The 571,850-nt window shown below is 49.2% G+C and overlaps 9 protein-coding genes, 1 long non-coding RNA gene, 1 other non-coding gene and 3 pseudogenes across 29 annotated transcripts; 5 read left to right on the forward strand and 9 right to left on the reverse strand.

Annotated features, from left to right (window-relative positions):
- The first annotated feature begins 35,506 nt into the window (after positions 1–35,506).
- Positions 35,507–52,152, forward strand: TCP11 (t-complex 11). 2 transcript variants are annotated; one of them, XM_036415316.1, is made up of 8 exons: positions 39,835–39,923; positions 44,634–44,754; positions 48,482–48,702; positions 49,468–49,604; positions 49,821–50,035; positions 50,107–50,288; positions 50,928–51,091; positions 51,740–52,152. In XM_036415316.1, exons 1-8 carry the CDS (start codon positions 39,877–39,879, stop codon positions 51,970–51,972), a joined length of 1,320 nt encoding a protein of 439 aa, XP_036271209.1. In that variant the 5' UTR covers positions 39,835–39,876; the 3' UTR covers positions 51,973–52,152. The 2 variants fall into 2 exon arrangements, with proteins under 2 accessions (XP_045428710.1, XP_036271209.1); XM_045572754.1 differs by lacking the exons at positions 39,835–39,923; positions 44,634–44,754 and adding an exon at positions 35,507–35,686.
- Positions 47,404–222,072, reverse strand: ANKS1A (ankyrin repeat and sterile alpha motif domain containing 1A). 10 transcript variants are annotated; one of them, XR_006739975.1, is made up of 27 exons: positions 221,742–222,037; positions 159,271–159,351; positions 157,473–157,629; positions 155,442–155,504; positions 145,881–146,177; positions 145,003–145,078; positions 144,623–144,724; positions 144,411–144,512; positions 142,450–142,646; positions 139,131–139,223; positions 131,902–132,025; positions 118,302–118,888; positions 86,412–86,478; positions 81,669–81,775; positions 69,977–70,075; positions 68,994–69,146; positions 68,795–68,902; positions 67,813–67,977; positions 67,111–67,236; positions 66,346–66,417; positions 66,122–66,208; positions 65,753–65,890; positions 64,779–64,949; positions 64,585–64,683; positions 63,712–63,809; positions 62,511–62,678; positions 47,404–47,418 (listed from the first exon to the last, which is right to left on the reverse strand). XR_006739975.1 is itself a non-coding variant. In XM_036415306.2 (26 exons), the coding sequence occupies exons 1-26, from the start codon at positions 221,924–221,926 to the stop codon at positions 62,675–62,677; spliced, it is 3,558 nt and encodes a 1,185-aa protein (XP_036271199.1). In that variant the 5' UTR covers positions 221,927–222,037; the 3' UTR covers positions 60,500–62,674. The 10 variants fall into 10 exon arrangements, 9 of the variants coding, with proteins under 9 accessions (XP_036271199.1, XP_036271202.1, XP_036271198.1 ...); XM_036415306.2 differs by lacking the exon at positions 47,404–47,418 and having other exon boundaries at positions 60,500–62,678; XM_036415309.2 differs by lacking the exons at positions 47,404–47,418; positions 64,585–64,683 and having other exon boundaries at positions 60,500–62,678; positions 221,742–222,036.
- A 923-nt stretch (positions 222,073–222,995) lies between these two features.
- Positions 222,996–230,688, forward strand: TAF11 (TATA-box binding protein associated factor 11). The gene is made up of 5 exons (XM_036415321.2): positions 222,996–223,348; positions 227,126–227,274; positions 228,707–228,794; positions 229,347–229,443; positions 230,089–230,688. The coding sequence occupies exons 1-5, from the start codon at positions 223,172–223,174 to the stop codon at positions 230,217–230,219; spliced, it is 642 nt and encodes a 213-aa protein (XP_036271214.1). The 5' UTR covers positions 222,996–223,171; the 3' UTR covers positions 230,220–230,688.
- A 223-nt stretch (positions 230,689–230,911) lies between these two features.
- On the reverse strand, positions 230,912–286,887 carry UHRF1BP1 (UHRF1 binding protein 1). 6 transcript variants are annotated; one of them, XM_036415302.2, is made up of 21 exons: positions 286,599–286,885; positions 271,110–271,272; positions 270,985–271,023; positions 264,915–265,006; positions 261,912–262,101; positions 261,477–261,617; positions 260,126–260,296; positions 259,249–259,441; positions 252,535–252,621; positions 251,852–252,022; positions 250,918–251,057; positions 250,379–250,520; positions 249,898–250,091; positions 248,243–249,696; positions 241,456–241,652; positions 239,293–239,447; positions 239,059–239,209; positions 236,836–237,098; positions 236,308–236,416; positions 236,120–236,187; positions 230,912–235,418 (listed from the first exon to the last, which is right to left on the reverse strand). In XM_036415302.2, exons 1-21 carry the CDS (start codon positions 286,640–286,642, stop codon positions 235,293–235,295), a joined length of 4,290 nt encoding a protein of 1,429 aa, XP_036271195.1. In that variant the 5' UTR covers positions 286,643–286,885; the 3' UTR covers positions 230,912–235,292. The 6 variants fall into 6 exon arrangements, 5 of the variants coding, with proteins under 5 accessions (XP_036271195.1, XP_045428693.1, XP_036271197.1 ...); XR_004983904.2 differs by having other exon boundaries at positions 235,348–235,719; positions 236,004–236,187; positions 286,599–286,886; XM_045572737.1 differs by lacking the exons at positions 239,059–239,209; positions 241,456–241,652 and having other exon boundaries at positions 286,599–286,887.
- Positions 286,888–294,160: 7,273 nt separating this feature from the next.
- LOC118706028 lies at positions 294,161–294,616 on the reverse strand (annotated as a pseudogene).
- Positions 294,617–310,906: 16,290 nt separating this feature from the next.
- On the reverse strand, positions 310,907–327,425 carry SNRPC (small nuclear ribonucleoprotein polypeptide C). The gene is made up of 6 exons (XM_036415336.2): positions 327,309–327,425; positions 326,950–326,992; positions 321,483–321,591; positions 317,848–317,937; positions 315,264–315,368; positions 310,907–311,252 (listed from the first exon to the last, which is right to left on the reverse strand). Exons 1-6 carry the CDS (start codon positions 327,314–327,316, stop codon positions 311,128–311,130), a joined length of 480 nt encoding a protein of 159 aa, XP_036271229.1. The 5' UTR covers positions 327,317–327,425; the 3' UTR covers positions 310,907–311,127.
- Positions 327,426–350,847: 23,422 nt separating this feature from the next.
- On the reverse strand, positions 350,848–352,699 carry LOC118706116 (annotated as a pseudogene).
- A 1,602-nt stretch (positions 352,700–354,301) lies between these two features.
- LOC118706114 lies at positions 354,302–356,302 on the reverse strand (annotated as a pseudogene).
- Positions 356,303–358,568: 2,266 nt separating this feature from the next.
- On the forward strand, positions 358,569–445,626 carry ILRUN (inflammation and lipid regulator with UBA-like and NBR1-like domains). The gene is made up of 5 exons (XM_036415339.2): positions 358,569–358,895; positions 400,211–400,365; positions 405,927–406,124; positions 422,838–423,166; positions 445,275–445,626. The coding sequence occupies exons 1-5, from the start codon at positions 358,738–358,740 to the stop codon at positions 445,308–445,310; spliced, it is 876 nt and encodes a 291-aa protein (XP_036271232.1). The 5' UTR covers positions 358,569–358,737; the 3' UTR covers positions 445,311–445,626.
- LOC118706295 lies at positions 381,597–381,700 on the reverse strand. Its single transcript, XR_004983996.1, has one exon. It is a non-coding gene; the product is annotated as a U6 spliceosomal RNA (small nuclear RNA).
- Positions 445,627–470,659: 25,033 nt separating the features above from the next.
- Positions 470,660–489,032, forward strand: SPDEF (SAM pointed domain containing ETS transcription factor). Of its 3 annotated transcripts, none has more exons than XM_036415318.2 (6): positions 470,664–471,160; positions 481,504–481,968; positions 483,721–483,918; positions 485,405–485,452; positions 485,566–485,712; positions 488,472–489,032. In XM_036415318.2, exons 2-6 carry the CDS (start codon positions 481,533–481,535, stop codon positions 488,648–488,650), a joined length of 1,008 nt encoding a protein of 335 aa, XP_036271211.1. In that variant the 5' UTR covers positions 470,664–471,160; positions 481,504–481,532; the 3' UTR covers positions 488,651–489,032. The 3 variants fall into 3 exon arrangements, with proteins under 3 accessions (XP_036271213.1, XP_036271211.1, XP_036271212.1); XM_036415319.2 differs by having other exon boundaries at positions 470,869–470,959; XM_036415320.2 differs by lacking the exon at positions 485,566–485,712 and having other exon boundaries at positions 470,660–471,160.
- A 3,215-nt stretch (positions 489,033–492,247) lies between these two features.
- On the forward strand, positions 492,248–515,514 carry LOC118706125. The gene is made up of 3 exons (XR_004983906.2): positions 492,248–494,154; positions 513,753–513,758; positions 515,503–515,514. It is a non-coding gene; the product is annotated as an uncharacterized LOC118706125 (long non-coding RNA).
- Positions 494,976–526,565, reverse strand: PACSIN1 (protein kinase C and casein kinase substrate in neurons 1). Of its 2 annotated transcripts, none has more exons than XM_045572755.1 (10): positions 526,484–526,565; positions 500,272–500,397; positions 499,231–499,387; positions 497,855–498,090; positions 497,348–497,503; positions 497,078–497,253; positions 496,597–496,717; positions 496,380–496,504; positions 495,577–495,764; positions 494,976–495,215 (listed from the first exon to the last, which is right to left on the reverse strand). In XM_045572755.1, the coding sequence occupies exons 2-10, from the start codon at positions 500,332–500,334 to the stop codon at positions 495,106–495,108; spliced, it is 1,332 nt and encodes a 443-aa protein (XP_045428711.1). In that variant the 5' UTR covers positions 500,335–500,397; positions 526,484–526,565; the 3' UTR covers positions 494,976–495,105. The 2 variants fall into 2 exon arrangements, with proteins under 2 accessions (XP_045428711.1, XP_036271210.1); XM_036415317.2 differs by lacking the exon at positions 526,484–526,565 and adding an exon at positions 511,262–511,453.
- A 21,690-nt stretch (positions 526,566–548,255) lies between these two features.
- LOC123651403 (collagen alpha-1(I) chain-like) lies at positions 548,256–557,629 on the reverse strand (the record flags this gene model as incomplete). The annotated part of the gene is made up of 2 exons (XM_045573162.1): positions 548,256–548,961; positions 557,316–557,629. Coding segments are annotated over 2 exons (648 nt in total), but the record flags the coding sequence as incomplete, so codon positions are not given.
- Positions 557,630–571,850: the final 14,221 nt, after the last annotated feature.

The following is a 571,850-nucleotide window of genomic DNA, read 5'->3' on the forward strand; positions in this document are numbered from 1 at the left end:
CAACAAGTGGCTTTGTCCTCCCGCCGAGCCCAGCCATGGCCCCATCTCTTCCCAGCTGTCGCTGGCAGGTGTGCGGGCAGAGCTCCGGGGCCTCCCCGACAAAGCGGTGCTGTGCTGCTCGCCCGCCCTCGCCCGCCGCTGCCCTCCCTGCCCCGTGGGCACGGAGCCTCGGAGCTATTTCAGGCCCCTCCGCGGTGGACCTGGCCTGGGGAAATCTGAGGTCCGGCTGCTGCACACAACTGCCTTCCTCAGAGGCCTGAAGGTCATTCCCTGGGCGGGGCTCCTCCGCCGTTGGCCCACCTGGCCCCTTGCTGCTGACTCCACCGCCCCCCAGCAGTCTGCCCGGCAGCGAGGGCGGGGGCAGAACACGCATCGCGGGGATGGGCTTCCTGTTGACAAAAGCAGGCTTGTGGCGCTGGGTGTGGTGACGGCTCAAAAGAGCATCTCTCTGAAACGGGCCCTTTCTGCTCAATGGCCGGCGAGCACGTGTGTCTTTGAGTCATTGCCGTTTTCTTTGTAAAGAAACAACCCTCCCTGCCCGTCCTCCGCGCAGCCCCAGGCGTCCCGCGGGGTGAGACCTGCCGCTCCCCTCCCTCCCGGACCCCTGCCCCTGGTGAACAGCTCGGCTCTCCTGGCAAAGCCTGAGGGTGGCTGGGGCTGCCGCGCCATGGCTGCTTGCTGATTTGTGAGAGCAGAGTGAGACAAAGCTTCTGAGACTTTCTGGCCTGCTGTGTGGCTTTGTACAGGTCACTTGACCACTCTGTGCTCCCAGCTGGAAATGAGCGAGTGGATGACACCATCCTCTGTGGTGCTGGTCCGCGGACGGAGGTTTGTTTTCGGTGACACATGGACCAGTGACTCAGCCGGAGGGAAAGTCCTTCCTGGAGGCACAGACATTGACCAAGAGGCCAGGCCCCGCTGGGCCTTCCTGCAGATGGAGAGGGACTGGGGAAAGAGCATAAACTTGGGAGCCAGACATTCCCAAGGTCCAAACAGGTCTCACTGCGTCTCACTAGTTGTGTGGCCTCGACAAGCTCCCCTCTCGGACCCCTTGTGCAATGGGGCTCACAGCAGCCTTTCCAGGGTTTGGTGGAGAGATTGGAGCAGGTCTGCCTGTGAAGTGCTGGGGAGCTTTCTGGAAATGTAGGTGCCCCATAGGCTATTGATATGGACAAAGTGCAGCCACCCAGGGCAGCAGTGGGACAGCTCCGGACAGGATGTCCAAACTCCCTCTCGCTGTCGGCAAGTTTTCAGGCCGGGGTTCGGGACAGGCAGTTTAGTGCCGGCTGAACATCCCGAACATTTTACTGGGGTTTCTTCCCTGGGAGTGAAGGTCCCCCTCTCTGCTCTTGCTCGGCCCAGTTCTCACCGCCTTGGAAAACAGAACCGATCAGAAATGGGTTTCAAAAGGTCCCATTTCAGCTCAGGGAAAGCCTGGAGGTTGCGTTGCTGCGGGGCGAGGCTCGTGGGTTCCGGCCTCCCTGGTGGCAGGGCTCCGCGGGGCCACCCAGGGGGTGAGACGGCAGACTGCCCAGCCACAAATCCTCCCTGTCTTGTGGGCTAAGTCTCGATAGTCCTCGAAGCCCATTGCCTTAAAGCTTTGATCCCCGCCGGAGAGAGATGGCCCTGGGAAAAGATATCGTTTAATCCTCTTCCATCATGCAGCCTCAGTGCGTGTGACTATAACAGAAAATGCTGGCTGGCCCTGCGTCCCTGAGCAGGGCGCCTCCGCTGGGGCTCTGCTAGACGTTTGGGGCTGGATGCCTCCTCCTTGTGGAGGGCTGGCCTGTGCATCGTAAGACATTTGGCAGCGTCCTGGCCTCCATCCGTCACCACCCTCCCAGTTGTAACCAAAAATGTCTCTAGACATTGTCAGTGTCTCCTGAAGTGGGGGCCAACTCTCCCCTGGTGGAGGACCACTCAGCTAGAGACTACCTTCCCAGCCTCCCTTGCAGCTAGATGTGGCCACGGAACCAAGTTCTGGCCAAGGCACATGACGTCACACACGCAGGCGTGTCGATGTAGGCAACCACCGGGCTCCCTTAAAGGGAGGCACGGCCTTCTCCTTCTTTTCTTTCCTGCCCTCCGGCCAGGGTGTGGACACAGTGCCGGGGGCAGAGCAGCCTCGGAGAAGGAGCCTGGGTGCCTGGCACTGCTGCATGTGCTTACCCTGCTGTATCAGAGGACATTACCTTCTCTGTGGGGCCACCGCCATTTTGGCAACCTTGTCACATGGACCCTTGAGGTGAGAAAGAAAAGGGGCTGGAGCCTCACACGGTTGAGCCTTGTGATTTTCAGCAGCCAAACGCTGTCCTAACGAACATAATGTGCTTATCACCGCCTTTCCGGACTGCGGGGTCTGAAACAAGAAGCAAGGAGATCGTGAAGGCACCAGGAGGAACTCGCGGCTGAGACTGCCTCAGAGGAGCCCTTCTGGGCCCTTGGCGCCGAGCACACTGCTCTCCCAATTCTCTGAGCCACTCTCCCCGTGCTCCCAGAAGAGGAGGCCGCGGCTCAGAGAGGCTGAGTGACCTGTCCACATTGCACAGCCAGCAGGGGGCATGCTGCTCCTCTGATGGAGAGCCCAGCCACCACGGGGCTCCAAGCATGCCACTGTCCCTGGAAGCCCTGCTCCTATGTCCACCCCACATGTCTCTCCCCTCTCACACCTCATGTCCAGCCTCACTCATCGGTGGTCTCAAAGAGCTAAGACTCCAGCCCGGCCAGCATGATTCATAGGTTGAGGCTTGACCCATGAACCAGGAGGTCAGAATTCAATTCTGGTCAGGGCACATGCCTGGGTTGCAGGTCAACCCCCAGTAGGGGGCATGCAGGAAGCAATTGATCAATGATTCTCTCTCATCATTGATGTTTCTAGCTCTCTCTCTCCCCCTTCCTCTCTGAAATGAATAAAAATATATTTTTTAGAAAAAGAGCTAAGACTTGCCATAACCGGTTTGGCTCAGTGGATAGAGCGTTGACCTGCGGACTGAAAGGTCCCAGGTTTGATTCCGGTCAAGGGCATGTTCCTTGGTTGCGGGCTCATCCCCAGTAGGGGGTGTGCAGGAGGCAGCTGATCGGTGTTTCTCTCTTATTGATGTTTCTAACTCTCTGTCCCTCTCTCTTCCTCTCTGTAAAAAAAATCAATAAAATACATTAGAGAAAAAAAAATAGAGCTCAGACTCTAAGAGGAAGCTAGAAGAAGTTGCATCTAGAACATATAACAAGACGAACTGTGGGCTCTGTGTTTGGGGATCGTCTATAGAGCCAGTCCGCTGAGGCCTCCAGCAGGCGCTGGGCTTTCTCAAATGCCAGCTCATTGGCCCCTGGTCTGAGCGGGTCATGGCTAGGAAGCATGATGCCCTTACCGCCTGGACGGCTCACAGGGGCCCCCTGGCTGGACGGGAAGACCAGGCTCTGTCTCTGAGCCCATAGGCCGGGGAGGGGCTGAAGGTGGGAACCACCCTCTGTCTTGTTCTGGGCGCTTCCCCAGCCCCCACCCCTGAAACCCCCTCCGGAGAACAAGGCCCCTTCAGGACAGAGGGCTCCTCCTAGGAGCTCGGGGCCATCTGCAGAACCAGGGGCCAGGCTGGCACCTCAGGACCCCTCTGGACCTCCCCCGGGGGGCACCATTGGTCCACCATTTCCAGGGACTGCCCGCTGGTCAGTGGGCTTGAAAGTCTGGGCAAGAAGCCGGGCTGGGAGCCCACACTTTGCCAGGACAGCCTTTCTCTCTCCCAGGAAAGAGAGGGTGGGGATAGCGACTTTTATTTTTTATTTTTTTTCGGCTAAAGTATATTTTATTGATTTTTTTTTTTTTTTTTTTTTTTTTTTTTTTTTTTTTTACAGAGAGGAAGGGAGAGGGATAGTTAGAAACATAGATCAGCTGCCTCTTATATACCCCCTACTGGGGATGTGCCCACAACCAAGGTGCATGCCTTGACCAGAATCGAACCTGGGATCCTTCAGTCCCTAGGCCAACGCTCTATCCACTGAGCCACACCGGTCAGGGCCTGACCAGTGTGTTTTGGAAAGATCCTTCTAGCTGCTCCAAGGACCAGAGTCCAGCCCCGCAGGGAGGCCAGGGAGGAGGCGGCTGCAGTGGTCCAGGCAGTTGGACTTGGAGTCCAGAAATGGACAGAAGGGGATAGCGACTTTTAACCCTCACAACCACCTGTGAGATTGATGCTGGTGCCCCCTATTAACTAGGGCGTCTTAGAGCCATGTTCCCGGGCAAAACGCACCCACAGAATTGCCTCCCGCACTGGGAGGCCTGAGCAGGTCGGCTCGAGTCTCAGGGGGAGCAGCCCCGAGGGGAGTCCCTGGGCTGAGGCGCGTGGAGCCACGTGCTCAGGGCTGCGGGCACGGCCGGGCTGTGAGCGGTCCCCTGGCACAGACAGGGTCCTCCTAGGACAGGGCCTCGTTCTTCCACATTTGCGTGGTCCTCTCTGCTCCCTCTTCCCTCACTGACCACCCAGCACTTTGCACAGCCTGCAGGCGGTCAGTCTGCCCCTCAGCAGCTGTGTGACCCAGGCAAACGCTTTCCCCTCTCCGGGCCTCAGTTTCCTCTTCTGTAAAGCGGGAGTGGGGTGGAGCTGTCCCCTGGAGTGTGGACGGCCTGTGATCAGAGGCCAGCAGGAGGCCTGCAGGCCCCAGGCAGGAGCGCTCACCGGCTCAGCTGCCCGTGCAATGGCCGTGCCGAAAGGAGGCCCCTGGCCGTGCAGGCGGCTCTACCCAAACGTGTCCAGCTCCCTCGATTACACTTCCCTCCGCCGGACTTTAAACGGGCCACAGGGTCCTCTGCACAAACTGCCCGCGGAGCGTCAGCATGGCCAGCAGGCTGGAAGGGCCACCTAGCCGCCAGTGGGCAGCTCTCCCGGCGCCGGGCGGAGGGAGAGAACGGGGCAGCTGGAGCTCACGTGGCCGTGCCTTGGTGATGTTCACATGGCTATCGTCTTCCCTGACTCCAGCTCAGACCCCAAAGACCGTCCTGGGGGGCAGCGGGCAGGCAGCCTCTGGCGGGGTGAAATCTAACCCGAGGCGGCGGGCCTCACGCTCGGAGCCGAGAACAAAGCGGACCCGGAGCGGCTGCCGGTGGGGGCCGTGTGCCGGCAGCGTTGCGTGTGGAAAGCGGACTTGGGTTTCCATCGATGATAAAAGTCACTTGTGTGATGTGGCTTCCGGAGAAACTAACACGTGGGTGATGCATTCGGAGAAATATAGCAGGACCTTGGATAAGAGCAAGAATAATAATTATTGTCGAAACCGGTTTGGCTCAGTGGTAGAGCGTCGGTCTGCGGACTGAAAGGTCCCAGGTTCAGTTCCGGTCAAGGGCATGTACCTGGGTTGCAGGCACATCCCCAGTAGGGGGTGTGCAAGAGGCAGCTGGTCGATGTTTCTCTCTCAGCGACGTTTCTAGCTCTCTATCTCTCTCCCTTTGTCTCTGTAAAAAATCAATAAAATATATTTTAAAAAAGAATAATAATTATTATCACATATAAGTGCTTACTGTGCCAGGCACTGTACCTAGTCAGTTATGTGGAGTATCTCATCCGATCCTCGCATTACCTGAAGTTCCATCATACTCTCCCTATATTTCTGATGAGCAAACTGAAGTTCAGAGAGGTTAAGTGACTTGCCCAAGGCCACACAGCTGACAAAAGGTACAAGTTGATCAACCTTTTGTCTCTCTACCTATTCTGCCACCAAAACAATATCATGTGAGGAACAATTGAAAGAGCAATGGTTGTGAGTCTTCAACTATTTGAAAGATGGGGGGAGAGGGATTGGATGCACCCTGCATTGTGTTGTTGGCAGCAACTAAGACCAAAGAGTGAGAGGGGACAATTCCCACTCGATGAAGGACGATGGTTCTGGCAGCCGGCTGTCTGAGGCCACTCGGAGTGGTTTCTTTGGCCGTGGGGTGTTTCCGCGCAGCCCCGGCCGGGAGGCAGGCAGGGGGTTCAGTAGGTGGCTGACTGCAGACGCCTGCTGCTCACCCTGAGGTCTGGGCAGACTCAAGGGCAGAGGGACCAGATCGAGCGGATGCACCTTTGTCTCTGGCGTTCAAAACGTCTCTTCAGGTCACGGATTCCCCCTGGTGGCACCGGCAGAAACCCGTCCTGGTGGGTGCAGGCCAAGCTGAGAAGCAACCCCGGCCTGAAAGAACACGGGCCCCAGGGTCCGGAGACCTGGCTTCTGGCTTTCACTCACAGCCCTGTGCCCTGGGGTGTCACTGACCTCTCAGTGTCCTCCGTGTCCTCACTGGTAAGCCGGAGCCAGGACAGAATCAGGGCTGTGGTCCTGAAACACGATCAGATGCTGCAGAGGCAGCTGAGGCCGGGCCAGGCCGCCTTCCAAGGAGAGGAGCCTCAGGGGTGGGCCGAGGGGGTTCTGGCTTGGAAGTTAGAACTCAGGAGCTGCTGGGCTGGTGGCCCAAATGCAAAGCCAGTTCTTGCATTTTTATCGCAGAGAAGGTGCTAGATTAACTCTCTGCAGACAAAACAAACATCCACGGTGGGTTGTTAGAGCTGGCGCCACTGCAGTGCCCTTCCTGCACTGAGACACAGCTGACGGAGGAGGTCGGCGCGGAGGGAGGAGGTCGGCGCGGAGGGAGGAGGTCTGTGCAGAGGGAGGAGGTGTTCGCGGAGGGAGGAGGTCCGCGCGGAGGGAGGAGGTCCGTGCAGAGGGAGGAGGTCGGCGCGGAGGGAGGAGGTCCGTGCAGAGGGAGGAGGTCCGTGCAGAGGGAGGAGGTCCCTGCGGAGGGAGGAGGTCTGCGCGGAGGGAGGAGGTCCGTGCAGAGGGAGGAGGTCTGCGCGGAGGGAGGAGGCAGGCCGTTAGCTCCTGAACCGTCCTTGCTTTGCAGGTATCGTCCCTGATGGCCTTTGTTTTTGTGGAGGAGGAGGAGTTCCAGTATCTGCTTCTTTAAATTCTCACCTGAAGATATTTCTTCATTGATTTTTAGAGAGAGTGGAAGGAGGAGAGAAAGAGAGGGAGAAAAACATTGATGAGAGAGGGAGAGAGAAACATCAATGTGAGAGAGACACATCGATTGGTTGCCTCTGGCTTATATCCTGACCAGGGCCAGGGATCTAGCCTCCAACCGAGGTGGTGTCCTTGACCAGAATCCAGCCCTACACACTTCAGTCTGCGGCCAACACTCTATCCACTGAGCCAAACCAGCCAGGGCTGGTGTCTGCTTTTTGAATTGCTAAAAACCTGGGTTCAAACCCCAACGCTGTCACCCTCTAGCTGGGGAATTTGAGCCATTCACCTAGCGGAGGAGTCCATGTATCATCCAGATGGGGCACCTTCAAGATGGAGGGGAAGCTGCTGTGGACTACGCTGGGACAGCCGCACACTCGGAGACCACCTGGGGCACCGGGGTACGGGTCACCCCGCCTATGCCCCCGCCTGATTCTGCTCCGAGAAAACGCACATTGCGATGTTCCTCTGCACGCGCTCCCCGCAGCCGGGCTGACGATGAGTGAATGGCGGGGCGCAGTGGGTGCTGGTGGGAGAGGCCCGGGCCCCTGCCCCTCGCCCGCCCTCCGGGTGCTGAGCGGGGGCTCTGACAGGAGGGACCGCCCGGCTCCTGCGAGCCCTGCGCTCTCTCCTGGAGGGCCCGCGCCCCACCAGGACGGGGCCTCCCTCTGGGGCCTGTTTGCCTTTTCGTAAACGCAGCCCGGTTGTTCTTGGCGCGGCCCCTCTGCTCACAGCTCGGGGACTGTGCTCGAGGCGCTCGCTCCCGTGTGATCTGAACCAGGGTCTACCAGGAAGTTTGTTTTCCAAGGCCTCGGTCAACATGTGGGGGTGGAAACACGGACCGATTTCAACGTAGAGTCAACTCCTTTTTAAATGGGGACTTTCACGTTAGTCAGGCTTTCAAAACAACACCGTGTTTAAACGAAATTCCATTTCCCCTTTCCGCCAGCAGCGGCAGTTGCTGAGGATATTTCTGTTCCAGCCGGAGGCTTCCCCGGCCTCGTCGGAGCCGCCCCCGCCCGCCCGCTGTCAGCGCCGGTGTGATGTCACAGCGGGAGCGAGGCCCTGCCTCCCGGGCCGCCTCTCTGGCTCCGCACGTGGGCCTGAAGGACGGCTGGGCCGGAGCCTGACTGCTGCCGTCCGGCCCCTGGGCTGGTGGACTGCCCGGTGGAGCGGCTGCTCAACCCACACCTTCCCAGCCGCCTCCCCGAAGCCAGGGCGCCATCCCGGGGGCTCCCCGTTTCAGCATCCGGAGCTGAGCAGACGGCCTTGGAGGCACCGGGACTTGGCATGAAGCACTTTTGACAAAGTGTCATGGATCCCAAATGTAGTCACCCTGAGCAGACTTAACACACACACACACACACACACACACACACAGAGCGCACACACACACACACACACGCGCGCGCGTGCACACACAGCACACAGCACACACACACACACAGCACACAGCACACACACACACACACAGCACACACACACACAGCGCACACACACAGAGCACACATGCCTGGCACCTCCCCTCGGCCTGGGCCCCCGTCCGTGTCTACTGGGGTCCTCTCCCCTCCGGCTCCTCCATTCCCAGGCTTGGCCTGTGTCACGCCTCCATGTCGTGCCCTCCTCGCTGGCTGTAACACGTGGGATTTCACTTCATGAGCAATGTCCCTTTGAGCGAGTGCCCCGGAGCCCGGCCGTGTGGATGTCTGTGCAGAGGGGGCAGGATGGGGCGGCAGGAGGCGCTCCTCCTCACTGCGCCGGGAGAGAGCTCAGGACGCCCCCGAGGTGAAGTGCTCGGTGCTGCCGACACAGAGCAAGCGCTATAACATCTGGGCTGTTTTATGCTGAGGCCCCACCACAGCCCCGTGAGTCGGGGACTGAGTGTCCCCCCGGCGAACGAGGGCTTGGGCCTCGGGAAGATGAGGTGACGGGCCCAGGCCAGGTGCGGGGTGCGGGGCAGGGAGCATGCTTTGGCAAGTCTGGGGCCCCGCTCTCTGTGACACGGGTCTGGGTTACATCCCAACTCGGTTGCCTTTGCATATATTTATAGACGCCACGGTGCCAGGCCCGGTGCCAGGAGCCAGGGAGCCAGCGGGGGGCCCCGCCCAGCGTCCGGCCCCGTCCCGGCAGGCGGCTCTGGGCTGGGCACGGCTAATCTCCAGCCAGCCATCCCCACTGCTTCACCTGGCTCATTAAAACCAGACACATTATGAGTTTATTTAGCATCTGCAGAGAGCGTCTTTCATCTTCAAAGGCTTCCCGAAGCACCAACCAATTAATCCTCACTACACCCCTCATCTCGCAGACAAATATTTACCCTCGTTTCGTACCCAGGAGAACGAAGGCGCGGAGAAGAGAGCAGACGGGGCGGGCTTGGACCGAGGAGGAGCCGGGAGGCCCGGCCGCCGGCTGCCCGGTCCCTCTGGGTGCAGGCTGAAGGGACACGCTCCCCAGAATATCTGTAATTTTTTTTTTAAAATATATTTTATTGATTTTTACAGAGAGGATGGGAGAGAGATAGAGAGTTAGAAACATCGATGAGAGAGAGTCATCGATCAGCTGCCTCTTGCACACCCCCTACCGGGGATATGACCGCAACCAAGGCACATGCCCTTGACCGGAATCGAACCCGGGACCTTTCAGTCCCCAAGCCGACGCTCCATCCATTGAGCCAAACCGGTTTCGGCTATCTGTAATTTTTTAATGGGAGCAGAACCTTTTGCAAGTTCAGAAGAATTAGATTTCTCTAAGAGTAACCTGCAGGAAATACATTAAAAACACATTCTATCAGTTACAAATCTTAATGTCACCAGCCAAGGATGAGGGAATTAATGCCGGGCCCAAAAATACATATAGTCAGCAACTCGGGGCAGGGCAGAGACGATTTATAGAGTGCGAGGTCTGGCCGTCTGGCGCAGGCACTGAGCTCAGCGGTGGAATGGAAACAGAGCTGTTTTCAGATGGGCGATGGGGGGAGGCTGCGCGGGGGCGCGGGTTCAATCATTGTTCCCCGTTTCTCCTGCGCGTGATTTTTTAGGGCTCCAGAGGCCAGTCTGATCTGTTATGAGAAAACGGCTTTCGTTAACATAAGCCCCTGACAGGGCTCTTTAAAAGAATCAACCCCCAGAAGTCAGTGTCCCCGCCTCGCCAGCCCCAACCCCGACCAGCTCCTCTGCCTACCTGGCTCAGACAAAGCGGGCCGAGCCACGGTTTGGCTGAGAATCTGGACGACGGAGACAAAACAAAAGTATAATTAATGTGGTTTCACTTCCGTTAGCAGCAGGTATTCTTTACTTTTATGTTGTAAAGTAGTTACAGGAAACCACATCAAAAAAGGTGTAGCTTAGCCCTAGCTGGTTTGACTCAGTGGACAGAGTGTCGGCCTGCACAGATGGAAGAGTTCCGGGTTCAAATCTGGTCAAGGGCGCATGCCTGGGTTGCAGGCTTGTACCCAGTTGGGGCGTGTAGGAGGCAGATTGATCAATGATTCTCTGTAATTATTGATGTTTCTATTTCTCTCTACACACACACACACACACACACACACACACGTGCGCACGCCTCAGACTGCCCCAGTGTGTGTGTGTGTGTGTGTGTGTGTGTGTGTGTGTGTATGTGGGGCTTAGTAAATTATGATAAGGGAAACAGTGCAGATCTTTCAACTTGCTTTAATTTTTTAATTCAGCACTGTTTTTGTCAAACAGGAATCTAACTCGTCCTTGGGAAAATCTCCAGTCTCAGGGGTGTAATGTGCTTGTTTGAGGCAGGAAAGTGGCCTAGAGAACTCTGCACAGCACTCAGCTGTGAGCTTAGGGCCACGTTCCCTGCCACGGGCTCGCTGCTCAGGGAGGGCATGAACGGACTGTGGCCACGCCGAATCCCACAGGCAGAGACGGACTTGGTCCCCAGCATGTTCCCACCACTGGCCTCTCTTGTCAAAAGCCACAGGGTATCCCTGGGGCTGAGCAAGTCTTTCTGGCCTTTCTCCCGCAGGGAAGCGTGAGCGGGCATGGCGAGGCGCCTGAGGCCACGGGTCTGGTCTGAGGTCACTCCCTAGCAGGAGGGCCAGGAAGGAGAGCAGGTGGGCTGCAAGACCCCCTGTCCAGGGCTCTGTGCCACCTGGACCGGCTGCTGCTGTCAGGAATTGGTCACCAGCACTTTGAATAAGCCACGGCCCGGGGTTTGCCTGGGGTTGAGGTTTGGGGTTCCTGGAACACAAGGTGTTCAACCTGGGGCAGTCTGAGGCAGACTGGCACAAGCTGTCCCCTTGCTGGGCTGAGTCCAGGAACTGGCGCCATCATGTGGTGGGGTGAAGAGTTAGAGAGCAGGATGCGTCTGCCATGCTGCATGAACTGCCTTGGAGTAAAACTGCAGGTAACTGAGGTTCTTCCAAAGCTACCGAAGGAAAAGCAGACAACACTTGGAGCCTGCTTTATAATTTTAATGCATTTTCGTGTTCCAAACCTTGATTTGGGCCTTTAAGGCAATGCTGTCTGAGTGAAGTCATTTTTACAATGTGGGGACCGAGGTGCAGAGCGGCCTGGCGACCTGGGCCGGTGCCCCCACCGGGAGGGAGCGAGGGAACTTGAGAAAGCCCACTTCTCTGCGCCCGTTCCCCACGCTTCTCCGGTCAGGAACGCTGGCTGGGGGCCAGGCCTGGCGTTCTCTCTTTATTTAATTGTTGGGAAGCAGGAAGCCAGAAGCTGGGGGTTTCTAAATTCAATTCCAAGGCCCTTGGATTAACACCAACATAATTCCCTTCCTGGAGACTTGCTGCTAGAAAAGAACCTTGTGGGGCCAAGGAATTGTCTTGGTTTGATCGAGCAAGGCTATTTGTTTACCTTCTCCCTCCCCACCTGAAAGCTGAGCTCCTTCTGAGACAATCCTCAGGCTCTCCCGCCCCACAAGCCCCCAGCCCGGTCCCCGCTCCCCGGCGCGGAGCGGACCTGCTGAAATCGGAGCTGGACCTGAAACGCCCTTCTCTCTCGGGTTTTAACTGCTTTTTCTGGCCTCGGGGAATCCCTTGGAAGTTAATAAAACTGACTACATCAAAGGGCTCCACAGCCATTACCCCATTAAAACCTCACAGTGCTCCTGCAGCAGGTAAGCGTTATTAACCCCATTTTACAGATGGGGAAACTGAGGTTAATTGGTTTGCCCCCCCGGCTGCTGAGGAAATGAGTGGCCCAGCTGGCATCAGACCTGGGCGGTGTGCTCAGATCACCCAGGCGTGGTCGTTTCTGCTGAAATCCGTTTTCCAAAGCACCTCGATTCTTCCAGATTCCTTCTCCTTCAGGAAACAGGCCCTGGGAGGCTGCACTGGGGTGTGGGGGGGTGGGGGTGGGGTGTGTGGGGGTGGGGGTGGGGTGGGGGGTGGGGGTGGGGTGAGGAATTTCTCCAAAGCTGGCCCCTCAGAAAGCAGCAGCTCCCGCCTCCAACCAGGGGAGATGCTATAAAATAGATGAAAGCTGGGCGTGCAGTGCAGTAATTTAGGAAACAATTTAGGCCTTTCAGAAATTAATGTTATTTAAAGATGCAGATTTATCCACCCCATTGGCCTCCTGGGAGTGCTTTCCGTACCATCTGGCTCAATCAGCTCCTTTTCCTGCTGTGAAACTCTGGGCTGCGGGGTGTGTGTGTGTGTGTGTGTGTGTGTGTGTGTGGTGCGCACGTGTGCCCTCGTGGCAAAGGTTCCTGGGAACTCGCAGCCCGAATGAGAAGCAAAGACCTTTCTCTTTCACCAGCCACCTCTCCTCTTTTCCAGGCAGCATTACCTCCTAATCCTGTGCATTCTTAGTGGGTATAAAATTCATGTTCCAACAGACAATGCAGAGATCTGTGGTGGCCTCCGCCTGGGCCCTGTCCTCTCAGGCTGGGTCTAGCCAACACGGTTGGGGTGTCTCACCCCATTCTCTGAGAGGACCTGCAGAACCTGGTGGTGTCTGGGAATAAATCTGCCCAGGCCTGCTGAAGGAGGAAGCAAAAAAAAAAAATTTTTTTTTTGTTTGTTATTGTTTTTGTTTTGTTTTGTTTTGCTTAAAATCATCCAGGAAAGATTTCAAAGACTCAGGTGAGTGTTTTCAAAGGAGGGTGTCAGCACAGTCCTGACTGTATGAGTCCCCACTCCTTGCTGTTCAAGCCCAATTATAATCCACAAAGGCAGGATGCTGTGTTTACATAAATAATTACCAGATTTCGGATAGCCAGACGTGTTTCGGCACACAGGAGGCAAGCCCATAAATTACATTTGGGGAATTAAGGGTCAGATTGATTTTATCTCTGTAAATCCGGCCGAATTCCGGCAAGCTAAAGGCTCATCTGGTTGACAGCCTGGGGAGGCAGGAGCCCCAGAAACCAGTGATCCTGAGATGGCACTACCCCCACCTCCCTCTGCTCCTCCCGCTCCGTTTGCTAGCTGGCTCTGGGAGCTAAGGGGTGGCAGAAAGAACTGTCCCAACTTGCTCTTTGCCCAGCCTGCAAAGGAGCAGGGCAGGAAAGGGGTGTAGACATCTCATGCTGTCCTCTCTTTCCTCCTGGACCACACAGGATCTCGTTCCTGAAACAAAGCAATGGTGTAGAGCAGTGACAGGAACCAGCAAGGCCGGGAGGGTAATGGAACAGGAGAGTACATTCTGCTGAAAATGTCCCTCCTGCACAGGCCTAACGGGCATGTTTACATGTACCGTGCTGTGGTGAGGGCTCAGGCCCTGGGGCCAGAAGGCTTGAGTGTGAATCCTGCCTCTGCTGGCTACCCAGTTTCCTTATCTAGAAAGTGGGATAGTGTTAGCAACACTCTCTTAGAGTGAGTGAGGGTTAATTGAAGTCATCCAGAATGAGTTCTCAGGACAAAACCTGGTACTTAGGAAATGTTGGTTATTAATATTATTATCATTATTATTATTATTATTATTACTGTGCTAGGCACATGTGATCCTCTGTGCTAAAGGTGTTATGAGCTGGGTCAGATAAACACAAAGGCCATGATAAGGCCGAATGGGTAATTGGGTATCAAGTGAACAGAAAAGACAAATTCTAAGGAGTCAGAAGGGGGAAATGCTGGGCAAGAAAAGGCTCCATGGAGGAAGGAAGGCTGAGCTGGGCTGGAGGATGTGCAAGATTTGGCTGCTCCACAGGAGGGCACATAGATGGGGAGAGAGCTTGAGGCAAGGGGCGAGAGGCCTCAGCATCCACACAAATTAAACAAGTCAACGGGTTATGCAAGTCTGGTGCTTCTAGGAGTAAAGCTAAACCTCTTTATGTTTATTTAGGTAGTTATTTTGTTAATCCTCACTCAAGGATATGTTTCCATTGATTTTTAGAGATGAGGGAAGGGAGAGGGCAAGACAGAAAGAAACATTGATGTGAGAGAGACACATGGATTGGCTGCCTCCCACATGCACCCTGACCCGGGCTGGGGAAACCTGCCACCAAGGTGTGTGCCCTTGACCCGAATCAAACCCAGGACCTTTCAGTCCGCAGGCTGGTGCTCTATCCACTGAGCAAAACCAGCGAGGGCAAGCCAAACCTTTAAATTAAGATTTCCAAACCAAAATGTTAGTCTCTCTTATCAAGAAATATGATTTGTGCTAACTTCACTGGCAGGACAATATTACAAAGTGAGGACAACAGAGCACAGTGTGAAGGGACTAGAAGAGGCATGGATCAATTTTTAAACAAACTTGTTTGGACATTACAACGTACACAGATGCATTAATGCAAGAAGAATTCAACGAAGGAACCAAGCATGTGCCCAGCGCTGTTTTAGTTTCAACAAAGGATAAGAAAAAACTTGAACTCAGTGAAGGACTTTTGCATCCAGCCAAGATGGAGCCAGAGTACTAGATTTACTCTCCTACCTAAAACAATAAAAAACAAAAACCCCACAAGAAACCAGACAAAAATATATGAAACAATAGTTATCAAATCATTTCAAGCAACGAAGGACAATTCCTGAGAGTGGGAAAACAAACAAGGTAAACACTACAATTGCCCACATTCGCTGCCTTATTGGGATTACCAGTCTGCAGCACAGTGAGATCAACACCAAGCTGAGTGAGGAGACAACGCTAAAAATCTGGGGAGACCAGGGTGGCCAGAATTTGCAGGACAGACACTGGAGAGGAGACAGCTGCACAGAAATCTGGAGATCTGTGGGGGATTCCCCCTCAAGTATTCAGCATGTTTGACTCATGGCATGATTGAGTCATGAGTGTGAGGAAACCACTCAAGGCTGGAGAAAAAACACCTGAGAGGATTAGAGAACAATACTACGTGTTCACAAGAGCTGGGACAGCGTCTGTTCCCACCAGCCAGCAATGCTGGAAAACTTGGTTAGTCACTGGGTACTGGGTACAATACGCAAAGGGTATTGCCTCAACAGTGGGGAATAGTCAGCCCTACACTAAACACCGCTCTTGTCAGACTTTTGAGTGAATCAAATGGTTTCCTAGTACTCTGACTCCCAGAACAAAGCTCAGAAGATTTTACTGAAATATCAAAATCTTCAACACCCAACACGGTAAAATTTACAATGTCTGGCATATAAACAAAGATTATCAGGCAAGAGAAATATAATCTGAGATGAAGGGAAAAGTGAAATAATCAAAATTGACCCAGGACGGACACATATGGTATAATTAGCAGCCAAGGATGTCAAACCAACTATTTTTACTGTATTCCATGTGTTCAAAAAATATATGATATAAAAAAGATGCAAATCAAATTTATAGAGATGTCAACTACAATGAGTAAGATGAAAATCACACTAAGATTAATAGCCAATTAGACATTGCAGAAAATTTTAGTGAACAGGGAGACAATAGAAACTATTCCAAATTAAACATACAGAAAAAAAGAGAAGTTTAAAAATGAAAAGTGCATTTGTGACCTATTGAACAACTACAAGTAGCCTTATATACATAAAATTGTAATCTGCCCAAAAGAGGCAAAAGAACAGAAAAATTATCTGAAGAATGGCCAAAGTTTTCCTACATTTTATGAAAACTATAAACTCACAGATCCCAGAAACTCAATAAACTCTAAGTATAAGATACCTGAAGAGAAATACACCAACATACATCTGATCCAATTGCTCAATACTTATAAAAAGAGAAAATCTTAAAAGCCGCCAGAACAAAAAGACACATTATATACAGAAAAACATATATAAGACAACTGCAGATTTCTCACTGGAAACAGTGCAAGTGAGAAGACAATGGTGCAAGATATTTAAAGTACTAAGATAAAATACCTTCCTCAATTTAAATATAAACACCCATCAAAAATATTTTTAAACATAAAAATCATCTCATATATAAAGACTGGAAGAATTCATTACCAGTCAAACTGCATAGTAAGAAATATTCAAAGTCCTTCAGGCAGAAGGAAATGATACCAAATTGATTAGCACTAGAAAAGATAATACGTAAGTTTTTTTAAACTGTGTGTATATCACATTTAAAGATAATTGTCTGGCACAGCCAGTGTGGCTAAGTGGTAGAGCACTGATCTGTGAATTAGGGGGTAACCAATCGATTCCCAGTCAGGGCACATATCCAGTTGCTTACCTGATCCACAGGAGGGGGCGTGTAGGAGGCAGCCGATCAATGATTCTCTCTCATCATAGATGTTTCTATCTCTCTCTCTCTTCCTCTCCCTTCCTCTCTGAAATATATATATTATGATGTATTAACAATTATGATGTATTGTGTGGTTTATACAAGTAAAAATGTGACAGCAAAAGCATGAAGGCCAGAGGGAGAAGAAGACATACTCTATACTAAGATTCTTACATTATATGCAAAGTGGTACAATATCAATTAAAAGCATGAACCTGAGAGCAACCACTAAAATAACAAAACAAAGAATTATAGCTATAATCCAACAGAGGCAATAAAATTGAATCATAAAAAAGATTTAATCCAAAAAAAGACAGAAAAAGAGGAAAAAATAATAAAAAGAAATGAAATAAATGTAAAACAAATAGCAAGATAATTGACTTAAAGTAAACCATATCAATAATAATATTAAAAGTAAATAATCTGTGTTGTATGATTTCACTTATATGAGGTATCTAGAGTATCCAAATTCAGAAACAGAAAGTAGAATGGTGATTGGGCTGGAGGAGGAAACGAGTTATTGTTTATGGGTAGTGTTTCAGTTTTATAAGATGGAAAAGTTCTGGAGATTATTTGCAATACAATGTGAAAAATAGTTAACATTATTGAACTTAAAATGTTTAAGATGGTAATTTTAGTGTTAATGTGTATTTTATCACAATTAAAATCAAACCCAACCAACCAAACAAATAAGAAACACTTGTACTTCTTTGAGGTGATTAAAAAAAAAAAAGTAAATGTTCTAAATGCTCTAATTAAAAGGCAGAGATTGTCAAATTGGATGAAAAAGTAAGACAAGTTATGTGTGCTTATAAAATATATGCTTTAGCCCCAGTTGGGGTTAATAGTTCCACATATCCCCATTGTGAAATAACATCTATTTTCATGAGAACAACTGATTGGGCACCTGTACAACAGTTCACATGATATGGTCCAGGTTGAGCCTCAGTCAGCCGACCTAAAAGGAGACCCTATTCATGAATAGGACAACAATTGAGACCCAATTACAATAGAAGAGCCCAAATAACCCACAAAAGGGTACACTTGTATAACATCCAGCTTAGGAGTTCCAGGAGACTGCACCACTTGATTCCACAGGGCATTTACTACAAAAGGCCACGCCATGGAGCCTGAGAGTCATAGCAATTATAATATATAGAAACAAATACAAAGAAACAGCTAAAATTGGGAGACAAAGAAACCACTCCCAATGAAAGAAAAGTATGAATTTCTAGAAAAAGAGCTAAATAAGATGGAGATAAGCAATTTATCAGACATAGAGTTCAGAATAATGGTTATAAGAATGCTCAAGGAACTTAGTGAGAACTACAGGAACTTAATGGGAACTACAAGGAACTTAGTGGAAACTACATCAGCATGAAAAAGTACATAGAAACTATGAATAAGAACCAGTGGGAAATGAAGACTACCATATCTGGCATCAAGATTACACTGGAATTAAAAGTAGTCTGGATGAAGAAGAGGATCAAATCAGCAATTTGGAAGACAATATAGAAAAACACTCAATTAAGGCAGCAAAAAGAAAAAAAATCCACATAAAAAGCATGAGGAGAGTTAAAGGGAACTTTGGGACTACATGAAATGGAAAAACATCCGCATTATAGGGATACCAGAAGGAAAAGAAAGTGAGCAAGGGATAGAGAACCTGTTTGAAGAAATAATGACTGAAAACTTCCTTCATCTGGTGAAGGAAAAAGTCACACAAGTTCAGGAAGCATAGAGAGTCCCAATCAAGATGAACACAAAGAAACCTATACCAAGACACATCATAATTAAAATGGCAAACATTAAAGACAGAGAGAATCTAACAGGCAGCAAGAGAGAGATAGTTACCTACAAGAAATATCTCATAAGGCTTTCAGCTAATTTTTCACAGAAACATTATAGGCCAGAGGGAATGGCATGCAATATTCAAAGCAATGAAAGGCAAGGATCTGAAACCAAGACTACTGTGTCCAGCAAGGCTATCATTCAAAATTGAAGGTGAAATAAAGAGCCTCTCAGACTCTTCACCCTCCAAAAAAGGCTAAAGGAGTTTATTATTACCAAATCAGCATTGCAAGAAATGCTAAAGGAACTGTGAAGAAGAAGAAGAAGAAGAAGGAGGAGGAGGAGGAGGAGGAGGAGGAGGAGGAGGAGGAGGAGGAGGAGGAGGAGGAGGAAGAGGAGAAGAAGGAGGAGAAGGAGGAGAAGAAGGAGGAAGAGGAGGAGGAGGAGGAGGAGGAGAAGAAGAAGAAGAAGAAGAAGAAGAAGAAGAAGAAGAAGAAGATAAGCATAAAAAAAGGCAATAATATCAATAATAACCATAAAAGTAAATAGATTATGTGCTCCAATCAAAAGACGTAGGGTAGCTGAATGGAAAAGAAAACATGACTAAAATATATGCTGTCTACAAGAGACCTATCTCAGAATAAAAGACTCACACAGGCCAGGACCGGTTTGGCTCAGTGGATAGAGCGTCGGCCTGTGGACTGAAAGGTCCCAGGTTTGATTCCGGTAAGGGCATGTACCTTGGTTGCGGGCACATCCCCAGTAAGGGGTGTGCAAGAGGCAGCTGATCGATGATTCTCTTTCATCGATGTTTCTAACTCTCTATCCCTCTCTCTTCCTCTCTGTGAAAAATCAATTATATATATATATATATATATATATATATATATATATAATTTATTTTTTTTTTAAAAAAGACTCACACACACAGGATGAAAGTGAAGGAAATGGAAAAACACTTCCCATGCAAATGAAAGCAAAAGAAAAGTAGGGATAGTAATACTTATATCTGACAAAATAGACTTCAAAACAAAGGTCATAAAAAAGACAAATAAGGTCACTACATAATATTAAAGAGATCAATCCAACAAAAGGATATAACCCTGGAAAACATATATGCACCCCATATAGGAGCACCTAAATATATAAAAAACTTTTGGTGGACTTAATGGAGAGAATGACAGCAATATAGTCATAGTAGGGGACTTTAATACTCCACTGACACCATTGAATAGGTCTCCCAGAGAAAAAATCAACAAGGAAACAATGACCTTAAATGACACACTATAACAGATGGATTTAATTGTTATTTACAGAACATTTCATCCCAAATCTGCAGAATATACTTTCTTCTCAAGTGCACATGGAACATTCTCAAAGATAGACCACACGTTAAGCCACAAAACAAGTCTTTACAAGTTCAAGAAGACTGAAATCATATCAAGCATCTCCTCAGATCACAATGGCATGAAATTAGAAATCAGCTACAATAAAAAACCTCAAAAACATTCAAACACATGGAGGCTAAATAGCATGTTATTAAACAATGAATGGGTTACCAATGAGATCAAGGAAGAAATAAAAAACTTCCTGAAAAAATAAAAATGAACACACAATAGCCCAAAATCTATGGAACACCGTGAAAGCGGTCCTGAGAGGGAAGTTTATAGCATTACAGATCTACCTCAAGAAATAAGAAAAAGCTCAAATAAACAATCTAATCCTACAACTAAAAGCATTAGAAAGAGGATAAGAAAATCCCAGAGTAAGTAGAAGGAAGGAAATAATACAGGTCAGAGCAGAAATAAATGACATAGAGACTAAAAAGAAACAAGACAAAAGATTAATGAAATCAAGAGTTGGTTCTTTGAAAAGATAAATAAGACTGATGAACCTTTAACTAGATTCATCAAGAAACAGAAAGGACACAAATAAATAAAATCAGAATGAAAGAAGCGAAATAACAACTGACATAAAAAAAATACAAATGATTGTGAGAAAATACTATGAATAACAAATGCCAACAAACAGTTCACATGATATGGTCCAGTTTGAGCCTGGACGAATTAACATCGTTAAAATGTCCACACTACTCAAGGCAAGCTATAGATTCAATGCCATCGACATATTTCACAGGTCTAGACCAATTATTCCAAAAATTTGTATAGAAAAAAAAAAAAAAAAGACCTCAACCTGTGTGAAATGGACAAATTCCTAGAAGCATACAATCTTCCAAAACCAAAGCAGGAAGAATCAGAAACTGGAATAGGCTGATAACAACTAATGACATTGAAACAATAATTTTAAAAAAACTTCCAGCAAGCAAGAGTCCTGGACTGGATGGCCTCACAGGTGATTTTTTTCAAACATTCAAGAAGAAATAACACTATGCTCCTCAAACTATTTCAAAAAATTCAAGAGGAGGAAAGACTTCCAAGCTCTTTTTTTATTTTGTTTTATTTTGTTAATCCTCTCCCAAGGGTTTTTAAAATTGCTTTTTAGAGATAGTGGAAGGGAAAGAGAAAAACACATTGGTGTGAGAGAGACACATTGATTGGTTGCCTCCTACAAATGCCCTGACCAGGGCTGGGGATCAAACCTGCAACACAGTCATGTGCCCTTCACCAGGAACCAAACCTGTGACCCTTCTGTCCACGGGCCACTGGTCTAACCACTAAGCAGGCCAACACTCTATCCATTGTGCCAAACTGGCGAGGACCCAAAACCCATTTTTTATAAAAACTCTTAACAAAGTGGGAATAGAGGAAACACCTCAACATTATAGAGGCCATGTATGACAAACCTACAGCCAACATCATACGCAGCATAAAAACTAAAAGTGTTTTCCTTAAGAACACACTTCACCACTCTTGTTCAACATAATACTGGAAGTCCTAGCCACAGTGATCAGAGAAGAAGAAATAAAAGGCATCCAATTTGGAAAGGAGGAAGCAAAACTGTCATTCTTTGCAGGTGACATGATATCGTAGATAGAAAACTCTAAAGACTCCACAAAAACCCCCCACTAGATTTAATAAATAAATTCAGCCAAGAAGCATGATACAAAATTAACATCCAGAAATTGATGACATTTTTATACACCAATAATGAACTCTCAGAAAGAAAAACTAAAAAATATTCCCATTTGCCATTGCAACAACAACAAAATATCTAGGGATGAACTTAACCAACGAGGTAAATGAAAGACGGAATCAGAAAACCATGGGACGTTGTGAAAGAAGTAGAGGGAGATACAAACACATGGAAGCGCGTCTGTGTTCATTTTAATGAATTAACATCGTTAAAATGTCCACACTACTCAAGGCAAGCTATAGATTCAATGCCATCGACATATTTCACAGGTCTAGACCAATTATTCCAAAAATTTGTATAGAACAAAAAAACAAAACAAAACAAAAACCCAAATAGCGTCAGCATCTTGAGAAAGAAGAACATAGTTGGAGGGATCACAATGCCCGATATCAAATTATACTATAAAGTCATAGCTTGGTACTGGCACAATAACAGGCGTATAGATCAATGGAACAGAACAGAGACCCAGGAATCGACCCAAGCCATTACACTCAATATTTGACAAAGGAGGCAAGAGCATTTAATGGAGTAAAGATAAATGGTGCTGGGAACATTGGACGGGTATTACAGAAAATGAAATCAGACCACCAACTTACACCACACACAAGAATGGATAAAAGATTTTTTATCCATTTAAACTCAGAATGGATAAAATATTTCAATGTAAATTGTGAAACCATAACAAATCCTAGAAGAAAACATAGGCAGTAAAATCCAGGCATCTCACATAGCAGAATTTTTGCTGTTACATCTCCTAGAGCAAGAGAAACAAAGGGGAAAATAAGCAAATGGGACTATAGAAGCTTTTGCACAGAAAAAGAAACAATGCTAAAAATGAAAATGGAACTCACTGTATGGGAGAACATAGTCATCAATGATACATTGATAATTTCCAAACTATATAAAGAACTCATATAACTCAACAAAAGGAAGACACAATCCAATTAAAAAATGGGCAAAGGACTTGAATAGATACTTTTCCAAAGAAGACATACAGATGGTCAAGAGACATATGAAAAAATGCTCAATGTCACTGATCATCAGAGAGATGCAAATTAAAACGATAATGAGGTATCACCTCATACCTGTCAGAATGGCTACCATCAACAAATCAACAAACAGCAAGTGCTGGTGAGGATGTGGGGAAAAGGGAACCCTAGGGTACTCCTGATGGGAATGCAGTCTGATGCAGCCACTGTGGGAAACTCTAAGGCATTTTCTCAAAAAGTTAAAAATGGAACTGCCATTTTACCCAGTGATTCTACTCCTGGGACTATCTGCTCAGAATCTGGAAACACCAATCAGAAAGAATTCCTGCACCCTTATGTTCATAGCAGCGTCATTTACAATAGCTAAGATCTGGAAACACTCCAAGTGTCTATCAGTAGATGAATGGATAAAAAAGCTGTGGCACATTTACACAAAGGAATACTATGTGGCTATGAAAATAAAAAGGATCTCTTATCCTTTGAAACATCATGGAGGAACCTGGAGAGTATTATGCTAAGTGAAAGACAGAGAAAGACAAGTATCATATGTGTGGAATCTAATGAACAAAATAAACTGATGAACAATGTAGGTCCATAGACATGGATGCATGGAACAGACTACAGATCTCAGAGGAAAGGAGAGTTGGGGACGGGAAGAGATTAACCAAAGAACTTACTATATACGCATAGCCCATGGCCACGGACAATAGTGCTGTGAATGCTTGGGGTGGGGCAGGGGCGGGGTGGAGGGAGTTACAGGGGGAAATGCAGATCATCTGTAATACTGTCAACAATAATGATGAAATAGCCAAAACCGGTTTAGCTCAGTGGATAGTGCGTCAGCCTGTGGACTGAAAGGTCCCAGGTTTGATTCCGGTCAAGGGCATGTACCTTGGTTGCGGGCACATCCCCAGTTGGGGGTGTGCAAGAGGCAGCTGATCGATGATTCTCTTTCATCATCGATGTTTCTAACTCTCTATCCCTCTCTCTTCCTCTCTGTGAAAAATCAATAAAATGTATTTTTTTAAAGTGAAATAAAAAAGAGATGCCTATGACCAGGGAAGATGTCTATAGCACATTATTAAATTAAAAATACTGGTGAGCCCTGGCTGGGTTGCTCAGTTGGTTGGAGCGTCAATATCCCAAGGTTGTGGATTCTATCCCTGGTTAGGGCACATAAGAGAATCAGTCGATGAATGCATAAAAATGTGAAACAACGAATAGATGCTTCTCTCTCTCAGATCAATCAATAAAAAGTTTTGTAAAGTGTGGAAAAAAGAAGCTATATTAACATCAGTTGATTTCACAGCAATGATAGAGGGACCAACTAATAAACATGACTTAATTCTAAAAGTTTATACATCTAAGAAGAGTTTCAAAATACATAAAGTAAAAATTGATATAACTGCTGGGACAAATAACAATTATAGTAGGAAATTTCAATACTTCTTAATAATTGGCATGCAAGTAGGTGGAAAAGAATCAAGGATATAGAAGACCATTAATTGACTTGACCTAGTTTACATTCATAGAACACTCCATTCAACAGCAGAATACACATTATTTTATAAATGTATATCTGTGCATATATATATTATTGATTTCAGAGAAGAAGGAAGTGGGAGAGATAGAAACATCAATGATGAGAGAGAATCACTGATTGGCTGCCTCCTGCACACCCCCATTAGGGATAGAGCCCGGAAACTCGTATGTGCCCTAACCAGGAATGGAACCGAGATCTCCTGGTTCATAGGTCAACACTCAACCACTGCGTCACCACGGCTGGGCTACACATTCTTTTCAGATGCACATGGAACATTTACCAAAATAGGCCACATTCTCAGCCATAAAACAAAACGCAATAAATTTAAAAAGATTCAAGTCATTAAAAAATGTCCTCACATCGCAATGGAATTGAGTTAGAAGTCAATAACAGAAAGATTCTTGAAAAACTCCAAATATTTGGAAACAAGATAACACATTTCTAAATAATCAAATTTTAAGAGAGAGAGAGAGAGAAACTAGAATGATTTTTGAGTAGAATGAAAATGAAAACAATATGTCCAAAGTATGCGGGCTGCCTATTGAATCAGTACTTAAAGGGTCAATCAATAGCCTCAACTCCCACTCTAAGAAACTAGCAAAAAAAAAAAAGAGCAAATGAAACCCAAAGGAAGCAGAAGAGAGGAGATAATGACAGAGCATAAATTGCTGAAATGGAACACAGCACAACAACAGCAAAGTAAAGAAGCTAAAGGCAAGTTCTTTGAGAAGTTCGATAATATTGATAAGCCTTTGGCTACATGGATCAGTAAGAAGAGAGGAGACACAGGTTACCAGTATCAGCAATGAGTGCAGTGACCTCACTGCAGTTTACAGGTAACAAAAGGATAGTAGGGAATATTATGAGCAACTTAGCTGATGTCTGTGATGAACAAATAACGCCAATACATCAGACAACAGATGCCATCGAGAAAGTCCTTGAAAGACAAACTACCAAAACTCAATACGAGTAGATAGGGGCTGGAGGGATTGAGCCAAAAAGAGAAAAAAAACTCATGGACTCGGGTCAGTGTGGTGATTGCCAGGGGCGTGGAGGGAGGAGGAGGAGGGTGGAGGGAGATAAATGGTGATGGACGGAGACATGATTGGGTGGGGAAACACCATCCAGAGCACAGGTGATGTGCTGTAGAATTGTGCGCCTGAAACCCATCGATTTTTGCTCACCAGTGCCACCCCAATAAATTCAGTAAAAAGGAAAAGAAAAGATAACCTGAATATCATGGTCTCTATTTTTAAAAAATTTTATTGGCAACTTAAAAATGTCCCCAGAGAAAATTCCAGGCCTAGATGACTTTACTGGGAAAGTCTAAAAATACTTAAAGAAAAAAATATAACACCAATTGTGTGCAAACTCAGAAAACTGAAGAGGAGAGATTCTCCCAGCTCATTCGGAGGCTGCTGATAAATGCCACAAAGTGGACGAGTGGAACAGACACTATACTGAGTCACAGGCATTAGACACGGAAGACTGCTGCTATGGACTGAATTATGAATTTGTATGCTGCAGCCCTAACCAATGCGACTGCATTTGGAGGCAGGGCCTTTAAAGAAGCCATTAGGTTACAGGTAGGACAGGGCTGTAGTCCCAGGGACTGGTGTCCCTATAAAGAGGAAGACACCAGGGCTGAGCCCCCAGGGAGAAGACCAGGTGAGGACAGAGAAAAGGCCGAGTCTGCCAGCCCGAGGCCTCGGAAAAACCAAACCTCTTGCCGAAACTGGTTTGGCTCAGTGGATAGAGCGTCGGTCTACGGACTGAAAGGTCCCGGGTTCAATTCCGGTCAAGGGCATGTACCTTGGTTGCGGGCACATCCCCAGTAGGGGGTGTGCAGGAGGCAGCTGGTCAATGTTTTTCTCTCATTGGTGTTTCTGGCTCTCTATTCCTCTTCCTTCCTCTCTGTAGAAAATCAATAAAATATATTTAAAAACAAACAAAAAACACCAAACCTCTTGACTACTTGGTCTTGTTCTTCCAAGCCCATCCTCCAAGTGTGAGGTAACACATTTCTGAGGTTGCAGCCCCCTAGCCGTGGCATTCACTGCAGTCCTACACACCAATGCCGCGGCACCGTGTGTGCTTCCATCGTGTGCAGCTCAGAAGAGTAACACGGATATGTGGGGCAGAAGCAGACCCGGGGCAGTCCGGTCGGAGGTGGGTGTCGACTGCAGATGGGCCGAGGAGTTCTGTTTGGAAGTGTCCCTGTGACGCTGCTGGGGTCCCCTGGTGTATGTATTTGTCAAAGCTCAGCAAAACGTACATTTAAAATTGCACGTTTTGCTGAAACCGGTTTGGCTCAGTGGATAGAGCGTCGGACTGTGGACTGAAAGGTCCGATTCCAGTCAAGGGCATGTACCTTGGTTGCGGGCACATCCCCGGTAGGGGGTGTGCAAGAGGCAGCTGGTCAATGTTTCTCTCTCATCGACGTTTCTAGCTCTCTCTCTCTCCCTTCCTTTCTGTAAAAAAATCAATAAAATAAAATTGCACGTTTTACTTGTGGAAAATTATACCTCAACATAGTTGCTTTTAAAAGACAAAATATTATGTGAAAACCTAGACAAGAACTCTTGAGATATCAGGGACACACTGCCCAGCTTTCATGTTGTAATTCTGGGTTTTAGAGAGGAGTGTCCCCCAGGAAGTGGTGGGTCGGCTCAGCGCTGTGTCCGGAAGGGGACAGGTGGAGCTCTCCATGCCGAAGGCCCAGAATCTTCCCATAATTATTCATGAAAAGCAGCCACACCAAACATTAACAAACTGTTAGAGAGGTATTTTGTACTTTTAAATTATTAATATGAGGCTTTGTATCTTTCTTACCAAGCCCCATTTCTACAGCAACTGAAGCGAGTTTTATCCCAAAGGGTCACCTGTTTCTCCCTCCCTCGCAACAACACCCACCCCCCCAGGCTGGGCCTGGAACCTTCGGACGCTTGCCTCTCAGACTGAAGATCCTCTCTCGGCTCTGGGTGTCTGCCCTGATCAGAGGGACCTCTACCTCAGACTTTCCTGACGCAGCAGCTCTTCTCACCATAGCGTTGGACAGAAAGGGAGAAGACTTGGTTCAGTTATTTTAAGTGTTTTCCAGCTGCTCCATCCTCCGCGTCTATGGGATTAGGCCCACGCATGGCGTCTTTGACTCATTCACGCAGTTACATGGCGAGTCATCTCGGTTCCCAGCCTGCAGGAGGCCGGACGCAGCCGGCAGGTCGGGCGTGGCGAGCTCAGTGCTGCAGCACCCGTCACACAGATTCAGCAATGAGGGGTGGCTGGTTTGACGCCGGGGAATCTCCCACAGGGAGCTGGGCTCCAGGGGTCCCCATAGCGAGGCTGGCAGTGAGATGGCCACCAGGAACTGTTCCTGGGCTCCCGTAATGACAGGACAGAGTCCAGAGGCAAGATTCTCCCTTCCTGAAGGGAACGTGAGGAAGCAGAGTAAAGAACATTCTGGAAAGCCTCCAGCCTCCTTGATGGGATTACCCTTAGGCCAATCAGGCTTCACGAGCTGGGTGTATCAGGGACCAAAACCAAGAGGCACTGTGTTACTCCAGTTGAGCTAAATGGACTCGACTATGCACATAGTTGGCGTTAACATTGGTTCAAGGCAGCGGGTTTAACTCCTTAGCAGCTCCTGGAAGCATTGGCTTCAAACACTGGTTTCAACTACAAACTCATTCAAGGGAGAAACCTTATCAAAACACAACAGAAATGTCCAGAGCGTCCACTCCGGGACTGCTGGTGGGCAATCAGGAAAGACTGCTCGGGGGCGGCCCTGGGACGGCCTCAGAGCACACAGCGTGGCTGTGAGTTCTCAGCTGAGACTTGCTGGCGGGGAAACCCCGTAAGCTCCTGGGGCCTCCGCTTCCGCTCCTAGAAACCGGCACTAGGACACCTCCTTTGTAGGCTGTGTGAGAGGCCTTGATGGGACAGCGGGTGCGATGCCCTGTGCCTAGGCCTGGCACTCAGTGAGTGGCCAGTGCGATGGTTCACCGTGTGCAAGCCAGCCCCGGGCAGTTCCATTGGCTTCTCACCGCTTCTGAGAATCGGAGTTTCGGTCGCAGCTGATGGGGAGTAGGAGTATTAGTCTCGTATGTGTCCAGATTCAGTTCTCTGCTCAGATTGCTTTTCTCCTGAGCTGCTCGGCCTCCAGGCTGGGATGTGACAGGGTCCACAGCCCTGTCCTGCAGGTCCTCACCGCGTGGCGGTGGGCAGGAGGCCTCGGTTTCCTCCCCTGGAGGGCGGATGCAGGAACATCCCTGCCGCAGTGTGTGAGCATAGGGCAGCCCCTTAGCGAAGGCCTGACACGTGCTCAGCACTGATGTGTCGTCTGGTGTTCTGGCCACTATTCCGTCTACCCGCCGTGACTCCGAGTCCATCCTTGTTACCAGTCTCAGTCTCTCTCCTTGCCTTCAGCGGCTCATTGCCACCTGTCTGCGGAATACTTCCTCCCAAAGACCACACGGAACTTCCCTCTCCACGGTCCTAGCACACACCCCTCCCTCTTTCCCCAACTCCCTCCCGCGCCCGGTCCTCTCTGGCAATGTCCTTACAGGGAGAGGGGAGGGCTAGCGCCACATCCCAGAAAGCCTGTCCCCCAGTCCAGCAGGGGACGAGGCAGGGCTGTGAAGTGACATGCCCAGGGCCACCAGCAGGGGGCAGAGGAGGAGCGCAGGCCATTCCCCTGCCACCGCCCCGGGGCTCCCCGTTGTGCTGAGGGCCTGGCAGGCTCATAGTCCTGGAGTTGGGGAGGCGACGCTGGGGGTCCCCAAGTAGTTCTTGCAACAGTTAGAAGTCGGATTTCATAAGCCAAGTCTCCAGTTACCCTGAGCTGTGCACTGGGGACAGGCGGGGGCAGAGGCCAGGGAGGCCAGCTCCTTTGAGGGTCCAAGCATGGCGAGCAGAGGAAACCCCAGCTGAAGGGCAGTCACTGAGTGTGCCTCTGTGGGCAGCGAATGGGCGCAAGAGATGACAATTCCGCGGGGCTGTAGCCAGTGGTTTTCCGGGTGAGACCTTCCCTAGACTGGAACCTGAGGTGCCCGAGGGAGCCGCCCAGGCCTCTTGCGTTTCCATCTCTCTTCGCCCAGACAGAACTCAGATAGGGACTTTATTTTTTAATTGATTTTTTTTAAGAGCGGGGGAGGAAGGAAAAGGGATAGAGAGGTAGAAACATCCATGAGAGAGAAACATCGGTCAGCCACCTCCTGCATGCCCCTACTCGGTTCCTGGGTCGATGCTCAATCCACTGGACCACACTGGCTGGGCTCAGGTAGGGAGCTCGGCGGTGACTGGCACAGGGCGGGGCCCCGCGCAGGCTGCAGACACCAGAGCGGCCATGCACTCGTTGTGCAGATGCTTCCTCAGACCACTGAAGTCAGAAAATTCCTGCCATTCCTGAGCTCAGAACAGAGACCCAGACCCCGTGACCTCCTTTTGTTCCGCTGGGGCCGCCGCTTCATCTCGTGGCCTCTGTGGGCGGCGGGGGCTGGAGCCGCGGGAAGCCTGCAAGGTGAAGAGAGGGGGCCGCTCCCCCACCCTCCCACCGCGGCGGGAAGGCCCCCCGGGGCCAGACGGGAGTTTAAAACTGTTCTCTGCTCGTGGACAAAAAGGCAAATGGAGATGGGGGTGGGGGTGGGGGGTGTAACTGTTTACCGAGTACAGAGCTTTTATTGGGGATGATGAAAGGTTTGGGGTACAGATAGTGGTGATGGTTACACAACATTGTGAATTTGATTTATTTAATGCCACGGAATTGTAAACTTATGAATGGCTGAAATGATAAATATTATGCTATGTGATTTACCACAATAAAAAAAAAAACCTACAATAAATGGTGAGTTTTTTGTTTTTTGTTTTTAACCCTGTTCTCTGTATTTCTTTTGAAACTGACTTCAATAGACTGGCCCTTAAATCTAAGCGGCTGGATTCTTGTCAGGAGATCATTATACTTTGCTTTAGGCTGGTGGTTCTGAAAGAATTACGGATGACAGGAATGATTGAAACTGATTTATTTCTCTCAAGTGTTTGAGATTCCTTCATCCCCACCTAACAATGTCTGTGCGGGAAAAGCTTGTCTCTCCACCAAAGTAAAAAAATAAAATAAACTGCACAGGCCACCACCTAAAGTGGACCTGGTTTAAGAAAATCTCCCTGTGAAACCTCAGATTTGAAAAACAAATTGGTGGCTGATGATTTCCCTTACAAAAGAGTTTACTCAAAGGTTCGTTTAAGAAGAGAGCCCCCTGGTGCACTTAATGATATTATTGCATTAAAAAAAAAAAAATCGGGCGACCATTCAAGGACATTGCACTGAAAATACATGAATGCATTGTATTGTGTTGTAAGAGTGGGAAGAAAGGAGCCAGAAACCTTTGACAAATGGACCATGTTGGCCCAAAGAAACACCAGGAAGGAGCAAGATGAGCTTCTGGGCCACGAATCCTGGCAGCTTTCCGGGGAAACTCTGGGAGTGTGTGATTTATTTAAGACCAGCTAAGCCCAAGGCCTGCCATGTGTCAACTTAGGGCCAACGTCCCAACGGCTCACGCCGACCCCGTCACCTGCCCGAGCCACAGTCGGTCTGCCGTGAGCGTGACTCTGCCCTGCGATGGCAGAACGTGCATTCTCGCTGGTGAAGAAGGGTTCTTATTTACGTCTGCAGAGGTGTATTCTGGGGCCCATAAAGGTTTAATTGTTCCTCTAACTAGTTTTTTTTAAAAAACCACAAAGAGGCTGCCAGCTTTCCCCAGAGCTTGAAACCGACTGAATGTGGTTCTGTGGAAACTGCTTTAAGTGTGTAACTTGCACCGTGTCCTGGGCACAAGGCGCGATTGTTTTTGGGGACTCGAAAGATGCAGCTCTTCGGAGGACTTTTAAAGCCAGTGCTTGTGGCCTGGGGCCGCTGCTCACCCAGGCCAGAGAGCCACTGAGTCTGAGATCCCTCCGAAGGAGCGGCCTCTGTGAACCGCACTCCCAGGGCGCCACTGCCCCCTGCTGTCCCCGCCCGGTTCGAGGGCACCCAGGCTTCCCGGGTGTGCGTGGCGGCAGTGGGCCCATCCATGTCACCGTCCTCCAGCACGGCTGCCTCCTGTTGGCACCCGTTCGTCCCACCCGCAGTTACGGTGGGGCACCCGCCACGTCCTGGCACGCAGTGAATGAGACGCACACACAGTGTCTGCTCTCAGAAGCCGACTTGGACACGCAATCAAGGCTGATTATGCAAACATGTAATTTCAAACTGAGAGCCGGAAGAGAGAGCAGGGGCACTGAGAGACGCTAATGCGGGCCTATCGGCGCTCCTCTGGGGAAGTCAGGCCCACCAGCCAGACCTGGAGGATGGGAGGGACGGAGGGAGCGGGAGCGCAGGGGAGGAGAAGCGCCCTGGACAGGAGGGACCGGAGCAGGAGGGAGCTGGTGGAGGGCGATGTGGCCGCACAAGCAGGCAGTCCAGGCTGCTGCCAGGACCTCTCTGTCCTCCCAGGGAGCCCCTCTCCCTAGAGACTTGTGCTGGTGTCCCCACCCACCAGGCTTCACATCGGTGCCCTGGTCGGTGTGGCTCAGGGGGCCGGACGTCCTCCTGTGCATGGTCAGGGCATACGCCTGGGCTGTGGGCTCAGTCCCTGGTCAAGGGCATGCAGGAGACAGCTGGTCAAGGTTTCACTCTCACATCAATGTTTCTCTCCCCCTCCCCCCCACTTCCCCTCTTTCTAAAAATCAATAAATATTTTATAAATATATTTTATTGATTTTTTACAGAGGGGAAGGGAGAGAGATAGAGAGCTAGAAACATCGATGAGAGAGAAACATCGACCAGCTGCCTCTTGCACACCCCCTACTGGGGATGTGCCCGCAACCGATGTATAATACATGCCCTTGACCGGAATCGAACTCGGGACCTTTCAGTCCGCAGACTGACGCTCTACCACTGAGCCAAACCAGCTTTGGCATCAATAAATATTTAAAAAAATTTAAAAATGTCTGTGCCAAGGCTCCTCCCCACCCCCCATTACCTCAACCCTTCTCACACTCCTCTTGGGTTCTGTGAAGAAAACACATTTGTCCAAAGACTAAAGCAAATAGCTTGATATGCGGTCTGTAGAGCAGGAGAGGCTATAATGAAGTCAGCCGTTTACAGGACTCCCAGGCTCTGTGTAAATGCCCCGCCCGGTGTTTACCCCCCGCCTCCGGGAGCCCGCTGTTTGCCCTCCGGGACACCCTCCTGGACCCGCTGTTTGCCCTCTGAGACACTCTCCTAGACTCGCAGTCTTGGCCTCTGTGTAACGTCTTCTCCGGCTTCTCCCACGCCAAGGCCTGTCATTTGCATTTTTCCTGGGAAATGTAAACAGTTATTTACAGGATTAGATTATCCTCCTGCTTAGCTCTGTTATGGAGTAAACTGTGATACGGGTTCTAGTCCTGAATTTTCCGTAAACTGGGGCTGACCTCGGTGAGGTCATGTAACCCTACTGAGCCTTGTATGTAAGATGCTTCTTTATGAAATAAGGTTGTGGGGTTTGTTTGTTGTCATTTTGTTTTGTTTTCTAAAGCTAGCAGATCCGCAGGCAGGATTCCCCCTCAGCCTGTGGTCTGTACCTCTGCGGCCCCCTGCGGCGTCTCCTTCGGCTCCATCTCTATCACCCTCTTTCGGAATGTCTGGGAGCCGGACCGGCTTGCTGTATGCTCTTCTCTGGTGGGGTTGTGTACCCAAAATAATATCCAACAAGTGAGATTAAATCATACATTTGGGTTTGGGTGGAAGCTCACATAGGTGGGGAGCTGGTTGAAAAGTGGGAAAATTCTAGCTGCGAGTTAGATTAAACTTCTTCTTAAACTGTGGTAGGTGTGTGCACGGCGACACCCAGAGGTGTACCAGCAAGTTAGGAACCTCCTCCATCTGAAAGAAGAACTCTCAAAGATGTGTGGAGAGCAGGCAGACTCGGCATTGCCACAAACATGGGTTGAGGACGTCAGGACCGAAAGGGCCCGGTGGGCAGCTCTGGGCGCCCTGCCATGCGAGCAGCGGCTTTGACTCCTGTCCGTGCCGGGGTTGCTTGGGGAGGACTTGTCCATGGGTCTTCGGAGACCCCTGCACTGTAACAGGGTAAAGGTGTCAGGTCACCCGGGGGGGCATTTTCTCTAAATGATGGAGGAGTGTGGGAAGCCCAGTTTCACCGTTAGGAGCGTGTAAAGAGGGCCAGAGGCTGACAGGGAGCCGGGCTAACCAAAGACCAAGTCAGTGACCCAGTCTTGCTTAGGGTCCTGGTAAAGGCTGCCCCTGAGCAGGTAGAACTGATCCCAACATCTGGGGGACCTCCCACCCTTCCTCTGGCCTCCAGGAGCGCCACTGGCCTGGGCCCAGCTCCGGTGCTTACTCCACCATGACAAGGAGTTCTGTTTTCCCATACAGCGTCCCCGCAGAGGCAGGAGGCGGTGCGAATTAAAAGTACATGATCAAGAGTTAAGGCCTTGCTTGCCACGTGAGTTTTGGTAACTTGCTGAAATCTCTGATGCCCAGTTGGCTCATCTATTCAGTGGTCCAAAATAGCACCCACTTTGCCTCCTGAACAGTAGGGCTGTGTGCAGAGCACATGGACTGGCACGGCGAAGCATTTTGTAAATCATTAAACAAAAACCCGTTCCTATTAACCAAGACCCCAAGGGAGGGGGCATATCTCTCACATCATCTTTCTGTTCCCCTCAACCTTTAACTTCGCCTCGTTGGTTCTGACATATTCCTGATAAAGATCCTGAAATGCTGTCCCCAGGCTGACCTGGGAAAAGGCTAACCTCTGCCTCTCTCCTTCCCCATCCCTCCTCCCCCACACGTGCTCCCCCTCTGCTATTTCTCCCAGAGAATTTGGATTTAAGAAGTACACTTAAAGCCAAAACTGGTTTGGCTCAGTGGATAGAGCTGCGGACTGAAGGGTCCCAGGTTCGATTCCAGTCAAGGGCATGTACCTTGGTTGCAGGCACATCCCTGATCGGGGTTGTGGAGGAGGCAGCTGGTCAATGTATCTCTCTCATCGATGTTTCTAGCTCTCTATCCCTCTCCCTCTCTGTGAAAAATCAATAAAATATTTTTTTAAAAAAGAAGTACACTTAAAGAGGCTGTGTAACGTATATGAATGGACGGCTGGAGGAACTCAGGCACCCGCAGGGAGGGTCTATGGCAATGTCATTTTTGTGGGGAAAAGAACTGGTTCATTCCAGAAAATTTCTCCCACAAATAAAAATGCCCAAACAGAATTCTGAATTTTTTTTTCTTTCTTTTTCTTTGGATTTTTTTTTTTTTTCCTTGATGGGAAAGCAACACCCCAGCCTATGTAAAAATGAAGAATCAAATTTTCATTGAACTCTGCTGAAGGCATGTGCGACCCGCCCACTTGGGGTGCGGGAAAGCCAGCCTGCCTCACCGCTGACCTTCAGGGACGGGGAGGGCGGTGCCTCCGTGGAGGTGCCCTCGGCCCGCGGCACCTTCCCTGGCCGCCCCGCAGGCTCCCGGGCCTCGGAGGGGACTTCCCGAAGGTGCTCTCGGGCCTTTTCAGTTTTCCTCAAAAAGGCACAAGTTGTGCAAGAAAAGCCCACATTCCACGCTAACGACAAAGAATTGGAGAAGTCGGTTTCTTACAGGCAATACGTGCACCTTTTGTTTTATTTATTTTTCAAAATAAGCTTCTGTGGCCAGAAGTCAAGCCAGAGAGGTCAGGCCCGAGGCCCAGGCCGGGGCGGACACTTTCTTTTCCTCCCCACTTCCCCCCCCCCCCCCCCCGAAGGACAGGCCTCGGAGGGAGGAGAGGGGACTCTCCGGGGGCAGTGGGGCAGAGCCAGGACCGAGAGGCCGGGACCTGGACCGGTGGCCGATGCCAGGCCGGGAGTCCCGGCAGAGCCGGCGGGGGGCGGCCCAGGGCGGCGTCCGCACCGCTGAGGGGGCGCAGGCCTCGCCCCAGGGCGCCCAGGCCTTGGCTCCTCGGAGGAGCCGGTGAGAAGCAGACAGCGCCGCCCCAGGGCTCCGGTGGCGTCTGCCGCGGGCGGGCCGGGAGGTCCTCAGGGGCGGCCCAGCGACCCCGTTCCCAGGGGCTGCGCGGCGGCGTCGTGCCCACGAGGGCGGGCGGCGGGCGGCACGTGACCCGCCCTGTCGCCCGGGAGACCGCGGCGGTTTGTGTTCCCACTCTCCACAGGCCCCGCCCCGCCGGGTGCTTCGGCGGAGCCTCGAGGCCGCGGGCCGCGGAGCCGCTCCAGGCGAGACGGCGGGTCCGGTCCGGGAGGAGGTGAGGCGGCCCGGGGCCCCCGCGGTCGGGGGAGCGGCGGGGAGGTGGCCCTGCCCCTTGGCCTGGGCGGCCCGACCCGCCGCTGCCCTCGGCCTCCCCTTTCCGCTGCGCTCCGACCTCTGACCTCCAGTCCCTCCCCAGGCCCCTGCGCCGCGGCTGCCCTCCTTTGGCTGGTCCTCGGGGTGCGGCGGGCCGGGCCTCGGACCCCCGGGCAGTTGGGGGGCCCTGCCCCGACGCCAACGGCGCGCCCTCTCCCCCCAGGTTCCACCAGCAACATGCAGGCCGTGGAGGAGAAGGTGCCCCTGAGGGACCGGAGCGGGGCGCAGAGCGGCTCCCGCAAGCCCGGAGCCGCAGGGCCGCAGGACAAGAGCAGCGCCGACGGCCAGCCTGCCCGTAGGTCCCGGCCTGGGCCCCTCGCCCCTCGGGGCTCAGGGTCAGAGGGGAGGAAGCCACTGAAGGGTCCGCAGCCCCGGGCGCCCTCCCCGGGTCGTCCTGTCCCCCACACACCGCACCTCTAGGCCCCGGGCCCGCAAGGCCCACAGGATCCGGCCGGATGGGAGGCCGTTAGTGCGGCCGCTCCTTTTCTTCTCTGAGGGAACCGAACACCCAGGGGCGGGCGCTGCGCCCGCAGGCTGGGGCCGCATCCCTTCCGGGAGCTCCGCAGGGCGGCAGGGAGGACGGGGAAGGCCCTGATTGAGGCTCCATCCTGAAGCCCAGTCGGTTCACAGCCATCTTTGTTACTCTTGTATTTTCAGTTTGTAGGTGGAACATGGCAGACACCTGGGGTAGATTAAAGAACCCAGTGATCCCAGGCAGAAATCAGCACTCCGTTGTCTCAAGAAGCAGTGCTGCCCTGGGCTCCCATTCCCCTTACACTGTAGGTGCTCCTGCTGGAGCACAAGGTCACTTTACTGGGTCTGATCTCACTGGGACTCGCCCTGCCTTTCTCCTGTAACGGTCTGCGGCCTGCACTAGTCACCCATCTGCAGACCTGTCCGCTTCCAACAACATGAGTTAAATTTTTTATTTTTTTTAAATTGTATTTTTTGGTTAATCCTCACCCGAGGATATTGTTCCACTGATTTTTAGGGAGAGTGGAAGAGAGAGGGAAAGACAGAGAGAAACATGATGTGAGAGAAACACATCGATTGGCTGCCTCCTGTGCATGCCCCAACCAGGGCCCAGGCTGGAGAAGTCTGCAACCAAGGTTCGTGGGAATCACACCCGGATCCTTTCGTCCACCCGCCGATGGTCTATCCACCGAACCAAACCACTAGGGCATGAGTTAAATTCTTGGAAATTGAAATGGGAAAAATGACTTCAAGGCTCTGCTTAGTTGAATTACATTGTTTCTCTTGTAGCCACGTGGGGTCGCTGCTGGTTAAGAGACTGGCACTAAAGTGGCAAATTGGGTGCTTTAGAAACCCGATTTCCAAATCGGGGGTTTTTAGTAAAGACAATTTAAGCAATTTAAGTTCTTGAGGTGGCTTTTTTAATGAATCCAGAGTAGAAGACAACTCTCAGGAAACTAAATAAACAAATTCCTCTTTAAAAAAAATAAATTTGAAATTGTATATACTAGGTGGACTTGGTTGAATTCGTTATTATCTCGAAAATATCTTTGTCCCTGGGATCAGGAATTAAAACATCTGCCTTAGTTGTACTTTACCTCTGCCTCCTCTGTGAGTCCTCTTTCCCGAGGGCCGTTGGATTGCATGTGCTGTAGGGAGCATCCAGTCTTGTCATAGCAATGAACTTGGATTCGTTGTCGTTGGAAAGTGTGCCTGTGTATATTTCCCTCAGTCCTTCCATAAGCTGCTATAGCTCGGTCTCTGAGGAGTTCCTCTTAATTCTCATTTTTAATTAGTGAATTATTGGTAAGTTTACATATTTGACTGTGTTTGGCCATTTTGGCTGGGACAAAAGACTGCAGAGAAGCTGAAAAACAAAGGGAACTTCAACTATCCACTTAAGGTTCAATTCACCTAAGCAGGAACTTTGGTTACTTCTACAATCACCTGTTCCCCTACCTTTAATATAAATATATATACATACATATATATATATATATCTTGATCTTTGTAAAGTATTACAGATGTCCCCTTTGTTGTTGTTTTTTCCCATTGACCCCCTCCACCCTGCACCTGCCCTTCTCAAGCCTTCACCACACTACTGTCTGTGTCCATGGGCTATGCATATATGCATGTAAGTTCCCCAGTTAATCTCTCCCCCAGCCATCCTCAACACCTCTGTTTTTAGCCTGTTTTTTTGTTAGTCTGTTTCATGCTTCTATGTCTATGGATCTATTTTGTTCATCAACTATTTTGTTTATTAGATTCCATATATACTTATCTATAATATATGAGGTCATGATATTTATCTTTTTCTGACTGGCTTATTTTGCTTAGCATAATACTCTTCAGGTCCATCCATGCTGTTGCAAATGGTAAAAATTCCTTCTATGTTCCATTATATAAATAAATGTACCAGAGCTGTTTTTTTTTTTTTTTTTTTTTTTTTTTTTTTCCACTCATCTGCTGATGGGCACTTGGGTTGTTTCCACATCTTAGCTATTTTATATTGCGTTGCTTTGAACAGCAAAAAAAAAATCCATAAAGTGAAAAAAAGAGCCCACTGCATGGTATAACATATTTGCCAGTGATACATCCAATAAGGGGTTAATTTTCAAAATATATAAGGAACTCATACAACTTAACAAAGGAAAGACCAACAATCCAATTAAAAAATGGGAAAAGAACCTAAATAGACATTTCTCCAAACTGGACATACTGATGACCAAAGAGACATGAAAAAATGCTCAGTCACTAATCATCTAAGAGATGCAAATTAAAATGACGAGGTATCACCTGACACCTGTCAGAATAGCTCTCATCAACAAATCAACAAGTGACGTGTTGGTGAGCATGTGGAGAAAAGCAAACCCTACCTAGATCACTGCTGGTGGGAATGCAAACTGGTGCAGCCTCGGAAAAACAGTATGGAGTTTCCTCAAAAAATTAAAAATGGAACTCCCCTTTGACCCAGTGATCCCACTTCTAGGAATATATCCTAAGAAACCTGAATCACCAATCATAAAGAATATATGCACCCCTTAACTTTTCACTTTGAAATATTTTAAATTTGTTGAAAAGTTAAAAACATAGTGAATGCCCACACTGTTAACATTTCTGCCACGTTGTATGTGTATGCTCTCTATATTTTTTCTCATGGAAAATAAGTCATGTTCTTCTAAAAACTTCATCATTTAAGAACAAAGGCATTCACCTATGTAACTTCTATAATTACTTTTTTTTATCATGAAATCTTTTTTTAAAATATATTTTTATTGATCTCAGAGAGGAAGGGAAAGAGAGAAGGAGATAGAAACATCAATGATGAGAGAGAAAAATTGATTGGCTGCTTCTTGCACGCCCCCTATTGGGGATTGAGCCCAAAATCCAGGCATGTGCCCTCGACCAGAATAGAACCTAGAACCTTCAGTCTTCAGGCCGATGCTCTATCCACTGAGCTAAACTGGCTAGGGCCATTACATCTTTATAAATGGAAAACTCAAAACATTTACATAAATAGGCTAGAATAATGAATCCCCATTCCATCATCACCAGCTTCAACAATTACCAAGTCACGCCAGTCAGTTCATCAGTATCCCCTGCACGTTTAGGAGCCAAATACTTTCCTGTGAACAAATGCCGCTTCATGGAAAGACAGTGAGAAAGATGACTTATTGTGTGCAACTTTGTTTTAGATGCCAACTAGCCAGTGTAACTACCATATATGCCTATTTCATGAGAATTTACTGGCTGGGTCTTTATTAACAACTTACAACAGTGGTTCCCAAACACTAGTGCTGGTTTGTGGCAAAATGCTTAGCAATATTTAGTAAAACGAAATAAAGCTACTGTGCTGAGTTTCTCCTAAAGCTAAGTGGATCCCACTCAAAGGACTGCTCTTTACTCTTGACAGGATTCCCTGGCTGTTCTGGAAGCTACCCTGGGCTTTCGTCTGTAGGTGATGGTTTCGGTGGTGGCAATGTGGAGTTTTATTTGCATATTTGCTTGTTTCTCTGGGCATAGGTGGCTAAACAAAAAGCTGGCCAGTTGTCAAAATCTTTTGGGAAATTTTTAGTCTGTGACATCCTAAAATGTGGGAGCTACTGCTTTAGAAGACCAGGTGACGTGGGCCCCTTGAGTGCCATCCATGTGGAGAATTTAACTTTTTCAGAGGTAGGAAGAGATGTGTGGAATCATAATACTCATTTATCATAATGTTTATTTTTGCAAATTGTTTCTTTATCATTTAATTGTTACTTTGTAAGAGGTTTTAATCAGTTTCACTTTCTGTTTTTTATAAAATAACTTTTTTGGTTCTCCCTCACCCCCATGGGATCTGGAGTTCAGAAAACATAAGAGTAAGATGGTTGAGTTTGTGTAAGATCAGTTCAAATCCAAACATGGGGCCTAGCAGTCTAGTGAGTGTGAATAACTGGACACCCAGACTTGTTCCCACCACGAGTTCTCTCTGCCACAGGTCTGACAGAGTCCGAGCTGAGCCACGGGATTGGGATGGATCATGATTTCCACAGGGAAGAGAAGGTTTTACCTCCAAGCAGGTACAGCTCCTCTCGTTTCCCTTCTTATTAGTCCTGGGGCAGGTGTTAGCTCTGTGGCTGCTGGCCAGACGGAAGCATTCTTATTTAACGATGCAATCAGTCATTGGGTATCAGCCTTAAGAGGTCTCAACAATGAAACAGAAGAGTGATCAGTTATAACTGGTGGTATCAGGGGGTCAAGAAGCAAATTTTGTTAAACCAGTGAGTAAATGAAAGCAATTACTAGTATTGTCGGCTGTTCACTCTGGGACCCAGTTAATAATTCAATAGAAACAGGTGGATTTCAGATCTTCTCTGACAGTTATGGAGGAAGTGGCCTGGAATCGTCGTCCATCGCTGCAGCTAAAACATTGCTCGCTATCTCACAGTTTCTGTGCGTCCGGAGCCTGGACGTGGTTTAACTGTGCCGTCAGTCCTGTTGGCGGGAGTCTCCCTCTGCCCCTCGCACCTGGACCTCCCCACAGGGCAGCTGGCTTCCCTCAGTAGGAGGAGACTATGGGATTCGCTGCCCAAAACAGAATTGCCTGTTCTGCTACTTCTATTCCCTAGAGAGGAGTCCCTAAACCCAGCCCACACTCTAGGGAAAGATTACACCACGACGTGAATGCTAGGAAATGCAGATTTTTGGGGTCATTTTATCAGCTGCCTAAACTATTCCTATCAGTTCCTCTTTTGAGTGAGAACTTACCAAAAGGCACAGATAAAAAGATTAATTTTCTAATGGTGGCATTTCCAGCAGTTTTCCTGGCTTCATAATCAGCTTACTTTGTGAAATAGGTCCCTAATCCTGTTGATAATAATACTCCTCCCCCTCCAGCTTTATTTTGAGTCTGCCTAGTTCTGTTGACATTGCAGTACCGGTAAATAAGCAGCACTCAGTAAGTATGAAGCTAAGGGCTCTGCTGCTCCTTGGCAGTTAAGTGGGTAAACTCATGGTCAGATTTTACATTGTAAGCAGTTCTGATTCCCACCAATAACCAGGTAACTCATGGCAGTGGTTGGTTGGCTCCCTTAAATGCGTTTGCCTTCACAACTCCAGGAATCCGTTACTAAGGTGCCCTTCTCTGTCCCAAGCTGCTGCCCTGGTCTTCATACTCTGATTTGCCCCTGCCCGATGCCAGCAGGGGCCCATGCCAAGTACAGTTCCTCTGGGACAGGTTTTCACCTAAATCCAGACCTACTACCTCTCTGGCCACTTAGATGTGGCAGGAGGGGAGGGAAATGGAGCAGAGGTCTGCTAGGGGCCATGGTCAAGGAGCGGGCCGGCATAGGTGGAAGAAACGGAGGGGGACATGAAGCAGGGAAACGGTTTGAGGTGATTCGTTATTGGCAACTGGCTTTATTGTGGGCGCATACGACGCTGTGGGTTCCTAAAGAAATCCCGTGTTTGGGCATCATCCATCAGACATTGCTGAGCCCGTACTATGGGCGGGCAGAATGCTGAGAGCGGGGCGAGCTGTAGGGGAAGGTGAGCCAGGCACTGTCTCTGCTGCCAAGAAGTTGTCGCAGGGGAGACAGCTGGTAAGAGAAAATGACGGATAAGGTGTGTGCATGAGCCAGTGCGCAATCAGCTGCCCCTGGAGGGTCAGAGAGGTGAGTGTGCCCTGGAGGGAGATTTTGCCTATGAAGACTCCAGTTGAGTCTTCGAGGACGAATAGGTGCTTTCCAGGTTCTGTTGGTGGGAGAGGCTGCTCCAGGTACAAGAAGCAACATGTTGGAGGCACAGAGTGATAGTAGAAGCCCTTGTGCTTTTCAAGGGCTTGGTATGGTTGCACACAGGCATTAGGACGGAGGAGGAGAAATGGGAAAAGCAGACAGAGCAGTATCAGGAGGGTCGTGCAGTCTAAGCCATTTATGCTGCTGCTGATGGAAAGCCCTTAAAGGGATTTAAATGAGCAGGGCATCGTGGTCAGAACTGCATTTTAGGAAATTGCTGGTTTTAGAATGAACTGATGGAGAAAGATTAAAAATAGACAAGACAGAAGGCAGGAGAATCAGTGACTAGACTATGACGGTGGTCCAAGTAAGAGATGATGGCAGGCAGGGATGAACTCCAGAGACATTCAAGAAGCAAAATGTGTGGACTCGGAGATGGATTGAACAAGATGAAGAGGAAAGAGCTCAGCACAGTTCCAGCACACTGGACTGGGGGGGGGGGGGGTGGCGAGGGGGGACGGATGGCTAAGATTTGTGTGCAGGGAAAGGACTCGGAATTGTTCATTTTTGTGTTGCTTTTTTCCTTTTTTTTTACAAGGAGCTGTACTTTTTTAAAGGGCGGATGTTTAATTTAAGACAACAGGTACCTATTTGGAAATGATGAGGTTCAGCCTCAGAATTTTCAAATAGTTCTTTTTCTATTAGTTTAACTCTGTAGCACAAAGACATCGTTTAAGTAAACATTTAGAGGAAAATTGATCCCTGTCATTCTGGTTTGTTTTTTTTTTAAATTATTACTATTATTAACTAGAGGCCCAATGCACAGAATTCGTGCAAGGGGCTCAGCCCTCACTGCCCCAACTGCTTGGCCTTCACAGCCCCGGATTCATCCAAAAGGTCCAGACAGTCATTCTGCTGTTCAGTCTAATTAGCATATTAGCTCTTTATTATATAGGGTATTTTAGAGCAGTTTTATTTCTACAGAAAAATTATCATAAATTACGGAGAGCTGAAACCGGTTTGGCTCAGTGGATAGAGCGTCAGCCTGCGGACTGAAAGGTCCCGGGTTCAATTCCAGTCAAGGGCATGTACCTGGGTTGCAGGCACATCCCCAGTTGGGGGTGTGCAAGAGGCAGCTGATCGATGATTCTCTCTCATTGATGTTTCTAACTCTCTATCCCTCTCCTTTCCTCTCTGTAAAAAATTCAATAAAATATATTAAAAAAATAAAACTAAAATAAAAAAATAAATTACGGAGAGTTTCCACCTACTCGTCTGTTAATTACATCTTTATTAGTGTGGTGCATTTGTTACAATGGACAGTCTAGTATCAATACATTAACTCAAGTCCATAGTTTATGTTGGGGTTCACTTTTTGAGATGTATATACTATGGGTTTTGAAAATGTATAATGACGTGTATCCAAGAGTACTGTATCGTACATAGTAATTTCACTGCCCTAAAAAACCACTGAACTCTACCTCTCCATCCTTCCTTGTCTCTCCCCACACCCCCACGCCCCCCAAATCTTCAGCAACCAGCTCCTCATCTGTGTGCTGTCTCCACAGGCTTCCAGAGGTCCTATATTGGGACTCCTCCGGTAGGTGGCCTTCTCAGATCGGCTGCTTCCGCTCAGAGTGCGCATGGAAGGCCCCTCTGTGTCTTGGGGGTCTTGAGAGCTCACCCTCCCTCTTCAGCACTGAATAACCTTCCATTTACCCACTCACCTACAGATTGGCATCGTGGTTGCTTCCCAGCTTTGGTGATTATGCATAAAGCTCTATCGACCTCCATTGCAGGTTTTTTGTGGACACAGTTTTCACTCACTCGATGCCTGGATTGTATGGCAAGGGTGTGCTCGGTTTGTAGAAACTGCCACATTGTCTTCCAGCTGGCGGCACCGTTTTCATCCCCACCAGCAGGGTCGGAGAGCTCCTGCTGCTCCCGTGCTCTGGACTTTGGACTTTCTGATCGGTGTGTACTGGTATCCCATTATTTTAATTTGCTGTTCCCTAATGACACATGTGGCTGACCACCTTTTCAGAGGCTGATTTGCCATCTGTATATCTTATTTAGTGAGGTGTCGGTTCAGATCTTTTCCCATTTTAGAATTGGGTTGTTTTCTTATTGTTGAGTTTTAAGAGTTCATTGTATATTTTGGAAAACAATCCTTTATCAGATATGTGCATAGTAAAGGCTGTCTGTGGCTTGTCTTTTAATTCTCTTAGTGTCTCTCAGAAAGCAGTTCTTAATTTTAATGAAGTTGCATTAAATTTACTACCAATTTTTTCTTTTTTGGATCTTGCTTTTGGTGTTGTATCTGAAAGTCATAGCAAAGCTCAAGGTCACCTAGGTTTTCTCCTAGTTACTTCTCTGAGTTTGACAGTTTTATGTTCGGTGAGCCATCTGTGGAAGGTAGAAGGTCTGTCTCTGATTCTTATTTTTGCAGTTGTGGGTGTCCAGTTGCCCCAGCACTATTTGTTGAAAACATGATCCTTTCTAAATGGAATTGCCTTTGCTTCTGTTTTTTTAAGGGTGAAAAGGACTGATCTTCCTGGCTGCGGTGACTGGCTACCTGGTAGTGGCACTGAGCCCAGGGGAGAGGAGGAACAGGTCTGGAGGAGGAAGATAGTGAATTCTGTTTAAACTGCCAATTTGGAAATATCTGTGGGTATTTCAGTCAGTGTGCAGTCAAAGAGGGGCCAGAGGACAATAAAAGATTCTTTAGTGCATTGCTGTATATACACATAAATAGAATCCAAGCCCCATGTTATCTAGGCCGGATACAAAATCAGGGCCAAAGCCCCACCTGGCCTCTGCTCAGGGCTCTTCCTGCTGCAGAGGGAGGGCGGCTCTGGATCATCGGGCCCTTGGCATCCGCATCTGACCCCCTCTCTTCAACTCTGCTGCAAGCCACACACAGTTCTTGGCCGTCCCCTGTCAGTATAATGGTCTTTTATCGTAGCAAACACTGTCTGTGTGGGGCTTAGGAGACAGGATCTTATGACAGTTTTTGGACAGGAAAAGTAATTTGTCTATTTAACTCTTTTACAGTCTGGAAGGCCAGGCCAAGGAGACAATGCACGATGCCTTTTGGGGTCACCTTAAAGAGCAGCTGTCGGCTACGCCCCCAGACTTCAGCTGTGCTCTTGAACTTCTGAAAGAAATTAAAGAGGTGAGTCACCAGCCTTCTGCTTGTAGGTGTGAGGTTCCCAGGCATCCCAGCTCATTCAGATGTCAGTGGCTAGCAAACTCTAGCTGAGCTTGGCCCATGAGTCAGTCAGAATCTAAACCTGTAGACAGAGATCACACAGTCATTTCAACAAGGAGTTTTAATATAAAAATTATCACAGGGCATTGGAGAAGTGAGGGTTTGGGCTAGTAAGAAGCAAGGGGAACGCTGAGGAATACTGGAAAATCAGGTCAAAGGCGAACCACCACACCCCGAGGCTGACATAGAACATCCAGGATCCACTTGGGGGTGCAGAGCTATGCCGGGAAGTTGCTGCCTGTGTGTGCTGCTGAGCACCGTGCACTTGGCAGGAGCCTCCCTAGAAGATGGCACTCAGGCCTTGGGAGCCAGGTGCTGGCAAAGCCATACCACCTGCAGGAGCTGCCAAGTGAGCAGTTACTCAGAGAGAAAGGCTCTTGGCTTTTGCATTGTCTTTATAGTATGTGATGGGCACACCTTAAAGTAGGGGTGTCGAACTCAATCAGAGAAGGGGCCAAAATCTAAAATCCAGCCTAAATCGCGGGCCGAATGGTTTACTGAACAGTCATAAACTGTCATTGTGATGGAAACGCAGCGGAGTGCAGTGATGACAGCGTGGTGTGGGCCACATTGCAAGGCCTGGCGGGACGGATTTGGCCCGCGGGCCTTGTGTTTGACACATGTGCCTTAAAGCAACCGTGCCTCCCCCCCAACCCCCAGATCCATATCCTTCAATAGTCCTGTCTCCTTGATGTGGATGAGATCTGTAACTTACCTGTAACCAATAAAATATGGCAAGGTGGTGGGATGTCACATCTCACTGTGGAAGGCTGTCTCAGCACACAGAGATGCTCCTGCTGGCCTTGAAGAAGCAAACAGGTGTCTGTGGAGACGCCACATGGCAAGGAGATGCAGGTGGCTCAGGACCAGCAGCCAGGAAGAAGCTGGAGCCCTTCAGGTTACAGCTGGAAGGAAGTGAACTCAGCCACAATTTGAATGTGCCCAGCTGACACCTTATTACAGCCCGCCGAGACCCTGAACAGAAGACCAGTTAAATAAACTGCCTGGACCCCTGACCCACAGATGCTGTGGGCCAACAAATGTATGTGCTTTTTCTTTTTTAAAAAATGTGTTTTTATTAATTTTGGAGAGAAAGGGAGAGGAAGAGAGAAATAGAAACATCAATGATGAAAGAGAATCACTGATCATCTGCCTCCTATACGCCCCCTACTGGGGATTGAATCCACAACCAGAATCCAACTATGACATCCTGGTTCATGGGTCAACCACTGAGCCATACTGACTGGGCTGTATATGCTTAATTAAGCTTCCGAGTGTATGGTAATTTGTTATGCTGCACAGAAACTAATTAATAGTGCCCTCTACAGATGATGCTTAAAGTTTACCATCTAGTAAAGAATATATATTTAAAGAACTTCATTTTTCAGAGCATAGAAAACAAGGATGGAGTTAAGGCTGAGAGACAATAAATTGATGAATGTCACACTTCACTCCTTTGGCTGCTCAGCTTCCATACCCAGGCTTCCACACATCTGAATTCCCAGTCACCCCATCTCACCGCTGGGCAGGCCGGACAACACCGAGTTCCTCATGAGGAGTGCAGCCCCCATGGCCACCCGCTGTCCGATGGGGAGGGCTTCCTTTCTGACAAGGCCCAGGAGCCAGCCAGGAACCCTTTCTCAAAAGGCACGCTGTGCTCCAAACCCCTGGAGATCTGTGCTGTGCTGCCTCCAGCGACACTTCAAGCGTCACGGCCCTGCTGGCTGGGGAGGCCAGTGGTAGAAGTGGCTGGGATGGCTGCCTGGACTTGCTGTGGAGCCTTCCTCAGGCTCTGGTTCCCACTTGAAATTGGAAAACTTATGAGCGACTCAAAATGGGTGTTGAATCAGAACTGTAGAGTTTTTTTTATTATAAGAATTTGAGTTTATTTGAGCCAAACTGATAACATGCCAGGAAGCAAGATCTCAAACGCTCCAAAGGACAGTTTTGCAGTGTCTTTTATACATTTGAAACGAACAACGGACAGGGCTTGCTTGAGGTGAAGATGAACCTTTTACTAAAGAAGTTACGTGCCAGCTAAAAATGCACGAGGAGTCACATGATGTGCCAGATTGACGCCAGAGCCCCCTTTTCATCCACAAAACCCTGAGGAGCGATATGCTGCCTGGACACAAAGACCTCTTTCCCGGTGGTGCCATGAGGCGCTCTGCTGGCCGTTCACCTGGCAGGACTCGGCTGCATGATGGGGGACTAGCCACCCTCCAGTCTGCCTGCCTAAGGCAGGGGTGGGGAGCCTTTTTCCTGCCCGTACAAAATCATCCTCTTAAAAATTAGCCTGCTGCACTTGGTCAAACATTAATTAACTTACCCCTAATGCCTTGGCAGGGCCAGACCAAATGATTTCTCGGGCCTATATGACCCATGGCCGGATGTTCCCCCCTGTTCTAAGGCATCTAAACGTGAAATGCTTGCTACCTGATGCTCATGAGAGCCCATGGGCATAAGCCGTTCAGTTAGAACTTCTCTTGTGCCAGCTTTTTTATCAGTCAGCATCGAGTCAGGATGAAGAAGCGAGGTGATTCGAACACAGAAGCTGCGGGCCAGGGCCTGCCGGGGGACCGCACGGACTGGGGACCTCTTCCTCTCGCTGTCACAGGAGCGCGGAGGGCTCTGGGGACTGGCATAGCTCACCATGAAGCGCAGAGCACAGAGCAGCTTCCATTCTGAGGCTTACAGAGAAGCCGAGCAGATGGGTCTTGTTATGACAACACAGTATTCCATTCAGTTAACCGAACGCTCATTGAACCCCATCCCTCGACCCCACTGTGTTCTGTCTGCTAAGAGGCACGGAGATGAGGCTCCCAGGGAACTTACATTTTCAGGTTAATACACTATTTCTGGTGACACCTACAGTTCCTTTGCCTGGTTTCTCCTCGCTCTTTGAAGTAAATCTCAAACACACCTGCTCTTTAAATGAAGAGTACCTTGTCGCACATGGTGTGTTTCATATTCGTCGCACCCTGAGTTTCTTTTAATCACACACCTTGATTTTGCTTCTTTGTTTATCTCATTCTGCCTAGAGAATGACATCTTATTACTATAATTGATCCCCTAAAGCAGTGGTCGGCAAACTCATTAGTCAACAGAGCCAAATATCAACAGTACAACGATAGAAATTTCTTTTGACAGCTGAAAACCGAATTTTGCGCATGGGCCACGAAGTTTCAAGCACACTATACGTGCGCACCCGCACGTGATATTTTGTGGAAGAGCCACACTCAAAGGGCCAAAGAGGCTCTTGTGGCTAGAGAGCCGCGTTTGCCAACTACTGCCCTAAAGCCATGGCCTATTATTGGTCCTTAAACAAAGATAAACATTAGGAAATTTAGGGACCTGACTTCTTGATTCTTAAAAAACACAGTCTGGCCCCTGGCTGGTGTGGCTTGGTTGGTTGGAGTGCCGTCCCATTCTGTAGGTCGAAAGATGACAGGTTCAATACCCAGTCAGGGCACATATCCAGGTTTTAGGTTTGATTTCCTGGAGAGAGAGAAGTTCTCCCTCTCTCTCTAAACAGCAGACACCGGTTGGGATGTGTGTGCCTAATGGGGTTTCCGTGAGGAAAGTGGGGCTCTGAGCAGAGGGCAGCCACCTAGGCTTTCTTCCTGGGCAGATCTTGCTGTCGCTGCTGTCGCCACGCCAGAGCCGCTTAAGACGTGAGGTCGAGGAAGCTCTGGCCGCTGACCGGCTGCAGCAGGAAGCGGCGCGAGGGGACCTGGACATTTTCCGTCTCTCCAAGTGCATCCTCAGCATGATGACGCTGCTGTGCGCGCCGGTTCGGGACGCGGCTGTGCAGAAGCTAGACAGCATCACAGACTCCACTCTGCTACTGAGGTGAAGCCTGGCTACTGTCCCCCCAACCTGCCCCCTAGGGGCCACACCCTGAGTGGCCGCCCCGACTCGGCTATCTTCCCTCTGAACCCCATCTTGAGTCCTTCTCTCTGGCCTATGAGCTTTCCTTTACAAAGATGGCCTCGCAGGGCCCTCTGTGTGTTCTCAGATGGGCTGGGTCTGTATAACATCTTACAATGCAACATTCGTGTCTGCAATCTTTTCTTTCAAGGAGTTCAACCATTGCTTTCCCAAGTTTTCTTGTTGCAGTTCACATAGTATGAGGGACAGAGGCGAGGGGTTATCTTCACTTCGTAGCTCCAGAAAATTAAAAAAAAAATAGTAGACCCAAAGCCCTGGCCAGGTAGCTCATTTGGTTAGAGTGTTGTCCCGATACTCCAAGATTGTGGGTTTGATCCCTGGTAAGGGCACGTACCAGAATCAACCAGTGATGTGTAAATAAGTGGAACAATAAGTCTCTCTCTTTCTCTCTCTCTCATCAATAAAATAACGCAATTGGCTCAGAAATCTCACCACCTATAATCCCTCTTCCCAGAAAGCATGGTTAGTGTCCCTAATGGTTAGTGTCTGCTGGCTGCAGAGTGACTTGTGGAAGGAGGTCTGGCTCAGAGGCTTGGAGGTGCAGACACCCGCTCGCTCTGGGCCTGTCGTCAGGGGGCAGGGCTGTCGGTTCAGAGCCCCCTGACCTGAGTGCCTCCCCCTCCCGGAGGCCCTCGGGCGGCATGAGCACGCCGTTCTGTCTGTCAGGGGCATCTTCCAGGTTCTGGGCCTGATGAAGATGGACATGAGGAACTACACGCTGCAGAGCCTCCAGCCCCACCTGCGCGAGCACTCCATCCAGCAGGAGCGGGCGCAGTTCCAGGAGCGCCTCAGCAGGCAGCCGGGTGCGGGCGGGCAGGCGGGCGGGGGCGGGAGGGCCTCGGCTGCCTAGGAGGCCAGCGGGCATCTGCCTCCCCCTAGGAGCAGAAGATTCTTGCTCAGTGTGTGTGTTGGGGGTGGGGGACGGGACAGACATCTAAGACAGAAAGGCACCCCATCAGCATTCACTCCAGGCCGGGGAATCGGGGTGGAACCTCCCGCTGAGGCTGCCGCCCCCCCAGGCCTCCTGGACCACATCACCAAGTGGCTGAGCCGCGCGGCCACGGACCTGCGGCCCGGCCCCGGCCCCGGCCCCGACGCGCCCGCCTCCAGCGCGGCCGGCCCCGCTCCCAGCGAGGCGGCCTCCGGGCCGGAGCCCCTCAGCCCCGCCATGGTGCTGTCCCAGGCTTTCCTGAACCTTCTTCTCTGGGACCCTGAGGACCAGGAGTTCCCTGAGGTAGGCCTGGGGGCGGCCCGCGGCTGCGGGGGACTGGGCAGGCCTCCGCTCACCGCTGTCCGCGTCCGCAGACGCTGCTGGCGGACCGGGCCCGGCTGCGGGAGCTGGAGGCGCAGCTGCGCCGCCTCACGGTGCTGGCCTCCGTCCTGCTGGTGGCCGGCAGCTCCTCGGGCAGCGTGCTGTTCGGCTCCCCGCAGTTCGTGGACAGGCTGAAGCGCACCACCCACGCCCTCACCGAGCACTTTGATTCCAGGTGAGCTGCAGGGACCTTTGTCTTTAGAGGTGACACGTCCGAGGACATAGGCGGGTACGGCCACAGCGAGGCCATGGCCAAGGTCGTTGGGGTCTCTGTAGCTGGTCTTGAGGCTGTGACAAAGACACAGAACTGAGAACTGTCCTCCAGGAGGAGTGGCGCAGGGGCTGGTCCACCCCCTTCGCTGTGGAGGAGGCACTGGGCTGAGCTGGCGGCCAGAGAGGCTGGGGCTGGGCTTAGTGGGGTGAGGCGGGACCGGGCAGCATGGCGTGCAGGCCCTCAGCCGGCGGGTGGTCACTGTCGCTGGTGAGAGCAGGACAGCCCTGGGAAATGTCCTGAAAGTCCTATAATGTACCTCCGTGCACACAGACGTGAGTGCGGGGTGTGAGGGTGCCACGGTGATCCAAAGCCCAGCCCACGCGTGTCGGAGTTGTTTTAGTTTCTCTTGTTCCCCGAGAAGCAGAACGAGGAGCTGTGTGTAGAGAACAGGCGATGTGCTGAGATAAGAGTGAGACACTGAGCCCACCCATTGGCTGCTGCTGCCAGGCTGCAGGCAGGAGGAGGTCTGGGAGTCCCCCTCAAGGGCTCGGCCGAGGCCAGGCCAGCGTGGGCCCCAGCCTCCTCTCCCTCCTGCTCTAGGCCCCAGGAGGCCATGCTGGCTGTGAGTGAGCAGGTGTCTCAGGAGATCCAGCAAAGCCTCAAGAGCATGGGCCTCGCGGCCCTGAGCAGCGACAGCATGGCCTTCCTGATGGGACAGCTCCAGGACATCGCCCACGCGCAGAACTGTGTCCGCAGCGTCGTCGGTGAGCGTCCTGGGTGGGGAGGCCATGAGGCTGAGGGAGACTCCCCAGGAAGTTGGCCACTGAGCCGCCTGCCAGTAAAAGGCATGATCCCTGGGCAGGTCACGGTTCAGGGCTTAGTTCTTCAAAATGTAGGGTTGAAAAATATATCTTTTTTAGTTAAAGACACACTCTGGCTCTGAGGAAGATCTGCACCAGGAATTCATGACTTCCAGATGTGGCACACACCAACCGCCCTGCTAGGCCATCCCTGGCCTTCCTGGCCATTTCTGGCTGCAGTCTTAGGCACGGGACGTTCGCCCCTGCCACAGGCAACGCCGCTGGCTAAGCTGGCAGCCGCCCCCTGGCGGGGACTCCCGCCCCCACTGTGCCACGTGGGAACGGAGGCTCTGAGCTTGGCCTTGCTCTTAACCTCAGCCGTCCAAGGGCTCAGCCTGAGCGCCTCCTGGTGGGACCTTCTGGTGGGTATAAGCTTTGGAATGGCCAAAAACGCACTAGCCCCTGGTTGCCAATCCTGGCTTTACCCTTGAGGGCTAGATAGCAGCCCCTGCTCCCCATAAACGAGAGATTTCCGCGGCTGTGAGGCTGACTTAGAGCTTCTCCCTGAGAATCGCCTGCCGCTTCCCTTCTCACTGCCGTTCCTGCTCACAGATCAGCGGGTCCACCTGTTTCTCAAATGCTGCCTGGTCCTCGGAGTGCAGCGCTCTCTGATGGGTCTCCCCGGAGGCCTCACGCTCATTGAGGCGGAGCTGGCAGAGCTGGGCCAAAGGTTTGTCAACATAACGCACCACAACCAGCAGGTGTTCGGCCCCTACTACACGGAGATCCTGAAAACCCTCGTCCCCCCGGGCCAGGCCCCGCAAGCAGGAGTGGAGTCCCTCTGACGGACCAGCCCTGAGCCTGGCGCCTTGATCCAGGAGAGAAGCCATCATTTTCCTGGGCAACATCACAGCGGCCAGCCCAGCAGCAGCCTCCCTCCCTCCTGCAGCCAGTACCAGCGCTGTAGTGATCACACATGTAAACACCACCGGCCCCAACACGTTCACTAATAAACTTGTGAACTGCAAGCAAATGCTCTCTCTGTGCAGAGAACCTGAGCCCGTGGCCCCAGCGCCAGAACCCCCAGCGCCCTTGGCCCCCAGCGAGCTACAAAGCCAACAGCGAGCTGGGAGCCAAGGCACCAGGTGCCAGCCGGTTTTGTCTGAGCTCAGCACCCTGTGGAATGACCACTGTGAGTATAATGGCTCCTGCAGAAGTTAGAAATTGGTTTTGTGCAGTTCAGCTCAGGCTTGGGCGTGGTTGTAAGGAGTCCTTAGGAACCTGGCTCTGTGACCTAATTCCCTGAAGGTTTCCAGTGGTGCAAAGCGAGGTCAATAAATGGAGCTTCGCTTCTGCTTCCTCTCCTGGAAGGGGTCTGGAGCCCGGTGCAGCCTGGGTAAAGTGGGTGCTGGCCGCTCAGGCACACTGGTGACAAGTGTCAGAGCTCATGGTGTCTTGAGTGTCAAGAGTTCAGGTTTGGACAGTGAGGCCAGCGACCTCCTCGGGCTGTTTTCCTTGGCCCTGCCTCTAGCCGAGCAAGCCTCCTGCCCCATCTCTAAGCTGAGAGCACTTCCTGACTACGTGCTGGGCCTGCAGAGGTTTGGGCTCTGGGCTCCTGTTGGCAGCACAGGTGAGGAGCTCAGGAAGGCCTGGCTCGTGGAGGTCAGCCGCCGTCCTCAGGTGCCTATAGACCCAGCGCAACCTAGTAGGGCGGAGCCGAGAGTGCTCCATTCAGATTTGGCCCTCACCCCTTTTGTGATGTGCAAGAGAAGTGGGATCCACTCTGTGCTCCCCCGGTAGAGTAAGGAGAAACAGCGTTCTCACATTCCCAGAGATGGAGGGAGCTGGTTATACTTCCTCCAGGGAGAACTGACGGGGATCGAGTTTCATTAGTCCAGGGCTCCCCCCACGGGCTTCCTTCTTAGAGAGCAGAGCCCAGGCGAGCTGGCCAGCACAGCCGCCTGTAGCACAACTCTGACCAGAAAATCTGGGGGCTTCAACCTTCATTTCCAGTCCAGCCAGACACCCTTCGGGTGGGAAGGCCAGAAAAAGGAGTGTGTGTGTGTGTGTGTGTGTGTGTGTGTGTGTGTGTAAAGGCTAAGCAACCATTTGACCGGTAGCTATGATGCTCCCTGACCACCAGGGGGCAGATGCTCAATGCAGGAGCTGCGATGACTTGGCAGTGGCGGTTCTCAGGTGATGCATCTGGAACCAGAGAGGAGGAAGCCTGAGAACCGCCTTCACTCAACCCAAGACCCCTCAGGGGATGTGGGAGAGCCAGTTTTGACCTGATCCCCCCAGGCCAGGCTGAGGGGCCCCACCGCTCACTCCACAGATGCCCTTCAAGCTTCGGCGCCAGGTGCAGCGGGCGGGGAAGGCACCGAGGGAGGTTGGCTCTAGGGCATATCCGGACCGTCTAGCCCAGTCCCACCTCGCCGGCTACCTTCTAATTGATTTCCTTTCGATGTGCGTGAATCCGTGAACCAGGGCACTAGTGTTTAGTAAACAGCAAGGCTTGCCTAGATGCAGCCTCTGATTTGCAACAATTAATTTCAAAATTGAAAACCCTACATTTTGGCCCAGGCTGTGTGGCTCGGTGGTTACACGCTGACCTGTGAACCATGAGGTCACAGTTCGAGTCCCAGTCAAGGCACATGCCTGGGTTGCGGGCTCAACTCCCAATGAGGGTATGCAGGAGGCAGCTAATCAGTGATTCTCATCACTGATCTCTCTCTCCCTCGTCCTTCCTCTCTGAAATCAATATAAAAAACCTACACTCCCCTACATTTTGGAAGCCTCATCCTCTTAGAGGCAGGGTGCTCTGAAGGGATTCTGGGCAAGGGGCTTGGTGGCAGTGCAGACACGGGCTGACAACAGCCCTGCTTTTACTTCATAATTAAAATCTGAAACGATCCATTGCTTAGACATTCTGAATCGGTTTTCTTGTGCTTCCACACGGATGAGACAGGGACCCTGACCTACACAAGGAAAGACCTCCACTCAGTCCTGCACATGGGCTGAGGGATACAACTTAACATTGTGGCAAATACACAGGAACGGTGCTGCTGGTGACCAGGAGCACAGTGCTGTGCTGGCCACCACTGCCTCCTTCCAGGACACTGGTCACCAAGAAGGAAGTCCCAGACCACTGAGCAGTCACTTCTCACTCCTTTCCCGTTGCCTTGTTGACCTCTAACCTGCTTTCTGTTTCAATGGGTTTTCTGACTCGAGGTAAATAGAATCATGTAACAAACAGTATGTTTTAAAGATTTGTCCTGTAGCATGAATCAGCAGTTCATCCCTGTGTATGGCTAAGTAATAGTCCATTATATGGATCTACCACACTGCTTATTCCTTCTTCAGGGGATGGACATGTGGTTTGTTTCCACCTTTTGACTGTTAATAGTGCTGCTTAGTTTTTGTTTGAACACTTGTTTTCAATGCTTTTGAGTAGGGAATATGCTCAGTAGAGTTGGTGTGTCATATAGTAATTCTATGTTTAATTCATTGAGAAACCATTAGAACTGTTTTCCACAGTGGCTGCACTGTTTTACACCCGCTCCCCCCCACCCCACATCCCCCCAGCCCCCAGCAATATATGAGGCTTCCGGTTTCCTCACATTTCCACCAACACTTATTTTCTTTAAAGAAAAGGTGTGGGCATCTTAGTGGTGTGGAATGGAGTCTCGCTGTGGGTCTGACGTGAATTTCTCTAATGATCAGTGACTCCAGGCATCTGCTCACATGCTTATTGGTTGTTTGTCTGCTTTGGAGAAAGGGCTATTTTAGTCCTCTGCCTAATTTTGAATTAGAAACAGGTTGCTGTTGTGTTCTTTATATATTGTCAGATATGTAATTTGCAGACATTTTCTCCTGTGGAGTCAGTTCACTTTCTTGATAGTGTCCTTTGATGCACAAAACTTTAATTTTGATGAAGTTCAGTATTTCAGATTTTATTTTCATGGATTGTGCTTTGGGGGTCAAGTCTGAGAACTCTGCCTAGATCCAGATCCCAAAGATTTTCTCCTATGTCTTTCGCTAAAAGTTTTATAGTTTTATATTTTACATTTAAGTCTGTGATCCATTTTGAATTGATTTTTATGTGAAGTATGCGACTTCGGTTAAGATACTTTTTAAAAAGCATATGGGTATCTAACCAAATCCAGCATAATCTGCTGAAAAGTCTCTCTTTGCTCCATTTAATTGCTTTTGTGCCTTTATTTTTATTAAAAATCAGTCAGATGCTTGTCTGGGTCTCTTTCTGGGTTGGCTCTTCTGTTCGATGAGCCTGTCTCTGCCACAGCACAGTATTGATTGCTGTAGTTGTGCTAAGTCTTGCAATTAGACAGCTCTCCTGCTTTATTCTTTTTCAAAGTTGTTTAGCTGCTCTAGTTCTGTTGACTAATCTTGTCTATTACTACAAAAAACCTTGCTGAGTTCAGTTAGGTATCATCATAAACCTGTGTATCAATTTGAGAAGAATTGACATCTTTATTAGTCTGAACATGGTCTCTTTCTTCATGATTTAGTTCTTCTTTGAGTTCTCTCATTAGCATTGTATAGTTTCTATCATACATGTCCTGAACATGTGTTGTTATCTATTCCTAAGGATTTTATTTTTTTGAGTGATTATAAAGTGTTTTATTTTTAATTGTGCCCACATACTCATTTCTAATATACAGAAATACAATAGACTTTTGTATGTTTACTAGTATGTTGTATCTTGTGAGCTGGTTGAACTCATTGATTCTAATAATTTTGGGAGGATCTTTGGAATTTTCTACATAGACCATCATGTACAGTAGTCATCTGTAGTCTCACTTTCTATGGTCAATCATGATTTGAAAATATACATGAAAAATTCAAGAAGTAAGCAATTAATAAGTTTTGATTGCACGCATTCTGAGTCACATGATGAAACCTGAGCTGCCTGTCCCGCCTGGGTGTGCTGTGTTGCTCCCTGCCAGGTAGTCAGCAGTCTGGGTTAGTTGGTGGCTGCTTCTTTACCACAGGCCTGTGTCCTAGCTCCATCATTTCACTGAGTAATGGCCCCAAAGTGCATACAGAGAGCTGTCAAGTGTGTGCATGCCTTGGTGAAAACATAGTACATGTAAAAGTTGGTACTGTCTGTGGTTTCAGAAATCTGTTGGGGGCTTGAATGTACCCCTCAGGGATAAGGGATGACTACTGTAACCTGCAAACCGGGCAGTTTATTTCTTCCTTTCGGAGATGAGTGACATTTACCTCCTTTTCTCGCCTGTTGCACTGGCTGCAATGCCCAGCACGTCAATATTGGTGACAATGGGACCTTCCCTTGTTCCCAATCTCAGGGGGGAGTTACCTTTCACCATTAAATATAATGTTAGCTGTAGGTTTTTGAGGAAATTCCCTACTGAATTAGTTTTCTATTGCTACTATAACAAAGTACCACAAATGTAGTGCCTTAAGCCCATGCAAATTTACTTTCTTTTAGTTCTGGATGTGAGAAGTCTATAATGGGTCTTTGGGGTTAAAATTCAAGTATAGGCATAGTTGCATGAGGCTGTAGGCATGTATTAGTCTCCTGCAGTTGCTGTAACAAGTTACATAATTGAATGGCTCAAGAGAAACAGAAATATACTCTCTTATAATCCAGGAGGCTAGAAATCAGAAACCAGTTTCACTGGGTCAAAATCAGAGTGTTGGCAGGGCCACGTTCCCTTGGAGGTTCTAGGGAGAACATGCTCCTTGCCTCCTCCATCTTCTGGTGGCAGCTGGCATTCCTTCTGAGGCGGCATCACTCCAGCTTCCGCCTCCATGGCCACATGGAGGTCCTCTCTAGTGTATCCCTCTCGGCCTCTCTCACAGGGCACATGTGATTGGAGTTAAGGCCCTCACACACAGTCCAGGATGATCTCCCCATCTCAGATCCTTAACTTATCACACAGGACTCGGCCCCTTTTCCTTAGAAGGCAGTTGTCATGGATTGAATGTGTTCATCTCAGATCCACAAGGTGAAGTCCTAACCCCCAGCACCCCAGAATGTGACCTCATAGGGAATAGGGTCATTGCAGATGTAATTAATATGAGTTATACTGGGGTTAGGTGGGTCCCTGATTTGATCTGACTAGTGTCCTTATGAAAAGACACGTGTCATATGAAGAGACAGACACAGATGTGCAACGGTGAGAAGACACGGAGAATGCCATCTACAGGCCAAAGGACACCTGAAGCCGCCAGACACTGGGAGAGAGGCTGGGGATGGATTCTCCCTCACAGCCCCGCAGGAACCATGCTTGCCAATGCCTGGATTTCAGTTATAATCTTTGCTTCAGCCGTCAAACAATTAGAAAACTCAGGAGAAGGAAAGTCCCATGTTTTGCCTTATGTTCATTTACCCTTCCTGGTGTTGTAAGGTTCCTTATCTCCTTTCTATTTAGAACAGTTTCCCACCATCCTGCAGGGCAGGTCTGCTGCTGACCAAGCCTTCGTTTCCCTGCAGCCTGAGAATTCCTTGCTCCTCTCATTCCCAAGGACCTTTCACAGGGTATAGAATAGAGGTCAGTGCTCTTCGTTTGGCACCTGAACACCACTGCACGGCATCCTGCCTCACAGTTCTCTGAGACGCTTCACCCAGGTTACGTTCTCCTCCGGGAGAGCCGCCATCTTCCCCTCTCTGCTTTAGGGAACTGTTTTGTCTTCCATTTGCAGAAATTCAGTTATGAAGCCTCTCATCATGGATTTCTTTTGGTTTATCTGGTTTGGTGTGCTCCGCTTCTCAAATCTGTAGGTTTACATTTCGCCAAATTTGTGGCATTTTGAGCTGCTATTTGGTGGAGTACTTTTTCAGCCCCACCCTTTTCTCTCCAGGGACCCTGCTGACAGAAACCTTGGATGTTTTGTTATAGTCCCCAAAGGTCCCCGAGACTTCATTTTTTCCAATCTGTTTTCTCCGTTGTTCAGATTGGACAATGTCTATGGTGCTGCCTTCTGGTTTGTGGGTTTGGTCTTTCTTTTCCATTCTGCCTCTGAACCCATCCACTCGGTAGTCATTCTGGTTCCTGTGTGTCAGGAGCAGCCTGGCCCACCTGACCCCAGTGTCTGGCAGCTTCTTCTTCTTGCCAGGCTGCCCCTTCCTGTGCTTTGAATGCAGAGCACAGGCTTGTGTGGCTTCATCTGGGCTCCTTGGTGTTTCTGCTGGGGTTTCCATTGTGCTGAGTGAGAAGCAGAGGGAAGTGTTTGTCTAATCCCCTTCCCGGAAGGAGTTCGTTCACTTTGATGCTGTCGCCCTGCTCTGTGAGCCTCAGTTCCAGTCCTTCCTTATGGCGCATTTTGCTGTGCAGAAATGTTTGGTTGAATATATTGACCTTTAAAAAAAAATTTTGTAACATGCTTGGAAGCAACTTTCTCATACCAAGTTTATGAAAAAACCTCCCATTTCCTTATAACTTGTTTGGGTTTCTCTCTCTTACCATTTAAGCAAGCATGCCATCTGGACTTTATTTGGTGAAAGTAAGAACAGGAACCTCTTCCCCCATGACTGCCCATTGTCCCAGCACCGTTTACTGGATAATGTTTCATGGTGTTAGGAAGTCCACTTTGGTCACTGCTTGTTTATGAGTGTTCCCAGCACCCGAGACCCGGGAGGAGCAGCCACGTGTAGAGGCTTCCCTGCGCGACGGGTGGCAGAGCTGGCGCTAGGTGGGCCAGCGAACTGCAAGCACATGGGGCTGCTGGCCTGTATGCAGGGAGCCAGTGGGCGTCAGACACCTTCAGGTGTAGTCGCAGTGGCCAGGCTGTCCCTGGAAGCGCACCAGGGGGCAGAGTTCTGGCCCCTGTGCAGCTGTCTCAGCCCAGCGGCCTGGGTGCCGGGAGGACTCGGGGTGTGACAGAACCGGCCGATGGGGCGGGGACACGTGGGCGAGGCCTGGCCTCCCAACAGCCTCTGGTCCGAGGACATGTGTGAGCCCCCGACCACCGGGAGCCGGGAGAGGCTGTGGGGTGAAGGTGGGCAGATGCTGTTGTGTTGCGTGTGCCCCACCCCTTCCTCCTAAGGCCTCCCCACCCCTTTCCTCCTCCCTTCGGTCCTCCCGTCTCTCCCCCACCCCCCTTTATTTGGTAATATATTTTACTGATTTTTTACAGAGAGGAAAAGAGAGGGATAGAGAGTCAGAAACATCAATGAGAGAGAATCAGCTGCCTCCTGCACACCCCCCACTGGGGATGTGCCCGCAACCAATGTACATACCCTTGACCGAATCAAACCTGGGACCTTTCAGTCCGCAGGCCGATACTCTATCCACTGAGCCAAACCAGTTTCATCTGTTCTCTCCCTGCTGTTCTATTCCAGTTCCCATTTAGAGGCTCAGAGCAGCAGCCCAGATGCCAGTGAACTGGCAGGTGTCCCACCCCAGGACCAGGCCCAGTCAGCACTGAGCTGGGCCAGCGGTCACACAGAGGCTCTGGTGGCACCAAAGGGACTGACAGAGGCAATGTGTCCTGGTACAGTGTCCGCAGAAGGGGCATCAGTGGCCAAGGTGTCTGCTGCCCAGGAGGGTGTGGAAGCAGGAGCACTGGCCTGTCCACCCCCCCCTTCAACGTGGCCCTCAGAAGTCCTGTGTTGGAAGGACCCGGATTCGGTGTTGTCTCTGCCACAAGCTGGCTGGCTGCTCAGAGACAGCTCCCTGCTCTGGGCCGTTTCCGTCAAACACAGTCGGTGCTGGATCAGCTCAGCAGTGGTTTCAAAGCCCTTTGCTATGGAGTATGTCACAGGCTGAGGACACTGGGCCAGGTTTCTGGGTCCCCTCGGCATCATGGGCTGGAACTTTAACCTTTCTGAGCCTGTTTCCCTCTGTAAATAGAGTGGTAACACCCAGAAAGGCGTGAGTGCCAATGAGACGGTTGCCTGTAGAGGCTGGCCACTCAATGAAGGGCCATCAGGGTCATGTGGGCCTTTGCAAACCTCCCTCTAAAAAACCAGCCCGGCACCACCCTCCTTCCCTGCCACCGGCTCCGGGACACTGGCTGTCCCCACAGCCCTGGGGCTGTGCCGTGGGCCTTGCGGACGGCTCCCGGCTGGTAGCTAGTTGTGTCTAAAACTCAACCTCCACAACCAAACTAAGTCCCCCAGGAAGACACTTCCTCCACAGCACGGCCCCACGCTGCCTTGTGCAGACGCTCTACACGCGTGGGCTGACGGCGCAGCGGCTGCACCAGACATGGCTCCACCAGTGCTCAGACGATGTCCCAGAGGCCTCCCCCCGAGGAACGTGGGCAGAGAATCCCCAAACCACCCGGCAGACAGCAGGGCTCACACCCATGGGTCTGGCCTGTGCGGCACCAGGAAAACACCAGGAAACATTCCAACCCAAAGACTCCAAACAGCAAGGCTGGTTTCGTGTCGCTCTGGTTTATTAGCTCCGTCTGTTCTAAGTTGCACGTTAGGAAATAACAAAACCAACGCCAGGGCCCTGGGCGCTCACAGCCTGCATGAGGTCAGTCTACGTTGCTGCACAGATTGGCTGTTTGTACAAGAGGTGTGTAAATCGGGCAAATTGGACAGATGAACAACTATATGTACAGTAAAGTAAAAGGGGAGTCATTCAAGTATCAAAATACAGAGACAGATTAAATAACATCTTTATTACAACTCGGTCCGTCGCCACACCATTGGCAACAGTGCTTTCCTGGCAGCCATTCTGCGGCCTGGCCTCCTCAGGGCAGCCGAGTCAGACCCCTGCCCCCGGGACCCGGTGCGGACGCCCCGAGGGAGGGGGCGGGCAGGCGCGGGGCCGCCAGAGCAGCTGGCAGGCGGGAGGGCCAGCCAGAGCCTGCAGCGGCGACAGGCCACCGGCTCCACGTCCCAGCTCCACGGGCCCCCCAGTTCAGACGCGGAGACGGCTGCCACACGCCTGACCCGCACTGAGACGTGCAGAGCAGGGCGGCTGCTGGAAGCCTGTCAAGTCCTGGCAGTTCTTCCAGGGAAGCCAGTGCCGCCAGGAGGGGAGGAAGGCAGGTGCAGTCCTTTCCTTTTCGATATTCAGAAATGAACGCGTCTCAACACAAAACAGACAGCCGAGGCTCTCCAATAGGAAAATACCCTGAATAAATAAAGAACGTAGCAGCTTCCAGGGAGAAACACCACGTGACTCACGTGGGCCGAGGGGCTCGGCGTAGTGTCTGTTCCCTTCTGGCCCCGTGGCACCCCTGCCCCGCGGCCCAGCAGGGGCCGCTCCCCTTCTGCCTCCGCCCTCACCAACTCCTGGCAGAAGCAGGTGCACCCTCACGGGGAGCGGAGGGCGTCCTCGCAGGCCCTGGAAGCAGCAGGAAGTCGAATAAAACTCCACTTCCTGTTTAGTACCGCAAAGTGGAGGAACCCCCTCTGCCCAAGGGGACGACCACCAGGGAGCGTGGCCAGCTCTCACAGGGACGGCCCTGCCTCCCGTGCCTGGCCAACCGCAGGCTGAGCAGGTGCCCAGGGCTCCTGCACCTTCCCTGGCCGGCTCCCTCACAGGAATCCGCCTCATTTCTGCTCCACTGGGGGGGGGGGGGGGGGGGGGGGGTGTGAGGGGAGGTGGAGACACCACAGGTGAAAAGCAAAGCAAGCCCCAGAGGGCCGAGGGGCAGCGAGCTCCGGGCGGACGCCACCTGCCCTGAAGGCCACACGGGGAACCAAACTGCCACCTTCCTCGCCTCCACGTGGAGCCAGGGAAGAGCCAGCAGCCGGGAACAGTCAAGCCAGGAACTCAGAGAACCCGAGGAGGCCTGTCAGAGGCCTGGTCAGACAGACCACAAATCAGCAGGCAGCATCTTAGCTGCCGACCCAATAATGCCCAAAACTCAGCTGCCTCTTCTCCTCCCAACTCAACCCAGGAGCCTGAAGTCCCAGAAAGCTGGCGGGCCGGCAGCCAGGGCAGGCTCTGACCCCGCTCTGACTTCATGCACCAGGAACGGCTCGCTCGTCTCCGCAGGACCTGGACCTTCCCCCCGGGAACCCCAGACGGGGTTCCTGCCAGGCGCCTCTAAGGGCCCAGGGCCAGGTGGGGACAAGAGCCGAGCTCTCGGGGACCAGGGTCCAACTCCGGTGGGTTTGAAAAGCAGACTAACAACACGTAGTCAAGGCTGCCCCTCGTGTACCTCTTTCCTACCATGGGCACCATCTCCCGTCCGACCCACCGGACCTCCCAAAACCCTGTCCTGAGGACAGGCTGGACAGACTGGCCCTTTACCCGCCTCGGTTCCCTGTCCCCTGACCCTACAGGCACCTGTCTAAAGGCTGGCAGTTGAACCTAGAGGTTTGAGGCAAGTGTTAAAAGTTCATTTTATAAAAATTTTTCTATTAAAACATGTTCTGGATAAGTCACATCCTGACGCTCTGGGCTCCGGTCTCCTGGGAGAGGCCCACAGGCTCCGAGCCGGGCAGGAGGCGGCGCAGGCGGCAGGCAGCCAGGCGGAGGCCGGGCCTGGGCTTCGGAGCTGCAGTGAGACGGCGGCGGTGGAGGTGCCGGTGGCGGAGCAGAAGCCTGAGCTCCCACACCTGTGTCCGCAGCACAGCTGGTTCCTCTGGGCTCAGCTTGGCAGAAGCAAACACAACGGGGAGGAGAGGATTAACCAGGGCTGCACAGGCGGGGGTCATGGAAAGGGACCAGGAAGCAGAAAGGAGACAAGAAGCGGAACAGAAGGTCCCTCACGGCCTCCCCCGAGCACCCACTGCCACCTCGGGCTCAGCGTCTGCCTGGCAGGCACGGGGCCGGCAGAGGACCCTGTGGTTTACCAACGGGGGCTCAGCTACAAAGCAGCAGCACCCCTGGGCGTCTGCGGGACTGTGCCGTGTCCGCACTCCCTACTGAGCTGCCCGGCTCCTGCCGCCGCCCAGGGGGAGAGCCGAGGCAGCTGCTGCCTGCTGGGTGGTGAGGCACAGCCCTGTCCAGGGAAGGGCCGGGTGATGGCTGACTTCCACTGAGCCCTACACTGGGGACAAGGTCAGAAGATGGGGCGCCATGTGCAGGGAGGGAGGCCTTCCTCTGTGAGCTAGACTCCGGCCGGCCTGGGCCTCACTGGCCAGGACGGGAGGGCCGGCCACACGTGCCACCGCTTCCTCGGAGGGAAGACCCAGCGGGCCGAGGCCGCGGGGCGGAGGCAGGCCCTGCGGTGCATGTGCCGGGGCGGGGCGGCCCCGGCCCTCAGACATCACCGAGCTCAGGGCCTCGGGCGGCCAGCACCTCAGGGGAGACGGGCCAGCGGGAGCCGCGCGGGGCTGTGGCCCGGGTCACAGTGGCTGGTTGTGCGGAGAGAGGTGCACGGGAGCGGTGGGCAGCGAGGCCGCGCCAGGCCGGCCGCCCGCAGTGCAGCGTGGGCCTCCAGGCTCCCGGCGCCGCGGCCCTCAGCCCGCTCGGCTCCGCCTCCAGGCAAGTCGTCCCGGAGCCGTCGGTGCCCGGGCTCAGTGTCCGTGGTGGCACGAGCTGGAGCAGTGTCTGCAGCTACTGCCGCGCAGAGCGCCCGGCGGGCTGGCCGGCCGGCGGCTGGAGGGCGGAGAGCAGGCGGGCCGGCGGCAAGGCACAGACCAGTGAGGAGAGGGTGGGTGTTAGAAGATAGTGGTCTCGTACTTGGTGCTGAGGCTCCCCTTAGAGTCTGGCTTGGGGTCCACAACCCAGGAGACGCTGGCGTGGGACTGGGCGTCCGGCTCCACGTCGGGCGGCTCCAGCTGCCAGGGAAGAAGGGCCGTCAGGTGGAGCGCACACCTGTGCCCGGGCACCGGGGCCCGCTGCGCCCCTCCCCCGCCGGGCAACTCCATCTGGGCGACCTCGGCCAGCCGCCCGCCAGCCGAGGCCCCCCAGCAGCCCCAGAGGGTGAGGAGCTGGGAAGACACAGGGCCCACCAGAGGCCAAGGTCCAGAGAGTGTGTGTGTGTGTGTGTGTGTGTGTGTGTGTCAGGAGTGACTCTGGGGGTGTGTGTGTGCGTGTGTGTGTATGTGTGTGTGTAATGGCTCTGGGGTGTGTGTGTGTGTGTGTCAGGAGTGACTCTGGGGTGTGCTTGTGTGTGTGTGTGTGTGTGTGTGTGAGGAGTGACTCTGGGGTGTGCTTGTGTGTGTGTCAGAAGTGACTCTGGGGTGTGCATGCATGTGTGTGTGTGTCAGGAGTGATTCTGGGGTGTGTGTGTGTGTGTGTGTGTGTGTATGCGTGTGCCTGTGTGTGGCAGGAGCGACTCCCTCCCGGGAGCGTGGTGGGAGGGCCAGGCTGGGCCTCAGCAGGGCAGCCTGTCCTGGGGATGCTCAGAGCTGTCGGACTCTGGGCACCTCCCGCCTGGGCATCATGCCCTGAACCCACAGCTGTGGCAGGGCCCCAGTGGCACGGGCCTCCGCGGAGGACACAGAACAGGGCTGAAGCACAGACAGGACGGCGGGCGGGCGGGAAAGGAGGATGCCACGCAGGCCGGAGGCCATGGCCCCAGAAGACGGACACAGACACGGACGCAAAGACCTTGACTCCAGGACTGACAGACGGCAGCGGCAGGTAAGAAGGACGATGGGTGGTGCAGGTGTGACAGTAACAACAGCGGGTGTCGGGGGGCAGCGGCACCTGGGGTGCAGAGCACAGCAGACAGACAGGCGGTGTGCCGGGGCCCTGCGCCGGGCAGCCCACGTGGGAGACCCCGGCGGGGCCAGGGCACGTACCGCGGACTTCCTCACGCCCACGCGAGGCTTCGGCACGGGCTTGGAATTCTTCGTCTCCACGGGCTCTGCAGCAGAGGCGCCCACAGGCCGGACCCTCTGGGCCTGCAGGGCCAGCTGGTAGGCCACCTCGAACGCCTGGCCCAGCGTCAGGATGATCTCGTAGGTCAGGGTCTGCGAGGAAAGCCCACGCTCAGCAGATGGGGGCTCCGACCCCTCTTCCCCAGCACAAGCTCGGGGCACTGACACGGCACAGAACAGTCATTTCTGACAAAGCAACTGACAAATCGGAGTACCCCAGCCTCGCCCGCGTTTGTTTTCTCTCGCGTGATTTCCTCGGAGAAGACGGCGAACGTGACCCTGCGCCAGCCAACCAGGACCGGGAGGACACAAACTGTCCGGCGGCCACGCCCGGCCCTCCCCCAGCCGCCCTCAGGCCTGCAGAGGGCGCCCGTGGGACCCGCGTCACCCGTTCTCAGCGGTTTGTTAGCACAAAGCGGGGCTGGCTTTTCCTTCAGCTCCTTTTGAACGGGTTGCTGGTGAGTTCCTGGTGCCGTGCCCGGGTTTTACTGCCCCGGAGCACACAGGCGGCACAGAGCTGATGGGACGTGAGAAAAGCGAGCGAGCGCGCCAAGAACGTGTGTGTGTGTGTGTGTGTGTGGGGGGGGCAGGGGGCCTCCTCGTCCCATCCTCAACCCCACGAGGCGGTCACATCACACCCCCTGCAGGCCAGGAGCCTGACGCCAGGCAGGAACCGCTCCTCTCCCCGAGGGCCTGGCCTCAGGGAGTCCTCCCGCCGCCCAGGGGGGCCGCTGCTCCACGGGGGCGGAGGGCACTGCAGGGAGCCGCAGGGCTGGGCGGCCCCGGCCGGGACTAACTCGCGGGAGCGGCCAGCCCGTCGCTGAGCCCGGACAGGCCCGGGGCTCTGAGCGGCTCCCTGCGCAGAGGGGGCGTCGGCGCGGGCTGAGACTACGCACCACGTCCACGGTGCTGAAGACGTGGCAGTAGTGGTGGCCCGTGTGCAGGTCCTTGGTGATGTAGGCGAAGGTGCAGAGGTCCTCGGGGTCCTGGGCCGCGCAGGAGATGTTCCGGACCTCGTGCTCCGCGATGACCTTCTGCTGGAGAGAGGGGCCTGGGTCCGGCTCCCTGGCATGGCCGCCGGCCTCTGCCCGGGCGGGCGGGGTCTAACCTCGCCGGTAAGGTTTGGGGTCCATCCGGCCCTCTGCCTCGGGGGTGGCGGGGGGCTGGGAGGGGGTGGGAGGGAAGGCGGGCGGTGGGCGGGCACCCAGGCAGTCCCCAGGGCACGGCGGGATGGAGGAACGGGGCTGCAGGGTGGGGCAGCGCACCTTGTTGGAGGCGTCGATGAACTTGACGCCTTTGTAGGTGATGGACAGGGTGATGGTGGGGACCTTCCTCATGTGCTCCGTGGATTTCTGTGGGAAACGGGCCTGTGGACGCTGCTCAGGGCCAAGGCCCGGGGCCCCACAGCCAACAGCCCCTCCCACCCCCTGACATGGGGCCCAGCGGCTGCAGCCGGTACCTACCAGCCCCCTTCACCCCAGACACCCACCCGCATCTTGGCACAGGCGTCCTGCGTGGATTCTGTCCCTCGAAGGTCTTTGATCAACATGGAGCCCAGGTACTGCGGGGGGAGCGGCCGGGCTCAGCACCCACATCACCACGGGGTGAGGGGCTGTGGGGGGCTGTGAGGGGCTGTGTGGGGCTGTGAGGGGCTGTGTGGGGCTGTGTGGGGCTGTGTGAGGGGCTGTGTGGGGCTGTGTGGGGGCTGTGTGGGGGGCTGTGTGGGGCTGTGTGGGGGCTGTGTGGGGGGCTGTGTGGGGCTGTGAGGGGCTGTGGGGGGCTGTGTGGGGGGCTGTGAGGGGCTGTGTGGGGGACTGTGAGGGGCTGTGTGGGGGCTGTGTGCGGGGGGCTGTGTGGGGGCTGTGTGGGGGGCTGTGTGGGGGCTGTGTGGGGCTGTGTGGGGGCTGTGTGGGGGGGCTGTGTGGGGGGGCTGTGTGGGGGGCTGTGTGGGGCTGTGTGGGGCTGTGAGGGGGGCTGTGAGGGGCTGTGGGGGGCTGTGTGGGGGCTGTGTGGGGGGCTGTGGGGGGCTGTGTGGGGCTGTGTGAGGGGCTGTGGGGGGCTGTGGGGGGCTGTGTGGGGCTGTGTGGGGGGCTGTGAGGGGCTGTGTGGGGGACTGTGAGGGGCTGTGGGGGGCTGTGGGGGGCTGTGGGGGGCTGTGTGGGGCTGTGAGGGGCTGTGGGGGCTGTGAAGGGCTGAGTGGGGGGCTGTGGGGGCGCACTGGGGCGGGAAGCTGCTGGCAGAGGCAGGCACTCACACTGGCTTCGTAACCGCAGGACTCGAAGATGAGCTTTTCGGGCCGGTGCTGCCAGCTCTGCACAGGGGCGTAGGGGGCGGCCAGGCTGGGCGGCCGGAGGGTCAGCCTGGCCTCTCGGTGCTCTTCCTGCAGAACAGGCAGCGTCACAGGCCGCCCGCCCCGGCGCCGGGCAGCCCAGGCCTGTCTGAGGGGGCGGCGGGGCCTCGGAGTCTTCTCGGGGGCGGGAAGCGTGTGGGGCTCGCAGGCGTGAGGCGGGGAGTGGAGCCAGCCTCCCGCCGAGGCCCTGGCTCTGGTCCTGGGGTGGGGCTCACTGAGGCCCCGCAGCCAGGGGGCACTGGAGTGCTGGGTGAGGGGGGCTGATGAGGCCCCACCGTGGGCCGTGGTGGAAGGAAGGTGGGGAGGGCAAGATTCAGCAAGTATGTATGACCCCCACCACCACCACCACCAAGCAATGTGCAACGTCTCTGGTGCACAGCAACTAGAACGGCCAGACATCCTTTAAAGTCTTGTAAAATTCACGGCCAGACGTGGATGTGAGGTAAGGCAGGAGAAGGAGTGAGGTCAAAGTCCACTCTGAGGGCGAGGAGGGCAGCTCCGAGGAGCAAAGGCAAAGGGCTGGGATGCCGGGAGGAGGCCCCATGCCAGCCCCGCGTGCTCGGGCGGGGGACGGAGGGGGCCCGCCTGCAGCCCCCTCCTGCCCACCTGGGCTCTGGAGCGCTCCGCCCGGGAGGGGGCCGCGGGGTCAGGGAGACTGTCCGGCCGCCTTCTGCCCGAGTCCCCAGGAGGCAGCAGCAGGTCGGCGGACCGGGCGGTGCAGGAGTCGTTCTGGCTCAGGGGGGACGACGTCTGGGAGAGCAAGTCCTGGCACTGCGGCAGGAGAGGCCGGGAGGCTGAGCTGCAGGTGGGCGGCCCAGCTGTGGGCCGGGCCTGGGCTGCTCAGGGCCCTCCCCCGACCCTGGCAGCGCAGGCACAGCACAGGCACGGATGAGACAGGACAGCATGGCTGGGAGGCGCCAGACCAATGCTCGCTGGCCCAGCCTGGGCACAGTCAAAGCAACCAGCTTCTTGCTGGAGCCGGGAAGCCCTGACCCGTCCTGCACCCCCGGCTGGAGCCGCACAGGAAAAGGGCTGGGAAGTGCCTTCAAAGATAAAGTGTCTGCCGCAGCCCATCGGGGTCTCTGGAGGACCTCGCAGCACAGCAGGCCCAGGCCCAGAGAATAGGGGTCAGCGCCTCAGCACCCACAGCAGTGGCTCCCCGGGTGCAGGACAGAGCAGCACCCGCTTTCCGAGGCCCCGGCAGCTCAGCCCGAAGGCGGAGACAGCGTCCTGGGCCGCGGGGTCCCTGGCCCGGCGGCCGAGCACCGTGAGGCTCGGCTCTGGCTCTCCGCTGCCCAGACCCCGCCTGCAGCCCTGCGTTCCAGACTCTGAGTCAGGCGTGGGCACGGGCACACTGTCCGAGGGGGCCCTCCTGGGGGATCTGCGTGTTTGTTTCCTGCCTCTCCCAACAGGGCACTTCCTGCTGATCCTCAGATGGAGGCATGTGCTGGACGGAGAACCAGCCCCAACCACTGCCCCACCCAGCCCGGGCACAGGGAGGGTCCTCTGCTGAGGTCCCGTCTCTGAGAGCCCGGTGATCCCCTCAGTTGCCAGCACCACAGAGAGCACGGCCGCTCCCCGCACTCACTCTCAGCTGGGAAAACCTCGGGGGCTTCTGGGGCGGCTCCTCGTAGGGCCTTTCGGCGAGGGAGGCGATGATGCGCTTTCGATGGCCGAGCAGGTGAACCTTTAGGACCTGGGCAGGGGAACGCACAGTCAGGTGGTGCCCGGGCCCCCAGCGCCCCCACCGGGCAGCGAGCAGCGCACGCCCAGGCGGCTGCACTCACGTTCACCAGCTCCAGCTCCCAGAGGTTCCTCACGGAGTCAATGGAGCTGTAGCCACTGGACAGGAAGGAGTGGACGTAGTCTTGCAGCCCCAGGGAGTCCAGCCAGGAGGGCACCGACGGGGGGCTGCTCCCCTCGCAGCCCAGGGCCTTCACCTGCGGGGCGAGGGGGCGGGGCTGACACCTCGGGGGGCAAGGTCCCGGGCGGAGACCCCGGCCAGCGCACGCAGCCACAGCGACCACGGCTGGATAGGTACGGGCCTCCCTCTGGCAACCACAGCGGTCCGGGTCCGGGCCTGGGTCAGGGTCCGGGTCCGGGCCTGGGTCCGGGCCTGGGCCTGGGCCCGGGTCCGGGTCTGGGTCCGGGCCTGAGTCAGGGTCCGGGTCTGGGTCCGGGTCCGGGCCTGGGGGTCCGGGTCCGGGTCAGGGTCTGGGTCCGGGCCTGGGTCTGGGTCCGGGTCCGGGCCTGGGTCAGGATCCAGGCCTGGGTCCAGGTCCGGGTCCGGGTCCGGGTCCGGGCCTGGCCCGGTTAAGTGAGGCGAGGAGGCTTTGCAGAAGGCCGTGTCTGAGTCACGGACCTGACGGGACAGGAGAACTGTGCGTGTGAAGAGGGCTGGCTCAGTGCTGGGACTACATGTGCTCCCTGCGCTCTGGGCACTTGGAAGGGATGGGGCACTGGACGCAGTCAGCAAGGAGCTCGGCCTACCAGCCCTCCCCCAGGGAGAAGCCAGGGGTCCGCACAGGCCTGTCTGGTCTCAGGAGAGACCCCAGGGGCTCCGGGGCCAGGCCTGTGGGCACCAGGCCGCACAGGGCAGATGCCTGCAGCCCTGCTGAGGCTGGACAGGTCCTCTCAGTCCCTCTCGCTCTGCTGGCTCCTGAGGCTCCTGTTGCCCTCTGGGGCCTGGGAGGGGGGGAGCACCCCGAGTGGTCCGCACGCCCCGGCCGGCTGGTGGGGAAAGAGGCCAGGCTGCGGGGCTGGTGGTCACCTTGGGCAGGGCCCGGGCGGCCTGGAGCAGCTTGCGGCGGTGCTGCGGGTCACTGATGCCGATCTCCCGCAGGTCCTGCTCCTCCATCACGTTAGACCCCTGAGGGCAGAAAGGCGAGCATGAGGGCCTCTGCGCTGGCGGCCGCGGCCTGGGGAGCCAGGCCAGCTTTTCCCGGCTCCACGCCACCTCCTCTGTGGCCTCAGGCTCCAGGGAGCGGAGACCGGGTCCCCGGGAGGCCTGTGCCCGCTGGAGCCGAGGGAAGCAGCAGCCAGGTCTGCCAGCCACCTGCTCCCACCTGAGCGGCCACAGGGGAGCTGGCAGGCCTGAGGCTCCGGCAGGGGCGTGGGCACAGGCCTGGCCGGAACAGCGGGCCCCGGGCACACTGCGTGCCCAGGCCGGCCGCACGCCTTCGCCCACTCCGAGTGAATGGCAGGCTCCATGGCCATCCGAGGAGGACAGGCAGACAAGCCCAGGTCCCTGACCAACGACTTCAGTTTAAGGCTGTGACCATTGCCGCAGCCGGGCCGCAGGCGCGGGGCGGGCAGAGTCTCAGGGCCGGGGAGGGGGACAGAGCCGAGCCCGCTGCGGGCTCCGTGCAGCAGCGAGGAGGTGCTGCGTGACCGATGAGGGCTTTACGTGGACACCGTCCCCCTCCTGCTGTGCTCTGTCCTAACCCTCGCTGACAGAAGAGGAAACGGAGGCAGACAGAGGCCAAAACCCTTTCTGAGCTCACACACCCAGCACGGAGCTAAGATGGAGCAGATGAACGAGGCCTCCGCTCCGACCCCATCACGATGGCCTTTTCTTCACAGCCGTGTCCGCCCCAAGACAGGTGTTTTCCAATTACGAAACAGGAAAGTTCACGGCTGCCCCGCCCCTCAGCCACAGCGCCCCCACCTCCCGGGGCGTCACACTGCCCTGGACGCCCCCTCAGCGCCCAGCTGGGCACACAGGCGTGCGCAAGCTTCATCTTCACACAAACATCATCCTGGTGCCCACGTTCCGACCACTAGCAGGCGCCCGGAGGCTGCGGTCACCGGGGTGGACGATTAGGAATGACCGACCGCTCCCCATTTCGCTTCACACGCAGTGCGGTGCGGCCCTTCTGGGGTGACACCCAGGACTGCTGGCCAGTGTGTCCCCGCCCGGCAGGTCTGGTTCCGGGCGGACACTTCCCGTCCTGCAGTCACAGCCTCCCGGGAGCCTCCATCCTCCAGGCCTGTCCATCGCGTGTTCTCACAGCACGCGGAGCCCCGCCCGTCCCCCAGGCTCACAGGAGCCCGGGTGGGGGTCCGAGCACCAGGCCGAGGCTCCCCCTGCCGCGGCCGTGGGGGGGACAGCGCTGCGCCATCGATGGGGCCGTGGGTCTTTCCTGGCTGAGGTCGGGATCCGTCCACAGGGAGCAGACGAGAGCAGACGTGTGTGTCCACGTCCTCCGCTGCTGGCTCGCTCTGCTCTGGCCGGCCGTGCGGCCCGTGTGCTTCTCAGCTGCCGGCTTAGCAACACCTCCTGCTCCAACGTTCTCACAACCTCCCGCGTTCTTCCTGCGATTTCACCATTTCCTGTTTACAATCAAACCCTCAATTTACGCGGCACTCCTGAGGGAAGGTGCGTGTTCCCAGGCAGCAAGCTGTCTCCCACGGTGCGAGTGTCCTGATGTGTCTCACTCCTGTCTCCTCAGGTGAAGGCACAGGTCACAGGGCAGCACTGGCGCAGGCCGCCCCGTCCTCCCACGACCTGTGCTCAGACAGCGAGGGACGAGGACAGCAAGCAGTGGTCCTCAGCCGCTGAGCTCGGGCAGACAAGGGTCCGGGCCACCACTGCTCTGTGGGGGCGGGGACGCGGGAAGAGGCAGGCGGCATGGGTCCTGGCACGCCCAGTGCTGGGCCGGCTGGACCGGGCACGCCTGGCCACACGTCTGGCTCAGAAACACCTCCTGCTCCAGGGGCTTCACCACCTGAAGACGTGCCGGTCAGCCTCTGAGCTAGAAATGGTCCATTTGCACAACAAAGCAGGTCTGAGGACTGACTCCCAGGACTCGTGCACGGAAAGCCCGTGAGCGTGGGCAGAGGGACCACGAGACTCCGCCCAGGCTGCTCTCCCGCACAGGCGGGCGTGGGGGGCAGGGCAGTGGAAGGTGCGGGCAGCAGCTGGGGACACCCCCGCTTCCTCTACCTCTGGGGGAGGAGCAGTGCTTCCTTCCCTAACTGAGCAGAATTCAATCTGTGTTGAGTGGCCCACAGAGGTGGACAAGAGAGGCCACCAAGGCCGCACAGTGAGGGACAAACGGTCAGGACGGGGCTAGCCCGGCCTCCGTGTCTGGGGGCCTAGAGCAGGCTGACGGGGAGGCAGCGGCCTGTGGGACTCGTGCGGGGCAGGGCACACTGCTCTGCGGAATGAATGCCCTGCGCGGCCGCGCCCTGCCTGACGGGCGCCCATTAGAGCAGTGCCTGCCTGGCTGCACAGCCGACCCCCCGGACGCCTCCTCCCACCAGTAGCTTCCTCGGCTCCAGCAGGTGCAGGAGGGGCCCCTGCACAGAGGCCCGCCGGCCCGGAGCCCTGGGCACAGCGCAGCGGGTGTAGGGGCAGAGGGGGACTGCAGCCAGGCCAGGGTCAGGGGCACCTTGGGTGGGACAGGGCTCCTGGGAAGGGAAGGAGCACAGGCGGCAGGAACTGCCTCTGGGAGCCTGAGGGAGACCTGGCTCCAGGCAAGGGAGGCCTGTGGCAGGGCCCAGCCCAGCTTCCGAGCTCTGCCTCCAGCTCTGATTACCTGGGCTTCTTGGCCATAGGACTTAGAAGGAAAGATCCTTCACATCTCTCACTTGTTAATATTTTGCTGGGAGTTTCTGTAACTGCTGGACTATCTCCATTCAAACCAGTGGAGCAGGACTGGGGGTCTGGGGGCCTGGCACACTGTGGGCCCCTGTGCCTGCAGCAGCCCAGGACCGGTGGAGGCTCCAGCTGCTGCGGGCAGAAACCTCATTCCCAACTCTGCCCTCTGTGCCCATGGCGGTGCCGGTGCCTACGGTGGTGCCTGGCCCTTCATCTGCTCAGTGCACTCTTCGGAGTGGCCAGGATCCGTACGGCTGGGAGGGAACTGATATAAAACCAGGAAGAGGCTGATCAGCCGGAGCCAATGCTGTTCACTCGGTCTGGGACCAGGTCTGGGATGAGGTCTGGGGCTGGGTGGGAAGGAGCCCCAGGGGTCTGGGCTCGAGGAGGGGTGGAGGGCAGAGAGGTGGGCTGATGGCTTCCCTGGGGGAGCATGGGAGGCACCAGGCTGGAGGGCCTGTGAGGCTGCAGGCAGGGCAGGCAGGGGGCAGTCCCGGGCTCTGCTGGAGGCGGGAAGCGGAGGTCCATCCTGGGAGGGACTGGCCTGAGGCCACAGCCCGTCCCTGAGCTGCCTCTGCTCTGGCCTGAGGAGACCTGAAGCTGGCAGAGGTCGTCTGCACTTCACCCGAAGCCTGGGCCTTGTTTCCGGCACAGAGGGCTCGGCCGCCCCTTGGCAGAAGGTGTCAGTGAGGGGAGGGGCTGGCTGTCCCTGGGTGAACTGGAGGCGCCTGGGAAGCCCATCTATAGGAGCCTACGCCATGCCTGCGGGCGAGGGCGGCGCGGCTCTGCCCACTCCTGCACACGGGCCCGGAGGCCAGCTCAGCGAGCCCGCCCGGGGCGGCAGCGGCTCCTGTCTGAGCCCAGGGCTGAGGCCTAAGCCAAGGACACTGCAGCTCCTCCTCGAGGAAGGGGAGGCCTCAGCCTGGAGGTGCTGGGCAACCCTGGCACCGGTCTGGGGACCCGATTCCTTGGGAGCTGGCCCAACCTGCCCCTCCTCTGACCAGCTAGGACCCTGGGACCCAGTGGGGGCTGTAGGATATGTGCCTGAAGCCCCACTCTCCACCCCCAACTCGCTCAAACGCAGCCTTGGAAGAGCAGTCTGAGCAGAGGCAGGACCCAGGGGCAGGGGAGCAGCAAGGTGGGGGTGGGGATGGAGGTGGGGCGCAGCTGTCTGGGGTGCAGAGCCCCAGAGCCTGCCCCTTCTTTCCCTGGGCTCCCCCTGCCTGACTGCCCCAGGGTGTGTGTGTTAGCACAGCCAGCCTGCAGCGGAGGAAGCAGTGTCCAGTGGCAGCGGGTCTGGGAGCCCAGGCACTGGAGTGAAGGTGTTCATTGCAGGGCTCAGAGGGCAGTTAAATGGAGGGAAGTGTGTGCCTGCAGCTCTCTACTGCCGCCTGCCCGTGCCCTGCGTCAGCCCCCAGACCTGCCCCGACTGACTCCCCTCATGGAGGTGGGAGGCCATCAGCTCCCAGAAACTTCCCCCTCAGCCAGCCCTCCAGCCTCATTTCCATATTCAGTGAGGCCTCTCCCTTCAGACAATGGCCGTCCTTTGTCCAGCCATCAACCACAAAGCCAGGCTGAGGCCTCCTCTCTTGGGGGAGAAGGAATGCCACAGAGCTACTGGCCCGGCCTGATTTCTCTGGGGGGAGGGTGCTGGTCCTGGTGCTTCTCCTGCACCCCCCTCTCCAGTCCCTCGGGGTCTCGGCAGCAGGGGCAGTGGGAAGAGATGCTCCAGACAGAGGGCGCCTGAACTGGAAGAAGGGCTGTGATGGGTTTGGGGTGGGGGACTCAACTGGGATTTACCTGAAAAGAGCAAATTAGGAACAGACTTCTTAAATCAAGGGCAGGGAGGGTGGGAGGCTGAGTGAGCGGACAGTCCTCAGGCCCGTTGCTGCACTGATCTGTGGGGCTAGCACTGCTCCCAGGGGAGGAGCAGCTAAAGCTCATCTATAATACATATATAAAACCCTAATAAGCATTTGGCCTTGCAGTTGATGTTGATGATTGACCTGGACCAACCCATGATTTTGTGCATTTGGGATTTTCAAAATAAATCCACTTTTCACCACCAGTCACAATTCGATGCAAAAAAAGACTTTCTTTTGCCGTTGAAGCCACATTTTACTGATGACTTTTCTGTTTTCCATTTGTCTTTTTTTTCAGTTGATGTGGCACCCATTTTCCTTCCTTTAAAATCTTTCCCATTGCTTTTAAACGATCGAAAATTGCTTGCTGAGCAACGTTTAATCTTTCTGCAAGTTGTTTTTAGTTTGACATCTTCATCCAATAATGCTTGTAATTGTTGGTCCTCAAACTTTTTTGATTGACCTGGACGTTCTTCGTCTTTCACATCAAAATAATCACTTTTAAAGTGTTTAAGCCAGCGTTCACAAGTATCTTGAGATGGAGCACGTTCACCATAAGCTTCCCAAAGTATACGATAACTTTCAGCAGCACTTTTCTTCAAAATAAAGTAATGAATTAAAACTTCCTGCAAATGCTCTTTTTTTGGGCATAAATCTGACTTCTCTGGGGCAGACGCTGGAGTAGCCGCGATGAGCACTCTCTCCAGTACCTGGCTCCCAGATTCAGCCGCCACTGCACATCGGCTCCCCCATCGCAGGCTGTCCCCAGGCCACTCTACTGGCCACAGGGACACAGAACAGGACCCTGCTCTAAGCCAGCATCGCCTTCGGGGGGGGGGCGGCTGAACCAACCTCACACGCACCCTGGGCCAGGCCAGGTGGGAGGGCTGAGCGCACCTGCCTCCCAGTGCAGACCATGGCCCCCAACCCAGGGAGCGGGGGTGTGAGGGGAGGCCCAGGGAGAGGAGGGGCGGCAGGGCTATGGCCCAGGAGTCTTAGCGACGGAGGGTGGAGGCCGTGCTCCCTGAAGCACGCGCAGCCAGGGGCTGGAGGCTTCCGTGTGGCAGCTGCATTAACAAGGAACAAGAACTATTTACATCAGAACTGGTTCAAATCCCGACTTTGCTGCTCAAGATTGGTACAAGCCAGAACCTGGTGGACAGGCATACACCCAACTGCCGGGCAGGGTTGACCAAGGACTTCTTGTGTACCAAGCACGGAGCTGCCGGCAGGACGGTGCCCGGGCTCTGCGCTCACTGCTCACGGCTGCCTGGCAGCCGACCTGTGCCCGCCTGGCTGACACCCTCCTGCTCCCCACCTCACACCTCGACCCCCACCCCTTCCTCTCTCAACGACCCACACCCCAGCCCAGTTCTCGCATGGAGAGACCTTGATGGTGACCAGGAGCAGCTAGTTCCAAGGTCACAAGTCTCCAGTTCCTGCAGCCGGGGCCTGTCCACCTGTCCCTTCACGAGGTGGTCAGGTGCGAGGAAGCAGCGCCTCATGACCTGGTCCTCCCAAGCAGGTCCCTGTGCCCCATTCTCTGCACCAGGCACAGCATCGGCCACCCACCTGCTGCCCATCCGCCCAACATTTGCCTTTCTGAGGCCTTACTTGAGGTGCCATAGTCACCCCAATCACCAGGCCCAAGCCAGACTGGGGTCAAAGGGCTTGATCCCAAGACCACCCAAAGCACCTGACTGGCTGGATCCGAGGACACCGACTGCTTCCTGCAGGGAACGGCTGCTGCCGGCCGCAGTGCAGGGCACACACCTCCCGCCTCCCGCCTCAGTCCCTACAGGTAACAACGGGCCCCCTAGACCTCATGCCCATGAAGTTAGCAGCCAAGTGCGGTCCCAGGGGACAGGGAGGAACAGGGAGGCCGAGCCCCCGGCCCGAATCAGAGGGGACCTGGGAAGCCAGCGCTCTCTGCCAGGAAGGGGGCCAGGAGCTTTCTGTCCTGCTTCCCTGTCCGGTTCACTGGATGGCGGCCTCAGCGGGCTGCCCTGGCCCGAGCTTCGTCCGAGTGGCAGTGTCAGAACAGAACGCTGGGGACCGGCTGCACTTGTAAGAAAGTTCACCGTGCTGTTAGCCAGGAGGTTTCCGATCACCGGAAATGCAGCCCATCCCCCTCAGCAGGGAGCTGCCCACTGCCATGGAAGGACGAACAGCCTCCCTGCAGGACAGAGCCTCCGGCCGTGAAGATCCCAGCCCTTTGCTTACCACCAAGTCCTGTGAAGACCCCAGCCTCTGCTTGCCCGAAGGCCTCTGCACATCTCTAGACCTGCAAACTGCCCATTTGGCCTACCCTTTGCCTACTTCCCAGGTGATCTTTGCCCCCTTTACCCAATATAAACAGCTGGCTTACGGAGGGAAGGAGGGGAGTGCAGAGCAGATTTTTGTGGGCGACCTGCTGCTCTCCCACATTGCCGGTAGGACGGGAATGAACACTCATATTTTATTCCACCTGTTGCTGTTAAAATGGCTCACGTAGTGACAGGCAGTGTGGACCCTTGATTGGCAGGTTACGGACGGTTACCGGAGGCCGGAGCTCCTGCACCGTGCCATGCGGTGGGGCAGCTGCAGGTCTAGAGGGGCAGGGCGGGCCCCGAGCCGGTGCCAGGAGCTCGCGGGGACTGACCCTGCTCCGTCTCCGGCCCTCTGCAGATGCCAGCACACAGCGGGTGGATGCAGTGGTCTGCCTGACCCAGTGGCACCTGTGAGTGACTGCTAACCTACCCCTGGCTCAGATGCCAGGCTCCAACTCTGGGCAACCCACTGAGCAGAAGGCCGGCACAGCTCCCTCCTGAGAAAGGGGAGCATGGGGCCTGCCGAGGGGGCGAGGGCACCTCTGGGCCAGGAGACCTGGCTTCAGTCACAGCCAGCTGCCTGCTTGAGGGACAACCTTGGGGAAATTACTTAATTCCTGAATCCAGAATGGGACCAGGAGTCCACAGATGGGCTGCAGGGATGCCCTTGGACCCAGAACCCTAACTGACACTTGGCGTGTCAGCAGGTCTGTACCTTAGAGACACACGGCCCTGCCCTCTGGGTTCTCAAGTGAAGTGGCCACAGTCAGAGATGCCAGGACAGGACCTCTGCCACGCTCACGCCGAGATGCCAGCATCCGGAAGCTGCTCCGGGACCTGTTGCATCCAATACCATCTGCAAGTGGTTTGTTAACAGACAGGAGGCTGGTGCTCGGATGCCCCTCCCTGGGGCTGGAGGCCGGGGCGGTGCCAGGCAGACACAGCTGCTGCTGCCACAGCCCGTCCCTGCCGCCACTCTGAGTAACCCGGGGCTGGCGGAGGGGAGCCATGTGCTAGAAGGGGCCTGCAGTGCGCACGACAGAGACGGGGAAGCAGCTGCTGTGCACCAGCCCTGGGACACCGATCGTTAAGTTCCTAAGTGACCACGGAGCCCAGGACCCACGCTGCCTGAGGGGCCTCTCAAAGCCCAGCTCCTGAGCTCCCCACACTCTGAGGCTGCAGGGAGAGCGCACCTGGGGTGTGGCGGGAGGAAGGGGCAGGCTGGGGGGAAGTGGAGGCAGGCGTGCAGACCGAGTGCCGGCAGTACCTCCCCCTGAAGCCTGGGAGGGAAGAGGGCGAGGAGGTGCCACCTGCTAGCAGTGCCCGCCTCTGGGCCTCAGCGCCCACCTGCAACTCCACCACCGCCCCGGGGCCCCGCCCTCTGCACCTGGCACTTATCATGCACAGGCCGAGCCAGGCGCTCAGCACTGGCCCGGCTGCCGCTTCACTGCTTTATGTGCCTGCGCTCCCAGCTGGACGGGCCTCTCAGGGCACCTACGCTACTTGCTCTTCCAGTTTCAGACCCACCCACTGCGGAGAGCGCAGGATCCATTACACCCAAAGAAAAAGCCGGTGCTCCCAGGCAGCCCTGAAAGCAGATCCCGGTGCACACCACATCCGCGTCTCAGACTCCTCCTCAGCTCCAAGGTGCACGTGTTCCCACAGACCCGATTCAAAAGCACATTTTTAATGTGCACATGGTACCCCATCACTTAGGGACGCCGTCACTCACTCAGCCAACACCTGCACGAAGCCCCAGGCACGGAGACCCGCGTGCTTGGGGCTGCAGACGAGCCGCCACCCACGGCCTCCTCCCTGCTCATAGGAAAGCCCATTCCCTGCTGGCAAGACCCGAGTGAGGCAGAGTGGTGCCAGCCCCCGGCTCAGCCTGGCGCACCTGGAGGCCCCTGCCCCTGCCCCCGCCCTGCCCCTACCAATCAAAGGCCCTTCTGCCTGCAGGCAAGAGATGTGGACACAGGTCCAGCTGCAGTGTCGCTGGTCTAGCCCATCCAGCACCTCACAGGAGGAGCAGCCGAGAGAGAGGATGAGGAGATGAGCCAGGACCGGCCCTCACTTTTCTAGAGCCACGAGGAGACACACTTTTGCTCAGTATGGAGCGCGCTCAGAGTCAGCCTCGCGATGGCAAACACGTCTGGGGCGCGCCCGTCCCTGAACACATCATGGCGAGGACAGAGGGATGATTAGACCACAGGCTGAGTCCCCTCCGCTGGGAGGGGCTGCATGACACCACAGATGCCCTGTATTCCTCCACCACAAACTTGTGGGCGCCCTTCAGGGGAAACCCACTGCAGTGCCTCGTTTCCAGATGTTCTCACTACAGCTGGAGCCCGGCTTCCCCGTGAGCAATTTGCAGGAGAGTCTCCAGGGCAGTTCAGAACCAAGGGCAACAACGGCAGCACTGAACCCACACTGGGACGCAGCACTGCCAGCGCGACAGACGTGGCACCACATGCGATGTTTCTACACAAACAGGGCCCCTTGCGTGTGTTTTGGTCCTCGTTTTTCTGGTTGCTAAAACTTAATGAGCCTCACAACCCATCTGGCAATTTACATGCAATTACCCAGGATGCTTTGCAGGGCCACTCTGGTGCCTGAAGTAATGCGGGAGTCCCATGCAGACCCCGAGGAACCCAGAGCAGCGAGAGGAGCAGCCTGGCCCGGGGCCACAGGAGGGCCTGGCAGGCCCGGAAAAGGGAGCTGCTGGCCTCCCTCCTGAGGGCCAGGGGGACAGACGCCTTCTGACAGGCCCTGCGTCCTGAGTGGACCACTGGCCTGGCGGGTGCCGCCCTGCTACTTGCTGGTCGGGCACAGGGAAGGCAGGGCAGCGGTTTTAATGGTGCCCGGATATTCGAGGGCTGGGAACCTTACCTTTTCCAAAATGAGCAGGAGGAGCGAGAAGTCAAGAGCTCAGCCCCGAAAGCACTGAAGCCCAGGGAGGGGACACATGATGTCCCGGCCCCTCCCTCGCCCGTCTGAGCAGAGGGTGCATCAGAGGGAGGGCCCCTCTCCACTCGGTGCCAGGGGCTCCCATCCCCTCAAGGCTGAACCTGCCTCCAGTCTGGGTTTGTCAGCCCTCCCTCAGGGACGTTGGCGAGCCAGGGGTTAGGTTGCAAGAACCATAAATACACTTAATTTAACTTTAAAAAGAAATTGTCACCAGGCTGGTTTGGCTCAGTGGAGAGGGCATCGGCCTCAGACTGAAGGGTCCCAGGTTCAATTCTGTCCAGAGCACGTGCCCAGGTTTTGGGCTCCATCCCCAATGTGGGGCATGCAGGAGGCAGCCAATCAATGATTCTCTCTCATTGATGTTTCTGTTTCTCTCTCCCTCTCCCTTCCTCTCTGGAATCAGTAAAGGTACATTTTAAAAAAACTTTCATTTTAAAACCTAACATTTTTTAAAGCTAACGACTAACAGTCTGGCCCTAGTCGGGCTTCGGAAGGTGGCTGCTGCCGACGTCAGCCCGCCCTGGAGAAGGACGGCCGGGTCCGGGGAGCTGCCCTGGCCCGGCCCCTCCTGGGAGCCCAGGCCGGGCCCGGAGAGCAGAGCGGGGCACTCGGCTGACTCTCACCACCGTCCCCAGCCAGGGCACAGGGGGAGGTGGTGCCAGTGGGGATCTGCTCAATGCCACGAAGGACTTTGTTCCCGGACTGTGAGAGCAGGCGGCAGGCCTGCCAGGGCACAGGGAGGGGGGGCAGGGAAGGCGTGCCAAGTTCCCCTCAAACTGAGCTCCTGAGTTAACACATGAAGACGGCGACTTAAAACACATGAACTGTTACACCCACACCCCGCATCCACGTGGAAGAGGCACGTGTGGCTCCGTGTCAGAGCCGGACCCTCGGGCTCAGAGTGCCTGGCGCTGTGGCCACAGAGGCCCCTCCTGCTCTGCGTCTGGGAAACGGAGCTGCTAACGTAGAGCTCACCCAGGGCTGCTGGGAGCCAGTGAGCCCACATATGCCACTGCCGACAGCGCCCAGCACACAGAAGGCCCGTGAGAGGCTGCATGCCGCCCCGAGGGGCCAGTCCTGTGCTCAGCTGTGACCCCCAGGGAGGTCTTGGGGGAAGAGGGGAGAGAGGGAGCTGCCCTCAGAGAGGTGCCAGCTCAGCACCCTGTCCTCAGTGCTTTCACTCCATCGGAGGGAGGCCCTCACGGAGCCTGAGGAACGACGCCTACATTTTCCTTTTCTGTTTCAACCCTCGTGTTTGTAAGAAGAGAGGACAACGTTACACCTCGGAGCAGCAGCCAGCCCTCCAACCCCACCGCGGCCTCTGCTCGGGTGCCTGGGGCGTGCAGCGTCTCAGACAGCAACCAGCGCAGTGACTACCTGCTGGACTGAAAGTTCTAGAACAAAGGAAACTTCCAGCATCCAACAAAGACGGGGGACTGGCTGTCTGTCCAGCAGAACTCTGTCCACTGGAACGACATGGCCCGAGGCCTCGCCAACGCTGGCCCCAGGTCTGAGGCCCCGGAGGGGACGGGGTCTGCAGTCAGGGACCCCCTCCCTGGGATGCAGATGTGCAAAGAGCTCTCCCGCAGGAGTTTGGGGAGCAGAGCAGGGGCACCGTCTAGAAAGGGCCCTGGCATGGCGGCCTGACATGGTCAGCTCTGGGGGGCCCAGGCCTCAGCCAGCAGTGGGTGCGGCTCCCACGCCCCGCCGCCCCGCACTTACCAGGAAGCGGACATCGTCAAAGCCGTTCAGGAGCAGCCGGCTCTCGTACTGCTGCAGGCCCAGCGCCGCCAGCCACGCCCCGACGCTCTGCTCCAGCGCCCGCGAACCTGCCGAGAGAGGAACCGGCAGACACTTGCAAAGGGAAAAACCATTCAGGCAGCAGCGGCACTCGGAGGAAGACAGATGGCACTGCCACATCATGATCATCACTATAAAGCAGCCAAACCACGGACAGGAGGCGAGAGCGGAGGACCCGCAGCGCCTCGTCCGTGTGCGGGCGGGGGCGGCCCGCCAGGCGCCGTGCACACCCACAGCCTCGGGCACGGCCTCTGCCCGCGGCCGGGAAGCTAACCCCCAAGGTGTCCAGGTCAGCTCCGCATCAGCGTTCACAGCGTCCGGTCCCACGGCACCAGCGGGGCTGGGAGCCCTGACATCCATGCATCCGGGGCCCCACGGGCTGAGGCGCGGGTCCAGTCCTGCGACCTTGCCGCACACACGGGTCAGGAGAGCACACGCATCTTCATGCAGCCCGGGACACGGCCCCGAGGGCTCCGGGAGGGGAGCAGCGGCTGCTTGCGGGGACCCAGCACATGCAACACAAGCAGCAGTGCACACGGCAGGAGAGGGGGCATTTACTTGTTCTCCCCCAACAGTCCCGGAACAGGCAGACCATGGCCCTCTGTGCCAGGGGCTCAGGCTGCGAGGGGCTGAGCGGGGCGCGCGGGCCACGGCGTGGAGACCAGGCTCCGGGTGCTGCGCCGGGACGGCGACATAGCACTCCGCAGGGCGGTGCGGCCAGCGGGCCAGGGGCCAGGTCCTCGCTAGACCCTGGGCGCCGGCGAGCAGGGCGTCTCCCGGGCCGGGGCGCTGTCTGAAGGGCTGCCTTCCGGGGCCGGGCGGGCGTGCAGGGGCTGGGCGTTCATTGTCCTCGGCTGTAGCTGTTCCTGTGGCTCACCTGCCTGCCCAGGTGGAAAGCAGGCAGGCAGACCCCGTTCTTGGCTAAAGATGAGAAAGCCCAGGCAGAGCAGAGTAGAGGAAGCAGTCCTGTCGGCCGCGCTGGCGGCTTAAGTCTGTGCACGTTCTCCGCCCGCTGGCTGAGGGAGAGAGACGCAAGTGTCCCCCGGAGTCTCCGGATCCCGGTGTGCTCCTCCGGGAAGGCGGGGAGGCGGGTGAGGGGAAGTCCAGCCCTTCCCGGCAGGCCTGGGACGCTCGGAGCTCAACGCCTTAACCCCCGCCTACTTCTCTGGTGCTCGCGGGCAAGCACGGATACAGGAGGAAAAGGAAAAGGGGAGGAGAGAGAGGTGCGAGGAAGGAAGAGAAGAGCCAACGACGAAAGCGTCACCTCCAGAGAATCCCGGCAGTCTTGCTGGTGGGAGTCATCCTGCTGTTCCCGGCACTCGTGCCTCGGGGCAGCCAGGCCCCCGGCATGGTTGTCTAGGAGACCCCGGGACCCAGGGTCCCAGGCTGCCCCTCATCTGTCCTCCGCTGACAGACGGTGGCCGGGGACGCGGCCTCAGCAACGGCAGCCCAAGACGCCGGGTCCGGGGCCACTTGAGCTCCGCTGCCCTTGAGCGGCTGTCAGCTCCGGGGACCTACGCAGCAGGCTCTTGTCCACCCGTGAGGCCAGGGGCTCCCGGCTGCTGATTCATCGCTGCCTGTGATCCCGCCGGCTGCCGGCCGCGGTGCTGCCTGCTGCCGAGGGCGTGTGCGCTCCCTCCCGACCGCAGCGGAGGGCTTTGTCTACAGCTCCCGGGCTCCACGCCGCCTGCTGCCGGCCGCTCCCGTCCCTGCTCACTCTCATCACCCTGGCCCTCCCCTCTCCGCCCCTCCTCCCCTCCACGCTCAGCAAATACATCAGGCATCGGACATCGAAGCAGAGGCCGCCGCCGCCGCCACCGCTGAGGGAGGACACGGCAGCACGAGCAGCCAAATGACAGGTTTCCCAACATCGGGCGCTGGCCCACACCCGCCAGCAGCAAGGGCAGGAAAGGGGCTCAGGGAGGACAGAGAAGAGCATGCCTCTGGTTCTGGCTGGCGGCTCCTAGGACGGCCAGAGAGGGGACAGAGGACGGTCACCACCCTGAGGACATAGCCAGGGTTAAGAAATGACTGCCTTTCTGCCAAGATGCATAGAGGCATCAAAAATACAGCGGCCAAGTAAGGCCGTGACCCCGACACTCCGCAGGTGAGCGCACCAAACAGCCCGAGCGCCTCCCTCCGGCCTGTGGAGGGCAGGGAGAAGCCCCGGGCACGCTGCCCACAACCCGAAGGAGGCACCGAGGGGCGGCACCGGGGACCGGGGAGCCAGGACCAAGCCCCACGTCCAGCTGTGGAGACAGTGAGGTAACATGTGCAGAAGACACGCAAGGACCACAGCCACCTCTCAGCATGCTGGGACTGCACCCAACAGGCGGCTGCTGGCCCGGCTCGGGGCTGGCCAGGGAGCAGGCCCCAGGGGGAGCAGGCATTCAGTGAGAATGGTGGCGTTGGCAAAAGAAGCCAGGCAGTCTCTTCTGCTTGACAGGACAAAGCAAGAGTGGCCTGGCCAGCGGGCAGGCTCACCCTCCTGGACTCGTGACGTGGGGTGAGCTGGAAAGGACATCTGTCAGGGATTCAGGTAACTGGCTCCAAAGCTGGAGGCTCAGGGGCTCACAGCCCCAAAGAGGACTGAGACCTGAGAGCTACAGAGGTCTTGCCAGGTACTCCCACGCTCAGCTGAGGGCTGGCTGCAGGAGGGGCAGGCCCCGAGCCCAGGCCCTTTTCTGGGACCCAGAAGCCCAAGGGCCATCCAAAAACACCAGACCCCACTCTGGCTGAGGCCTGGTGCTCCCTGGGGTCCTGGCAAAAGCCCCCTCCTGACGGACAGAAAGCAGAGACCAGCAGACTGAGCCCACCCTCTCCACACGTCACGCCCGGCAGGGGGCTCCGCCGCATGGTGGACATGCTGTCCGGGTGACCTCGCTGTCCCAATGGCACCCTGTCCCAATGGCCACTCTCGGGAGCCTGCCTTTGACGTCCTAAGCTGGAGTATGAGGGGGAGTCAACCCAATGAGTATGAAAACAAGACCGTGATGGGATGCAGAAGCCTAGGGGGTAGCAGGACCAACCTACTCCCATCCCTCACGTGGGTCATGGGGGCAAGAACCGGCAGCAAAGGAAGGGCTCTGAGCGCCCCAAGGACAAGGGCTCCTCTGAGCTGCCAGAGGTGCAGCTGATCTCCCGACTGAGCCCCGCCAAGAGGTGAATGCACAGCCAAGCTCTGTAGCACCCGGAGGTGGGGTCCCTCCAATGCAGAGGGGTGAGGAGCAAGACCGGCCTCGGCTGAACTGTCAGCCACCCAGCCCGGAGGTGCCCACCATCCCTGGCAGAGCTCTGAAAGGGCAGCGGTATTGGTCTCAGCCCTAAACTTCTGTCCCTCAGACACCTGACCCTTGGTCAGGCCTGCACACTACAGTCGAGCGTGAGGTTGCAGGCCTGAGAGCAGCAAGTGCCTGCAGACAGGGCCGCAAGCCACAGAGCCCCTCTGTGGACCCTCCGCAACCCGAGACAAAGACAGACCGAAGCCAGCTGGGCCCTGCTGGAATCCCGGGAAGCAAGGCTGCTGGGGGGAGGGCGCCCCTGGACCCAGTCTGAGAAAGGCGGAGACAAGCCGGGCATTCTCCGGACGAGTCGGCAGTGGTTTCAGGGGTGGAAGCAAGCACAGCCACTGCTGACCGAGTGTCTCTCAGCTCGAGTGTTTGCACACATCCATCACTCAGTCCCACAACCTAAGTGCAGGGACTGTAGGCCAATGGCAGGAGTGGGCTCAGACGCGCTAGTGGCTTGTCTGAGACACGGATCTGGAACCAGATTTGAACCCAGGACGGGGCCCCGGGGCCTGCACCCCCTCCACAGCCCATGCCTCAGCAGGTCTTTCTCCCCAACGTGCACATGCGCCCCCACCCATCAGACCTCCCGCCAGGGCCAGAGGCCCACGGGCAACCAGAGGTCACGTGGGCTCACAGGTCAGCCAGGTAGGAGCCTCCGAGCAGGCGAGGAAGCCTATCCCTTGGGTGCAGAGAGGGCCCCCGTAAGGGGCAGAGACCGGGCAGGGCTGAGGGGAGGATCTGCAGGTGCCGGGGGGAAGGAGCGTGAGCGCCGCTCTGAGAGGCACCTTTGGAAGTGCCGCCTGACCTGAGAAAGTAACCACTCTATTACCAAGGACAGCAGCTCAGATAAGGCCGCCCTGGGCCCCCGTTTCAGGTGAAGGAAAGAAAGGCAGACCTCACCCCTGGGGCTTTGAGATGGAAAAAACACCCAAAGTAGTAGTGAGCTAAGTGAAAAAGATGGCGACTGAGGAAACGGAGAGATGGAGAGAGACACAGCAGGAAGCAAAACCGAGCCCCGGGGAGATGCCGGCTCACAGCCCGCGGCCAGGCCTGGGCGAGTCCCCCGGTGGGGACCCCAACACCGAGAAGCTCCTGTGTCAGCTACATTCACGACAAGAATGAGTGCCGGCTGCTCATTAGGAAAAATGGTTTCTGAATAGGCAGACCGACACGCAACTTGCACACATGCCCTCCGTCACGTGAAGGAGCCATGGCTCCACAGAGGCCGGGGAGCGGGGCTGCCGGACAAAGCTGCTGAGTGGAGCACCGTGGCCTGAGGCTGACCTCTCGCCCTCAGGGTCCGCCTTCGGGGCCAGAGGAACTGGGGCGGGAGGGCGCCAAGGCCCGTGTGCGCGGGAGGCGTGGCGGCACCTACCTGAGATCCTCTGCTGCTCCTGAGAAAAGTTAATCCCTTCTCCGATAGAGCTCATGATCTTCTCGATCTGAAACGGAAGAGGAGCACAGGGAGAGGCCGTCAGGCTCGGGCATGGGCAGCTCACCTCCAGACTCTTCCGAGATCCCAAGGGAGCACCAGCCTGCAAGGCACCAGGATCTGCCACAGACGACAGGAGCCCAGTGGCCACAGCCGGGGGAGCGGGGGAGTCTGAAGACATGCTCTGAAGGGCGTGAGCGGGTGGAGATGCCAAAGCCCCCCCAGTTCTCCCGGACCAGGCGGGACTGGGCACATGTCCCTGCACTGCTAGCATTCCAGTCCACGAGAGAGGTGCCAGCTTCACCGCAGGCCGCACCCCATGTGCCCAGAGCAGCGGCAAGTCACAAGCACTCAACAGATCACCGAGACTGCGTGCCCGCCAGCTGCGGTGCGGCCGCCTTCCAGAGCGGAGAGAGCCCATCACCCTGAGAGGAGGGCCCCTTGCTCCCTGGGGCCAGCAATCCGGACAGAGCTCAGCGTCAGGGGTGCGAAGGGCCAGACACTGTCCCCAGGACCACAGCCGAACCCTGGTCTCAACGCGTCTCATGTCTCCAGCGCTGGCCCGGTATGGACCCCCTGCCCAGCCGTCTGGCTCTGGTCACCCCGAGCCAGACCCAAGCCCCCTCCCCAGGACACCTGGCCGGGGGCAGGCCTGGGCAGCGAGGGGCCACCTTCTCTTCCTCCCCTCCTCCTTTCTGGGCTGCAGTGACAATGAGCTCATTCACTTGCTCTTTTTCCAAAGAAACGGGGTGAGAACCTTTTGTACCAGAGCTTGGAGGCTCTCCTCTAAGTGCCAGCGAGGAGCCTGGGACTGACAATCAGAAAAACAGCCGCTCTCCAGCCAGCCTGCAGCTGGCAGACAAAGCTGGCACATTTATACCCGCAGAAGAGCTCAGGGCAGCCCGCCCTGCCCTGCCCGCACTCGTCACCCCCCACCCCCCCACGCCGCACCCCCCGGCAGCCAGGAAGGAGCCATTCTCCAGCTGCAGAATGACTGCCTGCTAGCACACACTGCGCACTCCACCCTGGGCTCCGCAAAAGCCACGGGACCAGGACAGCTGACAAGCGGAGCGGTGGCCGAGGCAGCAGCAGCCCACAGGCTCCGTTCCTTGGTCCCGCCGCCTCAGGGCCGCCCCTCCGCAGGCAGCGCGGTGCGAGGGAGCGGCCTGGTGGACACCCGTGCCTCCGTGTCCAGCCTGTAAAGCAGCGAGAGGTCCTACTCCCACGAAGGGTGGTGTGGACCAGGAGTATCGGGGGCGGAAAGCATGTGGCCAAAGGCCTGGCTCACAGAAGATGCTCAATGAAAGGCCAGTTAGCTTTCCATGTCCCTCCGGCGTTGGAATGCTCTGGCCCTGTGAAACTTATCTTAAAAGTGTTAAAACATATTTTTCTCACATTTATTTTTTGACAGGTACACATTCATATGATTCAGAATTCAAAGGTACAAAGGATATTCAGAGAAAAGTCTCCTGCCCATGGGGCCTAGTTTTTCTCTCCGGAGGAAACCAGTATAACCAGCCGCCCCAGTATCCTCTGGATCTGTCCACTCTACGAATAGATCCCACCTCCCCACTGATGGAGGCATTTAATACTACATCCCACTTCCATTTAATATTACTCCTTGGAAGAGTAGAATACTACTACAGAAGAGAACTTTAAGAAAAAGAAACGTTTTCAATGGATGAGGTACAGCATCCCTTTGTGGCTGTGCCATAGTTATTTTCCAGGCCCTGCCGGGCGGGCGCGGGTGGTCTCCGGTCCTCTCATGGTAAGCAGAGCCACGGCGAACACTGCCCCACGGGCACCTCTGTTCACAGGGGCAGTCCACCTGAGGATGCTTACAGGCACAGGCCACACGGGCCTACCCGCCCTCTGACTCTGCGAAGGCCTTCCAGAGACGGCAGTTGCTAACTGCCCCAGTCAATTCACCCCATTTGCAGAAAACACCGATTTAAAACGTTTATCTTTTCACGACTTAAACCTTTTCTCTAACTTCAACCCCGGGGTCCCGCCGTTCCCCAGAGCAGCCGGCCCCCCCCAGGGAAGGCTCTTCTCCCGCAGGCTGCTCCCCCTGGCTGCTCGCAATGCCACGTCAGCGCCAGGTGAAGCCTGGCTACCAATCAGATTCCAGCCAGGAAGCTGGGCAGAGAGTGGCACACAGTACGTATCTGCTGATGACCTTCTTTTTTTTTTTTTTTTTTTTTTTTTTTTTTTTTTTTTTATATATTTTATTGATTTTTTGTACAGAGAGGAAGGGAGAGAGACAGAGAGTTAGAAACATCGATGAGAGAGAGTCATCGATCAGTTGCCTCTCGCACACCCCCTACCGGGGATATGCCCGCAACCAAGGTACATGCCCTTGACCGGAATCGAACCCGGGTCCCTTCAGTCCCCAAGCCGACGCTCTATCCATTGAGCTACACCGGTCCCGGCTGATGACCTTCTTGTTCCCTCCCGACATTTACAGGAGAAAAGCAGGGCGCTCGCTCGGGTGAGGAAACGTTATCCTCCGTGGGTGACGGGCCCCCATCCCAGGCACCCCTCCAGCCACAGGGTGTGTGTGGGAGAATCACCATGCAGCCCCCATGCAGGTGGAGTCGAGCATATTTTGTTTGCTATTTTACACCCCCCATCCCTGGCCCCTGGGCCTGGCCCACGACACACACACACACACACACACACACACACACACACGAGGGAGAGGAGTAGATAAGGAGAAACATGAACGGTTTCTGTGTTCAAGGCCATGTGGAGGGTCAGGGTGGAGGAGCTGAAAGGGAGGAGATTCCAGGTGTCCTCTGAGGTGAGGTGTTCGCTCACAGGGCATATTTCACAGGTGGCATCACCTGATACCAAAGCCCAGCCGCCTCTCCGATCCACCCCTCTGGCTGCCCTATTCACCAGACGGTGCCAAGGGGCCTTCTGAAGTCACAGCCGACTGGGCCGGACGCCCTGCGCCTCCTGCTCGCCCAGATGCCCTTAGGCCTCCGACCAGGGCCAGGGGAAGCCACAGCCCCGGGCGGCGGTGAGGACTCAGGGCGGTCCCACCCCGGGAAGGGAGCTGTGCTCTGGGACCTGCAGCACGCGCCCCGCCGAGGCCCTCGTTCAGAGCGGAGGACGGGCAGCCAGCAGGACGCTCGGGGCCAGGAGGGAAGGGGCGGTGCAGCGTCCTGCCTGTTCAGAGCCTGGCAGGTCCCGGTTCTGGCAATGCCGGCACAGACTGGGGCTGGTCCTGCCCGGCCTAGGAGACAGGGAGAAGCTGGGCAACACAGTCTCTCCCTGTTCACCCTCCACCCCCCTCCAGGCCCAGAACCAGCAGAGAGTGAATGTGGTCATTCAGTCTACTCTAGACAAAGAGGCAGATACCATTCTGACCTGATCTAGATTGTGTGCAGTTTAACCATTTAGGCTGCTTTCCCAGGAATGGGGGGTGAAGGGTGAGGGGAAGGGGGTGCTGGGCGGGCTCAGCTCAATGCTCTCTTCTCTTCTGTTCAGAATCGATTTCGTTCTGGAGAGACGGGAAACAACCGCAGCCACACTGCACTTCCCTCCAACTGACAGGGAACCTGTGTGTCCGTAAGGAAAGGCCTGAGACTATTGCCATAATGGACTCAGGCTGGGCAACATTCCATTTTTAGAAAGTCCTCAGGATGGTTGTATCTTCACACACACACACACACACACACACCCCGCCCTGGGCTGTATAATATGCACTCCCCATGTGCCCCCCCACACCTCCCCCCAGGGCTGTATAAACCGCATTCCCTATGTGTCTGAAAACAAAACCAAACACACACACGGGGGGTCTGAGTGCCTGGAACACGGAGTCTGGCTGCCCACGGGCTGCAGCGGGAGGTGACCCTGTGCACAGAGCCTTCGCCACCAGGAGCACCTCGGACTAGGAATCCACTTTCCGGGAGAGGAGGGGGAGCTGGTTCTGAGGGCACTCTGTGGGGTGGGAGGGTGAGGCAGGCTCCAGCTATAGCCACACATCAGAGCAGGTCGGCCTGCCTGTGAGCAGGGGCCCGTGCAGCGGAGGGGGAAAGGGATGGCCTTCCTTCTGCCTCTTCTGTGCACATGGGAACATGAGATGTGGCTCCTGAGGCCCCCTCCTCCCACTCGGAGGACACACACAGTCTCCTAGCGCCTGCAGTTCCAGTCTCCTCCACCCCCAACATTCACCATCACATCCGCCCAGAAACACTCTCTGCACTTGTGTTTCCCCGGCGAGCTGTTCCCGGCAGGTCCCAGACACCCCGCAGCGCGCAGGGCGGCGGGTCCCAGACACCCCGGAGCGCGCAGGGCGGCGGGTCCCAGACACCCCGCAGCGCGCAGGGCGGCGGGTCCCAGACACCCCGGCGCGCGCAGGGCGGCGGGTCCCAGACACCCCGGAGCGCGCAGGGCGGTGAGGCAGACACCCCGGAGCGCGCAGGGCGGCGGGGCAGACACCCCGGAGCGCGCAGGGCGGCGGGTCCCAGACACCCCGGAGCGCGCAGGGCGGCGGGTCCCAGACACCCCGGAGCGCGCAGGGCGGCGGGGCAGACACCCCGGAGCGCGCAGGGCGGCGGGTCCCAGACACCCCGGAGCGCGCAGGGCGGCGGGGCAGACACCCCGGAGCGCGCAGGGCGGCGGGTCCCAGACACCCCGGAGCGCGCAGGGCGGCGGGTCCCAGACACCCCGGAGCGCACAGGGCGGCGATCCTGGCCCCTTCTCCAGCCGCACTGGGGTCTCAGCTCCATCGGCCTCACCATGGGGCACTCAGCTGTGACCACGTTAACTCTCCCACCCCATCTCACCCCTCCTGTGACACAGAGACCACGGGCGTGCTGGCCTGTGCTTGGCCCTCAGACGGTGGAATGAGGACCGTCGTGGACCACAGTCCCGTCTCTAACCTCCTCTCTCCCCCCACGCCATCCTTCCCATCCCTCTGGAGGCCGTGCAGGGCCTTGCTCTCACCCAGGTCTACGGCCCGCCCTTTCCTGACTCGCAGGTGCCCACGCCCGACTACAACTTGCCTGCAGGGAGCCCTGCCTGCACACAGCGGCTGCCCATGGCCTTCTCACAACAGCAGTCTTTAACTCAAGCCCCAGAAACTGCTGGGGAAGAACAAACATTGGGAGACTAGGCTGCACTGAACTTTATTGCTGCTCGCCACATCACACTGGGTTGTGTGCCAAGTCCTGGCTGTAAAAAGTGGGACAAGACTCTATAAGAGTGATGAGGATTATGTGTTTGGGTTCTAATCCAATTTGTACAATCTACTCTCCGTTTCCGAGCAGGTTTCCTGGGGGAGGGGGTGGCGGATAGGAGCACATAAGCCTCAGAGAGGCCTCAGGCCCCTCGGACCCGGGCAACCAGGCTCAAGGGCCTCTGGGTTCTTTCACCAATGCCCCCATGCCGCCCCCCGGCCCCGCCCTCCCACGTCCACAGGGCAGCCAGCGCTGACTGCTAGCCTGGCTGCGCGGTAACCAGCCCAGGAAACACCCCAAACTCCCACTCGTGTCCATTTCCTCAGCAGTGTGGCCGGGAAGGTCCGATGCTGCAGGGGACACCTGCCTGGTAGCACCAGGGTTGTCAGATGTGGAACTACGAGCACCAAACTCATGTATTTACGATGTTGAACAAAAACTGCATCTATGCAATACAAACACACTGCCAGTCTCCATCGCTGACCGGCGTGCGGGTCCTGCAGCTTGCCTCGTAGCTCTGAACTCGGGAAGCGGGAAGAAGCTGGGTAACTGAGGCTGAGAGTCCCCAAACTTCAGGTTAAAGCAGCGCTAACATCTCTCCGATGAGCACCACAGGAGCACGTGCTGCAGTGAGTTGTCCCCATGAAGCCAGAGGCCCTGGCGGAGGGGCAGGCACTGAGGGGAGGGACGAGAGGGGACTGTCTGGGTGAGATAATTTCCATATCTTGAGATGAATCTGGCCTCACAAATGTATGTATTTATCAAAACTCATGGAATGGTAGATTTAAGATTTATGCACTTAGCTCTGCATAAATTTACTCTCCCCCAAATAACTACATAAAAATATTGAACACTGGTTAATGTCATGATAAAATGTTTAAGGATGAAATGTACCGATGGTCTGCATGTTTGAAATGCATGGGAAATAACGGTTTTAAAGTAGGCCGAGATATGGAGAGACACGAGATAAAGCAAGTACCGCACACGCTAACTGGGAGCCGAGGCTCTCGGCGGGGATGGAAGTGTGCGCTCTTCAAGCCTCTCTCCAGTTTCCTGAATGTTCAAATTTTTAGAAATATTTTCCGGGGGGAAATCTTTCAGAGTCAAATCGCTTAGAGAAAAATAAACTATAAGCTTAACCTTGGTTCACGTTTCATTTCTAATGAACTCTGCTCAACCTGCTAATGAGAGACATGCCCACAGGCCACGGACACGAGAGGAGGAGGAGGCCGACTCTATCCCGGCACAGCCTCTCGGCTGGCGCGCTCGCTCTGCCAGAGCAGGTGACCAGTCTTGACGGTCAGAGCTCCCTCACGCTCCGTCCGGGGCCCCAGAAATGGGCTCAGGCTGGTGGGGCTGAAAGACACTGACCGCTCCCTCCGTGGGCAGCACTAGGCTGGCAGGATGCATTTGCCTCCTTCTCAGCCTTCTGATAGCGATGGAGGAGGAGACCAAGTGCACACACGGGCACTGCAGCCAGGCGAGGCGTGTGCGTGCTGAGGGCACACGGCTGCAGTCACCTTTGCCGAGAATTGAACTCAGGTGCTGACATAGGCAGCCTTCCCTTTGGAAAGTGCTCTGGCTGTGTTAACACGGAGCCTTGGGGGGGGGGGGTGTGAGGGGGGGGGTCTGGTCTTAGGGCTGGCTCCCCCGCGGGTCTTGGCACTGCACACCAGCTCATGACTCCCTCCCTCAGATTCGGTTCATCCGCACCCCGCGCCCCGGAAGGCGAGGGTTTGTCCCATTTTACAGAAGAGAAAACAAGCATCAGAAGAAATACGGAGCGCCCATGGTCACAGGCTGGAAACACACCTCAGTGCCCTGACCCCTGCGCCCACCTTATCCAGGGCCTCGCTTCTGCTCTGTCAGGGCTGAGAATGCAGCTCCAGCCTGTAGGCCAGACCACAGACAGGCGTGGGAGCGGCGGGGAAATGAAGACTTTGGAGGAAGAAACATGATTCAAATCCACTTAATTCGTTGTGGAACCTGGGCCAGTCACTTAATCTTTTTTCCTTTTCTACCAAGTGTGGAAAAGGCCCTCCCCAGGGGCTCGCTGTGTGGACAAATGCCCTCTCCTCCTCAGGCCCCGTTTCCTCTCGGGCAGAGCGGACACAGGCACTCAGAGCTGCTGCCAACACCTGGCGAAGGGCAGAGTGGGGTGGGTGCGGTGTGGACAGAGCCTGACAGCGTCAGGCACGAGGACACGGGGCTGCCGGCTCTGCGCTTCGCCCAGGACGCGGGCTCCGGGGCCACCGCGTTCCCCGAGAGGCATCGCCCCGACGTGAGGCGGCTCCTGGCTGGTGAGAGCCGCCCCCTCCGTCTGCCGCTCCCGGAGATTCCGGCCCCTGCCACGGCCGGCCCACAGCAGCGGCACCGAGGACCTTCTTACAGAGGTTCCTGAGCCCAGTCACCGGGTTTGTTTGCCTCGGTGCCCACCCGGCCGCTGCCAGTCTTCCTCACGCCCAGAAAGAACCCCGCAACCCTGGTACAGCCACAGCCGCCGGCCAACAGTCCGCGCACGCCCCGCGCCCGGCTCTTGTGAGATTCGGAAGGGTTTGCACTCCTGATTCACACTCATCTGGTGCCAAAACCAACAGAATCCCACCTAAAAACAAGCTCTCCAAGCCCAGGTTCCTGTGTGTGTGTTAAAGGACAAGCCTCCTTGGCAGACAATGCTGAGAACGTGCGTGTGACCACAGCTGCTTCCGGGACACTCAGTGGGAGCCGCGCTCAGGACACACCTTTCCGGGTGGAGTGCCGCCTGGAGAAGGGGGGCTCCTTGTAAGAATGGGGACAACACCGAGAGCGAGAGGAACAGGGTCCCGGCGCAGGCCCACCCTGCCCTTCCTGGGAGCAGGTGAGGCCTGGGGGCTCCGGGCAGGCCGGTGGGCGGGGACTGCGGAACCAGCACGGGCACCCACCCGGCAAGGCTGCCCACGACCTCCACTTCCCCGACCGACCGACCGGTCAGCTACCTGCAGGCCTCACCTGTCCCGACTCCCTCAGGAAACCACACCAACTCGGGTGGGTTCGGGCGGGTTGGCAGCGGGCAGGCTTCTCCCGCACAGGGCCTGCTGCTCCCTGCCCCTCCCGACAACCCCGAACCACTGCGTTCCGCTAACAAGTCAGTTGGGGCATTTCCAACACCGTGTGAGATGGTTATATTAGTTGATGGAAAGAGAAAATGTAATTAAACATTGCATAAGTGATGAAACAAGTGAGTGTAACAAGAGCTGTTTCTGTGACAACCAAGTAGATACTCTGAAGAGACTTTAATAACAGGATCATTTTTTAAAAATGTGTTCTTGAATTAAGTGTTAGAGAAATGTAAAAAATCCTAAGTACAGAACTTAGATTGCATCACAAGTAGCTAAATTCTTGCTTTCTTTTTTATTTTTTCTTTAATTATTTTAGAAAGAAGACAGGAGAAAGAGGGAAGAGAGAGAGAAACAGAAACACTGATGTGAGAGAAACATCAATCGGTTGTCTCCTGCACATGCCCAACTGGGGATCAAACCTGCAACCTGGGTATATGCCTCGAAAGGATTCGAACCCACAGCCTTCTGGTGTAGGGGAGATGCTCCAACTGAGCCACACCTGCCAGGGCTGACTTTACTTTTAAGAACTCAAACTGTAAGTTTAAGTCACTGATGTACTGTGGATATGGCTCGTGTGATAGGGCAGAGGGCTCCGAATTAGCTGTCCGTGCAGGTCCACGCGGAGCCCACATCAATAGGCTGGGATGCACTCCTACTTGTTGGGGTAAATTAAATTGTCCGTATTCTTCTTAAAAACGACCTCTCCTGCCCTGCCAGGTGTGGCTCAGAGGTTGAGCGTTGACCCAGGAACCGAGAGGTCACAGGTTTGATTCCCAGTCAGGGCACATCCCCAGGTGGTGGGTTTGATCCCCAGTAGGGGGCGTGCAAGAGGCAGCTGGCCAATGATTCTCTCTCTTCATTGATGTTTCTATCTCTCTCCCCCTCTCCCTTCCCCTCTGAAATAAATAGATATATTTTTAAAAAGTGGCCACTCCCTTTAACGAGTTTTGTCATTAAACAACCCATCCCACTGGCTGTCGAGAGCCCCTGGGGGAGCCGCAGTGTCTGGTAACCCCATCCGCCATCGGCACTGCAGCGGCCGGGCAGGATCCTCCAGACACAGAACCCCGCTCTGTCTGCTTTTCCTAAAAAGCCTCTCCCCTGAGGGCGGGAACATCTCCCGGTGACTCCCCACACTGTGGCTCCTCCTGAGCCATGCCGTTTGCTTTCACTGATCACTGTCACTCAGGTCCAGGGCCAGCCCGCCAGGGTCCTGGGATCATCGGGTTACAGACCAAAGGCATTGGCACGGCCCGGGCACTGACATCCTATCAGCCCAGAGGCCCCTCACACAGGCCAGCGGGGTGAGCAGGAGCTGCCCTCAGCCCACCCTGGCCCGGAGCTGGGGGCACGGAGCCAGAGGCTCACGAGTTAACTAAGACGACCTTCCCCTTCCCGGTCCCCTGACCTCCCCTGGCAGATCACGGGGCACAGAGGGAAGCAGCTGGAGTCCTCCGAGACTCAAGATGTGCTGTGATGCTCAAGGGCATCCAAGGGCACCCAACAAAGAGGCCTGAGCCAGGAAGCAGTCTGTGTCTTGTCGTACCCCAGCCCCACCAGTACAAACATTACGAATAGCATCCCTTGGCCCCCAAACGTAATCACAGAGGACGGATACGTGGAAATGCTCCCTGTGAATGACAGGTGTGTGCAGGGAGGAGCGCCGTGTGCGGGTGGGAAAGCAGAGCTCAGGAGTCCGGACAACAGAGCGTGAGATGCCCGACGGGCTGGAGGCCTGACATGGAGCTGCCGCCTACCCTACATTCCGGCTGAGCTGACACCGAGCCTGAGCCGGGCAGGCCTCTGCCTCCTCTGCACCCCGCTCCTCTCCCGTCGTTCCCAGGACCAGCTCGAGCCCCTGTGCTGTCCCACGCTATGCGTGATCTAACGGGCCATTTTCAGAGCCGGCTTTATGCTTGGTCTCTCCCTTTGGAAAAGCACATACGCTGTCTGAACTTTGTCTGTAAACTGGAATGACACCTGCTTCCAGGGCTGCGAGGGGATGAAATGTGGTAACACATTTGATGACACGGCCTTGTCTGCTAGGCCGATGCCCTGCCGGCTGCATTGGCTCGGCAATAGAAACCCGCGGCAGGACACATCCCCAGGTTGTGCCCTGCCGAACGGACACAGGCCGAATGGACAGCACACAGGCATGCTCTTGGGGTGCTGGCCCTGCCATGGCCACGGGCTGCGAGCCTCTGTGTTTCCCAAGGGCCAGCAGGCCTGAGCGCTGGGCAGGCGTGGCCGGGACCCCGAGAAGCACACGAAGAGCCTCAGCGACTCTTGGGAGGGGCTTGTTCGCGGCGAACATCTCGCTCCAATTTGAGATTTCCCCCAGAGGACACGAGAGGGAAGAGGGGTGCGTCCAGGCGGGTGTGTGGCCTCTTTCCCGGGGAACCCCCCACCCCCACCCCCACTGTGGCCCTGAGTTCCCGCAGCAACTGCCTCCCCGTCAGCCCGTGCTGACCTCGGCACAGGAACCGTGTTCTCTTCTTATAAAAAGTGAAACATTTCTTAGATCCAAGAGTCTGGTTTACAATATTATGATCAATGACAGCCACAGATGGCCCGTCCACACGCCTGCCGCCTAGCTTCAGACCTAGAACACAGAACTAAACGCCACCTCCTGGAATAGCCCCCCCGCCCCCCTCTTCTGGCTGACCATCCCTGTCAGTGCTCCACACAACACAGACCCGGCCCCTTTCTTGGCCTCGTGGCAGCAGCACAACTTATGTCCCTGAAGTAAGCCACGGGGTCTGGGCCAGAGCTCAGGGCCAGGGCTCCCGGCTGGAGAGGAAGGGGTGGGGGTGGGGGGGCAGACCCAGCGTGAGGGAGCAGCCCCGGGGAGGGAGAGCAGCAGGCCTGCATCTCGGCGGGCGGGGGGAGGTCACGGGCTTCTGGGACTCCTGAGAATACCCGCTCCCTCTCTGGGGCCAAGCCTCACGTTCAAACACAAGCACCCTGGGCAACAGAGGAGCGCCTCCCCAAGCAGCCCGCAGAGCCCGCCGGAGCCCTGTGGACCTCACTCCCGGCGCGTTGGCAAGGAAGCCTTGCCAGTCACAATGGCAAAGTACGTTTTCTCAGAAGAGCCCGGGACAGCGGCACCCGGGAGGGCGGGCAGGAGACCATGCTGCCCTCCCCTCCGGGAGACCTTGGCACCGGGCCCTGGGCCACTGCCTGCGAAGACCACCCAGCCTCGCCGCACCGGACCCCCCAGCAGCCACACCAAGAGTCTCAGCGGCTTTGTGAGCGTTTATCGCCGCCAAGAACTGTTCTCGAGGGGCCCGTGAGAGGCAGGGCCCTGGAGGAGGGAGCGGAGTAAGTCTCAGGGCGCCGTCAGGAGACGCCAAGGAAAGCCCGAGTGTGTTATGTCTGAGGAAGAGCCAGGGCCACGGCTACTTCTAGTTCTTCCCATAGTTTTACAGCCTCGCCACTGCGGCCTGCTCACAGGCGGCCAGCTTCCCACTTCTGTTCTGCCCAGCAAGCAGGCAGCACTGGAAGGGGCTTGTGTGCTTATTCCAAATACAGGAAAACGGGGAGACCACCGCACCTGAGTCCTTCCTCCAGGCTCTGGGAGGGGAGGAGAGTGGGAGACGGGCAGGCGGCCTGACCAGGGTGCCAACCCCTTCGGCTGTGAAGAGAAGGGCGAAGGGAAGCTTGCTGAGGCCATGAGAGTCCAGAGCAAAAAGGTCAGGGGCTCCAGATTGGGCTCCCCACTCCACATTCACTGAGGTGTGGGGAGCCGTGGTTCCTAAGTCTACCTCTTACACAACCCAATGCTCGAGCAACAAACAAACTGGTGCAGAGAAAGTAAGTTCAGACTGAAGGGAGTACACATGATCAGCAGAGATTTGCTTTCCTTAAATATCTCTGCGCTCTGGCTGTGTGCACGTGTATATGTGTGCATGTGTGTATATGTGTGCGCGCATGCATATACATGTGTGCATGTGCATGTGTATACATATGCATATCCTTGCATGTGTATGTTTTGTGTGTTGTTGCGTGCATGTGGTGTGCATGTGTATGCACACATGTATCAGAATCTCAAATATGCTCCCACATGGTTGAAAATAAACAGATGGCTCAGTCAAAACTGTGAAGTAGAAATCTCTAACCTGTTTTTGTCTTTTAATTATTTGCTCCCAGAAGTGGGACTGAGTGAGCACAGCCGGCACAGGGATCAGCAAGCTCAGGCCTCGGGCTCTTGGCACCGGGTGGTGGAAACCGGGACAGGAAGGCGAGGGCCGCACGAGGCAGGAAGGGAAACTGAGGCTCAGGGAGGTTAAGTAACTCAGCCGAGCCAATGAGACGGGCAGCAGGGGCTAACCCTTGCTTCTTGCCTCTGCTGAGCTCCCCACGGGTCCTGCAGGAAGGTGGGGGCAGGACGTGGAGCAGCCGCTTCAAAGGCCCTGAAGCCCCGAGAGCTGAGCCCTGGGGGAGAAAGCCCTGAGGTGAAATGAGCTTCCTCACCCTCAGTCCTGCAGGCCCGGCCTTGCCTCCCTCAGGAGGCAGAGCACTGCGCTCTCCTCCTCAACAGGGGGCTGGGGCCATGGTCCCTAAACTCAGCAAGTCTGTGAGCCCCCGCCCCCTCCCCTTCCCTCAGCTGGGATAACAAGAATGTTTTAACGTTGCCAACTTTTCATCACAGCAAATAAGGACTTTCAACTACCATGACGGAAGGGTGAGGGAGACGGCTGGGAAGCCAAGCAGCTCTGCTTGGGAGGGGCGACTGTGCAAACCTGCGCAGAACACAGCGGCCAGAGCCAGGGCACGCGTGCAACGCTGGTGAGCCTGGGAGGCCTGCGGTCAGGTCACACCGATGCCACCTCCTGGTCCGAGACTGTCGCAGGGCTATGTAATGTATGGCCGTCGACAGAAACTGGGTAAAGGTACTGAATAAAGGGCCTCTCTGTTTTATTTCTGCAACTTCCTATGAATCTATAATTATCTATCTTCCAGATATATAAAGGCTAATATGCAAAGTGTCCCCTTGGGAGTTCGACCAGGAGACAGGGAGTTCGATCGCTCACTATGACATGACCACCAGGGGGCGGTGTGGAATGAAGGCAGGCCCCGGCCAGCAGCCAGAAGGCCCTGATTGACCCTGATCGCCAGCCAGGCCTAGGGACCCTACCCATGCAGAAATTTCGTGCACCAGGCCTCTAGTTTCAAAATAAAAAGCATGAATAAAGGAAAAGAATTGTAGGTAAACACGAACACTATCCTGTTTTATAAAAAGACGTCCGAAGTACAAAGATAGGATGGACATCATCAGAATAAAGGCAGCTGGCAGCCCACCACCCAGCAGCACCACCCTGCACACGCCCTGTCCCTCACTACCCCCTGCATGGGGGACCAGTCAAGGCTGTGCTGAGGATTATCGTGGTAAGAACGCAAGTTCTGGCTCCTCCATCCTCATCAGCCTGGTAAGCGGCCACATCGGGCCCACAGACCCCCAGGGAGGCCTGGCACAGCTCCCGTCTCCGCGTCAGGAACGGCCAGAACACAAATGTGGGCAGGACGCACGCAGGCTGTGGGGCAGCGGGAAAAGGCATGAGGGCTTTGCTGGCGAGGAGTTTAAGTCCCTCTTCTGCCTCTCCTCCTACCAGTGCCCAGACCCCGACTTCTCCCTTCTCCCCCAGGGCAAAGAGAGCACACACACCAGAGACAACCGGGTTTGCACATTTACTCCACCTGCTCCCAAGAACTGGGGTCTCATCGCACGGCACCCCTCCTCCGCCCCCTGCCACCCCCGTGGCAGCTGCTATGTGACCCGAGTCCCTGCATGCCACAGCCCCTCCAGCACGGCAGCCAGGAGCAGGTCTGTCCTGAGAAGCCTGAGACAGCCTGGTGCTCAGGGACCACGGCGGGTGCGTCAGTGCTGCCTGCACCGCTCGGCAGCATCACTGCCGAGCCTGCCAATGGGAGTTTTAACAGCAAGCCCTGCGACTCCGAGGGTCTCATGGGGCCACCGGAGCTCCAGCCTGCACCCTGGGCAGACGGGCTTAGTGTCTGCCCCCGCCCCCCCCCCCCCCCCGGGAGCTGCCCTCACCCAGACTGACCTGGGTGGCAGATAGATAGCCAGGCTCCCTGCACGGACGGGGAGAACTGAGGCACCTGCCAGGGTCCCAGCAGACCGGGCCCGGGGCCCACAGAGGTCCCCCTTGTAACAAACCCTGATGCTTTGCTTTCCTCTCACTCCCCGCTCCCCTACAGTGCTTCTGGGCTCACCTCCCGAAGAAGCTGCTTGCATCCAAATCCAGATTTTGGGGGGGACTCTACCTAAGACAGATGGTCACAGGGAACCCAAAGTTAGGAAACTGGAGCCAAATTTCAGTGTGAACAAGTGTACCCTGGGTGTCTGAGGATGTATATCTAGGTAATGGAAACTGCTCACGCCACAGCGGCTATCAGACACCAGGAAGCTACTGGGGGGAACCACCAGAACTTGACTTGCGCGGGTCATACTCATCATCGCCGTTTATGCCAACTGCTGATCATTTGCCTAATTCCCACCAGCACAGTAATGGGCATGGATGGAGTAGGTGTCTCAGATAAAACCTGCGTGGAATTTATGCGATTACAGGGCTCTGCACCCCCACACTTGGCTCTCACGCGGAGGACGCCTGCTGAGACGGAGCTCTTGAAGCAGGGCTGCCACTTCCGTGGCGAGGGGCCCCCGGGAGAGCTGGTGGGACACTGTGGCTGGGCTCCCCTGGCACCTCGCTCAGGGCCTGGGAGCAGCCAGGACCTCGCATTTCTCGCCAGTTCCCAGGTGCAGCTGGTGCAGCCACCCGCGGTCACAACAAAAACCACTGCTTCAAGGTGCCACGACGAGGGCGAGAGCCAGCCACCAGGTTAACTTCCCAGCCGGCATCTGTTTCAAACGGAGGGACCTTCCAACAGCAGCCGAAGCAGAGCAGGTCTGGAGTGCTGGCAACTCAAACCCAAAACAGCAAAATGAGCTCCAGTAGTCAAACAGCCCCCAGGAGACCGGCCTGCTCTTTAACCAGCAGCTGGGAGTGCCCACTCTGCGCAAAGAGGTTGCCAGGCAACTGAGGTTTGGGCACCACCAAAGGTAGGTCACATCCTCCAGGGGCCTGCTTACTAACCTGTAAAGCGGCAACTCAGGTTTAGGGAACCGCCCAACTCTGAGGTTTTACTGTGAATCAAAGCAGCCCTGGCAGCAGCCCTGACCCCAAGACCCTCCTAGGGTCAGCCCCATTCATGAAAGGTGCTGCCGAGGAGAGCACCCAGCATGACATCCATGCCCGTAATCAGTTCCATTACGGCATTTAATCACGCCCAGGGCGCAGGGAAAGCTGGAGCCGCCCCTGGAATGAAGGACGCTCTGATAACCCCGCGGCGGGGTTTAGAAGAGCCTGGTGCTAACAGCCTTCCTGCTCTGCATGCAAAGCAGGGCGCTGCGGGGAGCGGCGGGCAGCCCCGTGAAGGGCAGCCCCGTGAAGGGCAGCCCCGGGAGCGTGTTCCTGGGCCTGGCTCCTGCACGCCTCCCCCCGCCGTCCACAGCGGCGCTCCGACCTTGCAGATTCCACGGGAACCTGCAGGAAGTGTATCCCGCCTCACAGACAGAGGAACCGATACCCGACAAGTCACTGTGGAACCAAGAAGAGCAGTGAGGCTGCCTGGTGTCCTTCACTCGCCTGGCCGCCTCTGCGCAGCACGTGGCCGGCCGGGGTCGGGAGAAGAACCAGCTAAAGCCAAGCTCAGCCGAAGCCGGGGTGTCAGCGTGGCGCTGAGGGGACAGGTGGAGGCAGAGCCCAGCAGCGGCAGCAGCAGGCGTCCCTCGCCAGGCCAGGCCACGTGAAAGCACTCTGTCTCACGGAAGGTACACATGAATGCATAGTTAGGAAGTGATTTCTGTTGATCTAACCCAGTGGTCGGCAAACCCATTCGTCAACAGAGCCAAATATCAACAGTACGACGACTGAAATTTCGTTTGAGAGCTGAAAACCGACTTCTGCGCATGGGCCACGAAGTTTCAATCGCACTGTACGTGCGTGCCCACACGTGATATTTTGTGGAAGAGCCACACGCAAGGGGCCAAAGAGCCGCATGTGGCTCTCGAGCTGTGGCTTGCCGACCACTGATCTAACCCATAGAACTTCAGTAAAAACAGTGGAGCACATCATTAAAACAGACAAGCTCCTCATCCCTCTTGCAGACGGCTGCCTACCCCTTCCTGTCTGGGAGCTCCCCGACTTCCTGCAGGGACGGAGCTAAGAGAAGGAGCCATGTCCTTCACTACGGGCCCCGCACCCAGTGCCTCACATGTGCCTGACCCGTAGCTGCCACCGCACACTCACCTGCGGCCGAGCCTGGGCCCCGCCAGCGCGGAGGCTCCCGGGAGGCCAGCACGGCCTTTCGCCTGTGTCTCCGTGAGCCGGTTCCTAACCAGCGTTTTGCACCTGCTCACAGAGTGACGAGCCCCCGGCTGGCTGCTGACCTGCAATGGGAACCGTTCCCTTTGTCTGGTCTAATATCCACCTTGACGCTTATGCCCGCTGTTCTGCCTCACTGTGCCGGGACTCAGGAGCAGGGCTTGCTGAGCCAGTCAGCCCTCTGCTCTCCCAGGTGCCGTCTCTGCTCACAGCCGGCTTCCCCTCCTGGGACTGAGCCCTCACCTTGGTGATCTGACTGCCTCCAGCAAGCACAGCCAGCGTAGCACAGGCTCACTTTCTTCCCAGCTCCATGCTGAGAAAACAGACACAACACATCACACATGATGGCATGACACTGGCCTAAGTATGCTAAGCTTACAAAGGCTTGGAAATGCATTAAAAACTTTTTTAAAACAAACAAACAAACATGCTTTTATTGATTTTAGAGAGAGAGGAAGAGAGAGGGAGAGAAAAGGAAACAATGGTGAGAAACAGTGATTGGCTGCCTCCTGCATGCCCCATGCTGGGGGTCAAGCCTGCAACCCGGGCTAGTGCCCTGACTGGGAATGGAACCGTGACCTCCTAGTTCATGGGTGGACAGTTAGGAGCCACACCAGCTGGGCTGGAAATATATTTTAATTAATACAAGTAGGGAGCAATGTCTAAACTTAATCAAGTAAAGGGCACAGCCACAAGCTGGTAGGAATACACAGTGCTATCAAATGCAGACAGCACTTTTTAAAATATTTTTTATTGATTTCTTTAAATATATTTCAGAGAGAGGAAGGGAGAGGGAGAGAAAGAGAGTAACGAAGATGTGAGAGTGAAACATCCATTGGCTGCCTCCTGCATGCCCCCTACCGGGGATGGAGCCCCAAAACCAGCAACCTTTCAGAGCACAGGACAACCCCTAACCAACGGAGCCAGGGGCAGACAGCACTTTTTACAAGCCGGGTCAAGACCCAGCAAATGTGACTGTGGAATGGCTGCCCAGAGGCCCTGTGGGTATGGACACCGCTGACGGCTGCAAAGACAGCGCCTGCGGAGCTCTGCCCCAGGAGCCGACTGGACAGGCTACGGCACCCGGCCTGCCAGGCCCGCCGACAAGTGAACCCTCCCAGGCCCCGAGCGCAGCCAGGCCCATCACAGGCTCCGCCTCGAACCCGGTGCTAGGGCTGCGGCCCAGGATGAAGGGACCCTTCAGGGGGCCTCAGCAGAGAGCCAGAGCCGTCTGCAGGGGCATGGCCATGCCTCTCTGATGGGACACGCACCATGGACCTGACTTCTGGGGCTGCAGCTACAGTTCTAACATTTGAAAAGTGGGCTTTGGGAAGCCCCCTCAGTTCTGCCAGCACCGCCCCCGCCAGAGCCCTGACTCTTCTGCTCTACCGGACAAGGGCCCAGAGAGCCGGCAAATGGCTCAGACCCGGGACCGGAGGAGGACTTACTAAGCAGAGCACCCGAGCTGCCACAGCCCGCCCTGTAGAGCAGCTCGCTCTGGGGAGCCATGGGGCAGGGCACCCGCAGGGCCAGCGCAGTCACCGCATTACACCGTGTCTGCTCGCACTACACTGTGTCTGCTCAGCACTTTGCTCCTCTCAATCTAACATAAAAGCTTCGGGCCAAGAACTGGCCAACTCGATTTCTGTTCTTGACTTAAATATATGACACTGGAAGCAGAAAGAGCTGTAACACTTCCAAGGGGCTTCTATTCTCACCTTTCTGCACGGATGCTAAAGTGCTTTATGGAGGGGGCAGGACAGGTAATAAATGGAGTTAGCTTAAGACATACATTGGCATTTAAATGTCAAATTCAACCCCTCCTTTCTAAATTAGAATGTTTTAGTAAAGCAACATTTTCAACGCAGAGAAATGGAGGTGGGGCTGCTATTCTATTAAATGGAGAAATCCATAAAACATCAGCAATAAACCTCTCCTGAAATGCATAAATTTCTAGTCTCCCATCTGTGAAGCAAATTATCCACAGGTTGTCTAGAATCCCCTAGTTGTGGCATAAAAGGGCTGTTACTTAAACTAGAGAATGAAAAAGTAAAAGATATTTAAGGCTGAGCTGAAGGACTTTTTATATCTCCCTCAAGAAGGAAAAGGAAGCTGTCTCTGCCCAGCGTGGCAAGGCCTTCGCATCCAAACTTTAAGCTCAAGGGCTTGTAAAAACGAAAGTCTCTAATCCGCTCAGGGAGGCAGGCCACGCATAACACAAGACCAGCCAGGCCTGTGCCAAATGCGTGCCCGCGGTGAGAACTGTGAGGAGCTGGGAAGCGCGCCTGCAGTGAGAACTATGAGGAGCCGGGAAGTGTGCCTGCGACCTTGACCTCGGGGAGGGGCCGGTTTTATGGCAGAGATGTGATGTCCTCTCCCTGAGCCGGACCCTGGTCCCACCGCTGTTTGCCAGGACCTCCCCCCACCGTCCACCTCTCAGCATGAGGTTCTTTTCTCCATGAGCACTTCCTGTAGTTTGTGGCATGCTGTTTCGTGCTTGTACTTGTTTAACATCTGCCTCTTTCTTTAAACACTGAGTCCTTCGAAAGCTGGCTGACTCTTTTACTATTTCACTCTGGAACTACCGAGCACACGGATTCTCAAAAAAATGTGGCCAGTGGTTGAGTGCTGACCTATGAACCAGAAGACTCACAGTTCAATTCCGGTCAGGGCACGCCGGGTTGTGGGCTCGATCCCCAGGAGGGGGTGTGCAGGAGGCAGCGGACTGATGATTCTCCTCATCGCTGACTGTTTCTATCCCTCTCACCCTCTCCCTTCCTCTCTGAAATAAATAGAAAAATATTTTTAAAATGTGTTAAGTAAATGAATGAGCAAGCTTTAAAGAAGGGTGAAATTTCAACCAAAAGAAGTGGAGAAAGTCATTCCAATAGAGAAACGCCATAAACCAAAGTGTGTAGGGAAACGGTGGACATAAAAATTGTCTGGAGTCAGGAAAACAAAATAGAGGTGAGAGAAAAAGCCAGGTACAGAAGCTGGACACAGGTTCATTCTCTGTGGAGCCATGACGTCCAGGCTGAGGAATCTGGACTACGTACTCCAGCAATGGGCACCAAGGAAGGTTTTTAGTCAGCGGAGATATAAAAAAATTTAGGAACATGGTAAGGGGACCACGGCAGCCGGACCAGAGAAGGAAGCCCAGAGACAAGCAGAATACTGAGGGCGCCTGGGGAGGCGATACCAGGAAGGTGAGCAGACTGGAGGAGGGGAGGATTCGGGGAGGAGGCCCTGGAGACTGACATAGGATGGCAGGTGAGGGCTGAGACACCCTCCATGGGGCCTGGCTCAGGCCATTTATATAACACAGGCTTCCAGGTCTCATCATTCCTATTGACTTTCAATGAAAAATTGGTGCAGAAGCTTCTCTACCTGCAAACTGAGGTCATGGTGAGTCCTATAGCTGCCAAACGGCACCAGGGGACAATGCCATGCTGTTAGCTGCAGAGGGGTCAGTCACTGGCCTGTGACGGATGCAGGGAAGACCTACACTGATTTTACCAAACAGCAGCACGGGGGTGGGGGGTGGGGGTGGGGGGGAGCTGAGCTTAGTCTCCAGGCAGGAAGCACAGGGGACACTTCACAAAATATATAAGACAGAGGCCCGATGCATGAAATTCTGCCAGAGTAGGCCTTCCTCCCCCCGGCTGCCGGCACTGGCTTCCCTCTGGCACCCGGGACCCGGGCTTCCCTGGCACTCTGGCTTCATCCGGAAGGTTGTCTGGTCTAATTAGCATATACTCTTTTATTATTATAAATATTTAGGAACATGACGAAGCTCTCAGTCGCTTCACAGAGCGGCTTTCTGTGTGTCCTCCTGATTGGGGGGACAGGGGCCTCTGGAAGGGCCCTTGATTTGGGCTCACTGACAAACAGATGCCTAAATTTTACAGGAGAGCAGGGAGGCAGGCCATCTCCGTAGTGAACGTTTCCGGTGCCAGATCACCAGTAACAATCTCATCCTGGTGCACAACTCGACCTGAGCGGCCGGGACAGGAGCAGTGTGAGAGGGGCGGGCGAGCGGGAGGGCCTGGCAGGGAGACTGAAGGGCTGCGCAGGAGGACACAGCGAAGTTCGAACATCTGACAACAGCTCCGCAGGATAGCGCACAGGACCCGAGTCAGAACCAGGCCGGCAGGGCACGCCACGGACTTCAGTGAGAAAGCAGGTTCCACGGCTTCACACAGGAGGAGAGCCGGCAGAGGCGGACGCCTAGAGTGTCCGAGCCGGAGCGGAGACCACACAGCAGCTGTTCAGAAGGCAGCGGGAGGACATGGCAACGCAGAGTTTGTGCTTACAGTTTGCTGGCTTCATCCCGCCATTCTGCACGTCACAGGAGGAAAGCTAACAGCCCCTTGGGGCCAGCAGCCTGGGGACATGCTTGGGAGTAACAGTGGAAAGGAAAACTCAGGCTCTCTCTGGAGTTGGGGGAAAGTAAACTAGTGCTGTAATGATTTGGATTCAAACGAGGGGAAGAGAAAAGTAACTATAATTAATACCCAAACAAGCAAGCAGCCTGCTCACCATTATTCTACATTCAACCTCAGCATGACCTGGAACTGCAGCTCCAACGGGCTTCCCTCATGCATCACTCCCAACCTGGAGTTCCTTCCCCCCAAGGATTTCACGTGTCACATGGGACACTATTCTGAGTGAAAGCTCCAGAGAGTAAACACTCCCACACAAAAGGTCCACGCGTGCAGCGAGGGGCGTGCCCACGGCCGTGGGGGCCCTCCACACTCTGTGTGTACATCAAGTCATCCTGTGTGCACCTCCCACATCTTTACCTCAATAAAGCTGTAAAGAGTCAGCAGGTGGCTCAGTACTACTTATATTCAAATAAATCCCTCAAGAAACAAAGATTTAAATCTGAAAAGTGAAAGCATGTAAGTTCTAGAATAAAAATATTAAACAACTTTTTAGAGTAGGGAAGGTCTTTTTAACTAGAACACAAAATCCACAACTCAGTAATGGAAGGGTGGCTAGATTCAATTACATAAAAAATTTTATTTTCTGCATGTTAAAAAGTTACATCAAGCCTTAGTCGGTTTGGCTCAGTTGCTAGAGTGTCAGCCAGTGGACTGAAAGGTCCCAGGTTCAATTCCGGTCAAGGGTACACATGGGCTCCGTCCCCAGTAGGTGGCGTGCAGGAGGCAGTCAATCAAGGATTCTCTCTCATCATTGATATTTCTCTCTCTCTCTCTCCCCCCCTCTTCCTTCCTCACTGAAATAAAAAAAATATATATATATTTTTAAAAGTTGTCAATTTTACCTAAATTAAAAAAACTACACAACAAATACCATAAACAAAGCCAAAAGACAACTGATATCACATAAAGAGCTTCTCCAAATTCAAAGAAAGAGATTGAATCAACAATAAAACAACAAAACCAGAAAGGAACAAGCAGAACCCACAAAATAGTGCCAACCTCACTCAGAATAAAAGACAGCACTTTAAAAACTATACCAAGATAATATACCAACCTGTTCACCAAATACATTAAAAAGTTAAGACCCTTTAACACAGCTGTTCATCTTCTAGAAATTTATTTTCAAATAACTAAAGGATATGCATTGCAGCATTACTTTTAAAAATCAGTAAAAACTTGGTAACAAATTGTCAACCTAGCTGGCTTGGCTCAATAGTTAAGAGTGTTGACTCTCAGACTGAAGGGTCACAGGTTTGATTCTGGTTGTAGGCTCAATCCCTGGCCCATCAAGGCATGTGTGGGAGGCAATCAATCAATATGTCTTTCTCACATAGATGTTTCTCTCTCTGTGTCCCTCCCCCTTCCTACCACTCTCTCTAAAAATCAATGAAAAAAACATCCTCACATGAGAATTAACAAACAAAACAACAACAAAATTGTCCATCTAGAGGAAAATTTTCAAATAAATAATAATATATCCATACTATGGAATACTATGAAGTATTTAAAAACACTTCATGTAGTTAATTGGAATGATTTTCAACAAAAATATTAAATGAAAAAAGCAAGGTTTAGAACAGGATATATAATATGGCACCATTTTTTAAAAAATGTTTTTATTGACTTTAGAAAGAGGAATGGAGAGGCTGAGAGAGAGAGAGAGAGAGAGAGAGAGAGAGAGAAATATCCATGAGAGAGAAACATCAACTGGCTGCCTCCTGCACACCTTCCTCTGCTAGGGACCAAGCCTGCAGCCTGGCACGTGCCCTGACTGGGAATCGAACCAGGGATCTCTTGGTGCATTGGATGATGCTCAACTAACTGAGCCACGCCAGCCAGGGTGGCACCATTTATCTTAAAAAGAAAAATGTTTGTCCTGTCTTTTATGCTTATATATCCACAAAATATTTTTGGAAGGATACTCAAAACACTGGGAGAGGAACTGGTGTCTGGGGGACACAGAGAAAGGGAAACTTTAAAAAAATTTATATTCTTTTGTACCTTTTAAATGTCAGCCACATTCAGGTATTATAACTTTTTAAAAACTCCCCAGAGTACAAAAATTCCATTTCCAGTTAGAAATGAAGGTTAAGACAAACAGAGCACAGCTCCAGACCTTGGGTTTGCAGATCGCTGCCCTTTAAGTGCCCTTCTCCTCGGCTGCACCCCAGGTCCCGGGCCAACCCCTGAAGAGACACTTCTCCAGACCGTCCGCCGGCCGGTGAGGGTGAGGCAAGCTCGCCAGCAGCCCCCCCGGGACTGGCAGCCACTGCAGAACAGACACGAGGCACTCCAGAGCTCGGGGGAGGGGGGAGGGGAGTTCTGCTCAAAATAACTAACTCCAAAGTGGAAACGAACCAAAATATTTACACGAACCACACCATTTCAGCCGAGTTTACAACGGCGTCCTGGCTGCTTAAATCAGGACCAGCAAGAACAGACTGTCAGACAGATTGTCATTTGTGGGCCCCCGGTGAGCGTGGGCAGCTTCCACCTGTCCAGACACATAAACGGGCCGCCCTGAGTTATGGCCGGTGGGCTCTGTGGCGCCGGAGCAAGACAGGGCAGGATGCCCAGGGAAGAGGCTCAGCATCTGGCCCTGCCCACAGCCTCAGCCACAAGCATTTTCTGACCGCTGGCTACTCACATCGGCGCTGGAAAGGAACACGGGAAAGGAAGCTGCGGGGAGGCAGAGCTCAGGAGGCAGAGCTGAGCCTGTAGGCAGTATGGTTGAGGGGTTGGGCACCCTGGGGTCCAGAAAGGCACCCTGGGATCCACTGATGTTGCTGAGGGTCACAGGTTCCCAAGGAAGCCCCAGTGAGGACCAGATTCATTGCTTCCCTGAACCGTTTAGTAAGAAGCCCGTCTTGCATTGTCCAGCCAGGTAATTAGTGGCCACGCTGGCCACCCAGCACAGCTCTAAACAAATGAAGGCTCTCTGGGCCCTACTCATTGAAGGAAAAACACAGAAACATCGTTGTCCTATGCAACGATAATGAAGCCAGCCTGTTTGCCGGACTTCCCAGGCTCCACGGAGAAGAGATGAAGAGGGCTGACACGGCCAGCAGCAGTTCGCGGGCAGATTTCCTGGGAAGGAGGACAGACCAGAGGCACCACAGTGCACGGCACCGTGACCCCAAGCACTCACGCTCCCTCTACAGCACGGGCACACAGGCATAAAGACATACATCAGTGTGATATTATTCTCGATTATGTGAAAATACCTCTACCTACTTGTTCCTTAAAAAAATGATTAGAATAACATAAGATAAATTACTATTCCCTAAATTATATACAATACTATTGATGCCATTACTGGGGGGGGGGGGGGGCGCACGGGGGATGGGGAGGGGGAAAGAGTACAAAACCAGAACCAAAGTATATAAAGAATGTTCCAGAAAAATGTTTCAGATTCTCAGCCTCTGTAGGCACTGGAATAAAGATCAAATTCTTCTCATAGATCTGCCTACGTTCACTGTCACTCAGCTTTTGGTCTGATGCAGGGTGTTTTTGTTTTGTTTAAATGTAATTACATAAAATAAAATAAAAAGGAGAAAAGGGACATTCTCATCTTGCTAGCAATTTCACAAATACCACAACCCCTCCGGGTGCCCAATGGGACTTGTCCCGAGGCAGCAGGGTGGGGCAGTGGGTGGTGGCACGTGAGGCAGGAGCCCAGCTCTGGAGAATATATAAATGGGTAAAATGTTAAAAGGAGAAATACAAGGAAAACCCTTCTGGTGGCGAATGCAAAGAGGGACAGGCTATTGAGAAAACCTCTCCTGGACGCCACCAGGAAAAATAAGTGTGCAAAGGAACGGAAGTGAGAAAAGGAAGGATGCAGTAAAGATGCAGGAAAAGCATCGATGAAAAGGGGAGGACAGGCACATGGGGGTAAAAGAGATAAAGAAGCAGGGTGAGTAAAATGGCAGGAACGGGAGCAAAGAACAGAGCGGAAGCAGCGAGCAGAGAAAAGCATGAAAATGAGGGGAGAAAAGAGAGAGGTCGGCCTCCCAGACTTGCATTATGAGAAGTGAAGAGGCGCCTTCCAGGCAGGTCCTGGCGCCCCACCCAGTCCGGCCGCTGTCCAGTTAGAGGCATGACATCATCCAGAGAGGCGGGGGGGGGGAGAACAACACACCAGACTCCTCATCAGTGGGTCACTGCAGAGCCGGGACCCGCTCCAGCTCATCCTGAGGACACGATGCTTCTCCTGTCAGCACTGAGGCCACGGAAGCGCCCACAGGTTCATGTTTATCCCGGCCAGCCAGAACCACCGGCTCTGCCAGACAAAGCCCGGCTGTTTATTCAGGACTGCCTATAAAATAAGTGAGATTATTCTCACTTTCATTTTTTTTAATGTTTATTTATTTTAGAGAAAGAGAGGAAGGAGAACAAAGAGAGAGATTGATTTGTTGTTCCACTCACTGATTGATTCTTGAATGTGCCCTGATTTCGATCAAACCCACAATGTTTGCGTATCTGATGACAGTCTAACTAACTTAGCTACCTAACCAGGATGAGATTATTTTTAAAATATGAAAAAAACTCAATCTTAACAGACCACTTAAACCCGAGGGAACTTTAGAGGCTCCAGGATAAAAGCTGTGACCTCAGTGTACACAGGGCAGCACCTTAGGCAGACACTCCAGGCTCTACTCTGTCCCCGAGGGCGGGGATGTCACATTCTCCATCACAGCGACACGCTCTGCTCGGCAGAAAGGACCGAACCACACGCGGTGTACACGGTCAGGGACAGCCTGTGCTGGGTGCAGAGCGGAGGCTGGCCTGTCAGTGGAAACCCCTATGCCGGCCCTTTTCATTCCCACCTAGGTGATTCTTCTTGCACACGCGGCCCTAAAGGGTTAAAGACGCCTGAGCCTCTGTGCAGCTGGACCAATCAGTTTTTCTCTTGATGACATCATGCTCCAACTGGACAGCTGGCTGGAGAGAGACTGGGGGGGGGGGGGGGGTGCTCTCCCGAGGCTCCCACCTCACAGTTCAAAGGGACTAGGGTCCCCTTAGTTACCATTTCAGACAAAACTGGGACAGTCCCCAAGTCCCTGGCCAGAAGTTATTCTCAGCTCGTACACGAAGTTTGTCCTGTTGTTTGTGCATTTTCCACTGGTTTAATATTTACGGAAGCTGATTACCAAACAGACTTCTCCCTCAGCCTTTGGCCAAAGCCTGAATGACTCATGTTTATGCTCAGCAGACAAGCAGCCTCGTGTGGTTTTCTTTCAGAAGTTCCAGCCCCACTCACAGGCAGGTGTGGAGACCTACCGGGCACCCAGGCTTTCCACACTCAAACCGCGGCCTGACCGGAGCCTTGTTCTTGCTCCCACCAGGGGGTGATTCCAGACACTGACTGAGCGTGTGCACGGTGGAGTGGCGGACAACTCGGGGACAGAGGGTAACCCCGTGGAGGAGACTGAGTTCAGGAGCCTGTGGCTGGAACACTGAGCACCCTGCCAGCCCGGGGGAATGAGAACACTTCCTTCCTGTGACTGCGAGCGGGGAAGGCTTCGAGCTGGGGGACGCTCTCCTGCTCCCAGCACACTGGCTATGCCCCCACACCTTCTGTTCATCTGCAGACAGAGATTAATTCATATATGCACGCATGAGCCGTGTTCTCTGCTCCGGCACTCGGCCAGCCGGCTTGCTCACAGGGGACAGAAACAGCGCCTGAAACACCTGTATCACCCAGGGTCCAAACCGGGCGGCCGAAGGAGCTTAATGAGGGGTCACTTACACAGGTCTGGGTAGGGCACCGGGCGTAGCAAGGGAGGGAGCTGGCCCAGCCAGGAGCCCAGGCTGGTTACCTGAGCCCAGGGAGAGCAGCTGCCAGGAGAGGGTCTCACACAGGAGAGGGCCGTCAGGGGGAGGGACTCACCCAGGAGGAAGGGCTGACGGAAGTGCCTGCGCAGCATCCAACACCCGGGGACTGAACCACAACGACGCAAACTCAGGAGACAGCCAGGCCCAGAGCACCGCGCCCTGGAAGAGGCCCGAAGCCAGATGCAGACAGCGCCTGGACCCACCAGGCAGCCATCGGCGAGGAGAACAGGAACAAGTCTGTGAGCACACCGAGAGCCCACATCTGGAAATCCACCCACCGCTCCAGAGGGTGACTGTGTGGGAGGCATGGGGTTCCCTTCTGTGTTCAAAGTGTCAGTCGTGTTCTGCTTGCCAGGGTCAACTCCGTGATGCCGGGGGTTAGAAGCAGAGCCGTGACCACAGAGAACACAGTGCCTCCTGAAGCTCAGACTTAGAGCTTGTTGGATGCTGGGGGTTTTTGTTTTTTTAAAATAGGTTTTTATTGATTTTTAGGAAGAGGGGGAGAGGAGAGAGATAGAAACATTGATGAGAGAGGAACATATCAACCAGGGCATGTGGCCTGACTGGGAATCGAACCTCTTGGTTCCTAGGTCGACGCTCCACCACTGAGCCACCCCAGCTGGGCACACTGAGCACTTTTAAAGCCAACTCTATTGTTACCAAAAGAACAACAGGAACAGGGAACACGCAGTCACAACAGACTCCATCTCAGAGGTTCACCCTGGCAGGCTAACTTCCCGAAGTCCTGGCCGTCGATTAACGAGGAGCAGCCTGAGCAGAGGAAGTGGCTCCCAGCCTATCAGCTGCGCATGCTCCAACTATGAACCTTCATCCCCAGCCACCACCGACCCAGCAGCCACTGCTGCCGTAACAGCCGGCCCTCTCACCCACCGCGGTGCCAGCTGCGGCTGCGGGTACCCACATTAACCTCACCACAGATTATTAAATGAAAAAAATTCCAGAAATAAACAGTAAGTTTAAAATTGTGCACTGTTCTGAGTAGATGATGAAAATTTTACGCCATCCCACTCCATCACGCCAAGAACGTGAATCATCCCATCTTCCAGTGACTCCATGCTGTACACACTACCCACCTGCTAGCCACTTAGGAGCAGGATCGGTTATCAGACTGACATTCATGGCAGCATAGGGCTGTGTTCAAGTCACCCTAACCCTAACCCTAAACCTAACCCTATTTTACTACTAGAGGCCCAATGCATGAATTAGTGCATGGATGGGGTCCCTCGGCCTGGCCGGCGATCAGAGTGACTGAGGGCTGTGGGAGAGCACTAACCACCAGGGGGCAGCTCCTGCATTGAGCGTCTGCCCTGTGGTGGTCAGTGTGCATCATAGTGACCAGTCTACTGGTTTTAACCATCGCTTGAACTTGTATATATACAGATTAACTAGAGGCCCAGTGCACAAATTCTTGCATAGAAGAGGGGGTCCCTTGGGGTGGCCTGCAGAGATCATGCCCCAGTTTGCACCCCCAACCTTGTAGCCCCAGCTCATATCACCAGCCTTGCAGCCCCGTCTGGCACCCCATCTTGGCCTGGCGCCACCCCTTCACCTGCTCCACCATACCACTTATGGGATGATGGATTAAAGCTGGGCCCCCTGCCCGGATCCCTCAGTGCCTGGGAGCCAGGTGGCGGCCCCGCCCTCCACCACTGCTACTGGTCACTGTCTGTGGGGTGATCATCGGGATAATCAGCTCTGGCTAGCTCCTGCCTTGGCCTGGTGCCACCCGCTTACCTTCTCCACCATCCACTGGGTCCCATGGGAACCAGCAGTGCCTCCACTGCCGCCTGCTGCCAGCACTGTGTCACCAATGCCTGCCATGTTCCGCACTGCCCCCTGATGGTTAGTGCATGTCATAGTGAGCGGCTGAACTTCGAGTCTCTTGGTTGGACAACCACCCGAGGGGACAATTTGCATATTTTATCATATAGGATGGCCCCAGAGAGCAATAGCAGTGATGGTGCTAGCAATTCAGGTATGCCCAAGGGTGTCCTTAAAGCATTTTCTATAAGTGAAAAGGTGAGGACAGTACAATGAGGTATTTTGAGAGAAAAAGAGAGAGAGAGAGAGAGAGAGAGAGACTACATATAACTTTTATTACCATACATTGCTATAACTGTTCTATTTTGTTATTGTTGCTAATCTCTCCTATCACAGGGAGGCATGTATAGGAAACACAGGGTTAATACTACCCATAGATCAAGTATCCACTGGGGGCCTTGGAGCACAGCCCTCACGGACAAGTGGGGGACCAACAAATGCAGAGCATTTTTGAAAAGTAAACATCAGAGAGGCCTGCAATGTCTCTCTAACCTCTTCTCCGCTCAGGGATTAGGCAGAAAGCTCATCAACTCCTCATAGAACAATGGGGGCGCTGCCCTCCTCTCCAGGCTGGGCGGCCCCTGGGGTCTGGGGTGGGGCAGAGCCGTGCAGGAGGTCCTGAGTTGAGGGGCTTGAACTTGACTGCTTCCCAGTTGCTCCCGGCACTGGACCACCCTGTAAGCTCTGCCTTCTCAGGGTCTGCAGACACCAGGCCTCACTCATTCTCCAAAGCTCCAGGCACAATAATAACCTACCAGGCATGCACTACTTCTTATGCACAAAGGCCCGTGCTAGGCACTTGTCTAATCCGTAAAAACAACCCTAACACCCAGATCTGACTGCCTCTGCTTCACAAGCAACAACACGGACGCTTCCTGAGGCCTCCCAGGCATCGAGGCGGAGTCGGTGGAGCTGGGGCTCAAAGCCAGATCACCTGGCTCCGGCCGGAGCCTCGTGGACTCCCTCATAGAGGCTCCCTCCCTGGCAGCCTGGACCCCCTTCCAGGAGCAGCCTGGGCAGCTCAAAGCACAACCACCTCACCGTGCGCCAGGTCACAGCCCCTAGGCCCAGAGCCTTCTGCTGCCTCCGGGCCCAGCCCTCAGAGCAGCCTCCCCCCTCATGGGGATCCAATGGCAGAAGCACAGCTGCCTCAGGCGCGGCCGGGGCGGTGGGAGCACCAGACTGAGGTGCCCAACCAGGCAGGTGTCCGAAGCCTGGGAAACGCTCCTGAGGTTTCTCTCCAGATACAGACGTCCAGGAAAACTATGACAGAAAGGGCCTGTTAGCATTTACTCTGCAAGCAAGGCTCAGTCTTCTGGGTGCTTTCCAAATAAGACCTCAATTGCCTCGATTTTTCACATTTAAAATGTACCTGCTTCTGGGCCATGCACAGACTGGCCAGGACACCTAAACAGGCCCCAGTTCACTGTCCCCCGGCAAGTCCACATCAAAGGAAGCCCCAGCGTATGCACTTCCTCTAATTAAGAGGCCCAGAGGCGACGGCTTCACTGGCCTCACTGACTGCATCCATGAAGCCGGGCACCTCCCGAGCGCGCGCTTCTCAGGGGAAATGGGGGAGCCCGGCCGGGCGCCTGCTGAGATACCGCCTTCAGATCAAATCAAATCCTCCTCAGCCTCAAGCTCAAGACCCTCCCACAGTATGGTCCCATCTCACTTTCCACTCATTCTTCACTCTCCCTATGCAAACTACACCGGACAGAGGCCCAGGGACCTCGGCGCTTCCAACCCCTCGCCCTGGTGCACGCTATTCTCAGCCCACTCCCTTCGATCTGGTTTTAACCAAACACTGGCCCTTTAACTACACGTCAAAGCCCATTCTCTGTGATGTCTCCTCAAGCCCCTTCCTCCGCTCACACGTCCCCGATGCTGTTCTCTGCACCTGTCCCGCCGCCTCAGAGCGCAGTTCTGAGGAGTTCTGCCAGCGGCTCCCTGCCCGCAGCCTGGGCCGGAGTGAGGCCAACTGCTCTGGAGACAAGGTGGCAGCAGGTGCCCACACACAGTGTGGCCTCGGCGGGGGCTGCCGCTGTCCCTCCCAGTGCCCTCCGGTGGCCTGCGCCCGGCACAGGCTCCACACCTGGCCCCGCGACAGCCTTCTCTGGAGGTAAGGTGCTGCAGGAACTGCCTGCCCTCCCTAGGAAAAGGGGATTCGCTGGGTTTACATGCTCTGCAGCTGCGACCAGAACAGGCCGGCCAGGCATGCAGTCCGCAGACCGCTCCATGGCCGTGCCAGCTGTCCTGCTCCCCCTTGCCAGAGCTAAATTCATCTCCCGCAACTGTTCCTAGCAGACAGGCCCCGTCCCGTCTCCCTCAAAGGCAGCTTTCTCCAGCCAGCAGCCTGCAGGGCAGCCCTGCAACATTCCCCGGTGTTTACCTCTCTGAGGAACATTCTTCTGCCCAGCAAGGCATGCCGCGGGGGTATTTCAATCACTGCAACAATGCTGTGGGAGACCTGAATGTTCTCTCCCCACTAGCCTGCTCCCTGGCCCCCTCGCCCTCGCCTCACCAGCCTGGGGGTGTGAGTGGGTGAGCATGAAGGTTCTGCTGGGAGAGGTGCGGGTTTCCCAGGGGACGCAGTAAGAACCACCAGGGAGGCCCCACTCCCCCCTCCTTCAGCAGCTGCTCCCAAAGTTTGCCCCTCCCTCCACCCTCCTCAGTGACCCGGGCCGCCCCTCCCTCCTGAAGACTCTGGAAGGCCTCGACTCAAGCATCTTCGGGGTAAGCATGACCCCCTCAGGGGGCTGACAGGATCCACATACTCGTATTTCCGAGCAGCATGCGGTTGAGGGAGCACCTCCGTCCTGCTGGGCTGCCCCACCTTCCGTTTAACCCAGATGGGCCCGTTCTCCGCAGTCCCGGCAGGGAGACCTTCCGCCTGGCCACTCAGGGCCTGCCTCCCTCACGCAGTCAGAGGGCAGCTGGCCGCAACCTGGGCCTGGAGTCGCGCACAGGGAGCGCGGGGCCGAGGCCAGCTCTCCGTGCCGCCACGCAGCCTTACCTCATCCCACTCCGAGGCGAAGGAGGGCGACTTCTCCAGCCTCTTCTTCCCGATGCTGCAGTTGGACAGGGACTCGCTCCGGCTCCCCATCGCAGCGTCCTCCGTGGGCGAGCAGGTCAGGAGGTCGGAGTCGGACTTGGACAAGCTGCGGCTGAGCTTGAGTTCGGCTTTGGGTTTGCTGGCGGGAAGGACTCGGCTTCTGGCCCCGCTCTGGTCTCCCTCCTCGGCGCCACCGGGGTGCGGAGGTGCCGTGTGAGTCAGAGTTCCGGGGGGCGGGAGGCTGTTGGAGGTGGGCAGGCCTGCTGGGTAGCCCCCTCTCTGAGTCTGGTCCGGGCCGCCAGGCGGGGAGCCTCCGGGAGCGTGCACGCCCGCCTCCTCCAGCTGCATGCCGGCCTCGTGGCAGGTGCCCTGCGCGGGAGAGCCTTCTGGAAGGCTCTGGCTGCTGGCGGAGAGCAGCTGGAAGGCGTCCTGCCCCACCTCGTACACCGGGGAGGAGCCGTGGAGGAGCCCGGAGAACTGCTCCGGGACCGGCCCGTCCTGCCCCTCCGCAGAGTCCTGGCTCTGGCCGCTGCTGCTCCGCCTGTGGTCTTGAAGTGGACAGAGAGAGAAATACAAATTAAACGTGGCAAAAATCAACAAAGTTCCAAAGCAGTGCGCAGAAGGCAGAGCAGAGGAATTCAAAAACAGAGGGGGGGAGAGAGAGAGAGATGCTGAATGGGCTGGGAGAGGCAGAGGGGGAGAAGAGCGAGGAAGGAAGAAAACAGTTCCGTATTGTTCTTAACGCTCAATTTGTACCCAAAGTCAGAGCATTTATGAAATTCCAAACACTGGCCTGGATAATGCCACCTGGCAGCCTTCCCTGTGCAGCTCTGTCAGCATTAACGACCAGACCTTGCTATATAAGGCCAGAAGTGCTAACTATATCCTGCCTTGGGAAAGGACGGAGAGGAGAGAGGGAGAGAGGGAGCGAGCGCAGAGCACAGTGAGAGGGAGGGAGAGCAGAGCGCGCCAGCGAGCAAGTGTGAGCTGTGAGCAGGGCCGGCTCCTGGAACATCTGATAGGCTCCCAGGAAGGCCAAGTGCTATTCAGAGTCGCCGCCCGCCCGCCCTCTGGCGAGCAGCTCGGAGGGAAGGGAAGGTCAGGATCCCAACCTGCAACTTCTGGAATTCCTTAACTGAAAGTGCAAAACAAGCAGCGAGAAATGACGCTTCCTTCCTCGGAGGGGCTGAGCCCACGCCTCATCCTTCCTTCTGCGGCAGCACTTTCCTCTTCCCCCAACGCCTCCCAGCTGCTCCCACTGGTTTACTTTAACCCCAGCCGGCCCACTGAAAACAAAACGTCTACTCGGCCAGTGCCAGGAGCTCCTGGGCCTCCAACCCACCCCCCACACCCAGCACCCGATGCCCCGCCCCAGGCACCAACGCTCAGCCTGGAGGAGCATAAAAACTGACCAAATCAGTGTCCAACCCGGCTCACACAGGACGCCAAGGGCTCGCCGCAGGCAGAAGGCAGCCCTGCATCCAGTCCCACACACATTCCAGGGCCAGAGTTCAGCTTTACTTCCTCTGAAGTGGAAGCTGTGCACATACACCAAACGACCCCCTAGTCTGCCCAAAGCTCCTGAGACCTATCCCCGAGGTCCGAGGAGCTTAGAGCTGAAAGGGTCACTTTGGCCGTTTTTACAGATGAGAAATGGGAGGCTCCAAGGCCGCTGGTGGTGGGTCCGAGGGGTGGGGGAGGCTCTGACCCAGGTGTCTGGCACCTGGCTCTCCTGGCCGTGCTGTTTGGGAGCTGTGTGGCCCTGTCAGTGAGCTCTACTTGCTGGGCTTCAGTATCTAAAATAAGTAGGTCGGACTGGACGGTCCCTCAAAATCCCTTTTACGTTAGGGTTGTGATGAGAAGCCAAGTCTTCCCCATCTGTGATGGCAAACTTCTCGCCCTCCATGGGCGTAGCACCCACTCTCCCCATCAGCTTGCCTGCAGCCTGAGGGCCCTTCTTGAGGCCCAGTGCCGCGCGGAGAGGGGTGCACTTCAGGAACTGGTGCACTGGGGCAGGCCCCCTGCAGGGCTGTGCCCCAGGACTGCTCCCTCCAGACAGCCTGAAGGCAGGTCAGCCACCGCTCTCAGTGACCAGAGCCGGCTCCACTCCGAGCAGTTCCGGCTCCGGCGTCTGCCCCGCTTTGGCGAGCCTGCAGAGCTGTGCGGGGCGGCGGTTAACTCACTCTGCTCATTGAGTAGCCACAGGAGCCCACAAGTATGAACTTGGGCGTCTCCTTCCTCTACACTTGTCTGCTCCAGGACTCTCACCCCGAACTCACAGCCCTGCTCCCCAGAGGTCAGGGGCAGAGCCCGGAACAAACACAGCACAGGCCGGCCCGTCCCCAGGGAGGAGAAACGCTGGGAACACAGAGCTCCACACAGCTGAGCTCAGCCCGGACACCGTGCCTGCAGGCCAGGCACACACAGGAGCCCCGGCGCCGGACGGAGCCGCCCTGTACTGCCGCGGGCGGCCCGCGAGGCCGCACTTGACATCCAATGGCGATGGGGGACTGCAGAGCCTGCCACCTCGAGGACTTATCCTAATGGCCGGCCCCTGCAGGTCCTGCCCGAGGTGCCTGTCCCTCTGACTGTGTGCACACAGGAAGGACTTGGTAACAGGAGCACCAGCTCCCATTTCTTTGCATCAGCTTCTAGCTTCTTATTTAACCATTTGGTGGTCAGGGGGGTGGGAGGGGGGTAAGTCCAACCACAAGAGAAAAACAGCACAGCCCAGAACCAGGAGCCAGCGTGGCCGCGCTGTGTGGGTGGACGTGCTCTGCCTGCTGCCGGGGACCGACAATGAGGCCCTGTCTAGCAGCTGCCATTCAAGCCAGCTTCAATGAAGAAAGAGAGACCGATGCCAACAGCTCAATACCAGACTCATGCCGGGGGAAGGAAGTGGGCAGAAGAGAGAAATGGAAACTTGTGAAGAAGGAGACATGGAAGAGGAAGTTTCTGAGGGTCCTAATCCCGTGAGAGAAACCACAGCCCACCGACACCTTATGGGGCGTAAGAAGTCACTAGAGAACCCTCCGGCTGACACACTCACCGTGTTCCCGCCTTTGGAATGACAAGGCCCCCGCCCCTCCTCCCACCTCCCCGCACTCCCCGCAGCCTGGCCTCTGGGGGAGAATGAGGGAGCCGGGTGTGCGGAGGCCCCCAAACGCCAAGACCAGCTGCTCCAGGGAAGCGGACACTCCAGCCTGAGAATCCCCAGCCCCTTAACCTGCCATCGTAACTCACTTTGCCCCAAGCTGTGAGCTGCAGGGGAGCAAGGGGTCCGCCAGGCTAAACGTAATTACTGTGATGATCCATGGGGACCTCAGGGCTTTGGAATAATAACATTTTACACTTACACATTCTTAGTCACCCCACCCATTTAAATTAGGCTGAAAAAATGCAGCTCATGTGAGGACTCTCTAAGTCAAATCAATCCTCAGACCCAGAGGAGAAAGCTGGGGTACTCCAATTTCCCAGCCTGCTCTGCTCTGTTCCATCAGGACTGAACCCTCTAATGGTTTGATCGCTGTGTGAGCGTCAGAACCGTGCTTTTGCAGGGTCACCCCACTTTCCCCAGAGGGGAGTGCTGACACAGACATCGGCTGGACATCGCATCTGAGCAGACAAGTAGACCGAGTTCACCCTGTTCCGTGGGGACCAGAGAAACAGAGGGGAGCCCCAGCTGCAGCCAGCCTGCGGCGTTTCCTCTCTGGGCCCTTTTCAAAAGTGAGCGGCTGGGCTGCATTCTCTAGGGTAGGGGTGTCAAACTCAATCAGAGAAGGGGCCAAAATCTAAAATCCAGCCTAAATCACGGGCCGAATGGTTTACTGAACAGTCATAAACTGTCATTGTGATGGAAACGCAGCGGAGTGCAGTGATGACAGCGCGGTGCGGGCCACATTGCAAGGCCTGGCGGGACGGATTTGGTCCGCGGGCCTTGTGTTTGACACATGTGCTCTAGGGCTTGAGACAGTAAGGCCTGAATCTGTGCTTACACCAACATTCCTCCCAGCTCCTGAGGTTGAGAATGTGAGTAGCAGAGCAGGATCCGGGTGAAATGACTTAACCTCGAGGCTAAAGAGGCTTTGGATCCTGCCAACCAGGGCTTAAGGCCCAGCTCTAACACCTAACTTTTTCCCATCTCCTAACCAGAGGTAAAAATAGCCCTCCCAGAAGGTCTGTCTGCATATTTGATGACCTAAGCAGTGTAAACGAACTCAGCACATGGCTGGCCTGTAAGAAGCATTCAGAAAATGGAAACTGCCTCACATCACCCTCTTCCATCTACAACCATCCCCGCTGCTCTTCCTGCAAACACTGCACACAGAGACTGCTCCCTTTTCTCCCAACTCTGCAAAGAGCCAGCTATTTCCTGAGTGGCTCTATGAACGAGCGGAATAAAACCCAAGTGCCAGGGCAGGCCCAGGAGTCTTGCAAGTTTGGTTCAAGGTGGCATGTCACAGCGGCCAGGGGCCTCGCCACTCTCGGTAGCACCCTCAGATACAGCACCGCTCTGGGGCCCCTCACTTGTCCTGATGCCCTTACCATGTCCTTCAGCACCTCCTGAGCCTGTACACTACCTGCTGTTGGACCTCTGGCCCCTCAAACTGCCCTAGTTACCCTATTTTTCCGTATATAAGACGCTATTTCCCCCCCCCTAAAATTGTTAAGACTGATACTCGAGGGGCAGCCGAGGAGGGAGCCGCATGGGTGTGTAGCTGCCCATACCTTGTCAAACAGGCTTCCTCCACTCACGACCCTTATTGTTACTGACGTCAGCTGATGCCATAATTGGAGGTGGAGGTGGAGAGTGCGCAGATGCAACAGGGACGTTCTGAGCCCATAAAGTGTCAAAAACTAAAAAGTAAGCGATTGTCTTACTCTGCAAAACTCAAACTGAACGTAATCAGCTATGCAAAAGAGCATGGAAAGAGAGGTGCGGAGAGACAATTTGGACCTCCCGCTGAGTGTATGATCAGACAGTGGAGAAAACAGGAAGAATAACTCCATAAGATGCCAAAAAAGAAGGTTTTAAGAGGAAAACCAGCAAAATGTTTAAAATATTGATTTCTTAATTTTGTGTTGGAAAAGTGGGGAGCGTCTTATACATGGGGTCATCTTATACATGGAGAAATACAGTAACCCGCCAGCTCTGGGGATCCTGTGCGACCAGAGTGACATCTGTGTCCGATTTAACAGCACACTCGCCACTCTTCTCCCTTGATCTCCTGCCAGTCCCAACGTGGGCATGCACAGCCATCTGCTTCCTCTTCTCTAGTTGCTGGAATGTTGAGCCGAATACTCAAGAAACAACTGACTGAGTCCTCTACCTATTCATCTTGCTCAGCTGCTCCCAATCGCTTCAATGTACTAGGACACATGTGTCAAACACAAGGCCCGCCAGGCCTTGCAATGTGGCCCGCACCGTGTTGTCATCACTGCACTCCGCTGTGTTTCCGTCACAATGACAGTTTATGACTGTTCAGTAAACCATTCGGCCCGCGATTTAGGCTGGATTTTAGATTTTGGCCCCTTCTCTGATTGAGTTCGACACCCCTATACTAGGAGCTAGTGGTTCTGTGCTAAGTAATGTTTTTCAATAACCAAGGCAACCATGAGGAAAGAATTTGTATTCCTATTTTCCATGTAGAAAATGAGGCTTAAAGAGGTTAAATGACTTCTTCAAAGCCCTCAGCCAATGAGCCGTAGAGCAAGAATCCAAGCCAGCCCTCCTTTTGCTCATCTCCTGAGAACTGTGGTATCACCATGAGATCAGTTCCTCACCTTTTCCCCTCTTTCAAACTGTCATCTTTCCCACAGATATGCCTGGAAGACAGTCACGAATTTCCTGAGAAGACTTAGATCAAACTTCATACATACGCCCATACATACGCCTGGAAGACAGTCACGAATTTCCTGAGAAGACTTAGATCAAACTTCTTTACCAGCTCCCTGTCAAAACACGGGGATAATTTCATCTCTTCGCGCCGGCCTCAGGGAAGCATTTCCCCGTCTGGGATTTGCTAATGGCCTCCTCATCACCTAACCCCATGGTCAGCAAACTGCGGCTCTTCGGCCCCTTGCGTGTGGCTCTTCCACAAAATACCACGGCCTGAGCAAGTCTATTTTGAAGAAGTGGTGTTAGAAGAAGTTTAAGTTTAAAAAATTTGGCTCTCTAAAGAAATTTCAATTGTTGTACTGTTGATATTTAGCTCTGTTGAATAATGAGTTCACCGACGACTGGCCTAACCTTTTTTCTAAACTTCACCGGTCCAGCCTTTCCTGCATCATTGGCACTGTTAACTGCTTGCCCCCTTCTTCGTTGGTTATGGGATTTTTTAGATTGGTTCACAGCCACCTAGAATGAAAACTACATTTCCCATCTTCACTGTAGCCAAGTGTAGCCCCATGACCAGGTTCTGGCCAATCTATATATATATATCTATATATCTATATATCTATATATCTATATATATATATATATAAAACCCTAATATGCTAATAGACTGAATGGTGAAACAACTGAACCAAACCACCAGTCGCTATGATGTGTGCTGACCACCAGGGGGCATGCGGGAAACATGGTGGGCATCAGCAGCAGGCAGCAGAGCTCAGAGCATGGTGGGCGTCGGCCATGGTGGGATGGTGGATGTGAGTGGGGCTGTCAACCAAGACAAGGTGCTGGTCGCTGTCATTGAGGCGAGCCTCTGTTGGTTACTGAAAATTCTTTGCTCCCATGTGCTGTGGTCCCACCGGGCACTTGCACCCGCTGCCAGCACCCAGTGTTGGCATCAATTGCCCCTCAGGGCTTCTCCACCTCCCCCTACTCCTGAGGGGCGATCGGGGCCAACAGCCACCTCTCATACCTGCCGCCAGTGCCGGCACTGTTGCTTGCGCCCTGTTGGCTCCGGCTCCACTCGCACATGCAGCTGGCACTGGAGTCACCATTTGTACCCATTGCAGGCACCTAGCACTGGTCCTGATTACTTGACATTGTCAGTGGGTGTGAGTGGTGGCTGGTGGCACTGATTGCTCCTCAGGGCTTCTCTACCTCTCCCTGCTCCTGAGGGGCAATCGGGGCAGCCACCGCTCACACCAGTTTACGGCACCGGCCCCAATTGCTCTGCATCGTTGGCATGTGGGAGTGGCAGCAGTGGGAGCAGGGCTGCTGGCAGACAGGGGACTGGGGGCCATGGCAGGAGGGGCTGGGCAGGGGCAGGGAGAATGGGCAGAGACCCACCCCTGTGACTACCACAGCCTCGCAGCACACAGTTCCTTTCAAGGTGCACAAATTTGTGCACTGGGCCCCAGTAGGTTATAAGTGAAAGTGGTCTATGCAACTTTTGAGAACGGTCTTCAGCAACATGCCCTCTTCTCCCCCTGCTTCCTTCCTGTGCTGACAGCTTGAGTAGTCATCTTGAATCAGGAGATGGCAAAAGGAAGTTGGGTTCTTGACCTTCACAAACTAGCCCTGACTCTTTACCTCTGGGCTTCGACCTTATTTAAGCCTGTTATTTGGTTTCTATCCATCCAGCCTTGGCTTCGAAAACACTGCCTTATTCTGGTTACTGTTTCTTCCCCTTGTGCCTCTAACCAGATCTGTTCTTGACTTCTTCAACCTCTCTAGTCTTCTCCTTTACAATTGACTCTCCTTTATGCTAACTATCATCTCAACCTGATGACTCATGAATCTGTTTTTCTAATCTTTACATCTCTCTTGAACATTGTACCCATATTTCTAAGTGTTTACAGAGTATCTTTACTGGGATGTTCTCCTGGAACCTTAAACACCTAAAACTTATATTCAAAATTGAACTTAACATCTTTCCTCAAGCATGTCCTTCCTTCCATGCCCTATTTCTATGAACTACACAGTGCCATCCCCATGAACCAGGCTCAAAACCTCAGAATCATCCTCAAGACCCTCTCCTCCTCATTCTTCCACACTTCACTGTAAGATCCTTTGCTATATCTCTGCCACCCATGCCCTCTGTCCTATCACTTCCTACTGTCCCCTAATTTGAATTCTAGTTCCTTTAAGAGATGCCTTGAAGACTTCCGACTTCAGGTTACTCCTGCCTGCAATCTCCCACCTACAATCTAAGATTCCACAATTACTCACACTTAAAGAATGCCTTCTTCCCTGTCACCTTATGCAAAAGTTTCCACAACACGGCACTGTCTCTGGAATAAAGGCTGACATCAGATCCAATACTCCAGGACCAGTTCTTCATTCCAGCCAAACTGATTGTTACCGTTTTCCAAACATGTGCTCTATCATCTGCCATCATATTACTGCTGTTTATGCCACTCCCTCCGCCTGGAATACACTCTCCTTCCTCCTCCTTCGCCTATCAAGTAGAACTCTCAATTTTGGGATTCAGCTCAAAAACTACCTCTCTTATAAAGCCATTCCTGATCTCTTACACAGACACAATGTATCCCTCTTTAGGACTCTAAGATTATTTTAGGCCACTTTAACATATTCTGCCTTTTATGATTATTTTACATATGTCTCATGTATCTATATGTAAATAAATGGCTGTCATGCCCAGCCAGCGTAGCTCAGTGACTGAGTGGCAACCTATAAACCAGGTCATGGTTCAATTCCTGGTCAGGGCACATGCCCGGGTGGGGGGCTTGATTCCCAGTGTAGGGTATACAGGGGGCAGCCAATCAATGATTCTCTGTCATCACTGATGTTTCTAGCTCTCTCTCCCCTTCCCTTCCTCTCTGAAATAAATAAAAAATATTTAAAAATTTAATAAATGGCTGTCGATTCATTTGGTGGAGGAAAATACATATATGCAGTTCACAGGCTTAGGCTTGTTTGATAAAGAAAGAAAGGTGAACAATTCCACCTTAAAAGTATAAACCAAAAAAGCAAGATAGCTTTCCAGTGGGGCTTCTGGCAGGAGCTCCTCGAATGCAAGAAGGTGAGAGAAGAGGAAGCTGCTGGAACTAAGGCTTCACTGTGAAACTATCATGTACATTTTTTGCCTTTTGGCAAAGCACCCAAACTTACTCCCTGGAAACTACTAGGAAAAGCTAGACTGGACGCCGAGGTAAAGATGGTGGACTGAGCACAGGCATCTATTTGATCTCCCTCCTGCAGTCCGATGGAAGCACGCCGAGAACCCCAAGCTGGCCAAGGGAAACGCCTGAAGAAGCTAAAGTACGTTTTCTTCCCCTTCCCTCCTGAGGATAAAGATTTCAATCCTCGTACACAAACTTCACGCAGCCCTGAATGCACAGCTCTCAGGAGCACTGCCTTAATTAACTGCACCTAGAGGGCCTCCGCCGTGTAGCTGTGCCAATGAGCACGCTCGTCATGGTGCCGAGCTAAGGGGCCCTAGTGCTGCCGACAAGTACAGAGAGTGACTTCCAGGGCTCCCGGCCACTGTCCCTCTTGCCGTCAAACCTGCCCACTGTCTCTCTGGGCAGCAGTGTGTTAAACACTGAAGAGAAATAAGTGACGAGGCTACAGGAAACAGGAAGCATGCTCTCCGTTGTGCTCGCGCTGAACAATGGCTCAGAAGACTTCCCCCACGTCTGAAGCACTTTAACAGCAGAGGAATACCCGCTGGATGAAACTACCGCAAACCATGGCCCAGTGCCTGTCTGGGGGGGTGAGTATTCTGCTCCTTGGATCCCGATGGAGCTTTCTGCTTCTGTCGGTTCTGTCACATCTGCAGACACCGATGGCCGTCTGCGCGGGGAAGTTCTCGCTGTAAGGACTGTCCTGCACAGTGTAAGACGCTGAGCATTCCTGGTCGCTAGCAACGAAATGCCAGTGGGACTCTACATCAGCCAGCCCCTGTGGTGCCCACTCACTCTCCCGAGCGTCTACCCCAGGGGGATGGCAGCAGCAGCAACTAACCGCGTAACATTTATTTCTATCAACTCCCTCATTATTTTTATTATTTGTGTTTTGGAAAAGTATTTTAACAATTTACTGTGTAGTTTTTAACTATATGCAGGCTTCTGCACATTCTTACATTAGTGTAAAACATTTACAGAGTATTACTTTTTACAATGTCTGAATTGTGCTTATATATTCTTTATATTATTCGAATGTATTGTTTTATTTCTCTTTTCTTGATCAGAATTGTCAGACATCTTTTAAACTACAAACAAGTTTTCATTGTAATGATAAAGCCTATTGCTTTGTTTTTTTTCACTTCGTTAACTCTGCCTTTATTTTTTCTTTATTTAACTGAAGTGTAATGTGCATACCATAAAGTATGTGAAATAAATGACTTGCTTTATTTTTATTACTTACTCTCTGCTACTTTCTCTTGGTTAAGTTTTAGTCTTCCTCATTTTTTAAACAAATAAATTTAAGGGTATAAACTTTCCTCTAAGTATCACTTTGGCAAAATATTATCAGTATTTATATGAAGTGTTTCCACCAACAATAATTTCTAAGTAGTAAAATCGAGAGAAAAAGTTGACAACTTGCAGACCAAATATATAACACTAATTGACAAGATGCTCAATTTCACTAATTATGCAAATACCAATTTCAAAAGACACTCCTTGTTCAACATGGTGGAAACATTAGAGGAATAATGTGCCGGTGAAGGTGGGGAAGAGTGAGCTCAATCACCACTGAAGGAATAATTTAGCTCCACCAATTAGACCCCGACATGCACCTACCCTGGCTGACTAACCTCCTTTCTATCCGTCTTTTAAGAAACACTATATATTTTTAAAATATATTTTATTGATTTTTTACAGAGAGAAAGGGAGAGGGATAGAGTCAGAAACATTGATGATGAGAGAAAAACAATCGATCAGCTGTCCCCTGCACATCCCCCACTAGGAATGTGCCAGCAACCAAGAATAATGCCCTGGACTGGAATCGAACCTTGGACCCCTGAGTCCACAGGCCAACGCTCTATCCACTGAGCCAAACTGGTCAGAGCAAGAAACATTCTTATAAGCATGTAAGAATATGTATATGGAATGTCTACAGCAGTATAATTTATCACAGAGAAATCCTGGAGGCAACTGAAACATCCATCATGGTGAATGGGAAAATGAGTCATGGGGTATTTAACCATTAAAAAATAAGGTAGATTGTTAAGACAAAATTGTACTCATAATCTATAAACAAGGTAAAAAAAAAAGCAAACACACAAGTTTGTAAAATATGACCCCATTTTAGGTCGGAAACACATAAAACAATCTCACACAGTTGCTTTTGTATAAAAATAGCCAATGGCCCAGAGTACACACCACACTTTCCCACTGTGGCCGCCTCTGGCAACTGTGACCAGCAGAGAGGCAAGGAGAATCTGAATGTTTTATTTGTATTCACTTCTGTATTTTTTCAAATTTTCCCCAGTGTGCTAATACAAATGTAATTTTTTAAAAATCTCACATCCCACCCCTCATGCTGTAGTTTCTTAGAAGTCTGAAAGCTCTGGTAGTCTCATTAACGTGACCTTTTGAAAATTGGTATTTTAATTCATAAAAGCTGTGTAAGGTCCTGACATTGGCGGAAAATGATTTGCCTCACTGTGCCCATCCCTGGTGGGCATTCCTCCCAGGCTACTGAGAAACCCAGAGTCTGTTTTCATATTCAGTGCTGGACCCCAGCAGCGAGCCTGGAGGCAGGCACACGCTGCTGCAGCTCAGTTAACCCTGCTCCCCGGGCCACCCACTCCCAACGGCAGCCCCGCACCACAGCAGGGCTGGAAGCAGCCCACGCACAGGACTAGATGCAAGGCTGCAGTTCTCTTTGGCGGCGAGTTCCCTTCTTAATCCGAGGCCTGTCCTTCTGGGGAAAGCAAATCCCCACCCAGGGCACCTGCAGCCAAGCAGACTGGCCCCCTCTTTAAAGTTCACAGACTTTTCCTTTTTCTTCCTTCCAAAGGCTGAGCCCACTACCTTGTCAGAGTTCTAGACCAATCCTTCAGAAGAGAGAAAGAGCTGTGTTATCCAAGAGAAATAAAACCTAGGTTAACACAGAAATCTGTACGTAAATATTCATAATAGCTTTCTTTGTTATTTTCCCAAACTGTAACTGAAGCAAATGTCCTTCAACTAGAAAATGGGTAAACTGTGGTACAAAGGTCTACTCCTCAGCAATGAAAAGCACAAATACGGATGGATATATGCAACAACATGGATGAATAGCTATGAATCCTGCTAACTGGAAAGGCCAGACTCAAAGGATACATACAGATTCCATTTTGTGACATTCTAGAAAAGGCAAAATGATGAGGACATCAGAGTGGGGACTGCCAGGCACCAGGGAAGTCCCAGGCGTGACTATGAAGGCACACACATGTTTTTGCTGTGATGAAACTGTTCTATATCCTGATTATGGTAGCAGGTCCAAGAGTTTATCTGTCAAAACTTACAGAACTACCCAGAAAAGGATGAATTTTACTATGTCTAAACGATAATCTTTTTTTTTTTTTAAAAAAAAGCTCCAATGGAAACCAAAAAACAAAGCAAAATTAAAAACCCCCACAGAGTTTCTGCAAGCCAAAGAGAAACCTTTTAAACAGGATCTTTATGTTTTAATATATTTTTATTGAATTCAGAGAGAAAAGGAGAGGGAGAGAGAGAAACATCAATGATGAGAGAAAATCATTGATTGGCTGCCTACTGCACGCCCCCACTACTGGGGATCGAGCCTGCAACCAGGGCATGGGCCCTCGACGGGAACTGAACCCAGGAACCTTCAGTCCCTAGGCCAGGGCTCTATCCACTGAGCCAAATCGACTACGGCTAACCAGGATCTTTAAAATGAAGATCCACAATGTCACCCACATAGGCACATGTTCTCTCTGCCTCCCCCACTTCCTGACAAGCCTAGCAAAGGGAACTTCTAAAGAATCCCCCCTTCTTACCTGAACCAGGGGCTGTCCTGGGATTGGAAGGAGACACCAATGCTACCCCGTGGCGGGCCTCTCCCTGCAAGCGGCAGAGAGCAGGGGAGACCAGAGCTCCCTGCTGCCTGTGCTGCAGGGAAGTGCCCTGCCCTTCCTGCTCCTCCTGGAGGCGGTCACGGGCTGCCTGGCAGGGCGCACTCACCTCTGTCACCGTGACCGTGTTCGCAGGCCTGGCTGGATCCCGGCCCGCAGCCCTCACTCCCTCACAGAGGAAGCTGGATTTACAGCAGCAATGAAAGTAGGCCAAGGCGACAGAGCACTCCAGTTACCTGGTGGCAGCCAATCACGGCCCCCTCGGAGTGCCTCACTCTGAGGTCAGGACTCAAACCCGTGTCTGTGCCATCAGCCTGAACCCAAAGGGACGGACTTGTTGGACTTGTTTTTCCACAGCATTAACTTGAGGGTTTATGACTTGAGCCCCCAAATCTATTCCTGCCACAAGGGGGCGGTCTGTCCGGGCCACGCCTGGCCCCACCTGGCCCCACCTAATGTTCCCCTGCTTCCTGTGCAGAGAGCCACAAGCAGACTCCTCCCCTGCACTGACAAGGGAAGGAGCACCCCCCACCCAGGCTGCAGGGAACAGCATCACCGCCTTCCGCCGGCACAAGCTGTACAAATCCCTTTAGCGCGGTTTCTGCTGGGAGGGGGGGTACCTTTTGTTTTTCCGTCCACTGCTGGCAGCTTCTTTGTTTCCGCCGTTAACAGCAGCTCATAGGGATGCTCCTCCTCCTCCTCCCTGGCTGTGCTCTCCTGAACCCGGGCTCGCATGGCCAAGACCTAAGAGAGAAAACACCCAGACTTTTCATGCCGTGGCTACAGCCCAGCAGGTTATGCTGGACAAATCTGAGGTTACTGAGAGGAGAGGAGGGGAAGAGGTCAAGGAGTCAAGCGTCCCATGGGTCACTGCTCTTGTGGATATGCACCGGGACTTCACATGGCAAAGGCCCCTCCTTACCACATTTTATCTTTCAAAAAACCATAAATATCGGGTCTAGTAATAATTAATGTTGTTTTCAACATTCGTTTAAAATCTTGCTTGGCGTTGACTTGTATTGACATAACCTTCAAACACGTGGTATCTACAGAACGTGTGAAGTGCAATTAACAAGTTTTGCTTGAAAAAGTTTGTGTTTGGTTTGGTTTTTGTTGCAAAACTAGGGCTAAGAAGATGGCGGATGAAGAGCATATTCGGCACTGCATGCTTTACGAGTTCCAATTAGGAAGAAAAGCAAGTGAGGCTGCAAAAAACATCTGTAGTGCTCTTGGTCAAGATGCAGTTAGCGCCAGAAAATGCCAGCGTTGGTTTGAGAAATTTCGCGAGGGAAATTTTTCGTTAGATGACAAGAGTGGTCGAGGCCGTGTGTCCAATTTTGATCAAGAAGCTCTTCAAGCTCTTTTGGTGCAAAATCCTCAAATTACCCAACAAGAGCTTGCGACAACTTTAAATTGTTCACAAAAAAACAATTTCCAATCAATTGCGTGCACTTGGCAAAGTCCAAAAGTTTGCAAAATGGGTTCCTCATGAGTTGACCGACAACAACCATAATCAAAGAGTCACAATTTGCAGTTCGCTCCTCTCTCAAAACCGTTTGCCGTTTTTAGAGCAAATTATTACCGGAGATGAAGAATGGGTGCTGTATGTTAATGTGAAAAGGCGGCCTCAATGGTTGGACAAAAATGAGGCTCCGCAGCCCACGCCAAAACATGACTTGCATGCGAAAAAAGTGATGTTGTGTGTTTGGTGGAATTTTAAAGGAATTCTTCATTATGAACTTTTACCATCTACCCAAACCATTACAAGTGCAGTGTATAGTGCCCTATTGGAAAGGTTAGCCCAAGCTTTAAGAGAAAAAGAACCCGCGCTGATTAATCGGAAGGGCGTAATTCTTCACCACGATAACGCACGACCGCATACTGCAAGAATCACTGCTGAAAAACTGCGCCAGTTGGAATGGGAAGTTCTCCCTCAACCTGCATATTCTCCTGATATTGCCCCTTCCGATTACCATTTGTTTCGTTCTTTGCAAAACTTTCTTCTTGGAAAAAAATTTAATAATGAAGAATGCCTCAAAAATACACTGACCGAATTTTTGGCATCAAAATCACAAGAATTTTACAACAGAGGGATTAAAATGCTTCCTGAGCGTTGGGCACAAGTAGTAGAAAACAACGGCAACTATATTGTTGATTAAATTTTGTTGTATTGTTTAAGTAAATTCGATTTAAAAAAGGTATTAGAAAACGACATTAATTATTACTAGACCTAATAAATCCAAGATGGCCCTCCCCATTTCCACTGTGATCTGCATGATCTCTTTTCATGGCTACTTCCTAGCGTACTCCAAAGGCCTTCTTTCTCCAGATCTCCGCTAAAAGGCACAGGGACTGCCTGAGGCTGGAGTCCCTCCCACCTTCTCCAGCGGGTCTGACATTCACAGGGACGAAGTGCTCTGTGAGTCCTCTATTTCTACAGCCTTTCTGCTCGGGTCCTCAAAGCCAGCTTCCACCGCATTTATGAGAACACTAGTGGTCCAGTGCATGAAATTCCCGCATGTGTGGTGGGGGTGCCCTTCAGCCTGGCCTGCACCTTCTCCAATCTGGGACCCCTCAGGAGATGCTCGACTGCTGGTTTAGGCCCTGTGGGATTGGGCCTAAACCGGCAGTCAGACATTCCTCTCACAATCCGGGACTGCTGACTCCTAACCGCTCGCCTGCTTGCCTGCCTGATTGCCTCTTACTGCTTCTGCCTGCCAGCCTGATCACCCCCTAATGGCTCCCCTACTGGCCTAATTGATGCCTAACTGCTCCCCTGCCAGCCTGATTGCCCCCAACTGCTCTCCCCTGCCATGACCCACCTCTTCCACCGAGTCCCGTCTCCGCTGTGCACGTGGCCATTTTGTGACAGCCATCTTGTAACGACATTAGGGCATGATGCATGAGGGGGTGACAACCACCTAGGCTATTATTAGTATAGACTAGAGGCCTGGTGCACAAAATTTGTGCACAGGTAAGGTCCCTATTCCTGGCCAATGGGGGCCTTTGATAGCTACCAGCAGGGGCCTTCCTTCGTTCCACGCCGCCCCCTGGTGGTCAGCACACATCATAGCAAAGGATCGAACACCCAGTCTCCTGGTCGAACTCCCAAGGGGACACTTTGCATATTAGTCTTTTATATACATAGAAGATATTTTAAATTAATTCCAGCCATCTTTGTTCTGGAAATAGTCGAGTGGCAAGGCAGTAGTGGTTCAGTGGAGAAAAGGCAGCTCAGAAAGCCCTGGTCCAGGCAGCCATAAGTCTAATGCAGGAACTGGACCAGAGCTTTCCTGCACTGCTGACTGGCTCCCTCAGCCGAGGGTCGGGGGCCACCGCCACGGGGCCAGAGCAGCAAAGCTCGAGTAGAGCCAGAAACAACAGGATTAGTGCTATGGCCGCCCAAGGGAAAGAAGGAGACTTCTGGGTTCAGAGCATAATTCTGGCTCATCTGTCCTAAGAATCCAACAGTTTCACAGGCAAATTACAAATGATTGATCGTGTACCAGCTCTTAGGAGAGCAAACCAAAGCACAGTCCCCTGTTGAGCAGCCTCTCCAGGACAAGCGCACACTGTGAACGAGGGGAGAGGAGGGCTCCCCGTCCACTGTACAAACAGTGGTTCCTCACGAATGGGGTTCTCTGACCACACAGAACCCTCTTCACTGCCATGCGGCACAGCTCACCAACCGACTTGGTATGTGACTCATCTCTGCTTCCCGGAGGCACAGCTCACTGGTTCCGCCTAAGGAGATGGCAAGGATCAGAGAAATGCGAGCCGGCCCAGGGTGGTAACCAGGCCGCCACTTGGAGAGCTCCTGTCCAAGGCTGTGGGAGGCACAGCAGGAGCCAGAGCTGTTTCATTACAAGGAGCCATTGGCCTGTTATGTGTTTCTCTGCCTCTTCCCAGGGACAAAATTAAGGGAGTAAAGAGGGGCCATTAAGTAGTTCATTCAATGTCAACTTAATATCACAGGCTGCGCACATAGGAACCTGCGTCCTGAGGTGTACACCCGGGTTCTCACCCCGCAGGGCAGCAGAGGCTGGACGCTGACTCTGAGTGTCCTGCAGGGCAGGAGCTCTCATGCACCCCCCCCACCCCCCCCTGCCCCTGAGAAGGTCCCACCCCAGTCGTCATAGCCAGAGAGCACCTGGCCCGGCTCTTTCATCCTGCAGATGCCGAAATCCAGTTCCCAGAGAGGCCGAGGGACTTCCCGGGTTCCACAGAGAGCTCCCATATAACCCACCCTCTGACTCTGGTCCAAGTTGGCCCCACTTTTCCCGGGAAGTCTGGTGTCTCCCTCCAGTTTGGAAGGCACCCCCTCAGATGTCTGAGAGCCCCCACTCACACCAGACAACTGGCAGGGTGAGATTTCTTCTTTGTCCTGGCCCCTGCCAGCTCCGGGCCTAACATCTCACAGGAAAGCAATCAACTGCTTCCCAGCATCCACTCAGGAAGCCCTGTGTCCCAGCGAGTACGGCAGTCACTGATTTCCACCTGGAAGGATTCTGCTCTTTACTAAATTACTACTTAATCTTCCCCCCTTCTTCCAGGGCTGGCAGTAACCCTAAGCCAAAAACCGCACAACCGCACTGTTCTCTGCTCTATAGAAAGCAGCATCCCGCTGCAGAGAAATGCTGCCACCACCCAACTGGCCAACAGGACAGCCAGCTGGGCGCGGACAGCTTTCTGGGAAGAGACACCATAGCAGCTGCCACTTCCGTGACGTTCAGCACAGCTGAGCCCAGAGACGTGCACGGTCAGCCCCGTGCAGCTGGCAGCCCACCTGGTGGGCAGACACGTCTATGCAGTGTGTGCACACAGGGGCATGTGCTTAAAGGACCAGTGCTCCGACGAGCTCTCCCGGAGCCAGGTATGCTCAGCATCCCTTAAAGCAGTGGTTCTCAAACTTCCTGATGCCATAACCCTCTAATACAGCTCCTCATGTTGTGGTGACCCTCAACCATAAAATTATTTTCATTGCTACTTCATAACTGTAATTTTGCTACTGTTATGGATCGTAATGTAAATATCTGTGTTTTCCGATGGTCTTAGGTGACCCCTGACAGTGGTTCTCAACCTGTGGGTCTGCATCATTCTCAATGACAAGCCAGGACACAAACATTGGGAAAGACTGCTGGCCAAATACAGAAGTCTAAACTTGGATGAAGGCACTGCCTCCTAGGAGGTGAAGTTTAGGGAAGTAAAAGTTTGAGTATAAAAACAGCCCTGGCTGGTTTGGCTCAGTGGATAATGTGTCAGCCCGCAGACTGAAGGGTCCCGGGTTCGGTTCCAGTCAAGGGCATGTACCTCGGTTATGGACTCCTCCCCGGCCTGGGCCCTGATTGGGGCACATCCAGGAGGCAACTAATCGATGTACTACTCTCACATCAACATTTCTCTCTGTCTCTTTCTCTTCCACTATCTCTAGTATATTTTTATTTATTTCAGAGAGGAAGGGAGAGGGAGAGAGAGCTAGAAACATCAATGATGAGAATCACCGATAGGCTGCCTCCTGCATGCTCCATTGAGGATCGAGCCCACAACCGGGCATGTGCCTTGACCAGGAACTGAACTGTGACCTCCTTGTTCATAGGTAAACGCTCAACCACTGAGCCACACCAGCTGGTCTCTCTGCCACTTTCTCTAAAAATCAATGGAAAAAATATCAAGTGAGGATAGAAAAAAAAAAAATAATAATAAATAAGTAAATAAAAATGGTGAAGACTGGAGTAAAACAAAAACAAAAAGTCCACTTTTGGAGAAGATTATCCCTTCTGGTTACAGTCAACAGGACCTGCCTTGGTCACTAAAAGGCCAGTGACCCAGAGGCATCGCCTCTATATTCACACACTTGCCCATCATTGGGCAAGCCAGGCCAGCCATCACAGCCTTCCGAGACGGACTCTGGTGGCCCAACTGACCCAGCATCCCAGGCTACCCCGAGCAAGTCCTGGGAGACTTATCGCTGGAGTCTCCAACCCAGGAGCGCAGCGTGGTTTTCCCCCACCTCTCGGCACTGTGTTAGCGCCCAAGTGTCTGCTCTAGAAAGTCAGGAGAATAGAATGTTCTGATTATGCGACACTTTAAGAGCCTCGCCTTACTTATTGTTGCGCCTTAGGAATTTTAATTCAAGTCCTTGTTACAGAGCCCCACGCCCAGCCCAATGTGCTCCAGATCACCAGGCGTCTCCAGTAGAGAGGGAGAAATGAGGCAAACCTCTACATAAAAGCACACAGGACTCGCTGCACGTACTCAGGTCTGCTCCCGGGAGTGACCACCCCAGAGGCTAGAGACCCCTTTGGGTGAGACATGGTAATTAGCATTCTGTAATTAAGGGATAGAAAGAAATGAAGACAGAATTTGTATGTAGCATAGCAATCATCTCCTATCTCCAACACTGACTCACATTCTTAAAAGGGCTTCCTTGCATTTTATACATTTTGATAAAATAAAGCCATTCTTCTGGTTCTATACGGTCATATTAAACAAAAGAACCCATTTTTCTGGATGGTCCATGGTAATACTGTGAAAAAAATTAACTCCTACTTCTAGGAATAAAAGAATATGACTTGTTTGACTAGCTTAATTAGCTAAAATTTAAAATAAAGTAAACCAGGGCTTTGAGCTACAAAATAAACTCCTGATATTATGTAATAATTTTAAATAAATACTCAATAAACACTCTCTAAATGGTAGGAAGAGCCGAAGCCGGTTTGGCTCAGTGGTAGAGCGTTGGTCTGCGGACTGAGGGTCCCAGGTTCGATTCCAGTCAAGGGCATGTACATTGGTTGCGGGCACATCCCCGGTTGGGGGTGTGCAGGAGGCGGCTGGTCGATGTTTTTCTCTCATCGATGTTTCTAGCTCTCTCTCTCCCTTCCTCTCCGTAAAAAATCAATAAAATATATTTTTTTAAAAAATAAATAAATAAATGGTAGGAAGAGTTAAAGGAACACTTTGAGGGTGAAAGATAAAGGAAAATATGATAAGTGAGGAGATTGAAATGTTTACCCCATGAAAACTTTTCCCTCCCAAGTACCTATTCTTGCCCAACCAGCGTGGCTCAGTGGTTGAGAGTCAACCTATGAACCAGGAGGTCATGGTTCGATTACCGATCAGGGCTCATGCCCAGGTTGTGGGCTCAATCCCCAGTGTGGGGCGTGCAGGAGGCAGCTGATCAATGATTCTTTCTCATCATCACTGATGCTTTTATTTCTCTCTCCTCTCTTTCTCCCATCCTCTCTGACATCAATAAAAATATGTATTTTTAAAACTGGCTATTATTTTTAAATCACCTTCTTTGAATGTCCCCCCACCCCCCAACCCCCACCCCTTGCCAATTTCTCTCCTAACGGAATCTTCGTCACATTCTGCCACCTTCTCCACAATGGTCCTGGTGCAGACTCTTCACGTGAAATGAAGGGGGGAAATGCAAAAACAGAAGTAAGCTGCTTGGGACAAACCATCAAAGCCTACTCATGTAACACAGTCCAGGGAGCAGGGAGCAGGGGTACTCTAGATTTCATGTCAAAAGACAACACACGTGCAAAAGCCTAAAGCGTGACTGGTTAGCCCACCAGAGCCAGGAGATAATGTGCTGCTCTGCTCAGCTCTGCTTGCTCGGGGCTGGCCAGAGCAGCGGCTGGCTGGCTGCTAGGGGACGGCATTATAATTCTTTGCTTAGTACTGAGTGAGTTTGAAAGGGCTTGTTCCACATTACTGATATACATGATTCAAGTTTACTAATCTGAAGAGGTGACAAGAAATGAGAAAGCACAGTCGTTAAGCACACACGGATGCCCTTTCCAACAAGGCATACTTGAGTGATGGGAACACGTCTAACCTGTACCTCAGAAGCTGGTGGGGGGAAATGCTTCTTGTCCACGGGGTCTTCCTCCTCCTCGTCCGGCGGGGGCTTTGCTGGAGGCGGTGGCCGTTCCCTCTGCGGACAAGGAAAGAAGTCTTTCACTATCTCTTTTTTTAATATCTAACTTTTTGGTTTACTCTTAGCTTAGCCCTTGGAAATAAAAATGACTTTGATCAGGCACTTCCCTGCGAGACCAAAGTCAAGGTCTAGAATATGCACACCAACACACTTCAGTTCTCACACTCTTTGCTTTTTGGTGTTTATACCGGAGATTATAAACACCTCTCTCCTATCCTGACCACAGGGAGAGAGATCAGCACTAAAAACACAGACCTGCCCGTCGGAACACGTCCGTCATGAGCCTGAGGCGTGAAACTCAAGAAAACCCACGCTGGCCTCCAGTGAGAGGAGACAGCAAGTCCCAGAACTCACCTGTCAAGGAGCTCTGACAGCCAGTCACTAGGAAGCAATGAGGACAGGGACCATGGACAAGTGTCCATTCCTGCTCACGCTCCGACACCATCGTGTTACGTGTCATTAGCATGTGAAAACCCTCTCTCATCTCAGCTCATTTTTAAAAAATGATCTTTCTCAGTTCGCTGCCCTAGAGCGGGGTTGGCAAACCTTTTCTTAAAGGGCCATAGAGTAAATATTTTAGGCTTTGCAGTCAGCTCTGCCGCTGTGGTACAGCGTCCCATTAAACTTTATTCACCATCGGAGGCAGCTGTCTGTGGCCTGGCGTGCCAGCCCTGCCCTGGAGCAAGACGCTGGCAGGACAGGGACCAGCAGGATCACAGCCTGCCGTTGTCCCCGCAGAACTTTCAGCATCCTTCCTATTCCTAAGCTTGCTGCTCAGTTCCATGGGGAAGGCAGTGGGAGCCGGAACGGGCGTTGGCTTGCAGGCGAGCTCCCTGTGCTACCACAACAGGAGCATTTAAAGTCAGGGCGGAGGGGAGGCTGAGCCTGTGGGCCTCGGAGAGACTTGGAGGAAAGAGGGTTCTCCCATTTTAGGAGCCGCCAGAGATGACTGGCATCTGGCACCCATGACCTCTCCACTGAAACTGCTTCACCATCGGTACGACCCCTCCTCAACTCAGCCCTCCCACAGTCCTGGGACAAGCTGCAGCCGGTGGCAACAAATCCAACACAGGTTCACACATTCCAGCCAAACCAAGCAGTTCAGATGAGGTTTCCACTGCCCCATCCCCCACCCTCTTTGCTCCAGAGGTGCCACCTTGGAAGGCACGGACAGGAAAAGCAGCAGGCCCGTCACCCACACCATCACCCAACCTCGGAACACAAACAGCCGAGGAAAAACACAAAGAAACACAACAAAGGCCCCCAAGGCTGTGCTTCCTGACCAAGAAAGAGGTGAGCACCAGGGACACGGGCAGGAAAGGGAAGCATGATCCTTTTTCTAACGTCAAAGCGCTGGCCCCGGGCCTGGAAGTACAGAGCTGACTTATACACGCCATCCCTGGTGCTCACACGGCACATAACAATCTGGTGGCCACAGTTAATTACCAAGAGCCAGGGAGGGAGCACATCCACAACATACTCCAATGAAAACGGCAGAGCACAGCACCCCACATGCATCCGTTTCTACTTAGAAGGACCCTAGGCGGCTGGGTTTCTAGAGGAAGATGGAACAAAGAGACTCAATCAGGCAAGCCCCACAGGAACTTGGCTATCTAAAGCTTCCTTCTTGCAAAGCCTCCAGCTCCCTCTAATGGGCATCACCTGTAAGTACCACTGAACGCAAACCTTCCTCCACAGGTGGATCTGCTTAATTCTTTGGTCCTAACAGTGAAAGAGGTGGAAAAGCCCAGTTCTGTCCACAGAGCCGCTATGCTCCTGTGCTGCCTCCGCCACTCATACATTTACCACAGTCCTGGACCACACCCTCGCTGGTGGGCTACAAGACTGGCTGGCCTTCCCAAGCTTCAAATGGAAATGCAGGGTCTGTTCCAGGACAGGGCAAGGAACCTAACTCAAAAGAACACCAAGCAATACCAGCTCCACCTACAATATCACCTAGCAGCATTCCCTAGCAACATCCCCTAGCAGCACCACCTAGCAGCACTCCCTAACAGCATCCCTAGCAGCACCACCTATAACATTCCCTAGCAGCATCACCTAGCAGCATCCCCGAACAGCACCACCTACAATATCACCTAGCAGCATCCCCTAGCAGCACCACCTACATTATCACCTAGCACAACCTACAGTATCACCTAGCAGCAGCAACCAGCAGCACCACCTACATTATCACCTAGCAGCATCACCTAGCACAACCTACAGTATCACCTACCAGCAGCAACCAGTAGTACGACCTAGCAGCATCACCTACAACATCCCCTACCAGCATCACCTAGAAGCATCCCCTAGCAGCATCACCTAGCAGCAGCATCTAGAAGCATCCCCTAGCAGCAGCACCTAGCAGCCAAAGGCCACCCAAGTGGTCACCAGCAGATGCAGACCAAAAGGAAAGCCAGCCTCTGCAACACCTAACATCCCTAGGAAGAAACTACACCCATAGCCATGTGCCCCAAGGTGGGATTATACCGGGATCCTGTTAGCGGAATGGCCAGTTTAGTCAACGCCCAAGGCTCAAAACTCCAGATTACTGTGCCAGCGATGCAGGAAGGTCAGTGGGACCACTAGTCTGGCTCAGGCTCACAGTAACACCCCAGGAAGAAGATGGGGTAAGGCGGCTAGAGAACAATGTCTGAGGCCAGAGCAGAGGCGAGCACCAGACAAAGATGCAGTGAGACAGGAAGGCAGGCCTGAGGGAAAGTCAGGGCCGCCCTCAATGGCTAGAGCGGTGAAACGGGAAAGCAGAAATGCCTCGCACTCTACACATGCTGTCTGGCCGAACATGGCTTCAGCCCTCTGACACAGAAATCCACAGGGGGCGTCTCTGAGAGCAAGTGAAGGTGGGCGTGAACTCAGTGGACAGCGAGCTCTTCTGCTGGAACTGCTCTCCAAGGAGAAAACAGGCTACATGGCAAGGATCCCAAACACAGGGCAGCATCAAGACTAAATATGCATGAAATGCTTTAAGCTGCTCTAAGGCCAAAAAGTAGTAAAAAGATGCAAACGGGTTGTACTGAAATTGGAAAAACCAAAATTCTACCTCCACGAGGCCTAGGGTTTAAGCACACTGAGCGAGATGGAGCCGCAGAGAGTCCAGGAGGCCTCCGTGCGAGCTGGCACAAGGGTACAAATCTCTCTGCCCCCCAACACCTCAGCGAGCCCAGGGGATAACTGAGCCCAGGCTGCTGAGGCCCCAGCCACGTACAGGCCTCACTCCAGCAGCCTTCACTCCCGCGGCCTCGGCCTCCTTGTTCACAGAGTCCCGGTCAGACGACCGGCCACTGGCCGTGCTGTCCAGCGAGTGGCAGGAGACGGCGTTGTACAGCGCCTCGTAGGGGCCTTCCTCTTCAGCGCTTGTGTCAAAATCGATGATCAGTTCAGTCACTGCTTTCTCCACGTCACCTGCAGAGGAGGGTCAGAGGGAGAGAGTCAACCAAGAGCAGTCTCAGTTCCAAGCTCTGTGACAGCCCAAAGCCCGTTCGGAGCCAGATGACGGACGCTGATCCAGAGCCAGGTCATGGGGCGGGGCTGCTCCAAGAGTGGAACAAACAGGCCTCACTGCTCTCCACACCCGAGACGCGGGCAGAGTTCCCTCTAATTCAATATGGACAACACTTGGTATCACTGAGGGGTATCTCTCACAATTCTCACAAATTCCCAGACATCTCGACACCAGAGTAACATAAACCTGAACCAGAAAATACAGCGAAGTGTAAGAAAGAAAGGAAGTAAGCTCTGAAATCCTTACTGAGAAGCTCCATGTGCTCCAGGAGGAGGCGACTCTGTCTGAGCTGGCGGCGCCGGGCCACTGTGAGCTTCCCTTGGGGATAACTCAGAGCCTGGGGACCGCCGTGACCCCCCTTACAGACCAGGGATCTTTGGGGTGCTTGTAAAGTCAAAATGGTAGGTGTAGCCCTAGCCAGTTTGGCTCAGTGGATAGAGCATTGGCCTGCAGACCAAAGGGTCCCGGGTTCAATTTGGTCAAAGAAAGGCTCATACCATAGTTACAGGTTCCTCCCCAGCCCAGGCCCAGCCCCTGGTCGGGGTTCATATAGGTGGCAACCAATCGATGTGTTTCTTTCACATCAATATTTCTCTTTCTTTTCCTCTCCCATTTTCTCTAAAAAAAAATTAATGGAAAAATATCCTCAGGTAAGGAAAAAGGAAGGAAGGAAGGAAGGAAGGAAGGAAGGAAGGAAGGAAGGAAGGAAGGAAGGAAGGAAGGAAGGAAGGAAGGAAGGAAGGAAGGAAAACAAAATTGTAAGTGTAAAACCACTGAATGCTAAGAGCTGAGGGAACTCCTAACCCCATTACTAGTAGATTATGAGGTCAGAAAAAAATGTGACACGACTGGCAGGGCTCAGTGGTTGAGACTTGACCTATGAACCAGGAGGTCAGGGTTCAATTCCTGAACAGAGCATAAGCCCAGGTTTCAGTCATGGTCCCCAGTGTGGGGTGCGCAGGAGGCAGCCAATCAATGATTCTCTCTCAGCATTGATGTTTCTCTCTCTCTCTCCCTCTCCTTTCCTCTCTTGAAATCAATAAAAATATATTAAAATTTAAAAAGTAAAAAAGTGTGACAGGGAAGAGGGCACGGCCTCGGCAGTGAAGCAAGACTGAGCACCATCAGCCGCGTCTCTCTCCTGAAGCCCCTCCTGTGCTGCCTGGCTGTTCTGCTCCTCCAGCCTCTCTACTGCCATTTGTGTCTGTGCCAGTGTCGCTCCGTGTTTTGTGTTTCTCATGCATCACGCCAAGGGCCCCAAAGGTGGCCCAATACACCGAGAAGGGGGATCCTGGCAGTAATAGAGCACGCAGACGACGTATTACCCAAATCTGCGTGCACACAGCTACCAACTGCATGCTGCACAGTACACACTGACTACGCTCAAGAGCCAACTATGCTCGACACTAGATCTGAATTCATCCTGGGAGTGTCCTGCCTACTATGCATCTCAGCTCTCACGGAGCCAGCTGTGAACGCAGAGAACGAAATAAAGTAGGCAAGAAGGGTCTGCTGCCAAAGGGCCGAGCTGTGTCCGTACAGCTTCACACAGTGAATGCACACCAAGTCCTCCTCACTCCTGAAATTATTACTTAAGATTTTCCATTCTGCTGAAGAATGTTCAACTCCTCAATGGGCACCCCTCCACAGAAGAGCCGCCTTACCCTGAGACTTTTGGGATATGGAGTCCATGTTGGCGATGAGAGGTAGCTGGGGTGTGGGAGTTTTCTCTACCTCTTTCACACTTCTTTTTCCAGTCATGTGGTCTACATGGAAAGATAAAAAACAAACAAAAAAAGCTGCACCAAATACAAATGCCATGGTCTGGCCAGCGTGCAGCGTGTCCTTGTGTCCCCAGCAGGAGGTGGACGGATACCTTCAATGAGCGCTGCTATCTGCTGGCTCTTCTGAGAAGGCAGTTCCCGGACAGTGTCCAGGGCGGTCAGTCCTCGGTTATCTTTTATGTTGACGTCAATTCCTAGAAAGGCACACCAGGTGGACCAGTGGAGTGAGCATTTGCAAGTCAGCCTCCAAGAGGGTCCAATTCCAGGACACCTACCGCTCCCAGCCGCACACCCTACGTTTCTCATCCAAAACCATTTAATCAGCTATCCATGAACAACCTGCACACTTGCAATCAACCAGTGGAGACACACATACAATGGGTTCAAGTGCAGCCAGCAAAAGGCCCCTCGGGGAGGCCGGGGAAAGCAGCCCGGCCCTGCATGCGTGCGGACCATGCGCTGCCGACCTCACCTGCGGCCAGCAGGATGTGCACCACATCGGTCTTGCCAAACAAAGCGGCCTCATGCAAAGCACTGCCCTTCTCCGTCTGGAAAGCAAACGAGAGCGCAGAGCGGGTGTCGTCAGAACAGCGGCCGCCCGGTTTGGCGTGGCCACACACGACAAACGGGACAGAGACAGAGACAAGAAGGGACAGGAAAATAAAAAACATGACGCCAAGTCCTCTGTCATTATCTTTCCTGTTTTTCTTGTCTGGATTCCAAAACCACTGTGCAACCTGGCCCTCAGGGGTCGCTGTGCCACCAGCGGGCCACACCCGGCTAACGGTGGAGCCGCCTCTGGGTAAGACTCCTCAAAACGCCACCTTCCTGGGTGGACGGCGTCATAAGGAAAACGCCAGGGGAAAACACTCTTTCAAGTGAGGTCTGATCAGTGCGAAGCCTGATTGAAAGCCTACTTAAAGCTTTAATATAACACAACACAGGCCCCCAAGGCAGCCTCGCCAGCTGAGGGACAGTCATTCCTGGACAGAGCCGGTGAGTCAACAAGGGAAACACTATCTCCTGTCGGCAGAGCCCAGCCGAGGGGCCTGGAGGGCTGGCGTGCAGTGAGACTCGGGTGGAGGAAGATAATGAAACGGTTCTAATCTCGAGAGTCATCCACAATCACTTCTTTTCAGGGCATGATGACTACATATTACCCCTGGAAAGAAACAGAAAGGAACAGCCTCACTCGGGGAGTTATTGGCCTCTAAAGCCTCCCAGGACAACGAGCCAACAAATGGAAGCGTCTGACACATGGTGCGAACGTGCTCAGAGACAGCCCAGCAGCACGGCACTGTGCCTTTGGGAATGGGTAAGCCCCGGAGCCAGAGGCCCGCGGGCCGCTACCTGGTAGTTGCTGTCCATGCCGGCGTCCAAGAGCACCTGCACCACGGCCCGGTGGCCATTCCTGGCCGCCAGGTGCAGGGGGGTGTGCTTCTTCGTGTTGCAGCTCAGGAGGTTGGGGTGCGCGTTGAGGAGCATCTTCACCACCTCCAGCCGCCCGTAGAGCGCAGCCAGGTCCAGGGGCGTCTCAAACTTGTTGTTGCGCATCGTGGGGTCTGTGAGCTCCTCCAGGAGGACCTTGACCACCTCCGTGTGGCCGTACTGCGCTGCGCAGTGCAGGGCCGTCTCGTTGTCATTGTTCTAAGGATTTAATAAGCAGATCACATCAGAGAGGGGACTGCAACTGGGACAATCACCCATAAAACCACTGAAGTTTAAATGAGAAAATAGCAGCAATACGTGGGGACTAAGAGAAGCCAGTCAGAACCCAGAGATACTCCCCAGGGAGCAAGGCCGACTGCTCCCACAGCCCCCCCTTTCCCAGCTACTGCAGGCGGGGAGGGGCCCCCTCTGTGCTGGAGGAGGGGCTCCCGGCCCAGAGTGACCGGATTGCAGTGGGCTGTGGGAGAAACCCTGGCACAGATGAATGCCAATAATATTACTGCCACTGACTCATTTTAAACTTCAACTGGCTTTACAATTTATATTTACTCAACCCTGAGGTTCTGAATTTGGATTTGTTGACCATCCACTGCTTCACACACACATTTTGAAGAGTGTGTCATGTGCTCAGCTTCTTGCATGCAAATAAATCAGCCGACAAGGAAAGCAACAGAGCAGAACACCAAAACCACTATGGCGATACCAGCCAGCAGCCGTCTCCGGGACAGGGAGGCCCTGGAGTCAGTCACAGAGGAGCAGGCCGGTGCTGTCTGCACCAGCCAACGCAAGCGGGGAAGCGTGTCTACGTGGCAGATTCCATCCGACACCAGAATGTTGCGTGAAAGGTGCAAAATATTCCACATTGTAACCATCCATTCAGATGGACACCTCAGGCCCTGGAAGCCGATGTGCTTCAAACTAAAGGTAGAACCCGGGATAAAATAGGAGAAGTTTGTGCTTTTTCAACCATCAGAAGCAAACTATTAACTATTCCAATGATTACAACTGACAATGTGTAATTAGAGCAAGAATAAATTAGAGCAAGAATTAGATCTCCATGCCCCTTCCTTTGTAAAAGCCCTGGTGAAGGTAATTCCCCCAACGAGATTCTGAGATTCCTGAGTTCACCCGGAAGCTTCTTTAGGGAAACAAAGCTTACGAAGGGTTTGTCCATCAAGTCAATATTATGCACCTTTCAGCGATCAAGAGGTAAAAGTAAATGTTTCTACTTTAACTGCTTTAAGACAATTAATGAGGGGAAAGTAACAGGCTAAGAAGTCATCCGAACATGCAAGCAATTCATCTGCTTTTGGTCTGGCATTTGACTGCATCATTTTTTCCAGCTGCACCACGTGTACCAGAAAGGTCCAGAGCTGTGGGGAGCAAAGCCCCAAGAGGCCAGAAAGAGCAGAGAAACTTAAAAAAGAAACAAGGACAGAAAGGGCGGTAGCAGGAGCCACATGCCAGATGTATGCGCACAGATAAACAGGACAGGCATTGAGCTCTAAGGGGTCGGGAGAGCAGCAGCAGAGGCGTGCGGCCCCCGCTGGCCATAGACACAGCCAGTCAGCAGTGGCCTCCCCCACGGCAACTCCATGTCCACTTACAAGTCAGAAAGGAAGGGGGAACATGGGGCAGGGAGCAAATCCTTGGGTTCCCTGAGCCAAACCAACCATTTAGGATGCGCATTTGGAACGTGCAAGCTACGAAGCTATGCGTGAGCTGCCGAGCAAATCTGGAGCTGTCATTGCATCTTCTCATGTGAGAAGATGGCCACACCCACAAGATGCACAGTGCTTCCTGCGGGAGGACTATCAGGGCTACGTTGCAGGTCCACGTGACAGAAAGTGCCCAGGAAGCCAGCTCGTTCCTATTAAAATGCCAGTCCAGCCAAAACTGGTTTGGCTCAGTGGACAGAGCGTTGGCCTGCGGACTGAAAGGTCCTAGGTTTGATTCTGGTCAAGGGCATGTACCTTGGTTGTGGGCACATCCCCAGTGGAGGGTGTGCAGAAGGCAGCTGATAGATGTTTCTCTCTCATCGATGTTTCTAACTCTATCCCTCTCCCTTCCCCTTGTAAAAAAATCAATAGAATATATTTTTTTAAAAACGCCAGTCCAGAAGGCCTTGTTTACTGCGAAGCAGACACTGTTGTCTCTTCTATATCCAAGCTGTTTCCCAACAACCAGAATAATCTGTCCTTGATTTTGTAAAAAGCATGCCAACTGTGAAACTCTAAACTCCCCAGCAGGAAATCAGTATCCCCGTATGTTTGTTTCGTTTTTGCCTGAACGAAGGCAGCTGCCACAAAGCTGCCTTGCTAACAAGGGTGATGCTACCAGGCAAAGTTCCGGCGTGCCGAAGCGCCTGACCAGTCCCCGCAGCACGGCACGCTCAGGAGCAGCCGGGCGCATCACAGTGTGCTGCAGGCTTGCTGGACACGGTCAGTGACAACGATAACCCTAAGTTTATGTCTGTGGCGAGCACATCTCGCAGCTACTGGCCACGGGCATCACCTCCGCAGGGCAGGAGGGCGCTAAGTGCTGATCCCTCGAGAAGGGGAGGGTTCCACGGAGCACAGGCTTCTCACCGCCTGAAACCTCTCCCACACCTTCCAAATTGCAGCACAGAGTCTCCTAGATCATTTTACTACGAATATGGACTGAGGAAGGGGACTGAGATGAAATACCCCAATTTTCTCCAAAATTTTGCACTGGACAGAGAGTAGAATGGAGGGTGGGAGGAGGGAGAGAGAGATTCCTTTCTGTCCTTGTTGAACTCTCCATTCCCACCCATCATTTTTCCTTGTATATATGGTCAGTACTTCTAAGACAAAAGTGATCCCCCATAGCCTTTATACCTGCAGACCCCCATTCAATGTGTAAATCTATTAGATTTAAGGGTGCTCTCTCTCTCTCCCTCTCTCTCTCTCTCTCTCTCTCTCTCTCTCTCTCTCTCTCTCTCTCTCTCTCGGCAGCAGACAACCACACAGAAACACTTCCATGGCCTTTCTCTCCTTGGCGCCCTTCAGAACCATCATTCGTAGCTGCGAGTGCAGTGGACAGGCACTGAGCCTGGGGCACCTGGGCTGCAGCTCTCTGTGGCCTCAATGGTACAGGCTCGAGAAATGGACCAAAACTGGAACAAAAGGACGAACTGGGTCTACTGAGATTCAGAAGATTCAGGAGAAACATGAGTACTGAGCCTGCCCCGGGGAGGAGTTAGACTTGCTCAGTAATGCCCTGGAAGGCAGGCTCTGACCGAGAGATGAAGGTTTATTTAAGAAGACAGATATCAAACTGCACAAGAAACCAAAAATCAGTGGGATCCTGAGAGAGGCTGCCAAGAAGTAGTTTTGCTTGTTACTAAGAGAAACAAATAAGAGGTAGATGGCCACCTTTTAGGTGAGAGATGATTCCTGCTCTGGGTGGGGAGTTAGCTCAGGTCAGTGGTTCTCTAACTGGCTTCGTTTAGGAATTAAAGTAATTAATACTAAACCCCGCCCCAGACTTGCCAAAGCAGTACCTCAGAGGGTAAAGCCCAGGAAATATTATTAAAAAGCTTACCAAATCCAGCCAGCTTTGGCTCAGTTGTTGAGTGTCAACCTATGAACCAGGAGGTCATGGTTCAATTCCCAGTCAGGGCACGTGCCTAGGTTGTGAGTTTGATCCCCAGTAGGAAGCATGCAGGAGGCAGCCGATCAATGATTCTCTCATCATTGATGTTTCTCTCTCCCTCTCCCTTCCTCTCTGAAATCAATAAAAACATATAAAAAAAAAAGCTTACCAACCTAGCAGGCACCCACTCACCAAGCACTCGGTCACCACCATCGCGAGTGAGACAGACTGACAGCCGGGCCCGTGCTGTGGCACACTAAACAGGAGGGACATGACATGTCTCCTAAGATTCCCCGCCATAAAGGAACGAGGGTATCAGACCAATGCAAACTGGTGGACAGTCAACAAAATGGGCCTACACTCCTCAAACTGCCAACGCAGTGAAGGCGGAGGAGCTGTTCCAGGTGACGTGTGACCCTGGGTTGGATCCTGGACCAGGAAAACAAATTTGCTCTAATTTCGGACCCCATGGACCACCAGTTGGTGACCGCTGCTCTAAAGGACATTATTGAGCCAATTAGTGAAATTTGAACACGGATTCTATATTGGATAACTGCATTAAATCAATGTTGAACTTTTTGGATTTGATCATTGCATTATGGTTATACAAGTGAATATCTCTCTTAGGAGATACAGCTCAAGTATTTGGGGCTAAAACTCCAATGTCATAATTTCAAATAGTCCATCATCAACTGTATCAATAGCGACATATATGTGAGGGATATGCTAATATGACAAAATGCTAAGAACTGGTTAATCTAGGAGAGCACAGTGCAGTTCACTGCATTATTCTTGCAACTTGTGTAAGTTGGGAATTTTTAAAAAACAAAAGTTTAATAAAAGCTTGCTAGATGATTCTGTTGCAACCAGACAAGCTGACCAGCACGTGGGGACAACTGGTCTAGATCAGTGGTCGCCAACCGGTGGTCTGTGAGGTCCGAAGGTTGGCAACTGCTGGTCTAGATAACTTCCAGTTCTCTTCAAGCTCCAAGATTAAATTGTTTCTTTTTTAATCCACACCCCAGGATATTTTTTCCATTTAAAAAGGAATGTATAATGTGATATTTCTGAAATACCACATATTTTTTAAAGAGAGAGTGGAAGGGAGAGTGGGAGGAGAAAGAGAGAAACATCGACGTGAAAGAGACACAGATTTGTTGACTCCTGCATGTGCCCAACTGGGTCTGGGGATCAAACCTGCAACCTAAACACATGCCCTAGACCAGGAATCAGCCCTGAGACCCTGCAGTGTGTGGGCTGATGCTCTAACCCACATGTGTCAAACACAAGGCCCGCGGGCCAAATCCGTCCTGCCAGGCCTTGCAATGTGGCCCGCACTGCGCTGTCATCACTGCACTCCGCTGCATTTCCATCACAATGACAGTTTATGACTGTTCAGTAAACCATTCGGCCCGCGATTTAGGCTGGATTTTAGATTTTGGCCCCTTCTCTGATTGAGTTCGACACCCCTACTCTAACCACTGAGAAATACTGGCCAGGCTAAGATTAAATTATTTTTAAGTGTAAAGAAAAATATATCTACCCTAAAACAATCTGACTATTGCTCATCTTATGATATTCAGAATAAGTTAAAATTATTGTAAAAGAAAAAAACAATTTCAACGGTTCCATCTTAGCTAAGGACTTACATTTGGGCTGGGCTACATAAATTTTTAAAAAGGGAAGGTGGAGATGAAAACTACCTCCACTCCCCAGAAAGACCCCCGAGACGGGTGCGTGATATGATTTAGCAGCAAAAGTTCTTTAGCAGCGAGAAACCAAGATGGTGGCATAGGGTAGACACCTGAATGCAGCCTACCACAACAAATTTGAATTTAGAACTGGAAAAGAGGGGAAACATCACCCTGAAGAGCTGGATGGTTGGCTGAGAGGAGGCTCTACCATCTGGGAAGGAGAGAGAAGGCACGCTGAACCTCAGGAACTGTGACGGTGCGGAGAACTGTGTGTGTGAAAAGGCGGCCACCAGACTTCCCTGCTAGCTTGCTTGCGGAGCACGGAGAGGGCAGGCTGAGTTCGCTACTGGCTTACTCCCTACACACGGAAAGGGCGGACAGCTAACGCGCGGCTAGCTTTCTTGTTCGGGAGGAAAACAGAACCACCCTATTGCTCTGATAGTCAGCCCCAGACAGGGAGAGGCCAGACTGTCAGGCAGCAGGCAGAGATCTCTCGGAGGTGTATGAAGCCAGAGGCCATTACTGCGGGACTCAGAAACCAGACCCTCATAGTAAGGGGCTGACCAAAGCTTGTCTGCACCACCCAAGACTCCGCCCCATCCAAGCGCAGCACAGAAGCCCTTCCAGTGGCTAGCTTTCTTGTTCGCCACGAATAGGACTCTCCTAGGGAGGAACAGACAGGAATCCAAGCTTGTCTGCGCCTATACCAAAGAGGTGCGCGCACCTGCAACTAATCTTGCGGGATTCACCAAAGCTTGGCTGTGCCACCCCGAGACTCCGCCCCTCCAAGCAGAATACAGAAACCCTCCTAGCTGAGACACTTCTGATCCTCATAGCCAATTGGCTTGGAGACCAACATTTCCCAGTGATACCAACAACAAGCAAGGCTTAACAACAAGACTGCACACACAGCCCACAAAGGGCTACACCAAGACTGTCCACCTCAGGTAACTGGGAGGCTGACCCACTGAACCATATAGAACACCTTAGCACACAAAGCCACCCTACCAACTCAGGGAAGCTATGAAAATGCCGAGACAGGGAAACAGATCACAAACAAAAGAAATGGAAGACAAGAAGCGACTGGATATAAAGTTCAAAGCCACATTTATAAGGTTTTTCAAGAATTTCCTAGAAAAGGCTGATAAAATAAACGAGACCTATGAGGATATGAAAAGGGATCAACTAGAAATAAAAAATACATTGACTGAAATAAAAAATATTATACAGAGTCCTAAAAACAGAATGGAAGGTCGCAAGAATCAAGTCAAAGATTTGGAACACAAAGAGCCTGAGGACACTCCTCCACAGAAGCAAAGAGATAAGAGAATCCAGAAAGTTGAAGATAGTGTAAGAAACCTCTGGGACAATTTCAAACGAACCAACATCAGAATTATGGGGGTCCCAGAAGAAAAGAAAGAGCAAGATACTGAAAGAATACTGGAAGAAATAGTGACAGAGAACTTCCCCCACCTAGTAAAAGAAAGACTTACAAGTCCAGGAAGTGCACAGAACCCCAAACAAAAGGAATCCAAAAAGGACCACACCAACACACATCATAAGTTTCTCCTCCCACCCCCCACCCACCTATTTTCTCTCAATCAGTAAAAACAGACTTTTTTTTTTTTAAAGTCCTTTAGCAAAACAACTCCTAGACACAAGCCAGGTCAATAAAAACCTATGGGGTTAGGGTATAAACTAGGGAGATCAGAGTCAAAGCACCCCAAGAGGAGTCTGTATTCTTAGCACCCAAATAGCTTTATCCCTTGAGGCCTTTGCATCAGTTGCCCTGGAGCAGGGCAGTGAAAGGCAGAGGCAAAGAGCAGTATTTCCAAATAAAGAAGTATATTCTTACTAAGGGCCCAGTACACGAATTCGTGCACCTTGAAAGGAACTGTGGACTTCAAGACTGGAGTGGGCACAGGGGCAGGTCTCGGCCCATCCTCCACGCCCCTGCCCGGCCCCTCCCGCCTCAGCCCCCATCCCTTGTCTGCCAGCAGCCCCGCTCACACTGCTGCTACTCATACATGCTGACGCTGCTGGCTCCACTCGCACCTGCTGACAGCATGGAGCAATTGGGGCTGGCACCAGCAGCAGATGTAAGCAGCAGCTACTGCCCCGATAGCCCCTCAGGAGCAGGAGGAGGTTGAGAAGCCCTCAGGGATAATCGGGGCCAGCAGACACCACTATCACCCACTGACGGCACCGAACAATTGGGGCTGGCTCTGGGTGCCAGCAGTGGGTGCAAGCAGCGGCTGCTGGCTCTGATTGCCTCTCAGGAGTAGGGGGAGGTGGAGAAGCCCCGAGGGGTGATCGGGGCCAGTAGCCACTGCTAACACCTGCTGACAGCACCAAGCGATCGGGGCCAGCGCTGGTCACCAACAATGGGTGAGAGCGAGGCTGGTGCCAGCAGCAGCTGCGAGCGCCTGCTGGGACTGCGGCACGTGGGAGCAAAAGAATTTTCAGTAACCACCAGAGGCTCACCCCAATGACAGCAACTGGTACCTTGCCTTGGTCTGGCACTCCTGCTCACCTGCCTCACCATCCCACTGCAGCCGACACCCGCCATGTTCTGTGCATGTCCCCTGGTGGTCAGTGCACGTCATAGCAACCCATTGTTCAGTTTGGTTGTTTCTCAGTTCAGTGTATTTGCATATTAGCCTTTTATTATATAGGATTCCATTTGGACTTTCTTTTATGTGCGTAAAATCAAGGGATAGGGAAATGTGCTTTCAAAGCCAAGCACTGCCCTTTCATCAGCTTTGTGAGCTGACAACTAACCTCGGAATCACAGAAGGGAAAACAATCAGTTCAAGGTGCCTCCCCCAACAAAACCTAGAAGTAACAAGGAACACAATCCAAATTGTCATTTCAGAAATACCACATTATACATTCCTTTTAAATTAGGATCTCCAATATTACTACTGACCAGGTAGTTTTACTTTATGTACATTATCTTAAACTCCAAAACAACCCAGCAAAGTAGATGGCATACCCCATTTTACAGAAGAGGAAACTGAGGCTCAGAGAAAGTAAGTAACTTGTTCAAGCTAATAAAACCAGGTAAGTGGTAGCACAGAATTTAAACTCAGCCTGACTGTGAGGGGTCTCTACCACATCACCTTCAAGAAGAGAAGAAACTGAGACAGAGTGACTCCTATTTTGAAGATCAGGAGACAGAATTTAAAGAGTGGCCCCAAACAAAAGCTAATGTGTCCCACGCTCCCAGATCAAACTGCTTCCCCACCATCCAGGCCCAGCCAGCAGGCAGCTGCATTTACTCAGTCAGTATTTCCCAGAAAAGCACAATGTCCCTGCAGAAGCACCTTCTGTCTCCTTCCCTGAGCGACATTTCAGAGCAAGAAAAAGGCAGTGACAACCAAATACCAGATTGCTGCCAGACAGCAAATCCAACCTGAACGAAAACTCAGACCAACACAGCAGGTGAGAGCACCGAGAAGAGGCTACCACCACCACCACCCACACGAGGCCACCACGTGGTGAGGGCTGCGGGAGGAAGATAGTGCAACTGCCCTGCTTGACCTGGCAACTCCACGGCCTGTTTCAGAGCCCTTCCAACGGCCAAGAGTGACCGGCTGGGAGAGGAATGGTGGCTTTAAAGTCCCAGGCAAAAATGCACAAACCCAAGGAACTGAGGGGGCATGAGCCACAGCTTTAAGCCACCATGCCCGTCGCCCACACCTCCCTCTGCCCGCCACAAGCCCCTGAAAACCAGATTCCATTTCAAGAGAAACATAGAACACAGACTAAAAAAATTTAATCCCAGAAATAAAACATAATCATTTTTTTCTGTGCTTCATAAAAAATCTCATTTGTTTGACATTTTTTTAAATTTAAATTTAGAAATACAATAGTAATTTATGCAAATATGGCCCCATCTCTTTCCCCATTTCTGCCACTTGTATACTTTTCAGACATTCCAGAAAAAGCACCCAGCCTTCCAGAATTAGTATGGATTTAAAGCAAAACCAAGCCCATAGGAACTGCATTTTCCACTCCCAGACAGGCCGAGGCAGTCGCTGAAGCAGACACCAGAGTGAGAAACCCGAGAGGACAGAGGGAAGCGGAGGACCCAGGAGAAAGCACAGCTTGGAGAAATGATGCAGAGAAATCCTGACAGCAAAGTACACACCTTGGCATTGATATAAGGGTCAAAGGGGCCGTGCTTTTTGAGTTCTTTGATCTCAAGAGCATTCTACAAAAAGTAAAGGAAAAGAAAATGTGATGATAAAATGGATGAAATACATCAAAGCAATTGCACAGCCCCGAGGGGCCCAACATTAGCACAACTGGGACCAGCCCTCCGGGTGCCTGAAGGGGAGGACGGTCTCCAGGGCTCGCATCAGCCCTGCTTATCCAAGCATCCAGCTGAAACAGTCATGGCAATCAGGTAAATTGATGCAGTATCTGGAACGACCTGGGTCCATTAGGCTCCTCAAGCTACTGCAGCTGTCTTACCCCAGCCCCGCCCCACCACCTGCCCCGCCCACCTGCCGGCCCCGCCCTCAAAGCGCTGGGCTGTGTCCCACAAAGGCTAGTCCGGGGGCAGTGAGCAGGATAAGCTGGCACACTCAAGTGGCTCAAAAGTCCAAGCAGCTGTGTTCCAAGGCAGAGGATTAGAGATGGTTACTGACATGTTTTTAAATGAGAAGCACTTCAATGGCTGACTAGCTTTTTTCAACATTGAGGAATATTACTTGAAAGCAAACTTCCTTATAAATTTCCTCCAGATAAGAAAAATTACAATCACTTTAGGCAGAAGGAGTTAAGTTGCATTAAATTCTAAGAGACCACTGTCATTTCTAAGGTTATAAAAGCAAACACCCTCACTGACTACTTTAAGTGTTCGTTGCTCACCAAAAAGTACAGTTCATGCTGAAACCGGTTTGGCTCAGTGGTAGAGCATCGATCTGTGGACTGAAAGGTCCCGGGTTCGATTCAGGTCAGGGGCATGTACGTTGGTTGTGGGCACATCCCCGGTAGGGGTTGTGCAAGAGGCAGCTGGTCGATGTTTCTCTCTCATCAACGTTTCTAGCTCCCTATCTCTCTCCCTTCCTCTCTGTAAAAAATCAATAAAATATATTTTTTTAAAAAGTACAGTCCAGGAGGGGATGGAGGCTGGTGAACAGCTCCACACACACTCTCCGGATGGGGACATGGGGAGCCCTGGCCCAGGCTCTTGCGCCCCGGGGGGAGGCTGTCCCCACTCAGTCGTGCCCGAACAGAGCACGGCGGGAGAATGCCTGGCCTCACTGGCCTCACTGACAGGCCTCACTCTGCGAGTCCCCGCCTCCTTTTTGAGGAATAACCCCGATCTAATCAGACAGGTAGTTAGCAATCTGCTCTCAGCAGAGTCATCAGGAAATAATCCTACACTCAGTGAGGACCAGCAGCTTCTCTCATTCAAGCAACTAAGTATCTGCTGCGGTGCTGACCACAGGAGAGCAGGATGGCTTGTCTTACAGGGAAAGCCCATGTCCTCTCAGACCCAACTTTACAGGAGGCCTGTGTGGAACATGCTTATAACTCCCAGAGCAATAGGAGTACCTAAGTCATGGCCACCGGGAGGTATTTTTACTCAAATGCTCTTTTTATTCTCTAAGAACTACCTCTGCTCTGTCACAGCATGCTCACTCTTAAATTAACATTAGAGGGCGCCAGGGATGTGATCTGCATTCCATGAAGACCCCTTGGCCTCCACCGCGTGTCTGGGAGCCCACTGTCAGCCAGGCTCCGGCCTTCCAGGGCTGAGAGTTCTGCCTCCTGTAAGACAACAGCATGGCTCGCTGGGTACTCACACGCACCGGAGACCTGCTTACCAGCTGACGTCGCAATGCCATGTCGGTGGCATAAGCACAATCTGCAATTAATAAAGCCCGCCAGCTTGAAATAGACGCTAAGCAATTTTGCAGAATTTGCATTATTTCAAATTTTGCACAAGTTAGTATTTATATTTGTGTTAGTGTTATTCCACGCCTGTATGATTCACGTGCAGATAAAATGCATCCTTGATGCACTAAGAGGCGTGGTGCTGGGCGGAGGCAGCCTCCCTCGGGCCTGGAAGAGCCGGTTGCCGAGGTCTGAGCTAAGGGACCGAGCGGCGGCGATGGGCTGCGAGGTCTTGGCAGCAGCTGAACAGAAGAATGCTTCCCTTCCTTCCAACCTGCTCATTGACTCTGGTGTGAGAGGGCCCTTGATGGATGAGCAACCGCACGATCTGGGCATCTCCTTTCCAGGCTGCCAAGTGCAGAGGGTAGCAGCCTTTGGAATCAGCCACATTGGTCAGCGCGTCGTTCCTCAGCAGAACCTCGACCACATCCCTGGAAGGCAAAGGTCAGCTGTGAGTCTGCAGAACCCACAAGTCTTTCCCACCAACGGCTCTCCACACCCTTGCACAGCACCAAGCGGCCCACGGCTGTTACCTCACCTGCTCCCTGGCCTCCCGGCTCATGCCCAGCCTCTTCCTTTTATTCCAGGGGCAACTTTGCACAGTTGCTGGCATGGGCCTGCCGCCCTGTGTCCCACAACACTGGTTCTTTGCCTCCCAGTTTATCTCAGAAATCATCCATTTTCCGTTACTTTGAAAACGCCCGATACCCTTGTCTGAGCTTTACAATGTCTCCTTGTTTGAGGGACAGAATTTACATAAACGTCATGCAAGACAAATATCATCATCCAGAGCAGCGGTCGCCAGCCTTTCGGACCTCGCGGACCGCTGATTCACAGCATTCAGTGTGTGGGAGCTGAAGGGGCCAGGCAGAGCATAAGTAAAGCCGCTGCCAACAGGAGCCAGACCCTGTGTGTCATTTGATACAGCCAAGAAGAAGGACGTGGCATTCTTCTAGGTGGCACCACTGGCTAAGCAGATACAAACGCACAATTATCCCCACGCACAAGGCGGAAGAAAGCCCCACTGAAAACACAAACAGCATCTGGAGGTCAACTTGGCTAACAAGCTCGTCTTTTAAGTTCAAGATCCACTTTAATTGAGGTCTCTCCACTCTTTAAGGGGGCGGGGCTCTACATATGTCTTGTTAGCTTTGTCTAAAATGGCACAGAAAGGATGTGACAGCCACAGTCAGTGTATCTGAGAAAAGTTTCATGTCGAAGGTAACAATCAGTCAGCTGGGCCCGGCCAAAGGCTGCACAGTGACACGGAAAACCACAAGGTGTGCGGCCCTGCTCTTGTTCAGAAAAATCTAACATTCCAATAACCCCTCCTCATGAAAGCTAAACTACTTCATAATCTCACAGGGTATGTGCCAATCTCCCTCTATTCTGGACGGCCTGGTTCCAATCCCCCCACATCCTGGCGGGCCTCGTCACTGTACCCCACATGCGCCTGCTGGCAAAGCCCTCAGCCTCGTTACCTGATGGCAGCGCCCTTTCAGCTGCCAACCATTTACACAGACGCCCTCTTCTCCCAATCCCCAAGCACAGCTCCAGAAAACGCTCCAACAGTCCCACCCCACCCAATAGCCTCTCTGTATGTACGAGGAAGAGATTTAAATATGCCTTATTTTGCAAATGTTTCTTTCCTTAAAAATAGTGCTTACTGTCCATGAGGCTAATTTTATGAGAAAAAAATGGCAAAAGTAGATAAGTAACTACCTAATAGAAGGAAAGGTTCTCAGAACCAACTCACCAATTTTCAGTGTATAGAGGGGCTGTTACCTGGCAGATGATCCACCCTTTCTGCCCCAAACCTGACATTCACATTAGATGCTGTGGCACTGCACATCCGGGGGGTGGGGAGGAGGGCACAGGAGAAAATGGAAACTCAACCTTCGGCCCAAGCCTTTTGAGGGGTGAGTGGGGAAGGACGTTCAAGTAGTTACACACTGAAGAGATTCGGGAATGCTAGGCTACATTCAGTTTCTTTTTCTCAGCACAACTGTTCAGTAATCCTTCACAGGAACCCAAAGGCGGAGGGCGGGCGGAGGCGGCAGGCCAGTACTTACCTATGGCCATTCAGAGCAGCGTGGTGCAGAGGGGTGTACCCCGTACTGTCTACACAGTTCACGTTGGGCCCTCTCCAGATGCTGTGGAGAAAGAAGAAAGGCCGAAATCACAAACCCAGTCTGGAGGCAGCTAGCTGGGGGAGGAATCCTATGTGATGCTCAGGCCCTTCCACCTGGCTCTGACAAAGGCCGGCAGCAGCTTACCCAGTGGCCCTCTGCACCCTTCTCATCTGTAACTGCGGAACCCGCTCCGCCCGGGGCTGGTCCTCTGAAGACTCCGGGACCCTGGGAACAGCTCACTGGAAGGTCATCAGGACACCACTGAACCACACCGCTCGGCCAGTCGCAGGCCTGAGCACCCATCGTTAAGCGGGTGCCCATACAGACCAGAGGTATTCAGACAAGTCAACCACCAGGAGCATATCACAGGGCTCACATCCGGGAAAGCACAGGGATACACGTGTTAAGATGAAAGAGACAATCTGTCTTTCCTTGGTGAATATGTCTTATTGATAATAAAAAATTAACAACAGAACCTATAATTTCAGTGCCTTATTTGAATAAAAAATACTATACTAGGAAGGTTAAAATGCCTTATTTAATCCTCCAAGACTTAACTCTGATTCCACACCTTACTGCATTGGCCAGAGCTTCTAAAATACTCTAAGTAGCCTGGCCAGTGTGGTTCTGTGGTTGAATTTGACCTATGAATCAGAAGGTCACAGTTTGACTCCTGGTCTGGGCACATACACCTGGGTTGCGTTGCGAGTTTGATCCCCAGTAGGGAGCATGCAGGAGGCAACTGATCAATGATTCTCATCATTGATGTTTCTATCTCTCCCTCTCCATTCCTCTCTGAAATCAACAAAAATGTATTTTTAAAAATAAATAAATAAAACACTCTAGTAGAGGGCAGCCTTATCTTGGCCTTGCTTTTAATGAGAATGCCTCTAATGTTTTTGGCAGTTGGTTTGATACATGTAAAGATGTAAAATAAATATCTTATTTTTCCTGTTTAAAGTATTACTAAAAAGTTATTTAAGTGCATTTTCTGCATTTTGGAGATAATCAGTTTTTCACATTTATTATAACTAATTTGTTGCTATCTACAGGTTTCTTAATACTGAGTGATTCTTTGATTCCTGAAATAAACCAAAAACCTTATTTGGCCATTCTCCATTATGGCCATGCTGGTGAATTCTACTTGAGAGTGTTTTCTTTACAATTTTCACATCTGCATTCATAACTGAGACCGATCTAAAGTTTTTGCTTTTTTGCTGTTGCTATTGAATAGTATTAGTGTTGGGTTTTGATCACAATCTGCACATGTCTACATTCAGGAATCAATGACATGGAGCACTACAACGATAAACAATCACCAGCAAAACCATCTGGGCTTGGAAGAAATTTTATTTATGACAACAAAATTCTGGAAGTAATCCAAAAGTCTATCAATAGAGAATGATTTGATAACTATAGTATAGACCCATAGCAGAATTTCATATACCAGTTATACTGCTATGCAATAAGACAGAATAGAGATTATAATACAACCTGTGGGCTGGTGCATGAAATTCATGCATGGGGAGGTGAGGTGTTCCTCAGCCCAGCCTGCACCTTCTACAATTTGGGACTCTTCAGGGGATGTCTGTCTACCGGTTTAGGCCGGTTTAGGCCCAGGAGTCAGACATCCCTCTCGCAATCTGGGACCACTGGCTCCTAACCACTTATCTGCCTGCCTGATCGCCCCTAACTACTCTGCTTGCCAGCCTGCTTGCCCCCAACTGCACCTCCCACCTGCCTTCTTACCACCTTTGCCGGCCTGATCACCCCCAACTGCCCCCCTAATGTCCTTCTCACCCCCAACTTCCCTCCCCTCCAGGCCTGAATGCCCCTAAATGCCTCTGCCTTGACCCCACCACCATGGCTTTGTCCGGAAGGACATCCAGAAGGTTTCCCAGTCTAATTAGCAATATTACCCTTAATAGTATAGATGTTAAGGGGGAAAAGAGAAACAAAATTCTAAATACTATAGAGAAAGAATATGTGAGAGAAATTTCTTAGGATAGTGAATTGAGTGCACGAGGTTTACTCAACTTCCTGTAAAAGTTCAATCAAGTGATAGAAATAATTCTCACCCTACACCATAGATATATAGATGACAGATAGATAGATAGATAGATAAAGAGACAGAAAGACAGACAGACATCAAGTAACTGACAACACTGAGGAATTCCTAAAAGGCAGAAATCAGATAAGGTCGGAGCTACAGAGATACAATCCAGAAGAATGCAAATTACAATAATCACATACTATTTTTCACTTAGCAGACTGAAAAATGAAAATAATGACAGGGAAACAAGCACTCTTAAACCCCACTGGTATGAGTTTAAATTGATGAATTCCTGTGGGAAGACAGTTTGGCAGCATCACCAAAACCAAAAATAGGCATCCACTTCGCGCCAGCATTTCCACTTCCGGGCAAATGTCCAACGGAAACGCTGCACAGTGCACCGAGGCCCGTCCTTGCACAGGCTGCGTCCATGAAGAATCAAAACAAAAACCGATCTAATGACCATCATAGTGAGCAGTTAACTACCAGGTGCACCCATAAAATGAATTCTTTTATAACCATCAACAACAGTGACAACAAAGGCAAGAAAAGAAAATGAGTTGGACCCATACAGCCTGACATGGAAAAAGTCCCCAAGACATACTTTGTTATGGGCAAGTGGAAAAAAGAAGCCACTGTATATATAATACACAGAATATGAGCCCCGCAGGTAAGCGTATAAGTGACCCCCTGAGGAAGGCGGTGGGAACAGTGCTCGGTACCCCTGGGAAACGTATGTTGGGGTTGCTGCAGAATGGTGAAGAGGAACATTCATTCATGTTCCTTCTGCATTCTACCACGGTTTAAAATATTTACCATGAAAATAATTTTATAAATTTTAAAGAGAAGAACCAAACAGGAATGCTAATAATAAATGCATTTATATGTGAGACAGAGGCCACTTTAATGAACCTGTAGATATTAGGCCTAAAATCTTCAGATAAATTTTCAGCTTGGCCCATGTGGTTCAGTGGTTGAGTATCAACCCATGAACCAAGAGATCACTGGTTCAATTCCCGATCAGGGCACATGCCTGGGTTTTGGGCTTGATTCCCCGTAGGGGGCATGCAGGAGACAGCTGACTCATGTTTCTCTCTCTATGAGTGTTTCTATTTCTCTATCCCTCTCCCTTCCTCTATCTCTAAAAATCAATAAAATCATACTTTAAATAAAAGAGCTGAAAGCATACTTTGAACCATGCAGACTTTGTCACACCTGTGTGATGATTTCATGGTCTAAACCAAACACTGACAACCCATGATGCCAAGTGAAAAGGATCTGGAATGTCAAAGAGGTATAATTTTTATACTTATTTTCAAGTTGCTCCACAGGACAAAAGGTCATCATCCTATGTAATAATCCTATGTAATAAAAGAGTAATATGTAAATTGACCCTAACGGTGAAAAAAACGGAAATGACAGGTGGCTGTTACACACACTGACCACCAGGGGGCAGATGCTCAACGCCGGAGCTAGCCGCTAGTGATCAGTGCACTCCCACAGGGGGAGCTCCACTCAGCCACAAGCCAGGCTCACAGCTGGGAGCGCAGCAGCGGTGGCAGGAGCCTCTCTCACCTCCTCAGCAGTACTAAGAATGTCCGAAAGCGGCTTAGGCGGGGAGCAGGCCTAAGCCATCAGTCAGACATCCCCTGAGGGCTCCCAGGCTGCCAGAGGGATTGATTGATGTCTGACCGCCAGCTTAGGCCCGATCCCCCAGGGAGTGGGCCTAAGCCGGCAGGTGGATACCTTCCAAAGCATCCCAGACTGCGAGAGGGTGCAGCCTGGCTGAAGGATACCCCTCCTCCGCCCCCTCAGTGCACAAATTTTCATGCACCGGGACTGTAGTTGTATTATAAAATAGGTTACACTAACATACAAAACCAAATTATCTTTGCCAAATCAGTGGCAGATCCAAACCCCCAATCCTGGAGCTCTTGGCATTTGACCAAGCAAGGACTTTACGATCTAAATATAATACAGGGATGAGATGAACATGGAATACAAGGCTGTATATAATTCAAAGCAAGATGGCTGGAATACACTGACAGAACCTGGGAAGGAGGAAATGCCAATGAATTAAAGCAGTTGGAGCACAGGTCTGCCAGCAGCTGCTACTCATCAGGGATCTGCTATCTCAGGCATCTCAGTCAGGTGCCAAAGTAACCTTAAAACTAAGATTCAAACGGCACTTGCTTTTAACAGAGGGGCAGGACTGAGCAAGCCCACTGCCATTTTCTAACTTTTACCTCCATGTCTCTGGGTTAGAGGTTATTAGATCTAGATATCCCAAACCAGCACTAAAACTACCTCAAAACAACAAGAATGAAAAATAAGAATTCTCCTGTATAAGCTGCAATATGTCCTAGTTGTAAGGCCTTCAGTGTTTTTTCTACCTAGCATTTCCTCTAAATACCCATCTAGAAATGTTGGGGATTCTTATTTTATTTTATTTTTAAATATTTTTTACAGAGAGGAAGGAAGAGGGATAGAGAGTTAGAAACATCGATGAGAGAGAATCATCAATTAGCTGCCTCTTGCACACCACGGTACATGCCCTTGACGGAATGGAATCTGGGACCTTTCAGTCTGCAGGCCGAAGCTCTATCCATTGAGCCAAACCGGTTTCGGCGTGTTGGGGATTTTTAAATGAAAATGAAGAACTGCTTGGAATTTTAGCTTCAGACAGGATGGCAGTAACATCCCCCTCCACCCAAGTTCCTTCCTCTTTGGCAGCCCGGGAAAGAGCGAGGTCTTCCTTCGGATCACAGCTTAGGTTTCTCTGAAACAGTAAGTCCCAAAGGGCTGCTCACCAACAAACAGCAAGCGAACACAATGTGCCAAGAGACCCAGAAAAAGAACAAAATGGACCGGGAGATTCCTAAACAAAGTGTGACCTACACAGGTTGTGCGGAAACGCACTGGCTGCCCATAACGTGGAGAAAACCCTCAATGGGACGGGTGGGTCCCGGCGATCCTGCGGGAAGAAGCTGAGAACCAGGTGAAGAGCTGAGGCTCTGCGGTTAGCCAACCACTTCAAAACCCACTGCCACTTGTCAGCCGGGTGACCTGACCGAGGTGCTAGTCCTGTAAATCCCATGATCGGCTCCCAGGGCTTGCATTGCTCCTGGAAATGAACTAAACTGGCTTCGTAGCATTAGGGTGGAGGTGTGGCAGCACCCCAAGGGCACGGGCGTGATGCGATGCTGAAGCTCATGAGCTTGTGCCTCAGAAGCACCGCCGTTGGGACATGGCATCTAAAGACACAGGGGGGCAAGGAAGAACACGACAGGTGAGAAGCTGCGCTTTACATTCACCTTGAACGCCTCTCTCCATTCACTGAAAAGCTGACTATTATTGCCCTGGCTGGGATGGCTCAGTGGCTAGAGTGTCAGTTGCAGACTGATTTGATTTCTCAGTCAAGGACTTGTATCTCGGCTGCAGGTTCCCCAGCCCTGGTAAGGGCAGCTGGGGGAGTCTATGGGAAGCAACCAATTGATGTGTCTCTCTCACATCAATGCCTCTCTCTCTCTCTCTCTCTCTCTCTCTCTCTCTCTCTCGCTCTCGCTCTCTCTCCATCCCATCCTACCTTCCTTCTACACTCTCTAAAAATCAATGGAAAAAATATACCCGTGTGATGATTAACAAAACAAAAACAAAACAAAACAACAACTTGGGGTAAAATTGCTTCACGTCTGTGTGTGGTCAGATAAGAACAGCAGGAAATGCGCGGAGACACTCACTCTGTCCTGCAGAGTGGCCAGCCCCGCCTTTCCTGACCACACTGGCTGATACTGATGTCACCTCCTCCGGTTCTCCAGGTCATTCTGCATCTTCAGCACAGCGTTTATCACACTTGCCTTGAACCAGGGCGAATTCGTTATCCTCATCAGTACTACAAGCGTAAGCCCATAGGGGCACGTGTCCCAGAGCACCCCACTACACAAGAACTGGCACAGGGCCACCAGCCTGCCACTTCTTCTTCTTCTTTTTAATATAATTTTATTTATTTCAGAGAGGAAGGGATAGAAAGACAGAAACATCAATGCTGAGAGAAAATCACTAATGGGCTGCCTCCTGCCCACCCCACACTGGGGGATCGAGCCACAACCTGGGCATGTGCCCTGACTGGGAATCAAACCTGTGACCTCCTGGTTCACAGGGCCAACATGGCACTCCTAACATTCAGTTTTCACCAAACTGCAACCCCAGTGTGACCAGTCTTTATGCAGTATAATCTGCCATACTGAATCCACCAAAAATGGCAACCGTCTCTTGATGGGATGCACAAGAATACTGCATTTGTGCCTTAACTGGTTTGGCTCAGTGGATAGAGCGTCGGCCTGCAGACTCAAAGGTCCCAGGTTCGATTCCAGTCAAGGGCATGTATCTTGGTTGCGGGCACATCCCCAGTAGGGGTGTGCAAGAGGCAGCTGAATCGATGTTTCTCTCTCATCGATGTTTCTAACTCTCTATCCCTTTCTCTTCCTCTCTATAAAAAATCAATGAAATATATTTTTTTTAAAGAAAGAATATTGCATTTGTACATAAAACAGAGACAGAATAACAGTAAGTTGGAACCAAAGTGCCCAGCCCACTTTCACCATGAAGATTCTGCCATCAGATTTCAGGATCAGCTCTCAGCTGGCAGCGAGCTTGGTTCCTGGGCGGCCCAGCTGCCGAACTGCTTCCTTTACACAGACAAGGACACCTTGATGCGCGGGCAGTGTCCAATCCAGTTACTGCACCACCTGCACAGGCCAGGGTGCTTCCCAGTCTGCACCCGAGTGGGGTGGGGAGCCAGACAAGCGAACAGCTGACTCCACACTGTGGCACTCGGTGAAGGGAGTACAGGAAGGGTGGCTTGTGGGGAAACGGGAGCAAGGGGGGCTTGGCAGAGCCTCAAAGCTCAGGAGGCATCAGCGAGGCAGGAGAAACAAAGAGGGAAACCCAAATCAAGGTCCCCAAGGAGTCCCAGCAAACTGGGGCCACTGCAAGCAATTGAGAGTGGCTGGAACCCAAAAGTGACAGGACATGACAGCAAGGATGGGGAGGCGGGCGGAGCCGGTCACCAAAGTCCTGGGCGCTAATGCCAAGTGCTCAGCAGGACGGAGCAGATCTGTGCTTTAGAAAAGTCCTTCTGTTGGCAGCTAGGAGGTGGGAACACAGAAGGTTAACTTGGTATCCCCCAGACTGCTGTGGAGGCCGCGTATTGTAGGATTGCGGGGATTGTTATGCTAACCAGTTACAAGGGTGATGCAGTGGGAGAAGATCCAGGAGCCCGGTCAGAAGTCAGCAATTCAGGCGAGAAATGAGGACCTGAAGGAATGCAGAGGACAGAGAAAAGGATAAATTCAATAGGAAAGACAGGTCTACAAACTGAGGGTGGGGGCCCGGGGTGGGTGTGACCGGGCAATTCAGTGGGTAAGGAGAGCAAATTCAGGAGAGAAGCCAGGGTTGCTGTCTTGTGGTTGTGGCAGTGTGTGGCAGGGAGGAGGGGAGAGGTGGTAGAGGGGGTTATTTTGTGCATTAGTTGAGGCAGAAATGAATTTGGACTCCCATATGTAGATGTCCAGTCAGTAGGTGGATGTAAGGGTTTGGACCACCACAGTTATATGAGCAGTTTAAAATGACAATGTTCAACCCGGCCAATGTTGCTCAGTGGTTGAGCGTCAATCCATGAACAAAGAAGCCACAGTTCAATTCCTGGGCAGAGTATGTGTCCGGGTTTCTGGCTCCGTCCCTCTGTCTCTCCCATCATTGATATTTCTCTCTCTCTCTCTCTTCCTTCCCCCCTGAAATCAGTAGGGGGGAAAATAAATAAATTAATTAATTAATTAAAAAATATATATATAATGTTGAACTGAAACAAAATCCCACACTTGACTTTGTGCATGTTCCTTCCAGTTCTTCAGGCTCTTGACCTTGACTGTTGAGAGAAAACAGCATGGGGCTCTAGGAGTCTCCTCCTGACTTAGTTCTCAGGAGTCAAAGGCTCCGGAGCACAGGGTTAGGGGAGGGCCTCCTCCATTTCAGACCCTGGGAAGTGAGCAACGGCGATGAACTTGAGGGAAGGAGGTTCTGGCTGCTCTCCATCTCCTGATTACTTCATAAACGGAGGTCTACACAGGAGTTAGTCTCATCAGCCTTTTCTGCCGCGCCTCAGTCTTCCTCTGCAGGTGACCCTCGCTAGGGCAGCCTCTCTCTGACCCTCAGGAAGGGCTGGCAGTGTTCCAACACAATGAAACACTGCCCAATTCAGCCCAACTTTAAAAAGTCTTCATCTTACTGGAATGAATTGGACACATCCTCACTAAGAAGCTTTCTACAGACTTAACTGTAGAGGGTAAAAGGAGAGATAGCAAGGAGCTCATGAAACGGTCGCTATTGTCAAAGCAGCGAGTGATCCTTAGAGGAAGACATGAAGCAATTCCTGTAAAACCCCAAGAAATTCGAGCTAGCTAACTGGGAAGGATTAAACATGCACGTTTACTTCTGCCCACTGCTGAACCTCATTAAAATGGGGGTAAAAACAAACAAACGAAAAAGGAACAGGAGAGAGAACAGTGAGCATAAAAGGTCAACATGTGGGGGAAGAGGAGGAATAGCTAAGGTAGCAGAGCTGAGAGTGACTCCCCGTGGCCGGAGGACGGATGTCAATCCGCACAGGCACCCGGAGGCTGAGCAGTAAAGGCACCCGGCGGCAGAGGACTCAGGGATGGAGGCTGGGAACGGGCTTGATACAATGTCCGTGTAAGAAGGCAGTGCACTTCCAGGTCACACCTAGGGCAGCCAGTGGACTACTGCTCCCGCACCCAGTGGGAGAAGGTGGGTTTGTTCTGTGAAGGAAGTGAACCCGAGGGGTCTAGACTTGGGGACATTAGGAACAGGGGGTGCAGGGGGACCACTATACTAGGAGGAAGCCAACATCCCGAAGGACAAGAGCCCAGCCCTGCTTATCCACCTGGTTCCAGGATGCTGGCAGCCCCACCCCACCCCAATAGTAGGTTGGAAGATTCTTTCCTGGAGAAACCAAACACTACACAAAGAAGTCTAATTGATGCTGACTTTTGGGGATTCCCCCAACAAAGCAGGTGGGTTCCTGCCCACTCACCTTATAGTATGTAAAACCCATCAGAGTAAACTCCTCCCACCTCTGCACAGACCACGGCTTTTCAGTGTCTCACTCTTAAATGAAAAATGACAACCAAGGAACGCGGAAACCTGAAGGACGCACTCAGCATGAAAAGAGAGCACAAAACAAACAGAATGAAGGGACTCAAAGGAACAGGAGCAAGGACCCAAATAAAACCTCAACAATAAAAACCTACTATTTGCCTGGCTCAGTGGTTGAACACTGACCCATTAACCAGGAAGTCACGGTTCAATTCCCAGTTGTGGGCTCGATCCTCAAGTGTGGGGTGTACAGGAGGCAGCCCATCAATGATTCTCTCTCTTCACGGATGTTTCTCTCTCTCTCCCTCCTTCTCTCTCTAAAATCAATGAAAACATACATTAAAAATATAACCTACTATCACACAAAAATCGGATTAGAAAAAAACTGGAACAATACGTGCAAAGTTCTTGGAAATTAACAAATGAGAGTAGGAAAAAAAATATATATATATGTATGTATATATATATATATATATATATATATATATATATATAAAAGAGCTAGAAGATGAAGATGAGTAAATCATCTCTCAGGAAATGAAACAACAACAAAAAGAGAGATGGGATATACGAGAGAAAATACTTTAATAATTAGCTGACCAAGAGATCCAGAGAGAAGAGGAGGAAATTATCAAAGAAATACTTCAGAAATTTTCCTAGAACCCAGGGCATGAACTCCCGGCTGAAAGAATCTGTCCCTCGATCAACACAGTTGTGAAAACACCCACCCCCAAGCACACTGTGAAATTTCAGAAACATTTCAGAACACACAAGATAAAGAGAGCAGTTTCCAGAGAGAAAAGCAGTTCGAACATGAAGGATTGGGTGGCACCAGAATTCTCAAAAGCTTCTCTGGGACCCTAAGACAAAGCAGCAACGCTTTCAAACTGAGGCAACGTAATTTCCAACCGGGAATTCCTAGCAGACAAAGAGGAAGGCGGAGAATGCAGGTACTTTTAGACGTGTAGGGTCTCAAATTTTACCTCCCACACAGCCTCTGATCAGGAAGTGCCTGGAGGATCTACTCCATCAAATAATGCGCAAATCAAGAAAGAGGAAAGCGGCATCCAGGGAACTGGACAAAAGGGCGCCAGCAAACCTCTGGCGACCCCCACGACCTGGCTGGAGGACCAGGCAGGGCCAGGCGGGGCGGGGTGGGGGCGCTGCAGGAGAAAGGGCAGCTGGGACGTGGAAAGGATACTCAGGGATTTAAAAATGATGGCTGTACTTTGGGAATTAAAAGTGAGCCGGACATAGGAAACTCAGAAAACCAACAAGAGGCAGTTGAGGGGCTGCAGGAAGAGAAAAGCATTGTGGTATACGAACTGGTTCAGCAGGTGAATCATGCTAAGAGCCAGAACAGCATAAACCTAAATATTCAACCTAGTCTAATGGAAAATCATGGTGTAACATAAGGGTGAGGGGAGAGGCAGTGAACCAAGAGAGTGGAGAGAGTGAAACCTGCCTCTTCCGCTGAGGGCTGGCAGAGGATGTCTAAAATGTGGAAAGCAAGAAATAGCAGCATAAACATAACACTTAGAAATGCGGAGAAAACACCTGAGGAAGCTCCGAGCAGACAGGGCCCTCAGGGGTGCAGACACGACTCCGAGCAGACAGGGCAGGCTGCAGGCGTGGGTGAAAGGCAGTGACTCTCGGGTTTGTTCACAGCTGAGAAACACAACGGAAAGGCAATGCCCATTTTAACCTCACAGGAGACACAACTCATGTAACGCAATTGGGAGGATGGCCTCCTTGTCCCTAACACTAACCAAGTACCCGCCTCCTGCCAAAGACAACTGTCAGGATAGACACGTCGTTATCAATGCTGCTATTGATACAGCATTCCAGGCCGGGACCTGTTTCTAGTCAGTAAATTTCGGACACACACACCAGCAAGTGCCTTAAGACCTGCGACTGTTTGAAATATCAGCTCTAAGAACCGCCATTTTCAGCCTCTGCTCTCTTAGGCAAACCTGCACTGCCTCGCCATCGGTGCCTCTAGCAGGAAGGAGCACCGAGAATGGCGGCTCGAGGGAGTGCAGAGTGAAACTGTCATTGGCGGACACGGGATGAGAACCCGAACAGTATACACCGTGATGCGGGCACCGTGATGTGGGCACCGCGTCAGGAGTGAGGATCCACAGATAAATCGGGTGTATACAAGCCCCACGCACGCCTCCCATGGTTTACATGATTACTGTGGGGGCCCATACCTTTTGTCCCAGTTTTCCTTCACATGGCTTCTTAGCATGTAAGAACTCACTGCTCCTGTTCCACAACTGAAAGAAAGGCCTGGGACTTTATAGAGCGCGCCTGGGAAAGGCCCCTGAGCTGATGGTCGTCTGAATCCAGTGGTGCCAGGCAGAGCCATGTCCTGGAAACATACCTTGCCAGAGGCAGGTGTGTTGTCAGCCTGACCTTCAGCTCAGGCGCCAGGGGGTGGGTTTCATTATCTAAATCCAGCCAAGCACCAGGAACAAACACCATTTTCCGGGCCCACCCAGAAGTGAAGATTACAAAGAAGCCACAAGAATGCACATAATCTCCTTTGTCTTGGGCTTTAGTAAAACTTCCTCCTATTTTGCTGTATCTGCTCTGGGTCACTGTCTCACCATCAGAGGACAGCTGTCCCACCCAGCCCTACTCAGGAACCGGACCACTCTCTAGCTGTGCTGGACTCGGAAAAGAGAGAAATATTTATAGACTGCTTGCTGACTGCTTGCTGACTGCATAAAAATAATCTCCGAGGTTCACAACTCTGATTCTGAGCAGTTCAATGTATTCATTCACTGAGCAAACAGCTGTCTCACTGCATGCTCCATGGGAGCAGAGCTGTCCTGTCTGCTACCCCTTTTGCAGAAACAAGCACACCATGCCTGGCACACAGCACACACTCAAATACCTGGGGCTAGGGAAGAAGGACAGTGCTATGGCAGGTACCTTACAGTAAACAAGGCCGAGTCCCTGCCCTAAAGAACCTCAGACAGAAACAAAGTTGCAATGCAATGTGAGACGTGCCACAGAAGAGCTGTGCAGAGGCTAAGGGAGCATGGAGAAAGGCTTGGATGAGTGGCATTCCATTAGCCAGAGAAAGGGAAGAAAGGCTTTGCAAACGGGAAGTGTGTGACCACACTCAGCCAGGATGCTCTTTTAACACCAGCCGCTGCCCAGGCTTCTGCATCCTCGTGCATGGTACACGCGCCATGCACACAGACAGACACACAGATAGACAGATAGACAGACAGACACACACACACACACACACACACACACACACACACACACCGTCTCCCCAACCCCCCTCCGCCTTGCCGGGCAGGCTCTTCCTGAGCTGCTTGTACAGCTCCGGTACTCTGCCATCATGGCAGCCATCTCAGCTAAGAGCTCTGTATCTGCCATTATTTGGTTATCTTTCTCACCAGACCACATGCAATGTAGAGGCAGATCCAAATGCGTTTACCACTGTGCCCTCCCCCCAAGGATGCACTGCAGCGGGCACACGCGGAGAGCTCCACAGGTAAGAGAAACCAACCCCTATAAAGTGTGGGAAATTATTTTCTTAGATTTTAAGAGCTGTAAGAACTCAACTGTCCTCTGTCAAGTTATTTCTTAAGCAACAAACACTGAACACATTTTATTAATTATATGTACAAAGCCGTACTCCTCTAAGATAACATGTTACCTAGATAGAAAAGACAATGATTCCTCTATTGCTTAATGAATGTGTGTGTGTGTCCTTCTGAAGAAGAGCTTTTAATAATCACTTGTTGCCCTCACAGGTGTGGCTCGGTGAAGAGCCTCGGCCTGGGAACTCAAGGGTCCTGCGTTCTATTCTGGTCAGGGGCATATACCTTGGTTTCAGGCACATCCCCAGTAGGGAGTGTGCAGGAGGCAGCTGATTGGTGTTTCTTGCTCATCAATGTTTCTAGCTCTCTGTCCCTCTCCCTTCTTCTCTGTAAAAAGTCAATAAAATATATTAAGAAAGAAAGAAAGAAAGAAAGAAAGAAAGAAAGAAAGAAAGAAAAAGAAAGAACCACTTGTCCGTCTGCCTGTCTAAAGGAGAGCTTTTAAGAACGATTTGCTCTCTGGTTTGTCAAAGTCCAGAGGCTGACTGCGCTGAGGCAGGTAGGCCGATGACTTAGTCAGTGTGTTTGGGTGTCTACCTTAGGGAAACCATAAATCCGGGCTTACAGCTGTTGTCCCAGCATGACTAACAGCATCCTGGCCTGGACAACAACTACACGGTCACTTTACTCCGCCCAACTTTGACATTCCTTTCTTGACATTTTGATTTAGTCTAAAAGGCCCGTAAATAACAGTTAACATTAAATGGTTACTATGATAGCCCTGGCTGGTGTGGCTCAGTTGGTTGGAGTGTCAGCCTGTGCACCAAAAGGTTGCCAGTTTGATTCCTGGTCAGAGCATATACCTATGTTGTGTATTCAATCCAATGTTTCTCACATTGAAGTTTCTCTCTCTTCTTTCCCCCTCTCTAAAATTAATAACCAAGTATACTTTAGGTGGGTTAAATAACTCACTATTTACTTCTCAACAGACCCAAGACAGCATAAGGGATTTGGGCTCAGGCCTAAGGAAAGCCGAAGGTCAGAAGAATCACCAAATAGACAAACTAAGCACAAGAGTGCAAACACCCATGCACCCCCTGCAAAGAGCACAAAAGTATTTGTCTCCCTTCTAACTGTTTACCTCCTTGCAGATGTTGAAATCACAACTCTGCATGTACATCTGATGAAACTTTGACCTTCCCCAGGCAATCACCATATTAGCCCTCACAGGGCAGGTGTGAGAGGTAGTTGCTAAGCAACCAACAGAGGCAGCAGCCTGATCCTGACTTGGAAAATTCCACTCTGAACCCTTCACAAGCCTTCCTTTTCCACAAGCCTTTTTGCATAAGCCTTGTCCCCAGTGTATAAAAGCAACGTGCGAGTCTCCCAGAGAGTCAGTTTGGAGGACCTCCCTTTCCTCTGTGCTGCCTCCTTTGTGCTAGACGCATAAGCTTAATAAAAATTGTCCAGAAATTTCAGCAAGTTCCTCTTGACTTTTAACTGGTAACCTAGGCCCCTAAACACTGGTAACAGAACCCCAAAGGAAACCCTAGGAAACAAACAAGTCTGGAGGTGAATGACTTACCCAGGGTCACAGATCTGGAATGAGTGACAACTGGGTTTAACTCCAAAACCTTAACCATTGTGCTATACAATTTCTTGAAAACAGCTCTCTCTGCACTGTTTTTGCTCACAGTCTTTCATTTCCGCCCTGCCTCACGTGCCCCCACTCTTCTCTCATTCTGTCTCACTCTTTCTCTCGCTCTCCAGGGTCATAAGGAACCAGTGAAGAGGACAGAGAGGCACTCTGTTCCAGCTAGGAACCAGGTCCTGGGGGAAAGGAGCAGAGGTAGTTAACTGGAAAACTCCCACCAGCATTTCCAGAAATCCAATTAGCTGACCAACTCTGCCGCGCAGGGTAACTGGTGAAACATCAGCATTCTAATGAAAGATATAAAGTGACTGAATTCACTTAATCTGAGGTAAGGATAATTATTTTGTTGTTTGGAGGAAATTAAAATGACAAAAATTTCCATTTACAAATCAGTACATACAAAAGAAATGAACACCTCAAACGAAATTTATCATTAGATTCTAAGTCCAAAAATACCACATACATTACCTAAATTTCTCAAGAACCAAAAAAACTGTTTTTGATTCTTGAGAAATTTAGGTAATGGCTAATATGTAAGCTGAATGTCAAAGATCTATTTTTTTTTCATACATGCAACTGACCCATAGGAGGGAATCCTGAACTTGATATGTATTTACTACAAAACCTCTGGTAAATCATCTACCCGTGAAGTAAAATGGAGATGTCACTTGCCCCATCCCTACACTGCGAAGGTTGTTTTATTAAATAAGTGTCATAATGCAGTGAAAAAAAGAGGTGTGAACTGTAATCTGAGATATGAGGGCTTGGCATCGGTATTTGAAGTGAGGCAGGCGGTCTAAAGAATGAGACCAGTGTACAGCGCTGACATGAAACACATGGAGGATATATGAAGTGGGAACACACCTGCATCACAGCATGCAGAGCATGATCTCATTCCTGTGAGAACGGTGTGTTTCTCCAAGCCTGTGACAACATACGAAAGGCCATATACCAAACTGTGAAGACTGGTTAGTTCTGGGGTGAGGCATGCATTATTTCAATAACACCTCTCTCTCTCTCTCTCTCTCTGCTGCCCAAGCCGCCCCTACCCTCCACACTCCAGCATGGGCTGGAGGTGCCAGGTACCCCCCACTGTCTTCACACCTGCCGCTCTCTGCTCTGCCCCCTCTGACTATGTGAAATCTTAAACATCCTTCAAGGACCAATGAAAAGTCACCCCACTTTCCAGCTGAATGAGCTTTCGCTGCAGTCTTTTCAGATCTCTATTTAAACCTCTGCAATACCATGTCTTCTCAATTGCTTACAACAAACTGGTTTCCTTCCTCAGACAATGGCCTCCTCAAAGGCAGGGGCCTTGTGTATTCATCTGTCACCACCAGTGCCTGAACCATCTTGTCCCAAACTGAGGCGCAGCGAAGAGGACAGCCGACTGAGGACCGAGGCCCACCGTCACCCTGACCCCAATGCCAGGACAAATCCTCTCCACTTCCTCACAGGACCTTCCCCAGTTCTCTCCTTTGATCGGTCCTGCCCTTCTCCCCCAACAGCCTGAGCATTCAGTCCAGCAGACAGAGAGGCTTGAATTGTTAAGGCCAATCATTTTCTAACCGGTAAGTCTGTAAGTCTTGCTGTGAGGAGGTTAAGTCTGAGGTCTGCAAAGGAAGCCACAGCACTGAGGGGACGTAATTCCACCACCACCACCACCCCAGCCCACCCTGCCTGGCGCTAACCTCTGGCCCGCCTGGCACCCAGTCCAAGGCCAAGGCTCCACATCCAGTGCCACCCTTTACTCTGAACCAGGAGCCAGGACACAGTTCTAGCAGCCTCGCCTCCGCTCTAGATTCACTCTGCCAAGGTGACTTCCTCAGGCTGACTCTTTCCTTTCTAAAAGTCACATTCTGTTCCTGAAGGAAACCTGGCAATTACTTCTCAAAATACAGACATACAGGTTAGAGAGATCAAATGTTGGGCTGTGAGCTTCTATATAAAACCACTTTTAAAAGTTTTTTCTCTCCATAAGTTCTCCCTAAGTTCTGTGGCCACTTCTGTTAATGAAAATAACTGAACAAGGCACATTGCTTTGGAAAAATTAAGAAGAAACAAAACAGAACTTGGCCTAAACCAAGTCCAGGTTCCTCACTTTCTCTGACTGCACTGTAGCACGCCTCCATTCAGTCCCCCCAGCCTGCCTCCGGAGCGCTCCTGGGACCCGCGCTTAATCAGCCCCCCAAGTCTGCCCTGTTTGCCAAACTTCTCTTCTCAGCTTTGTACAGCCACCAGCTCGCTGTCCTTGGACTCTGCCCACAAATAAGCACTCATCCCAGAGAAGGACCTTTGCAAACCCCTGGCAGAAAAGCAAGGCTGCGCTCTATGCAGCATCTATCAAGTGGAGAATAAGAGACTTGCCCACGAAGGTTAAAAAGGAAATAGTTTGCCCAAAAGGAGGGCTTCTCCACAAACAGCTTTTGCTTCTCACATTTTAAATGTTCAGTCAAGAGGCAGCCACTGACAACAACTAAACTCTATCTGGCAATAAATACAGCTTCATATACCCAGGAACAAGAGGAAAGCCTGTTACCTGGTAATGGCCAGAGTAGAATACACCCTGAAAGCCTTTAGTCTAATGCAGGTTGCCTTTTACAAGTACAAGACTACAATAGAGTCCACCGCATACTAGCTAACATATATTAGCTCTAATTTTCATATCCTATATAATATCCTATATAATATATAATAAAAGGCTAATATGCAAATTGATCAAATGGCAGAACAACAGATAGCTATGACGCACATTGATCACCAGAGTGCAGACACTCAATGCAGGAGCTGCCCCCTGATGGTCAGTGCGCTCCCATAGGGGGAACACCACTCAGCCAGAAAGCGGGCGCACAGCTGGTGAGCACAGCAGCAGTGGTGGGAGCCTCTCCCACCTCCGAGGCAGCACTAAGGATGTCCGATTGACGGCTTAGGCCAAGCAGGGAAGCCAGCATGCAAACTTGCTCAGCCTACCACCTATGTTACTCTATTTATCACCTACTACAGTCAATCGTCTGGTAGATTTAAGTAACTGTTGGTTCATACCGTTGTCCCTTGGTATCCGTAGGGGACTGCTCCCAGCACCCCTCACAGATACCAAAATCCACGGGTGCTCAAGCCCCTTGTATAAAATGGCATAGCGTTTGCATATAACCTACGCGCACCCTCCCACATACTTCAAGTCATCTCTGGGTTACTTATAATACCTAATATAAAACATATGCTACACAAGTAGTTTTATAATGTACTTTTTAGGGAATAATACTAGAAAGTCTGTGCATGTTCAGTACAGATGCAACCATCCTAGGCCTTATTTACATAATACATGTCAGCAACAGCCTAACTTTTTTTTAATTACTTTCAATCTGCAATTGATTGAATCTACAGACACAGAGCCCACGAATATGGAGGGCTGACTGCATAGCCATTCTGTTAATAGTGAAATAATGAGCCTTACAAAGTCTAACACATACACATTTGTGCACACATAGGTACAGCAATTACTGACAAAAGTCTAGAGACTAACTCAAAGCCAAGAAATATATGGCTCTAAACTGCAATCTGAACTAAAATTACCACACTCTAAGCTGGTTCTTTGAAAATATCAATACAATTGATAAATGTCTATCTGGGCTATCCAAGAAAACAAGATACCAACTCCTCCTGATCCCATGGGCTTTGGAAGGATAAGAGAATATATGAACAACTCTGTGCCCACAGTTATAACTTACACATGAAATGGACCAATTCCTACCAATATTCACATTTTAAAAAAATAGATCATCTGAATAGGCCAATAGCAAAAAAAAAAAAAAAAAAAAAAATTAAATCAGTGCTCATTTCCATTTTTTCTCCAAATTCTAATCTTCGTCATGGGTGTCCCATGCAGACTCCCATAGGTGCCTCAAGGATAAAGGTCATACCAAGTATATTGCCCTGACACTGGGCACATGGATTAATTGCGTTTCAAGAGAAACAGTATGAAACAGCACATTCCAGCTCCTCAAATCTGTCTTCAGGTCAGTGAACTCCATCAGTCAACTCCGTGCTCCCAAGATACGGGACGTGTAATTAATCTTTTCGTTATCTTCCACACTCCCGGGCAGTTATTTTCCAGAGCTCACCATGTGGAAGCTCAACTTGAGAGACACAATGAATCATCGGACAGTGCAAAATACACTCTATTCTAAAAGCCACTTGGTGCTGATCTTGTGACTATTCTTGGCTCAAAAGACAAGTGAACAGGGCCTGAGGCGTCAAGTCTGGAAATGAGGGCGGTAAGGGCCACCTAACTAGGGAGACCCTAAACTGCCGCTCTGACCACAGCACTCCTGCAAAGCCTGCTCCTGGGCCGCAGCGTGCCCGAGGGGCTGGAGCGCAGCCCTGCTTCTCAGCTGAGCACAATGCACAAGGCCACAGAAACACTGCATGCTCCAATTCCTCAAGCTTCCTGTGGCTGAGTTTTCCACCACCATTTACTTTGGGCATATTTCCTCAAAGCAGAACAGAGAAACCATGAACAAATACTATTAATTGTTCTGAACAATATTAAAAAATTTTTAATATATTTTATTGATTTTTTATAGAGAGGAAGAGAGAGGGATAGAGAGTTAGAAACATTGATGAGAGAGAATCATTGATCAACTGCCTCTTGCACACCCCCTACTGGGGATGTGCCCGCAACCAAGGTACATGCCCTTGACCGGAATCAAACCTGGGACCTTTTCAGTCTGCAGGCTGATGTTCTATCTACTGAGCCAAACCGGTTTCGGCCCAAATATTATTTTTTAAATATATTTTACTGATTTCAGAGTGGAAGGGAAAGGGAGAGAGTGAGATAGAAACATCAATGATTAGAATCACTGGTGGGCTGCCTCCTGCATGCCCCTCTTCCCCCCCACTGGGGATCAAGCCTGCAACCCAGGCATGTGCCCTTGACCGGAATCGAACCCGGGACCCGTTAGTCCACAGGCCGATGCTCTATCCACTGAGCCAAACCATCTAGGGCTATTCCCAAATACTTTTTATTTCAAATTACTTGAAAGTAAATAGCACATAGTACATGTCAAGACTGCTAAGACAAACTGGACAAATCATGATAAAAGTATTTATCAAATGCATCCTGCACCCCAGATGTCCACTGAGTCAATGAGATCTGAAAATAAATCCACAAACCCGGTCCCATTAGGAAGTCTGTGGATCCTGTGAAATCCCAGTCAAGCTGCGAAGAGACCCCGCTCCATCCATCGGAGGCCTTTCTGGTCAGTGTCTGCCCTGAGTGGAGGGCTCCAGTGACAGCGTCTGCTCCAGATGTTCAAGTTGAGGAGCTCACCTGGCTGCAGATCCATTACCTTCGTTGGTAATACAATTGATATGACTATCTCCATCTGCGTGACTGTGTATTTTACTCTCTGCCACGGTTTCAGAAACAACTAAAGAGAGGCATTCTTTAAATGGCTCCCTTACACCTCATTAAAGGTACAAAGAACCTGAAATCAGCACTCTAAGCCCTTCTATAATAGACAAATGTTTATAGAACAAAAATTCCTAATTCTCAGAACATTCATTTAATACTCTTAACACTGTAACAACTTAGGAGATGAGTTTCAAAGACACACTTGTTTATCAGGCTCTTCCAAACTCCCAGAGAAACAAAAACAAAAAACAACACTGTAGGAACCACTGTGGCGTCCCGGAAATCAGGAAACAAATAAAACTAAATAAAAAACAAAATTCCAGTGTGACAGCAACACCCTCCGGGGAGGGACAGAATGAGCATGGGAAGTGCGTGGCGCAGGCTGTGGCCGTGAGAGGCGGGCGGCACACTTCTGTCCACCACGGGGCAGGCAGCTACGTGCACGAGGCACCGGGTGACGGTGCCAGGGCAGGGCCGTGACACTGCCTTTCCCACAAAGCAATGTCACCCCAGCCCTCACGGGAGAGGGCCGCTCTCTTCGGGAAAGATACTGGAGACCTCTCCTGCCCCCAACTCTAAAAATGCCTAAGGAAGATTGATTTTTTTAGAGCCACTTGAATTGGCCTAAAAGGATTGTTCCCAATCTCCTTGATGCCTGAAATTCTAAGAAAAGCCTTTTTAAGCACAATTAGAAATAAATGGATTAAAACATGCTTTAAAATGATTGAGAAGTAATGCATTTTATTTCACTCTGAGTAACTGAATTCGGAGCCTAGCTTAGATGAGGTCAATAGGTGTCTTCAGTGGGACAGAGGTCACTGCAGAGGGAGGTTTAAGTTGGGATGGGAGAGAAGGATGTAAAACGATCATTTAAAATGACAATGGACTAGGGAATTCAATGACCAAGGACGGTGACCACAAATTCTGTTGGACCAAATTATAGAAGAGTAAAGGCTGAGGTAGCTGACAGTTCAGGCCCTAGATCTTTGCCCTAATCACTCCCCCCACTGAGGTCACCATAAAGACTACTGTCAGATTAATTTCCTAAAGCCCAATTCCAGCCACTATCAGCTCAACCCCCCAAAATGAGTCCCGTGGGTGCTCTCCCTCCAGGGAGCAACCCACGCCCTGCCCTTCCCCTCCCCCAGGCATGTACCAACAGCTTCCCCATTCTCTTTACTCCATAACTTGTTTCCTAAGCTCATTTCTTTTCTTTTTTATAAAATATATCTCTTTTTTTAAATATTTGTATTGATTTCAGAGAGGAAGGGAGGAGAAATAGAAACATTAATAATTTTAGGGAGAGGAAAAGGATAGAAACATCAATCACTGAGAGAATCATTGAGAGGGAATCATTGATCAGAGGCCTCCTGCCCGTCCCACACTGGGGATCAAGCCCAAGCCCATTTCTTCTAGAAATTACTTTTCCTATCTCTGTAATTTACCCAGTAAATGTTCTCTTAGAGTTTATTAAAAAAAAAAAAAAAAAAAAAAAAAGAGGTCAAATGGCTCAGCCCACGTGTCTCAGTGGCTGAGCATCAACCATGAACCAGGTGGTCTTCCGTTCAATTCCTGGTCAAGGCACATGCCTGGGTTGCGTGTTTCATCCCTGGTGGGGGTTGGGGGGACTAATCGGTGATTCTCTCTCATCATTGATGTTTCTATCCCTCTCTTCCTCTCCCTGAAATCAATAAAAACGTATTTTTTAAATGTTTTTAATGAGGTCAAATGATTGAGGGAAGGATTAATGACTTGTGTGGTCCAACTGCAACTTCCATTTTCCTGTTTTCTTCTTTACTTCGTACCCCACTGATTCAGCAAAACTAACTTTTCTCCAAATATGCACAGCCACTTCCACTGTGATGCTTTCGTCACCAGCCTCCCTGCGGATCTGCCTCTCTCCCCATCTGCCTCATGCCTTCATTCATCTCCTCCCTCAAAGTCTACAGCCGCCCCAACGTCTCTCTGGTCCCGGCCGCAGACCCTGACCACCCTGGTCAGGCTCTCTGCTTCGCCTAAATTCTGCTGTCTACTCCTCACGCCCACCCTGTGGCGTAGGTACTTATTGTCCCTATTCACCAGGGGAAGAGGCAGTCTTAGAGGAATGAAATAACCCATCCTAGGGCCTTCCACCAGTAAGTACTAAACCGGGATTTGAATCAGGCATTCGGACTCCGGAGCCCAACGCCACGGCCACTGTGCCGTGCAGTGTGGCATAGCCAAAGACTCTGACCTTCCTGGAACTGACCTGCTCACACTCGCTGTCAATAGGGTAAAGAGGTGTGCTATGTAGGCATCGTATCCATGTGCATGCATGTGAGGTGTATACGTGCCTTTCTAGACTCTAAAGCACTTGAGAAAGGCCTGGCGAGGGAGCTCCACCTTTGATCTGTGTGGTATCCGGCACAGAATCTTGCACGCAGTGGGGAAAGGAGGAAGTGTTTGCATAGATGAGGCTATGTATGAGTCTGAGGCTTCATTTTCCAAACAATAGTTTCTTACAAAAGTTTGGCTCCCAAGTAATTTACTTATCTAAATGCCAGGAGGGATGTATTTCAAATTAATTGACAGCAATGAGCAAATTAGTCTTCTAAATGTTGAGGATGGAGTGAATGAGCGTAACGTCCTCAAGAGCCATGACCTCTGTTAAAATGTTATTAGGGACTCCTAAGAGGAAGGTAGAGGGATAGAGAGAAACATCAATGAGAGAGAAATATCGATCAGCTGCCTCTTGCACACCCCCTACTAGGGATGTGCCTGCAACCAAGGTACATGCCCTTGACCGGAATCGAACCTGGGACCTTTCAGCCCACAGGCCGATGCTCTATCCACTGAGCCAAACTGGTTAGGGCTCCATTGATTTTGAAAGAGAGTGGAAGGGAGAGGGGGAGAGAGGGAGAAGGGAAGAAAGGGAGAAGGGGAAAGGGGGAGAAAGGAAGAAGGAAAGGGGGGGGAGAGGGGGAGAGACGAACATCGATGTGAGAGAGACACAGGTACGTGCCTGTGACTGGAATCAAACCTCTACAGTCCAAGGGCCAATGCTCTATCCACTGAGCCAAACTGGCGAGGGCTCAATGGTGCTAACAACAAATATTAATTTAAAACGTTTATTCCTTCAGGATTCAGTTTAAAGAAAGGAGACAACTAAGTTCCCGTTCTCGTGTTCAAGCACAAACGACCAACAAGGTCAGCAAGTCCCAGCTTTACATCTAATCTCAGCAGTTTTTGATGCAAACGAACATCAGGGCAGTCCCGCTGCTGACTTGGAGGACGAGGCATTACAAAATGTGAAACAGCTCATCCCTTGCGGAGAAGCGTGAAAACGAGGTCCGATCTAAGCACGGCCGGAGGACAAAACTCAGACTGCCTCCCATTACACTGCCTGAGAAGGGCCTCGCGTGGCCGCTGCCCTGCGAGCAAATAAAAACAGACGACGGGAGGAACCTGAGCAGCCTGGTATTGAAATCACTACCAAGTGGCCCGCAGCAGGCTCATAAAATGAAGTGGAAAGGTGGCGGGAGGGTAAGGTTAGAAGGAGGGGGCGGGGAAAGGGAGGGAATGAGACAAAGTAGACTCTTTTTTCTGTAGACGCCTTGGCCAAAAGAAACACGTCTCACATGTGTAAGAGCAAGGGCAGCTTGGTTCAGAGCCAACTTGTCACGAAGCCCAGTTTCCAGACTTACTAAGAGGCAAAGTTGCAAGGGTTCTTTTCTGTCTGAGCTTCCGGGGGAGGGAATACAGGCAAGACCCCAGCTCATGCACATGAGAAAGCGCGTCCCTGAGGAAGGCCAGACCATTTAAAGCCCTGGGCCAGCCCCAAAGACTTCAGTGAGTAAAACACCAGCTCTCCCAGCACTGTCAGCATCCTGGGAGCTAAAACGGGGCTTCCTTCCTCCCCAGCTCTCTGGAAAACGCTTCAATCTGCAAGGAGAGAGAGAGAGAAAAAAAGCTTTCAACTCTCCCACATAGTTACTGGTCGGTTCTTCCATTCTTCCCTTCTCTCAATCAGACATCCAAACAGCAAGTACACTTGTCTAACGCCAGCTTCTGGGACAAACGCCATGAATTATCAGCTACTGACGGCCATATTCAAAAGCACCCACAATATCCTCAAATGAAAATAATGTTTAATTGCATTAATTTCCATCTAACTCATGAGTATTTTTAAGCATCAGCCCCTAAAACTCTTTTGGAAGATGTCAAAGTCACAGAAGAGTAGGAAGAAATATGGGTATGACATCAAAGGAAGTGTTTAAAGAAACAGCAGTTGCTTCCAGAACCCTAACACTGTTTTTCCTGATAAATCCAAAACAGCCTTTTGCCGGTCACTCACTCTACACATGACCTCTCCGCCACCCTGCATTTAAAATCTTTTTAAGCTTCCATTTCTGATAGCTTGACTTCAAAACAATCCATTTAGCCAATGACATTTAATCTATCAAAGTATGGATAGAATGATCTGTGACATAAATTTAAATTCAACATTGCAAAAACAACTTTCAAAAAGGAACCACTTTTTTAACTCAACAACAAAAAGGCTAATATGGCCAAAGGATTTGAAAAGATAACTCTCCAAAGATACATAAATGGCTACTAAGCAAATGAAGTTGCTCAATATCGTTAGTCATGAGCGAAAAGCAAATAAAAAAATCACTTTTATCCGTTAGGATGGCTAAAATAAAATAGACAATAACAAGTGCTGGCAAGGATATGGGAAATTTGGCACTGCTGATACAGAGATAAAACTGGCTTCTGAGAACCCTCAAAGCTAAGAGGGCATGAAGGTCCAAGATTAATAACAGCCTTTATATGAGCTCAGCATAAACCCTTCCCTTGACCAAATAAGAAAGAAGGGTCATTTTTTTTTAAATATATTTTTATTGATTTTGTACAGAGAGGAAGGGAGAGAGATAGAGTTAGAAACATCGATGAGAGAGAGTCATCGATCAGCTGCCTCTTGCACACCCCCTACTGGGGATATGCCCGCAACCAAGGTACATGCCCTTGACCGGAATCGAACCCGGGACCCTTCAGTCTCCAAGCCGACGCTCTATCCATTGAGCCAAACCGGTCTCGGCAAGAAGGGTCATTTCTGATGGGCAGCTTACCAACCAGGAAGGGGACTTGCTACATTGCTGGTGGAATTGCAAAATAGTGTAGCCATTTTGGAAAACAACTGAGCAGGTCATCAAAAAGCTCAATATGGCCCTGGCCAGTTTAGCTCAGTGGATAGAGCATTGGCCTGCAGACTGAAGGGTTCTGGGTTCTATTCTGGTCAAGGGTACGTACCTCGGTTGCAGGCTCCTCCCCAGACAAAGCCCCGGTTAGGATACATGCAGGAGGCAACCAATCAATGAGTTTTTCGCACATGGATATTTCTTTCTGTCTTTCCCTCTCTCTTCCACTCTCTAAAAATCAATGAAAAAATATCCTCAGGTGAGGATTTAAAAAAAAAAAAAAAAGCTCAATATACCAAGCAATTCACTTCTAGAGAAATGGAGACGTACATTCACACAAGAACTTTTGTACAATGAATATTCAAAGTAGCATAATCCATAACAGACAAAGTATAACAACTATCTAACTTTTCATAACAACTAACTTTTCATCAACTAATGAAAAAATGTAGCATACTCATACAATGGAATATTATTTGGCAAAAAAAATAATAATAATGAAGTGCTGGTACTTTTGCTACAATATACATGAACCTTGAAAACATGCTAACAGCAAGAATCCAGTCATAGCCTGGCCTGAATGGCTCAGTTGGTTGAGTGTCATCCTATGCACCAAAATGTTGTCCCTGGTTGGGCACGTATGGAAGGCAACCAATCGATGTTTCTCTCTCTCTCTCTCTCTCTCTTTCTCTTTCCCCCTCCCTCCCTCCCTTCTTTCCTCCCTTGTAATTTCTCTAAACTTATCCACAGATGAGAATTTAAAAAAACAACAAAACAAAACAAAAAACAACGAATCTAGTCACAAAAGACCATATACTGCATGATTCATTTATGAGAAATGTTCAGAATAGGCCCCTCCATTGAGACAGATCAGTATTGCCTGGGGAAATTGGAGGAAATGAGGAGTGAATTCTAATGGGTATGGGATTTCTTTTTGGGGTGATGAAAATGCTCTAAAATTAGACTGTGGTGTGTTTGTACAACTCTGTGGCTATACTATAAACCAAGCATGTCAAACTCACAGCCCACACAAATATTTTTGTGTCCCAGCCAATATAAACGGTATGTAAGAAACATTTTCATAAAAACTTCGTACTTTATTTTTATCCTGGTATACATAATTATTAATAACAAACTACAATGTTCACTAATGACTGATTACTATAATCGTGTTGCATTCATTTCCCCTAACGCCTTATGCACAGTACCATTTGTAGGGAGCAGAACAAGAAAAACAGGTTTATTTGTGTTCCACTTATTATTTTGTGCAGTTATTCAATGTTTGTTAAGTTAATGGTCAAGAAAAAAATATTATTTTTTATTAAAATGTCCTAATATTTTATGTTAATAATTACTCGTTTATTTCAGCCCTTTGTATTCAGCATGTCTCTTTTGAAATAAACCTGTTTCTATGAAAAGTGAAGCTTTTGTTTTTTTGTGGCCACATAAACTTAAACCTTGTTTACTTGGCCCATGTTAGCCTTTGAGTTTGACATGCTTGCTATAAACTATTAAATTTGCACACTCTAAGAAGATGAATTTTATAATAGGTGAAATATATCTCAAAAAGCTTACAACCCTGCCGGTATGACTCAGTGGTTGAACACAGACCTATGAACCAGGAGGCTGCAGTTTGATTCCTGGTCAGGGCGCATGCCCAGTTTGTGGGCTCAACACCCCTTGGGGGTGAGGGAGTGCAGGAGGCAGCCAATCAATGATTGTCTCTCATCATTGATGTTTCTGCCCTCTCTCCCTTTCCCTTCTTCCCTGAAATCAATAAAAAAAACACAAAGCGTTTTTTTTAAAAGCTTATATATCTCAAAATCCCCTACACTGTTTGACTGGCAGTTATGATCAGATTAAAGACAAAATAACACACACATCCATTAATGTGTCTACCTTGTCTCTTATATGAGCAAGATGCTGAGAAGCAGAAGCTTTGGAACCAGAAGGGACCTGAAAAAGCATCCAGACCAACTCCCGCATCGTATGTACGAAAAGCTACACTCCAAAGAGACGCAAGGACAGTCTAAGCAAAGTCGGGCCGATACTGAGTCATGGCCTAATCCCACGTGAGATCCTCCAGTCTCTCTCTGAACTTTGAAATCCTCACAATGACCCCCAAGGGCATCCTCGGTGTCTAACACACACCTCACCCCTTCTCCAGGGGCTAACAACTGCTTTAAAGCAATTCTCTCTTGTATCTGCAATGTGTTCATTAAAATTAGAATACAAAAAAGGCCAGTCACACTCACTAGTCTGTAGTTCTTACTCAGCTATTTTTCTGCCTTTAGCTCTTTGAAGCTTCCAGACAGAAGGGATGTTATTTACTGAGCCAACCCCCACGTAGTGAGCTGATGTTCCCAAGTCTGCTTGTGGATTGCAGGGGATTTTCCGGGTGAAGGACAAAGGACTCAGCAAATGGCTATCTCACGCCCCAGACTGGGAGAAAAGGTAGAGCAGTTCCCTCTATAAAACCATTGTGAGTCACTCAGGTTTTATAAGATTTAAATACCTTTTAAGATTTGGTGGCTCCAGGATACAGGGCCATTTGTAGGGAATGGGGGGGGGGGGGGGGAGGAGAAAAGACCGCGAGGAGGAGGGGAGGAGGAGGAGGAGGAGGAGGAGGAGGAGGAGGAGGAGGAGGAGGAGGAGAAAAGACCGCGGGGCAGGGGCCAGATGGGACTTTTCCATAAAGATAAAACTTGCTTCTGAGAATTCTCAAAGCTAAAAAGATGTGAAGTTCTTTATCTGAGATCAGCATAAAACCGTCCCTCAACCAAAGTAATAACAAAGAAGGGTCATTTCTGCTGGCCGTGAGGAAGGGGACTTAGCTACATCTGTGATTATGATCACAGGAATGAGGTAAATGACATGTTTTAAATATATACATTTTTATTGATTTCAAAGAGGAAGGAAAAGGGAGAAAGATAAAAACATCATCAATGATGAGAGAGAATCATTGGTCGGCTGCCTCCTGCATGCCCCACACTAGGGACCGAGGTCGTAACCCGGACCCCGGACTGGAATTGAACCATGACCTCCTGGTTCATAGGTTGATGTTCAACCACTGAGCCACACCATCTGGGCAAAATGATACTTCTTAGGAGACAGAACATTCCTAAGTTTGCAAAAATGGCTTAACTTCCATGAGGGGAAATGGCCCCACGGCAGAGAAACTGGCTTCCTCAGAGGAGCTGAAGAGCAGGGAGGAAAGCAAAGGAAGGGAGAGACAAGGGAAAGCTGGCCACAGGCCACCTTGACCAATGCTGACTGATTCTGTGTGGCCAACAGCAGCATCCCTATTGTACAAGGAATCTGGGACTTAGAATGAAGCCGCCTGCCCAGGACACACTGTGAGTGGCCGCCTGCAGTTTCAACCCTGTTCTGCTGGGCCCGCGGCCGGGTTAGCAACGCCATGTGGACCGTCCACCCCTTCCGCCACACAGAAGCCTGCTCTCTCCGTGCCCTTCCTGTGCTTTGTCTACTTATGTTGTTGACCCTCCAAACACAGCCCAGGAGAGATGCATGCACCACCCCCTTGCTGAGTCCCTTCCAAGAAGTAATGAGGAAAGTATAAAGATCAATATGAAAAACAAAATCATGAATATTCCAATACACTGGGAGAGTTTAGGATCATTGGGAAATGATTGCATCTAATATAGAAACTACCCACTGATTGGCATACTAAGAAGACTGAAACCTTTTATTTAGTTAAAATTAGTCTTTTGAAACCCAAGGTGGGGCTCAAGAAAAGATAAAGAAAAACCCAGCTCAAGAATTTCAGAAGTCATACAGCAGGAACATGGAGAGTGAGCCAGAACTAACGGGAAAACAGGATAAAAATAAGGCCTACTAGAGAGGTATTTCGTAGGGGCTTTGGTTTTATAACTGAAAGTAAAGGTTAGCTAGTATGATCTTTACAATAAAGAGAAAGGTAAATATTTCAAAAGGGTAAAGAAACAAGATAACAAAATTTAAGCAAAGAAGCAGGTGGCTACTCTCACGGCATGACGGGAAACAAGTCTACCCCACTAGGCTGGCAAGCCAAACGGTAAGGCATGCCAAGTCGGTCCGAGCGCATGTGCAGATCCACTCAGGAACAATGCGAGCTGTTCCAGGCAGAGAAAACCTAACGGGAGAGATACATCTATTCATCTATCATTTTACCAAGGCCCTGCCATGCAAGGTTCTCTCACGAGTACATGAAATTTAAACAAAGAGGCCCAATGCTGTTAGGACAAAAATAGAACACTGGGGACTAGCTATGGCTGTGGGAAATATTAATCTTGCTCCATTAACCATGACTGCCTTGTGCTGGTAAAGGCAGGCCATTCTGACCTGGCTGGGAGATGCAGGCCCGGGAACCTGGCAGTCAGCCTTGGGAGTGGTCCACTCCCATTCAGCAGCTGCCTGTGAGCATGGAAAGATTAGCACCTTGTAGCCCAAACAATGGGGCCACCCAGCCTGCACTGCCTCCTTCCCCTTCCTGCAACCAATCCTTCCTCATGGAATCTTTGTCTTACCTGTACCAGCAGCTGCTCTAAGGCGGCTACAGAGCAGATTCAGTGGCTGACCTGCTGCTCCCCCATCCTGCGGGCAGGACTGGAATGGACGCTCAGATATGATTCAACCCGTCTCTCTGACTTGGCTCACGCAGGGACAGGCAGCACGGACCATTGGCTGTCCGGTTAACTAACAGTACTGGGCAGTTACTATGTTCCAGATATCATGTTAAGCCCTTTGTTGTAAAGCCTTTATGGAGGTAAGAATTACCTTCATTCTTTTTTCTTTTTTTTAAATATGTTTTATTGATTTTTTACAGAGAGGAAGAGAGAGGGATAGAAAGTTAGAAACATCGATGATGAGAGAATCATCGATCAAATGCCTCTTGCACACCCCGCACTGGGGATATGCCTGCAACCAAGGTACATGCCCTTGACTGGAATCGAACCTGGGACCTTTCAGTCCGCAGGCTGAGCCAAACTGGTTTCAGCAGAATTACCTTCATTCTTACAGAGGAGGCTAAATAACTAGACCAACACCTCACAGCCACTGAGCTCTAAGCACTGGACAAAGCCTCGCTCTTCCTCATTACCATTTTATCTTCACTGCAAGGATCCAGAAACCGAGGCTCAGAGGCTAAGTGACTTAGTGACTTGCTCAGGGTCACCCAGCTAATGAGTGGCGCAGACAGCTTTCAAACCAGGACTATGGGACTGGAAAAAGCACTGTTCCTCAGGCTGCCCTGTGGCATTCCTAAAACAAACTCGTCAGAACTGAGGAGAAGAAACAGAAAATGCCATCCTCAAAATGGCGGCTCCAGCTAACTGAAGGGAGATTATGAAACAAAGGGGTTAAGAGCAGGGGCCAGGAGCTCAGGTGGGTAGAGCATCGTCCTGCTAGGCCAAGGCTGTGGGTCCAATCCCTGACCAGGGCACATGCAAGAAGCAAACCCTGGCTGCATCGATAAGAGGGACAACAAATCCATGCGGCTTTTTTCTCTCTCACTAAAACCAATTTTAAAAAGAGAGAGAGCACAGGGGCCCTAGAGCCTGCCTGCCAGGATTCAATTCCCAGCCACAACACTAGGTGTGCAACTCTGGGCAACCCTTGACCATGCTGTGCCTCAGTTTCCTCATAGGCTGTGCCCCCCTCATAGGGGTTTGTTGTGAAGTTTAATGAGATCACACTTGGGAAGGATTAGAACAGGGTCTGATACAAGCAGAGAACACAGAAGGCGACAATGGAGCAAAGCAAACAGGCCGGTCCTGGCCACCTCCCTGCTGTGAGGGCGCTTTCCCTGGCAGCTGGGTGGCAGCCCCGCCCGGGGTGCCAGGCTCTCGCTTCACTTCCCTGTGATGGTGCTCCTGATGGAGTGGTTCCAGCCTTAGAACCGAAGGCCTGTCAGGTGGCCCTGTGCTGCCTGGGGCTCTAAAAGGCTGCTCTCCTGTGCACTGCGTTCCTTCTTCCACAATCTCAAGAGCAATCACATCACTGGCAGTGCCAGAGCGTGGCAGTGGAGGGCTCCACAGACTTCAAAGGGCCGGATGTGTGGTCCGTGCACACAGGGGGGGAAGACCATTTCCCCAACTTCCTTCAGGCGCAGCGAGTCCCTTACGGAAAACAGGGCTGAGGCCCAATTACCACCTGGCTCTCTGAGGCCCGAGGGAACCAGCGGCCAGTAGCCACAAAGAAGCACGCGCCCAGCCTGAGGGAAGCAGACCAGGTGGAGCCTGTGAGTAGACGGGAGGAATGCCAGCCTTGCCCACTGCTCCTACAGTCAAGCAGCGGCCAAAGGAAGCCACCTCCAGGGGAATGGGCCGCTCTCGATTGTAAGGTGTAATTACTTTCTTTCTTTTTTATGGATTTTTTTTTTTTGAAGGAGAGAGGAAGGGGGAGGGAGAGAGACAGAAACATCCATGAGAGATCAACATTGATTATCTGCCTCCTAGCGGGAATAGAACCGGCTACCTCTCGGTGCATGGGTCAACACTCAACCACTGAACCACACAGGCTAGGCAAGGATAATTACTTTCATGATGATCACAAACTTCCCCGACCTGCTCCTCCCAGTTTTTGGCGGCCATTACAGGGGATTGGAGACTCACGTCACCTTGCACCTGTTTCCCCTGCGTCTCCATCAGTCATCAGATCCTGTTGCCACAGGACTATTTCCAAACACCGCCTCCACCTACCCTTCCCTCCTTTATTCCCACGGCCGGCAGCGTGTCCTGGCCCAAAGGAGAGCAACTTCCTGGCTGGCCTTCGGACTCCCGCCACCCTCCTCACTCCGCCCCACCCTGAGTCCACAGCTGACTCATCTGCTTTAACATCCAGTTCTGTATATTATTCAGTTCAGAAACCCCAGTTCATAGCACCCTGGTCCGCACCCCCATGCCAGGGCATCCCTCCCCGCCCCTCACAAAAACTGGTCTTTGGATTCGTGTTAGAACTTCAGTCTCCCAGCTGCCAGGTCAGGTCCGCAGTCGATCCCCCGTGGCCCTGCCAGTCTCCTTACAGCTTCTACAGCACGAGCCCGCCACTTCCACACCTGCATGCACCTTGCTCCCCTCGCAACTGTTCTCTGCCCGGCTCAGCCTTCAGCCAGCTCTCCGGTCCACATCTCCCTCAACTTCTTCCTCCTCCTCCTCCTCCTCCTTCACCTCCTCCTCCTCCTCAAATTCCTCTAGTACTTGTATCATTTTATTCGTAACCACAGCGCTGAGGACGCATACGTGCCAGGCACCATTCCACACGTTCTACACTCATCTGGTCTTACAACAGCCTGACAGCGTTACTCGCATTTTGCAAACGGACAAGCTGAGGCACAGGCAGGCTAAGTTCACAGCAAGCCCTGAGCCAGGATTCGCCTGGTGCCAGAGCCCACACTCAACAGCACAGAACCACAGGTGTTTTGTATGCATCATGGTCACATGGTCACAGCCCTGGACAGTCGGGTCCATGCCTACACCCCCTCCCATCCCAGGCTGCACCCCAGTGAGCTCTCCAGGGAAGCAAGGCCACGCCCAGTCAGGAACAAGCGCTGGGGGGCAGCTGGAGCCGGGCTGTGCTCCTGGGAGGCTGGGGGCGCCAGAGAAACGGGGTGAGTGAGCCTCCCCAAACCCCCTTTACACTGGCATCGGACTCGTGGGAGTGCTCCCATGTAAATGCACCTCACGTAGGGAGACGGGACACCCTCAGCGCCGCCACACCCACACCTTCAGGGCTGGGGTTCTACAGTGAGAAGCACTTGTTTCAGGGGATTCCAATAAACCGCGTGACTCAAGCAGAAAGGGTCACAAAACCATTCAAAGGCCCCATTTTGGAAACTACGAGAAAAGTGGCGCTGTCGCCCTGAGAAAGGGTCTTGGCCTCCCCAGCCCTCCCATGCACTCGGGGAGCCAGGGACAGAGGTCGCAAGCTCCGGGCACGGCTCCGAAAGGCTGGGACATGGTACTTTTCCAGAGGAGGGACCAATTAATTCAAAACACCTAGATGTTCTTCTGAGTCCCCCACAAATCTCTCATGCACTTAACATCTGTTTACCAAAGAAGTCCCTGCTTCCTTCACCAGCCAATAGTTGCTAACAACACTGGGTCTGCAAGTCTGGCTAGATGGACCCACTTCCTAACAGAACCTCGAGATTCCGTGGCTCCACTTCCAGTGAATGCCAGCTGTCATCAGTTTTGGTAAGTGAGGCATTACCGCCTATCTTCTCATCAGTTATACATGGGCTTTGGGAATGAAAATCATCACACACGGTGCTTTAGAAGAAATGTTAAATAATAAAGTTTTAAAGAGATGGTAACATTTCTGAAGGACTGAATGTCAGCAGAGGGGCTGCATTTCCCTGTATCTTCAGAATTCTTACAGAAGTTCAGCCTGGGAGGAGCCCTGGGACTCCCGAAGCCCTGCCTTCAGCTGCGGCAGCATCTGGAGGCCAGAGTCCTTGAGGCATCGCGTGGTCCTCATGCCCTCAGCCTGGGAGACTGAGTCACCAGAGGAGGGGGTTCCTCCGGGCCTTTCGTGTTGGCCAGGCCTCCTGCACTGGCACAGCTCAGCCAGTGGGCACTGACTAATCACTTGAGAGCATGCCCATCCCACGTGGTGTTTTAAATATGCAAACAGAAAATTAAATGTAACCATGTTACAAACGGCTGGTACCCTACAGATCCTTAGAGGAAAAGGAATATATTTTAAAGTTCTGATTCACCTTACTACCCCAAAGATCAACTCTAGTCCCAATAAACCTTCATTCCCAAGCCCCTCTATGTTTCGATGTTTAAAAACCTATACTTGGAAGAAAGGTGGAAGCTATCCTCTGGCAAATAGCATATTTTGATAGAAAGTCTACAAAGACTCTCCGTGGAAAACGCTGTGTGAGTGTTCTGTACCAATCAGAAAGCCAGGTGGCCTAGAGGGTAAGCTTTATTCTATTTTTGACTTTTGAACCAACTAAGAAATGAAGCTATATAAATAGATGTTTTTCTGCTCTCTCCTTCCCGTTCCCAAGCCTGTTGTTTTTGTCCATAATCCTTATCTGACTGCATGTCAGTCTCATTGTTCTGTGTGTTAGTACTGCAAATGCACACTGTAAGACCATATTCAACGCTGCATCTTCCCAACAGAAAGAATCGGTCCCTTTAATGGTCACTTCTGAAATTGAATTGTGCTGCTCCTCAGAGGAGAGGCCACACGGCCCGGGATGGTAGCTGTGAGCAGGGGACCAGACAGCTGGCCAGTCCCCACAAGGCAGCAGCACCGGACAGAAACAGTACGTGCCACGAAGCCAGAGAGCCCGGTTTAGAGCCCAGCCTTGACATGTACTAAGCTGACACTCTGAGCACTTCACACAATTCTCAAAGGGGTCTGTTAGCACTAAGTGGAGCAGCTGAGGGTGAATTCAGTAAGAGTGCATGCAAAGAGCCTACTGTGCCCGGCCGTATGGCTCAGTGGTTGAGCATCAATCTATCAATCAGGAGTTCGTAGTTCAATTCCCAGTCAGGGCACAAGCCGGGGTTGTGGGCTCCAACCCCAGTGGGGGGCATGCAGAAAGGCAGCCAATTAATGATTCTCTCTCATTATTGATATTTCTCTCTCTCTCCCCCTCTCCCTTCCTCTCTGAAATCAATGAAAATATATTAAAACAACAAAGAGCCAACTGTAATGTCTGGCACAAGTAAGTGTAAAGAATGTCATTTTCAGCCCTAACCGGTTTGGCTCACTGGATAGAGCATCAGCCTGCGGACTGAAAGGTCCCAGGTTCGATTCCGGTCAAGGGCATGTACCTTGGTTGTGGGCACACCCCATTAGGGGTATGCAGGAGGCAGCTGATCGATGCTTCTCTTTCATGGATGTTTCTAACTCTCTATCCTTTCCCTTACTCTGTAAAAAATCAATGAAATATATTAACAACAAAAATATGTCATTTTCATCTCCAAACCCTGGTGCATCTTTAAAAAACTGAGGGCACAGGGAGACACTTGAGCAAGCTTCTTGGCTCATGACAAACAGTCAAGCAGACCCATTCATCAAAGACTCAAAAACAATTTAGTTAGGATTTTTTATTAAAAAGGAGAGGAAGAAAGAAGGAGGAGGAGGAAGAGGAGGAAGAAGAACAGAAGAAGAAAGTGGCACCCACACTAACTCTGAGAGCAGGCAGAAAAAGGAAACAGTATCCACCAGGCAATGTGGATACAACTGTGGCCAAGAAAGAGACCTTGCTTGATGCCTTCAAGGGGCTTGCAGTCGATCTAAAAGGGACAGAAACAAGCAAATGGAAAATGACAATACACATAATGAATATAACACGCAGTTACAGAGCAGGCTCTGGGAGCGCATAGGAAAGGCCCTCACCGCAGAATCAGAAGACTTCCTGCAGGAAGTGACATATCACAATAATAATAGCCAAACTAACACTTACTGAAGCCACATGTGCTGGAGTGTTTTCAGCCCATTGTGGATTACCTCCTACAGTCCTCAGAGCAACACTGCGAGAGAAACACGCTTGTTACTGCCATTTAAAGATGAAACAAAGAGGTTAAGAAACTTCCCAAGGTCACACAGAGCACTAGCAAGAGACAGCGCTGGGATTCGAACCCAGACCCTGACTCCAGAGTCTAAGCATTTAGCCAGCACACCTACTGCCTTTTCTAAGATGAGGCCAGGAGCGGTCAAAAACCAGGGCCTGGGGAGTTCTGCAGGCAGAGAGGTATGTGTACAGTGTACCAGTACATGCAAGTCAGCGCAGGGCCCAAACACGGGAACTGCGAACGGGCACGTAGTGTTTGTTAAACGAAGTCAAGCTGAAGCTTGGGTGCAAAGTCACAGTGAGCAACCAGAAAGAGAAAAGAGCCTCAGACACATTCAGGGCTGTGGCCCAAGGGCAAGCCACCATCCCGCAAAGGTGCTCCAAGCCCGTTTAACTTTCTCAGAGCCAACAGGCTCCTGGGGAATCTTCCAATTATTTGCCTAAAGAACTAGAAACATCAATGGTTTCTGGATCAGAACTGATACTCATTCAGGATACAGTTTTTTAAGATGTGTGTGTGTGTGTGTGTGTGTGTGTGTGTGTGGTGGTTTTTTTTTTTTTTTCAAAATGTAACCGTAACTTGTCAAGTTCACATTTAATAAGCTACAGTGAGTTACATGGTGCTCCATTAAAAAAAAAAGTCATGCTTGCAGTCAATTTTTCCCCTTCAATAGATCAGAGGACAACAGAACACAATTTTAATGAGACTGAAATTCACGAAACAGGTCTGGTTCTGGTAGCCATGTTTAAGGAGGCCTTGTGACAACATGCTAATAACTGATGGCTTTTCGTAAAGCTGATCCAGAGTTGTCTTTCGCTGCCTCTTCCCTCATACTTTTCCTCACCGGAAGGACAGATACTCAGAAAGGCTTAGACTTACTGCCAGCCTTTTCTTTTTTTAATCCTCACCTTAGGTTATTTTTTCCATTGATTTTTAGAGAGGGCAGAGGGAAGGGAGAAAGAGGGGAGAGAGAAACATCAATGTGAGTCAGATACATCAATTGGGTTGCCTCCTGCAGGCACCTCAAGCAAGGCCAGGGGTAGGACCCACAACTGAGGTACATGCCCTGACCGGGAATTGAACCCTTTGGTCAGAGGGCTGCTGCTCTAACCAGTGAATAACACGGGCAGGGCTGTTGCCAGTCTTTCAGCAGGCCCAAAGCATCGCCTTGGACAACATCCTAAGGCTCCCATTTCGCACATAGGCTCCAGGGGTCCTCAAACTTTTTAAAGTGGGGGCCAGATCACGGTCCCTCAGAGAGCTGGAGGGCCGGACTATATGAACTACTAATTCCTACTGTAACACCTCAGCTGCGCTCACTGCCCAAAAAACCTGGTGGGCCGGATCAGACTCCTCTGCGGGCCGCATGTGGCCCGCGGGCCGTAGTTTGAAGACGCCTGGCACATACCAAGGGCCAGCACTGTTCAAACATCTTCACATGTTGAAGATCCTCACAAGGACCCTATGAGGTACTAGGGTAGGTAGGTGGTAGATACTACTGTATTCCCATTTTGGAAGAAAACAGGAGGCAGAGTTTGAATAACTGACTGCTGAGCAGACAGCTGGCATTTGAACCCAGGCCTGCTGGCTCCAAACGCGCACTAAGCACTGCACACAAAACGGCTCCCAGCCCCAACCCACATCCGCACAGACTCAGCCCCTTTGGTTCTCCACTAGAAGGTGTTCCACACACAGAGACGCTCCAGGAGCATGGTGGGTGGTTCCAGCGACAGGGCAGGAGGGCGGATGGACAGACACAGGCAAAGCATTTCTGGAGGAGCCTAAGCAGGAGGGAAGACAGGGGAGGGGCTGGGAACTAGACAGCCTCTCCCCAGGCAGTTCTGGAAGGTGCTTACTGGCCCCTCACAGCTATGCCCAGTACCCTGTGGTGACCCTGAGCACAGCAGAGCACCTGGAATTCCTTAAGCAGGGCAGCCCCGGGAAAGGGGGAGGAGGGGCGCGCAGGGGAGGGGGCAGCTGGGAAGAGACCAGTGACCAGGAGGGGAGAGAGGCAGGAGTGAATTGCTGGGATGGACCCCGCCCTCATCCAGAAGACAGCAGCCTCTACTCAATGTGACTTTTCCTAAGTCACAGCATCAGACCTTGGGGTTAGTTTAACAGGTGAAGAGAGCAAGACAGGGCAGAATGCCACCGAGTTTGCACTTTAATGTGAACCCTCTTACAAAACAAATTCTCTAACATTAATTTGAATCTGGCTACAGTGGCTGCAGAAACTCTGACAGGTAATCTGGAACACTTGGAGGCAGGGAAGCTGGCTGGAGGTAGAGGTCACACAAATGAAAAGGTGCCACCATCGCTGACATCTAAATGTACCTCTAGGTCTAGGGGAACCGCTTCTCCGCAAATCACAGGGGGCCTCTCCACTCAGCCAAGGGCCTGCCCCCATTTCCCACAGGAGCTGGGTCTCAGTGCCCAGGCAGGGAAGGCTGGGAGCAGGCTGCCCACGGCACTAGCTTCTCAGGACCTCCTCCCCTTGCTCATCCTCTGCAGAGAGGAAGGGGGGGGAGGGCTGCAGGGAGAGTGTTAGTGGTGAGCCAAGTGAAGGAACATGCAGGGAGATGCCCCCTTAGGAGCATGTGTCTCTGACTGTAAAAGGCAGCCCCCTTTCTGCCTATGACTGTCCATGGACACAGGAGAGCTCAGGGCAGCCCGGCCCTGAGGGGCGGGGCGGAGGAGCCGTGCCCTCAGCAGGCGCTCAGTGCTCCCTGAGTGACACCCCAAGATGGAGTGTGCTAGAGACTTAGAGACATTTCCCAGAACTCTGTAGCCCAATAACGTGGTGTTTTGCCTTTATTTTTATGCAATTCCCATCTGAACCACAAGGAATTATAGGCCCCACACAGATGGGATTCTGGAACTTTTTTATTTTTAAGTTACATGAGGACAGAGCATATTTTAGAGGAAGACTTCTACAAGAGACCAAATGAGGAAAAATTTCTTCAAAACAGGACATCTGGAAAACCTGGCAATTTGGTTTTCATTTGCTGATGGAAATTTCTTGGACCCGGGTTCGTCTCTGAATCATTCTTCTTAAAATAGAGGCTGCATAGAAAGTATTTTGTTTCATTTTTCTTCCTTAGCAGGCTCCACCGAGAACAGAGGAAATGGCAGTCTCAACTTCATTTTCTCTTATCATTTTAGTTAACATTCTAACGCAATTCAGTGATGTTGTTGAAAAGTGCACGGTAGCTGAGACTTCGGTCTCATCCTTTCACAAGTCAGCACGTCCAGATTTTCCTCAATGTGCTACCTAGTAAGATGCTCCTTTATCCCTAAATGCTTTTGTTAAACAGCCTTAATTCACTGTATTTTTCCTGGGTCCTCTGCACAGAAATGGGTGAGGGCTTTTCCAAGACGTCAGTGATTCCTGGAGGGGAGGCTTGGTGAACAGTCTCTTCCCAGAGCTCGGGGGTGCGGTAGCTTAGGTCTCACAGATGGCCTCAGAGGTGGCCTTGGCGAAGTTGCCCAGGGTGCCAGTGCAGCCCTGGCCGAGCGCAGCAGCTGGCGATACCAGCCACCAGCAGCAGATGCTTGGACACAGGCTGAGACGGTGCCAGTGCCCTGGGGGTGGGGAGGAGGCACCAGCACAGAGCCCAGCAGCCACGGAGTGGGGCTGCTGATCTTGTTGCCCCAGTGCCCTTGCCGTACAGGGACAGCAGAGAGCTTGACCAGGACGATGGCCCCATGGATGGCAGTGGCTACTTCCTTTGGGCACTTAGCACCCAGAACAACATGTCTGTTGTCATCCCCAATGGAGACAAAGCCTTGAACCTGGTGCTCTGCCAGTGGGTTTGCCTTTGCACTGGGATAACCTTTAAAACCTCGTCCCTGAGCGATGCCCCCAAGAAAAAGTCAATGACCTCAGGTTCCTTGATGGGCAGGGAGGAGAGGCAGATCTCCTCCAAGGACTTGAACTTCCTGTCCTTGACCAGGCGGCCCAGCTTGGTGACGCTGCTACATCCTCCCAGCCTCCAGGTCACCCTCCCACCAGCCTTTGGGTGTTTTCCTGGAGAAGAAGCTGGCAGCTGCTGGTTGACTACCGGGAAAATAACTCTGGGCTGGCATCAAATACCTCCTCGGAGAAGATGGGAACAGAAGAACCAGCCCTGCCTTACCGAGGGGGCCCTGAGCTCACGGAGCGGCACAGAGACCAGCACTCGAGGAGGTGCGGGCCTGGCCTCTCACTTCATCATTACCTTCCCATCAGCCGAGCTGACGCAGAAGGAAGCCCTCTGGGAGGAAATGCCGAGAATATAAAACCTTGTTAGCAAAGAAACCTCCCAGGCTTGGAGCTCCAAGACGGTAACAGCACTGGTCTATGCTGGACAGTGTCCACACTGCCCCAGCTGCCCTCAGTACTAACTACGGGACTCCTTCATCACCAAACATGAGTATCTACTAAGCTCCAGGCACACGTGAGCAAGACAGAGCCACATGACCTTGGCCCTCATGCAATTTTATTCTGGTTGCGGACACCCACTTCAAATAACCCCTGAAATAAAAGTATGTAAAGAGGTAACTAATACTTCCCACTATACAGAAGGACCTTCTTTATGTGATACCCCAGAATTCCCTTTTAGAGTAAAACATCACCCATTTTACAGTTGAAAATAAAGAAGATACATTAAGCAATTTGCCTGAGATCACACTACTAACTAGCTCAGCGCTGCAAAGCCGGAGCCCTCGCTCTGGCCACACAGCGGGTCACCTCTGCTCTGTGCTGCGGCCGGGCCCCCATGAGATGAGCAGGAACAGCCCCACAGCCTCCTGCTCCCGCGCAGAGCCTTCCCGGCTGTGTCACTAACATGGCCCCGCTCCACGGAGCAGTGTTATGCTCTTCTCAATTGGCTACTGGGGAAACATTCCTTCTCAAGTCATTCACAAAGAGTCAAGAACACAGGCAGCTTGCCCTAGCCAGTTTGGCTCAGTGAGCATCGGCCTTCAGGGTCCAGGGTTCGATTCCGGTCAAGAACGTACCTCAGCTGCAGGCTCCTCACCAGCCCAGGTGCTGGTTGCGGCACATGCAGGAAGCAACCAATCAGTGCATGTCTCTCCTACATCTATGTTTCTCTCTCTCTCTCCTTCTCTCTCTCTCTCTCTCTCTCTCTCTCTCTCTCTCTCTCTCTCCCTCTCTCCCTCTCTCCTCTCTCCCTCTCTCCCTCTCTGTTTCTCTCTGTTTCTCTCTCTCCCTTCCCTCCCACTATCCCTAAAAATCAATGGAGCTGAAACCGGTTTGGCTCAGTGGATAGAACGTCTGCCTGCGGACTGAAAGGTCCTAAGTTCGATTCTAGTCAAGGGCATGTACCTTGGTTGCGGGCACATCCCCAGTAGGGGGCGTGCAAGAGGCAGCTGATCGATGTTTCTCTCTCATCAATATTTTTAACTCTATCCCTCTCTCTTCCTCTCTGTAAAAAATCAATAAAATATATTTTTAAAAATAAAAAATAATAAAATAAAAATAAAAATAAATAAATAAAAATCAATGGAGCTCTAATGGTTTTGGTAGAGTGGACAGAGTGTTGGCCTGCAGACTGAAGGGTCCCAGGTTAAATTCCAGTCAAGAGCATGTGCCTTGGTTGCAGGTACATCCCCAGTAGAGGGTGTACAGGAGGCAGCTGATCAATGTTTCTCTCTCATCGATGTTTCTAACTATCCCTCTCCCTTTGTCTCTGTAAAAAATCAATAAAATATATATATTTTTTTTTACAAAAAAGGGTTCATCTCCCCCTTTAAAAAAATAAATAAATAAAAACCAATGGAAAAAATATCCTCAAGTAAGGATTAAACAAACAAAACTTAACAAAAACAAAAACCACAGAGAGCTCCAAAACCTTTTTTGAAGGATAAACCTAAAATGACCACTGGGCCAGGAGGATGTCGAGCTGCACGAGAAAAGGTGCTGGCACGCTACCTGAGCTGTTTCCCTCCTCGATATTGGCAGCGGGACTTCCCAACCTCTCCTCCCCAATCTTAGATACTCTTGCTACTGCCCAGCCGATGAGAATCGCACTGAGCGGTGGCTCCCTGGCAACACCCCAGGTCAGACAGGAGCCAGCGACCTCAGCTTCACTGAGTGATGACTATTCTTGTTGAGCATATTGAGTCCTTAATTAATTATTTTTAAGTTCTGATGTTTTAATGATCCTATTCTCATAAGTAGCAAAGTCTAAGAATCATATGTATGAATTCTGCAAAACTTCTTTGGGAAGATGCCATCCTTGCTGATGGATGAGTTTTAGACCCAAAGGCTATGTTACTTAGTCTTTCCTCGCGGTGAGCAGTGGGGGGTAGAGAGACAGAGGCTTCAGCTCAGCTGCCATCGTCATGGGCGCCTTAAACAAGCGGCTCACCTCTCTCTGATTTATTTGTATTGTGGGCACATGAACAGTCTTGCTATATTTCTCAGGGATGCTAAAGTCAAATGAATTTATAGAGATATATGCAAAGCTGAGATTTTTAAATCTGGAAACAACCCAAGTGCCTATCAATAGATGAGTGGATAAAAAAGTCTGTGTAAGTTTTTCCATATTTATACCATGGAATACTATGCAGCTGTATATATTTTTTTTTAAAGGATCTCTTATCCTCTGAGACAGTACGGATGGATCTGGAGAGTATTATGCTAAGTGAAATAAGCCAATCAGAGAAAGACAAGTATCACATGATCTCACTCATATGTGGAATCTAATGAACAAAATAAACTGATGAACGAAACAGATCCAGAGACACAGAAGCATGGAACAGACTGTGGAACCTCAGAGGGAAGGTGGAGAAAGGGATGAGTGGAAAATTATTAATAACCTATGGACACAGACAATAGTGTGGTGAAGGCCTGAGGAGGGGGAGGAAGGGACGGGGGTTAGTGGGGGAAAAGTGGGGCCCTGTAACACTTTCACTAACAAAGGTAAGTTAAAACAATGTACAGTTGAGATATGGAATCATCTTTCTGTACCTGGCTCCTGTTTTCTGTACACAGAGCAGAAACTCCGCACATGTTTGAAGAAAGAACCACGTTCACCTCTGCAGAAGCTGACAGCGTTCACCAAATACAGGAAAGAAAACCAGGCCTCTAGGGACCAAAGGGTGGGTCAGGTTAGCCACAACAGACAGAGGCCATACACACCAGCCAGCAGGACCACAACCCAAGGTTGTGCGTCCCTCCACCAACCAGTGGCCCGCCCACCACTGCACACGACACAGTACCAAGGGCAAGGCACACATGTCACCCAAAACCAATTGTCTCTCAACCCATCCCAAAGGTTCTGTGTTTCTTCAGTGTTCCTACCCAACATATCCAAGTATTCTTACTAGTGCCTAATGCCTCTGTCTAACCTAAAGTCGCCTTTGCAGTAGAATAAATAAATGTCTATTAAACCCTATTAGCCAGGTGAGAGATTTTCAGTTATTTCAATCCTACTCTTTAATATACTGTTTCCAGCTCCTTGTCAGAGGCAAAGGGGCTCTCACCCCAACAGTGTGCTCTTCCAGCCCTGGGGGGGGGGGGGCCTAGTCCCCCAGTCTCAAGGTCTAGAGCCCCACCTCCTGGAGACCCCAGGGGTCAGAGAGGAGACACAGGAGCTACTCAGGGTTGAAATGGGGTGGGGAGAAAGAATCGGGCTGACCTCCCTCTCTCCCCAAGGGCCCTACAGGAGAGAAGCTAGACTTCGTGTTTTAACACCAGGGGCCAGAGCATACCAATGGTGAGGGTCAGGCACTCCAGGTAGCAACCGAATATGCTGACATTGATGCTCATCACAGATACTGGAGAATCCACAAATGAGTAAACATGAAACAGGAAAAATTTGATCTGACCATGTAATTAGTACTAATTATAGTCACATGAACTGTTTACCTAATTACCATGCCATGCGATGATCATGCCTATCAGGAAAGGTGTCAGAGCCGCAAAAGAATGCTTGATTTCATCACAACGCTGAACAGAGTCACACATGATCAGCTTTCATAAACTGTTGCTCACCTAGCGTGCTTTCTTACTCACTACCTGAAGCGATGTGCTGGGACTGGTGCTGTAAGCACAGTCACACCCCCGGCGCAGCCTGAAGGCTGGAGCTGTGGAGGATCACGTGGCTCACGGATTCCAGGAGCGAGGGATCCATCCTGCAGTTTTACTTTTATGACTCTGCAGGCAAACTGTCCGTCTTCTTCTGTTCATCAAGTGAGGACTCTGCCCCCCGAACTGCCACCCTTCACCCGGACTGTTAAGGATGTGCAGCAACAGGAAATCTGGAGCTGGGGTAGGCAGACAGCTGGCTCTGGGCTGATTGGAAGGAAGGCCTCCTCTGGGCATAAAGGGTGCGGTTTGGGTTTCCTAAATACCATTCTGGGTTAGGACGCCAGGCACTGCCAATCACAAAGCCCCGGAGCTTGTTTTGCCTTTTCCAGAAGTTTCCAATCCTGTGCAAATGTTTCTTGAGTGTCACGAGGACACAATCTGAGAGCTGAGGACCAGGCCTGTGAGTGGGAAGTCCTAGGCCCGAGATAACAGCCCTGAGAGTTTAGGATCCCTCGCTGTCCTATACACACAGACAGAGCTCATTCCAGCAGCGGACCAGAGGCCAAAGCAAAGATCGGGTTAGCTTAAATTACAAAACTCCTGGAGTCAAATGCACAGGCCATTCGGCAGCAAGTGCATGCGCCTCAGGACAGAAGTGCAGGGACCCTGAGACCGGATGGAGCCAGGTCTGTCCTTCCCTGCCTCATCACTGGCTCCTCAGTCAGGCCCACCGTCCCCACATTTAATCTACATCACAGTAAACAAAGGAAGGTTGAACAAACCAAAGACTGATCATACAACCCTAGGCCTTCATCAACAAACTCCGAAGCACATCAAAATAAAGATTATAGTAATCAAAACAGCATAGTGCTGGCATAAAAACAGACATATAGATCAGTGGAACAGACTAGAGAGCCCGAAATGAATCCATGTCTTTCTGGTCAATAAATAAAGGAGGCAAAAATATACAATGGGATAAAGACAATCTAGTCAATGAATGGTGTTGGGAAAATTGGACAGATACACGCAAAAAAATGAAACTAGACTACCTTCTTCCACCATACACACACACTTCCATTTTGTACAACTCCTTGGAGTACCTTCTAGATGAGATACTGCCCAACTCATGAATCAATTAAGACAACAAGTCCTCAGCAGTTCAATTTTCTTCTTTAATAATACTTAGATAAAAATGTACGGCTCTGTGCACTTACTGTATGTAAATTATACTTCAATAATGTAACAGCAGTGACTCTTGCCCTAGGCCACTGTCATTATAAAGGGTCAGCAATCGCATTCCTACACCAGGCATTAGCAGGAGGCAAAATAAATGTCTCACGCATACTACAATGTCTCAGAGGCACAGAAAAACTATCATACTTAATAAAACATTCATTTCAGAGTATTATTAACTTCATAGTCACTCACATTTTCCCATCAACAAAACAAATACTCCAAGAACAACCACAATCCTATTGGGAATGAAACTATTTTTTGAAGTGCTCTCTCTCTGACTGTCATCTCTCACCTAGAGAAAAGGTCTAAACTCAATCAAGCCAGCATCAAAGCTGAACCCGCTCCCCTTTCAGCCTCCCCTCCACTGCTCCACCGCCCCTGGTGGCTTCCCTCAGGGCTCCACAAACAGGCCTTTCCGTTGACGCTCCCCCCTTATTCCCTAGCTGCTCGCTCCTCCTCCTCCTCCTCCTCCTCCTCCTCCTCCTCCTCCTCCTCCTCCTCCTCCTCCTCCTCCTCCTCCGCACTGCTATCAGCTCTCTGAATCTTTGGCTTTCTTCAAGGACAGAAGGCAAGGCCCACTTCAAGGTTGGAGAAGGGTCTGACCACTCAGCCGCATTACCACTTTTCCTCCTCCCAACTCCTTTACACATTTACAGCCACAAATGGCTGAGATTCCAAAACGGAGCCTGGACTTCCTCTGTACAAATATCGCTATCAGTTGGCATTACCATGTCCCAGCCACTGCTGTAAGTACTTTACTCCTTATACGGCACTCACTTAATCTTCACTCAGTCTTATTATACGGGAGGTACTATTCTTAGAGATTAAGGAACTGGGGCAAAGAAATCCAGGGAGTTGTCTATTATCTCCAGATTGGTGGGTGGCAAAGGCAAGATCTGAACCCAGACAACCCGACGACCTGAGAAGGTCTTTGTTTACTTTTTCTTTGAAGAATTTTAGACAAAGATGGTACAGAGTTCCTTTCACCCACTTCCCCTTGTTAACATCTTACATCACCATGGCACATTGATCAAACCTTAAGAAATTAACACTTGTACAATAATATTAACTAAACCATAGACTTTATTCAGATTTCCCCGATTATTATTCTTTTTAATGACTTTTAGTGAGAAAGGAAGGGAGTGGGGAGAGAAAGAGAAACATCAATGTGAAAGCAAAACATCGACTGGGTGTTTCCTGCCCGCCCCTTACCAGGAGTCAGACTGGCAACTTTCGGGGCATGGGATGAAGCCCTACCAACTGAGCCACCCGGCCAGGGCCGGATTTCCTTAATGTTTTACTCATGTCCTTTTTCTGTGGCAAGACTGCACATTACACTTGGCCATAATTCCTTAGTCTCCGATCAGTGATGTTTCTCAATCTTGCTTTGTCCTTCCTGACCCTGTCACTTTTAAAGAGCACTAATCAGGGATCTTGTCGAATGACCTTCAATTTGAATTTGTCTGTTTTCTCATGATTGCTCTGAGGTGATGGATGCTGGGGAAGAACAGGAAGTGCTCTTCTCACACATCCTACTAAGAAGAGTTATATCAACATCACCTACCACTGGCGATGTGAAGCTAGACAGACATCTCGGTGAAAGTGGGGTCACCAGGTCCTCCCACAAGGGGTGTTGTTCCTTTCCATATTCTATTATTAGCAAGCCAGCCTCTGAGGCCAGCCCCTACTCATGAGGAGAAGCAAACTCCATCTCCCGGAGAAAAAGAGTCCTGAAGAATGTGTAGCCATGAGCTCAAGCCACCATAATAACTAATAAATATTTTAGGGAAGATGCTTTCAGGCAGCTATTCTGTTTCTCCTGAAACTTTCACCCACTGATTTTGGTCTTCATTGAAAAAATCTTCCCTTCAGCCATTATAACTGAGGAGAGCTAATGGCGATTTTCCTGCCCCTCATTCTTTCTACATTTATTAACTGGAATTCTTCTGAAAGGAAGAGCTATTGTTTCTTCCCACTTATTTATTTATTCAGTCATTTGTCATTAACTCAGGGATATTTACTTTATTCTTTGATTAATAACCCAATGTTATCTATTTTGCTGTTTAAATTGTTTCAGCTTTGGCCACTGAGAGCCCTTTTGGGTTGGTTTCTATGTTTCTTGACATTTCCTGTCTTTTTTAAATTTCCCATCCCAGTCCTGGAATCAACCATTTCTCTGTGGAGTTGAAGGGCACTTTATCATCGCTCTAACCATGTCAGTTTCTTCAGGGAAATGGCAAATGCTATTCCTAAGTATCACCTACACCACACGCTCAGCATACAGTAATCAGGCACTAACCTATGGAGCTGGGAGGGCTGAAAGGTGAAGGCCTGCTTACACACACACCCAGGAGGGGACAGACGCCCCTTCTCCTGCCCTGCCCTGGGGACAAGGCGTGACCCCGCCTCCAGCAGCTCCTGGTTCAGGGCAGTAAGTCCGCTGGAGCTCTTTCCCAGCCTGACTCAGAGGTGCTGACAGGGAGCGCTACAAACTCGGTCTGCTTTAAGGACAGGAAGCAGGTGCCGGAGAAGTAAAGCACCCTAAGATCACACTCCAGCAGGAACGGCAGAGGGAGGGCGCTCTCCGTGCCCCTCCCAGAGGCAGCGTGCGCTCTGGAGGAGGAAGGCTCCTGGGGAAGTTTCCTGCATACATTTATTAAGGCTTAAAAAAAAAAAAAATCATAGAGATTTCATCCGGGTGTCTACACATCAAATAAAAGGCTAAAACCAAAATCAACATAGGAGGGAAAAACAATATTTAGATTTTGTTCCACTCAGACCCGGATGACCACAGGAGCCCAAGACCAATCCTAACTTCTCAGTACAAATAAATACTAAGTGGGCAATGAGAGGAAGGGAGGTTAAAACAAATGTAAATACGCTCAAAACAACAATAAAAAGGAGGGGTTATGCCTGTAGGTCTCAACACTTCACAAGTCCCAGCACCTGGCAAGGAGAAAACCTGGCACCAGCCTCATCTTCACAGGATCACTCCCATGACCTCATATGTCATCACCAAGAGAAAAGGCAGAAAACAGGTCAGCAACAGCAAGCGTCTGAGTAGGCATGGCCATAGCGGTGGTTAATAGGTGTGACAGAACAGTCACATTCTTTCAAAGACCCAGACTGTGGTCCGAACTCACAGCCAGAGGCTGTGGGCAAATTGGTTTATTAGAATGACAACTGAACCCCACAATTAGCCACCTGTAAAGCCCCAATATTAAGACAAAAACCACAGAAGTTGTAAGCAGCCAGTTTTATAGATTCCAATGGGACCTCCCAACAAAACAAACCTTGCGTTTAGCTTCTACAAGATCATTTCATCAGCATCACACAGAGCTTACAGTTAGCTGCACGGCTCCTCAGCAAACACAGCTATTCTGAGATGAGTGTGAACACTCACTCGAAAGAATTAATATAAACAAATATCATAAACCTCTGCCAACTGAATGAGAAGCTAAACTGTACCTGGGCTGCTACAGTCCTATTCCTCCTTGTAAATGAATTATTTAATTGACAAAAGTAAAACATTAAGGAGGGAGGTAACAGAAGTGATGATAACTGAAGACAAGGAGTCAACAGATCATGATGGGTTAAAAAAGAAAAGACATGTTATTGTTTTGGTCAACAGAAAGCAATAGGTAAAACGGCAGGAATCATTATTTCTTACATACTTTTTCTTTAAGAAGAAAAACTGTTGAACTTTACAAAGAAACACTGAGTCTCGGGTCGTTTACTTAAGAGACTTTCTGAAAGTGCGCTCTGGGTCTGATAACTACGGCAAAGGGGCCGTTGGTAAGTGATGAGCGAGAAAATTATTCTCCAGCGAGGTCTTCACCATATAATTATGGAGATAGCAACAGCTTAACAAGTAACAAATCGGGAATCGTTGCCAATTCCAATGTCTGAGGTATTTTCATTTGTAGGTAAAAGTAATAGAGCTGAGCACAGAGGACCTCGCAGCCAGAACACCTTCTCCTTACACTTCCACCCCCTGGGGACGTAGACTCCGGAAGCTGCTCTCCCTATGAAGTGGCCTCTACAGGCCTTGCAATGCAGCACCTCAGTCCTGAGCAAGTCACTTAAGCTCTTCTAACCTCTGGTAAAACGGGCACTAATCCCCGCACCACCGGATTGCGGGGACTAAAGCACCGGGTCATGGAAAGCGACATCCCGTCCCACAATCCCAGGCTTCACCTGGTCTCAATCATCATTTGAACCAGGCAGAGCTCTCTGAAAATCATCTTAGAGACAAACTGTAGTTTAGGAATGTAAAGTTTGATCATAAACCACTCACTAATGAGGGAGGGAGGAGGAACGAGAACTGTAAGAAAGCAGAGTTGGTAGCAACTGTTAGAAATAACTTCGAATACACACACCTCTGGCTTCCTGCCAACTGTTTAGATTTACTTCCTTGCACACATTTTGGCGTGGGCAGTCATGTGTCCAAAACAAATCTTTATCACTTTGAACTTGACACGGGGGGGGGGGGGGGGGGGGGCGGCCTGAATTTTCTCAGATGAAACTCATGACTACCTTAACCTGCTTGAGAGGAAGATGGGAATTTTCTAGAAGGAATGTTTGAAAAGACAAAGGGCTGCTTCTCCTCTTCCTGAGCTGGTGGCACTGCTCCCTGTCCTCCAAACTAATACATTATTTGGCATAAGTTTAAAGACATTCCCCTCACCCAACTTTCCTATATTCCAGGGAAATTTCCATGATTCCTTTAAAAGCAAGCCTCTCACTTTATGTAGTCAAAGTGTGCCAAAGGGATTTTGTGCTCCATTCTAGGATAAAAGCAAGAATCCCCATTTGCATAAAAACTAGAAGCAAGGATTCCAGAGCCAGGCTGCCTGGGTTCAAAACTTTGGACAAAATACTTGACCTCTCTGTGCCTCAGTTTCTTCGTCAGTAAAATGGGAGTGATACTAGTGCCTTTCCCAAAGCTGCCATGAAGCTAAAAGGAGTTAATATTTGCAAAGTGCTTAGGACAGCGTATGTTATAAAAGCAACTGTTGAATTAAAATAAACAATTCCCTGCTCAAACCCTCTGGTAAAATATTACCTAAGCATATAATAAATGCCGGCTTGAATCTCATCCAAAGAGACCGAGCCTTCCAGGCGGTCAAGTGCAGTGAAGTCACACTCCTCTCTGCTCCCCTCTGTGTGGCCCGAGCAGATCACTGTAACCTCTTCCCAACGCTTCGCTTCTCTGGGAAAGGCACTAGTAAATGGGAACAACAATTCTCAGCAGCCACGCTGTAAAGGTAGATGGGGAAATACAGACGTGGAGTTCTTGCCCAGAGAGAACAAAGCGTTAGGTGCCCACAAAGTGAAACACCGCCCCTCCCACACACACATGCACATGCCCACCTGCAAGGCAGGCCGGTGTGCAGCAGAGCTGTGTGAATTAACTTGTGAATTAAGCACCTCAAACAGTGTAATGTGGGGGGGCTTTGCCTTGAAGTTTTATCAAGGCTGCAGGGCAACGTGAAGGAGCAAAAGTAAGGCAGCTGATCCAGCTGGGACAAGAGTCAGGCACCCACTTCCTCAGGCCGGATCGGAGAAAGAAGGGGAACGTGACACCAAAAGTGATGAACAAGCCAGGTCGAGGGCGTCCCTCCAGGCCAGCGAAGAGCTAAAGACCTAAAAACAAACACCAGGCAGTCTCAGATCTTCCAATGATTCAGGTAAACAACCCCGAATTGGTGTTTTGTACTGTTTTCTTGGTCACCAGACTTCGTATAAGTAGGTCTGGATTGTATTTAAAGTGAAAAATAACTTGAGAAAAGGATTGTGTTAAGGAAACGAGAAAGAAAATCACACTGGACGCTGACTGCGGTGAAAGGAAAGCAAAGGCGACAGCCTGGTCACGCAGGCAGCGGGCTGTGTGGGCAGACAGCTTCGAAGGACCTTGCTAGGGATCAGTCAAGTGCCACCTCCAAATAAACCAGCTTGAGTTTTCAAACACCCAATGCCTCAGGTAGCAGTACCACTTTTCTACCTTCTTACAGGTAAGAATTGAGTTTCCAATTTTTAAAAATAAATATTCCTGTGAAAAAATTACAATCCCTCTGAGATTTTAAGCTTTTGCTGCAACTGAAAAGCATTACAATTAGAAAATCTGAGTGTACACACGCAAAGCTGAAAGTCAGAAAATGCTCAAAAGGATGGATGATTATAGAATTTTGGTTCTCTTAATACTAGTAAGGACAAGCACTTACTAATGCCTTGAAATGTAAAAAGGAATCGACTAACGCAGTATCAGTGAGTGCTCAGTCAATGCTGGCTACTCGTGCTATTAGAGGGACATACATTTGGGGCTGCTGTTCCCATCACAGGAGAGCCCTGACTGGTCTGCATCCATCCTGCTGTCCTAGCACCACTGCCAGGGACAAAGGACCCCGCACAGGGAGCAGCCACAGCCTCCGCCTTGCAAGAATCATGCACCCCCTCACTCCCCACTAAATGGTGCTGACTGGCTCCTTGGAGCTATGAAGGGGGAGTGTTTAAGAAACATCTTCCTTTCTCAACAAATGAAGTTCAATGTATTTCTTCTATTACTTTTATTTTCATTTTTCTTCTGCACTAAGGACAATGCTCTTTAAAGTTTCTAAGAGCCCACATGCAGGTGCTGTGACTCGGTGCTGGAGCGGGACGCTGTCAGGCCTCTGTGCGGTAGAACCCTGACTGTCCAACAACTGTCAGCGAGGGAAACCAGTGTGCGGTTCCGTGCGCTGCTTCTGCCACATGGAAACGGACTCAGATGGAGCATTTGAGGGCGAGTCCATGGGGGACCCGAGCCACGGCAGAGGGCCCGGACCCAGTTTCCCGAATACAAAACCAATCAAAACAGAACCCCCCAAAACGCTTTCATATATGGCTGAGCTCCAAACCAAGTAAAAAAATACATAGGTGTCAAATGCAATAAATCAGAAATCAACAAGGAGACAGGCAAATGTGCTCAGTAGACTTAATGAAGGACAGTTCAACTGACTCTTCAATTTTATGTAAAAAGTGTGACACTGTGGTACACATTCAGAGTAACAAATGAGACTGAATAATCTAAGTGACAACTCAGTCAGACGGACCTAGATCCTTACAGAGAGCCACTCTACACAGCTGGTGGGAAACACCATTCTGGTGGTCTTCCATAATTAAACCTAAAGAAATCTGTCTACTCAAATCCCTAGAGCATCTTTTTAAAGCTTTCTCACCTATAGGATCATCTATGACCAGCAGGAAATTTGACAAAGAGGGAGGGAGGAGGGAGGGAGGGAGGAAAGAAGGGAGGGAGGGTGGGAGGGAGATTGAGACTGATTAGAAGCCAGCTGAATTTCTCTCTCTCGAAGATTAGAACATTTGATTGTAAATGGCCACCTGAACAAGCGCAAACTGGACCTCTGAGTAAAATACCACTCAACTGAAATACACAAAAACACACATCACTTCATTACAAACCAATTCAACTGTTTTTCATGGGAAAGCAAAATTGATAAAGCCTAAATGTCTCAGAGCACATTTTAAAAAGGTTATTACTGAGCCACAAATATGTTTAAATAAATGAGTTCATAATATTTACAAAAAAAACTCATTAGACACCTCTGAGGGCTACTAAAAAACCAACCTGATCTGAAAACTGGTAAGGGGGAAGAATCAAGCACTGAATCCATGTTTCCTGTACAAACTGTATCCCAGGATAACCAGGTCACTCCTAACAGGTTTCTCTACAGAGTTTCTTTCTAGAAAGTATTCCAGTTAACAAGGGGGGAAGGTAAAAGAGAAATCAAAATTTCACCACTTTGCAAACTCTTAATTAAATCATGGATCTAGGCAGTGATGGCCGCCAACCTCACAAAAAAGGCTCTTCTGAAGAAACCTGCCAAAAAAATCTGAACCTGACTCAGACCAAGTCTCTAGACCTGATCTCCATCTCACAGAAAACACGGGGCGGAGGAGCACGCTGAAGGGTACGCAGAGGTACAGTCAGCACAACCCAGCCTGCGGGAAGTGGGCGAATGACTTTTGTCTTCAACAAGTCAACTGGAAAGAAAAAATGACCGAGATGAAAGGCACAGATTTTAATAAAGAAACTTAAGAGCTTTATCGAGTGAATGGAATGTGTGGACCTTGTCTGGACACAGATTTGAACAAACTAACAGTAAAGTATTTTAGACAGCATGGGAAACATGGACCCTGACTGACTAAACGTTGGATAATTTTAAAGAACTGCCATTTTTTAGGTGTGATAATGACATGGTGAATAACTTTTAAAGTGCCCTTATCTTTTAAAGATATATCCTTAAGCAATAAGATATATAGGATTTTCTTCAAAATAATTGAGATAAGGGGGTACTAAAAAGAAACAGAATTGGTCATGAGCTGTTAATTGTTTTATGGGCGCTTAAGGCATGTGAGGATTCATTATTCTGTTCTCTTAGGATTTCCCCTAATAAAACTAGAACTACAAAAGAAACTGGGTTTTGTCCCATTCTGCTTAGAGCATACTGTTCCATGTGTTTGCATGATTAATGGACCTTTTTTCAACATTTTGCCTCTAAAGAGGGACCCAAGAGGCCCCAACCTGAACATTAAAAACCCTGTGTCTGGCTCTGGCTGGTATGCTCAGTGGTTAGAGTGTCTGCCTATTCAAGAAAGGTCTCAGGTACCATTGCTGGTCAAGAGCACATACCTGGATTGCAGGTTCAATCCCCAATCCTGGTCAGGGTGAGTGCAGGAGGCACCCAATGGATGCCTCTCTCTCACATGATGTTTCTGTCTCACTTGCCCCCCGCCCCCCCATCTTCTCTCCCTTCCTTCCACTTTTTCTCTGAAAACACCAGGAAAAAAATGTCCTTGGGTGAGGATTAACAATAAAAAATCCTGCGTCTACACAAAGGTAGCTTTCTAAATATAAGGAGCATTTAACAGCCATAGATTAGTACATAACTTCCCAATCAAAAGGGCCGAGATGGAAGGGCCTTAGAATTATTATTACAAGAGTCCTGGAATACAGCGGCACACATGTTGATTTGCAAAGGCTGAATGCTCAAATTACACCTACTATCCTACTGAGTATATAAACGTTACAAGCATGAGTGTGCACAAAAACCACCTACAAGGATGTACATACAGTGCTGCTCCAATAGTTAAAACTCTAAACAAACTGCTGTCTGATGGCCGGGAAGGGATGTGATGAGTTACAGTTCATACACACACTTACCCATTTAAAATAAGGTTGAGAAGAATAAAAGATGGGAAAGTGTTTACAATAGAGTCAGTGAAAATCAGAGACAAAGATCATACCGAACAATCATTTGTGTGTGTGTGTGTGTGTGTCTTTTTTGTGTGTGTATATGTGTTTTTTAAGAGGATGTGCCTGGACAACATAGTAATCTTTTTGTTTTTAATATATTTTATTGATTTTTTAGAGAGAGAGATAGAGAGTTAGAAACATCGATGAGAGAAACATCAGAAACATCGCTCAGCTGCCTCCTGCACACCTCCTACTGGGGATGTGCCCACAACCAAAGCACATGCCCTTGACCGGAATTGAACCTGGGACCTTTCAGTCCGCAGGCTGACGCTCTATTCACTGAGTCAAACAGGTTAGGTAGGGCTGTCATTTGTTTTCCTGTAAGAAGAGGAAAAAACAGTTCGCATAGAAAAAAGACCAAAGTGTGCTAACCCAAATTACAACAGTTACTTTCTTTAGGTAGTGGAATTATAAATGATTTTATTTTCTTCTTTATGTTTTTATGAGTCTAGCAATTTTTCTATATGAAAGGCAGAGGTCCAGATTCCTTTATCTACAATTCAGAAATCCAAAATGCATTTTCAAACGCTTAGTTGCAAACTCATTTAGGTACAGAACATGGAGCTGCTTCATACTTACTCCATTTACTGTATTTACAGATCTCACAGCAGAAATACGCTCCGATGCTGCCCCAGATCCCACTAGGGGCTCAGTATTACCCTCCCAAACCCAAAGGTTCTGGATTCTAAACCCCAAGGTTTTGGGCAAGAAATTGTGGACCTGTATCAGTTTGTAACTTTGCCACCACTGCCATTTTCATGCTTTTCAAAATGGGAGTCATATCTGAAAAGGGTGCCCCTGCTATCAATAATAAATTTTAAAATTGCATCTTTAATAAAAAGTATGTTCTTAACACACAGGATTATCATTTCAGATTCATCACTGGTGGCAAACACTGTCATACACAGTTAGCTCAGGTGATGCTGCTTCAGGAGGCAGGCACTGTCCCAGACCCTTATACAAATGAAGACATGCTCAGAGGGTTATATAACTTGCCTATGTCACAGGCAGAGCTGGGATATTATAGAACCTGGCCCTTAGGGGCTCTGCTACTAAGTAAGCTAGCAAGCCGGGGCAGTGCTTTTTTTTAATACTTTTTATTGATTTCAGAGAGGAATGGAGAGGGCAAGAGAGAGAAAGACACACATCAACGATGAGAGAATCATTGATCGACTGTCTCTGCAGGCCCCAAACTGGGGATCAGTCCCACAACCTGGGCATGTGCCCTGGCCAGGAATCGAACCATGACCTCCTGGTTCATAGATCGATGCTCAACCACTGAGCAACTCTGGCCAGTCAGGGCAGTTCTTAATAGTGGTATAGAATAACCAAGTAAAGCAGAGACAACTGACTTTTGTCTTAAAACCTTTTTTGATTTGTAAACTAAACCAACTTGATCTACAAATTACTGAGAAAGGATAAATACGAAGCCTTACCGTATAATTTGTAGCATTACTACCATTAACTCTAACCACACCAAAGTTATCTGAAGATGTCCTATGAAGGTAACGATATAATTTTCCGCACCACAGAAAATCTCCCAGTAATCTTTGGGAAGTCAGTGTGGGAACGTTTTCTCCAGAAAAACCAAGCTCCTGCCCACAGGAGACCTGGCATTCCCAAGAGCAAACGCTCCGCTATCGACTTGTGGGGTTTCCTTGGTGTTTCTGGATGTGAAACTCGGTAATTTGCTTTCCCTATTGAAGACTAAGGCAGAAATGGCCTTGACTTCCTTTTTGCAAATCAAATTTCACAGCTGTTTGGGGTGAACCAGGGGGGAAACCCTCCTGAAGGGATTTTTCTGGCCAAGGACACAACTTTCACTGGGGCGTAACCTCAGGGACATGAACACGCTGAAGCTGACTGGATACAAATCACACTCTTCAGACCACAGGCTGTTTCACTGCTTCCTGTCTCTAATTTTTGTAACCAAGGCAGTGAAAACTGAACTGGAGAACAAAGAAAAAGGGAGATCTCTGTTATCAAACTTCCAAATTATCTTTCACCACAAGTGGATCCCTTATTCAGTTTAGATTAGGCCCTTTCTGGATTTTTAGATGTAAAATTACCACATATCCAGGCATGCTATCTTGCTTTGTTTTGTGTTGTGTGTTTTTAATAAGGAAACTGCATTCTGCTTCAGAGAAAGCAAAAATGCACAGCAATTCCCAAGGACAGGCTGCCATCTGATAAAATCAAACTTAAGAGAAGTATTTTAAAAAGCTCTCTGAAAGCCATTTTAATGAATTAAGGAGGTTTCGTGGGAGATCCTGAAAACTGCTATCCTAATGGGGAGCTGTGTTTCGCTTTGATTTTATTTTTGCATTCTCTCAGAAGAGCAGGAACTTACATCAGACAAGTCCCTGAGATCTCCTGCCCAGCACCTCCCACTCCAAATCCTCACAGGGTCCCGGCCGCCCTCTTCTAGGACCATCCAAACCATTTGGCCCAAAGAGGCACATTCACAAGAAAGCTGCCGCGGGAGGCGAAAGGAAAGGGGCGGCAGAGACTGCCTCTGGGGTGGACGCAAGAGCTTTCCATGGGATGGTTATGCTAACCGCTCTTTCATCTTTTAAGTCTCAATTCCTTAGATAAATATTAGGGATCTTTCTTTAAAAACAATGAACTATTTGTCACATCTTCTGACATTTGAGAGAACTTGTTATTGTTCCTAAACCGGAGTCCATTTTTCAAAACTTTTCAGTCTTCATTTCTTATTTCAGAAGCTTTCCTTATCTTTGGGAAACTGGCTGTTTTTGGATAGTCTTCCCTACCCCCTCACCCTTCCACCTCCACCCCCCTCCTCCCTACCCCCCTCCACCCCTGCCAATGGCAGAGTAAAAACAAGTTTATGGCCACACTTATCGCTACAATGAATATAAACACAGATAAATGTCTATAAATGCTTCCATTTCTCCAGCAGGTTCCCTGGCTGGTCCTTTCTTACTCTTCTCATGCTGGAGAAGCCAAGTACAGAATTTATCTAAACCAGGACAGTCTCTCCTCGACTGCGGCCTCTGCCTTCGTTTCTCTGTGCTTCTGACCCCTCAGCAGTGGTGTAAGTTCACATCATTCACATACATTCACTTCCACACACGGATGTAGCTCATAATTCAACCATAGTTTGAAGTTAATCTATGTTTTTTCTTTTTTAATATATTTTATTGGTTTTTTACAGAGAGGAAGGGAGAAAGAGCGTCAGAAACATTGATGAGAGAGAAACATTGATCAGCTGCCTCCTGCACACCCCCTGCTGGGATGTGCCCACAACCAAGGTACATGCCCTTGACCAGAATCGAACCTGGAACCCTTCGGTCCGAAGACACTCTACATCCACTGAGGCAAACCGGTTTCGGCAAGGGTTTCATTTTTTAAATGAGCCTCACTGACCTGCAGAATGAAGTTGCATTTAGAAAACTCAAGCTTATTACTAGGACATTCAGGGCAAAAACTGCCTCATTTCCATGGCCTGGATCTTACCCGTGACAAAATGTGCTCCACGGTCAATGCATGGCAGACCCTGACTGAAGCTCATGTCGGTATCAAGACAACAGATGGTTATTTGCTTCATCTGTTCTGTGTTGGTTTTACTAAAAATTAAGTAAAAACCATCAGATTCAGAAGACCTCTTATGCTTATCAACAGGACTGCCAAACCCAAGAGATGATGGAAATCATGATCCGAGAGAGCTGACAAATGACTTGCACAAAGTCCATGAACTGACTCCAGATGGCACTGGAAAAGACGTGGGAAAGGCTGGCCCATCTAGTTATCCACTCCAAGAAGTCTTTGTCAGAACGTCAAATGCTGAAGAAGCCCAAGTCTGCACTGGGGAAACTCCCGGAGCTTCACGGTGAAGGTCGCTGCTCTGGAAAAGCCACTGGGATGAGACAGGTGCTAACGGTGAAGGAGCTGACGGGCATGAGCCCCCCAGGCCAAGAATCTGCTTCACTCAGATGCAAGGGTGACAAAGAGAAAATCCGATTTGTGAAAAAATAGTTTAGCACCGTGCCTGCCCAAGTACTGACGAAGGCATGCATCTATTCAACAATCAGGACATGAGCCATTACAGAAAGTAAAATCCACGCTCCCCAGATGCTCTGTAGCACTAGATATTGTGGATAGCTATGCTTTCTAGGTAATCTTCTTCTTATCCTCTTAAGTAACAAAAATTACATCTGAATCATTTTGGATAGAAAACCAAAATGTTTTTCCTACTTTCATTAACAAGCTACAGTGAATGTAAATTAATCTTTATTTGATGGCTAAGAGTCACAATAAACAGGAATTGTAGCACTAAGCAATAGTTTGGTGATACTTGGGACCTCAACCAGTGTATAGGGCTATATACCTCTATGTATTTTAATAGTCTCAAATTAGCCGAAGCCGGTTTGGCTCAGTGGATAGAGCGTTGTCTACGGGTTCAATTCCGGTCAGGGGCATGTACCTTGGTTGCGGGCACATCCCCGGTGGGGGGCGTGCAAGAGGCAGCTGATCGATGATTCTCTCTCATCGATGTTTCTAGCTCTCTATCCCTCTCTCTTCCTCTGTAAAAAATCAATAAAATATATATTTTTTTAAATAGTCTCAAATTACTGGGGATGGAGGGAAGAGATCCTAAATTTTAATTGCTTTTTCTGTTTCTTATTTTGTCAATCATACAGACATAACATACTACCATAAATACTGTAAGACCATGTATTGAGAGAGGGACTGCTTTTTTTAATTCTAAGTGTGAGAAAGTTTATTTAGAAAGCTAGAGAGGTAGCGGTGAGCCAGCTGGGCTGTGTAGGCTCGGGAAACAAGTTAGAGGCAGCAGGAGGGCCCTTGGAGCTTAGGAGAGAGAAAGACAAGGCTCCTGGGGGAAAGGCGTGGGTGGGACTAACTTTGATAAGAGAACCTACTATACACCAGGTCTGAGCTAAAACTTTGCGGTGTGCCTGGCACAGAGTAGATGATGGGTAAACATTGGGTAGGTGAAAAGCATTAATGTGCCTGCCTGAGCAGGTCCACTCCCCTATTTCCTGTTTCTAATCTGCCAACATTTGGAAAAGATACCCAAGTGAGAAATGTAAAATGTCTGGCATGGTACTTAGCACACAGCAGGTGCAGCATGGCAAAATTTTATGTGCTGAACTGAACTGAGGATGGCTAGCAAAGAGTACCTGCAGCGTGCCAGAAATTGGCACATATTACCTAAGACAGTACTACAAGGCAGATAATATTATCCCCATTTTATATGCAGATATTAAGGTTCAAAGTGGCTGAGGAATCTGTATAGTCAGTAGCGATAGCAACACAAACCCAGGCGTCTGACTCCAGACAAATGGCCTCAGCACAGTATGCCACTGGCCCGGGATGTACGAGGTAAATAAGGGAAGGTCGCAAGGGCAGGCAGTTAATAACTTTTTTTTTTTTTACTCTAGAAATCTTCTTTGCTGACTCTCAGATACATTCTCAATGGTAAGGGTTACTATATGGAAACACTATACTGACAGGCCAAAGCAATAAACTGTGAAAGTTGGGCAAAGTATTACACTGCTGAGGATGGGTTCCAAAGTGGAAGCCTGAGAGATCAGTGTGCCTTGGGGTCATGAGGGACAGCTTTTCGAAGCTAAGCCCTAAGCCCAAGCAGTGGGAGAGAAAAGGGGAGGGGAGAGAGGGGGCTGTGTGTGGCTTAAGAATAAGCACAAAGCTTTTGTGGAATGGGGGTGGGGGGTGTCATACATAGAAGACTAGAGGGACAGATTGATAAATGAAAAGACAAACACACGTGTGGTTTGGAAAGCATTTTTCCAGAGGCTGGAGAAAGTGCAGCAAAAGTACTGGTGTCTGCAGCTGTAAGCTCCTACTCCCGCCCGCTTTACTTGGTCACTCAAACAGCTGGACAAACGTTGCCTGCAGTTGGCAGTGCCAGTGGGGGCAGGACAGGGAAGCTAATGCAAAGGCCAAGTCTGAAACTATGATTTCACCCAGGGTCCCTGAGGTGGGGAGTGTGGGCAGGGGGACCCACCCTCTACTATTTCCAAATCTCAAAAGCAGGACATGCTGACTAGGGATTATTTAAACACAGGGTCTTGTTTGCTTTCAAGTCTCTGGCAGATTGAGCCAGTCACCTCTAATTAATGACACGCCTAGTGTAACAAGTGCCTGCAGATCCCCCTGCCCCTGGGGTCACAGGGATGAGAAGCTGCTCCTGGGCTATCTTCCATCTCCCAACAGCCACAGGAGCAGTCAGGAGTCAGCTCTCCTGCGCAGGGGATGGAGACACCACCGTCCACACTTCATGACAAACTGGACACATGCTATTAGCAGGAGGCCCAAAGTAAAAACACTGTGCTCATCAAAGATTTCCTAGTCTTGCTTAACTACATGGCAGCTAAATCCTCAGCAAAATTTCAACTGCCTCGGAGTGAGAGCACTAAGAGTGACGTGACCTGTATTTGAAAGCAGGAGAGACATGAAAGTGTCTCACTTCACAGGGGGTGGGGGCATATGTAGGGAGGGGTTTGGGATGAGAATGGGGGGATGAGGAAAATCATGATACCATAATCAATAAAAAAATAAAAAATAAAAAATAAAAAGAAAGTGTCTCCTTTGGCAGGATATACCGGGGGTTATGGTATCTGGCAAACCTCCAAATGCTACATCATTCAACTCGTTAGAAACAGGCACCTCCGAACTTGTACAGTCTTTCTCATCTCTCAGACATCAAGAAGTACAAAAATATCAAAGTAACCCAGGCAAGATTCAAAACCCAACTCACTCATTTGAAGTACATTTTTCAACACCTGTGATCTAGGGTCTGGGAATATAAACATGAGAAGACAAAATCATGTACCATCAGTTCATCATTGCCACTCAAGGCTCCAGCAGGAAGTTCTAGCGTCCCACTCACATCACCTAAGTTTCCGTTCCCACTCTGTGCCTCCCTGCAAGGTGTGCCCACCTGGCACATCTACTTCGTCTACCCAGATCCTTACTTCCTCCAAAGCCAGCTGAAGTCCCCCTCCTCCAGGAAGTCCTGATAGCCATCTCGTCCCAAAAGCACACCTCATTTCTCCGAACTACTAACAATTATGGTATTACCATCAGTTTATTTAGAAATGCATTGTCCTCCAATACTCTTACTCAACAAACCCTGGGTACCAATTGTGTGAAAGCATTTTTCCAGGGGCTGGAGAAAGTGCAGCAAAAGTACTGGTGTTTTAATCCCCAAAAGAACTAAGGAGAGTTCTTCTCTTATATTACTTTTAAAATTTTTTCTAGATTAGTTCCCACTCGGTGCTTAATACCTAACAATTAGAGTCTTGGGCTTCCTTGGTCCAAGCTCACCCAAACTGATGTTACATAAATTAAAAGGGAACAAAAGCAAACCAAGCCATTTCTAAATGAACTTCCACTTCTTAAAAACCTCAAAAGAACAAGGAAGGAAAAGAAAACAGGCTATGAAAGTGCTGCTGAACCAACACATTTTACTCTCACTGACAATCCCGCCCTCCAAGCCACGCAAAAGTGATCTCTCCTTCCCGAACCTCACAGCTCAGGTTCAAGGGTTTATTTTAACAGCAGACGTTGGAGAAGTGGAGAGCACCCCTCAGTTTCCTAAACAAGTCTCTCTAAAGCTTTATTTCTTGACGAATAAGCCCCCTGATGAGTCCTGCATGTGCCACTTAACAGGCTGACCAATCCAATGAGGTTCCCTACAAGGAACTGGAGTTTGAGCTTCAAGTACAAGGAGGGCTCACAGAAAACTCTGAGGGTGTTAAGCCCAGAGGCAATTTTAATGAAAACAACAAAAGCCAGATCCTGCAGAGCCCGGGGGGAGATTCCAAGTTCCCAAAAGAAGGGAAGCGAGAGAATTTCCTCCAGGGGCGCCGCGAGATTCTGCAAGGCTGGGCAGTTTCTGCGGGAGCAGAGGGCGATTTTTAAAATATATATATATTTTGCCTTAAAGTGGCTTGTTACATACGACAGCTGGCACCCTACGGCGGGCGAGGGTGAAGCCGGGCTGAGCCATGCGGCAGAGGCTGCCACCTGGGCACTCCCACCATTCTTCGTAGCCGGGTCAGGAGACCAGACCTGGAGAGCCCCGCGCCTCTCGGACCCGCACCAGCGTCCCTGGTCCCGATGGCCATCTGCCCTCGCCTCGGGGCACCCCAAAAACCCACCCGCCCGGGTCTGAGGAGCCTCGATCTCTCTAGGGACCCAGGAGACCAGCCCCCAGACGGCTGCCCGGCGCCCGTTACCCACCTGAGCAGGCTGGAGAGGGGATGGCTCGAAGAGCCCAGGCCGCCGCCGCCGCCTCCGGAGCTGCCGCCGCCGCCGCCGCCGCCGGCCCCGAAGCCCGAGGAGAGCCGCTTCCCGGACAGCAGCTTCTCCACGGCCGGGAGGTGCCCGGTGCGGGCCGCCTCCAGCAGCTCCTGCTCCTTCCCCATCCCCAGGGCCACCGCCCCCTGGACCCCCTCCCGGGGCCGCAGCCCAGCCGGCTCTGGCTCTCAAACTTTCCGTCTCCGGGCAACGCACCCCCCCAAAACCGGCCGGAGACACCACCCCCCTCCCCCCGTCTCCCCCCCAGGAGCGCGTCACTTCCGGGATCCGGCGTCACGCGTCACGGCGCCCTGCGCCCGCCCCGCGCCCACCTAGCTGGGCGGGGCGGCGGGCGGCGCAGGTAGCCGCGGGCGCCACGTGGGCCTCGCGGGGCCGGTGGGGCCTCCTGGGCGCGGAGAGCGCCGTGCGGTGCCCGCAGCGCAGGTGAAGGGGCCCGCGGGCCACCTGTGTCCGCCCCCGAAGTGCGCTCCTCCCAAAGGTTTGGAGCCCAAGAGGTGAATACGGTAATCCAGGCCGTGGAAACAAAGAGGGGAGTGTGGTAACGCGCACCTGCATTCCTCGGTACGCATAAATTATGTGAATTGGGGGGAGGGGGGGCGCCAGTGGCAGAGGGGCGAATAAAATGCTCCTCTACAAGGACGGAAAGGAGGAAAAATCTAAATAAAAATATACCCTCCTCACGCTCCCAATCCCCGAAATGTCTCCTAAAGTGAAATTCAAAATAAAAGAACCTGCCTCTTACTTTTGATGGACTTAACCAATCTGCCGGGGAAAGTCGGGTGTGGGGAACCGACCCCGACCTTGAGGGCCAGTTGTGGGAAAAGTCGTTTAATTGGGCGTAAACTAGGTTGTTTCTGGCACTGCCACTGCTCCTGGCTCGAGGTGGCGCTCAGTGGTGTGGGGGGACAAATTCCGTTCCCGCCACTTCCTCCCGAGCTGCCGCGGAGGGACGAGGGCCGCTGGCCGCGCGCGGGAGCCGGGCCCGTGGAGCCGCGGCCGCGTCGCAGCGAGCTCGTCGCGGGAGGCGCGTCTCGTCTCGGCTTCGCGCACTGCGCCCCTCCCGCCAGCGGTGAGGACGGGTTCACTGACGCGGCGGGTTCGGGGGCGGGAGGAGGGGGAGTCCTCCGGTAACCCGCGCAGCTCTCCTTCAAAAGGCGGCGTTCCCAGCGCGGGGAGCCCACCGGCCGAAACCCGCGCCCGCTCCTCCGCCGCCCTGAGAGCGGAGCCCGGACGTCGCCTCTGAATGACCGCGAGGAGCCGGCGGGTGACGTCATCGCGGCGCGACGACCGGAAGTGAGCTCCCGGCTCCGAGTGTGGCAGCGCAGCGACCCCCCGTCCCGCATTCGGCTGCGATGGAGATGGACGGCGCCTGCGAGTCGCCCGCGGAAAAAGGCGGAGACACGGGGGCGCCCGACGAGGTGGCCGCAGCCCCCGCGGGCCCTGGGGCCCCCGACGCCGACGGACACCCGGAGGAAACGGACGCGGACGGAGAAGGGGACTTGAAAGAAGCCGCGGTTGAGGAAGGCGAGGTAGGGAGACGTCGGCGGGGCCGAGAGGACCCCGAGATTGTGCTCTGGCTGCGCCACCGTCTGCCTGTGTCCCCCGGCCCGGCCTACACCATTGGAACGCACGGTCCCGCGGATCTGCTGTCGTGGAGGCGGGCGGGGTGGGCGGAGACAGCACTGTAGGGCTGGTCCGGTCGGGGAGACCCAAGCGCTGGGTTCATATTTTTAATCCCTACCCTTGACTATTAAAACTCCTTTTCTAAGGGAATTTTAACAGCGTCTTGGTTTTCCCGGAGAGAAAATTGGAATCCGATGTTACACTGAGACAGTGCAAAGCGAGAACCCAGGATTCCTAGAATCCCTTCCACTGCAGTGTGGTTTCTCACAGATGTTGCTTAAGCATCACTTGGTTATTCTAGGCAGCAGAGTCGTTAAAGGGAGGCTGAGGGAACTACCGGCTTAATCACCTTATGTCCAATGGTTTCTGCCATAAACACACCAGGCCCATCAGTTGTGTGGGGCCAAAGCGCCACAGGGATCGCTAGCCCAGCGTCAGCCAGGGGACCAGAAGCTCCGTGTTCTCTGGATTCCCCTTCTAGAAATAGAATCGTAGGCTCTCAGAACAGTAAGTTTGGTACTTAAAGAGATTGTGGAAGGATATTAGACAGAAACAGCCTTTCAGAGCATCAGGTTTTATTAAAATACCAAAGGTTGGGTGCACGAAATTCGTGCGGGAGTGGGGGGTGGAGCAGGACTGGCTGCTGGCTCCCAACTGCTTGCCTTCCTAACAGCCCCTAACCACTTCTGTCTGCCAGCCTGATCACCCCCTAACCACTCCCCTGCTAGCCTTATTGCCCCTAACTGTCCTCCCCTGCAGGCCATCTTGCAGTGGTCATCTTGGGTGTTGGAGTGACTGTCAATTTGCATGTTACTCTTTTATTATCGATACATAGGATAGAAAGTAAGAACTTTTAGAAAAAGAACAATGTTGTGAAACTTTTAAGAAGGAACCTTTAGCCCAACTGGCCTGGCTCTGGTTGAGCATTGACCTCTGAACCAGGAGGTCATAGGTCACAATTCGATTCCAGGTCAGGGCACATGCCCAGGTTGCCTGCTAGATCCTCACTGTGGGGAATGCAAGAGGCAACCGGTCAATGGTTCTCTCTATCTCTCTTTCTACCTCTTCCTCACCTTTCCTAAGCAATAAAAATACATTTTTTTAAAAACTGAACCTTTGAAACATCTCAAAAACAAAAAGGATTTGAGGAATAATTAGCCTATTCCAATAGAGAGCTCACAACATACAGAAATTTGTTCCCAACAGAAAATGTAACTTTTTTATGCTTCCAAAACACTTAAAAATTGACCATAAACCGGACCACACAGAAAAACAAAAATTCTTTAAAGAGAAATCAGCCGAAACTGGTTTGGCTCAGCTGTAGAGCGTCAGTCTGAGGACTGAAAGGTCCCAGGTTCAGTTCCGGCCAAGGGCATGTACATTGGTTGCGGGCACATCCCCGGTGGGGGGGTGCAGGAGGCAGCTGGTCGATGTTTCTCTCTCATCGATGTTTCCTCTCATATTCTTGGGTTTAAATGAGAGTTCCTCTTGACAAAACGAAGTTGAAATCTCATTGAAAATTGTTGTATCCTTAATTTGTAAATTAAATTGAAGGGGATGAAGCTTGGATTTTGTTTGTTTGTTTGTTTGTTTGTTTGTTACACCGTCAATAAACATCTAGCATAGCCTGGCCAGCGTGGGTCAGTGGTTGAGCATTAACCTATGAATCAGGAAGATCTAGGTTCAGTTGCCTGTCAGGGTACATGCCTGGGTTGCAGGCTCGATCCCAAGTGTGAGATGTGCAGAAGGCAGCCAAAAAATGATTCTCATCATTGATGTTTCTATCTTTCCCTCTCCCTTCTCTGAAATCAATAAAAATGTTTTTTTAATGTAGCATAAATAAAACTATGCTAACTGTTTTAGTGGGGTGAGATAAATGAGACAAACCTGTCTTCACAAAATTTTCAGTCTAGTACACATTTGCATGATGCAGTAGAATTAAAAGGTAGGAAGAAAAGAGTAGTATTAGGTCTAGTAATAATTAATGTCGTTTTCTAATATTGATACTTTTTTAAATCGAACTTATTTAAACAATACAACAAAATTTAATCAACAATATAGTTGCCGTTGTTTTCTACTACTTGTGCCCAACGCTCAGGAAGCATTTTAATCCCTCTGTTGTAAAATTCTTGTGATTTTGATGCCAAAAATTCGGTCAATGCATTTTTGAGGCATTCTTCATTATTAAATTTTTTTCCAAGAAGAAAGTTTTGCAAAGAACGAAACAAATGGTAATCGGAAGGGGCAATATCAGGAGAATATGCAGGTTGAGGGAGAACTTCCCATTCCAACTGGCGCAGTTTTTCAGCAGTGATTCTTGCAGTATGCGGTCGTGCGTTATTGTGGTGAAGAATTACGCCCTTCCGATTAATCAGCGCGGGTTCTTTTTCTCTTAAAGCTTGGGCTAACCTTTCCAATAGGGCACTATACACTGCACTTGTAATGGTTTGGGTAGATGGTAAAAGTTCATAATGAAGAATTCCTTTAAAATTCCATCAAACACACAACATCACTTTTTTCGCATGCAAGTCAGGTTTTGGCGTGGGCTGCGGAGCCTCATTTTTGTCCAACCATTGAGGCCGCCTTTTCAAATTAACATACAGCACCCATTGTTCATCTCCGGTAACAATTTGCTCTAAAAACGGCAAACGGTTTTGACGAGAGAGGAGCGAACTGCAAATTGTGACTCTTTGATTATGGTTGTTGTCGGTCAACTCATGAGGAACCCATTTTGCAAACTTTTGGACTTTGCCAAGTGCACGCAATTGATTGGAAATTGTTTTTTGTGAACAATTTAAAGTTGTCGCAAGCTCTTGTTGGGTAATTAGAGAATTTTGCACCAAAAGAGCTTGAAGAGCTTCTTGATCAAAATTGGACACACGGCCTCGACCACTCTTGTCATCTAACGAAAAATTTCCCTCGCGAAATTTCTCAAACCAACGCTGGCATTTTCTGGCGCTAACTGCATCTTGACCAAGAGCACTACAGATGTTTTTTGCAGCCTCACTTGCTTTTCTTCCTAATTGGAACTCGTAAAGCATGCAGTGCCGAATATGCTCTTCATCCGCCATCTTCTTAGCCCTAGTTTTGCAACAAAAACCAAACCAAACACAAACTTTTTCAAGCAAAACTTGTTAATTGCCCTTCACATGTTCTGTAGATACCACGTGTTTGAAGGTTATGTCAATACAAGTCAATGCCAAGCAAGATTTTAAACGAATGTTGAAAAACGACATGAATTATTACTAGACCCGATACTACATTGGGAGAAACTCATTTAAAGTTCCAAATTCAAAGAAATACTATTTTGATTACAAGAGGCCTCCTTTTTAATATCCTTTCCACATGGAATCATCACAAGTAAGGAGATCTACAGATGTAGAAGCAGAAGAGCTGGGTGGTTGGAAAGGACTATAAAGAAGGTTTGGAGAGTGAGCTCAGGGGGAAATTTTTCATGATCCTTAGCATTTTATTGCCCTTGTAAACAAATGGGGGAGCTAAGATCATACCTAAACAAGAAAACTGGTTTTTAGCTAGTTTTCTTTCCACAGCTAGGCTATAAATTTCTTATCCTACCATTGAATAAATGTGTTTGTTGTGTTGTAATGAGGATGATGTTTTCTTACCTTATCGAGTCTGGGAAGTAGGCTAAATATATAAAAACGTTTCTTTCATCTACTCAGCTCAAGAGTCAGGACATCTCAGATTTAACAGAAGTTGAAAGGGAGGACTCATCATTACTCACTCCTGCAGCCAAAAAACTGAAAATAGAACCCAAAGAAAAGAAAGAGAAGAAACAGAAAGTGGATGAAGATGAGATTCAGAAGATGCAGTAAGTTACTTTGTGATCTTTCCCCATTGCAAGGCTCTAACTTGACCACACAAAATTAAGAAATTTTTCTTGACCTTTAATTTTTTTCTTTTATAAACTCCTATGCTTTCTGATTGTAAAAGTAGTGTGGTTTCATTGCAGTTAATTCAGAGACTACAGAAAAAGATGGGGGGGGGGGGGGAAGTTACCCATAATCCCATCACTTTAGAGTTTACCCAGGGTATATACCTTTTCTTTTTTTTTCTTTTTTATGTTTGGTATGTATTGCTAAATGTTTTCATGTCAGTAAATGTGCCTGTAAATCATCATTTTTTTAATGGCTGCATTGTATTCCATTGTGTGGATGGACCATAATTTGACCAATCCCTGCAACTGTTCTTGTGTTTTGGATTTTTTTGTTTACAACGTTATGATGCACATCTTTACATACTTGTCTATTTGATTCCTAAAATAAACTGGAAGTGTAGTTGCTAGTTCAAATGGTATGAATATTTTCAAAGAATTTTCATACGTATTTCTAAATACTTCTCCAAAAAGGTTGTTCCACTTCATATTTTATCAGCATGTTTGACTTTCTGTCTTTCCATTCTCTTTAGTACCATACTTTTTAATACTTGTCAATCTGGTTTATGAAAAATGTTATCTTGTTTATTATAATTTCTTTACTAATAAAAGTTAATTTTTTCCCCTCTATACTTATTGGCCATTGGTGTTTTTGTAAAGTTTCTATTCATGTCCTTTGCTCATTTTCTAAAATTGGTATAGCTGCCCAGCCACATGGCTAAGTGGTTGAGCATCAACCTATGAACCACATCAGGACACATTCCTAGTCAGGGCACATGCCCATGTTGAGGGTCCCCAAGAGGGCATGCAGGAGGCAGCTGATCAATGATTCTCTCTCATCATTAATTTTTTATCTCTCCTTCTCCCTTTCTCTCTGAAATCAATAAAAAATATATATTTAATAATAAATAAAATTGGTATGGCCATTGTTTTGTTTATGTGAAAGAATTCATTCCTATGGAGTATTAACCCTTTTCCATATATTTTACAAAATGTTCCTCCTTAATTGAAAACTACTGGTTTGAACACAACTTTATATATTAAATTTTTACAATAACGTGAAGTGTAATAAGGTAGCATTATAGGAGAGAGCCTAAGGCTGAAAACACAATCTATATGGGATGATACAGTGACCTATATTTTGTTGTTTCAGTTTTTGTTCTTAATAAAGTAAGAAAGGAAATAGTGTTTAACTTACTCTCAAGTGCCTTAAGAGTAGAAATACTTTTTCAGTCCTCATGAGCATTAACCTAATACCATCATCCCCTTGACAATTCATTTTCAATTTGACAATTGATTTTATAGATGTACTAAATATTTTAAGCATTCTTTCCTATAAGTTAACTTAATTACCTGAATCTTTGTCTAGAATCCTGGTTTCTTCTTTTTCTGAGGAGCAGCTGAACCGTTATGAAATGTACCGCCGCTCAGCTTTCCCTAAGGCGGCCATTAAACGGGTAAGGATTACCTATCAAACTTCTTTTTTTTTTTTTCTTTTTCTTTTTTATAATATATTTTATTGATTTTTTTACAGAGAGGAAGGGAGAGAGATAGAGAGCTAGAAACATCGATGAGAGAGAAACATCGACCAGCTGCCTCTTGCACACCCCCTACTGGGGATATGCCCACAACCAACGTACATGCCCTTGCCCGGAATCGAACCTGGGACCTTTCAGTCCGCAGATCGACGCTCTACCACTGAGCCAAACCGGCTTCGGCTCACACTTCATTTTCTTCAGCTGGGAGGACCAAACTGGTATCCAGAGTTATGTCCCATGGCATTTGGAAGTGACGTGATGGGCAAGTTGGGGGTCACATGTCCCTCAATAATTTGACCAATTTCGGTTTTGTATTCCAGGGATAGGGTCTTGACACACAGAATCATTGCTTCACTAGTCTCAATTTCAGCATCTGGCCTTTAGCAAACACTCTCAGGGCAGGGCTCTTGTGGGCACTTGTTTCTGAAGCCGGGCTGGGCTACTGTAATCCGTCTCTGTCCTTCTCTCCAGCTGATCCAGTCCATCACTGGCACCTCCGTGTCTCAGAACGTGGTTATTGCTATGTCGGGTATTTCCAAGGTTTTCGTCGGGGAAGTGGTAGAAGAAGGTGAGTGGTGTTGGTATAAGTGATGGGCTGAACCTGTGATGATCTTATTTCCAAGAACATCGAGACTGAGGGACTAAATGAGGCCCCTGTTGTAGTTTCCACTTATGCTAGAGGTTGACCAAGGGGGGACCTTTGTATTTGGCAGAACATGACCATTAGTCCTTCAGAGTTGCCCTTCTGGGAGTTAGGAAACATCTAGGAAATGTCCCTTCCTGATTCCTGCCCGCAGCCCAGGGTGACAGAAGCAGACCTTGTATTTTTCTCCAATGCACTTTGTTCATTTCTGCTGCCAAAAGATACAAGAAATGCTGTCACGGGCTGACCAGTGTGAGGAGTTGTAACTGATGTTTTGACCCTTGAAACTGCTCCATACTTACCGAGTAAATAACTTGGCTGCTGCCCTCTGCGAATCACTAGCAACCCCAGTATGTGCCCTTGGCCAGGAATCAAACCTGAGACCCTTCAGTGCCAGGCCTAATGCTCTAACCACTGAGTCAAGCTGTCCAGGGCAAACATGGTACATTTTAGAGAAAATGCCTTGGTTTATTTCCTCAGCAAGCTTAGAAGAGTTGATGAGAATTACTCAAAAGGATTGTAAATAAGCTCTGGTGTGCTCATGAAGCTGTCTCCTTACCCTCTCTTTAGCACTGGATGTGTGTGAGAAGTGGGGAGAAATGCCACCACTACAACCCAAACATATGAGGGAGGCTGTTCGGAGGTTAAAGTCGAAGGGGCAAATACCCAACTCGAAGCACAAAAAAATCATCTTCTTCTAAGACCAAAGCTGAGAAAAGCCTGGCACGGAGGATGTACTGGTTCCAGACTTGGGATTGCAGACTGCGTGCGCACTGGTGCTTTGGGGTCTGCCCATGTCTCTGTCTTTCTCAACACTGTTCATCACACCTAGAAAGCATGTGGCCTGTTGCATACATGCCTTGACTAAATATTGGGACCTTTGGGCATTTTGAGGCAATTGTCTGTCTGGCTCATTGGAAGCAGAAAGGCACCTGGCGTGGCTTCTCTGGGCGAGCTGCTTTCAGAGAGAAAACCTTTCCAGGAGAACTCAGATGTTTTCGCACTGGAGCCTGAAGTTGCTCTTAGGGTTTCTTATCTCTGGTTTAAGTAGATGAAACAACTCCAAACAAACGATGTTGCGGTGCAGGAGAATGGAAGTTTCTCCCTGTACACATTAAAGAATCTCCGATGGATTCTGGTGAGTGATCATTAAACTATTTCCCAACTTGTTGTATGTGTATTCATTTTCTGTGTAATTGGTTGGAATAGGAGGAATTCATCATTCGTTTTTTTTGGTGTCAGTAAAACTGGTCTTGGATTTTTTTGTGAAAATTTGAGCCCTTCTCACTTTCTACTAGAGCTATTAAAATTTAGTATTAAGAGTACTCAAAGCACTTAAGCACAATGTAAAAGCCTATATATTTCAGATTTCTTATAGATATAACACAACCAGTTCTGTTTAATAAGTTTAATTTGCTTTTTTCAGGTGGTTCACAGAACCAGTACGCTCCGTTTGATTAGATATTGCAACATTAAAGTTTCCCAATACTGACCAGTATTCTAGTTCATCAGATAAATACCCATTGTTTTCCTCAGATGAAGGGGAATGGCGTGACCTCCGTGACAGTGATTGGCAGTAATAAGGCTACAGTTTTAGTTGGCAGTCCCCAAAAGTTCTTTCCTCTCGGTGTGGCAGGGAGGGGGGCCTGAAGCTGCTCTGAAGCTTTCCATTCTGTGGAGCACCTGAGGGGGGGAAGACTCAAAGTGGGGCAAATCTGACTTAGTATCTTAGAGTCATGGCTTTAAACTTGTCCTTAGCCAATGGAGAAGACACTTCAGTGGGGCTAAAAAGTGGTGTTAAAAGGCTAACTCTTGACCAAAAATGAACTAAGGGGAAGTAAGGGAACAAACAAACATTCTTAGTTCTAACAGGAATTTTTTTAAGTTATAGGAACTATATTTCCATGAGAGATACTGGGTAAGGCTGGAACTTACAAATAAGGGAGAAAGTTCACATTACCAAGTTTGGCCACTTAGCAAAACCTCCCAGTTTAAGATTATCTAAGAGTGTTTCACCTTGTGCCTAAGAGATAGGGAAGATAATCCACACTCAACAATAGCTACTATCCATACCTCCCCAGAGGTAAACGGGAATATTCTTATCCTAGCAGAAGGTGGGGAAGCCATTAGTGAGGATGGTATATCCACCAGAATCTTGAAATACTTAATGACTGGGTAAATCACAGCTTTTGCAGTTCTCAATATCAGGATGCCGCTTACTAGCTTGTGCAGCACTATTCCGTTATTTCCATAGTTTTATATTATAACTGATTTTAGATGTTTAGTCAAGTATTAAAGGAGGAAAAAAGCAGAAACCCTTAGTGTAAAGGTTAAAATGGAAAGTCCCCGTATCACCACAGCAATACTTCAAACTACCTTCTTCCCACTACCCTCCTGAACTAAGGGGAAGCTAATGTAAGTGGGTTAAAAATGGAAGCCTTCAAGTTATGGGATGTGTGAGGGGTGGTGTTTACGCCTTGGGTATTCCATACACAGGAACCATTCCTTTTAGAACCATGAAAAAGTACATAAAGTTGAAGCCAATGGCAAAATCAAGGTCACATTACACACACAGCAAAAAGCAGCCAACACAAGAATAGAACCCACGCCTTTTGTCTTAAGAAACTAGATTAATTATTCCAGTGAGTTGAAAACAATTTGAGATTGAAAACCATCCCTGCAGCTCAGCTGAGAGATTGACACCAGTGCAAGTGCACTAAAGCATACATATCTCCAGTACATCCATGTAAACAGGAAATGTAGACAGTCACAGAAGAGACAATTGTAAAGGTTTCACAGCCGGAATGCTGATGTGCAGTGGCTGGCGTCTGGGAAGTGGTGCTGTCATCACTCCAGACGATTTTGTGAGGTATTATTTCTTGTTCCGAGTCTTCAAGCTCCAAGGCAGAAATTGTAAGCAGTCCAAAGGAGCTACCATTGTTTTCCTTCCACTTTTTTCCTTTACATTTATCCTGATGATAACCAGTTCACATTCTTCATTATGAAAAAAGAAAATCTTCCCTCTTCCATTGAAGAGAAGCAGGAAGTTACACAAGATGTTTACTAAAATTCCATGGGACAACTGACCCCTACCGTATTTCCTGAGGGATGATTTCAAGATACAATGGCCAAAGCTGCTGTATAATGGAAGTGAAATATCGGGCTCCATTTTTGTCTCATGGACCAGAGCCCCAGAAAGGCCAGAAATGGACTGATCTGGCTATTAACAAGGTTAACCTTGGTATTGCCTGGGTTGTTTCTACTGCCTTCCACCAAGCACAAGTTCTTAAGGAAAAGGTATACCAGGCAATGCCAATCGGGCATGTTCTTCGCATGGAGGGATGCCAGAGGGATATGGTGGGCCGGGGAAGAAAGGGAAGAAAATCAGTGTGATTTTAAATTTTGGTGAGCCTAAGGTATTATAGAATAATTCCATTTTCCAGTGACTGATCTCCCTTCTCCCCTTCCAAGACTTTAGAAATGCCATACTTGAGAGGTCTGGTGATCCATTTGTTCTCCATTCTGCCTTTGAAGAAGCATTAAGGGAGTCTGTGGAGTTATACTTCACCAAATAGCCCTAGTGGCCTGCATTTCCTTTCAGGGGCCTCCACCATGCAAGGATTCCTTGCCCCCCTGCAGCCCTGCCAGAGCACTTGACAAGCTCCACAAGTTTCTGATTTGCTATGAGAAGTGCTTCCTCTTGCCTAAGGCTCTGCGGTACAGCCTGCGAGCTAATATTTCAGGACCTGGTGAGCATGTCCTTCCTCTTGCTGGGTATGTGATCAAGCATCACCCTCCGCTATCCTTTAAGGCGGGTCCTCATCTTAGTGCCTCCACCCTCCATCATTTTGCTGCTCTCTGCACCTGTATATTTTCAGTAAGACCCAAGGTGCACAGGTGATTGAGACGCTAGCATGGCCGTGTGTGAGGTCCTTTTATGGGTTGTCTCCATGTGCCCTTGCTGATGATGTAATTGGCCTTTTGGCCACAGTAGCACATCGACCCCCTCAGCAATGCCTCCATTTCCATCCTGAGTTCTAACAGAGCGCACTGTCAGCTGCTGTGCTATCTTCTGTAAGTGCATTCCTTCCCACTCACCTGTCACTTTCCTGAGTATTCACAGCCTGGCTTGTGACCCTTCTGCAGTGTGAGTGTGTGTGTGTTTATAGTCTCTGGTTTACCTTTCAATGCCTACAAGTAGTAACATATGATTGCATTGTAATATCCTACTTTCAGGTTATTTATGAAAATTTTAAATAATGTTAAACCAAGCATCGATCAGTAGGAAACTTCCCCTGTTAACACTCTTTCCAGAAACATGTTTATTCTTAAGTCTCTAAGTTGTTTCCAAAATATTCCCATAATCTCACAGTAACTGGTGCTTTTAAACTGTCTTAATAAAGAACTTGGCAAAAGTTCTTTAGAAGTCTGAACAAATTAGATACTGTTCCTTCTTGAACACACGTTTCTTTTTATCCTAAAAAATCTATAATATACAAGTTGGGCATGATTTCCCACAGGGAACATTTTACCTTTCCTTCAATAGGTCAATGTGATCAAGACTTTACTGACTACTAAATCACTAATTTACCAGCCTGCCGATTCAAGGTGAGTTAGCTCATAAGTTTCTGTCCAATCAACACAGTCTGAAGTACACAAAACAGTCGAGATGAAGGTAGAGTGTTAAGGAAGAATTAGGAAAGAAAGGAAGAAATTGCGCTTTTTGTGGGCAGGGGTCAAAACCTAGCTAGGATGAAGGGAATTTTTTTTTTTTTAAGACAAAATTACATGATTTTAAAAAGCCATCGTGATAGAGGGGAATGGGATGCAACAGACTAAGGTGTTTATGTTATAGTTTAAAACACATTTTCAGCTCCCAAACCAAGAGCTCAGGAGAGTGCTGGTGGAAAGTCAAAGTGCTGGGGAACAGATGTGCCAGGGACCCTGGAGAGACAGGCAAGCACCTCCGAGGTGCAGCCCAGGAGAGAGGCAGGATTCTAGCACACACCTGGGGCTCAGAACCAAGCTCCCCACTGATCCCTGCCACATCATGCCTTCAACCACCTTACTCAGAGTGATTATTATTTTCTTGACTTAAATTTCAAATAAACTGTTACAGAAGGGAAAACCACTGTTTACTTTCTACCACAGCATCACAATGACAAAGCAGTAACAAAGGAAGCTGAACCCTGAAAAATCTGATTGTAATATCAGCCAAGAAGATGAGCTTGGTTCTCTTTCCAAAAAAAGCAGGGTCCCGGTCTCCCTGATCTTGTGCCTCTCCTGCCTCCCGCCTTGCTGGCTGCTTCCTGTGGCAGTCTAGCCCTGTGGCCAGAGCGCAGGCAGGACTGTTCGTGTCTGCTACAGGAAGCTCTAGGAAGAGAATCTTTGGTGGCTGAGTGTGTGACTGAGGAGGTGAGCACCTCCCCGTGTTCACACAGGTTGTGGAGGAAGCACACGTCTGTCATGAAACCATGCAGTGAAATGGCCCTAGTGTGGAGACGATGCCACCTAGTGTGCAGAGGACCCAACAGCTTTACATAGGCAAGAGGGGATGCGTGAGCCACGCACAAAGCTGCCCCCAATTTCCGGGAACACAGTCATGCTTGGCTCTGTGTGCCATCCCAGTGACAACACCTGGCAGAAAGGAGTTAAGCACTCCGGTCCCCTGGCATCCTGAGCCCACGTATTCCCACACTGGAGGTGGCCTTCTCACGGGTGCTGATGTTGCTGGTGACTGCCTCTCCTCGGCACAGATGGCTGAGCCACAGCTGTCAGAGCTCAAAGAAGGGGTTGTATTTCCTAAGCTCCTGAAAAAGTTTGTCTTTCTCCTGCTTGGCATTGGCCAATGCTTGTTTAGTTTCTAGAAGTTCCTTTTGTAGGGCAGACAGCTCTTTCACCTGAGGAACAATAGTAATTCAGTTAATAAAGTATCACAACTTGAAAAAAATAAAAAACAGGGAACAAGGTGGAAGAAAGATCCACAAGTTTGGCCAATGCTCAAGAGAACCCAAGTCGATTTTTTCTAGGCGTCTAATCCCCTCCTCAGAGTTCATCAGTTACAAGGACAACGGCTGGAAGATGTGTGGTCAGCAACCATCCTCCTACCGCCAGCTCCTCTACTCAGTGCATGTAGAGGCTGCTACAAGGTGACAGAGCCCAAGCCACCCGTCCACATACAGCACAAGAAACCTTTCCAGCCTTCTGGGGTGGTGTGTGGTTGTTTTGTGTTGTTTTGTTTTATTTTGGGAGGGGGTTTTTTGTTTGTTTGTTTTTTAATATATATATTATTGATTTTTTACAGAGAGGAAGGGAGAGTGATACAAACATTGATGAGAGAGAAACATCGATCAGCTGCCTCCTTTACACCCGCTACTGGAGATGTGCCCGCAACCAAGGTCCATGCCCTTGACCGGAATTGAACCCAGGACCTTTCAGTCCGCAGGCTGAGCTCTATCCACTGAGCCAAACTGGTTAGGGCCAGCCTTCTAGGTTTTACCAGCTTCTGCGACTACAGTCCCTAGGGGCTTATGGGGAAGGTACTGTTCAGTTAGGTCCTCTCTTGCTGCCCAAAAGCCTCCCCTGTGAGCAACAAAAATACCTGTTCTTTTGGGAGCTGTCTCTTTTCACTGTTCGGTACTTCAGCTGGTGGTCTGTCCTGAGCAGCAGCTGGAAAAAAAGTAAAGGTTCTAAATGACAAATGGCTGCCCAGATGCAGTCAATTCCAGTTGTCACCTATTCCCTTACAGGAGAAGGCAGGGAAGCCAGGGGCTCACAAGCCCAACTCACCGCCTACGTGGAACACACCGTCATCACTCCGCTTCAGCACCACATGCTCCATGGCTAGAGTGACGGGCACGGGGCCTGGGGACGTTGGGTAGATGGGGGGGATATCATCCTACAGGAAAGAGGGAGTGCATGATGCCCCCACCAGCTCAGAGCAATCAGGTATAGCCCAGGCTTCTCCCATCAGCCTTAAGCACTGCTGTGTCATTGTTTATCCATACATTCTTGCAAGGTGTGAGAGGCAGCAATGAGTCTCTCCCATTCCAGAGATGGTGAAACAGGATCAGATAAACTAGGGACTTCACACAACCACGCTGCAAGCCAAAAACAAGGTCAGAGCTACAGACAAGGTTGCGGGCCTGAACATGGGGCTTTTTGACAACACAGATGTATATAGAGCTATAACATTGACAAAGAATTCGAATATGCTTTTCCTCACTCATTTTACAGAGACAAGGCAAGAGGCTAAAGCTGTCACTGCCAGAATTCCTGGCCTGATAAAGTCTAGGGTGGAAACCCCAAGTCTCTCACCTTCAGGGTGATTCTGGAGGTCAGGAGCTCAATCTGTATGGGAACCACCACGGGAATCGCCTCATCCTCCAAGAAGGGCCCCAGGCCATTGAGCACAGAGGTGAGCAGCTCAAGGTCACAGCCTTGAAGCACTAAATGCAGGAAGCCGTTCTTTGTGGCCAGGGGGGAATGAACAGCTGCACCAGGCCCCACCTCAAAGCGTAGGCCCACAGCTGGCCTGATGTGGCAAGTCTTCGCGGTTGAGGATTCTTGAAAACTTGTACCTTAGAAACAACAGAAGGAAAACATTAATTAAATAACAGTCAGGGACTATTCTAAGCACTTTATGTATACACTAGAGGCCCAGTGCACGAATTCGTGCACAGATGGGGTCCCTCATTCTGGCAGGTAATCATCCACCAATGGGGGCCCGCTGGCTGGGAAGGGGCCATGGAAGGGCTCCAGGGCATGTCCGGCCCTCTTGCCCAGTCCTGATGACCAGACCCCAGCAGCAAGCTAACCTGCTGGTAGGAGCATCTGCCCCCTGGTGGTCAGTGCATGTTGATCAGCGACTGATCGAGCAGTTGGCCAAAAGTTCGATCCATCAGACACTTAGCATATTATGCTTTTATTATTTATACATAATATTCATAACAACCTATGCCAAAAGTATTATCATCCTTCCCATCTTAGAGAAAAGGAACTTAGACCCAGAGAATAACTGCCCAAAGTTACACCATTTAGAATAGCAGGACAGGATCTGAGCCCTAGCAGCCTGACTGCGAAGACCACGGCTATAATGCCCATGGTGGAAGGGAGGCCAAGAGCCAAAAAAGTTGGCCTTGCTAAGAATGGCCAAGGAAAGCTCTGAAAACACAGAAGCCTCTACTTTGCTAAATTTGAGTGTCTCTTCCTTTCTGTCAAGTCTTGGTCTTCCCAGATAAAGGCACGCCTCTCTGATAAAGCCAAGCAGGATCCAAGCTAATCTCAAAATTCCACAAAAAACAACCTCAGCTGTAGCCAAGGATATGGAACAACTGTGTACTTACATAACTGCTAATGGTACAACCATTTTCAAAAACAAAATTATCTAGAACAGTTAGAGCTTTAACTTCCCGAATGACCTAGAAATGATATCCTCAGGAATAGAACTCTGGAGAAGCTCTCCAACATACATACTAGAGACGTGAACAAGGATGTTCAGGGCAACAAAAAAATACTGCAAACAACCCAAATGCCTGTTCAGAATAGACTGAAGAATATAGTGATGGGTACAAGAGGTGTTTAAAGGATGATGGTGATGATTGCACAACTCTGTGAACTTACTAAAAATTATTGAATTGTACATTTATAGTGATTGAATTTCACAGTATGTTGTTTTATTAAAAGCAAATTATACCCTCATTTAAGCCGTTTTTAAAAAGCAAAAAGTAGTATATTTACACAATAGAATATTATATAGAAGAGACAATAAATTATAGCTAACTCAACAGCCTAGAAGAATCTGAAGAATATCACGTTGCTTGAAAAAAATCAAAAAAGAATAAAAAACTATAATTCCACTTAGAATAAAGCAAAATAACACATTGATACAAACATACATAGAAGCATTGTAAAGCAAGAAAGTGACAAATTCAAAATTCAGGGAGCCATGGTTCCCTCTGACGACAAGGAGAGGAGAGGCAGAGGTTTAGGAGAGGAGTCCCAGGGCTTCAAAGTTAATGGCCCTATTTTATTAAACTAGGAGGTGGGTACGTGGATTCACTATATTGTTATTTTTTTATACCTTACATATACCTTATTATTTACCTAATATTTTAAAGACCAAAATTTTAAATGAAATGTAACACAAGCCTAGATTTTTCCTGTCATCTTTTAAAGTCTAAATGATATTTCACATCAAAGGATTTAATCTGAGTGACAGAAGCTCCTTGGTCAGATATAATTTGATGTCAGCAGCCACACGAATGAATAAGTGGACACAGTCTCATGAATAAGCGTAAGGAGCATGGGGGAAATGAAAGAGCTCCCGGAAGTTCCCGGGAAGAAGGCGGCTTCGTTGGGAGTCCTTCATCCCCGCAATGGCTACTGGAGGGAAAGGCTAAGGTCCTGGCTAGGGCAGCCGCCGCTGGAACGTGGGGGAGGGGAGACGAGGATGGGGCCCGGTGCAGTGACAGAAACCAGTTAAGCTCTGGCTGCCCCAGACAAATCCCACCAGCTTGCTGGAATGGCCGCCCTCCTTACCTGGGCACTGTCCAAGCAGGAACGGCCAGAGCCCCACGGTGCCCAGGTGCTGCAGGCTTAGTTCCTCTGCCTGCAGGGCCACGGTCAGGTCCTCGCCACGTACCTCAATCCCCAAAGAGACCTCGTTCACCTTCAGCACCAGAACCGAGACCTGTAAAGGAGACTAACTTAGCTGAGTCCTGAGCTTCCAGCCTAGAGCCTGCCCTCCACAGAGAAGGAGGTAGAGCAGCTGACCGGGTGAGGATGGAGGTCTTCCCCACTGGGTGGGGCCAAACTGTTGGTGTCCGGTGACCCCTGCCCACAGCTTCCCACGACGGGGCTCCCTTGAACACCAGCGCAGTCCAGGATGCTTGGGAGAGATCCTGGAGGGAGAGATTCTGAGCCAGACTCTGCATAAGAAAGGCAACAGAAGGGTTTGAAAGTCAAAAACTTCTGTTCAAATACAATCTTCAAAAACAATGACAACTGCAAAGACAAAACATGACATTTATAAGACTAGAAATTTGAAGACTAACTACATATTTGATGAATTTAAGGAATTACTGTTAATTTTTAAAAGTGCAATGGTATTTCTTTAAATATTTCTAAAGTTTATAAAGCAAGTCAAGTGTCCATGGATGGATAAATAGATAAACAAAGCCTAGCTGGTTTGGCTCAGTGGATAGCGCATGGGCCTGGGGACTGAAGGGTCCGGATTCAATTCCAGTCAAGGGCACATGCCTGGGTTGTGGGCTCGATCCTCAGTGGGGACACAGGGGGCAGCGTGCTGGAGGCAGCCCATCAGTGATTCTCATCATTGATGTTTCTATCTCTTTCCCTCTCCCTTCCTCTCTAATATCAATAAAGATATATCATTTTAAAAATGAATAAACAAAATACAAAAGAAATTCTGACACATGCTACAACGTGAATAAACCTTGAGGACATTAGGTTAAGTTAAACAAGATGGTCACAAAAGAACAAGTATTATATACTTCCACTTATGAGGTACTTAGAGTGGTCAAATTCATAAAGAAAGAAAACAGAATGATGGCTAACAGGAGTATGGGGATAGAGCTTCATTTTTTTAGGATGAAGAGTTCTGGAGATGGGCAGTAGAGATGGTTGCACAACTATCTGAATGTACTTAATACCACTGAATTATAATTAAAAGAGTTCAGATGGTCAATTTATGTGTCTTTTACCATAATTAAAAGTTTGTATTTTCTAGAGATGCACAGTGAAAATATTTATGGATCAAATGATGTTTGGGATTTGCTTCAAAATAATATGGGAAGAAGGGAAGTGAGCAGAAATATGTATGAAATAAAAATGACCATGTATTCTTAATATTTGAAGCTAGGTAATGGGTATATGAGGGTTCATGATTTCATTATTTACTTTTATATATATTTGAAATTTCCCATAAGGAATTAATAATAATAATAATAATAATAATAGTAATAATAACAGCCCAGCTGGGGTGGCTCAGTGATTGAGCATCCTATGAACCAGGAAATCACAGTTTAATTCCCAGGCAGGGCACATGCCTGGGTTGTGGATTTGATCCCATGGGAAACATGAAGGAGGCAGCTAATCAGTGATTCTCTCTCATCATTGATCAGCTGATCAGTTTCTATCTCTCCCTCTGTCTCCCTTCCTCTCTTAAGTCAATAAAAAATATATTTAAAAATAATAATAAAACAAACATGGGCACACACCATTCAGCTTAAAAAACAGTACATTCTCTTTTTCTTTTTCCTTTTTTCCTTTAGAAATTTAAGGAACAATTTTTTAAAAATATATATTTCTATTGATTTCAGAGAGGAAGGGAGAGGGAGAGAGCAAGAGAAACATCAATGATGAGAGAATTATTGATCGGTTGCCTTCTGCATGCCCCCTACTGGGGATCAAGCCTGCAACCCAGGTTTGTGCCCTTAAGTGGAATCAAACCCTTCGGTCCTCAGGCCAACACTCTATCCACGGAGCCAAACCAGCTAGAGCAAGGAACAATTTTAAAAGTTTGCTTTCCAGTGTAATTTCCTAAATTGATCTAATTCCTAAAAGTTATTTGTTTAATCATAGACAAAAAGCTCCTAGTTATTTTTCAATAATAAAATACATAGTTAGGCAAAAACCAGACAACATACACACATTAACAACAGTCACAAAACTAATACTATGCTGCAGCTGGGTGGCTGTAAGACTAGTCTCGTTCTGAGATAAACAATAACTTAGAAGATGTGGGGATAAAGCTAACCACAAATCCATTAAAATTTCTCTTTTTTCTGTTTTGGTTAAGAAAATGTCTATTTTATCTCATCTCAGCTCCTTCTGCATCCTACTGGTCAGAATACAAGCAGCAGAAAGAATGCTTTCTGGACTTCTAGAACATTGGCTGGCTCTGTTTCCACTTACCAGACTCCATGAGCATCACGAAGTTATCACTGCCATCACTGTCTACGGAAATCCGGTCTTCAAGGCCACTGCTGTCCAACGAGACACCATCAAATGACTGCTGAGATACTGTCCTCTTCATGGAAAAAAATCGGAATCGGGAAGCACCTCCGCTTACTGGGGCTGACACCTTCTCATCTATCTTGGCCATGGTCTCTCTGTTCAAAAATAAAAAACAAAATCCACAGATGTGGCTCCAGAAACATTGTTTCGTTCCCTTGCAATAGCCTTCCCTCAGCCCAGACAGTTATTATATACATAAACTTTTATCTCAACTATTTCTGCTATAGGGGTGAGGGGTGTCACGCCATTTTAAAAAATATATTTTTTATTATTTTTTGCAGAGAGGAAGGGAGATAGTTAGAAACTTCTATCACCTGCCTCCTGCACGCCCCCTACTGGGGATGTGCCTGCAACCAAGGTACATGCCCTTGACCGGAATCGAACCTAGGACCTTTCAGTCTGCAGGCCGACGCTCTATCCACTGAGCCCAACTGGTTTCGGCTGTCACACCATTTTAACAGGTGGCCTTTATGAATCCTCATATTCCAGCATTTCAAGCTGCATAAGCAGCTCTCCCTTATCAACATTCAATGTCAAGGTTATTTAAGGTCATGCCATACAGAGAACAACTACCCACAGCCCATGCTAATGAATAGCACCTGAATCCACCCACACTCATTCCACAAGTATTAACTAAATAACTTCCGCATACAAGGCACCATACTAGGCACAGGGCAGAGGTGAAGGGCGAATAAAGTGATGAATAAGACATCCCCTGCCCTCAAGAATTTGTCATCTAGAAGGCAGGAGAAGACTCAACATAAATAACACTATCTGGAGGTAAGTTACACATACCACAAGAGAGGGACAGAGGTACAAGCTAAAGGCCAGGCAATCTCAAAGAGGGGGAAAGATGAGGAGAAGGGGATCAAGAATGGCTTTGTGGAAGGAGACAGCATTTGAGTTGGTCCTTGAAGGACACTGAAAGAAGTAAGAAAAAAAGCATTTTATGGGGAAGAAACAGCATCAGCAAAGGCATAGAACCAGAAACAAAAAGTCCCTTTAGAGACTAGTAAGTAGCTCGACCCAACTGGAACATAAATTTAGGGAAAGAAGTGGAAGATAAAGTTAAAAAGGCATAACATTGTGAAAAGAAGCCTTCAAATACTTTTTTTAATAAAATATATTTCTTTATTAATATCATAGAGGAAGGAAAAGGGAGAGATAGAAACATCAATGATGAGAATCATTGATCAGCTGCCTCCTGCACGCCCCCTATAGGGATCGAGCCTGCAACCGAGGCATGTGCCCTTGGCAGGAATCTAACCTGGGACCCTTCAGTCCACAGGCCAACGCTCTATCCACTGAGCAAAACTGGCTAGGGCTTCAAATACCTTTTAATCCTATCCTCCCATTTTACAGATGAAGAAACTGACTCATGTTAAAGATGAACTAAAAAAAAAAGAAAAAAGAAAAAAGAAAAAGAAAAACCCAAGCCTATTACCTTCTTGCAAAGCACTTTTTTTTTCACTTTACCAATTGGTTGCAGCCAAATTATAGAAAATCCTGGATGAAAGATTATATATGAACAGGTTTGGAAAACATCTGAGAATCCCTGCTCTAGGAATTGTGGGAAATCTCTGTTCCTTCTGCTCAGCATTTATATACTCTAAAGAAATACAGTTGATTATCCTATACTAGAGGCCTGGTGCATGAAATTCATGCACAGGGGGTTGTTCCTCAATCCAGCCTGCACCCTCTCCAATCTGGGATCCCTCTCACAATCCAGGACTGCTGGCTCCCAACTGCTCACATGCCTGCCTTCCTGATTGCCCCTAATGTTTCTGCCTGCCAACCTGATCACCCCCTAATCACTTCTCTGCCAGCCTGATTGATGCCTAACTGCTCCCCTGCAGGCCTGGTCACCTCTAACTGCCCTCCCCTACAGGCCTGGTCCCCTCCTAACTGCTCTCCCCTGCAGGCCTGGGTCCCCCATAACTGCCCTTTCCTACAAGCCCAGTTGCCCACAAATTCCCTCCTCTGCCAGCCTGGTCACCGCTAACTGCCCTCCCCTGCAGGTGTGATTGCCCCCAACTGCCCTCCCTTGCAGACTTGGTCCCTCCCAACTGCCTTCCCCTGCTGGCCATCTTATGGCAGCCATCTTGTGTCCACATGGGGGCAGCCATCTTGTGTGTTGGAGTGATAGTCAATTTGCATATTATACTTTTATTAGCTAGGATAATAAAAGGCTAATATGCAAATTGTTCAAATGTCAGAACAACCCTATGACACGCACTGACCATCAGGAGGCAGATGCTAAACACAGGAGCTGCCCCCTGATGATCAGTGTGCTTCGCTGAATAGCTAAAAGCCAGGCTCACAGCTCGCTAGTGCAGCAGTGGTGGCGAGAGCCTCTCCCACCTCTGCTGCAGGCAGGCAGTAAGGAGTGAGGGGTCCCAAATTGTGAGAGCCCCAGACTGTGAGAGGCATGTCTAACTGCAGGCTTAGGCCCAATCCTAAGGGGTCCCAGACTGTGAGAGGGTACGGGTCGGGCTGAGGGACTCCCCCACCTTCAGTGCACAAATCTCATGCACTGGGCCTCTAGTTTAAAATCTACACTAATAAAAGAGTAACATGCTAATTAACCATACCTCCATGGCACCCACCAGCCAATCAGGAGTATGCAAATGAACCCAACAAAGATGATAGGTTAATTTGCATATGCAGGTGCAAAGGGCTGGGGGCAGGGCAGGACACAGGCATTCGGCACCACCCCAGCTGCTCAGGACCTCTGAACAATGTGGGAAGATGGAAAGGTGGTTCCAGCCAGAGTGAAGGCAGTGCCGGCAGCCAGAGGAAGGAAGGCCCATTTTTGCACGAATCTTTGTTTATCCGGCCTCTAATAAATAAATAAAAACTGTAAAGTGCCATGTGATTTATGCCACAGAAAATATTTCAATTAAATAGCCGAAGCCGGTTTGGCTCAGTGGTAGAGCGTCAGCCTGCGGACTGAAAGGTCCCAGGTTCGATTCCGGTCAAGGGCATGTACATTGGTTGTGGGCACATCCCCGATAGGGGGTGTGCAAGAGGCAGCTGGTCGATGTTTCTCTCTCATCGACGTTTCTAGTTCTTTATCTCTCTCCCTTCCTCTCTGTAAAAAATCAACAAAATATATTTTTTTAAAAATAAAAATAAAAATAAAAATAAATTCAGGTAATATTTGAGGAAAAGACCTGAAGGTTTTAGAGTAGGAAAATAACAAGATCATACCTGTATTTTAGCAAGTTTGACCTAGCTTTTTCTATCAAGTTAAAAAGTAAAGACTTCAATGAGGAATTCAATTAATTGTTTTCTAAAATAGTTGACATTTGGGGACAGACAGGAGCAACTGATGTGAGATTCCCTCAATGAGGAACTGGGGGAAGGCTCAGCAGTGTTTTCACAAGCCCTCCAGCTAATTCTGAAGCAGGTTTACATCTAAGAATCCCTGCTCTAAGAATTGTGGTCCGAACTTGACAAAGGACAGAATGAGCGGAGTCAAAATGTAGAACTCAAACGAGCAGACTGATGATACCAAAAGGAGAAAGAACTGTGTCTGGGGAGAGATAAAGAATTTAGTTGTACCTATGTGAGGTTCCAGGCACTTCTAGGACATCCCTGTGGAGCTATATGCAGTATTTTAAATGAGTAGGGGTGGAAGTCAGGATTGAAAATAGGGACTATAGCTCTAGCCGGTTTGGCTCACTGGATTGAGCGTTGGCCTGGGGACTGAAAGGTCCTGGGTTCGATTCCATTCAAGGTCATGTACCTTGGTTGTAGGCACATCCCCAGTGGGGGGTGTGCAGAAGGCAGCTGATCAATGTTTCTCTCTCATCGATGTTTCTAACTCTTTTTTCTTAAATATATTTTATTGACTTTTTACAGAAAGTAAGGAAGAGAGCTAGAAACATCAATGAGAGTCATCGATCAGCTGCCTCTTGCACACCCCGTACTGGGGATGTGCCCACAACCAAGATACATGCCCTTAACCGGAATCGAACCCAGGACCCTTCAGTCCGCAGGCTGATGCTCTATCCACTGAGCCAAACCGGTTTTGGCTGTTTCTAACTCTTTATCCCTTCCCCTTCCTCTCTGTAAAAAAATCAATAAAATATTTTTTTTTAATGAAAATAGGGCCAAGACCGGTTTAGCTCAGTGGATAGAGCGTCGGCCTGCGGACTGAAAGGTCCCGGGTTCGATTCCGGTCAAGGGCATGTACATTGGTTGGGGGCACATCCCCGGTGGGGGGTGTGCAGGAGGCAGCTGGTCAATGATTCTCCCTCATCAATGTTTCTAGGTCTCTATCCCTCTCCCTTCCTCTCTGTAAAAAATCAATAAAAAAAGATATTTAAAAGAAAATAGGGCATATGGCAGAAGTGAGGAAATAGATAAAATAATCTAAAGCACAGGCTGATATAAATCTTCTGAAAGTTTGGCAAATGCAAAAAGAACTTTAAAAATGTTTGTAGGGTTTGACCCCAATAATTCTATTTCTAGATTTAATCTGCATAAACAGTATTGTTCACAAAAATAAGGACATTTAACATAGCATCAGTTCTAGTTGAGAAAAACTGGAAGCAGACTAAATGAGTTCCCCCTAGATAGTGGAATGAATGAATAAATCATGATACAACAATTTTCTAGAACATAAGAGCCATTAAAAATTATGTACACATAATTTTTGAATAGGAAAACGAATGGGAAAATATTCACAATAAAACATTAAGTGAATAAAATTAGACATTTCTATATCCTATAGAAATATAATCCCATTGTAAAAACCATATTTTTGTGTATCAGCATTCACATGGATACACAAATATATATACAACACTGAAAGAAAATGGATGCAAATGTAAATAGTGGCTATCTCTGGACAGCATCATTACAAGCTGCTTTCATGTTTTCTTCTATTTTTTTACATTGTCAACAATGTGAGCACAATCATTTTTAAAATTAAAAAATTGTGACCAAGATGATGAGAATACATAGATTCATTTACAGGATAAAAGGGAAAGCAGCTGAGGAAGAAGACTCCTCCCTTTGGAGTCACACAGGCTCAAGATGAACCGACTGGCAGGAGTCGCTGCCACTGCAGAGTCCAGGGTGAGGACTGTGAAAAGGCCACTGGCCTGCACAGTCAGGAAGTCACCGCAGGTGTTTAAAAAAGAGCTTGGCCAGGACCGGTTTGGCTCAATGGATGGAGCATCAGCCTGCGGACTGAAAGGTCCCAGGTTCGATTCTGGTCAAGGGCATGTAGTACCTTGGTTGCAGGCACATCCCCAGTAGGGGTTGTGCAGGAGGCAGCTGACCGATGTTTCTCTCTCATTGATGTTTCTAGCTCTCTATCCCTCTCCCTTCCTCCCTGTAAAAAATCAATAAAATATATATTTTTAAAAAATAGAGCTTGTAACTACACCTTTCTCTGCTCTGTTCATCTCTCCTCCTTCCCAATTCCCTTACTCTTCTGCATTTAGAGAAGGCAGCACATTTGATGACTGGTAGTCCAGGCTTTTCATCCTTGCCCCACCACTCATAAGTTGTGTCATCCTGAGCAAATTCCGTATCTCTCTGAGCCTCAGTTTCCTCATTTGTAAAATGAGGAGTGATACCAGTACTCGCCTTATAGGGTTATCACAAGAGTTCAAAGGATTAATATTACAGGTATTTAGGACAGTGCCTGACATAAAAAGCACTCAATAAATGTTAGCAGGGATTATATCATTCACCCCTTTTAAAAGTGTTCCGGTTTCCTTCTTCCTAGACTATGAATGCCTAGCAGGATCTAGCACATCCACAGGCAATGTTGAAAGATCCACTTAAGACAATCCACTCAGACAAAAGCTCTTAAGCCACCAATTTTCATACCAAGGTCCCCAAACCACAACATGTCCCAGCAAAGATTTCCTGGAGTCTTCATTATCTTTCCTAAAACCACAAGGCACCCAATGGAAATGTACCTTTCCACTCTCTGGCTCCATTTCTGTGTTTCTGCTTACTCCCTACTTCTCTCCAGTGCCTGCCACAGAGAATGGCACACAGTAGGGCTTAAAAAATATTGCTGAACAAGAGGATGAACTTCCTCCTCCTCTATTCTCCTGGCAGACATAGATAATATGGATCAAATAGAGCAAATCCAAAGCCCAGCTTTTTACACAGGTTTCTGGGGTGCATCCTCCCTAAGGCCTGTTTCCTCAGGCTGCCATGGGGATCAAATCAAACAAAATGCTACACTAGCGCTCACTGGAAAGACTAGAAAGTCATACTGATGGCAGGCATTATCATTCTGATATAGTATATCTGATATAACAGAGAATCAAAGAAAGAGGGGATAATGTAATCTTAAGAAGCAATAAGTTGACTTGAAAGCTGCTCAAGAATAGTTTATGATATGTGGAGGCAAATGAAATCACATGGGATTTTGTTGTTTTATTGCAATTTCTGGTTCTTCACTTATCTCAGAATCAGATGTAGCCTGAAAATGAGTCTCTCCAATTAGTGTTCCTGTTACCCTTCAAGTAGCCTCAATTCCTCCACCGCCCTGCCCTGAAGGCAGCCCTGAAAACCAAACAGGTCATTCTATGCATTCTTCGGTACTGCGCATTACATCCCACTCTAAAAATGCTCACAGTGAAAGACTGTAAGTCTAATGACCATAACTAGGAGGAAGAGATGGGGTAACTGAAGGAAGCAGAGAACCACTCACTTGGCTGGGGGCAGGGACAGCATCTTGTGCACAGTGGAGCTCATTCGGTCTCTGCTCAGACTGAAGGCATCCTTGGTCAAAGACACAGCTTCCTTGGTGAGGTCCATGGTGGCATGCAGAGCCTCCTTGGTGGCATCCTTAGTGGTATAAATAGCACTTGACAATTCTCCCTCAATGTTCTTCAAGGGTGCAAGCTCACCCTGTCCATTCATAGCGGTGTCCCTAACACCTGGGGGCTTCGGGGCAGCTGGTGAGCTGGATGCCTGGGCTCTGCTCAGTCTCTTGGCCTGTAGGGAATTGAATGCCTCATGGCCCTTCCCTGCCAACTGCTGTTCAAGAGAAGCTGAGTGCTGCAGCTCTCCATCGCTATGGAGAGGCAGTGACCTATCCTGGGCTGCATCCAGGTTTTCAATGCCACTGTCCTCTGGAAACTTCTCAGGGCTGGATGGGCCCTGGTCTGAGGAGGCATCAGACTTCAGCTCCCGATCCTCTGAAGGAGACAGCTCCGAGTCTATGAGGCTGGTGGTATCTAAACCCACAGAGTCAGCTTCAGCAGCACCTGGGGCAGGATGCATGAGCAGAGCCACCTCAGCGCTGGGGAAGAGGACCCCAATGCAAGCTGTCTGGTCCTGCAGGGCAGACCCAGTCATGGCCTCTGTATCCTTAATCAGCTGCTCCTGAAGACCTTGGAGCACCTCCTGCAGGCGGAGCAGAGCCAGGTACTGGTAGTGGTCGAGCCTCACTCGGACGTGCTCAGGGGAGTGTACAAGCATGTGAACCTCTGCCGTGTCCTGCAGGTCAGTCAGAGGCTCTTTGATGTCCACATCACCACCGCCTTCTCTCATCTCCATGACTTCGGTAAGGCCGGACAGGCTTTTCAAATCATGTTCAGTCTTTGATCTAAGATGGGACACAGTGTCAGGGGCCAGGGCCCCAGACTGGACAGGACTGCCAAAGCTGGCCGATGGTTTTAGCGTCCCTTCTGCTGCCAAAAGGAGCTTCTGTGCCTGGGCTTGCTGCCAGCGCAGGGGTAGGCAGGCCCAAATGGACAAGGGGAAGGGGGCCACAAAATTCAAGGCACGGCCTTTGAAGTTCTCGGTTCCCTCAAAGTCCAAGGAAATCCGGGGGAAGTGGATGGACCAGAGATCCTGGGAGGCCTTGGGCCTCTGGGGAGGGAGGGTGTTAGCATGAGGGAGGCTGGAATCCATCTGGAAGGCATGCTGCACAAAAAGCATATGCAGGAGACTGAAGCCACCTGGGACCTTGGGGAACTGAACATAATTGGAATGAAAGAACTCAGCAGCAGCAAAGCCCTGGAAGAGTCTGTGGAGGTCTGCACAGCTGCAGTGTGGGGGATGGCGTGTATTGGTGGCAGTCATGGCCGATGCAGAGAAGACTAGGGCCTGGGGCCGATGCAGCCCAGCCTGCTCTCTCTTCTCCAGCGGGAAGCTTACCTTCAGAGAGAAAAGGAAACCCAATTCAGAATGGCCATCTGAATATCTGCACGCCCCACCATTAACTCACAAGGAAAGACCACTGGGGCTGTGCAACTGTTTTCCTTATCTGTCAAGAGGACAGAGCAGAACCCTGGATCATAACAGGCGAAATGCAGCCATGGCTGTCAACAGGGAACAAGAATCCCACTCTCTCCCTACCTTCAACCGGAAGGCATCCAGTCGGATGTCCACGTGCTCATCATTCTGGCTGGCATCTTCCAGTTTGTAGATAGCTTTGAACTGCTCCAAGCTGCGGTACAAATCCAGGCAGAAGAGGTTTCCCCAGAGCAAGCTGACAGGATCCACAGTAAATGTCAGATCATTTAACTCAATGTAGAGATTGGGACAGGGAACTGGAAAGCAGAGAAGAGAATTGTTGTGTACAAAATAGCAGCTAGATTCCTACTTACCAGCTAGTATTCATTCGACTATCAAGAGAGCAAAGGTACATATTTATACAGGGCAGAGTCTTTAACAAAGGTTGCTAAACTAACTCCAATACCCTAAACTCTAACAATAAGTGAGAATATAAGTATAGTCCCAAGTCTGACAAAGGGGAAGATCATGCCTGGACAGGAAGAAATATATATAGTCCCAAGTCTGACAATCAGGAAGATCATGCCTGAACCTCGATGCTTACCTGGAAGCTCCTGATTATCTGGGAAATAATACTCTGTGAATTCAATGTGAATGGCGGAGACCTGCGCGGGAAGGTTGTGAAGTTTCCGACTGCAGGAAAGGAGTGCAGATGGCTTCTTACTGGGCTGTTTAGCTGTAGAAACCTAAGTTATCACAAACTGCTGTTAGCATCTGTGCTGCACCCAGAACAGAATTTCCTCCACTTCCTCTACTATCCGCTATCCTACTGTCCCAGGGAGCATAGTGCTTCTCCACGTGTTCTCCACGTGTCCTAGGCATTCTCACACCTGCCTAACACTATCCACAAGTTCATGTTTTCCATGGAAGGTTTGGAAGGTTTGTAGTAAGATATTCACAGGAAACTGATGGAATCTCAAGTATAGATCTCAACAGACATGCTCAGAAGGAAACGTAACCATCGACCCACCCAGAAGTTAGGGAAACAGACCCCAAATTCCGCAACTTTGTTCACACTGTTGCCTTCCAAAGAACTGTCCCAACCCTTTCCAATCACGCTTCCCCATGCCCGGGACTCCTCACCTGGTGGATGTCCAAGTCATCCACCCGTATTACCAGGCAGCTAGAGCGCAAGCGATTCCACGCTGGAGGCCGAAGGGCAGCCTTTTTTCCTTGAGAGGGGTTTCTCTCAAGGGAGTTCTTTCGAGTACTGGAGAGAGAATCTAAATAAAAATTAAAAGGTGGGAAAGACACTCAGACATTCAACTCTCATGATTAATATAATAGAATTAGAAAGTAAGAAATCCTAATCAGGATTATAAAGTGATGACCCTAGATCATTAATGCCATTTGTAGGAAAGACAACCTAACACTATCTACCGTGTTTCCCCAAAAATAAGACATCCTCCGAAAATAAGACCTAGCGCATGGAAAGATAAGACATCCCCTGAAAATAAGACCTAGCGCAACTTTGGGAGAAAAAATTAATATAAGACACTGTCTTATTTTCGGGGAAACAGGGTAGCTTCTGGATGGAACTCAAAAATAATCTTCTCCCGCCGAAACCGGTTTGGCTCAGTAGATAGAGCGTTGGCCTGGGGACTGAAAGGTCCCAGGTTCGATTCCGGTCAAGGGCATGTACCTTGGTTGCAGGCACATCCCCAGTAGGGGGTGTGTAAGAGGCAGCTGATCAATGATTCTCTCTCATCAGATGTTTCTAACTCTCTATCCCTCTCTCTTCCTCTCTGTAAAAAAACAATAAAACATATTTTTTTTAGAAAAATTATCTTCTCCCTAGTACCACGCAACAGTGACTGAATAGAGGTGATGACACCCTCTCGCAACATTGCAGCCATCCCTGGGGACAAACAGGACTGGGTAAAGAAAAAGATCCCTAATGACTCTCATGGGATAAGGTTGGGATAACCAGCTAGTCCAGTGCTTTGTTTCACTGGATATTCAAAGGGAAATAGCCAGAGGCTACGCAACAGGAGTCCTCCAGCTCCTTGTAACCCACCTGCTTTTTTCTGGAAGGGAGAGTCTACCCCCAGGTGCCAGGGAGTTTTCAGACCCATCTCCTCATGCCACTTCTCCATTTTACTCTGAAATTCCATCACCAATTTCTGGGCCCACTGGTCTCGGGTCTCCATGGCCTCACAGTGCCGTACCCAGTGTCTGCAGCTGTCGCCTGTGCAACAAAAAAGCAAAAATATTTTAGTCCAAAATCATGATCCAATGTCCAATTTTTCCTTTCCATTGGTATAGTCATAGTTCAGAATCTGATCCCTCAGGCCTAATTCAGAATTTTCTGGGATATGTAAAAATCAACAAGAGCACTCAAGTTCTGGATTCCACATGTGACCATCCCTCAGCTTCCCAAAGGCCAGCTTCTGGAGGCCGCCATCTTTGACTATAGACTACTGAAGAGGCTCTAAACAGTGAAGTAAGAGGCAGAGGAAAGAATCAAAAGCAACATCTCAGGCATTGCCTTTCCTCCCTAGTCCCTCTCATCCCTGATAAAGAATCATCTATAATGGACCCCGAAAATTTCCAGAAGGTGTCATCTGGAAGAGGGCTATTTCCAATATCTCAGGTGCTGCAAGCCCTCACACCGTCCTGCGGGGCAGTCAGTGATGAATCCAGAGATCTGCGCTCAATACCTGGGCCATGCTAGAACGGCCCCATTCAGAATTCCCATACCTGCCCAGTGGAAGGGGTAATAGTCAAATGCCATCTTGCGGAAGGTAAGCTGCATGGCACCATCCATGAGTCTGTTTGCAGAGACACCTATAAAACCAAAAGAAAGGTCATTAGCAACAGGAGGAACAAAGACACCTAAGCACCTCTTGAAGCATTAAAAGTTCTCTTCAGGACCTGATACACAGTGCACCTCAAAGACCATGGCATCAGGTGATTTTCAAGACTGAGTCCCTCCTTTTTCAAGTTGCAATAGCCAATGGAAATGCTCTAAAAGATAAAAAACTATATCCACTGTCTCTATAAATGGCTGCCAAGTTTCCAGAAAGGCAAAAGAGACTGAAAAACTCAGGATTTAGGAGTTCAATCCCAGGTCTCCCATAGAACATGATACCAACCTAGATTGATTGATTGATTCCTCCAAACCTAACAATACTTGTATTACTGTCCCTCAGCACAATACCTGGAGAGGTATAAGGCAGATTCCCCCTCAAAAATAGGACCCATGTTATTTCCTCTCATACCCTGGCCTCAGAGTTTAAGTACTGCACATTCAAAATACCATGGAATACTAAAAATACTACACTAGCAAGAACACTGCAAAATAAATATACAGAATATTGTAGGTAAATAGGACTTTTATTTTTTTTTAACATATTTTTATTGATATTTTACAGAGAGGAAGGGAGAGAGAGATACAGAGCTAGAAACGTTGATGAGAGAGAAACATCGACCAGCTGCTTCTTGCACACCCCCTGCCGGGAATGTGCCTGCAACCAAGGTATATGCCCTTGACCGGAATCGAACCTGGGACCTTTCAGTCCGCAGATCGACGCTTTACCTGTTTCGGCTGGTAAATTGGACTTTTAGCAATAAGTCAATTACAGTTATCAACTTCTGGTCAAGATGGTGGAGTAGAAAATGCAGTACTTGCCTCCTCTCATAACCACATCAAAATTACAACAAAACTACAGAACTATCATCATTCAGAACCACCTGAAAACTAGCTGAATAGAAGTCCTACAACAAGTGATTTAAAGAAGCTACATTGAGACTGGTAGGAAAAGCAGAGACATGGAACAGGCTGGTCTCACACCCACATGTGGTGATTAAAAATCAGGAGGGTTATCTTGGCTGCGAAGGTCCTCCCTGAAGAGCAAGAGGACCCAGCCCCACACCAGACCCCTTCCCCACCCCACCTCCAGCCCAGGATTCCAGTGCCAGGAAGAAAAGTCCCCATAACTTCTATCTATAAAAACCAGCAGGCATTGTGGCTGAGTGACACAGAGTTCCAGACAGTTCCTCTTAAAGGGCCTGTATATAGACTTACTCTGACTCATTCACTCTAAGCTCCAGCACTGGGATAGCAGCTCAAAAGATACCATGGACATACAGGGAGAAACCTAACTGTCTGGCATCAGGGGGAGAGCTGGGGGGTTTCTCCCAGACAGAAATGCTGGCACAGGCACGGCTCTTTTGATGAGCTCTCCCCACAGAGCCAAAAGGCCAACAGCATAATTGAGTCTCCATCAATCTGGCTCACTGTTAGCCTTGACTTGGTGATTCCTTGAAACCCAGCCCCACCAAACTTGTGGACCCACCCAAGCTGTTTCCAGTGGCTTTTTCATATGAATGGGCTATCTTGGCTCACTCTTCACTTTCCTAAAATCTCTCAAACAAGCAGCATCTGGCCTCAGCATGCCCCATACTTCTCGCTAAGAGGCTCCAGGCCTGGTACAAAGCAGTAGCTGGCCTTGGTTCCAGGCTTGGCTTCTCCTGGGCATCTCCAAGCCCAGCACAAATAGCAGCCACCTGCAAATAGTTTTGTAGCTCAAGCCTCATGGCCCAGGGCAGAATACAGACAGTGACTGAGCTTGACCTGCACCTTCGGGAAGACCCCAGAGTCAGCACACCTATTTGAGAGCTTCAGACTACTTCCAAGCACCACCCAACCACCTCCACAGTAACACACTCAGCAGGCACCAGAGACCCACTGAAGTTTTATAGGTATCTCTGCAAGACACACTCTGTGGAATGGGCCCCTACATAGCTGATCCTCCATGGTGGGTGGTGGTTCAGTCAGCCAAGCCTTGCAGCTGATCATCCTGGGGGTAAATCCCTCCCACTGATGTGCCAACAGCAGTCAAGGCTCAACTACCATAGGAGGGTATACACAGCCCATGGGGGTGGGTGGGAGAGACACACCTGAAGTGCCCAGCGTGGGTGATCAGGGAAGCTGTGTCACTGGACTCTACAGGATACCTATTTCATTAGGCCACTCTACCAAGCCCAGAAGACATAGCAGCTCTACGTAATAGATAGAAATAAACACAGGGAAGTTGCTGAAATGCAGAGACAAAGAAACATGTCCAAAATGAAAGAACAGAACAAAAATCCAGAAAAAGAACAAAATAAAGACAAGCAACTACTAAATGAAGAGTTCAAAATAATTATCTCTTCAACTCAACTCTAAGAACTGTAAGAGGAGGGATTATTCTACATACCGTATTTTTCGGACCATAAGATGCACCGGACCATAAGACGCACCAGTTTTTAGAGAAGGGAAATGAAGAAAAAAAGATTCTGAAACAAATAGTGTCCTAAAATATTTTATGTGCATTAAAACCCAACATCACAGTCATAAACACATGTAATCAACCCTGTAAAGTAAACAGCAGCATTTAGAACCATTTTAGAGCCGGGCAAGCACACAGAGACCACACAGAGCCGGGCAAGTAAAAAAACTTTTTTTTTAAAGTATATGTGTAGGCTATATTTGGACCATAAGACGCAGGGACTTTTCCCCCCCACTTCTGGGGGGGAAAAAGTGCGTCTTATGGTCCGAAAAATACGGTATATGTACTGTCTGCCCTATCCTGGTCTGCACATCCTTACACACCCTGTCCCTTACTACAATGAAGGGAAATACCATGAGATACTATAGGTATAAAATGACATACTACAACTAGGAGGGTCCTTTCCCTCCAATATAGACTTCACAAGTTTTGATTAATCAATGTCCTACCAAAAGAAACACCTGTACCAGTTTTTCATTTCTCAATCTTTTTTTCATAAGTACTCTAATTATGTTTTCCAATTGTACCCTCTATGAAATTTTAATACCTCAGATATTCTGTATATCAGACATATACTGCTAATGTACTGTAAGTCTATCTGTGCTTTAAACATAAGAAGAATAAATATAAAGCTTATGTTCATTCAATGCAAGGTTAAGAAAAACTAATTTTCTTTAATTTAACTTCATATTTGCTGAGTAATTTTTAATGCAATTTATTAACTTATATAAATTATAATTTATCAAATTACATATGCAAATTTAAAAATTCTATAAATATGTAACAGTAATATCATCAAATGTTTAATTATTCAAAAAGCAAAAATAGCTGAAATTTTTAAATTAATTTTATTGAAAATATATTAAGTAAACTTGAGTTTTAACCTTTGCTTGACATGAAAAATAATATTTAGCCCTAACCGGTTTGACTCAGTGGATAGAGCATCAGCCTGCGGATTCAAAGGTCTCAGGTTCGATTCTGTTCAAGGGTCATGTACCTTGGTTTTGGGCACATCCCCAGCAAGAGGTATGCAGGAGGCAGCTGACTGATGTTTCTCTCTCACTGATATTTCTAACTCTTTCTACCTCTCCCTTCCCCTCTGTAAAAATTTAATAAAAATATATTTTAACAAAAAAAAATCTAACTAGCTACTAGATATTCATTCAGATTTTATCAATATTTTTTCCAACACTTCACTAAATGATGGGTTGAAAAGTCCTCTAATCACAGACATCTATTCACCAGTTTGTAGTGCTGATCTTTCATACATTTTGTGTACCTTTCATGAATTCAACATCAATGCTATTCATGTGATAGCTAAGCAAATCCAAAAAGAAATTAAATACTAAGGAATAAAATTTTGTTAGACAGGGTGAATCTTGGAGGACCGAAAACCATTATTATATGTAAAATTTTTTTCTCCCAGCACCAAAGAACCAATTTTTGAAAATATATTTTATTGATTTTTTTACAGAGAGGAAGGCAGAGGAAGAGAGAGTTAGAAACATTGATGAGACAGAAACATCCATCAGCTGCCTCCTGCATACCCCCTACTGGGGATGTACCCGCAACCGAGGTACCTGCCCTTGACGGGAATCGAACCTGGGACCCTTGAGTCCACAGGCCGATGTTCTATCCACTGAGCCAAAACAGTTAGGACCAAAGAATAAATTTTCAATGTCCAGAATAGGCAAATATTAATACAGAAAGTAGATAGGTAGTTGCTTAGGGCTGTGAAATGGAAAGTGCCAGTTAATGAACATAGGATTTCTTTTAGGGGAGACAAAATGCTCTAAAACTGATTATAATCATGATTGCACAACCCCATAAATACACTAAAAAACAATGAGTTGTATATTCTAAATGGGTGAATTATATTATATGTAAATTATAACTCAATAAAGCTGTTTTTTAAAAAGAGTCAATTTTCACCTGTGTGGAGGAAATATCCCAATTCAAATGTACGAGCTAGGCTACTGAAAGGAGAGGGTTTATAGCCATGCTTTCTCTATTGGAGTTATTTGGAGTTAAAAAAAAAAAAAACAACAAAAACTATAAAGACTGAGCATATAAAAACAGGGCTTACAAATAAAAACAAATATAATCACCAATTACTAGCATACTTAATTATAAACACATAATTATGTATGACATAAACGATAATATACATACATAACTAACGATGCCCTAGCCCACATGTGTCAAACACAAGGCCCGGGGGCCAAATCCGTCCCGCCAGGCCTTGCAATGTGGCCCGCACCGCGCTGTCATCACTGCACTCCGCTGCGTTTCCATCACAATGACAGTTTATGACTGTTCAGTAAACCATTCGGCCCGCGATTTAGGCTGGATTTTAGATTTTGGCCCCTTCTCTGATTGAGTTCGACACCCCTACCCTAGCCCAAGCATGTCAAACTTGGGGCTGGCATGCTTGGCTAGCCAGTTTGCTCAGTGGATAGAGTGTCAGCCTGTGGACTAAAGGAATCCAGGTTCGATTCTGGTCAAGGAAGCTGGGTTGCAGGATTGATCCCCAGAAGGGGGTGTGCAGGAGGCAGCCAAACAATGATTCCCTCTCGTCATTGATGTTTCTCTCTCTCTCCCTCTCCCTTCCTCTCTGTAATCAATAAAAATATCTATTTTTTTAAATAAATAAAAGTAAATGACTAATAATGATTCTCCAATGAACTGGTGGGAAAGAATTGCCTAGCTTAAGAGAGACCAAGTTTTGGACTCACAGGCCTTATCTTGGGGAAAATAGTTCAAGAGAGTCAGGTGATACTCTTCCCTTATCAACCACCAACCTCCTCATTGAAGCCTTTGAAGTGAGAGATGCTCCAATTTGATTTCTCTTATTGAGATACTAGGGACCCGGTGCACGAAATTCATGCATGGGGTTTGGGGGGTTGTCCCTCGGCCCAGCCTGCAGCCTCTCCAATTTGGGACCCCATTTACAGAGATCAGGCCATGTGGGTGTGGCTAGCTTGGGTGAGGGGCTGAGGGCTGTTTTTAGGCTGGCCACAACCCCTTCAGAGTGCGGGTCCTCGCTGGGGTGTCTGGCCAGCCTGGGTGAAGAGCTGATGGCTGTTTGCAGGCTGGCCAAGCCCTCCAGTGGGGACCCTCACCCCATGGGGATGTGACCAGCCTGGGTGAGGGGCTCATGGCTTTTGTCAGGCTGGCTACACCTTCTTTAGGGTGAGGTTCCCCACTGGGGTGCCTGGCCAGCCTGGATGAGGGGCTGATGGCTGTTTGCAGGCCGGCCACACCCCCTGGAGTTCCAAGCTCCCAGCCCCTCCTTTTTTTCTTTCTTTTTTTTCAGCACCTCCTTGAATGGAGGCCAGGGCCAGTTGGAAGCAGGTATCTGGGATTTATTTATCTTCTATAATTGAAACTTTGTAGGCCGGCCAGGATGTGGTGGGAAATTTGGCTTCCTCTATCACCCAGGCAACCCAAGCTTCCTGCTCACTCCAGCTCTGTGGCCATTACCATCTTTGTTGGGTTAATTTGCATACTTGCTCCTGATTGGCTGGTGAGTATAAGAGAGTAATAGTCAATGTTTCCCTTTTATTAGTGTAGATAATTGACATATAACATATTAATTTCAGTTGTATAACATAATGATTTACATGTTTATACTAGAAGCCCAATGCACGAAGATTCGTACCAGAATGGGCCTTCCTTTCCCTGGCTGCTGACACCACTTTCACCGCTTTTGCTCTGGCTGGAGCCGCCTTTCCACCTTCCTATGCAGCTGAGCCCAGAGCGGTAGGGGCGGGCCAGAATGCCTATGTCGTCACCATGGCAATGACTCAAGCATCCTGACCTGCCCCCAGCAACCTGGCTGGCGGCTTCGTATGCAAATTAACCATCATCTTTGTTGCATACTAACTCCTGATTGGCTGTGGGCATTGCAAAGGTACGGTCAATTAGCATGTTTGTTTGATTCAAGTAAGGTCTGGGGAGAGCCCTGGCACCTGTATTTTATCAGGTATTACAGGCTGAAGAGCACTGCTTACACAGACAGAAAGAGCAACCACAGCAAAGCTGAGGCTCAAAAAATGCCTGTGATAGGGAAAGTCAACCACAGTACTCCACAGAGAGCCTTCCTTCCCAAACGTGCCCAGGCGCAGGCCTCACAGGGTACCTGGCTCTCGGGACTGGCTATCATCACAAATGTGCAGGTCCAGGCGGGAGATGAGCAGATGGTAGGAGGACTCTTTCACATCAAAGCTCTCAAAGTACTGGCTGAGCCGGCTGCTGCTGTTGCTGCTGCTGCCCTGGCTGCCACCAAATGCCTGGGCCCAGGACTGCTGGGCACTGGGAGCAGGTGGGGTGATCTACATGCGATAGAGAGAAAAACAAGATGTCCAAACCCTGAGAGACTCGGCTGCAGACTTTTTAAAGCTTTAGTCCAGCCTGAAGAAAAGCACAATTCAACAGATGCCCCTTCCCTCTCTTAACTGTTCACCTGGTAATGCAGGTCTGGTCTGTCTCACCAAAATTGCCCAAATTCCCAAAAGCCTAGTAACTTGTTAATTAGTCTAGTAACAAGTCAGAGTACTATTCTGAGGTCTGAATTGCTCCCCAAGCTTTCACTCCCCAGGAATGAGCTGACTGATGCTAAAACACCTCCTCAGAAATCTGCCCTAAACACCCTCTTTTGCCCCAATAAATGCCTGTCTGTGCTCTCATAGCACAGTGTTTCTCTCTGTTACACCACTCATATCACAGTACAATAACTTGCTGGTGTCCATATTTCAAAACAGTGAGAGCTCCAAGGAAGGAACAAGAAGCTTTAGTCTACTTTTCCTCTCCCTTGGTGAGCACTGGGCACCTAACACACCAGAGGTATGAACAGAACAAATTAATAAATCAGAGCCAAGGCGAAGCCTATGCACACCCAGAAGTAAATGACAAATCTCCCAAATAAGCCAAATGCAGTCTAGATTCCACCTATGTGGTATGAACAGGTAGGGCCTACCATTTCCCCAGCCCCACCAAGGGGATGTTTTGCCTCTAACCTGTCCAGGTTCAGGGGCCAGGCTCTTTCTCTGCTGGGCTGACTTCTCCATGGCCTCACTCAGGGACTCTGCATACTTCATCATTGCCTTGAGCTGCGAGTCAGTTAGCACCCAGAGCAGGTCATCCAACAGGAACATCAGCTTAGAGGCCACGACATTGCAATCTTTGGTCTGAAGGGGCCACACAGAACACAGATTCAACACCTTGCATCATTCCAAATCCTAAAGTGACTATTGCCCAATCAATTTCAGAGATGGCTTTTCTTAATCAATAAAGAAATTAAAAAAAAAAAAGATGGCTTTTCAATTCCAAAGACATGCAAGTATCAAGCACTTTGGAGAATCAATTTCTTGAAAGTACTAAAGCAACAAGAAGATAACTGCAAGGTACCTATGTCAGTGTCCCTAGAAATGGGTAAAAATTGTGGTTTTCAAAATTAAGATGACAGGGAGATGGAAATGTTCTCTTATTAGTGGACTAGAGACCTGGTACAAAAAAATTCATGCACTGGAAGGGGTTCCCTCAGCCTGGCCTGCCCCCTCTCACAGTCCAGGAGCCTTTAGGGGCAGGAGGCGACCCGGCGATCAGGGGAAGGCGATGCCCCATCACAACTCTGCTGCTGCCACTGCAGGGAGCACAAGCCTCGGCTGGCCCTGGGTACCTGAGCCTCAGGCAGCCCTGGTCAGCCGCCATCCAAGGCCTGCCTGCATCTTACAGGGGACTGGGGGACTCTGGAAGGCAGACGCATGGAGTGGCTGGACCCACCTAGGGGTGGGCCTGGCCGGGAACCGGGAACGCACCTGCCGCCCTGGTGGGGCTAGGGGACTGGGTGCTGCCATCTTGTGGCTATGGGCACTGCCATCTTTGAGGCTGTGGCAGTCAATTAGCACATTCCCTCCTTATTGGCTGTGGGTGCTGCCATCTTTTGTGAGGCATTGACAGTCAATTAGCATATTCCCTCTTTATTAGATATGACACTGTGGCAACTATGAATTGTAGGCCCTGCCCTTTCAACTGTCATTCCAGAGGCCAATTAACATCAAGAAAAGAGGGTAGCCCAGCCAATGTAGCTCAGTGGTTGAGCTTCTACCAAGGATTCAGAAAATCATGGTTTGATTCCTGGTCAGGGCACACGCCCAGGTGCAGGCTAGATCCCCAGTGGGCAGCTGATCAATGATTCTCATCATTGATGTTTTTATCTCTCTCTCCTTCTCCTTTCCTCTCTGAAATCATTAAAAATATATTTTTTTTAAAAGAAGGAAAAAAAGAAAGAAAAACGGTATACCAACTCCTGGGTTTTCTAGGAGAATAAAAGATGGCAGTTTTCATGAGGACAGAGAACAGACTCACTCTTCTTTTGAGGGCTATTTGGATCCTGCCTTGGTTGGTAATAAGCCTCAGTGGGGTGGTGACCAGGTCCTGATCACCATTGTCTGTAGCATCTGCCTCAATCCGAAGGGTTTGCCAAGTTATTTCCTTAAATGTTAAAACCTGGAAGGAGAGAGTAAAATCCCTTAATTCTGTGGATGAAATTAACCAAAAGACAGGAAGTGCAAGGGAGAGACTCCCACCATTCTCAGTTGGGATGCTACCAATAGAAGGCAGTGGATCAGAGATCCATAATTGAGGGGGAAAAACATAGCAATAACACTGGACAGGGAATCCTGCATTCCCAGAAATAGGATATCATTTGAGGAAATTCCCAAAGCAGGAATACTATCCTTTGAGAACCAGTCCTACTTTAAATCTCCCCATTCTCTCCTCTTGCAATGCTAGAGCTGTCACCTCTCCTCGGCGAGGGTCAGTGATGCGGGTGAGACGCAGGTCACTCTGCTGCCAGCTGGGGTTCACACTATAGCCCTGGAGCTGCCACAATTCAAAAGAAGCGTGGAAGGCCTTCGAGTGAATCTTGATGGTGATGGAATTGACGACGATGAACATCCCCTCCACCACCTTCTCAGCAAAGCCATACTCACTACAACAAACGAGGCAGACCAATGTTCAGAACCCGGTGAAACCATAGACACACTGGGTGACATCAGGCAAGACTGTTAACAATGCCCACCTTTGGGTGCTAGAACTATGGATAATTTTTTGCTTTATTTCTTTCTTCCCATTTCTACTTTCTTATATTTTTTACATTTCTAATAAAATTTTATGATGATACAGTACTCTTTTGGATGAGATTTTTTTTTTTAATGAAATAAAATGGGGGGACAGGTGAAGGCATATGCTGGGGATAAGGGAGGCTGGGGGGAGGTCAAGGGGAGAAAAGGAGACATATGTACTACTATTTGTAATACTTCAAACAATAAAAAAAAGAAAAATGAAATAGTTTACTTAGAAATAATCTCCTTTCTCTTACAAAGAATAAATTGAAAAATCTTTTTATAGTCCAGAAAATACCTGAAATAAGGATTTGAGTATTTTCTGTAAGGAGAGGCATAACTACATAAAAGCAACACTAGGTTTCTATAAATCCTTCAAAGACGTAGTATACTCTAAGTAGTGGAAAGAGGAAATACAGCTAGGTGAGTGAGAGGCATCTTGGAAATCTAATCATGAATAGTCCCACCTGTCCTAGCCGGTGTTCTCAGTGGTTAGAGCATCAGTTTGCACACCAAAGGGTTTTGGGTTCAATTCTTGGTCAAGGGCATGTACCTGGGTTGCAGGTTTGCTCCCTGTCCTTTATTAGTGTACATGCAGGAGGCAACCAGTCAGTGTGGCTCTCTCACATCGATGTTTCTCTCTCTCTTTCTCTCTTTCTTTTTCTCTACCTCTCAAAGAAAAAATATCCTCAGATGATGATTAAAAAAAGAAGAACAGCCGAAACCGGTTTGGCTCAGTGGATAGAGCGTCGGTCTGCAAACTGAAAGGTCCCAGGTTCGATTCCGGGCAAGGGCATGTACCTTGGTTGCAGGCATATCCCCAGTAGGGGGTGTGCAAGAGGCAGCTGATGGATGACTTTCTCTCATCGATGTTTCTAACTCTCTATCTCTCTCCTTTCCTCTCTGTAAAAAAAAAACCAATAAAATATATTAAAAAAAAAAAAAAAAAGAAGAAGAAGAAGAAGAAGAACAGCCCAACCTTTACCCTATCAAATATATCCCAAAGACCATAGCTGTACTTCCACAGTGAGAGGCCAGAAATGGCAAGGAGAGGAATGAATTATAAACTAAAGCAAATAAACATATGCAGTTGACCCTTGAACAAAACTGGGGTTAGAGAGACTGGCTCTCCCATGCAGTAGAAATCCATGTTTAACTTTCAATTCTCCCCAAAACTTTACTAAGAACCTACTGTTGACTGGAAACCTTACCAGTAACATGAACAGTTTGATTAACACATTTTGTATATTATATGTATTATATATAGTATTCTTACAATACAGTAAGCTAAAGAAAATAAAATAATATTAAGAAAATCATAGGAAGAGAAAACTCATTTATAGTACCATACATATTTATTGAAAAAATCCGGTCCTGGCTGGGTGGCTCAGTTAGAGTGTTGTCCTGTACACCAAAAAAGATTGTGGATTCGATTCCTGGTCAGGATACATACCTAGGCTGGGGGTTTTATTGCTGGTCGGGGCATATTAAGAGGTCAGATGTCTTTCTCTCTCTCCCTGTTTCTCTCTCTTGAAATTCAATAAATTTAATCCTCGGATGAGGATTAAAAAATAATAATAAATAATAAGTAAAATAGGGAAAACTAACATATGGTATTAAAAACCAAAATAAGCATTATCTTTAGGGGTGGGTATGCTAGAAAGGACAATTATAGCACCTTTATTCATAATTTCCAAAGTTTGAAAGCTACCAAAATTTCCTTCAGTAGGTAAATGGATAAACTGTGGTACACCCAGACAATGAAATACAGTTCAGTGTTAAAAAGAAATGAGCAAGAGAGACATAAAAAGACATACAGGAACAGTAAATGCATATTACTAACTGAAATAAGCCAATCTAAAAAAATAGGACCATACTATATGATTTCAACTATATGATATTCTGAAAAAGAAAAAACTAGAGCCCAACCAGTATGGCTCAGTGATTGAGCATCGGCCTATAATCCAGGAGGTCACGGTTCGATTCCTGGTCAGGGCACATGCCCAGGCTTGGTCCCCACTGTGGGGCATGAAGGAGGCAGCCAATCAATGATTCTCTCTCATCACTGATGTTTCTATCTCTCCTCCTCTCTTTCTCTCTGAAATCAATAAAAAAATAACAAAAGGAAAAAATAACAAAAGGAAAAACTAGAAAGTGAAAGGACCAGTGATTGCCAGGAGTTGAGGTTGAGGTAAAGGCTGAATAGGTAGGGTACAGAGGATTTTTAGAGCACTGAAAATACACAGTATGATACTATAATGATTGATAAAAGTCATTATATATTTGTTCAAAAACATAAAATGGCTGAAACTGGTTTGACTCAGTGGATAGAGCGTCGGCCTGCGTACTGAAAGGTCCCAGGTTCGATTCCGGTAAAGGGCATGTACATTGGTTACGGGCACATCCCCGGTAGGGGGTGTGCAAGAGGCAGCTGGTCGGTGTTTATCTCTCATCGATGTTTCTAACTCTCTCTCCCTCTCCCTTCCTCTCTGTAAAAAATCAATAAAATATATTTTAAAATAATAATAATAATAATAATAATTGTTGTGGTTAGATCTGGGGTACATAGGGTTTCATTACATTATTCTCTCTACTTTAGTGTATGTTTGAATTTTCCATAATTTAAATTTTTTATTCTTTAATTAAAAAATGATCTGGACCAGTAATATTTCCAACTAACCTCTGTCCTGAAGCAAGAGCAATGGGAGACTGTCCATTGGGAGGCCGCGGTTCCTCACATGTCTTCATCTCCACCTCCACCTTATCCAGACACTGAAATAAAAGCCACAAAGAGCTAAGCATGCGCACAAAAACCCACATAGCACAGACTGGTCATACTCATCCCTGCTCCAGTGCCTAGCTGAATGCTACGTTCACAGTGGGCAGACAATATCTGTTGAATGAATGAAGGAACAAACTGAAATACCAAGAGAGGTCTCATCTTTTCCCTTTCACTTCCATTAACAGAAGAACTCCATAACAAGCATGGGATTAGCTCCAGCAGAAAACATAAATCCAAGTTACAGAGATATTACCAGCTTTCAGTATTCCAGTCCTTGGGATAAAAATGTGCACCAATCAGTTCCTAAAGAGCTATCATTTGATAGTCACCCAATAGTCAGCATTAACTAAACTTCCAATTTTTCCTGTTAAGATTCTAAGGGAAAATAGGAAAATCTAAGTACCTGCGCAGCAAAACCTGTTATGAAAAACTACAAAACAAAACCAACTCAGAGCTCCTGGGTCTTGTCTCAGCTCTAATTCCTATACTGCCCAGCAGTCCCAGAACTAGTCCAAACAATACTCTGTCTCAGAGAGAAGCTCACAGGCCAGATAAAGCACCTACGGCTCCCAAAAGGAACAACCTATTAGGACTCCTCCCTATCTTCTCTCGGATCTCTTAAAACTACCCAAGTTAAAACCAAAATGGCAGCATAGGTAAACATCTGAACTTGCTATTGTGCACAACCACTTCAAAACTACAACTAAAAGACAAAACGGGTATCATCCAGAACCACAGGAAGGCTGGCTCAGTGGAAATTATACAGCTAGAAGGGAAGAAAAAAGCACACTGAAACTCGGAAGAGGGTCAGAGGTGCAGAAGTGAAGTGCAGAGGTATGGAGGCGTGTGTGCAGAAAGGGCTGTCAACTGAGTATGCTGATGTCTTTTTCAATCGGGAGGGAAATACAAGCTCCCGACTGCTCTGAACTCCAGTTCCGGGTGAGACTATCAGGGCCCAGATTCATACGGGGAATAACTGGACTGTCTGACATTAGGTAGAACTCAAGGGCGGCTTTCTCTCAGAGGTGCTTGCAGAGATCATTGTTCCTGCACGCTGCCACAGGACACAGACACAGGACCTCTACTAGGCAGGGCTGATCGTCAGCCATTGCTGGTGATTCCGAGACCCTGCTCCACCCAATTTACAACCCCACCCAAGCAGTGCGCAAAAGCTTTTGCATATGAATGGCCTGGCCCTTCGCAATCTGAAGCCTAACATACTGCAGCTGGGTCAAAGAGGCCCAGACCCTCCAAAAGAAGACCCGAGGCTGACAGCAGCTTGCATTGCTTCACAGCTGGGCCTCATCTGGGCACCTCCAAAACCCAAACAAAGAAGAGGAATCTGCAGATCTCTCTGAGGCTCCTGCTGGGTGGCCTTAGGCACAGGCTAAATCAGCACCTCCTTAGAGATCCAAGAGCCACTGTATCCAGTGGTCAGAGAGAGACTATCCAGACTAGAACTCTTCAGGTACATAAAAGACACACTCAGGGGACAGACTCAGTTAGTGCCAAAGCCCCACTGAAGCAAGTCTTGCCTCATAGGGGTGTCTCCAACACAGAAGTTCTCCCATCATAGACAAAACTGATCCTCACAGCCAACTGGCCTGGAGGTCAATTCCTCCCAGTGATACCAACAACAATCAAGACTTAACTACTATAAGACTGTGCATACAGCCCACAAAGGGGTGCCCCAAGTGTCCACCTCAGGTAATTAGGGAGGCTGAGCCATTGGGCCCTATAGGACACCTAGCACACAAAGCCACTCTATCAACAGGGAAGCAGCCAAAATTTGGAGACAAAAAAAAACAGGTCACAAATGAAAGAAATGAAGGAAAGCAAACAACTGGGTATAGAGTTCAAAACTACAGTTATAATGTTACTCAAGAATCTTCTAGAAAAACACCGATAAATTTAGTAGACCCTCAAGTATATGAAAAAGCACCAACTAGAAATTAAGCATACACTGACTGAAATAAAAAAATAATATACAGAGATGCAACAGTAGACTAGAGGAACCCAAGAATCAAGTCAAAGATTTGAAATTCAAAGAAGCCAAAAACATCCAACCAGAAAAGAAAAAATCAAAAAGAATTAAAAAATATGAAGATAATGTAAGAAGCCTCTGAGACAACTTTAAGTGTATTAACATCTGAATTATGGGGGTGTCAGAAGAAGAGAGAAAGCAAGATATTGACCTATTTGAAGAAATAATGACAGAAAACTTCCCCTACTTGGTCAAAGAAATAGACTTACAAGTCCAGGAAGTACAGAGAACCCCAAACTAAAGAGGACCACACCAAGACACATCATAATTATTATGCCAAGGGCAAAAAATAAAGAGAGACTATTAAAAGCAGCAAGAGAAAAAACAGTTAGTTACCTACAAGGGAGCACCCATACGACTGTCAGCTGATTTCTCAATAGAAATTATGCAGGCCAGAAGGAAATGGCAAGAAATATTCAAAGTGATAAATGGCAAGAACCTACAACCAAGATTATTCTACCCAGCAAAGCTATCATTTTGTGTTTTGTTTTGTTTTGTTTTTAATTTTTTAAAATATATTTTATTGATTTTTTACAGAGAGGAAGGGAGAGACATAGAGAGCTAGAAACGTCAATGAGAGAGAAACGTTGACCAGCTGTCTCTTGCATACCCCTCACCGGGGATGCGCCCGCAACCAAGGTACATGCCCTTGACCGGAATCAAACCCAGGACCTTTCAGTCTGCAGACCGACGCTCTACCACTGAGCCAAACCGGTTTCGGCCAAAGCTATCATTTTGAATTGAAGGTCAGATAGAGCTTCACAGATAAGAAAAAGCTAAAGGAGGAGAAACCAAGATGGCAGCATAGAGTAGACACCCGAATGCAGCCTACCACAACAAATTTGAATTTAGAACTGAAAAACAGGGGAGGCATTGCCCTGAAGTGCCGGACGGCTAGCTGAGAGGAGGCTCTGCCATCTGAGAAGGAGAGAGAAAGCACGCTGAACCTCAGGAACTGTGAAGGTATGGAGAACTGTGTGCGCGAAAAGGCCCTGGGAGAGGAAGGGCCGGACAGAGATTACTGCTGGCTTACTCCCGGAGTGCAGAGAGGGCGGGCCAGGCTGAGTTCGCTACTGGCTTACTCCCTGTGTGCACAGAGGGCGGACAGCTAACGTGCAACTGGCTTTCTTGCTCGAGAGGAAAATAGAATCAGCCTATTGTTCTGATAGAAGGCCCCAGAGAGGGAGAGGCCAGACTGTCAGGCAGTGGGCAGAGATTTCTCGGAGGTGTGTGAAGCCAGAGGCCATTACTGCAGGACTTAGGGAGGAGCCCAAGGGAAAACAAAGTTTGTCTGCACCAACCCGAGACTCTGCCCCATCTCTGGCTGAGCACAGAAGCTCTCCCAGAGGCTGGCTTTCTCTAAGGAGGGACTGGCAGGAACCCAAAGCTTGTCTGCGCCTTTACCAAAGAGGTGCGCGCGCCTGCAACCAATCTTCCAAAACTCTCCAAGAACAGGTCTTTTCTAAGGCGAGACTGACAGGGAACCAAAGATTGTCTGCGCCACCCCGAGACCCCGCCCTATCCAAGCAGAGTACGGAAACCCTCCTAGCTGAGACACTGCTGATCCTCACAGCCAATTGGCTTGGAGATCAACGCTTCCCAGTGATACCAACAATAAGCAAGGCTTAACAACAAGACTGCACACACAGCCCACAAAGGGCTACACTAAGACTGTCCACTGCAGGTAACTGGGAAGGCTGTGGTACTGGGCTCTACCAGAACACCTAGCACACAAAGCTATTCCATCAAATCAGAGAAACAACTAAAATGCAGACAAGAGGAAGGACACAAAGGAAGGAGATGGAGGAAAAGAAAAGATTGGACATTGAGTTCAAAACTACAGTTATAAGGTTATTCAACAATATCCTAAAAAAGGCCGATAAAATAAATGAGACCTATGAGGATATGAAAAGGGAGCAACTAGAAATAATAAGGGATCAATAAGAAATGAAGAAAACACTGTCTGAAATAAAAAATATTATACAAAGTCCTAAAAACAGACTGGAAGATCGCAAGAATCAAGACAAAGATTTAGAACACGAAGAGCCAGAGGACACTCCTCTGCAGAAGGGAGAAGATAAGAGAATCCAGAAAGTTGAAGATAGTGTAAGAAACCTCTGGGACAACTTCAAGGGAACCAACATCAGAATTATGGGGATTCCAGAAGAAGAGAGAGAGCAAGATACCGAAAGAATACTGGAAGAAATAGTGACAGAAAACTTCCCCCACCTGGGGAAAGAAATAGACTTAGAAGTCCAGGAAGCCCGCAGAACTCCAAACAAAAGGAATCCAAGGAGGACCACACCAAGTCACATCATAATTAAAATTCCAAGAACAAAAGACAAAGAGAGAATATTAAAAGCAGCAAGAGAAAAGCAGGTAGTTACCTATAAAGGAACACCCATACGATTGTCAGCTGATTTCTCAACAAAAACCATGCAGGCCAGACGGGAATGGCAAGAAATATTCAAGGTGATGAATAGCAAGAACCTACAGCCAAAAATACTCTACCCAGCAAAGCTATCACTCAGAATCAAAGGACAGTTAAAGAGCTTCACAAATAAAAAAAAAAGCTAAAAGAGTTCATCACTGCCAAACCAGAATTATATGAATTGCTGAAGGAGGTTATTTAGGAAGAGGAAGAAGATAAAGATAAAAATTATGATCAACAAATACGTAACTATCAACAAGTGAATCTAAAAACCAAGGGAATTAAAAAAATCTGATGAACAATATTAACTGGTGAATATAATAGAATCAGAGGTATGGAAGGGGAGTGGACTGACGATTCTCGGGGAAAAGGGGAGTGGGGGTGCGGGAAGAGACTGGACAAAAACTGTGCACCTATGGATGAGGACAATGGAGGATGGGGAAAGGACAGAGGGTGGGGTGGGAACCTGGTGGAGAGGAGCAATTGAGGGGGGGAAGAGGATCACATTTGTAATAATCTGAACAATAAAGATTTATTAAAAAAAAAAAGAAAGAAAAAGAAAAAGCTAAAGGAGTTCATCACCACCAAACCAGTATTATATGAAATGCTAAAAGGTATTCTTTTTTTTTTTTAATATATATTTTATTGATTTTTTACAGAGAGAAAGGGAGTGGGAGAGAGAGTCAGAAACGTCAATGAGAGAGAAACATCGACCAACTGCCTCTTGCACACCCCCTACCAGGATGTGCCTGCAACCATTGTATATGCCCTTGACCAGAATCGAACCTGGGACCTTTCAGTCCCCAGACCGATGCTCTATCCACTGAGCCAAACCGGTTTCAGCTGAAAGGTATTCTTTAAGAAGAGGAGGAAGAAGAAAAAGGTAAAGATAAAAGTTATGAACTACAAAGTGACAACAAATACCATATTTTCCGGCATATAAGACGACTTTTGAAACGAAAAAAAGCCTGCTCAGATTGGCCAGAGTCAGAGAGGCGGTCTATTAAAAAAAGAACTGGTGTTGCTTCGGAAGTAGGGGGTAGTCTTATACAGCGAATATAGGCCTAAACCTATGTTTTAACTGTAAAATTAGGGGGTCGTCTTATACGCCGGAAAATACGGTACATATCTATCAAAAAGTGAATCTAAAAACCAAGTGACTAAAAAGTCTGATGAACAGAATAAAACTGGTGAATATAATAGGATCAGGGGATAGAAAGGAAATGGACTGACAATTCTTGGGGGGGAAGGGGTGTGGGGAGTATGAGAATAGACTGGACAAAAATCGTACATCTATGAATGGGGACAGTGTGTGTGGGGGGGGGAGGGGTGTAAAGGCAAAGGGTGGGGTGGGAACCAGTGTAGGGGAACTATTGGGGGGAAGGAGAGAGAGAAACAACTGTAATCTGAACAATAAATATTAATTAGAAAATTTTAAAAAATCTCTACCACAGACATCCCCTGGATTATTTGCAATCAAGACAAACCATTACCAAGCAAATTGGGTGCGTCTTCAACTTTGTCCACTGGATCTGCAAGAGAAAAGCAAAGATTCAGGACTGTGGAAGGCAGGCCTGCTGGCCAAAGAAAGCAACAGCACTCTGACCCCCATTCTCACCCGGATGGAGGCCTTGTTGCAGTAGACCCGAGTGATGGCTAACCAGGTAGGCAGCTCCAACACATTCTGTAGAACCTCTTCATCCAGCTCCAGGTTGGTCAGCTGACCCTCCCCTTTCAGGGTACTCAAATTGATTTTGTCTGGGGAAAGATTCTTAGTGAACCTGAAAAGAGTAACGATAAGAACCCATTATTTCCATGGGAACATGCTAAACAGCATTACCGCCAATAACACTTCTGAATTTAGAGAAAAGAGAAGAATAAACAACTAATAATCACACTGTCTTTATGCCACGGAAGATGTTGGGTATAACTATCATTGTACTCATGATTGTGTCATCTTTCCACTCAAGAGCCTACAATGGGAATTCTGGGAATATGATTGTAGCAGCAGCATCATAGGCTTTTGATATTTCTGAATCCCCATATAAAAACAGACAGAGCATGGGGGACAGGGGACAGGAAGAGACCAAAAAACAAAAAACAAAACAAAACACACACACACACACACACACACAGATCAATTACACAGCAACACAAAAAGCCCATGGACAGCCCAACTGTAGTGGACAGCCCAACTGCATTGGTTGAGCATCATCCCATGCACTGATAAGTTGTGGGTTCGATCCCAGTCAGGGTACTTATGAAGGCAACCAATCAATGTTTCTCTCCTCCCACCCCCTTGTGGGTGCGAATTTTTTAAAAATAACACTAAAATAAAGCATCCTTATAACCCACCGCCCATACAAGCAAGAGAGCAAAAACATCAACAGCCACAAGACATGAGTGCTATAAGCAGCTGTGCAGATCTACATAGAGAGAAGCAATAAGACATCTGACAGACCAGAGAACAGAAGAACCCCAAGCCAACCAAGTCTTAAATGTAAGACAATGTGACCAACTTGAGAATAGCATTTGAAACTGGAGGGGTTCTGTCCACTGTGTGGCCCAAAGTAGCTGAAGCAGTCTAGCCCTATAAACTCATATAACTAACCCAGGCTTCTTCTCAGGACAGGGACCCTGCACTTAGAAGAAACTGCCGGGAAAGGAATCCAAATTAAGATGGGGTAACAAATGAAAAAAAAAAGTCCAAATAAAAGGGTGTAGGCTATGGGGGGAGGATAAGCACTAGTATTTTTTAACACTACTTGAAACAACAGAAGAGGAGGTTTTTATATGGGGATTCAGAAATATCAAAAGCCTATAAGTTAAAATATGAAACAGCCGAAACCAGTTTGGCTCAGTGGATAGAGCGTCGTCTGCGGACTGAAAGGTCCCAGGTTCGATTCCGCTCAAGGGCATGTACATTGGTTGCGGGCACATCCCCGGAGGGGGCTGTGCAGGAGGCAGCTGGTCGATGTATCTCTCTCATCGATGTTTCTGGCTCTCTTTATCCCTTTCCCTTCCCCTCTGCGAAAAATCAATAAAAATAAAAATAAACCTTTCTGTTTAAAAAAATTATTTATTTACAAAATAAAATAAAATATGAAACAGTAAGAGGCTAATTATTAGCTTGTTAAGTAGAGTAAAATGAACTCCGGCCCCTTACACATACCTTTGATGTTATAAAATACATGACCTCTACCTAGTCTTGCCAAAGGGTAAGACTACCTGAATCTCATCATGCTACTCACAGGGTCCAGTTGTTAATTTGCATAAAATACAGGACAGAGAAAAACTGCTGAGTTGCACTCTCAAAGTGTGCAATCAGGAAGTTTCAGACCATGGGAAATTCTATAGGTCAAGTGGCCTGGACATAAACAATTCACACAGGCCAATCTTCTCACTAGTCTACGTTCACGGTCTAGTCTTTGCTCATGTGTTCTCACCCACTCCCTTTTCTGCCATTCAAGGCCCAACTCAAGACTGCTTACTGAGGCTTTCTTTCCCTAACTGCTGCAACGCATATTAAACAATTAGGGTTGCCCTAGCTGGTTTGGCTGAATGGATGGCGCATCGGCCTGCAGACAGAAAGGTCTCAGGTTCGATTCCAGTCAAGGGCACATGCCTGGGTTGTGGGCTCAGTCCAGCGTTCAGGAGGCAGCCAACCAATGATTCCCTTTCATAATTGATGTTTCACTCCCTTCCTCTCCTTTCCTCTCTGAAATCAAAAAAAAAAAAAAAAAGTTTAAAAAATTTTTAGGATATTAGGATATCCTCTAATTCTCCCATGTGCATCCACCCCTGAGCAATTAGATGTTAAGCTCTTTGAAGTCAGGGGCTTAGTCTTAGCCATCCCTCCTAATCTAAATGGCTACCTGGCAGAATTCTGGGCCTATTTACCGTAACTTTTTTTTTTTGTACCGTAACTTTTAGCTAATTACACTGCTGGCTAACTAGTGCCAGCTCCCTTCTCTCATCTCTTTTGGCTGATCAATTTAAGGCCAGTTCTTCGTAGCATAACCTGCTCTCCTGTAGGACAAACTATCTAGATGAGTCTTACCCCTGTCATTCTTTCTCACTGTTACGCCTCTCATAATTACTATTTTCAACACAGTAATTAATTGTATTTGATCCTCCACTGTAACTATACTTAGCCCTTACATATATTAGATGCTAATAGTTGACTTTAGATTAACACATATTGTTTACCACCCAGCTAGCATAGCTCTGGTTGAGCATCAACCTATGAACCAGAAGGTCAAGGTTGGATTCCTGGGCAGGGCACATGCCTGGGTTGCGGGCTTAATCCCCAGTGTTGGGTGTATGGAAGATAGTCAATCAATGATTCTCTCTCATCACTGATGTTTCTATCTCTCTCTCCCTCTGAAATCAATAAAAATATTATATATATGTATATATATTTTACCAATTTTTTATTTCTCATCCATATCCTTTTCTTTTACTAAGCTGTGTTTCTAGTGTTTTTGGTTTTCCTTAAACCATAAGATCATGACATGTAAGAGTTTTATCTTGAATTTTTTTCTACAATGCTCAAAATGGTATTGTGTTCAAAGACTCTAACAATAATTCAAACGACAATAAAAACAATTTTAGAGCCGAAGCCGGTTTGGCTCAGTGGTAGAGCATCGGTCTGAGGACTGAAAGGTCCCAGGTTCAATTCTGGTCAAGGGCATGTGCATTGGTTGCGGGCACATCCCCGGTAGGGGGTGTGCAAGAGGCAGCTGGTCGATGTTTCTCATCGATGTTTCTGACTCTCTATCTCTCTCCCTTCCTCCTCTCTGTGAAATATCAATAAAATATATTTTTTTAAAAAACAATTTTAGAAATTTATAAATGTGCAAAACAATGTTGTATATTAATAAGGGATACATAGGAATGCACTGGCATGATAAAAAAATTCAGGAAAAGTGCTTATATGTGGGATAACGGAAGGGGTCCACAGGAAGCTTCAACTATATGGATAATACTTATTTCTCAATGGAGCTGGGAGGTGACTGTATGGCTGTTCATTATATTACTCTTTTTACCTTTTTATATGGTAACCATAATAATAAAAGTATAATATGCTAATTAGACTACACAGCTATATGACCTTCTGGTGTCATTCTGGACATCCTTCTGGACAAAGCCGTGGCAGCGGGGGGCCAAGGCAGAGGAGTTAGGGGCAATCAGACAGGCAGAGTGGTTAAGAGCCATCAGGCAGGCAGGCGAGCAGTTAGGGGCGATCAGACAGGCAGGCGAGCAGTTAGGAACCAAAGGTCCTACATTGCAAGAGGGATGTCTAACTGCCAGTTTAGGCCCTGGGATCCCTGCAGGACTGGGTCTAAACCAGCAGTCGGACATCTCCCAAGGGGTCCCAAATTGCGAGAGGATGCAGGCCAGGCTGAGGAACCCCACTCCCCACCCCTGTGCACTGGGCCTCTAGTTTAATAATAAATCCTTTTAAGATTTCTGCCAATTACCTATTGTATATACTTACTACTGAGAGAACCACTCAGCCATGAGTCTCTCATACTGCTACTGTCTTGCTCGCTATAGCAAAAATGCACGATCCTGACCACTCCTTACCCAGGCCACTTCTCAGGATTGCGTTGCAAAGAGCAGCTTTGAGAGATAATGTCCCCTCCAGAACAAAGAGTAGGCTTTTTAACCATTTACCAAAAGGAATGGGTTTCCCAAATTCAACGTTCTACTCCTGTAACATGTGTGCAGGCATCTATCTGGACCCATTCATGTCACTCCCATGGAACTTGGGGCATGGGGACTAATTGTAAACATAAGCTTATGCTGCTTGCTAGGCTATAAGTAATTAGGTCTTTTGTCTCTGATCCAGGAATCTCATGTGTTCCGCCACTTACATGAACTGTAACAGGCTATTAGCTTCTATACAGGGTATAGTAAAATCCCAGACTCTTAGACATACTTTTACTGATTTTAATTAATAAAAGAAATTTAAATATTTATTTACTGAATATAAACCAATTTTGTTCTTAGATTCAAAAAGACAAGCTTTCCCTAATGGCTCTTATCATCTAGAAACTAACTTGCCACAGAGGGAAAGGATTCCTCTTTTCCTGTAAGGAATGGCTACCAGCCTGGAAACAGGACTGGGTTGTGAAAGAGAAAAAAGAACATCTTAATACTTCCACTACATGAAACAACCACCAAAAGAAAAAGAAGATATATAATGCACACCCACTTGAGAAATTTGGAGGCAACATAGTCCTGAGGGATGGAAAGAAAAGTAGGAAACAACTCAGCATTATTTGTAATCACTAAGTATAGGCAGGCTTTCTTTTTCAAGTCCCTTTTGTATTTATTTATTATTTCTTTCAAGTCCATGTGTATTTAAATAAGATATTACAATTATGCCCTGGCTGGTGTGGCTCTGTTGAGTATTGTTCCTTGCATCAAGAGCTCCCAGTCAGGGCATATGCCCGGCTTTTGGGCCCCATCCCCAGTAGGGGGCGTCGCTCTCCTTCTCTCTAAAAAAAATCAATAGAAACATATTTTTTAAAAGATATTACAATTATTACTTCTTCCTAGCAGCCATTCCTTTACTGTTAAATATTCAGGAAAGCCACATCCGCTCAGAATTTGGGGCGGGCATCCTTCAGAAGTATTTGTCTTAAAGATAAGAATATTTGAAGACATAAAATTAGTTTGTGAAAATTATGTTTCCTCATGTCCTCACCACAGATTCTGGTAAGACCCTATCTTTCTACCACAGCTGAGACATAGAGGGAATGGCCACTATCAAAGATGGAAGTAAGGATCCCTTTAATACGCAGGAAAGGGGAGAGAAAAGTCTAGAATCACTAAATAGACTACTTTTCCTGGTGATAAAAAGGCATTTTTAAGAAAAGAAAGTGATATGGACTTTTTCAAGTATATTCTCTGAAGAAAGAGGAACATACTTCGAATAAAGTGAAACAAACAGCTCAAAAATGAGCTACACTGCTTGCTCCACTGACATTCTCAGAGTGATTATACTCAATAGGTGTCACAGATCCAATTTCTACATTGTATTCTATGCAAATTCTAACTACTTACATCTCCATACAAAATAAATGTCATTTTCGAAGCCTTGAATTAAAAAGTATGAGATTGTGTTACATTTCATCTTAACCTTGCCAGTATTTTGGGCAATGTGTGACAAACTATGTGCCTCTGATCCAGTGGATGGCATCACTTTGGTATGTTTAACATGCAGATCATAAGGCCACATCCCGGATATGCAGAATCACAATGGGAAGTTGGGTAAGGAATCAGATTTTTTAATAAACCCAAGATGATTTCTTCGGTTCTCCAAACTTTGAGAGTGCTTTAATTTGAGGTTTCAGTTAACCAGCTAAAATACGTTAAGGAAGAGAAAGCCAGAGGCTGCAGATGGAAAAGAGATGAATAAATCCATTCTTTACGAACAAAGTTTTCAACTTCTATTCTTATTATGGCTTGGTTAGAGCACAGGCTTTAAAGTTAGACTTGGGCTCAAAATGTGGCTCTGTCACTTACCAGTACTGTGCTGTGACTTTAGGCAAACTGTTTAACCCACCTCACTTGAATTAAAAGGCAGTTCTCACAGCAACCAGGTGGGACTTATGTCTCTGATTGTCTTGGAGATGATGGCATGTGTGTGAACTCCAGCCAGCCAGGACTGGAGACTCACCTCAGGGAGGACTGTTCAGCAGCCTCCTGGCACACCGCCCTGGTCAACAGCACTAACACAGGGAACAGGAAAAGCACAAAACCTGTCTTCCCACCCCAAAGTGAATTAGGCCCTGAATGAAAAGTGATCATTTGTATTTCCAAGTAGGACACAGAACAATAAGCAAGTGACAGGATAAACTTCCTTTTCATATATAATTTTGACTATTAGAATACAGAATTTCTACAGAGATTACCTTCTTCAATCTCTACCTAGTTACACAATCCCTCTTAACTTTTTCCCCAGATATTTTTACTCTACCTGGAAATACAAGAACGCTGACTTAACTTTTTTTTTTCTAGGCCACTGCTGAGCATGGAGATAGACACACAGCTTACAATAATTTTATGTCTTTTTATCCTATAGACTAGGCTAGATCAATGTCCTTTGGTCAACTAAGAGTCATTTAAAAACAATTTGCTTTGTACAACTAAATAAAAGGAAAATGAACAATCCAATTAAAAAATGGGCAATGGACCTAAATAGAATATTTTCAAAAGAAGACAGAAGGAAGGCCAAGAGGCACATGAAAACATGTTCAAAGTCACTAACTATCCAAGAGATGCAAATCAAAACAACAATGCAGTACCATCTCACACCTGTCAGAATAGCCAACATCAACAAATCAACAAACGACAAGTGTTGGCGAGGTTGTGGAGAAAAAGGAACCCTTGTGCACTGCTGGTGGGAATGCAGACTGGTGCAACCACTGTGAAGGACAGTATGGAGTTCCCTCAAAAAACTGAAAATGGAACTCCCATTTGACCCAGTAATCTCACTCCTAGGAATATATCCCAAGAAACTAGAAACACCAATCAGAAAGGATATATGCACTCCTCTATTCATAGCAGCACAATCTACAATACCTAGAATTTGGAAACAGCCTAGGTGCCCGTCAGCAGAGGATTGGATAAAAAAACTACGGTATATCTACACAATGAAATACTATGCTGCCATTAAAAAAAAGGAATTCTCATCATTTGCAGCAATCTGGATAGAATTAGAGAACATCATGCTGAGTGAAATAAGCCAGTCAATGAAAGAGAAATACCACATGACCTCACTCATTTATGGATATTAAAGAACATCATAAACTGATGAACCAAAAGACAGATATAAAGACAGTAAAGCAACAAGCAGACTGTCAAATTACAGCAGGAAGGGTAGGGATATCTGGGGGAGATAAGAGATCAACCGAAGGACTTGAATACATGAATATAAGTACAACCAATGGACACAAACTCTGGGGAGGGAGGGTATGTATGAGAGGGAGGGCAATGTTAAAATATGTACACAGATAATAAATTAATAAAAACAATATATATATAAAAAATAAAATTAAAAATCAATAAAATATATTTTTAAAAAATAAATAAATAATATTTTAAAAAAACAATTTACTTTGTAAAACACAAATGGTTTTGGAAAAGCCTCATCCCCTAACCTGGACTAGTAGAACCAGACTGCTAAAGATAATGACGTTTTACTTTGTACACAGCACTGAACTAAGGAACTTAAATACATTATTTCCATTAGCCTTCACTATACTTCATTTTTCCCATTTCAAAGAGGAAAAACATGGGGTTCAGATGGGAAGTAATTTGCTCAAGGTAACAGGGCAGGAAGAGGCAGAGGCGAGCATGAACCCAGGTGTGCTCACTGGGTTGTCTTACTTCTACTAACAACTCTTAATACTGTGTTCCTCCAAAACACACCTGGCACAAGACAGATTTACAAGTTGTCTCAGAAATGGGTGGAGTACATCCTTTCCCTTTTTACAACCTATCATGGACTGCTTAACCGGTATGAGAAGAATAAATTTAAACGTTGATGGACAAAGTTATAGTTTAACTCCATCAAAAACTTTTCTAAACTCTTCCAACTCAAGCAGATTAATAAAATCTTCTTTAAGTATGCCCAAGGCTAATTCACCACCATTCCAGCAAACTATCCCAATCTCTCCCAAGAAACTAAAAGAGACCATGCCATCAACTCTATCATCCAATGTGCAAGTAATCATGAAAAGCTGAATAACCAAGAACTCTTAGTCTGCTCTAAGGACTGTGATGGCACATGCAGGTCTGCTCTACCACCACGGCTGTTCTCCCATAGCAGGAAGAGTAATATAACATATAACTGCTTTTAAATTTAGCAATTTAGTTTCATATTCATAAAAAATGAATATTACTCTATTACTTTCTTAAAAAAAAAAAAAGGCAGTAAGAATTCTTCAACTGAATTTGTCTGCATTTTATAGTAATAACAAAAAATAAGTAAAAAAGGTGATCCGTTGTGGGTGAATTTTGCAGAGATCTGTTCAACCAGGGAGACCACTAATGAGATCTGATCTGAGACCACCCTAAAGTCTCTGGCACAAACTTTACTCAGCATTTGTGTTCCTAATTGAGGATTATATCACTGAGACCAAGGGTGGCTGACAAGGCTAATGGAAGCCTGCTATTTATTCCACTTCCAGGATGTGGGAAAACATTTTCTGGCCATCTGTTACTGTTACAGAGCATAGAAGCTAAGATGAAACTGAGTTGGAAAAACAGATTTTGATCAGGTTTAATTTCTGCCAAAGGACTGTAATCTGCCAGAGACAACAGAGAAAGACTCAAAGACATCATAAAAATGTGCAATGTTGAAAAGTGGGAATTCTTAGATGTGCAGGTTCACTGAACTTCTAGAAAAGGTCTTAATCTTTAGTCTAAATTTATAATTTGCAAATGGTCATAAAGTTAAACAACTTGTCCCAGAATCACAGCTATCCAGTGGTAGAGCTAAGACTAAGTAAATGGCAGAGATGGGACTTAACCCAGCATTCATTCAAATCTTGCCCAGCCAGCATGGGTCAGTGGTTGAGTGTCAACGTATGAACCAGGAGGTCAAGGTTCAATTCTTGGTCAGGGCATATGCCTGGGTTGCAGGCTCAATCCCAAGTATGGGGCATGAAAGAGGCAGCAGATCAATGATTCTCTCTCATCATTGATGTTTCTATCTCTTTTCCTTCTTCCTCTCTGAAATCAATACAAACATATTTTAAAAATTAAAATTTTAAAAAACCCAAACAACTTCTGCATAGCCTGGGCCAGTGTGGCTTAGTTGGTTGAGCATCATCCTTGGAACTGAAAGGTCGCTAGTTCAATTTCCAGTCAGGACACATGTCCAGGTTGTGGCTCAATTCCATGCAGAAGGCAGGTGATCTCTCTCTCACACTGAGGTTTCTCTCTCCTTTTACCTTCCTTTCTCTCTAAAATCAATTTTTAAAAATATTTTTTAAAAACTATTGTTTAGTCCTGATCAGTCTGGCTCAGTGGGTGGAGCATCGGCCTATGGGCTGAAGGGTGCAGGTTCGATTCTGGTCAAGGGCATGTACCCTGGTTATAGGCACATCCCCAGTAGGGGGCGTGCAGGAGGCAGCTGATTGATATTTCTCATCAATGTTTGTAACTCTCTATCCCTCTCCCTTCCTCTCTCTATAAAAATATCAATAAAATATATTTTTTTAAAAACAAAAAGTCCTGACTGGTTTGGCTCAGTAGATAGAGCATCGGCCTGTGGACTCAAGGATCCCGGGTTCAATTCTGGTCAAGGGCATGTACCTTGGTTGTGGGTACATCTCCAGTGGGGGATGTGCATGAGGCAGCTGATCAATGTTTCTAACTTTCTATCTTTCTCCTTTCCTCTCTGTAAAAAATCATGAAAATATACATTAAAAAAAATTTCAAAACATATCCACCAGAATGGCTAAAATGAAAAATACCAAGTGTTGGCAAGATGTAGAACAATCATATTTCCCATACACTTCTGGGTAAAAGTATAAATTGATATAGACACTTTGGAAAACCTTTGGCAGTATCTATTAAAATGTAATATATGCATATCCTACAAACCAGACATCCACTCTTACTAAACCCCCAACAGATATGTGTACATTTGTTCACCAAAGGACACACATTCCCAACAGCACTACTCATCATAGCCCTAACCTGGGAAACTATCCAAACGTGCATTATTAACAATAAAATGGAAACCAAGATGGTGGCATAAATAAACGCCTAACTACAGCTTTGCACAATTTCAAAAAATACAACTAAAACACAAAATGGACATTATCCAGAACTACAGGAAAGTTGACTGACTGGAAATTCTACCACTAGAAGGAAAGAGAAAACCAGAAGGAAAATCAGAGGAGCTGTAAAAGCCTAAGTTCTACAGATGATTACAGATGCTTGGGCCACAACTTTTGGTTGGTAACTTACAATGTATTCTTAAGTCATGAGAACCTTGGTTTAATTTTTCATACTCAATTATGCTGAAATATATATAGTAACCAGCAAAAAAAAACACACAATAAAATGGATAAATAATTACAATACTATACAGTAATGAAAATGGAGGATCTATACATTGATGCAACAATCGGGATTAATCTCACAAAAATAATGTTGAGCTAAAGAAGCCAGATATAAAACTATACATACTATGTGATCCATTTACATAAAACATAAAAAGACAAAATTAATCTAAACAGCTAGAAATCAGGACAGTGGTTACCCTAAGTGGAGGTAATGATGAACAGAGACACAAGGGGGCTTCTTGGGTGCTGGTAATATTATTCCTTCATGTGGGTACTGGTGATAAGGGTATGCTCGGTTTAAAATACTCAACAGATGAGAATCATTACAGCATAGCAGCAGAGCAGGTTAAGAAGCACAGCTCAGAAATCAAAGTGCCTGTATTTGAATCCAGTTCTATCACTTATTAGTTATGACTTTGGGCAAGTTATTTACCCTCTCTGTGCCTCACCTATGAAAATAAAAACATAATATGCTAATTAGACCAGACGTCCTTCCAGATGACCTTTTGGGCGAAGCTGGGCTGTGAGGGAAGCCAGGGGTCCCAGGTGCCTGCTGGCTGCCAGAAGGAAGCCTGGTCCCGGGTGCCAGAGGGAAGCCAGTGCAGGCAGCCGGGGAAGGAAGGTCTACTCTTACACAAATTTCGTGCATCGGGCCTCTAGTTTCTTTATAAAATGGGCTTAATATCTATCTTATTTAGTTAGTTTGAGGCTTAAATAGTCCTAAGACTTATAAAGTGCTTATTTGCACAGTTGGCTCTTATTATTATTTTCTAAGTAAATAAAAGCACTATATTCTGAAGCAACGTAAGAAAGGGAAACAAAGACATATGATTTGACTATTACTAGGAAATGCATAAAATAAGTATTTGGGAAGGGAAGGTGACAATAAAGGAGCATGACTTAGAAGTTGAGACTAATCCTACCAACCTTCACCTACACAGACCCTGGACAAGCAGTTAGCCTCTGTGAGCCTTCAGCTCACCACTGTCTACCAGGGGTGGCCACGATGAGCTCTTCAGGGGAAAGAATACTAAATGAGCCCTGGCTGGTTTGGCTCAGTGGATAAAGTGTCAGCCTGTGGACTGAAGGGTCCCGGGTTCGATTCCGCAAGGACAACTGCCTGGGTTTCAGGCTCAATCCCCAGTGTACAGGAGGCAGCCAATTAATGATTCTCTCTCTTCATTGATGTTCCTATCTCTCTCTCCCTCTCCCTTCCTCTCTGAAATCAATAAAAATATATTACTAAAAAAAAAAAAAAAAAAAAAAAAAAAAGAAAGAAAGATAGAAAGAGAAGCATAGTAACAAGTGGAGGCACTGATCAGGAACTAACAGGGCTGGGCACAGTGAGACTCTCTTATTCTCCATAAGGATTCTGAATTTCACCTAATGTTTATATTTTTTATTTTTTTTAATATATTTTATTGATTTTTTACAAAGAGGAAGGGAGAGAGATAGAGAGCTAGAAACGTCGATGAGAGAGAAACATTGACCAGCTGCCTCTTGCACACCCCCTACCGGGGGGATGTGCCCACAACCAATGTACATGCCCTTGACCTGAATCAAACCTGGGACCTTTCAGTCCGAAGACTGATGCTCTACCACTGAGCCAAACCGGTTTCGGCTATGTTTATATTTTTTAAATACCTACCATGTTTATCAGCTATGTCTTTGTCACTCAAGGTCATTATTTCCTGCAACTATTTGGAGTAAATAATTAAGACTTCTAATTGGTTTCTAAAATAGCCAGTCAGGAGGGTTGCTGTCATTCACACTGTGATTAGTGTTCCTAACTTCTCTAGCCATGTTATAATAGCTACTTTTTATAAACCCTATTTACATACCAAGTACTACAATACTTTATCCCCAATCCTCAAAAAAAATCTGCTGGGTATATAGTATTCTTCCTTATTCTCATCTTTTACAGAGAACACTAGGCTCAGAAAGGCTGCTTGTTCATTAAAGTGGCAGAGCTGGAAGGTGAGTCTGGCTTGTTTGGCTCCAGAGTCCTTGCTCTTTCCATGAACTATAGTCCCCTGACTTATGGTACTTCACAATCAGATTTCCTCTTACTTGTGTAATAAAAGGTCATAGCTAAGGTCATTAACTAAAACAAGAAAAATCTAACTTAGTGAAAAATCAATTTGGATGTTTTCTAAATAATCACTTTTGTTTCTAAGTGAGGGTCTCCTGGATCTATTTAAATGAATTTTGTGCATTGAAGCTACTTGTATTACCCAACAATTATCCAAACCATAGGTGAAAGCCTTAAAGGATGTTTATATTTCTTCCCTGCGGCATCCCCAGTGCCCAGACCAGTGCCTTGTCTACGGTAGGCACTTAACAAAAATATTTTAAATAGCACTTCCCTCAAATCTTGTTTACCAAAATACTCTACTAAGAAAGAAGACGCATTCCAACAAGACACTTCAATATCTGAAACTTCGTGACTAAAATTAAACATACTATGGAAGTCACTGGGATATCTTTCCTGCTATCAGACACTTCCCTCCAAGTCAAGTGGCTCTGTCATCATCAGCAACAAGTACTTATTAAACGCCTACAAATGTTTACTTAGCCTAGTAACTCGGTCTCTTTCTCTCCTCTCTCCCCCTCAGGTTTGGCAAGCCAGGGAAGCTAGTTCCCTCAGGCAGGCCAGCCTCTGCGGGTTCAGCAGAGACCATAGAGACACAAATGTCACACATGCTTGGCCAGTTATTTCAAGTCAAACAAATATAAAGGCCCCGGGAGTTTGACCTTTCCTTCAACCAAGCAAAAGTCCCAGACCTCTCCCTGGAGCCCTGAATAACTTCCTCCTCCTCCTCCTCAACCAACCACCCAACCTTGAAGAAACCAGCAATTTCTCCCAATGTCTGCTGTATCTATTCCTACTTCATCTAAAAGAGATAGCTTGTTCACTAAGGATTCATTGAATACGTTAGCATAGACGATTAAGTTTCCTCTTTAAAAACCCTATCCGCATCGGGACATGTGGGTCCTCCAGGGGAAAGTACAGCAGTAGGAGGTGGGTTTTCTTCCATTGCACACCTTCCACTGCAGGAGGTGTCCTCTCCAGGCTGTTTCCTCAGCCTAACAGGAGAGGTGGAACAGTAATGGACTATTCACCTGGGTCCAGAATGCCTTGCAGGGTTCAAGCATGTGCTTTAGGGGTTCATACCCAACCACCCAGGACCATATATTAAAAAATTAACTGTTCATAAAAATTGATTTTTCTGGAAAAGTCTGACTTGTATTTGTTGCTGTCACACAAGCAGAGGCCCCAAAATTAAACCATGCATTGTATTTTATTGAGTACTCACTATGTGCAAGGCACTGTGCTAAATCCTTATCTATATTAATTCATGCAAACTTCACAATAACATTTTAAGTTAGATACTATTATTGCCCTCATTTTACAGCTGAATAGAGTAAACTAGGAAAGGTCTAGGCTCTTAAATACAATATTTTGTTAGGTGAGATCATCTCTAAACTCTAAAATTCCAATTCTATATTCATCCAAATTATCATTAGTCCTACTTCTATTTAAATATTTACACAGAAAAACCAAACCCATGGAACATCCACATGAAAACAGTACTACCTGAAAAGAATATATTAAGGGGTTACTCCTAGCAAAGGATCCAAAGGCACTTTCTGGCTCCAGCGGCCAACCTGCTTTTATTTTTATAACGTGGTGATTAAAAGGTGTATCTCAACCTATGACTAATTAAAGTCTAAAATTAAAGTAACAGTAAATAAGTCAGAGTGCCAACCAGAAGAGGGGACGCGGTGGCGGCAATAGTGTCCACATACTGCTCACCAACAGGGAGAAGCCCAGGGAGGACAATCAGTGCAAGGCCGCTGTCCCGTCTCCACTGGCTCCTCCCCCTCCTCCCATCCCCTGAGAACCGCTGACCACTGTGGCCTCGGCTTGAATCTCTCTGCACCTGAGATCCAGAGCTGGCTGAGGGTATCCCGGCATCACCAAGCCCCGCTGGGAATAAGGAGAGAACATTGAGCGAAAGCCTAGCTTCCAATGTTTGTGGCCACCGGTTCTGACAATCCCCAGTAGTAACACAGGGGTCAGCAGTTACCCAGTTACACCTGCAAACGGTATTGCCTGCCACCCTCTCTGCCCACATTACTGACGGGCATTACGGTAATGGCTTAAAAAATGGCTTCAAAGCAGAGGCGGACACGGTTCGCTCTTTTCACAGGCTGTCAAAAACCTCCACGTATTAAAGGGGAGGTTGCTGAAACTTTATGCCCAACTCTCCTGACCTGTCCCCATTAGCCTGTGTAATGAGAAGAGGAGCCAAGGAGGGAGCAGGGAGATCAAAGGAGCGGCCCTGGGTGCGGGGACATCTTTTCCAAGGTGATGCAACAGGGTCAGCCGGGCGACCCAGAGGAGGAGCTGGGAGCTTCTGGGAAGGAGAAACCAGCCTTGGAGTTAGACATCGGAGTGGAAAAGCGGTCATGAAGGGCTGGGTGCGAGGGTTACTGAGAACGGCCGAGGATGCAGGGGCTGGTGTGGAGCAGTCCCGGGAAGGAGAGCGGCTGGGAGGGCTGGGAGGGGGGGGGGGGCGCGGCGGGTCCCAGCAGGAGGGGGCGGGGGAGGAAACAGCTGGGCGGGCAGGAAAGGGTGCAGCCGTGGGGGCCTCGGAGGGACGGTCACGTGCATGGGAGGTCGGCGTGACCCGCTCGGAGGGGTGGGAACTGAGGGGAGGGTGGCCGCCGGGGAGCCTGATGGTCGCGGGGAGAGAGGAGCTGGTAGGATGCGGAGGGAAGGGGGTGCCGGGCACCAGCGCAAGGGCCCAGGGCGACGGAAGAGCAGATGGTGACCACAGCCGGGGCCAGCGGGGCGGGAGGAAGACGGTCCGGCTCGAGCTGAGGCGGGGGCCGCTCGGAGTCCGGACTCGGAGCTGAAGAGAGGGAGGCCGGCCGGGGGCGCGGCGGCCGGGAGGGGAGTCGAAGGGGCTGAGGCAGGGCCCGGGACCGCGGCGGGAGGGCGCTCTCACCGGGACAGGTGCTTCAGGATCTGCTTCTTAATGATCCCGGCCATGCCGGAGCCGCGTCCCGCGTGGAAGGCGAGTGGGCGGCGGTGGCCTCCTCAGCCGTGAAGAGGCAGCTCGTCACCTCGCCGCGGCGCGGGGACTGGATGCCGCTGCCATGGCGCTCTCCCGCCGCTGCCGGCGCGCTCCGTCTCCGCCGCGATCCCACCCACCTGCGCGGGCCGCGGGCGCCGGCCCCGAGCGGGCGACGCAGAGATAGCGCAGCGCCGGCGGCTCCGGCGGCCCGAGGCGCGCGTGGCCATAGGCCGGGCGCGCGGCGAGGGGCGGGGGCGGGGGCGGGGCGAGGAGGCTCCGCCCCCTCCTCGGCCGGACGGCTGACCTCTCAGCGGAAGGAGATCTGAATGGCTCATCCTCTGAACTGCTAGGGGTTCCCACTCGAAACCTCCTTGGAGGAAAGGCTGGGTGTTTGTAAATTTTTGCAGGAACTCGCTAGATAATTGCGCAGTTCCAGGTCCACTTGTCATTCATCCCCTTCATACATTCACTCATTATTTATTGAACAACAACTGACTCTACCCCAGGAATCAGGGTGGGAGGTGGAAAGTAGTTGCAGGGACCTCACAGGCCCCTAGAATCACTGGGTCTGCTGCTTCGGACTAAAAAGCAGAGGGGCGCCTGGTCATCTTCCTTATGCCCCTCTTAGCCTCCACCCGGTTAACCAAAGTTTACTCAACACTCAGGTACACCCCTCCCAAAAGAAAATAAGACAGCTTGTAATTGTTAAAATTATTACCAGCAACATTAGAGAACACGTTCTTTGTTTTGCATAGAAGGAAACTGAAGCCCAGGGAAATAGTTGAGTTTTCTTAAAGTCACAACTACTTAGACTCAGGACTAGAAACCAAGACTTCTCTCAGTCCAGTGCTATTTTCACTCTGTTTCATGCACATACTTAAAAAGTATAACCCATACACCGGGGACATCTGTAGACCCAATAGCAAAGGCAGGGAGGTGGCAGTTTTCTAGAACTTAAAACCTTCAAGCAAAAACTTTATCAAAATAGTATTCTTTCTCTAGACTGGATTAAAATCGTACACCTATGGATGAGGATAAGGGTGGGAGGGGGCGGGTAAGGGCAGAGGATGGGGCGGGAACCGGGTGAAGGGAGCTATGGGGGGAAAAGGAGAAACAATTGTAATAATCTGAGCAATAAAGATTTATTTTTTTAAATAGTACTCTCTCTCGACAACAGCCTTATGGGAAATCTGGTCACCAGTTAATTTTAAATTTATTCACTTTTGTGAACAGGTCCTTCAGTTATTCTGTTCTCCCCAAACCAATTGTTACCTAATTCCAGAGATAGTCTTAGCATGGTCAACCACATAAATGTGAAACTTTAAAAAATAATCAGCCTGGCAGGTGTAGCTCAGTGATTGAGTGTCGACTAGAAACCAAGAGGTCAGGGTTCCATTCTAGGTCAGGGCACATGCCCGGGTTTCAGGCTCAATCCCAGTGTGGGGGTCTTGTGGGGAAGCATGAGACTGGGTTGGGAAGTTTGTAAGGAGGACAAGTGTGAAGAAGGCCACCTGCCCTGTTTATCGGAATTCCGACTAAGGAGGTCCCCAATTATTCCCTGACCTTTCCAAACAAGTCCATGCTTGAACAGACCTCCCGGTGTTTACTGCAATCCTGCTGCTTAATCTTTAGGTGCCTTGGCTTAAAAGACACTACAAACACAAGTGTCCTCTCAAGATTATTTCCCCTGCTGATGGTATCTAAAAGATAAACTTTATCTCATACTGCTCCTAACGAGGCTGGCAACTGAAGCTGCCGGGTTCTGTTAGCCTCATCGGAGTAATCTGTTCCTCCATCCCTCAGGGTCTGCTGGCCAGCCCCGGCAGGGCGTGCTGGAGGCAGCCGATCAATGATTCTCTTTCATGGTTGATGTTTCTATCTCTCTCCCTCTCCCTTCCTCTCTGAAATCAATAAAAATATACTTTAAAAACATAATATTATAATAGCCTAAACCAGTTTGGCTCAGTGGATAGAGCATCAGCCTGTGGACCCAAAGGTCTCAGGTTCGATTCCGGTCAGGGTCATGTGCCTTGGTTGCGGGCACATCCCCAGTGAGGGGCGTGCAAGAGGCAGCTGATTGATGACTCTCTCTCATCAATGTTTCTAACACTATCTCTCTCCCTTTCTCTCTGTAAAAAATCAATAAAATATACTTAAATAATAATAATAATAATAATAATAACAACATCATACTTCATGAATGTCTATGCCTGTTTTTTAATCATAGCAAATTCAATTTTCCCCAAAAGTACCCCCAAAATTACCTTTTTAAAGGGAACCAAGTCATCAGCCTAGGTGCTCTATGACCCAATCCTCCCCAACAGGACTGCATAGTCTATCATTATTTGTTCCTCTGCCCATCTCTCATCAGAATACATACCAATAGATCCTATGGAAGGGGTTTCTTGCCAGGATTATTGACCATATCACTCCTTCCCAGTTCCGCTGTCAGCTGCCGGGGCCTCAGGGCAATTTCTTGCACTTCTAGCTTCTTTTCTTGGAACAACCCAGCAGCTGATTTAGACATCTGACATTAGCTATGTAAAACAAAACCTGCCTCATACTCAGCAGCATCCTGTAGAACCACTCATCATGCCTTGTGAATGAGTAATTTTTTATGAAAGAAAAAACTCATGCCCTAACCAGTTTGGCTCAGTGGATAGAGCGTCAGCCTGTACACTGAAGGGTCCCAGGTTCGATTCTGGTCAAGGGCATGTACCTTGGTTTTGGGCATATCCTCAATAGTGGGTGTGCAGGGTGCAGCTGATTGATGTTTCTCTCTCATCGATGTTTCTAACTCTCTATCCCTCTCCCTTCCTCTCTGTAAAAAATCAATAAAATGTATTTTTTTTAAAAAGAAAGAAAAAAACTCATGCGTAAAAGAATCTGGCTTCTTTTAGGATCATTGAACAGGAGAGTTCATACAATAGTATTAATTCATTTTTTCCCCTGCAATACTAAGAATGCAAGATATATATATATGAGATTTAAGGGCAACCCCATACTTTTTTTTAAGTTAAACATTTTTAAAAATATATATAGTTTTATTGATTTCTGAGAAGAAAGAGGAGATAGACACATGAATGATGAGAATCATTGATTGGTTGCCTCCTGCACGCCCTCCACTGGACAGGTGCCCTACCACAACCCAGGCAGGTGCCCTGACCAGGAATAAAACGTGGCCTCCTGGTTCATAGATTGACACTCAACCACTGAGCCACGCCTGCTGGACAAGTTAAACATTTATTTTGAGATGATTGTAGATTAACATTCAATTGTAAGAAATAATATAATCTTGCAAAACTTTTGTATATCACAACCAGGATATTGACATTGATATACTCAGTACATAGAGCATTTTTTTCCTTTCTGATATGAATGCCTTTTATTGCCTTGTCTTGCCTTATTGAGTTGGCTACAACTCCTGGCACTCTGCTTAATAGGACTGGTGAGAGCAGACATCCTTTCTATGATCTTAATTTTAGAAGGAAAGCATTTGGCCTTTATTAAACCATACTATAATAAAAAAAAAATAAAAAAAAATAAATAAAAAAAAGGTAATATGTTGCCCTAACTGGTTTGGCTCAGAGGAGAGAGCATTGGCTGTGGACTGAAGGGTCCCAGGTTCGATTCCGGTCAAGGACATGCACCTTGGTTGCGGGCACATCCCCAGTGGGGTGTGTGCAGGAGGCACTGATTGATGTTTCTCTCTCATTGATGTTTCTCTCTATCCCTCTCCTTTCCTCTCTGTAAAAAATCAATATATATATATTTTTAAAAGTGTAATATGCAAATAGGCCAAATGGCAGAACCGAACAACCAATCAAAGCATAATATGTTAATGATATGCTAAAGCTGCTCAACCACTCGCTCTGACATGCAGTGACCACCAGAGGGTAGATGCCCAGACCAGTAGGTTAGCTTGCTTCTGGAGTCCAACTGATTGGGACTGAGCAAGATGGGCCAGACATGCCCTGGAGCCCTCTGGCAATCCCTCCCCACTAGTGGGGTAACTCAGCCTGGTCTGCACCCTCTCACAATGTGGGACCCTTCAGGGTATGTCAGAGAGCCGGTTTCAGCCTGATCCCACAAGCCATGCCCCTTGGTAAGGTACAGACACAGGGCTTATGGTTGGTGAGCACTGCTGAGGCAGTGTGAGCATCTCCCTATTGGGACTGATTGGGCACAAGCCTGCAGCAGGCACAGTGGGGTTGGGATGAGCAGGAGTGGCAGGTAGGAGCTGCAGGAAGCCTTGGAGTGCAAGTTTCAGCCTGATCCTTGCCGGACACCCAGAGGGACCCCACCTGTGCATGAATTCGTGCACCAGGCCTCTAGTTAAGTATAATATTAATTATGGCTTTTTTGTGGATACTCTTTATCAAGTCGAGGAAGTACTTTTCTGTTCCTATTTTTCTGAGAACTTTTATTATTTAGAGTTAATTTTTAGTCCCAGCCGGTTTGGCTTGGTGGATAGAGCATCGGCCTATAGACTGAAGGGTCCCAGGTTCGATTCTGGTTAAAAGGGCACATGCTCTGGTTGCAGGTTCGAACCCCAGTGAAGGGTGTGGAAGAAGAATCCAATTAATTATTCTCTCTCATCATTGATGTTTCAATCTCTGTCTCCCTCTTCCTTCCTCTCTGAAATCAATAAAAATATATATTTTTTAAAAAGAATGTTTAGTCCTAGTCAGTTTGGCTCAATGGATGGTGCATTGGCCTAAGAACCAAAGGGTCTCGTGTTCAATTCCAGTCAAGGGCATGTACTTTGGTTGCAGGCTCCATCCAGGCAGGACTTGTGCAGGAGGCAACTGTGAGAATAAACAAGTCATCTTTTCTGTCAAAGAACAGTTTAGACAGCTGCCATGTTGACCACATGACTTGCAGGTCCCCTGGGGGCCGCCATCTTTTTTAAAATATATTTTATTGATTTTTTTACAGAGAGGAAGGAAGAGGGATAGAGAGTCAGATCATCGATGAGAGAAAAACATTGATGAGCTACCTCCTACACAGCCCCTACTGGGGACGTGCCCGCAATCAAGGTACATGCTCTTGATGGGAATCGAACCTAGGACCTTTGAGTCCACAGGCTAACAATCTATCCACTGAGCCAAACCGGTTTTGGATAGGGCTGCCATCTTAAAACAACAAGGGCCAACCCCTCCCTTTGAATTAGCCAATCGTGAAAGACTGTGTGCCTGAGCTCCAATCAAGAGTGAGGGACAGCCGAAACCGGTTTGGCTCAATGGATAGATCAGCTTGGGGACTGAAGGAACCCGGGTTCGATTCCGGTCAAGGGCATGTACCTTGGTTGCGGGCATATCCCTGGTGGGGGGTGTGCAGGAGGCAGCTGATCGATGACTCTCTCTCATTGATGTTTCTGGCTCTATATCTTTCTCTCTTCCTCTCTGTACAAAATAAATAAAATATATTTAGAAAAAAAAAAAAAGAGAGAGAGAGAGAGAGAGAGAGAGTGAGGGACAGGTCATGTGCATCAGGGATTATGAAGCCAAGCAGACCACCTGCTCAGTGTGTGTGCTTCCAGACCATGTGTGTGCACCCTTCCACACAGAAGTAAAGATATTTGCTTTACTGCTTGGCTCCTGAGTATGTTTTGTATCTTACCAGGACTCCTAAATTTGGGGGCTCACCTTATTTCTTAGAACAACCAATCAATGTGTTTCTCTCACATCCATGTTTTTCTGTCTCTCCCTCTCTCTTCCACTCTCCCTAAAAATCAATGAAAAAATATCCTCAGGTGAGGATTAAAAAATAATAATAATAATGTTTAATTTTTTCAAAATGCTTTTTATGCAATGAAGGCTATGCTCATGTGATTTTAGCCTTTTAACATGGTGAATTATATTAATTTTCTCTTCTACAATTTCTTTACATATTGATTCATTTGAGAGAGAGAGGAAGCGGGGGGGAGGGAAAGAGAGAGAGAGGGAGAGAGAGAGAGAGACAGAGGAAACATCTATTTGTTGTTTCATCCACTCACTTACTCATTGTTTAATTCCTATATATGTTCTGACAGGGGATGGGACCTACAACTTTAATGTATTCAGATAATGCTCTAACCCTGTGGTCAGCAAACTGTGGCTAGAGAGCCAAATGGCTCTTTGGCCCCTTGAGTGTGGCTCTTCCACAAAATACCACGACCTGGGCAAGTCTATTTTGAAGAAGTGGTGTTAGAAGAAGTTTAAGTTTAAAAAATTTGGCTCTCAAAAGAAATTTCAATTGTTGTACTGTTGATATTTGGCTCTGTTGACTAATGAGTTTGCCAACCACTGCTCAACCAACCATGTTGTCCATGAGATCTTTATTTTGTTCAATCTCTCCACACTCCCACACTCCCTCAACATAACCTGTCCCTCCCCTCCACACCCCCACCCCAACCTCCTGCTGCACCAGAGCTGTATGCCTGCTCTCTATGATTCAATCTCTAGTTTGCTTGGTAGTTCAGTTTGTTCCACAGTTAACTTCCACATATGAGTACTGATGGTGTTTTGAAGCAAAGATTTTTTTGTTTTGATAATATCCAGTTTATCTTTTTTGTTGTGCTTTTGGTGTTCTATATAAGAAATCAGCTCTAGCCAGCTTGCCAGCTTGGATTAGTGGATAAAGCCTCAGCCTGCGAACTGAAGAGTCCCAGATTTGATTCCAACCAAGGGTACATGCCTGGGTTGTGGACTCAATCCGCAGTAGGGGGTGTGCAGGAGGCAGCCAATCAATAATTCTCTCTCATCATTGATGTTTCTATCTTTCTCTCCTTCTCTCTTCCTTTCTGAAATCAATAAAGAAATATAAATAAATAAATAAACAAATAAATAAATAAATAAATAAATAAAATCATTGCCTAACCCTAATGGTTTGGCTCAGTGGATAGAGCATTGGCCTGTGGACTCAAAGGTCCCAGATAACATTCCGGTCAAGGGCATGAACCTTGGTTGCGGACACATCACTAGTAGGGAGTGTGTAGGAAGCAGCTGATTGATGTTTTTCTCTCATTGATGTATCTTTCTCTCCCTCTCCCTTCCTCTCTGTAAAAAAATCAATTAAAAAACAAAACAAAAAAAAGTGTTCCTGCCTTTAAAAAAGAAAAGAAATAATTGTATAATACAAGGTCATTAACATTTACATCTATGGCCCTACTTTTTTTTTTTTTCTCAGTGGATAGAGCGACTGCCTGTGGACTGAAGGATCCTGGGTTCCATCCAGTCAAGGGCACAAGTCTGGGTTGCGGGCTCTATCCCCAATAGGGGTGTGCAGGAGGCAGCTAATCAATGATTCTCATCAATGATGTTTCTGTCTCTCCTTCTGTCTCTCCCTCTCTGAAAACCAATAAAAATATATATTTTTTAATTTTAATAAATCTTTATTGTTCAGATTATTACAATTGTTTCTCCTTCCCCCCCATAGTTCCCTTCCACCCAGTTTCCATCTCACCCTCTGCCCTTACTTCCCCACCACTGTCCTCATTCATAGGTGTATGATTTTTTTTTTTTTTTAACGGATAGCCAATTTATTTAAAAAGCCTGATTTAAGCATCTGCAATGGTGACTTCAACCTCCACTCCCGGCTCCATGCTGATGGAAGTGATCAATCTCCGAAGGGCTGTGCAAGTCGATGAGCCGCTTGTGGATCCTCATCTGAAAGCGATCCCAGGTCTTGGAGCCCTTCCCACAGGGAGTCTTCCTCGTAATGATTCTCAGCATTTTGGTGGGCATGCGGACTGGCCCTTTCACTTTGAGATTCTTCTCCTTTGCGCCTCTGATCAGGTCAGCACACACCTTCTCCAGGGATTTGACGTTGTGGCTGGTCAGCGTGATTCGAATGCGGTGAATCGCCACCTCGGGTTCCCCGGGCGTCTTCCTGGTGTCTTTAAAAGCCAAGGCTGCAGCGCGGCCTCCTGACCAACTTGTTCCTCGGAGAGAATGAACAGCGGTGAGTCAGGAGCGGGCGGGACGGAGCTGCGCTGCCGCAACCGTGTCTTCCTCCAAGTGGCCATAGGTGTATGATTTTTGTCCAGTCTCTTCCTGTAAACCGCCCCCCCACCAGAAACCCTTTGCCCCTATGCATTATCAATCCACTCCCATTCTTTGCCTCTGATTCTATTATATTCACCTGTTTATTCTGTTCCTCGGATTTTTAATTCACTTGATGTTTAGATTCACTTGTTAATAGATATGTATTTGTTGATCATAATTTTTATCTTTACTTTTTTCTTCTTTTTTCCTCTTTTTAGAGAATACCTTTTAGCATTTCACATAATACTGGTTTGGTGGTGATGAATTCCTTTAGCTTTTTCTTATCTGTGAAGCTCTTTCTCTGCCCTTCAATTCTGAATGATAACTTTGCTGGGTAGAGTTATCTTGGTTGTAGGTTCTTGCTGTTCATCACTTTGAATATTTCTTGCCACTCCCATCTGGCCTGCAGTTTCTGTTGAGAAATCAGCTGATAATCATATGGGTGCTCCCTTATAGGTAACTAACTGTTTTTCTCTTGCTGCTTGTAAGATTCTCTCTTTGTCCTTTGCCCATGGCATTTTAATTATGATGTGTCTTAGTGTGGTCCTCTTTGGATTCCTTTAGTTTGGGGTTCTGTGCACTTCCTGGACTTGTAAGTCTATTTCTTTCACCAGATGGGGGAATTTTTTGGTCATTATTTCTTCAAATAGGTTTTCAGTATCTTGCTCTCTCTTCTTCTGGCACCCTATAATTCTGATGTTGGTATGCTTGAAGTTGTCCCAGAGGCTCCTTACACCATCTTCAACTTTCTGGATTCTCTTCTCCTTGCTTCTCTGGAGGAGTGTTCTTTGCCTCTTTGTATTTCAAATCTTTTACTTGATTCTTGCAATCTCCTAGTCAGCTGTTGGGTCTCTGTATATTTTTTATTTTAGTCAATGTGTGTTTAACTTCTAGTTGGTCCTTTTTCATATCCTTGAGGGTCTCATTAAATTTATCGGCCTTCTCTAGGAAATTCTTGAAAAACCTTATAACCGTGGTTTTGAACTCTATGTCCAGTCGTTTGTTCTCCTCCATTTCTTTCATTTGTGATCTGTTTCCTTGTCTCCTCATTTTCGCTGCTCCCCTGAGTTGGTAAGGTAGCTTTGTGTGCTAGGTGTCCTATATGGTTCAATGAGTCAGCCTCCCAGTTATCTGAGGTGGACACTCTTGGTGCACCCCTTTGTGGACTGTGTGTACAGCCTTGTGGTAGTTAAGTCTTGATTGTTGTTGGTGTCATTGGGAGGAATTGACCTCCGGACCAATTGGCTGTGAGGACCTGCTGTGTCTATAATGGAAGAATTGCTGTGCTGGAGACACATTTATGTGCAGGACTTGTTCCAGTAGGGCTTTGGTGCTCGCTGAGTCTGCCTCTTGAATGTGTCCCTTATGAGAGTAGTTGAAATCTGCTGTTGTCTCACACAGACCATTAGATACACTAGTTTCTGGATCTCCATTGGGGTGCAGGTCAGCTACAGTCTGAGGCCACCCAGCAGGAGCTAAGGAAGAACTACAGTTTTCTCTTTGCCTGGGATTTGGTAGTTTTGGAGCTGTCTGACTGGAGCTGCAGTTTATTTGGGTAAGCTGCCACAGGGCAGGCCATTTATATGCAAAAGCCGGTGTGTGGAGCCTGGGCAGTTTATAGAATGTGTGGGGTGGGGTCTCAGGGCGGGGGCAGTGTCTCAGGGCGTCACTAGGCTAGAGCGTGCCAAACTTCAAAGGCTAACAACCAGCCTTCTCTGCCTTTCTGCGTTTCCAAGTCCCCTCGTCCTGTGCTCCATCACAGTAAACGACGATTGCTGGGTACACCTCTGCAAAAAAGTCACTCTCACTTTCCAACACAATGGCCGACAGTCCAGCTTCTCTCTGTAGGCATCTGGGTCCCCCGCGTGTCCCCCAAAACTGGATTTCAGAGTTATCAGGAGCTTGTTTCCCTTCAGGTTGAAAAAAAGCCACGTGCCCAGATGCCCGCCACCAGCCCAATTCGCATGCCTCTGTACCTCAGCTTTTCAGCGTTTGTGCTCCTTTCTCTTTCTAGTGGTAAAACTTCCACCCAGCCAGCTTTCCCATGGTTCTGGGTGATAGACGTTATGTCTTTTAGTTGTAGTTTTGAAATTGTTGTGCATGGCAGCAGTTTAGTTGTTTACCTTTGTTGCCATCTTGGTTTCTCCTAAAAATATATTTTAAAAAATTTATATCTATGACCTAACTAGTTTGGCTCAGTGGATAGAGCGTCAGCCTGCAGGCTGAAAGGTCCCAGATTCAATTCCGGTCAAGGGCACGTACCTTGGTTGCGGATATACCTCCAGTAAGAGGTGTGCAGGAAGCAGCCCTATCGCTCTCTCTTCCTCTCTATAAAAAAATCAATAAAATATTATATTAAAAAATTTGCAAACTGCAATGGCTGCCAGCCAGCCTCCTCTGCCTTTCCAAGTCCCTGTGTCCCACGCTCCAGCGCAGTAAACAATGATTGCTAGACGCACCTCTGCAAAAAAGTCACCCTCACTTTCCGACCCAATGGCTGACAGTCCAGCTTCTCCCCATAGGCATCTGGTTTCTCTCTTCTTCTGGCACCCCCATAATTCTGATGTTGGTATGCTTGAAGTCGTCCCAGAGGCTTCTTACACTATCTTCATCTTTCTGGATTCTCTTCTCTTCTTGCTTCTTCGGAGGAGTGTTCTTGCCTCTTTGTATTCCAAACTCTTTGACTTGATTCTTGTGTTCTTCTAGTCTGCTGTTGGGTCTCTGTACAATATTTTTTATTTCAGTCAGTGTATGTTTAATATCTAGTTGGTCCTTTTTCATATCCTCGAGGGTCTCCTTAAATTTATTGGCCTTTTCTAGGAGTTTCATATTTATCTGTTTTCTTCTAAAAGTTCCATATTTTAGCTCTTATATTTGATTCCTTTTGAGTTAATTTTGTATATATTGTCTTCATAATTTTGCATATCTAATTCTTAGCATCTTTAAAAAAAATTTCTTTATTAAGGTATCACATGTTTGTCCTCATTCCCCCATTCCCATTCCAAATCCATCCCCAAGCATGCCCCGACCCTCCTGTTGTCCATGACCACTGATTAGGCTCATATGCATGCACACAAGTCCTTTGGTTGAACTCTCTCCCTTATCCCCACCCTCCCTTACCTTTCCTCTGAAGTCCAACAGTCTGATCCTTGCTTCCTTATCTCTGAGTATGTTTTTTTTCCTTCATTTTTTAAATTAAGATATTATATGTGTACATACCTTACCAATCCCCCCCACACACACACACACACTCCTATATATGCCTTCTCTCACCATAGTTTTTCATCCATTGGTTATGCTTATATGCATGCATATAAGTCCTTCGGTTGATCTCTTTCCGGGTATGTTCTTGTTCATCAGTCTATGTTGTTCATCATTTCCCCTAGATGAGTGAGATCATGTGCTACTAGAAATACACTGATAAAAACCGAAAATGAAACAAGCAATAATGGTTATGCTGAGAGGCAAATGAATCAGTCTGTAGTGAGTTTCTTTCTGGGCCAACAGTACTTTTGAGTGTCTTAGCATCTTTTGTTGAAAAGAATATTCTTTCCCCACTGAATTATCTTGATGAAAGTCAATCAATTACCAATAAAAGTAAGGGTCTACCCTGGTTGATGTTGCTCACTTGGTTGGGCATCTTTCCATGCATCAAAAGATAACTGGTTGCCTCTCATTTAGGGCACAGGCTGACTCACAACCAGGGCACATGCTGGGGTTGCAGGCTGGATAGGGGGCCTGCGGGAGGCAGCCGAAACACAGCCAGGTTCCTCTTTCTCTCTCCCTCTTCCTTCCTCTCTCTAAAAATCAATTTTTAAAAATATTTTTAAAAGGGTCTATTTCTGAATTCTCAAGTCTATTCCACTCATCTTTGTCTATTCTTACACCAGTAACAGTGTCTTGATTAGTGTAGCTTTGTGAATGTTTTGAAGTAAGGAATCTATAGTGTCTTTGCGTATATAGCTTTCATAGCTTTTATTAATAGTTGTCTGTCCAGTTATTACATTATTCATTCATACCTCACCATAGTCTACTCATCCTGTCACTTATCAGTTCAAGTGATGTATAAAATCTTACCTCCCTTAATGTTCCTTTTCCCTCTGGTAGGTATAATTGTCATAAATATTTCCTCTACTTACATTTAGAGCTACATTAACCAGTGTTAGGAATTTTGCTTCAACCATCCTATATAGTAGTCAACCCAATGGCGGAATGACCAGTTGCTATGATGTGCACCGACCACCAGGGAGCAGACGTTCAACATAGGAGTTGCCCCCCAGCCTACAGCCTCCGATTGCCTGATTGGGGCCTGCCAGCTAATCTCTCAGTCCCTTCCCTCAGCCAGCAGGCTTCAATTGCCCAATGGCAAATGGGGCACCAGGGGTGGGTGGAGGTAGACATAGGCAGCCGGTGGTGGGGCCAGAGAGTTGGAGAGAATGGCCAAACTTTAGGTCTCTCCTTCAGTGCCAGCAGGCTCCAACAGCCCGATGGCAAAAGGAGAACTGGGGGTGGGTGGCGGCAGGGGGTGGGGCAGTCTGCCAGCAGACAGGGAAGATGGCCCTGATTGCAGACCAGGCCTAGGGACCATAGCCATGCACAAATTTCATGCACTGGGCCTCTAGTCAAATGTAATTCGGAAAACTCAAGAAAAGTAAAGTCTATTGGACTTATCCATATTTTTAGTAACCGTATTTTCTTCCTATTTAAAACAAATTTTTTTTTTTTAGAGATAGGGAGAGGGAGAAAAACATTGATTTATTGTTCCACTCACTGATGCATTCATTGGTTAATTTTTGACCAGGGATTGAACCCACAACCTTGGTGTATTGGGACAACGTTCTATCCAGCTGAGCTATCCACCCAGGACTCATTCTTCCTTCTTGAGGTTATGTGTCATTCATTCATTCATTCATCCATTCATTCAATTTTTAATCCTCACCCAAGGATATTTTCCCATTGATTTTTAGAGAGTGGAAGGGAAGGAAGTGGGAGAAAAAGAAACATCGATGTGAGAGACACACGTGGTATGGTTGCCTCCTGCATGTGCCCTGATCTCGGCCAGGGATTGAGCCTTCAACTAAGTTAATCACCAGACCTTGACCAAGAATCGAACCCACGACCCTTCAGTCTGCAAGCAGACACTTTAACCTCTGAGCCAAACCAGCTATAGCCATTCACTTATTTATTTTTTTCTTTCTGTTTAGGGAACAAAATTTTCACCATTTTATTAGGGTAGATCTGCTGGCAATAAATTCTCTTGGTTTTCCTTCATTGGAGAACATCTATATCCCATTCATTCCCAAAGTACATTTTCATTGGCAATAGTATTCTGGATGATAGTTTTCTTTCAGCACTTGGAAATTATTCTGCCATTTCCTTCTGGTGGTCATAGTTTCTGGTGAGAAATTTGCTCACCTTCAATTTTTTCCCCTCAAAAAGTAAGGTGTTGCTGAAACCGGTTTGGCTCAGTGGTAGAGCATTGGTCTGTGGACTGAAAGGTCCCAGGTTCAATTCCGGTCAAGGGCATGTGCATTGGTTGCGGGCACATCCCCGGTAGGGGGTGTGCAAGAGGCAGCTGGTCGATGTTTCTCTCTCATCGATGTTTCTGACTCTCTATCTCTCTCCCTTCCTCCTCTCTGTGAAATATCAATAAAATATATATTAAAAAAAAAAAAAAGTAAGGTGTCATTTTTCTCTAGCTATTTTCAAATTTTCATTTGTCTTTATTTTCTAGAAGTTCAATTATGACAAGTCTTGGACATGAATTTTGAGTTACCCTGATTGAGGTTTGCTAAGTTTCTTGAATATATAGGTTCAATGTCTCACAAATTTGGGAAGTTTCCAACCATAATTTGTTTCAGTACCTTTTTTTGGCTCTTCCTTTTATTCCTAACATGAATATTGGGTCTTTTTTTTCTTTCTTCTTCTTCTTTTTTAATAGTCCCACAGGCCCCTGGAGCTGTTTTTTTTGTTTGTTTAATCTATTTTCTGTGTTTTGATTGGGTACTTTTATTGTTTTATCTTCAAGTTCACTGATTATTTATTGTTACCAATTGTTTGCTGTTGAGCCCATCTACTGAGTATTTTATTTCTGAATTCCAAATGTTCCATTTGGTTCATCGTTATATCATCTCTTTCTTCATAGCCCCTATTTCTTCATTTGTTTTGAGCACATTCATAATTGCTGGTTGGAATTCCAGCTCTCCAGTAGGCTCAACTACTTCTCTAGCAGGAGTGGCAGAATACCTTGTTGCTGCTCTCACAAGCCCTCCACTGACAGAGAGGTATATGCATATCATTACCAGTGGGCAGTGATAAAAGTCAAAAGTCCTAACCTCTTTTGACACTACCTCAAGTCAGGAGTGGATAATGCCTTATTCCAGCCAGATACCGATAATCCTAGCTCTTCTTTGATACCACCAAGGCAGGGGCTTGGGGCACTTCATTAATCTCGAAAGGGTGGAAGTCTAAGCTCCCTACGTGGCATTTGTGGCATGGATGGGGACAGGGTCACAGTTTTGTTCTGTGGTGTTTGGCTGTAGTGTGGTTATGGTCTAAAAGTTTTCTTGCTAAACTGCCTCTTATCTGCTTCAACAGCATTTTTTTTTTAATACATATCTTATTGATTTTTTTACAGAGAGGAGGGGAGAGAGATAGAGAATTAGAAACATCGATGAGAGAGAGACATCGATCAGCTGCCTCCTGAACACCCCCTACTAGAGATGTGCCCGCAACCAAGGTACATGCCCTTGACCAGAATCAAACCTGGGACCTTTCAGTCTGCAGGCCAATGCTCTATCCACTGAGCCAAACCGGTTTCGGCCCAACAGCATTCTTAACTCCTGGCAACTACTAATTTATTCCTTATCTTGGTAATTTTGTCATTTGCATAGATAGAATCATGCAGTATGACCTTTTCAGACTGGCCTTTTTTTCACTCAGCAAACTTAAGATCCATCCAAATTGTTCTATCAATAGTTCATTCTTTTTTTCCTTTTAAAAAAATGTTTTTGACTTTAGAGAGAGGAAGGGAGATGGAGAGAAAGAGAAATATGGATGAGAGAAGAGAACCATAGATGAACTGCCTCCTACACACCCTCTGGGGACTGGGCAGGCAACCTGGGCATGTGCCATGACCGGAACCAAACCTGTACCCTCTCAGTTCATGGAATGATACTTAACCAACTGAGCAACATCAAGCCAGAGCAAGAATTCATTCCTTTTTATTGCCGAGTCATATTCCACAATCCATACATTTTAAAAACACCTAGCAGATCACTTTCAGACACAGAAGCGTACTTCACTGCTTGGCAGGATGGCCACATATCTTAGTTCATGATTATTATTCATTTGTACATACTGTGCTAGCTATATATGGAACCAGAGGATATACATAATGCCCAAAGAAAGACTATGCAAGCAGGGAAAGACAATTTTATAGAAAACTCAAGAGCAAGAGGGTTGAGTAGAAAAACATTTGTTATTATTGTCCATAGCATTTTTGAGAATAGTTTCTAGTTTGTGGTAGCTGTGACTTTGTAAAACAAGTTTACTGAGGTATGGTTAACATATAAAAAAAGTACACATAGCCCTAGCCGGCTTGGCTGTGGCTAGAACATCAGCCTGTGGACTGAAGGGTCCCAGGTTTGATTCCAGCCAAGGGCACATGCCTTGGTTATGGGCGTAATCTCCAGTAGGGGGTATGCAGGAGGCAGCTGATCAATGATTCTCTTTCATCATTGATGTTTCTATCAGTCCTTCTCCCTTCCTCTCTGAAATCAATAAAGCAGTATTTTTTTTTAAAGTACACATATTCATTTTAAGTACAGTTTTTAGAGTTTTGACAGGTTTCTGTATATCTCTGTAAAATCATCCCTATCAAGATATAAATATATCCATCACCCATTACTCTAGCTGTTTTGAGCTACACTGGCCTCCCTGCTGTTCCTCCAATATAGTAAGCAGACTCCCACTTCAGGGTTCTTGTACTTGCTGTGCCCTCTACATAGAAAGTTTGATTTGACATCAGCAGGGCTGCCCTCCACTACCACTCCCCTCATATCTTCCCCCAGAGTCATCCCTAATCTGGCACTTCCTATGTCCCTTACTGCTTTATTTTTCTTCATGGCATACCACACCATTGTTAACCATCTAATTTTCCTTTTAGACTGTAAGTTTTGTAAGAGGAAAAACTTTGTTCTACTATTGTGTTCCTATCACTTAGAATGGTGTCCAAACTGAGATCAATATGAGTGGCAGACCTGAAGCAAGCTTTCCTAGGGCAAGTTCATCAATACTACTCGCCTCCTGAGCATCTTTTTTATTAGTCAAGTTTTAGGTTCAGCTGCATATAACAGAAAACTCAAAATAATATGTGACTTCAATAAAAAAGATGTTTATTTCTCTTTCACATAGAAGAGACAATTCTTGGAAGCTCATCAATCATTAGAGATCTGACTCCTTCTGTCTTTCTAACACCATCCTTCCTTGCTAATTCATGGTCCAAGATGTTGCTTGCATTTTAAACGAACATATCTAGATTATTGCCAAAAGGAGAAAGGACAGAAAAGGGACATCTCCTCTCCTGTTCGTGGCTGCACCAAACTGCAAGCTATAGGAAATGTGCTTTCAGTACAGATGGCTATGGATCCAGATAAAAATTAGAGATTCTATCATTATTATGGAGAGTAATAGAACCTGGGGTGGGCAATTATAATGTCTGCTACTCTAGGCTCTCTTGTGTCACCCTTCTTTTTGTCTCTTTTTTTTTCTTTCTTTTAATATATTTTATTGATTTTTTTACAGAGAGGAAGAGGGATAGAGAGCTAGAAACATCAATGAGAGAGAAACATCGACCAGCTGTCTCCTGCACACCCCCCACTGGGGATGTGCCCGCAACCAACGTACATACCATTGACTGGAATCGAACCCGGGACCCTTCAGTCCAGAGACCAACGCTCTATCCACTGAGCCACACCGGTTTCGGCCTTTTTGTCTCTCTTTACAGGCTTCACTACCAGCAGAGGCCTGAAAGTTAAAAGGGATAAAGGGGCAAATGTAGCATTTGAGTATAGAGGTAAAATTCCTTATTCCACTGGCCCTGACTGGGTAGCTCAGTTGGTTAGAGTATCCTCTCCATACACAAGGCTGTGGGTTCAACACCCAGTCAAGGCACATATAAGAATCACCAAATAACTTTTAAATAAGTGGAACAACAAATCAATATTTCTTTCTCACTCTTTTTTTTCTAGAAAAAAAAAGTTTTGTTAAAATATTTTTCTTTGTCCTACCTTTTACTTCATTATTTCAACAACCACTCCCCAAAAGTATTAGGATGTGAGATATAAGCAAAGAAGAGGGGGTTAAGGATTAGGAGATCTGCTTCTCAGGGTCACTATAAAAGCTGACTTAGTATTTACAGAGACCTTTGAGATCTTGCTTCCTCTGCTGTGTTCAAAGTCTTGCCATTAAATGAGAACTAAGTCAATGGGATTTTATATATATATATATATATATATATATATATATATATATATATATATATATATATATTCCCCCCCCCCTTTTTTTTCCCAGAGAGTAAGAGAGGGAAAGATATAAACATCAATGTTGAATATCATTGATCAGCTGCCCCCTACTGGGGATTGAGCCCACAACCCAGGCATATGCCCTAGAGTGAATTGAACCCAGGACCCTTCAGTCCACAGTCCGGTGCTCTATCCACAGCCAGGGCTCAATGGACTTTCCTTTTTTTAAAAATTTAAAATATATTTTATTGATTTTTTTACAGAGAGGAAGGGAGAGGGCTAGAGTTAGAAACATCGATGAGAAACATTGATCAGCTGCCTCCTGCACACCCCCTACTGGGGATGTGCCTGCAACCAACGTACATGCCTTTGACCAGAATCGAACCTGGCTCTTGAGTCCACAGGCCGACGCTCTATCTACTGAGCCAAACCAGTTAGGGCTCAATGGGTTTTTAATTGGCAACTGGGGAAAGATACTTTTTTTAAAAAATATATTTTATTGATTTTTTTTACAGAGAGGAAGAGAGAGGGATAGTTAGAAACATCGATGAGAGAGAATCATCGATCAGCTGCCTCTTGCACACCCCCTACTGGGGATGTGCCCGCAACCAAGGTACATGCCCTTGACCGGAATCAAACCTGGGACCTTTCAGTCTGCAGGCCGACGCTCTATCCATTGAGCCAAACTGGTTTCAGCAGGATACTTATTCAAAAGGAATAAGTATGGAGAAACTGGATAACCACCTTGCTAGGTGATCGAAATTACTATTACCAACAAGGGCAGATAGATGGACTCTGAGACTGTTTCTGCCTACAGATGTGATATAGGAGGGATACAACTGTGGACATGTACCCGAATGTAATCATGAGGAAACATCAGGCAAATCCAAAATGAAGAATGTGAAACATTCTGTTAAATTAAAGTTGGCAAGTTGGCAGTGTCATAAAAGACAAAGAACAGCTGAAGACTTGTTTTAGATCAAAGGAGACTGCCAGCCGACGTGGCTCAGTGTTTGAGTGTTGACCTATGATCCAGGAGGTCACAGTTTGATTCCCAGTCAGGGCACCTGCCTGGGTTGTGTGCAGGATCACTATTGTGGGGGATATGCAGGAGGAAGTTGATCAATAATTCTCTTCCATCATTGATGTCTCTCTCTCTCTCTCACTCTTTGAAATCAATAAAAAGTTTTTTTTAAAAAAAAAAAAGAAAAGAAAAATGAGCCTAAGTAAAATACATGATTCTAGAGGGGATGGTATACCGTAAAGCACATGTGTCAAACACAAGGCCCGCGGGCCAAATCCGTCCCGCCAGGCCTTGCAATGTGGCCCGCACCACGCTGTCATCACTGCACTCTGCTGCGTTTCCATCACAATGACAGTTTATGACTGTTCAGTAAACCGTTCGGCCCGCGATTTAGGCTGGATTTTAGATTTTGGCCCCTTCTCTGATTGAGTTCGACACCCCTACCGTAAAGGAAAAGGAATATAAGGACAACATTAGATCAATGGACAAAAATGAAATATGGCTGATAAATGAAATTATCAAATCAAAGTTCTATTTTCTGAGCTTGATAACTAAACTATGATTGTGTATTTCTTAGGAAATACACAATCAAGTGTTTATGGTAAAAGGCATGATATAAGCAACTTTCAAATGGCTCAGAAAAAATATATGAAGACAGCAAGCAAGCAACTAATAAAGCAAATGGATGAAATGCTAACAGCTAACAAACAAGTGGTGATTCTGGTCAAATGTACATAAGTGTTCGTTGTAAAGTTCTTGCAATGTTTCTGTAAGTTTGAAATCCACTCCCCGCCCCTCCTTCCCACCTCTAAAAAGCAAAGATAACAAATAGTATTCAGAATATTTTATTCCTGCACTTGTCTGTTAGAAGTCTAACCCTTAATTGGGAGGGAAAGAAGTCACTCCAATTGGTTAACATTTATTAACATTTTCATGAAAACCAATATACCAGGCCAGCCTTCAGGACACTTGTCAGAGAAACCTCAGGCAGGCCTGGCTTTTTTCTCTTCACCAAATGTATCTAGGAGCCTAAAAGATACCACCTGACCGAACCTGTGTAATGGGGGCAATCACCACTGGTCTTTTTCCACAGAGGACCAAATTAGCCTGTGGCTAGGTGGAAGGATCCCATTTCTCAGGCAGTTGGGAATCAAGGGGACCGGCATTCTGACAAACCATTGGACACATGGTAGTGGAAATAACTATTGGGTCGGCAGCTAAGTAATTGCGGATTTTTTAAAGAAAATCAAAGACAATTTTTTCATGGAACTAAATAACTTTATTCTGTAATGTATTGCCCATTTTGATCAATGACCTCTTGCCATCTTTCAGGCAGCATCATAATCCCACGTTCAAAAAACTTCTGGTTTTTATTAGCAAAAAACTGAATCAGGTACGATTTGACATCATCATCATTATTGAAATTTTTACCATTCAAGGAGTTTTGTAAAGATCGAAACAAAAAGTAATCAGATGGTGCAAGGTCAGGACTATATAGTGGATGTGGCAAAACATCCCAACCAAGCTCCATTAATTTTTGCCAAGTGACCAAAGATGTGTGTGGCCTTGCATTGTCATGATGGAATACAACACATTTTTGATTTGTCAATTCGGGCCGCTTTTCTTCAACTGCATTGTTTAATTTCGTTAGTTGTTCAATGTAGACATCAGAATTGATCGTTCGGTTGGGTGGTAAGAGTTCAAAGTAGACAATTCCTTTGTAATCCCACCAAACTGATAACAAAACCTTCTTTTGATGAATATCAGCTTTTGATGTTGTTTGAGTTGGTTCACCTGGCCTGCTCCACGATCTTTTCCTCTTGATATTGTTGTAAACAACCCATTTTTCATCGCCAGTTATCAGTCGTTTTAAAAATGGATTATTTTCATTACGTTTCTTTAGCAAATCGCAGCTGCTAATGCGTTGCGTTAACTGTGATTCTTTCAGTTCGCGTGGAACCCATGTATCGAGTTTTTGAACATAGCCAAGTTGTTTTAAGTGATTTTCAATGCATGTATGTGATACATGAAGCTTCTCTGCAATCTCACGTGTTGTACTGTGACAGTCCGAATTGATTATTGCTTTGATTAGGGCGTCATCAACTTCAACTGGACGACCAGAGCGTTTTTCATCTTTGAGTGAAAAATCACCAGAACGAAATTTGGCAAACCAATTTTGACACTGCCGTTATTTTAAGGCTTCGTCACCATAAACAGCACATAACTTTTTATGAGCTTTTGATGCGTTTTTCCCTTTGCGGAAATAAAAAAGCAAAATATGACGAAAATGTTCCTTTTGATTTTCCATTTTTCAACGAACGCCAAACGAAAACTACAAAACAGATCAAAAAACTTTTTTTACTGATTAACAGCTGAATAGCCAACTATCAAATAACAAAATGTGTTTTACATTTGTACTACGTCTGCAAACCTAAAAATTCAACTGAAGCCATATATGTGTGAAACCAGCAATTACTTAGTTGCCGACCCAATAGAACTTTAACTATATTCCCCACGGGTTTATATCTGCCCACGGAAAAGGAAGAAAGTATATAACCCCACATCTATGCTAACTTCTTCAATTCTTGATGTCTAGTAGTACTGCTTCTTATATGCTCTGGAAAAAGCTTCCTTTTAAAAAGACCTGGGTTGCCCTAGCTGGTTTGGTTCATTGAACAGAGCGTTGGACTGCAGACTGAAAGGTCCCAGGTCCAATTCTGGTCAAGGGCATGACCTTAGCTGTGGGCAGGATCCCCTGGAAAAGGTCATGGAGGCAGCTGATTGGTGTTTCTCTCATCGATGTTTCTAACTCTCTATCATTCTCCCTTCCTCTCTGTAAAAAATCAATTAAAAATAAATCAATAAATAAAAAGATGTGGGGTGTTTCTAAATACTTGAGGCTATTTTTAAAAACTTAATAGGTATCTGTGAGCTTCTGTGTATACAAAACAAAGACACTCTGTTCACCCTTGGCCTGACCGAGCCATCCAAACCAGAACTTGCTGACTCACAGGTAAGCTTAGTTGCCAAGGGTTCCCTTAACAAACTCTTAAGTCTGCAGAAAATGTTAATAACAAATCTGAGCTACAAATTTAGACACATAAACTATCAATTTCTGAGAATGAAGTTGTCTTTAAAAGATGTGACAATGAGACCTAGCCAGTGTGGCTCAGTTCATTGGGTGTAGTCCTATGCACCAAAGGGTTGCCTGGTCCATTCCTAATTGGGATGCATGCCCAGATTGCAGGCTCAATCCCTGGTGGGAGGGGGCATGCAGTCAATGTGTCGCTCTCACATTGATGCTTCTCTTTCACCTTTCCTGTCTCTCTAAAAAAAATCTGTATACTCTTAGATTATTAGATCCTACAGCAAAGTTTGCCAAACCCACTAACAAATATTTCCTAGGGAGCTTTCCCAAAATGCAAATTTCCTAAGCCCCACACAAGGTATACTGAACCAAAATCTGGAATCTTTATTTTGAATAGGGAGGGTCTGCTATGATTCTGAAGATCAGCTAAATTGCATACTGTTGGTTTATGACATAGTCTGCCGTAACATAACTGTAACAATAACCTCAGATGACAAAGATGGTTTGTTTTTGTTATGAAATAATGATTCAAAGTCCAAAACATACAAGGTGACCAGACTGTCATTCCCCTGTCCTCCAGCCACCCATTTATTTACTCTTTATGGGCAACTAATACTACTGGTTGTTTTATCTGTCCTCCCAGAGATCCTGTATGCATAAAGGCATTATAAATATTTGCTTTAAAAAAAGAATAGCAGGAAACAATACTTTGCTATGTGAATAAATCAAGGTGAAGAGCATGTGTTATCTTGGAAATCTTTCCTCATTAATACATAAAGAGCTTCCTTATTGTTTTTAATTTTTTTTATTTTTTCAAAGATTTTTTATTGATTTTTTTAGCAAGAGGAAGGGAGAGAAACATGAACATTGATGGCTACCTTCCACTGGGCATCAAGCCCACAAACCAAGCATGTGTCTTACCAGGAATCAAACTGGTGTGCAGTTTGATTTGTGTGCAGGATTGCGCCCAACCAATTGAGCCACATTGACCAGGGCTTCCTTATTTTATTTTACCCGGCATGAAATATGCCCCTTTGTGTCTGCATCATACTTGATAAATGTCTTTTCATTAGACCTGTTATTTCTACTAGTACTTTCGCTGCAACACATAATCATATATATGTCATCTTGTACATGTGCAAGTGTATTCGTTACAGCTAGGGCAATCCAGCAGCTCAATCAACAGTCTGTCCTCTGCGCGAAATGTGCGCGACTCGGGGGCTCTGCCTTTTGCCGCTCCCCTGAGCTTCCGCCTTACAGCCCAGATTCCCTCTGTGTGAGCCTGGGGCCCGAGGGTCTAGCCCAGAACTGGGGTTCAGTGCAGTCGGAACTGGGGCTCAGCACAGTCCGGAGCTTTGGTCTCCTTCTCACTAGGGCAATCTAGCAGCAGAGTCAAAAGTTAGTCCTCTGTGCGCAATGTGTGCACCTCCGGGGGCTCTGCCTTTCGCCGCTCCCCTGAGCTTCCACCTTACAGCCCAGATTCCCTCTATATGTGTCTGGGTCCCCAGGGTCTCGCTCAGAACTGGGGTTCAGTGCTGTCGGAACTGGGGTTCAGCACAGCCCGGAGCTTTTATCTCCTTCCCGCTAGGGAACGCCAGCCAGGCACTCAGCCGCTCCTCCTCTCCGGTTCCGTCCTCTCCGCGCACGCACTGTGTCTCTGTACCTCAGGTTTTTACAGCTCCTCTGATTTTCCTTCTGGTTTTCTCTTTCCTTCTCGTTGTAGAATTTCCAGTCAGTCAACTTTCCTATAGTTCTGGGTAATGTCCACTTTATATTTTAGTTGTATTTTATTGAAATTATTGTGTGAGGCTGCAGTTAGGCAGTTACCTATGCCCTATCTTGGTTTTCTCCTCATCTCTCCTGCAAGTGTATTCGTAGGATACATTTCTAGATATGGAAATGCTAAATCAAAGGCTATAGGTAATTTTGATATTGCCAAACTGCCCTCCCCAGAGGTTATGACTATTTTCACTCCTACTTGCAATGTGAAATAGTTTAGATTTACAGTGAATTGAATATGAACAATGTCTATGGCGAACTTTCTGGATGGTTCTCTGAAAATACTATACCTTTATAGCCCAGTGATATAACAAATGACATTCTGAAAAAAACCTCTGTACCATGGAAATATGAGTAACTTTACTATTGCTATTAGAAATATTTTTGACTATTTGAGACCCAAGAAAAAGAAGAGCTGGGAGAAAAGAGAAGTTGAGGTTAAGGCAATCCTGCTATTCTTAGCTGACATGCATGCATAGTAAAGTTTTTTCCCCGACCTCAGTAAAATTTTTCACTTACTACACAAAGTTTAAATCATGTGAAAAATTAACCAATTGTGCTGTTTACTACTTTAATTAACAAAAAAGCTCTGCAAGTGTTATAGCAAAAATCTTGCACAGGAAAAGTTTATTAAATAAAGGCAGGCTGTCCAAAGGGACCCATTCTGTAGCTAAGGAAAAACAGTGTCATGCAGAGGGCATGTTGAAGAGAATAAGCTAGAGAAACAACTGAACTAGTTCATCTCCTTTAGAATACACAAACACAGAGGGAGGAAAAAAGGAACACATTTTTAGCGAAAAGAGTTGATATTTTTATTTTCACATTTCACAATACAAACGAAAATCGCTTTTTTTTTGTCCCACTCCTCCCCTCAAACACTATTCTCTTTTAGATAGGAAGAGGGAGGGAGTCTTCCTTGCCTGCTGTTAGAAAACACCCAGAGTCACAGCACCTCGATCTCCTGTGAAGTAGAACAAGTAACAGAAGCCTGAGAGAAAGAGGCTCCCCTTCCTCCTTATCTGTCTGGTCGAGTCATTCCGGGCCGAGTGGGCACCATCATGGGCCGGGCCGGGGGTCTCATCATTGGGGGCCCAGGCATCATTGGCATGTGCCCTCCCATAGGCGGCCTCATTCCAGGAGCTGCAGGACAAAACAAAGAAAAAGAGTCAAAAAATACTTTGGGAAACCTTTGACGGGACTTCAATTAAAGACAAAAAAAGTAGCCCTCCCTGCAAAATGCTGCAAAAAAGACACTTGTCAAAATAATGCTACAAATTCATCACATCTTTAAAATCTTTAGACATTCTCAAACAAAGACAAAAGGTCAACACAAGAACCATATGGGAATCATAATCTAATGATAGTAAGGGGGAAACCACCACTAGTTCCCTAAATTGACCTTTTTTCTCCCTTAGGAAAATTCACAACCAAGTCACATGTTATTTAGTCAGCTCTTTAAAACAAAAACAAAGCAAAACAAAACAAAAAAGTCCCATCTTTTAAAAAAAATATATATATATATTTTGATATTTTACAGAGAGGAAGGGAGAGGGACAGAGTGTTAGAAACATCAATGAGAGAGAGACATTAATCCGCTGCCTCCTGTACATCCTCTACTGAGTATGTGTCCACAATCAAGGTACATGCCCTTGACCAGAACCGAACCTGGGACCCTTCAGTCTGCAGGCCCACGCTCTATCCACTGAGCCAAACCAGTTAGGGCTTAGTCAACTCTTTTAATCACTTATATCCACCATATAACCAGGAGCTATTTCATGGATGTACACAGGCACAGAAGACAATCTTACCATTAGCATTTGTTCAGAGTGGTAGGAAAGGTGAGCAGAGGCCCATGCTGAGAACCTGTTAGTAACTATACTTAGCTCAAGTCACAAGACAAATATTACGCAATAATGTGATTTATAACAATTACCATATACACAAAAATGATTTTTTTTCTAATGCATTTTAGAACTATTCATGAATTTTTTCAAGTGTCAAATCAATACACCAGCCAAATAAATGAGCCAGGGGAGGGAGGGCAAGCAGAGAGGTAGAGGTTGCAGAAAAACACAGGCAATTTCATGGAACTGATAATGTCCTACATCCTCAGCTGGGTATTCATTTTATTATGTCTCATCATCTTCATGCTATATATTTCCTTTTTAAATATAAATTTTTACCTTAATTAGCTATTTTTAACTAAATCATTTTGATTAAAGACTTGCTATAAATGGTTAAAGAGAAAACTATATTCAAAGCTAAATATAGCCTAATCACAAAAAGTGAAACAAAAGTATTTCAGACACAAAACTCAACAGGTATATAGTTTTTTAAAAGATTAATTTCAACAGGAATAGAGAATACTACTACACTATTAAATACCTTATTTCAAAAAATGCCCACCATGCCGAAACCGGTTTGGCTCAGTGGTAGAGCATTGGACTGCAGACTGAAAGGTCCCGGGTTCAATTCCGGTCAAGGGCATGTACCTTGGTTGCGGGCACATCCCCAGTAGGGAGTGTGCAAGAGGCAGCTGGTCGATGTTTCTCTCTCATTGACGTTTCTAGCTCTCTATCTCTCTCCCTTCTTCTCTGTAAAAAATCAATAAAAAATAAAAACAAAAAAAACAAAAAAAGCCCACCATAACATAACTAGCATACAGCATTTCTTAGAGAAAACTGATCTAGACCAAAGATTAAAAACAAGGCATCTGAAAATTTGTTTTCTTTGATCTCCACAGTGCATTTATTTTTAATTAGTTGCCAACATTGGTAATTAAGAAGTCTAATTACTAATAAATCTAGAATTCTTTTCCAACTTATTATAGAAATCTTCAAACACACAGAGAATAGAAAGAAAAGAGAATAATGAATTCCCATGTACCCATCATCCAGGGTCAACAATTACCCACCCATGGCCAATTTGTCTCATCACCACCCAGTCTTATCCGTGCCCATTACCAACTACTTCATTATTTTAATGCCATCCCCATAACTTATTATTTTATCCTGGCTAATAACAACAACAAAATACTCAGGAGAACTCGCAACACCAAGTTGCATTCTCGAATGTCAACAATTGGCTAAAGCCGAGTTCTAGAAGTCTTCTTTAGATGAGTTATGCATTCCCAGTTTACAACCAAACCCTCTAGAAATTTGAACTTATGACTGATTTAAGAATGCCAAAGAAGCCATTTAAGTCACTTAATGATTGTGTTTTGGGTTCAAAGAGAGCAAGGCAGGAACTCATTTTATCTATACTTTCCCATCTCAGTGTTTCCCAAAGTGTGATACGCGTACCCCCAGGGGTACGGGAAGAGTTTGGTGGGGGTACACGTTGCACTGGAGCTTGGTGGGGATATGCACTGCACCATGCTTAGCTGCGCCTAATTCTATGTTCTCATGAGTACGAGGGGTACTCAGCGTTATGAAAATTATAGAAGGGGTACAACCAGCAGTAAGTATACTTCTGGCTAGGAAGCTACTTTAATACTTTGTACCTTGTTTTACCAGTTGAACTGTAGGTTTCTTGCATCAGATGTATTTACTCTAGTTACATAATTTAACTATTCTGCAAATAAAATACGAGAGTAGGAAAAGAACTGTTTATATGAAATCTAAGTTGATATTTAGTAAGATTCAGGCAAAACATCTCCCCCAAAAGTGCTCACAAATTTGGTAGGTGAGATGATCATAAAAGACTGGCACTAGATTGGCTCACAAGGTCTCTAATCATTTCATATAAAATGAAACTAAAGTTGCCCTAGTTGGTTTGACTCAGTGGATAGAGGGTCAGCCTGCGGACTGAAGGGTTCCAGGTTTGATTCCGGTCAAGGGCATATGCCCAGGTTGCGAGCTCATCCTCAGTAGGGGGACTGCAAGAGGCAGCTGATCAAGGGTTCTTTCTCATCATTGATGTTTCTCTCTCTCCCCGCCACAACCCTTTCCTCCCGGAAATTTATAAATATATGTTAAAAAAAAAAATCAAACTAAAGTTGGTAAAGGATACATTATGAGTATGGTTTATTGATTTATGCAAGAAATATAGTGTTCCAATCAGCAGCCTTGTTTTCAAAGCAAAGGCCTTGACCATGTTATCAGGAACATTTTCAAATTAATGCACATTTAAGTTTATGTTAAAATAAAACGTTTAGGTGAACGGTTCCCCCCCTTGAATAAAAGACCGACCACCAGGCCTAAGTGCTTTCCATATACTAATTTGGTCTAACTGACCTCCAAGATTAAAAATCATCAATAGGAGGTAACTCTGCTCCAAATCAAAATCAAGAAAAGTAGCAACACAAGTTTGTATCTACCCCTTTTTTTATGCCCCAGTGGGAAAAGCTCATCTACCTATCTCTTTATAAATTAGGGGCCAGTGCACAAATTCGTGCACAGGTGGGTCCCTCCCGGTCCAGTTCCAATTGGGGCTGATTGGGGCCACCTGACCAGGGAGGTTGGCTGTGGAAGTGCATTGACCACCAGGGACAGCTCCTGCATTGAGCTTCTGCCCCCCGGTGGTCAGTGCACATCATAGCTACTGGCCAGTTGTCCAGTAATAACAGCTGCTTAGGCTTTTATATATATATATATATATATATATATATATATATATATATATATATATATATGGCATATATATATATATATACACACACACACATACATACACATATACATATATATATATGTATATATATATGGCCCAAAGTCAGAAGGATACAAGGAAACAGGAGGGAGAAGAGAAAAAGCAGTAGCCTTATCCTGCTTTTATTTCATTTTATTTTTTTAATGTTTTTATTGGTTTTAGAGAGAGGAAGGGAGATGAAGAGGATAAAAACATCAATGAGAATCATTGATTGGCTGCCTCCTGTATGCCCCCCACCAGGAATCGAGTCCAAACCCTGGCATGTGCCCTATCCAAGAATTGAACTCATAAGCTGATACTCAACCACTGAGTCACACCAGCCAGGCATGCCTTATCCAGCATCCATTTATATTGGTAAACCAAATATTAATTTTTCTTAAGCATTATAGATTCACTAAATTTAATTTGTTGCAATAATACAGTTAGACAGCCAATTAAGAATTATATTTAAATGGAGCACTAAAACACAATGGAGCATTCTAGAAGGATATTCAAACTTACCAGGTCCCACTGGCATCATCCCAGGAGGAGGAGGACCCATCATTGGCATCATAGGAGGGCCCCCCATATGGGGCGCTGGCATCATACCGGGGCGAGGTGGACCCGCTGAAATTAAAACATGGGGCCTGAGGTTAATATATGTTTATACATGCATGAACAGTTTATCTCCTTTCAGCACTTAAAAAAAAACATTTTTAAAATATATTTTTATTGATTGCAGAGAGGAAGAGAGAGGGAGAGATAGAAATATCAATGATAAGAGAGAATCATTGATCCGTTGCCTCATGCATGTCTCCCACTGGGGATTGAGCCAGCAACCCAGGTAGGTATGTGGCCTGACTGGGAATCAAACTCTGACCTCCTGGTTCATAGGTCAATGCTCAACCACTGAGCCAAGACAGGCGGGGGAAACAGTTTATCTTTTTTTTTTTGTATTTTTTTGATTTTTTTTACAGAGAGGAAGGGAGAGGGATAGAGAGTTAGAAACATCGATGAGAGAGAAACATCAATCAGCTGCCTCCTGCACACTCCCCACTGGGTATGTGCCTGCAACCAAGGTACATGCCCTTGACCAGAATCGAACCTGGGACCCTTAAGACTTAAGTCTGCAGGCCAATGCTCTATCCACTGAGCCAAACCTGTTAAGGCAGTTTATCTTCTTAATGAAACTAACAATTCCTTATGATCTGGTCCAAATCCTATAACAATAAACTTCTTATGGTCTTTTAACAGATCCACCAAAATCAGCATGCCACAAAACTTTATAACTGAAAAGCAGGAACAAGCCTATCTAGACAGAAGTATAAAAGGAAGTAAGATTCCTCAGGTTAAAAAAATAACAAAATCTTTATTTTTTAAAAGGGGATATTATACCTTCTGAAGCACTCCGGGGGTGGGGGGGGGGGAAGCTGAGTACTTAATTAAGCCTGGTTTCATTTCAAATTTTTTTCCTCAGTCACTTTGTTGCTACTTCTTTCTTTTTTAATCTCTATTGTTGAAAGTATTACATATGTCCCCCTTTTCCCCATCCACTTCCTTCAGCCCGCCCCCCCCCCTTCACCACCCTATTGCCTGTGACCATGGGTTATGCATAAATGCATACAAGTTCTTTGGTTGATCACCTCCCACCCACCTTCCCCTGCCTTCTCCAAGATTTGGCAATTTGTTCCATGCTTCCATGTCTCTGGATCCACTCTGTTCATCCATTTATTTTGTTCATTAGATTTCACATGACTGAGATCATGTGATACTTGTCTTTCTCTTACTGGCTTATTTCACTTAGCATAATACCCTCCAGGACCCTCCTGCTGTCTCAAAGGGTAAGAGATTCTTTTTTACTGCTGCATAGTATCCCACGGTATAAATATAGTACAGCCTTTTATCCACTCATCTACTGATAAAAAGCTGATGAACCTAAACCTAATTTCAGATTTTTAAAAAATCATAGTCCAGGTTTGAAAGATTATTTGAAAATACAAAGCTGTCTATGCAGAGACATTTCTGATGTATCATTTATAATAGCAACAATTGAAAACAATTTACATGTCCATCAATAAGAAATAGTGAGGTTAATTCTGACACATTCATTCCATAGACTATTGGACTAGTAAAATAATGGAGTTGAGACCCAGCCTGTCACGATAGAGAGGGAGGTAACTTAAGAGCTGCTGTGAGCTGTGGCTGGCCAGTCCCAGGATGATGGGAGCCCACAACGTTTTGGTGGGCTATTAGTGATCCACCTGTGCACAACTATTATAAACAGCCTCCTTACTTCTGTGTTTATACCCATGATCACTTATAGCAGTGGTCGCCAACCTGTCGAACCTCACAGACCACAAATGGTCTGCGGACCACTAGTTGGCAATCGCTGACTTATAGGACTGAGTTTAGGTCTCTGAGATCAAATTCAATCTGAAACCTTCCAGAAGAGCCAAAGAACACAGCTACTCAATTTCCTCCTGTCTATCATGCAGAAACAACACCACAATTCTTATCTTTTGCAAGGTATATAATTATACATACACAAAAGCCTAATATGCAAATTGTTCCCACGGGAGTTTGACCAGGAGAAGACTGGGAGTTCAACCACTTGCTATGATGTGCAATGACCACCAGGGGGCGGCGTGGAATAAAGGCAGGCCCAGCCAGTAGCCGGAAGGCCCCGATTGGTCCTGATCGCCAGTCAGTTCTAGGGATCCTTCCCATGCATGAATTTCACGCACTGGGCCTCTAGCATTGGCATTAAGTGCGTTAGAAAAGAAAAAGACTGAGAAGTTTATCCGCTACTTCTATCCTCCAGTGTTATGTTCACAGCAGTAATTTAATATATTCAGCAATACCTCCTCATATATTAGCTCATCCAATCGCACACACATCCTGAGCTTTCCACTGAATCTGTCTCAGACCCACATGGGATGCCACAAATATCCCAATAATAATGCAATCAGAAGGTAACTAAAAATATTTCAGAAATTATACCACTAAAGCTGTTTTGTTACTATGTATTCATTCAATGAGGATTTGACAAGATCAAAGTACAATCTGCTCAGTTATACCCCTTAAGATAAAAATGTTATAAACTTACGAAGACTGGGGGGAGGTGGGATCATCGCCCCTGCAGGAGGTGGAGCTGAGAATGGAGTAGGCGGTATTTTTCCTTGCTGAAATGCTGCAGCTATAAAGTGAGAAAAACACACACACACACACACACACACACAGTAAGAATTCAACAATTCATTTATTAAAATAACTAGTTTCTTCTAATTTTTAATGGTCCCATTTATTTCATTATAAATAGCAATCATCTAAGATTACTACATCATGGCCTTTATGGTTTTATTTATCTATACTTTTAAATGTATTTTTATTGATTTCAGAGAGGAAGGAAGAGGGAGAGAAAGAAACATCAGTGATGAGAGAGACTCATTGATCGGCTACCTCCTGCCCACCATGTGAGCTTATACCCTGATCAGAATCCAACTGTGACCTCTTGGTTCATAGGTCAATGCTCAACCACTGAGCCACGGGGTTGGGTAGCCTCTATGTTTTGTTTTGTTTTTTCTTCACTTTTAGTTTTTTTAATGCCATTTTGGAACATAAGTTCTATGCTGGTTAAATATGTATTCAAACATATTTACTACGATTCTGGTGAAACTGATAGGTAGGAGAGAAACAGGCCTGGCATTTTGTGGGTGGTGACTGGGGGTTTACCAAGGGCTCCATCCCTGCTCAAGGGCTGTACTTCCTGTCACATTCAAGATGTCACGGGCTCCTGGGCTCCTGAGTGTGTGTGTGCAGAGTAGGGTAGTCTCTGCTCAGGCTGCACCAGATTCAGTGAATAAGAATATAGGATGCCAGGCTCGACTGTGATTGAACACACAATACAATATACAGATGATGTATTATAGAATTGTATACTTGAAACCTATATAATTTCATTAACTAATGTTACCCCATTTCAGTAAAAATTAAAAAATCAAGAAAAAATAAATACAATTTAAAGAAAAAATGCATGACAATAACTTAAACTTCTAACTCACGTCAACAGCAAATAATTTTTAGCATAAGTGTCCAGTTAAGCCCTTATTTGACTAATGGAGCTACAAGCAGGAGATGTGAGGACTGAAGGAGGGACCTTAGAATGTATTTCTCTGCTCCCTCCCTGCTAATCCTTCAGAATTGCACACAAGCCTCAACTGAAGGCCACAGCTCTGGCCGCTGAGTCCTGTCTACATGACTTTCTCCACCAAGTGCACTCTCAGGGCTGCTGCAATGGTGAACGCCTCAGGGTGAATGCCAGGGTGGAGGACAGATTTCACTGAAAGCAACAAGGGAACATTCACTGCTGTTCCTCACATGGAGGTTTCAATGGCGGCAGGGTGCAGGGCCTTCTGCATGCTTGGTGGAGGGCTACGGGGTCAGCCTTGAGCAATCACCCAGACAGATGAGGGAGAGGAGGAGAGGGTGCAAGCCTGGTGCATGGGTGTGGGGCTGTGCTCTCAGTACAGGAAGATAAAGCCCAGTGCCTGGGTCCCATCCAGCTTCATCTTTCTCTGATTTGAGGTGCTTTCTGCAATAATGAACACATAATACAGAGGTCTCAGCCTCTATGGTTTTAAAATCAACTTTAGGCTTTCACCAGCTAAAATTGCAATTGATTGTTTTATTGATTTGGGTTTTTTAATTTAATTGTTTTTATTTAGCCAGTGTTTCTATGGTTGAATTAACTACGGGAGATTAAAATGAAAAACTCCTATTAATGCTTACGAAAGAGAAGTGGTAATCTTTAATCTATAGATTTGGTTTATAACCAATTCAAGCCATTCAGTTTTATTTGAAAATTATACCTGTCCAAAAACCAGGCATTATAAACTTCTATCCTTCCTATATCTTTGTCCTAAGTCAAAACAGTGTGTCGTTTGGTTTACAGTTTATAAATGAACCCACTAAGCTGAGAGACATGAAAGAAGCACAGATTTCAAAGCAAGAACCTGAGGGGAGGGAGATTATGACCTTAAAATAATGTCCAATACAGACAATATGAGGCACAAATTAAAACAAAAGAGACTGAAGATTATACATATTTTGTTTTAAAAAGGAGTCATAATACTAAAACACACACTCATAAAAGTCTATTCCTGAATGTAAGTCCTTCCCAACTGAGTATAGTCTGCAGCCCAGGCACCTCCCCCACATCGTACTATCCCCCACCAGTGCAGAGGGTCAAACTATTCAAGTAAATCACTGATAATTCCAAAATACTTGAGCTAGCATAGCTATTTTTGAACAGCTATTCAATTGCCTTTCAATTGAGTCTGCGCTCTGCAAGGCATCATATCCCAATAAGGCACCACCCACACCCTGAAGGAAAGAACAGCTTTTAAAGACTGCAAAGAAAGCGCCTAAGCCATTGGCTCAGTAGCTGACTCACTGTCAACATAATCACGGACATGATGTGGTGTGCTCCTGAGGCCTTGCCTCCTCTCCTCCAAAAGATCTCCATCAAAAATTCATCCTAAATTCTTTTCCTATCTACAAAAAATAACTAAACAAGTCCACTGAGTGGCCAGATTATGATGATCTCTGAACACAAAATAACCTGGCCACTCAGTGTACTTATGTAGAAGGGAAAGCTTGCAAATCTTGATATGTCAAGGGACCAGGAGATAGTGGCCCCAGCTCTGGCTATAAAGTCCTCTGCTTCTTTCTAACTACCCACAATGCAGTTCTTATACATGGAAAAACCTTATTTTAAAATCCCAACTCTGCAGTCAGTCTACACTGAGTGGCCAGATTATTAGGGTTCAGAGATCATAATAATCTGGCCACTCAGTGTATAATGCTAATCTTTAATGCCAAGAAATGTCTAGTATTTTTTCAAATAAAGGAAAAGATTACATTAGAATTAATTTTTTCAAATAAAATGGGACAATATCTGAGATTTGCACATTAATAATCCAGGAGGGATAAAGGAACTAGGTGAAGGTATTTGGTGGCTCTCAACTAGGGCAATTTTGCCTTCTTGGGGACAAGAGGCAATACTTGGAGATATTTTCAGTTGTCACACTGGGAAATGTTACTAGTGGGTAGATGCTAGTTACCGCTGAACATCCCACAATGCACAGGACAGCTCCCACAACAAAGAATTATGCAGCCCCAATGTCAGCAGTGCTAAGTTTGAGAAACTTGGTATAAACGAAACATGACTACTGGAGCAGGTGCTGGGGAATGAGAATGATTGGGGAGCAGCGGTCATGGGAGATCCACTCATTAAACCTGTTTGAAACTTTCCATAATAGTTTTGCTTTAAAAAAAAAAAAATCACATCACAATCAAAGTCCACATTTGCCTGCTAGATCTGAGTACAATGAATAATTAAGAAAGGCTGTTTCAAATAGACCAGTATGATTTATTTTATAATAAAATGAATAAAAACTATGGATCACTACAAAGGAGGTTTGCATCAGTAAAGAAATATTAGGCAACACATTCTTCTCTGCCCCACTTCCCAGTCTAATACCTGATTGCTCTAACCTCAATAATTAATATTAATGTGTTCCAATAGCCCTGGGAAACCAATGACCTTCCACTTCTTTCATTTAACACATCAGAACGCTTCTATTTATCATTCAGAATGAGTTGCTTCTGTGAAAAACAACAGAGACAGGGACAAGAAAGAATGGGACCATTCTACCACCAGAACAACAGACTGAAACGTACTTGTTTTGTCAATCAGGCTCTGAGCCTGCTCTTCCATCCACTTCTGATAGTAGTCTTTCACATTCTCTTTGTGCTTCCTACCACTGCAGTGTGTCTTTCTCACAGATGGCTATAAAACAAAAAGATTATGTCAGTCACAGAAACAAATTCCCAAAACTAGCAATTTTATCAAGGCCTCACCTTTATATAGAGGTGGCCTGGCTACCTTTAGCAGCTTTAGCTAATGCACCATTATAAACGTTAGCCAATAATGTACTGTGGTCATTTATCTACCATGTTTTTAGCCAAACAAGGGGTCAGCAAACTTTGGCCTATGGGCAGAATCGGATTCTGTGAAAGAAGTATTGGAACACAGCCACATTAATTTATGTATTGTCCATTTCTTCTCTCTACAAGAGTCAAGTAATTGTAATGAAGACTGTATGCAATGACCATAAACCTAAAATAATTATAATCGTGCATTTTAAGAAGTTTACCAACCCCTGATCTATTTTAATGCACTTCCTTAGATTATTCTATGGCAAAAATTTTAAAAAAACTTACATTTAAGTAACACTATTTATAAGAATATACTCTTTTAAATGATTATGGGTCTAGAATGACTTTATCTATTAAAAAACACACACAAAAACAACAACACACAAAACACCAGAAAAAAGAAAAGACTTTATCACACTAGCACGTTAAACATACTAATCAGAAAGAACAAACTACTGATACATGCTATATTGATGAATCTCAAAAACATGTTAAGCAAAAGAGATCTGACACAAGCACTGTAAGATTCCATTCATATGAAGTTTTAAAAATACTTTTATTGATTTCGGAGAGGCAAGGGAAACAGAAATATCAATGATGAGCTCAGCCAGAGTGGCTCAGTAGTTGAGCAGCAACCTATGAACCAGGAGGTCACAATTCATTCCCAGTCAGGGCACACGCCTGAGCTGTGGGCTCGATCCCCAGTAAGGGGCATGCAGAAGGCAGCTGATCAATAATTCTCATCATTGATGTTTATTTTTTGAAAATATATATTTCTATTGATTTCAGTTAAGGGAGAGGGAGGAAGAGGGACAGAAACATCAATGATGAGAGAATCATTGATCGGCTGCCTCTTGCAAGTTCCACACTAGGGATGGAGCCCGCAAGCCAGGCATATGCCCTGACCGGGAATCAAACCCTAATCTCCTGGTTCATAGGTCCATGCTCAACCACTGAACCACATAGGGTGGGCCAATAAATGAAGTTTTAAAATTAGTAACACTGACCTTTAGTAAAAACCATATCAGTCAGAGTTAGAGGTATAGGGGACTTACTGCAAAGAAACACAAGGGAACTTTCTGAGGTGATGAAAATGTTCTCTATCTTGACATATCCATCAAGCTGTAATCATTTTACAGGTCATCAAACTGTACACTTAATAAAGTTTGCATTTAATTGAACATAAATTATAATGAAATTTATTTTTAGAATACCACAAGATTATTACCATCTATTTCTGCTGAAGAACTTGTCTCAAAACCTACAGCCAGCTGAAACCAGTTTGGCTCAGTGGATAGAGCATTGGCTTGCGGACTAAAAGGTCCCAGGTTTGATTCCGGTCAAGGGCATGTGGGGTGTGTGCAGGAGGCAACTGATTGATGTTTCTCTCTCATCGATGTGTCTAACTATCTATCCCTCTCCCTTCCTCTCTGTAAAAAAAAAAAAAAAAAAAAAATTTAATAAAAATATATTTTAAAAAATAAACCAAAAAACCTACAGCTGGTAAGTGGCAAACCCAGGCCTAGAATCCAGATTTCACTGAAATGCTCCCCATGACTGCCCAACCACTTCCTACTAGTCTGTTGCTCTGAGTGATTGCTTCGCTGGCAGCAGATAACTAATAAATATCACATGGGTGGTCCACATTTCAAAATGCTATTCACTGTCCCCAAAACCACTGCTTACACTATTCGTACAACAATAATGCCTCAAGTCTAACAACAAAATCATGCCTCGGAACCAGTAAAAGTTCCCAAATTAAGCACTGAATGTTTTATATGTTTCCAAGTCCATCACAGGAAACTCCTTCAAATCACCATGGAAATGTCCTAATGTTTTCCAAGCTATCATGTTCAAACAGTATTACAAGGGTTCCTGATGCTCCTCATGTAGCATTTATACTAATAAAAGCCCAATATGCTAATTAGACTGGGTTGACCTGATAGCTTCCAAATGTCTGGGTTTCCCCAAATTCCCCCAGCCCCTACACTTCCCTCTGTAAAGGCACAGAACAAGTGAGACCCCTTAAATAAAAATCAAAGGTTTCCAGCAATGGTGGGCCTCTCTCATCACAGTCATTTGGACTGGATGGCACTTGAGTATTTATCTAGGTACCATGACAGAGAAACACAAGCTCAAGTCATGATCTCTGCCCTTAAATAATTCACAATCTTATTAGAGTGAGTGGATGATAAAAGCACAGTAATGACATCAGAATGTAAGGCAACAATACAGAAAGAAACAGAAGCAATTGCTAGGATGATTTTTCCAACAATTAGTACAGAGTATGTGCTGTGAATTAAATTTAAAAAAAAGTGTGTGAAAGTAGCTGCTTCATGAGTATGGCATCCCTTCCTATTTTAAAGGAAGCTGAGTTCCATTTGAACTGTGTGTTATGTTATGATACGTGAGGCATAGAGAAGGCCCTAAGTGTACTCTGCTTTGATATCTGAGACATTTTAAAATACAGTATATATATTTTATTGATTTTGTACAGAGAGGAAGGGAGATAGAGAGTTAGAAACATCAATGAGAGAGAGTCATCGATTAGCTGCCTCTTGCACACCCCCGACTGGGATATGCCCGCAATCAAGGTACATGCCCTTGACCGGAATCGAACCTGGAACCCTTCAGTCCCCAAGCCGTCGCTCTATCTATTGAGTCAAACCGGTTTCGGCTGAGACATTCTTTACTGTCCAATGTGATTTATTTTTGTATACCTTAGTTTTGTAATAGTTAAGTTACTAGAATAATACATCTTGCTATAAAATATTACTAGAAGATCAAAAGATCAGGTGACATTTATTGTTATTTTCTATAAATGAACACAATCTCTGGTATGCTAAAGTGACAGGTATTACAAAAACATTCAGATAGGGAGACCTACAGGCTTGATTACAAGTGAGGTTTACTATCATAACCCAAGTTTATTGCTTAAAAAAAAATCAGGGAGCCAACTAGAAACTGAACTAAATATAAGCCCTTGAAGGGTAATGTAAATTGGATAAGCTTCCCTATTACAAGAGCAACAAGAAAAAATTCAGACACAAGAATGCATTGCATCTACTCTAAGTTGCTACTGAAGAAAAAAAAAATACTTAATACACATTGTAAAGAGATTTGTTCAAAGAGGATTTCCTAGAGTAGGTGATATTTCAATTTTTTAAAATGTGAAGAGGTTAGCTAGTTAAGAAAAAGGTGTAGGGGTCCCGGATTGCAGAGGGTGCAGGCTGAGGGACCCCCTACCCCTCACCTTCAACCCCTGTGCACGAATTTCATGCACTGGGCCCTTAGTTTATTATAAAGACAAACCTTTCAATTTTCTGAATTCTGGCATTAGCAAGGTCCGTAGATATATAAAAATAGTGCTGAAAAAGGATAAAAGACACAGCCCTTCACAAACAATTTCAGGAAATTAAGATTCTCCAAATGACTTAGAGAGGAGGTTAGGGACAAAAACAAAACAAAAACAAAAAGACGGGATCTACAGGAAAGCTACTACTAACACAAACTTAATTGAAATAGTTTACTCCAGGACATCTATAACATCATTCAGAACCTTGACGAAACAATAAAATTGTTAATTTTATTAAATCTCAATCCTAAAGTTCATGTCTTTTTAATATTCTGGGGGACAAAATGGGAAATATTTTGTCAAAACACTTCTGCCGCACGCCAAAATACACTATGTCGAAGAAAAGCAGGCATGCTATTGTTCAAGCAGCCTCTTTCACGGAACTGTATTTTATTTGAAAGAACAACTAATAAACAAACTGGTTATTCAGATTTCTAAAAAAATAAATGAATAGCCCTGCTGGGTAACTCAGATAGTTGGAGCATCATCCTGTACACCAAAAGGTTGCCGGTTCGATCCTTGGTGTGTGCTGAAAGCACTAATCAATCTTCTCTCACATCAATGTTTCTCTCTCTCCCTTCTTCCAAAAAAGCAATCAGTGCTTAAAAATCTGATCTTTAAAAAAAAAAAAAAAAATCAAAATTTTAGAAAACTTTATCTGCAAGCTTGCCAGCTTCCAAATATTTAAAAGCCATTTCTAATTAAATTGTGACATTAATCAATGAGAATTGTTACATTAGGTAATCAAAGGGAGAAATGCAAAACTGAGTGAAATAGTATTTTCCAAATAACCAAAGCATGTTACAAAATCAGCCATGGTAAAAAAGATTCACTCAGAGTGTGAGAGACGAGTAAATTTTAATGTAATTGAATATAGAAAGTTTGATGTTTTCAGATTCCACATTACAACTAATCCTGGGTTGAGTTTTGGTGCAGACACATAATGTATTAAAGAATATCTACAATGATCTAAGAAATCTATTAAAGTACTCTTCTGTTTTTCAACTCTATATCCATGTGAGGTTGGATTCTTCATATACTACAAACCAAAACACATGCAGCAGATATAATGGAGAAGAGAATTCAGATGTCTTCCATTAAGTGACATATTACTGATATTTGCAAAAATGTTAAAACGCCATTCCTCATACTAATTTGTTGCTTTGAAAATAGTTCCTTCACTTTTAAAATGTTAATCGTGTTACAAGTAAATAGTGTTTATTACTACCTAAAATATATATATATAGTGTCGGCCTGTGGACCCCCAGTTTCACTTCCAGTCAAGGGGGCACGTACCTCAGTTGCAGACTACAGGAGGCAACGGATAGATGTGTCTGGAATCAATGTTTCACTTTCTCTCTCTCCCCTCCCACTCTCTCTAAGAATCAATGGAAAAATATCCTCAGGAGAGGATTAAAAAACAATAATTCTGATTACTGCTCAGAGCTCAGAGAGCTACAGACAAAAAAAAAACTTAAGTACTCAGCTTCAAATTTAGGAATTTCCGATTTTATCAAATCAAACTATTTGAGTCGCCTTGACACAATCAGCTTTTTGAGTTTTAGGACATTTTCCTGGATTTTTACTTATCATATACTTTTCTTTTTTTTTCAAATTCCAATTTACTAAAGCTTTATTATTTTGGGTCTCCAGTGAAAGCACTGGCTGTTGGAAGACTAGTAACTCCAAATTCTGAAAAGTTACAGGAAGAGTAGAAAAATAAACACTCAAATTATTTTCTCCAAGCAGTAGCCCTTCAGCCTCAGCAACATGAAAACCACAAACTTACACCTAAAAAAACAAAAGTCTAACTTATTACATATAAGGTTTTGTGAAACTATAAAGTCAACTTACAGAGTCATGGGTGAGGTATGTATCGCAGTAGTCACAATAAAACCTGCAAAGAGATGGAAGGTGGAGGAAAAGAGATGACAACCAGTTAATAGATGCCCACCCCCAAAGTGCTGTTCACTGAAGGCAAAAAAAAATTAAAAATCTAGTAACGATTCGTACAAGGCAAAGAGTCCTTACATAAGCCAGGCTTTTTTGTTGCCCAAGGCGGAGAGATCCAGAACCCTCCCGGCCTCCCTCCCCTCCCCAGACTCTCTCGCTTCCCTGGACGCTTCAGGAGCCAGAACCCGCTCTGTGCGCCCTCACGGGCCACAATTGGTGGCTGTGACCGCGAACACCCCCAGATTCAGGGCCCCACTCACTTCGGCATGTTGTTCTGCAGGCCGTTGGCACTCCGTTGGCCACTCCGCGACCGCGCCGCCGGAAATGACGCACACAGGCAGCGCCGGCGCCGCGGAATCGCGAGGTCTCAAACGCGACTTCGGAAATCCTCCCCGTCATCCAATCAGTGTGCCCCGCGCCACTGCGCCGGCTTCACCGGGTCTGGAGCCGAGTGGGGGCGGGGCTCTCCTGTCCCCTCACCTACTGGAAGACTGGCGCACTAAGGGTCCCTACGAGGTTCAATCCACGGGCATTTATTTTATCTCAGTTCCTGATTATTTAATCTGGAAGCGTGCTATTCATTCTCTGGACCAATATCTAACAGTTACCACTGTGTGCCAGGCTAACTACTATAATATTAAGTACTGAGGAGAGAGCAGTACAAAACAAGTAAGATCCCCGTCCCCCTGGAGTTGACATTTGAGTTGGGGAAGACGGAATAATAAATCAGTATGTCGTAGGTTAGATGGAACCAAGTTCTATGTGGGGTGAAAAATGAAGCGGGAAAGCGGAAGTTCGGTTTTAAAAAACAGAAAGCTTGTTATGAATGTGACAACTAAGAAATAACAGGTTGCTTAAAGCAATAAAGCCAGGTACAATTTTCCATAGCATGTCTTTTACATATATATATAAATCCATATATATACTTATGGATTTAAGAGAGGAAGGGAGAGATAGAAAGATAAATGATAAGGGAGAATCATTGATTGGCTGCCTCCCGCACACCCCCTACTGGGGATTGTGCCTACAACCCAGGCATGTGCCCTAGACCAGAATCAAACCCTTCAGTCCACAGGCCAATGCTTTAATCACTAAGCAAACCAGTTAGGGCCATAGCATCTTTGTGTGTGTGTGTGTTTTAGCCTCATTAACCCCAGAAGATAGTAGAATAATAAGTTTCAAGCCCTGTTTCGGCTTCCTAGGTGTGCTGCTTGTGCCATTTCCTCCTCTGAAAAATAGTGAGGCTCAGTGGTTGATAACATGGATAATCGTTCATACTTGTGGGGTCTAAGGAAGAATTAAATGTGAAAATGCTTGTAAAGTGTTTAGTGCAATGTCTGCACATACAAAAGCTCCTCCTCCCCAAATAGTATCTTTATATAGGAGGAAATTGATAGAAGTTACTTGTCCACAAATATTACCTGTTCTAACAAGGCCAAACTTCCAGCCTAGTCTATCAGACTCTATAATGAAACTGAGGAGAAGGAGCTTTTGATTATACTGCTTCACATTTTCTGATGGTGGAATAGTAATAATTGCTTCTTTGAATGTTTACTATGACCCAGGGGCATTAAATGCATTAATAATTTAATCTACTCAGCAACCCTGTTATTCACATTTCAGGTGAGTAAATTGAGCTTTAACAAGTTTAAGCTTCCACACCCTGAAAGAAAAGTTAACTGTACAATGAAGTTATCAAGCTTCCACAACCCTAAAACAGTCGTAAATCTTAGCATTAGTAATACTAAGAACAATTAATCAGATTCTTTGTGTCTCCTGAGCTTGTCAACATTAAGTAGACACCATTAACTATGATATATATTCTTTCTTTTTTTAACTTTTTAATAGATTTCAGAGAGAAGAAGGGAGAGGGAGAGAGAGAGAAAAACATCAATGATGATAGAGAATCATTGATTGGCTGTCTCTTGCACTAGGGATTGAGTCCGCAACCCGGGTATGTGCGCTGACCAGGAATCAAATCATTAACTCCTGGTTGATAGGATGACGCTCAACCACTGATCCATGCCAGCTGGGCACTATGCTGTATTCTTACCAATCAATAAAAAATATTTAAAATAATAGATGTGGGGAAGCACGGGACTTGGTTGGAATGTCTGCAAGGAGGATTCTCCGAAAGGTTGGGGGCCTCTGAGGGGACCTTACAAAGGCGCAGCCTCTGCCTTAACTTTTCCAAACAAGTCTGATACCCCGGATGTTTGCTAGAATCGCTATGGTTAGTCTTTAAAGACCCGACCTTGTAGAAGCATGTGCTTTCTCAAGGAAATTTTTCCTGCTGTTCATTTTAGTTCAAGCTATTGTTACAATAAAAAGCTAACAAGGCAGGCAATTAGGGCTATTTGTTTCTAAAGCAAATTAGCCCCTTACTTCTCTCTCACAGAAACATATGAGTAATCTGTTCATCCATCACTCAGGTCTGCTGGTCAGTCCGGCAAATAGAAACAAAGAATTATAGCATTCTATGATAAGAACTATGATAAGACAACTTCATCAAGGAATAATATATAGTGTCAATGAGAACAGCTTTAGATCTAAAATGCATTGTGTTTGAATTCCAATACCAGGAGCTATTGCTTTGACTTTGGGGATGTTGCTTAATGTCTTTGTGTTTTAGCTTTCTCATCTGTAAAGTGGGGACAATAATTGCACCTACTTCATAGGTTCATGGCTGTGAGGACTGAATAATACATTTTCCATACCTGGTAAGGCACTTAGCACAGTAAGCATACTTAAATTAGTGGATAGTATTGGCACTGTCAATAATAAGAATTGATACTTAAAATACAGGTCTCTTAAATTCCATGCCCATGAATCCTTCTAGGCCTCTTCATGGCCACATAAAATATGAGCTATGGAAGTCAGAGCCATTTTTCCTCACCATTTGAATAAGAGATTTGAGCCTCACTTTGCAGACATCATTGGCTGCTGACACTTCTACCTTTTAGACATTCTTCAGAATCTACAATTCTTTTAAAAAAATATATTTTATTAATTTTTTACAGAGAGGAATAGAGAGGGATAGAGAGCTAGAAACATCGATGAGAGAGAATCATCAATCAGCTGCTTTTTGCACACCTCCTGCTGGGGATGTGCCTGCAGCCAGAGTACATGCCCTTGACTGGAATTGAACCCGGGACTTTCAGTCTGCAGGCTGACGGTATATCCACTGAGCCAAACCGGTTTCAGCAGAATCTACAATTCTTAATTCTAATTCCAGACCGTAGGGCCCTGAAATGTTGGGGAGAGGCTGAATCCCAGAGGGGAACTTGCTTCTGCACTTTCGGCTGTACATCCAGCTCAGAGGGGGCTCATCTGTGGATAGATGGTTTTCTGGGGAGGGTCAGATCATTGTGGCTTCCCCCGCTAACTTATCCTTTTGAACTGAGACCTCGCTGCCATGAAGTGGACTGAGAAGGCTGAAACTTGATCTTTGTATCTGGAAACAACAGCAGGGCACAGGGCCAGTTGTAGAAGCTGTCACCAGGCCTCCAGGTAGGTGTGAACTAGCTGTGGCTGAGAACTCCTGACCGTGGCTGGTGAGAGGAATGGGAATCCTGCCGGGACTTCACCCCATCTCATCGCACTCTACCCTGCAATTGAGAGTTGACTTAGCTGCTGCTTTCCAAGGCCAGCGCCTGGAGACAAGACTTTTGCCACCGAGACTAAGCAAGTGAGAACAACACTGGGACAACAGTGAGGATGCCCATCTGGCACCTACAGGATGGCGGCAGAGCCCATTCATTTAGCCTGGTGGAGTAGCGGGGGGAATAATTATTCTTCAGTTCTGCTGTCATTGTCTTGCCTCCCTCACAGTACACAGAGAGTTCACTGATGGGGACAGAAAAAGCCAAAGCCCCAGGGCCAGGGGAGCAAGTTCTTTTTTAACTTTTTAGGGTTGTTTTGGATTTTCAAAATTTAAAGTATAGTTGACATACAATATTATAGTAGTTTCAGGTGTACAACATAGTGATTCTACATTTATATAATGTGAGCACCACAATATGTCTAGTAAGTGTCACTGAACAAAGTTATTACAATATTACTGACTAGCCCTAGCTGGTTTAGCTCAGTGGATAGAGCCAAATATTGGGATGACACTATAACCAACTGAGCTCCCCAGAGGGCCCTTGGGTTTTCTTTACTGGTGAAACTGAGACCCAAAGAAGTGATATTAAGGACAAAGGGATGCATATATCTTTTTGAATATATGCTTTCATTTTCTTCAAATAAATACTCAGGAGTGGAACATATGATTTCACTTATACGTGGAATCCTAAAAAACAAAATCACATAGCAAAGACAGGATTTGAACCTAGGAATTGAGAGTCCAGTGCTTATGCTCTTTCCACTGAACATGCTGCATGTACATCTGAGACCTTCAAAATCTTGGCCTGAGTGTAACCTGGCTCCCAGTAACTCCCGTACTACAATTGATGAGCTGGAGTTTTTAAATTAAGTACAGTAATTCAAATCGCCAATATATAGTCCCCCTGCTGGAAGGCCTTTCACCTACAAAGGACTATTAAAAGGTGAATCTTAGTATGCATAATTTATACTTCAAATAGAGGCCTGGTGCACAAAATTCATGCACGGGGGTGTGTGTCCCTCAGCCCAGCCTGCACCCTTTCCAATCTGAGACCCCTTTCACAATCCAGGACTGCTGGCTCCAAACTGCTCGCCTGCCTTAGTGATTGCCCCTAACCTCTTCTGCCTGCCAGCTTTATCACCCCCTAACCACTCCCCTTCCAGCCTGTTTGCCCCCAACTTCCCTCCTCTGCCAGCTTGGTCACCCCTAATTGCCCTTCCCTGCAGACTCGATCGCCCCCAACTGCCCTCCCTTGCAGGCCTGGTCCCTCCCAACTGCCCTCCCCTGCTGGCCATCTTGTGGTGGCCATCTTGTGTCCACATGGGGGCAGCCATCTTGTGTGTTGGAGTGATGGTCAATTTGCATATTACTCTTTTATTAGATAGGATACACCTGACTTTAAAAAGATGTTGAAGCCGAGACCGGTTTGGCTCAATGGATAGAGCGTCGGCTTGGGGACTGAAGGGCCCGGGTTCAATTCCGGTCAAGGGCATGTACCTTGGTTGCGGGCATATCCCCAGTAGGGGGTGTGCAAGAGGCAGCTGATCGATGACTCTCTCTCATCGATGTTTCTAACTCTCTGTCTCTCTCCCTTCCTCTCTGTACAAAATCAATAAAATATATTTTAAAAAAATAAAAATAAAAATAAAAAGATGTTGAAGCCAGCAGGTGTAGCTCAGTGGTTGAGCATCAATCTGTCAACCAACAGGTCACATTTTGATTCCCCTTCAGGGTACTTGCCCCGGTTGTGGGCTAGATCCTTAGTAGGGGGCATGCAGGAGGCAGCCAATCAATGATTGATTCTTTCTCATCATTGATGGTTCTATATCTCTCTCCCTTCCTCTCTGAAATTATTTTTAAAAAATAATAAAAAAAGATGTTAGATATAACATGTAACAAGCTTCTGATAGCCCAGCCAGCATGGCTCAGTGATTGAGCATTGACCTATGAATTAGGAGGTCACTGTTCAATTCTTGGTCAGGGCATATGCTTCAGTTGTAGGCTTGATCTCCATGTGAGAATTCTCTCTTATCATTGATATTCCTATCTCTCTCTCCATCTCTCTCTCCCTTCCTTTCTGAAATCAAGAAAAAATATATTTAAAATAAAAAAGCTACTAATAGTGATGAAATGACAACTCAATGAAAAGGTATATATGAAAAGAAAATATAAATGTCCTTTATTTATTTTTTTAATAAATCTTTATTGTTCAGATTATTACAAATGTGATCCTCTTCCCCCCCTCAATTGCTCCCCTTCACCAGGTTCCCACCCCACCCTCTGTCCTTTCCCCATCCCCCACTGTCCTCATCCATAGGTGCACAGTTTTTGTTCAGTCTCTTCCCGCACCCCCACTCCCCTTTTCCCTGAGAATCGTCAGTCCACTCCCCTTCCATACCTCTGATTCTATTATATTCACCCGTTAATATTGTTCATCAGATTTTTAAATTCCCTTGGTTTTTAGATTCACTTGATAGTTACGTATTTGTTGATCATAATTTTTATCTTTATCTTCTTCCTCTTCCTAAATAACCTCCTTCAGCAATTCATATAATTCTGGTTTGGTGGTGATGAACTCTTTTAGCTTTTTTTAATTTGTGAAGCTCTTTATCTGTCCTTTGATTCTGAGTGATAGCTTTGCTGGGTAGATTATTTTTGGCTGTAGGTTCTTCCTATTCATCACCTTGAATATTTCTTGCCATTCCCGTCTGGCCTGCATGGTTTCTGTTGAGAAATCAGCTGACAATCTTATGGGTGCTCTTTTATAGGTCACTACCTGCTTTTCTCTTGCTTCTTTTAATATTCTCTCTTTGACTTTTGCTCTTGGAATTTTAATTATGATATGTCTTGGTGTGGTCCTCCTTGGATTCCTTTTGTTTGGGGTTCTGCGGGCTTCCTGGACTTGTAAGTCTATTTCTTTCCCCAGGTGGGGGAAGTTTTCTGTCACTATTTCTTCTAGTACTCTTTCGATATCTTGCTCTCTCTCTTCTTCTGGAATCCCCATAATTCTGATGTTGGTTCGCTTGAAATTGTCCCAGAGGTTTCTTACACTATCTTCAACTTTCTGGATTCTCTTATCTTCTCCCTTCTGCAGAGGAGTGTCCTCTGGCTCTTCGTGTTCTAAATCTTTGTCTTGATTCTTGCGATCTTCCAGTCTGTTTTTAGGACTTTGTATAATATTTTTTATTTCAGACAATGTTTTCTTCATTTCTTGTTGATCCCTTATTATTTCTAATTGCTCCCTTTTCATATCCTCATAGGTCTCATTTATTTTATCTGCCTTTTTTAGGATATTGTTGAATAACTTTATAACTGTAGTTTTGAACTCAATGTCCAATCTTTTCTTTTCCTCCATCTCCTTCCTTTGTGTCCTTCTTCTTGTCTGAATTTTAGTTGTTTCCCTGATTTGATGGAATAGCTTTGTGTGCTAGGTGTTCTGGTAGAGCCCAGTAGCACAGCTTTCCCAGTTACCTGCGGTGAACAGTCTTGGTGTAGCCCTTTGTGGGCTGTGTGTGCAGTCTTGTTGTTAAGCCTTGCTTATTGTTGGTATCACTGGGAAGCATTGATCTCCAAGCCAATTAGCTGTGAGGATCAGCAGTGTCTCAGCTAGGAGGGTTTCCGTATTCTGCTTGAATAGGGCGGGGTCTCGGGGTGGCACAGACAATCTTTGGTTCCCTGTCAGTCTCGCCTTAGAAAAGTCCTGTTCGTGGAGAGTTTTGGAAGATGGGTTGCAGGCGCGCGCACCTCTTTGGTAAAGGCGCAGACAAGCTTTGGATTCCTGCAAGTCCCTCCTTAGAGAAAGCCAGCCTCTGGGAGAGCTTCTGTACTCAGCCACAGGTAGGGCGGAGTCTCGGGTTGGTGCAGACAAACTTTGTTTTCCCTTCTGCTCCTCCCCAAGTCCCACAGTAATGGCCTCTGGCTTCACACACCTCCAAGAGATCTCTGCTCACTGCCTGACAGTCTGGCCTCTCCCTGTCTGGGGCCGTTTATCAGAGCAATAGGCTGATTCTGTTTTCCTCTCAGACAAGAAAGCCAGCCACGTTAGCTGTTCGCCCTCTCTGCACCAGGAGTAAGCCAGTAGCGAACTCAGCCCGGCCCGCCCTCTCTGCGTTCAGGGAGTAAGCCAGCAGCAATCTCGGTCCGGCCCTTCCTCTCCGCACCGGGATTAAGCCAGCGCCTTTTCGCACACACAGTTCTCCGTACCTTCACAGTTCCGGAGGTTCAGCGTGCCTTCTCTCTCCTTCCCAGTTGGCAGAGCCTCCTCTCAGCCAGCCGTCTGGCGCTTCAGGGCAATGCCTCCCTGTTTTTCAGTTCTAAATTCAAATTTGTTGTGGTAGGCTGCATTCGGGTGTCTACCCTATGCCGCCATCTTGGTTTCTCCTAAATGTCCTTTAAACATATAAAATATTCATTCCCACTCATAATCATATTACTTCAATGAAAATTCACTGAACTACCATTATTACTTGTCAGATTGATAAAAATACAAATGATTACTAATTAGGCATCGAGGAACTATTAGGCAACAAGAATGGCAATTTGGCAGTGTCTACCAAAAATTTATATTTTGACTTAACAACTTTATTCCTGGAAATTTATCCTACAGTTATAGTTGCAGGTGTGCAAAATGATGTCTATACAAGCTTTTTCAGAGTTTGAATGAAAGAGCAAAAATCTGGAAAGCTAGCCCTAGCTGGTTTGGCCCCATGGATAGAGCATCAGCCTACAGACTGAAGAGTCCCAGGTTTGATTCCAGTAAAGGGCACATGCCTGGGTTGTGGGCTTGATCCCCCCTGGGGAGTGTGCAAAAGGCAGCTGATCAATAGCTCTTTCTCATCATTGATGTTTCTACCTCTCTCTTCCTCTCTGAAATTAATTAGAAATATTTTTTAAAAATCTGGAAAGCTAAATAAATATTCATCAACAAGGACCTGATTAAATAAATTACAGAATATCTATACTGTGGAATACTATGCAGCTGCAGAAATGAATGAGAAATATCTTTGTGTACTGATAAGGGAAGCTCTCCAAAACATATTACTGGTTGAAAAAAACAGGGTGCAGAACAGTGTATATAGTAGACTAGAGGCCCAGTGCACAAAATCATGCACGAGTAATTCCCTAGGCCTGGCTGGCTATCAGGGCCTTCCTTACCCCAGCTGCTGGTCGCTGGCCAGGGCCTTCCTTTATTCCTCACTGCCCCCTAGTGGTCAGCACACGTCATAGTGAACAATTGAACTCCTGAGGGGACAATTTGCATATTAGCCTTTTATTATATAGGACTAGAAGCCCATTGCAGGAAGATTCCTGCAAGAACAGGGCTTCCAGCGGGCTTCTCTCCTGCCACCACCACCTCTCCCGCCCCTATTCCCCTGCGCTTTCCCTGCTGCCTCTGCCCTCACCCTCCTTCCCACTTTTTTCCTCCAGCCACCAACACCCCCCCACCACCCCTGCTTTCCCTCCCACTGCCACCGCTGCCCCGCACTTTCCCTCCCGCCGCCACCTGGTGCTTTCCCTTTCCTCCCTCTGTCTCTGGCCCCCACCCTGAGCTTTCCCTCCAGCCACCCCTGTCCCATGCTTTCCCTTCTGCTGCCGCCCCTCACTTTTCTACTGCTCACAGCTGCCGCCTGCCCTCAGTGCATGCAAATTAACGACCATCTTTGTTTGGTTAATTTGAATACTCACTCTGGTTGGCTGTGGGTGGAGCAAAGGGACAGTCAATTAGCATTTTCTCTTTTATTAGTGTAGATAGTATTTATATAAAAAGAAGGAAAGTAGTACATATTTGTATTATCTTGTAAATGTATTAAAAGTTTCTTAAACACCGAAACTGGTTTGGCTCAATGGTAGAACGTTAGTCTTCGGACTGAAAGGTCTCGGGTTCGATTCCGGTCAAGGGCATGTACATTGGTTGTGGGCACATCCCCAGAGGGGGTGTGCAAGAGGCAGCTGATTGATGTTTCTCTCTCATCGACGTTTCTAGCTCTCTATCTCTCTCCCTTCCTCTCTGTAAAAAATCAATAAAATATATTTTTTTAAAAAGTTTCTTAAAGGAGCACTAACTGGTTTGGATCAGTGGATAGAGTATCAGGCACATCCCCAGTCGGGGGTGTGCAGGAGGCAGCTGATCGATGTTTCTCTCTTATTGATGTTTCTAATTCTCTGTCCCTCTCCCTTCCTTTCTGTAAAAAAAAATTAATAAAATATATATATTTTAAAAGTTTCTTAAAGGAGCTCTAGCTGGTTTCGCTCAGTGGATAGAGCATCGACCTGTGGATTGAAGGGTCCCAGGTTCTGCTCTGATCTAGGACACATACCTGAGTTTTGGGCTTGATCCCCAGAGTGGGGCGTGCAGGAGGCAGCCGATCAATGATTCTCTCTCTTCATTGATGTTTCTTTCTCTCTCCTTCTCCCTTCCTCTCTAAAGTCAATAAAACATATTTTTTACAAGTATATATATATTTTTTAAAAAAACCAATGGGGAAATATCCTCAGGTGAGGATTAACAAAAAACAAAAAAAAAAAAAAAAAAAAAAAAGGAAAAAAAAAGAAAAGAAAAGAAAAGAAAAGACACTAATTGGTTTGGCTCAGTGGATAGAGCGTCGGCTTGCGGACTGAACCGTCCCAAGTTCAATTCTGGTCAAGGGCATGTACCTTGGTTGTGGGCACATCCCCAGTAGGGGGTGTGCAGGAGGCAGCTGATTGATGTTTCTCTCTCATCGATGTTTCTAACTCTCTATCCCTCTCCCTTCCTCCCTGTAAAAAAATCAATAAGATATACTTAAAAAAAAGAAAAAGAAAAAGAAAAGAAAGAAAAAAGAAAAGGAAAGCCATTGACTGAGAGAATATATTTGTAAAACATTTATTTCACAAATGCTTTCATTCAGAATATATTAAAAACTTTCACAAATCAATAAGAAAGGTACCCAAAATTGTTTTTTTTCCCCAAAATTGTTTTTAATGAGCAAAAGATTTGAACACTCACACACACAAAAAAATAAGCCCGTAAAAAAAGTGACAAAAATGTTACTAATTAGGGAAAGGCAAATTAAAACCACAACAAGAAACCATCACAAACCCACTATAAGAGCAAAAATTAAAAAGACTGATAATACCAATGTCTCATTTATTGCTGACAGGAGTGAAAAATGATACAACTTCTTTGGGAAAATGTTTGGTGGTTTCTTGTAAAGTTTTTTATACACCTACCTGATGACCCAAGAAACCAATTCCTCAGCAATTATTCAAGAGAAATGAAACATATGTTCATAAAGAGACTTGTGTAAAAATGTTCAAAGAAGTTCTCTTCATAATAAGCTCAAGCTAGAAACAACCCAAATGTCCATCCCAGTAGCATGGTTGAACAAATTCATACAATAGAAAGCTACTCACCAATAAAAAGGAACAAACTACTCATATATATGGTAACATAAATGAACTTCATAGGTACAAACATTGTGCTGAATGGAAGAAACCAGACACAATAAGGTGCATGCCATTTTCTCAATTATACCAAGAACTAAAACAGGAAAAACAAATTTATGGTGGACTAAAATGGAAGAGTGTTTGTGTCTGGGCATGTCAAATTGCTCAGGCAACAGAAATGATGGTAATGTTTTATATTTTGGTAGGAGTGTAAGTTACATAAGTATGGGCATTTATCTAACCTCATCAAATTGTGCTAAGATTTGTGTATCTCACTGTCCCCCCCCCCCAAAAAAAAAGCAAAACAAACTTCTGTAAATAAATATTGACCTGTACTTGGTAGATTAGACTTGAGCAAGGAGAAAATATATTGAGGGTGATGAGAGCTAGTTTTCTCACAGTTGGGCAAAGGAAGTTATAGAAATGGAGAGGGAAAACTTGCCATCCGATGCTGGGTTAGAATTGGAGGTATCAGTATGAACTCCTGGTTTTCTACAAATTTCCTGGCTTTGTCTCCTGAGAGAGCCTAGAGAAGCAGTTATATATTAGTTACAATGAGCATAAGGAACACCCATATCTTATCTTCTAAATACCACTCTCCAATTAGGGAAGAAGCGTATCTTGGAGAACAGACTTCTGCAGAGAAAGTATAAGATGAACCTGACACATCCTGTGCCAGAAATAAGAAAGTGACAGTATATGGAAAGAATCCAGAAGCCAGCTTGAAGGGCTAACACTGGCCAAGTCTGACATAGTCTTTGAGCATCAAAAATAAATAATGATAGTCATGGATTATAACCCAGGGAATTAAATAAGAATCCATGAGTCTATTCTGATATCAATAAATGCGACTGAGGGGGAGATCTTCCTTACAGAATTACAGCTACTAGCCGGGACCAGTTTGGCTCAATGGATAGAGCGTCAGCTTGGGGACTGAAGGGTCCTGGGTTCGATTCCGGTCAAGGGCACGTACCTTGGTTGCGGGCATATCCCCAGTAGTGGGAGTGCAGGAGGTAGCTGATTGATGACTCTCTCTCATCGATGTTTCTAACTCTCTATCTCTCTCCCTTCCTCTCTGTACAAAATCAATAAAATATATATATAAAAAAAAAAAGAATTACAGCTACAAATAGGAAGGAATAGTGGAGTTAGAAAATCATCATACTAGTAGATGCTAAAACTTGAGGGTTAAAGTGTAATGAGGTAAAGCCTCAAAATATCTACCCACAATTTACTTTTTAGTTATAAAAGGGAAATCAGTAACTTCACAGTGGATAGATCTGTCAGCCTTTACCTTAACCAAGTGATCAAAATTAACATTGTTAATCCTATCTAATAAAGAGGGGATATGCAAATTGACCATCACTCCATCACAAATATGGCAACACCTATAGCCACAAGGTGGTGGTTCCCAGTCCTCTCAGCCCTGCTGGAGTTCCCCAGTCCCAAGGGGTTGAGAGGGGGCCACTGAAAATGGGCAGTGTGAGCAGCCTGGCAGAATCCTTGCTTTGTTGCCACAGCAATAAGGCAAGCATTCCACCCCAGCCGCAGAGGGCCTCTGGGTAGTGGGCAAGGAGTGGCTGGGGTTGGGGATAAACTTGTGTTGTCACCCTGGTGACGAGGCAAGCGTTTCATGTCCAGCCATGGATGGGCCTCTGGCTGGGGAGGGCAGTTGGGGGCCATGAGGCTGGCAGGGGAGAAGTTTTGGGGTGCTCAGGCCAGGGGGTGGGCAGTTGGAGGGAAGCAGGCCTGCAGGGGGGGACAGTTGGGGGCAAACAGGCTGGCAGGCAGAATGGTTAGGGGTGATTGGGCAGGCAGTCAGGTGAGCAATTAGGAGCCAGTGGTCCCAGATTGCGAGAGGAATGTCTGACTGCCAGTTTAGGCCTACAGGGACATCCCCCCAGCAGTCAGACATCCTCCAAGGGGACCCAGATTGGAGAAGGTGCTGGCCAGACTGAGGGACACCACCCCCATGCATGAATTTCATGCACCGGGCCGCTAGTATTGAGATATACCTGTTACAAGACAAAATTTGGGCCCAGAGCAGATCTACGTAGGGTCAGTCAGTCTATAGTGTGTGGGTTCTTGCCTTTTCACAGGAAAGATTTCACACCTTGAGTCCAGGTGATTCTGAGAGTATATTCATTGTTTATGTATTTATGTATTTTGGTTAATGGTCATTCTAGGATATTTTTTTCTTTACTGTCCTTTTCAGAGAGAGGAAGGAAGGGAAAGAGGAGAAGAGGCAGAGAGAGAGAAAGAGAAAGAGAAAGAGAGAGAGAGATCAATGCGAGACTGGTGTGTTCCCCTTTTTTCTTTTTGGTTGCCTCCTTTATGCACCTGGACTGAAGTCAGGGAGCAAACAGCAACCCAGGTACATGCTCTTGACTGGGAATTGAACCTGCAACCCTTTGGTATGCAGGCCAATGCTCTAACCACTAAGAAACACTGGCCAGGACAAGAATATAGTTATTAAAGCTGGGGACAGTGAAATAAAGGGAGAAGTTATGGGTAGAAGAAACAACAGGAGAGAGAAAGTCAGAGAAATAGGGGGCCTTGGAGCCAGGTTCAGGGGGTAAGTCCAGTACAAGCTGCTGCTACCTACTGCTCCCCTGGTTGCAAGTTTCATGGTATCCTTAGAGTTTAGGAGAAAAAGAACAGAGATACAAGGCATGGGTCCTTTGTCTTGAGGCTTTAAAAAAAATTATATATATAATTTTTTACAGAGAGAAAGAGAGAGAGATAGAAAGCTAGAAACGAGAAACATCTACCAGCTGCCCCCTGCACAACCCCTACCGGGGATGTGCCCGCAACCAATGTACATGCCCTTGACCCGAATCGAACCTGGGACCTTTCAGTCTGCAGACCGACACTCTATCACTAAGCCAAACCAGTTTCGACTGTCTTGAGGCTTTTTATCTTTCTTTGGTGGGTGGGAACCCTAAGGGAGGTCTCAGGGGAAGGTCTTAACAGAATATTCATTAGCTTTCCAGGTGTGTCTTTAAATATGTTGATTCATGAAACTATGCACATTGAGGGGTCAGGGTTATATTACCTGGTTAGTTGTTTTTTTTTTTAATATATATTTATTGATATTTTACAGAGAGGAAGAGAGAGGGGCTGAGAGCCAGAAACATTGATGAGAGAGAAACACCGATCAGTCACTTCCTGTACACACCCACTGGGGATGTGCCCGCAACCAAGGTACATGATCTTGACCGGAATCGAATCGGGGACCCTCCAGTTCGCAGGCCAACGATCTATCCACTGAGCCAAACCAGTTTTGGCGTTACCTGGTTAGTTTTATTTTCAAAGACCGTCATCAAAGACAGACCAAGACTGACACAGGTCTGCCCAGGGCTGGTCTGGAATATGTAAACCATTTGCTCCTAAGTGTCATTGGTCAAGGAAGATAAAACCTTATGTTTTATTAACTGGCTGTAAAGTGTTCAAATTTTTGGCCTTGTTTCATTATTTTGTCTCTGTTTCCCTTATTCCACTTGTCAAGGAATTTCCCTAGTTTTTTACTATCCTGTCACAAATCAACATCATGTACCTCCTGAAATGATGTCATAGTCCTGTCAAAATGTGTAATCTGAATTTAAGAATGAGAGAACATCAGCCAGACAAAAATTGAATGACATTCTGGAAAAAAAAAAAAAAAAAAAACCTGTACTTTTCAAAATTGCCAAGGTTGAGAAAGACAAAGTAAAGCTGAGGAACTCATAAGTAACCTTGTTTGTTTATTTATTTATTAATCCTCACCTAAGGATATTTTTCCATTGATTTTTAGAGAGAGTGGGAGGGCGGAGGAGGGACAGAGACAGAAATATTAATACATTGATTGTCTCCTGCACGCACCCTGGGCCAGGGCCAGGGATCGATCCTGCAATCAAGGTACATGCCCTTGACCGGAATTGAACCCCAGGACCCTTCAGTCATCGGGCGGACACTCTATCCACTGAGCCAAACCAGCTAAGGCAGAAACCTTATTTATAAGATTCCAGATTAGAGGAGACTAAAAATTAATGACAACTAAGTACAAATGTGATTCTGAACAGGATGTTAGTTTGAGAACAGATATAAGCAAAATGGACCCTATCTGGACACTTGCTAAATATTAATTTGTTACTACTGTAACAAATTACCATGTGTTTGGTGCATTAAAATAACCCACATCTATTCTCTTTCAGTTCTGGGCCTAGGTTCGAAATCAGCTTCACTGCACTGAAATCAAGGCGTTGGCAGAGCTGTATTCTTCTGGCGTGGTCAGGCACACAAAGCCCCCCAGTTGCTGTTGAGTAAATGATAAAAATATGAATGTGAAATGGGGCAAAATGAAAGGTATATAGGAGCTCCTCGAGTTATATTTGCAGCTCATCTGTAAGTGTGACTATGTTACAATTTAAAGTCCCCCATCCTAAGGGTTTTAAGAGCGAAGATTCTAGGGGAGGTCCCAGGGAAAAATCTTAACAGACCATTCAGTAGCTTTCCAGGTATGTCCATTCAGGGCTGTGGTCTCACTGATGGATTGGCCAGCCCAGGGCAGGGGTCGTTATTCATTGCAGCTGGTCCTGATGTCAGCCTTGGCGGTTTTACTGCTTATCTGGCCCTGGAGCTGAAAAACAACTGAGTCATTCATAGATGTTATATCTAGGGAGGAGAGGTCAGGGGGTCCAAATGGGTGACCAGTGATTTCCTGGGGGAGGAAAAATACCCTGGGGGCAAGGTCCCACCCTTTTTATTGTCCTTTGCTAGGCATCTGGAGCTTTCCACCCTGGTGACCCTCTGCACCTGGCCATCCTCCTTGCTCTGCTCATGTCTACCTGCCTACATCAATACTAGCTATGCAAAGTTGAGCAATTTATTTAAATCCCTCTAAGTTTTCTCATTTATCAAGCAGAGACAATAATACCACACAAGGTTGATGCATTAAATAAAGTACATAATATACATAACATGCATAGCACAGTGCCTGGCACAGAGCCAGCCATAAGTGTCTATTGTTAGCATTCTATAACTCTCACGTCGCTTCTCGTCCTAGTTACATCAGTTCCCAGGCTAGTGGTGGAGCTATTCAGGTCAAACCTTTCCTTGGCCATTTGTTCCTTGGTCTCTGCCCACAACATAACATAGATTTGTTTGTTTGTTTGTTTTTACGTAGGTTAGTTTAATCAAAAAGAAAGAGCAAGGCCTTAGAACAGACCCACATGGCAGGATGTAATACAAAGAGCAGTGAGTCATTTTGCAAAATACACCTCAATGCCTAGGTCTGGGGGCAGTGCGGGCACCCTGAGTCTCTGTGGTTTGCCCCTCTCATTATTCTAAACAACAGGTGTTGGCAAACTTCCACCAAAGCGGGCTGAATTATCTATTTTCTACTCTGGAATTTAGAGGGAAAGGAAGGAGTGGTATCCAGGGAGGTCAGGTCAACAGCTGTGGGAGTTCACACATTCTCCACACTCGATGCCACGGAAGTTTCAGATGAGTCTGTCCAGAGGTCCAACTAGGGACACGGTGGGCCTCTTGGTGACCCGAAAAACAGAAACCGGCCTCCAAAGTCTCGTGTCTGACCATTTCTTTTCTGCCAGATAGAAAGACCCTCTTCGTCTGGAAATGGGCCCCTGGAGCCGGAATCTGGGCCCTAAAGCTGGGGGCCATTTCCTGCGCATAGCCGAGCCAGGATTTGGCCCACCATCAGAGAGGGTGATTTAACCTTCCAGTTAGTGACCAGAGTTGAGGAGTTTAGCAAATTTGGTAAATGATGTAATTTATGATGATGTAGCCACGTTAATACTCTTTTAGACTGGCAGATGTCCGAGTTCTCCTGGTTTCATAAACTAGCAGATTTGAACACAGTAAAGTAAAAACTCAAGACAAATGTGAATGTACCTGAAACAAATAGCGACCTTTACTGAAGTCTTAAGTCAAACATGCAACTTTGGTCCTTGTGCGAAGCCCTCCCAGCATTTCTGGTGGTCACTTGTAAGCATCAGACTTCTTTGTGGCTCAGACAACAGGAGTGAGGTCAGCGCTCCTCTCCTCCGGGCGACAGCCCTCCCCCAGGATGAGCGCTAGGCCCTTCCTAACTGTGCTTTTTTTTTTTTTAATTGATTTTTTAATATATTTTATTGGTTTTTTACAGAGAGGGAGAGGGATAGAGAGCTAAAAACATCGATGAGAGAGAAATATTGATCAGCTGCCTCCTGCACCGCCCCCCTCCCCAACTGGGGATGTGCCTGCAACCAATGTACCTGCCCCTGACCGGAATCGAACCCGGGACCTTTCAGTCCATAGGCTGACACTCTATCCACTGAGCCAAACCAGTTTCGGCATAATTGATTTTTTAAAGAGAAGAGGGAGATGGATAAAGTCAAAACATCGTTGAGAGAGAAACATAGATCAGCTGCCTCCTGCACACCTCCTACTGGGGAGGTGCCTGCAACCAAGGTATATACTCTTGACCGGAATCGAACCTGGGACCCTTCAGTCCACAGGCCAATGCCACTGAGCCAAACTGGTTAGGGCATAACTGTGCTGTGTTTGCTGACTAACTTCTGACCTCCTGCACTCTGGACCTTGCCTGTCTTAACCTGTGGTCCTTTCCCATTTCCCCGTGACGTGAGTGGACTCAGTGGACCTGGCTCCTTTCTGTTGGTATCAGCCTGATCCTGGGGCACCCTGTTTTCCTACCACTTACCAAAGCGCTCCTGGATTGTTGTAAGGGGTGTTCTTAGGATGGGGGAGTGGGGGGCAGGCCCTTTGGAAGGTAGTTAGGCAACTGTCCCTTCTTGCAGAATTTCAGGGCCATCCTTACACTGTGTCACATAATTAATGCCCCTTGGGTTTGTGAAAGTTGGGGACTCTGAGTTTCAGGAAATGGTTATAAAGCTGTGTTTCCTCACCACTGTTTCCACTTAAATGGTGTATTTATATGGAGTGGCTTGCTGTTAGGGAGGCTCAGGCTCTCCCCAGGCCACCTCCCAGTGCCTCCACTCCCCATCCCTGGTCAGACATGAAAATAAATGTGTGGAGAACATCTGAAATCAAAGGCTGTGGCAGTTTGTAGCCACCACCAGCTCCTTCCAGAAGGTCAGGAAGTGACATAACTGAAGCGAGACTAAAATGAAAGCTAGGAGAGGAAAGAAAAAGGAGAAAGACTTTGCCAGGAGCAAATCTGCACGGGAGGGCTCCGAATCTCTTTCTGCGGGTTCCAGAAAGACTCGTGTCACCGTTTAGTCAAAAGGCTTTTGTGGAAGAGGAAGGCGGGTCCTGTGTGCGGTAACTCAAGTTCAAGTTCTAAGTCCTCCAGGTTCCAGTTACGTAAGCCTGTGAAATTGTTTAGCTTTCCCAGTAGGTGTTTCGGTCCCTGCAATGAGGTCAGTGACCCATGCCACACCACAGGTTGACGTGAGGCTCCAGGGAGATAACGGTTTGTTACGTATTATAAGTTTCAGTTTACCTAAATGCTTTTGAACTTTTTGAAATTTCTTCTAAACATTTTAGGGAACCTGCCAATCATTTCAAATGCAACTTGTTTTTGTAAATTCCCCTTCTTCCTCCCACATATAGGTCGGTCCAGAGTCTGTAAAGTCCCTTTTCGCAAAGCAAATGCCCCGGGGAAAAGGCACAGTCAATGAATGCTTCAGCTGGGAGCAGGCATGGCACCTGGGATGGGCGGGAAGGACCGGAGGACCACTAGTGGGCTGGAGCTCCGTAAAGAAGCTCCTGAGACCTGACAGCGGGGGCGACTGTTTGCTGAGGGGAGAACTGGGCGGAGCAAAACCACCTTTCAGCACTTTTTCCAGGTACCCATTCCTGTACAAAGGGTTGGAATCATTTGTTTCCTCTCTGTGACATGTACACATTTGTAAATGTGTATGGATAAATTATATTTAATCCGGTCCCTTAACTGACAAACCACTAATGACCAGATGTCAGCTCCCAGTTCACCAGTGAGAAATAAATTAGGAAGAGGCCAAAACCGGTTTGGCTCAGTGGATAGAGCGTTGGTCTGCAGACTGGGGGGTCCCAGGTTCAATAAAATATATTTTAAAAATAAATAAATAAATAAATTAGGAAGAGACCAGGAACATATTGAACATTCGCAGGAGAAAAGCTCAGAATTGTTCTTTTCTACTGGGGCAGAAGCCTGGCCTTTTTTTTTTTTTTTTTTAATGGGAAGTTTTTGAGCCCTTAGTTTTCACTTTTTTTTTTTTTAAATATATTTTATTGATTTTGTCCAGAGAGGAAGGGAGATAGAGAGTTAGAAACATCGATGAGAGAGAGTCATCGATCAGCTGCCTCTTGCACACCCCCTACTGGGGATATGCCCGCAACCAAGGTACAAGCCCTTGACCGGAATCGAACCCGGGACCCTTCAGTCCCCAAGCCGACGCTCCATCCATTGAGCCAAACCGGTTTCGGCAGTTTTCAGTCTTAATATTCACCCTCCAAACACTGATGAATAGCTTTCTTCTTGCTGCTCTGACACTTTTAAATAAAACTTTTAAAAAATTAAATTGTAATTGTAGACAGAAATATATTAATCTTGATGAATTTTTACCTATGCACACACCGGGGTAACTCCATCAAGGTGTACCAACCCTTCCCAGCACCCACGGAGGCTCTCCCAAGCTGGCACTCAGGCAATAACCATTGCCCCCTCACCACCTCCCCAGACAACCACCGCTATCAGCAGAGATTAGTTTCGCCAGTTTTATAAATGGAATCACACAGATATGCTCTTTGGCATATGCTCGCTAGCCATCCATGATGTTGCATATAGCAGGAGTTCTTCTTTGCATTTAGTATTCCATTGTGTGGATAGATCACAATTTATCCTTCCTTCTGTCCATTGCCATTAGATCGTTCCTAAATTTGGGTGATTATGAGTAGCACTACTTATAATGCTACCAGCCATAGATATAATCTCTATTAACATTTTATACATATTATAGTATTTAGTAAAGTTTATATGTATAGTTTTCTTTTTCAAAAGGTGTATGATACTGTATTTATTTTATTAACTTTAAAAAATATATTCTATTGATTTTTTACAGAGAGGAAGAGAGAGGGATAGAGAGCTAGAAACACCTATGAGAGAGAATCATCGATCAGCTGCCTCTTGCACACCCCTACTGGGAATGTGCTAGCAACCAAGATACATGCCCTTGACTGGAATCGAACCTGGGACCTTTCAGTCCACAGGCCGACGCTCTATCCACTGAGCCAAACCGACTTTGGCTATTTTATTAACTTTTTAAAACTTATATTTTAATAAATATTAATAAATGGTTATCTTTGTAACGTACTTAAAAATTTTTTAAATATATTTTAATTGATTTTAGAGAGGAAGGAAGGAGGAGAGATAGAAACATCAATGATGAGAGAGAATCATTGATTGGCTGCCTCCTGCATGCCCCTTACTGGGAGCCCCAAACTCAGGCATATGTCCTGATCGGGAATTGGACCAGGAATTGAACCATGAATTCCTGCTTCATAGGTCGAGGCTCAACCATTGAGCCACACGAGCTGGGTGAATGACTTTTGTTGTTGTTGTTTTTAATCCTTGCCCAAAGGCTTTTAAAAAATTATTTTAAAGAGAGAAAGAGAGAGAGGGAGGAGGCGAGAAGAGGGAGAAGAAGAGGGAGAGGGAGAGAAACATCAATCGGTTACCTCTCGTACACACCCAGACAAGGGATCAAACCTGAAATCTGCATATGTATCCTGACTGGAAATCAAACCTTGAACTAGTAACCCTCCAGTGGGATGTCAGTTCAACCAACTATGTCACACCAGCCAGGGCTGGCTGGGTTTTATGGTAAATATATTCTTTTTAAAATATATATATATATTTTATTGATTTTTTACAGAGAGGAAGGGAGAGAGATAGAGAGCTAGAAACATTGATGAGAGAGAAACATCGACCAGCTGCCTCCTGTACAACCCCCACCGGGGATGTGCCCGCAATCAGTGCACATGCCCTTGACTGGAATCGAACCCAGGACCCTTCAGTCCGCAGACCAACACTCTATCCACTGAGCCAAACCGGTTTTGGCGTAAATATATTCTTAACTTTTTAAGAAATTGGGCAATAAAAATAAATCTCAGTTTTAGTGGTCAAGTACATATCATGTGTCAAGAATTCCAGCTTCCTGTGGCTTAGTTGGAGAAGAATAAATTTACTTTTAAATATATTTTTATTGATTTCAGAGAGGAAGAAAGAGGGAAAGATAGAAACATTGATGATGAGAGAGAATCATTGATCAGCTGCCTCCTACACGACCCACACTGGGGACAAAGCCCACAACCAGGCATGTGCCCTGATCAGAAATCAAACTGTGACTTCCTCTTGATTTATAGATTGACACTCAACCACTGAGCCACACCAGCTAGGTGAAAGAGCGTTGTTTTAAGAGTCATTAGTCTGGAGTCATGCCAGAGCAGTTTATTTCCATACCAGAATTTAAAAAAAGGGATCAATAAGCTTTTCAGAGCTTCAGTTCCCTAATCTTAAAATTGGAGCTAATAATTTCTTATATCAGGAATTGGAAGAGCCCAACAATAGGGGACTGAGCAAAGAGAATACATTTCTAAATTGGAATAAGATATAGCCATTGAAAATGGAAATGTAAATTTATATTTATTGATGTAAAAGCTATTTTCAACATACTCTGAATGAAAAAAAAGCAGTCTAGAGAGATGGGTATAGTATGATGCCACTGAGGCAAATTATACAAATGGAGACTTATAGAAAAGATATATTTATGCCTGGCTGGTGTGGCTCAATGGGTGAGCCTTAACCCCTGCACCTGGAGATCACCTGTTCGATTCCCTGTCAGGGCACACGCCCAGATTGCAGGCTCAGTCCCTAGAGTGGGATGTGCAGGAGACAATCTATCAGTGATTCTTTCTTGACTTTGGTGTTTCTCTTTTCCCCTTTTCCCTTCCTCTCTGAAACAATAAAAAAATAAAATAAAATAAAACCCCTCAAAGAAAATTAGGAAAAATCTTCATGATATTGGACTTGACAATGATTTCTTGGATATAACACTATTAAAAGCACAGACAATAAAATAAAAAATAGACAAATGGGACTACATTAAATTTAAATTTTTGTGTACCAACGGACAGAAGAAAATATTTTCAAATGACATATCTGATAAGGCGTTAATATCTAGAATATATAAGAACTCCTATGACTCAACAAAAAAATCAATCTTATTAAAAATGGGCAAAGTTCTTGAATAGACATTACTCCAAAGATCATTTATATATGGCCAACAAGAATATAAAAATATGCTCAAATCACTAATCGTCACAAAATGCGAATCAAAACCATAACAAAATATCACCTCATATCCATCAGAATGACTGTCAGATAAAGCAAAACAAGACAAAACAACCAGTGTTAGCAAGGCTGTATAGAAACTGGAACCCATGTGCACTGTTGGATGGACTGTAAAATGGTGCAGCCACTATGAAAAACAGTATGGAGGGTCCTTGAAAAAGAACTCCTACATGATCCAGAAACCTCACTTCTGGGCACACATCCAGAATACTTGAGAGCAGGGTCTTGAAAAGATATTTGCACATTCATGTTCATAGCAGCATTATTCACAATAGCCATGAGGTGGAAGCAGCCCAAATGTCCATCAACAGATTAATGGGAAAACAAAATGTGGTACCTACACATACAATGAAATATTGTTCAGCCTTAAAAAGGAAGGACAGTCTGACATAGGCAGTAACATGGATGAACCTTGAGGACATTATGTAAAGTGAAATGAGCCAGTGTGAAGTGAAAAGGTAAATACCATATGATTCCACTCATCCATGAACATTAACAGTAGTCAAATTCATAGAAACAGAAAGTAGAATGATGCTTGCCAGGAACTGGTGGGTGGGAGAAGGGTACAGAGTTTCAGTTTTTGCAAAATGAAACTGTTCTGGAAATAGGTTGTGCAGCCATGTGAATATGCTGAACACTACTGAATTGTACACTTAAAAATGGTGAAGGGTAGCCGAAACCAGTTTGGCTCAATGGATAGAGCGTCGGCCTGCGGACTGAAGGGTCCCAGGCTGGATTCTGGTCAAGGGCATGTACATTGGTTGCGGGCACATCCCCAGTGGGGTGTGTACAGGAGGCAGCTAGTCAATGTCTCTCTCTCATCGATGTTTCTACCTATCTCTCTCCCTTCCTCTCTATAAAAAAATCAATAAAATATATTTTTAAAAAAATGGTGAAGGGTAAATTTTAAGTTTTTTTTTTTCTTAATCACAATGAAAACAACAAACAAATGCCAAATGATTTTGTCATAATTTGTTCCCTCACTAGCCTGTTCCTCAAACCTGTGGGGAACCATCCAGGCCCAGGGAAGGTCTCCCTCGGCTCTTCCGTTTTCCCAAGTTCTATGGCTTCTCTGTGTACTACTTATTTGGCACTTGAACCTATGATGCTTTGCACTGTTTGAATGCCTTTAAATAGTTATTTCTAGAAGTGCATGTCCTTGTCTGTCCCATTGTTATGTAATACCTTAATATTTAATATTCACACACACTCATGCCCACTTCATTTAAACTTCCATTCCTGGGAAATAAGTGCAGGATAGAAGTTTTGGCTGTGGGCTAAGCTTAGTATATAATTACTAATTGTAGCTATTTAATATATTGTACTAGTAGACGAAATTCCAAATGTTTTTTCTTTCTTTTGTTTGATTTTTTCTCTTTCTTTTAAGGAATAAAGTGTATGTTATTTATCATGCCTTTTGGCTTAATCCTACTGAGTTAAGAACATTAACAATAACTGGCATACAACAAAGTTCCTGAAACACAGCAGATGAGTTACTTTACATACACATTGTAAGCATTCTACATAGTTATGAGACAGAAGTAACTGTAGACATTTTTTAAAACAGCAAAAATATACAAAACATTTACAACTGGAAATAATACTGGCCAAGTGCCTGGTGTTTTTATCCCAGAGACACACCACAGAAACCCAAAGTTAAGACAACAACGTCACAAAATGTTTTGAATATTAAGAATGTGTTTTTTGGGAGTGGACACAATAACAGCTTTTCCTTTGGCTTAAGACAGTCAGCAGTTTGCAGTGATTAAACTTAGAATTAGGAGGCAGAAGCCCCTGAGGAGTCAGAATTCCGAGCCAGGAGACCAGGAAGGGAGCACACCTGTTTCTCCATGACACTCAGTTCGGGCTCCCACCGTGAAGAGCTGATGGCAATTGTTGGATGGTGTGAGTGACTTTTGCACCTTCACTGCAATGAACGATAGTTTGTGAAATGCATGTCTCTTTTAAAATATAACTGTCTGTATCCCAGCAGGTGAAGCAGCGGTCAGTGTTCGCAGTCTGGGGTAATATATACCCCACCCAACTATGGGCTCTGTAAGCAGGGAGCATGGAGGTGTTAAGCAGCCCGGAGTTGCTGTCTGTGTCACTGTGGAGTTGATTGTAGTCACCTTTCTACCATATTAATTACAATCATAACCGTACTCTTTTTCTTGGCATTGTAATTGGAAGCTTCTCGCTAATACCTTATTCCTATGAATGCATTTGGGGCACAGCACATTATCCTCCAGGTGAGGGGGTGGAAAGTTACAGGAAGGTACGGAGAAGAGTGAACACACTTGCCCTGGCTTCTCAGGGACCCAGCTTGCCTGGCATAAAACTGTAGCTGCGTCTTGCAGGGAGACTGTCCATGAAGCACACACCACTTGTAACTAGAGGCCTCCTGTGGTGACTCCTCGGTCTCCATCTTCCCAGTCTTCCCAGTCATGGCTGCAATTCTGCTCCAGGAGACAAACACGGCATTGGCGTGGAAGTTGTCATGAAAATATTGCCCATTCCCTCAAGGAATGGAGCAGTCACTCTTAGGAGACCAAAACTGTCCAGTCGTTTCCCCCCTTTCCATCTTCAATTTCCTTTGTGATAATGTCAATATCCTTGCCTCTTCTGGTGTGATAGGAATATCCTTTTTGGTGGGCAAACTGCAGCTCGCAAGCCACATTGGCTCTTTGGCCCCTTGAGTGTGGCTCTTCCACAGAATACCACAGCCTGGGTGAGCCTATTTTGAAGAAGTTGTGTTAGAAGAAGTTTAAGTTTTTTGTTTGTTTTTTTAAAATATGTTTTATTGATTTTTTTACAGAGAGGAAGGGAGAGATATAGAGAGCTAGAAACGTCTATGAGAGAGAAACATCGACCAGCTGCCTCTTGCACACCCCCTACTGGGGATGTGCCCGCAACCAAGGTACATGCCCCTGACCGGAATCGAACCTGGGACCTTTCAGTCTGCAGACCGACGCTCTACCACTGAGCCAAACCGGTTTCAGCAGAAGAAGTTTAAAAAATTTGGCTCTCGAAAGAAATTTCAGTCATTGTACTGTTGATATTTGGCTCTGTTGACTAATGAGTTTGCAGACCACGGAGTTAGGGTAAGCACATTCACGTTTCCATTCCTGACCGCTGGTGCTCAGCTTTAATTGCTGGCACCAAGCCCTCACTACATCTCGGTAAATCAGGTTAACTGGTGGCAAGTGAATGGGCAGTGGAGGAATTGGTATCTTCTTGTGAACTCTTAGTCTTTTGTTTGCTTGTGCCATCTTTTGTGGACAGGAAACTGTCATCTTTCTTAGGTCTCTTCCGTTAGGTCTCTATCCCTGAGCTTCTTTGTACACTTGGTTCACCAGTAGCCCCATGTTTCTCTTTAGCTTGTACTGGTTGGAATTTGCACGCTTTTTTTCCCCGCTCCCTTGACTTCTTTGGGAGTTCCACTTCCTGCTTTTTGCAATTTTCCATATTCAGAAAAGAATTCAAGGCTGACAAGAATAAAATCTGCCGAAACCGGTTTGGCTCAGTGGATGGAGTGTTGGCCTACGGACTGAAGGGTCTCGGGTTCGATTCAGGTCAAGGGCATGTACCTTGGTTGCGGACATATCCCCGGTAGGGGGTGTGCAGGAGGCAGCTGATCGATGACTCTTTCTCATCGATGTTTCTAACTCTCTATCCCTCACCCTTCCTCTCTGTAAAAAATTAATAAAATACATTAAATAAATAAAAATAATTTGAAAAAAGAATAAAATCTTACTTTTCTGATTTATTCTTTTGCTCCACTTCAGTGATCTTTTTGCAGCATTTCCTATGCAGAGGTGAGAAACAGATCTAGAGAGAAGCTAAGTAATTTGTCCTCTGTCGCAAGGATTAAGGCTCTCTCTCTAGGCCACTGTCCTTAACTCAGCCTTACTTATAGTAAGCTAGCAGACATTTGCTTGTTCCCCTGAATAGCTCATCTTACCATTATTACCAAAGCCTAGGTTTTGCAGATTACACGGGAGGGAGAAAGTAAAGAACTGAAATGAACTCATGTTCGACAAGCCCCGAGGCTACTCAAGGTTCTTTTCTTCAAAATGAATTGTCTTTTAATGCTTTCTTATGTGGTTGCTTTATTAAAAATCTGAAAATACTGATAACAATGTAAACATATTCCTGATTTTCCATACTCAGAGACTGTTATTATTAACACCGTGGGGTATATCCTTCCAGATGTCTCTTGTACTCGTTTGTGATTCTCTCTTAACAGGTAACACTATTTTTTTGTTATATCTTTTTAAAAATATATATATATTTTATTGATTTTTTTACAGAGAGGAAGAGAGAGTTAGAAACATCAATGAGAGAGAATCATCGATTAGCTGCCTCTTGCACACCCCCTACTAGGGATGTGCCCGCAACCAAGGTACATGCCCTTGACTGGAATCGAACCCGGGACCTTTCAGTCCGCAGGCTGATGTTCTATCCACTAAGCCAAACCAATTTCAGCTGTCATATCTTTTATCATCTAAAAATACATGGTAGCCTAGCTGGTTTGGCTCAATTGGTTGAGTTTCGTCCTGTGCACCAGGAGGTTTCTGGTTTGGTTCCCAGTCCAGGTGCATGTGGGAAGCAATCAATAGACATTTCTCTCTCACATGGATATTTCTCTCTGTCTGTCTGTCTCTGTCTCTCTCCTCCCTTCCTCTCTAAAATCAATAAAAACATATATTTTTAAAAAGAAAATAAAGTTGACCTATTTATTTCTTTAAATATGAAAAAGTATAAAAATTAAAAGTATTAATAATTTTAATTAGTAGTATTTCCAACCTCTTGTTATATAGTTCGGTACATGCAGTATACTAATTTTACATTCTACTCCCCCTCTTCCCCCCGCAATGATCTCTGAACTCTTTACTGGCCTCCTGCCCCCCCCCCCAAGGGGTGTCCCACTTCTGCTGACTTTAATGCCTCAGAGTTTCAGTGTCCTTTACCTCAGCTACCAGTTTGCTGCCCACAGTCCTGTGGGTGGCGGTCTTTTGGGTGAACTGTATGGAGTGCTGTTGTCCAGGGCACCACCAAGATTCAAGTCCTCTCCTTCTACTGGCAGGCGGCATAGGGTTGCTCTCAACCTCCAGCTTGACCTTGATGCTCAGCAGGGCCTCCTCCTCCTGGGCTTGGCGCTGCCCTTCTGCCTGGGTCTGGGCCTGCTCTGACTCCCAGAGCAGCAGGATCCCACTGAGCTGTTCCATCTGCGTGGCATAGTGTACCTTCACCTCCCTCAGCTGCTCGCCAAGCTGGCCTTCGGATTTCTCATCAAGTCCAGGCTAACCTCCAAGGACTGAGCCATATGTCTGAGCTCTGTGAGTGACATCTCAGCAGCTCCTATCTCTGCTGTCTGCGAGGCGACCACTGTGGTGCCCACTGGGACCTGGTGGGAGTAATACTTGTCTCGCTCCTCTTGGTTCTTCTGAGCCAGCTCACCACCCTGGGCTCAGATGTCTGCCACGATCTTGCTGAGGATTTGTGGGCACCCAACTCCATGGTTAACCCAGAGTTGGAAATCTGGTTTTGTAGATCATTTATTTCCTCCTCGTGGTTCTTCTTCACTAAAAGCAACTCCTCCCTGAGAGCCTTGATTTCTGTCACCAGCTGCAGCCGAGTGACCTTTCAGAGCCACCGATTTTACTGTCCACAGACAGGCACATAGCCAGCTCTGTCTCATTCTTGACTCTGAAGTCATCAGCAATAAGATGGATATTGTCAATCTGCAGAATGATGTCCACAGAACTGGCAAAGATCTGAGTCCTGAGGTCCTCATGGTCTCGAAGGGGTCCCTTCTTCTTCAGGAGTTCCTGGAATTTGCTCTCCAATCTCTGATTATCAGCTTCCAGCTTCTCACCCTCTCCATGTAGGCGGCTAGTGGTTATTGAGTCATCGCATAGTCTCCTTCTCACTCTGAATGCCCCCTCTGCCTGCCAGACCCCCAGCCATCCCCATAGCCAAGGCCCTGGACACTGGTGGAGTAGAACATGGAGATCCAGGAGCCCTCGCACTCAGTGCTTATATAGACGCTGATGGCATGGATGGAGAATGTAAAGAACTGAAATGAACTCATGTTCATGCTGAATGACAGACTGGCTTAACTCTCTTATGAACCCCTGAAACTGACCTGGTCTTGGGATCTGGAATCAGTTTAATTTTTTTTTTTTTTTTTTTTAACACAAGATCACCAGCCTAAGAAATTCAGAAAGGAACTGGCTGGTCTTGGGCATAAACCAGGCAGTGACATATCCAAACATAGCCCTGACATTTCTGAAATAGTCCCTAGAAGCCCTGTTGGCATACTGCTGTCAGCTTTCCTTTCTGAGTGGTGTCCAGCAATTTGTCCCTTTGCCTCTCAATCAGTCCTCTCCAGGCTCTCTTTATAACAAAAACAAAACAAAGTGATCAGGGTAGAAATGTAAGTGTTAATATCTCCTCAGACTCAAGTGGAAATTCATTTTCTAGGAGTCTCCCGATTGGGTAACACCTCATTTCCTCCATTTACTATCCCGTCCCACAAGAGAACCATCCCATGGGGATGGAGGTGGTAGTGGCTCTTCCTTCATATCTAAAGTGCCAGCCACCTTGGTCATTGTTTCTGCACAGTGGTTAGGAGTGGGATAGTTCTTTATTGTGCTTGACTTTCTTAAGAACTTATGTTTAGCATATCTGGTCCTCAGGGAATTAACAGCCAGGGTACCACACCAATATCATGAGAATCAAAAATGTCCCCACAGTTTTAGAGTTTGAGGAGTAGTTGCATTCCTTTGAGATAAAACCCATCATGAACTGTAGTTCTGAGGCATTTGGGTCTCTTATTTACAAGGATCTTTTTGCATTTGGTGGGCTGTTTAGGTTTTTAGTTTTCCTTGGGTTCTCAGGTTCCAATAACATTTTCTTTTGGATCTTTGGTCAATCCAACTTTAATCCATGGATGTTGCAAGTTAAAATGCTTCCTAGAAAGTCTATGGTCTAACATAAAATTCATTCTTGGGTCAGAATTTCTGATTATTTTGTGTAGAGGGCCGCCTGGGAAGGCACATGGGCAATCTCTTGTAATTGTTGCCAGCTGAGACCGAGACGATTGGCAGGCCCCTGCAATTTTGTATGTAAAGCCAAATTGAAAAAGTATAAAGGGAACTGTAGCAGGGTATAGTGGGTGGAGAGCTAGACTGGATGTTTGGAGACCCCTTATAAGCTGTAGGATCTTGGGTGAATCAATTTCCTACTCTCGGTTTCAATTTCATTTGCAAAATGGGGAGGTTGGACTAGAGAGTATCAGTTCATTTCAGCTCTAATAGTGTGATTTTTAAATCTTTCTGTGTCCCCATTCCATTATCCATAAGATTGGGACAATACATGCTCACTTCTGAGGGAGACTTTCCTTAATATTAGTGAAATATTCCAACATTGTGGTCACCCAAAAATTAGGCCCTAACAGTGATCAAAGCTTCCACACAGATCTCTGAGGCCCAAGAACAGTTTCTTACAGAATGTTTATAACTACTGAATGGTATGAGTTTGTAATATTCTTACTGTAAGGTGTGTTTCCTGTAAGACTTTTACATTGTAGGGGAAAAATCACTAGAGAAAGTTGGATTGACCAACTTTACCAATAATTGGCAAAAATCACAATTTTTTTTTTTTTTTTTTACAGAGAGGTAGGGAGAGAAATAGAGTTAGAAATATTGACGAAAGAGCCATCGATTACCTGCCTCTTGCACACCCCTCACTGGGTATGGGCCCGCAACCAAGGTACATGCCCTTGACGGAAATCGAATCCGGTACCCTTTAGTCTGCAGGCTGACGCTCTATCCACTGAGCCAAACCGGTTTTTGGCTGGCAAAATGAGAATTTGAATTTCAGAAGTGTGTGACTCCAGGACCCAAGCTTTTAGAGCCATTCTGTTACGCTCTTATTTGGTAGTGGGCCGGGAGGTAGAATGCTTTCCCTTTCCAAAATCTTCTAGCATCCTAGACACTACTAGTCATTCTAGTTCGGTCTGTTGTTGAAAACATACTCCATTAGGAATCTGAAAGCTGGGTTCTAGATTTGCCGCTCTGTATTTTTGGACAAGGCATATAAATTTTCTGGATCTCACTTTCCTTATTTGTAAAACAGAGAGCTACCTGAAGGCAGGAGACCATTTCCTATTCACCATTTCCCTCCCTTGACTGTAGCAGAGTGTGGGGCAAATATTGTTGAAAAGCACTTCCTGAATGAAGAAATGTAAGGGGGTAGACAAGCTGGTTCCTATGTTTCCTCTCTCATTCTTTGATCTTGAATTGGGGCCTTGATCAGGTAGATGTACCATATATCTACCTGATCAAGGCCTCCTACTTTATTTTTATTCTTTTACTTTTGCCTTCTAGTTTAAAAACAGAACAAGGCATTCTAAATTCTCGTGACTTAATCTTTAAGAGGGTTGGTCTTGACCAATTATGTGAGGCGTTTGTTTGGGCCTGTGATTGGTGTTTACACCAAGGCCATCTTTACTTCCCCAGACTAGCCAGTACCATTGCATAACAGAAACTGCACGAATCAACTATAGCAATCACCACCGAGGGGGCCGGGAAACCAGGTCTTACAGCAGAATCCCTCTGGGACAGCAGCTCTGTAAACTTAAGCAAACAAGTCCTCCCAACGCGAAGGGCAAACTCCTGGCTGGGAGGACTGGGTCCCGGGGTGCTCTCCGGTACTTGACCTTGCCATGGTCTCTTCTCGGAACTTTTTGAAGAAGTTCCCTCATCTCCAAAATGGCGGAGCTGTCCTAAGCGAAGAGCCGGAAACTTCTCCCCCAAACCCCGGCTTTCCCTCCGCCCCTTGAGGATGGGGCGGGGCGAGGCGAAGGTCAGGCCACGAGTCGCCCGCCGCCACCGCCTCCCGCTGGGCGGGGCCTTGCCTCCTTACTTCCCGCTCTCGCGCTTCACCGCGGTGAGGTCACGCGGGGGACGTCACGGGGTTGTGACGCCACTGAGGGGCGGGCTTCCGGGGAGGAAGGGGCGGGGCCTAGCGGGCGACGCTTGCGCAGTGGGCGCGGCGCGGGTGGAGGCGGAGGCGGTGGAGAAGCTAGAGGCGGCGGCGGCGGAGGCGGCTGCGAGGGGGGGGTGGGAGGGGGGGAGCGCGCGAGTGCTGAGTGAGTTTACCCGTATGAGGCGGTGAGAGGCCCGGGGCCTACTCAGAGGAGCGGGCGGCGCCGGCAGCAGCGGCCCCCCCTGGTCCCCGGGCCCGAAGGCGCGGCGGCGGCTCGGCGCGAGGAGGCGGGGAGCGCTGTTCGGCCCCAGACATGGAGGGCATGGACGTGGACCTGGACCCCGAGCTGATGCAGAAGTTCAGCTGTCTGGGCACCACCGACAAGGACGTGCTCATCTCCGAGTTCCAGCGGCTGCTCGGCTTCCAGCTCAACCCGGCCGGCTGCGCCTTCTTCCTGGACATGACCAACTGGTGAGCCGGCCTCGCCGCGCCGGCGTTGGCAGCGGCCTCGGGGCCCCGAGGGAGGGAGGGACACCCGAGCCCCGCGGCTGGGCGGGCCGGGCGGGCTCTGAGGGGCACCCCTTTCCGGGGCGGGAAAGGCGTGTGTGTGTGTGTGTGGGGGGGGGGACCCGGAGGGTATGGGAGAAATGTGGGGGTTGAGCAGGTTCGAGAGGACGTACGAGGAGTGTTGGGGTCCGCGGAAAGCAGGAGGGGCGGGGGAGATTGTGGGGAGGGTCCTGAGGTTCCGAGGAGTCGGGCGCCGTGGAACGCGGGACGAGGCGACAGACCTGAGCCTCAGGTTACGGTAGATTTGGGGGGAAGAGGGCTCGGTGTTGGCTAAGAGTAGAAAGCACAGGAAATCCGAATTTGGGGAGTGGAAAAAAGCTTCGTGTGTGGAGTTAGGCGTGAGGAAGACAGGGATGAGGAGAAACTCAGGGGACGTGTTAGGTGTTTGGAGGAACCTGGGGCTCAGGAATCAGGAGTAGAGAACATATGTGTGTGTGGTGTGTATGTGTATGTGTGTACGACTTTCGGAAGAGTAGTGCCAGGGAGGGGTGGGATCTACTAGTTACTATACTAGTTACTAGTAACTAGTAGATTGGCTAATGGAGGACTGGAAGCATTAGACCTGGGGCAGTGTCTGGGAAACACTTGAGGAAAAGTGAAGGGAAGGAGTTTGTCTTGGGGAAGGGAACCTTTTGAGGGGACCAGGGCCCTCTGCGCCAGAATGCTGGAATATGGAGAGTTCTGGGCTTAGGCGAGGGAAAGCTGGGTGGGTAGATATTTGGGGAAACGGAGAACTTGGCTCAGGTTGGGAACCAAGTGTTTTTAGCTTGGAGTCTCCCTGTAGAAGACTGGAATGGGGCAGAAGACCATGGCACTGAGACTAAGGAGTGTTTCTTGGCTTTGGATGGAGCACTTGGTGTTTTTGATAAGCAAGGCTTCCTCCTGTTCTCTGAGGAGGGATTGTTGGGTTCACTCAGGGAGAGTGAGAAAGTGGAGGCCATTAGACTTCCTTTGAAAAGATTTTAGGAAAAGCAACTCATCATTCTTTGGTCAAAAAGCCAGGGAATGAATGCCCTTTGCTCTCTGTGTTGGGCAGTCCCCCGACATGTGGAATCTTGTTTCTTTTGGCATCACTTGTACAACTAGCCTCCCCTTTATCCCATGCCCACTAAATGCCTCAGGCACTGGCAGGGGAAAAAGAAAAAAGAGGCTGTAAGCCTAGTCTTTATCCCATTCCTCATCTAGTCCTATCCTGAAAGATGCTCATTTTACTAATGATGGGAACCTTGTAGTTGTGCCTGCAAAGGGGATGTGTGGATTTTTTTTTCCTTCTGTTCAGCGTCATTGGTCAGTTCTATTATTTTAGCTTTAAAGTTGATTGTTACAGCAAAAGGGATTGAATTTAATCTAGATGTTTAGAAAACTCTGAGGCATTGAACGCAGGAGCTAGTCTTTAGGATTAAAGAAGCATTTGTCAGCACCACTTGTATCTTTTATGTCTAGGGTGATCTCAAGTCGGGACTCTAACCTCCAATACTTGCCTAAACACCAAACTATGGTGTTTAAATAGAGTGACAGGGATTACTGAAAACATGATAAAGCTATCTCGAGGAGGGTTGTTTTCTTGCCCGCCTTCTTTCCCACCGGGCTCTTTTTCTTCCTTGTTTACACTAGTTCATCATAGGAAACTTGGCATATTGCTGCCAGTTTGGTAGGGGAGGACCATTATTTCTCCCCACCCCCTTGTGAGTCAAACCCTGCCCTAATAAATTAGTTTTTAGTTCTTTAGAGTCAGTATTTACTAGCACAATTACTATGGCTGCAAAACCAGTGTAATGAATTTTATATGCTTGAGGTGTGTGTGTGTTTAACAACTAGGATTGTTTGTTTTTAAGTGTTGTGAAAGATGAGGCCCAGTGTGGGTGAGAAAAACAACAACAAAAATCATAGTTGCATGATAAAATTTTATTTGAATTTTTAGAAAAATTATTAGGCTCAAAGATACAGTGGTATATATTCTGATATGATGTTATCTCTGAATAAAATAAGGTATGAACAAAGGAGTGAGCCATTAAAAAATGTATTCTGGTTTTAAAACAGAATAGCAATTAAGTGATAGCTTTCAGCCACATTATTTTTTGGTTGAAGAAGTCATGTTTTTTATTTTCTTTGATTATAAAATGAAAAATCATTTATGAACTGAAAGCAGTGAGGCTTGTTATTCTTTTCAATAAAAGCAGTTAGCCCAATAATTCAATGTTGTGTTTTTGATTCCTATGTTGACCTGGCTAACTCTGTCTTGTTAAACTTTTGTTTTAAACAAATATCCGTCATAATTAACAAAATCTAGTTAAAAAATACATAAAGGATGCATACTTGTTAAAAAAAACTTGTTTAAGCAAATCTCTAGAATCTAGAAATTAATTGTTTTAAGTTTCACTTAATGTCTAACTGGGACCTGATGAGATGGTTGGCAAAATAGCTCTCAAACTGCTGTAGTTAACCTGTTGGGTTTAGGATAATTTACCTTCCTGTGACTTCATAAGTGCCTGATGCTGGTCGTAATAAATAACCACCAGTCAGTTGTCTGATGACTGTTAAAAAATAATGCAGAAAATTAAAAAATATTTTAAGCCCTGACTGGGTGTCTGGGTTGGAGAGTCATCCATACACCGAGAATGGTGCCGGTTGCCCTAGCATTTTGGCTCCGTGGATAGAGCCTTGGCACTTGGACTAAGGATGGAGGTTCCATTCTAGTCAAGGGCATGTAACTCAGTTGCAGGTTGCAGGCTCAATCCCCAGCCCTGGTCAGAACGCCTGTGGGAAGCAACCAATCGATGTGGCTCTCTCACATTAATGTGTCTCCCCCCCCCCCCCCCCCTTCTACTTTCTCTAAAAATCAATGGAAAGGTATCTTCTGGTGAAGATTAACTACCCCTCCTCCCCCAAAAAAACACACAACTAAACAAGACTTGTTGCCTGTTGATCCCTGGTTGGGAATGTTTCTTTCTCTCCCTAAATGGAAAACATAGCCGAAACCGGTTTGGCTCAGTGGTAGAGCGTCAGTCTGTGGACTGAAAGGTCCCAGGTTCGATTCTGGTCAAGGGCATGTACATTGGTTTCGGGCACATCCCCAGTAGGGGGTGTGCAAGAGGCAACTGGTCGATGTTTCTTTCTCATTGACGTTTCTAGCTCTCTATCCCTCTCTCCTCTATGTAAAAAATCAATAAAATATATTAAAAAACAAAACAAAAACAAAAACCATATCCTCAGGTGAGAATTAAAAGAAAATTTTTTTTAAATGAAGGTTATGAGTCTCTTAAAATGAATTGGAAAGACTGTTTTCGTTTTCCAAAGTAAGATTTTTGTTTGTAACAACTTTCTAAGAAGCTGTTGAGAAACTAGTTTAAACGGAATGTTTTGGCCTTATTAATTTTCTACCCTGTAAGCACAGATTTTTTTTCTTCTTATTCTTAGGTTAAGTGTGCATTATGTAGATATTTCTCTTTATTCATTTTATTTTATTTTTTGCCTCAAAAATAGATTTGTTCTTAAATTCAAATAACGGTATTTTAAAAAAGCGATTTTTGTCAGAAAATTATTCATTTTAAAAAATTTGATAAATCTTTATTGCTCAGATTATTACAATTATTCCCCCCCCCCATAGCTCCCTTCCACCAAGTTCCCACCCCACCGCACCCTCTGCCCTTATCTCACGCCCCCATTGTTCTCATCCATAGGTGTACAATTTTAGTCCAGTTTCTTCCTGCACCCCCCCGAACCCCTGAAAATTATCAATCCACTCACTTTCTTTGCGGCTGATTCTATTCTATTCACCAGCTTATTTTGTTCCTCAGATTTTTAATTCACTTGATTTTTAGATTCACTTGTTTTTAAAAAATATATATATTTTATTGATTTTTCACAGAGAGGAAGAGAAAGGGATAGTTAGAAACATGTATGAGAATCATTGATCAGCTGCCTCTTGCATACCCCCTACTGGGGATGTGCCCGCAACCAAGGTACTTGCCTTTGACCGGAATCAAACGCGGGACCTTCCAGTCCGCAGGCCGACGCTCTATCCTAGGGGTGTCGAACTTAATCAGAGAAGGGGCCAAAATCTAAAATCCAGCCTAAATCGCGGGCCGAATGGTTTACTGAACAGTCATAAACTGTCATTGTGATGGAAACGCAGCGGAGTGCAGTGATGACAGCGCGGTGCGGGCCACATTGCAAGGCCTGGCGGGACGGATTTGGCCCGCGGGCCTTGTGTTTGACACAGTGGATAGAGTCTATCCACTGAGCCAAACCGGTTTTGGCAAGATTCACTTGTTGATATATATGTATTTGTTGATCATAATTTTTATCTTTACTTTTTTCTTCTTCCTCTTCTTAAAGAATACCTTTCAGCATTTCATATAATACTGGTTTGGTGGTGATGAATTCCTTTAGCTTTTTCTTATCTGTGAAGTTCTTTCTCTGCCCTTCAATTCTGAAGGATAACTTTGCTGGGTAGAGTAATCTTGGTTGTAGGTCCTTGCTATTCATCACTTTGAATATTTCTTGCCACTCCCGTCTGGCCTGCATAGTTTCTATTGAGAAATCAGCTGATAGTCATATGGGTGCTCCCTTATAGGTAAACAATTGCTTTTCTCTTGCTGCTTGTAAGATCCTCTTTTTGCTTTTGCCCTTGGCATTTTAATTATGATGTGTCTTGAAAGTGTGGTCCTCTTTGGATTCCTCTTGTTTGGGGTTCTGTACACTTCCTGTACTTGTAAGTCTATTTGTTTCACCAGGTGGGGGAAGTTTTCTGACATTATTTCTTCAAATAGGTTTTCAGTATCTTGCTCTCTCTTCTTCTGGAACCCACATAATTCTGATGTTGGTACACTTGAAGTTGTCCCCGAGGCTCCTTACACCATCTTCAACTTTCTGGATTCTCTTCTTTTCTGGAGAAGTGTTCTTTGCCTCTTTGTATTCCAAATCTTTGACTTGATTCTTGCGTTCCTCTAGTCTGCTGTTGGGTTTCTGTATAATATTTTTTATTTCAGTCAGTATATGTTTAATTTCTAGTTGGTCCTTTTTCATATCCTTGAGGGTCTCATTAAATTTATTGTTCTTTTCTAGGAAATTCTTGAAAAACCTTATAACCGTGGTTTTGAACTCTATATCCAGTTTTTTGTTCTCCTCCATTTCTTTCATTTGAGATCTGTTTCCTTGTCTCCTCATTTTCGCTGCTTCCTTGAGTTGGTAGAGTGGCTTTGGGTATTTGGTGTCTTATATGGGCCCGCGAGTCAGACTCCTCAGTTACCTGAGGTAGACATTCTTGGTGCTCCCCTTTGTGGACTGCATGTACAGCCTTGTTGTATGTTGTTGGTATCACTGGGAGGAATTGACTACTAGGCCAATTGGATGTGAGTATCAGCTGTTTCTATGCCGGGATACCTTCTGTATTGGAGACAGTCTTATAGGATCAGACTTGAAAAATTGCAAAAGCCTCCGAGCTCGGTTTGGATGGGGCGAAGCCGACAGTCTTGGCTTCCTGTCAGTCCTGCCCTTGCGCATGTGCCTCAGACCTCTGCCTTCCACGGATCCCCTGAGTTTCCGCCTGACAGTCCAGATTTCCCTTGTAAGAGCGTGGGTGCTCCAGGGGCTTGCCCAGAACTGGGTTTTCGTGCTCAGTGCAGTCGGAATTAAGATTCAGTGCAGTCAGGAGCTTAGACTCCTTCCGCTATGGAGAGGCTGCGGCAATCTCAGCAGTCAGACCTCTCTGTATGCACTTACTTGCTCGCGACTCTGAACCCTGCCCGCTGCGGCTCCCGGCTCCCCTGAGTCTCCCAGTCTCTGAGTCTCCGGGTGCCTTTCTCTACAGTCCAGACTCCACCTGTATGAGCCTGGGTCCACGGGTTTCAGCCGGGCTGCGGTTCAGTGCAGTTGGAACTAGGGTATAGTGCAGTTGGGAGCTTCCTTTCCTCTCCCACCAGCAAAGCACTCAGCCACCCTTCCTCTCTGCACGCAAGTCTCCTACCTCAGGGCTTTGCGGCTCCTGTGATCCGTGAGCCTCTCTCCTTTCTAGTTGTAGATTTCCCACTCAGCCAGCTTTCCTGTGGTTTTGGATGATGTCTGTTCTGTCTTTTAGTAGTTGTTTTGAGATTGTTGTGCGAGGCGGCAGTTTAGATGCTTACCTAGGCCGCCATCTTGGTTTTCCCCACTTTATTTATTTTAGAACCAAGTATCATTTCAGTTTAAGCATTTTTTATAGTGTTTATATTTGAGTTGGCAGCCATGCTGCTGGAAATGGGTAGAATTGCCTCTAACAAAAGTAGTCAATTTTCAGCTCCAATTTATCATTGCATAAAATGAATAAATGGTGTAGTGAGAAAACAGTATCTGAAACCAAACTGAAATGACTGGTAGATTAGTATATCTTTTTATAGCTGGAATATTTTTTATTGAATTTATTGGGGTGACATTGGTTAATAAAATTATATAGGTTTCAAGTGTATAATTCTATAGCTCATCAACTGTGTACTGTGTATTCGCCACCCTAAGTCAAGTCTCTTTTCATCACCATTTACCCCCCACCCTCTTCTGTCTCCCCTTACTCTGTAGGTGGAGTATCTTGCAGTGATACTATTGGGCTGTGAATATAGAACCTGGATTTCTAAAATTGGAAGTTGGTTTAAGAGATTCTGTAGTTCATTCCAGTTTTGCCTGCAGAATTGCATATAACCCTTCCAAGAGAGCTTATTCTTGTGTCTCTGAGGACAGAAATTTGTATGATATCGTATAATGTTTAATTACTTTTCTAGTTACAATTATGCCAAAACTTAAGTCTCTTTTACTACAATTTAAGCTTTTTTAAAATTTGCTTATTCCACTTTAGAGTTGGAGAATATCTAATGAACATTATTCTTACGGGGCTAAAAAGCTTCTGTTCAAATCACTGAAAGTTTCCAACCATTTGCAATTTATTTATTTATTTATTTATTTATTTATTTATTTATTTAAACAATTAAATTATCTGTGTACATATACCATTCCCCCCCCTCCCAACCATTTGTAATTTAAACACATTCAACTTAATGGTTTCTTCATCCTTAAAGATAGTCTAATACATTTACATATTTTTTTCAGGGGTAACTAACAGGAGTCGGAGGAGAGTTTACATATGGTTTTTAAAAAATTGTGGTAAAATATACATAACAAAATATATTCTAACCAATTTTAAATGTACAGTTCATTGTTCAGTAATGTAACCAAGCCCTGCTTTGGCCCAGGGGATGGAGTGTCAGCCTGCAGACTGGGGGGATCCTGGGTTCTGTTCCTGTCAGGGTTGCAGGCTCCATCCCCGGTGGGGGGCATGTGGGAGGTGGCCGATCAGTGATTCTCTCATCATTGATGTTTCTCTTTCCCCCTTTCTCCCTCTCTCCCTCTCTCCCTCTCTCCCTCTCCCTCTCCTTCTCTGAAGTCAATGAAAATACATTAAAAAAAATTTTTTTTTTAATTTCCTTCTGACCTTCAAAATCAGTTGTCTTTGTTATGTTTTTTAACTTGTTTATTGATTTTAGAGATAGTGAAAGAATGTTGCTTTATTGTGCATTCATTGGTGCCCTGATGAGAGATTGAACAAACCTTGGCTTATCAGGATGACACTAACCAATTGAGATATCCAGCCAGGGCTCTGTTATGTTTTTCTTCTTTTTTTACATCCTCACGCAAAAATATTTTTCCATTGATTTTTTTTTTTTTTTTGAGAGAGAGCAAGAGAGGGATAGATAGAGAGAAAGAGAGAAATATTGAAGTGAGAGAAACATGTTAATTGGTGCCTCCTGCATGCACCTGACCAGGGCCTGGGCCGGCAAGGAGCCTGCAACATAGGTACATGCCCTTGACCAGAATAGAACCCAGGACCCTTGGGTCTGCAGGCCAACTCTCTATCCACTGAGCCAAACTGGTTAGGGCTTTTTTTTTTTTTTTTTTTTTTTTTTTTTTTTTTTTTTTTTTTTTTTTTTTTTTAAATCTTTGTTGTTGAGAGTATTACAGATGTCCTTCTCTTCCCCCTCATTGCCCCCTTTCATCCAGTTCCCACACAGCCTCAGACCTTCACTACACTATTGTCTGTGCCCATAGGTAATGCATACATGCATAGATGATCTTTGTTTAATCTCTTCCCACTCCCCACCCCCCTTCCTTCTGAGAAGTCAGTCTGTTCCATTTCCATGCCTCTGATTCTACTTTATTCACCAGATTATTCTGTTAATTAGATTATTTATTTATTTTGATTTTTAGATTCAATTGTTGATAGGTATGTATTTGTAGCTATTTTGTTGTTCATAATTTTGAACTTTTTCTTCTTCCTCTTCTTAAAGAATAACCTTCAACATTTCATCTAATACTGGTTTGGTAGTGATGAACTCCTTTAGCTTTTTCTTGTCTGTGAAGCTCTTTATTTGACCTTCAATTCTAAATGATAGCTTTGCTAGGTAGAGTAATCTTGGTTGTAGGATCTTGTTATTCATCACTTTGAGTATTTCTTGCCACTCTCTTCTGGCCTGCAAAGTTTCTGTTGAGAAATGAGCTGTCGTATGGGCACTCTCTTGTAGGTAACTAATTGCTTTTTTCTTACTGCTTTTAAAATTCTCTTTGTCTTTAACCCTTAGCATTTTAATTATGATGTGTTTTGGGGTGGGCCTCTTTATGTTCCTCTTGTTTGGGACTCTACACTTCCTGGACTTGTAAGTCTGTTTCTTTTACCAGGTAGTGGAAGTTTTTTGTCATCATTCTTCTAATAGCTTTTCAATATTTTGCTCTTTCTCTTCTTCTGGCATCCTCATAATTTGGATGTTGGTACGCTTGAAGTTGTCCCAGAAGCTCCTTACACTGTCTTCATATTTTTGGATTCTTTTTTCTCTTCTGATTGGGTGTTTTTTGCTTCCTCATATTCTAAGTCATTGATTTGATTCTTGGAATCCTCTACTCTTCGTTGAATCCCTGTAAGTTATTCATTTTAGTTCAAGCTTGTCAAACTCATAGCATGCGACCCATCTGCCACGAGTTTGATATGCTTGTTTCAGTTAGTGTATGCTTACTTTCTAACTAGTTCTTTTTCAAGTCTTTGACATTCTCACTAATATTCTTGTAAGTCTTACTAAGTCTCTTGAAACTCTCATTAAGATCCTTGAGCAACCTTGAACTCTGTAGTTTGCTTGATTCCATTTCATTTAGTGTATTTGCTGGATTTTCCCCCCTGGAGATTTCTTTTGTTCTTGCATCTGTGACATGTTTCTTTGCATTTTGACGGCTTCCCTGTGTTTGTTTCTTTGTATTAGGTAGAGCTATTATGTCTCCTGGAATTGGTAGATTGGCCTTAGTGTGGTCCAGTGGCTCAGCTTCCCCAGTCCCCTGAGCTGGGCACTTTCGTGTGCCTCTGTGTTGGCTATGTGCAAAGTCTTGTTGTAATTGAGCTTTGATTGCTGTTGGCGTCACTGGGAGTTGGCCTCCAAGCCAATTGACTGTGAAGACCAGCTGTGACTATAATGGAAGAGCTATTGTGTAGGAGACACTCTCAGAGCAGGACTTGCTTGAGTGGGGTTTTGGTGCTCACTGAGTCTGCCCCCTGCATGTGTCATGTGCAGATGTGTAGAACTGTAATCCAGTTGGTCTGAAGTTGTCTGGTCCAGCAGGTGTACTGGCTCTGGGGCCACCTGACAGGAGATACAGAGAGATCTGCAGATGTCTGCTACTTGTATGAGGCTAGGAAGAGCCCAGGCGATGCCCAGCTGTGAAGCAAGTCAGGCTGGTGCCGGTGCCAGGTCATGGGCCTCTTATTGATAGATTGGGACACGCTGCTACCAGCTGCTGCTTGTTTGATTTTAGGAAAGTCTGAAGCCTGAGCCATGATAGGCCATTCAAATAGAAAAGCAGCTGAAACAGCTTGGGTGGTGCTGCAAGTTAGTGGGACTGGTTCTTAGGGAATCACCAGGGCAGAGTGAACAGTGTGAGATATGCTGATGGAAACTCAAGATATGGCTGCCAGTCAGCTCTGTGATTAGGGGAGGTCCCAGCACAGGAACAAAATGACCCTTGTGAGCACCCCCGTCTGGGAGAATACCACCCCTGAGTTCCTGCCCTGGTGCCAGCAGTCCAGTAGTTCCTCCTCATATGTCCCTGATTCTCCCAAAGCCACCCAGCACTGGAGCTCAGAGGGAGTGGGACTGTGTAAGTTTGTTTACTAGCCCTTTAAGAGGAACTGCCTGAGACTCTAGTAGCCTCTGTGCAGTCACCCACAATCTCCACTAGTTTTTACAGCCCGAAGTTATAGGTACTTCTCTTCCCAGCACTGGAACCGTGGGCTGAGGGGTCTGGTGTGAGGCTGGCACCCGTTGCTTCACACTGGAGGCCTCTGCAGCTGAGATATCCCTCCTGATTAAAAAAACACCAAATGTGAATGATGGACCAAGCGGTTCTGTGCCTCTGCCCCTCCTACCAGTCTCGGTGTGCTTTCTTCTTTACTTCTCTAGTTGCAAGGTTTCCATTTAGCCAGATTTCAGGTAGTTCTGAACGATGGTGGTTCTGTATTTCAGTTTGTAATTTTGATGTGATTGTGGCAGGTGGCCAGTACCAGCTTTTACCTACACCACCATTTTGGTCCTTTCTGGCTCTGTTATGTGTTTTTTTGTGTGTGTGTGTGTGTTTTTAAAAAATATATATTTTATTGATTTTTTACAGAGAGAAAGAGAGAGGGATCGAGAGTTAGAAACATCAATGAGAGAGAATCATCGATCAGCTGCCTCCTGCACACTCCCCATTGGGGATGTGCCCGCAACCAATATATATGCCCTTGACTGGAATCAAACCCGGGACCCTTCAGTCCGCAGGCCAACGCTCTATCCACTGAGCCAAACCAGTTTCGGCTGTATACTAGCCACTTATCTGTGATTTGCAGATATTTTCTCACATTTAATAGGTGTCTTTCATTTTCTTGGTAAATGTCCTTTAATACACAAATATTTTTAATTTTAATGAGGTCCAATTTACCTAATTTTTTGTTGTTGTTGCTTGTGCTTTTGATATATCTAATAATCCATTGCCAATCCAAGATTATGAAGATTAACTATGTTTTACTCTAAGAGTTTAATGTTTTTTGTTCTTATATTTAGGTCATTGATTCATTTTGAATTAATTTTTGTATATGGTTTGAGGTAGGAATTCAACTTTATTCTATCAAGTTTAAATTTTTGTCATGTTATATGCTCTGGGACAGGCTTCTCATTAACTCTCCATTAAAAATATTATTTACTTGTATCACATATATATTTTACTCTCTTTAGCTATTATAAAACTTGGGCCAGAAAAGAGTGCAGATTGACTAATGGGGAGGAAAAACTTTCAGACGGCCTATAAGCACCCCAAACTAAATGTGTTTAAAATGCCACTTTATCCTCTTACCCATTCCCAACCAGCTTTTCTTCTGTCTTTTCCCTGTTCTCTTAATAGCTTCAATGTTCCTCCAAGCATTAAGCTTGAACTGAGTTATTTCCAATGCCCCCTTTTTCCTGGTCACCCCAGATCGTTTGCCAAACCCAGTTCATTTCCACTCTGCAGTGCACCTCACAACTGTTTCTTTTTTCCATTCCTTCTGCCACCACTTTAGTTTGTAGATTGTGTTACTACTCAAAACAGGGTAACATAGGAATAGTTTCATATTGGTTTTCTCCATCAGGCTTTCTTGCTTCTAGTCCATTTTATGGACATATTACTACCAGATCAATATTTCTAAGTCATAGCTTTGAGCCGGGTCCTTCTTTCTCAGCAATCTTTAAACAGTGTGTGTACCAGAGAGAGAGCAGAGAGCTTTAGCTTGACATTCAGGGTCCTCCAAAGATTGATTCCAGCTTGTCTGCCTCTACCTTTCTGTCATGTCTTCGTGCTGAACTCCTTTTTTGTGCCCCATTCAAACTGGTCTGCTGCTCATTTCCAGGTACATATTTTTGCTTCCCAATTTAAAACTTTTTTCTTTTATCTAGAATGCTGTTTTTTCCTCTCTTTATGTCTCATGAAATACTATTGCTTTTTGTAACATCATATGTGATGATGTTACATCCCTTAACAGCCTTCTCCCTAAGCATCCATTGCATATACATGCAATGCTATGTATATAGTAGATGCTCAGCAAATATTTCTTGAGGTCATGATAAAGAGATGGGAGTAAAGGCTTCATTTTAATGGAAATGTCCAAGTATAGTGCTGTTAAAGAAACAAAGTCCTACAAACTAAGCTCCTTTTCAGGTTTTTTTGTTTGTAGGTTTGAGCATGAAATTTAAATGTTGCTAATAATTTCTACATGACTTGAAAGGAAATTAATATATAAGTAACAATAAGAATATTATTTCTGGAAGCAATTTGAGTCCTGTAAAGATTGGCCCCACCTTATCTACCAACCTTTCCAGGCATATTTTCTTGTACTGAATATTCTTTGTAAGTCAGTTTATGAGAAAGTGTATTTAAATTAGGTATCATTTAGTTATTTAGATGTGAATGGAGAATAATATTTTGCAAACTCCCTAAGTCCTCTTTGATCTTAGACAGTATTTTTCATATATATATATATATATATATATATATATATATATATATTTTATTGATTTTACACAGAGAGGAATTGAGAGGGATAGAGAGTTAGAAACGTCGATGAGAGAGAGACATCGACCAGCTGCCTCTTGCACACCCCCCACTGGGGATGTGCCCGCAACCAAGGTACATGCCCTTGACTGGAATCGAACCCGCGACCTTTCAGTCCGCATGCCAATGCTCTATCCACTGAGCCAAACTGGTCTCGGATTAGCCAATATTTTTCATTGAGGAAAAACATTAAAGAGTAATATAAGCACATAATAAGTTTAAACAGTTTAGAAGGTTCTAAACAGGGGTTTCAATCTAAAATGTCTATAGTTGCCCTAGCCTGTTTGGCTCAGTGGATAGAGTGTTGGCCTGTAGACTGAAGGGTCCCTGGCTCGATTCTGGTCAAGGGTACATGCCTGGGTTGCAGGATTGATCCCCAATAGGGGATGTGCAGGAAAAGCGGCCCATCATTCATTTCTCTCTCTCTCTCTCTCTCTCTCTCTCTCTCTCTCTCTCTCTCTCTCTCTCTCTCTCTCCTTCCTCTCCCTTCCTCTCTGAAATCAATACAAATATATTAAAAATAAAACAAAAAATAAAATAAGCCTATAGCTGCCAGGTGGGGAACATGAATAATCAAAGTGTGTGTGAACTAAAAGCACTTGCCTTTTTTAAAGAGGATACCTGATTCTTGCCTTATGTCAAATGCTGCCATGCTGGAATGGGGGCCTAGTGTTCTTACATATTTCCCCCACCCCCACCCAAGAGTCAGAAATTCAGATTTTTATGGGAAATTTCCTGATTTTCAGATTTTGACAACTAATTTAAATATTTTAAAAACTCTATGTGGGCCAAAATAAAGCACACACGTAGGTAGGATATGGTGCTTGGGCCACTAATTTGTAGTCTTTAGATAAAAAGTGAAAAGCAAAAATCCTCTCTGCTTTCCAGATTTAGCCACTACTATTTCTTTTGTACCTTTTAGAGAATTTCCGTGTCTATAGAATTCTACATAGATATGTATACACGCACACATACATACATTAGAGAATTTCCTGTGCAAATGTATACGTATATATGCACAATGGTATTGCAATTTGAGTAATTGTATTTTTCTGTTTAGAGTAGTAGGTACCATGGTCCTTGTACATACATGTTTTGCTTCAGTTGGAAGGGAAATTAGTTGTCAAGGTATTTAAATATCCTGATCAAATAGATGCTTTTTAATCAACAATGTAGAGATGGACTTTGGTCTCTTCAAATACAGTAGAATTTCTTCATTGTATTAAACAACTGGAAGTCATCCAGTAATCTTACCTAATAATAGACAAACATGTAAATTGACCGTACATTTGCTATGCCCATAGCCAATCAGAACGACTATGCAAATTAACCCAAACAAGATGGCGGTTAATTTGCATACACAGGCGCTCAGCACCAGTGTCCCAGGAACATCCTGGCACCCAGGTCATTGTGAAGTAAGGCCTGGACAGAAGCGGACCCCCTGCGATTGATCGCAGGGAGCTGGGGCTCCACTCCTGCTCAAGGAGGAAAGCTGGAGCAGACCCCCAGCAATCAGTCGCATGGAGCAGGAGTGGGAGGCTTTTGGCCTGGAGCAGGAGCGGATCCCCAGAGATGGATTGTAGGGAGCAGGAGCTGGGGCTCTGCTCCTGCTGAAGGCCAAAAGCCTCTGGAGGAGGCTCTCGGCTTGGAGCAGGAGCCGACCCCCCAGTGATCCATCGTAGGGAGCAGGAGCGGACCCCGTGTAATTGATCGCAGGGAGCTGGGGCTCCACTCCTGCTCAAGGCCAGGAGGCTTATGGCCTGGAGCAGGAGCGGACCCTCTGCGATTGTTTGCAGGGAGCTGGGGGTCTGCTTTCGGCCTGGGCAGGAACAGACCTCCTGTGATCAATGGCAGGGAGCTGGGGCTCCGCTCCTGCCCAAGAGGCTTTCGGCCTGGGCAAGCCTGGGCAGAGGCAGAGCCGGTGATCAGAGGGAACTGGAGGGCCCCTGCCCAGGCCTAAAGCTTCAGCCAGAGGCTTTAGGCTTATGCAGAGTCCAGCCCGCGATTGGTGTGAACTATCGCGGAAACACCTTTTCTAACTACACATTGGCTAAGCTTCCTGTATGCCATTGGTAATATTCTTAGTAACTTGGGTAATAAGAATCCAAAAGGTGATCTAGTGTTTTTCTACCACACTTCTGGAGAAAGATCTGCTGCTGTAGGGCTAAGAAATGCCTTATCCTGCCCTAGCCAGTTTGACACAATGGAGAATGCCTCTGCTGGTCTGGGTTCGATTCTGATCAAGGGCAATCCTCCCTGGCCGGAGCCCAGATCAGAGCTTTTGCAAGAGGCAACCAATCAAAGTGTTCCTCTCACTTTGATGTTGCTCTCTATCTTTCCCTTTCTCTTCCACATTCTCTAAAAGTCAGTGGAAACATATCCTCAGGTGAGGAAGGAAGGAAGGAAGGAAGGAAGGAAGGGAGGGGCATATCCTATGAAAGACACATCTTGAAAATGCCTAAAGAAAGTTGCCATTTTTTCTTGGTGAAAGGACTGGAGTCTGATGAAAACATTGGTGGCTGTGGTGACTGGCAGTGGCTGCAGCAGTGGGGAGATATGGCTGGTGCCTTCCCCTGATCAGCCAGGTTGCCTCCCACAAAGGGAGGCCAGATTGCAGTTTAGGACATCCCCTGAGGGTCCCCAGTATGTTAGAGGGGGCAGGTTGGGCTGAGGGACTCCCCACCCCTGATGCACAAATTTTGTGCACTGGGCCCCTAGTTACATATAATTATTAAAACTTTGTTTTGCTGTGTAAAGAGCAAAGTGTTAAGTAAGCTATCTAGTAATTTGCTCATCTGAATTTACTTACTAGAGATATTGTCAGGTAAGTTGAATTTTTTAGGGACCCGGAATGCAACAAGACTGAAATTCACTGAAGAGATATAACTCCTATTAAATCTCTTGTTGGAAGGGCAATTAGTATTGTAAGTGGTTTTTCTAATGATTTGCCAAAGTTAATATATATCTTGGGGGCAGGGATGACAGTTTATTCAAGTATGGAATGCATCTCCACTGAATTTACTAAAAGACTCGTTTTAAAAAATGAACAGTTGTGTTTTCTTCCGATGTTTGATCTGTAGGTCTATAGTGTTTCTGAGGGTTCACATTTGCGTTATGCTTGAGGTCAGTGATTCACAGCCTATTGTGGAGCAAGAACCTATTTAATGATTGATTGAATGATACAAGATGTCCTTCTAATGTCATTAGCATTTATTTTGTAAAGTAAATTTTGCTTTTTAATTTTTTTAATACTTTAATAACAGGCTTTGAAAGAATGGAACTAACTGGCTGAATGATAGGGTTTGCATATAACTATTGATATAATTGGGTTTGAGTGCCTTTTTACATTTTTTTCAAATTAAAAATATCTATAAAAGGGTTTATGTCATAATAAAACTGTCATATAAAATAGTTAAAAGTGCCAATAAGCAAAAAGAAAACAAAAATAAATCATACTCTCAGGACTGAGAGATAAACAATTTTAACTTTTTTATCTATATCTTAAACTTAGTGTGTGTGTGTTTTACACACTGATTTCTAGGGCTGCCATAACAAATACCAACAAACTGGGTGGCATGAAACATTTTTTTCATAGAGTTCTGGAGGCTAGAAATTTGAGATCAAGGCATCAGCAGGCCATGCTCCCTCTGAAGAACCTGGGGAAGAAGCCTTCATTACCTCCAGCTTCTCTGGCTCCTGGCATTTCTTGGTGTCCCGTGGCCTGTAGCTGCGTACTTCATAATCTCTGCCTCAGTAGCCACGTGACCTTTCTTTGTGTGTCTCCAGATCTCCTACTCTTTCGAAGGACACCGGTCAGTTGGATTTAGGGCCCAACCCAATCTAGGATGACCTTGTTACTAATTACATCTGTAAAGACTGTTTCCAAATAAGGATGTTCTGAGGTTTGGGTGGATGTGAATTTTGGGGAACACTCTTCAGTATACTAGTACACACTATTAATAATCTGCTTTCCCTTAATCTCATGATCATTTTCTCATTCTTAATATGGTTTTACACTCTTAAAGGCTTTATACTATTCCATTACAGGCATATAAAAAATTAATAACCCCTTTTTGTTGGTCTAAGTTGTATTTAGTATTTTGTTAATAGAAACTCAGTATTGAACATCATTGTAGCTAAATCTTTGCTTGCATCATTAATTATTTATTTAGGATTTATTCCTAGAATTACATTGCTGGGCTAAATATAAGCATGACTTGATGCTCTTAATACTTAATTGCCAAATTGTTGTTTCCTCCATAAATGTGAACTAATTTGTATTACTGCCACTACTGTATGAGTAACTAATACCTCATCGGTGCATCATATTAGAATTTAAAAATTTTAAGTTTGCAGGTCAAAAAATGTGATCTTTTTTAATTGATATTTTGTTACTCTGAATAATTTTATTTTTTAAATTTATCTTTATTGTTAAAAGTATTACAGATGTCCCCTTTTTTCTTCCATTGACACCCCCCCTCCACTCCCTCTTCCTCCTTAGGCCTTCATCACACTATTGTCTGTGTCCATGTTTTTTCTTTATTTTTTTACATTTTTATTGATTTCAGAGAGAAGGGAGAGGGAGAGAGATATATAAACATCAATGATGAGAGAGAATCATTAGTTAGCTGCCTCCTGCATGCCCCACACTGGGGATTGAGCCTGCAACCCAGGTATGTGCCCTTACCAGGAATTGAACCACAACCTCTTGGTTCATAGGCTGATGCTCAACCACTGAGCCATGCTGGCCAGGCCCTGGGTTTTGAATATATGCATACAGTTATTTGGTTAATCCCTTCCCACCCTTTCCCTCCTTCCCTGTGAGAATCTTCCTTCTGTTGCTTGCTTCCATGTCTCTGAATCTATTTTGTTAGTTTATTTTGTTCATTAGATTCCACATATAAGGGCAATCATGTGATATTTGTCTTTCTCTGATGGACTTATTTTGCTTAGCATAATATTTTCCAGGTTCCTTTATGTTGTTTCTTTTTTCTAAATATATTTTTATTGATTTCAGAGAGGAAGGAAGAGGGAGATAGAAACATCAGTGATGACAGAGAATCATTGGTCCGCTGCCTCCTACACACCCCCTATTGGGGATTGAGCCAGCAACCCAGGCATGTGCCCTTGACTGGAATCTTACCTGCCCCTTATCAGTCTATAGTCCGACGCTCTATTCATTGAGCAAAACTGGCTAGGGCCATGTTATTTCAAAGAGTAAGAGTTCTTTCTTTTTAATAGCTGCATAGTATTCCATATGTAATGTACCATAGCTTTTTAAAAAATATATTTTTATTGATTTCAGAGAGGGAAGAAGAGAGCATGCACAGAGAGAGATAGAGAAACATTAATGATGAGAGAGAATCATTGATCAGCTGTTTCCTGCATGCCCCACACTGGGGATTGAGCCCACAACCTGGGCATGTGCCTTGACTGGAAATCGAGACATGGCCTCCTGGTTCATAGGTCAACCCTCAACCACTGAGCCATACTGGCCAGGCTGCACCACAGCTTTTTTATTGAGTCATCTACTGTTGACTGGAACTTGGGCTGTTTGCAAATCTTAACTTTTTATAAAAGCACAGTCGGTCCTTCCACCTTCATGTCATCACAAGATGGCTGCCACAAGATGGCCGGCAGGGGAGGGTAGTTGTGGGCAATCAGGTCGGCAGGGATGGGCAGTTGGGGGTGAACAGGCCAGCAGGGGATGGCAGTTAGGGCCAATTGGGCTGGCAGGGGAGGACAGTTAGGCATCAATCAGGCCAGCAAGGGAGCGGTTAGGGGGCTATCAGGCTGGCAGGCAGAAGCTGTTAGGGGCAATCAGGCAGGCAGGCAGGCAGGTGAGTGGTTAGGAGCCAGCAGTCCTGGATTATGAGAGGGATGTCCAACCGCAGGGTTTGGGCCTAAACCGGCAGTTGGACATCCCCCAAGTGGTCCCTGATTGGAGAGGATGCAGGCTGGGCTGAGTCCCTTCTCCCCCTGTGCATGAATTTCGTGCACTGTGCCACTAATTGTTATATAATCATTCACCTCAGTTATCTTTATGATTGCATAATTTACATATAAATATTTTATATAACAAATGTATTTGGCATTGTGATTGGAGGTCAATATCTTTTAGGTGATTAGTCATTTTGCCTTCATTTATTGAGAAATTTGGATATCCCAATGATTTGATATTGCTATCTTTATCATGTATCAAATGCATATACCAGGTATAAAGATTTAGAGTTGGCCTACATAGTAATTGTTAGTTTCATTCACCCATCTCTAATTTTAGTTATTTGTAATTTGGTTAAGTCAGCTTTCAGTGTTTATGTTGTTTTAACTATTTAAATGTTTATTGACACTTGAGCTATTAGTATACTTGGATTCCTTTTCTGCGTAACTTTTTGCTGTCCCAAGGGTAATAATTATTTTTGATTTTTGGTTTACTGTGTGTGTATACACACACACACACACACACACACACACACACATTTGGGCTTCTTTTGTACTTTTTCCCTCTGTTGTATTGGTATGTATGTTTGGTTTTCTGTAGTTGTAATAAGAGCTTTAATACTTACTGAAAAAGTGATTTTAAAGTGAAGTATATTTTCCTCTTATTTAATTTTCATTTTACTTATGTTATATGTGCACATAGTTTAAAGAGTAGAGTAGTACTATAGGCTTGTTAAAAGGAACAGGAATTCTAAACCCCCTTTTCTTTATCTCCAGAGGCAGTATATTTCAGTTCTTTTCACTGACTTTTGAGTTTTTACCTCTCTATTGATTTCCCCCCTAGTTTTAATTATTATCTGTTGACTTTCCACAGGGCAATGAGGATTTTGTTCTGGGTGAGCCAGTGTGGTGAAGAGCAAAGTTCAGAGCTTCTGTTATTACTATTTGTGTGACCTTTGGCAACTTATTTACCCTCTCCATGCCATGGTTTCCTCATATATAAGGACAGTGTCAGTATTTATCTGAGGATTAGACAAATTAACATATGTAAAAGATTTAGTTTCACTCACCCATCTCTTATTTTAAGTATTTGTAACTTGGTTAAGACAGTTTTCAGTGTTTATATTGTTTTATCTATCCATCCATCTCCCCACCTGAGGATATTTTTCCATTAATTTTTAAGGAGAGTGGAAGGGAGAGGGAAAGACAGAGAGAAACACATTGATTGGTTGCTTCTTGCACGAGCCCTGACCAGGAGGAGCCTGCAACCAAGGTGCATGCCCTTGACTGGAATGGAACTCGGGGGACCTTCAGTCCGCAGGCTAATGATCTGTCCACTGAGCCAAACCAGCCATAGCTGTTTTAACTACTTAAATTTTTAAAAACAATTGAGCCTTTAGAGTACTTGGATTCATTTTCTTCTATGCACAGTCTTTTGCTCCCCCAGCATAATTATCTTAATTTTTGGTTTGCTCAGTATCTTATATATATTTTTACCAGTTATTCTCAAACTCCTTACCAGTTGTGAATCTCTTAATAGAGTGCAGATACTTTAGGTGTCCTCTCAGTTTCATCGTTGTGAAGAAGTCTCTTCCAGAGCATTAGACCTACTCTGATCTGAACTGGTTGTGCTGTTGGTCTGTGGACACATCTGGGATTTTTTTCACACTCTCCCCCATTTGTTAGAACCTCTGTTTCTTGGATCCTACTTTTATATTTTTCATGATAGCACGGAGGAGATAAAATTTGAGACTTTTGTATTCTGAAAAAATATTTTATTCTAATGCTTAGTTGATATCCAAGGTTTGGTTAGGTAGCAGTTTCATGGTTGGAAATACGGTTTTCAGGATTTTGTAGGTACTGATCCTTTGTCTTTTTTTCCTTCCTAGTGGAAATGTTGAAATGTGATGCTGTTCTGATTCTTTGTTCTTTGAATAAATCCTGTTTCTCCTCTCTCTGGAAGCTTTGGGTAACATTACTGTGCCCCTGAGTCCTTACATTTGATGTTGATGCATTTAAATGCGTATTTTCAATGTTGTGCTCAGCTTTGGGGAGCCCTGTCAGTCTGGAAACTGCCCTTTTGTTCTTGAAAATTTTCTCAAATTAATTATTTGGTTTTCTTCCTTCATTTTCTCTGTTTTCTTCGATCTTCCATTTTTCAGATATTGGACCTTTTGGACGGGTCCTCTTTTCATCTTTTGGTAAATTTTTTGCTCAGTTTTCAGGGAGATCTCTTCAGTATTCTTCCAAGTTGCATTTCTGTTTGCTTGATTGATCTGTTTAATGTTAGATGCTTTACCTAAAATATATGGTGGTTCTTTGCTACCTTCTATTTTAAGAGGAGGACACAAGAAGTGGATTGGAAGCTCTGAGCCTGACTAGGTTTTGTTAACAGAGGGGTTAACAGCCCCACTCATTTCCCCCAGGGTGGGGCAGTCACCAGGCCCTGCAGTGTTTAGATTATATTAGGGGATCTAAGGTCTAATGGTTGGGTAAGGCAAATGCATAACCTCTCCTATTTTTATTCATATCTTCACTTTCACTTGAAGGGTAACCTGATGTTGTTAATTCCTAAACATTTTGGAGATCCTCATTTTAATTTAGGTTATTTCTTTATGTTTCTCCACTGTTGGCCAAGGAGGATTCAGCTTGTTCAGGTTGGCTAAGTTATCACTTGTCTTCTTCACTTGTTTACTTTGTCCCTGTGAATTTGTAAATTAAAAAACATTTTTATTTTAGCTCATTTGAGCTGCTGTAACAAAAAATACCATCGATTGAATGGCTTACAAACAATAATAGAAGTACTTCTCACAGATCTGGAGGCTGGGAAGTCCAAAATGAAGGTGCCAGCAGATTTGATGTCTGGTGAGGGCTCAATTCCTGATTAATAATAGATGGCCTACTTCTCCCGGTGACTCCACATGGTGGCAGGGTTGAAGGAGCTCTCTGTCATATTCTTTATAGGACACTGATCCCATTCATGAGGGCTCCACCCTCACGACCTACTCACCTCCAAACACCCTATCTCTTAATACCGTCAATTGGGGCTTAGGTTTTCAACAACTTGTAAGGGGGAACACAAATATTCATTTAGCCAATGACACAATTTTAGGAGTGTTTGGGGAGAGAGCTGAGACCAATGATGCAGTTTTTAATTTGAAGTTGAAAGCATTGGATTTTCATAAATTTTTTTTTATCCTGCCTTTGTATTCTTAGTATGATATATGTGATTGTTTTGATATTTTTCCTTTTTTTTTATTTTTTAGAGAGGGAAAGGGAGAGAGATATGGTGGGATGGGCACATTGATTTCTTGTTTCATTTACTTATTCATTCATTGGTTGCTGCTTGTATGTGCCATGACTGGGGATCAAATTCCCAACCTTGGCCTATTGGCATGACCAACTGTGCTACCTGGCCAGAGGCCAGTTGAATAATTGATCAAGTTATAGTAATAGCTTTTACCTGAATGATAAAGAGCAAATTATAAATGGCTATTTCTGGCTGATGGTATTACTATTGGTTTTTAATTGCTTTTTTATACTTTAATTCTTTCTTTTTCACTTTAATTCCTAAATGTTCTTTTTTTAAAAAGATATATTTTATGGATTTTTTACAGAAAGGAAAGGAGAGGGATAGAGAGAACATCTACGAAAGAGAATCATCTATCAGCTGCCTCTTGCACACCTACTGGGGATGTGCCCGCAACTCAAGTACATGCCTGTGTCGAACCCGGGACCTAGGCCGACGCTCTATCCACTGAGCCAAACCGGTTTTGGCTAATTCCTAAATATTGTAATGTATATGAGTTACTTGGTAATTAGAAAAATATAATACCTAAACAGAAAAAAATTGTTAATAATTTCCTTGGATAAAAATCGGCTCTAGGTGTTCTTTCATTTTATCCTAAATCTTTCAGAGTTGTGCTATGTCCTCTGCCTTTTTTAGGTAAACATAAACTACAATAGAAACACTAATATTGAAGTTGGACGGGGAATTGTAATATTCATTCTGATCTATCCCCCAACTTAATTTACTTATTTTTTAAAATGGAACGCTTCACAAATTTGCATGTCATACTTGCAGAGCCATGCTAATCTTCTCTATACCATTCCAATTTTAGTATTTGTGCTGCTGAAGTGAGCACCCAGCTTTTTAAAAAATATATTGTTTTTATCGATTTCAGAGAGAAAAAGGGAGAGGGGGAGAGAGAGAAATATTTATCAGCTACTTCCTGTACAACCCTTACTGGAGTCAAGCCTGCAGCCAGCATATGTCCTGGCCGGAGAGCGAACAGATGACCTCCTGGTGCATGAGATGGCATTAACCAACTGAGCCACACTGGCTGGGATATTCCCCGATTTCTTATTTTCAAGAATCTCAAAACTATAAAAGAGTTGGAAGATTAGTACAATGACTACCTGTATAAGTGACATTTTGCCATATTTGCTTTATTTTTAAAGCACCTTTATTAAATTATAATTAACATCATAGATGAACTCATTTTAAATGGATAATTGAATGATTTTATTTATCTATCTATCTATTTATTTATTTACTTATTTATTTTAGTTTAGTTTATAGAACTGAATGACCCTCATTACACTCCATTTATATATTTTCATCACTCTAGTAAGATTTCTTCTGCCTGTTGATGGTTAATCCCCCATTCTCAACCTCAGGCAACCACTCATCTTTTTTTCTGTTTCTAAATAGTTGCCTTTTGTCTACTTTATATCAGCAGAGTCATATATGTGGACTTTTGTATCTGGCTTCCATCATTTAGTATAAACGGGTTGTTTGTACTTTTTGGCTATTATGAATAAAACTGCTGTGGCATTGTGTTGCAAGACTTAGTGTGCGTGTGTGTTTTAATTTCTTTTGGGTAGATACCTAGGAATGGGTTGCTATTTTGCATAGTAAAGTTTTGTATTCCCACCAATAATGTAGGAGAGAGCTCTCTATGGATTTACTATCCTCCCCCCCACCCCCAGCCATTTGAATTAAATTGCAAACATCAGGACATTCACCCCTTGGTCCTTAAGCAAAGGGCATCAGCCTACATCTGCGGTCGGCAAACTGCGGCTTGCGAGCCACATGTGGCTCTTTGTCCACTTGAGTGTGGCTCTTCCACAAAATACCATGGACGAGTCTGTTTTGAAGAAATGGCATTAGAAGTTTAAGTTTAAAAAATTTGGCTCTCAAAAGAAATGTCACTCATTGTACTGTTGATATTTGGCTCTGTTGACTAATGAGTTTGCTGACCACTGTCATAACTGCAGTATCATAACTGCAGGGATTTAGCATGTAAACAATAGGATTGTATATTATACAGTTCATATCTAGATTTTCTATTCCCAAAATGCCCTTTATAAGCCCCTCTCCCCCAGTTTAGCATCTTAAGCATTTAATATTACAGTGACATAAGGGAACTGTTCTAGATTCAAGACTACTAAAAAGACATGACAATTATGTCATTGACATTTTTTTGAATCCAGGCCACTTGTACTCTATAATAGAGTTTTCCATATTGTTGATTATTTTGTCACAATTAGATTCAGATTTAACTTTTGTCTTTTTGCTAGAAATAATACATAAATGATTCATTGTATCATATCAGGAGGTATGTGCTAAATTAGAGTATTTGGTTAAGATGATGGCCACCGGTTTTTCTCCTTTGTAATTAATAAGTAACTGTGAGAGATTGTGAGAATATCTTTTCCCCCCAGCAATATTTCTTCCATCTTTTAAAAATATCAATTTTTCATTCTTTTCTGAGTCATTTATTGCATAAGTGGTTGTAAAAAGGTAATTTCCTAATTCTATTGCTCCTTTATTTATTAGTTGGTGGTCTCCTGTAAAGATATTACTGATTTTTAAATTTTTTTTATTAATTTAAATATTATTTTTTGCTAATTTTTTAAAATGGAACTTATCAAGTTAGAGCCATGAAGGATTTTATGGTGAAAAAAGCAAACTTTAGGTTATTTTTTGGTATATTGTAACAGTGTAGACTTGTGTATTTGCATTACTCTTTAAAGAGAATGATCTCCTTGAATTTGTGAAGCTTGAAATACAGAAACTCCTTGGTTGAGTTTCCATTATTTGGGATGTTTGCTGCTTTTCTCTGAGAGATTACTCTTTTTCAGGAAGAATCTGAAAAGACTATGTGCAATTTTTTTCTCCTTAGTTTTTATTAGTTTTTCTTTGTAAAGCAAAATGGATAGTCCCCTTTTCCCCATGTTTCTTTGCATGGCTTTTTGATTGATTTTTTTTTATAGTAATTTATCTGGTGTTAATTATGCAGCGTCATGCAACGTAGCCTATTTTTAAGAATCCTTTTCTTCTGTAATGTATAAGAAATGTCATAATTGGATGAGGTGTTTAACCTGGCTTGTCATCTGAATAGCTCGTTGTCCAGAACATTAAAACATTAACAGAGTATGTGAGAATGTTTGCAAGTATCACATGACTTTTAGAGGAAATCTTCTATAAATGTTGTCTTTCTTGTTTTCTCAATGATTACTTCTACTAATGACAGCAGTCTCTGATGTATTTATACTGTAATTTTATTAGTTTATAAAGGAAAAACAGGCTCTAGCTGGTTTGATTCTGGTCAGTTGATATGATGTGTTGCTCTCTCTTTTAAAAAAAATCTTTATTCAGATCATTACAAGTATTCCTTTCCCCACCCCCCATAGCTTCCCTCCACCTGATTCCCCACCCCATCCCATTCCCCTATCCCCCACCACTCTCTTCATCGATAGGTGTAAGAATTTTGTCCAGTCTCTTCCCACACTCCTCAAATCCCCTTCGCCCTGAGAATTGTCAGTCCACTCCCTTTCTATGTCCCTGATTCCATTATATTCACCACTCCATTCTGTTCTTCAGACTTTTTATTCACTTGATTTTTAGATTCACTTGTTGGTAGGTGTGTATTTGTTGTCTTTTTGTTGTTTATAATTTTTATTTTTACCTTTTTTTCTTTTCTTCCTCTTCTTAAAGAATACCCTTCAGCATTTCATGTAATCCTGGTTTGGTGGTGATGAACTCCCCTAGTTTTTTCTTGTCTGTAAAGCTCTTTATCTGCCTTTCAACTCTGATAGCTTTGCTGGGTAGAGTAATCTTGGTTGTAGGTTCTTGGCTGTTAGAGTAATCTTGGCTGTTCATCACTTTGAATATGTCTTGCCACTCCCTTCTGGCCTGCAGTTTCTGTTGAGAAATCTGGGTGCTCCCTTGTAGGTAACTAACTGTTTTTCTCTTGCTGCTTGTAATATCCTCTTTTTGTCTTTTGCCCTTGGCATTTTTCTTATGATGTGTCTTGGTGTGGTCCTTGGGTTCCAATTGTTTGGGGTTCTGTGTACTTCCTGGACTTGTACGTCTATTTATTTCACCAGGTGGGAGAAGTTTTCTGTCATTATTTCTTCAAATAGGTTTTCAGTGTCTTGCCCTCTCTCTTCTGGCACCCTATCATTCTGATGTTGGAATGCTTGAAGTTGTCCCAGAGGCTCCCTACACCATCTTCAACTTTCTGGATTCTCTTCTCCTTGCTTCTCTGGAGGAGTGTTCTTTGCCTCTTTGTATTCCAAATCTTTGACTTGATTCTTGCAATCCTCTAGTCTGCTGTTGGATCTCTGTATATTTATTTCAGTCAGTGTATGCTTAATTTCTAGATGATCCTTTTTCATATCCTCGAGGCTCTTGCTGAATTTATTGGCTTTTTCTAGAAAATTCTTGAAAAACTTTATAACTGGTTTTGAACTTATTTATTTATTTATTTTTATTAAGTTATTATCTATATACATATTTTAACATTGCCCCCCCCGTCCCATACATGCCCTCCCTCCCCAGAGTTTTGTGTCCATTGGTTGTACTTATATGCATGTATACAAGTCCTTTGGTTGATCTATTATCTCCCCCAGATCTCCCTACCCTACCTGCTGTAATTTGACAGACTACTTGTTGCTTTACTGTCTCTATATCTTTTGGTTCATCAGTTTATAATGTTCTTTATTATTCATAAATGAGTGAGGTCATGTGGTGTTTCTCTTTCATTGACTGGCTTATTTCACTCAGCATGATGTTCTTCAATTCCATCCAGGTTGCTGCAAATGATGAGAATTCCTTCTTTTTTATGGCAGCATAGTATTCCATTGTGTAGATGTACCATAGTTTTTTGATCCAGTCATCTGCTGATGGACTCCTAGGCTGTTTTCAAATTCTAGCTATTGTAGATTGTGCTGCTATGAACATAGAGGTGCATATGTCCTTTTTGATTGGTGTTTCTAGTTTCTTGGGATATATTCCTAGAAGTGGGATTACTGGGTCAAATGGGAGTTCCATTTTTAGTTTTTTAAGGAAACTCCACACTGTTCTCCACAGTGGTTGCACCAGTCTGCATTCCCACCAGCAGTGCACGAGGGTTCCTTTTTCTCCACAACCTCGCCAACACTTGTCGTTTGTTGATTTGTTGATGTTGGCTATTCTGACAGGTGTGAGATGGTACCGCATTGTTGTTTTGATTTGCATCTCTTGGATAATTAGTGACTTTGAGCATGTTTTCATATGCCTTTTGGCCTTCCTTCTGTTTTCTTTTGAAAATATTCTATTTAGGTCCATTGCCCATTTTTTAATTGGATCATCCATCTTCCTTTTATTTAGTTGTATAAGCTGTTTGTAGATGTTGGAGATTAAACCTTTATCAGTTTGGTGTTTGGAGGTGACCAGATGAGGCCCAAATGTTATCAGTGGTAACATTTGCAAATATGTTCTCCCACACTGTGGGCTTTCTTGTTGTTTTGTTGATGATTTCTTTTGCTGTAAAAAAGCTTTTTATTTTGATGTAGTCCCATTTGTTTATTTTCTCTTTTAGCTTCCATTGCCCTAGGGGCAGTACCAGTGAAGAAGTTCTTTTGGCATATGTCTGAGATTTTGCTGCCTGTGGATGCTTCTAGTATTTTTATGGTTTCCCGTCTGATGTTTAAGTCCTGTATCCATTTTGAGTTTATTTTTGTGTATGGTGTAAGTTGGTGATCTAGTTTCATTCTTTTGCATGTATCTGTCCAATTTTCCCAACACCGTTTATTAAAGAGGCTGTCTTGACTCTATTGTATATTTGTGCCTCCTTTGTCAAATATTGTATTAATTGAGCATAGTGATTTGGGCTGATATCTGGGTTCTCGATTCAATTCCATTGATCTATATTTCTGTTCTTGTGCCAGTACCAGGCTGTTTTGAGAGCAGTGGCTTTGTAATACAGCTTGAAGTCTGGTATTGAGATCCCTCCTACTTTACTCTTCTTTCTCAGGATTGCTGTGGCTATTCGTGGTCTTTCATTGTTCCAAATGAATCTTTTGGAGAGTTCTTTCTAGGTCAGTGAAATATGCCGTTGGTATTTTAATGGGGAGTATATTGAACCTATAGATTGCTTTAGGAAGTATGGACATTTTGATGATGTTGATTCTACCAATCCATGAACATGGTATGTTCTTCCATCTGTTTACATCTTCCTCTATCTCTTTTTTTAGTGTCATTTAGTTTTCTGCAAATAGGTCCGGTTTTGAACTCTATCCTCCATTTCTTTTATTTGTGACCTGTTTCTTTGTCTTTGCATTTTGGCTGCTTCCCTGAGTTGATAGAATGGCTTTGTGTGCTAGGTGTAACTCTCCCCAGTTATTTGAGGTGGACACTCTTGGTGCCCCCCCTTTGTGTACTACATGTACAGCCTTGTTGTAGTTAAGTCTTGATTGTTGTTAGTATCACTGGGAGGAATTGACCTCCTGGCCCATTGGCTGTGAGGATGGGAGAACTTCTGTGCTAGAGACACCCTTATGAGAGAAGATTTGCTTCAGTGGGGCTTTAGTGCTCACTGAGTCTGCCCTGTGAGTGTGTCCCTTATGGATCTGAGGAGTTGTAATCTGGATGGTCCTACTCTGACCCCTGGGTACACTGGCTCTTTGATCTCCAAAGAGGTGCTAATTTAGCTTCTGCCTGAGGCCACCCAGCAGGAGCTACACAGAGAGATCTGCAGATTCCTCTTTGTTTGGTGTTTGGAGGTGACCAGATGAGGCCCAATTGTGAAGCAATGCAAGCTGCTGTGGGGCCTTGGGCCTTCTTTTGAATGTTCTGGGTCTCTCTGACTCAGCTGCAATTTGTTAGGTAATTTTAGAATTCAAAGGACCAGGCCATTCATATGCAAAAGCCTCTATACTAAGCTTGGATGGGGCGGAGTCTCAGGGCGGAGCAAGCAGCAATGGCTTTGTGGGGTGGGATTTCAGGTCAAAACAAGCTGCAATGGCTTTCCATCAGCCCTTCCTTAAGAGGCCCCTGGGTCTCAGTGTCCCGAGGTAATCGTTTCAAGCACCTCTGAGAGAAAGCCACCCTTGAGTTTTACCTGCTGCCAGACAGTCCATTTTCTCCCCGTATGAGTCTGGATCCCCAGAATCTCTACCGGAACTGGAGTTAGAGCAATTGGGAGCTTTTGTCTTTCTCCTGATTGAGAACGCCAGCCCCATACTCAGTTGCCAGCCCTCTCCGCGTACAGACGCCTCTGTTCCTCTGCCTTCCTCAGCTCCTGTGAGTCTCAGTGTGCTTTCCTCTTTCCTTCTAGTTGTAGAATTTCCACTCAGCCAGCCTTCCTATATTTCTGGATGATGTCTGTTTTCTCTTTTAGTTGTAGTTTTGAAATTATTGTACAAGGCAGCAGTTCAGGTGTTTACCTATGCTGCCATCTTGGTTTCTCCCCATTGTATTAGTTTTTTGTAATTGTAATAAATAACCACGAACTTAGTGGTTTAAAAAAACACCACTTTCTTATTTCAATTATGGAGTTCAGAAGTCCAAAATGGGTCTCTCTGGGCTTAAAATCAAGGTTTTACCACATCTATATTCTTGCTGGAGAATCCATTTCTTTGCCTTTTTCTGCTTCTAGGGGTCACATCTATATTCTTGCTGGAGAATCCATTTCTTTGCCTTTTTCTGCTTTTCTATTCCTGGATTTATGGTGGTCTATGATCTCATTACTCATTCTTGAAAGTCAGCAGGTTATACAAGTTTTTCGTGTGTTTTTTTAATTTTCATTTGTGTGGTTTTAAGCTTTTGTTCTTTAAAAAGAAATCTTTATTGCTGAGAGTATTACAGATGTCTCTTTCTCCCCCCCCCCCCCCCCCCCCCCCCCCCCCCATTTCCCATGTTCCCTGGCCTTCACTGTCCCCTATTGTCTAGGTAATGCATATATGCATATAGGATCTTTGGTTAATCTCTCCTCCTCCCCACACACACCCCTTCATTCTGAGATTCGTCAGTCTGTTCCATGTTTCCATGTCTCTGATTCTATTCACCAGTTTATTTTGTTCATTAGATTTCTTGTTCATTTATTTTTATCTTTAAATTATTGATAGATATGTATTTATTGCCATTTTACTATTCATATTTTATATATATATACACACACACACACACACACACACACACACACACACATATATATATATATATATATATATATATATATATATATATATATATATATTTCCCCTTCTTTCTTCTTCCCCTTTTTAAGAATACTCTTCAACATTTCATGTAATACTGGTTTAGTGGTGATGAACTCCCTTAGCTTTTTCTTGTCTGTGGAGCTCTTATCTGACCTTCAATTCTAAATGATAGCTTTTTGGGTAGAATAATCTTGGTTGTAGGTCCTTGCTATTCCTCACTTTGAATATTTCTTGCCACTCCCTTCTCACCTGCAAAGTTTCTGTAGAGAAATCAGCTAACAGTCATAAGGGCATTCTCTTGCTTGTAACTAACTGCTTTTCTCTTGCTGCTTAAGATTCTCTCTTTGTCTTTAACCCTTGGCATTTTAATTATGATGTGTCTTGGTGTGGGCCTCTTCGTATTATTCTTATTTGGGCATCTCTGCACTTCCCGGACTTATAAGTCTATTTCTTTTACCAAGAAGTGGACTTTTCTGTCATTATTTCTTCAAATAGGTTTTTGATATCTTGCTCTTTTCTTCTTCTGGCATCCCCATAATGCAAATGTTGGTACTCTTGAAGTTGTCCCAGAGGCTCCTTACACTATCTTCATATTTTTTAATTCTTCTTTTTCCTCTTCTGATTAGGTTTTTTTGCTTCCTTATATTCCAAGTCATTGATTTGATTCTAGAATCCTCTACCATTGAATCCCTGTAAATTATTCATTTTAATTAGTGTATGCTTAATTTCTATGCTGCTTTTTCATGTCTTTGACATTCTCACTAGTATTCTTTTAAGTCTTACTAAGTACCTTGAGACTCTCATTAAGATCCTTGAGCAACCTTGAACTTTTGAGTAGTTTGTTTGCTTTCATTTCGTTTGTTTTCCCCTGGAGATTTCTTTTGTTCTTTCATCTGTGACATGTTTCTTTGTCTCTGTGACGCCCCAGGGAATCACCAGGGTGGAGTGAACAGTGTGAGATATGCTGATAAAAACTAAGATATAGCTACCTGTGAACTCTGTGATGGGATAGGTTCCTGCATAGGAATAATGACCCTGAGAATACCCCTTTCTGGGAGAAAACTTCCCCCTAGTTCCTGCTCTGGTGCTAGACAGTCCAGTTCCTCCCTGTTTGTCCCTGGATTTCCCCAGTGCCGCCTCCTGGTTCTGAAGCCAGATTGTGTGAATTTGTGTGCTTTTAAGAGGAACACCTGGCACTCTTGCAGCCTCTGTGTCACTCAGCCACAATCCCCACTTGAAGTTATGGGAACTTCTCTTCCAAGCTCTGGAGCCCTGAGCTGGGGGTCTGGTGTGAGGCTGGAACCTTCTGCTTCTCTTGGAAGGCCTTGGAGATATTCCTTCCGATTAAAAGAAATACCATACATGGGTGCCAGACAAGCCTGTACCACATCGCTGCCCCTCCTACCAGTCTCAGTGTGCTGCTTCTTTACTTTTCTAGTTGTAGCACTTCCATTCAGTAAGATTTTAGGCAGTCAGGGAGTTCTGAATGATGGTTGTTCTTTTTTAGTTGTAATATTTATATTGTTGTGGGAGCCAGCATTTACCTATGCTGCCATCTTATTGCTTATTCCTCTGGCTCTGCCTTCCTTTTCTCTCACACTCTTTAAAAGTGAAAGGGAGAGGGACAGAGTTAGAAATATCTGTGAGAGAGAAACATCAATCAGCTGCCTCCTTCACTCCCCCTACTGGGGATGTGCCAGCAACCAAGGTACATATCCTTGATGGGAATCGAACCTGGACCCTTAAGTCCACAGCCTGATGCTCTGTCTTCTGAGCCAAACCGGGTAGGGCTCTCTCACTCTTAAGGAAGTGATCACCTAGATTATCCAGGATAATTTTCCTGTTTTCAGGTCAGCTGACTAGCAAATCTAATTTCCTGTTGCCATGTAGCATAACATGTTTACACATTATAGGGATTAGGATATTATTGAAATGTTGACAGTGTTCTAAAACATGGTTTTTTACCAAAATCATTGAAATGTACAATTGAAATAGGTGAATTTTATGCTACATAAATTTTTCTTTATTGATTAATGTATTACATTTGTGTCCTCATCCCTCCATTAGCCTTCCACCCCCCTATGCTACATAAATTTTACTTGAATGAAATTGAGTGTGTTTTTTGTTTGTTTTTAAAAACATTTAGATGTTCTCCTTTGCTTTTAGGATTAAGTCTAGATTTCTTAATGAAGCCATCATGTACATGAAAAGGTGTTTAAGATCATTGGTAAATACAAATCAAAACCATAGTTAGATATTACTCTACATTCATGAGGATGGCTGTAATGAAAAATAAAAAAAGAAATTTAAGTGCTGGTGAAGCTGTGGAGAAATAGGGAAAACTCATATATTGTTTGTGGAAATGTAAATAAAATGGTTCAGCTACTGTAGACAGTTTGTCAGTTCTTAAAAAAATTAAACATAGAATTACCATATGACCCATAGTTCTCTCCTAGTTATCTGTTCAAAGAAATAAGTACATATATATATACCCACACAGACACTTGTATATGAATGTTTATAATAGCATTACTCATAATGGTCAAAATGTAAAACCCGGCTGGTGTGACTCAGTGGTTGAGCATCGACCCATGAATCAGGAGGTAATTGGCTAAGTCCCAGTCAGGGTACATGCCCAGGTTTCGGGTTTGATCCCTGGTGGGTTATGCAGGAGGCGGCTGATTGATGTTCCTCTCTCATCAATGTTTCTTTTTCTCCCTCCAACCCCCCTCTTAAAAAATCAATAAAAACATATATATATATATATATATATATATATATATATATATATATATATATATATATATATATTACAATAAAGATAGAAACACCAGATGAATGGATAAACAAAATATGGTATATATACACAATAGAATATTATTCAGTCATCTGCTTCCATTTGGGGTGAATCTTGAAAACATTTAAAGTGAAAGAAGCCAGACACAGAAGGTCGCATATTGATTTTATGATCCCTTTTATAAAAATTATCCAAAATAGGCAAATTTATAGAGACAGAAAACAAATTAGTGGTTGCCAGGGGAGGAAAAATGAGGAATGAGTACTTAATGGATATAGGGTGTTCTTAATGGTATAAGATGATAAAAAAGTGTTGTAACTAGAGAGAGATGGTGCTTGCACAGCATTGTGAATGCACTAAATGCTACCAAATTATATACTTTTTAAAGTAATTGTATGTTATATATATTTTACACCAGCATTGGTTTTTTTTGTTTGTTTGTTTGTTTTTTAAGGAAAAATAGTTTAATCCTGACATATTATCAAAGTCACTTAGAAACTAAACTTCTGCCCTGCCGTTGTGGCTCAGTGGTTGAGCATCAACCTGTCAACCAGAAGGTCATGGTTCAATTCCCAGTCAGGGCATCTGTCTGGCTTTCGGGCTTGATCCCTAGGAGGGAGTGTGCAGGAGACAGCCAATCAATGATTCTCATAATTGATGCTTCTATCTCTGTCCTTCTCCCTTCCTCTCTGAAATTAATAATTAACATTTATATATGTATGAAGCCAAACTTCCTTTTAAAAAAAAAAAAAAAACACACACACACACACAAATTTCCTGGGTTTTTTTTGTTGTTGTTTTTAAAATATATTTTATTGATTTTTTTACAGAGAGGAAAGGAGAGGGATAGAGAATTAGAAACATCGATGAGAATCATCGATCAGCTAGCTGCCTCTTGTACACCCCCTACTGGGGATGTGCCCGCAACCCAGGTACATGCCCTTGACCGGAATCGAACCTGGGACCTTTCAGTCCACAGGCTGACGCTCTTTCCACTGAGCCAAACTGGTTTCGGCTAATTTCCCTTTTTTTGATCTGTCATCCTCAGTTATATCAGTCTTATCATTGCGTCTCCTGAGGTTCCCAGTAGATTCCTTCATGTTCCCAAGATGGTTGTAGTAATTCTGTGCGCTTTTTACATTTACCTTCTTATTATAAACTTTTCAAGCCTATATGAAAAATGTAAAGAATCGTAGTATGTATACCCTCATGTTTACCATCTAGATTCAACATGGTTAACGTTTTGACCTATTTTTTTTCTATATATAAAACTTTTTGTCATTTGAAGGTGGTAAACTTCATGATTCTTCACTAGTAATTATTTTAGCATGCTTCTCCTAAAATAAGGACATCTTCTTATAGAACCACATACTAAGATACTGAGGTACTGTACAAAAATTCTATTCTAATAAAAATGTCCAGTTCATATTTAAAGTTATTCAGTTGCTCCCAAATGCATATTTTATAACCTTTAAAAAAACAAAACCCAGAATCCAATTAATGACTTAAAGGAAAGATAGTTTGATCCTGACATTTTAGCCAGAGACACTTAGAAACTAAGCTCCTGCAATGCCTGGATTTCTGTGTTCTGTGTTGCACTTGGTATGTCTTTTTAAATCCAGAACAGTGCTACCACCTTGCCTTTTCATGCTTTTTTTTACTTTCTATTGAGAAAGGTTTAATTGCTATGATAGAAGGACCAGTTCTAAAATGTAGTAAGATTAGTGGGTCAATAAATAGCCAGGAAAAGAAGAGATAAGAATAATCTTGGACTTACTAGGTCTCTAAGAAGTGTATAAATGATGGTATGGTCCTGGCTGGGTAGCTTAGTTCTCAAGCATATCAAACTCACAGCCCATAGGCTGCATGCAGCACACAATGGATATTTTTACAGCCCAGCCAATATAACTCTATATAAGAAACGTTTTAATAAAAATTTTGTAACTTAATTTTTACAATATCCTGTTATATGTAATTATTAATAACAATTACAATGTTGGATAATGGCTGATTACTATAATTGTGTTGCATTCATTTCCCTTAAGCACCTTAACGTGCTCCATTTCTCTCCACTAATACTAGCAGCAAATATTTTAGCAGCTGATTGCCACGCCATTAGTCTTGTATTGACTTGTTTGGTGTGTGCAACAGGAAATATTTCACTTTCTGAGAACAAGGAAAATAGGTTTATTTGCGTTATGCTTATTTGTGCAGTCATTCTGTGTCTGGTAAGTTAATGTTCAATAAAAATACTTTTTATTTAAATCTTCTATTTATGTTAATGGTTACTCATTTATTTTAGTCTTTTATATTTAGCATATTTTTATCAAAATCTATGTTCTATGAAAATTGAAGCTTTTACATGGCCCATATAAACTTACACCTTCTTTATTTGGTTCGTGTTAGCCTTTGAGTTTGACATGCTTGGCTTTGTTGGTTAGGGCATCGTCCTGATAGGCCAAGGTTTCAGGTGAGATAACTTGGTCAGTGCACATACAGGAACCAATGAGTGAATGCATAAATAAGTGGAATAACAAATTGATGTCGTCTTCCCTCCTCTTCTCTCACCCCCTTCTCTCCACCCCTTTCTCCCCCCCCTACACCGCCTCTGCCTTCTCTCTCTAAAGTCAATTTTTAAAAAATATTGGTGAGACCTTAGTTCCTCTCTCTCTCTCTCTCTCTCTCTCTCTCTTTCTCTCTCTCTCTCTCTCTTAAAATATATATATTATTGATTTTTTTACAGAGTGGAAAGAGAGAGGGATAGAGAGTGAGAAACTGATGAGAGAGAAACATCTATCAGCTGCCTCTTGCACACCCCCTACTGGGGATGTGCCCACAACCCAGGTACATGCCCTTGACCGGAATCGAACCTGGGACCTTTCAGTCTGCAGGCCGGTGCTCTATCCACTGAGCCAAACCAGTTTCGGCCTTTGTTCCTCTTAATGGAATTTTCCACAAGTTCTTTTTTCTTAATGTCTTCACATACTAAATAGTATCCATGTGTTAATTTTTAGGTTTTAAAATAGTGAGGGTTTTCTTTAGCCCATTTTCTATTCATCTTTCAATGAAATTCCCATTTTCTTTTTAGGTCATAAAAGTTACAGTAGTCTTAAGTACATATTTTTGGGCCCCTCTTTTTGGTCTTCCATGTTAGATTCCAGTTGAGTTGATGTTGGAAAGCTCTAGTAAGAACCACTATCTGCTTTGCTGATCCTTTTTTTAAGCCATGTTTTTCTTCCTCCTAATCCTGGGGAGGGAAGCTTTGGGATGAGTGTTGCTTTATGCCCAAAGATGTTATTATCCATGCTTCATTAGATTGGATCACTATTCTGCTTTCCCATTTTAATTTGTGACCAGACAAGATGGGTTGTTTTCTCTTTCTCATTATTTGTATCATTTTGAATTTCCTAATCAGAGAATGGAAATAGAAAGTATCTAATTATATGTCCTTGAAAATCTGAGCTAATACTCAGACTTCTGGCATTTCTTTTTTTAATTCTGATTTCCTGACTTCGACTTTTTTACCACCATGTTTTTGGGTGATGTTCCTCACTGTATATTCAATATATAGATTACTTTATAAGACCAATAATATGACTTATATATGTATACAGAGTACAAAAATAAATGTTCTCTTTGTAAATACATGCAACATTATTTGACCACTTTCAAGAATTCAGCTTAACAAGAAGGTTAAAACTATTGTGTTTATAGAATTCACAATGGAAATGAATATGTTCTTAAGAAAATCAGATGTTCAGAGTGTTACTAGATAATTAGAAAATTCCAGGTAAGTTAAAAAGTATTATGTTTTTGAATATATATGGTTCAAAATTATATTAATAACTGATTCTATAATAAAAATTATAAATAATAGTAAATTTTACTAATAGCCAAGAGCAATTAGTAAATTATTTACCTGTCAGTTCATCTGTGTCTTCATAAAATGAAGGTTAGGCAATATTGCTTTTAAGTTACAAAATTGCATTTCATTGGGGAACACATATCAACATCACCAAATTCGTTTACTCTTGAATTGTGTTATGCTGATAATCAGTGCAGTTGAAATTGTATTGTGCACCAAGCCCATCTTTTCAGCCCAAGTAGAAAAAGTTGCCTTGGACTGATAGTCTTGGTGTGAGAGGCAGTTGACAGTTGGAGTTTTCCTTGTTTGCTGTCCATGGTTTCCTACAAAATCTTTTCTCAGAGGCAGGGGCTTTCCCTGTGTTGCTATCTGTTATATTGTTGGTTCCAAGTAGAGTGCCTAGCACATGAATAAATGCTCATTAATTAAATATTTGTTGAATGAATGAAATACAACTGGTACATTTACACACATTGTCTGATGCAGCCTTCACAGCCGACCTTATAATGCCAACCTTGCAATATGAAATATAAGCCAGTCTTAGAATACAAAAAAACTCAGGTTTGCAGTTGAATAATCTGACATAGATGCTTAGCCACTTTAAAGCCCAGAGATAGGAGCTGCCTCTTCAAAAATGTCACTTTTAAATTTTACCATTAAAAAAAATGTTCTTACTGATTTTAGATCAAGAGAAAAGGAGAGAGAGAGAGAGACAGACAGACAGACAGACATTGATGTGAGAGAAACATTGATCAGTTGCTTCCCCATGTGGCCTGGCCTAAACTGGTGACCCTTGGATGCTCTGGACAACACTCAGCCAACTGAGCCATACTGGCCAAGGCCATTTTAACCATCTTTAAGTGTCTAGTTCTATAGCATTAAATATATTCACAATGTTGTGCAGCTGTAACCATCATTTATTTCAGCCTGTGCCTTTTTCCTCCACTGTTACACTGCCCCCTTTGTTCTTATAACCATCTGAAATCAGATTAAAACCTTTTTTTTAAAAAAAAAGCCTTAAAGGAACCTGGAAGTTTAAACTTTCAGGCTGGGCTGAATACTGAGTCAGTGTTTTTCCTTTCTCATCTTAGTCAGCTGTTTCACATAGAATTCCTTATCCTATATAATAAAAGGCAAATGTGCAAATTGTCCCCTCCAATGGGGGTTCCACCTGGAGTTTGACCAGCAGATGGGTCTGGGGGCCAACCAACCACCTGTGGCTCCTCCCCCTGCCTAGGCTCGTGCATCGGGCCTCTAGTTGGTTAATAATAGCTGAGTATGTTGTTCTGAATGGGAATACATGCTATCATGGCTACTTGATCTTTTACTGATTTGGGGCTGTTTGGTCTGTTCCTGCTGTTTCTTGACCCAGTGAGTCAGTGATCAAAATGGTCCAGGCGCAGAGGAGCCATGCACCCACATTTTTGAGCTGTGTATCTCAGAGCGCCACTGGGCTGAAGTCCACTCTCTGCTATGTACTTGGGAAATAAATTTGCTTTGTCATCTTCCCTCTGCTTTCTGCCAGAAGTCGAGTTCACTAATTTCAGTTTCACTTTGGGCTTTAAAAATCTTTCTCTGGCTGCATTACCTGTATAATATTAAGTACAAATAACAAATTTGTTGGCTTGGCTGTGGGATGAATTGGAATGTGAGCAAGATTTGAGAAGGGGAATGAATCTGTCTATGGAGAGTTGTTGGACTTTTCAACTTGTGTTTCTGCTACAGTGGTCTCAAAATTCTGTCTGATGCCAGGCAGAGCCGGAGATGAAACATGACACAGACTGGGGATGAGAATTGGCAGTTGGTCCTGAGTGCACAGTTTCTTCTCTCCCAAGTGTATTTTACAGCCAAGTGAATAGAAAGCAAGTCAGCAGGCTACTTGCTGTAGACTTGAAGCAGAAAAATGATCTTTAAAAAAAAAAAAATCCTTATCGAAGGTCATGCTTAGAGGAGGGGAGAGCGAGGAAGGGAGGAAGAGAGAGAAAGAAAACGTCGACGTGAGCAATATCGGCCCTTTATCAGTTGCCTTCCGTAGTTGCCTTCTGTATGCTTCCCTGACGTGATCAAACCCACAACCCAGGTATGTGCCTTATCTGGGAAGCAACCTTTGAGTGCTTGGGAGGATGCTGAATCAACTGACCCATTCTGCCAGGCAAAATAAATAAATAAATAAATGATCTCTGTAAAAAGTTTCAGAAGAACAAAATGAAACGGCTTATCTTTATTGCCACCCAGTCCGTAAGTGAAAGGCTGGTTCTGGATGTATTCCTAATTGTGGGAAGGAGAGGCGGGGCTTCCCAACATTGACCAATCATACATTCTTCACTTTGGATCACAGTCAGCTGGATCAGGAGGTTGCAGGGTGACTAAAGTACAAGCCTTCCCATTGAATAGTCAAGCAAATGGACACAGTTTGGCCCCAGGCCCAGCTCTGCTCCATGTAAATTTTATCTAGCACAAAGAACTGGCTCACAGCTGGTGGTGTTGTAATTCCAGGCATTACTGACTAATGTAGCAGGAGGCCACCATTGCATGACCTGAGGTGGCTGCTCTAAATATAGCCAGTCTTTCTGGCTGATGCAACCACCTGGAGGAGCAGCAGGCCCCCCAGCAGAAAAAGTATTGCCGTTGATAGCATGTCTGTTGAACGTCAGACTACATATACTATGTCAGACCTTATTTCATGCTATGTTTATGTGTAATTAAAGACAATTCACTGGACCCATTGGCTTATGGTTGGGTTATGCTTAGAAAAAATGCAATTTATATTGTTGCCTATTGTGGGGACAAGGAATGATGTCACTAGTTTGAGTAAGACCATGGGAGAAGCAGTTAATGTAATTACTGATAATTTCCTTTATCTCTATAATGAACACGGCTTACTTAAACCACTGGAGTGGCCTTTGGTTTCTGGCACTGATATACCAAGCTTTCAGCCATGTGATTTTGTTCAGTAAGGGACTCTGGTTTGTGTGCTTGGTAGTTCCTTGTGACCTAAGGGGGTTTGTGAGTAAGAAATGGTGCTTCCCAAAAAGAAAATACAAATGTCTCATAAATATGTAAAAGATACTCTCTCTCACAAGAAGAGAAAACCATTTTAAGATATCGAGATTTTTTTTTACCTATCAGATTGACAAAAATCCAAAATGTTGGAGAAATACTGTTGATCTGCAAATAGGGAAATGGACACTCATACATTCTTGGTGGTAGCATTCATTAAATGAATAACTTTTATTGAGGGAAGTTTAGATATATATTAAAACCATAAATATATACCCTTTGACCCAGCAGTATCACTTAGAGGAATTTATCCTATAGATGCACTTGCTGAGTTCATAAGCTTATTTATGGAAGAATTAAAGCTTGGAAACAGTCTCAGAAGTGGACTGGTTACATAAATAATGATGTATCTATAAAATGGACACAGATATTAAAAACAGTAAGGATGCTCATTATGTACTGACATAGAAATGTTAATGTTTAGGGAATAAAGCAAAGAGCAGTGTCTAATATCTTGCTACTTCTGTAAAAAGGGGTGAAATAATATATATTATTTGTGCATAAGGAAGTTCTGGAAAGATATTTAAGAAAGTTATATGAATGATTATGTGTGTGTAGGAAATAAGAGATAAGATGGGTATCTTTCAATGTATAGAACTTTTTAAAAATATATATATTTTATTGATTTTTCACAGAGAGGAAGGGAGAGAGATAGAGAGCTAGAAACGTCAATGAGAGAGAAACATCGACCAGCCGCCTCCTGCACACCCCCCACCAGGGATGTGCCCGCAACCAATGTACATGCCCTTGACCGGAATCGAACCCGGGACCTTTCAGTCCGCAGCTCTACCACCGAGCCAAACCGGCTTCGGCTGTATAGAACTTCTTAAACTATGTGCATGTGTTGCTTTTATTTTTATTTTTATTTTTAAAAACTAGAATGTTTTAAAAAATGGAGCTGCTTTGAATTCAGTCATAGTTGCCAGAGGAGTTCTCTTTTAATTGACTTGCTGTACCCATACTTGCTATCCTTATGAGTTAGAGGAAAATTTCTTCATATTGTAGCTGATGGTGATAATATTTGTTGCCTCTTAAAATGTTACTTTTTTTTTTTTTAATAGAGAGGAGAAGAGGGAGGAGGAGAGAGACATCTATGTGAGAGAGAAATGTCTATCAGTTGCCTCCTGCAGTGCCCCAACTGGGGACTGACCCTGCAGCCCTAGTATGTGCCTACTGGGAATTGAACGGCCACTTCTTAGTGTACAGGACTACATCTGACCAACTGAGCTACACTGGATAAGGCACTGTTTGTTGCTTTTTATGTGGGCACCTTGGGAAGAAAGTGGTGTTCAAGTTCATTGTCCTGGTGTTTTTCCTATTGTTCCTCAGCCAAAATCAATGGCTATTACAAACCCTAAGAAACTGGCTTATTTCTTTTGTTTGACAATTAGGATGATATGCTGTGAATAGGACTGAATCTTTATCTTTTCTCTTTATTTGTAGGAACCTTCAAGCAGCAATTGGCGCCTATTATGACTTCGAGAGCCCAAACATCAGTATGCCCTCTATGTCTTTTGTTGAAGATGTCACCATAGGAGAAGGGGAGTCCATACCTCCTGATACTCAGTTTATAAAAACATGGCGGATCCAGAATTCTGGTAAATGTATAATTGGCAATTCTCCTTGTCCAGTTTTCTTTTCTTTTTTTTTTTTTTTTTTAGTTGTTAAATAAATGTTTTAGAAATGTGATTGTATTACTCAGATTTTTCTTATACATGATGTAGCATTTCTTTACTGGTATGATGACCTATGTAAAATTCTGGGGGCTCAAACCCCTATAAAAGTGAAATTTTATTGACTATTTTTCAGTTCTTTATATTTCTTTTATGATTGGAAAAGTTTGGCTAAGCTATATTTTATATGATAACAAAATGTACCAAGTTGTTAATCTTTGTTCTCCTGGCTTATTTAGAAGTAACTTTCCCTTGGATGCAAGTTCACTGTGTCATGGAGCAAACACACAATTTGGATTGACCTAGAGTTGTATATGACTGGAGACATCTGTGGCTATATGAAATTTTCATTGGCTTCTTTCCCTTTTGGTTATTACAATATGGTACATTGTTAGTTTGAGAGGCAGGGTAATATAAGAAAATACCCATGTTTTTTTATATTCTTGAAATTCTTGTTTGAAGTTTGATTATCTTTACTTTGCCTAATTTCTTTCTTTTTTCCTTCCTTCCTTCCTTCCTTCCTTCCTTCCTTCCTTCCTTCCTTCCTTCCTTCCTTTTTAAAATATATTCTATTGATTTTTCACAGAGAGAAAGGAAGAGGGATAGAGAGCTAGAAACGTCGATGAGAGAGAAACATCGACCAGCTGCCTCCTGCACACCCCCTACTGGGGATGTGCCCGCAACCATTGTACATGCCCTTGACCGGAATCGAACCTGGGACCTTTCAGCCACACCGGTTTTGGCCCTAAATTCTTTCTTAATATCGCATGCTTTTAAAACATATTTTTGTTGATTTCAGAGAGGGAGAGAGAAGGGGAGAGAATCATTGATCAGCTGCCTTCTGCACGCCCCCTACTGGGGATAGAGGCCGAAACCCTGGCATGTGCCTTTGACTGGAATTGGATTTGGGACCCTTCAATCCGCAGGCCAACACTATCCACTGAGCAAAGCCAGCTAAGGCTTGCATGCTTTTAAAATATAAAAACAATCTCTTTAGTCGGCTTCTATTCATTTCTCCATAGGAGAAATGATTGTAGTATTACTAAAACCTGTTGTTACTTATCAAAAAATGCTTTGAAAGTTACTCATGAAATTTTTAAATGAGTGATGCTTGTTTAGAAATTACGAACTATTCAAAAGTTTAAAAAAATTAATCTAAGACTTTATTTACTTATAGTAAAAATGGTCTGACCTTCCATGAGTTTGTTTTAGTGCTTTTAAATATTGAAAGTTGTTAGAGTACTGTTGAAATAATTTAAATGCTGCCTGTTGAAGAACCATTTTATCTTTTGAAAACCTCTTGATATATCTGCTCATTTACTACACACTTGGATTAATGGCAGGGTTTGGGAAGGTTGACAAAAAATGGCTAGACTGTAAAACACACGTGTCAAACACAAGGCCCGCGGGCCAAATTCGTCCCGCCAGGCCTTGCAATGTGGCCCGCACCGCGCTGTCATCACTGCACTCCGCTGCGTTTCCATCACAATGACAGTTTATGACTGTTCAGTAAACCATTCGGCCGCGATTTAGGCTGGATTTTAGATTTTGGCCCCTTCTCTGATTGAGTTCTACACCCCTACTGTAAAATCAGAACCCAAAAGCGCCTGCCTTTCACTTTGATTTGGAGAAAACCTGTATTGGTGAGCCTGGCTGCCTTTTCCTTCTGTTTTTATATAGTAACTAACTTTCAAACAGCCTCTGGGTCTGTAGCCTTTTTTCTGTAAAAGGCATTTTTGTTCTTGAACCCCTCTTGAAAAGTTGGGCAACAATTGATAGAGATTTTACCTTTCAAGGTACTTTGAACAATAGTTTTTTTTATTCTTCTGGAATTTGTTCAGCCAGTCATAAAATAGTTTTTCTGTCTATAAGCTAAATGCTTTCCATCTGATTAAGGAAAACCTGGCCTATAACTGACAGGTGTGTTATTAAAGAGAGGAAAAGTGCGCATGTGCACTGGTTCTTTGGCATCATCCTAATCTGGCTTGAGTTCTCTCTGGAACTACAGTAGCCACACAGAAGTAGGGCAGGCCTTTACTGTTTCTCCTCTGGCTCTCTTACTCTCATTCATAATCTTCCCTAAGAGATAGTGCTCACTGAAAGTTTCATAAATGATTTTCATGATTCCTATCTGCTGTCATGTTTTAGGTATGCCAGGCATTCAAATATACAACAGAAGAGATTAATAGAAATTGCACATAGTTGTCTCAGCACCTTCCTCAAAGGAGATAAATGTCACACATTGTTTACAATTAAACTCCTAATACTGTTTAAATTCTTTTATTTAGAACACAGAAAAATAGAAGTGAGACTTTTAATGACATAGATACAAAAATCCCACGATCCAAACTTTGTCACTATTTGCATGTTAGAAGCTTGGGAAACTTGAGCAGGAAACTACATTGGAGTTTAAAGTGAATATTTGAAGCTGTCCCTTAAAGATGAATGTGGATAATACTCTTTACCAGCACACACAGCTAGCTTCTCAGTTGTTGCAACCTTGCTCTCGTCCAGGTGTAGTGAATTTAGCTGAGCATGTAGTGAGAGCTCTGGCGTTTCTCTGACTTTGTGAAGTAGATGTGGTTGTCCTATGAGAGTGCCATTAGAGGCATCTTTATCTTTTGAACTACATAGAAGTGAATATAAAAGAGTTGGGAGAAGAACTTGAGAAAGAATAAATATTCCTCCATTTTTCTTTTAGCTCCTTAAAATAGTAAGTTTTATACCTTTCTCTACAGTATGATTATAGATAGCATTCCACTTCATTCATTCCACAAATTTTTATGTTTTAGTCAGTTTATCAGGTACAGGGGGAATATGGTAACAAAATTAATGAAGATTCATGTTTTTATGTCACTTCCTTTGAAATGTAGTTTTTAAATTTATGGGGTTAAAAGAATAGGCGATCTTTACTGAGATTTGTTGACTTCTGCATTGCTCTTTGAATGTTCCTTACTGTCTCCAAACACTTCTATAATCACATGCCGAATAAGTCCCAGGCTTTCTAGAACTGATTGACTTTTATTTCATTTTTGCTATGCACTCCATCATCTCAAAATCACAATATAATAATGGGTTTTTAAAAATATTTTTAAATAAAATTTAATTCCGGGACAGCTAAAGAATCACAGCCTTAATCATAAGCATGCTTCTTGTGGTTGTCTGCTCTGGACAGCCAAGTATTTCCCATATCCAGACAGTCTTGGTTTTCCTTATTTTCTTAGAGGTTCAAAAACAGACACATTCTTGGATTTTCATATAAACAGATATTGTCTTGTTACTGGGGTGTGTGTGTATGTGAAAGAATAATTGTGAATTCAGCTTTATAACAGTAGTTTAACTTCCTACTTGGATCTTGGTCTTTAAAGAAATCAACATTTTCCAAGATGCTTCATGTCAGCTGCTACTACTCTTGACATAGACAGGTATGCTTTTGCCAGGACATAGGCCCATAAATGTAAAACAGAATTCGCATATATTACCAGGGTATCATTCACAACCTATGCACCAGCCACAGGGGGTTTCTGTAGTATATACAATACTTAAGAGGATACTTTGCTAGCAGGTTTTTTTGTTTTGTTTTGTTTTGTTTTGTTGTGTTGTGTTGTGTTGTGTTGTGTGTGTGTGTGTGTTTAAGAAGTTGGGACAAAACATACTGCCACTGTTTCATCTGTTACCCCTTCAGAGCCAGGCGCCACAGAGGATGCTGTTCATTATGGGGCTGAGATCTCAGCAGTAGAGTGCTGGTTGATTTTCTCTCTGGTTCTCTTTTCAATAGCAAGCCATCATGTATTTTAAAAACACCATGACAGCTCTAGAACAAGATAGTGAGGCACCCTAGAATACTGTTAGGAAGTAAATTTCAAGCATGATGTGTCCTGAGAGCCCTGCCATATTCACCTTTTCATGTGATTTATTTGTATAATGAATGTATGGATTCTTCAAAAAGGAAATCTAGAGTAAAAAGGAATGTATTGGAGAGACTTCACAGGAAAAATCTAGTCACTATGTGGCTACCTGTGACTAGTTAGATCAAGCCAATATATAGATTTCTCATTTGCATTAGTTTACATGAAAATAGATACACAGGAGTAGGTACCAAATAAGTTCTTAGCCACTTCCAAAAGAAGAAAGGCATTCCTGCCAAACCATTTCTCTGTACTGACATTCCTGCCCTCTGGCTGATGTCATTACACACACGTCACTGTGTTGTTGTCAGGGAAATTTATCGCACTGTTCATATTTTTCCCCACTACTTCAGTTTGAACCTGCACATGAAACTTTCACTTGATACCTCTTTTAGAAAATTATTTTTATTTTAGTCCTCTTACTAGGATATGTTTTTATGTTATTTTAGAAAGAGAAGAGGGGTGAGGGTGAGAGAGAGAAACGTCAGTGTGAGAGAGTATGAGCCCTAACCAGGGATTGAACCCACAACCCAGGTGTGTGCCCTAACTGGAATAGAACCTATAACCTTTTGGGTGCACAGGATGAATGATGCTCAACAACTTGAGCCACTCAGCAAAAAAAGCAATTTTGAAGTATAAACAGTATCATAGAAATTACTTCCTATGTGTTTCATCCTCTTACCTGAGTGAAAAAAACTGGGGAGAGGCAGACATATTTTTACTATGAATTTCAGCTGAAAATGCTAGAGTGAAAATTGACCTATTACCTATTAGTAGAGAAAGCATCCAAAGATGTGGCCCGGTGCTGCTTGTAATGGCTCTTTACATAAATCATTCTCTGTTAATCCTTACCTGAGGATATTTTCCTATTGACTTTTTAAAAATATATTTTTATTGATTTTAAATAGGAAGGGAGAGAGAGGTAGAAACATCAATGATGAGAGAGAATCATTGAATGGCTACCTTCTGCAAGCCTCCTACTGGGGATTGAGCCTGCAACTTGGGCATGTGCCCTTGACTGGAATCAAACCTGGGACCCTTCAGTCTACAGGCCGACGCTCTATTCACTGAGCCAAACCGGTTAGGGCTCCATTGATTTTTAGAGATATTGGAAAGGAGGAAGGGGAAGGGAGAGAGAGAGAGAGAGAGACAGAGACAGACATTGATGTTAGAGAGACACATGGGTTAATTGCCTTGCATGCGTCTTAATGGGCTGGGGATTGAACCTGCAACCCAAGAATTGAACCTATGACCCTTCATTGCACACTCTGATGCTCTAACCATTGAGCACACAAGCCAGGGCACATATATCATTCTTAGATTCTACAGATTAAGTTTGATGTTTGGCCTCCCCTAGGGTCACTTGAAATACATCTTAAGGAACTGCCTTGCTTTTGCTGTATGTACCCTCTCTTAGGTTGTTTACTTTGATAATTCCCTCTGATTAGTCATGTGAGAAGTTCTATAGCTTAGGGATATGTGGGTAGAATCACGTGTCTGAGAGACAAAGAAAGAGGCTTCTTCTATGGCTTTGTACCCACTGATTGCTTAACATTTTTTTCTTTTGCTTAAACTCAGGGGCAGAGGCCTGGCCTCCAGGGGTTTGTCTTAAATATGTCGGGGGAGACCAGTTTGGACATGTGAACATGGTGATGGTGAGATCACTAGAGCCCCAAGAGATTGCAGACGTCAGCGTCCAGATGTGCAGCCCTAGCAGAGCAGGCATGTATCAGGGGCAGTGGCGGATGTGCACTGCTACAGGACTCTATTATGGAGGTGAGTATGTCCTTGTGGGACCCAGGGTGAAGGAATATATCTTAATGCATCCCCAGTGTTGCTCAGAGACCCTGTGAATTACATAACAGGGCATGGCCTCTTTTAAAGTCACTCTGTATAGGTGAATAACTTGAATTTAATGGCTACCTGGTTCGATCTAGTGCTTTCCCTTTTACACTGGGATTTTAATTAATATTTAGTGAATTATATGAGATATATCTTGCATTCTAAAAAATGATTTAGTAATGTTGCAGTTTTTATTATATAATCACTATAAGAATACTGAAAGCAATCTTTGCTTATAGAATATCTAGACACAAGTCATATAAAAAAAGATAACGTACAAAACGTGCATACTTTCATCCTGGCTGGTATGGCACAATGGTTGGAGTGACGACCTGTGGACTGAATGGTTACAGGTCAGTCAAGGACATGACCTTGGTTATGGGTTTGCTCCATGCCCCAAGTGGGACATGTGCAGAAGGCAGCTGGTCCATGTGTCTCTCAGGCCAATGTTTCTTTCTCTCTCCTTCCCCCTTCTACTTTCTCTAAAAAACATCCTTGGGTGAAGATTAATAAAAAACAAAACAAAAAAAAAAGTGCATACTTCTTCAACCTAATGACCTGTCAAGCTGCTAATGCCTCTCACACCTTCTCTTTGTTGCCAAACTTTTTGAACAAAGTGATCTATACTCACCATCTTGTCTGTCTGTTTTCCATTTATTTTTCAACCCAATCTATTCCTTTTATAAAAGGAAATTTTCTTTTAAAAACAACAACATATTTTTATGATTTTTAGAGAGAAAGAAGGGAGGAACAGAGAGAGAAACATCGATGTGACAGTGAACATTGAACAGCTGCCTCTCACATGCACCCTACTGGGGATCAAGCCCAAAACCCCTTGCATGTGCCCTGACCAGAGATCGACAGCATTTCAGTGCATGGAATAATGCCCAACCAACCGAGCTACATGGGCCAGGGCTCAGTCCCGTCTGTTATTGACCCATTCTAATTAAATGTTTATCAACCATGAGAACCCAGTTACCAGATCTAGCAGTCTTCATACTAACTAACCTATCATTTGGCACCATATTCTAAAAGTTTTTTGAAATGTGTACCTTCCTAGAGTCACATAATACCTCTCTTAACTCTGATTGTTCTTGCTCTATCTCTGTTGAGTCCCATCTTTGCCTTAGGATTACTAGATTGTGAACTGGGCTCCGATCATGCTCAGTGACCTCATCTACTCACATGGTTTCAGCTCTCACCAATACAGCATACATGGTGATGCTCAAATTCATATCTATGTCTGCACACTCTTTATGGAGCGCCAAACCTGTGTTTTAACTGTTTATGGACAGGATACCTGGATGTTCTGTAGATTTCTGAATTTTAACATCTCGTAGGCAAACTTACATTCTTCTCATTGGCACCTCAGTGAGATGATCAGGCTTGAGACGTTTGAGTCACCTCTTTTTTTTCTGTGTAATTATACTTAATCACAGATCAATCCCTGTTGGTTCCACTATATTCCATATTCTGGAAATCCAAAGAAGAATAAATAGGAAATAGTTCTTCTCCTCAGGGTGCTCTTTAAAAATAAATAAAAAATAAATTTAAAAAAAGGAGAGGGAGAGAGAGTTAGAAACATCAATGATGAAAGAGAATCATTGATTGGCTGCCTCCTGTATGCCCCTGACTGGGAATCTTAATAATTTATTAATCATGGTTCCATGATTTTCTGGTTTTGTTTTTTTTTAATCAGTGGAGTTCTTTCCTTGATAGTAGCATATATGAATGCCCCCTTCTAATAAGGGGAAAAGATAAAAGTGAAACTGATTTTGTTGAATTGAAAGGTTCCTTAGCCTGCCGTGCTCTCTGTCTGAGATGTCTGACCTTCAGAGCTCTGTGCTGTGTAGTTTGAAAACTCTTTATCTGTTTTAGCAAAGAATTTCATTTCATTTTACAAACTTACTGTATTTCATTAAATTTAGATTACTATTGATTGTCAAACACATCCTGATAGCAAAGGTGTTATATAACTGGCAGAAAATGCATATAATATACATAAAAACCACAACTAAGAATACATGAAAAAACACACAAAACACCTGCCATTTTACCCATGGTTGGGACTTCCTAGTATTTCTTGCTCATTTTCTTAACTTGTTAGCTCATTGAGCATAGTGTGGTGGCAAGAACTCAGAATGTAGAACCAGGTTGCCTGGGCATAAACTTGGACAAGTTAGGTAATTCTCTGTCCCTTATCTTTCTGTTTTAACAACAAAGCTTGTATTTTTTTTTTTTTTTAATTTGTTTTATTTTTGGTGGGGTGGTCTCTATAGTCTTTAGATGGTCTTCTCTAGAAAGAATCCATTCTTATTTTTTATATTTATTGTGTTTTAGCTAATTTCCTCAAAAGGACACCTGTAGGACACTTGGCTCTTGGGAAGAAGTAAGAGCATGAGTTATCCCTATTTTAGTCTTGGTGCCACTGGTAATATGCCTGTCCTATTCCTAGTAGAGTGCCTGTTTCCAAAATTCTACAAGAGAGATTTACCCCTGCACTGTGATACTTTTCTACAAATCATAGGGGTCCTAGTTGTGAAGTAAGCTAAGGTCATACTCTTTTTATAATACATTTTTACTAGAGGCCCAGTGCACGAATTCATGCACCAGTAGGGTGCCTTGGCCTGGCCTATGGGATCGAGCCAAAACCAGCTCTCCAACATCCCCTGAGGAGTCCTGCATTGTGAGAGGGCACAGGCCAGGTTGAGGGACCCCACCAGTGTTTGATTGGGACCAGGGAGATAAATGGGAGGTTGGCCAGCCAGGGAGGGACCACGGTAGGGTTCCAGGGCATGCCCGGCCTGTGTCGCTCAGTCCCGATCGGCTGGACCCCAGCAGCAAGCTAACCTACTGGTCTAAGCATCTGTCCCCTGGTGGTCAGTGCATGTCATAGTGAGCGGTTGAGCGGCCTTAGCATGTCAGCATATTATGCTTTGATTGGTTTAATGGCTGACTGGACGACCGGACACTTAGCATATTAGGCTCTTATTATATAGGATTGATTTCAGAGAGGAAGGGAAGAGGGAAAGAGAGATACAAACATCAGTGATGAAAGAGAGTGGTCAGCTGCCTCCTGCTTGGGGATCCTCCTGCTGGGGATCAAGTCCAGAACCCTGGGCATATGCCCTGACCAGGCACCAAAACATGACCCCCTGGGTCATAGGTTGGTTCTCAACCACTGAGCCAGGTTGGCTGGGCAAAGGTCATACTCTTGTTATCACATTCTGATGAAGGTTTCTCCCACTTGAAATAGATCTTTTTGTAAATACTTCACATGAGTCCCTAGGGACATTTCATGTGTCCATTGAATACTTATACATTATAGTTTCCCAGAGGTTAGGAATGAAAATTTGCTTATTAAACTTCCAAACTGTAATATGTCCTACATATTAGGAGAGATATTGGGTGCTCTGTGTAAACCAACTGTTTATTTCCTAAAACTTTTGTTAAGTTCATACTCTAACTTCTCCAATTTACAGAGTGTCTTCCCTAGCCTGTAATTTCAGGGCTGTCCCATCTCATTCATCTGTATTTTAACTTCCATGTTATAAAAGCTCTGGTTTCATACAGACTTCCTCTAGACACGAGTCTTCTGTTTAGATGCTATTCTATTTGGCATTTCTGCCAGTTCTTTTTTTTTTTTTTTTTTAAATATATTTTATTGATTTTGTACAGAGAGAAGGGAGAGAGATAGAGAGTTAGAAACATCGATGAGAGTCATCGATCAGCTGCCTCTTGCACACCCCCTACTGGGGATATGCCCTTGACCGGAATCGAACCCGGGACCCTTCAGTCCCCAAGCCGACGCTTTATCTATTGATCCAAATCGGTCTCGGCCATTTCTGTCAGTTCTTTTCCTATTAACCCCAACTTTAGAATGTCTCTCTTTTATGTTGGACTGAAAAAGACTGCCTCATTTACTTCTAGAAGATCCTTAATACAGTATTTTCTGTTTCATTTCTGACCTCTAGAATTCTCTGATATCAGAAATATTAGTAGCCCTTGAAAACAACAGATTTCTTTTTTGACAAAAAATGCTGACCTAAACTGATAGTGATTTGTATGGGAAATGTTTTTAGAAGAGACATTTCAAAATGTAAATGAATCTGAAATCCTTAATTATTTTTATGTTATGAGATCTTTAATAAGTTTATAGGGTGATAGGCTATTTCAGCTTCAGAGAAGGAAGCCTGCCTTTGGTTGTATTGCCACCAGGGGATGGTGTCTGATTGGTGGTCATTCTACATGAGTCAAAGGCAATGTGAAATGGCTGTCCTGTCCAGATTAACCTCTAAAATGCAGATATTTGGGTCCTTAACCTCTGTGGAGCACAGACAATTAAGAAGTCAGGTGAACCTAGGGGCACGGCTCAGTGGTTGATTGTTGACCTATGAACCAGGAGATCACGGATTCATGGTCAGGGCAGTTTCCTGGGTTGTAGGCTCAATCCCCAATGTGGGGTGTGCAGGAGGCAGCTGATCAATGATTCTCTCTCATTATTGATGTTTCTATCTCTTCCTCCCTCTCCCCTCCTCTCTGAAATCAATAAAAATATATTTTAAAAAAGAAATCAGATGAAACAGTGATCCATCTATAAAGTAGAGTAAAAAAAATATTTGCATGCCCTGGTATGAAGCATCAAATTTTTTAACTTTTGAAATTCAACTGAGTCATTTCAATGTGTTCTCTTAGTGCTAACACTGTTTATTTTATCAAATATTACGTCTAGTAATAATTAATGTCGTCTTCTAATACTTTTTTAAATCGAATTTATTTAAACAATACAACAAAATTTAATCAACAATATAGTTGCCGTTGTTTTCTACTACTTGTGCCCAACGCTCAGGAAGCATTTTAATCCCTTTGTTGTAAAATTCTTGTGATTTTGATGCCAAAAATTCGGTCAATGCATTTTTGAGGCATTCTTCATTATTAAATTTTTTTCCAAGAAGAAAGTTTTGCAAAGAACGAAACAAATGGTAATCGGAAGGGGCAATATCAGGAGAATATGCAGGTTGAGGGAGAACTTCCCATTCCAACTGGCGCAGTTTTTCAGCAGTGATTCTTGCAGTATGCGGTCGTGAGTTATCGTGGTGAAGAATTACGCCTTTCCGATTAATCAGCGTGGGTTCTTTTTCTCTTAAAGCTTGGGCTAACCTTTCCAATTGGGCACTATACACTGCACTTGTAATGGTTTGGTTAGATGGTAAAAGTTCATAATGAAGAATTCCTTTAAAATTCCACCAAACACACAACATCACTTTTTTCGCATGCAAGTCAGGTTTTGGCATGGGCTGCGGAGCCTCATTTTTGTCCAACCATTGAGGCCGCCTTTTCAAATTAACATACAGCACCCATTGTTCATCTCCGGTCACAATTTGCTCTAAAAACGGCAAACGGTTTTGACGAGAGAGGAGCGAACTGCAAATTGTGACTCTTTGATTACGGTTGTTGTCTGTCAACTCATGAGGAACCCATTTTCCAAACTTTTGGACTTTGCCAAGTGCACGCAATTGATTGGAAATTGTTTTTTTGTGAACAATTTAAAGTTGTCGCAAGCTCTTGTTGGGTAATTTGAGGATTTTGCCCCAAAAGAGCTTGAAGAGCTTCTTGATCAAAATTGGACACACGGCCTCGACCACTCTTGTCATCAGACGAAAAATTTCCCTCGCGAAATTTCTCAAACCAATGCTGGCATTTTCTGGCGCTAACTGCTCTTGACCAAGAGCACTACAGATGTTTTTTGCAGCCTCACTTGCTTTTCTTCCTAATTGGAACTCGTAAAGCATGCAGTGCCGAATATGCTCTTCATCCGCCATCTTCTTAGCCCTAGTTTTGCAATAAAAACCAAACCAAACACAAACTTTTTCAAGCAAAACTTGTTAATTGCACTTCACACGTTCTGTAGATACCACGTGTTTGAAGGTTATGTCAATACAAGTCAACGCCAAGCAAGATTTTAAACGAATGTTTAAAAACGACATTAATTATTACTAGACCCAATAGTTATATAATTTTGCAGTCAATAACTACATAAGGATTTGGTAGAAGGGCAGTAATATAATTTGAAAGCATCATGTTTTTTTCTTATGGTAGTTATAGCCCATTTAACAGAAATTTCTTTGATCTGGAATGTTAGGTTCCAAGGATACAGAACTTTGGAATTGATCATTCCTTTAACAATCTTAAAAGAAAATATAATTTTTATTAAAATATTAATATGCAAATATTAATATTTTATATTTCATATAATACTGGCTTTTGGGATAGTTTACTTTTTCCATATGGTATATTTATTGTAAATCTTTATTGTTGAAAATATTACATATGTCCCTTATTTTTTCCCCATTGACCCGACCCTGTGCCCTGCTCCCCCTCTGCCCCAGACCTTCATTACCCTATTGTCTTTGTCCTTGGATTATGCATATATGCATACAAGTTGTTTGATTGATCACTTCCTACATACCCACTTTTCTCGCTGAGATTCCACAGTCTGTTCTATGCTTCTGTCTCTGAATCTATTTTGTTCAATTTATTTTGTTCATTAGATTCCACATATGAGTGGGATCATATGATACTTGTGTTTCTCTGACTGGCTTATTTCGCTTAGCATAATACTCTGCAGGCCACTCCATGCTGTCTCAAATTATAAGAGATCCTTCTTTTTTACTGCAGGATGGTATAAATGTACCACAGCTTTTTTATGCACTCATCTACTGATGGGCACTTGGGCTGTTTCCAGGTCTCAGCTATTGTAAATTGTGCTGCTATGAACATAAGGGTGTATACATTCTTTCTGATTAGTGTTTCAGGATTCTTAGAGTATATTTTTAGAAGTGGGGTCACTGGGTCAAATGGCAGTTCTATATTTAATATTTTGAGGAAACGCCATACTATTTTCCATAATGGCTGCACCAGTCTGCATTCCCACCAGCAGTGAACTAGGTAGGATTCCCTTTTTGCCACATCCTCACCAGCCCTTGTCATTTGTTGATGGTAGCCATTCCGACAGATATGAGGTGATACCTCATTGTTGTTTTAATTTGTATCTCTCTGATGATCAGTAACTTTCAGCATCTTTTTATATGTCTTTTGGCATCTGTATGAACATTTTGGAGAAGAGTCCATTTTAGGTCCTTTGTTTATTTTTTAAAATAAGTCTTTATTGTTCAGATTATTACAGTTGTTCCTCTTTTCCCCCCCATAACTCCTCGACACCCGGTTTCCACCCCACCCCACCCCACCCCATTGATGTAAGATTGGTGTAATACTACCTCTATTGTCCTCGTCCATAGGTGTAAGATGTTTGTCCAATCTCTTCCTGCACCCCCATACTCCCTTCCCCCCGAGAATTTTCAGTCTCCTTTTCTATGCCCCTGATTCTATTATATTTGCCAGTTTATTCTGTTCTTCAGTTTTTTTTATTCACTTGATTTTTTAGATTCACTTGTTTATATGTATTTGTTGTCACTTTGTGGTTCATAATTTTTATCTTTACCTTTTTCTTCCTCTTTTTAGAGAGTACCCTTCAGCATTTCATATAATACTGGTTTGGTGGTGATGAACTCCTTTAGCTTTTTCTTGTCTGTGAAGCTCTTTATCGGACCTTCCATTCCAAATAACTTTGCTGGGTAGAGTAATCTTGGTTATAGGTTCTTGCTATTCATCATTTTGAATATTTCCTGCCACTCCCTTCTGGCCTGCATAATTTCTGTTGAGAAATCAGCTGACAGTCATATGGGTTCTCCCTTGTAGGAAACTGTTTTGCTTTTGCTGCTTTTAAGATTTTCTCTTTGTCTTTTGCCCTTGGCATTTTATTTTTATTTTTTTTTATTTTATTTTATTTTATTTTTTTAAATATATTTTATTGATTTTTTTACAGAAAGGAGGAGAGAGGGATAGAGAGCTAGAAACGTCGATGAGAGAGAAACATCGACCAGCTGCCTCTTGCACACCCCCCACCGGGGATGTGCCCGCAACCAAGGCACATGCCCTTGACCGGAATCGAACCCGGGACCCTTCAGTCCGCAGACCGACGCTCTACCACTGAGCCAAACCGGCCTCGGCTGCCCTTGGCATTTTAATTATGATGTATCTTGGTGTGGTCCTCTTTGGATTCCTTTTGTTTGGGGTTCTTTGCGCTTCCTAGACTTGTAAGTCGACTTCTTTCACCAGGTGGAGGAAGTTTTCTGTCATTATTTCTTCAAATAGGTTTTCAGTATCTTGCTCTCTCTCTTCTTCTGGCACCCCCATAATTCTGATGTTGGTATGCTTGAAATTGTCCCAGAGGCTCCTTACACTATCTTCATATTTTTGGGTTCTTTTTTTTTCCTGCTTTTCCGATTAGGTGTTTTTTGTTTTTTCGTATTTCACATCTTTGACTTGATTCTTGGGATCCTCTAGTCTGCTGTTGGATCTCTGTATATTATTCATTTTAGTCAGTGTATGTTTAATTTCTAGTTGTTCCTTTTTCATATCCTGGAAGTTTTCACTAAATTTATCAGCGGTTTCTAGAAGATTCTTGAGTAAGCTATAACCATGGTTTTGAGCCCTATATCCAGTAGTTTACTTTCCTCCATTTCTTTCATTTGTGACCTGTTTCTTTGTCTCCGTATTTTGGCTGCTTCCCTGTGTTGATAGAGTGACTTTGTGTGGTAGGTGTTCTATGGGGCCCAATGGCTCAGCCTCCCTAATTACCTGATGTGGACGCTCTTGCTGCACCCCTTTGTGGGCTTGTGCACAGACTTATTATAGTTAAGCCTTGATTGTTACTGGTATCACTGGGAGGAATTGACCTCCAGGCCAATTGGCTGTGAGATCAGTTCTATGATGGGAGAACTTCTGTGTTGGAGACACACTTATGGGGCAAGACTTGCTTCAGTGGGGCTTTGGCGTTTAATGAGTCTGCCCCCTGAGTTTATCTCTTATGGATCTGAAAAGTTGTAGTCTGGATGGTCTCTCTCTGACCACTGGGTACACTGGCTCTTGTTCTCCAAGGGGAGAGGCCTCCTAGCAGGAGTTACAGAGAGATCTGCAGATTTCCTCCTTTGTTTGGGGTTGGAGGTGCCCAGATGAGGCCCAGCTATGAAGCAGTGCAAGCTGCTGTGGAGCCTTGGGTCTTCTTTTAGAGGCTCTGGGGCTCTTTGATCCAGCCGTGGTACATTAGGTTTCAGATTGCAAAGGCCCGGGCCATTCATATGCAAAAGCCAATGTGCACAGCTTGGGTAGGGTTGTAAATTGGATGAGGCGGGGTCTCAGGGAATTACCAGGGTGGAGGAGCAAATAGTAATGACTGACCGTCAGTCCTTCCTGGAAGAGGTCTCGTGTTTCTGTGTTCTTCGGCACTGTGCAGGAACAATGATCACTGAAAGCGCCTCTGAGAGAAAGCTGTCCTTGAGTTCTGCCCAGTGCCAGACAGTCCAGTTTCTCCCTGTATGAGTCTGGACCCCCAGAGTCTAGTCTGGGACTGGAATTCAAAGCAGTCAGGAGCTTGTATCTCCCTCTTGACTGAAAAAGACAACAGCATACTCAGTTGCCAGCCCTTTCCATGTGTGCCTCCGTGCCCCTGCACTTCACTTGTGCACCTCCACCCCTCCTCCGAATCTCAGTGTGCTTTTCTCTTTCCTTCTAGTTGTATAATTTCCACTCAGCCAGCCTTCCTGTCATTCTGGATGATACTCATTTTGTCTTTTAGTTGTAGTTTTGAAGTGGTTGTGCGCAACAGCAAGTTCAGGTGTTTTACCTATGCTGCCATCTTGGTTTCTCCCGGAATTGGCATTCTTGTAAAAAATCATTTGACCAATAAATTTGAGGATTTATTTCTTAGTTCTTCATTCTCTTCCATGGTATATATGCCTGTCTTTCTGCCAGTACTACACTATTTTGTTGTTTTGTAATAAGTTTGGAAGTCAAGAATTGTGAGACCTCTAACTTTGTTCTTCATTTTCAAAATCATTTTGCTATTGGTGACAACCTACCTGATCCCTCCATTGCAATAAGGGGAAGGAGGAGAGAGACTTCTATAAGGTTTGGGTTTGTGCTGAACGATTTTGAAGAGGTTGCCGAAACTGGTTTGGCTCAATGGATAGAGCGTCGGCTTGGGAACTGAAAGGTCCCGGGTTCGATTCCGGTCAAGGGCATGTACCTTGGTTGCGGGCATATCCCCAGTAGGGGGTGTGCAAGAGGCAGCTGATCGATGACTCTTATTGATGTTTCTAACTATCTCTCTCCCTTCCTCTCTGTACAAAATCAATAAAAATGTATTTAAAAAAAAAAGAGGCTTTCAAGCAAGTGGGGATCAATTTTGGATTGGCTTCCATTTCTGAGGCAAGGTTAGCAAAGAGGATTAATTAGGGTTTGGGTGCTGTCTTGAGACAAGGACAGTTTGGCAATTGGGTGTCCTCAGTAACAAAGCAGGTCTGGGGTATCATTGGTAAGAAAGCAGTGACCCTCAGAGAGAGCTGTTACAGCATTTTACAGCTGCTGACTGACCTTGGGAGAAATAATGTTTCCTATTAACTTTGCACCTGCCTTTATCTGTGTCTGCTCTCCCACCCCAGCTAATGGCAGGGTTATTTTTTTCTTTCATTCTGAGCTGATGTATATCTTTCGTGTCTGACATGTTTTTACTCTTTTAATGGATTTGGGAAGTAGGAAATCATTATATCTTGACTTGAAGCTAATAAGTAAGTGATTATAATCTCCCCCTCCCCCATTTAAAGTAAAAGCACATAATTAGTAAATAGAGCATGATTTGGAAAAATTGTGAAGTAGGAATAGTTTATTTGTTATTGCCATTTCCACTTGCTCTCTGAGCCCCTCTCCCTCTGATGGGCATCTGGGACCCTTCACTGTTTCGTCTCACCTAGGCTTCCAGTATTTTTTTGTAGGCTTTTCTTTCTTTTCCCCTATGTGAACTTGTGCTCGTTGGTTGACCTGATGGTGAGGTTATGGTAGCTTAATACGTTCCTTTGAGGGCATTTGCATTTTAAAAAGAAATTTCTGAGAATAATACTGAAGCTAAGGAACAAGTTTCTAATGCACATTTCAGGTGAGATGAGGTGGTGGGGAGTGAGGGTGGGAAAGGTAGTAGTTATTTGAGTAGAAGTCAGACCTCACGTAGTCACTCTGTCTAAATGGGGCCCTAGAAATCAGAAGTTGTCCTCTGAGAAGCTGATGACTGGTGGTGCTGCCTGCCTTTGCCTCTTCTTCCTCAGGTGCTGAGGAAAACATAGTAAAAGCACCTGAGTGCCTGCTGAGCAAGGCTATTGTGTTAATAACGTGGAAATGCATGCTGGAAGCTGAGCTTCAGGCAGATCAGTGCAAGGACGATTGGAGGTGCCCTCTTCTTACAGTGGTACACACTGTTACCTTGGTAGTTCCAAGAGGCAGACACCAAGATGTGGACACCTGCTCATAGCGTTGACCTAAGCACTATCTGTTGGGTCTTGTTTTAGTTCAGAGACGACCAGTGCTCAGACTTTCTCCTTTCAAGCCTTTCTCACTGAAGCTAGGCAATACATACCCAGTTTTCCCTCAAGAAGAAATGTGAGCCCATAGCTTGTGGCCCAGCAACTGACTGGTACCTCTGCAGACCCAAGTTGTTTCTTTTTTTATTTGGGGGAGAGGGAGGGGGGGGCAGGGAAAGGGAGAAAGATATAGAAACATCAGTGATGAGAAAGAATCATTGATCAGCTGCTTCCTGCATGCTGCACCCTAGGCATATGCCTTGACTGGGAGTCAAACTGTGACCCCCTGATTCATATGTCAGCACTCAACTACTGAGCCACACCGGTTGTTTCTTAATCCTAGGGAAATGTGAAGTTCCTGTTGTGCTTTGAAGATGAGTTGTTTTAGGAAGGATTTGAGTCTCCAACCTCCAAATCTACAAGTGGCTTCCATGGTAATCTTCCATGTATATGCCAACTAAGCATATACCTACTGGTGTTATAGCTTTCTTGACTCATAGCTCCTGAGGATAAGCCCAAGGCTATTGTTCTAGACATCAGAAGCTTGCACTTTTTTGGGGGGAGGGGGGTGGTGGGCAGTTTATTCCACATCAGAAGCCTGCAACATTTCAATCCTAGCCATAGTTTGAACTACTTTGAAGCTTCCTGTAAACTGGATTTTTGAAAGTGGTGCTTTCCCAAGTTCTCTTTGGGAGCCCAGACCAAGTGGAACCTATTATGCCACAGTTCTTGCTTGCTTAACTGTGGCTTCTGAAGACCCCTTGTGCAGGCAGAGGTAGACTACAATTAGGCCGCCTCAGCCCAACATCCACATCACGGCGATGGTTCATTTGTACTGTTGCCCTGTTTGATGACTGTTAACTGGCCCTTTCCTTAGGCTCTGCTGAGGAGTGACACTGGAAAGGAGCCATCTCCCTGTAGATAGGAGTGACTCTTGTAGGATTGAAGTTGGGCTTTTGAGACCTCTGAAGAACTTGAGCATGTGATAGGCCCTGCCTCCCTGCCCTCCTACAACCTGTCTGCCCACTGCCGGATGAAAGCCCTCCCCTTTGTAGTCAGTTCACTACAGAATGGTTTGTGTTGGCTGTGTTGCAGCTTTCCCTCTTAATACCTGAAAAAACTATTTTTAATGCTATACTAATTTCTTTTTAGTAGATTTTACTCTGAACTGATTTTAGAATTATAGGAAAGAGTCAGAGATGATAGAGTGTTCTCATATACCCAATTCCTTCCATCGTTAGCATCTTACACATAACCAGCACACACTTGTTAGAGTGAAGACATCAACATTGGGACATTACTGTTTATTTCGATTTTATCAGTTTTCCTCTCAGTTTTCCTCTTTCTGTTCAAGAATCCAGTCTAGGTGCCACACTATATTTAGTTGTGTCTCCCCGTTTCCTCTGGTCTGTGACAGTTGCTCAGTCTTTCCATGTTTCTCATAACCTCTGATCGTTTTAGGAATACCATCTAATGTCCTTTATAATAAATACTTTCAATCTGAGCTTGTCTGATTTTTTCTTTGTGATTAGACTGATATTATGGTTTTGGGGAAGAATACACAGTGGGGAAGTATGTTTATTTATTTTATGGGATACTTGAAATTTGTATAACCTCATTGGAGATGTTAACCATGATCACTTGGTCAAGTAGTTTGTCACCAAGTAGTTCTTCACTGTAAAGTTACTGTGCTTCCTACTCTATTGTTTGGAAATGAATCACTAAGTTTAGCTTGCCCTCAAGGTAGGTTGGGGGATATATAGAATTAAGTCCCATCTCTTGGAAGGGGTAGCATCTGTATATAATATTTTTAGTTTTCTATAAGGAAGTTTCTTCTACTCTATTTAGTCAATTATTTATATAACTATGGAGTCATGTATATTTATTTTACACTTTGAGTTATAATGCAATACTTTGGTATTTGTTTTGGTTACCAAATTGTTCTAATTTTATACTTATTAAAAGTTTGATCATATCTAAAGGAATGAGTTGAATGAAATAATATTATAGTACCTTCTAGGTCCTAAGTTCTGTACCAGGAGCTTTAAAAACTCACCTTAAAATAATATATTCTAAAATAAGTTTCTCCATTCGTTTACTAATCCCTGATTGTGTAGCCTTGGCCCTTGGTTCTGCTTCCTTAATTACTTTTCTAGGACATCCTGATTGCTCATTTATTTGATATTGGCCCCAAATAACATAATGTCTGTAGGTTAAATGGCATGGGGAGTGGAACTGACTTAACTTAGCTTTAATTCTCTGGATATGCTTCCCAAGTTGCTGTTGGGAAGAAACAAGTTTAAAATTTTTTACTGAGAGCTGGGAGTTCTTAGGCCAATTTCTTCTACCTCCAGACTCAGATCCTTTATCTAGAAAAGGAAACATTTTCCATTAGATGGCCCCTAAGATTGCTCACAACCGTGATTTTATCATCAGATATAATAAAATATCTGGCTGGTAGTTCTCATCTCCATAATAAAAGCAAGAGTTGGGAGTGGCCAACCTCTCTGAGACAAGCTTATTTGGTCCATCTTTATCATCCTTTTTTTTTTTATTTTTTAAATATATTTTATTGATATTTTACAGAGAGGAAGGGAGAGAGATAGAGAGCTAGAAATGTTAATGGGAGAGAAACATTGATCAGCTGCCTCCTGCACACCCCCTACCGGGGATGTGCCCGCAACCAATGTACATGCCCTTGACCGGAATCGAACCTGGGACCTTTCAGTCCGCAGACCGACGCTCTACCACTGAGCCAAACCGGTTTCGGCTTTATCATCCTTTTTATTTACTTAATTACACACACACACACACACACACACACACACTCACACACACACTACATGGGATGAGCACATTCAGAAATTCGAGGTCTAGAGAAGATGCCTAGATGACTGGTTGTATAGTGGAGAGGGCATGTTTTGCTGTTCATTAATACCCCACAGTAAGAACTTTGGAGGATCAGAACTGGAGTATTTATTATTAGTATTTATAAATCATTTTTAAGTGACATTTCTTTTACAGCAACTAGATGTATGTGAACAGTCTAGCAAAATAGCCAAGGTGAATAGAATGTGGTAACTTAAGTATGATAAGGCCCAATGAGTTACCTTAAAGATGATTTAGTTCTCAAAGCCGGTGTGTGTGTGTAGGGGAGAGTGTCATTAGTCTCACATACTGAAAGCAAGATGGGTGGAGGACAACAAGGATGAACTGATGTCCTGTGAAACAAGGCATATTCATTTGGGAATAAAGAACAGTAGAGTAAAGGAATGTTGCTTTTGGTAGAAAGTTAGGATAGAAGAGCGTGGAATGACTTCCTCAGGCTGCCTGCCATTGAGTTGTTCTTTAAGGCTCACATCATACTGATGTATGAGATGTGACTTAGAGCTCTGAGTGAAAGTCCTCTGACCCACCACACCTGTCACTGTCCCACATTTCTAAGTGAAGTGGCACACTGCATATCCTGGCTCACAGTGTTAAATCAACAGGTAGAACTTTTATGGTACTAGTTGCATGAGGATTTACGTTTGCTTTAATGACAAATGTGTCTGGAGATGCCCATTCCTGTGAGTCTTGCTAAATCTGCTAGTGGCTTTAGTCTCCTATTTCAAGTGAAATGAGTTGCAATTTCTTGAAGTGAACAGCAGATGTCACTGCATCTTCACTTACCAGGGCTCTGGATCCTAATTAGATGCAACCAACCCAATTCTTTGTACAGCTCTCAAACCACTGACCTCAAATTGAGTATTTATTGCTCTCTGACACCCTAAGATCCTCTTCCTCAGAAACAGAACCCAAACTGAAAATTGATAGGAAACACAGCCCAAGACGTTTCCCTCAATTCCTTCACTATCCTCTATTTATATTTATCTGTATTTTTATGTAGCTAATTGATGAGGTTTATTTGCCTTTTCCTATCAACCTCACAGTTATTTAGGAAGCTGGACAAGTTTTTATATTTGTCTTCAGCAGGATTCACACTGAAATGCTTCTTGGCCTTTCTGCTGCTTGCCTTTTAAAATCTTCCAGCAGTAGCCAGGACCGGTTTGGCTCAATGGATAGAGCGTCGGCTTGGGGACTGAAAGGTCCCGGGTTCGATTCCGGTCAAGGGCATGTACCTTGGTTGCGGGCATATCCCCAGTGGGGGGTGTGCAAGAGGCAGCTGATCGATGACTCTCTATCATCGATGTTTCTAGCTCTCTATCTCTCTCCCTTCCTCTCTGTACAAAATCAATAAAATATATTTTTTAAAAAATAAATAAATTAATAAAATCTTCCAGCAGTAAACTCGATGCCATTGTTCTTGGAATTGAGGTCTGAACACAGAGGAAACTGCCAGTTTCCTTTTTCATTCTTTTCAACCCTTACCTTTGGTAGTTGAGGAAATAAAAAACTGAATTGAGATAAAAGTTCTGTGGTGCATCTTTTTAAAACATACCTCTTACAATTTCAGTGTAGATAGTAGGGTTTCCCTATCTGACAGAAAGGTAATGTTGGTGTTAAATTATTTTAGAAAGTCTGAGACATATTAAAATGTTTGGTATCTTTTGCTCAGATATATTGCGAAATAGCCAGGGTGACATCTGTCCTAATATGCCAGATTTATACTTATATATACTGGTGCAATTATTACTAGTTCCCTCTTTCACTCTTAGTTGACCTAGTTTGAACTGTATGGTCTCTCTAAATTGCCATGGTGGTGGGACAATCTATAATTTCCAATTTTAGTAATAATAAGCATTTTTTTTTATTCAGGAATTATGCATGTCCTGAGCCTTCTGAGTTAAACACATGTAAAATAAGCAAAAACCACTAAGAACTTGTAATTCTGGAAAAATAGATTTTAGGTTTCTATTGATAATTGTCCTCTGGAGTAACGATATCCAAAGGTGGCTGTGCATCAGAATCAACTAGTAACCTTTTTTACAAATAATTTCAGGGTTCTCATAGACCTCTATTGAACTTGTTCCAAAGCTTGACTTGACATTACCAAAAATGTAGAACTTTATGCAATGCAAATGTATTGGACTATTTTGCGAGCAAGCTTCTAAACTAACATATAGAAGAACACTTCTCTCTATGGTTTGGGTGGTGGTTGAGGTTCTTGGTGGTAGCTGCTTTGGGCCGTAAGAAGGTGTATTTGGCATTGACATGAGTTGTTTTCTTGTTTCAGACGTCATCTGGGTGATTCTCAGTGTGGAGGTGGGTGGACTTTTAGGAGTAACGCAGCAGCTGTCATCTTTCGAAACGGAGTTCAACACACAGCCACATCGCAAGGTAGAAGGAAACTTCAACCCGTTTGCCTCTCCCCAAAAGAACCGACAATCAGATGAAAACAACTTAAAAGACCCTGGGGGTTCCGAGTTCGACTCAATCAGCAAAAACACATGGGCTCCTGCTCCTGACCAAACCGAGCAAGATGAGAATAGACTCTCACAGAACTCTGTAAATCTGTCCCCCAGCAGTCACGCAAACAACTTATCAGTAGTGACTTACAGTAAGGTAGGTGCCCTTGGAGAAGAGGAGAAGGGGTAGGTGGTGGGCCTTGGGATCTGTGATACCCCTTCATGGCAAACCTTGAATCCTAGAATGTTCTTTAAGACTGCTTAGCTCTCCTGCCAACAGCAACAACACAAAACCTACCCCTTCTCCCCTCCCCCCTCCCCCATCTTCATGTCCTGTGGATATTACTTCATCCACATTTATAATTTACTACTGTCTCTCTGCTCTGGTTTGGGTGTTGAAAGAACAAAGTTCTTTACCTTTACATTTTAAGAAAAGAAAGTCAAAATATCGCCAGCCATGCTTCCATTTTTAATGTATACTGAGCTTAGAGCAACAACACACCTTTGGAATTGGTTCCTACTTTGATTTTTTTGGGTTTGGGTGGGATTCTTGTTTTTGTTTTCTGAGGAAAAAGGCAAGCTCAATTATTTATCCTAACTACTCTTGGGCTTTTACTTTATTTACCTTGTTTGCATGTCTTCCTATTGATGTCTTTTCAGTCTATGTGTCCCATCTACTCCCTCACCCACAGCCCAGAGTGGCCCAAGTGATATTTTGACTTTTCACGTGTGGGGAATAAGAGAGAATTGTTTAACCATGATTTTAAATGTATGATTGTTCTGAGACACTCTACTAGGTGTTTGATTTCTTGATCTGTTTTTCCTTATGCTAGTTGATTGACAATGTCTTCCTCACACTGCTAAGGTGGTGATGGTTCCTGGTTGTTGGTTTTGGTTGGATGAATAAAGCCCTATGCTAAGAGTTCACTGTTGTAGGTGGTTCATATATTGGGGCCTGTGAGTATTCCTGTGCATTCTTCTGATTAATAATGCTGCATGTTAGGCCCAGCATCCCATCTATATAATCATATAACTGTTAAGTCTCAAAATTTACCCTCAAAAATTTAAAAATAAAATTAATGTTTATTTGAGGGATAAGTTGCATTGTTGTAAGAATGGTATTTTTCTGACCAATGCTTTATTAAAATATGGTCTAGATTAAGAAAAGAAACCTGGTGATGTGAATCCTCTTTTGTCACATGGTCTGGTAAAAGGAACTTCAATTAGCAATAGTGTAGCAAAGGGTTAATTTATTGGTTGGTTGAATAGTCACAAAGGGTTCATGTTAGTTCTCCAGGAAATTAGAGAAGTAAATTGATAAACCAGTAAATTGCCTGTATTTGAGGAAAGACTTCATATCTTAACACTTAAAAGACTTTCCTCTATGTTCCTGTTGCTCCAGATTTGTCTGTCTTAATTTTAATCCGTCAGAGCATGACTGTTCTAAAATACCTTGGTAGAATGGAAACTTGAAGCAGTTGAGTTTAATGGGTAGGTGAGAACTGGAGGAGGCAAAACCAGTTAGTTGCTCTACTGTTTTCTATAATCGAAGCCCTTTTACTCAATATCAAACTACTTGACTCAGCCATAATTGTAGTCTTAGAAGAGGGCTGGCATTCCTGGCCAGGGCCCTGTACTCATCTTAGTCATAAACCTGTTAGTTGTTTTGTTTTCTTTTTGGGCTTTAGGGACTGATGCTTTTAACCAACTCTCTTTGCCCTGGCCCTGGTGTGTTTGTGGGTGCACTGTCCGAATGAATTACTTAACAGCCTTAATTGAGGTCCCAGCATACTGCTCCTTTGGAATGGCTGAGCTGTGGTGAGGTTATTGAAATATTTCTTAAGGTTGATGAACTCATGGTATGTTACCTAATTTTTTTTTTTCATGAACGGTGCAGGGTCATATAGAAGCAGTACTTATAAAACCACAGAATAAGGTTCTTATTGGTGTTGATGAGACTTTGGCTATAATACATTGAGAACGTGGCACTTAGATCCCAAAGAGAAATGGAAGCCTCCCCTTTTTTCTTACTTTAAGTAGAATACTATTCATAAAGCATGTATGTGAACATCTGGGAGCAGTTCTGGCTAAAGTTAAGTCAGCTCTGCTTCTCAGGCTCCTAAGGAATGGGATCACGTGTAAACAGTCATCAGGAAGTACTTACAGATTTGTGCACTATTTAGAGCAGTGTACATTGTTCAGTAGGAGACTTGAAGAATAAAAGAAGTGACCCTGCCAAGCAGCTTACAGTATAGTGACGAGACATGCATCCAGTTCAGTCAGGACAGGTATAAATTTGGTCAGTAAAGAACAACAGTCAAATGTATAATCCTATCTACAATAATATAAGAGTAATATGCAAATTAATAATCACTCCTCTACACCACAAGCCATGCCCCCAGCCAATCAGGAGCTAGTATGCAAATTAACCCAACCAAGATGGCTGCGACCATGGAGTGAGCAGGAGGATTGGGTTTCCCGGGCAATGGAGGAAGCAAAGCTTTCTGCACACCCTGCAGGTCCAGGCCTCCACTCAAGGCTACAAAGTTTCAGTTATAATAGATAAATCCCAACAAAATGGCTGCAGCCATGGAGTGAGCAGGAGGCTTGGCTCCACTTAAGACTACAAAGTTTCAATTATAGAAGATAAATAAACCCCAGATACCAGGGCCTCTGCTTAGGTCACTGGGACATGACCAGCCTACAAACCACCACAGGCCCCACACCCCAAGGGAATCCCCAACCTGATCCGGGACACCCTTCAGGGCAAACCAGCTGGCCCCCACCATACACCAGATCCCTATTCTATATAATAAAAGAGTAATATGCAAATTGACCATCATTCCAACACGCAAGATTGCTGCCCCCATGTGGACACAAGATGGCCAGCAGGGGAGGCCAGTTGGGAGGGACCAGGTTTGCAAGGGAGGGCAGCTGTGGGCGATCAGGCCAGCATGGGAGGACAGTTGGGAGGGACCAGGCCTGCAAGGGAGGACAGTTGGGGGTGATCAAGCCAGCAGTGGAGGGCAGTTAGGGGTCACCCGGCTGGCAGATGAGGGAAGTTGGGGGTGACCAGGCTTGTGGGGGATCAGGCCTGCAGGGGAGGGCAGATTGGGGTGACCAGGCCTACAGGGGAGGGCAGTTAGGGGCAAACAGGCTGGCAGAGGAGCAGTTAGGCATCACTCAGGCTGGCAGGGGAGTGGTTAGGGGGTTTATAAGGCTGGCAGGCAGAAGCGGTTAGGGCAATCAGGAAGGCAAGCAGTTGGGAACTGGCAGTCCTGGTTTGTGAGAGGTATGTCTGACTGCCTGTTTAGGCCAGATCCCTAAACGGGCAGTCCAACATCCCTCAAGGAGTCCCAGATTGTAGAGGGTGCAGGCTGGGCTGAGGGACAACCCCCCCCCCCCCCCCAAATGCACGAATTTCGTGCAATGGGCCTCTAGTTTTTATATATTCTTGGAAGTTAGAGTTAGAGAAGGCAGAGCTGGAGTTGATGGAAAGAGCTTTTCGAAGAATGGGCAGATGGAAAGACAGGAAGGACAATGGTGTGGAGAACTGTTAAAGTGCTGAGGGCAGAACGTGGAGGAGTCATGAGGTCCTGATGTGGGTAATAGACAATGGGAGATACTAGATTCCACTGCTATACTGTGTTCCTTTGAGAAACAGTGGAGGAAATAATGGCTTTAAAAAAAGTGGAACTGTACTTAATATCTTAAAGCAGGGATAATTCACAGTTCTAGACATTTGTTTTTGCTTCAGAATAGAGATTTATTTATTTTTAAAAGTGGCATGCTTGAGGTTCTTTTTTCAGAAAACCACTTTGTTGGAATTTTATAATATATTAATAAAAAATTTCAAACGCACAGAAAAGTGAACTGTATAATAAGCATTTGTATTCTGAAATATTTTTAAAGGAAATTATATTTTGACATTTTAATATGAATCTTTACAAAAGAATTTTCAAAAATACCATTAACTTACCTAATAATTAATAATTTCCTAATATTTTCTAGTATCAGTTCACATTCAGGTTTCTTTGCCTCTATGTGTCTCCTAGAATTCATCTGTTCAAGCAGGATCCAATCAAGACCACATTTCACACTTGATTGTTGTATAAGAAAAGCCTTAAATTTTGAGATTCTGAATGGTGCCCTTGACAAAGTGTTGATGTGACAAAGTGTACACATCAGTGGTATTTTTAACTGTTCCTGTGTGCCCAGGTGTGCTGCCAGTACTTTACAAGCCTCATCTCATTTTCTGATCAGAAAGGCTCTGAGGGGCTAAGTAACTTGCCCAGTATCACACAGCTAGTAGAGAGAGGCAGAGCTGAAATTCAAATCCAGGTGCCACATTTTTAAAATGTGTTGAGTGAAAGCATTAACTGAGTTCCAGTAATTTTCAGTCAAGGCATGAAGAAAGCCCAGTCAAAATAAGCAGTCGATAAATGGTTCTAATATGTAAATTGAGGATTGCCTTTGCCATCTTTTTAAAAAATTCCCATTTGTTGAATCTTTTTTAAAAAAAATAAATCTTTATTGTTAATATTATTACAAATGCTCCTTATTTCCCCCCCTCCATTGCTCTCCTCTACCAGATTCCTACCCCACCCTCTGCCCTTTCCCCACCCCCATTGTCCTCATCCATAGGTGCACAGTTTTTGTTCAGTCTCTTTCCACACCACCCACTCCCCTTTCCCTGAGAATCGTCAGTTCACTCCCCTTCCATACCTCTAATTCTATTATATTCACCAATTAATATTGTTCATCAGATTTTTTTTTAATTCCCTTGGTTTTTAGCTTCACTTGTTGATAGTTACGTATTTGTTGTTCATAATTTTTATCTTTATTTTCTCTCTCTTCCTAGAGAACCCCCTTCAGCAATTCATATAATTCTGGTTTGGCGGTGATGAACTCCTTTAGCTTTTTTTTATTTTTTATTAGTGAAGCTCTTTATCTGGCCTTCGATTCTGAGTGATAGCTTTGCTGGGTAGAGTATTCTTGGTTGTAGGTTCTTGCTATTCATCACCTTGAATATTCCTTGCCATTCCCATCTGGCCTTCATGGTTTCTGTTGAGAAATCAGCTGACAATCATATAGGTGCTCCTTTATTGATAACTACCTGCTTTGCTCTTGCTGCTTTTAATATTCTCTGTCTTTTGCTCTTAAAATTTTAATTATGATGTGTGTTGATGTGGTCCTCTTTGGATTCCTTTTGTTTGGGGTTCTGTGCGCTTCCTGGACTTGTAAGTCTAATTCTTTCACCAGGTGGGGGAAGTTTTCTGTCACTATTTCTTTCAGTATGTTTTTGGTATCTTGCTCTGTCTCTTCTTCTGGGACCCCCATAATTCTGATGCTGGTTCACTTGAAGTTGTCCCAGAGGTTTCTTACATTATCTTCAACTTTCTGGACTCTCTTGTCTTCTTGCTTCTGCAGAAGAGTGTCTTCTGGCTCTTTATGTTCCAAATCTTTGACTTGATTCTTGCGATCTTCCATTCTGTTTTTAGGAATCTGTATAATATTTTTTATTTCAGACAATGTATTCTTTTTTTTTTTTTTTTAATATATTTTATTGATTTTACACAGAGAGGAATTGAGAGGGACAGAGAGTTAGAAACATCGATGAGAGAGAAACATAGACCAGCTGCCTCTTGCACACCCCCTACTGGAGATGTGCCCACAACCAAGGTACATGCCCTTGACCGGAATCAAACCTGGGACCTTTCAGTCCGCAGGCTGACGCTCTATCCACTAAGCCAAACCAGTCCCGGCTTATTTCAGACAATGTATTCTTTATTTCTTGTTCATCCCTTATTATTTCTAGTTAATCCCTTTTCATATCCTCATAGGTCTCATGTATTTTATTGGCCTTTCCTAGGAAATTCTTGAAAAACTTTATAATCGTGGTTTTGAACTCTATATCCAATTGCTTTTTGTCCTCCATTTCTTTCGTTTGTGATCTGTTTCCTTGTCTCAGCATTTTCGCAGCTTCCCTGAATTGGTAGTCTTAAAAGTCTCTTATGTTCAGCTTGGATGGGGCGGAGTTTCAGGGTGGAGCCTACAACCTTGGCTTCCATCAGCCCCACCCTATGAGGCTCCTGAGTCTCAGTGTTCCTCAGTGTCCTTCGGTACTTGCTGCAAAGGTGCCCTCGAGTTTCGCCTGCTACCGTGTTTCCCGGAAAATAAGACATCCTCTGAAAATAAGATGTGGCGCATGGAAAGATAAGACATCCCCTGAAAATAAGACCTAGTGGAACTTTGGGAGAAAAAATTAATATAAGACTCTGTCCTATTTTCAGGGAAACAGGGTACCAGACAGTCTAGGCTCTCCCCCAATGAGCCCGGAACTGGGGTTCAGTTTAGTTGGAAGTGGGGTTCAGAGCAATCCGGAGCTTTTGTCTCCTTCACGCTAGGGCAATCCAGCGGCACATTCAACTGTCCGTTCTCTGCACACAATGTGCGTGCCTCCGGAACTTCCTTTTGCCGCTCCCCTGGATTTCCGCCTTACAGCCCAGGCTCCCTCTATATGAACCTGGGTCCCCAGGGTCTGACCTAGAACTGGGGTTCAGTGAAGTCGGAACTGGGGCTCATAACAGTCCGGAACTTTTGTCTCCTTCCCGCTAGGGCAATCTAGCAGCAGAGTCAACAGTCCGTCTTCTGCGCGTAATGTGTGCGCCTCAGGGACTGCCTTTTGCCGCTCCCCTGAGATTCGGCCTTACAGCCCAGGCTCCCTCTGTATGAGCCTAGATCCCCAGGGTCTGGCCTAGAACTGGGGTTCAGTGCTGTTGGATCTGGGGTTCAGCACAGTTTGGAGCTTTTATCTTCTAGGGAATGCCAGCCAGGCACTCAGCCGCCCCGTCCTCTCCAGTTCCGTCCTCTCCACGCGCACAGCATGTCTCTGTATCTTAGGCTTTTACAGCTCCTCCGCTTTTCCTTCTGGTTTTCTCTTTCCTTCTTTCAAAATTTCCAGTCAGTTGACTTTCCTGTAGTTCTGGGTAATGTCCATTTTGTATTTTAGTTGTATTTTATTGAAATTGTTGTGTGAGGCTGCAGTTAGGTGTTTACCTATGCCGCCATCTTGGATCTGGCGTTTGTTGAGTCTTTAAAAGTAGTGACTTCTTTTCTTGTTTGATAAAAATAAAATATTTTTATAACTCTCCAGGTACCTAAACCATGTGGTGTTTATAATAAATAGTGCCTTTTATTATGAACTAGAGGCCTGATGCATGAAATTTGTGCAGGTGTGTGTGGGTGGGTGTGTGTGTGTGTGTGAGCCCAGCCTGCACCCTCTCCAATCTGGGACCCCTTGAGGGATGTCCATCTCACAAACCAGGACTGCTGGCTCCCAACCGCTCGCCTGCCTGATTGTCCCTTACTGCTTCTGCCTGCCAGCCTGATCACCCCCTAAGCACTCCCCTGCTAGCCTGATCAATGCCTAACTGCTCCCCTGCTAGCCTGATTGCCCCTAACTACCCTCCCCTGCTGGCCTGGTGGCTCCCAACTGCCCTCCCCTGCTGGCCTGGTGGCCTCCAATTGCCCTCCCCTGCTGGCCATCTGTGGCGGCCATCTTGAGTCCACATGGGGGTAGCCATCTTGTGTGTTGGAGTGATGGTCAATTTGAATATTACCTCTTTATTATATAGGATGAGTAGAAAGGATGAAAGACATCTGAGGCTCTTGCTAGAGTTGGGGCAAGTGTTTTCAATTCACCCCAGGTGCTATCTTTATTGGTGAGTAGGAGGATTACCGGGATCACTGACTTGGCAATAGATTTGAGTTACTCTAAAGAAATTCCCTGCCTGCCATTAAGGCTGGGAGAAAACAAGATGCTCTTGGAAGCTTATGACCACAGTTTTAGTAGCAGCTACAGTTTCCTGCTGCCTCCATCGTTACAGTTTAACTTGCTAAGGTTGGTAGGATTAAATGAAAAGATTGCTTCATGCACCTGCTCTGTGAGGGCTGGGTGGATGTGTCAACATAATGGCCCATCTGTCAGTGCTAGGAACTGGACACCCGTGGAGCCCTTCCCCAGCTGCCCTTAAATAACCATTAGCTTTCTGGACTCAGTGCTTCGTGCCTGGGGGAAACTCCGGGTGGGAACTCCAGCCGTAGCTCCATCCCAAACCCTGGCTCCTCCCTGTGTGAGCGGTCAGAGGGAGTCAGAAAGTAAGTATTTGCGGACTTGCTCCAAAGATTCATAAATCTGACTCTTCCCTTTTGTTAGAAATAGGCTAGCCTCATCGGTAGCTCACTTGTGGTGGACCTGTCCCAGTTGAACAGTCAGATCAAGTAAGGGGCTGTTTTAAATAAACCATTTTTATGTGATTAGCTCAAGAATCTCAGAGGACAGTCACAGTAGGGTAGGTGCTTACTCTGTTGACTCAAGGATATTCTTGTCATGAATTCTAGCTCTCTGACTCATCTCAGCAGGCCAAGATGCTTCTGTTTGAATAATATGAAAGTGGTGAAGATATACCTCCTAGAGGTGTGGAAGGAGAAAATAACTCCTGTTAAAATTGGATACCCCCTTTTCTTATTTGCCAGTGACTTTTTTAAATTCTAAATGTTTCCTCAGAAGGCCATACAGAAGAATAAGACACCAACTATAATAAATGATCTGATTCAGGGCATCGGGATAAGAGTGTGGCTGGCAAAATCCAAGGGGCCGTTCTTCAGGACAGCAGATGCCTCACTTCCTTTCTCTAAGAGGAATACTTTACATTGGGATCTGAGAAGAATCCCAAATGTATTTATGTTGTTACTTGGACTATAGCCCTTATTTTGTGTTTGTTCTTACTTTAAAAAATGTTTGGAGCTGGTGTATGTCATATACTCTTCTTTTAAACTGAATTACAGCCTGAGCCACTGTTATTACTTCCGCCAAGTGTTGGTTCAGTAGGAGAAACTTGTTATTATCTTTGTGGGGAGGTTCTCTCTCCTCCATTGTCCGCCACTGCCGGTTGCCATCTGCCCTGCCTGCCCACATTCCCACCTGCTCCTCTTCTTCTCTCTCTCTGGCAGCCACTCTTTAGTACATTTTGGATCTGAAGTTAGAGAAGTCAGTCTACTTTTATTACATCAGAAATCAACTGACTGCTAACCTGCTGCTTATCTGCGTTGACTGAAACATAGAAAAGTTAGGTGAGTTTAGGTGAGGGTTTAAAAGTTGTAGTAGCGGTTACTAGACGGGAAGGTTTGAAAAAAGCAAGTCTTTTGTGGCCTGGGCCTGAGGATGTAATTAATGGCTTGTGAATTTGTCTGCTTGTGAATCTTATTGTCTGCTCTGAAGTTGCCAGTTTAACATAATAAGGGATAGGTTTAGGATGACAGTGGAATTGGGCTTATCATTCGCCCAATTCATTTAAAAAATATATATATTTGTATTGATTTCAGAGGAAGGCAGAGAGAGAGATAAAAACACCCATAATGAGAATCATTGATCCACTCTGGGGATCAATCCCACAACCCAGGCATGTGCCTTGACCCGTTCATAGGTCTATGCTCAACCACTGAGCCACCCCCAATTCATTTGAATTTGACCACAGGACAGGTGTCCTTAGTGTCCTTATCTGGGCTAATACTTACGTAAGGCAATAGAGGCCAGTGTAACTAACTTTTCACTCCCATGAATGAGTCTTCTCAGATACAGACCCTTTTCACGAAAGGTTTAAAGATGGCTGAAGGAGAAGCTGAAAGGAAAGCTGTTTCACTTGATATTTTATCCAGCTTGTGTTCTCTGACAAGGGACAGGTAGCAAAGCATGCTACTCCCAGAGGCCATTGAAGTACGATCATCAAAGCTGTGAAACTGCTATTTATTGAACACTATGTGCTAGGCACTGTGCTGTGTTTTGTTTTTGTTTTTTAATTTAATTTTCATTGTTAAAATTATCAATGCACGGAGTTCTACAAAACTTATTACAAAAAATACCAGTCACCTCCCTGCCTCCCACCCTCCAGTATTTGTTCCCCAGAGGTAGCAGGCTCAATGTTTGATGTGCGTTACTTCATTTAGTCCTCACAACAGTACCACGAGTACCACGATACAGGTCCTGTTATTAGCCCTACTCTACAGTTCTGAGACTTGGGGTACACAGATCCCCTGAATTGCCCAAGGTCACGTAGTTAGAGTGTTGAAACCAGGATATGAACAAAAGCAAAAGCAGTTGTCTTTCACTCTCAAGGCTGCTCTCCTAACAGTGCACTCCATTGCTTCCCAATACAGTTTCATGCACACATTTTTATCAGCTGAGCTAACAGTTGTGGGCTAGGGAGGACATGCTTTTTGTAGTATCCTGCTACATTTCAAACGAGGAGCAAGCCCATTATTGACAAGCTATTATTTGACTTCTCTATACTAATCCCCCTCTCCCTATAAGGTCAGTGGGAGCTACGGAAATCAGCCTTTATTGCTAGCCAACAAGGAAGGGAAAAGATTCCCTAGAACCTCCCAAGTCATTTGATTTTAGGTTTTTGTTGAGATTGAAATTTCCGCTAGCTACTCTTGTGACAGCAGCACCTATACCTCTTGCAGTCACAAAACCTATTTATATTCCTTGATCGTTGCAAAAAGATAGTCTCTGGAGCTTTATTTTTCTAGAACAAATGTAAAATCTCCCTTGAATATACTTAGCATTTCAGAACTAGAACATAGGTAGGGATTACCTTACTCCCTTTAAAGTTAGATTTTATTCCTATAAAGGCTCTCTGGAAAAAGACTATTTTAGAAAAAAGGGACAGCCAGTATAAGACCTGAAGTGGAAGTTTACCAGGTTTGTTCAAGGAACAGAATGAGTGAGGAGGAGAGGAGAGAGAGGTGAAGTTAGAAAACAGAAGCCAGGTTATGGAGGGCTTTGTGGCCCCTTGAAAAGCTTCGAGCTTTTGTTCTGAGGGACAGGAATATGAACGGTGAGAGGAGAGGTGATGTGGTCTGTCCTAAGGTTGTAAAAGGATCACTCTGGCTCTCATGTGGCGAATGTAGGGCAAGCATAGAAGCAGAGGACAGTAGAGAAGATAGCACAATCATTCAGGGTATGTGGGGGAGTAGTTTAGACCAGAGTGGTGGCGGTGGAGGTAGAAGGTCTGAGTCTGGATCCAGTTTATAGCCAGCAGGATTTGCTAGTAGGTCGGAATGGGGGACGTAAGAGAGGGTAAAGGATGACACCAAGGTTTTTTGTCTGAGCATCTAAAATTTAGGATGAAATGGCCATCAGTGGAGAAGGAAAGGCTGGGGTAGAGGTGGAGAGTGATCGGAAGTTCCATTTTGGGCACGTGGACAGTTTCTCTAAACATCCAAATGGAGGTGTCAAGTGGGCTGTTGTATATCCAGGTTGGGTATAGAATTTAGGAGAGAGGTCTGGGTGGAGGTTAAATTTGAGAGTCATATTGTATGGATGGCATCTAATGTGGTGAGACTGGCTGTAGTCCACTGAGTGCCAAGTGTAAAGCAAAAGAGTCTTAGGGTGGGGGGGTGTTATGCATTATAAGATGTTTAGCAATGTCTCTGGCCTTTACCTCCCCAACTTTAAGTACCGAAAATGTCTTTAGACATTGCCAAATGTTCCTTGGGCAGAGGTAGGGGTGAAGGGATGGGGGGAATCGCTCTGCCAGGGGACCACTGGTTGAGATAGTGAAGAGATCCAAGGACTGACGTAATAATACTGTGTCTGATGTGTAAACAAACCACTTCAGGTTATCCAAGCCACCTTTTTTTCCCTAATTTTTTTTTAATTGATTATGGTATCACATAATTATCCTCATCCCCCTATTCCCATCCCAAATCCCTCCCCACATATGCCCCCACGCCCCTGTTGTCCGTGACCATTGGTTAGGCTTATATGCATGCATGCAAGTCCTTTGGTTGATCTCTCCCCCTTTCCTCCACCCTCCCCTACCTTCCCTCTGTGGTTTGACAGTCTGATCGATGTTTCCCTGTCTCCGGGTCTGTTTTTGTTCATCAGTTTATGTTGTTCATTTTTCCCCCTAGATGCATGAGATCATGTGATACAAGAAATACACTTATATTGCCTAGACCGGTTTGGCTCAATGGATAGAGCGTCGGCTTGGGGACTGAAGGGTCCCGGGTTCGATTCCAGTCAAGGGCATGTACTTTGGTTGCGGGCATATCCCCAGTAGGGGTGTGCAAGAGGCAGCTGGTCGATGATTCTCTCTCTCATCGATGTTTCTAGCTCTCTATCTCTCCCTTCCTCTCTGTACAAAATAATAAAATATATTTTAAAAAAAAGAAATACACTTATAAGAACCGAAAATGAGACAAGCCATAATGATTATGCTGAGAGGCAGATGAATCAGTCTGTACTGAGTTTCTTTCTGAGCCAAAAGTTCTTTTGAGTCCCAATTTCAATGTCAAACAGTTCCTTATGTGTACCTGTCAGCAATATTTCAGTTCTGGATGGTGGACAAATGGTGGTGATGCAGGTCCGACCGTCTCTGGTTTGGTTTTGGGCATCTTTCAGCAACACGCAGCTGCTGTCTGCTGGTATGGCGAGGCATCGTCAGCGTCTTCCATCTCTGGACTGTTTCTCTTCTGTCTTCATGGCTGGAGCACTCCTGTCAGTTCCTCTCTGTTGCAGGAATCCACATGGTCTTGGAGTTGTTTTTTGAAAATATACAAACATATTCTTGACCAAAAGTTAATAAAGGAATATTTTCTATAAATTTGACTTGGGATCTTTTTTCATTTTTTTGCCCAAATGACTTTCCTCTGGCTTGTTTTGACACCATGTTTGTTTTTCATGAGTGTCTTGCTATTAGCATTACAAATGAAATTTAATTTTCTAAAGTAAGAATTTTCTAGATGTAATTTACTTACAGGATATTTTTTCTTACATGATATTCTTCTATCACCCCCTTTTTAAAATTTAAATCTTAGGAGCTTTTGGAAATTTTATAATGTAGTCTCGATAGCTTTTACATTTTAATTTTTTTGTGCTAAAATATGACTGCTTTAGTTTCATTACATGTTACACAATTTTACCATGAGATGAACTGCCAATAAAAATTTTTAACACTTTAGAAACAGCTTTTTGTATAGTACAATCAATTTTTCTAAAATATTCACTTATTTCAATTAGCCTATTTAAATTACTGTGAGAACTTGACTACTAATTTACTGTCAAACTTCATAGTCTAACAATAATGTTATTTTACCCTGTGTATATTAGTGGAAAGGATTATTTGCCTTCTTGAGTAGGCCCTGAGCATTCCTGTTACTAGGGTGGATTTGGAGATCAAAAACCCACTTCCCCTCACGATGGGTACAAGACATCTCAAACAAGTCTTGTTGCAGTGCGAGGGCCGCTGCTGTCAGCCAAGTCTCTGTCTGTTACCTGGGTCCCGATTTGAGCTGGGCATGGGAAGCAAAGCAGTCATGGGGGCAGAAGATCTTCTTCAGAAGGGGTGAAGGTTCAGGCCCCTGTAAAGCTGAGGGGGGGAGGAGAGGGTGTAAGGGTCTGTGCCCCACCTCTGTTGACTCCCAAGTTCTCTCCTGATGGCCCATCTGGGACTGTGCTTGTCTTAGGTTGTTCCTTCCTTGAGGAATATCCAGGCCACCTTTACTGCTTTTCTTCTTAATTCACCACACTCTTGTGAGTTTTATAGTTACACTGTTCATTTGACAAACTAATCAGGAAGTTGTAAGTGCTTTGCTCTCATACACAGAGCAAATTGGGGGTCAAATCGGGGGTGGGCCATGGGCTAGAACCCAGGGACCCAGGTTGAGTCTAATGTTCTTCTAGACCACACTGTGATGAGGTTTGCTGGCAGAAGCAGTCTGTTGGCTGTTCTCTAAAGGTAGTTTATATACTAGTGTCAGGTTGTAGAGATCTCCTTGTTCGTCTTCAGGAGCTACAGACGACTTTGTGACCGAGGGGGAAACCATGCCAAGCAATCGAAGAACCTGCATCCCACCCCCATCCCTGCCTCAGGTTTGCTGGCAGATTAGCACATTCTGTACCAAAAGGGGTTTGCCAGGAGCCTTTGATTTAGTGATATTTCGATGAATCCCTTTTGAAAACCCTGAGGAGCCAGTAAGCCCTGCCAGCCTTGCCGATGTTTGAACTGGCATGGGTCATGTGTACATTAAAAATAAGCAAACACTGTGAGCCTTAGAAAATGTCTTTTATTGTTTGTAACATTACTATCTAACTGAGAATAAAAATTATCTCCAGGAACTCTCCCTTTATACCTCAACAGCTTCAGAGCTGCTTGGCTCCCTTTTATTTGATTTGGGGCTCAGCATTATTTTACGCTGATGTGATGCTGAGCAGTCTGAGAGCTGAACCAGAGCTCATATTCCCAAGGTTGCCAGAATATTTTATTTTGATTGTAATGATACATTCTCTTCCTTATACTCTGAATTTAGCATTTTATTTTCTGGTGGAAGTTCTCAAAGTAGGACTAGCAAAATTACACATTCAAAGACATAAGTGTAATTCACAAGTATGACAATTTATCTTCTGGCCTAGATGCTCCGGTTTCAAATGACTTGTCCTCAGCTAAGTCTGCTGTAACTGCATTTCTGGCAGGACCAGATGCAGAAGGAAAGGTTACAAGCTTGTCTACAGCAGAGGGAATACGTGGGCTTCCTTAGAGCTCAGTTAAAAGTGAGATCCCTTCCAAAGCTGTGGGCCTTCACCTGCAGAGGACGATGATCCTGAGTGTTTGTTGTGACTTCACTGCTGAAGAGTCACTGAAGCCCGGCCAGCGTGGCTCAGTGGTTGAGCATCGACCTATGAATAGGAAGTCATGGCTCAATTCCCGGTCAGGGCATATACCTGGGTTGTGGGCTTCATCCGCAGTGTGGGGCATGCAGGAGGTAGCTAATCCTGATTCTCTCTCAGCATTGAAGTTTTTTTTTTCTCTCTCTCCCTCTCTAAAATCAGTAAAAATACATTAGAAAAAAAAACACTTTGCTTTACACAGAGATAGCTTCAATATTATTAGTTGATTGTTGAGGCCTCCTAGATGCTTAGCTGGTGCTAATCCTTTTCTTCAAAGAAATTGCTTTCTGGCCACAAAGACAAGCCTAGCTCATAGGAAAGAATGAGAGCCAGTAAAGATAAAGTATATTGAGTCCCAGTTAACTTTTAAATGCTCATGATTTTGGAGGAAGGAGAAAGCAATGAGGTTTGGAGTAGCCAGAAAAATATTACCTTCATATGTGATAGATCCAATTTGAATTGGAAGCAAGAGGTATTACATAGCAGTGTTTCCCAAACTTTTGACATATGTTGAGTACCCCTCGTAAAAAAAAAAAAAAAAAAAAAAAGGATGTATTAGTCACAGCTAAGCACATTGCAGTATCCCCACCAAACTCCGGTGCAATGCGTACCCCCACCAAACTCTTCCCTTACCCCTGGGGGTACGCGTACCACACTTTGGGAAACCATGACATACAGGAAGACCCAGAGGCAACCACAGGCAAGGTGTGTTCATGGGACACTGGCCAGCCTGACGTGGTGAGTGAGATGTGCTTAAAGAGGGTGGGGTGAATTTTGGAGGAAGATCTTTGAATGCCAAGCAAAGGGGAGTTTACTTTTAATGTGAAAGAAAGCAATGCCAACATTGCTTTTGAGCAGGGGAGTGGCAAGATGAAACCAAATATATGACTGAATAGGACCAAGGAAAGACAGTTTATTCTCAGTTAGCCAGCCCCTTGGGCGGTTGGGGGAATGGTGGTGTGAATTCATTGTGAGAGAGGTGGGGAAGACAATGGTGCACCAGGAAAATGTAGTTGACAGAAGGCACCAGGAGTCCCAATGGTAATTCCGAGAGGACCAGCAGCCTCACCCTGTGCCTCGGCAGGACTCCGCAGTGAAACCCCAGTGGCCACGGGGCCAGGAGCTTGGATACGTTCCTCTCCTTTTGGGTGTCCTCCCCAGTGAGACTCTTGCCGGTTTTCTTCCTTTTTAGGAATCTCCTTTCTTGGAGGACAGGCCAGGAGAGAGCTCTGTCTGCCAGGACCCCATCTGCGCTAGAATTACAAGTAGCAAGCAGCTTTCCTGAAGCCTCTCCTGAAAGGGAAAGTCAGACTCAGCAGTGTCCTCCTTCTCCCTGTAGAACTTCAATGTGTTCTCATTCACCGTTTTTGAATTTTACTCCTCACAGTCATTTTCATGATTTGTCAGAGGGTAGCTGAAGGCTATAGGAGTTGCCCTTGGCCAGCGGGAACTGTGGATGGATGGGAAGATGGAGGATGAAGGAAGGAAGGAAGACTGAAGGATGCATGATGGTAGAGGGAGAATGGATGGATGGATAGATAAGAAGGTCCCCAACAGGGCTGTAGAAGTTCGTTAAGAGCAACAGAAAAACTGTGTTACAGCATTAAGTGTAAAAATGACTCCCCCCCCTCCGAGCTTTTAAAAAAAATCAATTCAGCATGCTTATAACTGAATCAAGCTTCTTAAACACAGTTTTGGCACAACCAAAAGGTTTTGAACTGATCTGCCCACCATCAGACCTCATGCTTAAAAGTAGGTTTATTTTATTCTCTTTGGCTGGTTCTCACAATCATCCTCAGCCAGTGCATCAAACGTATGTTTGAAGCTTTAAGGACTGTCACATGAAGGGGCATGAGCATCAGGTTAAAGCATCTGCAGAAGTTCCATCATGTTGGCGTGGCACCGCTGTCCCACTAGAAGCTCCTCAGGCTGTTGGCACCCATCAAGGGAAGGGCCTGGTTTGAGTGTTTCTGAGAGTCCCGCCCAATATTCCTGTTCAGACTGTTTTATTTCTAATTAACGAGAAGTTAATGAGTCTGATCAAGGCTTAGTCGCTGGCCCTTGCCAACAAAGTGCCCCCTGGTGAGCGGGGCATCGTCAGCCATGTCACTTCAGGATCAGACTAGAACTTGGTACTAAGCCCTTACCCTTCTGTCTTTGTCTGCCATGCACATAAATGATAGAAAAGGAGCTGTAGATGTGAGACTGGCCCAGCAAACGAGGCCCTCCTGGTATTACCAGTGCTGCCATCACTATGCACTGGAGAGCTTGTTAATCTGTGTGAACCTTTTTATTTATTTAAATCAAATCACAAATAAAAGGAAAACAAAGACAGATATGTGAAAGTTTGTGTTGCAGTACTTTCTCTAAACAAGCTTTCAGAGAAAAAGAGCAACCCAGAAAGTCCTCATGAGGCATCCTTGTTTCCGGAGCAATTTCAGCTTGCCTTTTTGGCCTGCAAGGTTAAAAGCAGAGGTGGCTCACTACTGCAAAACATTTCAGTTCATTTCTTTTACTTGCTCTTCAATAACACTATACTTCCTACTGTTGAAAATGGATGAATAAATGTTTTTCAAAATTCTAACTGAAATAGAACTAGTTTCCAGTTTTTTAGTACTTTAATATACACTTAATGCTTTCCATCTGTGACAATTTTTGTATTATTCCTTTTTGAAAAGTTATTTTGATTTCTGCAAAATTTTAGCAAGATCTTTAAGATATTATAGGTACACACTCATGTAAGATCAGTGGCAACCAAATCACTGCTTGGAGTGACCCTGCTCTTCCATGGGGTTGCTGTAAACCACTATGAAATACACATCAGAGTTATTTTTTAGATTTGTTTTTTGAAAACAAGATCATAGGTACTGGCTCTTAAGTTTTCCTTTCAGTAGATTGTGGTAAATGAGACTAAGCTTTTCTGTGCCTATAAATGTTCTCTCTTGTGTGTGTGTGTGTGTGTGTTGTTGAGAGAGAGAGAGAGAGAGAGAGATATCAGTTGCCTCCCATAGGGCCTTAATCAGGGATTGAACTGCAACCTAGGTATGTGTCCTGACTGGGAATCAAACCCATGACCCTTTGGGATGATGCTCCAACTAACTGAGCAACACTGGCCATTGGCCTGCCTGTTGGTCGAACTCCTGGTAGAGGGGACAATTTGCATATTAGCCTTTTATTATATAGGACATACACTGAGTGGCCAGATTATTATGTGTTCAGAGATCATAATAATCTGGCCACTCAGTGTAAATGTTCTTTTTAAAAAATGTTTTTTTAGAATTAGCCAAGTATAGCTTGCCCAAGTTACTCCATTGTGGAAGTGCAGTTCAGGACCTGGCCCTCCTACTGTAATCTTTCACCCAGCTGGGGCTCCTGCTCTTAGCTGCTGAGGATGGCGCTCCGGTGCTCTAAGAGGGCCGCCTGTCCTGCAGCCGAGGGAAGGCCGGGCCCCAGGGCTCAGAGCTGTAACAGGTGTTGATGGAAAGCTTAAAGAAGATTGAGGTAAACAGGCAACACCTCAGTCCCTGTGGACACAAAGGCTGTCTCTCCTTCCCCAGAAGCACTTTATTGTCCCCTGACAGATGTGAGGCTGCCCCAAGAAATGGAGCTTTAGAAAGCCCATTTCTGTGGAAGTTGGGTAGGTACTGGGGAATTGGCCTTCAGACCTGGAGTCAGGTAAAGCAATTCTTTTCTGCGTCGTATTGTTCCTCCCCTTTGGCCTGCATCAGTCCAGCCTTGCTGTAGTGCTGTGTCTGTGGGGAGAAGTGGTTCCTCAGTGAGGACACTGGCCTTCTGTGTCAAACTCACTGTTTTGTAATCTGATGGCCTCAGTTTTGGCTTGAGTCGGAGTTTAATTCAGGGCTCGATAGTACCATCTAATATGTCTGTTTTCCTTATTCGTAGTGGTGTAACTGTGACAGGAAAGATGTTGGTGATGCCAGGTTAGTTAAAATATTTGGTATTTGCTTTTCCTACAGATAAAAGTAGAATCGCTAGGCCCCAGAAGAGAGTGAACATTATCTGTATTGCCAAACCCTGCTTTTCGGCTGGGATTGTGAGCCCTGCGAACCTGTTACACCAGGTCTTGAACTTCAGTAGAACCTGAAATGAGGAAGGGCCTCCTGTTTTGAATATGCCTCCATCCCACTTGGCCTCCTTGCCATCGGACGCCCTGAACAAGCTGTTCTTGGAATCTCTGCCAGGCTTTTCCTTTATAACTGGCGTTGCATTACCTGTGCTCTGTGACCCACTTGTTACACCTATAATCCTGCATGTGGGGAGTCTGGATGATAAAGGGGTTTTGAAATAGAATTGGTTTTCTCTCCCTTTCTTGAAGTGGTGGTAGTTAATTTTGGGGGAAGGAAAATACAGCTTGTTCTCAAGTCACCTTTCTATACCAATTAAACAGTTTCAATATGCCATTCTCTGGGTGAAAGGGAATGAGGTAGCATGTTTCTTTCCAAAAGGCATGGGACCTCGGCCAGTAAATAGAGGACCAACGATAACTATGGAATCTAAGCTAGGCAAATACCACACCGAATGAATGGTCTAAGGGCCAGGGCACTCAAGTGGAAGTCTGAAAATGCCCATGTCTTTATTTCTCTCTGTCAGTAGCACAGGACCTATTTTATTGACCCATAAAATAAGAATGTACGACAGCTCTTTGGCAAAGGAATAATTTCCCTTCTCCAAGCATTTCAGACAAGTTTGAAGGCTAATTTATAAAGGCCCATGTGAACTGTGAGGAGCTTTGGTCTGGAAAAGCAGTTAAATTTAAGGTAAAGGGGGAAGAAATACTTCATAGAAAACAAATGCTGTTTGTTTGGGGTTTTCTTTCCTCCGTGCCACCGCCCACCCTACTCCCCCCAGTACGGAGACCTTTGAGCATTGTATTGGTTTTAATCTTACGGGAATCTAAGCCTTTATTGCTTTCCTTGGATTGTTCCGGATGAATGGATGTTGTTGGGAAGAACTGAGAGCAGCTTGTTTTAAGCTTCTTTACTTGCCAGCTGTGGTGAGTGTGACCCTCTGACCAGGCCCCACAAAATGGAGGCTGAGAGCCCTTTGCTACCCTGGCCCCACTGAGTTGAGTGGGTAGGTCCATGGCTACTGTACAGGCTTAGCCTACCTGCTGGAGGCCTGGTGGGCTTAGGGGCTGGCAAGACATGTGACATTTTGGCATTTTTAAACATCACTGCTCTACTTACCAGCTCTGGGCCCTTGATTAAGTTACCACACCTTTCTGAGCTGGAAGATCATACTTGTCAAAACGGACCTTTGTAAGAATTAAAAGAGTAGCACCTGGCACATGGTTGATGCCGTCAGTGGTGGCCAGCCTGTCCTCCGAATGCGCCTCAGGCTCTTCTGTTCAGTGATGCTATCAAGCAACTCTCTAGCTGGTCTTTCGTGACTTTATGTCAGGGGAGGGATTTAGAAGCAAAAGCAATTTCAATGCTTTTCACTGAGAACACACCACCACATACATGGACATTTGAATCTCATTGTTTTCTATTATTTTTAAATCTTCCCCTGAGGATATGTTGTTACTGATTTTTGAGAGAGAGAACAAGCAAAACATTGACCAGTTGCTTCCCATACATGCCCTGACCAGGGATCGAACCTGCAATCTTTTGTTGTACGGGACAGTACTCCAGCCAACTGAACCATCCAGCCAGGGCATGCTTCCTATTGGCCGTTTTTGGCTGCTGGTGTAAGCATGACCAAAGGGCAGTTTTTCTTGAAATACTGTTTTTCAGCCTCCGGAGCCAAGGCATTTTGTGTCAGCTCCTAGAACCTTAAATGTGGAAAGATTTAGGGAGGAACCTGAGATCCTGGGGGTGGGGATCTTACTCAAGGGCAGAACCCAGATATCTCCTGTTTCTTTTCTTTTTAAAATATTTTTTTATTAATTTCAAAGAGAAAAGGAGAGGAGGAGAGAGAGAAAGAAACATCAGTGATGAAAGAGAATTATTGACTGGCTGGCTCCTGCACTCCCACACTAGGGATCAAACCTGCAACTACCCCGCCATGCTGGCTGGGCTGCTCTCCTCTTTCTACATAACCTGGATCCCACTGCAGTGCAAGCTGCAGGACCAGCAAACCCCCTCCAGAGACCCCAGCCTCCCCTGAGACCTGGGTCTGTGACCAGTAGGATGGCATAACCCAGACTCCTGTGTCCCCAGGCCTCAGCTGCTACTTAAAAACTTGGATTTGGAAGGACTAATATTCCTGTGACTTAGAGGGGTCTAACATTAGGTAGTAGTCTGAGAAATACCTCTTCTCGTTCAGTTATTAATTCAGCAAATACTTACTGGGTGCCTGCTAAGGGACAGGTGGCATGCTAGGAACATGGCAGCAAAGATCATACTGAAAAGGGATCCTAATCCCTGGCAACCAAGACCTTTATTTCTTTTCAAAGAAACTGCCTCTTTTTTTTTTTTAAGGCAATCAGGTTTTAAGTGCCCACAGTCCATCAAGCTAATAGCAAATATCATCTTACTGATTCCTGTCCCTCCTCCCTCCTGGACTCAGGATTCTTAAGTCGTCGTCAAATCAGGAAGCCCCTCTCTGGTCATTTGTTGTGGCTGTGGCTGAGGTGCCTGTTTTCTGCTCCCATTTGGTCCCTTTGGTCTGTGGGCCCTGCTGCTTCTGGGCCAGTTTGGGTGGTAGGCCAGTTTGAAGGTGGTCACCCGTTGTCTTTGCCCTCAGGTCTTAGCACTGACCAGGTCTTTTCCAGGAGCACACCCAGGGAGGGGCATGGCGTGGAGGAAAGCACAGGTCATCCTGCACCAACTTCATGCACTGCTTTTGGTATTGGCACATCTTAACCAAAGGAAAAAGTGAGACTGATGCCTTCTCCACCCAGCCAAGTGGCATAGAAAATGCCTTCGAGAATTTGGATTAGTCCTTGTTATCATGTGGCAAGGGAGAGGCATTATGGGGAGAACAAAGGTCAGACTTGGGTTTGAACCTTGGGTCTACCTTTTGCTACCCATTGATTGACTTTGAGCAAGTCTCTTAGTCTCTCCAGTCATGTGGGTGTAATAGTACTCACCTGGGTTTTGGAGTGAGGGTCCAAGAAGATGTGCACAAAGCTGCTAGTACCGGCCTGGTAGTAAGTGGCAGTAAGTAGTTGCTTTTCTGCTGCAGTGTTTTTGTCATTGATAAAAGTTTTGTCATTAGCCTGTAGTAACCTACACGGTAGAAGTTCAGGGGCAGCAAGTGGATCTTTAGCTGAGAGGTTGTGACATTGTCAAGAAAGAAAGAAGGCTTTGTGAACTAGGTAGAGGAAAGGTGAAAAGTGAGGAGTCTCTCCCCGAGGCTCCCCTCTCTGGATGGTGTGATTGAGTGAGAACCCTTAGCACCTTGAAAAGTGCTCATGTTTGGCATGGCAAGGACAGCCCTCAAGACTGGCCTGTGCCTCAGAGTGTCCCTGTGGCTCACTGGGAACTGTGGATTCTTTTACTTGGTTTCGGTTTTCAGATTGTACCTGCTGTGTCTACCGTCACTGACTGTGTTCACTCTCTTCCAGGGGCTCCACGGGCCGTACCCCTTCGGCCAGTCTTAAACGGGTGTCAGCAAGAAGAAAATTAACAAAAGACAGAAGGTCTGACTTTGGTGGGGGGCGGGCAGGGGTTCCTAAGGATTGCAGACCACATCGCACGGACCTCTGGCTCTGACCGTCCATCCCGGAAGAAGAGGAAGAAGCAGAACAGACTAGTTTTGAGTAAACTCAGTGTGCATGTGTGAGTGCTGAATCGCTGGAGTGGTGTTGAGGCTACCAAGAAGAAATCCATGCAGCCACCTTGGGTTTTGTTTATTAGGTGTCAGTCTAACAAGTCATTAGGTCACTCGGGAAGGGGAAAAAAAGCTTAAAACGGGGGGAAAAAGCCATCTTTTTAAACAAAAATTATTTTGCCTACAGACAGGTTGTAGTTTTGAGCACATGTTAATTTTCCCCCTCTTTCCGCACTTTTACTTTTTTAGATAAGGGATAACATACTCTGTAGAATAGCTGCTTGCTCTGGGAGCGATTCAGTTCAAGCTGGTGTGGTGTGTTTGGGGCTCTGTGGGCAGTGCTGCAGGAGGGCTTCACCTGTGCCACGTGACCCGGGAGTCTAATGGCATCAGCCACTGAGCCATCGCCCTTTCCTCTTTCTCTTTAGTCTTTTGTTGATTTATACCTTTGACATTATATTCATCAACCCTGTGGCTTGTTATCATCAGAACCTCTCTGAACGACCAAACTTCCCTGTGCGCCCAGAGGAAGCCTTGAGGACGGATCTCGGGTGGCGTAGGAGTTTCTGAGGCGGAGAGGCCCTCTGCACACACTTGTAACAATTCAGACTGCTTTCTCCCAGGTTTCTCCTGGCACAGATGCCATCACACTTGCTGCTTTTGGGCTTCTTCACCCACTGTGGCTCCCGTTCATTCTGTGCTGCGTTTATGCATGTGCCACGTGCACACACGGGTGTGGGTGAGCTCACCAGCAAGTGTGAAGTGAAGGCCCTGTTCTTCTCTGTTGTCACACAACTCCCTTCCCTGTGTTTCCTCTCCGTCGTCTCTGTGGTGTTCTTGCAGCCTGTTAGTGGGGGCTGAGCCTTTGAGGTATGGAAATACAGACACCAGTGGGGAATTGCCACGGGGAAGCGCCAGAGTTGCTGTGTGATCTTAGAGACCACATTTTGATGAAAATGAGAGGACCCCCATCCTGAGCAGGATGCCTGGTTGTTGGGAGGTGGTGGGACCGGGCCACCCAGTCAGAGCAGAATGACTGGCTGCTCCCTTGGGCAAGTGGCCCCAATGGCATCCTATGGATTTTGAGCAGGTTGAAATGTGGATATCTCCGTGGGAGGCTTGAACCAGGCTAGAACAGCTGTCTGCCAAAGATACAAGAATATGCAAAGTCCCTCTTCTCTTCTCACCCCCTCCTTCCCTCAAGTGTTGGTTGGTTTGATAGCCAGGGGATATGGATCTAGGATCAAGGGTGCGGTTGCCTGCCTATTACCACACCCCAAGAGTGTGAGTCAAGGAAGGAGACCAGGTGATGAGTGGCTGCAAGGGGTCATACAGCCTTGATGTGGGTGAGGGTCTGCCTGCCTGTCTGTCTCTGTCTGGGTGTGTGAGTTCCAAAAATGTGTGTTGTTTGTTCCTCCTCATCCTCTTCTGAGACTGTTTTTTTAAAAGCTTGATTGTGAGAGATAAGCTTGTATGAAATTACCCTTTTGCCTCCCCACATCCCAAAAATTAAAGGTGGGGGGTAGATTTTTGTCCACTGGAGAAGCCCTAAAGGAAAGTGGAGCCAGCCTGCTGAGCAGGGCCTACAGCTGGGGCGGGGCTGAACTGGAGCACCAACTTTTGCACGCGAAGAGTGCCCCATTCCTGAGTGGAGAACCTGTCAGGTGCCCGAGCCAGGGACTCACGATGGCTTTTTGGCTGAGGGCCCTATTGGGCCCAGACTGCCACTACTGTTGGTGCCAATCTCCTGGGACACTGCCACCCTGGAGCCCACCCATGCCCAGCATTCTCCTCGTTTGATAGCTCTCAAAGCAGCACATCTCCAGCTGCCCCTGGCAGGATCATTGGGGCTTTCCATCCCCGGATTTCCTGGCTTCCTCGTCTGCTACACGCAAGGTGCCCCTTCACCATTTCCCAGGGGGGTCTGCGTGCTGTTACTCATCAGAGGCATCCTGCTCCTCTTGCTTGTAGGCAACCTGACCTGGCAAGGAAACTGTCCCAAACCCGCTGGCTTCCCTCCCAAGAACACACATTTCTGTACACATCCTCGCAGAGGGCCCAAACAAGGGCAAGCCGTGGAGTGGGGCAGAGTGTCCACTGCTCCCCAGCAGCAGGGCTGGCAGTGCCATTCATTCGGCCTCCTCCCACTGGTTTGAGGCTGAACAATGCCCAGAGCCCCTCCTCCCTGCATAGCCTCTGCTCCTCTTCACCAAGCAGCAGCTGCCAGTGGGCAGGCCACCAGTGTCGTGCCCACAAGGTGAGACCAACGCCATCCTTAGGGGCCTGAGTCCAGTGTGGGAGGAGAGGGCTCAGGCTCGGGAAGAGCCTTCCTGTGTGCATGGAGTGAGGTGTGTGTGGATGTGTGTGCACGCGTGCATGCTGTTTCTTTTTCTTTTTGTCATGGGGACAGTTGAATTTGGGGCATTTTTTTCTACAAGAATCAGACTTCTCTCCCTCTGTAAGGACTGGCTATAAACTTGAAGCCCGTCAAAGGCACTTCCAACCTAGAAAAAAACCTAAGCAAGACAGCTGGTGTGGCCTGAGGGTGGCCAAGGTGCAAAATGGGCATGAGAATAAATACCTCCCCAAATTCATTCTGAGCCCCAGCAGGAGAGGATGGTGGGGTTGACAGGGCTCAGAAAAGCAAGCTGATCCTCAGCCCCACCCTGCCTTGCCTTCCCTTTGTTTCTGTGGGTGACTGCTGGAGCAGCGCTGGCTGCCCTCCACCTCAACAGTGGTGTGTAGTGAGTAAGCTGGGTGGGTGTTTGTAGTGGGCTTCGTGGTGCCTGAGAGGAGATGAAGATGAGGAGGTTTTTCCTTACTGTATAAATGAATATTTGTATGATTAAATTAACACACAAAAAAAGTCCATGTGTGTCAGTGGGTTTTATTGTGCCCTGAAGCCCGCTGTACCTGCTTAGCCCCATGGTGGTTCTCTTTGGCCTCTGGGTCTGTCCCTTTTGCAAGTGGAAAAACCCTGCGGTTCGAAATCTGTTTGGGAAGTAAGTCCTGGGTTATAATTAGACTAGAGGCCCAGTGCACAAATTCATGCACAGATGGGGTCCAGCTGACCTGCCCCCATTGGGGGGGGAGGCAATCGGGTGGGGCCGGCCCTGAAGGAGGGGTGCCCCCCCACCCCAGTCGAACTCTCTGTTGAGGGGCAATTTGCATATTAGCCTTTTATTACATAGATTAGCTGCCATTCTGGCTCCTAGGACTCCCCGGTCCCATGTGTCTCTTGAGCACCACTCTATCCCAGCTTCCCTGGGGTCTCCAGGCTCTCCTTCTGTCAGATTATGGATTAGGGAAGTTTTTGCAGACTGGCCTGGGATCCTGAGAATCAGGTAGGGACCACACTCCAGGCAACTGGCAAACAAGTCTACATATGTATTGAGACAGGCCTATGACCTTGGCCAGGAAATGGGGGGTGGATTACATGGTCGTCAGCATGAGAGAAACTTAATTGGCAAATATGGCAAATGGGGGTTCACTGGACCCATTCCTTCCTGTCTGTAGGACTCTTTTAAAAATTATTTTTAATTTATTGATTTGAGAGAAAGGGATGGAGGAGAGAGAGAGAGAAAACATCTATGAGAGAGAAACATCGATTGGCTGCCTCCTGTATGCCCCCTCCTAGGGAAGAGCCTGTAACCTGAGCATGTGCTGTGATCTGGAACTGACCCAGTGACTTCTTAGTTCATGGGTCAACCCTCAGGCACTGGGCCACACCAGGGGCATGTAGCACTGTTGGTAGCCCAGAACTCGGGTTTGTCCTCAGTCACTCCTCTGCGTTGACAGGAGAGTGAGATCAGAGGGGAAGGAGTTGCCTGGGTCTTGCAGGCTCGGACCCATGCCCTCAGCTCCCAGATGCTGCATTGTTTTCACTGAAATTGCAGACCCCCAAGTTGGATTCTCACCCTGGTTGGCAAAGCTTTATGTTCTAAATGCTGTGGACCTGGATGTAAGCCGTGTCTCTAAGGATTAGGTGTCAGGGGTAGATGATTCCCTGGCCAGTTCCCGAAGGCAGCTCAGTGAGGGAAGCCACAGATTGCATGAGGAGAATGTGGGCTTCACAAAGGCCCCTGCCCCAAGGGCCGAGATGGACTCATTTCTCTGTGTAGCCTGATGCACAGCCCAGGGTGAGAGAGCTGGCCCTGAAACCCCTGCCCCACTGCTGTGTCAGGGCCCCTGCGGCCTGCTCCTTCCAGGTGCCCCTGGCTGTGTTCTCTGCAGGACAGGGGCCCCCGCCCTGTCAGCTGGGTCTTCTGGCAGCTCAGGCCTTCCCCAACAGCCCTGCTGCTGGACAGTTATTTGCTTGGCAGAATCTGTTTGTCTTTGGGGCTGTAACCTGTCAAGAAGTCAGCAGGCCTGGGAGAAGGAGCAGGTTCGGTGGTAGCTCCTGGCCCAGGCCATTCCCACGGGGCTGGGTGACAGGGAGGGGGCTCTCAGCTGAGCTTCCGTCTGGGAGGCGGGGGCGGCAGTGGTCCGGGCCCAGCCCTCCTGGCAAAGCAAACAGGTCCTCACAGGACACCTCCCTGCCCAGCTCAGGTTGTCCCTGGGTGCCTCCCACCCTGTTCTCAAGAAGGCCCCTCCTTTAACTGCATGCTGTGGCCGGCCACTTTCCCAGACTCGATACCACCTGGTGTCCAGCCCTGTGGCAGCCAGAGGACAGGCACCAGGGGTGCTCGTGGCAGCCCTCCATTACACAGTGGGGATGGGGGGCAGGGCGTCCAGAGAACGGATTCTGACAGGCTGGCGTGACTGACGGAGGGGTTTCAGGTGGCTCCTCTGAAATAATGAAGGCCGACTGGGTTAGAAGCCATGGCTTTTCTTAACTCCACGTTGAGCTCTTGGTACGGAGACGCTGTGATCTGGCTAAGTGCTGCGCCAACTTGATGCCGTCTGCCGTTAGACGGAATTTAGTCTCAGGACTGGGAGCTCATCAGAGGAGTGTCAGGGCTTCAACCTCACACACACACACACACACACACACACACACACATACACACCCCCAAATGCCTGCTGGTTGCCCCAGCTTCAAGAAGACCCTCCTCAGACTGAGTGTCGATGGCTGCAGCTGACCTCTCCTGGCCCTCCGGAGACCCAGGCCCAGTCCTCTCCCTCCGGGCATCACTACAGATGGTGTGGAGCAGATGGGGCGAGGTGCTGGCCAGGCCGGGGGTGGCCCCCACCCAGGAGGCAGGTGCAAGGGCATGGAGGAGCAAGGCCAGGGCCGGCACGGTGTAGCTTAGTTCCTGGGGCCTTGTCCTCCCAAGGACAGGCTAGGCCTGGAGCCAAGTTCTAGGAATTCCTCCTCCTGGCTGGGGGAGGAGAGTAGCTAAGAGAAGCAGGGTTGTGTCTGAGTGTGGGGGCCATGCTTGCCTGTTCCAAGCCCCCATCCCGGGTCAGCACCCAAGACACCCAGTGTCCTGGAAGGCTGGGCTGTCACTGCTCCGAGCCTCTGAGAAGCAATGCGTGCGCACACAGTCACGTGGCAGTGAGACGGGGCCAGGAAGGGATTGTGGCTGCACTGAGGAATGCCTTCTCAGTATGGCTGTCCTGAGCCATTCTGGGTGGGAGGGAGAATGTGTGGACAGCCACAGTGGGGGTGCGGCCACCTCAGAGCTGGTGCAGGGTGGGCCCAAGGCCAGCAGAGGGCACCCTGTGGCCCACCTCTGGAAAGGGGGGACGCTGGCCTGGCCAGGCCTCCCCTCAAGTATGTTTCCCAAACCCCACCTTCCAGGCCACGCTGTCTCTGCACTCCACTCCACGGAGGCAAGCGTGGGCTTCAATGAAGGCTCTGCTGCTTGCCTCAGCCTCAGTGTCCTCATCTGAATTCAATAGTTTCTTTCTCCAGAGGCATGAGAAGTAAAACATCACAAAGTGGAGCGTGTACACCTGGCACCGGGGCAGTGTCCAGTATGCGGTGATCTGCCACACCGGCAGGTCTGGGCTCCCGAGGAGAGGGGACTGGGACACTGGGCATTTGAGGGGCAGAGTCCAAAAAATCCACAGCCTGCATAGGAGTCTCCCTGGACCACAGTTTTTATTTCCGGCAAATTCTTGCCTGTGGGTCTTCCTTGGTCTGGGGCGGGAGGTGAGATGCAGGGAAGGAGCAGGCTGGAAGGTCTTACAGGCGTCTTCAAACTACGGCCCGCGGGCCACATGCGGCCCGCAGAGGAGTCTGATCCGGCCCGCCAGGTTTTTTGGGCAGTGAGCGCAGCCGAGGTGTTACAGTAGGAATTAGTAGTTCATATAGTCCGGCCCTCCAGCTCTCTGAGGGACCGTGATCTGGCCCCCACTTTAAAAAGTTTGAGGACCCCTGGTAGGAGATCTAATTCCCTGAGGAAGGCTGGGGGAGGCCCTCTGTGCGCGGTTGTTGGGTGGAGAAAGAACACACGTGGCGAAGAGACTGGGAGATACTTTCTGTGCTGGACTGGCCTCGTTTCTGGAGGTGGACACGCCCAGCTCAGTCCCCACACAGTGGCAGGCTCCTGGAGAGGTGGGCAGGGTGGCCAGGTGTGCCCGAGGTTAAGAGTGACAGTCCAGAAACCTGTGCCTGGCAACTGGTTCGGACACTCCGTGGCGGGCGGGGCACAGGCTGACATGTTTGCCGCCACGAAGGCAGCAGGGCCAGGCATGAGGCCCGGCCACAGGTAGGCGCCATCCTCCTGGCACGGGCTGGTGTCAGATGGCACCCGGATCCTCTGGGCACCTCCAGCTCTAGCTTTCATACTGACGCCTCCCCTTACTCTCCCACGCTCGGCGTCCTGAGCACACTTGAACCAGGAGCCTTGGGGTTGGGGTGCCCACAGAGAGCTGGTAGATTGGGGGCAGTTGTTACCAAGATGGATCAGGGGACAGTTTATGTATATGTTGAGGCCCTGCTGTCCCCGGGGCTGATGAAGACACATGTCCCTGACGGGGAGACAGAACCTCGGGGAGGTCAAAAGTGGGACCTGGTGGGGAATCGGGCAGCTCAGGGTCCTATGAGTGGGGACAGTAACCACTCTGGGCATCCCCAAACCTGAGCCCAGGAAGGGCCTAGAGCCCAGGCAGAGAGGGCCCAAGTCCCTTAGTCCCACCGCCAGTGTGGCCACTCCCAGCCCAGGCTCTGCAGGCACCTGAGCCAGCAAGGAGGGCCAAGGTCCCCAGGGAAGAGAATCAGTGCTTGGGAAACAGGAACAGACTCCAGCTGGCTCGGATCCCCAAGCCCAGCAGCAGGTGGGAGTCTGGTGGAGTCCAATCCTATGGCGGTGGTTGGGCCTGAGGGGAAGCAGCCTTGGCTCTTAGGTCTCGTTTGCATGGAGAGAAGAGGAATTTGCATCTTTGAGAAGTTACAGCTGTGGGAAGAAGGGACAGGGCCCTGGGGGTGGTTAGCCATGTCTTCAGTCTTCTGCCTCCCCTGGGTGGGGTGGGGTGGGGTGGGGTGGGTGGGGTGGGTGGGGGCCGGGGAGCAGGCCTATGCTGGCCAGCCCTGACCTTACCCGGTGCGAGGAGCCCCGCTGAGTCCCTATGCTATTGGTCAGCATTCAGGCTCTGTTCGTGTGGAGCACGCAGAGGGGCCAACCCCTCACACCTGCACATGTGCACATTCACAAGCATGTGCTCAACATACATGTGCGGTTCCATGCACCCCTCACACTGGATCATGTTCACACAACACATCTGCATCCACGGGCTGACACGGCTGCCCACTCATCACCTTAGTTCATCCACAGACACACCATACCTGAGGGTCACGTAATCTCACACTGGCACGTGCCCACACATGCACACATTCATATTTAATAGTTGATATTTTTTACCAGCTTTTCAAGTCGGGTATATTTGAAATTCCTCCTAGTCCTACCTCACAACACCTTCAGAAGGAAGTTGTGGGATTCCGTGAGCTCTGCCCTGGGGGTGGGCGGCAGGGACTGTGCTCCCTGCCCTCCCCCCCTCGCACTCCGACTGGAAACGTCAGTCTTCCCCTTTAGGCCCACGGTCAGCGGCACTTGTGAAGCCGCAGAGGCAGAGCCACGCCATCGGCAGGGAGCAAGGCTGACCCCACGGGAACGCAGTTGAATGAGAATGTTCCCGGCCGCGCGGAGGGAGAGCAGCAGAGCTGGGCCCTGAACTAGGCTCAGGGACGAGGAGTGAGGACTAATGAGTGAGGACTCATTAGTGCTAACAGTGACTGAACGCTGCATTCTGGGCCACTTTTCTTCAGTAAAATGTTCTGAAAGGTTTTGGTCAGCAACAAAAAACACGTGACGTGTTTCTTACTGATCTAGGCATTACATTCAGTAAAACTCCCACACTTAGGTGTTCGGCTTGATACACCCTATATCATCACCCAGGTCAAGATCTGGAACCGATTTTCAACCACTGTGCTGGAAGTTTTTAAAACACGCAATACCTGACTATTTAGCCAGGGGCACTGACCTCTTTTCCTATTTAGCCAGGGGCACTGACGGCAGCCAACACATTAGTCTGGTGTGAAAAGTCAAAGTTATACCTATGTTTTGGTCAGCTTGACAAATATATTTTCTGGGGTGCCGCAGAATGTCAGTAGTGTATGTGTGCCATGACATGAAAAAGGTTGCAAATCGATGACTAGAACATGCCCCATGCCTCAGCAGCTCCCGGTGTGCCTTCCTGATCCCCAGCTCACACGGAGGAACCAGTGTTCTGTTATTCCCATTGAAGAGGTGGAAAAACTGAGGCTCATGTTGACAGTCACGTACTAACAAGTGACCAGCCTGGGAGCTCTGTGACTCCAGACGGCCACTGTGCACAAAGAAATACCCACTAATGTGGTTGCAAAGGGCTGGAAGGGCCTGAGAGGAACACAGCAGAGGCCACCTAACAATCTGCCCTTGAAAGGGTGTCTGGCCTGGGGCTGCAGCTGCTGCCGGGGGCGTGCTGTGTCCATGGCGTGGGGCGCTTTTGAGGACACTTCTCACTGGAAGAAGCCATTCAAGCGTTTTCATCGTGCCCTCCATCTTCGGAAACCCTGCTGATGAAGCTTGGCATTCACCCATTCACTCACCGTTTATTTGGTTTGAAATACGTATTGAACACTTCCTCGAACCTGCCGTGCTCCCCGCCCTGTCCTAGGTGCTGAGGATGCCACAGGGGAGCGGACAGAAACATTCCCTGCCATGGAGCTGGCGTACAGTGAGATCCGTGGTTTACGGGCTGGTCAGAGGGATGTGGGGAAACAGGATGGGACAGGGAAGTGGAACTTTATTTTTTATTTTTTTTAAACGATTTTTTTTAACACTGAAATTTTTTTTTAATATATTTTATTGATTTTGTACAGAGAGGAAGAGAGAGAGATAGAGAGTCAGAAACATCGATGAGAGAGAGTCATCGATCAGCTGCCTCTTGCACACCCCCTACTGGGGATATGCCCGCAGCCAAAGTACATGCCCTTGACCGGAATCGAACCCGGGACCCTTCAGTCCCCAAGCCAGCGCTCTATCCATTGAGCCAAACCGGTCTCGGGAAGTGGAACTTTAAATAGGAGGTCGGGAGGTCCCACTGAAAAGGTAACATTGGAGGCGGGATGCGGAGCCGCTGAGAGTGCATTGTGGGTATCTGGGAGAGCGTTCCAGGCAAGGAGAGCGGAAAAGCAAAGACAGACAAATAGGTGCCCGTCCTGTTTAGATGCCAAATGTGGGTTTGTGAAATGCAGGTTGTGCTGTGTGACTTGGGTGGAGCCACTGCCCCTCTCCGGGCTGTCTTCACTCACACGAAGTGACGCTTAGAGGAGCTGCCCTGCCCACCTAAGCGTCCTGCCTTCAGCAGCAGAGGAACTTCGAGGTCACCCCATGTCTGGGGGCAGGGCCAGGCAGAGTGCCGGAGCGATGCCTTGGGCCTGGCCACGCTCGCTCTGGGGCTGTCCACGGCCCCAATCAGGGCCCTGGTGCCTTAGGATGCAGCGGCCAGGGGTGGTGGTAGGAGAGACCCTGGCATGGTTCCCGGAAACCTGAGCGTTGTCAGGTATTGGGAGGACGGGTGGCTTTACCAGAGATGGTATGCCATATGTTTCCCTCAAGCGTATTGCTGGGGACGGGATGAGAGCGGAGTCCAGGTCCCTTCCGACTCCACCTCCCGGAGCACTCCCAGGCCTCGAAGCTGACCTCTTCCCAGGGCTGGCTCCTGTCCCTTCCCTTCATCCCTTTGCTTCTCAGACCTCAAGGCAGATGGCTACCATCTACACAAAGAAGGAGCTGGCAAAGGAGAGATTGGCAGACACTGGAGTTGCTTAGAAATGGCATTCAGCTGCAAATGACATAGTCCTGAGAGACGGTGGCTTAAACAAGGCAGGGACTTATTTTCTGTCATTAAATGTAAAGTCTGGGGGAAAAAATAAAATAAAAATAAAATAAGTGTAAAGTCTGAAGATATTACGCTCTGGCTTCCATCCTCGAGGCCGCCTCACAGTCACAACACAGTCACCACAGCTCCAGCGGCCGCATCGCAGTGCCAGGTAGATGAGAGGAGAGAATGAATTAGTCCCCCTTTTAGGGAACTGTCCTGTGATCCCTACCCAACAGCTTCCTGTATGTGAAGGAATGCTGGCATCAGTTCATCCAGGAAAATGGTAATTCCATTGGTAAGAAATAAGGAGAGAATGGGGATTGAGGAGCCAGCTGGCAATCTCCCGCATACTAGCGCATGCCTGCACTCCCCCATCTCTGTTTCTTAAAACCCATGCTGCTACTCCCACCTGCGCGGCCCCCCACCCTCATGCCACCCACCTGTTCTCTGGTAAGGAGCCACAGCACGCTTTCTGAATCTCTTGGGGCTGCCAGTAGCAGACACCCCCGGGATTGCTCAAGTGAAAACGGGGAGGGCGGGGTTAATGGAAGACCACAATACCAGCCGGTGGGTCCATCAGAGGAGCGGGCAGGGCCTCCCACTGTCCTGCTCAGAGGGATGGGGCTGGAGACACAGCCAGGTCCAGACCAGCCTCCAGGGAGCTGATACCCGTCACACCGACCAAACCCTACACCCTGTCAGGCTCTCAGTACCAGGAAGATGAGCCCGTCGTTGGAGATAAACCCGGTGTCAGGGAGCACCAGGCGTGCAGTGGCACTGGTGACTATTGGACGAAGCCCTCAGGAAAGTGGCCCAGAATCCAGCGGCTGTAGACTGTGAGGGGCAGGGGATGGGACAGCCCAGACGGAAGGCCCCGGGACAGGTGTCAGGCACTGGGGTCTTCAGCACAGAGCTGGCCCAAGCCTGGAGAAGGGACAAAGGGAATTGGGGGTGTGGGAGGGGGTGCCAGTGCTGAGGCTGTTCAGAGGAGCCGCTGGGTCCAGACAGACACCCAGCAAGTGCAGAAGGTCCAAGCCTGTCCCCGTTGGTCCCCTGAGTGGTCCTCCCTGTGGGTTGTGTCCCAGGTTGCAGGTGAATGGTGGGCAAAGGAGTCCTAACAAAGGAGGCAGACCTGGCAGCTCACCCGGTTGGGAGGAGAGCCAGTCCTATCCCCAAACCGGCCATGCTAGGAAAGTAGCTTTCACCCCCACGAGCACAGTCGCTAGGCCCTGAGCACCCCTCTCCATGGAGAAAGCTGCCTCGGGCTGGGGAAGGAAGGAGGCCAGCTGGCTCCCCAAGTGTCCCTTTCTCAAGTCTGCTCCCCAGACCTGTCTCTCCTTATCTCTGTGGCCTTGGGAAGCTCACTGATACTGGATAAGGTGTCAGTGCTGCTGTTATCTATCTATACTAATAAAAGGGTAAAATGTTAATTAGACCGGGAGACCTTCCAGACGTCCTTCCGGACAAAGCTGTGGTGGTGGGGCCAAGGCAGAGGTTGTTAGGGGTGATCAGGCCAGGAAGGGAGGGCAGTTGGGGGTGATCAGGCCGGCAGGGGATGTCAGTTGGGGGCGAGCAGGCCTGCAGGGGGGCATTTGGGGGCAATGAGGCTGGCAGGGGGGCAGTTGGGGGCAAATTGGCTGATGGGGGGTGGCAGTTAAGGGCAAGCAAGCCGGTGGGGGGAGGCAGTTGAGGGCGAGCAGGTTGGTAGGGAGGGGCAGTTGGGGGCAAGCAGGCTGCCGGGAGGGCAGGTGGGGGCGATCAGGCTGGCAGGGGAAGAAGTTTTGGGCGAGCAGGCCAGCGGAGGGTCAGTTGAGGGGAGCAGGCCGATGGGGGCAGTATGCCTCTACCGGCCACTGTCCCTCTGGGAGCTGGAACAAGTTTGTCTCCTCTCTGACCTGTGGGCTTCTCAGGTGTCAGGGTGTGGGAGGCTCCAGGGAGCCCTGGATGAGACAATGCATCCCAGCTGTCCTCTCCCACCTGCCCTCCCCTACTTGCCCTTCCCTGGTGGCCTGCTTGCCCCCAACTGCCCCTCCCTGCCAACCTGCTTGCCCCCAACTGCCTCCCCTCCATCGGCTTGCTTGCCCTTAACTGCCACCCCCCCATCAGCCAATTCGCCCCCAACTGTCCCTCCTGCCAGCCTCCTCACTCCCAATTGTCCCCCTGCCAGCCTGATTGCCCCAAATCCCTACAGAGATTGTGCCTAAATGGGTAGTCAGACATCCCTTGAGGGGTCCCAGATTGGAGAGGGTGCAGGCCAGGCTGAAGAACACCCCCACCCCCGCACAAATTTTGTGCACTGAGCCTCTAGTATGTATATAAAAGCCTAAGTGGCCATTATAACCAGAGGACCCGGTGACTGGCCAGTAGCTGTGATGCACACTGACCACCAGGGGGAAGATGCTCAACACTGGAGCTGCCCCCTGGTTCCTCTCCCTGGCTGGCCAGGTGAGGTCAAGGGACCCCACTCGACTCTAGTGCACAGGGCCTCTTGTTTGTAATAATGCCCTATGTGTGTATGTGATGCATTTTCTTTAAAGTTTTCATTATTTTTTAGGCAGAGGGTGGGAGACATCAATTTGTTGTTTTATTTATGCATTCATTGGTTGAGTCCTGTTTGTGGGGACCGAACCCACAACCTTGGGGTATCGGGACCATGCTTCAACCAACTGAGCTACCGCCAGGACTGGGACACATTGTCTCACCCAGGGCTCCCTGGAGCCCTCACCCTGACACCTGAGAGGCCCGCAGGTCAGAGAGGAGGTACACTTGCTCCAGGGCCCGGAGGGGCAGTGGCTGGGGAGGGGCATACTGGCTCCGGGTCACAGGTCTTGGGTGCCAGGCGAGGACTGTGCCCAGGGGCAGCAGTGAGCCCTGTGGGTTTGTCAGCTTGAGCCCCTGGTAACAGTGGGCCTCTAGCCTGCGTCTGCTGTCCTCTCTCCCATCGCTCTCCCTGGGAGCGCTCCGGGTGGGGCAAAAGTAGGTGCCCCGGTGTTCTGTGGAAAACAATACAATAATTAGGAAGCAATAATACAAGAATGAACTGCTTCACACTCACCGTGTAACCGTGCCTTTCCCCACCCCGAATGTCAGCCTCATTTTACAGGATGGGAAGCTGAGCCCTGCAGAGGCGGCGGCCCTTGCCCAAGCTCCGGCTGCCCACTCAGGCCCTGCAGGTCGAGGCCGCTCCTGGTGCCCAGCGCCCACGTGGCAGTGCGCAGAGGCCGGTAGGAAAATGTCACTCATGCCTGGCCCAGTGTGACCGCGGGCAGTTTACTGACCTGCTGGGCCTCAGTGTCCCCACCCGTGACATGGGGCTAGTTTCCGATTCACAGGGTTTTGGTCAGACTGCTCATGCCCATGCCCACCTGACCCCCCGCCTCCTCTAGGGGCCAGGCAACAGCTGGGGGGCAGCTCCCCGCTGTGACCTGGCGCCCCGTCCCTGCCCTGGCCCTGCGTCAGCTCGGCCCGCCCTTGCACATCTTCCAGATGGCACCATAAAGCCATCTCCGAACCTGGGCCACCCGCCCGGGAACAAACAGCCCCTCCCAGGAGGCCACACCCCACCGGAGCCCTCCCCACCACGTTCCCCTGCGGGCAGGCTGCCTGGTCTCTGGGCCAGGTGTGAGGGCAGCACAGACCAGGCTGTGGTCTGTCCTTTCTGAGAAGGGGGAGGGGAGCCAGCCGGAGGCTGAGAAGTGGGCAGGGAGCTGGGGGAAGGTGCTCCGGAGGCCCCGGTGGAGGGCAGTGGAGGGCAGCCAGCTGGCCTCTCTCCTCTGGGGGGAGGGTGGGCAGGAAAGGAAGCTGGAGAGCTGAGGCCCCAGGCACACAGCAGGGCCCACATCCCTTCTCCTGCCTCCTCGGAGCTCACCCCTTCAGCCCCATACCTCCCACCCCTCTTCTCAGAGGGCCCTGCCGAATGGAACGCGGGCCTCAGTGTTCCCCTCTGTGCAATGGGAGTGGCAGGGTTGGTGTGGGGATGAGTAAGGATCCTATGAGACGGGCACCTTTCCCAGGAGACCTGTGCCTCCAGCCGGACCCACCCCTTTCAACACGTCTCTCGCCAAGCTTTCTTCTCGGAGGCATTGAGCTCCGCGGGCACGGACAGTCTGTCCCAGGCAGTTCCATGCTCAGGTACAGCGTGCCTGCCCGCAATTGTTTCCCTTTGTTTCATGTGTTGGGAGGGAGCAGAGGGCAGTAGTTCTCGGCCAAGCTGCCAGGGTTCAGGTCCTTGCTCTGCACTTGCCAGTTGTGCTACTGGGGGGCAGGGACCTCTGCCTCAGTTTCCTCATCTGTGAAATGGGGTTGTTCACAGCGGTGTCCTCCTCATAGTGTGGACGTGCAGCTCACACTGTCCGTGTGTGTGAGGCGCCGAGAACCATGAGGTCTGTGCATGGTCTCACTGTTACTCCTCTGCTCCTGGGAGGGAGGGGCCCCCAGATCGCAGGCTTGTACCCCGGGGGCGCCCTGAGAAGCTCGCAGCCGGAGCAGGGCACAAAGCAGAGGGACCAGGGTCATGCTGCCAGCCTCCGTAGGAAGAGGCTGAACCACGGGTGGGGCGCGGCAGCAGCCCAGGCCCCCAGCCCAGGGCCGTGGCACCCGCCCTGAAATCCCCCTCCCTGTCTGCGGGCTGGCGGACAAGCTGCCGTGGTCGGAGGCAGAGCTCAGGCTGGGGGCGGGGACTGAGACCTAGTGCAATACTGACCTGCCCCGGGAGGGCTGCCCTGCGGCCCCCCCTCCTGCCTGGAGCACTCTGGGAGGCCTGGGTAGGCAGGCCTGGCTCCAGTCAGCTCCACTGCTGCCCAGCTGTGCACAGCTCACCTCGCCCCTGCCCTGCCTCAGTTTATCTCTGAAATGGGGATAAGAACAACCCCACCCAAGGTTGTTGTGAGGACCCAGAGGTGAACCAAGGCCCATGCACCCCACCCCGCCCCTGTGTGTGCTCCCCTGTGAGCAACGCCGAGCCCTGCGCCCCTCAGGAAGCACAGCCTGTGTTCCCTCCCCTCTGCCCACCTATCCAACCCTAGGGGCCCCCCACACCTGGCTCCTGCTGCCTCTGCCTCTCAGAACCCCCAGACTGCCTCCTCCCGTTCCCGGAGCCCTCCCCGCCAGCCTGCTCTCGGCCGCCCACACAGTGAGGCCGCATGAAGTGGTGGCTGCGGAGTGAGGGAGCCTCCGCGTGAGCCTGCAAGATGAGACCGTGACACCTGAGACGCGGGCAGGTCTGCTTCCTGCAGCTGCTGCCAACTGCGCTGCAGACTGGGCTCGGGGATCCTGGCTTCCCCGATGTGACGCAGGAATGGCGTCAGGTGGCAGAGGGGGCAAGGGTCACCTCAGGGGGTGGGGCGGATCCTGGGAGCCACCAGGCTGCTGAGTGAAGGGCACACGGAACAAGAGGTATGCAAAGGTGGAAGGAGGGGCAGGACAGAACGATCTCCCTGGACAGACTGACGGCAACCCCTTGTCCTCCATGTGCAGGCAGGACAGTCACGAGCAGAGCTTGGGCTTGCTCCCTTTGTGTCCTGGCTGTTTTTTACCAGCTGTGTGTCCCTGGGCAAGTTAGTAAACCTCTCTGGACCTGTTTCCTCATCTATAAGTGAATGCACCATAGGGTTATTATGAGAATTAAATGACATTCTGTAGAAATGTTGTTGTCCAAAAGACACTTGTTTACAGTGCCTATATCATAGGAAGGGTTGGATAAATGCAAATAGTGACATTATTATTATATTTATTAATACAAAGGCACAGAGACCAGGAGAGACTGAATGGAAGCCACACCGCAGGCAGAAGCCAAGGAGAGACCAAGACTCCTACTTGGTAAGCAGACAAGAGGCAGCACAGCCTGGGACTGTGCTTGGGGCCCTGGAGCCGGGCTGCCTGCCTCACAGACCTCAGAGCAGCTCGGCCACTCACAGCTGTGTGACCTCAGGAGCTCCCTCAGCCTCCCTGTGCCTCGGTCTCTTCACGTGTGCAACAGAGATTACACTAGTGCACACATGGAAAAGTGCCTCGAACCACAGAAAGCAGGTCAGGAGCTCGCAGTTATATGGAGCTCCCCTCTCCGGCCTCCCCCTCCCTGTGCGATGGATAATGAGTTCAGCCGTCAGCCCTGTTAGCTCTGAGACCCGTAGCTCTGGGGAGTGGAGGTCCATGGGGTTCACACACACCCTCTCCCACTTTCATAATCTGCGCCCCGAGGAGGGACCACCCCCAGCTGCTGTTCCTCCCCCCCCACCCCCCCCCTCCGTTTCCCCTCCTCCAGAATGGCAGCCAAAGGAAGGGGCAGCCCTGGGGTGCAGGAGGGACAGAAGAAGGGCTGGGGGGAGGGGGAGAGGAGGGCTGCCGTGGTGGCCCAGGATGGGTAGCTGGGCCAGGCTGCCCACACCTCCCATTGGGGAGGGACCCTCAGAGGCAGACCTGGTCCCTCCATCGAGAGCGAGGACCCTCAGAGAAGCCCCTCAGACTTGGCTGAGCTGGGGGGGCGCTGCCGGAGGTGAAGACAACAGAGGAGGTGGTGGCAGCGGCCTCGGCTGCGCCCTCAGGCGGCCCCTGTCCTCTCAGGCGGGCGGGTCTGGGCACAGCAGGCCATGTCTCAGCCCCTCCTGGGTCACAAGCCAGGAGGTGGGAGCTGTGTCCTCACCCCAGGGCCCGAGCGGACTGTCTGCGGTGCCCGCCTCTCTGCAGCCGCCCAGGTGGCAGGCCTTCAGTCACTTCGGGGAGGGGGTGCCGCAGGGCAGGGTGGGAGCGGCCTTCCCCAGATCAGGAAGCAAGCCCCAGATCAGTCACCCCTCCCGGCCACACGCCTGTGGCCATTGTTGTCCCAGACAATATCATCTTTCCTGGGAACTGGCAGGAGGGAGCCCACCCTGGCACCTCTGACCTCCCGGGGGCATTCCCAGGCTGCCTCAGCCCAGCCCCGCCCTCCTCCCAGCTGGTACCCTCAACCCCAACAAATCCCATCCAACCGCCCACCCCTCTGCTGGTTCCTTGGTCCGTGCACCTGCCCATCCTCGATTCCATGCACAGCTATTTGCTGGGCGCTGCCCTGGAGCCCAAGGAGGCCCGGCCAGCCAGCGGCCTCGTCCCCGAGGGCTCCCTGCCCGGGGCCGGCACCCGGAGCTGCTGTGATGGGCGCTGGGCCTGAGAACGGGGTGCGGGGGAGAAGATGATGCAGGAGGGCGTGTGGAAAGCCTGCAGGCACGGAGCTCGCTGGTGCTCAGGGAGTGTGGGAGGACTGTCGGGAGGGGCGCCTCCCAGCAGCTCCCGGGCTGAGCCGCTGGAGCTGGAGCAGAATGGGCAGCAGATGGGAGGACCCAGCGTGCCAGATGTCTGCTGGGAGCCGGAGGGGGAGCTGGCCGTCCTGCCCACACATACCCACCATTCAAGACAGGGGCTCTTAGTCAGGGCTTCAGCGGGGGTTCAGGGTCTGTGAGCCCTGGAATCGTGTGTGGGGTGTGCACTCTGAGGCAGGGGCCCATAGGGTTTGGCAGATTCTCAAGAGCGACCCCTCCCCACACAGGGCAAGACCCACGAGTGTGGGAAAGAGGTCGCTCCCCTCCACATTGCATTGACGCTGCCGAGGACGTGCAGGGCCTCCCCATCGCAGCCTCACGCCCACGCTGCGGACCGGAGCCCTGGCCAGCTCCCCCTCCTTGGACCCTGAGCCCTGGCTAGCTCCCCCGCCGTGGACCCTGAGCCCTCGCTAGCACGTGGGGAGAATGGGATTTGAACTCCAGACCCAGGGCTCCTCCCTAGCACCTCAGGGACCTGACAGACACACGCTCATAGTCCCACCCCAAGGGGCTGCCACCCAGCAGCCACCAGCAGAAGCGCCCTCAGCACCCCTTTCTCACCTGTCTCCTCAAAGCTCCTCTGACCAGAGTTGGGCCCAGGATCTGCCCATCCCACCCCAGGACTCCACATCTCCCAGCTGCCTCCTCCCTGGCAGGCCGCTCACTGCAGGGCCCTGTCAGTGCCCAGGCTGGGGCAGCAGGAATAGGGGGAGGGTCCTGGCTGGGCTCTCCTTCCTGCTCCATCCGCTCTGCTGCCATGGTGCTGTGTGACCTTGGGCACCTCACTGCCCTCTCTGAGCCTCAGGAAGCTTGTGGACTGGTCCATCTCCAGCCTCCTCTTGGCTCTCCCTTCTGTGTCCGTGACCCTGACCCCATAGAGGGAGAGCCGTGGGTCCTTCAGGTCTTGATTCCAGTATCTCCTTGGAGCGGGCTCCTGGGACCCTCACTCACTTTCCACCCCACATCCCTGCTGTGTGCTGCCCGTGGCTGCAGTCGTCAGCTCTGACGCGCTCTGCCTGCCCGTTGCGGCTGTTTATCAGGCTCTGAACTCCACGGGGGGTCGAAGTTGGTCTGTGCTGCTCACGCTGTGCCCGGGCCTGGCGTGTAGTAGCTGCTCCATAAACATTTGCTGAAGGTGTGACTGAGGTCAGCGTGGAACAGGCCTGGGTTCTGAGCGAAGGGGTTGGAGGCTGAGCTGAGGAGGTAAGCGCCGAGAGAGTCGCAGGAAGGGATTGGGGGCGGGAGAGGGGGGGTGGTGGCCGCAGGCTCAATGCAGGGTGTGGGGTGAGGGCGGGGGAGGGGGAGCACCTGGGCAGAGCCGGCCACAGGTGTGTGTGAGAGGAGGGGCGCCCTCAGTGTCCCAGAGCCGCACGCCCCCCGTGGCCGCCTCTGGGCAGAGGCCGGGCCGGAAGGCCACCCTGCACAGCTGGACACAAAGGCACAGCGGCTCCCCGGCTCTCCTCCTGATAAGGCGGGCAGGTCTCAAAGGGGCTGATGGGGAAGAGGTGGGCCGGCTGCTGATAGCGGGCGGCCCTGCCAGCGGCTCCCCTGCCCAGGCCAGGCCCAGCCCCCGCGGCAGAACAGGTTCCGATTGTGCTCTTATCGGGCCTGCGGCTTGGAAGGCCCTGCCGGCTCCGTGGCCGGGAGCTCCGGGCAGTGACGCAGCCTCCCCCTCCGCCCCCCACGGCGGCCAGGCAGGGGCACCTGGCGCCCAGGAGCCTCACCCCTGCAGGAGGGGGCCTGCCAGGCTGGAGCAGGGCTTGGCCTCGGGTCCAGCTCCGAGCCAGGAGCCCGGCCGGGCTAACGGAAAGGCAGGCTGCCCCTGCCGAAGGCCGCCCCAGTGTCCGCACTGAGTCCATCGGGGACACGGAGCACAGGGCACTACTGAAGGGCTGTGGGCAGCAGGTCATCGGCGTGGCACGTGGCAACCGGAGAGTGCCGCTGAGGAGGGGCTGGGCAGGAGGCCCCGCAGTCCGCCGCCCCCATCCTCCTCCCCCAACTCCTCCGCCTCTGGATCCTGACACCAGGCCGCACAGCCTCAGGGCCTTCGCTCAGGCTCCGCGCTACCCGGGTGCTCACAGCCAAACGCAGGGCACGCCTCCGCCTTCATGCTTCTGCTCAAATCCCAGCTTCTCCGGGCGGTGCTGCTCCCCACGGCCACCCGCAGCCCTGGACGTAAATCAGCGAGGCTCACTGCCGTCCCCGTCCCCAGGCCCCGCTCTCCACAGGCCTCCGCGCGGACCTGCAGCGATCGGACTCCCCAGGCAGAGGCCGGGCAGGGATGCCACCCGGCTCCACCGTCGTAGGCCTGGGCGGGGCAGAGAGGGTGCTGTGGGTGCTGTCTGCCCTCAGGACCAGCCCAGCGTGGAGCCCGATGCTGCCTGGCTCGGTGCACAGGGAACCGGGAGGGGGCCCTGGGTGAGGCCTCCTCCGATGGCATCCCAGGTTGAGTCAGCGATGAGGGTTGATGGATGAGGCTCCTGGCACAGGCTGAGGGTACAGTCGGGCCTCGGACACAGGAAAGGCTGGCCCATCTGCTCAGCCACCGTCTCGTGGCGTGGGCACCTGGGAGGAGCAGGAGGTGATGGTGAGGACGCCCAGGGCTGGGAGCCAGGCCACGAGCTGGGACGGCCTTGGGCCTCTCCTACCTGTGGGTCCCCGTTTCGCAGACATTAGTGTTCATGAAGCCAGTAGCCCACGATGCCTACCTTGGAGGGACCTGGGAGTCGTCTGTGCCCTCGGAGGCCAACAGGCTGTGACCTACTCAGGACAGAGTGTGCCTGGCACCCGCCCCCACGCTGGTGCAGGCCTGGCACGGAGCAGGTGCTCAGTCAGTGCATGCCGGCCCGAGCACAGCCACGTGGCATGGCCTGCAGGTGCCCGGGGGCCGCTCCAGTTTATGGAAATGCCTCGTTGGGTGGCCCTGAGGACACAGCCCCCACCCACAGGCTCTCCTGGCTCCCGTGCCCGCCGTCCAGCTGCAGCTGGGCATCCCGAACACCTGGGGCCGGCATGCACTGATCGAGCACCCTGCCGCCTGCCCGCCTCGCTTCAGGGGTCCCGGAGCCTTGCTCCTCGCCGGCCGCTCGGCGCTGGGCGTGCAGGCTTAGCCCCGACAGCTCCGTCGCACGGCCCGGGCTGGGCTGGATTTGGACCCCGCCCTGCTGGGTGCCCTGGGGTCTGCCCTCGCCTCGCTGGCCTCAGGGTCTCCCAAGGGACCCCGAAGGCTGGATGGTCTCTGGGTCCCACCAACCAAGCTTCCTGCCCTCGCTGCCACACGGTCCCATCTGGGTGACCACCCCCCTCTCAGCAGGGAGCCCCCCCCTCCCCCGCGGCTCCCACCTCGCACAGCCGGAGCCTGGGGCCGGGCAGCCATCCCTCTGTGCCCGGAGTGGGTCCCAGGCTTGTCCCTGCACACTCCCGCTGCGGCTCCTCAGAGGGTGGGAGAGGGGGCAGGGGAAAGGCCAGGACTCACGGAGAAGACAGGCTGCCCTCTGTCAAATGTCATTCACTCATCACCACCGTGTGTGCAAGGTAGCAGGCAAGCGAGGTCAGCAAGGCGCACAAGGTCAGCAGAGTGAGAGTTTCCATCTCACGAAGGAGGTAAGGGCGGCCCAGCGGGGCCTGAGACTCGCCGGCCATCACGCTAGTGAAGGCAGCACCGAGCTGTGCCCGGCCCCGGCCCTGCCTCCCACCAGCACTCTCCGCTCCGAGGGGCTGGTGGCCAGAGGGCCCGGGTCGGGAGGGAAGCCTGGGTCAGCTGCGTTGGGTCTGATGCTGCTGGCTGCTCCAGGGTCTCTGTCCTCAACTTAGAGTCCTGGGAAGCAGAGAAAGGCGGGAAGTAGAGCTCACGGAATGGGGCATGGAGGTCTGTGAGGGCTGGGGCCACGGGAGGTGACTGAGGGGAGTCGGCTCGGGGGAGAAGGCTCTGCAGAGGGGTCAGAGGGGTTGAGTCTTGCTCCAAAGTAGAAGAAACTCAATTCAGATCCATTTCAACAACAGGAAACGGAGTGTGGCCGGCTCATCCCGGTGCTCCGCCCTGGGCTGCCCCAGCAGGCCCCCGGGAAGGCAGCCCCGCTCACTCACAAGGCCCTGAACCTCCACAAGAGAGACATGTTATCTCAGTAAGTCGGGAGCCAGTCCCAGGATGGACCCCAGGGCCAATGTGTGTGTGTGTGGGGGGGGGGGGGGCGCACTGGCAGCCGCTGCCGCACAGCTGGGTGGGCTGCTTGGGGAGAGCAGCCGGGCACACTTCGCCGGTGGGCACTGGCCGGAGGAGGGGGACAGAGCCTTCGGGAGCTGTGGGCGGAGGCAGGGTCTGGGGGACCCAGTGGCCGTGCCAGGACCGGGGACCTGACCCCGGGGCAGGACACAGGAACGGGGTCCCAGAGGCACGGTGATCGAGGGAACTGGAGATTTGAGATTGAACCTGCTTGCCAGCTGTTGACCTTGGGCAGGTAGTTTTTCTTTCAGGGTTGGTCTGTTTTATCATCTGGATGGAAAATTAGACACTCCATCCGTCCTCCTTCACGCTCCCCGCTCCCCCATGGTCCAGCATGGCAGCCAGAGGCCCGGCCATCTTAGCTGCATTCCAGGCAGCAAGATGAAGGAAGGACAATGAAAAGGGGTCAAAGGACACATGCCAGTTTACTTTAAAGAGAGATTCCTAGCCAAAACCGGTTTGGCTCAGTGGATAGAGCGTCGGCCTGCGGACTGAAGGTCCCGGGTTCAATTCCGATCAAGGGCATGTACCTTGGTTGTGCAGGCACATCCCCAGTAGGGGGTGTACAAGAGGCAGCTGATCAATGATTCTCTCTCATTGATGTTTTTAACTCTCTATCCCTTTCTCTCTCTCTGTAAGAAATCAATAAAACATATTTTAAAAAATAAAACATTTAGCCAGAACCGGTTTGGCTCAGTGGATAGAGCGTTGGCCTGCGTACTGAAGGGTCCCAGGTTCAATTCCGGTCAAGGGCATGTGCTTTGGTTGCGGGCACATCGCTAGTAGGGGGTGTGCAAGAGGCAGCTGATCACTGATTCTCTCTCATTGATGTTTCTAACTCTCTATCTCTCTCTCTTCCTCACTGTAAAAAATCAATAAAATAATAAAATTTAAAAAAATAATAATAATTTTTAAAAATAAAAATAAAATAATAAATAAAGAGAGATTCCTAGAGCTCTAGCCATTCTGGCTCAGTGGATTAGAGCGTCAGCCTGCAGACCGCAGGGTCCCAGGTTCGATTCCGGGCAAGGGCATGGACCTCAGTTGCAGGCTCCTCCCCAGCCAGGGCCCTGGTCAGGGCTCATGCAGGAGGCAACCAATGGCTGAGTCTCTCTCACATCAATGTTTCTCTCTTCCCCTCTCTAAAAACCAATGGAAAAATATCCTCAGATGAGGATTAAAAAAAAAGAACCTAAAAAAGAAAATTCCTAGAAATCGACACAAGACACTTTCACTTGATCACAGCCACATCCAGCCGCAGGGGAGTCTGGGATAGTCTTAACTGCCAGCTGAAAATGGGGGCCTGATACAGAGGGAAGATACGAATGTACGTTAGGGGAAACCATCTCTGCCACCTGACCCTTTCAACAAGCATGTGGTCCTTACCCATGTTGGAGTGTTTATGATACGATTGATGTCACAGCATCTCCTGAGCACTGACCGGTCCCGGCACAGAGTGCTCGCTGAGCACTAGGTCAGAGTGAGTGTTCACTGAGCCCTGGGTCAGAGTGCTGGTGAGCCCCTGGCAGAGTGAGTGCTCACTGAGCGCCGGATCAGAGTGAGTGCTCGCTGAGCCCCTGGCAGAGTGAGTGTTCACTGAGCCCCTGGCAGAGTGAGTGTTCACTGAGCCTCTGGCACAGTGAGTGCTCACTGAGCACCGGGTCAGAGTGAGTGCTCACTGAGCCCCAGGCAGAGTGAGTGCTCACTGAGCCCCTGGCAGAGTGAGTGCTCACTGAGCCCCTGGCAGAGTGAGTGCTCGCTGAGCGCCGGTTCAGAGTGAGTGCTCGCTGAGCGCGGGGTCAGAGTGAGTGCTCACTGAGCTCGGGGTCAGAGTGCTGGTGAGCCCCTGGCAGAGTGAGTGCTGGTGAGCCCCTGGCAGAGTGAGTGCTCGCTGAGCCCCTGGCAGAGTGAGTGCTCGCTGAGCGCAGGGTCAGAGTGCTGGTGAGCCCCTGGCAGAGTGAGTGCTCGCTGAGCGCAGGGTCAGAGTGCTGGTGAGCCCCTGGCAGAGTGAGTGCTCGCTGAGCGCAGGGTCAGAGTGCTGGTGAGCCCCTGGCAGAGTGAGTGCTCGCTGAGCGCGGGGTCAGAGTGCTGGTGAGCCCCTGGCAGAGTGAGTGCAGCGTGGGTGAGCCGGGCTGCTGTGTGGGGCAGTGGAGGCCTGCCGGGGCAAGCGGGGTCTGTCTTCCTCTGACCCGGGAGCCGGGCGGGCAGCGGCAGCCGCTGTAGAATCTGTGTCACCTCCTCCACCCCATCCTGCCCAACCTCCTCGGGAGCGACTCTGCGCCACCCTCACTGAGGGCCTCTCGGGGTGGGCAGTGAAGCCACAGGTCGGGGAGTCACGGCGTCAGTTGGGGTGGGGGCTGGTTCTGAAGCCGTGGGATCTCCCTGCAGCCCTGGAATACTCACGAGTGGGCAGTCACACAAGTCCTCCTGAAACTAGAAAACAGCAACAAAACGCCTTCATCTGACAGAACGGGGGCGGCCGGTGCTCCGTGGCCTTCCATGTGTCCCAGAGGGAGAGGAGCCACGCCCTGCCCTCGGAGACATCCTCAGCCACCTGGCAGGACGAGGAGGAAGCTGGGAGCTCGATGGGTGGTCCTCCTGGGACCCCGGAGGGGCTGGGCGGTGGGTGCCTGGATGTGGGTGTGCATGCAGCCTCCCTCCTTGCCCCCACCCTTCAGGGGCTGTGGCGAGCACGCTGCTGGGGCCGAGCTCCACACTGGGCTTGGGAAAGCTACCTACCAGCCCTTTCTGGCACCACTGTGTGCCGAGCCTGTGCCTGCAGGGTGGTTGGCCCATGAGCCTCGGATCCCTTCCCTCAGGGTTCTCTGAGGCTCCTTCCATCCCCGGCCTGGGGAGCCGACACTTCCTCCAGGAAGCCCTCCCTGACTTCCCTGCCTCAGGGCTCCCACAGCCTTCCGCCAAGGCTCTGGATTTCCACTGCTGCTTGCTGGTCTGTCCCAACCTCGGCTGGTCCCTGTTAGTGCTTCCTCTGGATATGCACCCTGTGCCTCGCACATGGTGTGAGTTCAGTAGCTATGCATCAGCCAATGAACAAATGTGAGTGAGTGTGTGAATGAATGAGTGAGTGAGTGAGTGAGTTCCCTGGCTGCCAGGGTATAGATCCCCCAGTGAGGAGAGGAAGACCTGTAAGGGTTAACCGGGAGCCCGCCTGTGGTCTGAGGTAAGCAGGGAGTGTATTTGTTCAGGTAAATAAGGAAGGATTACTTATAATGGGAAATCAGGCCCGGCCAACTCTTCATCCCAGGGCAGCCTGACTTCCTCCCAGCACATTCCTGCACTCAGCTGCGTCCACACTGCCCCGGAGACCCAGAGCCCGTGCCCAGAGCCCGAGGCGGCCCCCTATCCCCCTACCCCCACCCCGTAAGCCCTCCGGCTGCGTCTTACCACAGTGCCAGCAGGTGGCCTGGGGCGGGCAGCTGGGGGCTCACCACCCTGAGACCTCAGAGGGCTACCCTTGGAGGGTGGCCAGGCTGCCAGCGGCCCACCTGTCACCGCTGCCCCCAGCCTTGCCGGCCCCTGGTCCCGCTGGCTCCCCTGATGCCTGGCTGAGCCTCAGCCGCAGCCCCAGCTGCCCCCGCCTCCTCCTGGCCCCAGAGGCTGCAGCAGGCGACTCGGGCACCGGGCAGCTAACGGGTAAGTCCGGGGGCAGGTGCGGGGCGCCCTGCACGGCTTTCTCCTGCTGGCGGCCGGGAAGGGGACTGCGAGGACTGGGAGGTGCACTTCGCAAGCTGTCACTACCAGGGACTCTGCGACCTGGGTCCTTCACCCTCAGAAGCCCCTGCCTCTCTGCACGCTGCCTGGTCTGCCTCCCTGGCCGACGACCCCAGAGCCTCGGTGAGCCCCTTGGCCTGGCCAGGCCCGGGTGCCCCGTGTCTGTGAGGGCCCCCTCCGGGCTCAGCATGGAGTCCACCTGCTGGCCTGAGTGGCTGCTCTGTAGATGCAGACTCGGCTCTGGGACCCAGCCCCTCTGCTCGGCCGGTGGAACACGGCGGCCTTCCTGCTGCTGCCAGGCCGCTGGCCGGAGGGCTCTCCCGGGCTGCACACGGGGCGGGGGCTTGCTGGGGTCTGGAGGCGCAGGGCAGGGTCCAGGTTGGAGCAGCGGGGACGAGCCCAGAGCCCAGGGGCCCATCAGGGGGTGATGGGCACGGGAACCAGCTGGTTGGGGAGCTGCAGAGCAAAGCAGCTGGCTGCATGGGCCCCCAGAGGAGCAGAGGTCCTGGTTCCGGTCACACTAGCAGAGAAGCAGGGGTCCGTGAGGAGGCTCGTGTCTAAGACCCGCAGGTTCCTCTGTGGGAAGAGTGGGAAGTAGATGGTGGAGGTGACGGGTGGAAAGCTGATGGGTCTGGAGGTCTGAGAGCTCCCCTAAGGCTGGAAAAGGTGTGTGCATGGGAGGGTATGTGTGTGTGCCCCTGCACATGTGTCCACATGTATATGTGCACGCACACAGACACACATGCAAACCTGTATCTCTGTGTACATGTGAGTGTGTGCACACATGTGCGCGGAATGAACATGTGCCTTACACACGTGTGTGTTATATGTGTGTGTGCACATGTGTGTGCGTGTATGTATGCCCATCTGTGCGTGTTAGGGAGTGGGCAGGCCCACCAAGCTAGCCCTGGACTTCTCACCGCACCCTGCCAGCTGGGCACACCCAGGCCATAAGCTTCAGCGCCTTTCCCTCCATGGAGGTCACGGCCTTTCCTTTCCTCCTAGGCCAGGGCTGGCACTTGGCCTCATTCCCTGCCCCCACCTTCCCAATAAACAGCGTCACAGCACCCCAATAAACAGCATCTCCCCGCACCAGCTGCTCGGCTGAGTAACAAAGCAAACAGCCCTGGCCGCCCGCTCTGAGGTGGCGGCAGGGATGGGCAGGAGATGACCCACTGACAGATAGACCCAGAGCATGGCCAAGGCCAGTGAGGACCGTCCTGCCTGCCCCCTGGCCACCTGGAGGAGGAGCGAGAGCCAGGGACTCCGCATTCACATTCTCGGGGGCCCAGGAGGTCGGGGTGTGGAGGAGGTGGTCACTCACAGCACAGGGGACCGGCCTCCCCTCTGAGAGCCCAGCAGTGAACGGACAAGCGGCCCCTCTGCTCCAGGCCGGCGGGACCAGAGCTGAAAGCTGTCCCTGCCAGACGTGCTCACCGTGTTACCAACCATAACACCGGGCAGCAGGTCCCATGGACCCGTGAGAGGATGAGCTGCTCTGTCAACCAGGCCTGAGGGCACAGGGGCACCCAGGAGATGCTCAATCTCTGCTCAGAAACTGTGCCCAGGCAGCAGGCAGGAGAACCTGGGAGAGCCCGCTGCTTTCCTCTGAGGCCGTGGCAGAGACGCAGTTGATAACCGAAGCCATTAGAGCACAAGTTTGTGCTAAAGGGTGCAGCTCGAGTGCAACCTGGGAGGTCAGTTCCGGCTGACCTGGGACAAAGACCCTCCAGGGAGGGCGAGAGGGAACGGGTGGCCACAGTGTGTGACTTTGGGCAAGTCATTCTCCTCCTGCACTTGCCTGTGTAATGAGGTTGACAGGTGGCTTCATCAGGGGGGCTTCCTGGAGGAGACAACCTGGAGCTGGGTTTTGAAGGGTGTGTAGGAGTTGGTAGAGCAGGCTGGCTGGCTGGATCTGCTAACTTTGGGAGACTTGTGTGCCTCCCAGCTTTGTGGCCCAGACTGAGGTCAGGGGAGGTGGGGGGGGGGTGCTCTGGCCCCTCCAAGAGGTCAGGGAGGGGTGGCTGAAGCTAACAGCTGTCCTAGACCGAGCTTGAGAGCAAGAGGGCCTCGGGGCAAGGCTCAGGCCTCCCTCACTACCATCCTCAACTCTCCCCCAGACTCCACCCTTCAGCCCTGCCCCTCCTTCCTCTCCCCTCCCCCCTTCCCCTCCCCCCTCACCACCTGCTTCTTCCTTTATTCTCCTCATTCTGTACCCATTCCCTTTCTCTTCTCCCTCTCTTTTTCTAAAATTATTGTTTTTTTGAGAGAGAGGCTAGGAGAGAGAACCATTAATGTGAGAGAGAAACATCCATCATTTGCCTCCCATCCACAACCCAACCAGGGATCAAACTGGGAACCTAGGCATGTGCCCTGACTGGGAATTGAACCTGCAACCTTTTGATGTATGGGACAATGCTCCAACCAACTGAGCCACCCGGCCCAGGCACCTCCCCACCTGCTCCCAGGTGCCACAAGGAATTTCCATCCACCTGCTCCCCCAATCTTCCACCATCCCTCTAAGACACACTCCGGGTGGCCCATTTTACAGAACGGACAAGTGAGTCTCAGGAAGCCCAGAGCTAGGAGGTTGGCTCAGACCTGGTCTGGGGCCCTCCCCCACCCGCCCATTCCGTGCCCCACCCCGCGCCCCCAGCGAGCAAGTGGCCTGTCAGGTGGAACAACTCTTCTCAAAGCAAACTTTGCACAAGCGAGTCGCCCTGGGCTCTTGCTGACATTTAGTGCCTGGCTCCGTCCCCTGCCTCGTTTGCATGTTCCCAGCCCCGAGGTGCCTGCCAGGTTCTCCCTCTTCCCTCCATAGGGAGGGTGAGCGCCCTCCTCCCTCGCCCACTGCTCCCCGGTGGAGCCTCCGGGGGCCCTGCTGCTGGCCGGAAGGGCCGGCGCCCACCAGGACCGGAGAACGGGCGCCACAGGAATGGGGCGCCCCTCCCGTCCCCCTCCAGCTCTGGCGCTGAGAGAGAGATCTGGGGGTAGCTGCCTAATAACCCCTCAATACACCCCCCCCCCCATTTAAACCTTTTTTAAAAAGCGATTTCTGTTCTTAGTCTCTCAAGACAGTCCATTCTGGACGTCTATCATTTTCTGAATATCAAACTGTCTGCACTTCACCAAACCCCCTTTCCAAGCCAAGGTGTGCTCGTTGGCCCTCGGGTGGGGCTCAGGGCACCCTCAGCCCCGTCAGGGTCCCCGGAGCTGGGGGAGCAGTCTCCGGCCAGCCTGAGGGCCTGCAGGAGGCCACGGAGGGTGGGCACCCTCTCGGGAGACGGAAGCACCTGCTCACATCACTGCTCTGCCTTGTCATGCTGACCCCAGGAGCCCATTTTCCCGCCTGGGGCCAAGGGCGATGTCTGTGCCACAGGCAGAGTCAGGTGAAACCGCGTGTGTGTGTGTGTGTGTGTGTGTGTGTGTGTGTGTGTGTGCAGGTGGGGGTAGACAAGGTGCCGGAGGAGTGCGGGGGGCGTGGGGGCCGAGGAAGGGGTTGGGAAGACTTAGGCACCACAGCCTGTGTGGTGATCAGAGGGGGGACCTGCAGGCCGGGCGTGGCAGCTCCAGGGGGCCCAGAGCTGGCCCAGCACCGGACACGGGAGATGTTCACACCCGGCGTGGGCTCAGCCGGAGCCGAGGGAGGACGTGCTTTGCAGTTTCTGGAAACGGAAAGTGTGGCAGGATTTGCACTTGACACGCGGGAAGTCGGGGTTCTGGCCTGACCTCAGCGTCTGTGCCCACTGAGGAGCTGGGAGGGCGATGCCGGTGAGAGGGGTGAGGGCCGCGGGGCGGGTGCCCTGCCAGCTCAGGAGGGTGGGCCAGGCCTCCCAGAGGCTCTGGACGCCGACTCCAGAGAACAGGTGCCGGGGACCCAGCCCCCCAAACAGAGTGGGCCTCGGTCCCCAAGGCCACGTGCCTGGAGCAGGCACACGGGCTGAGGCTGGGAGAGCCCAATGGAGAGCCTTCACCTTGACCCAGAGGGGCTGGACGGGTCAGTGGGCGGCGGAGCCTCAGGGAGATGGAGCTGAGGGACTGTGCTCGGGCTCCCAGCTGCCCTGGGGACCGCGGGAACAGGGCAGAGACCAGATTTCCTGGGTGTACCTGACCCTTTTGTTTCCTGTGCCCCGTCCTCCTGCTGCCTGGCCCTGTCCCCCACCCTCCCCCGACTCTCTGGTCCCCACATGGCCTCACCCATCCCCCAGGTCTCCCACACACCCCAGCTCCCGGGCCCCTGGCTGGCTCCTCAAGTTGAACCTTCTGGGGAGCTGGGCTCCTGAGCAAGGAGGCCAGTGGCTGGACGAGCCAGGAACCCAGGAGGTGGGGATAGCCCCAGGGTCTAACCTAAGCTGAGCCCCAGACCCAGGAGCCCCTCCCTTCTCTCGCCTCGGAGTCCCCGGAGGCAGCAGGTGCTTAGGGATGGCCACAGCAGGGGCTGGGGAGAAGGCTGCCTGCAGGTGGCCGCCCGGGGTCCCGGCCTGGGTACGAGGGTGGCCTGTCCACTGGGGAGAGGAAGGTGGTCCATGGGGAGGGGCTTTTCTTGAGCCCAGCTAGTTTGAAGATCAGTTTCAAAGGGCCATGGAGCTGTGGCTCCTGGGGGGCCAGAGCCATCCACGGAGAGGTGAGGGCCAGGAGGAGCGGCAGGGGGAGCAGCGACTGTCTGGAGCTTCAGCACCAGTGGGGGCCTCCTGTGGCCGGGCCTCCTGTGGCCGGGCCTCCTGTGGCCGGCCCTCCTGTGGCCGGGCCTCCTGTGGCCGGGGGTCCTGTGGCCGGGCCTCCTGTGGCCGGGCCTCCTGTGGCCGGGCCCTCCTGTGGCCGGGCCTCCTGTGGACGGCCCTCCTGTGGCCGGGCCTCCTGTGGCCGGGCCTCCTGTGGCCGGGCCTCCTGTGGCCGGGCCTCCTGTGGCCGGGGCCCTCCTGTGGCCGGGGGCCTCCTGTGGCCGGGGGCCTCCTGTGGCCGGGGGCCTCCTGTGGCCGGGGGCCTCCTGTGGCCGGGCCTCCTGTGGCCGGGCCTCCTGTGGCCGGGCCTCCTGTGGCCGGGCCTCCTGTGGCCGGGCCCTCCTGTGGCCGGCCCTCCTGTGGCCGGGGATCTCCTGTGGCCGGGGGATCTCCTGTGGCCGGGCCTCCTGTGGCCGGGCCTCCTGTGGCCGGGCCTCCTGTGGCCGGGCCTCCTGTGGCCGGGCCTCCTGTGGCCGGGCCTCCTGTGGCCGGGCCTCCTGTGGCCGCGCCGGCTGGGCTTCTCTCCAAGGTGCTGACCGTCCATGGCTCCTGGCCAGGCCCAGTCACCCGGCAGCCCCCTGGCTCTGACCCATTAAATGAGGCTCTTGGGGTGCGGAGAGGAGGGCTGACAGCAGGGCCGGTCACCCTGGCGGGTGAGCCGGGTGAAGGTCTGCTCCAGTGGAAGTGAGGTGCCTTGGAGCTGAGTGGGGCGCTGTCACCTGAGCCCCCCATTGCCCCTCAGTGCCCTTCCCACCGGGGTCTGCAGCTGGGTCCTGGGCTCCGGGTCTCAGGATGGAGGTGGGGATCTGGCACATTAACCCCTCTCAGTCCTCCTGGGGGCCTGGGCAGAATGTGGAGCGAGGCTCCCTCCCCAGGACAGCCCAGGCCTCGGAGCAGACCGCCTGGTCGCACCACTTCCCTGAGGCCGTTTTTGGAGACATCAGGGGGTCTTTCTGGACACCAGGAGGGGCTGGGAGTGAGGACCTGGCCCCCAGGGGGAGGGCTGGCCCAGGGTGGCAGGAACAGCTGCTGGGAATCTGTGGCTCTGAGTCCCTGGCCTCCTCCCCTCGATCTGTGTTCCTGGGCGGGAGGAGTGCTGAGCGAAGGGGCCGTAGGTGGCTAATCCCTCTGGCCACTGCCCCACGGCCTGGCCCGGACCCTGGGCCCTGGCCTCTGGCCTCCACCAGCTGTTACCAACGTTTCTTTGTCTGGAGTCTGAGCCAAAGCCTCCGGGAGCCAGGACACCCTGAGCCTTAATCCAGCAGATCAGCGCGAGGTGTGGGAACAGGCGGCATCGCTCGGGAGACGGCAGCCCCGGGCCAGCCGCAGAGGCTGTCGGGAGGGCTGCGCCTGCTGTCCAGGGACCTGGGCCTGACAACACCGGCTTCTCCCAGGACCGAGGCCTGGGGAGCAGCGGCTGAGGGTCACAGGCCTCTGGTCTGGTCCCAGCTCCGCTGTGTGGCCACGGGCACGGCCCTACCGCTCGCCGAGCTTCGTTTTCCTCAGTAACACGGTCCCTGGTGAATGTAATGAGGGCTGAACTGCATGGCATAGGTGGGGAGTGCTGGGAGGGCTTCCTGGGGGAGGAGGGCTTCGGGCTGAGCTGTGACGAGAAGGAGCGGGCAGCCTGGGCAGGGGGACAACAACACGAGAGAGAAGAGCAGGCCTTGCCCCCAGCACAGGGGAGCCTGGATGTGCCCATTGACCCCGGTCTGAGCCAGACCCGGCACAACCAGCAATGAGGCCCTCCCCCACTCGGCTTTGCTGTTCCTCCTGTAACACAGCCACACAGTACAGGCTCCCTTCCCGCTCTGCTCGCCGGGCTGGGCAGCCGTGGGCCAAGGTGGGCGCCGGCCTGTGGGACCAGGCAGGACAGGCCGTGGGAGCCATGGCAGGTCCTTGAGGCAGGGGTGCCTGATGAGAGGGTGACGGAGAGAGAGGAGCCTGACGGGGAGGAAGGAGAGCTCAGGAGGTGGGGATGGACTCTGCAGGATCAAGCTGCCCATTCGGAGGAGGGCGAGGGAACCCTCCGGGCAGAGCCTCGGAGGGAGCGGGTGCAGAGAGCAGAGCCCCGTGGCCAGTGGCTCCTCGGGCAGCTGCCTGGCCTCCCTGAGCCTCCCTGTCAGCGTCTAGAAATGGGGCTCCGGCCAACGTCACCCAGGCTGTGGGCAGTAAAGGGGGGAACGTGCGTGGACGCTGTGGGCAGAGGCACTCACTGCAGTTCTTCCTTCCCACCCAGGCCGGCCGGTGCCCGGGGAGAGGCCGGAATTGCAGGCTGGGCACACCCCCTCCTGACTCCCTGACCACAGGCCAAGGTGCCCCAGGCCTGGGCCCCTGGGGGCTCCCCTGTGAGTGAGCAGGCCTTTCTCTTGCTTTCCAGGTTTCTTTCTTTTTTTCTTTCTTTCTTTCTTTTTAATATATATATATATATTATTAATTTCAGGGAGGAAGGAAGACAGAGAGAAAGAGAGAGAAACATCGAGGATGAGAGAGAACCATTGATCGGCTGCCTCCTGCACGCTCCCCACTGGGAACTGAGCCTGCAATCTGGGTATGTGCCCTGACCAGAATCGAACCTGGGACCTCTGAGTTTGCAGGTCGACGCTCTATCCACTGAGCCAAACCCGCCAGGCTCAAGGCTTCTTAATAGCGAGTATGTTCTCCGGGGAGGGGGGCGCTGGGCCCAAGCTCCAGCCGCAAGCAGGCTCCTGGGCTCAGGGGCAAGAGGATGGGGAGCTGCCATGGGGGGGGGGGGGGAGGCAGGAGCCCTCTCTGGCAAAGGGCCCGGGCAGGAGCCTGAAGATGGGCCAGGTGTCTCAGCTGCACCTGGACATGCGCATCCACAGATGGACTGAGGGAGGCCCCGCTGCCTCTCCCGGGCGGGACGGGGAGGACCGAGTGCACAGCTCCCTCCGCAAACCTGTCAGGAGCGTGTCATCACGTCCCCGCCCGGCAAACACCGCCGCCTGCCCTGCCCATTCATCCTCACTGACCCTGTGCCACCGGGCCCCAAAACACCGCCACTGCTCCCATCCTACCCGCGGCCGAGGCCAAGCAAACACGGCCAGGGCTCCTGTTCTTGGAAAAGCTTCCGGCTCCTGGCCCGCGGCCCGGGTGTTGGCAGAAACTGTCCTAACGTGGCAGGCCTGGGCGTTCTGGGGACGTGGATGGGGCGGGAGGCAGGCAGGGGGTGACGGGGCGGGGGGAGCTGAGGGGGCTCTCCAGGCGGGGTCACCTCGGGGCAGGGCGTGGGCCCAGGCCGGGGTGGGGACCTGGGGCCCAGCGGGCTGTGGGTGCTGCCTGGGCAAACAACGGGGCCCACGGCACACACGCGTGTTTGCACAGAGGACTTGGACGACTCCAGGCCTGCCTTCTGTCCCCCGCAGCCTGTCCCCGTCCTTCCCGCCCTCCCAGCCCCTGACCTTTCCTCCTTGTCACTTAGAGGAGCCTGAAGGGAGCATCGAAGTCAGAGGGAACGCCCTCTCTGCTGGCATGCTCTCCGCCAGGGCCAAGGGCGGGGCTGCCAGGGGAGGCTGGGAGGCTGGGCCTGCACAGGGCGGACGGACGGACGGACGGAGGGACACTGTCCCCGGTGCGTTCGCCCAGCCAGGCCCCAGGGAGAAGCCATGGCCCCCGAGTGAGCTGAGTGCAGCGAGCTGAGCAGGTGCGGAGCGGGCTGGCTGCGGCCCCAGAGAAGCCGAGTGTTTCCCAAACTAGTGCTTTTCCTCCGGCCAGCGGGGCCGAGTCCCCGGGGCCTGGAGTCGGCCCAGGGAGTCCCACTCTGCAGGGGCACATCAATGCCAGCGATAGGGCAGCCCCCAGCCCCCGACTGGCCAGCTGCTCTGAGGGCAGCGTGTCAGGACCACCCATGCCCAATCCCAGCTCTGAGATCCCCGCCCTGGGGTCCCAGCTCTGAGATCCCCGCCCTGGGGTCCCGGCTCTGAGGTCCCGGCTCTGGGGTCCCGCCCTGGGGTCCCGGCTCTGAGGTCCCGGCTCTGGGGTCCCCGCCCTGGGGTCCCGGCTCTGAGATTCCCGCCCTGGGGTCCCGGCTCTGGGGTCCCGGCTCTGAGATCTCGGCTCTGAGGTCCCGGCTCTGGATCCCCGCCCTGGGGTCCCGGCTCTGGGGTCCCGGCTCTGAGATCCCCGCCCTGGGGTCCCGGCTCTGAGATCCCCGCCCTGGGGTCCCGGCTCTGAGATCCCCGCCCTGGGGTCCCGGCTCTGAGATCCCCACCCTGGGGTCCCGGCTCTGGGGTCCCGGCTCTGAGTTGGGCCTGAGGACTCGCCTTCCCAACCAGTCCCCAGCCGCTGACCCCGCGCAGCTGGCGGGTCTGCCTGCCAGCCTCTGTGTTCAGGCGGCAGCGCCCCGAGGGGGCACCGATCCGGCAGGTCCCCCGCTCCCTTCCCCCGGGGGGAGCGTGTACTTGGTGATCTCCCACCGCTGCTGGGATTTCTTCTTCTTATTGTTATTTCAATTGTCAGTCTTGGGCCAGCACGTCACAGACATACCCCAAAACCCCGTTTGGTGTCTGGCCCTGTCTCCGGTGCCCTGGTCGCCCAAACCACACACTCCAGCCCGGGGCTCAGGGACAGGGCCTGGGCTCGCAGGGCCTGGTGACCCATGGGGAGGGGGCCCTGGCTGCTGCCCCGGGGCCCTGGGGCCACAGGGCGGAGGGGGCCTCCTCACCGGCCCCCGCTGCCCGGGAACGTGGGCCTGCAGGTCAGCATGTGGGCACCACCTCAGCGCCCGGGAGAGGAGGGGGCCTGGGGCAACACCTCTGAGGGGAGGACAGGTGTGTGTGGGGGTGCCAGCCCTGAGCAGGGCCAAGCACAGTGTTACTCACTGACCACTCATCAGCCTCACGCTGGGAACTGATCACACCACCCCCAATGGCCTGTGGGAAGGGGAGGGGCTGTCTGCCCAGCGTGAGGGACTCTGCCCCCCACCCTCTCTGGCCCCGCTCCTCCTGAGCCTGGCTGATGCAGATGGTGGTGGGAAAAAGATGATGGTGACCCTCTCCCTTCCCAACTTCCTTCAAGAGCAGAAAAAGCTGAAACCGGTTTGGCTCAGTGGTAGAGCGTCGGTCTGCGGACTGAAAGGTCCCAGGTTCGATTCCGGTCAGGGGCATGTACATTGGTTGCAGACACATTTCCTGTAGGGAGTGTGCAAGAGGCAGCTGGTCGATGTTTCTCTCTCATGGACATTTCTAGCTCTCTATCTCTCTCCCTTCCTCTCTGTAAGAAATCAATAAAATATATATTTTTTAAAGAAAAAGCAGAAAAAAAGAAACTAGCAGGAAGGATCTAGGTTAGCTCTCAGAAGGAGCTTCCACCGCAGGCCAGGGTCTGGGATCTGGGTGTGGGCTGGAGGGGAAACAGAGGGCTAGACATTAAAGGCTCCTTGTCCAGGCCTCAGTTTGCTCACCTGGTAAATGGGACTAACCGTGTCTTCCGCTGTGAGGCCTGAAGGAGGCCAGGAACCAGAGGCGGTTTTAAGGCACAGCACACGCGGGAAGACCTGCGCTGCCCGTGCCTGGCTCCTTGGGAGTGAGAGGCTGCCCCTTCCAATCCTGCCCCAGCCCCCCTCACTGTCCTCTCCAGCCCCGTCCTCGCTGCCCAGTGACCCGAAGCCGCCTCTCTCCCAGGCCCAGCCATGCCCATTGGGGCCCTCATCCCGGTCACCAGCTTAGCGGCCCCATGGGGGTGGGGAAGCAGCGGACCTGACTCCTTCCTCTCCTGTTTCTGCAGACACAGCCGCTGGCCCGGGCAGCAGTGGCATGGGCAGCGCCAGCCCCAGCCTGAGCAGCCTGCCCCCCAGCCGCCTCCTTCTGTCCCCCAACACTGTGCTGCGGGCGGGCCCGGAGAAGGTGACTGCCGGGGTGCCGGGCCCTGACAGACGGGACTGGAGCCCCAGCCCGCCGGCCACGCCCGAGCAGGGCCTGTCCGCCTTCTACCTCTCCTGCTTGGACATGCTGTACCCCGGCGACAGCAGCTGGGCCGCCAAGGGCCCCGGGGCCGGCAGCCGGGACGAGCCGCCCGAGGAGCCCGAGCAGTGCCCGGTCATCGACAGCCAAGCGCCCGGGGGCAGCCTGGACCTGGCGCCGGGCGGGCTGAGCCTGGAGGAGCACTCGCTGGAGCAGGTGCAGTCCATGGTGGTGGGCGAGGTGCTCAAGGACATCGAGACGGCCTGCAAGCTGCTCAACATCACGGCAGGTGAGCCCCCGCACACGGTGTCGCCGGCTCCGCGGGGAGGGGCCAGGTGGCTGGGCCAGGGGGCGGGTGGGGGCAGCCCCCACACAGCTGTGAGCCTGTGAGCGGGGACTGCATGGCTGCGACCCCGTGGGGCCAGCGGCACCAGCCCCGAGTCCGCCTCGGGAGGCGCGGACGAAGGGAATGTGAGCTCGGCACCATCTGGCCCACCACTCCCTCTCGGACCCATCGCCACGCTCCCCTCCGCCACACCTGCCTCCTCGCTGTTCCCACAACACTCACCCCGGGACCTTTGCACCGGCTGGTAGTCCCTCAACCTCCAGCACGCTGCCCCCCAATATCTACGTGGCTCACCCCTCACCGCCTTCATGTCTTACTCAAAGGGCCGCCCTGGCGGGGCCGTCCCTGACGCCTCTGCTGACGCCGCTGCTCATCCCCACCTCCGCTCCTCGGTCTGCGCGTTTCTCTCACAGCCCAGACAGCCCCGCAGGCTGCGCGTTCCGTTCTCTATCTCGTTCGCTCTCGTCCTCCCCCTCCGGCATGTTCACACCCAGGGGACATGATTGTCCCTTGTTTTGTTCACTGCCATGTCCCAGGTCCTAGGATGGCACCTTGTACCTAATCGATGCTCAGGAAACAATAACTGAACAGGAGGGAACGGCAGGAGGCCGGGCACGAGAGGGCCTGCCAGGGGCCCTGGAGCTGACGCTGTGGGTGAGGGGCTGCGGCTCTCCCGCCCTGTCCCTCCCTCACCCCTGCCGCTCTGGGGGGCCGCCCCATCTCCTTGGCCGCGGGCCCTGGCATACGAGCATCCCGCGTGGTGCTGCTTTCCCACAAGGGCCCCAGGCCTCCCTCAGGCCAGCCCCTCCTCCCAGCAGTCCTCTGGGCCACGCCCCCGACCCCCTTAGGGTAGCTCCTGCCAATGCCCCCGCCCTCCATCTGCCCATCGCCCAGACAGCCTCCAGGGCGGTCTCCCAGGGCGCTTCGCTCTCACACTGGGCTGGGGGGAGGGGCCTGCCCTCCGAACAATGGGGACAGAAACAAATGGCTTTGACCCTCAAGAGGAAAATGGGTTTATCAAGTGGGGGCAGCCCAGTCTGCAGGTCACCCAGCTGGGGCACCAGCTGAGACCAGTGTTCACTTGGAACCCCATTGTGACCATGCCCACCGCCTGGCCTCTGCCCACATGCCCTGCCAGGCTCACCCTCCCGCCGCTAAGTCCTGTAGCTGCCCCTTGCCATTCATTCATTCATTCATTCAGTAATTCATTCACTGCATGTGCACTGAGCAGCTACTATGCACCCAGCCCCTTGTTAGGGGTTGGAAAAGGAGATGGGACTCCCTGTGCCTCAGTTTCCTCATCTGTAAAATAAGCAGGGGCTGGAGGTTGGGTTATAAGATTAATTTCTGGTTGGGGTTTTCTCCGGTTCTTTTGAGGGGTTTGGGGAAGGCAAAGGCAGCTAGGGAAGGAGCTCCCCAAAAGGCCCTTTGGAGGGCTGGAGGTGTCTGGAGAACCCAAGATCTGGATGACGTGGGAGGCACAGAAGTCCCTCCCTCTCACCCCACACTCTTCCTGGGGACCCCCTCCACGGGGCCCCTAAGAGGGCCTTCCTGTCCTGCCCGCCCCTCCCCCGCCCCTCCCCGGAGTTCATGGCTCTGGGCCACAAGCTCCCCGCTCCCCAGGCGCGCCAGCCGGGCACAGGGGCCACGTTCCCATAGTGCCCTCACTGGGCTGAGGGAGTGTCTCTTGCCCAGACCCCGTGGACTGGAGTCCAGGCAACGTGCAGAAGTGGCTGCTGTGGACGGAGCACCAGTACCGGCTGCCCCCGGTGGGCAAGGCCTTCCAGGAGCTGGGCGGCCAGGAGCTGTGCGCCATGTCGGAGGAGCAGTTCCGCCAGCGCTCACCACTCAGCGGGGAGGTGCTGCACGCCCACCTGGACATCTGGAAGTCAGGTGGGACACGGTGTGGGCGGAGCAGCCTCGGGGACACCCGGCGCGGACTCTTAGGCCAGGATGCCCGGGGCTCTGCTCTGGATCCAGCCCCGAGTGCCGCTGCCTCTCAGAGCCCCCGTCCCCCCCCCCCACCACCACCACCCCTGGCCCTTGGCCCTGGCCAGGCCCACAGACTGAGGACAGAGCAGCGCAAAGTGGGAGGGAGAAGTTAGACCGAGAGGACATGAGGCATCGTGCCGATGGACGGTCGGTGCTATGAAGCCCTTAAAAAATATATATTTTTTTAATTGATTCCAGAGAAGAAGGGAGAGGGGGAAAAGGAGACAGAAACATCAATGAGAGAGAATCATTGATCAGCTGCCTCCTGCACGCGCCCCCCCCCCCCCCCCCCCCGGGGATTGAGCCTGCAACCAGAGCATGTGCCTTGATTGGGAATCAAACTGTGACCTCCTGTGCAGAGGTCAAAGCTCGACTCCTGAGCCATGCCGGCCGGGCCTTCCTTGTCCCTTTAAATTCTTATTCGCTTGTTAGTTGTTTTTCACTGAAGAAGTAATGAGGGAATAACGGTATGCACTTTTTAGAAGGCCATAGTAATAGTATATCATAAAAGGTAATTCTCCCTCCCACTCCCGACCCCAGCTTCCCTAGCCCCCTCCCTGGGGACACCCACTTTCCCAGTTTCTTGGGTATCGGGACAGGGGAAGTCTGTGCAGATACACGCCAATACATGCACATAGATTTTACCCTTTTGAACACGAACAGTGTCAGCGTGTGCACTGTTCTGTACTCGGCATGTACCTGCAGCTTGTTCCCATCGGGATCCATTCAGCTGCCCTATTCTTCCTCAAGGCTGCATGCTAGCCCCTCTCCTCTCCTGGGGCCCCACCGTGTGCCCTGCGCAGAGCCACCTGCTTTGGAGGCAGCGCTTGCTCCGTGGGTCAAGGCCCCAGACCTCAGGGGCCGGATGAATAAGGGAAATGACCTCCTCACACAACCGTCAGAGCCCAGTGCTGCCCACCCGGCTGCTTGCCAGTGACAGCGAGGGGCAGTGGTCAGTGCCAGGCTGAGTGCCAGTGGTGATGTGGGTGGAAACGGCTGGGACATGGGGGATCGGGGTGGGGGCAGTGGGGTGCAGAGAGCAGGAGCGTGGCAGTGCGGGGGGGACCTGGCAGCTGGAAGGTAGTGGTGTTGATTATGCCGGACACTGAGCAAGGTGCTGTGCAGACTTCATCACCCACGATCCTTGCAAGATCCGGGAGTGGGTGTCCGGACCCCATTTCACAGATGAGCGAGGCAGGCTGCCCCTGGGCTCCTTAGGCCCCTCCCAGCTCTGAAGCCCCAACTCCCTTCCCGGAAGCAGGTCCAGACTGCAGGAGGGCGGGGGCCACCGGGACATGGGCCAGAGGGGCCTCTGGGCCCACAGCCCACCACATGCCCTTCTGGCCTCCAGCCCTGTGGGTCCCAACCGCCTCTCCTTGTCCCGCAGCGGCCTGGATGAAAGAGAGGGCCTCCTCCGGAGCCGTCCACTTCTGCGGTGAGCGGGCCGGGCGGGAGGGGCTGGGCCCGAGGGCTGGGGTTGAGGGGTGGCGGCCAGGGAAGCGGGGGTGCCGCAGGTCCCCCCTCACCTCCACCCTCCCTGCCACTCAGCCTCGACCAGCGAGGAGAGCTGGACGGACAGCGAAGTGGACTCGTCCTGCTCCGGGCAGCCCATTCACCTGTGGCAGTTCCTCAAGGAGCTGCTGCTGAAGCCCCACAGCTACGGCCGCTTCATCCGGTGGCTCAACAAGGAGAAGGGTGAGCGGCCTGCGCGGCGAGGGCGCTGAGGGTGGGAGGCTGGCCCGACGAGGGCGCTGAGGGCGCTGAGGGTGGGGGCTGGCGGGACGAGGGCGCTGAGGGCAGGGGCTGGCGGGGCGAGGGCGCTGAGGGCAGGGGCTGGGGCGCCAAGAGCGCTGAGGGCAGGGGCTGCCTGGTTCCCCAGCCTGGGCCCCGGGAGGAGGGGGACAGGGCAGAGGGGTGCAGCTGGCCGCCCCCGCCCCTGCCCATGCCCTGAATGCCAGATAGCCGTTGTCACTGGACCTGCTCAGGGCCTGGGTCAGTGTGTGCCCGTGTCTGTCTGCCACCCGCCAAGCCCAGGGCCTGGGTCAGAGCAGGCGCTTGAGCTTCTGCTGAGAATGAGACACAGTCTTTGCCCTCAAAACGTCACAGTTTCACAGGGAGGCTGACGGTGCCCGGTGAGCAATGCCATGTCAGCCACGTGTGTAAGATCAGGTTCTGGAGCAGCCACATTCAAACACATTCTGAACAGGCGAAATCCACTTTAATATGACTTTCATTTAACGCAATGTCATACATGATCATTTCAACATACAACCGACGTGAACTGTATTAATGAGACATCTCACTAAGTCTTTAGGAACGGACGTGTACGTTACACTGACAGCACATCCCAAAGTTTGGAGCTGGCACATTTCAAGTGCTCAAGAGCAACCTGTGGCTAGTGGCTACCATGCTGGACAGCGCAGGCTACATGGTGCGTTTGTGTGTGCGCGTGCATGTGTGCATGCGTGTGTGCATGAGAGAGAGAGAGAGAGAGAGAGAGAGAGAGAGTGTGTGTGTGTGTGTGTGTGTGTGTGTATGTGTGTATGTGTGTGCGTTGGCAAAGGCTCAGAGCCAAGAAACCTGGATTCGGGGCCGTTTGTCATTAGTAGTGATGGTGCCTGGACCTCAGTCTTCAGCTTCCCTCACCCAGCACACCTCCAGGGCCATGCTGGCTTCGTTGACGTTACAAAGAATGACTGTGTCCTGAGGGTTCAGGGAGGACTCAGCTGCACCCCGTCCTGAGGGCCCTACAGTCTTGTGTGGGAGCCGCAGTGACAGGAGCTGGTGTGCAGAGCATGTTGAGCTGTAACAGAACCGTGGGGGCCGTTGTGCCCAGTCCAGGAGGACTTCCTGGAGGAGGGGACTCGGCTGAGTGGAGGCTGAGAAGGAGCTAGAGGGGTGGGAGGGAAGTCCAGCACAGGTGTGATGCCGCTGCGTGTGCATTTCAGGCTGAGAGGGAGGTAGCTGCTCTGTGGTCCCCCGGGCCTCGGGAGCCGGGGAGCCGGGGAGCCGGTCCCACGGCAGAGAGCGGGGAGGGGTGATCTGGGCGAGCTGCCTGAAGCGGGCATGCTGACCTGGGCCAGTGGGAGGGTAGAATGAGGACGGGGAGTGATAACAATGGAATAGTTCTGCCGGAGGGGCACGTCCTGGCTCCACTCGGTCAGCGCGCAGCCCTCTCCTCTCTCTCCTCTTTCTCCTCTCCTCTCCTCTCTCTCCTCTCCTCTCCTCTCCCCACCCCTCCCCTCTCCTCTCTCTCCTCTTTCTCCTCTCCTCTCCCTCCTCTCCTCTCCTCTCCTCTCCCCACCCTCCCCTCTCCTCTCTCCCTCTCTCTCCTCTTTCTCCTCTCCCGCCTCTCCTCTCCTCTCCCCACCCCTCTCCTCTTTCTCCTCTCCCTCCTCTCCTCTCCTCTCCCCACCCCTCCCCTCTCCTCTCTCCTCTCCCCTCCCCTCCCCTCCCCTCTCCCGCTCCTCTCCTCTCCGTCCTCGCCTCCCGCTCCTCGCTCTCCTCCCCTCACCTCCCTCTCCTCTCCTCTCCTCCCTCTCTCCTCCTCTCCTGCCTCTCCCTCCTCTTTCTCCTCTCCTTCCTCTCTCTCCGCTCCTCCCCTCCCCTCCCCGCCCCTCTTCTTCCCCTCTCCTCTCCTCTCCGTCTCCTCTCCTCTCTCTCTTCCCCCGCGTTCGGTCCTCTCTCCTCTCCCTTGCGCCTCTCCTCGCCGCTCTCGCCTCTCCTCTCCGCTATCCCGCCCTCTCCTCTCTCAGCCTCGCCCCACCCCTTCCCCCTCTCTCTCCATCTCTCCTCGTTCTCGCTCCCTCTCCTCTCCTCTCCTCTCTCTCCCCTCCCCTCCCTCCTTCCCTCCCCTCCCCTCCCCTCCTCTCCTCTCCTCCGCAGAGAAAGGGGCTCAGGCTGCTTCGAAGGCAGACAGGGCAGGGCCAGGCGCAAACCCTGGTCGGCCCGCTCCACGCCCACTCTGCACCCCTCTCCTGGGTGCCAGCGGGGCCCCGTGGGCTGGTGTCTGGGAACCGCAAAGAGGTCTCCCAGGCTCGGGACCCGCAGGTGGCAGGGGTGGCATGGCTGGGCGATGGGCTGGGGTGACGGGCCAATGAGCTGTGGGCACCATCACAGCTGCGCTGGGTTTCTGTGTAAGGTGTGCACACCCCATAATAGGAGCAGAGGCTGGCAAGGGCCAGGCCCTCGGGCCCCACACAACCCGCCAGGCTGCGCAGGCTCTCCCTGCCCTGGGGCTCATGACCCCAGAGATCAGTGGCCCCCACTGGCCTGTGGCGCGCTCCTCGCTCCTCCTTCGTGTTTCTTTAGCCCCCAGCACGCCCGGGAGCAGGCACTGCGGCCCCCACGGCCGGCCGCACCCCGCGGACCCGGCTTTCTGAGAAACTGACGCTGGTCTTGGTCTCCTCCCTCTGCCTTGCTCCGCTGGCCCCTCTGGCCCCCCTGCTCCCCAGGCATCTTCAAAATTGAGGACTCCGCCCAGGTGGCCCGGCTGTGGGGCATCCGGAAGAACCGGCCCGCCATGAACTACGACAAGCTGAGCCGCTCCATCCGCCAGTATTACAAGAAGGGCATCATCCGGAAGCCGGACATCTCCCAGCGCCTCGTCTACCAGTTCGTGCACCCCATCTGAGGCCGGGCCAGCCTCCCGCCGGCCGGCCCGCCCGGCCAGCGGACCCCCCGGGGAGAGGGAGCCTGCTGGCATTCCGAGTCCAAGGTCAGGGAGGGGAGGGCCCCTGCTCCCAGAGTGCAGTGAGCTCTCTGCCCCCCAGGCCCCCTGTGCCGGTGCCCAGCCATGACAGGACAGAGGGCACCGGGCTGTCCCCCGTGTTCACAGCTCCCCAGGGAAGGCGCTCCCTGCCTGAGCCCAGCACTCCCAGAGCAGACCTGACAGAATGGCAATGACTTGTCCAAGGCCACTCACAGTCCCGTGCTCTCTGCCACTCAGGCCCGGCATGGTGCTGGGGAGCCGGAGGGGCCCCTGGGAATGGCTAATAAAGATACCAGAAAACTGACGTGCCCCCGTGTGTGTGCAGTGAGTGATGGCACAGCCATCAACTCTCAAAGTTCCGGTCACAGGGGCCTGAGGCTGTCAAGGCAGGCTTCCTGGGGGAGGTGGCTTTGAGCTGAGCCCGAAAGGAAAGTAGAAGCTGTGGAGAGTGGCAGGGAGTCCTCGAGGCCGAGAAGAGGCTCGATGGGCCTCGTCTCCCCAGCCCTGGTGTGGGCTGAAAGGAGGGAGGGGCTGTGGAGGCTGCACTTGGGGCTGAGAAGGCAGGTGCTTGCTGCCTGAGGTGGGCCAGGGCCATCCCTCCTGCAAGGGGGGCCAGAACCTCTATCTTTGCTTGGCCAACTGCAGGGGCCAGGGTTCGGGGGGCGTGCACAGAGGGGGCGCTTCAGCCCCTGGTGGGATGCTGGGTCTGCAGCACAGGGTGGGAGGGAGGTAGGCCTAGTGGAGGGTCCTCTCTCCTGAAGAGCGAGGCCACAGACCTGTCATGTCCTCTTTGAAGCTGTGAGCCTTGCCAGTGGGTGCAGAGGTGGGTGTGATGGGAAAGGGTGTGGCCAGTGTGGGTGAGTGTATGTGTGTGTGAGTGTGGGTGAGTGTGTGTGTGTGTGTGTGAGTGTGTGTGTGTGTGTGAGTGTGTGTGTGTGTGTGTGTGTGTGTGTGAGTGTGTGTGTGTGTGCGCGCGCGCGCGCGCGCGCGCGCGCGTGCTGGAGGTGGGACCCACTGCCCACTCTCCTGGGCAAAGCTGCTCGTTCACTTCCTCCTGCTTCTCTCGCATTTGTTCACCGAGCTCAGGAGTCCTGCGGGCTATGTGCTTCCACTGCTTTTTTTTTTTTTTTGTCATTGAACTTCCCCCCAAATTAGGGGTTAACTCGCCATTCTTCAGATGATGAAACTGAGGCTCAGAGCAGTTGCCTTGCTCACACCCAGCCAATCGGCTGCAGAAACAGGCGCTGTGCCCCCCAGGACGGGGGTCTGTGCCTCAGGCCTGGTCAGCACCCGAGGCCCCGAAACACAGCTCTGAGGGCAGGCTGCGGGAGCCAGCGGGAGCGGCCAGCGCTGCCCAGGCGCCGCGGGCTGAATGCTGCCCTGTACTGCCGCCTTCTGCCCTCAGCAACTTCCTTGTCTTCAGAAGAGTTTCCTCCAGGCAGGGAGCAAACAGCTCCTTGGCCTCTGCGGCTGGGCCTGGACCTGGAGAAGGGCCGCAAGCCTGTGCCCCGGGCCCTGCTGGCTGCCCACCATCCCGCCTGGGTGCTCCCTGACCCTCCTCGGGCCCCGCATCCAGGGCTCCCACCGCTGCCTGGAGCGGCCTGGGCACATGAGCCAAGGCGACCATTTGTCTCCCTGTGAAGAGTCCGCCATTTGGCTAAAACCAGGCCCTTGTCCTTGGCGGTGGGTTTGGGGGAGACGCTATGTGGTGGAGAAGTGATTCAACCCCCATCTTGACCTTTTCCCCCTGCGCCGAGCACACCGAGGCTTGGGAAAGCGGGCCGGGGGGGGGGGGGGGGGTAGTACATTTGCCTTGAAAATGGGGTCTGTGTCGGTGCCCTGACAGGCTGCTGGGACAGAGGAGACATCCAACCAGACGGGGGCAGGGGGAGGGAGAAGGGATGGGGGAAGCAGAGGCCCGGTACGGGAGAGGGGGGTAGGGGAGTGGGGAGACACGGAGAGCTGGTAGTGGCACTGGGACCCCTGCCCTGCTCAGAGGAGACCCAGCAGGGGGTGGAGGCTGGAGCAGGGGCTGAGGCCGGCCTGGGCCTGGCAGAACCGAGCTCAGAGCTCCAGGCATGCCCACTCCCCTGAGAAGCCCCTCAGGAGGAGCCCTAAGGGGGGGGGGGCACACAGACATGGTGTCAGGGTCAGGCAGGCACAGGGACGTGTGGCACCCGCAGGGAGCCTGGGACTGGACCACCAGGAACCACTGGCCACAGCCATCACTTTTACTTTTCATTTATTTATTTTTGCTATGGCCGCTGGGAATGTGGAGATGAGGACATTTCAAGGGGCAGGTTTTCATCTATAGCAGCTTGGTCTGCAGGTGTCAGAGCCGATCTCTACCCAGAATGACTAAGTGCAGAGAGCGAGAACACACAATCTGGCCTCCGGGCCTCTTGCCATCAGCGGAATGGCCCTGATCATAGAGTGCTGTGGTCAGGATGCTTTTGGCCACAAATAATAGAATTTCTCTCTCTCAGAGGCTGAAAAAAATATATAATAAATATAATCGATACTAATCTATACTAATAAAAGGATAAGATGCTAATTAGATGACCATCCAGACATCCTTCCTGACAAAGCTAGGCTTGGACGAAGCCGCCCGCCCACTGTGCCAGCACCTGCAGCTGCGGACTGGGAGAGGGCAAAGCCACCCACCCACTGGGTCCTGGGTGCCTGCAGCTGGCCAGAGGAGGGAATCCTGGGTCCTGAGTGCAGGGCCGAGGCAGAGGTGGTTAGGGGCAATCAAGTCTGCAGGGGAGCGGTTAGGGGTGATCAGGCAGGCAGGCAGGCAGGCAAGCAGTTAGGAGCCAGTGGTCCCAGATTGTGAGAGGCATGTCCAACTGACAGATTAGGCATCCCCCAAGGGGCCCCAGATTAGAGCAGGTGCAGGCTGGGCTGAGGGAACTCCCACCCCACCCCCACCCCTGCATGAATTTTGTGCACTGGGCCTCTAGTATAATAATAAAACAACTAACTAGAGGCCCATTGCATGACATTGGTGCACTGCAGGGTGGGTCCTTCAGCCTGGCCTATGCCCTTTCGCAATCCAGGAGCCCTTGAGGGAGTCAGACTGATGACTTAGGCCCATTCCCCAGGGGAAGAGGGCCTAAGCTGGCAGTCAAACATCCTCAGCACTGCCATGGAGGCGGGAGAGGCTCCCACCACCACTGCTGTCTGGTCCGCTGTCAGCCCGGCTTCTGGCTGAGCGGAGCTCCCCCTGTGGGAGCACACTGACCACCAGGGGGCACCTCCTGTGTTGTCCGCCCCCTGATGGTCAGTGCACATCATAGAGACCGGTTGTTCTGCTGTTCGGTCGATTTGCATATTACCCTTTTATTATATGGATATAAATAACTGATTTTATTTTTAAAAATGTTTATTGTTGAAAGTATTACATATATCCCTTTTCCCCATTGACCCCTTTTAGCCTGCCCCTAACCCCGCCTCAGGCCTTCACCAACCTACTGTCTGCGTCCATGGGTTATGCATCTATGCACAAAAGCTCTTTGGTTGATCTCTTCCCACCTCTCACCCTCCCCTGCCTTCCCTCTGAGATTCCACAATCTGCTGGTAATCACTTTTAGAATTTTGCTTTAAAACTTGAAATTGTTACTCTGACCGGGTAGTTCAGGCGTTTGGTGTCGTCCATACACCAAAAGTTTTGGGTTTGATTCCCCTCAGGGCACACATCTAGGTTTCAGGTTGGGGAATGTACAGGAAGCAACCAATCTCTAACGGCTACTCAGGAGCCTCACACATAACTGTTCCCGCACAGACAGGACCCGGGCCCTGGAAGGTGAAGGGCCCAGCCCTCAGTCCTCAGCCCATTGGTGGGCAGCCGGGCACCCCCCTCCCCCTGACATCCAACCACAGGCCTCGAAAGACACAGGCAGGACTCCAGATCACAACACCCAGCCAGGTTGACACAGTTCTGGTTTTATCCACAGTCATACAATCACAACTTATATATATATACAGATATATTTGTATTTATATACCTTTAAATTACACAGTCATGTACAAAACAGGTGCATTGCTGAGACCACAGCACTCCTCGGAGTGTCACAAGTGTCGGACTAATGAAGTCAGGAGCCGGGTGGCAGACTGGCGGGCAGCCGCGGCCTCCTGCAGAGCCAGGCTGAGACGTGGGCGACTTGGGATGAAACACATTACTGGCTGAGCCCAGGGCGGGCGCTGCAGCTACAGGAGCTGGTGGGCACAGTGAGGGGCTGGTGCCCACGCGGAGTTGGGGGCCCCGATACCAGCACTAATGGGGGGGCGCGGGGGTCAGGCCCGGGGGCTCAGGGGTCTCTTCCACGTGAGATGCTCCACTCCGGGCCTGAGGAACCTGGGACCGACCGCTCGGAAGGAATGGGGCTTTGAGTCCCTGCCGGGGAGTGGGCAGCTGGAGTGCTGAGGGGACAGCAGGGCAGCGCCCCTCCCCAGGTGCGGGGAAGCTGCTGGCACAGAGAGGGGGAGCCCAGGCCCCGAGGTGCAAAGGTGGCAGCTTCCTGACTTCCAGGGGTAGGTGGTGAAGGCAGAGGCCCCCACCAGCTCCTGCCTGGAGCCGCGGAGGGGCTGTGTTCTGGGGCTGGGAGGGCTGAGGGGTCTGAGACACACCTCAGGACGGAACAGAGGCTCAGAGAGCAGTGACAAGAAAGGGGGTGCTGTGGGGGGCTAGTTTGCCTGTCCCTAGGGGTGCTATTGTCCCCACCGCCTCCCTGGCCCCGAGGGAGGCCTGCCCCAGCTCAGGCCTCTGTGCTCACACGGACAGGGGCAGCTGAGGCTGGATCTGACCGGACAGGGGCTGTGGGGAGAAGCGAGCGAGGAGCGAAAGGCTGAGGGGTGACAGCGGGGCTGGGGTCTCACTGTCTTCAGCCAGAGGCCCAGGGACGGTGCTGTGGGAGTGGGGGGTCTGCAGTCTGAGGCCCAGAGGGCTCCCCGGTTCCGCAGGCAGTCTCCGGCCTCGCCCCGGCTCTGGGAGACGCCCTAGCCAGGCCCTCCTCTGGGCCTTCCCTGCCCTGGCCTGCTCCCCCAGCAGTGACCTGCTCCCCCAGCACCACTCCTTCACAGCCACAGCCACAGGCCTGCTCCTCACCCCCAACTCCTGGGCTGAGACCCCGGCTCGGAGAGATGGCGGGGGGGGGGGGGGGGGCGGGCTGTGAGTGTGGGGACAGGACAAGGAGGAGGACTGGGTGACTGCCCCGCTGCTAGGCCAGGCTTCTCCCTCCCGCCACCCCCTGCCTCTTCTGTTGCCTGCAGCCTTTCCCGGAGGCTCCCAGGCTGGAAGCTCCCAGGGGCTGCGGTGTCGCCCCCTGCAGGCCAGAGAAGGGGAGTGGACTGGGGGGCCCCAAGGCTCGGTCTGAAGGCTGGCTGAACCCCGTGAGGCTCTGGTTTTAGATGAGTGTGCAGGGAGGGTGAGCGAGATGCCCCTCCCGGGAAACGGGAGGAAGCTGCTACTGTTGTGGCTCTGCCCTGGGCTTTGCACCTCACAGCTCCCTCCCCCCCCCCCCCCTGCTGCCTGAGGACTTGGGATGGGGTTTGTGTCTCTGCAAATGCTGAAGAGGGTGCTCTGCGGGATGGACAGCTGGGAAGGAAGGCCCAGTAGAGTCCTGGTCCCTCAGCTGAGCCTGGTGCTGGAAGGACCAAGGGCCTGCTCCCCTTCATTCCTGCACCCCATGACACTGTCACCACCTCCAGCTCTGCCCTCTTCACACGGACACCGGGACACCTCTGTGGGCGAGGGGTGACCAGCCTCCGCCGGTGCCACCAGTCCTGGAGTGAGACCGGGCGGGGCACTCCCCAGGGCACAGCGGAAGACTAAACACTGGGCAGCCCCTTGTCTGGGGCTGGAGCGGAGCCTCCGAGAGAGAGAGAGAGAGAGAGAGAGAGAGAGAGAGAGAGAGAGAGAGAGAAAGAGAGAGAGAGAGAGAGCGCGCGCAGACTTGGGTGGTGGGGAAGGAGGCAGGTGGGGCTGGAGGGGGAGGTCGGAACCCTCCCAGGAAGCAGCGGGACAGGGTCTAGCAGCCTGGGGTGGGGCAGGGACGCCTGACAGGAGGGTCCAGGAGGCATCTCTGAGCTCAGGAGCCTCTGGTGGGACCGGAAGCATGGACATTGTGATGTCTCTGCTGGGCCAAGCCCGGAGACCCCCATCTGCCCAGGGGCCGCCCCCCAGTCCCACCAGCCTGGTCTCCTGGCAGTCCTGCAGATGCTCCGTCTCTTCATATTTTTTGTTTTGTTCTGTTTTGACTTTTAAAAAAATAAAAGCTTGATCGTAAAATATGTCTGGAACTCTATGGCAAGGGGAGGTGACAAGAGTGGGAAGGAAGGGGGGGGGGAGTGAGGGCTGTGTTGGGGGAGCAGGGCAGCTAGATGGCCTCCACGTAGTTGGCGGGATAGAGGCCAAACTGCCCGCTGTCCAGCCGCCCGCGGCACCAGCCCTGCTCGTCCTCCTCGCCCAGCTTGGTGAGCTCATCGCCTGGGAAGGGGACACGGAGGAGCTCCTTGGCAGGGGCTCGGGGAGGCCGTCCCTCCGTCCCACGCTGCTAGGGAGCCCCCCATACTTTGATGCTGGCTGACCCCAAACCCTCCCTCAGTATGGCCCCAAAGCCTGGCCCCTCCAGCTTCACTTCCCAGCTCAGTAGTCAGAGACCCCAATCCAGGTCCAGCCTAACCCCCAACTCTGGGCCGGGTCATCCAGGGACCACTCTCAGGCCCGGGGCTGAGGTCGCACTCCAGGCCCCGCCCGCCCAGCGCAAGGCCACGCCCACACAGCATTCGCCACCAATCCCCGCGCGCCCTGCCCGCCGGCCCCGCCCCGCCGGCCCCGCCCCTCGTACCGGCCTTGAAGCTGAGCTCGTCCTGCTCCTGGCCGTCGTAGTCGTAGAGGGCCCGCACGCGCACGCCCTTGGCGTCGTCCTCGAAGGGGTTGGCGCCCCCATTGGCCTCACTGCCCCCAAACGCGTTCCCGCTCTCATCGTCCGACCACTCGGTGACGTAGGGCTGGCCCCGGTCATAGCTGCTGACGCTGAGAAGCAGAGGGAGGACCCGGCCTGAATTGCCCCTCCTGTCCCCAGCTCTGCCCCTCTGCCCAGCCAGAGCGCTGCGCCACAGCTCATCAAGGCTGGAGCTGGGGTGGCTTTGCAGGAGGGGTCCTGACCCAGTGACCCTCACTGGCCGCTCTTTAAACATAGGGGAGACAAGACTAGCGGCATTGTTACTGAGCCTTAGAGTGAGGGGTGCCGAAGGGACCCCAGAGACATCTGGCTCCTCGTGAGAGGGCAGTACAAGCTATTGGTCAAGAGCGATGGTTCTGGAGCCAGACTTTGGGCCCCATATCCTGGCTCTGAGGCTAGGAACCCGCTGTGTGACCTCCCGCAACCACTTAGCTCCTCTGGGTATCAGTTCCTCCGTCTGTAAAATGGGAATATTTACACACTCCTCAGAATGCCGCAGGCTTCAGTGAGTTAACGTATGAAATGCTTGGGACAGTCCCGGACACGCAGCAGGTGCTCACAAAGGATGAGCTATCGCTGTTTTTGAAAGGAGAACGAGGTTGCCGTGACTTCGGCCATTTCTTGTGTCTTGCGGTAAAACTCAGAGAGATTCCTGGCCTGTAGGAAGCTCCACGGGAGACACTCACCTGCCTCGGTCGCCGGCCTGGGACGCGGACTCCAGCACCCCCGTGGCGTTGGTCAGCGCCGCCCCCTCGGCCTTCTTGGGCTTCTCCTTCTTGGCGGCGGCGTGAGGGAGGTCTGGGTTCCACTCCTGGTGGGCGCCAGGGGGCAGTCAGGCTGGGCCATCGCCCCGAGGCCCCTCCGGCCTCTGCAGACTCCTTCCGCGGCCCCACACGCCCTTACCTCAAACTGGGGCCAGTTCATGGGCATGCCGGGGCCGCTGGTGCTGCGGAACCACCGCAGGTCCTCCTGCGCGTCCGCCGCCCGGATGACCTGCTCCAGCTCCCGGTACACGTGGACGTAGCTGTGCACAGGAGCGGGCGGAGGGGAGCAGGATGCACATGGCCTCTCATCCTCGGTGAGGGCAGGCGCCCGCTCAGGGGTCAGGCAGGCTTCCCCGGGGCCCTCTCCGTGTGGGCATGCCCGGTGGACACCCTTCGCCGCCCCCACCTCAGCCACTCACCCGTCCGCCCACGCCTGTTTCCTGAGCACCCGGAGTGCACCGGCTTGCACCAGGCGGCCGCTGTGTGTGCAGCCTCTTCTCTCTCAGCCCCCGCAGCCCAGCCCTGCCCTTCCTGTCCCCGTAACGCGGGCCCGGGATGCCTCGCCCCCCGGCTCCGCCCTCCAGGCTGTGCCTGAGCCACGGAGCCGCCCAGCCAGCTACCTGCTGCTCTCGGCCAGGTTGAGGTGGCGTTTGATGTCCAGCAGCACCTCCTTGAGGAACACCAGCCGCTTCTCCTCAAACTGCTGGCACTGCTCGAACACCTGCTCCATGCCCTCCATGTACTGCGGGGTGGTCTTGCCCACCTCATCCAGCACCTTCTCGTACTTCTCCTGCGTCTGGAGGCACCGGGACACGGGGAGGGTGAGGCCCAGGCCCGCGGCGGCCAGCCCTGCCCACCCCACCGGCCCTCTGCGCCCGGCCCGGCAGCACCTTCTGCACGTCCTGCTTGCACTTGTCCACTTTGTCCTGCAGCTTCTTCTGCTGCTCGGGCGTGACCGACTGCTCCGACTTGCTGTTCATCTCCCGGGTCACGGCCAGCTTCTCCTCCTTGCAGGCCAGGTGGTAGGCCTTCTTGGCTGCCTCCAGCTGTGGGGAAGCAGAACGGGCGGCAGGCCTCCTACTGGTGAGCAGGAGCAAGCGCGGGCACTCGCCAGCCCTCCCACCTGCCCACGCTGCCAGGGGCCGTGTGCACAGTCTTCAGAGGCAGGAGGGGTGCAGGCCCTGGCTCCCGGTATGGGGAGCAGTGCCCCCCTGTGGAGGTCTCCCTGCAGGGCACAGCCTGCTGCCTCGGACACACGCCTGGAGAGCACCGTGGTGCCTGCCGTGTAGGCCTGCGCCCCCTGGCACAGTCCCATCTGCGGACACCTCCCCCGATCAGACTGGCGCTCTGAGCTCAGCTGCCCACCCCCGCCCCCTCTGCAGCACTGCCCCGGGCACCTCCTTCATCTTCTTGGCCCAGGGCTTCTGGGCCTTGCGGAAGCCGTCCTCAGCCTCCTTGGTCTCCTTGAAGCCGCCCATGATCTGCTTGTGGTAGGCGTCCTTCTGCCAGTTCTTGACCTTCTCCAGGTCCTCGTTGAGCAGGCTGTTCTTCACCTCCTGGTGCAGCTCGCTCACCTTATCCGCCTCCGTCATGATGGCCCCCCAGGCCCGCTCCAGGCTGCCGTACTGCGGGCCTGAGGAGACGGCCGTGGGGTCCGAGGCCTTCATGGCCCCCCGCCTAGAGGCCCCCTCGCACCCCCCCTCCCTCTCCCTACAGTTTTCCTCATCCTCCAGGGCCAGGGTACAGCCACTTCCTCCAGAAAGGCTTGTCTGATTGCTACACACTGAATTGCCCTCACTGAATTCTTCACACCTGCCTCTCCGTCTATACCCTATCTCCCCTGTCAGCTTGTGAGCCCCAGGCTGGGGGGGGGGGGGGGGGAGCCTCAACCCTGTGTGCTCTCACAAGCCCAGCACAGCACCAGGCACACAGTAGGTGCACCAGGCACACAGTAGGTGCTCCAGGAATGTTGGCTAAATGCAAAACTGAAGAACCAACTGTGACAGGTCCCAGGAGGCTCCTGGGACTGGACATCCCACGGCCTGTTTCTCTGTGCACTGGCATCGCTGCTGTGCCAGGCGCTGTCCTGGGCAGCACAGGCCCAGCCCTGGCCTCATGGGATTGGGTCTAGTGGAAGAGAAAACCTTACTCATATATGTAAGCTTCCACTGGAAGCTGTTCTAGATTAAAGGAACCGAGTGACATGACATCTAAACGCAGTATCTGATGCTGAATTGGACCCTGGACCCGCAAACAATTGCCATAATAAAATATGCATATGGGCCAGATTAGATGTCCTGAATGTGATAGCAGGACTGTGGCGACATACGTGAATGTTCTTATTCTTAGGAGATACATGGAGAATTTAGGGTGAAGGGAATGTAGTTCTATTGAAACATTCCAATTGAAATGTTTAAAAAATATGCATATAAATAGGGGTAAAACCAGTGTGGTTAAAATGTCAACTGGTGAGTCTGGGTGAAGGGAATGTAGTTCTATTCTTGTAACTTTTCTCTGAGTTAAAATTATTTTAAAATAAAAAGTTTGGGGATTTGTTTGTTTTATATCCAAACAAGTGAAGTTGAAGGGCAGGGAGCCCTGGGGGGTCAGGGAGGGGAGGAGGGCAGGTGTGGGGGCAGTTCCCGCTAAGGCCCTGCTGCTGGAGGCTGCAGGTGCATCCGGGTGGCCGGGTGCTCCCCGGATCCAGACAGTGGGGTTAGGGTCTGGGCAGTGCCCAGGGGATGGGCACGGGGCGGGGGGAGGGGGGCAGCACCTTTCTCGATGAGCTGGCGCCAGCGCTTGGCCCAGTCGGTGAGCTGCTGCGCGTAGGCCTTCTCGATCTTGGCGCGCTCCTGCACGCAGCTCATCAGGTCGTTGCACAGGCGGTGCCCGTCATCGATGCGCTTCACTGTCCGCTTGTAGTTCCCCACCTGGCGGCGAGCGGCGCGCATGACACCCAGGGTTCCCCGCCTCCCCGCCTCCCCCCCCGCCCCCCCGCCCGCCCTGGCCGCCGCGTCCTGCAGGGGGCGCCCGCCATCACCATCCCAGGGCGCCTTGGGACCCCTGGCTTGTCCAGGACGTGGCACCCCTCCTCACACCCCTGTCTATACACTCCCTGCTCTCACTTAAAACACAGTTTTGTCGCTGCCACAAAATGCAAGAGGTTTTTTATAATTTGGACTTGGGCCAGATGAATTATTCATTTCATTCTTATGAGCTAAATCTATTTATATAGAGTCAGAAGCACTGAGTTGAGCTGCAACTTCTTGACATAATATTATGTTGTGTAGACATCTCATTAAACACTTATTAATTTAGGTTTGGCGGTTTTCACTTTGGGTTCCATAAGCCAGTAAAAAAAAACACTTTCTGGGTGGCAAATATTTTGGGAGGCTCTGAAACACGGGCCTGTCTCCACTTCTGTGCTGCTGTGGGGCTCCCCAAACTCACTCCATTTCCCTGGGACCAGTGCTCCTTCCGCCTCTGCTCACCCCACGGGGGGATTGGGGGGGGGGGGACAGGGAGCAGCTGGGAAGGCGGTGTGCCCATGGGAAGTGCAGGCCCCTGAGCCGGCGCCCAGAGCAGAGGACAGGGGGCCTGTTCCGCACCATGAAATACCAGGGGAGTCCCCAGGGGGCTGTGGGCAGGGTGCTCTGGCCTCGGGGGGTGGTCATCGTAGCCTGCTGGACACGGAGGGCTCTGCAGAGCCCGAGGGGCTGGGGGCAAGGCCTGAGGCGTGAGGTGGTTAGAGCTGGGCCTCCACAGCCAGGCTACGCTGTCTGGTCCCCAGGGCCCGGGAGTGTCAAAGCCTCACCTCCCAGAAGCTGTCGGTGGAATCCTCCGGAGCCAGGGAGGCCTCGTCGTAGGAGCCGGACATGGTGTGGCCGTGGCAGGATGGACAGGCGGGGAGCGGCGGTCAGCAGGCTGGGCTGCTCATGCGCTGGGGGGAGAGATCCTGGAGATGAGGGGCGTGTCAACAGGCCCCACTCCAGGCCCTGCCCCAACTTGCCGTGGGGATGGGGGCTCCCCAGGCAAAGCCTTGCATTGGGATGGGACTTCCTGCCCAGGCTCACCAGCCGTCCCCAGGGTGGCCCCAGAGTCTCCTCCCCGCAGTACCCCTCCTGCCCACTCCCATCTCTCCATCTCCTTCCCCTCTCCCCCAAACCCATCCTCCAGCTCCAGTGTGGCACCTCTCTCAAAGCCTGCCCAGCCACCAGACATGGCACCTGCCGCTGCTTTGTGTTCCTGGACTCGGAGCTGAAAGTTAGCGCCACGTAATCGCGTCTTTGCTTTAAATAAACCTGTGGTTTGTTTCGTAGACACAGAGGTCTTCAAGGCCAGCAATCAGACTTACCTCTGTGCAGCCCCCTACACTCCCTCCCTCTCTTCCCCTGAAGCTGACACCCTGTAGGACCATTAGAGTTCAATGAACTGCAGCTGGCATCTCAATTTGCCCCCCTGGGCACTGTCCACCGACCCAGGCAGGTCCTTGCACCAGGCCCAAAACACCCACCTAAGCTCCCCACCAACGTAGGGCCCTGGTCCAACCCCAAAGTCCCCCCAAACTTCTACCTGGAGCCTGGACCAAGTCCCCTGGGAACAGGCTGCAGGCCCCTCCCACCTCCCGCCCAAGCCAAGCTCCTCCTCGGCTCCCTGAGCCCGAGGCCCCCCGCTGCCCTGTGCCCAGCCCCAAAGGCTGCAATGAGCTGCTCCACGTCCCTGTGAGTCCCACACAGGCAGCCAGGCCCACAGGCCAGACCGCTGCGCTCTGTGCGAGCGTCAGGCGGCTGTGTGCGGCCTGGAACTGTCGGCCGGCATCACAGCTGTCCAATCTAGGCCGCGTGCTGCCCCAGGGCGCTGCCCTGAGCCACCCCACACAGCGCTCCCTGCCACCCAGGCAAGAATGGTTCCGGTGAATGGCTCAGTCATCAGGAGCCTAGACCCAGAGCCTGGTCTCCAAAGGGACAGTGAGGCCCAGCCAGGCCTGATCCCACTACCAGCTGACAGCCTGGGCCCAGGGTCACCTCCCTGGTCCGCACTGTCACCTCAGGGACCCATGAGGACCCCTGGGGAGTGCTGCCTCTGCGAGGTTTCGCCCACCTGGGGTCCGCGGACAGCGGCACTCGCACATGAGGATCCTGGACGGGGGAGGCCCTGCCCTCTGGCCTGTCTCCCCACCTGTCCGGGGCTAGTGCTCCGGGCCCAGTCATACCCAGGGCTGCCTCCTTGCATCTCTCAGGCATTGATTTCGCTCCCCTTAGCACAATCTCACTTCCTCCCAAACTTACACCCAGTGGGGGCGGGTGGAGAGAGGGCAGCTAGAGTTCATCAAGGGACAAGAAACAAGTCTGAGGATTTTCCTTTTCATGTGGCACTTTTCACCTGCAGAGCGGTAGGTCTTCACGAGGAAAGTGCTGCATTGGACACGGAGAAGCACAAGGCAGGGACCCGTGATGAAGGACGTTCAGCCAGGTTCGGTAAGGATCCCTGGGACAGAGCCACCTAGAGCCCTCAAAGTTACATAGAACTTAGGGACCCCCCCCCCAAGTGTGCAGCTCATGGGGGGACTCCCTCCTGAAGTGAAGGTCGAGGGCACCCCTGGTAGAGGAGGAGCGACTGATAAAACCTCGGTTCCTTTCTCACCGTCACAGAGGCACACGGCCCTCAGCCAGCGCCCTGGTCCTAGGAATTCCCCTTCCAGCCAGCGGGGCGAACTGCTGCCGCCCCATCAAATTTACCGCAGGTCTGCCTGGGAAAGCCAGAGGCCGGCCACAACCCGGACGCGCCAGGCCTGGGTCAGTGAGCGGAGGCGCAGGCCGGCCGAACGCACCCTCCCAGGCCACGTGACTGAAGCCCAGGAGCGGGCGCAGAGCAGCGAGGCTGCAGGCTCCTGGCTCCGCGGGGGGTGGACATGCACACACGGAGTATTTTTGGAAGCTGGAAGAATGGGTGGCTGGCGGATGGGGTGGGAGGTTTTTCCACTGGGCTCTTTTATGCCTTTTAAATTTTGCCTTGTGTGCATAAACTGCCTGTTTCTTAAAACCCTCCAGCCTGTGCTGGAGGAGAGCAGAGGGAGTGGGCGCAGGACCGGGGGCACTTGAAGCTTGGAGGCGGGGCTGGGCAGCCAGGGCCTGGCATGTCAGGCTGGGAGGATCCCACGTCGGGCTAGGAGGAGACCACCCTCCACCTGGTCCAGACCCAGGACGGGGGCTGCTGGGTCCCTCCCAGCCGAGAGCATGTGTAATAGAAGCAGCTCTAGCCTTGGGGCCCTGCCCTGCCGCCAAACTGCTGTGTGACCTTGAGCAACGCACATGGCCTTGCTGGGTCCTGCCAGGAGATGAGGATAACCTGGCCCGACTAAGGATTAGGCGAGATGGTGAGGGCCCAGCACACACCAGCCCTGGCTGGACCGGCTCAGGGGGGCTCAGGAATACCAGTCAGGGCCGGGGAGGGACGCGGGAGGGGTGTGTGAGCCTGCAGCACCATATTGCCAGACACCCCACCCTATCTTCCCCTGCCTCTCACTCCCCGAGGCAGGTGCCATCACTGCATCTCTGAGCCAGGAACCGAGTGGCTGGTGTCGGACACGCCCTGCAGGCAAGTCAACGCACGCTTTGCTTTCCTCGACCCACTGAATGGGCTCGATGCCCATCTGACTTTTTGTGGCCTTAAAAGCCTTGTGCCATCCTATCTAATAAAGAGGGAATGTGCTAATTGACCCTCACACCATTGCAAAGATGGCAGCGCCCATAGACAATAAGAAGGGAATATGCTAATTGACTGTCACACCCTCAAAGATGGTGGCGCCCACAGCCACAAGATGGCAGTGCCCAGTCCCCAGTCCCCTCAGCCCTGCCAGGGCAGCAGGCACACAGCAAGGCGGGTATGGTTCCTTCGTTCACCTGCCTCTGGAGTCCCCCAGTCCCCTCAGCCCCCCAGACCCCCAGGGCTGGCCTGAGATGCAGGGAAGCTTCGGATGGCGGCTGCCAAGCTGCCCAGCTGCCCAGGCCACTTGAGGCTCAGGTACCCAGGGCCCGCTGAAGCTTGTGCTGCCTGCAGTGACAGCAGCAGAGGGGTGATGGGGTGTTGCCTTCCACCCCTGAGGGCTCCCGGACTGTGAGAGGGGGCAGGCTGGGCCGAGGGCACCCTCTCCCTCCAGTGCATGAATTTTCATGCACTGGGCCTCTAGTTAGTATTAGTAGCTGACATTATGGAGCACATATCTGTACCAAGGACAGTTCACGGGTCTTAACCCATCGAGTCCTCACACCACCCCACACTGCAGACCTGGCTCAGGGCCGAGGCGGGACTGAAAGACCAAAACTGCTCTCACAACTGACTTGTCACCGCTGCCGTCAGCGTGGGCGATGGTCCCACTTCAGCCGGCTGGTACGTTCTCACCCTCAGCGTGCAGCCCGGGGGGCGCGGGCTCCCCCGGCTCTGCCACCTGCCAGCGAGAGCTCGGCCGAGTCCCTGGGGGTCTCAGTTTTCTAACACAGATGATGGAAGACAATGCTTGAGTCTATTTTGAAGATCAAATGATAAAAGGATAGCAAGCTCCTCGGAAGAACAGAGAACTCTGTGGAATGTGAGGTTTTCCTGCTGGCCTGACCCTTCCTCTAGATCAGTGGTTCTCCACCTTCCTGATGCCGCGGCCCTTTAACACAGCTCCTCGTGTGGTGGTGACCCCCAACCATAAAACTATTTTCGTTCCTACTTCCTAACTGTAATGTTGCTCCTGTTAATGAATCGTAACGTAAACATCTGTGTTTTCCGATGGTCTCAGGCTCTACAGCAGCGGTTCTCAGCCTGTGGGTCAGAACCGCTAGCAGGGTCACCTAAAACCATCCTAGGTCATTTGTTACGCACAACCACAGGCACTATGGTGGCCACAGCCCCTTTCTCCTCCCACCGCACTCCCTGCAGCCTCTTCACTGGCCCTCCCGCCTCTGACACTGTCTCTCCCCAGCCGCCCACGCAGCAGCCTGAGGGAAACTGGAAAAGCCTGTGAGATCCCACCACTGCCCCACTCAGAACCCTCCGGAGACTACCTCCCCTCACCCCCCGTTTCCTCTGAATGAAAGTTCAGATCACAACCTGCTGTCCCACCCCTCACCCCTCTGCCCTCACCTCATCCACGCTCACTCTCCTCCAGCTCCGCTAACTTCCTTGCTGTTCTAACCCCAGGGCCTTTGCACCTGCTAGAACACTCACCCACCGGGTTTCCAGGTCCACTCAAATGTCTTGACCCCTCCCCCCGACTTAAACTGTCAACTGTTTCCACCCAGCACCCCACCCACCCGCTCTCCCTTCCCTCGCTGTGTTCTTGGATAGGCTGTCAGCTCAGAGGACTCACACATTTAGTGTCTTCCTCTCCCCTAGAATATCAGCTCTGTGAGGCTGACGCTTCAGCTGCCTGGCTCTCTGCTGTACCTTTGGAGTCCGGGGCAGCGCCCGGCACGGAGGACATGCACGGTCATTTCTGTTCAGTGAATGAGTGAGTGCCAACAACCCTGTGGAACATTCATTCACTAAATAGCAGAAGCACTGAATTCTGTGCCCCAGGCCCAGTCACCTGCACACACTGGGCATTTACTAGATGTTGGTGATGAGGGTTACAACCAAAAGCCAGAATCTCGTAAAGAGAACCCTCGATTCCCCCTGTCCCAGCCATGCCCCCTGCTGTCCTGGCATCCCCTTCCCCACCTCCTAGTCGCCCCCTGGATCCAGCTCCAGGGCGTCTTTCTCCCTGACCCCCCAGGATGACCTGCCCCCCGAGGGGGCCCCTCCGCAGGGATCCCGCAGCTCACACAGGGGGTGCTTACCAATAGCCTTGGCCGTCACCTTACTCCCTCTTCATCCCCCTTTACACAGACTGTGATAACCGTTTTTGAGTACCTACTATGCTCCAGCCTCTTCGTACACTTTATTTCTAACCCTCCGCAGCCCATTAAGATCCGTACAGGCTCCCCCACCTTTCCCGAGACCCCGGGGGTTAAAGAACGTGTCCAAGGCCACGCAGGGGGAGAGGGAGGCGGCAGTCAGGTCAGACCCGGGGAGTCCTTCCCTGCCCCTCCGCCTGGTGCTCAGCCGGAGCAGCACCATGGGGGTCACGGTCCTCTGGCCTAAGGGGCCACTCAGCTCCCCCGGGCAACGCCATGGAAGCCAGCGCTGGGTCTCAGGGCGCCTCGGGCTCCATGCTCCTCCGCTCCGCACCTCACCCAGAGATGGACGGGCCCACCATGCCTGACTGGGGGACTCTCTCCAGCTCTGCTGCGGCTTCAGAGGCAGCGAGGACCCAGGTTCGCTGCCAGGTGCTGTCCTCCCGCCCCTCCCGCCACCCCTGCTCACCCGCTCCGGCTCCTTTGCTCACACCGCCCTCCAGCCTGGGGAGCACGCTGTCCTCCCTCCCACCATCCACCTCTCCCCCAAATAACTCTCCTTCCCTTCAAGAGCCAGCTCAGTCCCTGAATACCCCAGCCCTCACCTACCTCACCCCTACCCCCTGCTGCAGCTCCGAGCCCCACCCTGCCACAAACCGGATCTCACCGGTTCAGGCAGCACCTGCTCTCCTGACAAGCCAGGAACTCCCACCAGGTGGTCACTCCGACAGAACAGTTAAGAGCACCCTGGAGCCGGGCAGAATGACCGGCTTCAAACCCCAGTCTGGCCCTAAAGGGCTGTGCGACTTCAGCAATTTCTTCTCTGTGTCTGTTTCACCTGGAAATGGAGATGATACCACTCCAAGGGGTGGTGTGAGAAGGAAATGAGTACCTGCTACTCAGGAAGCACCATTTAACCATCATCATCATCATCATCATCATCATCATCGGTATCATCACTCTCCATCATCATCATAATCTTCATCATTATAGGTATTATCATCATCATCATCATCGGTATTACCACCACTACCATTATCATTATTATTATAGTTATAATTTCCCATCATCATCATCATAGTTATAATCATCCATCATCATCATCATCACCAGTATCAATCATCACCCATCATCATTATTATTATATATAGTTATCATCACCTATCATCATAGATATTATCATCCATCATCATCATCATTATCATCATCAATATAGCTATCATCACCCACCATCACCACTATCAGCAGCAGCATCACCATCATCCTATAGGTATCATCACTGATCATCCCCATCATCCCCATCATCACCATCACCATCACATCATCATCGGTATCGTCACCCATGCTTCTCGCAGCTGCAGAGCTTTCAAACAGAAGACTCCCATCTTTGTGGATGACCTCACACTCCATCTCCTCTTTGTGCCTAATATCCCACAGACCTTTGCTAGGGACTGAACTGTGTCCCCCAAATCCATATGTGATGCCTTACCCCCCCCCCCCAATGTGACTGTGTTTGGACTTTTAGGAGGCAACTGAGGGCAAGTAAGGGTGAGGTCCTGATCCAGTAGGATTGGCAAGGTCATGTCTGGACACAGAGAGGTCGGCCTCTGCCAGCCAGGAAGAGAGGCCTCCCCAGGAGCCCCACAGCCACCGCGACCTCGGACGTCCAGCCACCAGAACCGCGAGCAATAAACCGCTCGATCCACGTTCTGCAGCCTGAGCTGACCCAGGCCTCCGTCCACGCCTGCTGGCCTCGCCTGGGACCCCGGGTCTCCAGGTCCCCTATGAAGAAGGCCTGGTTTCCCCAGCCTTCCCGTTGGGTCTAAACATCAGGCCCTGGACCCGAACCTCTATCTGCGCTGGGAAAGGTCCCAGGGAAGTCCCCAAGGGCCCTCCCTTCAGAGATGATGAAGCTCGGGTGGGGTGGGGAAAGGATGGAAACACAAATGGGGGACAGAGGGAGGCAGAGCGGGGTCTCACCCAGAGAGGTCCCGACAGAGGGCCCAGGTGGCTCACCCCACCCGGGAAGGGTTTAACGGCTCTCCACCTCAGCTCCTGGCTGGCCTCGCCCCTGCTCCCTGCCCACTCCCTGGCCTCTGATCCTTGGCCCTTTGCCATCTCTACCCTCTCCTTCCTCCTCCAGCCCCCAAGGCAGCCGCACACTCCCGTTCCCAGGACAGTGGAGGCCACATCTCTGGCCGCAGAGAGCCTGAGTGTGCTCCAGCGCAGGAGAGAGCCCAGAAGTGACAGTCTCCTCATGCGGTGGGGACAGCACTTAGGGGACAATGAGTCGGGGAAGGGTCCCAGCCTCCAGTGAGGGTGCAGAGCTGGTATCTCAGCCCCACCCTCCCTCCCGACCCCCAGAGGAACCCGGGCACTGGGCCGAGGCCCACGGCGGGCCCGGGCCCACAAGCACCCAGGTCCACTCAGGGTCTCAGAGGCCACCTCCCAAAGGGGCCGTCCTCGTCAGACCCCTGCCCCGGGCTCCGACCCCACGGATGGGGAGCAGGAGTGGGAGCTGTGGGAAGGCAGGCCCGTCCTCTCCGCCCCGGGTGCAGCTCTCCCAGGACCCATCATCCACACTTGGCCTTGTGCGGGGCCTCCTGGCCTGGGCCCTGTGCTCTGTGGCCTCCTGGGGGGCACAGCCAGGTCTGCACGAACCTTCCCGGCCCTGGCTGCATTCCACAGGAAGGCCCCCCGTCCTTGGCTGCACGAGGATGGCAGCAAGTGGCTCACTGCCCTGCCCCTCCTGCCAGCTGAGCTGCCCTGGCCGAGGCCGGAGCAGAAAAAGGCAAGAAGCAGGGACCAGCCAGGCAGGACATCCCGCCCAACTCCGAGTCCTGGGGCGACTGCCCAGCCGGAGGGGCTTTGCCCCCCCCCTGGGAGGGCCACGTCATAGGCCCCATCACAGCCGGACAGAGGCTCCTGGCTTCCAGCTGCGCCGCCATCCTCCCAGTGCTGCTCTGGGCACAGCCCTGAGCGAGACCCAAACCCCCACCCCCTGCCGCGTGGGCCTGCCACCAGAGGGGCTGGACAGACAGGGGCCAGACGAATAGGCCAATGGTCACGTGTGTTAGAGGTGACAGGGCTGTGGAGAAGAACGGCAGGGACGGGGACAGGGAGGGGCAGGGGGCGGGAACGAGGCTATTTTACACAGGAGATGAGAGGGAGCCAGGCAGCCACCTGGGGGAGAGCATCAGGCAGAGGGAACAGCCAGCGCAAAGGCCCTGAGCGAAGCATGGCTGCCTGGCTGAGAGCAAGGGGCCCCTGCGGCTGGAGCAGAGTGAGTGAGGAGAGGGGTGGGGGGGAGGCCGGGGAGGCCGGGGGGGAGGCTGGGGAAGGATCCTGTCACAGGAGGCCTTGTGGGTCAGCATAAGAGCCTTAATGCCCTCCCCCCGGGCCTGGGAGGAACTGGTCCCGCTTTGGCCTGCGTGGAGCCTTGGCCTGTGCGGGGAGGTGATCCTGGCTGAGGGGCAGGGGTTGGTGTGTGCAACCTTGGGGGCGCTCAGGTTCCAGGGAGGCAAAGGCCTGGCCCTCTCCCGCCTGCCCTCGGCCGGGTCAGGCTTGAATTTTAAGGACCCCTGCCTGCAGGGAGAACAGACTGCGGGGCAGCAGCACAGGGCACCCCCTAACCTGCATCCTCCAGGTGAGGGAAGGTGGTGCCGCTGGCAGCAGTGAGAAGAGGCTGGCACCCGGAAAGGCTGTGACAATCGGGCCAACAGGCTCTGCCGGTGGTCTGTCTGCGAGGAGTCAGGCGGCTCTGGGTCTGGGCCTGAGCAGCAGGGGAGATGGCGGGCGGAGGAACAGGGGGGATGGAGCGGCTCTGAATCCTGAGTTGCCCCGAAGAGCAAGTGGACGTGTCTCCCTCCTCTCCCAGAGCTCCTGCCGGGGCCACGTGCGGAGGAGCCTGACTGGTTCCAGGCCCAGCGCCCAGCTCCCAGCTCCCAGCGCCCAGCTCCCGGCTCCCGGCTCCCAGCACCCAGCTCCCAGCTCCCAGCTCCCAGCGCCCAGCTCCCAGCTCCCAGCTCCCAGTGCCCAGCTCCCAGCTCCCAGCTCCCAGCTCCCAGTGCCCAGCTCCCAGCTCCCAGCTCCCAGCGCCCAGCTCCCAGCTCCCAGCTCCCAGTGCCCAGCTCCCAGCTCCCAGCTCCCAGCGCCCAGCTCCCAGCCCCCAGCCCCCAGCTCCCAGCCCCCAGCTCCGGGCCGAGCTCCAGGCCGCTGTGGCCGGGCCTCCCCTCAGCTCCTGTGACCGGGGAAGCTGCTGGGGGTGGGCCGGGCTCCCACCTGGCTGCCAGGATGTGGGGAGGCTGGGTAAGGTGCCTTGGGGGCCGTTCTGATGAGCTCACTGCCCCAGAGTCTGGGGGCAGCAGAGTGTAGGAGAGAGATGGAGCAAGCAAAGACCCTGGGACCCGTGGGACAGAAAAAAACAAAACCTGGAGAGAGGGGCTGTGGCCCAGAGAAGGCGGCCGGAGTGGGAGGCAGGGCCGGCCTGGGGGTCTGGGAAGGGAGACCTCCTCCAGCTCCTGCCAAAGGGCCTGTCCCCCGGCTCACAGCCCCCGGCTCGGCTGGAATGGAGGCTCCGGCTGCAGGTGCCGCAGGGCAGATGCCGGTGCTGCCAGGCCCTGGTGGGGAGGGGAGCCCGCGTGAGAAATGGGGAGCAGGCATGGGGGCCTGGCTGTATGGCTGCCAGCTCCCAGCCATGGCCTCCCCGCTGCTGCCGCCTGAGACCTCCTCTCACGCCCAGGCCCTGAGCCCCACGCTGGAGGCACTGTATAGTCAGCAGGTGCAACTAACGTTGGCAGAAATGAGGGTGACACGTCAGCTTGTGGGGGAGCATTCCCCTGCCTGTCAGCGGCCCGGGACCCGCCTCAGCCCGGCACCAGGTCCTCTGACCCACAGGCTGTGCCAGAGCTCGGATGGACCCCCACACGCTCAGCAGGTGGGTGGGGGGCCCTCAGTGGGTGCTGGGCTCTCAGCAGGCGGGTGCCGGGCCCTCAGCGGGTGCCGGGTAGAGAGGGCAGGGGGGAGAGGGCCAGGCCTTTGCCCCCTGGAACCTGAGCGCCCCAAGGTTGCACACACCAACCCCTGCCCCTCAGGCCAGAATCACCTCCCCGCACAGGCCAGGGCCCCCCAGCTCCACGCAGGGCAAAGCGGGACCAGGTGCACCCCCACGCCCCTCTGTGCTGGAGTCCCGGCAGCTCCTCCCGGGCCCCAGGCTCCAGGCCCAGCCCGGTGAGAGCCAAGCCGCCTGCGGCTCCACCCCAGGCCAGGGCCCCCCGCAGCGCTGCAGCGGGAGGGATGGAAGTTGGGGAGGGAGGGCCACAGGCACCCAACATGGAGACCCTGGGTTTTCTGGGGGTGGAACAGGGGTCCTTTGGGAAACCAGGAGGCCTGGTTCTGCAGGGAGGGGAGGAGAGAAGGAGCTGAGTTTGGGGGAAAAGGGAGCGATGCCTCCTCCCTGACTGAGCCACAGGGAGGCTGGGTGTGGGGGGGGAGTGGGGGGAGTGGGAGGGCTGGAGCTGCTGGTTCCAAATGACCAAGGCCTAGCAGTGCGGGGGGGGGGGGGGGGGGGCAGAGACAACCTCACTTCTCCCTACCGCCCCCCCCCCCCCCCCAGCCTTAGCTCCCGAGGACTGGCAATGTGAGCTCCCGGGAGCGCCAGCCCCTTCAGCTGTTTCCCCAGGGAGGGCATTTCTAGTACTGACCTGGGGTGGGGTGGGGTGGGGTGGGGGTGGAGGGTAGAAGTGCAGAAGAGGAAAGGCACCAGGGGAGGACCCAGTCTGAGGAGTGCCCCCAGGACGGACGCCGGCTCCCCCCCACCCACCCACCCACCCACCCCGGGCCCAGGCGCTGCGGGTAGGGAGATGGGGAGCCCGGGCCCCACTCGCCGCGCAGCCTCCGCTAGCCGTCCCCATGGGTGCCTACCTGGGCCCCTCTTGGTACCACGCCAGGGGCAAGTGGGAGCACTCTGCCCCGCTGGGCAGGCCGGGGCCGGAGGGGCGGGCCGTCCTCCTCTCCTCCTGGCGGCCGGCAGGGGGGCGCTGGCCCCGGGCTGGGGCTCTGTCCTCCGGGGTCCCCTCTGCCGCGCGCCGCCCGCTCCGGAGGCAGCGCCAGAGAAGCCCGCTCCCCGCCCCCACCGCTCCCCCTCCTCCCGGCCCGCCTCCTTTCCCAGCCACCCACCTCCTCCCGCCGTTTCTATGCCAACCGGGCAATGCTGCACCGACAGCCTCCCTCGGCGGACGCCAGGGGACGCCCGCCCGCTGCATCCACTCGGAGGGCGCGCTGCCGCCGGGGATGCTGCTGGACGCGCAGGCCCGTGTGGCCCCGGACCGGCTCTGCCGCAGCCTCGTTCCTCTTTCTCCTCCAGACCCGCCTCCGACACCCTGCCGGACCCAGGGAGCTGCCCTGTCCTTAAAGCTCTGTGCGCACCTCCGCCTGCTTTCTCATTCACTCGCGTCAGTCAGTCCTCAGCATCTCATTTAGCTGTTCTAGGTCGGGCTGAGTGTGCGATAGTATGGAGCTGTCTCATTCCATGAAGCTCCATGCCCATTTCCAGATTGGAAACTGAGGCCCACGGCAGGAAAACAGCTGGTCTGAGCACCCCTGGCTCCTGCTGGCAATGACCCTGTGGTTCCCCAGGGTGCTTCTCCCAGGCCATGGCTGACACACACCCTCAGAGCAGACATCTCTGCTCGCACTGCACACGTGTGATCCACGCGCACCAACAGGCATCCATGCACAGGTGCCTCCCAACAACACACTTACACATGCTTGCGCACATGCATTTCCACAAACCCGTGCACCTATCTATGCGTGTACAAACAACACACATCACTGAAATACTAACATCAGCGCACACGCATTCACACGGATACAGAACATACTGCACATAAACCCTTCCTACAGCAAATCACAGCCGCACACTCACACCCTCAATCCTCTCTCATTAGAAGGGACCCCGTGAAAGTGTCCAACCAAGGAGCCACTTCCTGGGAGAGGACCCCGCTCTGCTCTGGGCCCCGGACATGATCTGCCCACCTTGTCTCAGCTCTGCTGCTGGAGGGGCCTGGGGTGGGGTGCACACAGGGCCCTGCTCGCATGCAGCCACCCTCATTCTAAGTCCTCTGCCTGATCCAGACCACATTTTACCTGGAGCCCTTCAGCCCCGGGGGCTCATGGACACCCCGCCCACCTCCCTAAGGCTGTCCGGTTTGGGACTTGGAACTGAGACAGAAGAGTAAAATGGGCCCATCGCCATCCCCTCAGACAGCCTTGCTACCCCCAGGAGAGACAACAGCTTGCAGGGGGTGAGAAGGGGGAGGGGAGACCAAGTGGGGACTGGGGCCCAGGACACAGCCTGCCTGCAGGATGACACCCAGCTCAGCACCACCTCAGAGGACCTCAGGCAGGGGCACAGCAGCCCGGGGCCCAGGGTAACTCTCAGGGACCCGCACAGCCCAGAGAGGGCAGATGCAAGCAAAGAACCAGAAGCCCACCGACAATGAAGCCAGTCCTAGCTGGTGTGGCTCAATGGATAGTGCGTCGGCCTGCGGACTGAAGGGTTCCGGGTTCGATTCCAGTCAAGGGCATATGCTTCGGTTGTGAGCTTGGTCCTCAGTAGAGGGCGTGCAGGAGGCAGACGGTCAATGACTCTCTCTCATCGTTAATGTTTCTATCTCTCTCCCTCTCCTTTCCTCTCTGAAATTAATAAAAATTAAAAAATATTTTTTTAAAAAAAAATTAATCAGGCATGCTATAAATTGCATGAAACATCCTAGCATCAGAGAAGTCCAATGTGAGAGGGAAATCACCTTGGAATGGGTGAAACAGGAAATTTTGTTCACTCAGTGAGTGTTTACCAGGCACCTGCCACGTGCCAGGGGCCATTCTAGGTGCCACACAAAGGAGGGCCACAGCCCCGCCCTGGAAGAGATGAGCCAGTGGACACAGCTCCTGCTCTCCGGCAGCATCTGTGGCATCCCAGCAGCCCACGGGTGAGGTCCCAGCAGCCCCCGGGTGAGGTCCCAGCAGCCCCCGGGTGAGGTCCCAGCAGCCCCCGGGTGAGGTCCCAGCACAGACAGGAAACGGGCTTGTCTGCGAGCTGAGCCATTTGCCCAAATTGACAAAGCCAGGAAGTGTCTGGGATCCGAACCCCGTGCCTGCCACATTCTGCCAGTCCCACATCGGTTCCCCGGGAAAGAACCCACGGGCAGGAATTCCGGGGTCAGGTGCGCTCCTTGTCCCTACATCACAGGCAGTGCGGGGTCATGTGAGCCTGAGATGCCAGTAAAACGGTGGCACGACAGAGGACCGGAATGACAGGTGACTTCCCGCCGGGCCTTCCCTCACCGGAAGGCTGCAGCTGGGGTCCCTGCCTGGCGGTCCTCGGCGGAGGGTCCGGTGGAGGCCAGGCCAGGAGGGGGTGCCTGGCACCTGAGAGCAGAGGCTCCCTGGAAAGCGAGGAGACCTCAGCTGGGGGCGGGGAGGGATTGAGTTCCCGGCGCCTGCCAGCCCCCAGCCCAGGATCATCTTTCTATTATACTAAAGCCCGGCTCCATCCAGGGATACCATCCGGGCCCCTCCCGCCCACCCGCCTTCATCCTGATCCGGCCCCATCTGCTGCCTGCTGAGCCCCCCCGAGTTCTGCCCTCCCACACGCAGGCGCCGTGGCCGAAGCTGACCCTCTGTCACCCCCTCCTGGCCCAGCCCAGGGAGCATCCATCCCCGCCCACCCCACTGTCCGCAGGATCCAGCCCCATCTGCTGTGCGGAGGGGCCTCCAAGCCACCGGTCTGAAGCCCTCTCCTCTCCCAACTGCAGGCCCAGACAGGCCCAGAGATGTCCCCCACCACTCCTCTCCAAACCCAGCCCTTCTGCCAGACCATCACTATGTCCCACTTCACAGCAACGATAAGGCTACGCCTGTGGTCTCACCCAGGCCCCGAGCAGCCGCCCCGTGCCCCCGGAGGAGCCAACACCTCTGTCACTGCCCCTCACCCAGGCCCCGAGCAGCTGCCCCCGTGCCCCCCCCCCCAGGAGCCGACACCTCTGTCACTGCCCCTCACCCAGCCCGAAAAGCAGCCATTGCCCCACCCCCAACCAGGCACAGCTATCCCATGTGCTCCCCGCACAAATGCAATCAAGGCCCATTAGCTGCTGCTTTGCATCTCATTTGCATATGTCCCCATGACTGCCAAAATGCCAGCATCCTCCCCACTCCCCAGCCTACGACAGGCAGGGCTGGCTAGCAATGGAGAAATAAAATGGACAAGGCTTCCCTGAGGATCTCTTTGGGGATAAGCTTGTGGGGAGAGGAGAACCAGAGGGAGAAAACCCAAGGCGACTTCTGGTTTCAGACCCTGAAAGGCGCTCAGAGGAGGTGCAAGAGATGCTCACCAAGCACTAGGTCCTGGCACCATGCGCGGAACACACCTTCCCCCTTGCTTTGCACAGTGAACCATTTTACAGGTGTGGAAACTGAGGCTCAGAGGTTAAGGCCTTGCTACTCAAAGCCCAGGTCCTGCCTGGGAGCTGGAAGACATGCAGCATCCAGGTCCCCCCCAAGCCTCCTGATCCATGTCTGCAGCCACAGCTGAATGTGAGGAGTACCCGCTGGAGGGCCTGCCCATGAGACAGCCGGAAGGTGATGCTGGTGTCCAACTGAGGTGTGTCTGACCAGCTCCTGTGCTGGGGTGTTTGATGCTTTCAACCAATATCCCCTGAGTGCCTACCATGCGCAGCACTGCTCCAGGCAGTGGGTCACAGCAGATAACCATGAGAAAACCTCATGAACATGTCTGCCAAGAGAAAGACATGCAACAAATATACCCTAGAAGTTCATGTAGCCGTCAGCGTTACCAAGAGAAAGAATGTGGGGGAGAAAGAGAGAGGGTGAGTGGGGGCCATTTTAGAATCCTTCTTCGAAGAGATCACATTAGAACAAAGACCTAAATAAAGGGGGAAAGAGGTAGGCGATGGTTTGGGGGAAAGAGTGTTTCTGGCAGAGGGAACAGCAAGGGTCGATGTCCTCAGGTCAGAGTAAGCGAGGCACACTGCAGGTACCCCAAAACCAAATGGATGGGCAGATGGATGGATGGATGGATGGATGGATGGACAGATGCAGGGGGTGGACGAAGGGATGGCAGGGAGAGGAAGCAGACAAGGCAGGGGTGAGAAAGAGGCAGACGGGGGCCAGAGCCTGCAGTTCTTGTGGGTTTTAATCTTAATACAGAGGGTCGCCATTGGTATTTTTGAGCAAGGGGTAAGATCCAATTCATGTTTCCGAAAGATGACCGTGGCTTTTATGTGGCTGTGATTAGAAAGGGCGAAGGCTGGGGCAGGAAGACCATTTCAGAGGCCTCTGCAGTGTGCGTTCCCACAGGAGGAGGGCGTGTGGCCCCTGACTCACCTGCCCACCAACATTTGCAGCAGTCACTGCGAGAATTTGCGACTGCAGCAAGAATTTTTAAAACATGCAATACTTATTTGGTCAAGGGCACTGACCTATTTTCCCTCAGATTGTCAAGTAAAATAACTGACAACAGCCAACACAACAGTAGGCGTCTGTAGGATGCCATGCTAGAGGTAAGCCTCCACTGACCTGTGTCGGGCCACAAACAGGTCCCAGCTTGGAGGGCAGAGCCCTCTTAGCTTAATTAGCTTAACCTTATGGCCTCCCTAGTTCCTTCCTGGAACTAATGGGCTGTGGGAGGTGCAGCAAGTGCTGCCAAACAAGATGAAACTCACAAGAACATTGTAAACATGTTGACCACTCCCCTGTTTTGATCTCACTATAAAATGAAGCCTCATCTGTGTCCTCATCCAGGCACGGGAGATCCAATGAGCCCCAGCTGTATTCTCTCGTCTGTCTTTTCTTTATCCTTCACCGCCCCTCCTCAGGCTCAGCGAACCCTTGGCTGTGCTTGCAGGGCATAGGCATCCAGTGTGAAAAGTATAGCTATTTTTGTCAGATTGGCAAAAAATATTATAAAAATATATGCCGCAGAATTTTAGGAATTAGTTTGTGTGCCGTGAGGTAAACAGAGTTGACAATCACTGCTCTACAGCAATGAAAACACAGTCGCGTGGGAAAACCTCACAGCATCTTGCTGAGCAAGAGAAGCCAAACTTAAAAGAACATAAACAGAGGGCTCTGTGTACAGAGTTCAAGACCAGGCCGACCAGGGCCTCTGGCTCCTGTGTGAGGGGAGCCCTGCCATCATATAGAAAACAAACTTATGGTCCGGCCAGCATGGCTCAGTGGTTGAGCATGACCTATGAACCAGGCGGTCACACTTTGATTCCCGGTCAGGGCACATGCCCGGGTTGTGGGTTCAATCCCCAGTGCAGGAGGCAGCCGATCAGTGATTCTCTCTCCTCATTGATGTTTCTCTCCATTTTCCCTTCCTCTCTGAAATCAATAAAAATAAATACACACACTGCCAAAACCGGTTTGGCTCAGTGGATAGAGCATGGGCCTGGGGACTGAAGGGTCCCAGGTTCGATTCTGGTCAAGGGCATGTACCTTGGTTGTGGGCACATCCCCAGTAGGGGGTGTGCCAGAGGCAGCTGATGGATGTTTCTCATCGATGTTTCTAACTCTCTATCCCTCTCTCTTCCTCTCTAAAAAAAAATCAATAAAATATATATATTTAAAATAAATACACACATACGTAAAAATAAAAAATAAAACACCTATGGAGGCTCTGGAAGGGGAGAGAAGAAGGCAGCCTGACGAGGGACCTCAGGATCCAAGGAGCAATGCTGCAGCAGTGGTCCTCGGGGCTTTCCTGTTGCCCAGCATATCCCAGAGGCAGGTTGCTGACTTCTCCAGCATATCCCAGAGCCTGCTGCTGGAGAAGTCAGCAACCTGCCTCTCCAGCCAAAGGAACAGAAGATATATTCTAGCAAGACAAACCCTTTAAAACAACTAATGCCCTACGCTAGCCAAGCACCATGGAATACCTGTGGCCCTAGCCCCACCCCAACTCCCATGAGCATGGCCTGCCTTGTATCCAGTGCCCCACCCCCACCGCAGGGTGGTAACAGAGAAGAAGGAGTGGGGAGCTGGGCCTTTCACCCCCACCCAGTGGTAACAAGGCACCCTCCCTGCATGTCGGGTCGGAGACAGATGAAGCCTAGTCAGGACTGTCACCGTCCCCCAGCAATAAGGTTAGTAAAGAAAACAATGGCACTCATTATTCACAGGTGACATGATATTGTACATAGAAAACACTAAAGACTCCACCAAAACACTACAAGACTTAGTAAATGAATTTAGCAGTGCAGCAGGATACAAAATCAACACCCCAAAATCAAAGGCTCTTTGATACACCAATAATGAATTCTCAGAAAGAGAAACTAAACAAACAATCCCATTTACCACTGCAACAGAAAAATTAAGATATTCAGGAATAAACTTAACCAAGAAGGCAAAAAAACAACAACCTTTACTCAGAAAACTACAGGGCATTGAAAAAAGAGATAGAAGAAGATACAAACAAGTGGAAGAATATACCATGTTCATGGATTGGTAGAATCAACCTCATTAAAACGTTCATACTACCCAAGGCAATATACAGATTCAATACAATCCCTATTAAAATACCAACAGCATAATTCACAGGTCTAAAACAAACACTCCAAAAATTTATATGGAATCAAAAAAGACCCCAAATAGCTGCAGCAAACTTGAGAAAGAAAAACAAAATTGGAGGAATCACAATACCAGACATCAAGTTATACTACAAAGTCACTGTAATCAAAACAGCTGGTACTGGCACAAGAACAGGCATATAAATCAATGCTACAGAACAGAGAACCCAGAAATCAACTCAAGCCATTATGCTCAAATAATATTTGACATGGAATATAGACAGTCTATTCAATAATGGGAAAACTGGATAGATACATGCAAAAAAATTAAACTGAAATATAGTGGCAACCATACTTTGGTAAAAACTGAATTTTAACCCTGCTAAGTCTGGCTCCTGCCTGATTAAACACGGAATACTTACCTCAGCTTCCAGGTGGAGACCTGGAGGCTAAGGCAATTTTCCCTTGCCTGGGACCAGGACCACAGGAGATTGATTCCCACTGACTCAGTAGCTTCAGGGATAGAAACTGTAGATAACCTTTAGAGACTAACCGCTGAGCTCTGCTTCTGTGTTATCGGCTATCGCAAGATAGGGCCACATTCCAATGTCCAGCAGGATGTGACTAGCAGTGACCCTGCAGGCTGAACCCAGTCTTTAAAACATATTCTTTAGGATTTAGAATTTAGAACAAAGGAAAATTCCTGTGGTTTGATCCTTTAAAAGGAACTGCCTACCCCTGAAACGGGGCAGTCGTGTGGAGACCACCTGTGTGTGGTGCTCTCGCGGCTGTCCTGGCCAGATATTTCAATAAATCCTTGCCTGCTTTTTTTAATTAATCATCAGCCTCCAGTGGTCTTATTTTGAACCCAGGATTCGACCCCACAACAAAACTAGATCACCAACTTACACCATACACAAGAATAAACTCAAAATGGATAAAAGATTTAAACGTAAGTTGTGAAATCATAAAAATCATAAGCAGCAAAATCTCAGACAACTCTCATAGCAGTATGTTTACAGATACATCTCCTAGGACAGTGGTCGGCAAACCGAGGCTCAAGAGCCACATGCGGCTCTTTGGCCCTTTGAGTGTGGCTCTTCTACAAAATACCACGTGCTGGCACGCACATATAGTGCGATTGAAACTTCGTGGCCTATATGCAGAAGTCGGTTTTTGACCTGGGCAAGTCTATTTTGAAGAAGTGGCGTTAGAAGAAGTGGGGGTGCCCAGACCAGTCTGGCTCAGTGGATAGAGCGTCGGCCTGCAGACTGAAGGGCCCCGTGTTTGATTCCGGTCAAGGGCATGTACATTGGTTGCAGGCACATCCCCAGTAAGGGGTGTCAGGAGGCAACTGATCAATGTTTCTCTCTCATTGATGTTTCTAACTCTCTATCCCGCTCCCTTCTTCTCTGTAAAAAAATCAATAAAATATATTTTAAAAAGAGAAAGAATAAGTGGGGGTGTCGGCGACAAGAGGGAGACACAGCGCAGGCAGGCCGCGGGATGCTCAGTGCGGGGGAGGCGTGCTTGATTCATGCAGAGTTGAGTGAGCCAGTCAGTCAGCAGTCTCATTGTGCAGTGGTTAGTGCTAGTCGCGTCCACAAATCACTTGCGGGTGACAAAAGTGCCTACTCGAAGCATAAAGTTACCTGTATTTTTCCCACCAGATACAAATCCTACAGGTATTTTTGTCATCAATTTAACAATTGTAATTATTTTGTGTTGGTGGCTTTATTATTATAAAATGAAACTTTTTTTTAGGTGCCCTGTTTGACATGGCTACAAAACAAGCAGCAAAGGAAAACAAAAGACAAAAACCATGAATTTAAAGTTGAATGGACTGAGATTTTCACGTTCATTCAAAACTTAAGTGGCCTTCTGTTCTGTCTTATTTGTCAGGAATAATTGGCGCGTAACAAGAAATCAAATTTGGAGAGACACTTTACAACTAAACATGTGTCATTTAGTACTAAATATCCTGTTGGTGATGCAAGGAAGAAAGCAGTTGAGGAACTTCAGGAGAGTCAAGAGAAATCAAGTTCTGGCCCTAGCCGGATTGGCTGCAGGTTGAAGGGTCCGAGTTCGTTTCCGGTCAGGACACATGCCCGATTTTGGGCTTGATCCCCAGCACGGGGCATGCGGGAGGCAGCTGATCAGTGATTCTCTCTCATCATTGATGTTTCTATCTCTCTCACCCTTTCCCTTCCTATCTGAAATCAATAAAAATACTTTTTTTAATCAAGTTCTATATTTAATTCCTGGGTGCAATCTTCCAACAATGTTAATATTGCAAGTTTTGTGGTTCGTCAAGAGATTGCTAAGAGAGGAAAACCATATACAAATGGCGAATACATAAAAGTTGTTTTATAAATGCATCCAAAGAGCTTTTTTGGGATTTTAAGAACAAAGCAGATATTCTAAAAAAAAAAAAAAAAAAATTTAAAGAGTTACCATTGCCTGCTAAAACAGTGAAAGATAGACAGTCAAAATGTCTTCAAATATAACCGACCAGCAAGTCGAAGATCATATCATAAATTGGTCTCAGCTTTATCAATAGCAATTGACGAGTCTTGTGACATAAATGATACAGCGCAAGTTTCACCTTTTGTACGATTTATTTCATCTACAGGTCCTAAAGAAGAACTTTTAGGATTATTGCCACTCAGAGGTCAAACACGTGGAGAGGATACAGCAAATGCTGTAATTGAGTGCATTGAAAAACATCATATTCCACTCGATAAAGTTGTCTTAATTTCAACAAATGGGGCGAAAAGTATGACCGGCATAAGAAACGGATTTCTACGGCCATACCACCCTGAACACGCCCAATCTCGTCTGATCTCGGAAGCTAAGCAGGGTCAGGCCTGGTTAATACTTGGATGGGAGAAACGGATTTGTTGCTATTTTGAAAGAAAAAATTAATCACAAGATACTTACTTACCATTGGATTATTCATCAAGAAGCACTTTGTGCGCAGACATTTTCAGAAGAAATTTGCAAAGTTGTGGAATTGGTGATTAACATTATCAAATCCATTATAACTAAAGCTCTTAATCATCGCCAATTTAAAGAATTTTTAGTTGAAATGAAGAGTGAGTACGCAGATCTGCTGCTGCATAACAAGATATGTTGGTTATCAAGAGGAAATGTTTTGAAACACTTCGCTTCCTTATTAATAGAAATTAAAGTATTTCTCCTTGAGAAGGGTGTACACTATCCAGAACTAACGAACGATCGGTGGATCAAAAAATTTTTATCTCATGGTAAACGTTATGTCTCATCTAAATTAGCTTAATCGTAAACTACAGGGGAAAGAAAACAATTTTTTCGATGTTAGAAGAAGTTATTTCATTCAAAAACAAATTATCTCTTTTTGCTCAAGATTTTGAAAGAGAAACTTTGATTCACTTTCCAAGCCTGTTGAAACATCGCGAAGAAAATAATTCTAATATTGACATTTGCTATTTCAAAACAACACTTTTAAATATGAGGGAAGCTTTTCTCAACAGATTTCAGGAATTCAGAAACAGCAAAGCAATGTTAGTCTATGTTAAAAAACCTCTTAATGCTACTGTAACAGAATTAAATTTTCTCCCTTTAATATTGACCTTGGCGACTTTGAAATGCAATTGCTGGATTTAAAAAACAAAGAAGTGTGGAGCTCGACATTTGAGCGGCTTTGTGCTGATACAGAAATATTGGAGAAAAACAAATGGGAACTCAGTTCACAGCACAAGCGGTCTGCTTTGAAAGCCCTGGAGAAGGAAGACATGTGGATTTTTAACACCTGGAACAGTGTTCCTGACTCATACAATCAACTGAGAAAACTAGTGTTTGCTATTTTTTCCGTATTCAGGTCTACATATTTATGCAATCATTTTTAAGCATGAACCTTATCAAGAGTAATTGAGAAGCCGTCTTATTGATGAGAACTTGGAATCACGCCTAAAATTAAAAACAATGACATACAACCTGACTTCCCCAAACTTGCCAAGGAGATGCAAGTCCATTGTTCACATTAGTGTTGGTCAGTCATTGCCATGATTTAATTTTATGGATATTATAAGGTAAATTGTAAGAAATTTAATTTTATCAATAAATAATATTGTTATTAATATGATATCAAGTTTTATTCAACATACCTATAGTTTAACTAAGACTTAAAACTTTAAGTAAAGTTTATGAGTTAATTTTAGGGAACGTTGTGGAGTGAAAGAAGATGTAGTGTCGAGGGTTGAGAAAGGTCTGTTGAGATGTCTGGACACACAGAGAGGATGAACGAAAGGAGATAGATGAAACAAGTACACAAGACGAGTGTGGATGGGAGCATTGGAAGGGGCTGACCTCAGCGGACGTACCTCAATCAGATTGAGGACGTTTTTAGCAAAGGCCAGCTTAGGAGTACTCTAATGAAGTTCATAGCAATGTACCTACCTATATAGTTTAAGTTTAAAAAACTTGGCTCTCAAAAGAAATTTCAGTCGTTGTACTGTTGATATCTGGCTCTGTTGACTAATGAGTTTGCCGACCACTGTCCTAGGACAAAGGAAATTAAGGAGAAAATAAGCAAATGGGATTGACTACATAAAAATAAAAAGCTTCTGCCCAGCAAAAGAAACCATCAACAAAACGAAAAGGGAGCCCACTGTATGGGAGAACATACTTGCCAATGATACATCTGATAAAGGACTAATATCCAAAATATATAAGAAACTTATACAATTTAACAAAAGGAAGGCAAACAATCCAATTAAAAAATGGGCAAAGAACCTAAATAGATATTTCTCCAAAGAGGATATACAGATGACTCAGAGACATATGAAAAAAAACCCAAAAAAAACAGAGGCCCAGTGCACGAAATTTGTACACTGAAGGGTCCCTCGGCTGGGCCTGTGCCCTCTCGCAGTCCGAGACCCCTCGGGGGATGTCTGCCTGCTGGCTTAGGCCCCTCCCCAGGGATTGGGCCTACGCTGGCAGTCAGATATCCCCCTCGCAGTCCAGGGTTCTGGCGGTCCAGGACCTCTCACTCCTTACCGCCCACCGGCAGTGGAGGCGGGAGAAGCTCTTGCCACCACCATTGCGTTCGCCAGCTGTGAGCCTGGCTTCTGGCTGAGTGGTGCTCCATGCACTGACCACCAGAGAGCAGGTCCTGTGTTGAGATTCTGTCCCCTGGTGGTCAGTGCGTGTCATAGTGACCAGCTGTCCTGCCATTTGGTTGTTAGGGTTTTATTATATAGGATGTTCAAAGTCACTGATCATCAGAGAGACACAAATTAAAACAACAATGGGGTATCACCTCACACCTGTCAGAATGGCTACCATCAACAAATCCACAAAGGACAAGTGCTGGCAAAGATGTGGAGAAAAGGGAACCCTAGTTCACTGCTGGTGGGAATGCAGACTGGTACAGCCTCTGGATAACAGTATGGAGTTTCCTCAAAAAATTAAATATGGAACTGCCATTTGACCCAGTCATCCCACTTCTAGGAATATACTAGTATCCTAAGAAACCCAAAATACCAACCAGAAAGAATGTATGCACCCCTATGTTCATAGCAGCATAACTTATAATAGCTAAGATCTGGAAACAGCCCACGTGCCCATCAGTAGATGAGTGGATAAAAAAGCTGTGGAATATTTATACCATGGTATATTTATACTATGCAACAGTAAAAAAGAAAGATCTCTTACCCTTTGGATAGCATGGAGGGACCTGGAGAGTATCATGTGAAATAAGCCAGTCAGAGAAAGACAAGTATCACATGATCTCACTCAGATGTGGAATCTAAGTAACAAGACAAACTGATGAACAGAGTGGATCAGAGACATGGAGCATGGAGCAGAGTGGGAATCTCCGAGGGAAGGCGGGTGAGGGTGGGTGGGTGGGAGGTGATCAACCAAAGACCTTGAATGCATATATGCATGGCCCATGGACACAGACAACAGGTGCTCACGGCCTGGGGTGGGAGTGGGCGTGGGAGGGGGATGGATGAGGTCAATGGGGAAAAGTGAGGAACATATGTAATACTTTCAGCAATAAAGAATGGTGATGTTTTGTGTTTTTTAAGGAGAAAAGCAACAACAACAACAAGAACACATGGGCAGCAGTAACAGGGGCCCCTCCCTTCCCAGGCAGGGAGGTGTCAGGGGAGGTCTGGGGAGAAGCTGGACCTCCCACCCTGCCCAGCAGCACGAAGGCACCCTGTTTCCCACCAGGGTGTCAACTAAGGTCAAGTGGGACCCTGGACTCCCCGCACCCCACCCCACCCCCGGGCACCAATAAGGCCGGTGCTGGAGGAAGGCTGCTGAGACAGGAGATTTAACTGAGTGCCCTGCCTCATAACAAACACCGCTGTCATACCTAGATCCAGGGAAATCGCAACCAGAAGGAGACAAGGCCCAACCAGCAGACGCCGCCAAGATGACACAACGTTGGGATTTCCTAACAAGAGTGTTAAAGCTGCCGCCTGGAAAAGGTCTCAGCAGGCCATTGTGCACACATGTGAATGAATGAAAAAGCAGAGAGCCTTCACAGACAAGCAGGAGGATAAAGAAGACCCTCGTGGACATTTGAGTGCTGAGCACTCATTCGCCGGGCTCAGCAGCAGACTGGAACAGTGCGGGAAAGGCCCGCGAACGTGCAGACGGAGAAGTGAAAATCAGCTCGTTGGAACCGAGAGGAAATGGGCTGGAAAAGAGACATGAGCGCGGCACAGGAACTGTGGGCCGACAACAAAAGCTCTGACATCCTGTCCGAGTGCAGACGGAGAGGAGAGTGCGGGCTGAGGGAGAATTCAGAGAAAATGGCTGAGAAAACACCCAGATTTGGCCAAAGATGTCTATCTGCAGACTTCAGAAGCTTAATAAACTCCAGACAGGTAAACCAGAAAAGAAAAACCACTCGAAGACACGTCGGAATCAAACTCCTGAAAACTAAAGACAAAGAACACACGTCAAAGGCAGAGAGAGAAGGGACCTCTTGGGAACATCATTAAAATGGCGGCGGTTTCTCACAGAAGCCCGGCCAGAGGGCAGGCACATTTCAGCTCCTGGAAGACAAGGCTGTCCCTGCAGAACCCCAAGCTCAGGGAGAACAGCCTCAGGACGGAGGAATGGAGGCTCCCAGATGGAGAACCGAGAGAACGTGCTGTTGGCAGACCTGCCCTAAAAGAATGGCCGAAGGGAACTCTTAAAACAGGAAGGAAAGGATGACGGGAGGAATCCTGGAGCATCAGGGGAAACGGGTCCGATAGAAAGAGTAAAAACATCAGTAAATGTTTTCCTTATCCTCCCGAGTTTTCTAAATTATGTGTGAGGGTCAAAGAAGAAATTATAATATAACATTGGCCAATGTGTTTCTCAAAGCATGTAAAGGAAATGCTTATTAAAATCAGGTCATAAGTGGGGCAGGATAAGGGCCCTAAAGAGAGAAATCTTGTACACTTCACTATGACTGGCCAACGGTGACACCAGTAGACTGTGATAGGTGACACCAGTAGACTGTGATAAGTTGTGTATAAAAAAGCAGTATTGAGGGAACCACTAAAGAAATCTATTCAAAGAGATAGTCACAAACACGACAGCCATGCCCTGGCCAGTGTGGGCAGAGGGTTGGGCATCGCCCAGTGCACCAGGAGGCTGCCCATTCGATTCCTGGTCAGGGCTCATGCCCAGGTTGCAGGCTTGATCCCCGGTGGGAGACATGCAGGAAACTATTCTTTAAAAACACAAAACACTACAGCTAAATCAAGCAAGGACGGGCAAGCAATGACTAATCTACAGAGAGAAGTCAGAACAGCAGCTGCTCCTGGAGGCATACGCAGGAGGGAACATTCTAGGTGCTGGAATGTTCTCTGTGCTCATGTGAGTGGTGGTTTCACAGGTGCATACGTATGTACAAATCACTAAGTTGCATACCTAAGATTTGTGGACCTCACTGTATATGTTATACTTAAATTAAAAATAATGATTTAAAAGAGAGAGAGAGAGAGAGAGAGAGAGAGAGAGAGGCCAGCCAGTGTTGCTCAGCGGTTGAGCATCGACTGTGAACCAGAAAGTCATTGTTTGTTTCCTGGTCGGGGCACATGCCCGGGTTGCAGGCTTGAGCCCCAGTGCAGGAGGCAGCGGATCAATAATTCTCTCTCATCATTGATGTTTCTCTCTCTCTCCCTCTCCCTTCCTCTCTGAAATCAATAAAAATATATTTTAAAAATAAAAATGAAAAGCTACTGAGCCCTGGCTCCCATCTGGTGGTTCAGCTTCACAAAGCACTCCCCTCCCTGCTCATCTCTGGCATCTGCACTCACCTCGGAGTTCCACACAAGGACCTGGCGGCTGAGGGAGCCCAGGACCTGGGCCAGTCTCCCCGCTCCTGCCCCTGGAGCCAGGCCTTTCCCCGCCCAGGGCTCTCAGGCCCCAGCGGGCATCCGAACCACCGGACGTGTTTACAACGGGGACTGGCCAGGGCCACAGAGGGTCTGACTCACAGGGCTCAGCTGTCTCCTGCTGCGTAAGGAAGCTCCCAGAATTCAGGCCTAAAGCAACGACTTACTATGTCTGTGGATCTGCGGGACGGCTGGTCCGGGGGGGTCTCTTCCCCTTGGCTTCGGCTGGGGCTGAGTGTCCCGGCAGCTCCACTCACATGGCTGACCCCGCGCTGAGGTGGCGCAGCCTGCAGCCGGTGCCCGCCCTCCCCTCCCTTCCCCTCCCCACATGGCCTCTTAGCAGAGTGCCTGGACCTACTCACACAGTAGCTCAGGGCTCCGGGAGGGAACATTCCAAAGGGACAAGTCCCTACGTGTGTGCGAGCACTTATCCATGGGGCCTCTCCTCCCGTCATGCTGCCCAGGGCAAACCACAGGGCCAAGCCCAGGTCGGGGGAGGGGGGTGGCGAGTGGGGGGGTCGCGCTTCGCCAGGTGTGACTAGCAAGAGGTGGGTGGGCTAGGGATCACCAATGCTCCGGGCACCACGGTCGGTCTGGGTGGGGCCTATGACCTTCTTCCCAGGTGGTCCCCCTTTGTGAGTGATGCAGGCCTGTCACCCCTACTCCACAGCGCCGCCCTCAGAGGGCTCGCAGTCTCTCCCCGTCCTAGCCACTGGCCACGGCGGAAGCCACGGCGGAAGCCACGGCAGGCTGTCCTGGGGGCCGACGGCCAGGGCAGCCGCACACACTGGACACAGCATCTGCTCACGCAGGGACACGGCAACAACAGGACAAGAACTCCGCCGGCACCAGAGGGCCCAGGCTTACGAGGGCGTCGCTTTGGAAGTTGTGTGAACGGCTCATCACCGCTGCACGCCCGACACTGACAGACACGGCGCGTTACTCTGATTGAAATGGAAAGCCCTTCCCAGCTGGCGCCGAGCCACGGGCGTCCTCGGGACAACTGGCCAGAGAGCACAGACCCATCCCAGGAAGAAAACTGTGAGCGGGAGGCCCTTGGCCAACGTGAGACTGCCCACCCCAGGCCCAGTCCACGTGCAGCAGCTCCAGGAAGCACGGCCTTGAGGCACAGCCACCGGCCCATACCCACGGGACGGACAGTGGGACGAGTCCCACAAGACAGGGCCACGCTGACGCGTGAGGAGGAAGAAGAGATTTTAAACAAAAAACTATCAAAGAAAATTCACAATCTTTTTCTATCAAACAAACTACACAGGCTAAGTAATTTTTTAAACTGGAAAACAAATGACTGGATTATCAGGTAGAGTTTCTGATTGGCCTTGAATAACCAACATGTCTACGTTGAACTGAAAGATTCCCGGCTGCCGTGTGGGACACGCTTGACTGGGTACAGTTTTCTGCAATACTCGAAATCACCGAGCCCGCCTGGAGGTACGGGGGTTCCAGCCGCGAGCAACCGGACAGGGTCCTGCCAGCCTCGCCCTGTCCCCGCCGTCGATGGCTGTGTCCTCCGGGGACGCGCCAGGAGCGCACCTGCCCAGCGCCTCTGGGGAGCTCAGAGCGCCCAAGGAGGCCTGTCCATCTACTTACATTCAAGTTAAAGACAATGAAATGCAACTGAAAACTCAATTCCTAAAAAAAGAAAATCAATTCCTCAGCCCCCCTAGCCACCTTTCGAGGGCTCAGCAGCCGTGTGGCCAGTGGCTTTCATACCGGGCAGTGTCCAGTTTAAAGGGACAGCGCTGGAAGGTACGGTCAAAACGCGCAAACGAGCCCGGCCACAGCGGCTCAGTGGCTGAGCACTGACCCATGCACCAGGAAGTCACGGTTCGATTCCCGGTCAGGGCACATGCCCTGGCTACCAGCTCATTCCCCAGTAGGGCGTGCAGAAGGCAGCTGATCAATGTTGATGTTTCTCTCTCATCAATGTTTCTATCTGTGTCTCCTTCTCCCTTCTTCTCTCTCTAAAACCAATTTTTAAAAATTTTGTTTTACAAAACAAACACAGAAACGCAGGCATGGCCACGTTACCCACATGGCGGGACCCAAAGGATGGTCCTTACACACCCAGTTCCAGCTGCGCCACTGCTCACAGCTCTGAGGGAGCTGCGTTCTTGGAATAATTGGCTCCAAAACTGTGCAAAAATCACACGTAGGAATGCAGCCAACCTTTCAAACCACACACTAAATTTAGAGAGATGATTACGCTCCGGATAACACCACGCTGCCAACGACGGTAATTAGAGTGAGCCAGGACGGCTCCGGCCGGGACCAGCCCCCCCTCAGCATCCCCGGCCCCCTGAGCAGCCCCTGAGCAGCCCCCTGAGCAGCCCCTGAGCAGCCCCGGCCTCCAGGAGATCCCAGCGAGGGGCCGGGCGTGCGCTCTCCCTGACGAACAGAAACCCCTTGACCCGCAGGTCAGGGCTCTGTGTGCTGTAGTATTGCTGGGTCATTTTTTTTTAATATATTTTATTGATTTTTTACAGAAAGGAAGGGAGAGAGATACAGAGTAGAGTTAGAAACATCAATGAGAGTCATCAATCAGCTGCATCTTGCACACCCCCTACTGGGGATGTGCCTGCAACCAAGGTGCATGCCCTTGACCAGAATCGAACCCGGGACCTTTCAGTCCGCAGGCCGACGCTCCATCCCCTGAGCCAAACCGGTTTCTGCTGCTGGGTCATTTCTAAAGTAAGGACCACACGGCTCTGATGGGGCAGCGTGGGCCCAGTGGTGAGGGTGCCCAGCTCAGTGAGAGGAGTTTTTCGTAGCAGATGCTCTTGGTTGTCTCTCCAACAGCCCCTCCTCCTGGTCCCGGCGGCACTGACTCAGGACACGCTGACCGGCCTCCTCACACCGTTGGCATGACCGATAGGTAGTTTGGGCTGGACCATTCTTGGTGGGGGGGCTGTCCTGTGCCTTGAAGGGTGCTTGGCAGCAGGTCTGCCCTCTCCTGCCCACTAGCTGTCTATAGCACCCACCCGAGTGGCGACCCCCGAGAACGCCTGCAGAATTGCCAGTGTCTCCCAGGGGCAAACTCAGCCCCAGCCGAGAACCACGGGCTGTGGCTTCAGGGTTAAGCCACTGGTTCTCCGACTGGAACGTGCATCAGAACCACCTGAAGGACTTGCTAAAACACAGGGCCGCACGCCATCCCGGAGTCAGCAGGCCGGTGGCAGGGCTTGAGGATTTACGCCTCTATGGAGTGCTCAGGGCCTGCGGAGCGACCCCACTTTGGAGCGCTGAGGGCAGTCGTTGGGGCACGCTGTTCCCCTGCCTGGACAGCCGGAGAGGGAAAGGGTCCGGAAGGGTTTCTTGCGGATGGTAAGGAACTTGGGAAAAACAGTCCCTTCTCTTCTTGGACCCTGAGGAGCTTGCATGTGATGTCTGGAATGTAGCAGCCATGTTGGGGCCTGAGGGGCCAAACCCATCCCAGCAGGTGGAAGGAGCTGGTTCCTGGAAGGAGGGGGTGGGGTCGTGGGATGAACCAACACTGCCGCTGTCCTCCGAGGTCCTGGCCAGTGTCACAGTGAGCCTTCCTTTCTGTTTAAGCAAGTAGTGCCCTAATGTGGCTGCCCATTAGAATGCCCAGGAGGCTCTGAAAGCCTGCCCCACACCAGGGAAGTCAGAATCTCAGTGTAGGAGTCAAGAGTCAGTATTTTTTTAAAATGTCCCCAGGTTTGCCCGGCCAGTGTGGCTCAGTGGTTAGCATCGACCTATGACCCAGGAGGTCATGGTTTAATTCCCAGTTGGGGCACATGCCAGGTTGTGGGCTGGAGCCCCAGAGCAGGGCATGCAGGAGGCAGCTGATCAATAATTATCTCTTATCATTGCTGTTTCTACCTCCCTCTCCCTTCCTTTATGAAATCAATAAAATCTATCTATCTATCTATCTATCTATCTATCTATCTATCTATCTATCTATCTATCTAAAAGCCTGAGTGACCGATCAGCCGAACAACTGGTTGACCAATCATTATGATGTGCACTGACCACCAGGGGACAGATGCTCAACACACAAGATCAGGCTCCCTCCTGTCTGGATCAGGCCTGTGGGAATCAGGCTGAAACCAGCTGACATTCCCTGAGGGGCCCCAGATTTCGAGAGGGTGAAAGCCAGGCCGAGGGACCCCACCAGTGCATGAATCCATGCACTGGGCCTCTAGTTTTATATGTGTGTGTGTGTGTGTGTGTGTGTGTGTGTGTATGCGTGTGAGAGAGACAGAGAGAGAGAGAGAGAGAGAGAGAGAGAAAGAGAGAGAGAGAGAGAGAGAGTATTTAAAAACTTCTTCCAGGATTGTCAGTGTGCAGCGTTTGAGAACACTTGCTATGAAATGTGTGGCTGGCGGACCATCACCATTAGCATCACCGGGAAGCTAGTTGGACATGGAGAATTTCAGGTCCCACCCGCACTCTGAGAATCCGTTTCAAAGTCTGCATTTTAGCAGGTAACACGCGATCTGTCCGCACCGCAGAGCCATTCGGAGTTGGTGTTCTCACTGATATCTCAACTGCGACCATCTTTCTTCGTCTGCAGGGCTCGCACGTCTGCACATAGGGTTTGCGTGTTTAACGCACTGAAAGGTTCCTTTAAGAGACCCAGCGCTGAGACGGGGTGGCCCTGCCTCGTAAAGGTGACCCTGCCCGCAGCTGCGACGGAATTCCACCTCAGAAAGCCTTCTGGAGACAATTTGCATGTGCTAGGACAACAGACACAGAAATGTCCTTTGCAATTTTGTTACATCAGAAAAGGGAGGAAACCTCAATGCCATAGTTGGGAAGTTGATCAATAAGTTATGATATGGCCGAAACCAGTTTGGCTCAGTGGATAGAGCATTGGCCTGCGGACTGAAAGGTCCCAGGTTTGATTCTGGGCACATCCCCAGTAAGGGGTATGCAGGAGGCAGCTGGTCGATGTTTCTCTCTCATCGATGTTTCTGGCTCTCTGTCCCTCTCCCTTCCTCTCTGTAAAAAAAATCAACAAAATATATATTTTTTAAAAATAATAAGTTATAGTATGTTTGTGTTCCTATAACGTTGCTCATACTTACTGAGCAGACACTGTCCTAAATGTTTAACGTGAATCACCTTGTCTAACTCAGAGCTGTCCTAGGACAGGCGTGATTATTATGCCCATTTTATAGATGAGGAAGCTGAGGTGCAGAGTAACTTTGCCCAAGTTACTGCACAAAACTCGCTGTGCTGAGTGGGACTTGAAACCAAGCAGTGTGGCTCTAGAACTGATCTAATCATCACAGTAGCCTGCCTCATAGGGGGGAAATATCTCCCCTGACCCCTGACCTTTCCGCTTCACACACCGCCTATCACAGACCTGTATACGTAAGTGTAACTATGGTTTTCATGCCAATCCTCTGGCTTATTCCAGATGTACATGAGAATCACCTGCAATACTATTTTCCAATTGTGGTAAAATATACATAAACGTGACCATGCTAACCATTTGTAAGCGTACAGTTCAGTATATTAAGAATATTCACATTGTTATCCAACCATCACCACCATCCATCTCTAGAACACTCCCTCATCCCAATCTGAAAGTCTATATCCATAAAACAGTAACTCCCCATGGCCCGCCCCCAGCCCCGGCCACCACCTTTCTGCCTTCTGTGTCCATGGGTCTGCCTACTCTAGGCACCTCACATTATGTGGAAGCACACAATGCTTTTCCTTTTGTGCCTGGCTTCTTTCACTTAGCGTGATGCTTTCAAGGGTCATCCATGTAGCATGTATCAGTACTTCATTCCTTTTTACGGCCAAACACGATTCCATCCCACAGATGCCACGTTTGTTTATCCATTCATCCACCAATGGGCAGGTGGGCTGGCCCGCCTTTTGGCTTTGTGAATAGTGCTGCTGTGGACACAGTTGTTCCAGTATCAGTTCGAACCTCTGCTTCCAATTATATATATATATATATATATATATATATATATATATATATATATATAATTTATTTTTTACAGAGAGGAGAGAGATAGTTAGAAACATCGATGAAAGAGGTACATCGATCAGCTGCCTCCTGCACATCCCCTACAAGGGATGTGCCTACAACCATGTTCCCTTGACCGGAATAGAACCCGGGACCTTTCAGTCCGCAGGCTGACGCTCTATCCACTGAGACAAACCAGTTTCGGCTGCTTCCAATTCTTTTGGGTAGATACCTGAAGTGGAATTTTGGATCACAGTCTGTGTTTTCCAAAGTGGCCACCCCAGTCTGCGTCCCTGTCAGCAATGGGGAAGAGTCCCGATTCCTCCACATCCTCACCAACACTTGCTATTTTCTGTTTTGTTGTTTTAAATAATGGCCGTCCTAATGCGCGGAAAGCAGTACTTCATTGTAGTTTTGATTTGCATTTCCCTAATGATTTGTGATGTTGAACAGCTTTCCATGAGCTTATTAGCCATCTGTGTATCTCCTTTGGAGAAATGTCTATTCAAGTCCTTTGCTCATTTTTTAAACCGGCTTGTTTGATTTTTTGTTATTTAGAATTCTTTACAGATTCCGAATATTAATCCTTTACCAGATACATGATTTGAAAATATTTTTCCCATTCTTTTCCCTCTCTTAATGCCCAAAAGTCTTAAATTTTTACAAAGTCCAATTTATTTTTTCTTTTGTTGCCTATGCTTTGGTGTTACATCCAAGAAATCACTGCCAAATCCAATGTCATGAAGGTGTTTTCTTTGTGTTTTTCAGTCCTCACCTGAGTTTATTTTTAAACCATACATACTATTTTTTAAAAATATATTTTTATTTGTTTCAGAGAGGAAGGGAGAGGGACAGAGATAGAAACATCAATGATGAGACTTAGCTGCCTCCCATATGCACACCCTCCACTGGGGATCGAGCCTGCAGCCAGGGCCTGTGCCCTGACCTGGAATCAAACTGTTCATAGGTCAACGCTCAACCACTGAGCCACGCTGGCCAGACTAGAGGATATTTTTTCCATTGATTTTTTTACAGAGAGTGAGGGAGGGGAGGGAAAAGATCGAGGAGGGGGGGGAAAGAAACATTGATATGAGAGAGACACATTAATTGGTTGCCTTCCGCATGTGCCCGGACCAACGGGGCCAGGAATCAAGCCTGCAACTGAAGTGCATGTCCTTGACACGAGAATTGAACCCACTCTAACCACTGAGCAAAATTGGCCAATGCTTTTTTTTTTTTTTTTAAGATTTTTAATTTATTTATTGATTTTAGAGAGATACAGGGGGAGAGGGAGAGAAAGGGAGAGACTGTTGAGTTGTCATTCCACTTACTTTTACATTCATTGGTTGGTTCTTGTATGTTCTCTGAACAGGGTGTATTGGGATGATGCTCTAGCCAACTGACCTACCCAACCAGGGCCCACGATGTTTTCTTCTGAGAGTGTCATGGTGTTATTTCTTACATTCAGGGCTTTGATCCACTTTGAGTTAATTTTTGAAAACGTTGTAAGGGGAAGGTCCAACGTCAGCTCTGCGGTGGGGCACAGGCACCAGCAACTCAAAGCTCCCCAAGCGGTTCCCAAGGGCACCCAGTCTAACCATGTCCTCCTGCTCTGCAGCCTTCTTAATCCTGGGCCGCCTCACATTGGTCTCTGCATCCCCCTCTCCAGCACAGGCGGGATCCAGGAGGTACTCAATGCTGGTCTGGGTGATTGTGGGAGACTCTAGCCCAGGGCCTTGTCAAACACGTGGGTTCTCCAGCACCTTCCATGCCATCCCAGCGCCGTACCAGGTGCCTCCGAGGCAATGGACAAGGACCGGCCACGGGTCAGCCCGGGGGACGCATGTGAGGACTTGGGAGGGCCACAGAGTCAGAGGGCATCAGGGCAGTGGGCCCTCCGTGCCGGGGACTCTGAGAGGAGGGCCAGAGAGGAGGGGAGGAGGCGCGCAGGCGCAGTGAGCGAGTGGGGAGGGCTCGCTGGAAGCTTCCCCCGGGGACGGGGACAGAGGGGACACGTCACCGCAGCAGGCACCGATTGGAAGCCCGCCTGGCCACGCTTCCCGCCATCTTGTTCCCTCATCTTTGACGGAGTTCCCAGCAGCCCTTCCTCAAGGCAGCGGGAGGCGCAGAGTCAGGACGGGGAGGACCCGGGGGCACTCACTAATGCAGGCTCTGTGGTGTGCTCTCCTTTCATCCCAACAGCGACAGCGGCCCCAGGAGAGCCACACCAGGATGTTAAAGAGGAAACAGGATCAAAGAGCTGAAGTCAGTGTCCATTATCACACAGAGGAATGAACCAGGATCCAAACTCTGTCCTGTCGGCTCAAAGCCCACACACAAATCTTCACAACACCTGGGACCAAAGGCCGGATTTCTGGAAGCCAGACCTGAGGGGCCTCGCGAGGCCATGCACGCCAGGCTGAGGGGGGTCTGGGCGGGGGCTTCAGCTAGCTGGTGGGCAGGACAGGTTGCGGGGTCAGCGTGGACACCGTGCCCAGCAGGCTCAGCTGGGAGAGCCGTGGGGGCGGGGCAGCACCCAGAGGAGGCAGAGCTGCCTGTGCTGAGCTCGCTGCTGCCTCCCATCAGGGCCCAGGCCCGGCCACGGGGGAACGGGGCCATTGCAGATGACCTTTGCAGGGAGCAGAACATGGCTGGGATTCGCTTGCCTGTGCAGTCTTCATAATTACCACACAGCTACTCCCGGGAGCCACATGACCGCAGGGCCAAGCTCCCCTCACGCGGCGCCCTCCCTCACAGGCTGCTCCTATCCCCCCCTCCCATCCCCCCAGCACTGCAGGGTTGCTGCATCTGCACATCCTGCTGCCTCCGCCCTCCAGCTACGCCCACAGGGCGCTCCGGGAGCTGGCTGCACCCCACTGCAGAGAGGAGGAAGCAGGGCTCGTCCCAGGACGAGCGGCCCCCAGCACCTCATCTGGGCCCGTCCCTTCCCACCGCAGTTTCCAGGGCGAGGCAGAGGGATCCTCCAAGTAACTCTCTCCTTGAGAAACAGGGGGGACAGAGTCGCACCCAGCACCCCGGCATGGTTAGCAGAGTCATTTCCACACGGGGATGTGCGACAAAATCTCCTTCATAAAAAAGGCACGTTCCGGGTCCTGCCCCCGGAGATTCTGAGTCTGTTCATCCGGCGTAAAACCTAGCTATCCACTTTATTTGTTTACGTTTCCTCATAGGATGTCAACCATCAACCCCACTTTCGGAAAAGTTAGGGAGTACAGGAAAGCATTCCTGAGTATTCCCCGTTCCTCCCTCACCGTCAGCTTCTCCAACAGCCAGCAGCTCCTGCTTCTGCACGCCTAAATAAGCACCGAAGAGTCAAGGGAGAGATGTGAGTCATTCACACGTTAGTATAAATCAGTTCACCCAGCCAGCTTTCCGCCTGGTACCCCACCGCGAGTCTGCCTATTGTGGGTGGAGAGGAGGGTGGGAAACAGGAGTGCTGATGGAGGATGGAAGAGGAGAGACAGGAAGAGGGAGGAAGCAGAGGTGCTCCTGAGAGAGGACGTAGGAGTAAGGGACTTGGCCCTGAGCCATGTGGCTTGAATGGCATGTCCCGTAAGGGGAGGACTGAAGAGCGGCTTATTCTTGTAGTAACTAGCACTCACGGCAGAGTCACCCAAACAGTAACTGAGCGGTGTTTGCCTGGGCCCCATGGGAGACACCAGGCACGAGCACCTGCCTGTGCGGCCCACAAGCGGTCTGGGGACCAGCAGCCCGGCATCTCCTGGCGTTCTGTGGACAACGCAGCATCATGGGAGCGCCAGGCCTACCGGCTCGGAATCTTTCCACAGGGCCCGGAGGCTCCCGAGCGCGCCGAGGTGGGGAGGGCGCTGGTCTGACTAGCGCTTCGCCCAGAGCCCTGGGCTGTCCTGCTCTTAAGAGGACACCGACGGCCAGAGGCAGGGCGACGCCATGGAACAAGTTGGGGGGGTGGATTCTCTGACGGAAGGGAGGGGCACAGGCCGATTCACTCAGAGGGAAGCTGGGGCCCTGGACTTGGAACCCGCTGCTGGGTGTGCGGCGCGCTTTGCCGCTGACTCGCCGTGTGACTGCACGGGTGACTGGCCTCCGCTTCCTCTCCATCCCGCAGGGCTGCCGCTGGGGCTGCTGAGAGGCCAGGATCTAAGACAAGCGAGTGTCTGGGAAACCGTGAGCCACAGGAGAGGGGGGCTGGCCGTGGCTGTGCCCTGGTGGCCTCCCGACACCCCACACAGGCCTGGCCTCACGGCTGCAACGTGTACCTGTTTCCTCCCCACGACCCTTCCCAGCTGGGATCTCAGGCTGAACGGATCTGCAAAAACCCAGACACATGAGGGTTTTACTCTCTAACAACATCTTACTGTATCTGCCAGGATTTGGTTTTGAATAAGATCCTTGGAAACAGATATCAGGTACAATTAGATGGGGGTGGTCCCAGGGCTCCCCAAATCTCACATCCACCACATCCATCCACCTACCAGGGAGCTCTGATTGCACATAAGAACCATGGGTGTCTGGACCACAGTATGGCTAAAACAAAAGGACAGGCAATAGCAAGTGTCGACAAGGATATAGAGCATCCAGAACAGTAAGTGGTGTAAAATGGTACAGTCGCTTAGAAAACTGCTCAGCAATAACTACATGTACACATTAGACCCACACGCCCACTCCTGGGCAAGCACACAGCAGTAATGAGTGCGCATGGCCACTAAAGCCAGATCCAAGTGCTCAGAGCAGGGGCACTCACATTAGCCCAAAACAACCAAATATCCATCAACAGCTGTAACACTCAATTGTGTGCTGGGCTGCCCTGGCCGGGTGCTCTGTTGGCGCGTCGTCCCATACACCAAAAGGTTGCAGGTTCCATCCCCAGTCAGGGCACATCCTAGGTTGCGAGTTCAAACCCTGGTCTGGGCCCATATGGGAGGCAACCGATAGAACCGATAGATATTTCTCTCTCACATTGATGTGCCCCCACCCTCTCTCTCTCTCAAATCAATAATAATAATTAAAAAAAAAACATGTCCCTGGGTGAGGACTAAATTGTGTGCTGTGCTGTGCTGTGTGGGATCGCCCAGACAAAGGTCCTCCTTTAGAACAAAGGTCCTCCTTCCCCCAGCGGTGGGAGTATCTACTGCTGACAGCTCTGAGTCCCTCTCTAAGCCCCGTCCCCCACCTTACAGCCCCTCCCATGACTGGTTACACAGGCCTGAACCCCTCGCCTTATCCGGGACACCTCCGAAGCGCCGGCCCAGCCTCCGCGTTCCCCTTGGGCTCTAGCGGGCCTGTGTTCCACCCCCCGAATCTCTGCCCACGGTGGTTCCAGAGAGCACAGCCCCATGGCTATCCCGCGCAGGCCATCACATCAGAGGCTGTCTCCCCAGGACCCCAGCCTCGCCAGCTGGTGCGCGAGTGGCCCTGGGAGGCAGCCCCTGACGGCTGGGACAGGAGGGACCCCAGCAGTGGCTGGCAGTGAGGACCAGGCCGGCAGGAGGCCGGAGCCTGCAGGCAGCCTGGGTGGGCAGCGGGGGCGAGCGCTGCAGGGCAGCATCTCCCGGTCTGCAGGGCCGGGAGGAGTGACTTATTAGAAAGCCCCGGAGCTGCTGCCGGCTCCGCGCTGAGAAAGACGATGACTGGCTGCAGTGATTAATCACTCATTTAAGGCCAAGTGTGCACGCCCAGGGCCTCCTGAGCTGCATACAAATCCCTCCTGAAGCTGGAGGGCAGGAGGCGGAGGCGCGGGCTAATCATCAGTGGAGCAGAACGTCGGAGGGGGTCTGCGGACCAAGGTCAGGCCCCGCGTGGGGAGGAGTGGGGCGTGGGAGTGACCCCTGGAGTGTAGCAGGCGCCTGCTCGAAGACAGTGCTGAGGATGCTCCTCAGATCTGCCCCCTCCACACTGGCCACTGGCCAACACCAGGGAGCCAGTGAGCACAGGTGCCACCTGAGGGCTGGATCGGGGGACAGGAAGTTGGATAAGGTAGCTTACCCCACAACACAGGAATTATCACCCGGCCAGGCAGGGAGGAAGCGGCCCCAGGGTCTGATGGAGGACCACCAAGGCTGTGGGCAGGCCGCGCAAGAGGCATCAGAAGCGCAGAGAGTAGGCACGGGTGGGTCTGCCACGTCGGGAGCCAACCCCCCAAGGCCCACCAGGTGTCTGCCTTTCCTCTCACCGGCCACAGGAAGGCGCTGGTGCGAGGGGCCCAGCAGCCTGCGGGCTCAGGGCTGAGTCCTCTGAAGACCCCAGGGTGGCGCTCTGTCAGAGAATGGCGATGGCGATGACCGTCAGGGCCCCAGTCAGAGGCAGGCGGCCCTGCTTCCTCGGCAAAAGCAAGGTGGGTGCAGTCATCGCAGCTGCTGGCAGGTCAGAGCGGCTGCGGGAGGGCCGGACCTCGAGGGATGGAACCGGTTAACAGAACCCGCATCCCCAGGGGCAGCCAGGAGGCCGCTGCCACTCCATGTAACCACGGCAACGAGGCCCAGTGCTTAGGACTGAGGCTGCCCCCCAAAGTCGTGATCCCTGCCCAGTGTCCGACCTGGTTAAGGCTTCGAGCCAACAGATTGAGGCAGCGCCCAGGGCCCAGGAGCAAGGGCCCGGCGACCAGGAACACGCGGACACAGCAGTGATTCCTCCGTCCCTCCCAGAGGCCGCCGCAGCCTCTGGGTGCCCTTCGCCGGAGAAGGACGGTGCCCAGGCATGCCAAGGACTATTAGACACGGGGTCCAAGTGATGTGGTACCAGGGGCCCCAAAAGCTGCCATGGCCCGTCTGGGTGGGAGCATGGGGGACCAGGTGGTGCATGGAAGCCTGGGCCCTGGGGTCCGCCCTGCGGGTGCAGCACACGAGGTGCAGACTCACCCTGATCGCCCCTCCCCCCCACCATCACCCAGAGGAGCGCCCTGGGGACCCGCCTGACCCTGCTCAAACCCAGTCCGGTCCCTTCCGGACAAGTCACCCTCAGCCGTTTTCTCCCCTGCAGAGCGGCGATGGCGGCCTCACACAGCAGCCCGAGAACCACCAGCCCAGGCCCACGCCTCCTCCCTGCGCTCAGCTGACCACGGTGCTGCTTTTGCTGAGAAAATGGGAGCAGCCACCGAGCAGCCCCACACGCCCGCACCCCACGACCTGCACGCGGCCCTGGGCTGGGCCTGCCTCCCCCCCGCCCCCCCACGGGGCTCTGGGCCTGGCCCGGCTCCCCATCCACATCGAGGCCCCCCCCAGTGTTCCCACCACCCAGCAGATTTCCTCACACAGACTCTTCCCATCAAAGACAAATGCTGTGCTTTTCTGCTTGAAAGAGAAGACGCCTCTCCCGCTGCGCTCTGCCCTCAGCTCCTGCCCGGGGCCCAAGGAGGCCCCTCCAGGGGGCGCTGTCCGCTCCTGGGGGGCCGTCCGCTCCTGGGGGGCCGTCCGCTCCTGGGGGGCCGTCCGCTCCTGGGGCGCCGTCCGCTCCTGGGGGCCGTCCGCTCCTGGGGAGCCGTCCGCTCCTGGGGGGCCGTTCTCTCCTGGGGGGCCATCTGCTCCTGGGGGGCCGTCCTCTCCTGGGGGGGGGCCGTCCGCTCCTGGGGGGCCGTCCGCTCCTGGGGGCCGTCCGCTCCTGGGGGGCCGTCCACTCCTGGGGGGCCGTCCTCTCCTGAGGGGCCATCCTCTCCTGGGGGGCCATCTGCTCCTGGGGGGCCGTCCTCTCCTGGGGGGGGGGCCGTCCGCTCCTGGGGGGCCGTCCGCTCCTGAGGGGCCATCCTCTCCTGGGGGGCCGTCCGCTCCTGGGGCGCCGTCCGCTCCTGGGGGCCGTCCGCTCCTGGGGGGCCGTCCGCTCCTGGGGGGCCGTCCGCTCCTGGGGGGCCGTCCGCTCCTGGGGGCCGTTCTCTCCTGGGGGGCCATCTGCTCCTGGGGGGCCGTCCTCTCCTGGGGGGGGGGCCGTCCGCTCCTGGGGGGCCGTCCGCTCTGGGGGCCGTCCGCTCCTGGGGGGCCGTCCACTCCTGGGGGGCCGTCCTCTCCTGGGGGGCCGTCCGCTCCTGGGGGGCCGTCCTCTCCGGGGGGGCCGTCCGCTCCTGGGGGGCCGTCCGCTCCTGGGGGCCGTCCTCCCCGGGGGGGCCGTCCGCTCCTGGGGGGCCGTCCGCTCCTGGGGGCCATCCTCTCCTGGGGGGCCGTCCGCTCCTGGGGGGCCGTCCTCTCCTGGGGGGGGGCCGTCCGCTCCTGGGGGGCCGTCCGCTCCTGGGGGCCGTCCGCTCCTGAGGGGCCGTCCGCTCCTGGGGGGCCGTCCTCTCCTGGGGGGCCATCCTCTCCTGGGGGGGCCATCCGCTCCTGGGGGGCCATCCGCTCCTGGGGGGCCGTCCGCTCCTGGGGGGCCGTCCTCTCCTGGGGGTACCATCCTCTCCTGGGGGGCCGTCCTCTCCTGGGGGGCCATCCTCTCCTGGGGGGCCATCCTCTCCTGGGGGACCATCCGCTCCTGGGGGGCCATCCTCTCCTGGGGGGCCATCCGCTCCTGGGGGGCCATCCTCTCCTGGGGGGCCATCCTCTCCTGGGGGCCATCCTCTCCTGGGGGGCCGTCCTCTCCGGGGGGGCCGTCCTCTCCGGGGGGGCCGTCCGCTCCTGGGGGGCCGTCCTCTCCGGGGGGGCCGTCCGCTCCTGGGGGTACCATCCTCTCCTGGGGGGCCGTCCTCTCCTGGGGGGCCGTCCGCTCCTGGGGGGCCGTCCGCTCCTGGGGGCCGTCCGCTCCTGGGGGGCCATCCAGGTGTCCTGTCTCCACTCCCTCCCGAAGCCCCTCCGATCAGGCTCTGGCTCCCACGGGCCACACTGACCCTCACGGCGAAACCCTGGTCCCCCTCCAGGCCTCCCCCTGAGGCTGCCCCACCGCCGCCACCTGGCCCCTCAGCCTCTCGGGCATCACACCAGCCCGGCCGCTCTCACCGCCTGGCCCCGCTCAGGCTGGGCTCTGCTCTCCCCACCGGCTCTCGAGGTGGCGGCCCCGGCCCACCTCCTCAGGGAGCTCCAGGCCATCCCGCCCCTCCGTGTCCCATTGGAGGGCAGCAACGGAACTCTTCCATGCTCCCAAGGGGAAAATCTCCCCTCAGAAACTGCCACACTGTTCCCCCAAATGCTCACACCCAAGGCCTGGATTCCTCCCTCCCTCACCCACACCCACCTGCACCCTGTGCCACACGGTGCAGTCTCCTAAGAAAGCCTCCTGCTTCCAGCTGTGCTCCCTACTGTCTGTGCTTTTAAATTATATTTTAAAACATAAATGTAACTTTGACACATTAAATCCTGGCCAGAACCCTCCCGTGGCTCACCCTCTCACTGAGAACAGATCCTGGGCCCGTAGGTAGAACATGAAGGCTCCAACCTGTCTGCTGGCCTTCACCCCAAACACTGCCCCACTCCCACACTCCTCCAGACCCCACCTCTGTGTGTCCCTCACCCATTCCAGGCTCTTCCCTGCCTCAGGGCCTTTGCACTTGCTGCTCCCAGAGCTGCTGCTTTTCCCCTGAGTCCACGGGGCTCGTTCCTGCCTCTGATCAGTGTCCCTGGCCCCACCCCGTGAACAGCCAGCCCACCCGTTACTCCCGAGCCCCTTACGCCTGTTCCATTTTCCCTTTGCAACACTTCTCATTCCCCGATGTTAATTTTTTTAATTTAATAGACTTTATTTTTTAGAGCAGTTTTAGGTCCACAGCAAAATTGGGCAGAAAATACAGAGGATTCCCACATCTCCGCACCCCTGCCGCCCCTTCCATCAACATCCCTCAGCAGAGTTCCACATGATACAGACAACAGGGCGGTGAAGGCCTGGGCTGGGGGCTGGAGGTGGACTAGAGAGGTTAGTGGGGGGAAGGGGACATATGTAATACTTTCAACAATAGAGATTTTTAAAATAATAATAATCCATGAACCAACAAGGACACCCAAAGTCCGTCGATTACATCAGGGTCCACTCTTGGTGCTGTGCATGCTATGGATTTTGACGAAGGTAATAATGCCCTATATCCACCCACTATAGTGCCATACAGAATAGTTATTAACCTCAAACCCCTGTATTCCACCTGTGGTTCCCCCTCGCTCCCCCACAGGATCTTGTTATTGTTTCTGAGTTCCACCTTTGCCAGAAGGTCCCACAGTTGGAGCGTCCAGTGTGTGCCCTTCCAGACTGACTCCTTTCATGGTTAATGTGCAGTGAAGGTTCCCCTTGTCCTTCCAGGCTCCATAGCTCATTCCTTCTGAGGCTGGTTAACAGGCACTGTCCGGATGCACTGCAGTTTGCCATGCACCTATTACCGAACATCGCGGCTGCTCCTAAGTTTTGGCAATTAAATTCTCTGACATTCACAATCAACAGCCGCAGGCTGAAGGCACTGATTAGTCCTGCACCAGGAAAAGTCTGTACCTTGCGTGAACCCGGGCTTTTCCCCCAAATGTGACCACTGACAACGGGTCCAAGCATAACCTCCCACCTCCTGGGGCCACAGGATCTCATCCCACGAGGTCAAGCACCCTTGGCTGGGGCGGACAAAGAAGCGTCTCCTTGAAGGAAGAAGGGCTGCGAGTAGGAAAGCAGACGAGGACTGGGTGAAGGGAACGGCTGATTGGGGGTTGGAGGGTGTGGGCTAGGCTGGGAAGACGAGCAATGGCAGCTTAACAGGGGACCTGACTCCGGTGCCCCAAAGCCACATGGCAGCAGGCTCAGTGCCGCTGTAAGAGGCCAACCCGCTGCCAGAGCCTCTGAGGCTGTGCTGGGCCCTTCAGTTGGTTTCTAGAATTCAGAAAGCCTAATGCCCCTAAACCCAGAGGGGTCTCTAACGACGGTTCTCCAGTAAATGGGCCCACAGGGAAAGACCCCACAGGAATGGGGGGAAATATTCTCTTTTCTTTTTATTTATTTATTAAATTATTATCTGGGTACATATCTTATCATTCTGGGGGAACTATTTTCAAATCATATATCGGATAAGGGTCTTGCATCTAGAATAACTCAACACTGAAAATGTAAGTTATCCTATTAAAAACAGACACAAGATAGGAACAGACATTTCTCCAGAAAGACACAAAAAGCCAATAGCATATGAACAGATGCTCAGCATCATTAGCAGTGAGAGAAGTGCAAGACAGACCTGCAATAAGACGTCACTTCACACCCACTAGGGTGGCCATGATCAAGAAGATGGCGAGAGCAAGGGCTGTGAGGGTGAGGAGGACCTGGCACTTCCCTGCATTGCTGGTGGGAATGCTACCTGGTGCGGCCCAGGGAACAGTCAGCAGCTCGTTGGGAGATTAACATAGTTACCATGTGACCCAGCAATGCCACTTCCAGGCATAGACCCAAGAGAAACAAAACCACAAAAAATGTATGTCCGCACAAAAACTTGTACTTAAATACTCAGAGAAATATTATTCACTAAAGGTCTGGTGCAGGAAATTCATGCGGGGGGGGGGGGGGGGGGGGGGAGACAGGGTATTCCTCAGCCCAGCCTGCACCCTCTCCAATCTGGAACCCCTCGAGGGATGTCTGACCGCCCTTTTAGGCCCAGTGGAATTGGGTTTAAATGGGCAGTTGGACATCCCTCTCACAATCCAGGACTGCTGGCTTCTAACTGCTCGCCTGCCTGTCTTCCTGATTGCCCCTAATGCTTCTGCCTGCCAGCCTTCCTAATTGCCCCTAACCGCTTCTGCCTGCCAGCCTGATCACTCCTAACCACTCCCCTGCCAGCCTGATTGATTCCTAACAGCTCCCCTGCCAGCCTTATTGCCTCTAACTGCCCTCCCCTGAAGGCCTGGTCACCCCTAACTGCCCTCCCTTGCAGGCCTGATCCTCCCCAGCTGCTCTTTCCTGTAGGCCTGGGTTCCCCCAACTGCCCTTCCCTGCAGGCCCAGTCGCCCCCAATTTCCCTCTTCTGCCAGCCTGGTCACCCCTACCTGCCCTCCCCTACAGGCTTGATCACCCCCAACTGCCCTGCCCTGCTGCCCTGATTGCCCACAACTACCCTCCTTTGCAGGCCTGGTCCCTCCCAACTACCCTCCACTGCTGGCCATCTTGTGGTGGCCATCTTTTGTCCACATGGGGGCAGCCATCTTTGACCACATGGGGGCAGCCATCTTGTGTGTTGGAGTGATGGTTAATTTGCATATTACTCTTTTATTAAATAGGATAATAACCCCAGTGGAAACAACTCAAATATCCCTCAATAGTTGAGAGGATCAACAAAATGTATATAACCACACAATGGAATAGTACTCAGTCATAAATACATACAATACCATGGATGAACCTTAAAATATTGTGCTGCCTGGCCTGTATGGCTCAGTGGTTGAGCACTCACTTATGAACCAGGAGGTCACAGGTCAATACCTGCTCAGGGCAGGTGCCCAGTTGCAGGCTCATTCCCCAGTGTAGGGTGTGCAGGAGGGATTCAATCAATGATTCTCTCTCATCACTGATGTTTCTATCTCTCTCTCCCTCTCTCTTCCTCTCTGAAATCATTAAAAATATATTTTTTAAAACATTATGCTAAGTGAAAGAAGCCAGTCACAAAAGACTTCTATGAAAAGTCCAGCATAGGCAAATGTAGAGAAACAGAAAGTAGAATAGTGGAGCCAGGAGCTTGAAGGGGATGGAGTTGAGGAGTAACTGCTATTGGGCATGAAGTCTCCTTTAGGAGTGATGGAAATGCTCTGGAATTGGATAGAGATGATGGTCACTGAATTAAAAAAAAAAAAAAAACACCCACATTCAGCCCTAGCTGGTTTGGCTCAGTGGGTAGAGCGTTGGCCTGTGGACTGAAGGGTCCTGGGTTCAATTCCGATCAAGGGCACATGCCCGGATTGTGGGCTCGATCCCTAGTAGGGGGCGTGCAGGAGGCAGCCGATCAATGATTCTCTCTCATCATTGATGTTTCTATCTCTCTATCCCTCTCCCTCTCTAAAATCAATAAAAATATTAACACACACACACACACACACACACACACACTCAAATAACATATAAAAGGATCCATAGCTCCTTAGAGAAAAATGGCTGATGGCAGCTCTGAGGGCCGAGAACATCATTCCAAAATGCAGGCCCACTTCCAAAGGCCAGTGCAGTCGTATGAAAAGGGAGTCAGAGCCAACTGGAAGAGCCTCCCACTGGTCAAAGAGGGGGAATTTTGAGCCAAGAATAACGCATGCAAGGACTGAAACATCAACTTTATAAAAAGTCATAATGATAAAGAAATCAAAATTCAGCCCATCTGGTGTGGCTCAGTGGTTAAGCATTGACCTATGAACCAGGAGGTCACAGTTCAATTCTCAGTCAGGACACACGCCAAGTTTGCAGGCTCGATCCCCAGTGTGGGGTGTGTAGGAGGCAGGTGATCAATGATTCTCTCTCATCATTGATGTTTCTCTCCTTCCCTCTCCCTTCCTCTCTGAAATCAACAAAAATGTATTTTTGTAAAAGAAATAAAAATTTAAAAGCCCACGAAGTCTGCCAATAACCAAATATCTTCAAGAATGCAGAGCCTGGTGCGCTGCCCACGCTGCTGGCAACTGTGTGGCCTGGCAGCCCCGCCTGGAAGGCAAGTCTGAGGCCCCCACAGCCGGCCCCGGAGGTGCCCCTCGAAGTGCCCGCGGGGACCGCCCCACGTCGGAAACGGCCCTGGTGTCCGTGAGCACAGCCCGGGGAGGACTCGGCCTCCTCACAGGCCGGGCGCCGGGCAATGCGGAGAACTGGAAGGACGACCGCTGGGAAGAGCCGCCAGACACATGACAAGAAGAAAAATGTTGACTGAAGAAAAGCCAGACATAAAACAATAATTCTGTTCATTTGTTTTCAGGAAGAGACACAACTATTTGGTTCTGGATGCATGTTTCGGCCTTAAAACCAAAACCAAAGCAGCAGTGCCTGCTTCGGAGGCTCGGGATGGAGGGTCCTCCCCCATCCCACCCCCACCCCCACCCCCCGGGAGAGAGGCGGCTGCGGGGCCCAGGGTCTCGGGGAGCCGTGGCAGTCTCTGTGCTTTCACCTGGAGGGTGGCGACGTGGGTGCCAGCTTTTCATTAACTTACTTACATGCATCCACCATTTCACACACTTCCATGTTTAAAAGATGGGAGGAAGAGACTCACTTGTCCCCTTTGGCGCTGCCAGAGCACAAACGCGTTTCTCTGAAGACTGACAGAGGGAGAGAAGGGAGCCTTTGTCCCCGTGTGTGCAGCGAATTTCAGAATAAAATAGGCAAAGGGGCAGTTCCCAACGAAATGGTCACGTTAGGAAAATCACCATCTGCTAAGGAGGAAGCTGTGATGGAAATGCTAGCCCCTCCCGGGCCCTGCACCCCAGCCTCCGCGGAGCAGCTGACTGCTGCAGCCTGCACTCCAGCCGCCCCCACCACGGTGGCCAGCCTGTGAGCAGAGCACCCCTCCCCTGGCCAGGCCCACAGGGAGCTGGGCTCATTTTCATGTGCTTCGAATGTTATTCTGTGTCCAAACTTGGCACAAATATTCCAGAGTTCTGCCAAGGAGCGTGCAGGGCCCCCTCAGTGCAGCCCCCGGAGTGCGGCCCAGGCCTGAGGTTGGGGACAGAGCCCAGGGGTTCAGAGAAGCCTGGGTGGGCATTAAGGGGAGCAGGGGGTCTCTGGGAGCTGGAGCTGATGCAGGCTGGGCACCACCCCCATTCTCCTGCCTCTCGGACCCCCAGCACCAGCAGTCTGGAGGGCCTCCCCACCTCGCCATCCCTCCAGTGGCTCCTCCCTGTGGGGCTCCTCCTGGCCTGTCTGGCGGGAGTGGTCAGGTGGGAAGGAAGCCGGCTGTGATTTGCCACCCTGCCCCCGGCCCTGCCGGGGCACCCAAGCCAAGCCAGCTTTGCAGCTTACCAGGCCAGCTGGTGCGAGGGGGGAGGGGCTATCGGGGCGCAGGGCCCAGGCCTGGCTAGGGGTGGCAGAAGGGCTGACCCAGCCACTGAGAGCCAGGGCCCAAAGGGCTGGGAAGGGGAGCCGGGGCAGGGGTCCTGGGCCTGGAGGGTGGGGAGGCCTCCAGGTGTGGTGCCCCGTCTGGGGCAGGGCCAACTGGGGCAGGTGAGCCGGCAGCCGGTCACCCAACACGCAGGGAGCGGCGGCGGCAGCCTGGTGTGCGATGGGGCCGCTGATAGAGGCGACACCAGATATCCTGCCGTGGGCGGGGCTGGGGGAGGGGAGGCAGGATGGGCAGAGCCAAGCTCAGAACAAGGTTGAATCCCAGCTCCCATCACACACTCACTGAGGGGCCCTGGCCTGAAACCTGCATGCACACACACACACCTGAGGCCTCAGTTTACCCATCTGAAAACGGGGGGTGAAGGTGAGCTGAGCTAATCTGCACAAGGAGCCCAGCACAGAGCCCAGCATAGTAAGCGCTCACAAACTTCACAGGCGGTTGTGGAGCTGGGCTCAGCTCAGCAGGGGTGAGGAGGGTGGTGGAGAGCTGAACGCTGGGCAGATCCACACGCTGGAAGCTCCAGGGGCAAGGACAACGCCAATCGCCACTCGTTCTCCACTGAATGCCCAGTGCCCTTCACAGGGGCACAGCACTCAGCACCTGTTTGCTGAACGAATGCATGAGGGTAAAACTACGAACCAGCAGCCACTAAGACAATTTATCAACCAATCAGTGGATCCCCAGGGAGAACCTGAGCTCAAATCCCAGGGCTGCCTCTTCCTGGCTGAGCCACGCCAGGCGCCAGGCGAGTCATTTCACCCGAGAGCTGCCTCCCCACCCAGCTAATGGGGGGAAGCAGTGACAGCACAGGGAACGGGGAGGTGCAGGGGTGCTGTCCGCGTCTTTGGAAGATGGGGCACGGCTGCTAACGGCTCACAGCGGCCCCCTGGTCCTGAGAGGGGACCCCAGCTTCTGCAGGAGCTGCCTGGGCGGTTATGCCCTCTCCTGCCCGCAGCCTGGTAAGGGAACAAAGGCCGGCTCTGGCCTGCAGGAAGACAAGCCGGGTGCTGGCTCTCCCACCTCTGCCAACAGCCCCTGCAGTCCTTCCCTCCGCTAAGGGGAGCCCTGGCTCCCTCCCCTGCACACTCCGGCAGTAAACCACCTGCCGGGGTCCCTGTGCTGGGCCCTGCTTCTTGGGACTCCAAGACAGGAAGTATTTGTAAACCGTGAAGTGAATGCACAAGTATGGTGGTGTTTTGTTGTTGTTTAATATGTTTTTACTGATTCCAGAGAGGAAGAGAGAGGGAGAGAGAGCTAGAAACATCACTGATGAGAGAGAATCACTGATCTGCTGCCTCCTGCACGCCTCCTTACTGGCGATCGAGCCCACAACCTGGGCATGTGCCCTGACGGGGAACCGAGTCTGTGACCTCTTGGTTCACGGGTTGATGTTCAGTCACTGAGCCACACCAGCAGGGCTGTGGTGGTGTTTCACTAGTATTTCCCCGGAAATGCTCCCGGAAGAAGAGCAGCTGACAGGCAGTGCTTCCCAGGAGGAGCAGGTCCACTCTGTGGGCAAGGCCTGGGTGCCGCAGGCAGCAGGGGGATACTGACAGAAAGCAGCAAGACGGTGCCACCCGGATGCGTGCGTGCTGGGGGGGGGGATCCAGCAGGGCCGCTGCGGAGGAGACGAGGGCAGGGCTCTCTGAGGAGGCGGCGGGACAGAGATGTGAACCCATAAGCCAGGCAGGCCCCTGAAGCCAGGCAGGCCCCTGAGGCCGGGCAGGGCCCTGAGGCCGGGCAGGCCCCTGAGGCCGGGCAGGGCCCTGAGGCCGGGCAGGCCCCTGAGGCCGGGCAGGGCCCTGAGGCCGGGCAGGCCCCTGAGGCCGGGCAGGGCCCTGAGTCCGGGCAGGCCCCTGAGGCGGGGCAGGGCCCTGAGGCCGGGCAGGGCCCTGAGGCCGGGCAGGCCCTGAGGCCGGGCAGGCCCCTGAGGCCGGGCAGGCCCCTGAGTACGGGCAGGCCCCTGAGGCCGGGCAGGCCCCTGAGGCCGGGCAGGCCCCTGAGGCCAGACAGGCTCCTGAGGCCGGCCCCTGAGGCCGGGCAGGCCCCTGAGGCCGGGCAGGGCCCTGAGTACGGGCAGGGCCCTGAGGCCGGGCAGGGCCTTGAGGCCGGGCAGGCCCCTGAGGCCGGGCAGGCCCCTGAGGCCGGGCAGGCCCCTGAGGCCGGGCAGGCCCCTGAGGCCCGGCAGGCCCCTGTGGCCAGACAGGCCCCTGAGGCCGGGCAGGCCCCTGAGGCCGGGCAGGCCCTGAGGCCGGGCAGGGCCCTGAGGCCGGGCAGGGCCCTGAGGCCGGGCAGGCCCTGAGGCCGGGCAGGCCCCTGAGGCTGGGCACGGGGACAGCAGTGCGAAGGCCCAAGGCAGAGCGCTGTGTGGCACATCCCAGAAGCGGCCAGGAGCCCGTGAGGGTGGCGTGGGTGAGATGAGGTCAGAGGGACTGGGCAGCCAGACCACACGGGCCCTCGCAGGGGCCGTAGGACTTTCTATTCCAAATCAGAGAGGATACAGACGTTTTGAGCTGAGGAAGGACGTGATCTGATTTAGACTCTGAGAGGGTCTCTCTGGCAAGGAGTGGGGCGGAAACCCCAGTAGAGGCTGCACCAGCCCAGGCCGGGGCGATGAGAGTGGCACCCGCTGGGAGAGCCGGGACCTGCTGATGACTGCATGAGGGGTCAGGAGGCGGAGGAACCTGACTAGCCACTCACAGAGGGGACCGAGGAGCATGTCAAACTGCACCGAGGGGGGCAATCAACAAGTTCCAGCCCTGAGAGAGGCTACGCGGCAAAGATCCTGGCATCTCCCACAGATAAACTGCCCAGACTAGAAAAGATGGCCCTGGTCAGTGCGGCTTTATGGCTGAGCGGGGTCCCGTGTCCCGGACACCGAGCGGTCACAGGTTCTCTTCCCAGGGAGGCACAGGCCCAGTGCGGACTCCATCCCTAGTAGGCGGCATACAGGAGGCAGGCGATCAATGTTTCTCTCTCTCCCTCTCTAAAATCTGTTTTTAAATATTTTAAAAGAAAAAGATGGGCCCTAGCAGGTTTGGCTCAGTGGATAGAGCATCAGCCTGCACACTGAAAGGTTCCAGGTTCGATTCAAGTCAAGGGCACATGCCTGGGTTTCGGGCTCAGTCCCCAATGAGGGGCAGACAGGAGGAAGCCGATCAATGATCCTCTCTCATCGTTGATGTTTCTATCTCTCCCTCTCCCTTCCTCTCTGAAATCAATAAAAAAAAAATATTTTAAAAAAGATGGACGGGAAACTGGATTAGAAGACTAAGACATATCAACCAATCACAATGTGGGGACCTTATTTGGATATTGATTAAAAAATAAACATGTCTGACAACTGGGAATGTGAACTCTGAGTGAGTATTTGACTATGTAAAGTAGGGGTGTCGAACTCAATCAGAGAAGGGGCCAAAATCTAAAATCCAGCCTAAATCTCGGGCCAAATGGTTTACTGAACAGTCATAAACTGTCATTGTGATGGAAACGCAGCGGAGTGCAGTGATGACAGCGCGGTGCGGGCCACATTGCAAGGCCTGGCGGGACCGATTTGGCCCGCGGGCCTTGTGTTTGACACATGTGATGTAAAGCAAAGGCTACTTCTTAGTGTAATAAGGGTCCTGATTGCAGTAGGAAAAGCCTTTATCTTGATACATTTGTGATGAAATGATGGCTGGAGTTTGGTGTGAATTAGGGAAGGGGACGGTAGAAATGAAACAAGACTGGCCCTGAGTTGGTAACAGTTTAAGTTGACTGTGGATACATATTCAATAGAAACTCTTCCAGTCTCTCTCCTTTCATAAAGGCCTAACATTTTCCACAATAAAAAGCCAAAAAGTAGCCCTGGCCAGTTTGGCTCAGTGGATGGAGTGTCAGCCTGCAGACTCAAGGATCCCAGGTTTGATTCCGATCAAGGGCATGTACCTTAGTTGTAGGCATAGACCCAGTAGGGAGTGTGCAGGAGGCAGCTGATCGATGTTTCTCTCTCTATACTTCTCCCTTCCTCTCTGTAAAAAAATCAATAAAATATGTACAATTTTAAGTTAAAAACTAAAGGACAAAAGAAGAAGCTGAGCCAAGGGAAGACACTGAATGGCCCAAGGACCCGTGTGAGTCAGGGTCAGGACTGGCCCCGCCCCAGCCATGCTCCTGCCGGCCTCAGCTGTCTCCTCAGGAGGCTGGTCAAGGCTGGACCCAGCGGCCAGGGATGGCTTGTTTGGCCCTGGGGAAGGCCCTGGGGATGGGGGGGAGCAGGAGAGGAAGGCTGGAAGATGCTGGGCCTCTGCCAGGCCCTGAGGAGCAGGGAGAGCCCAGGCCACCTGCACCAAGCAGGGGGAAGGAGAGACAAGAAACCGGCCACAGATAAAAATTCTTTGAACTCAAGAGGCAGCCTCTGTCTCAAATGCCAGATTAGAAGGATGCCATGTAAATGCTTTTTTTTTTTGTTTCTTTGTTTGTTTTAGATTTCTCAGAAAAATCTCAGGTATTAGCAAGTATAATTTCAATTATGTTTTTATGAGGATGTTTGTTGTATAAAATGCAAACAGCATGGGATGCTGAAACAGAGGAAACATGCCCTCTTGCCTGCACTTGGTTTCCCAAGGCCTGCCTCAGAGGTCAGCTCTGACTGCAGCCGTCCGGATACATTTATGCAACATGGACACAGAGACGGGGTGCTTTTCTTAACCTTCACCCGAGGGAGGGGGGGGGGGGAGAGAGGGAGAGAGAGACAGAGAGACAGAGAGACAGAGAGAGAGAGAGAGAGAGAGAGAGAGAGAGAGAGACAGAGAGAGAGACAGAGAGAGACAGAGAGAGAGAGAGAGAGAGACAGAAAGAGAGAGACAGAGAGAGAGAGACAGAGAGACAGAGAGAGAGAGAGAGAGAGAGAGAGAGAGAGAGAGAGGGAAAGAGAGGGATCACTGCTTTCCTTACCCTCTCTGACTGGGGAGCCAGCCCACAGCCCAAGCATATGCCCTGACTGCGAATCAAACCAGAACCGTTCAGTGCACAGGACAACGCTGACCAGCGGAGCCGCTCCGGCCGGGCGGATACATGTGTATTTTACACGGATCATCTCATACCCTGTCCTCCCAGCCACTCGCTTTAACTAGACAGGCGCTGCCTTTCCACCTGCCACTGAGCGCGGCCCGTCCTTCACCGCGGCGCCCAGCACCCACAGCGGCGCCTGCCACAGCTGCCCACAGAGTTCCCACCGAGACTCAGCGACCGCAGGAAGGCAGGACCCGGCCTGCAGCCAGCGGTCTGGGGGCCTGACCGTGTCACAGCCCTGCCCACTGCGGCTGCGGGAGAAATCCCTGGACCAGGAACTGTCCCCGCCCGGGGCCACGCAGGGCTGTTATGACGGTGGCTTTTATTTCCCGAACGGATTGACCTTATTTAGTGACTCACCCTGGATCACAATCTCCTTTGTCCCTCCTGAGTAAATAAGAGGATACAGCACTTATTATTTCTGAGCAGCACTGGGTAACCAGAAGCCACAAATGGGGAGCTACCTCTACTCAGTAAACAGTTACAGATGCACACGTGGAAACAGCTCATTAATTCCTAAAAAGGGACGCGTTCTCTTAACTGTCAAATTCAAACAAGCATCCATGGCCGCTCCCTGATACGAGAGGAGTGAATCCGGAGCCCTGCCCTCCCCTCCTCTCCCTGCGCCTCCCAGCCCAGTCCAGGGGCACAGTTAATACAGCCTCAGGGCACCAAGTGATGCTGGCTCTCAGGGAGGCCACACGTGGCCTTTAGCACAGCACGTCCCCTGTCGGGCGGTGACACTAGCTGTTGCCCCTGCTGCTGGGTGCTGTGAGCACCCACCCTCAGCGGGCAGCCCCTGGTGGTACCGCTGTTGCGAGCCACAGCCAAGGGCACAGCCAGTGCCCATGATGCCAGGGCCTCGGGGCCTCACCACTCCAAGCACATTCCTCTCTGGCTCAGAGCACCCGGCTCCCGAGGCCTCCTGCTGAGCCACCATTTGAGGTCTACTGTCCCTCTGGCCATCCTGCCTCCTTCCTCTGCCCCCACGGATGAGGCTCCAGGGATGCCCCTCCCCCCCCACACACACACATGCTTAAATCTGCTTCCTGGGACCCTGGGTGGCCCCACCGGTCCCCAGGCCCCACCTCCCCTCCAGTCCCCTGGGCACAGTGCCCACAGTGTGTGTGTGTGGGGGGGGGGGGGGCGGGGGGGGCTGTCTGTTGCTAGCTAATGGGTTTTCTTCATCTGGCTTTCCGGTACCTTATAAAATGTCCACAACAAGCATGTATCACTTTGGTAATAAGAAAAAATAATAAAAGCTTTTTTTCCCCTTTAAGATAAATCTAAAACCGAAGCAAACAGCCCTCATCCACCTGCCTCCCCTCCCCCCTCGCTTCCACCTGCTTCCCCAGGGCGAGCTCCCCAAAATCAGCGAAGTCCCCGTCCTGCTAGGCCCACAGGCACTTTCACTTCCCCCTGAAGGCTCTGCCACCAGCGTGTCCCTGCTGGGGGCGTCATATGCAAATCTAAGGCCCAGTCCTCATTCCTGCCGGAGAAGAATGCTGTGAGTCCTCAGACTGGTGAGGAGAGGATGGAACCAACACACACTCATTACCAAGTGCGAGCTGGGAGCACTGGGTGCTGGGCACCACGGGTGCAGCCAACAGGACAGACCCTGCCCCTCGGACTTCCCAGCCTCTGTGTGTGTGTGTGTGTGTGTGTGTGTGTGTGTGTGTGTTGGGGGGGAGGTGGGAGGGGGTAGGCAACAATCAAAAGCTCCAGAGGACACTATGGGAGGGGAGGGGAGGGGAGGGGAGGGGAGCAGGGTTTGAGGAAAGGGGCTCCCAGCCCAAGTCCAAGCTTCTGGGAGGAAGAGAAGCCCAGCGGGTGAGGGGTCTGTGGGGAGGAGGGAGAGTGCTCTTAGAGGGGTGAGGGGTCGGTGGGGAGGAGGGAGAGTGCTCTTAGAGGGGTGAGGGGTCTGTGGGGAGGAGGGAGAGTGCTCTTAGAGGGGTGAGGGGTCTGTGGGGAGGAGGGAGAGTGCTCTTAGAGGGGTGAGGGGTCTGTGGGGAGGAGGGAGAGTGCTCTTAGAGGGGTGAGGGGTCTGTGGGGAGGAGGGAGAGTGCTCTTAGAGGGGTGAGGGAGGGAGCCTGTGCAGAGGCCTGCAGGTGAGGAGGGCTTATTTGAGGAACTGAAAGGTTTGAGCAGCTGGAGGGCAGAGGGCGGTGAGAAGGGACAGGAAGCCCAGGCAGGACCACATTGGGGAGTCTGAACTGTGTCCTCAGGGCGCTGGGAGCTACTGAAGGATGCAGAGCAGGCGTGACAGGCTCCGCCCTCTCCTATAAAGAGTGCTCTCCTGCTCCGTGGGACTCATTGAAGATGGCATTGTTATTGATCCGCAGCTGGCACAGTCACACTCAGTCATGCACGCACCACCTCATGCAGGGAGGTCAGCCGCGGAGCACCTGAAGCCGGCATCGCCACAGACAGCGCGGCAGCTAGGTCCACGGCCCTCTTGATCTTTTTTTTTTTTTTTTAATATATTATATATTGATTGATTGATTGATTTTATTAATTTTTTACCCAGAGAGGAAAAGAGAGGGATAGAGAGTTAGAAACCTCGATGAGAGAGAGACATCGATCAGCTGCCTTTTGCAGCCAAGGTACATGCCCTTGACCGGAATGGAACCTGGGACCTTTCAGTCCACAGGCCAATGCTCTATCTACAGAGCCAAACCGGTTTTGGCATAATATATTTTTATTGATTTCTGAAAGGAAGGGAGAGGCACAGGTAGAAACATCAATGATGAGAGAGAATCATTGGTCGGCTGCCTCCTGCATGCCCCCTACTGGGGATCAAGCCGGCAACCGGGGCCTGTGCCCTTGACCGGAATTGAACCTGGGACCCTTTGGTTCGCAGGCCGACACTATCCACTGAACCAAACCAGCCAGGGCAGCCCTCTGGATCTTGCCATAGGAAATACGGCTTCCGGGCATGGACTCCGGAGCCTCGGTTCCAGTCCTTGCTCTTCCACTTTCAAACTGTGACCCAGGTGACCTCTCTGTGCCCGGGTCTCCTTGGTGACATGGGTATAACAGTAGCTCTACCGCTGGGCTGCTGTGAGGGCTGAGTTAAACATGCCTGGGACAGGCCCTGGCACATGACAAGTACTATACTAGTACTAGTTAGCATTTTTACTGTAACCACTGCGCCCTCCCTTCACGGTCCCCAGGGCCAACCACTGCAGGCACAACTAAAACACCCTCCACGCGCCCCTCCCCCCGAAGCCTCTTCCCTGCTCGCCACGGCTAGGGGCCAGGACAACGCCAGAGAGGAGGGACTACGGGCCAGGACAACCAGCCGCTCGGGCCTGGCCTGGGCCCCGCAGCTCCCCCAGCAGGACCTGAGTGTCGCCTGGCTCTGTGCTGACCTTCCCGGGCCTCAGTTTCTCCCCCTGTAAGACCAGATCAGGGACGCCTGCAGAGGTCTGCCCAGCGTGGCTGTGAAAGGAGCCGCAGGCTGGGGGAGCTCTGCGATGCCCCGGCTCTCACTGACAGGATGGTGGCAGCCTCTCAGTCCCGGTTCGCTCCCCCACACGCGGAGTCACGAGGTCTGCTCAGCGCTCACTCTGAGGGCCCCTGAGGCTCCCGGGTGCTGACTGGAACCTTCCCTGGGGCTGGGACAGAGACAGAGGCCTCTGACTGAGCTGAGCACCCAGGAAGGAAGCGCCAACCAGGGGCTCAGGAAAGCCAACCCCTCTGGCGCCTGCAGCGCGAATCTCCCAACGCCACAGCTGCCCACTATGTCCGGTCCGGGAAGGGCCTGTGTGCACCTGTCTGGTCTTGATGGCTCTTTGGTCCTGGGGGCGGGAAGGAAAGCACAAACCCCCAAGAGAATTTTCCTTCCGGTGCCAGCTACTTCCCGGGGTTCAGTTCATTCATTTGCTTATTCCATAAGCATTTGCGTGGTGCCAGGCCCTGGCCAGGCGCAGGGCTGATGGCAGATGAATCAGACAGGCTCCTACCCCGAAGCTCTAGAGAGCAGCAGACGAGACTTAAGTAGCCAAACCACAGGCCAGCGAGGTGGGGGTGCAGGCAGGAGCGAGGATCTCACCTGGGGTACAAGGAGGCGGCTGGAGTGGGTGGCCCATGAGTGGGTAGTCAGAGATGAGAGGGCCAGGCAGGCGAGGGATGGGGCCTCCAGAATCCCTGACCGTCTGTTTGCACCCGGGGGGGCCACAGCCAGGGCAAGGTGGTTATTTATGGTTAGGCCCGGAAAAGCGGCCACATGTGTCATGGCACGTGGGCTGCATAGCAGGGCCCAGGGGGTGGGGGTGGGGTGGGGGCAGCTGAGGCTTGAAGCTGGTTCTGTCCAAACTCTGGGGTTACCACTGTGTCCCCAAACCCTGATGACCTTTTAATGTCTCATGGCCTCCTGAAAAGCAAAAATAAGGGAGGGGGAGGGGGAGAGGACAGGCAGCAAATGGCCTGGGAGGAGGGCAGTGCCAGTCGGACCAGGCCCTGGCAGATCCACTGGCCATTCAGCTCCTTCTTCTCTCCCCCTCCCGTCCCAGCTGCGGGAAGGGGCCGAGGACAGGAAAAAACACATTTCACTGTAAACCAGACCGTTGTAAACCAGCCGCTGTGCCTCTCCCAGCCACTCTGATCCACAGGCCTCTGCGCCAAGCTGGCACCCCCCCACACACACACAAATCCCCGCTGGTACCAGAATGCCCCAGGGCCAGAGACTGGCAGCCAAGGCCGGGTCCCAGCGCCCCCACCGAGGAACCGACTTCCTGCGTGTCCCGTGGGCAAGGAGCGCGCCGCCAGCTCCGGCTCGGCTCTCCGGGCCCGCAGCGGGCATCCTGGCGCGGCCTGGGATGTGATGTCTGCGCGCCCCGCGCTGGCAGAGGCCGCTCGCTCACCTCCATCCAGGTCACTGCCCAAACCTCCTCCCCCACCACACACACACACACACACACACACACACACACACACACACACCGGCGCTCTCCCCCAAAACCCCAGTCTGGCGCCCCCGCCAGCCGCACCTCCAAACCGGCCCTCCCCGCTCTCCGGGCCGGACCCCTACCTGGGGCGGCAGGCCCAGCACAACCACGGCGCCCGGGCCCGGGGCCGGCCTCCAGCCCGGACGGCTTCCCGGGGGAGGAGGCTGCGCCGCGTCCGGGCTCTGCGGGCTGCGGGCTGGGCTGCGGGGAGGAAGGTCAGCGCGGGAGGAGGGGGAGGAGGCGGCCCGGTGCGCGGATCAGAGGCCGCGGCAGCCAATGGCGGGCGCGGGGCGGGGCCGGCGCAGGTGGAGGCGGCGAGCGGCTTAGCGCCAGGAGCCCCCCGCGGCCCCGGAGCCCCCCGCGGCCCCGGAGCCCCCCGCGGCCCCGGAGCCCCCCGCGGCCCGGCTCCCCCCGCGCCCTCCCCGGGGCCCCCGCCCAGCAGAGGGGCTCCGGGCGCCAGTGCAGGAAGCAGCCCCCACGCCCCCCCTGCAGGCTCTCAGGGCACCCAGGGGTGTCGCTCCCTCCCCTCTGCCTTCTCCCACCTCCTCGGACTCTTCTCCATCCCAGTCCGCCTGTCGGTTTCTGGTTTCTCCTAATCCAGCGTCTGGTGTGTGTGTGTGTGTGTGTGTGTGTGTGTGTGTGTGTGTGTGTGTGTCGCTTCTCCCCATCACCCCCCGCAAATCCCCCCCATCAATTTTGACCAGAAGTGCCAAATCTCTACCCTCAGGTAGTTCACCGTTGTGATAGAAAATAGATGCTAAATAGAATAAACAGCACACAGAGTATGTTTTAAAGTGGAGTGCACGAAGTAGGAAAATAAAGCTAGGGAAAGAGAGGATGTTCAGGGCTAAATTAGGTCCCAGCTATTTGTGGGGAGTGGGAGTGGCTGAGTGTGATCAGAGGTAGGCATAATGCAAAAAAATAGTTTGCCACAGACCTCACCCCCACCCCCACACCTGTTGTTTACACATGGGCTGGTCACACATTTACATTTCTTGCCTTCCTTTCCATCCCCCCACCACCACCCCCAGAGGCACTGAAATTCGTGACCCCAATGGCCCGGGGGGAAGCATCCTATTTGTTCCACAGGAAATCTCTGAGCACTGACACATGTTAGGAGCCTGGAGACACTCAGCACCTCGCTGGGAAGGCCAGGTGGCAGTGCGTACCCCAAGGACGAACAGGACAGCCAAGCACGTGGACAACATTCCCGAGAAGGTGAGAGGGCTCTAGGTTCAGGCCATCCAGGAAGGCTTCCTGGAGGAGGCAGCACTCCAGTGCAGTGCTGAATGGTAGCTGGGATTCTGATGAGCCGCATGAAGCAGGAGGCAAGGAGGGGGTCCTTGAAGAGGACATTTGGCAGGAGGCTGGGGCTGGGGTCCTGGAACATCTCTGGACACCCTACATGTACGGGGTATGCTAGTGTCTTAAGCTGACAAAGTCCTACCCACCTCAGAAGCTTCTGGTCCCAACTGCCCTCACCTCAGACTGAAATTCCCCATGGCCCCGAGAAGGCAGGATGAGCCTGGGGCAAGGGGTGGAGGAGAAGGAAACAGACATCACTCAGTTGCTTTTCTGCTGGTAAAAATGGGCATGCGACCGAGCCCCTCCGAAGTAGGCCTCCTTATCGTAATAGCCGTGTGGCAAATTTCTCAATTGATCTGTGTGCCTTGGCTCCCTTGTTTGGAAATGGACACAGCAGCAGGCTGTGTGAGCATTACACAGAACAATCTAGATGAACTGCTGAGCACTAAGTGCTCAGTTAATTTTTGGTTGTTATTAATCCTCACTTGAGGATATTTTTCCATTGAATTTTAGATAGAGTGGAAGGGAGGGGAAGAGACAGAAAGAGAGAAACATCCATGCGGGAAAGACACATCAATTGGTTGCCTCCTGCATGCACCCCGACCAGGGCCAGGATGGAGCCTACAACCAAGGTGCATGCCCTTGACAGGAATCAAACCTGGGACCCTTCAGTCCACTGAGGCTCTATCCATTGAGCCAAACTGGCTGGGACAGTGCTCAGTTAATTTCATTGTGATTATTACTATGACAGTTAGACTTGTCCCTCAGGGTGTTGGAATTAGACAAATACTAGTATGTGAGGCACCTAGCAAAGTGCCTGGAACCCATTACTATGCAATAACTAGTACCGTGTTTCCCTGAAAATAAAACATCCTCCGAAAATAAGACCTACTTACAGGTTTCCTTCTGAGTGAAATATAAGGTATCCCCCCGAAAATAAGCCCCCCCCCCCCCCCCCCCCCCCCGGCTCTGTCTCAGAGTGAAAATTAATTTACCGTGAACAGGTCGCTAGGGCCGCCCCGACTGGCGTCTAGCAACCAGTGATATTACGCGGAGTCCTGACGTCACTGCTGTTGGACGGGACGCAGCCAAAGTGATGAGTGCTCGTCTGTCTCTGGTGACACTACCTGATGCTTGCGGCAGCCCTCATGATGACTGAAGGTTCTCAGTCAGTGGCAGACCCTGCTCCAGCCCAGATCCAGGCCCCAGCAAGCCCAGTGACAGTCCCCAGGCAGGCCCCAGGGGGTAAATGTCTGATAAAGGTGTAGGGGGGATGTCTGGTGAAGGTGTTCAGTGGCACAGGGGTATGGGGAGAGGGATCACTTAAAATGACTCAGGAGGATCAGAGGGGGCAATCAAAATGACACAGGAGGATCAAAAGGGGTTACTAAAATGGTAATCCCCCCTCTGATTCTCCTGTGCCATTTTGATTCCCCCCCCTCTGGTCCCCCCTGTGTCATTTTAAGTGATCCCCCTCCCCCCACCTTGATACCCCAATTCCTTTTTTTTACCCCTAGAAATGAGCGCAAAAAGAAAAAGCTACTCCATGGAGTACAAGAAAGGAATCATGGAAGACTCTTGGGGCCAAAATCTTACTGCTTTCTGCAAAGAGAAGATGTTGAGTATCCGATTGGTCCGAAAATGGCAAGCAGAGTATGGTTACCTCATTGAACAAGTGGACAAGAGAAATGCTAAAAAGCACAAGTGTGGATCAGGTCGGCAACCATTATTTTCCGAGCTGGAAGACCTGATCTGTGAATGGGTTGTTGACAGGAGAGCAAAGACTTTGTTTATGAAAAGGGCTCAGATTCAAGAATTTGCCCTTGTAATGGCACCACAGTTTGACATAGCCCCCGAAGGCTTCAAAGTATCACAACACTTGCTGGATAATTTCCTTCAGCTGGATAATTTCCTTCTTTAAGAAGATCTACCGGTACAACATTGTTTAGGTTGGAAGATACTCAAGTTATTAAGTGAGAACTTGCATTCAAGTCCTTTATTGATGATGCTGACTTCTTTGGAAAGATTGATGATACAATCTTTCCAACACGATTGCTATGGATGAAACTGCAGTGTTTATGGGCCAATCATCTCAAACAACAATTGAACAGCAGGGTGCCTCCTTAGAGTACATTCCCTCCACTGCTTACGAAAGTGCTCGTGTTTCCTGTATTTTGGCAATTCGTCTGGATGGCAGCAAAATCCCACCTTTAATCATTTCTAAGGGCAAGAAGGAAAAGATTGAACGTGTTTTGGGTGTTTTTATTCTTGAAACTGAAAAAGCCTGGGCCACACAAGCAGTTATAAGGAAGTGGGTCGATTTAATGCTGCTGCTTGTTATGCGAGGGAGCCAAAGAGGTCTGCTAGTCTGGGATGCAGCCAGCACTCACCGCGCTAAAGAAATGAAGACATTTCTTCATGAAAGAAAAATAGATCAGATAATGATTCCCACAGGAATGACGGCCTATCTCCAGACTCTTGATATTGCAATAAACAAGCCATTCAAAGACAATTTACGCATGGAAATTAATGACTACATTGAAAATAGAATGGAGAGAAATCAGCGTGGGAACTTTGTGAAACCTAAACTGCAAGAAGTTGTAATTTGGGTGAAGAATTCATGGGAGAAAATCACTGACAGTTGCATTGCAAATGCACTGCGAGCAGGCTACCTTGACAAGAAGTACTCATTTAAAGACAGTGCTATTGCTAAACATGAGAGATTTGGTCCACTGATTCTGAAAGAAATGGAGTCACAAGGAATTCACCAGGAAATTCAGGAATTGGATTGTTATGATGATGTTCCAGAAGATGATGGCATGATTGTCATTGAATAAATCAGTAAATTCTTGATACTGTAAGATTCACAGTTTGTCTGGTTTGTGTTGACAACTACCGTACTGCTGTACCATATACAGGTAATAAATTTCCTTTATTTTCATTTAACAATAAATGTGTACCATATTCTTATTCATGGAAAAATAAGGCATCCCCTGAAAATAAGACCTAGCGCATCTTTGGGAGCAAAAATTAATATAAGACTCTGTCTTATTTTCGGGGAAACAGGGTATCTATGATTAGCATTAACTACATGCACCCCAAATCTATGTGATAGTCCTCTTGTAGACAGAACTTTTTAAAAGTGAAGAGACAGGTTCCCCAAGAGGCTCTTAAAGTGCAATCTAGCCTGGCCAGTGTGGCTCAGTAGTTGAGCGTCGACCAGGTGGTCTCGGTTCGACTCCCAGTCAGGGCACATGCCCAAGTGGCAAGATCAATCCCTGGTGTGGGGCGTGCAGGAGGCAGCCGATCAGTGATTCTCCCTCATCACTGATGTTTTTATCTGTCCCCTCTCCCTCTCTGAAATCAATAAAAATATATTATATAAATGAATAAGTGAAGTGCAATCTGGCATGGATAGACCAGCTCCCGGCCCCTCTCCTACTCACATGAGCCCAGCCCGGTGGTCACTGGACGTCGGTGGACTGGAGCCGATGGTAACCTCAGGAGGCAGGGAAGCCCAGGCACAGGATGCTGACAGAGGGGACACTCGGCGTCCCTTGGCAGCCAGGCATTTGGTGGAGGACGGAAGAGTGATGGGCACAGGGGGTGGGGTCACGATACGGAGAGCTATGAGAGCCTGGAGGCTGGAGGTTGGCAGAGACTGGGATGCGGGGTCAGGGAGGGTGACTAGAGGCAGACCTGAAGAGGCAGGTGACAAAGGGCCGGTGGTAGGGAGAGTGAGTGAGGGAGTGGACAAGCTGGACTTACTGCATTGGAGCTGCGACCTGGCAGCCCCAAGCCCAGAAAAATATCACAATGGCACACACACACACACACACACACACACACACGCACACACCCCGCCCACCCCAAGCTGAAAGTTACTTTGGAAATTGACACACAACTGCCATGCTTCCTATGATTGAGCTAGCTTCCTTCTGGATCTTCTGATTGCAAAACTGTCCAACGAAGCTGACCTACCCCCTCCCTCTTATTGTTTTATGCTCCTGTCCAGAGAATAAGACTTTCTCTCATTTGCACAGCACTTTTCACTTCTCTTTTCCTTGTTAATGTTTTATGTTATTGATTTTAGAGACAGCGGAAGGGAGGATAAACACCAATGAAAGAGGAACATTGATTGGCTCCTCCTGCACGCCCCACGCTGAGGCTGCAGCGAAACCCGAACATGTGCCCTGACTGGGAACCAAACGTGACCTCCTGGTTCATAGGCTGATGCTCAACCACTGAGCCACCCTGGCCGGGCCACTTTTCATTTTTCAGAGTGCATTACACATCTCTCATCTCCCCAGCAACTCACTTTTCTCCGTCCTACTAGTTCTGACCCATCTGGGATCCCATGGACCTTCCTTCCCACCCAGAGCCCCAAGCCGCCCTCCCATCTGCTGCCGCTGCTGGACGCTCAGGCCACGGGGGCCAGGAGGCAGCACAGCCCTCCCCGGAGGAGTCCCATTCAGACAGGGCAGAAAGGACATGCGGTCCGGAGGGCAAACCAGCGCTGCACGCGTGTGTGGAATCGATCGATCAATGACGAATACTGGATTGGTGATTCATGTCGCATGTTTGGCCTGAGAGAGGAGGAGGAGGGGAGACTTTGGACTTCCTTTTGTTCCATCCAAGGTGGAAGGCTCCAAGGAGGAGTCTTCACACCTCTCTGGTCGGAAAGGAAGGCAGAGTGTGTCCCCGTTTGGGCGGAGCAGGACTCTGCCGCCAGAGAGGAAAAGGGACTGGGTGAAGGGCACACGCGCATCGCCGAGCTGAGCTAAAAACAGACCTGACTCCTGGTCAGGTGCTGGCATCACCAGATCCCTCTGCCGCCCCCACCAACCTGCGTGGAGGCGGGGCAGACAGAGCCAGATGTGACTGGCCTGGTGCCCTCTCTTACCCCCCTCCCGGTGTTTTTCTCTGAGCAGCCTCCCGGCAGCAGGCAGGGCGGTGAGCCGGACACCCCCATGGGACAAAAGTGCTTTGAAAGCCTCGCGGCCCCTCTGTCCTCTCCTAATCTACCCACCAGCTGGCTTCACGCTCGCACATTGGTTCCCGTCACCTACTGGGTGGACAGGGGCCACTGTCAGCGGTGGCCTGAGTCCCGGGACCTAAACTGGGGTGGCAGGAGCCTTGGAAATGTGGCTGTCTCTGTCCTCGGTTCATTCCAAAGGAGAGAAAAACATCCTGAAGATGCATCATCTTGACAAGGCCCTCAACTTGGGAGGTGCCCAGAGTTAGGGTTCACCCCAGGGCGTGCACAGCCAAGGGCCAACTCAGAGCACCTTTCTCAGAGTGGGCGCTTTCTAAGCACCTTACACATGGAAATGACAGTCTGGTTACTAGCCCCGCTTACACACAGGGAAGCCAAGGCCCGTTGGCCCCAGGCCACACAGCCGGTGAGGAGTGCAGCTGGGGTTCAAGCCCATCAGCCTGGTCCCAACGCATGGCTCTGTCACTTCGGAAAGAAGCACACGTTTCCTGAGGGTCTCGCTGTGCACAGGAGGGTTTTGCGGCAGCTCAACTTGTACTCTTGTCCCCATTTCACAGATGAAGAAACTGAGGCTCCATGGGTCCTTTGGGGAGGCCTCTCAATGTATAAAAAGGAAGGGTGTCTGAGATGGTTCTTCAGGTATCTGCTCGGAATAGGCCTCAGTGGCCTAGACACCACCACCACCTAGTGGCGTAATACCTTAAATGCAGGCAGAATGCCTAATCAGGTGCTGGAGGTCACGTTTTGGCGTTGATTTTTAATTGCTGTGTCCCGAACAACAGAAGTGGGGCTCGCTGACATCTCTTATGCTGAAGCTGTGGTCACGGGCAGAGCTCCCCGTCTGGAACGCCGTCCTCAAAAGGACTCCGGGGGAGGGGCTGCGTGTGTGCGGATTTCTCCTGCGCGGGCTTCCCGGTGCGGTCTCCCTGGAACCCTGCCTCAGCCCGGCCACTCTCAGGCCCTCGCTTTCACAGGAGGAAGGGAGACTTGTCGAGGAAGCAGGGATGGAGTGGAACGAGAGAGGCCCCCTTGGGGCAAGGCCCCGCCTTCCAGGCCCGGAGAGCTCAGGTGACCTGCCTTTGGTCTTTTCAATTACGGGGCCCAGTTCCTCTCCCTTCCTGGCCTGTGTTCCAGCCTCTACTTCCTCCAAAGCCCCTCACCCCCTGAAGGAAAAACGAGGTTCATGCCAGGCGCTGCAGGAGGCTCATTGGGCACAACGCCCTCCAGCTGTGGTCTCCTCGCAGCTGTCATCAGCCTGACCGCTGGGTTCTCCCTTCCAGCTGCTTCTCCAGCGTGCAAGGCCAAGGTCAAGGTCAAGGCAAGACAACAACAGTACTTTAGATCTGCCCGCTCAGCACCTCGCCTGTCCCCTCTCATGCCTCTCGAGGCCCAGACCAAGATGAGACGGGAATCATCCTGGGTGTCGGGCCGGGGACCGCACTCTGACCCTAGTACTGCGCCAGCTCACCGCATGGGACACTCTGCCTGCCAGACCTCTGCTTGCTCACCAAGGCCAGGGGACGGATCACAGCGCATCTCCTCCGGGGAGGGTCGTTAGCACATCGTGGCACAGCGCCGCGGAGTGTCATACACCTGGTAAGAAGGATGGGGCAGCTCGCAGCATTTTGATATGAAACAATCACCAAATACCTATTTTAAGGGGGAAAAGCAAGGTGCAGAACCATGAGCCTGGTCACTACCGTGTGTGTGTGTGTGTGTGTGTGTGTGTGTGTGAGACAGGAGAATAAATATCCATGTTTGTATGTAAATGTGGGAGTTATTTCTGTGGGATGTGGGAAACAGGAGGCTGGATACTGGGCAAGGACAGTTCCCTCTGCAGATCTTATATTCTTTTCTCTTTCTTTCTTTCTTTCTTTCTTTCTTTTTTTTTTTTTTTTTTTTTAAGGTCTCACACATTTGTTACTGGACCAACATACTCCTGCAGAAAAAAAAAAAATCAACAGCCGATTTGGCTCAGTAGATAGAGCAGCTGCCTGCGGACTGAATGGTCTCAGGTTCGATTCGGGTCAAGGGCATGTACCTGGGTTGCAGGCACATCCCCAGTGGTGAGTTTCTAGCTCTCTGTCTCTCTCCCTTCCTCTCTGTAAAAAAAACAATAAAATATATATATTTTTAAAAATCAACAGAGCAAAATCATGAATCCAGTAGTTTTCCAATTAAAATGCCCCAACTATCCAGACAGTAGCATTTTTTCAATCATTTAAAGGTGCAGGCAACCTGGATACAGCATAAATATGAGAGTCGTCTCTCCTGTGTGATTCCTCAGGCCCAGTTTGGTTTTCCTCCATGTCTCCTCTTCGAGTTGTACCGGATTTTATTACCAGTTTCCATCCGAGTCCATTGGGGATGGGCCAGTTCTGCTTTTGTTTCTTGGCCGGGAACCTCTTGATCCTGAAAGTCTGTGGGAAGACGTGGCGAAGGGGAAGCAAACACACACACCTCGGTGGCGGAGAAAGAGACTCGTGTTCCTTTTTGATGTTGGAATCGTGTCGATGTATAAACGGTTTAAAAAAATAATTACAAAAATTTTAATGTTTTTATTGATTTGAGAGAGAAAGAGAGAGGGAGAGGGGGAGGGGGAGGGGGAGGGAGAGGGAGAGGGAGAGGGAGAGGGAGAGAAATATCTATCGGCTGCCTCCTGCACATCCCCTCCTGGGATCGAGCCCACAAATCAGGCATGTGTCCTGACCAGGAATTGAACTGTGACCTCTTAGTTCACGGGTTGATGCTCAACTACTGAGCCCCACCAACCGGGCTAGATTACAAATTTTAAAGATAAAAATAAACCACAGTTCACGTGGACTTGTTCTATCCTTGACACTATTCCAAGTGCCCCGCAGCCAAAACTCGGCCTGGTTCTCGCCGTGAAGCTCTGAGGCAGGCATTGTCATTCACCCACTAAACAGGAGGAGCCTGAGGCACAGAAACATGAATTACTCCCGTAGCTGCACATGGCGCTCGGGTGCAGACCCAGGAGCTCCGGCCCCACGCGGCTACCCTGCTCCCGCAGCCTCTGTGCTGAGCGTGGGCAGGAAAGCCCTTTGCAGACCACAGAGCTGTGCAGAGGAGACAGTCTGCCATCATGGCAGAGCCCACCTCGATGAGGCTGTGGCAGAACACCTGCCACAGGTGGCCCCAGCCGTAGCTTCCCCAGGCTCTCTGCAGCGTGGGCCTCCTTCCCCACCTCCCTCTGATCTGTGCCCTCCAACTGCTCTGCCCAGTAGCACGTGGCAGAAGCAATGCTGTGGTTGTTCCCACGTAGCCCTGGGCGACCTGGCAGCTTCCTGTGAGTGCTCTGGTCAGCAGCCCTCACCGACAACCGGCGTAGCCCTGGGCGACCTGGCAGCTTCCTGTGAGTGCTCTGGTCAGCAGCCCTCACCGACAGCCGGCGCCAGCCAGCAGCAGGGAGAGAGCCTCTGAGGCGTCAAGCCCCTGCAGCAATTGGCTGCAAATGCCCACGCACAGATTTTTTTTTTTTACGAGAGAGAGAGAGAGAGAGAGAGAGAGACATCAATTTGTTATTCCACTTATTTATGCACTCATTGGTTGCTTTTTGTATGTGCCCTGATCTGGGATCAAACCCACAACCTTAGGTCTATCAGGATGACTCTCTAAGCAACTGAGCTGCCCGACCAGGGCCACACATAAGAGACCTGGAGTGAAAAAATCACCCAGCTGAGCTGAGTAGACCACAGAACCCGGAGAGGTGACACAGTGCTGTGTGCGCCACCAAGCTTGGTGGCTGGTTAGCAGCCGTGGGTACCGGGATGGAGGGCTAGAAGTGAGGTGATTCCCGTGGGCCCGTTGCTCAGTGAGTATTCCACAGGACAGGTGCAGGGGAGGCAGAGCCCGGCCAGGCTCCTGGATGTAGCCTCCAGCAGCTACAGCATCATGAGGCGGGGCTCCAGGGCTGTCAGAGCTGCACCTTGTCGATTTCGATCTCGCCTTTGCACTGTCAGCACCATTTCTTTTTTCTTTCTTTCTTTTTTAAGCATTTTAATCACCTTTATTTACTTATTGTTTACTTGCTTTTGTTAATCCTCACCTTAGAGAGAATGAAAGAGAGAGGGAAAGACAGATAGAAACATTGATGTGAGAGAAGGGTCTAGTAATAATTAATGTCGTTTTTAAACATTCGTTTAAAATCTTGCTTGGCGTTCACTTGTATTGACATAACCTTCAAACACGTGGTATCTACAGAACGTGTGAAGTACAATTAACAAGTTTTGCTTGAAAAAGTTTGTGTTTGGTTTGGTTTTTGTTGCAAAACTAGGGCTAAGAAGATGGCGGATGAAGAGCATATTCGGCACTGCATGCTTTACGAGTTCCAATTAGGAAGAAAAGCAAGTGAGGCTGCAAAAAACATCTGTAGTGCTCTTGGTCAAGATGCAGTTAGCGCCAGAAAATGCCAGCGTTGGTTTGAGAAATTTCGCGAGGGAAATTTTTCGTTAGATGACAAGAGTGGTCGAGGCTGTGTGTCCAATTTTGATCAAGAAGCTCTTCAAGCTCTTTTGGTGCAAAATCCTCAAATTACCCAACAAGAGCTTGCGACAACTTTAAATTGTTCACAAAAAACAATTTCCAATCAATTGCGTGCACTTGGCAAAGTCCAAAAGTTTGGAAAATGGGTTCCTCATGAGTTGACCGACAACAACCGTAATCAAAGAGTCACAATTTGCAGTTCGCTCCTCTCTCGTCAAAACCGTTTGCCGTTTTTAGAGCAAATTGTTACCGGAGATGAAGAATGGGTGCTGTATGTTAATTTGAAAAGGCGGCCTCAATGGTTGGACAAAAATGAGGCTCCGCAGCCCACGCCAAAACCTGACTTGCATGCGAAAAAAGTGATGTTGTGTGTTTGGTGGAATTTTAAAGGAATTCTTCATTATGAACTTTTACCATCTAACCAAACCATTACAAGTGCAGTGTATAGTGCCCAATTGGAAAGGTTAGCCCAAGCTTTAAGAGAAAAAGAACCCGCGCTGATTAATCGGAAGGGCGTAATTCTTCACCACGATAACGCACGACCGCATACTGCAAGAATCACTGCTGAAAAACTGCGCCAGTTGGAATGGGAAGTTCTCCCTCAACCTGCATATTCTCCTGATATTGCCCCTTCCGATTACCATTTGTTTCGTTCTTTGCAAAACTTTCTTCTTGGAAAAAAATTTAATAATGAAGAATGCCTCAAAAATGCATTGACCGAATTTTTGGCATCAAAATCACAAGAATTTTACAACAGAGGGATTAAAATGCTTCCTGAGCGTTGGGCACAAGTAGTAGAAAACAACGGCAACTATATTGTTGATTAAATTTTGTTGTATTGTTTAAATAAATTCGATTTTAAAAAGTATTAGAAAACGACATTAATTATTACTAGACCTAATACATCGATTGGTTGCCTCCTGCAGGAGCCCTGGGCCTGCAACCAAGGCATGTGCCCTTGACCAGAATCGAACCTGGGACCCTTTGGTCCGCAGGCTGATGCTCTATCCACTGAGCCAAATCGTCCAGAGCCATCAGCACCATTTCTGAGGTGCTAACCATGGGCCCTGTGGAACCTAAAGGTAAAATTTGCCGGGGCCTGATGCAGCGGGGGCCAGACATGGCGGGGATCTCCCTTTTCCGCGTCCCCCACGGAAAGAGAGATGAACGAACCGGTTCTAAGTGGAGGCAGACAGGGATTGAGAAATATTAGAAATAAAGAGAGAAGACACAGATAGATTTTAAGCTGGGAGCTGGGTGGGCCGCCATCTTGTCTGCTGGAGAGGCAGGAAGACAACTGATGATGACAATCCCTACCAGTGCATTTATTTTATACCCCAATACCAGGAAGTAACACCAACTTATTTGCATTCTTAAAGAGGCCCTAGCATGCCTGGATTTACATATCTAGTCCCTCCCCTGCTGACACCTGGGCTGATATGAGGGCCAAACTGACAACATGTCCGCCATCTTGGGGAAACATGTTCCCAGGGCATGGCTCTGCCTTGAGTTCAGCTGACGATAATTAAGGAAAATTGCCCATGTGCCTTCCCGGGCGGCCCTCTACAAAATTTGCCACTTTGCCACTTTGGCCCTGGCCAGGCAGCCCAGTTAGTTGGAGCATTGTCCCATGCACCAAAATATTGCCAGTTCAATTCCCAGTCAGAGCACATACCTAGGCTGTGGGTTCAATGACCAGTCAGGGCCCATATAGGAGGTAACTGATGGACATTGCTGTCTCTCATCTCTCTCTCTCTCTCTCTCTCTCTCTCTCTCTCTCTCTCTCTCTCTCTCTCCTTCTCTCTCTCTCTCTCCTTCTCTCTCTCTCTCTCCTTCTCTCTCCCCCCCCTCCATCTCTCTAAAATCTACAAAGACATATCCTCAGGTGAGAATTAAAATACAGCAAGGAAGTCACCACTTTGTCGCCTGGCAAAATGGGAGCTCCTTGGAACTTGGTTTGTCCTTAGAGTGGGATGGCTATCCTGGTTTTACTCATGGACAAAGAGACAAACACAGACCATCAGTGTTCCATCCACGCCAGGCCTCCCCCTTCCTTCATTCCCTCACTGCGGGCTGACTGTCCCCGTACTGTGATGGGTACTAGGAATGCTGTTGGGAGCCGCGTCCCCTACCAACCTGAGAATCGGGGGATGGAACAAGGGTAGGTAGCCCTGCCTGCTCTCCCCCAGAAGTCGGGTCACTTGGGGACGTGGCAAGAAACAGTGTCCTTCGTTCTGCTGTGCGTGCAAAATTGGAATCTGCAAACATGTCCTTGATTTAACATAGCAGAGTACAGCTGGATGAACTTTCCTAGGCAGATATCTTCCTGCGTAGGTCTTAAGGAACTGGCATGTAGCATCATGTCCTGAGAGAAGGCCATTTGGAGGAACGCCCAGCTTCAGTGTATAAAAGAGTTTGCGCCTTTAATAAACTTGCTGCAGTGCCATTAGGCTCTGCAGTCCTCCTGAAGCCCCGCTGTTCCTGTCCTCTTTTTCCAGCCCTCCTGAACCCCTTCTGTCTCTTGTCTTTTATTTCTAAGCCTCCTAGCCCGATCTTCAGGACCTGCAGTACCAGCTGGATCCGGTAGAATGCACCATGAGCAGACCCGAAACCTCTGCTCACCAGGAACTCACAGCCTGGGGGGAAGACAGATGATAAGCAGATAAATGAATAAACGTGAAATAATGTCAGGTGGTGAGAGTGTTATGAAGAATAATGGGACTCAAGAGTTAGAATGACAGGATTTTTTTTTTTTTTTAACTGAAGTATGTGCCCTTGACTGGAATCGAACCCAGGACCCTTCAGGCCACAGGCCAACACTCTATCCACTGAGTCAAACCAACTAGGGTGGGATATTCTTCATAGGGGTGGTCAGTGAGTATTCCTGAGAAATCATCAAAACAACATAAAAATAACTCAAAGAAAGAATCAAAACTTGACAAAATTCACAGAATTTGATCAGAGAAGTTATCATTGGTAGAAATATGGCCACAGAGAAAACTCACCATTGTAGAATCTCTAAACAGTGACACTTGGCATGTTCTCCCTCCCAAAATCAATGAACCAAATATTATTAGGGAAGAATTGATCCCAGTCACAATAATCTGAGCAAGGTAAAAATCAAACTGGAAAGAAATTTACTGCATGCTGTAGAAAATTGCTCAAAGAATTATCTTTCTTTATATCATTCATGCCAAAAAAAAAAAAAATAAATACTTTCTCAATGAAAATTGATAATGGAAATAAATCTGACTAAAATGTTATATAACAACATTTAGGCAAATCCAACGAGACCAGAAGTAGACTAGTGGTTGCCAGGGGCTGGGGAAGGATAGGCTGAGGATATAGGATTTCTTTTGGGGGAGATGGAAATGTTCTGGAATTAGGTAGGAGCGATGGTTGCACAACATTCTGAATGTACTAGATGCTACTGAATTGTGAATTGTGTGCTTTGAGATGGTGAATTTTGTTATGTGAATTATCTCATATAATTTATGTTATGTGAGTTATATATCAGTTTTAAAATTTTAAAAGAACAGAGCTGAATTTCCTCCCCCCCCCCCCCGTTCTCTTGAGAGTGTTCTTTGATGCATGAAAGTCTTAAATTTTTATGAAGTCCAAATCAGTTTATCTATTTTTTCTTTTGTTGTCTATGCTTTTAGTGTCATATCCAAGAAATCATTGTCAAATCCAATGTTATGAAGATTTTTCTTCTGAGTGTTCTAGTGTTAGCTCTTATGTTTAGATCTTTAATCCATTTGAGTTCATTTTTTAAATTTTTATTTATTTGTTGATTTGAGAGAGAGAGGAAGGG

Source organism: Pipistrellus kuhlii, unplaced genomic scaffold, assembly GCF_014108245.1.
Source record: "Pipistrellus kuhlii isolate mPipKuh1 unplaced genomic scaffold, mPipKuh1.p scaffold_m20_p_5, whole genome shotgun sequence".
Taxonomy (NCBI): domain Eukaryota; kingdom Metazoa; phylum Chordata; class Mammalia; order Chiroptera; family Vespertilionidae; genus Pipistrellus; species Pipistrellus kuhlii.

What these genes read in the sequence shown, in the direction of transcription:
- TCP11 (XM_036415316.1), top strand. Translation starts at nt 39,877, where the DNA reads ATGGATCATGATTTCCACAGGGAAGAGAAGGTTTTACCTCCAAGCAG. An exon ending in GACTCCACTCTGCTACTGAG is followed by an intron (nt 48,703 to 49,467) that starts GTGAAGCCTGGC and finishes TCTGTCTGTCAG; the next exon opens with GGGCATCTTCCAGGTTCTGG. An exon ending in GCGCCTCAGCAGGCAGCCGG is followed by an intron (nt 49,605 to 49,820) that starts GTGCGGGCGGGC and finishes CCGCCCCCCCAG; the next exon opens with GCCTCCTGGACCACATCACC.
- ANKS1A (XM_036415305.2), bottom strand. Translation starts at nt 221,926, where the DNA reads ATGGGGAAGGAGCAGGAGCTGCTGGAGGCGGCCCGCACCGGGCACCTC. An exon ending in GCACATCCTGCTGGCCGCAG is followed by an intron (nt 144,725 to 145,002) that starts GTGAGGTCGGCA and finishes GTGCCTTTCTAG; the next exon opens with GAATTGACGTCAACATAAAA. An exon ending in CCGCCCGGGCCCTGCCCAAG is followed by an intron (nt 69,147 to 69,976) that starts GTGACCACCAGC and finishes CTCGCCCCGCAG; the next exon opens with GTGAAGGCCCTGGGCTGCGA.
- TAF11 (XM_036415321.2), top strand. Translation starts at nt 223,172, where the DNA reads ATGGAGATGGACGGCGCCTGCGAGTCGCCCGCGGAAAAAGGCGGAGAC. An exon ending in GATGAGATTCAGAAGATGCA is followed by an intron (nt 227,275 to 228,706) that starts GTAAGTTACTTT and finishes ATCTTTGTCTAG; the next exon opens with AATCCTGGTTTCTTCTTTTT. An exon ending in CGGGGAAGTGGTAGAAGAAG is followed by an intron (nt 229,444 to 230,088) that starts GTGAGTGGTGTT and finishes CCCTCTCTTTAG; the next exon opens with CACTGGATGTGTGTGAGAAG.
- UHRF1BP1 (XM_036415302.2), bottom strand. Translation starts at nt 286,642, where the DNA reads ATGGCCGGGATCATTAAGAAGCAGATCCTGAAGCACCTGTCCCG. An exon ending in TGGCCCCTGAACCTGGACAG is followed by an intron (nt 259,442 to 260,125) that starts GTTAGAGGCAAA and finishes TATCGCATGTAG; the next exon opens with ATCACCCCACCTGCTCCCAG. An exon ending in AAGACCTCCATCCTCACCCG is followed by an intron (nt 239,210 to 239,292) that starts GTCAGCTGCTCT and finishes TCTCCTTTACAG; the next exon opens with GTCTCGGTTCTGGTGCTGAA.
- SNRPC (XM_036415336.2), bottom strand. An exon ending in CCCACCTCCCCCCAGTCTTC is followed by an intron (nt 315,369 to 317,847) that starts GTAAGTTTATAA and finishes TTTTAATTTCAG; the next exon opens with CGGGTCCACCTCGCCCCGGT. An exon ending in GATGATGCCAGTGGGACCTG is followed by an intron (nt 311,253 to 315,263) that starts GTAAGTTTGAAT and finishes TTTGTCCTGCAG; the next exon opens with CTCCTGGAATGAGGCCGCCT.
- ILRUN (XM_036415339.2), top strand. Translation starts at nt 358,738, where the DNA reads ATGGAGGGCATGGACGTGGACCTGGACCCCGAGCTGATGCAGAAGTTC. An exon ending in TACAGGACTCTATTATGGAG is followed by an intron (nt 406,125 to 422,837) that starts GTGAGTATGTCC and finishes TTCTTGTTTCAG; the next exon opens with ACGTCATCTGGGTGATTCTC. An exon ending in CAGTAGTGACTTACAGTAAG is followed by an intron (nt 423,167 to 445,274) that starts GTAGGTGCCCTT and finishes ACTCTCTTCCAG; the next exon opens with GGGCTCCACGGGCCGTACCC.
- SPDEF (XM_036415318.2), top strand. Translation starts at nt 481,533, where the DNA reads ATGGGCAGCGCCAGCCCCAGCCTGAGCAGCCTGCCCCCCAGCCGCCTC. An exon ending in CGGAGCCGTCCACTTCTGCG is followed by an intron (nt 485,453 to 485,565) that starts GTGAGCGGGCCG and finishes CCTGCCACTCAG; the next exon opens with CCTCGACCAGCGAGGAGAGC. An exon ending in GTGGCTCAACAAGGAGAAGG is followed by an intron (nt 485,713 to 488,471) that starts GTGAGCGGCCTG and finishes CCTGCTCCCCAG; the next exon opens with GCATCTTCAAAATTGAGGAC.
- PACSIN1 (XM_045572755.1), bottom strand. Translation starts at nt 500,334, where the DNA reads ATGTCCGGCTCCTACGACGAGGCCTCCCTGGCTCCGGAGGATTCCACC. An exon ending in GCGCCAGCTCATCGAGAAAG is followed by an intron (nt 498,091 to 499,230) that starts GTGCTGCCCCCC and finishes CCGTCTCCTCAG; the next exon opens with GCCCGCAGTACGGCAGCCTG. An exon ending in CGAGCTCAGCTTCAAGGCCG is followed by an intron (nt 495,216 to 495,576) that starts GTACGAGGGGCG and finishes TCCCCTTCCCAG; the next exon opens with GCGATGAGCTCACCAAGCTG.